Genomic DNA, 576,716 nt, shown 5'->3' with positions numbered 1-576,716 from the left:
TAGATAGATGATAGATAGATAGATAGATAATTACATATCTATCTATATATAGAGAGATATATATACATATATACATATATCTCTATATATATATATAGAGAGAGAGAGAGAGACAAATAGAGATAGACACAAAAAGAGAGATAGAAATAAAACAAATGTAACATTTTGGGGAATCTAATGAATAATTTAAAGGAATTTTTTGCACTGTTCTTGCAACATTTTTTTACATCTAAATTTATTTCAAAATAAAAAGTAAGGAAAAAGATTCTTAAGGTACTATCCTTGAGATTGGGACAAAAATACTGCCTTTTTGTCCTAGTATTATTAGGAAGATCTTACCATCAGATATTCATTACAGAAATCATTTAGGAGCCAAGAGATAATATGTTTGCATTCTTCCTAAGACAGAAGGAAGTTAAAATGACAAATAAGGCTCACCACCCTGAAGTCGTTTAAAGAAAATGCTCTGTAATCGTCTTGGAGAGAATTATTTGGAAAGGGAAGTATTTTTTGCTCCGCCTCTCATATTGCATCTATATCAGACAAGCTGATCTTATTAAAGATAATTGAAATGGGATTTTCAAGCATACTTTTTTTAGGTGCTTCAAGAAACCTGAATAAATTGAAATGGAGCCAATTCTCTCAGACACATACTTGGAGTAATTGTTTTTTAAACTTTATTGACGACATTTATAAACTAGGCCAGAGTTTTGTGTGGGTTAACTTTTTCTAATATTTTACTCTTCTTCAAGGACAGCGACTGATTACTAGATTAAATGTAATGGTGGACCAGCACACAGTACTGGAAGGTAAGCTGTATTTAACTGCTCGTCAAGTCTACCCACTGAACACTGAAATCTCTATATTAAAAAGTTTGGACAGTCACCTACAGGCATATGTTCTCTATGTTACAAGCTGCTCCTTTGCCATCACTTTATTTATCTATGTAATAAGTAGAATGTGCAGGAAGTGCAATTACTTAGCCAGATAATTTAGGTAAGTTATTATTTCTCTGGGTGTCACTTCTCCTCATCATTAAAAATCATTGGCTAGATGACTTCAAATTCGTTTTCAGCTCTAACAAGACTTGGATTAGGATTCTCCAGAGAAACAGAACCACCAGAATGTGTGTGTGTGTGTGTGTGTGTGTGTGTGTGTGTGTGTAGAGGGAGACAGAGAAAGGGGGGGTTGGGGGAAGTTACCTCACACAATAATGGAAGTGCAAATCCAAAATCTGCAGGGTGGGTCAGCAGCCTGGATAGTCAGGTAAGAGTTGCAGTCTGTATCCAAAGGCAAATCAGCTGGCAGAACTCCTTGATAATGGGAGGTCAGTCTTAGTTCTATTAAGGACTTCAACTGATTGCACGAGCCCCATACCACCCACCCCACCACCCCCAACGCATACAAATTATGGAGGGTAATCTATTTCACTCGAGGTTCATTGATTTAAATGTTAATCTCATCCAAAAACACCTTCACAGAAACATCCAGAATAATGTTTGACCAAATATCTGATCAACAACAAAAAAAAAAGTCTGATCAGCATGACCAGGCCAAGTTACATATAAAACAATACTTTATGTTACAATGATAATTACTTTAAAAGTGTAAAAGTCAAATAAGTCAGGCTAAGAAAGACAAAAACCACATGATCTTGCTTATATACAGAATCTAAAGAACAAAATAAATGAACAAAGCAAAAAAAGTTTAAAAGTCAAAAACAGTGTAAAAAGCATTGCTACATTCTTCTTACAAAAAAGCCTAAGAAGCTCCACCAAAACTCCTGGGAAACATTTTGGTTTTTCAACAACTGAAATGTTCTTTGTAAATGTGTTTGAGTCTTGACATGGAGTGACATTAGCTCTTAAACAGCATTTTTACAAGAGTTACCAACAGGATAACTGGATACAATATCAGGATACAATATCAAAATACAGTGACTTTAAGAAAAGATACTGAATCCTATTATTGAATGCACTTCAGATGTACGAAAAATGGTTCTGGCCTGAGTCTCAGAATGTAGATCTGGAAAGAATTCAGAGATATGTTACCTATAACCTTTTTTCATAGAATTGTACTGACCACGTTAGTCGGGATTCCAAGCCATCATTTCCATGTTGTGGTATCATATTTGGAGTAAAAATAGCTCACAGCAGTATTCCCATCACATTATAAGGAATTATTTATCTCAGCAATAAAAACGCATTTACTAATAATCATGCTATCATTTATTTAAAAACAAACATATAGTTTTCAGAAGTAAAAGTGTAACAGCAATGTACATTAATACTATAAAGGAAAATATAAATCTCTTTTATATGCATTTTGACTATGTTTGTCCAAGGATTCTATCAGTTTGGAATGTAGAACCAAGTATAAAACAAGCAACAATTAGGCCTTCACCAGTAATCCCTCATTATCACAAAATAGCTCTGAACAAATTCTAATTTAATCCAGCAGTGCCCAAGGAGAAAAATCTAAGTGAAATAAAAAGCCACAATTTGAGAACATAGCACACCCTGATCTGTACAACATTTCTTACTTAGTCCTTTGTTTAAACATAAACCTGAGGACTTTAGTTATAAAGGCAAGAAAGAACCTATGTGGCAGTCTAGTTCCAGAATTCCTAGCAAGATTAAATTTCCTGTGATTAAAAGAAGTGAAGCATGACCGCCAGAAGGCCTTCCAGCCTACCTGCATGTTCTCAGATAAGTTTGAATGAAGAAAGTGGAGGGTAAGTCTTGAGTTGCTCTCCCCTGTATTATTTAACAGGGCTGACTCCAGCTGTTGAACATGAAATGGCTATTAATTTATTAATATCTTCCAACCCTTGCTAGGTAGCCTACACCCCAATACACCCACCCCAGATTAGTGAAAACAAGTCACTCTTGTAAGTTTGAAGCTCCTTGCTGAGTATTTTGGTAAATCCGTGGGTGCTTTCCCAAGGTGAACTTGTTCTATTTTCAGGTCATTTCCAGGAGGCTCTTGCATGAGCAGACATGGCCTAGATGCTCTAAACGATTTTTTGCTAAGCCTCAGCTCTCCACAAACCAGATCTGATGAAAAATTGTCAAGTTCAACAACACAAAATTTGCAGTATATACAGATATCATATCATTCTGTTGAACACCTTTGACTAATATAATGTTATATGTAAATTATATCTCGATAAACTGGAAAAAAATCAATATCACATCCATGTTTCAACACACGAAAAAAGATTGTTTGCCTGCAGTTTCAATGGCAAAAGAAGTCAATATGGTCATTATGGCCAATATTTAAAGGGGAATGATATAAAAGGGGTGAAAAATTTCTTCAACTTAACAAAAGTATAGAATAACTGAGTGAAGCTATAAGCAAACTCAGGAAGAAACAGAAAGACAGTTGTTGCCTTTCCTTCTTTTCAGGAGGTATTAACTGAAAGTAGGAGGCAGAGAAAATGAATCATCACTTCTCTCCCATGGAATGAAAGGAGAGTGCCAAATAGTGGGTCAAGAGCCCAGGTCAAGAAAGTTCCTTGAAGCAGCCCTTTAGCCATGGCTGCCCCAAGCATGAGCATTGAGAAGGTGCTCTGGGCCTGCAGAGCCCAAAGATGCCCCCAACTCCTCCCCACAAAATACTAGAAAATACCATTGCCATCCAATGGTGTCCCGGTTCCCCATCTGGGTTTCTTGATATGGACTGCTCAGTGAGATAGGAGGTTAAAGTTCTCCCAAATAATAAAATAGGGACTCTCGCTTAACCACTTCACAGGGATATTATGAAGAAACATAAAGTTACATATGTTTTCACATATGGAATTGGGCGGGTCATTGAAAAAAAAAAAAAAGCTTTGTGCTTGTTTGGTGGTGTGATAGAGACAGGGGACAAATTTTTCTTACTCCTGGACGACTCTCAGTCTCAAAAAGTGATGTTTCCATAGAAAGAAAAGATGCTTCAGCAGCATGACGTGTACCCCTCACCCACTCATTGAGATTGGTACTCAGAAATTTTGACTTGAAAATCAATTTCAGATAAGCAGATGTGGGACTTCAAAGGATGTATTTATTCCATTTGGGTCAGCAAAAAGTATTCAGATGGCAGTTACTTTGCACCACCAACCTGGTTCTTGGTAAATAGCCTTAAGAAACCTTAGGTATTTTCAAACAAAATGGTCAAACAGTGTCTGCTTCATGTCCAAGGAAACAAATGTTCATAAATTTTATTTAGCTCCTGCTCTTAAGGGAATTAAAAGCAATAAACATAAGAATCAAACTCTTGGAAAATTGCTGATCAAAGGTAATTTAGTGTCACAAAACTGTTGCTCAAGTACACAGATTTTCCTGTGATTTTAAAAATAATGTCTGTAATTAATATTAATTATAGGGTACTTGACAAGATACTCAGCAGTATATTAAACATTTACTCTCCCTGATGGATTTTTAATCTATAAAAATAGGTTAATCTAACTTTTCCAACATTTACTTTGCCAGCCCGTCCCCTCTTCACCTTTACTCTCACCCATCACCTTCTTTCTGTAAATATCCATTCATAAAAATCCATCAAGCTTCCTACACAGGAAACACATCTGTCTCTGTAGTCCACCTTCTCAGTAACTTTGCCCTTTCCTCTTCTCTTGATATTTCCCTGTTTTCTCCTTTTCCATTTTCCATCCTCTACTTCCCTTTCTCTTCGTGTCCTCCCCTCCTGCCTCTGCAGTCAAAAAGTTCCTACTTTCCACATCGATTTTGTTTAATTGTCTAATCGTTTTATATGAACGTTTGAAACTTTCCAGAACATTCATTAGACAAACGGGAAAAAAAAGAGAGAGAACGAACTTTAAAAGTGGAAAGATGGCATTACTTAGAAAGGAACACGGACTGCCTGGTAGGAAGAATAAGAGCAAGTAGGAGAATTTTCTGCCCTGCCTCCCTTCCTTCTTTCACTCAGTGCCCTGTTCTTATCAGCTACAGATTGATGCAACCAACTTACCCTCTGCTGAGCTCTGACAGCCAGTTTGAGGGACTGGAAAGTTCTGCAAAAGTTCTTCTATGTGTAGTCAGAAATATTTTAGAACTTGGAAACTCAAAAAGACAGAAGCGATATGTCAGAACCATGAAGGCCAACCAAGTTCAATAAATAAATAAGTCAATAAGCGTAGTGAGGGAGAAACATAGTTTCATTAGAAAGGCCTTTGTGGGTAATAGAAAACTAAAGAAATACTAGGAGAAACCAAACAAAGTGAAATTAGGAGCCACAGACCTAAAGATAAAGCAGAATTAGAGGGAAAAAAGCAAAGGCAGGATACAATCTAGAAGGTCACCTGATAAAATGTGTAGCAAGCACTGAAGCAACACCAATCAATACAGCTCCGTATGAACCAAATCACAGCCTAATAACCACATCACATCCATTTTATGGCCCCATCTATCACATGAACAGCAGGAAGTAGTGGCAATCCAACTTACTGCACACTCCAGCGAACTGGCTTCCAAGCATCATTTGAAAGAAACAGTGCAGTAGTAGTTGCTGCAATAAAGGGGTAAGGGAGCCGAGACATCGTGCAGAATGGCCTATGAGTTCCTGTAAATACAAATCTGGGGCAAAGGTGGGATGGAGTAAGGGACTCATATAGAAAAGCAGTGGAAGCTTGCCTGCTCAGATTCCACACTGAATTAGAAAGCCCTGTTGGGTACTGCTCCAATGTACCGTGGAGAAAGGAATCAATAGCTATCAGAAGCAATAGCTGAGGGAGAGAGAAGGGCTGGAGGAAACTTGAGTCATTAATAGGATTATGAAGAAGCAGAGGCTTGTGAGCTAGTCAAATGTCTAAAGCCAAGATGAATGGACAATGCTTTCTTCAGAATTAGGGCGTTTTATTTAGACTTTGTTTTCCTCTATCTTCACTGTGACATTTTGACTTTTCTCTCAGGGAAAAAAAGAAATCTGAGAGAAACAATACATGTTACGTATGTTCTTCAAGCAATACTGAGAGTGCCTGCTCTACACTGTATTACAGAGGCTGTGTTCTGGCTGTGGGGCCTTCCGACTTCCTCCTTTTCCCCCTGTATTATAAGAGGCTGGGCTCATCACCTGGGATAAGGGGGCAAAGACAGACACCAAAGCTTCAAAGACTGTCTGATGGGCAATCTCCAAATTTGTTTTATAAAAACATTTTTTTATAACAACTCAAAGCGTGGCTTCTTTTTCCTCATTATTATCATTCTCTGTCACTATCATTTGTTTTCCATTTACTGCATGTTCACTTCCTTTCTTACTAGAGATGTCAAGCCTAGCGTACGCTCTGAGTAGAGGTGTACCACACAAATACTTCAGAAAGTGAAATCGGTTACAGTGTTAAAATGCAGTCACCGTAACTGAAAAAGGCGACAGACTGATGCCCTGTCTCCATATTTTCTCTGATTACTCTATGGAATAAATGAAGTGTTGGTCACTCAAACCGCACTTACCTTGTACAGTATAAATGTGATAAAGCATTTATAATACAAAACAATTCTCAAATGGTAGATGCTTTGATTTTAAGACCTTCCCACCATTTATCAGCCACATTAAATAAAACATTAAGTCAGAAACTATTCAAGCTAATCTAAAAGGAATGCAATATTCTACATAAGAAGTTAGTCAAGATGTTGTATGTAACCACAAGTCCTGAATGTTGGTACGCAGATGTTTATCTATGTAAAGTTTAGGGTCATCAAGTTTTGGGTAGGGACATTTGCAAAATATCCTCCTGTAACTCAAAAGTATTACTTGTTTTCTGAGGAATTTACATTTTTCCCTAAATTATTTGTAAGCCAGGGTAAGAGTATAACAAAATTTTCCTCTCCTCTCATTGTAATGAATGTGGAAGTTAGAAGTAGATGACAATAAAACCATAGACTTTGCAAAACTGAACATTTCTGAAGCCAAAACAAACAAACCTCAAATGCTTGTTTTGCCCTAAATTTAGAATCCAGAGTTTAAATCCAAAGACCTAAAACTACTCTTTTGTTCTCTAAGATCTATCTTCAAATCTCCAACTATAATAAATAGATAATTTTCCCCACAAAGACCCTTTACATATGTGATTTATCTTCTCAGATAATTTTTGTGCGTTCAATTGTTTTTCCAAATTACAGCAAGTAAATTATTTCTAAAATGAAACTTAAAACACTCCATCAATTTCTCTGTTTTATTTAGTAACACAAATGTGCGATCCTATTATAATCACCCTAAAATCCTTAAAGCTGTGTCATTTTCCTACGTACATATGGTTCTGATCATAGTGTATCTTGTACATTGTCACACTTGAATGTGGTTAAGTGTTATAATTGTACATTGTATGTATGAAATGCCATGAATGTGATGGTGCAAGTGTGGTGAGAATGACCAGAGTGAAGGAAAAAAGGAGAGAAACAAAAGTGAAACTCTGAATGTATACAAGTCATTTAGTAAGAGGTGAGTCACGACTGGTGTCTTTTAGTGCAGATCATACCTTTAAACTGGAAAGGGTAGAAAACATGTAGATGGGAAGAAGTGAAAACACAAACATCAGGAAATTAAAAAGAGGACGTCAATTATTTAAATAAGCTCAGGTGTCCAGATCAAAAAAAGGAAAAGACTCATAGGTGTAGTGCACTATGTTTGTGCAATCTTGCAATCTTGGGAAGTAGTATAAGAAAGAACTCTGGAGATGGATAAATGCTGTCCTCTCTCAAGCAAATTTTAAGGTGGATTCTGGAAAATATAGACGTGTTTCCTTGATGTTATCTTATCCCCTTGCAAAATCATTGTCATTAAAACCTAAAAGATTTGGCTCCAGAAAATCAAATGCACAAGTACAAGTTACCGGGATGTCTTTCCCAAGACAGAGTCATGATTAAAAATAAGTTAGAGGCTCAGAAATCCTGTGTTCTTTTGGTATTGGATGTGCTGGTGATACTGAGTGAACCAGGATAGTTTTCTGATTCTCAGTTTCCTTGTCGGTAAGATACATACAATAACATCCACACTTCTTGCCTCAGAATTACTGTCTATATCAAATGAAATGTATGAAAATACACAAAACTGTAAAACACCACGGGAAAGCCAGGTATATTATGATCCGTATACATACATGAAAGGAAAAAAAGTTACAGTTGACCACCCAATAGAAGTGAGTCAACGCCTGATGTGGCTAATAAAAAAGTTATACCCCTCTGAATGGCCTTAATGGAACAGCAGTGAAGGAAAGGATCCTTTTTTCATCCTTGCTGGTTAGGCTACACTAGTAGGAGACTTTAGAGGACATCATTTCCATCTCCTCTGTCTGGATGACTGACAATGAGGAAGGACCTGTTGTTTTCCTCTGTGCAGAGAGCAGAACCAAAAGAGCCAGATAGAAATTACAAGGAGGGAGATTCAATGGGTTAAGGAATTGACTATAAATACCTGTGGTTTTTATAGTCAGTTGTGGTTTTTAAATACCTGTAGTGATTTTCAAATATCTACAGTTTTATGTAGGGGAAAAGGAAGAGAGAAGTTGGTAATTTGGGGAGGAATCCCCTGACTTCAACTATTTATGTGAAAAGCAGTCTTCAGATGCAGAGTGTACAACACACAGAGCCCCATAAAGAAGGCAGCCCCCTCTCCCCACTGTGAGATGGATGGTTTTTCACTGTCAAAAACACATGGAGAGGGTCAAGAGTTACAAACTCCATCCCTTAAATGGCCACCCCACAGGCCTGTGAAGGACATTTGCTTCCCTCCCTAATCTTCAAGAAACAGTTTTCCAGTTTCTTGAAATGTGCAGAGTGGACATTAACCACTTCCCAGCAACCTCTTCCTCTCATTCTATGAAAACTGCCCCTAACCACAAATTGTCCCTAAAACTTAGGGTGTGAAATAAGGCATTAAATAAAAGGACATCCCTCAGCTATTCCCAACCTAGCTTGGAAAATAGAGCAATGACTTCGTCACATTCAAGCATCCACATACATTCAAAGGCCTGTGGCTTTCTGCAGCCAAATTTCTGAAGAGAATTTGAAGAGAATTTAAAACTGAGAAAAGAGAAGCACACAGATAGTTGACCAACAACTGGCCTATGATAGCTGATGGCTAAGGAGAAAAAAGACCTCCGAAAGAGTCTGTCAAAAATAGAACGCAGTCCTCGCACAGAACCCACTCCCAGCTTGCTCAGTTCTGTACTAAACTAAAGCCAAAGTGGCTGGGAAGCAGTGGGAACCCATGCTGAAGTTGTGTGCCATGTGCTGACTAGTCTGGCAGCCAAAGTGGCCAAGGAGGGTGCCAAAAGGGCACCGCTCCCTGTGTTTTCCTCTTGGGAGGATCTGCCACAATTGCTCCAACTGAAGCCTGCCTGTCTCGCCAGGTGTTGTTGAAAAATTCTCGCAAGCCATAGTGTGAAGAGTGCTGGATTCACATATACAGTTAGTCCTTTCTCCAAGAATTCTACAAGTTTCTGCAAGAAATATCAAACTATATATAAGCTGAATTGATGTCTTCAGTTACGTTACTTACATTCTTTTCTGTAAGCTTTTCCTTGTTAAAAAAAAAAAAAAAGTATTGTTCAAAAACCAGATTAGAATAGGTACATCCATAGCGTTTCTAGGAGTTGGCGGGGAGAAAGGACCCAGGAGCAATTACTTGAGGGGTACAAGGTTTCCTTTTGGAGTGATGAAAATGTTTGAAACTAGATAGAGATGGTGGTTGCACAGCATTGTGAATGCACCAAATACCACCGGATTGTTCACTTTAAAATGGTTAATATTATGTTATGTGAATTCCATTCAATTAAAAAAATACATATTACAGTGGGACTGAAGATTCTGAGAGGGAAGAGCCTACGTTTATTCGAAAAATCAACCTTGTGGCCCATAAGGAAACACATTTGCTTTTCTATGTTTCTTATGGAGAAACTCCTCTGCCATAGTCACACTCAGAGGTATATGAAATCATCTCACAACCCAGAGAACATTTGGCCCTGCAATCAGTTAGTCAACAGTGACTGTTCCTCTGGGGACTGGCAGTTGGCATTTAACGTCTTCCTTCCTTTTGAAGCTCAGAAAACAATGGAAATACTGTCTTCCACTTTCAGACTTGTCACAACTCTCACAAAAAGATTCCTATGAAAAGGTTTTTGTCCAATGTACTGATTGAAGTGTGTCCAATTATTATTGATATTGTACTTTTCCTCAGACTGCCTTATTAAATGACATTTCTCTAGGATTCATTAAACAAACGTAGTTGGAATTCATCTATCTTAGAGAACAGTTAGCTTCCAAGCACAGACACTTTCCATAGAAACAGATGTATTAAAACAAAAAAAGAAAAGAAAAGAAAAACACCAAACTGAGAAAGAGATCAGATTTGTGGTTACTACAGGCAGAGGGTGGGGGGAGGGGGAATTGGAGGAAGGTGGTGAAAAAGTACCAACTTCCAATTTAAGATATATAAGTACTAGGGATGTAATGTACATCATGATAACTGTAGTTACCACTGCTGCATGATATATAGGAAAGTTGGTAAAAGAGTAGATCCTAATTTAGTGGTTACCAGAGGGTAAGGGGGTGGGGGGGTGGGTGATGAGGGTAAAGGGGATCAAATATATGGTGATGGAAGGAGAACTGACTCTGGGTGGTGAACACACAATGGGATTTATAGACGATGTAATACAGAATTGTACACCTGAAATCTATGTAAATTTACTAACAATTGTCACCCCAATAAAATTAATAAAAAAAAAAAAAGAGTAGATCCTAAGAGTTCTCATCACAAGGAGATATTTTTTTCTTTGCTTTTTCCTGTATCTATATGAGATGAGGGATGTTAACCAAACATATTGTGGTAATAATTTCACACTATATGTAAATCAAACCATCATGCTGTACACCTTAAACTTATATGCTGATAAATGTCAACTGTTTCTCAAGAAAACTGAAAACAAGAGAAAGGGATGTGTTTGAAAGGTGTGTTTGGTATCACCTGATGTACTAGCAAGGGTTCTCCAGAGAAACAAACCAACAGAACACACACACACACACACACACACACACACATATATATACAAAGAAACTTATCATAAGTAATTGGCTCATGTGATTATGGGGGCTAAAATGTCCCAAGATCTGTAGTCGGCAAGCTAGTGACTCAGGAAAGCTAACGATGTAGTTCCAGTCCAAAAGCCTCTAGGCTCAAGACCCAAAAAGAGCCACTGTTTCAGTTTTCAGTTAGAATCTGAAGGCAGGAAAAGACCAGTGTCCCAGTTCAAAGGAGGCAATAGGTCTTCACTAGACTGGGTGAGGCCCTCCCCATCAAGGAGTACTATAGGCTTTATTCAGTCTACCGATTCAAATGTTAACCTCATGCAGAAACACGCTCACAGACACGCACATACACTGTGGCACAGTCAAGTTGACACACAAAATTAACCATCACGCTTGATTACAGAACTTTAGACCGAACATCACATGGCCCATAGCTTCCAACACGGGTCTTACCAAAAAAAAGTAGAAACTCAAATATTTGTTGAATGGAGAACATAGAAATTTTTTTCCCAAAATTTGTTTATTAAGAAATGTATCCAATAAAAATATTCAAGTAGTCCATTTAAAATAAACTACACTAACTTTATTAGCCTTGGATGAAGGGTGTAACTTCTTACAAAAATGAAAACAAGAAGGAGCAAGGAGAGGGCTTCTGATCGCCACAGTCACCTTCTTGCTAACTTTTCAGACCGACAGAAGTGTACATAGAGGGGCAAGCGAAGAAGTGAATGAAAACTGACCCTGAAGAAAGCTGAAATAATGTGGACTAAGAATGTTTGTCGTAATGTGTTAATGTAACTAGTATAATTAGAATATGTTCTACACCAGCAGAGAAGGCATATATTAAACCATGCTCTTATTTGAGTGGCACAGAGGTTTAAGGCATGGACTTTGGAGTGAAACAGCTTTGCTGAGTAAAACCACCTTACCATGCTCAGTGATTCCAGGCAAGGTTGTAAATCTGCCGGTTTCTTTACATGTGAAATAGGGAAGGTAGCACTTGCCTCATATGGTGTCAGTGTAAAATTATTAAGATATTACTCAACATAGCAACATAGTATAAATGCTACATAAATATCAGCTATCTCTTAAGTATGTGGAAATGTATCACACACATGGGTAGAGTTCTCTTCCAAGACTAAAGACTTCAGCACTTCAGAGGGGCCATGAGATGGCAGGCAGAAGCCACAACCACAGCTCCACTGTGAGATTAGATTGACATCCCAATTAATCTACCCCAGGTTACACACTAATTGGAAGCAACATGGCCACAAGGTGTAGAGGCAGATCAGCCTTTCCCCACGCACCCAAGTGCCTATCAGGGAGCAACCACGTCAAGGCACTGCCTACCCAAGGAAGGGTTTCAGCAGATCCAGGAGCCCGTTTCCTGCTGTGGGCAAAAGAAGAAACCATAAACGAGCATACACCAACCATCTCTACATCATGAATGGAAATAATGAACACTCATGTAGCACCCAATCCTGAAGCCAAGCTCTGCAGCAATCAGAGGGAGAACAGAGTCCATTCCCAGGGGCCTCCAAACTGCTCCTCAGCCTCATTCACCAGCTTCCCGGTACGTCAGCTTCCCCACACCAAGGTTCACCTCCTGACTGTGCCTAATGACTTTAGTTTTCTGACATTAAGTGTGGTCCAAGGAGAGAACTCCACTTTCCTACCGTGACCATTTTCAGTGTAAGCATAATGTTCCTTATACTTCTAAGACCTTCCAGTGTAAATTTCATGAAACAAGCTTTCCATCCTCCGTGTAACTAGATATGACCCATGGAGGAGTACAAGGGTAACATCAGGCAATGGGTTTTAGAGAGACTTGGAGCAAGCTGCTGCTGTCCTCCTCTTTTGTATTATCTCCTCCACGTGGACTGATGTCTAAAGGACCCCAGAAGAGACAATTACTTGGAGAAAGACAGGCTTGTGTTGTTATGCTTGTTGCTAAAATTCAGCTATTCCAGGGAAAAAGAGACTCAACCTCGTGCATCATTTAACATGACACAATTTGAAAGAAAACAGAGAACAGGTTTTAGAAATAGAGGAAGATAAGAAGTGGGAGAGAAGAAACACTAGACAATTGACAGGTAGGCTTAGGAGCGCCAAGAGACATTGAGTGTCTGACAAAGTGGTGATAAAAAAGGAAAAGAAAGACAAATCTGGAACTAGTGGCAGGAGAACACCAAAGAAGGGACCCCATTTGCTAAGAGTACCTTTCCCCTTGTTCTTTCCTCATTTAGAAAAGGAGTCAGAACACACATTATAAATCACTAGAGAAGGAATGTAACAATGTCCTACAAGGTTTATTGATAAACAATCCAACGTTTTACATGAGGTGAGGGGCGAGAATGGCTAATAATTGCCACATAAATTTTGAATGGTTCTTTAGCTCTAATCTTAGCTGCAAAGTATTAGATCATGTTACTGCCCCTCATGCCCACAGCTTGCCTCCACAATTCCACCTTCTTGGACATGTGCAACTTGAATCCATTAATTCCTACAGAATCAAAGCCTGAATTTTGCTGTGGGCCTGCACCAGCTGGAGAAGTAAACATCCTAACGTACTGAAAATAATGCTATTCACCTTGTGCCCTACCTCACACATTCTGTTTTAGTGGAGGAGTTAAGCCCAAGGATCTGAGTTTCTGGTATACCAATAAATTCTGATCCAGGTAGCACCACATTAAACAGAACTCGGAGATTTTGAGAGACAGGAACTTTCTTTCGATAATCTCCGTCATTTAGAGCGGTGCATCTGAAACATTCACAAATCACCTGGGGATCTTGTTAAACTTCAGTTTCTGACTCAGTAGGTCAGCATTTATGACAGGCTCCCAGGGATGCCAATGCTGGTAGGCTACAGTCCTGTTGAGTAGCACGGATTTCTAGAACAAACATACGAAGGCAAATGGGATCAGCTTACAAGTGGAGTAAAAGTGATAGCAATGCTGTTTCAGAGAAACACAGAGTTAGTTATCCTTTGTGACCATAAGCAGGCAAGCATTCTTGGGATTGTTCAAAAAGCCTCCAGTAGAGGAAGGAACCTTCTAATAACTTCTAATTCTCAGGTCAATTTACGGTGTGCTAAAATGTAAAATCCAAAATGTAAATTTGTACACGTGAAAACCAATCAACTTCTTTCCGAAAGTTTCAACAAACTGTTCAACTGCAAAGTTATTCTATGCTCACAAAAGAACAAAAAACATAAAGAAAAAGAAAAGTGGTCAAAGTTTGCACTTCCTGCTGTACTTTTATTCCTTTCAGGATCTTTGGTAGAAAGAGGTGGGGAGGAGAGTACCGGAAAGACGGTCTTCTCGTAATCTAAAGACTAGATTAAAAGAAGTGAAAAGCGATTGGCTAATTTCACTCTCTGGCTTTATTACTAAGGAAATTTAGCCCATTTTGATTTCTTCAGGAACCTATAGCTAGTCGCACAGCTAATCACTGGAGAGTGTGGGACTAAAATCACTCTTACCCCCCAATTCATTGCCTTGACTCCTATAGTATTAAGTTAAACTTTCCATTTTTAACTTTTACTTTTGGATGAGTATTTTACAAATATAAAACTTTACACAAAAATGAGAGCAACAGGTTTTGATAGAGGTTTGGCATTTCAAATGGCTTACAAGCAAAGGGCAGGCCTGGTGGCCTCTTTACAGGGCCATCCAGGAAAATCGTGTCAATTTATACCGAAGGTCACAGAACCAGGAGCAAGAACTAGCTGCTTTGTAAAATACATTATCACTTATGGGTCATTTGGCTTATAGGGAGTGTCCCAAAGAATTAAATGAAAATGTATTTTTTGGGCAAAGCAAGCTCCAAGGGAACTAGCTAGATGTAGGGGTTATTTCAAAAAATGAGAATTGTATTGTCCACCACCAAGGAAAACTACTAAGGATGCTTCCTCCCACACAGGAACAATCTATTTGCATTTGTGTTACAAAGAACAGAGAATTTGATTAGGTCTGTTTAAAACCAGGCAAGAAACTTTACATGAGCTCTGGTCCTGTGAGTGATGTGTTATAAATCGACACACTGGATAATTCTCTTTATGCTGAATTTACTGCATTTAAGTCTTTAAAAGCAAATTGCTTAATTATTTTGATCGCCTGCACCATTATCAAATATTTTGCTGCACAAACTTTTTAAATCCTTAAAATATCTGCTTTGTGTATCTTGTAAAATACTTATTATAGAAATGTCCAGTTCTAGATAGCAAGGACAGATACAGAAATTTAAAACCTATCCCTTACCCTTAAGAAGTTCGAGGTCTAGTTGGGAAAACAGATATGTACACCAATAGTGCATGAAGAGAGTGGGGAAGCTGATCTTGGCTGGGCATCAAATGAGGCAGCCTCAAACTTCTAAAATGGAATGCTACATAGCCAAGTGATTAAAAACGCAGATTCTGATGTTAGATTCTCTGTGTTCAAACTCTGGTTCCTCCACTTACTATCTGTGTGACCTTGGGCAAGTTACTTAACTTCTTTGTGTCTCAGTTTCCCCATTTGTAAAACCACATTAGTAACTTCCTCATAGCTTGGTATGAGGATTAAATGAATCCATACACATAAGGTCTTTAGAATAGGGCCTGACACCTAAGTGTAAGCTACTTTCATTACTGTCCTAAAGAAACATCTCTTAGATTCCTGGTGACTTTATTTATCCCAGAATCCTCCCCAAACCTACAGGGTAAGAGAGAAAACCAGTGAAGGAGCTGTTCTTAATTTGGTCACATAGTTGACATATGCCTGCTACCATCCATGGTCTTGGGAGTAGTGAAACAGTTCATCTCCAAATGTCACAAAGGCCTAAGAAAAGTTTGCTTTGTATGGTTAATATTTTTTCACTCAGTCATGCGTGCTATACCAACAGCAGTAAACTTACACAGTGTGTTTCCAAGCACCGAAAACAGGCTCAGCTCAGTGGGCTTAATCTGTTACCAAAACCTTGGCAAGGACTTTCTGCTCAGAACAGGGTTGATTTACAGTAGGGGGAAAAAATAGAAGAGAGAAATATTAAAAGAAAGTGCAAACATGTTTCTATTTAAAAGTGGTTACTGCCAGCAGTATTACAAAATAATGCTGGCCAGCATCCAGAAAGCTGCACCTGCACACATTCCAGCTGTAGAACCCTGGAACCCTTGGTATGATGGCTCAATAACTCTCCTATTTAGCACCCCTGGCAAAAAAGTGGCAAACATGATATATCCACAAACACACACACATACTCATAGTCTCAGATACACTGGCAATTTGTTTAGCCTTTGTGTCATTAAGACACTTATTCTGTTTAGGATGGTCAAGATGGTATTCTACTTTCATAACTACATTTAGAACATTTTTTTTTCTTGTATTCTCTGACTTGAAACTATACACAAGTTTATATCTAGCCATATTGAGCTCCTCCTAAATCAGGTGTCATCTATATTATGCATGTGCCTTTATTTCTTCAGTTTAATGTCTATGTACTTTGAGAAGAAAGAGCTTGTCTACCCGTTAGGAATAGCCATTAAAAAGTGAAGGCTTGAGATTCATTTATGTAGTACCCTTTTCTGAGGAGCTCCTGGTACAAGATGTGGCAATGATAATAATACCATAGCAGTTAGTAAACCTGTGGCAAATTGAAGAGCTCATTTTGGTGTCTAGATTGGAGTAACAGAATACTGGAGTAGGAAGACTATTGAGTATTAGCCCCACCACCCATCACAAGCAGCCAGCTGCCTTCCCTTGGATGAGACACTCTGTGTACCTCAGTTTGCTCATCAGCACAAGGGTAATACAGAGAAGGGGCATGAGGACCATTTTTACAGAAGAAAGAACTAGGAGGTTGGATTCCAATCCTGCTGCCTACACAGAACTCAGCCAGACATTAATCAATCAGATAGAGATAACTATCCAAAGACTAGAGATTCCGCTATGACCACCCCTGTAGTTAAGCCCATGGCAGATGAAATACAGGTTGTGCTTTACCAGAGTTAAAAACAAACCTGCCCCTATTCTTCTTGCATCTTACAGAAGTTAAAGTTACCATTGTTCTTCTTTCCTCCTCCCTCCCCACCCACCACCAATAAATTTGCCACGGAAATAAAAAACCCAGGAAACATATAAACACTACGCTGGGGGATAGAGGCTAGTCTCTCTTCCATTAGTGATTAGACCTCCACTCTACCTGAAAGACGGCCTCTCTTTTCTTACTTATTCTCTGCTAAATAAACTGGCTTTTACTTTAAACTCTATATCAGCTCACATTTGAATTCTTTCCTGTATGAAACCAAGAACTCTCTTTTCCTGTAACAATAGGAATTAAAAACCCCATCCTGCCTGGTTCATAGGATTACTGTGGAAAATCTAATGGAAATGTACATAAAGGGAGTTATAAACTACCCTTCACCTCATGTATGCCACCCAAGTCACCCAACTAAAACAGGAACTTATTTAAAACCCCATGAAAGCAACTCAGAAAAGAGGCAATGTGTGGACCTCCACTTTTCCTTCTTTCTGGGAACCTATCTTAGTCACTTCCAAAATCAAGTATTTTCTCTTACCAACAAACATTCTCAAAATACTCTATAGCATTGCTATGAAGGACAAGATAACTAGTGAAGGACTAAAATTTGTCCTTACAAACATACATTTCATTTGATAACTTAAATGTCACTTAAAAGTCAATGACTGGCAAGGAAGAGGGAGCATATACAGGATAGACCTCTGACTTTCTGTGAATAAGAACAGAAGAAAACTGGAGAGAGGGGAGGGAGCTTAAAAAGACAAAGAACAGGAAAATATGATAGATTAAGATTGGTTTGGATTTCTCTAAGTCATTGTTTCTTCTTTTAAAGTTCTATTGACAAGATCAAAAATTTTAAATAGTTATACTTATTTCTTTTCTTAGTATTGTGTCCTCAAATAAAAAAGAGCAGCCATGTAAATGAATAATTTTAATAAAATGTGCTAAAAGCAATTATAAAAAAGTACAAAGGAGAGATACTTAACATAGTTCTTAGAGATTAGGAAAGCCTTCTTAAAAGAGGAAATTCCTGAACAGAGCCCTCAGGGGAATGGCAATCCCCAAGAAACAATACCATTTTCAATTGCAACCAACTCTTATTTTTTCTAATAAACTTTGTGAAAAATATCTTTCATGCTTGGTGGAGAACTTTGTCTATGCCCAGTACCAAAGGAGAGGCTTAAAGGGCCTTTGTCTTGCTTTCTATTGCAGAAAATATCTCCAATAGAACTGAGGAAAGCCATTTAAAACTAATAAAAGTGTATACCTAGTGCCTTGAGCAAGAACTCAGAGGTTCTGAAATACATTCCCAAGCTTCTAGTCTTGAATCAGGTAATGATTACAACATTGGCCAAGTTTATTTAAACCTCCATGCTTCCATTTACCAAAGAGCAGGAGGATCTTAGCAATTTCTACTGCATGGGGTTGGTGTGAGAACTAATTAGTGCTTTAATATTTTCTGAAAGTCTAGAATTAGAAAACATTGCTTTTAAGTAGTAGAATCCCTTTCTTAAATAATGCCCCCAAGATCTTCTTCAGATGGTTATATTCATCTCTGTTCCATTTCCAATCCTTTTACAGCTAAGTGGACCAAAACAATACACATTGGACTTAGCAGGCCCAGATACATGCACTCAGTGAGTTCAGAAATTTTTGAATCAGTGGATGCTGAATGATGCACTCTGAATGACCATAAGAGACAAGTCCCTCTTTCATATGCTACCCCTTCACTTTGCAATGAGCTGGGCTATCACTTTCAATCAACAATCCAGGTGCTTTATTTCAGAAAGGAATACATCAGCAACTCATTAGTAAGGCAGTTGGTTTGACCCTGGTACCTGATTAATAATTTCTTCTTAGGTACAGTACCATAATCAGAATTTAATATTTCAAGTATCACAAACAAATCTCTAGAAAAAGAATTGAAGTTTGGTTCTGATTTTCCCACTAGCATTCAATTCTTTTGAAAATATGTGATCCATCTCTCTAGGCTCACTACTAACACATAACTGAGAACTCAGGGAGTGAATCCTGACAGTTACCATAAGGTAAAAATGGGGTTACAGAATGCTTTGTCAAAGTTTCTTTTCTCTTTTTTTTAAAACTAAATTAGCACTACCAGATTTAATGACAAGGCTACCCTGCTGAGTTTGAGCCCAGAAAGCTATTGTCTCCTGGTCTATGTATCCTACTCTGCTCTAATGTTTCCTATAATGCGACTAAGAGCTAACCATCAGCAATAAATGCCTTGTCATCCCATAGTTGCACACAGCAATAGCTGGAGCAGTGATACTGACAAATGAACCTGCATAATCACTTTGGATTTCTTTGTTACATCGCACAGTGTGAAGATAGCTTCTGCTCAGCACGTCCCCAAAAAACAAACAAGCACGACTGCTGTCTCCTTCATCAATCTCTCCTCCGTGTTGCCATTCAAACTCCTGTGCTGCCCTCTCTACCTCTTATCTTCTCAGAAAAGTAAAAGGTCCCCGATCTTTGAGTTTAGACCTTTGATAATCCTCTCCCACTGATGCTTTGCCAAAAGTATTGCTAAGAAAGAAATGGAAATCCAGAGAATGAGGAACAGAAAGAATGGGAAATTTCTCCACTTTCCTGGCTGTTTTCCTTAAGGAAAAAAAAAAAAAAAAAAAGCCCATTAAAATCCAGTTGAGTCTGACATTTTCCCTTTTACCTTTTCAATCTTTTTATAGTTTCAAATCATTAACTATCAGCATGAAGCTCAAAGGTAGCTCTTGCCATCTATGAAATGGTGACACATTTGACAATAATGCTTTTGAAGAGCCTGTCACATTCTCTCCCCAAACAAGTCTCATTAATGCTCAAACTGTCTTTCTTTTCTCTCTGCTTCTTTTCTCCTGATTTCTCTCTAATTAGCTTGTTTTTTTATGTTCCCTCGTTCCACAGTTTGAGCTTAGGAAAAAAGGAGGTGGATGTCATTTCCAGGAACCCCAAGGCCAAGTTAATCAGCAGAATTAATGACTCTATTACCCATTAGACTGGGGGCGGTGGTGCTTAACTCCAAGCACCCAGTGTTTGACTTCCACCATGCTTCTTCATTTTGCTCTCACAAATGTAAACTTCTGCTCTCTCAGAACAAACTCTGAGATTTAACTTTTTTGTACAACATTTCTTTTCCCCTTCAGAGTGTGAATCAGGAGGAGAGGTTGAAAATGTACCCACCTCTGTCTGCAGCGCCCATACTGAGAAAGTATCATATCATGAAGTGAGGAAGGATAAAAGAAAGTCTCAGGGAAGACTTGAAAAAGAGTCATAACCTAGCTTTCCCTGTAGGACTCGCCACAATTGATAATTCTTCCAGTAGAACATTTCATAGTTGCAGCATCACAGAAAAATGCCTCAGTATTTTTAAAAGTCATACTGTGGAAGGAAAAGATATGTGAAATGTAAACCAGCAGACAAGTTGATTTGATCAGTTTGCACAAACAAGCATGACTGGAGGTTGAATAATTTTTGAAATTCATTTTCAAGGGATGGAGGGGCAAAAATTTCAGAGTTGTTGTTTCCTCTTTGAACAAGGACTGAGAAATATATCCTTTCATCCTGAAAGTCAACACTAACACAAAGTTAAACATTTCATATGCATTCAAAATGCTTTATTTTCAAAGCGCCTATGTAGAAACTGTCAGAAGAATAGGGGAGTTTTTACCTTTCATAATGCAACAAAAACATCCTTCATAGAAGTTTAATTCTTCAATGATATTACTACCAATAAAAAGAGAAAACAGGCATACAAATTTATCTGGGCACTCAAATAGGTTTCCAAAGAGTAAAACTACTAAGACCATTTCAGAGAAAATATTTGCTTTCATTTTTCTTCAGTGACAACTCCACTCTCACCTAATACAGAACACTTTTTGGTATCATTTGGTGGGTTATCTTTGCCTAAAGAGATGATTACCAGAAAAACTTCTTTTTTGGTAAATATCTTGCCCAACTTGGGTTTGAAGTATCCTGAGCCCCAGAAATCTGTGCCTATGCTTCCAAGCCTTTCCTTTTCCTTCACCCTCAATTTAGTCTACAAAAAACATACCTGAAAGGATATTGGCAAGAATGATAATCCTAACATTGACTTTATTCTTTCACTACATCTATTCATAGAAACAATTCCATTCTTGTTAAGTGGTCTCTTTTTTTTCTTTTTCATTATGAAGGGAAATCCTCAGGCCATTAAATAAAAAACTTTAGGTCAATAGCAGAACTCAGACTTTCAACAACAACAGAAAACGTTAGGGGGAAAAAAATAACATTTCAATGGTTATTAATGACAGTTTTGTGTTACAAAAGGGCATTGGCAATACTTGGAAACGAAAAGAAGTATATTTGCAATGCTTGGAAAAATATTATATTTAGCATTGCTATCTTCAATTATCACTGAAAATATAAGCCATCCAACTTCTCTTTGATGTGTAGATATAGTCAGCAGGTGTGAAATAAAAGAAAACATATCACAAAAATAAACAATAACGTTTATTCACATAACAAAGGGGCCTCAAACATTTCATTCTAAGAGTCAGTGTAGCACAATGATCTTTGCCCCAAATTTAAGACTCAGGGAATACGAATTCTAGTCCCAACCTGCCAGGCTGCCACCCCTAAGAATGATTATGGAAGAGCTACGGGCGGGGATGGACAGTTCAAATTTTACCAATTTATTTGCCTGATCTCTGTACCAAAAATAATAATATACTGTGAAACCAGATTACAAGTAAATAAATAACAGTACATAAAAGTCATTACAAAGATTCCTACCACACCAAAGAGAAATTAATTCCAAGGACATGATTCTAAAACTTTACACACACACACACACGCACAGTAAGTTCTATCTGTGTTTGTGTATGTGTTAATCCTTTGTCATGAACACCTACTTTATCCCATATCTTCTTTCTCTTGCCTTTGTACAGGTGAGATGCAAGGTAATAGACTTCGGGGGATTCCTGCAATGTCTTTGTGTTAGATTCTCCTCCTAAGTGCTCTCATAACATCCTCTACTTATGGTAACACTTATCTCATTTGTCTCTCTCTCTCTCTAACCGATTAGAAAGCAACAAAGGCAAAAACTGTGTTGTGATTTCAGTTGTACCCTAGGTACCCAGTAGAGTATCTGACCCACAGTTGGCATGAACTATTTGTAGAATACACAAATGGGAGAAAACTGAGTTGATCAGCGTAAGCCTGAATTAGGATTTATAAACTTCATTTTTCTCATAGAGCTATCCACAATTACTTCAAGATTACCTAAATACCTAAGACACAGCTGAAAATGTGTAAAAGTATGGGGATATTTCTGTGTTAGTTTTCATACAAGTAAAGTTGATGAGAAGAACATAAGCTCAGGTCATACATATTACTTTATTGTTTTTATTTTTTACCTTGACTTCTTTTAATATTATATTTATATTTAAAATGTCAATAACGTTTGTAAACAAATAAAAGAAAATAGTCAGATATCTGTGCTTCCATGTTCATTGCAGCATTATTCACAATAACTAAGATATGAAAACAACCTAAGTGTCTGTTGATGAATGAATAGATGAAGAAAATATATGTATCCAATGGGATATTATTCATCCTTAAAAAAGGACATCCTGCCATTTGAAACAACATGGATGAACCTGGAGGATATTATGCTAAGTGAAATAAACCAGACACAGAAAGAAAAAAAAAGCTGCATGATATTTATGTGAAATCTTAAAAAAAAAAAAAAAAAAGTCAAATGCACAGAAGCAGAAAATAGAATAGTAGTTACCAGTGGTGGGGAGATGGGAAAAATAGACAGATGTTGGTCAAAGAGTACAAAAATACAGTTATGTAGGATGAATAAATCTAGAGATCTAATGTACAACATGATGACTATAGTTGATAATACTGTATTGAATACTGAAAATATGTTAAGAGAATAGATTTCAGATGTTCTCATCAAAAAAAAAAGATGATAACTATGTGAGGAATAGATATGTTAACTTGAGTGTAGTAATCATTTCAGTACCGTGTTTCCCCGAAAATAAGACCTAGAAGGATCATCAGCTCTAATGCATCTTATGTAGCAAAAATTAATGTTAAGACCCGGTATTATATTACATTCTTTATATTATATCATATTATGTTACATTATATTATATAAGACCCAGTCTTATATTATAGTAAAATAAGACTGGGTCTTATATTAATTTTTGCTCCAAAAGACACATTAGAGCTGATGGTCCGGCTAAGTCTTATTTTTGGAGATATATATATATCAAAACAGCATGTTGTACACATTAAACATATACAATATTTTAAATAAAATGATATAAAGACTGGGCAACAGAATTACTTAAGGAACTTCTTAAAAATGCAGATTCTGAGTAGTCACAAGTGACTAACTGAATCAAGAGTCTCTGGTGGTAAAGGCCTGCAATATGCATTTTTATCAAACTACCCAACCAAGGCTTGCCAATAGTTGGCTTGCTATTTGGCTTGCTAATGTAATAGTTGTGAGATGTGCAGACACAAAGGTATGAGAATGTCATAAATACATGGAAACACCCACAGTATTTCATTCTGAAACCAAATCCTTTCTATGTTTGGAAGAAAGTCTGTAGCCTTTGGACTCCAACACATTTGTATTAGAATTCTAGCTTCACCGTAACAAAGTCATGTGTCCAGAAGTAAGTAACCTAAAGCCTCTGAGCAGCTGAAAAAATAAGGATAACAAGAATATGTCCTTCAAGGGTTGCTGTGAACAACCCGGCAGTGTAAATCATAGTCTAAGTGACCAATACATGTTCGTCGTTTCTCCCCTTCCTATCCTATGTAATATGAGCCTTGAAAAAAGAATAAAGAAACAGGTAAAATAGAAAGGAAGGCTGACATATAATAAAAAATAAACATAGGTTATTAAGAACATGTGAACTATATATTTTAAATCTAAATAATTTCCAATAATTAAGAGTAAGAATCGCCAATTTTCTGGTCAAGATGACAAAGTAGGTAAACCCTGTTCTTGCTTCCTCTTGTGACCACATCAAAATTGCAACTAAACTACAGAACAACAGTCATTGAGAAATGCCTGAAGTCTTGCTGAACAGACGTCCTTTAACTAAGGATATAAAGAAGAAGCCATGTCGAGACTGGTAGGTGGGGCAGATACACGAAATGGACTGGTCCCTATACCATGTGTGGCAGTTAAAAATCAGGAGGGATATCACAGCTACAGAGGTCCCCTGCAAAGGAGCAAGGGGTCCTGGCCCTAGGTTCCCCAGCCCAGGTTTCCAGTGCTGGCAACAGAAGTCCCCACCGTTTCTGGCTGTGAAAAAGAGCAGATTGTGGCTGAATGAGACAGAAGGTAGTTGGGGTCTCAGATGCTCCTGTTAAAGGGCCTGCACATATGAACTTACTCGCTGATGGACTCACTCACTCTGAGCTCCAGCTCTAGGTCAGCAGCTGGAAAGATGCCAGGGACATATGGGGAGGAACTGAATGATCTGGCTTCAGGGCAAGGGCTGGAGGGGCAGCTTTCTTTCAGACAAAAATGCTAGCAAAAGCCATTATTTCCTTGCTGAACGCTCCCCACTCCAAGCGTGCAGATGCAGGTGGCACCATATCTGAGTCTCCATCAAGCTGGCTAACACTGGTCCACCTGCCCTGGTGATTCCCTGAGGTCTTGCTCATCCATCCCAACTTGTGGGCCCACCCAATCCACTTCCAGTGACTTTTCCATACAAATGACCAGTCTTGGCTCATGCTGAGGACTATCCTAAAACCTCTCAAAGGTTCACAAACCCCAAGCAGGCAGTATATGGCCTCAGCATGCCCCATACCTCTGGCGGAGCAGCCCCAAATAAATTGAACTTACAATTAAAGTCTTTTGCTCTTCAGAAAACAATGTAATGAAAATGAAAAGGCAAGACTCAGACTGGGAGAAAATATTTACAAAATATATACCCAACAAAGAACTTGTATTTAGACAATATTCTGGTAGTGTACAACTCAATCATAAGACAAACAACCCAATAAAAACTGGGCAAAATATTTGAACAAACTCTTCACCAAAGAAGCTATTCAGATGTCAAATACATAGATAAAAGATGCTTAACATCATTATGCATTAGAGACATGGAAATTAAAGCCACATGAGATACCACTACACATCCACTAGAATGACTGAAATTTAAAGGTCTGACCCTACCAGAATAAACTTAGTACTTTTGTCATAAAAAGTAAGCAACATTAAATAAGACTGATAAACTGACTACATAAAATGAAACAGTTCCTTGTAACAGAAAAATAAAAGCACTACAAACATATTTGCAAAAGAAAATCAACCTGGCAAATAATATTTATAAAACATATTGCAATGGGTTACTAGTCTTAATATGCAAATAATTTCTACAAATTATTTTTTTAAAACTCACAAGGACATAAACTGGCAAGTCCCCAAAGGAAAAAGAAAGTGATCAACAAGAATACAAAAAGATGATCTTTCTTAGTTATTATCAAAGAAATAAAAAATGAAAACTGATACCATATTAATAAATTGGCAAAACGATTATCAAGTCTGAAACACTACTAAAGGACATAACAGAATAAAAGTGTGAATAAATAAATGAACAAGTGGTTTCATGAACAGAATTGCATTATAGAAACATAAATTTCTCTAAATTGCCATATGCTGAATTCAATTAAAACATTCTAGAAATGTATTCAAATGCCCATTCAAAATTCCAACTAACTGACTTTGAAAACTTGGCAAAACAGTTCAAAAATAGTTCCAATTATTGTTCAACAAAGTCATTGGGGCAACAAGCTGGTTATTAAGTAGAAAAATATTGCCAGTTGTTTTGGACAACAAACTATTCATTTGGAGACAATAATAATAATGATGGGACATCATGTCATTTATCTAAAGTAAAATTGAGCCATAAAATTGTTGACTGAAATTTAAAATGAGTTTTTAATAATCATAAAGTGGGGAAAATATTTTAGCATATCATAAAAACTCAGAAGCATAAAGCAAAAACACTGATAAATTGGCCACATAAAACTAAATACTTCATCATAAGAGGAAAATAAAGCATATTAACATTTTTAAAAATAAAAATACAAACTGGGAAGAAACATTTGTAAAGCATATGACAAGATTATTATCCTTAATATGCAAAGAGCTCAAAGTTTTCTTTAGGATAATAAAAAACAATATGACAAGAATAGGCAAATTACTCAAAGGCAAAACTTTTAAGTGGTCAGCAATCATTAAAAGATGTTCTTACTTACAAAGAGATGCAAATTAAAGCAACTATGCATCATTCTAGAAGATGTATAGTATCAAAATCTGTATTAAAAAGGGGGGGAATCAGGCACTTACGATTTGTTGATGAGAATTTCCATTCATATGCTCTTTCTAGACATTTCTGGCAGGCACCTAGGCAGGAAGAAAAACAAAAGGGGGAAGAATGGGGTGAGGAAAGGAGAGAGGGAAGAAAGAAAGGGAGAAAGGAAAGAGAAAAAAAAATGTTATTTTTCTCATAAGTGTTATTAAATAAATAATGCAATAAATAAGTCAATAGCCATTAAAAATAATATAGAATCTTTCTTGTCATGAATACGTGCTGAAAATTGGTATATATATACATGTATATATATATGTTTATATACATATAAATTGGTATATATATACATATATACATATTAATATATATATATTAGTATGGACTGTGTACACAGTGTGATCCCAATTACATTAAATTGGCATGTAGGCACACGTGTATTTTTATATGCATTCATAAAAAGACATCTAAAAGAGTTTTCACCAATACATTAACAGTAGTTATGCTGTGATGGAGGAATTCCATATAATTAGTTTTATGTTAATCTTTATACTTTCCTAATAATTAGAATTTTTTAAATAATGAGCATGATTTAGTTTTAAAATAATAAAACTATTTTTTAGATGTGACTCATCCAATGAGAATAATTGTTTAATAGTAATATACTAATTGATTCAACTTAATATCACCATATATATATATATATATATATATATATATATATACACATATATATATATATATGATGAAGTGTATATATGATGTTCATCATATATACACTTAAAACATGTCTTCTTTGAACAATCTTTCTTTTTAAGTTCAGTTTCTTTAGTCCTCTCCCTTTTCACTTTACTAGAAATATCCCCTAGCATCCAAGCAAAACAAAGCATTAGTTATGGTATGCAAAAGAAAGAAGCAGAAGGAAACAAGACAACAAACATTTATCATGAGTAGGTAGGATGGAAAACCATGAGAGATTCTAAGGGTAGAGGTAAAAACAGAGAACTACTGAAAATTCAAAATCAAGAATGATAGACTTGGAAGAGTAGTCCAAAAGAATAGTTGAAATAAAGTAAAACTTTTATAAATTAGTGTTCACAGCCAGTGTTCATTTATTTATCCTTTTGGTCCAAATCCAATCAGATATTATCTCCAGGTGCAATATTTGGCACTGAAATGAACATTAAATTAAATATTTATTGGTGCCTTAATATCATCACAGCCTTGTTCCAACTATGACCCAGGTTTTTTTCCATCAGGAAGTGCTGTGTGATGTTTAATCCTGATCTTCCTAAAATCAAGAAATGTCATCATAGAGATCTTATTTTCATTTCTAGGGTCAATTCTACGTTGCTGGCTGGTTTTTATACAGAGGGTGCCAAAAAAATCTATACACATTTTAAGAAAGGAAAAATACTGTATTAAAATTGTAATGGTCAATATATACTGATAACAAAAGATGAATGCAAGTCACATTTGACTTCTGCAATTACAAGAGGTGCTCAAAGTGGTTACCATCAGCGTACTTTTAATAAAGTTTTTTCTGATTATAACATACTCTTTAAATATTGAGATTAATCTGGATTATTTTCATTTTAAAGTAAATTTAACCAGTGTGGCAGATAATTACTGTCCTAGACATCAGATACTTCAAAAATAGACATTGTATATGACCATTCATTTCAAATGCATAACACCTCTACCCAACCATTTTAATTCTAGAAATTTCCACTAAGAAGATCATTATGTAGCTGTACAAAGATTTATTTACAAATTCCAGCACAAAATTGTTTTAAACAGGGAAAAATAAGATATGAAAGCATGCTATGTGTCCAAACAATAAGAGACCAGATAAAGAAATTTGGATATGGAAATTCTATGCAGGTATTAAAATCCATTCATCTTTCTTTAAATGTCAATTTTCAGAGCCAAGCTGTGTACTAATAGTTGTCATCGCTAGGATAAAGTATTTTCACAACTCCCTTTATGGCTCTGCCTTTAAAATGTTTGATAACTACAAGCTGACATCCATTCTATGCTGCACATAGGGAAGATTGAATGGTGTGGCTGGTATTTATAACTCACTTGAGTACTATCCTCAAATCTACTGCACATGATGGTTCAAGTTTTCTTTACCTCACAAGTTCTATTGCTGTGTACCTCCTCCATTTTCAGTTTTAATTTAAGAATACTTCCCTGGCTCATCTTTTCAGGTTGGTCAAATTGTATAATTAACCATAAAAAGATCTTAAATTGGTCCATGTTTTAAAGTGAGTTAGATGTTTGGGTATATTTTAATACAGGAAAAACTGTGGGTGTGATTCAAGCTGCCATATTGAGATGCCTGCTTATAAAGGGTACATGTATGGAGCAGTCTTGACATTGTTCCAAAGGGCTGTCATCACATTATCTAGGTCACACGACAAGTAATGTGCTTAAAAATGGTTCACTTCAAGGTTTTAGATATAGAAGATATTTTTATCTGAAATTGATCATAATACTTCTTTTTAAAAGTAGAATTTTACATGCCTCAGTATTGGGCATGATCCAAAATATATTTTTTTTCTCTATCATGGAAAGTAACTAAAAAGTCTTAGCTAAAAATTCATAATTACTTTGTAAGTTCAGAGGGTGATCTTGTTGATTGTGACTGGCTTCTTTTTAAAGAACTAATTCCATCGTATACCTCTGCTGCAAATATTCGAGCCAATTATTTGGAACACAAATTTCCAGACAATCTGGATTCTGGCAATAGTTTTGCACCCACCTAATTTAGTTCAAGAATTCAATTTTACCTTTGCCACTTCACATTCAAGTAACTAGTCAGATTACAACAATAGCACAAACTAGGGGATATGCTTTAGTGAAGTACTGAAAGGCATTTTCCAAGTTCCTCTGTCTCTTCCTGTTTAAACAACTGCTAAATTACTAATGGGAAGCTATTTTAAGTCTTGCTTTGACTGATTCCAGACTTATTTGGGAAGGAACAATATAGAGGCAGAATACCTGGATTTGAGTAAAACTTACTTCTATGTGGCTTTGAGACTCAGTTTCCCCATCTTTAAAACTGAGACAAGATCTACCTCAGAGGACTGTCATAGGATTATATGAGTATGTTCTGAATAAATAATAAAAATTATATTAATATTCATTATTATTTCAAGTTGGTCTCATACCTTGGGGTAGGTATGGCATTGATGGTCAAACCTCAGCAGAGCTAGTACTAAAAACATTTCTTGTAGAATCATGTGGCCTAGTTCTATTACCTCCATATATTATCATTTCAGCTATCTATTGTTGCATAAAAACTACCTGAAAACAGTGGCTTCAACAACAACCATTTTATTTGCTCACAATTCTATGGGTCAATATTTTAAACTAGACTCAGTTGGGTCATTCTTCCGCTCTATGTAGTGTCAGCTGAGATCATTCACTTGGCTGCGTTCAGCTGGTGAGTAGGTCAGGCTAAAAGTGCAAGAATTCTTCACTCTTATGTCTGGTACTCCAATTCACCTCTCTATGCTTCTTTCTCTCTCCAAGTAGTTGGCTTGGGTTTACTCACAGTATTATGGTGTCAGGTAAATCAGACTTTGGTGGCTGGCTCCCAAGAGAAAATATTCTAAGTGGAGCTGCCAATCTTTTCCATCCCAGGCTCAGATGTTTCACAGCATCCCTTTCTCCGTGTTCTACTGATTAAAACCAATTAAAGGCCAACTCAGATTCAAGGATTGGGGAAAGAGACATCACCCCTGGATGAGATGTGCAGCAAAGAATTTGCAGCCATCTGTAAGTCAGCATCGTCATGTCTTCTAGAGAAACTACAGTACAATTTTGGCGTTCCTTTTGATTCAATCTCATTATTAGTAGTTATGTGTTATAGTAATTTGGGGTGGCGTTACCCCACAGTAGGTTTTGACCTCCCCACACACAAAAAACTTTTAAGAGTTTTAACTTAAAAGTATTCGTTCCTGTTTACAGACACTATGAACACAATTTTGTACTTTGCGTGGAGAACATCAGTGTCTGAGTTCCAGACTCCAAAGTGAAAAGTAATTCAGAAAGAGGAGGCAGGCCCAATGTATAAGAGAATGAAGGAAGGTGGCAAGTGCAGAGGGTGTCAAGGTCAAATCCAATGTGTTTTACCTTATGCAGTAGACACAGCTGATAACTAAGATGATACGTGGGGACCCAATTATCTTGAGATTGAGTTTAACAGCCTTGAACCTTCAATCCACCTTCTATACAAGTCCATTGTCTTCAAAAGACTGCTGTTAAAAGGAACCTTTTCACGTTTGGGCTCCTTTGTGTCCCCTATCTTCTCCTGCTGTTTCTACTATGTTCTCCATCAACCCGGATATGAAACTCAACCTGGATATGTAAACCCCTCCACTGGTTTACACACACACACACACACACACACACACACACACACACACACAGTAATTTATATCCTGTATAAGATTTCACAATGAAGATGGAGGAGTTTGCATTTTAAAACAAACAGCTTTTATTGAGAATTTCACACATCTCTTTTCTTAAAATATCCATTGGCCTCCTTACTGATCATTATGGAATTTCACTGTCCCTTCAATTCCTCTCAATTTTTCTCTATCTTCCTCTTTTCCTTCCATCTTTCTTACTTCTCCTTCAATTTCCTTGTCTTTCTTCTCTCTTCCCTTCCTTTCCAGAAGAGACATAACTCAGTAGCTTTCCACACTGGGAACAGACCAAATGTCTTTCACTTTGAGGTTTGGGTGCTAGCTGATGCCCAGGTCCCTGGCAAGGGTTGGGAAGGTGGAAAGAAGAATATTCAAGACTTTCATCTAAACAAAAACAGTGCTGTTCCCAAAAGAATTATGGTAAAGAAAACTGCTGGTACTTTTAAACCCTGAAACAATGACCCCAGAGAAAGGATGTAAGGAAAGGGGGAGGTGTCATTCATTCAACTGTGGCCATACGGACTTGCAGATGCCTGTAAGCCATCTAAGAGGACAGGCAAATATGGATTTCTGCAGTTCTAGGTTTGAGCATTAAAAATATCTGGAGGTTTATCACATCGAATCCCAAGCAAAGAACACAGTCCTGCACAGGTTTGGGGTCACTGCTGGCATTTTCTCTGACTTGGACGGCAGTTTGGGTCCAAACTACAAATTCAGGTAACTGGTGCAGAAGTAGGTGGGTTCACAAGGGTTACCATCTAATTTATGTTTGTAGTCTCATGAAAGGACAATGGCTTAAAGAAGAAATGATGCAGCAGGACATTCTTTCTGTCACCAAGGTCAGAGATATGGCTCAGTTTCTATCCCAAGGGCTCTCTTCTTCCCCACTTAGCCACATTCTCACCAAAGGTCATCCTAATGCTTTTGGGTCTCCATGCAGATCAGTGAAGAGTGTCATGGGCAATGGCCGACTTGGTGAATTTCTCTTTACTCAACATCATTACTGCAGGAAGAAATCCCATCGTTCTCTTGGTGGTATGCCGCTTAGACGGTGATCTCAAACTATAAAATGTCACACATTAGTATGGAGGAGGGTCAGCTGGTAGGGAGAAGGTATGAGTCAGATTTATTAGTCACCAAGCAGCAAGCTGATAGCCTTACTCTTAGAAAAGATTATTAAAAGGCCAAATTTCTAATTATATATAAAGCCACTATCATTTCTCCATTTACAATCAAGGTAGATCCACCCATACCTCCCTTCAAAGCACCCCATAAAACTCTTGGGGCCTTTGTAAAGAGGAAGATCTGGAGGATTTTTCAAGCTCAGGCTCTTAAACCCATTTGTTTTAGAAAAGAGGCAGGACATAAATAATTACAAGAATATTTAAATAAGAACACTCTTTGTTCATCCAAACCCAAGATGCTGTTGGGTTCCTACTTTTCAGACCAGCAGTGAAAGTAAATCAAACCATATGATTTCTGAATCCTGCTTCAACAAACATGTCATGCCATTTGCTCATCCCTCTCCACCTATATTTGCCTTAGCTTAAAATCCACTACTTCCTGGAAGACTTACGTGCCCCCAGCTGGATGAGCTGCCCCTTCTATATACTTTTATACCATCCTGGACTTGTACCCATCAAACCCCTGTTATACTCCATTATGAACACCCACTTATCTATCTGTCTCCCGGACTACACATCCTCCTCTGAAACAAAGACCATGCTTTACCCACAATTGAATCCCCAGCACTTTACACAGTGTCTAGCACAGGGCAGTTACATAATGTTTGTTGGTTTCATTAATCATCTTTCAGTAACATAATCCCATTACACCTTGACTACAGCCTTGAGAAGGAGGTAAGGCGGCTGAGGCACACTGATTCAGTGACTTGCTTCATGGCTGAACATGGCCAGATCTGCTGACATGTGGTCCATTGGTCTCTGCTCTATGTTGCATCAATATCAGCAGCATACTGAGTAACTAATCATGCATATCCATCATACATTCTATCCACTTTGTCTTCTGAGTCATTAAAGCACAAAGCTCAAAACTTCAGAATCACAGAGCGTTGGAGTAAAAAGGACCCTAGAGACTGTTTTTTCTTGTTCCAACTCCAGCCTTTTACACAAAGGAAGCCAACCCAGAGAAAAATAACTTGGGAAGATCCTGGTTTAGAACTCATGCCTATCAGCGCCTCTCCATTTTCTTGCTTTTGATACAAAAGATACAACAGCATGATACTGGGTTGATAAATGTACCTTTTTGGCCGATTTGAACCTTCATCCCATGCCCACTAATGATGTGCGAACAAGTGAATTCGGAAAAGAACATAGCTTTTCATTCATCTTTCCCTTCTGATTCCACATGCCACGAATGCAAACCATTTGGTGTGGGGCTATAGAACTGAGAAGAGATCCACATAATGCAGTTCTGCCTCACTGCTTAGCAGGGCTGTCAGTAGTATCTTACTTAACATACTGTCACAGAATTTTCCTTCAGTGTCACCTCGGTCGCTACTATAACACTCCGTAAGAAATAATGCCATCTGTTAAAATACACGAGGCAGGAAATCACAGCTGCTGTCATCACACAAAGATGGAATTAACCAACACGAAGTAATTACTTTCCTTTTAAATTTCACAATTAGAATTTCAGTCTTGCTTTATTTGTATCACAAAAGTCACCACAACACTGTGCCTGTTGAAGTAACAACACCACTCTCTTGATGAAAACATGGAGGAGGAGGAGTGTAGTGGGAGATAATGGTAATTGTCACTCTGTTGCCTTTTTTATAAATATTTTTTAAATTCCATCGGGCAGTGTTAATTATAGGTAGCAGCACTAAGAATAATGGATTTGTATATAGCATTCAGATCTAGACTTTCCTAGTACTCAATGAAACCGAAAAAAAAATTACCAAATGAGATTTAGAGTTGATGGAATGATTGAGCATTAAAAATCACACATACAGAGGGTGCCAAAAAAATGTATACACATTGTAAGAATGGGAAAAACTGTATTAAAATTACACTGATGGTAACCACTTTGAGCACCTCTTGTAATGGCAGAAGTGAAACGTGACTTGTATTTATCTTTTGTTACCGGTATTTATTGGGTATTATAATTTTAATACCATTTTTCCCTTTCTTACATTTATTTGGCACCCTCTGTATATCCAAGATCTTTTTTTATCTCCTCGGTAGTAGAAGATTTTAATGGAAAAGGAAGGGACCCCACTTATAGGAGACAGGTTTCTAATTTGAACAGAGATGAAATTTTGCCATTCAGCTTTTCTTCCATCATGGAAGGGAGCAGATTGCTGGCTAAATAACAGAAGGGTGGACCTATTCAGAGCTTAACTGCTGAGCTAACTCCTCAAAAAGCTGTAAGAGATCAACAATTGCCTTGGCCATACTCCATTATGAGAGTGTCAACAATCTGGTGTTTCTCTCTCTGATGCATTTCTTTCTTTTTTTTTTTTTCATGGGAATTATATACTATAATTTCTGCAGCCAGAGCAATAGGCAAAATTTGTCTTAACTGGTTTTCTGTGGAGAAACACCAGTGGCTATAACAAAGGATTGCATTCTCAGCTTTTCTCCAACTTCTGACCTGTATATGAATTACACAATGACACCACAATAATAATGAGTGTGGAAATCTCTATTTATTGGTCCTCAGGAGGAAGTCTCAAATATCCACCCTTCTCATAGTACCTTTAGTAACTCTTTAACTTTCAGCACAGTTCCCATCCACTTGCTTTTAATGACCTTTCATAGTTGTCTGTTTCATCAACAGAATGTTCCGCAGACCAGTTCACAGACAGAATGGCTCTCAAACCTTCTGGTAGGAAACACGTAGTTCCACTTTAAATTAAGTTCATTCTAAACTCTGCAGCCAAGACATATGCTTTTATAGCAAAACTGCTTATAAAATGGCATACACTTGGCACTTTTCCACCAAATATCTTATAAAATTGACTTCCCAAAGACTGTGGATTCCTTCAGAACTAAGACCAGGACTTTTGTTTTTGGATGTCCCATCAGATAAAACACAGGGCTGTCAGTAAGAAAGGCCCAGCTTTTATGGAATAATACCTTCAGACTTTAAAACCCAGTATGTTTCCACTTTGGAATTATTTGGAATTATATATGTTAGCCATTAGGTATCCTGGTTAGGGGTAGAGCAGGGAGAGGGTACCTAGCAAAATTATTCTCACAAACAAAATCTGGCTAAATTCATTGCTCATGCACCTGGGTTTTGCCTGGCCCTATTGACCAAAGTCTTGACAAATACAATGATGTCTGATGTATTATGATATGGAAAAAAAACCCTCAATTTTATCACAGACTGCAAGACTCTTCAGATCCTTGGATACAAAGGGCCCTATTTAGAAAGAAATTGCCATCTGTGAATATAATTCACAACCAAGGCTCTCAAAGTCATGAAATAGCAATGGCTACATCTGTGATTACTAATTGAATCAGGCACTGCCAGTACTCCAGTAAGGATCAACCAGACAGTGGAAGCCTGTGGACCACACTCATTACATTTTGTACCACAGGCCTGTGTCTGGGCAGTCTTCTGTCCCAAACGATGCTGTTTCTTCTTGTAGCATGATTTGTAAAAAGAGGAAAGATGATGTTCTAGGCATTATACTAATACTTGTTTTAACACATACACATGTTGTAGTATGTGTAGTTTAGCACTAATAGCATTTATTAATAATAATTAATAATGTGTCTTTCGTGGCCAGTGCCAGATCCAAAACCAGATTCCAGTCACCATGTCAAGCTCCTGTATATTACCCCTTCTTTTCTGAGCCAAGTTTAAAAAACAATGTACAGCAATGATGAAAGTATATAGTTAAGACACTAAAACGAAAGCAAGATTATTTTCCCAATGCAAAGTATAATAAGAGATCTTAGGGGTTTCAGAGAGGGAAATATGTACACAATCTGTTCAGATCACCCAATTTCTCATTTAATCCCCTACTTGCCCATCTCACACTAGCTCTTTATTTTTTAGAAACACCTTACCTTGCCTATCTTCCTACCATTGTTCCATTTTGGGTCCTATAGATTCACTATATATCCACACCAAACTCAAGTCTCACAGACATTTAGCATAATCATTTCACATAACACTTGAATATTTCTCAAAGTAGCATATGAGGGGAAAACAGATACAAACCTTTTTCCCCTTTATCCAAAGCAACATTTGGAGAAAAACCTCTAAGTGTGAATGAAATAAAATCTTTCCCACTTTAAATAGTTTCTTTTTTCTCAGCTACAATTGTTTTCTTCTCCCACTCCAACAATTTCCCTAAAAATGGACACTTTTATGGAGGTCAAAAACTGAAAGGTAAAAGCTTAAAAATGGGTGGAAGAGATTCAGACTATAGTTTTAACTGTGCCTCTGTACCTAGGTGTTTATGAAGCGGTAAATAAGAAACATCTTGGACTAGCTGAAGACTTTAGTGTTAGCTTGAGTCTCACCTACTCCTACACACATGCACATACCAGATGGTTCCATGGCAGTCAGGAGGTTTGGAATGAAGCAATCATTTAGTCTGCAGCTGGAATACACAGGACTGCCCAGTTTTAAAAAAAAAAAAAAATGCTTATTTATTCAGATGGATAAAAGGATTTCTCATAGGACCTGCAGTTTTACTTTCTTCAAGTTTCTAAAATATTGCAAACCTAGTGAACAACATTCCCACCCCATCCAAGCCAAATCACATTCAGAAACAAATTTAGATACATTCGATTTGAATATATGGATAACAATTTCCTTATATGAGTTCTTAAGTGAGATCTGACGATCAACATTTCATCATATTTTTGTGTTTGTCCCACATTGTTGTATTTACAGTATAGCACCCAGCTTATCAGAATCTATGTGAAGGTTTTCTAAAATTCCAATCCACAATCAATTGCTCTAGTAGCTTCTCAATGTTTAAGCAATTTCATATCAATCAAACTCTATACTAGTTTAGTTCATCCTAAATATTTATTGGATTTTATCCTGTGCAAATATTATCATAGCCATATTTATATAATGTTTTTAATTTATTAAATTAGTTACTGAAAATAGCTACCCATGTAGGCCCATTTATTCCTCCCCAGATTCCTGAAAAGGCACAAAGCAAGGCAATAACTTAATTCATATGTGAATCTTCCGAATTAATTTGTATTTGTGTATCCTAAAGAAAACCTTGTAATTTAGTTCAACAAACACAAGCTTCACCCTAAAAATGGAGTATAAAAAAGGAGGGCAGGTGGTGGGGAGTTTCCAAATCTTTCAGTTCTAGCCATATCTTATATATTTAACAGTATGCAAGTGAATTAACAAGAATACAGGCAGGGTTTCTAGGGTAAATAATTTCCATTTCTATCAATGCCTAGAAGCCATCTTTAAGTACCTCCTAAATATTCATGCTACAGAAATAGGAAGTAAAATGAATTAAGGGGTTCATCTCTCACCCATGATTCTCTCCTAAAGAAGAACAGTTGAGGACAAGATAGAGAGAAAAAGAGACGAACATGGTGAGAAGAAAAAGGAAAAGAAAAAGAGTTATTTTCACAATTTATTTGTCGTCTTGTTTTTGGAGCCTACTTGGGTATCATGGATTTAAGCGTGTCCCATTGTAAATTTGTGAGCATCACAGTACAATGCTCATTGAAAGCACAAAGCTTCTGGAAATTTTGAAAAGCAAACTCCTGAGAAGAGCCACATGATTAGCAATGCATGTTACCTAGCCAAGTCCTTACACTAAAAACAACAAAAAACGTCTAATCCGAATTTAAATTATCAGCATGTTTGTGCCCCATTGTGCAAATCAACAAGTACAATAAAATATCTATGAAAATCCATAACTTGTGCCATCGCATGCATTGAAATATACTACAAGTCAAGCAATTCCTTGCCTACACATAAATTTTGATATAACGTGTGCCAAAAAATCTCAGATTTTTCCTGTGTAGGATTGTATAATTCTATTATAGTTTAAGAAACTAAAATGAATGCTTTTCTCCTCACCCTTTGTTATGAACTAAATTGTGTCTCCCCAAAATTTATTATGTTGCAGTCCAATTCTCTAGTGTGACCATATTTGGAGATAGGGGCTTTAATGGAGGTAATTAAGGTTAAATGAGGTCATAAGGGTGGGACTCTCATCCAACAGGATTGGTGTCCTTACAAGAAGAGGAAGAAAGATCAGAGTTCTCGCTCCATGTGGCACAGAGGCCATGTGAGGACACAGTGAGTAGGTGGCTGTCTATAACTCAGGAAGAGAGGCTTCACCAGAAATCAACCCTAAAGGCACCTTTTATTTTTAATTTCTTTGACATACAAAAAGCTGTACATAATTAATGTATACAATTTGATGAGTTTGGAGATAAGTACACACCCATGAAACCATCACGCCAATCTATTCCATAAACCTATCCATCACCTCCCAAGTTTCCTCCTGCCCTCTTATTTATTTTTTGTGTCTGATAAGAACATCTAACTTATGATTTTAGCAACTTTTTACGTTTGTAATATACTAATGTTAACTATAGGTCTTACGCTGCACTGTATTATTTATCGCATATAACTAAAAATTTGTACCATTTAAGAAATAATTCTCCATTTCCCCCCTCCCCACACAGCTCTTGACAACCACCATTCTACTCTCCACTTCTGTGAATTTTATTATTTTAGAGTTATTATACAAGTGGTATCATGTAGTATTTGTCCTTCTGTGTCTCGCATATTCATTTAGCATAATGCCCTCAAAGTTCATCCAAGTTATAGCAAATGGCAGGATTTCCTTCTTTCTGAATATCTCCTTCTGGCTGAATAATATTCCATTGTATAAATATACCACAACTTCTTTATCTAGTCATCCATTGATAGACACGTATGTTGTTTCCATGTCTTGGCTATCGTAAATACTGTTGCAATGAACATGAGAGTGCTATCTCTTTGAGATCCTGATTGCAATTTATTTGTATATATACCCAGAAGTGGGGTTATTGGATCATATGATAGTTATATTTTTAGGTTTTTGAGGAGACTCCATACTATTTTTTATAGTGGCTGCAAGAATTCACATTTCCACCAACACTGTACAAAAATTCCCTTTTCTCCACATTCTTACCAACATTTGTTATTTTGGGGTTTTTTTTGATCAAAGTCATCTTCACAGGTCTGAGGTGATATCTCATTGTGGTTCTGATTTGCATTTCCCTGATAACTAGTGATGTTGTACACCTTTTCATATAGATATGAAACATCTGTTTGTCTTTTGTATGACTTCTTTCGAAAAATGTCTACTCAGTTATTTTGCCCATTTTTCAATCGGGGTATTTGTGAACGGGGATGCCATTGGGAACTCCTTATATATTTGGGATAGTAACCCATTATCTGATACATGGTTTGGAGATATTTTCTCCCATTCCATAAGTTGCCTTTTCATTTTGTTGTTTGTTTCCTTTGCTGTGCAGGAGCTTTTTAGTTTGATATAATCCCACTTATCTATTTTATTATTTCATCACCTGTGCTTTTGGTGTCATATTCAAGAAATCACTGCCAAGGCAAATCCTGACAGCATCTTATTATTGGATTTCTAGCCTCCAGAACTGTGAGGGGGAAAAAATTCTGTTGTTTAAGCCACCCAGTCTGTGGTATTTTTTTATGGCAGCCTGAGCAGACTAATACATCATTTTATTGACTTGAACTTTGTAAAACTACTGAAAAAAGTTTCTTAAATAGAAGCCACCAGGCTTTATCTAATTTATAAAAGGTAGTGGGAAACTAGCTGCTGAAGTGAAAGGTCCACATGGTCATGGACCTTATTAGTACAAAAAACATTATTGACTGCTTTGAATATGTTAAACAATGTTCTTGGCATTAAGGATACAATAATGAACAGAATATAGAAAGTATCTACTCTCACAGAGATTGCACTCTAGATAAAGAGACAAATAATAAATGTATAAACAAATAAATTAATAAAATAATTTTGATTAACAATAGTGCCAGGAGAAAAATAAAACAATGCAATATGACAGAGAGGGAGACTGAGGGGGAGGGGTCCAGGTGATGGAAGGCATCTCCAGGAAGGTGGCATCTGAGCTAAGACAGCAATGAAGCGATGAAGTGAGACATAAAGATGGGAGGAAAGATCATTTTAGGTAGAAGGACAATCAAGGGCAAAGGCTCTGAGACAAGCATAAGCTTGATTTGTCAGAGGATCAGAAAGAGCATGTGTGTGTCCCTGGGGAATGGTATGCAAGTGGGTGGACAGGGGTTAAATTATGTAAGGACAAAGGAAGGAACTAAGAATTCATAGTAAGATACAAAGGAATGAAAGCTACTGGAGGGTTAATAGTGGGAGAAATTATATGATCTGGTTTATACTTTTAACTGTTTTAAAACATGTTAGCTAGTAGAAGATGAATGTATTAAGGAAGACAAGAGGCGATACTGAGAAACCCATAAGATGGCGATTGTATTAGGTTGGTGCAAAAGTAATTGTAGTTTAAAGAGGTTAAAAATAATTGGAAAAACCACAATTACTTTTGCACCAACCTAATAATAGACTAGGTGAAAAGTGACGGTGACCTGGGTTTATGGCAGTAGGTGTAACAGATCCAAGTTAAATATTTTGGACACAGAGTCAACAAGGTCTCTGATAACTGTGTGGGTTGAGGGGAAAAAAGATTCAAGAACGACTTTTTAGGTTCTAGGTTTAAGATACTAATCATATAGTGATTGACTTACACGTCTTATTCAGTTCTATATCTCCATAGCACCATGCCTGGCTCAGAGAAGGCACTCAGTTGGTATTCGTGAGGGGAAGGGAGGGGAAAGGAGGGGGGACTGCCCTCATGATACCCTAGTCCAAAAGAAAGTATCACTGTCTTTTGGAAATATCCAACTATTTAAATACAAAAATACCTGAGTTTTTCAATATACATTCAGTATACACTCCATAAAAGTCAATATAATAACTATTGTGCCTAATAATAACTGTAAAATGTTTCAAAATATTGAAAGGCTTTCTAAATAAAGGAAAGATTGAATTCTCTTCAATAATAATTTATAATTATGTATTATTTCCTCCTATATAAAATTATACTAACCATGTTATATTGGCCTTTCCAGAGCCAAGTTTGTTTTACCCAAATATCCAGTCTCTGACCATGTCTTAAAATAGTTAGTTTAATGTATTACTAAATTTGGAGACAGGTTATTTTGAAGACTCAGTCAGTCTTCAAATATGTCACTTTAGAACTCAGGTAATAGAAAGTTCACTTTAAAATGAACCCTTTTTTCATCCTATAATTTGTATAACTGTATTCATTATTTCCTTATTAGAATTCACTGGAAAAAAACATTAACTCAAAGCTTTATCTTTTTCTTTTAATTATGCATAAAAACATAATTGTGACAATTTGCAGGAGTTGCCATGGCCAAAAGATACTACCTACACAGAGAACTTTAAATTAACATCAGGATTTAAATAGGATATATTACTATGTAGATATTTTAAATGGCGAAATGGGTGATTTCATATTGCAAGTGATAAAGATTAAACAATATGTAAGGTGAATCTAGAAAGTCAAAAAAAGTCAGTCTTGAGCATCAACTCAACAGGCCAAACATTGTCTGGAAGGTAAAGTGTAGGAGAGGAGGGAGCTGAGGGAGCTGCATGGTGGAAGCAGATCTAATACTCTGGGAGAGCCATACAAGGGTGTTAGAGCCTGGTCCGCATTACAAGTAAGTGTGCAGAGGGGCAGCCGGTTGCTCAGTTGGTTAGACTGCAGTGCTCTTCACAAAAAGGTTGCCAGTTCGATCCCCACATGGGCCAGTGAGCTACACTCTCCACAACTAGATTGAAACAACTACTTGACTTGGAACTCATGGGTCCTGGAAAAACACACTTAAAAAAAAAAAAAAAGTAACTGTGCTGAATAATGCTAGTCAGAGCCACAAAGACTTATCCAATACAGAGGTTCAGGAAAGTTTGCCATGTCTGGTAATAGATATTTAATTTCTTAGTTTCTTGGTGGCAAATTTATTTTTTAATCTTGCCAAGCCCTAAGAAGACACTTTAATGCTGTCCCTAATTCAGTGTAATTATGGAAGAATAGGTACCTAGACCTACATTTTAAAAAAATGCAACACAAGAAATATCCTATGTACAATATCCTTTGTACCATGAAGAGAGAATTTATTTTAAATTGACTGATGTATGCCCATTTTAAGTATCTATTTTTCCAATTCACATAAGAAGAAATATTGGAAAATCTGTGGCATGGGCAAATGCATATTTTGTTCACAGTTATTTGTTATTGGGGGGTGAAAAGTTTATTGAGATTAGTGGATATATTTAGTCCTCCAAAGTACAGGAGTATAGAAAGCAAAAACATTGCAACAAAGATGCCCGAGAAATATGCCTTTCTTTTGTACCATAGCAAGACTGACCTGTCTCACACTATAACACTGGCTGTCATGCAGGGGAGAGGAACACGATTGGGGCTTGCCCTTAGCAAAATACATGAAAAATAAAAGTCTTATCAAACAGAGCAGCCTGGAAATTTGGGGATCATTATTATAAGAAATATTTCCTATTTTTAATTCAGCAATAACAGCAACATGGGTGGAATTAGAGTTTTAGAACACAAGAATGCAAAGAAGAAAGATAAAAGCAGCTTTAATAAAGTGAGAAAGAGGGACAGGAAATAGAGAAGGGGCAGTTTCGTCGCCACCTTGCTTTCTATCACGTTCCAGACACAGAGGAAGTCAATTATGTACCACAGCATCACCTAATACAATCTATTCCCTGGCTGACCTTCTTGGAACACACTTCCCTGCAGGATGTCTTGACAAGTTGCTCTGCACCTCAGCAGAGAAAACTTTCACTACCCGTAGATCTAGAAAAGCTCATTAAAAACACACCAGAGTGTGGCATAGGGCTGTAAATTACATTCAAACTCTCAGATTTTTCTTTTTTTCTTTCAAATCATACTGATCAATTATTAAGCTTTGCCATAGAAAAGTGGATCAAAATATCTGTTACTCTATCACAGCCTTATCAATCTGCCAGTCATTGCTTACCACAAAGAAAACATTAACCCAAGTGTTACCTTGGAAGAAAGGGAGGGAGAGAAGGAGGGAGGGGAGAAGAATGAGAGGGAAAGAGGGAAGTAGGAAGGGACGGAGGAAAGGAGACAGGAAGGAGAAAAAGAGAGAAAAAAAAACTATTTATTGAGTAAATAAAGAAAATTTTAACAATTCATAAACCCAACATTTACTGCACTAATTAGAATCTCCTAGAGGAATATAAATGTGTTTATGTCAGTTAAAGATTGTCTGATACGATAAGAAAATACCCATATATCTAACATCAAAAGCATGTCTTTCTTCTTTCTCTTCCTCCTTTACTGTGGTGAGCACATGATGAACACATGAAGGTGGAATAATTCATTATTTTGTCTCCCACTGCTTTGTATCCTCAACATTTTTTTTGAATAAATACAAAGTCATAAATTAGCTTGTAGCAAAACAGAATTAATTGAATGTCTTAAGCAAGATCATCAAACCAAGGTTTGAATCAATTTATCTGCCTAAGATTTCACTAATGTAGTTTCAGCTCATTAGGGCGAGAATTGATGCTAGGGATGGGACATTATTATACAGAAAGGGAAAGTATAAGATCAGGAAACTCGGACTTTCTCTGTTTTCACAAGAGAACTTCTTGAGGGTTATCTGATGTGGGCTAAACATCATAAAACAATTCCCTTCCACATGCTAATCTGATTGAAAGTATAAAGATGGCTCATAGAATCTGAAGATATTTACATACAGATTGACACTTAGAAGGTCCTACCCTCCATTCTCTCAAAGGTCCTTGCCAGAAAACACCTTAAAAATACTGCAGGGAACTGCAAAATTGTGGTTGTGTGTGTGTGTGACAGCAATGCACACATACATATACAATAAAATGTAGTTATAGAAAAGTAAAATGTATCCTACATATGTGTGTTATACATAAGTAGAGAGAAAGAGAGATGTTGTTCTGATTGTTTCCTTGACAAATACATTTTCAGGCATCTAAGTGAAACAAGAATGATTGTACACAGAAAGAAAGAAACAACAGCAAAGTTGTATGGAGGGAGATTTTCCCTGCATTTCTAGTAACGGAATCAATAATAATCTGTGATTCTCCCAGCAAAAAGGCTTCCAAACAGGAGAAGTCATGGCAGTCGCTGAGCGAATGACCCAGTCAAGCAACAGTTGCACAGATGCCTAGTTCTGCTACATTCCCACATTTCGTTAATGTGGGCTCTCCCCTTATGGACAAAATAACAAGATCTTGGAACTGCTAGCACAACTGCCTGTAATAAGTTACAATAAACTACAAAAAAAATTAAATGTTAGACTAAGGCTTAAGTAATACTACTTGGGCCTAAGGACCCCAGGTATGTGAGTGGATATTTCATTTGGTTAATCCAAATATTAAAGAATCCATATAAACAGCATAATATCACCAAGGCTGTACAGCCCGAATAACATAACCGGAAGTAGTTCAAAGTCTGGCTTGGTAGACAAACAGAGTCACTTCCTAGATTTAGTCAAGTTAGGCAAATTGTCAGCTTCCATGTCCTCATGTGTAAAATCCTGAGAATGGCAGCATCCATAATACAGGTCTGCTGGAAGGATTAAAATAGGCGATGCATTCAAAGCTCTTAGCAAAATGCCTGGCACACAATAAGTATCTGACACGTGTCAGCTACACTTGTTTTATCATTCACTAGATAAATTCTCACCTCTCATTTCACTTAGCTTTTTATAGTATGGTGGTGTAACACCTTATGTACTCCCAGTAACTTTGGACACACACACACAAAAGGACCTACCCTTCATCACAGTTTAAAAAACTTAACTTTAAACCGGTTTAATAAATCCAGTTTAAAAAAACAACTATATAGACTCTTCATTTCTGTTCTGCGGGTTCAGAAGCTGCTACACACACCACAGAGGTGCTGATACATCTAACTTCAGGGTACACGTGCTGTGCCCGGCCTCAGATACTTACAAGGGCAAGCATGCTGAATTTTACAATGTCCAAAAATTAAAATATGTGTGTGTATGTATAAATTCCTGTCATTCAAAAGGTATTATATAGTCCTAAGTATGAAAAGTTATATAACTATCACTTTTTATTTTACTGCAGCGCCCTTTGAAAAAACTGTCATTTTGTATGTCCAGCTGAGTTGAAATTGTGATTCCCGTGAATTTCTAAAATTTATAGTCTTGTAAGGGAAAGAGTGTTGGTATTTTCCAGAATTTAAGATGACTGTTCCCAAATGGGGGGAAAGAAAGATTGTTTATTTGGGGTGAATTTGTATGTATGGCCTGTGAGGTATTTCTCTGGTGCCTCTCGTCCTCCTCTCTAGTACCGCTTTTCCCCGAAAATAAGACCTAGCCTAACATCAACTCTAATGCGTCTTTTGGAGCAAAAATTAATATAAGAACCGGTATTATATTGTATTATATTATATTATATTATATTATATTATGATATTATATAAGACCCGGTCTTATAAGACTGGGTCTTATTTTAATTTCTGCTCCAAAAGAAGCATTAGAGCTGATGGTCCGGCTAGGTCTTATTTTTGGGGAAACACGGTAGTATGAGAAGGCAACTTTGGTTAGTTGCTCCCACTCACATCTGAGCAGAGCTGCTATAACAGCAAATGGTCCTTGGAAATCACAGTCACATTAGGCTGCTGTTCAAATAGCTTTTAGGGCTGTGATAATAGGAGGCATTCCTAATAACTGGTGACTCTGTGAGACCCTGCCCAGAAGGCCTCCAAATGGCAGCACACAATTTAAATTTTAATCTGGAAACAGTGGAAATGATGCGATTCCAGCTGGGGACCTTCTGGTCTGAGGGCCGTGTTCAGCCTCCCCATTCGATGCCCCAAAGCTTCATTGAGTTAATGAATGAGTGCCCATACTCTTTTTCCTCTTTCCCGTTCCATGCCCATCTCCCACCTGATTCCCCAGACAGCAGGAGGTTGCATTTCTTTGCTTCCATAGAGTCTACTCTGGAGCTGATGAAGCTTTCCCACATTTCTGTGGTCCAAGCAAACACATTTGTGCTCGACATAAGTGGAATGATACTTTCATCATTCTGACAAGTGGTAACTTTCCAAACTTTCTTCTTTCCATGTGCTGTGTGGGCTTTGGGACATACTTATCCACTTTCGGCTTCAAATGAAAGCTGACAGATGCATGCCATGGGCAGGAGGAAAGCCACTTAATTTTTTCCTACAATAAGCAATAACCCTTAGTATAATAACTCAACACAAGTTAAATGGCTAAAGGGAACATCAATGGGACCCTGTCAACATGGAAAGGAACAGCTGGCCATGTTAGTAATCACTGCATGTCATGACTTGGGAAGTCCACTCCCGATTCTACTACAAACTTGTATTTCCTGAGTGTTTAGGCATAATACATGCATGACAGATGAGAAAACACCATAATGGGGCATTGGAGGCCGAGGTCTAGATTTCAATATCTGGCAATGCCAGATTTGGTTTCCAAAAAGTAGAGACAAAATCATCGTATTAAGTGAAATAAAGCTGGAAAGAAAATGTTGACGACTCCTGCAATACTTCTCTCATATCTCTGTCTAAATCCTTGTTTATTAAAACTATTTTAAGCCCAATGTAGATCAACGACGCCTAAGAATAGTAAATTTTCACTCAGTCTAGGAGCTTGAATCTAACCAAAGGATGAACACTAATACCTGTATGTCTGAGATACTCACAGTGCAAACTCAGCTGGGTCCACCAAACTCCATTAGAAAACCTATCCCAGAACCCAGATACCCTCAGCAGTAGAATTAGAAAGTTGTTTTGATTTTTCTTTAAACAAAAACCACACACAGGAGCAAATTTCTGCAAGGTGGAAATAGGAATAAAAACCAGTGTTTTGGAATTTTTTTCTTTGCAGATAGTTATCAAATGAGATACAATATTTGCTAACAGAGGGTAATTTGAATTATCCACGGATAGTTCAAAAACACAAAGAGTTCATTACATAGATATCTCTATTTAAAATAGATTTGCTTTTGTTCATCAGTGCAGTGCACATGGCTGGGAAATGGCAAAGTGCCAGGATGAAACTGCTCCTAATTTTCAGAGGAGGCCACCAGCTAATTACACAGACTGCAGGTGTGAAGAGAGAAGCTCAAAGTAATCAATAGCAGTAATTAATCTGCTAGACTGGAGCTAAAGAGCTAACAGCTGGACATCAGAAATGGACACATGCAACAAGATCAGCAATAATTACCTCTTTAAATATTGAATTTCCATAGCAACAATTAGACATATAAATAAAGGCTGGAACCCAAGGCCTCGAGGCATGACACTGCATGGCAAACACAACATTCCCCAAATCAACCCTTTTAATAAAACACCAACAATATGCTTGGGCTAGGTCGACCAGTTGCCAGGTTGGAGGAAACTGACTGTAGCTCCTCCAGCTTTAGCTTTCTTGGCTACGTATCATTGACTAGCAGATCTCTGAGTCACAAATATGGCCCTAGAAGTTTGCTTTGGGCAAGATAACAATGCCTTTCCACGTCACCTAGCACAGCAGAGCTACCAGCTACAAGACATATTTCTCATCTGTGAAATGTTAGTTTAAAAAAAAAAAAAATCACAAAACCTGTAGGCAAAATTCCTAACCAAGGCGCTGGGCCCATCAGTCTCAAATAAGGTAATTGAGCCATATTTTGAGGATTTTTTCAACACTGAAGCTTGACAAACAAGAGATGTACACATTTGACATTCTTTTGCTTTGTGGAAAGAATAAATAAAACTTTTTGTTCATTGGTTTCATATTATTTTTGAGTCAATGGGAAAAGGAAGGTTAATTGTTATTGAATGTGCACTACATGCCTGGTGCTATGCTACACACTTTCTGTTCTTCATCCATTTGAGACTAATATTGTTTGTTTGATGAAGCAAAGGGGCATATGGAGGCTAAAGACTTGCCAGGGCCCCACAGCCAGTAGATGGGAAAAAAGGAGGCCATAATTTGAACTCAGTCCGGGAAGTTTTTAAGATATTTCAGCAAAGCACTCTGAAGTCTTTGGGAAGGAAATCTGTTCTCTAAAATAGTGCAAATTATTATGATTAGAAATGTGATTTAAATTATGCTGTTTATGTTCTATCACTGTCAAAAAATCAGTGTCGGTTTATAATACTCAATAGATTTTTGTTTACTTTTCTTTCCTTTTACATTTATTAGTTTTGATTTTAGTTCCCAACTTCCCTGGCCCTTATTCAAACAAATAAGTATCTGTCATGCAGGGTCTCAGCTCCCACTCCCCGCACAAGAACACAGGATATGTAAAGGCCAAAAAGGAACACCAACAGAGCCATAGATAGGGGAGTCATACCACTATATTCTTGCTGGCGGCTGGGTTGGAGACACAGGAAGCAGGAGCCACACGATGCGTAATCTACCAACCGTCTGTTTCTCTGCCAACCCACCAACCCCCTAGCGTAGCCACTGCAGTTATATTAGTGGCTAATGGCTAACCGGTAACAGCTGATGGTCAACTAGCCACAGCTGGCGGCCATCTACTACCAGAGCCAGCACCTTTCCACATAAGGCTGAGAGCCTGGAAACTGCTCTCTGGGACTCTGTCCCCACAGCATCCCATACAAAATAAGATGAATAACAATTACCAATCATTTATTCATCCAGAATCAAATAGCAGGGTAACCCTGGCATATAGAATTAGCCAGGCAGCTTCCGTCTTATTCATCATCAAAACAGAAGTTTTTATTGAGATCCTATTCTCTACCAAGTACTAACCAAGGTACTTTTTATGTATTATCTCATGTAATCCTCTTGATAATACTATAAACTGTAGTAAAACTAACACCCATCTACACTTGAGAAAAACAAAGCTCAGAGAGGTTAAGCAGTATTCCACAGTCTATCAGTTCAAGCTTCCTTAAGTTAGGACCTAGAGTTAATTAACACTCTCTCTACTTCCACACAACCCCCTTATGTTGTCACTTTTTTAAGGAATTAACTCCTACAATACCAGTGGTGGCATTCTCCTGCCCATCCAAAGAATGATAATTACAGCGGAAGCTTGTGCTAATGAGCTTCTGGTTAAAAGATTAGACCCTGAAGTTAAACTCTGGGTTAGAATTCCAGTTCTCACAGTTGGTAGCTCTGTAATCACTCTTATTCAAGCTTCCTATAAAGTAGCATAATAATAGAAACTGCATAGTGCTGTTAAGAACTGAAAGAGTTTAAGTCTGTAAAGCAATTAGCACAGACCTCACATACAGGAACTCCTTACTAGTGAAATGCTACCATTGCTATTTTTCTAACCTCTGCTATCTCATCCCTTCTGCCAATCACTGTTTGATTTCCACCACCACTATTCTAGGTCACAGCCTTTACTCGTGCAGTCATGCCTTCTTCAGCTCCTCGACCCTGGAGTCTCTAGCACATTGTCTACATGGGCAAGGGAAGTGCTGATTCTTTCTTGTGTGCAAATGTGTGAATGAATAAAGCACATCAGTATGTGCACTTAAGCACACAAATTTGTGTAGACTGAGGCTCACTCAGATGGCCTTGATACCACCATAATATGTCCCTCAACAAAACAAGTTCTAAAACAATAGCCAACTCTGGAAGACTAAGAGTTGCATATGTACTAGTGTGCCATTCCACATCCCTCAGTGAAACTTGGGAATGTAAGTCTGGACAAATAGCTCACCTTGTACAATACAGGCAGACTGTAACACACTAGAAATATACGTAAACTTTGTTCTCACACTAAGCTGCTTTGCAATTGCATGTTCAGCACACATGCACACACATATGTGTGCACACACACACTCTTACATTTATTTCTTACTCTATGAAGTGCACTTTTATACTTTCAAAGGGAATCTAAGGTATGTAACAATAGTGACAAATACAAGAAAAGAGACTATAATAGAGCAAAGAAATAAAAATAAAACCTTACTAATTGAGTCGTACCCCTCTTTAAGCATTAATCTATTCCCTATATAATAAATGCACTATTTTGCCAAGCTAATTAAAACATGCTATTTTGTTACTTCTCTGAGGTGTTTGGTGAGGAAAGTAAAAGGACAAAGAATACTTTGTAAGGGAGCTAGTTTTACATCCTTCTCACTCTTACTTCAATCCTTAAAGTACAAAATTTTGCTGGGTTGACAAAACTTCTATAAATAAAACACCTATGATTGTGTCATGTTAAATATTATTCCAGTTTTATATGTAAAAATAATAGGTCATTCCCTTACAAATAATAAAGCCTCATTAAATTGTAGTCATTCATGAATTTCAAATTTAAAGTGAATAGATACTTTGCTGAAGTTTGATCTCTAAATTATAATCAGGCAAAGAAAAGTAAATCAATAGCATTTGAAGGGAGAAGACTTACCACCAAACTCCTCGTAGCATGCTCATTGTTAGAGGGCTTTCACTTCTCTGCCAACAGGAGTAGTTTAGGGAGAACATTTCCAGTCTCTCTGTCCTCACTTCCTCTCCGTATGGGAAGACAAGCAACTTAACTGACACAAGAAACAAGAGGTAAAGAGAGAAAAAGAAAATTGAAAAAACATAGGAGAGCTAGTGATGCATTTGGAATACTTCCTCACAGAAAACCCTATCTAGTATTTAGTGGTAAGTAGATTTTGGAGTAGCAGAGTAGATCACAGTAATACAAAATGCAATTTGATCTAAATATGACACTAAGAAGAGTTTCAGGCAAGATGACACAATAGGTAAACACAGTGCTTACCTCCTACCAAGGCCACATCAAAATTACAACTAAATTATAGAACAAACAACCTGGAGAACCATCTGAAGATTAGCAGAACAGAAGTTGTTCTATTAACTAAGGATATACCACCATTGGTTGGTGAGCTACAACCATAAGTCAGATTGGGCCTTCTGCCATCTATGCCTTGTTTTTTGTTTTTCTGCTTCTTAATTATATATTATAATTTATTTTTTATTGTAGTAAAATACGCATAACAAAAAATTCACCATTTAACCTTCCTCAGTGTACAGTTCAGTGGTTTTAAATACATTCAGATTATTGTGAAACCATTACCACCATCCATTTCCAGAGATTTTTCATCATCCCAAATAGAAACTCTGTCCCCATTAAACAATAACTCCACGTTCCCTCCTTTTCCAGCACCTGGTAACCACAATTCTACTTTCTTTTTTCATGAATTTGACTACGCCAGGGACCTCATATAAGTGGAATCATACAGTATTTGTCCTTTCGTGTCTGAATTATTTCACTTAGCTTAATGTCCTCAAGGTTCATCCATGTTGTAGCATGTGTCAGAATTTCATTCCCTTTCAAGACTGAATAATATTCCATTTTATGTATATGGCACATTTTGTTCATCTGTTCATTTTTTGATGGGTGCTTGCGTTGCTTCCACTTTGGGGCTATTGTGAATAATGCTGCTGTGAATGTTGGTGTCCAAGCATCTGAGTCCCTACTTTTGATTTTTTTAGGTATATATCAAGGATGGAATTTCTAGGTCATATGGTAATTCTATGTTTAATTTTTGTTGTTGTTGTTGAAAAAACTGCTGCCTGTTTTGTAAAGCTTTATTGAAACACAGCCATGTTCTTTTGTCTGTGTTGCCTATGTTTGCTTTCATGCTACGATGGCAGAGTTTAGCGGTTGTAACAGAGATAACATAACCCACAAAGTCTGAAATTCTATCTGGCCATTTACAGAAAAAGTTTACCAACCCCTGCACAATATCCCCTTAAGGCACTTATAAAAAATGCAGATGTCTGAGCACCTCAAGCATATTGAGTCCAAATCTCCAGCAGAGGGAACTACAAAGCTATGTTTCATACATTCTTTGAAGATGATTATGACACATCATCCAAGCCACATTCAAGGACCACTGGACTACAAGACCTCCAGAAACTGGGACAAGTATATCCAATTTTCCTAAATGTCAACAACTACAATATTCAATTCATCTCAGCATTTAATAAACTCCTAATACATACCCAACCCATAAAAGCACGTACACTGAGGATTCGGCAGAAACTAAGCTTGATTATAAACTGTCTGAAAGATACACAGTCTGGAAATTGAAGGGAGTCCCATTTTGGACAGATGTATGATAACACCACACAAAAGGAAGCATTTTAGCGACCTCCCATTTATTGATTCATGTCATCAATGAGCAGAATTTCTCCATCTCAGTAGTCTGCCATATCTCTTTAACTTGGCATCTCTAAACCTCTGACTTATTGACAGCTTCTCTACTTCTCGGTGTGCACGGTTTTGTTCTACTCTGCATTTTCCGAGTCTGCTCATCGATTTCACTCTCCTTCTATCTTTCTAGGGATCTTGTGTGTCTCAGTCCATCTTAACATTAGTGTGTGTTCAACTGTGAGAATATATCAGGGAAGTCCTATCCACTCTTTTCAAATCCTTTCAGGTGTTGTTTTTTTAACTGTCTGCATGAGTCTGTAGAAAACATTTTCACAATTGTGGCTTTCTGAGCCAAATCACATTCAACCCAAATATCATAGAAATAGCACACATCGTATCTTATTAAAACAAATATCATGTGATGACAATCTCTTTGGATTATACAAGAAAATGCTCTCTAGCCCTAATCAAAGTCTGTCTTACGTCAGTCAATCTTCATTGTGAATTAATAGATAGTATAACCTAAGAATTTGGATATTCCTTAGAGGTCATTAATAAATGGACTAGTGCTAAAATTGATTAGAGCTAACATCTTGGCAGCAGTATATAACCAATACCAGTAACAATTATAAGAAAATGCATTTTAATACAAGGTCTGAAAATTAAGTTTGCGAACTTGTTGCAATGATGTTGCTAACCTCTTTTGATATCAGAGGGATTATTCATTATGAATTTGTACTAACTGGACAAACAGTTAACTAAGTTTACTATTTGGAAGTGCTGAAAAGGCTGCGTGAAAAAGTTAGATGACCAAAACTTTTCACCAACAATTCATGGCTCTTGCATCACAACAACACACCAGTTCACACGGCATTGGGGCAGTTTTTAGCCAGTAAACAAATAACTGTATTGGAACACCCTCCCTACTTACCTGATCTGGCCCCCAGTGACTTCTTTCTTTACCCAAAGATAAAGGAAATATTAGAAGGAAGACATGTTGACGACATTCAGTACATCAACGGTAATATGACAACAGCTCTGATGGCCATTCCAGAAAAAGAGTTCCAAAATTGGAACTAGACACTAGCATAGGTGCATAGCTTCCCAAGGGGAGTACTAAGAAGGTGACCATAGTGATATTCAACAATGAGGTATATAGCACGGGTTCTAGGATGAGTTCGCGAACTTAATTGTCAGACCTCATATGTGTTTAATCAAATCAACAGATATTCAATACAGCTCCTATTAGACCCTGACGGAACAGAAATGAACAAAGCATAGTCCAGTGATCCTCAGACATGTTGCATTTCAATGTTAGAATTTTGATAACACACTAAATGAGCAGTAGTTCATCCACTGTACCCTTAGTCATCCTTCATAACGATGCAGGTGTTTGAGTAGAACTATGAATGTCCCTGACCGTGATTCCTTTACCATCCTGCAGGACAGATCTGACATGTTCCCCAAGCAAGCCATCTTTCTTGATTTTGGCCCGGTGTTACACTCTACCTATTATTTATCACAGCCAGTTGCACCCACTCTGCACTGATTTGTACCAGCTCAATCTTCACCCATCAGATAGCACTAAACAGTGTGGATTCTCAAAGGCAGCAACTGTGTTACATCCTGATTGAAAATTGTTGTCACAGTTGTAAAGGTTTGAGTATTTTATAGAAAAGAAACAAAGTCAGTATATAACATTTTTTCCTTCATGACTGAGGTTCATTTTATTTAACTTTAGTTATTCTAAACCCATCAAAAGCTTCTGGACACTGTTTCCAATGGTCCTATTTCTTGCAGTTTTTAAAATCTGCTCACTCATTCCCCAGAGAGCACAATCTATCTTTCTTTTCTGGCACAGTGATACAGTAGAAGGCCTGCGGCCTTTGAACCAGGTCAACAGACCTGGTTCCAAATCTAGTCCATCACTAATCAGCTGCACAACCTTGACTAACTTAACTAAATTCTTTGAGCCTCTGTCTCCTCACCTATAAAATGTGGGTATTAACAGTTCCTTTGAAAGTGCTTTTAAGAATTAAAGATTAGACCTTAAGGTATAAAATACAGTGTTCTACATAAGTATGCCCTCGGTGAGAGTAGTTATGACCATTCTTTTTTTATTAGTCTTGTTCAAATTATTGCATTAGTCTCCTCTCTATTCATATCCTGTTCCTTTCTGCAGCTGACCCTCTTTCTTTTTTTTTTCAAGTTTATTGGGGTGACAATTGTTAGTAAAATTACATAGATTTCAGATGTACAATTCTGTATTACATCATCTATAAATCCCATTGTGTGTTCACCACCCGGAGTCAGCTCTCCTTCCATCACCATATACTTCATCCCCCTTACCCTCGTCTCACACACCCCTCCCCCCTTACCCTCTGGTAACCACTAAACTATCGTCTGTGTCCATGAGTTTTACTTTCTTATTTGTTTGCCTTGTTCTTTTGTTGTTTTTGGTTTATATACCACATACCAGTGAAATCATATGGTTCTCTGCTTTTTCTGTCTGACTTATTTCACTTAGCATTATACTCTCAGGATCCATCCATGTTGTCACAAACGTTCCTATATCATCTTTTCTTACCGCCAAATAGTATTCCATTGTGTATATATACCACAACTTCTTTATCCATTCATCCATCGAAGGACATTTTGGTTGTTTCCATGTCTTGGCCACGGTAAACAAAGCTGCAATGAACATTGGAGCGCCCGTGTCTTTATGTATAAATGTTTTCAGATTTTTCGGATAGATACCCAGGAGAGGGATTGCTGGGTTATATGGTAATTCTATTCATAATTTTTTGAGCAACCTCCACACTGCCTTCCATAATGGCTGCACAAGCCTGCATTCCCACCAACAGTGTATGAGGATTCCTTTTTCTCCACAGCCTCTCCAACACTTGTTACTATTTGTCTTGTTGATGATAGCCATTCTGACTGGGGTGAGTGATATCTCATTGTGGTTTTCATTTGCATTTCTCTGATGATTAGCGATGTTGAGCATTTTTTCATATGTCTATTTGCCATTTGTATGTCCTCTTTGGAGAAATGTCTCTTCAGGTCCTCTTCCCATTTTTCACTTGGGTTGTTTGCTTTTTTGTTGTTGAGTTTCATGAGTTCCTTGTATATTTTGGATATTAGCCACTTAACGGAGGCACTGTTTGAAAAAATCTTCTCCCATTCAGTTGGTTGCCTCTTTTTGTCAATGGTTTCTTCTGCTGTGCAGAAGCTTTTAAGTTTCATACAGTCCCATTCATTTATTTTAGGTTTTACTTCCCTTGCCTTTGGAGTCATTCATAAAATGCTCTTTGAACCCAAGGTCCATAAGTTTAGTACCTATGTTTTCTTCTATACAGTTTATTGTGGCAGGTCTTATGCTTAAGTCTTTGATCCATTTTGAATTAATTTTGGTATATGGTGACAGATAGCAGTCCAGTTTCATTCCTTTGCACATGGCTATCCAATTCTGCCAGCACCATTTATTGAAGAGGCTGTCTTTTCTCCATTGTATGTTTTTAGCTTCTTTGTCAAAAATCATCTGTCTGTATTTATGTGGTTTTATTTCTGGGTTCTCAATTCTATTCCATTGGTGTATGTGTCTGTATTTCTGCCAATACCATGCTGTTTTGATTATTGTAGCCCTGTATTACAAGCTAAAGTCAGGGAGTGCGATACCTCCAGTATTGTTCTTTTTTCTTAAGATTGCTTTGGCTATTCGAGGTCTTTGTGGTTCCAAACAAATCTGATGATTTTTTGTTCTATTTCTTTAAAAAATGCCATTGGGATTTTGATGGGGATTGCATTAAATCTGTATGTTGCTTTGGGTAATATGGCCATTTTAACTATGTTGATTCTTCCAATCCATGAGCATGGAGTGTCTTTCCATCTCTTTGTGTCTTCTTCAATTTCTTTTAATAATATCTTATAGTTTTCCACATATAGGTCTTTCACATCCTTGGTTAAGTTTATTCCTAAGTATTTTATTCTTTTTGCTGCAATTGCAAAAGGAATTGTTTTTTTGTATTTCCTTTTCTGAGATTTCATTGTCAGTATATAGGAAAGCAATGGACTTTTGTACATTGATTTTGTAGCCAGCAACTTTACTGTATTCGTTGATTGTTTCTAATAGCTTTTTGGTGGAGTCTTTAGGGTTTTCTATATATAGCATCATGTCATCTGCAAGGAGTGACAATTTAACTTCTTCATTCCCAATTTGGATGCCTTTTATTTCTTTCTTTTCCTGATTGCTCTGGCAAGGACTTCCAACACTATGTGAAAAGCAGAGGTGATGGGGGACAGCCCTGTCGTGTTCCTGAATATAAAGCAAAGGGCTTCAGTTTTTCACCATTAATTATGAGATTAGCTGAGGGCTTGTCATAGACGGCCTTTATTATGTTAAGGTATTTTCCATCTATACCTATTTTATTAAGTGTTTTAATCATAAATGGATGTTGTATCTTGTCAAATGCTTTTTCTGCATCAATTGATAGAATCATATGATTTCTGTCCTTTATTTTGTTTATGTGATGTATCACATTGATGGATTTGCAGATGTTGAACCATCCTTGTGCCCTGGGGATGAACCCCACTTGGTTTTGATGAATAATCTTTTTAATGCATTGTTGTATTCGATTTGCTAGAATTTTGTTTACGATTTTTGCATCTGTATTCATCAGAGTTATTGGTCTGTAGTTTTCTTTTTTTGTGTTGTCCTTACCAGGTTTTGGTATCAGGGTAATGTTGGCCTCATAAAATGAGTTAGGGAATACTGTCTCTTCTTCAATTTTTTGGAAGAGTTTGAGCAGGATCGGTATTAGATCCTCTTTGAAGGTTTGGTAGAATGCACTAGTGAAGCCATCTGCTCCAGGACTTTTGCTTTTGGGAAGGTTTTGGATGACTGATTCAATTTCATTATTGATGATCGGTCTGTTTAGATTTTCCAGTTCTTCATGGTTCAGCCTAGGAAGGCTAAATGTTTCTAAGAACTTGTCCTTTTCTTCTAGGTTATTCAATTTGGTGGCATAGAGTCCTTCATAGTATTCTTGGATGATCCTTTGTATTTCGGTGGCGTCCTTGATAACTTCCCCTTTTGCATTTCTGATTTTGTTAATTAGTGTCTTCTCCCTTTTTAATCTTAGTGAGTCTAGCCAAGGGTTTGTCAATTTTGTTAATCTTTTCAAAGATCCAGCTCTTTGTCACATTAATTTTTTCTATTGTCTTTCTGTTCTCTATTTCACTTAGTTCTGCTCTATTTTTGTTATTTCCTTTCTTCTGCTGACCTTGGGTTTCATTTGTTCTTCTTTTTCTAGTTCTTTAATGTGTAACATGAGGTTATTTATTTGGGATTTTTCCTGTTTCTTGAGATAGGCCTGTAATGATATAAATTAGCCTCTTAAAACTGCTTTCGCTGCATCCCATTAATTTTGGTAGGATTTATTTCCATTGTCATTTGTTTCTATGTATCTTTTGATCTCTAATTTCTTCTTTGACCTGTTTGTTCTTTAAAAGTATGTTGTTTAATCTCCATGTATTTGTGTTTTTTCCTGCTTTATTTTTGCAGTTGATATCCAATTTCAAAGCCTTGTTATCAGAGAATATGCTTGGTATGATTTCAATCTTCTTATATTTGCTGAGGCTGATTTTGTGTTCCAATATATGGTCTATCCTTGAGAATGTTCCATGTACACTGAAAAAGAATGTGTATTCTGATGTTTTAAGATGAAGTACTCTATATATGTCAATTATGTCCATTTCATCTAATGTGTCATTTAGGGCTGCTATTTTGTTATTTATTTTCTGTTTGGATGATGTATCCATAGCTGTCAATGATGTATTTAAGTCCCCTAGTATAATTGTGTTTTGGTCAATTTCTCCCTTTAGGGTGAGGTTGAGACATTATACTGCCTACAACAAGGACTTTGCTTTTCTTTGCCTTTGTGTCTTCACACAGTTCCCTCAGGTTATAATGCTTTTCCTCTTCTTCTACATCTCAGTCAATATCCTTCATTTGAGATTCAAATCAAGTATCAACTCATTCAATAAGATTTTATACACCTTAGCTCTATCTAAATTATATTCCTCTCCTCTATGCTTATATAACATTCAATATTTCTCCCTTTGAAGTTATAATTATTAATTTATATCAGACACCAGATTAAAAATTCTGTATGGTCAGGGACTTAGTCATTCTAAATATTTAGAATGACTTAGTCATGCTAAATACCAACTATTAGCAGAGTGTACCAAAAAAAAAAAAATGCACAGGAAGTATGTGATGAAAGAGCAAATGCACCTTTGGGAGACAAAAAAAAGTTTGTAGTTGTTGCTGTTGTTTTGTTCTCTGGTTTTGTTGCTTTGTTTGTATTTTTGTTTATTTCCTGATTTTTACTTGAGTTAAATTTTAGTTCAACTCGTCAAATGTGTGACCACAGGGAAAGTGTTAATATCAAATATAAATCAAAGTCCCCGGAGTTCTCAGCATTAGCTTCACCTTGGAAATCACCTGGAGAGCTTTAAAAATTACTGATGACTTCAACCCAGCCCCAGAGATTCAAATGCAATTCTGCAGTATGACGGGAGCCTTGAGATTTTTAAAGCTCCCGAGGGATTCCAACATGCAGCCAAGGCTCAGAATCCCTGGTCTAGACTTAGTGCCCACACATTTCCTATAGCAAGGGCAAAAGCAGTAGCCCACTTTGTAAGGTGAACAGTATGACTAATGCACCAGATCTATCAGATATATCATGGCTACGGACAAATGGTTATATTATTTGATATACTATTTGAGAGAAGAAACAGTCTGTGAGTTTGAGCCTATATTCCCTTTTCTGATAAATTCTGTACATTCTCTTGAAAAAAACAAGAGCAAAGTTTTATGTGTTCTTATTAAGTGGCTTTGTGCTATGAAGTAGAAATCATCTCAGCCTCTGAGGAGCTAATTCTCTTTGTTGTTGCATGACTGGCTCATTAAATTTTAGTGCTTGGGCCCCCGCCTACTATCTCTGGGGCTTAGCCTGGAAGAACATTGGGACTCATGGACGAGAAAGGCAAGTTCCTGCCTGTGGAAGTTCTTTGAGTTTACAGAGCAAACGCCGAATTCAGGAGGTCTCCAGAACCCAGGCTTTTGCCAAATCATCTCTTTTTTGCCAATCTGACTGTTACCAAACTAAAAGCATCAACAATGATACTGGAGAAAAATAATAACTGAAGCTCAAAATGGTTGAATGCATTGTGTATTGATGAAAAGAAGTGGTCATATGCAATCAATGTAATACTCATCAATGAACATTTAATAATGTCTCCTTTCCCTCCCAATCCCAAATGTTAGTGTATCAGGTTGCAAACATGGAGAAGAAAACATATTTTTCAAACTTCCCAACTGTTTTGCACACCTAAAGTTTTGAGCAAGTTTGACAGCATAGAACTTTAGGTGTGGTGTATATTTGCCAAGATACTATTCTTGCCTTCTTTGCTTCTTCTACTAAAAATAAAGTAACTTGAAAACATTCAAAAAATTTTAGAATCCAAATGTATGTTTCCAATTATAAACAGCTATGTAGCAAATTGCATAAAATAGAATATTTACTTCCTTGTATTAGTTATCTATTGCTGGCTAACAAATTACTGCAAACTTAGAAGCTTAAAACAATACACATTTATTATCTCACAGTTTCTGTGGATCAGGAGTCCAGGCACAACTTAGCAGGCTGCCTTTCTCTGCGTCTCCCAAAGTTGTAATCAAGGTGTCAGCTGGAGCTGTAGTCTCACCTGGAGCCCTGATTAAGAAATAATCCACTTCCAAGCTCACTCAGGCTGTTGGCAGAATCCATTTTCTTTTTATTAATTACTAGTGGTCAACTGAAAGTTCTCCTCAGCTCCTAGAAGTTGTCCCCAGCTTCTTGCTACATGGATCTCCCACTATGGCTGACTACTCTTTGAATCCACCTACAGAGAGATTCTCCAGAACAAGACTACTAACAAAACAGATTATTTTATAATATAACATAGTCACAGGAGTGACATCTATTACCTTTGCCACTTTCTATTGGTTAAAAGTAAATCATAGCTTCCACCCACTCAAGGGGATTTGATTATATCAGGAGGTGAACATCAGCAGGCAAAGATCATTAGGGGGCCATCCTAGAATCTGTATGCTCCCTTCCTTTTGCCACAATAAGACCTGTAGTAGTATGACATAGAGATTAAGCTAACTCATTCCAACTATCCAAGATAATGATTAAGAATGGAGTTTCTTGGGTCATGGTTTCCTGTGACTGGGAACATTACTAAGACCTTTATGGGAACTAAGGAGTTCTCAGTAGAGAGCAGATTTGAATTTCTGTTTGCCCTTTGCTTAGAAAGACAAGCATATTACATTAGGGAAATGTCTGCATATGTTTAAGTCAGCTATTCCTGCATAGTCCCAATCTAAGAGAGATATTTTCAGGGCTTTTTTTTCTTCAAGAGTTCAGTGAAATCATTTGCATGGAATTCAAGATGGCTAATTAACTCGAAAGACCACCTGGTACAATTAAGCCCTGACATAAGGTAGAGCTCCTATTGCAGCTAAGTTTCCTGAAAAAGGCCAGGAATTCTGTGAATACACATTGAATTCAAATGAATCAAAGCTCTGTATGAGGGTCTCATGGTGGACGAGTGACTTGCCCACAATCACAATGTTAGTACCTAAGGATTTGATCTTCACACATTATTTAGGAACTTTGTCTTTCTGTCATAGTCAGCTGTATCCCTCCTCAGTTTTATATATATATATATATATATATATATAATATATATATATTATATTATATATTTATATATATATAATATATAATATAAATATATATTATATATTTATATGTATATATAATATATAATATAAATATATATATATATATATATTTATATATATATATATATATATATATATATATATATATATATATGCAGTCATGCACCATTTATGGACCGGGATATATCCTGAGAAATGTGTCATTAGGCAATTTCGTCACTGTGCAAACAGTATAGAATAGATTTATACAAATCTAGATGGCATAGCCTAATACACACCTAGGCTATATGGTATAGCCCATTGCTCTGAGGCCACAGGTCTATGGAGCATGTCACTGCACAAAACAATGGGATATTAAATCAAGCCCACGAGAAAAATGATGTAATCAAAAGACATGGTAAACACAAGATGTAGGAGGCTGCTGCCAGCGTAACACAGCATACTGTCTTACAGCAAACACTTTTTTAATAAGTAGAGTGTACCCTAAAATAGCAATAAAAGTATAGTATAGTAAATACATAAACCAGTCATGTAGTCATTTATTATCACTATCAAGTATTATGTACTGTATATAATCATACATGCTGTCCTTCTATGTGACTGGCGGTGCAGTAGGCTGGTTTACATTAGCATCACCACAAACATGTAAGTAATGCATTGGGCCATGATGGCTATGATGTCACCAGGTAATAGGAATTCTTCAGCTCTATTATGAAGACCACCATCATATATGCTGATCATCATTGACCGAAATGTCGTTGACCAAAAAAATGTCATTGTGTGGCACATGACTGTCTATCCCATTTGATCTTTTTCTTTTCAATTACAGTTGACATTCAACATTACATTAGTTTCAGGTGTACAACATAGTATGAAGGTTGAATTATAAAAATATTCAAAGTACATATGTTCTTCAACTTACAATGGGGTTATGTCCCAATAAACCCATTATAAGTTGAAAATACCACAAGTAAAAAATGCATTTAATACACTTAACCTACCAAATACCATATCTTAGTCTAACCTACCTTAAACATGTTCAAAACACTTACATTAACCTACAGTAAAGCGATTATCTTAATTATCTTAATTGTAACTCAAGATTAATTGCCTTCCTCATCTTATCACCAGAAGCAGGAGACACAGAAGGGTATTTTGTACACGTGATGGGATAAAAAACACAAAACACAATAGCCAAAAAGCACTGGCAACCAAGTACATTGTAGAGTATTGGTTGTTTACCCTCCTGATCACATGGCTGACTAAGAACTAAAGCTCACTTCCACTGCCCAATAGCATGAGACAGTACTGTATCACACATCGTTAGCCCTGAAAAAGATCAAAATGTAAAAACTGAAGTACGGTTTCTATTGAATGTTTATTACTTTTACACCATCATCAAGTTCAAAAATTGAAAGTCAAACCATCGTAAGTCTCTGTAGTTATAGCTAATTAATTTGTTAATGGCTATACAAAATAAAAAGATGTAAAGTGTGACACCAGAAAACATAAACTGTTGGGAATAAAAGGGTAGAGTTTTTTGTATGCAAACAAAGTTAAGTTGTTATCAGTATAAAATAGATTGCTATATGTGTAAGGTGTTTCAAGTAAGCCTCAGGGTAACCACAAAACAAAAACATACAGTAGATATACCCAAGATAAAGAGAAGGGAATCAAATTACACCACTATAGAAAATCATTAATTCACAAAGGAAGACAGCATGAGAGAAAGAAACAAAGGAACTACAAAACAGCCTGAAAACAATTAACAAGGCGGCAATAGTAAGTCCTTATCTACCAGTAATTACTTTAAATGTAAATGGATTAACTGCTCCAATTAAAGGCAGAGAGTAGCTGAATGGATTTTTTAAAAAAGCAAGACCCAACTATATACTGCCTGCAGGAGACTCACTACAGCAGATCAAAACCACAATGAGATGTCACTTCATACCTGTTGGGATAGCTATTATCAAATAGATAAGTAATAAAAATTGCTGGCAAAAATGTGGAGAAAAGGGAACCATGGTGCACTGCTGGTGAGAATGTAAATTGATATAGCCACTATGGAAAACAAAAGAGAGGTTCCTCAAGAAATTAAAAACAAAACTACTACCTGATCTAGCAATCCCACTTCTGGGTATACAGCTGAAGAAAATGAACTCAGAATTTCAAAGAAATATCTGTACTTCCATGTTCAATGCAGCATTATTCACAATAGCCAAAACATGGAAACAATCTAAATGTCCTTCAATGGATGACTGGGTAAAGAATATATATCAGATGTGATCGTAAAATATGGTAAATGTTTACATTTTTTAAAAACATTTTAAAACATTACAGTAAAAGGCACATTGCCATTAATCCCCTTCAAAATATTCTCCCTCACTCCTAACACACTTATCCTATCATTCTTGCCACTCTCTGAAGCAGTTCTGGAAGTCCTCTTTCATGAGTGTCTTTATCCTCCATCATGACAAAGCTCCGTGTCACACATAGCTTTTGGTACTGCAATTTCTGTCCAATAAAAACATTATGGTGTGTCCTCATCCACCTTATTCACCAGATCTGGCACCGTGTGACTTCTGGCTCTGTCCCAAAGTCCAAATGACCATGAAAGGAAAACATTTTGAATCAATTCAGGACATCGAGGCAGCCATGACAGTACAACTAAAGGCACTCACGAAAGAGGACTTCCAGAACTGCTTCAGAAAGTGGCAAGAATGATAAGATAAGTGTTTTTGATGCAAGGGGGAGTAATAATTTTTTTTATTTATACATGTATATTTTTTATTTATACATACATATTTTTTAATCACACTTCATATATATAACAAAAAGGGGGTGCTATAATAAATCTAACCAAAAGTAACCTCACAGGGTGATCTGATCATAAATTCTTTTTTTTTTTTTTTTTATTTTAAAAAAGATTTTTATTAAATATATAGTTAGCCTACAATATTATATTAGCTTCAGGTGTACACAATAGTTGTTCAACATTTATATACCTAAAGAAGTGACCACCGTGGTAACTCCAGCAACCATCTGACACCATACCACGCTATCACAGTGTTATTGACTGTGTTTTAACGTCTATTTTGTCTGGTATAAGTATTGCTACTTCAGTTTTTTGTTTTCTTTTTCCATTTCCATTTTCATGAACTACCTTTTTCTATCCCTTTACTTTCAGTCTCTGTGTGTGTTTTAATCTGAAGTGAGTCTTTTGTAAGCAGCATATGTAAGGGTTTTGTTTTCTTATCCATTCAACCACCTTATGTTTTTTTTTTTCATAAATTTATTTATTTATTAGTTTCAGGTGTACAAAACAAGGTAATACTTAGACGTTCATCATCCATATCCCTCACACTGTGAACCCCCCTCCCCCCATCCACCATCCCTCCGACCCCACACCGAACCATCACATTATATATATAAAATTATAGTTGGCATTCATTAATGTCCAGCCTCTGGTGTCCAATGCCATGATCAGGTATCCACAGCATCCCTGAGGTGGTCTCCCAAACAGGACGCATGCCCATCGGATACCCAACAAAATCTCCACAACATTATAGAATACCTTCCCCAAATTAATTTTCAAAAACAAACAAAAAAAACAAAACAAAAACAAAACAACCCAATTAAAAAATGGGCAGAGGACTTGGGGAGACATTTCTCTAAAAAGGACATACAGAAGGCAAGAAGACATATGAAGAAATGCTCAACCTCACTAACCATCAGAGAAATGCAAATAAAAACCACAATGAGATACCACCTCACTCCAGTCAAAATGGCTATTATCAATAAATCAACAAACAACAAATGCTGGCGCGGATGTGGAGAAAAGGGAACGCTAGTGCACTGTTGGTGGGACTGCAGATTAGTGCAGCCACTATGGAAAACAGTATGGAGGTATCTCAGGAATCTGAAAATGGAACTACCCTATGATCCAGTAATTCCACTCCTAGGCATCTACCCGGAGAAATCCAAAACTCCAATTCAAAAATCTGTATGCACTCCTATGTTTATTGCAGCACTTTACACAATAGCCAAGATATGGAAACAACCGAAATGCCCATCGGTAGATGACTGGATTAAGAAGCTGTGGTACATTTATACAATGGAGTATTACGCAGCCATAAAGAAGAAAGAAATCTTATCATTTGCAGCAACATGGATGGATCTAGAGAACATTATGTTAAGTGAAATAAGTCAGAAAGAGAAAGACAAGTACCATATGATCTCACTTATATATGGAATCTAAAGAAAAGACTATGCGAATGAACTAATCAGAGACAGTTTTGGGGACGCGGAGAAAAAACCGAGAGTGGTTAGATGGGTGTGTGGGAGGGGGTTGGGGATAAGGGGAAAGGTGAAGGGATTTGGAGGCAGCTGGTGACCACAAGATGGCCTCGGGGTTTTTTTTTTTTTGATCATAAATTCTTAAGTGGGCAGGTCTTGGTTGGTAATCACACCCCAAGCATATAACTTTTTTTAGTAAAAGGTTTATCTTTGCCTTAAGCAAGCACTGTCTATTGTTTTGCATCTAGGTTAACACACCTTTGAAATGCCTCTTTTTCAGGCTCCCGTAACCACCCTCAAGGGAGCACATAAGGTTGTTAACTATCCTATAATTCAATACCCGCCTTGCTTTCTCCCAACTTCTTGTAATCCTCCCTTTCTTAACACAACATGCATAAAAGAAGCTGCAAGCTGCCATTCTAAGAAGCATCTGAGATCTTGCTTCCAGGAAATTGTCCATTTAATTCAAATGAACTCTTATAAAAATTCTCTACAGGTTTTGGAAGTTTCTTACATTGACAATATGTATAGCGGAATATTATTCAGCCACAAAAAAAGAAGGAAATCCTGCCATTTGTGACAACATGGATGGACCTTAAGGGAATTAAGCTACATGAAATATGTCAGAGAAAGACAAATATTGTATGATCTCAATTATATGTGGAGTCTAAAAACTTTGAACTCATAAAAGCAGAGAGTAGAACGCTGGTTGCCAGGGGCTTAAGGATGGAAGAAACTAGGTACAAACTTTCAGTTACAAGATAAATACATTCTGGAGAGCTAATTTATAGTATGGCATCTATAGTTAATAAAACTGTATTGTATACTTTAAATTTTTTATAAGAGTAAAGCTTTAATGTTCTCATGATAACAAAATGGTAATTATGCAAGGTAAAGGATGTGCTAACTAACCTTACTATGATAAACATTTCACAATGTATATGGGTATCAAATCATTACATGGTATACCTTAAACTTACACAATGTTATATGTCAACTTTATCTCTATAAATCTGGAAAAAAATATAATAAAAGTGCCATAGTAGTTTAAACAAGAATAAAGAAACTTTTTTTTCCCTTCCTTTTTAGACTATGAAAAAATTAGAATATATATGTCTATACATTTCTTTCCAGAAATTCAAAGCATCCAATGCAATAAATATTAAATGTGATGTATTTCACAACTACAATATGAGATCATCTGACTTTGTATGTATTTGGACTTTGTTGCTTTTTAGTCAGTTTTTCCTACCACATGCAGTATATACAAGATCTTGCAGAGGTCAAACTGGGCAAGGTATAGAAAAAGAGTATGTAAACTTGACAGTATATATACTTGAGGCACTTATAATTTAATTAATGAGTTAGGCACAAAGTGAAAACATGTAAGTACATAATATCTCAAAAGAAGTGCATCCATTCACAATTTTCTGGAAATTGCCAGAATATAATCTTGGGGGGCTTGAAAAGAAGGTAGATTTTGACTAGAATTTTTGAAAATTAGAATTATGGCTAAGTAGAGAGAACATTTAACTATGGAGATGATTGAACAAATGTCCCCGTCGGTTTTTAGGAAAATGGTACAGATCTGATGGCTCATCAGAAGAGATTTTATGAAGAGATTATTTGCAGAGTTATGGACAGAATTAAGGGAACCAGTGAGAAGTCATTTCCATCCCTAGAGTAAATGGCAAAAGGAAGAAATAGTTACAGCGCCCGAGTGAGACCTGGAGCCTCGACAGGAGCCATGAACAGGGAGGACATATCTGCTGCCAGAATCATGCCACCAAAGTAGACAGTGAGACCTTTCTGTCTTTCTACCCTTCAATCTCCTGCCAGTGCCTCCCACTGACCAACCCCAAAGGGAAGTTGTTATAGATAGAGAATAGCCTTCTGGGGAATGCAGCTAAGAGAGGATGGCAGAGAACTGGACTGAAGGGTGCAAATGAAGAAAACCAGCACAGGAGATGGGTTCAGTCTTTCTTCCCTAGATGCTAAAGAAGGTTAAGAGACTAAAAAGAAAAAGTGAACATCAAAAATGAAGGTAACTTTCTCCAGCCAGACAAATTATAGGAGAGTTTAAGTAAAGGCTGTATCCTGTAGAGTAAATGACAAAGCAGCATTACTTAGAACTCCAACTAGTGGCAATTAACACTCATTTTCAAGCCAGGCAGATTCATTTTTAAGGGGCTGCCTACCCCTTTCGAATTCCTAATAAATCACTATCAAGATAACTAGACCATTATTATTCACATTCTTTTCTTTGGGTATGAATGGATGATAAAAAGACTCTTTCCTTGACCTAACTTCGGTCAGGTTCCTCTGAGCCCACTTTTTCACTAGGCCTCAACCTCAACCTGCAGATACCAGTTTTATTAAGTTGGTGCAAAAGAAATTATGGTTTAAAGGGTTAAAAACAACTGCAAAAAACGCGATTACTTTTGCACCAACCTAATAGCAAAGAATCCTGTTAAGTAAATTTAGCAAGACCCCCCCCAACCACTGATATCTGATCAAGTTCCTTAGTAAGTTTCCATCCACTGCCCCCCTCACTTTGCTTGTTTGCTACCAACCTCTAGCTGTCTTTGCTGTATTTGCCACTGAAGCCTTCCTCCCCTATTGCAGTAGCTCAAATAAAGTCTGCCTTGTCATTTAACAAGCATCTGGAGCAAAATTTACCATCTACACAATGCTAAGAAAGTCCAGACAGAAGTCACCAGAAATCACTTCTTCCCACTGCTGGAGCTAAGGGAGATGTTCCCTTGCAGGCAAGGCCCAGCCCCATGGCCAAGGCTCTGCTTGGAATACTTGTGGGCTGGAAGTATTACTCCTGGAAGTTACTCCTGGAAGGAGTAACTCAGGGACAGGCAGCAAAATCACACAAGGAATTCACTATGAAGACACAGGAACCAACCACAGACCAGGGCATATCTAGTGCACATGACATCCCAAAACTGATCCCATGGCATGACCACAGCTGTTGCCACTGTGCCCTGCCTGGTCTCCAGCCCAGTTCTCCAACTTTCCTGTCGATTCCATTAGCCTTGTCTATCATCCTAATACATTTTATTTTAGTGGCCAGTTAAAATAGCCAACATCAGTTTCTATTGTCTGCAACCCAGAAGCCTGAATAATAGTCTTCACCATTACCTAGTTTCAGTTTTATTTTTATTAAAACTAAATAATTTTTTAAAAATATATAACAGACCGGTATATTAGCTTCCTGGGGTTGTAGTAACAAATTGCCACAAATTGGGTTCTTTAAAATAACAGAATTTTATTCTTCCACAGTTCTGGAGGTAATGTTATGGCCAGGTTAGTTCCTTCTGGAAGCTCTAAGAGAGAACTTGTTTTGTGCCTCTCTGTACTAGGGTTGCTGGCAATCCTTGACGCTCCTGGACTTGCAGCTGCATTACTCTTCACACAGTAGTCTTCCTGTGTGTATGTCTGTGTCCAAAGTTCCCTTTTCTTGGAGTAGGACCCATCCTAATCCATTATGATCTCCTTTTAACTTACCAACATCAGCAGAGACCCTATTTCTAAATAAAGTCACATTCACAGGTACTGGGGATTCGGACTTGAACATATCTATTAGAAGGGGACACAGTTTAACGCACATCCGAGAGAAACTATTTACCATGTACTCATAGAACCTAAACCCAGAGTAAAGTGAGTCAGGGTCAGAGGTGGAAGATTAACACAGGAAGACAGTAAAGTTATCGGGTAGTGCAGAGATCCTGGGGAAGAATAATGTGTCAGTGGTCACAGAATGTGCCTTACAAGGTAAGTATCTTTAATTTTAGTTAAATTTACCCTCCTAAATTTAGGTAAATTTTACCCTCCTAAGAGAAGGGTAGAACTAATACAAGGGGAGGGAGATAGAGGAATACAGTTATATTAGGGTAACAAAAGACAAAATTAGACTGCTAATTTAAAGTAAATAGAGAACATAGCTTCATAAGTATTCAATATAAATATTCCAAAGCAAATATAACAATATATAATGCTATACCAAACAGCTCACATAGAAAAATCAAAACTGTATATAGCTTAGTAAAAATGTGAATGTGGTTTTAATGATTCACTGAATAAATACATTCTTATGAATTACTCTCATATTTGAGCACAGTATTTGCTAGAAAACCAGTCTCAAGATAATTGTATACAAACAAAAGGAGCCAAAGAAAAACGCCAGGCATTAACTTTCTAAAATTGTGGAAACTATAAATGAACAAAACTTTGTTCTTGGGGTTACTTATACTTGAAATGACTGCTTTCTTCAGTCTTTGGTCTCCCTTCATTTCCTTGTGATACCTCCACAAATCAGTGACAGCTACAACATTTCTGTTGAGGCAGCACTTTTCTCCCAAGTAATCTTGTAATGTCTGAGAGAATGTTTGGAACTTTGTACACTTCTTGATATGCAAAAGAAGACCTTATTTTCAAGTGCCTTAAACCAAGAAAATGATTGCATAAATTATGTGGCACAGACTAGAGATGAGAAATGAAATACTCTAAAGAGTTAAAGTAGAAAAAAAAAAAGCAATACTGCCAGAAAGTATTGCCACTTATATTTGGAATTTGGGGAACAAGATTTAACCATATATTTACTTGAATCCTCAATACTGTATTTTTCTACACAAAGAAGTACTAAAGGAAAACATTATCAATAGCAGGATAAAATGAAAGGTAAAGAGGGAAATGGACATTTTCTCCATTCATGATGAAAATAGAAAGTAGAGGTTTGTTAGATGGATTTGGAATGTGAAATTGTTCTATTCCATTAAATTATTTTCTTTATCTTTCTCCCCCTTTCCATCCCATTCCTCTGATCAAAATGTTACTCAAATTTTACTCAGAATTACAACTAGTTCTTGTAAGAGAATGGATCTTAGCGATACAGAGGCTTCCATCCATGGAGCCCCGCTGGATGGAAGGGAAGTTATTATAAGATTGCAAGGAGATGGGAGGGAGGTTTGAAACCTGCTCCTTAACTATCTGTCTCATTATTTTTATGTGGCAGCTAACTGCATTCCTATTTCTCTACAACCAAGAAATGTATGAGTTACTATATTTTAGAATCATGACCTCCAACTTTACCAATGAATGGTAGCAGTCACTTTTTATTCCACAGAAATGTGACAGGAAAGCAACATGTCAATGTGAAAATGGAGTTCTTACATAGAAGGGAGATGTTCATAGTCAGTATATGACAGGAGAGTTCCACACTGAGAAATGACCTCCTTATTCCACATCATCCTAGCAAATGATGGGAAATCAATGCTAGGGTGACATTCATGCTCAATGGAACAGGGAGCTTCAGTGAAAATGGGCTGGAAAATCTATCAAGGAAGGCTCAAATATCTACATCCAAGTTTCGCAAAAGATTCCTGTTGTCTAGTTTGATCTCAACATTCTTTGTTCACCTTGAAAGAGTAACACCCTGAACCCTGCTCATCCAATCATTAGCACTTACCATCTATTTCTGTCTTCATCACTGCACTGAAGTAGCCAATGACCTCTGAGCACCAAATTCAATAGTCTTGCCCGTGCCCCACTCTTACTCAGCCACCCTTCTGTATTTGTCTCTGTTGGTCTTGTCCTTCTTGAAACTCTCTCCTTACACTTCACTGAATTACATCATCCTCATGTTCGCCTGTGTCTCTGATTACTGCTCTCTATCCTTCCATTTCTTCTCCTTTCCCTAAGTGAATAATTCTCCCCCAAAGTCATAACATTTTGCTTTTCTCTCACTTTACTAATTCATGTCCTGCATGAAGACCATCTTCAACCCACTGCCACCTGGATTTGAAGTATTTCTCTTTGAATCTCCATTGTAGTTTGAAACATCAACTCGTTTGTGGCAGAACTGGTTAGCTGCTTGCACATGTCCTTTTTGTGGTTTTTGTGTGTTTTCTAATTTCAATCTACTAGATTCAAGCAGTCAGGAGGATAGAGGCCCTGCCATTTATGTTTTTTTTTGTTTTTTTTAAAACTATGTTTTGCATTATATGTTCACCACCCAGAGTCAGTTCTCCTTTCATTACCATATATTTGACCCCCTTTACCTTCTTCTATCACCCCCATCCCTCCTTACCTCTGTAACTACTAAACGATTGTCTGTGTCTATGAGTTTTTGTTTCTTTATTTGCTTGTCTTGTTCCTTTGTTGTCTTCAGTTTTATATCCCACATATGAGTGAAATCATATGGTTCTCGACTTTTTCTGTCTGACTTATTTCACTTAGTGTAATGATCTCAAGATCTATCCATGTTGTCGCAAATGGCAGTATTTCATCTTTTCTTATGGCATTTATCTATATACATTTCTGGGATTTACGCCAGTGAATTTTTTTCTAATTGAATTAAATCTGCTTTTCTCTCACATAAATGAAAGTTTAAGGAAATGAAGGACAGAGGCTTTGTGGATGCTTTCAAATGGCATTGAAATTCAAAATCAGTCCCTTTTCTATACTCAGTATACAGAAATATAATCATTTTTCCATCTTGTAAAAAAAATTATGATCCCACCGATCACAAAAATGAAACTAGTTACCACTTTCAAACACTGCAATAGGCTAAAATAAGGGAGAGAGCAACAGGATAGCTTTTTCTAAAATATATACATACATTGCTATACTACTAGAAAATCATGGAGACATATTTTATCTCCTCAATTAAAAAAGAAAGAAAGAAAAAGTTTATTTATTTGTCTATTTGAAACTATATATAATATGTACTTTACTTGTAAGATGTCCAAACCCCTCAAACTACCATACAATACAGCACAGCATTTTTCCCTTTCTGGTAGTTCAACTCATATCAATAGAAACACTGTTGTATTCTTTTATCTAGATAGTTAAATAATTCAAAGCAAAAAGCATCTATCATATCATTGCATTATCCTTCCCCCCCAAAAAAAAAAAATTGGCTGTGAAGGAGATCCTTCAAAATTTCCATCAAGACATTCCAAGATACAGTCTTAAAATGGACAAATTTTTGCAATAACATGAATAATTTTGCAGACAAGAGAGGCCAAGAAGCCTGGGGAGATGAGTGAACCTCTTTCTCTGGACCTAATTTAATTGCTGGCTGCAGTCTCATTTTTCCATCACACTTTATTTAACTTTTCTTTACTTATATCACATAAATTAACTGAGCAGCCATGCAGAATAATTTTGCTTCATTTGGATCTAAATTAATGAGTGTGATCACAAAGCCATGTGTACAATTTCAGTGAAGATACAGTATAATTATTCTATTGTATGGGTTAGCATTTCAGCCATGTATTAATTTTTTTTGAATGTGTAATATATGAAGCTTTTGTAGTCTTCTGCCATAACGCCCTACTGAAAAATGTCCTCCAGTTAAGAAATGCTAAAATAAATTATTAAACACAAAGGAAGGAGAAAGGGGGGGGGGATCAGGAGGAAAAAAGAAATGACAAAGGGAGAACTATGCTTCTAGAAATTCATTTCCTCATATAAATTTTTATTTCCAAATCATTTCATTAAGTAATGTTTTAAGTTGCACTACAATAGATCATATTTTATTTCTCAGCATTTAAGTGAGTGATTTTGCAGATAAGGAAATCGGGGCATTTGAGCATATGTAAAAAATAGAGAAATCACAAAAGAACACAGGCACTAATGTTTGCAGTCAGTCATGAAGTATGCCAGTAAGTATCAGTTTGAAACCATGAATTATTTCAGCCCAGGCCATACAGGTTATGGAGCACTGCTCAGGGAACATTATACCCTTAGGGCAGGCAATTATATGTCTTTAGGATTAATCCCGAACAAGACAGTGATTCAGAAATAGACACATTCTCTTTAAAGAGCTTTCAGTAATAAAAAGTCATTTTTTTCCTTTCCTACCCGTAAGGCCTTCTAACCTGCCTGGCCTTTTCCCTCCTCTATTAAAGGTATAAAACAGTGCTTCCACCTGCTAGCACTCACCGACCAATAATTTTAATTTTTGGCACTTATTTACAGGCTGAATAGACCCATCCACACCTGCTTTCCCCTTAATTAGCTGGCTATCTAAAGGCTGCAGATTGGAGGCTGCCAGCTTCCTGAACTAAGAGGAAGATCATTTAGTTGCTGATGTAAAAGAAATGGAGGTAGGAAAAAAAGGAGAACGAATCTTTTTTTTTAAAGACAAACCGTAGTGGAAACATTAGTACAAAAGAAGGAATCATTCATGAAGAATGTGAAAGCAAAATATATATGTTATTACATATATTATTGTATGTATGTAATAAATTGTGATTATACATTATATATTTATATATTTTTATAAATATATATTTTATTTTTTAGGCAACTTTAAGACAAAAATAAATAGTAGCCCTAATTAGCAGTGATACAATCACTTCTACTTAAAAACATCTGAAAGCTTCCAGGGTACCCAACTTTCTTCCCAATTTATTACCTATGACATCACCCTATATAGCCCTGGCGGAGCTAAGCAAAGGGACCCCCAAAATAGAGTAAAAAGAGAGCTGGGTTGGATTCAGAAACCCCCTTGGGCTCTGGACTTCCCTCTGCTGCTGATCCACTGCTAGAATTTGCATAAGTCACATAATTTGGGGACCTCAGTCTCTTCATCTGTATCATGTGGGAATGAATAAGGTGGTCTCTAAATTTTTCGTCAGCTTGTACATCCTACTGTCATTTCACACCCTCTCTGCAATAAAAACTACCACTGAAATCACTCAAGAAGGGAGGGGAAAACATAATAAAAAAGACAGTGCGTAGTAAAACTTAGTCACTTTTCATGTAAGTGAAATGTTTCAAGAGTTTCAAACCACAATAGGTGAATTTCAGAGCTCAGCAGAAATTTTAATGATGATTTTTCTCAACTTTCTCAAGTTATAGATTAAAAAAAAAAAAATCAAGGCATAAGATGATTTACTGATTTGTCCTGGGTTCACAGAGCACAACCAAGACTAGAAGTCAAGTTAAGCGGCATCCCTGGTCAAATAGCTAGTGATTTTGTAGTGAAACAATCAGACTATACACATTTGTCCTTAAGTTTGCACCATAATTAAACTCTACTCATTAGAAAAGAAGGACATGCTGCATGCTAAAATTTAGGTGAAAGTTTCCTTCATATGGTTTACAAGCTCTTTATATATGCAATGGGTGCTCAGCACAAAGTAGGTATGAATAAAAATGTACTCCCCAAAGTCACTTCAAGATTACTACTAGACCAGCGTATCTGTATGCTCCAGATATATTGCAAGCATACTACTGGACCATTGCACTGCTCTGCTTAAATCACATCAATAGGTTCCACGGCCCTCAAGATAGTTATCAAACTCCTTGCCGTAACCTAGAAAGCCTTTGAAAATGGACTGCTGCTTACTTCCCCAACTTTATCTCTACCTGGCGCTCATCCCAACAAATTGCATCTTTCAGCCATGTTGAACTAGTTGCAGCTTCACAAGCAGACCCTGTTTTCTCCCACTTCTCCACTTGCCCTCTCATTTTCACCTGCACTGATCTATTCATCCCTGAATTTCCATGTTTTGCATCACTTCTTCCAAAAAGTATTACACTTGATCCTCCTATGACCAAGTAATGCGTTCCTGGTGCTTACCTCCAGGTAGGTTTGAACTGCGTGGGTTCACTTTCACGCAGACATTTTTTCAATAAATACAGTCAGCTCTTCTTATCCACAGGTTTAGCACTTGTGGATTCAACCAACTGTGGGTGGAAAACAGTATTTTCTCATTTCCCACTGCAGATTCCCAACCACAGAATGAAAATAGTTTTCTATCCTCAGTTAGTTGAATCCATGATATGAAGTTGAGTTTTGAGAAATCATAAGTTAGATGCATATTTTCAACTACAGGCTGGGGAGTTGTCCCTACCACTCCATTGTTCAAGGGTCAACTGTTTTACTTCACTGTATTGTACTTACGTTTCATTCATCTATCTCTCATGCTACACAGTAAGCTTGTTAGAAAAAATTTTCTACTTCCCCATCAAATGCTTTATAATGCTTAACATTATGATGATAGGTGCTCAAAAAATATTTGTCAAATAAATTAGTATCAAAAGGAATCTTTGTTCATGGATATTTTAAAGAATTGACCTTGTGTCTTTATACTTTACATAAAGTGTTAAAGTCTTTTCCTTTATTCTCATAGACCCATTGACTTTCCCAGAATCTTTTGAGCATCCTTAAATTCACAAGACTTACTAGGTGAGGTATGGATGCAAGGCAGTTGGCTAGGAGCACTCCGTAACTGAAAACTTACTTTTGCACTCCATACCAGACTTATTCAAATTCTGCCCAGGAGACTATCGAAGAGAGTGATTAGGAGCTGAATTCTCGATCCTGATGATCTGAATTGAGTCTGAGTTCTGCCACTTGATGTAGCAACAAGCAAGTGGCTTGCCTCTCACTAATCCTCAATTTCCTCATCTGTAAAGTGAGACAATATCAGTACTTATTTCATTGAGTCATTGGAGTTAAATTAGTTAATATATGTAAAAATCTTACAAAAATATTGATACATAGGACTTAGCATTTTTGTTATGATAATCATAATCATTATCCCTAAGCACTTTATATATATGTTGCCTCATTTAATCTTCACAACTCAAGGAAGGCGTTATCATCTCCATTACAAATTAATTTGTCTTGAAACATCGTAGTGTCATTATGGAATATTGGATGCTGCAAATGCTGTAACTGCAAATGTAATGATTCTACTATATACCCTTTCCTCACCTCACCCCCACCCTCTGAAAATAAGTTGCCCCTCAAACATCTTTATTCTATTAATGTTAATATGATTCTCTCAGTTAACCACAAGCACAAAGTACTGGAATGTTTTTCGCTTTGCCTCTCAGCAGAATACACAGCCACTCCTCTTCTACAATATCTCTTGCATTCCTCTCACCTTTTTATTCCTAGTCATGCCCTTTACAATCAGGTGCTCATCATCTGAAAATTAGATGCTATCCACTTAATAACTTGTTTTTAGTTTTAAAAACATATCAATTTCATAGAGATAGAGCTCTGTTTGCAAGCATGAAATTTTAAAAACTGTAATCCAGTAAACGCCAACCACAAACTTCTCCCAATTTCTGCATCTCTTCCCCAAAACCAATCAAAAAAGTAAAATAAACCAGGAAGAAAAAAAAAACTTTGCTCCAATGATTCCCATATCAACCACATCACACAGAAAGAGCTTTGGAAATAACCCGCTGTCTAAGTTGGAATGTAAATTCCACACCAGTTTATTTTCACAATTTCCTCGTAACTTATTTGTGCTTGTTTTTCAGGACAGTTAAGCAAAAAGAGACACTTAGTGAAACAAATTCACTTCTTTCCTACAATTTGGTTTTCACTGTACTGATAGATTTTGTAATATCAAGTACGTTCTGAGATATCAATAAACCTTTTTCTCTATTCAACACTGAGAAATAAACAAGTGAAAAGAATTTATCTCAATTCTTCTTAAGAGTTTGTCAGTCTCCGTTTCACAAAAACTAATCTCCAATTCGATTTTTCTGATTCTTGGGACCCCTCAGTCATGACAAAATAAGAAAAGAAGCAGTTCCAAGGCTGAGAAGCTGGAGAGTCATCTGGACAGCAATGCAGGGAACAACCTCTGTAAACTTGCAAGTCTAGGGAAGCCACAAAGTTGAAATCACCATCAGAGCCTCAATGGATGTCCAAATTCTATTTTGTCTTCTTAGAATGCATCTCAGAGCCAGAGGTGTATTTTTATACTGTTCCTCGTATCCAGTGGCATCACATGCATACAAAAGTGTCCCTAATGTCTGCAGGCACCCAGTCTACAATTCAATAATACTCATTTACTTTGTTAATTGTAAAATAAACTGAAGGTTTTGGAAGATGACCACATCACTGAGGTGCTTTCGTGTGCCCTGTCTATGGCTGTGTTTAGAGAATGATGGCTCCTTTGGTTAATGAGGACAACTTGACTCCACATAACTCTTCCACTCAAGACTCACAATACTTTTACAGGTACGATTTTATTTAGTCTCAAAATATATCTGTGATCCATGAGTAAATTGTGAAAACTTTGAAACCACATAGTCAATCCAAACCATTTTCCCCAGAGTTGAGCTTCAGGGTAAATGAGAGAGAAGAAATAGAAATATGAGAGGAAATAAAAATGAACATATCTTTTTTGTGTTTAAGGAGAACCTTTAAAATACATAAAGATATTTTATGTGAAGATACATGTTTTTCTATAAAATTGTCATGTTTTATATATTAATTTTTAAGACAGTATAATCAAATAATAATTATGAAATGATTATTAAAATTACTGAGCCTTTCTCAGTTAAGCCAATCATTAAGAAGTAGAGGAAACTCTCCTAACAGGAGAAACTAATTGCCTAATTTAGAAGAGAGGGGGAAAAAAAAAAAGATGTTTTTTTTTCTTCTGGACTTAGTGTTAACCACTTCAAATTTTTCATTTTCATTGAATTTTATGAGAGAAAAAAAAAAGATGGGGAAAATTTCCCTGGATATTCCTTTTTGCCATAAATAATCTTTAAAACAATCTCTTATTCTGAGCTGTCATCTTCAGTGCCTCTGAGTACTCTAATGCTCCCTTCTTAGCATCTCCAGTCTTTGGAAAACTGTGTTGATGGCTCTAAGAAAAGTATCCTTCAAAGTTTCCTAATATGTGATATTTTCTCATCCAGACAAATTGCTTTTATGTTGCAGAAGATGAGACTAAAACCAGACGTAAGCAAATGGGGTCCTCGAGACTCGGTCATGAAGAAGGTTTGTTGCAACAAGCCATGGCTTGACAAACTCTCAGGCTACATTCATTGACAAAGACCTAAATGTGTTTTATTCTGCAACAAAACAATGCAACTTTCCTAGTCCACCTCTGAGGTTTTGTTTCAAATCTAGTCAAATGCAGTAGCAGCCTCTTATCCCATTTCTCCTTTTGAAAATGGAATGCTACTACAGACCATGCTGGATCTCTTCTGTCAGCCCCATCCAAATCCACTGTGCCCTCTTCTCCACCTCCCGGGAGGCTGACCTGTGTAGACCATTCTATCAGCAAGCTTCTAGAACTCTGGCTGCCAGCTGGATTCTCCAGGGAGAACCCATTAGCGTAGACAAGAAATCAGAGAGTAGACAGAAATCAATGTAGAAGACTCCATCATCAAGCTTCTTGCAGTCTCCAGTGAGGAAAACCCACTAAAGAAGACAGAGAATCAGAAAGAGGAAAAGATGGAGGTCAGGTCATCATTCACCCAGCTCCCTCTCTGCAGTTCCACTAAAGATGGTTCTGACGGAAGGTCACAGCTCTGGCCAAGCATCCCTCTCCCCATAGGTCTCTTTCTTTCCGGTCTCTGGGAACTCCTCCTCTCCTCAGTCATTCTGGATTGTACCTTGTGATTTCTCTATAATATGAACACATTGTTGTTAATAGTCCCCTTATTAAATTCTTCAAATTACTCAGTTTCCTGCCAGGACCATGACTGACACAGATTGCATTCAACTCCCACTCTGAGAACAAACCAAGAGGATGAGGCCATAGTTATGAATCCAAAGTCAACAAAAGGAGATCCACATAGAAGGTACAGCATCCTAGCTTAAGAAAAGAGCAATGATCTCCGGAAGCTATAAAGTATCCAACTCATTTTTAAAATGTTCTTTACATATATTGCCCAGTTTGCATTTAAAATAGAAAGAACAATACAGTATTTCTTAACAAATGATTCACAAAATAATTTTAAATAAATGTCTTTAGAAACAGTTTAGTAGGAATAAATTCTAGGGCACAAAATTTAAGATATTTATCCTAATAATAATTTTTATAATTCTAGAATATTTTCCCCATCAAATACTATAGTTCTCTAAAATATTTCAAGGGGAAACATAAGAGAAATCTTGGTATTTTCCTTCTATTTCTTGCCCTTCCATTTTGTTTGTTTGTTTGTTTGCTTGCTTGTTTGTTTTTGTGCTTCCTGTTTCTAAATAGGCATTTTTAACCCCATTTGAGAACTGGAAAAGCTGAGGCATGGAGGTAGGCATGGCTAACCAACGTTTGGAATCAACTTCCATCAAACGTCATCCTAGTTCTCCTAGAATTAATAACTCTCAACTTACCTCTAAAAAGCAAATACAGAAGGTGCCAGAAAAAGTATACATATTTTAAGAAAGGAAAAAAAAAACTATATTAAAATTTTAATACTTAATGTGTACCATTAACAAAAGATGACTGACTACATGTCGTGTGTATACATTTTTTGGCACCCCTGGAATATGAATCTTATGACTCAAAGATATTGTCAAGTAATTCATGTTAGAAGTATTCCTCTGACCATGATATTGATATACTTATTTCACACTCACATTTTAATAGTCCATTTGGTCCTAATCCAAGACACAGCCCTGAGCTACAGCCCTACATGAATTCCCCTACACTTCTCATTTCTTCTGGGGAATTGAACTAATTATACTGACTACTTTGGAGAGAGCAATAGTTTTTGAACATTGCCTGAGGGATACAAAAGTTGTTTTATTTTATAATTAGGCATTTCTGTCCCAGGGGCATTTTATACTCATGGTTTGAAATAACAGCCATTATTTTATTACAATTTTCTATTTTTTGTACATAAAAATATTTAGAACATGTTTTCAGCTGAGTTTTATTAGTCATAATGCCAGGAAGCGCCTGGTGTTATGGATGATAGAATTATCTTTGAGGGCTTCCCTTTAGTGTTATTTCTTCCTTGTAGTGTACATTCACTCCGTGTTTGGTACTAGAACTGAAATATAAAGTGGAAATTGAATATTCTCTCTGTTTGTGGAAGTGACCTGTATACCAGGATAAAGTGAACCCCACTGAATATTCTGTTTGTGGAAGTGACCTATATACTAGGATAAAGTGAACCCCACCCATCTGTCTTACCATTCCTTGCCCCAGTCAGCATCATATCTTCTTCGCCACATGTGTAGCTAGCTACATATATCTTGCTGTATTAACAAGACTAGAAACATGGAACCAACTCAGTAGGCACAGAAGTAACAATTCAAAAACAATTGACATTAAATAATGCCCTTATCAGGCAATTGGATTAAATTTCCCTCCTGGGCATGTAATAACCACAAGGTTATATGCGTGCCCTGGCAAACGTGTATAGAGAGACCAGAATAACGAAGTCACAGAAACAGAAGAGATTGTCTAATATATCTAGGCAATTCTTTAATACAAAACAGGAATCGCCTCTACAATATCCATCAAGTTTCTACATAAATTCTTTGAGGGGCAGGGCACAGGTTACTTTACAACATGCAACATACTGGTACTCCATGAGAATATTATTCCTTATGTAGAGAAAAATTTGTTTCCCCTTCACTTCTACCCACTGACACCAGTTGTTCCCTTTTGGGGTTACTAGAAAACCTAATTCTTCTCCTACATTAAAGCCTTACAAATGCTTGGAAAATAGTTGTCAGGTCATTTATAGTGAAGGTTGTCTTTTTTTGCTAACGAGTACCCATCAACCCCTTCTGGCACGTAACAGCGTCTAATTTTCCTTTAGCTACACCTTGCTCACGCTTAATCCATATGGTTGTTTGCAGGGCTTAAAGGTATACACGCTGGAATGAGTATATGGCCCACACCTGCCAATAAATACATACAAATTTCCTGCACCAGGCTCAGTTTCTAACTGGGTGTTTGACACAAGCTAAATTGAAGAGACACAATTCCAGTTGTTTTTACAGAACCTTTGAGAAAGGGAAGTTCTCTTCCTGCTATGGGTTGTTAGTTTTAGAATGATGCAAGCTCAAAGATTCAGGTACCACCTCACAGAGAGGTTTCTGCCTGCGAATGAAGCCATGTAAATCAGAGCCATGAGACAGGGGTAAGAGATCAGATGGTGTGGTTTGATATCAGGATATCAGGTGAATCTTATGCCGGGTCTACTCCTGGATTTTTCGGTTACATAATCAATCCATTTCACTTTTTGCATAAGTCAGTATGACTCGTTTCCAACCAAAAGAGTTCTAACTAATAGAGCATTTCTGGGGTCTTATTTTTTTCTAAGGAGCATCACAGTTTGTTCAAGTATTCTTTAAATGGGGTGTTTCCTAGCTTTTTACTATTCAATCAACTCAATGTTTGACTTGTTCCAGTAGAAATAAGCTTCACAACTGTTACCCAGGACTAAACCCAAATTATGAGATATGCTCTGAGCTGTGCAGAGAACAGTAAATGTTGACCATTATTGATCTAGATAAGATAATTCTATCACTTCAGCTCAATATTCCATGAATAACATTGGGTTGGTTCATTTTCTGTCAATTTGACTAGGCTATGACACCCAATTTTTTGGTAAAACATCAATCTAGATGTTGCTGTGAATGATAAACTTTGACAAAAGCAGATTATCCTCCATAATGAGACACCTATAAGAAAAAGGAATTCTGACTCCAGGCTGCCTTCAGACTCAAGACTGCAAAATTGATTCCTACCAGAATTTCCAGCCTGCCTGGTTTCAGACCTGTCAGCCCTTTCCCAAATTAGTGTGTGTGTGTGTGTCTCCTATTGGTTCTGTTTTCTCCAGAAAACTTTGTTACAAATAAGGATATACTCTTCCCTTGTTTGGAGCTCTCAGAAAGTGGAGACAATCAATTATTTTACTTGCATCAAGACTCCCCATCTTATATTTGCTCAATTCATTGTTTTAAACTATTAAGCTTACTATACTTTACATGTATGCCTACTACCATGATTTCCATCAATTAGATTCCTGTATTCATTAACATTCCCAGTTTGCACGTTTGATAGAAGGCTTTGATCTCTTCATCCTAGTAATTAGAAAAATGTTCACTAAACTATAGCTTATTTTGGAGCCCTGTTGAACACAGCTTGAAGCTCCCATCAGTCAATATCCTATTGTGTGAGCTCTTTAACCAGCTGTTAATCCACCTAACAGAATATCACCCAGCCTATACTTCTCCATTTTGCTACAAGAATATTATAAAAGTTTCCAATGAATGCCCTGCAGAAATAAAATGGACTATGTTCACAGAATTCTCTCCGTCTTTCAACCTAATAACCCCTTCAACATAATTACTTTGACATAAATACTGTTTATGGCCTCATTCTGATTCTAACTGGTCACTGTTTCCTCTTGTGTTCTCATAAACAGTTCATCTATAATTTTGCCAAAGTGCCCTCAAAATATAAGATAGTAAGCTTAGATCCTATAGTTTGATTAATTTTAATAAATAATATCTTGCTCAGAGATGAGCAATATTGTTCCCACCATGACTGCATCTCCAAATTCTTTCATTACTTTGAAAAGTACTGCATTAGAGAATGAATAGTTTCACAGATTTGAAGAAGCAAAGTGCTTCTCACTTTCTTGAGCTTCAGTTATCTTTACTCACGTTACTTTCACTCTTTACAGTTTAAATGTTTTTTGCCTTAGTAGAGAAGACAAAGATAAAATTGGGTTAAGTAAAAGGCAAATAACCCTATAACAGATAAAAGGGCCAAATGACTTCTATATTTGTTCTATTAAAAAAGCACATAAAATGTGATATTTAAACCATCAAAACTCTAGAAGATAAGTAAGCAAAGGACATACAGATACTCATGAAAGAGGAAATATATTTGGATCACAAAACATGGGAAAGGTTGTGCCTTCATATAATACAAGTTAAGATAAATGTTTTTAAGATTGGCCTATAAAATTAGCAAAGTCTTTTTTATAAAATATAATACACAATATTGATAGTGAAATTATTCCTATATTTTCACATATATATTGTGTAATCACATATATTAATAAAAGATATATAACCTGCTACTACTTTTTTGCAAAACTATGTATCAAAATTCATGACATCCTTAGGTAATATTTTGAAAGGAAGGAAAACCTTCAGTTACAAATTCATGATTAAGGATAGACACTATCTATATAAACAAAAATAAGGACTATGAAATAAATTATGGCTCATCATTATAATAAGATATTGTATAGCCATCAAAATCATGATTAGGCCATTTACTGTAAGAGAAATTCTTATGTTATAATTTTTTGTTTACAAAAGAAAAACTGTGCATACTTTATATAATAATTATGTAATACAAATCAGCAAAACTCTTCATTGACCAAAAAGTAAAAATAAAAGCCTAAGAAAATATACAAAATACATATGGTTGTGACACACTAGATACTAAATTTCTTACAAAGAGTGTGAATGATTTTTACAAGTGAAAGAATAGTGATAGTTTGTTTTTTTTTTAATTGATGTGAGAGGTTCTGTTTTCTTCCAAGTCAACACAACTTGGGCATCCTTTTTATAATTGCCATTAAATAGTGAAGAAAAATCATGAAAGTGATCACATTTTCAGAATAATATGAGGAAAAAAATAGCAAATCAGTCAAATTATGGAATGACCTGTGAGATCTAAGCAAAGCCCTACCTCTGTCTACCACCACCCCAAAATAACACTTCCCAAACATATTCTTTCATAGGTGCTTTCCAGCCATATTTAATGGCTTTGTAACTACTCAGAAGATTAGCACTCAAGCTTTTCAGTCATGAGTAAATGACTAAATCACCGTTAGTCAAGAGCAGAGCCTTCGGCATACAAGACTGCTTTTGGTTTTGGGTTGAGGATGGGAATAGAAGAAGATCCGTTGCCATCTGTAAAGCAGCCAACCTCACTTCTGAAGCACACCCCTGTGAGGTCTGAACAGAGGAGTCACACGAATGCAGTACATCTCAATAAACTCTTAACACTTTGAATTCCTTTTATGAAACCGTGCCTTCAGAATTAACACCATCCTATGCTTGGGTATTCTGACTTGGGCCTTATATTAGAGATATCCTTGAACAGTTTTCCAGTTTTCAAATGACATATGATATTCAGTATTTCAAAATGTAGAAATACATAGGATGAGGTGAGGAAAAAAAGCAATTCCTATATAGAAGGAAGAGACAAACTGAGATTTTACTGTTATCCAATGTATGATATTTATTAATAAAACTACAATGACAGTGAGAAAGCTAACGCCTACATACCACACTTTTAGAAATAAAGGCAAATTTTAAATCCACAGGATGCAAGACATACTGCTTTGAGTGATTCAAAATTGTTTTCTAAGCTATTTGACTGCATGACTTATTCTATCACAAATATACAGGAGTCTCAAGGTGAAATGATTTTCTTCATACAGTGTTTTTCATGGCCTTTAAATGTTTTTGTCCATAAAGATTCATTTTTTAATGTAAATGTTAGCCTCAACAATAATGAGACAATGTGACAGCATATTTCTATTGATGTCAAGTGATGGGTAGTACATAACATCACCTATTGAGTGTTATTGCCTTTAAAAAAATGCTTATCTTGATGCTAATCATGGGGAAACCATCAGACAAATCCAAATTCAACCAAACTATTGGACTTGACTCTTTGAAACTGTCAGTGTTAAAAGAGGATCCTAGAAAACCAGATGGAAGAATCATTCCAGATTAAAAGAAACTAAATATACATGACAACTAAATGCAAAATGTGATCCTCATTCAGATCACTAGACTGAAAAAGAAAAACTAAAGGACATTACAAGGAGAGTTGGGAGATCTGAATATAGACTGAATACATAATACTTAGCATAATGATACATATAATAATATATAATATAGACCATAATGACACAATATACTAATATGCTATCAATGTTAAATTGGGATAATTTCTTGTTCTTTTTTTTGTTGTTGTTGTTGAGAGCCCACTGGCCCATGTGGGAATCGAACCGGCAGCCTTCGGAGTTAGGAGCATGGAGCTCCAACCGCCTGCGCCACCGGGCCGGCCCAATTTCTTGTTCTTATGTACAAGAAAGTCTTTGTTCTAGGAGACACTTCCTGACCTATCTAAGAGTGATGTTTGCAACTCCTTTCAAATGTCTTAGAAAAAAAAGGAAAAGCAAAGTGTAAAAATAAGATATACATACATACATACATACATACATACATACATACATCCAGAGACAGAGACAGAGAGAGATAGGGAGCTAAAACCAATGAGTCAAAATGTTAACAACTGATGAAGGGTATGTTGGCATATTGGTGATCACAGTATTTATCACAGCATTGCCATAGTATGTCTTAAATTTTCTATAGGTTCTTTTTTTTTTAATATAAGTTTAGAAAAAATATATGCAAAACAAACACATAACCTAGTGATATAATGGGGGAACCTTAGAAGTCCAAAGACTGGGTCTTGTACACAGCTGTGACAAACATATCGTGGGTAAGTGGCACAACTTCTTTAAAATGAAATGGATGAACTGAATGATGTACAAGGCCCTTTTCCTGAAATATGAGTAAGCATTTTGCAAATAAAAACAGTCACATGTCTATGCATGTGAATGTATGTGACATGTGCAGATAGCATAATAAAATTGCTATTTCTCTTTATAAAATTACTCCTGCAAATTTCATAATTTATAAATCATTCCTCAGCACCTTAGCTAATTGTGTGTGTTTAATGATATTAGCCTAACTTGACACTAAAGTTATGTTTCTTGTTCCAAGATAAGACCTTTTATCGAACTTTAAAAAAAGAGTTCTACACAAAAATAGCCATAAAATAGAAGAAAGAAGGCAAGAGAGAAAAGAAAAGGGGAGGGAATAAAAAGAGGGAGGAAAGAAGAAAAGGGAAGGGAAGGGAAATAAAGGGAAGGGAAGGGAAGGGGGAAGAAGGAGGAAGAGATGAGAGGGAAGAAGGAGAAAGAAGAGAGGGAAAGAGGGAGGGAGGAAGGAAGAGCTGCTTCAAAGAGGTATGTTTTTTAACATACTCCTTCAGTTGGATTGTCAGATAGTAATTGAGATTTCTATTTAGTAGTACAATTCTCTCAGGTCAGTATCTCTAAGTGGGAGTTAGAAATGAGACCAGCAACCCCTCCGTTAACCCATGAATATACATAACTAACACATATGTGTAAAGCTCTGTGGTGTCTACTAGGAACCAAAAATGCAAGTGAATGGAAGGAAGAATGGATAGTCCAGAGAAAGATAGATCAGTTTTTTTTTCAAACTGTATGTATAATGCTCCCAGAACTTCACCTGATGGACCGTTTTCCAAGAATAGAAGTTTCTAAGGCTATTAAGTAGACCAATTTGACCAACATTCTTAAGCTTAAAAAATAAATAAAAAAATATAAAACTGGACAAAAGAAGAATCTTCCAAATTAAATGCATATATTTGATATTTCTATTTATATTAAAAATTCAAGAGAGCTGTACAAAACCTCTATGCTCAAAAGTTAAAATGTTTTTAAAAAAATCACTCCAACTTAATTTTTACTGTATACTCTTTTGTATATTCTGATTTTTTAAAAGACAATATGCTTTTTTATCACTGTACATTCTGACTTTTCTTTTTACAATGGCCATGGATTATCTTTAAAAAATGAATTTAAAATCTTAGAAGGATAAGAGAAAAAAAACCTCCATGTAAAATGTCATTATTATTTCCCTCTGTTTGGTATGAAGAAATTTTCAGGACTATTATAAACTGAATTGATAAATATACTGACATTCATGAAGTGATTCTGTAATTGGAACTTTTTTGAAACATGAGAAACTATGATAAATAATGTGAGAGTGTAGTCATTCTTTCCATCATCGAGTTGATGTTCTGTTTACTTTTCACTACTCTTGGTGACTTGCGTTGGCGTTGCCATGAACCCACTGAAGAACTCAATTTTTTTTTTTTTATTCCAACATATGGACACTTGACCTTATCGTTAGCAAGAAGAGAAATGATTGTGGCAGAATGAAGTCTTACACTATCCTGCTCTCCATCAAGGGGAGTCAAGCCCTCCCTCAGTCTCACTCTCTTTATTCTGTCCCCAATTTCTTCAACTACACAACAGCAAAAAGGGAAAAAAAGCCCACAAAACAATTCGTACCCACATCCACATGGACAGCATGTCTTTGGCAATATTTCAAATGCAATATAGATGAAGCTAGATAAAGATTCACTTTATAATAGTCACTAGCTGTCCACATACAATGGAATTGAGCACACCCACTCAGAAGTTAAGCTTGTCAAAGCAGCTTTCTGTTCCAGTTTATACTTCTTCATGTGGGCCAATGTGGGACCCAGAATCTTGCCAGGAATAGTGAAAAATAGTCCACTCAGACCAGGGACTCAACAACATTAAGAGTTTTAGGAAGACAACAGGAGGATGTGTGAAAATCCACACCCTGAAATATGACCCAAGTGCACAAACTAATGTGGACCAGTAAGAGGCATTATACAATGTCTCCTAAGTTCAATAACCAGTTCTCCCCTCTTCTCCAACCCGAATACTTCCAGAGTGTACATGGCCCTATCTTGGTCTACAATAGTTTCCGTATGCTTGTCCCAAAGAGTTGCCCCAAAAGCTCAGGTTTTTCATCCACAAAGGTTAAACACTCACTTCAAATCATGAGTGTTTATTAGTTTATTTCTCCAGGCTGTTTTCCTTCCATCAGTACACTGTGCAAAGTGTGCAAAATGCTGCCTGCTGCCTTCACTTAATAACAGGAACAACTGCTTGATGCTACAGCTCCCTCACTCACTTTCCTACATGTGTTATCCTGATTCATACCTCCTCTACCACGATCTGTATTCCGCATGGTATGAAAATGAAAAGAGCATTTTAAACCCCCTTGGCTGGGAAACACAACTTCTTATCTGACCTTCATTGAATAATATCATGGCTGTCCTTGGGTAATATTCCTCCCACAGCAGCAGCAGTCTGGGAATATTACTTGAGAGCCCATCCTAATATATGGGGGCTATCTTGGCAAGCACCCAGCCCAAACTGCTGCATGAATCATTTTTCGTGGGATGCAAGCTGATGGATATTTACCTGCATCTTGATAATCCTCTCACTTTCATGAGCACTTTTCCCATCTCCACTGGCCCTCCTCCCATCAGCTCAGGTACTGGAAGTTTGGTACCTTGATAGAAATACAACTGTATAACTCCTTTAGACGTAACTAAAGTACTGATGTGACATTAACATCACCAGAACACCCAGCCCAAGCTCTTCCTCACTCCTTAAACTTCGCCATGAAACACACTGCCTCACCCTGTACAGGAAAACACTGGGTTTTTGTTGTTGTGTAAGTTATCATTCTCATATCGCTTCTATATGAAAAGCAAACAAATTACGGAACGTCTCCTCGCCCGCCACCAACATCCGCTGGCAGATCTCAAACATAAGTACAATTTCAGGCCAAAATACAGACACTGTTCAAGAAAGAACAAACCTAGTGATCCTTCCTGTGGTGAGCATCCAATCATAACAGTGGAGCCAGCACAAAGGGTGTGTCCCCACAGACACAGAAGGAATTACAGTTCAGAGAAATCTTTTCGACCTGGGCAGTGGTACTAGCAGTTGAGAATTACAAGAGTTCATGTAAACAAAATAGTTGGAGCAGTATTAGGAAAATAAGTGGTAACTACAACCAATTGCCAAACCAATAGACATACAGTTCTGCATAACTGCTTCATCTAGACAGCCAGAGCCAAAATCCTCGTCAAAGTCAAGGGGAAGTTTAAGCAAAGCCAGAGCAGAGGCCGTTGGCTGGATTGCGGCGTGATCATTCTACCTGCAGGGTTTTCACAAGGTATGGTAGGCTCTGAAATGTTTTATTTTAAATATACATAAAGACTACAAAGAAAGAAAACACATCTATTTATAATCAATATTTTGATCAGCTATATTAAATAATCTTGCATAAAGGCTATATAGCCAAGTCACATTATCTGCTATGTTGTCCCTTCGATTTTTGTTTACTTGCTGAATTACTGGGCCATTTTCACGTAACTTAGATTAAGAAAAGAAAAAGAGGCAGAACTTTTAGAATTAGATGAAAACCTTTTGTCCTTATTCCTGAAGGTCCTGCTGTTTGATAAACTGTATTTTCTGGCTTAAAATAAGGTTTCCAATGAATATGTCTGTCATTATTTTTAAAATAATAATAATAATAATAAAGGAATAAAAAGCATAAATCATGTATACTTATTTCTCTGCCTTTCCCTTCAACTCCATGGCTATTAAGGGGCAATAATAGCCCCCCAGAAACAGAGGTTCTTTTAAGTGCACCAGAAAATGCATTAAAAAAGCTAAACAAGCTAGCTGCAGCCATATCTTTGTTTGGCAACCTGAGTATTCTCTTCACTTAGTCCTGCTCATAGCAACACACAAAGGATTACTCTGCAGTCGGGGATAATAGCTGATCCCATAATCTGGCACTAACACTTAGAAAGATTAATTACCCTATTAAAATCTTAGACATTACTAAGAAAATCTTTGTGTAAACCTTTTAACTCACAACAAATGCAGCCTCCTTGGTCCCTTCGGTTTGTTACACAATATAGGCCCTCACCCCACACACACACACACACTTGTTCACCAATTGTTTCTAGCATCTTCAGGAAGATCCCGTTGCATACACACAAACTACACACATATCGACAAACCTACCCTGAGCAACAGAGAGTCAAAGCTTCTTCCTGATACAAAGGCATAAGGTGGGAGTGTGGTTGGAACAGATAAAGTAAAAACTTCTCCTGTCTCTAAATTGGCTGCTCTGGAGATTAAGCAGCGGGAGGGAAAAAACACTCTGTGATTCAAAGGCTGCTACGGTGACAGAAACCAGAGGTACCTAAGATTCAGGTTGTAATCCCCACACAAATTATATGCCATATATGTGAAATGATGAGGAGGATTGAATTCTTGACGCTTAGTATTCAAGCTTCCCTCTGGTGTATAACATTAGCGATTCCACTGTATGGCTACCTCTATGATTTTTCATTTCCACCCTCGCTGTCAACCTGTCACAGTTCCTTTCTTCTCCAGCGTTGCTTCCTTCTGTGATTTCTTATCATGCTTGTGAGGAGAACCCATTGAGTTTCAAGACACAAACATGACCAAATGGAAGAGGAAGCTGAGGCCCAAGTGAATAGGTTACAAGGCATGTATGGGCTGAACAAAAGAAACATTTAGCCACCTCCATAGCTCTTACCAATTATGATATTTCACTGACTGTGTGATCAAACGACTTTCACTAAGTGTTGTCCTCAGGAAAATACTGGAATACTATTAATAGTAAGCCGGCTGAGAGCATGGCATGTAGAACCAAATCCCAGCTCCATCAGGTATTGACCTCAGGACCCCAGGCAACTTGACTTATCTGATTAGCCTAACCCTCAAATGCCCCGTCTATAAGATGGGAATGACAGTGATATCAGATGCATACGGGTGCTGTGGGACGAAACGAGGAAGTGCATGGTATGCCTAGCACGGCGCCTAACACATAGTCAGTGCTCAGAAAATGTTAGCTGTCCCTGTGATTCTCATAGTATGTAATCAGCTACTTACAGAGTGATTTCAGAATGATGGAGGAGGCGGCTGTCCAAAGGAGGAGGCACTTTAAGACAACCAGTCACTTGCCCCTTAGACCTAGTGAATAGATCAAGCTCCTCTGCTATCCCTAAGTAAAGTCTTAACAAACATAATGACAGGGACGTACAAGGATGCTAACACACGGGGCTGGGGGATGGGAGTGAGGGTGGAATTGTTTACAAAACTGGTAGAATTAGAAGACCCAAAGACACACTTCACTTCCCTACTCTTTCATCCCCACCACGCAATAGCTGGCTTACTCTATTTCTCCTGCTACCATGTTTTGGCTCTAGTTTTGCCTACTGTCCCAAAGAAGCAAAAAGAGTAAAGAATTTCCTATTTTTAAAAAATATATATTGCAAATGAGAGACATAAACAAGTCTAACTTTCAGGAAAGCTCAAAACTGCTCCAGCAGTACCAGCACTTCCCACAGAAAGGGAATTTGCAATTCCGGGTTAGAACCGGGAAAGATGGTTTTTAGAGAACTGTCAAAAAAAAAAGTGTAGTCATCAATGGTATAAATAATATGAGCATAAGGATTTTCTTTGTAATCCATCAAGTTACTTCAAAACAAAAACAAAAACAAACAGAAAAGAACACTTATTCTCAGTCACAAAGGTTACCCTTTGACCGCTCTCACAGGGAGGAGTGACGAGCTTTTTGTTGGTTGTTGAGGAATGTGGAATGGCAGACCCAGAGCCCTCACAAAACATTTCTCTCCAACTGGGTGGAGAGATGAAACTCATGCTTTAGTCTGTTAAGAGTAAGCAAATTCAGTCTATTTTTCATGTATGTAACAATCTTGTTCTTTAGGTACTGGAAGAAGATTTCCAAATGATCGAAGTACAATCCATTAGGGTAGTCTGGATGTTCAAAATTCTCCTTCCTGACACTGTTTCAACAGTGTCTTTCTCTGGTTCTACAACACTTAATTTCAGGGGTTTGCTATCTATCAGTCTCACGGAAACTGATATTGTTATCTCAAATATATGGGAAAAGAAATGAGAGCTCCGGAACTGTCCAATTCCAGAGTGAAAATAAAATCTCGGTGGTGTGAGGGTGAAAGGGGAACTTGGCACCAAAGCCTTCAAAATGTAGGATATTCTTTCAAAGATATCCATATTACTACTTTTCTGAAATATATTTATACAAATAGGCTTGAATTCCAAACTCTAGATAAAGGACACCTTGTCACAAAGCCAGGCTTACCAAGGTGATCAGCTTCTGGTCAAAAATGTCTGATCAAAACATCTATGGACACATATAGAAGCCAGAAAAGGTTGTTGGCCTACGATTACTCCTCTGTGTAGATTCACTTTCAAATAGATCAGAAACGAGCCCTGTTTTGGAAAAGGTTTCCTGTTTAAAAATCTATCTCAAAAATCTACCATTAGCACATGCCAACATCTTCAGCATTACAAGGACAAAATGCCAGCACCCATCCAAGAGGCATATTAGAGCCTTCTAAAAACCAGATTTGGGCAATATCAAGGAGAACAAATTTCAAAAACATAAACTGCCTCCTTCCTGGGTCTTCTTCGCCTCACAAGACTTCCCGTTGAAACATAAGGATTATGGTAAGTAGTCAGGGAACATTTTCTTATCCTGACTATGAAGAAAGCTCTCTTATTTCCCTGAATCCTTTAGCCTCCTGGAAAGTTCCCAACACCAGTTATAATTAATCCACAAAAATCAACTTCTAACACATTTACTCACTTCTTAGTCATTAAATCACAGAAGTATAGAGCTGGAAGGACCTTTCAAGAGCATTTGATGCCATGAAAGGAATATCGGTTTTATTTGCAAACACCCTTCAGCTGGTAATGGCTTCCTAACCGGCAGTGTTGGGATACGTTCTGAGCAGCAGGAAAGTGTGCTGATATCTATTAGACATGCCTTCCCTGGTCACGGAGGGTGAATTAGCTGTTGCTTACACTTACTTGCCATCCTTGAGCTAATTCAATACTTGCATGTAAAAAAAAAAAAAAGAAAGAAAACTGAGACTAGGCACTGAAGGGACTTTTCCAAGATCATCCTGCTCTAATGGTAGGACTTTTAACTCTAAATCTAGTGGGGTCTAATGATTGTTCCACTACCCTAAGTCATTCATCAGTCATTTGATTTTTTAGTTCTTTAGTGCTGTAAACTGATGTGTATGATGGGCTTCATCCAACGTGTCTAGTTTGACAAGCAAATCCTCAAAGTTTTGAAATCTGCATTTCAATGCTGCCATAAAGTTTTGAAGACCCCATCCCAATAACAATAATAATAGCACTCGATAATGCTCCCTAATGCTGGCATGGTTCTAAGTGTGTCCTATGTATTAATTTATTTAATCTTCCAAGCATTGCCATTTTACAGATGAGATAACTGAGGTACAGAGTTTACATAAATTTACCAAGGTCAAGCAGAGCCAGCAAATGGTAGAACCAGGTTTAAATGCAGACTGGATTCAGCGTCCAGGCTCCTAACTACTCCACTACACTGCCTCTCTAATCCAAGCTTCAGGGCAGGAGTTTATATTATCCATGTAAAAATTGGTGGCAGTCAATTCAAATATGATTCTTAACCAAAGAGAATGCCACAAGGGGCAGCCTTCATGCTAAGTCTGTTTCCTTCCCATAGTCACTGGATATGGCCTCTTATATACACTGCATTTCTCAGGTCAGCAGCTTCTGTGATATTTTCCAACTCTGACAAACCCTTCATAATCTTTGCATAACCTCTTGGCCATGACTAGAGCCAACCCACTATGACACAGAACAGCTCTGGGCCCACCACCTTCTTCCCACACCCTCTAGCAGAGAGAACAGTGACCTTGCTTCTGGAACCACTGCTGCCAAGTTTATTCCTGTCTGTAGGCAAGAAGAGAGGAGAAGGTCATGGAACAAAGGATATTAAAATAGAGTTATAATAACAGGAAATAAGGCAGGAGTTGCTGATACTTTCAAGACCAACTCCAACTATTACTCCCATCCATTCCCCCCACTCCACTCCTTAGCAGCCATGAACACTACACAGTATATTAGATACTAAAGACAAAATGATGACTAAATGACTTTCCCTGCACTCAAGGAGATCGCACACTAGAAAACAGAAGAGAGCTATAAAACAATGTGTCAGTGACAGAGCTGGGTACACTCACGAGTGATTTGTGGAACTGTACAGGAAAAACACCTAAGTCAGCATAGTTTTGGAGAGCAAAGGGCTGGGATGGGGCAGGAAACTAGCTTCCCTAGTTCCCAAAAGTCTGCTTCTCCACCAGCCTATGCATTTCTACTTTAGGCTATGTCCACTTTGGATGCTGAGCTGGACAGAAACATGTAAGAGCCCCCTGAGAAGGCACCTGGCTCAGTGTCCCCTTTTGCTCGTAGTGTGCCACACAGATTTCTTAGACCCAAGTGCTGAGCCACCAGGGCCCTGACCCTTTCTCTGGAAGCCAGACTTCTGCCTTGAAAGGCACAGTCTCTGGAGTCAGAGAGGTCTGCTGAACCATCCCTTACTTACTGTTGACCCTGACTGAGATATTTAAACTTCCTCAGCCTCAGGCCTTCAACTATTAAATAAGCAAAACACTTATTTCAAGGGTTATTATAGACCAGATGGCATACATTTTTGCAATTACATTATAGCAATTTCAGGTGTACAGCATAGTGGTAAGATATTTATATAAGAAGTGATCCCACTGACTAGTCTAGTAACCACCTTGCACTGTAGTTATTAGCATATTATTGACTATATTGTCTATGCTGTGCTTTACATTCCCGTGACTATTTTGTAACTACCAAGTTGTACTTATTAATCCCTTCACCTTTTTCACCCTGCCCCCCAACCTCCCTCCCATCTGGCAATTATCAATTTGTTTTCTATATCTATGAGTTTGTTTCTGTTTTGTTTGCTTATTTTTTTTATTTTAGATTTCACATATAAGTAAAATCATATGGTATTTGTCTTTTTCTGTCTGACTTATTTCACTTAAATTCTCAAGGTCCATCCATGCCATTTCAAATGGTAAGATTTCATTCTTTTTATGGCATACTCATATGTATATATGCACCATATCTTTGTCCAATTGTCTATCAATGGACACTTAGGTTGCTTCTATATCTTGGCTACTGCATATACTATAATGAAATATCCTTCTTTGTTTCATGTTATAGCCTTTGTATTAAAGTCGATTTGATCTAGTATAACTATTGCTACTCCACCTTTTGTTGTTTTTCATTTTAATTTGCATGAAATACCTTTTTCCATCCCTTTACTTTCAATCTGTGCATGTCTTTCAAACTGCAGTAGGTCTCTTGTAGGTAGCTATGTATAGGTCTTATTTTCTTCTCCATTAAGCCAACCTATGTCTATTGATTACAGCATTTAATCAATTTACATTCAAAGTAATTATTGCCAGGTATGTAGTAATTGCCATTTTATTATTCATATTTTTGATATATATTTTTTCTTCTTTTTCTTAAAGCAATCCCTTTACCATTTTATGTAATACTGATTTGGTGCTAACGAACTCCTTTAGCTTTTTTTTTTCTGGGAAGCTCTTTATTGTCCTTCAATTCTAAAGGACAGCTTTGCTAACTAGATTAGTCTTGGTCATAAGTCCTTGCTTTTCATCACTTTAAATATTTTGTGTCAATCCCTTCTGGCCTATGAAGTTTCTGTTGAGAATCAACTGACAGTCTTATGGGAGCTCCCTTGTAGGTAACTACCTTCTTTTCTCTTGCTGCTTTTAAGATTCTCTCTTTGTCTTTAAGCTTTGGCTTTTTAATCCTGATATGTCTTGGTGTGGGCCTGTTTGGGTTCATCTTGTTTGGACCCTGCACTTCCTGGGCTTATATATCTATTTCCTTCACCAGGTTAGGGAAGTTTTCTGCCATTATTTTTTCAGATAGGTTTACAATCCCTTGCTCTCTCTAGATAAGTTTTAAAATTATTAACAGTGCCTGAAAAAATAGGGGGTACTAAGTAAATGTTAGCTTCCTTTCTTTCTTATTCCTCATTCCTAATCCCTTCCACTATCGGGGTTTTCATGGATCTAAAGCCAGGGGGACAGGCTTAGGTCTGAGCAGAGGCACAACCCCATCCTTCTAAGTCCCACGCCAGCTCACTGACTTTGTTCTCTTCCCCATTAGCCTGTGCCCCCAACAATACCGCAACCTTCATTCCTGCCTGAATACTGATCTGTTCAGGCTCCTCATAGTAATTCATCAACCACTTCAGCTTGGCTCACCACTTTCCTGTCATTTTAACCATTCATTAAGACAATAAGATAGTGACAAGAGGTCATCCTGTGAAAGAATCTCCATTCAGCCTGCATTCCTCCCTCCTCAAAAGCACAAACATAACTACACCACAAAATTGGGACTACCAGGAGATAGCATTTGTTAGGAGACAACAACAAATCTTTGTCATTGTAAGTCTTTATTGTGACATCATCTATTTTTTATTAACTTGTAAAAGATGAGTCCATGCCTTATGAATCTAGAAATTCATAGCAACAACTGAAAATGAACTCACACCCTATGCTTATTGCTTTACATACATTATTTAATTTACTCTCATAACAACTCAGAGTTCAGTACTATTATTAGGCCCATTTTACCCATGACAAAAGGTAACATTGGCCCTAAACAACTAATTTACTTACCCATGGTCACACAGCCAGAAAGGGGTGGAGCTGAGATTTGAATCATGGCATCTTTACAACAGAGCTTAACCACCACACTGCATCAGATTCTGTTTTATAATCCTAGGTCTCACAGCTAGGATTCATCTTTTCAACAAATGTTTATTGATCATACACTGCCCTACCATTGGCAATAAATAACACAGGGAGAACCCTGTTTTCATGGAGATTACTTTCTATTAGATTAACAGAAAATAAAAAGATAAACATATATACTAGTAAAATATCAGGTAGGGATATTTGCTATGAAGAAAAATAGATTAAGGTGCTATAGAGAGAAAGTGCTCTATAGCTAGGGCAAGAAGGTGATCATTTTATTCAATCCTATATTTTCAGGCAGGATATATATTACTATCCCCATCTAGATTAGATAATAAGGAGTTGAAAAGCTAAGTGACTTGCCCAACATCCCAGAGCTTGCAATAAATAAGATACAAATTAAAAGCCAAATCTCCTACTTTCTACTTCATTTTTAAGATGCCATTTGGTCTGTCTAATAATACTTCAACCTTACATTACAATTCCATGTGTATTTTTGGATACACAGATAATCCCTGTGTACTCATTTTTCCTTATTGGTACCAATAAAATGAGATCATCTAAAAGAAAAAAAAAACAGAGCGGGAAGGGGAAAAGTCATCTAAAAAGAGAAAGCCTTCAAAAACTTATAAATAAGAAACTAAACTATCCAAAATGAGATCTCTCACCCTCACTTTTAAATACCTTGATTAATAGCTGATAGTCGGGACATGCTCTATTATAATAATCAGGGATTTGGCTCTCCCAGGTAGAAATATCCTGAATCCAACACTTTAATTACTAAGGGAAAATAAGAAGCCCAAAAATCACTACTAACAGTATTAACATAATTTCCAATCCTGCTTTTATTTGTTTAGACAATAAACAAATAAAATTTTAGTGATAAATTGATTGCTCTGTCTTGTGCTATAAAATCATGGGCATACTAATGGACTGAACTGTGATTATGTAGTTTTGACATGACAAATATTAATCAGCTTAAACTCTCTGAAGACTTTTTGGAAAACATGACCCAGTAGGGAGAAATAAATCCCATTCTTGTAACTGATTAAATGTCTTTATGGTTATTTTCTTCCCATGCCTATATTTTTAAAATATTGGCAGGAGAACAGATAATTAACAGTTGAGAATCTCAGCTACAAATTGTATGACTTAGAACAAGCAGGAGAAAAGACTAAACCTATAAACTGATAAAAATCCAAATTTTTGATTGAGCTTTTTCCAGGGTTGGCCTTTTGGTTAGCCAAAAACCAATTAATCAATCAATCTGTGATGATGACTATTAAATATCTGCCTCTATAAAAGTGCAGCTGTAACACAGACATCACCTAGGGTGACACTGCCTTTGAAATTCTGATTGCAAATCTTATTCTAACTGCAATGGATCGCCCATCATCTCTCTCAATATTTCTTGGGATTCTTGGGAGACTTATGTTTTACGGTAACATCAGTGGTTCCAATTCTCTTCTTGCCTTCATTGCCTTCTCTCCTCTTTGTGTCAACCCATTCATAGAATACAGCCATTTCTCCTTGATTTTCCAAAAAGCCTACTCATGTGTGGCCATGATATGTAGTAGACTCTACTGAAAGTTCAAGGTTATGGCAGCCAAGGTGGTGGGATGGTTATTTACAAAGTAGCACAGATCAGCTAATGAGAGAATTGTTTCTCTTTTTAAAGTTTCTGTGGCTATCATCACTCCATCACTCCATCAACACTGCAGAATTTTTCTTGCCTTCTATTAAGACTCTCTTCATGAAAACACACAAACTCACACACACACACACACACACACACACACACACACACACTTAGCCTCATGCTCCTTCTCTCTCCTTTTTTACTTCACTTGCCCCTACACTTCACATGTCCTATTCAATTCTCATTCAGTCATTCAGCTAAATTTTCTTTCACTCACATAATCTGAGCAATGAGGGCTCTCTTTTTCCCAACCAAAATGGTTAAGCCATATGTCAAGCCAAATAATGGAATCTTCCCATAAAAGAAATTATGTGGTCAGCTCTTAAAGCAAAAATTTTTCACCTCTATGCATATGATCCAGCTAATATTATCTACTGTCTCAAAGGATGGAGGAAAGAGCATTACCTGCCTTTCCACCTGCTTTTTATCTGCAGTCATAGCCCATGATAGTTCTGGTGACTTCCTTCTTATCCCCAACATACTTCCCAATGCTAATTAATGTTGCCACTTCACCAGCTGTGGCATTTACATCTCAGTAAGAAAATGCTACCAATATAAACCTCTGCTAAATTGTATTACCCTAGCTGGCAGGCCTCCAGTGCATGGCAGATTACGTGCCTGCAAAAGGCACTGGAAGTCAAAATATTGTTAAGACAGATCATATTTATCTTTAGAAACTGTTTCATAATAGTGGTATATTTCTGATCAGGAGCTTGCTTCCCAAATTTTATTCAGGTATATTCAGTCAATCTTTTGACCGGGTGTAAAAGAGACATATATCCAGTGTTATCTAAATATAAAATACCAATTTTATGACTATTTTTCATTGTATAAATAGTTTTCTATTAATAAAAATAGTATATGTTTATTGCAGAAAGTGTTCTACAGAAAAGAAAAATTACCTGCAAACTCACTACCAACAGACAACCACTGTTTACATCTTGTTATATTTCCTATAAGTTTATTTTCTCTGCATATTTTTACAGATATGAGATCACCACAGTACATAGTTGTGTGTTCTCATCATGGTACTTAAAATTATATATTGAGCATTTTCCATTTGTAAACACAATTAGTAATGTCTATATATTAATGCACTTATTTATACACTAATTGACATAACTTTACCTATTGTGCAGCATTTAGATGTTTATAAATACTAACTTAACACTATATTAAATCAATTGTGATAGAAACATATGTATGCACATTTAAAATAAGTGTATAAAGCCAGTTAGAGTACAGAGGGTAACATAGTAAATAATCACATAACTTTTTTATCTAATTTTTTTATTGTGAAATATGAAAGGGTAAATTTACCCTTTCACCCACTTGTAAGGGTACATTTCAGTGTTATTAAATACATTCATTATATTGTGCAACTATCACCACCATCTATTTCCATAATTCTTTTCATCTTATAAAACTAAAACTCTATACCCATTAAATAATAACTTCCCATTTCTCCCTCTTCCTCCCCAGACTTTGGTAACTACCATTCTACTCTCTGCCTCTATGATTTTAACTACTTTAAACGTCTTATGTAAGTGGAATCTTACAGTATTTGTATTTTAGTGACTGGCATTTCACTTAGCATAATGTCCTCCAGGTGCACCTACGTTGTAGTATATGTCCGAATTCTCTTCCTTTTTTAAGGCTGAATAAGAGTCCATTGTATATACCATATTTCGCTTATCGATTCATCTATCGATGGACTCTGGGTTGCTTCCACATTTTAGCTGTCGTGAATACTGCTGCTATTCACATGGGTTTACAAATATCTCTTTAAGACCCTGCTCTCAATTTTGGGGGGTATATACCCAGAAGTGGAATTGCTGAATCATATGGTAATCCTATTTTTAAGTTTTGGAGGCATTGTCATACTGTTTTCCACATACTGTTTTCCACAACGGCTGTACTATTTTACATTCCCGCCAACATTGCACAAGGGTTCAACATTGCACAGTTTTGCATATCCTAGTCAGCACTTGTTATTTGTTGTGGTGATGGCTGTTAGTGGCCATCCTAATGGGTATGAGGTAGTACCTCATTGTAGTTTTAATTTTCATTTCCCTAATGCTTACTGATGTTGAGCATCTTTTCATGTGATTATTGACCATTTGTATACAATAGTAGCTTGGTTTTCGAACGTCACTGTTGGCGTTCATAAACCAAACATTTCGGTCGGTTTATGAATGCCATAAACCCGGAAGTAAATGCTTCAGTTTTCAAACATGCCTTGGAAGTCGAACATGTCACGTAGCTTCCTCTGAGTGCAAGATTCTGAGGCCTAGCTGTTGGCTGTTTTCGAATGTTTCAGAACTCATACTGTCTTTCAGAATGGATTACATTCGAAAACCGAGTTTCCATGGTCTCTTCTTGGAGAAATGTCTGCTCAAGTCCTTTCCCCATTTATGAATTGGGTTGTTTGGTTGGTTGTTCTCTATATATTCTGGATATTAGACCTTTATCAGATACATGATTTGCAAATGGTTTCTCCCATTCTGTGGGTTGTCTTTCTACTCTGTTGACATTGTCTTTTGATGCACATTTTAAAATTTCCATAAAGACCAATTTGTCTATTTTTTCTATCATTTCCTTTTTTATTGTGCCTTTGATACTACACTCAAAAAAAATCACTGTCAAATTAAACATTGTAAAGCTTTTGCCCTATGTTTTCTTCTAAGAGTTTTACAGTTTTAGATCTTCCATTTAGGTCTTTCATTCATTTTGAGATAATATTTCTCTATGGTGTTAGACAAAGTCCAATTTCATTCTTTTGCGTGAATCACATAACTTTGTATGGAACTTATTTAGCCTAAATGGAAAACAGAGTATTGAAGTTACAGAGAACTGAGCCAACCTAGAAGCAGCCTATAAGCTGGAAAACAGGGACACATCCACCTCTACCCTCAACCTCATCCCTACTACCCAATACTGAAACCATACAGGGCGAGGGTGGGAATGGAGAAATTCAAAGACCCTAATGAAAGAAAGATAGCATACTTTCAAGGGTATATGTCAACAGCAGACTGTCCAGGCTACATGGCCTCCATTCTGCTTACTTAAGTGCCATCAATGATTGCACGTCTGTGAACACAGACTAAACTGATCCATGATGAATTGGAGCTATCCATAACCTATGTATATATGTGTCATTTACTCTACCAATTAATCTTTTCCTCCAAAATTCATGATTCTTATTGTTTCCAAAACTATACTCATTAAAATGCTTTCCATGGCTACTGGTAATGTCAAAGACTGGGACCTACTACAACACTCCCAGAGCTATGGAAAAGAGACTCAAGTCATATTTAATTCCAAATGCTCTCTGTAAAAGGTTCAATTAAGAGTTCATGGTGAAATTGCAGACTCTCATGTCAATGTGTGAGGGACGCTTTCCAAAGGGAATGGTTGTTAGAATCACATTCAGACTCATAAATCAAGCTAAAAGAATTTGGAGAGAACAAACAAAAGAGTCTAGGGAACAAAAGTTTGTACTCCAAAAGCCAGGTGTATTTTGTAGTGGCTCTTTATACAAAGTACTAGGATGTGAACATTTCAGCCTCCCAACTTCACCAATCTCAATATTGTCTTACTCTTGTGAAGCAACTGAAAAAGAGTTGTAATCTAGAGACAAATCCTGAAAAGACTGTATGAGTGACTGCCTTCATACATGGCAACCCAGAGGTACAACATTATAGGGAATGCTATGATTGTGTAATGCATTAGAGCCAATGGCCAATAAAAGTAATGCTGTGCTGAATAAAGGGAAATAAAAAAATAAAGTGGAATAAAAAGCCATTAAATTCTACAACTCCACAAGATTTCTCTCCCAATCAGTCTACTCTAAGCATCAACATGGCATGTGGGCTTTCCAGGACTTAGCACTATGTTGTAACCAATCACCTGTCTTCCTAGGGGAACAAAATCAGCCAACAAATCCATTATGCCTTTTCTTCTTCCAGAAGTTTCCTTGGTATCAGCAGGCTGAAAACCCTGCAAAAGACAACTTGCAGAGGACACTAGCACCTTATCAGAAGTCCCTGTAAATGGCCAGTCTTGGTATTTTCCTGAGAGTCAGGCAACAAACAGGCAAATCAAAGCAGGGCATACATCCTTCTCCATAGCTGCCCCTCCTCATCCACTCACGTGCCCATTTCACCCTGGGTCTAGCACCCCTGGTTTATTTCTGGATTTCCCTCAAAACTAACTGAAGCCTCCAGCTAATTCTCACACTTCATTGGAAAGCTGGCCTCAAGGGTACAATGTATGTTACCATACGAGAGACTGTTCTTTCCTAAACCTGGGAATTTGTCCAAAGGGGGCAAAAAATCTCTCATGTGAAGCATAAAGGCTGTGGAAGGGGAAAATTGCTTTATTTTTCTTGATTACTTGAATTGAAGAGATCATCCAACCAACATCCCCAAATGATAAATTTGATAGTTCTTTTCTTTGATGTGGGGATAATTCCACAGAAATCTCTTGTCTCATTGTTTTTTAAATCTAGGTGTTTTTTGTTTGTTTTTTGTTTGTTTGTTTGTTTTTCCCCTAGCCCAGCTCTCTCTCTCTCTCTCTCTCTCTCTCTCTCTCTCTCTCTCTCTCTCTCTCTCTCTCTCTCTCTGTCTCTATAAACCCCTCACTTTATTTATGAACTCTCTCCCTGGCTTCCCATAGAAAGAACAATCTGCCTGGAAGCCTTCCCACCCCCTCTGGCCAGAGGGCCCAGAGAAAGACCTGCAGGCTGGGGCTGGTGCACCCCCTCAAGATGAGGAAGGAGGGGCTGGCCCTTTTCTTGGTGGCAGCTGGCTCAACCTTAACAGGCAGATGGCAACAGCTTCCTGACTGAAGGGGCGGCTGTGGGGGGCGGGGGGCAGGACAGACGGATAGTGATTCTAATATCCTCTACAGCATCAACCGGCTCCATCTCACAGCTCCTTCCGCCCACACTGCTCCTGTCACAGTGATTATGGAGGCAGCAGTTGTGCACTAATTAGGATCCTCCTGGGCCAGCCAATCTCAATGAGAGCAGGATGCCAGCTGCTCTATCGCCAGAAACATCTTCTTGGCATCCCTTCCTCTTCAGCATTCTTCCTGTCTCCCAGACTCTATCCTGCCCCCACCCACCAGAGTCACTAGGTCAGGTTGAGACCAAGTGGACAACTTCTCTTCTACACCAAATAACCTGAATGTTATTTATTTTCTTGGCTCACTGGGAACAGCCCCAGCTCAAGACCAGGTGGAAAGGTGCTGGGGAGTCAGTCAGTCACACTCAATAGCCCTTTTGTTGAGCGTGGGTTTCAGGAGTTATCTGAGCAGGTCTTGCTTCAATGTTCTACCTTTTGACTTTATTGCTCACTTAATATCATAGGTCTTCTGGCCCACTGGACAACTTTCATGTCCACATTTCTCCCAACAATCATGGTCCTGGAGTCTTTTCAACTCCAGGACCTGTGAAATTCAGGATCTGGGGACGATCACTCCTTGGTGGCATTGCCCATGAGTAACCTTCTGTTAGAGGGCATGCTGTACGGATGCCCAGAGCAGCTTCCCCTTCTGATTTCTTATTCCTTCCTTCTTCTCTTTCTAAGATCTTGAAAGTAACAATGTGTGGGATATGCCAAAAATGCTCCTACCTCTGACTCCTGATGAAAACCGGGTGAACTCAGCTGGCAACCCTCTCAGTTTTCTAATTCCAAAAGCCAGAAAAGACATGCAGTGATAAAATCTGATTATTCTCACAGAAGAGGGGAGAAACCCTACTGCCTGGAAGACCAAGCTGATCTAACTGCTCTGCCCAAGACCCAAGAAGTGTGTTTTCTTACTACCCCCACTTACATTTTCTCTTCTCATTGTTAGTCGAACTTACCAGAATGTAACATTGCTATATTATTAGAGATAATGGGTGTTTTTAAACCCCGTTACTCTCCCTATGACTCACAATACAGTATAAGAAAATGTTTCCCTTCTCCCTTAAGTTAACCATCCCAAGCTCCTTGACTGCCTCACTCCAGGAAGAAAACCAGACTTGAGGGAAATGAAACACAGTGATATCTGTGGGGTCTATGAAACCCATGAGTCCTGGGCAGAGTGGAGGGTGGAGCAACAGGGTTTTCAAAGGTCCCCAGCCTTTCCTTCAGAAGCTTTTTGAAGTGCCCAAGGCACCACTTTCATCCTGAATGCATACGAAAAGGAGTCTTGGAGGAAGCAGAGAAACAGGAAAAGACCATAAAGAAAGGGCTTGATTGTATTTAAGAAATGGTCATTCTAATAGCTCTCTGCCTGCAGGCTCTGCTGTCCTGTCCCTAAGTAGGGGAGGAAATGACCAGCTCTTTCCAGTACACTGAGGAGCAGCCCACAGGCATCTACAAATCAGAACAGACTAGTCATGGGACGCCAAGAGAGCAGACAAGGGTCACTCACAGAAAGATGTCACAGGCAGCACCTGGCACTGAGCCTCGGCTGATTGTCATGTGGCAAACTGGCAGTATCAGTGGTGAAGCCTGGGGAGTTAACACATACAGAAAAGAGAGACCTGGCCAGTTACTAGTATGTCACTACATGATCCATCAGCCAGCTTCGTGAAGGCATGCATGAGACCAGTCCTTGGGACCAGGTGGTTGAAGAAATAGCTCAGCCTTATACAAAAGGGAACCTATCAACCTATGGTGATGTGATATGCACATCCAGAGAAGAAAATGTGGCAATATGAGTTGCAAAAGGCATTTTTATAGCAAGGCTAGCACAACCTTAGACCATGTGATATAACACCGGAAATATGCTGGTCCCTGTAGCTTTTTGTGAAATAGAAGAAGCAGATCATTCAATTCAGGCATGAAAACCTGAATTTGGTGTCTTTTTTTTTTTTTTTTTTTTATGTATAAAGATTCAGACTAAGGATGAGACTTGCCTCCAACCACCCTTGGTTTGAAGACTGTATTGATTCCTAAGTGGGAATATGCTGCCCATGAAACCTGTAACATTTAGACCTAAATTAATAATTTAATAAACCAGTAGACATATTGCTACTATTGTTTGGGGAAGGCCTTCTCAAATAATTGTTTTCACTATGTTCTTCAGAGCCAGATTATGGAATGCACTGACACCAACAACATGTGTACCAGTTCTACACACTTACCCAATCTTGGGGTCCAGACTGATTGAGTCACTGTATCTACAATCGCACACAGGAATCCAAAAGAGGCCTCATTCTTTTTCAGTATTGTCAAATACTTACAAAATGGATCCTAAACTTATCCTTTTAGGGTCAGACTGAAAAAAAAAAAAAAAGCAACTGACATTGGCATTGACTTTCATTTGCCAGATAAACAAATGAGGTATGCCATTCTGCTCCCTACCTTTTATGCCTCATCCCTTTGCTCCCTCTCTTCCCAGCTGGCTCCTTCTACTGCCTTAGGTTAATAGATGATTATTTTCCTGAAAGCAAACCTGCTCAAAGCCTCAAAAATCTTGCAAGAAATTGTTATTGTGATTCAATCTTTCAAACTTTGCTGTGTTAATAATCCCTTTAGACTCATAAAGAGCTTATTGGAACCTACATTAGAATTAATTGAATTTGTAGTCTCACCAAACAGATGGAAATTCCATTATTAGCATTAAGATAATTATGGTAAGTTTTGATATTTTCAGTCTTTATATTAAAGGAGCAGTATCAAATTAAACACAAAGCAGCTCAACTCTATCTTTATGTTCTCATTCATAGTTCTTCCTGTGACTCAGTCAAAAGCAGGATATAAACAATGTATTTATTTTATGTCTATATCTTTGTTATTAATGGCTCTAAACTGTTAATAATGAAGTCTTCCTATTCCATAGTTTATTTTTAGGCATTTTTATTTCCTATTAGAATTATGCTCTTTATGGAAAGCTTACTTTTCAAGTCCTAATTCCTTTTTTTATTTAGGAATATTTTCCAGCTGAGCTTCCTTTCCAGATTCTAAGTCCTTACATAGTTTGGCTTCAGAATCTGGTAGAAAGATCAACTTCTCAAGGCTAGGGACAGCTTGCACTATTTCTATTATGAGATGTAACAGAATGGACTCAGAGCTAAAAGACCTGAGTTCTGGTCCCAGCTCACCAATAATCACCTGTTTGATTCCTCAGCATCAATTTTTTCCTTTGTTTAAAGCAAAAAAAAAAAAAAGAAAGAAAGAACAAGAAGAGGAGGAAGGGTGATTTTAAATATCACTATCATCTCTAAACTTCTCTAAACCTTTTATGATTATAATTATGTGATATTATAAAAGATCTATAAATACCTCTCTCACTAGTATATCATAGATAATTCTTTTTTAAATTTATTTTACTCTATTATTGCTTTATGAGGATAAGAAAGACTTTTTTTCCCCACAATTGCTGATTGTCTAACATAATGTTGTTTGGGAAATACTTTTGCCTTAGAATCTGAATTTGTGTATGTGAGGGGGAGTGTGTGTGTATATGTGTGTATGTGTTTGGTGTGTGAAATATGTGGGCCTATGAATGGGTATATATTTGTTTGTATGTTGGGGAAGGTGGTTATAGTGAGGAGCAAAGGAGTAGCATTTCCATTTTCTTTAACCACTACTGTCCTAAGTTTCAACTGATTTTTTAAAATATTGAGGCAATACAGTTATATGCCAAGAGAATCAAAACTATGCTCCATTCTTTATGGTGCTTCTAGATAGTAAATAATCATATAAACGAGCCAGTCTTATCAATCATTTCAATCATGGACTCTTTAGCAAGCATATCCGAAGGGATCAACCTTGGCAGTAGGTGTTATATCTAAGTCACAGTTTTATACCCTTGAGAAGTTAACACTCCAGGTGAGGAGAGAGAATCACAGAATTTTAGGGTTGGAAGAGTTATCAAAGTTCTTCTAGTCAAAATGCTATCCCATGAAATTGTCATAAAGATGAAATTCTTTAACTCAAAAGAGATAATTTCATAGTGGAAAATCCAGGCACACTGCACAAGGCAAGACAGATTAGAAAAATGGCCCCTTATTCTGTCATAACCTCATTGAACCAGACCTGCACTGTGCTCAGGGAAGTTCATAAAAATAAGAAAACAATATCCACACCATAACCCCATTGAACATAAAAGATGGGACTGATATTCATTGATGAGGCACATTCCACTACATTTCTACTCCCTCTGAAAACCAGAGAAAAATCAGTTTCTGTAACAGATCGATTTGTTGTGAAGACCAGAGTGAGCAGGCCAGGGTGATAGTGTGGATTTGAGAAACCACCCCATAGCTGAGTAATTCCACGTAGTTGCCCTCCCTCTAGTGGTCAAAGTAGAGAAGGCAGCTCTCTGTTTCAGCCGTAAAAGAGTCTGGGTGGAAGAAGGAAAAGGGATTACCCAACCCCCAAAGTTTTGCCTGTCTGTTTCAGAACCTCAGTGCTAAGTTATAGAACAAGTTGCCTTACAAAGACTTCTTAATTAGAACATCTTGCTTGTTTATAATGGTCGTGGCACTTACAAAAGACCATATGTCTTTGCAATGCTGCTTGGCAAGACTTTTCCAATGTTTACCAAATCTATTTTGTATCCCATGCTAATAATAGTCCAGTGGGTCCCCAGGCAGAGCTATGGGGACTGAGGACTTCTTGTTTCTTCTATTACTCAGTATTCCGCCTTCAGAATATGAAAGACCTCTTAGTTCCTGTGAAAGGACTAAAACAGAGCTCAAAGTTTCCCAAATGCTGTTATTTTGGGAAACGTTTATTTCAAGGACTAAATTGTAATCTTTTGACAAACCAACATTGAGCAATGCTCTGCATTTGTTACACACACACTTCAAACTACTTCTTTTAAAGGAAACTCTCAAATGAGTGGCCAACCATTTTCCTATAGAATCCATCATATAATTCTATCCTCTAGAATAGAGGCATTTTAGTTCAGGAACAGTTAAGAGGTATACTCCACTTTAGAGGGTGATACTTATGTCCAGTGTTGGTAATAACTGGTTCAAGGCCAAACAGATAGACTCTCCCCACTAGAATACTGTGAGCATGCTGTGTGATTAAAAACAAATTGAAAGTGAGTGGCTGCTCCTACATTATCTATTACCAACATAACAACAACAAACAATTAACCAATCAATTTGTTTCATTGGTTGATATAGCAATAAATAACATGGCCAGTTTATTTTTTCCCTCCTAGGTCTGACTGGTCATTCAGAAGACTCGCTCCTGTTATTCATTTTGGTCAGCTTTGATACTGTGCTTCATCCAAGATCTACTTAACTTACGTGAGCCATTAAAAGTCCATCAGACACTTGTGTGCAGAATACACATTTGATACTAAAGCTTTCTTCCTTTAGCTAAGTTGTTGTGAACATATAAGAGCCTTAAAATTTTTTTATTTTTTTAATTGTGATAGTCCTATAGCTCTAGGTGGTATAATCCTTCACTGTAACATATTTTATGTACTTGGAAGGACTATTACCAGGTCCTCTTTCTATTGGGGAAATGGTGGCAAGATAGCAACTATTTGTAAATAACTCATAGAGATGAGAAATAAATTATCATTGAAAATAATTGCACATATTGACTGCTTAGCATGTGCCAGCCAGTATTCTAAATAGCTTATGTCTATTAACTCATTTATTCCACACAATAAACTGATGATGAAATTACTATTAATATCCCCATTCAACAGCAATACAAGGCATCCTCAAGTTTTTAAAACACATTCTCTCACGAATTGTGACTATACTCTTGTCAGACTACTGAAGGCTTCACTTTATATTTTCTTTCTAATATTTATATTGTATTCTTTTTGACACTGTACTGTGTTTTAATTTTTTAATATCTGTTGATATCTTGAGGTCTTTGAGGGCAGGATCTACGTTTTATTCCTCAAGATCTTGTTGTAAATAACCCTATTATGGGCAGGGGGTAGATTTTCTGAATAGAATTTGTTTCTTTATATCTAAATTTACTACTAAAGTTTTATTAAGAAATTGGAAGAGTTTGTGCCATAAAGATCCCTTATTTCCCAAAGAGGAAAGCAGAATGCCATTGAAAGTTTATGAAACAGTAATTCAATTGAACTCTGTGGGTCCTTCAGCTATTAAAAAAAAAAAAAAAAAACTTTGAAATCAGTGCGCACTGAGGGGAAAGAAGCTGGACAGAGTTCTTCTCTAACGTGAGTATGTATTCTTTGGAGACAAAAAGAAAGTCACAATATGTGTGTGGGTGTCAGAAAATTTAACAAAAGTGAACAGTGGTGGTGAGTTAGCACCTAAGGGGCACAGCTATAACTCTAGGAAATTTGAATTAAAGCCAAACTTAGAGGGGTGATATGCGTCTCAGGTTTCATACAACACGAAGACAACCTTTCCCAGGACACAATAGATTTTTCATAAAATAATAGGGCACACACACTACAAGGTTATTTTTTAATCAGTTTGCCAAAGCTTCAACCTATGTTTTCCCAAAAACATAGACATGCACCTACAAACACACTTCTGCTGCTTTATACTTATGATTGTGATGGTTTATATGTCTGGGGAAGAAGGGGAAATTATTTTGCGTTATACAGTTGGCAGTATCTATATAATTTCTAAATCCACTTTAAAAATAGGGGGGGGGGAAGTAGTCTAGTGTATTCTTATTCCAAGGTATATTTGTGTCTTCAGTCAATAAACGTTTTTGAGCAACTTCTTTAAGGGGGCTCTTTGGTTGGAAACCATCAAGGAAGCAAAGTCCTACCTTTTAAAATGGGAACAGCCTAGAAAAACCAAGCAATAAACACCAAGGCACAATAAAGACGGTCCACTGCAGAATGTGGCAATGGGCGTGAGGAGGCCGGAGATAGCTATAGGAGTGCAGAAAAGGGATAGTGTGTCTCCAGCTACAAGAACCCAGAAGGAGTTCATAGGGATGACCTACTAGTAGCTAATCATTGAAGAATGGTTGGAGATTTAAACAGGCAGGGCTGGAAGAAGACCTTCTAGGAAGAGTTAATTCCATGAGGGAGGAGAGTGCTAAGGGCATAGACGGGAAAAATAGTCACACTTGAAAGAAAGTACTGGGACGTGAGAATTTCTGAAAAAGTAATTTTAGAGTCAGGCTAAATTTTTTCAATCCATTTTTACGGTGTTTTGTAGCCACAGCTGAAAACTCTGAGAGCAAAGTCGTAGTGAAAAGCCAGGTCCAGCAAGGATCCAACATGCAACAAAAGTTCAAATCATTCGGGGGTAGTTAGAGGAAGAACAACAACAACAAAAAGGTACCCTTCCAAATAAGTTAAATTAAAGTTCTGAGGATGTTAATATAAACAAAGCAATTAAGACAAATGCTGCTTAAGAGCCTGTCTCTGTCTCTTGAGATGTAGGAGGAACACTCAGCTAATCATACCAAGCTGAACTCTAAAGAACTGGATGTGGGCATTTTAAATGGAGAATCTGTGACTCCAGAACTATCTCTAAATGAGTGCAACTTATTGGTCCTTGGGGCACAAGGTCAAGACCCAAGGCCTCTGCAATTATAAGAAGGATGCTTGTTATTTATTAATGGCGTAGGTTAATTTGAGTGAACACACCCAGTGGTTGGCAGGATGATGAGATCATCTTCCACTGATCAAGGAACCACAACATTGGAATGAGGGATTCACTTCTTTCTCAGAAAAAAAGTAAAAGTTTGTTTTTCACTTAATTTTTAAATGACTTAATCTCAAGAGGGGGGGAAAAACCCTAGATGCAATGCGTGAGCACAATGAGACAACTGGAAAGTTAAGGGGATCCTTGGTTAATTCTTTAATTCCAATGCTCTTTTTCTTGAAAAATATTACTTTCTCAAACATCAGGGTATAGAATATTTAATACAAAGAAAAATGAAAGCTTGGCCAAAAAACATGAACAACATCCTGAGACTGCTGTGTCATTTGAACACCTCCAACCATGACCAGTACTAACATACCGTGTTTCCCCGAAAATAAGACCTGGCCGGACGATCAGTTCTAATGCATCTTTTGGAGCAAAAATTAATATAAGACCCTGTCTTATTTTACTGTAATATAAGACTGGGTTTTATATAATATAATATAGCATAATATAATATATAATAAATATAATATAACACAATATAATATAATACTAGGTCTTATATTAATTTTTGCTCCAAATGACACATTAGAGCTGATTGTCTGGCTAGGTCTTATTTTCGGGAAAATACGGTATCATATCAAGTCCAGTTAGCTCTGCTGTGTTCTGGAAGGTTCTCTCTGCATTTCAGAATGACAGACTGAATCAATTAAAATTATTTCCTACACATGGCATTTTGTCGCCTTTATTCCTTAGTGCCACAGAGGGACTAAAATATGGCCCACATATATGCGTCTACACTGTTGCTTTGGTTTTGTATTTTTGTGTTCAGCATCCATACTCATTTGTAAAGCTCACAGCTACTGAACACCTACTATATTCCAGTACTCAAGTACTTGTTCATTATTTCTCTCTTATTCTCACAACCCAATATGCTGCAAATATTCCTTATAATTTGCAATTTAATTTTCAAGTGATCCAAGACTCCATGTTTCACATTTTGCTCAAAGTAGTACTTGACTGTGGAAGGGTTAGAAAGAAAGTGAGGAGAGACATGTATACTAAAAGGTAAGAAGGGGGGCCATGCCACCATTTTATACACAAGGATATTAACTTTGTAACAGAATTGTTCAAAAGCACTGAATTTTACCCCTCTAGCTTTAAGCAAATAATTCTTGGGAACATCAGTTAAAAGTATTCACCTTATTAAGATTTTATATCCAAATAATCATATATTACCAAGGATAACACTGGGCTAACATGAATTATCTGCCATCAAGATAGGAAAGATATCACTATCTTCTCTGTATCTACACAGAATGAAGTTAAATAGAGTTCTAGCAGTGAGCTGCTTTGTTTGCTGATCAATGTAGAGAACCACATAAAAGAAAGTTTCAAGGTAAACTGATTATCTGCACAGATAAAATAAATTTATGATTACCCATCTGCCTCCTTCACAACCTCAGAGCTAATATTCATCATAGCTAGGTTTGTTAGTAAATACTCAGTTTGTTCTCTCTCCATATAATCCAGTTCTCCTAAGCTCTGCTCAGAAAAACTGAACAATCCCAGTTTTTTCTTATATTTGCTTACAAAAAACAAAATCAAGAATTTGATGTAATTGAGAAAAAATGGAGAGGTTTCACATGGACCAAAAAAGTGTGGAGCCTGTGATTATTAAATATGTTATCAGTAACTGCTAATAAAGTTATTGAATGCCTACCAAATATAGCACTGGGGAAAGGACATATTTACCTGTTGGTTCGGCAAATACATACTGACAGCCAGTTATGTTCCAGACTCTGTGCTGTGCTAGATACTAGGGAGACAGGAGACAATCTTTGAAAGGACTTCAAGTTAATTGGAGCTTCAATGCAGACCACAATTTGATTAACAGAGGAGAGACATAAACAATAAATGTTTCAGGGTTTCTGAGCAAGTCTCCCAATGCCCACAAAGCGGAGAACAATTTTGTGCACAAAATGAGACTACAGCTCAGTGGGTGGGCAAAAGAGGCCTTGTTCTGCTCTGCCTCCCTGTACCAGTGGCCCATTTAATTTCACCACAAAATTGAAATATGTTCTTCCGGGAATTTTGTTGTCACCATGTGACAGATTTCAAGGTTCTTCTCTAATTTTTCCCAGCCTCTTTGGCAGAGAAATCCTGAGTGAAGCAGAACCATGCTGAAGAAAGGACAACTGAGAAACTGTGCAGCAAGTCAAAAATGGATGAGAGGAGATCTGGTCAAGATGGCAAACTAGGTAAACACTGTGCTTGCCTTTTCTCACAACCACATCAAAATTACAACTAAACTACAAAATAATCATCATTGAGAATCACCTGAGGTCTAGCTAACCTGAATCTCAGGCCCTTAAGGATACAGCAGATTGATTATAAAGTCCAAAGTTTGAAAAGCACTGTTTTGGTACTTAATTTTTCAGGCAAAATCTCATTGTTGTTGTCATCATCATCATACATAGTGTTCTATGCCCTGTACATAAAAATTGTCACAAATTTAATGTACAGTGTAAGTTGTAAGTCAACATAAAATGTAAGCACAGACATTTTACTTTTATGACTTTTTGCTTTTACCAACTGTTTCAATTAACTCACCCATCCAGAATGTCAGATAAGAGGGCGGGCTTCTACTATCTCTGAAAATATTAATAGTAGCTGGCTGTGAAGTTGGGATTATTATTGATCTCTTGTTTCATCCATTATATATTTGGTGTTTTCTCAACTTGGTTAAGAAATCATATCATTTAAATAGTCAAAATAAGCAATTTACATACAATATTTTAAATGGATGAGAAAGGTTTTAGGGGACTGCCATCTACACACCCATTCGAATCCATGGATTCTCTGATGAAAGTGACAAAGAAATGAGTAAATAAGCAAATCTAAATGGTTACAAACCTATATCCTAAAGGCAGGAAGAGGCATTTATGCAATTTGGGATTGCAACAAAAGTAAAAATACAAATTGCAAAACAATAAAAAATACTAATTGCAAAATAAGAATAAAGGTTGAAATCCCAGTGAAAACTTTCCAACCATAGCAAAGTAAAAATAAATAAAAGAATTATAAAACAAACCAAAAAAGAAAAAAGAAAGAAAGAGACATAGACAAAGTAAATGTTAAACGGTAGATGAAGTCTGAAATGGAAATTTTAAGAGGAAGCATAGTGAAATGTGTGGGCAGATTTAAACACCGACTCACATTCATTCCAAGCTCTCTTTGAAAACCATAAGAAAAAGAATAAGCATTTATCAATTTAGAGTCTAGGATAGCAATGCTTGTAGCCCACCAATAGGTAGCAAAGCAAGGACATTTCAGATTTAAAGGGCCCACATCTACCAGGAAGATTTAGAGTGTAGAGCAGAGTTCAAATCAAAAATAAAAGTTCAAATCAGCAAAACTGGCTATCACTGTTAACTCAATTGTATATTTTCAAAATGTTAAAAATAGCAAAGCTTTTAAAAATGGAAATAAATGTCAACTGAATTCAAAAAGACAAATTCTAAGCCGAAAAAACAATCTACTGATTCATAAATAATTGGTTAGGAAAAATAAGATTGCTGTGGAATAGAGTTCTCTTGAAACCCCTTAGAATGCCGAATACTATACAGATGGCAGGCCACTGGATGGCAGTAATTTTCTGATCGTGGTAAAGAGAATTGCCAGAACTTGAAGTGATATACATAGAGGAATCCATAATATTCTCGGCCTTATATTTCCAATTCTTCTGAAGGGATAGGTTTTTCATGTTGATTAATTCTCTCTCTGTCTCTCTGACTCTCTGCCTCTCTCTCTCTGTCTCTGTCTCTCTCTCTGTCTCTCTCTCTCTCTCTCTCTCTCTCTCTCTCACACACACACACACACACACACACACACACACCTAATACCTAACTTTCATATTCCTTAGGGTAAATTCACTTATCTTGCCTGTTTTGACTTCTATGCCAAATAATTACTGTCTGATAATGATATTATAATCTAGTTTGCTACAGTGTTCCTGCAAAATTAATCGATTAGTTCCTTTAAAAAACTGCTAGGTCCAGAAGAGTATGGTACATGGGAGAGATATGTATTAATTAGGTGAAAGGGGGGAAAAGGAAAGTGTGAAGTGCTGCGGATACTTACAATATCAGTCCCTGCCTTTCTTAGCCTGGTTCCTCTGAATTCACAGAGGTCTGATTGCCCCAGGTTTGACTTTGTTTGGGTCCTAAGCCAGTTCTGACAAGGAGAGGAAGCATATTGGGGGTGGGGGGAGGATCTCCTCTAGGAGGGTAACCACTAGAATCAGTTAATCTGCTGTCAAGTATCCTCCTAAACAAGCTTCCAATCCAAAAGCAACAGCAAGGATTTGAAAACAGTGATGTTGGTGTCTCTGAAACATTCTATTCCCCACTTGTTTGGAGCCTAACTAAGAATGTCCATACAGACACCTTCCCAGATACAAAGTACTTTTGCTGACATAATGGCTCAAAGCCTTTGCATGTTAGGCTTTGAACCCATGTCTCTCTACCTTTCCCCTGCGGATTTTCATATATCCCTTCCTACTCTGTGCTCCTACCCGTCTCTTTGCATACTTCAATACTGCATAACCCTCTGTCAAATGCACACGCCCAGGCAGGTATTTCCTCTGCCTCAGGCATGACAGTCACTGAGCTCAGGTGCAGCGTCTGCTCTACAGCCATGTCGCCCTGTTATGGATCTATGGACAGGGGTTATATTGTCACTGCTGTAAACCCACCTGCCTCCTGGCATATCCAGCTTTTGAGCAATAATTCACTTATGCTGGTTTTCTTCTTTGAGTTTTATCTCCTGACTCATCAGCCATTCCTATAGTGTTCACATGAAAAGAATATGCCTGTTTGTGTGGCACTGACTGTACCAAACAGGTCCTTACAGATGTGGAGAGTCCCCATTCCTTGCCCCAAGGAGACTTTCCCTTATAGGGACATTCCCTCTTTACCCCCTCCCTAAGTGCCCCTCTCTCATCTGCTTTATGAAGCCTCAAATCCCTTGCCCAACACTCTACACTCCTCAATGAAAAGTGAAAGGAAACAATACTCATAAGAATAGAAATCCATTGTCTGAAATTCACACATAGTCTCAGATCATGTCATCCTCTAACAGCAGGTTACAGGGGAAGGAAGGTGAGATGATGATGGAAGCCCTGTGTACTTAAAGAGGGCGGTGGATAATTTGCTCCTTGCCAGGCACCGAATCACAATCACTCCTGTACTTGATCACGGACATTATCAGGGCAACAGGACACAGGCACAAGCCCCAGGCTTGTGTGGCTTCTCATCTCAGCCCTGAACTACTGTGTGACTTCACTTCTGTCAGCCTGTTTCCCAGTCTCTGAAATGAGGGCTTTGAAAAGGAGATCTCTAAGGTCTTTTCCATCATAAAAACCTACAAATCTGCTGATTTTTTAGGGGAAGAGACAAGAGATCTTAAGCATGGTATTCAAGGTCACTGTGCAGGGGAATGCATCATTTAGTACATGAAGACAGCCATCTTACTGTATGTATTTATAAATTTACTTTTTTTTAAACTTATTGAAAGATGCCCTATTAACATTTCCTGGAAGACATGAGAGGGTCTTCAAATATATGGAAGGCTCTCACTTGGACATGCTCTTTCTCCGATAGAATTGTTCTCTATAAACCCATAAGGCAGAAGTGAAACTGATGGGTAGACTACAAATTTAAGTTTAATTTAGAAGAAATGTTTCACTCATTTTGGGAATAGTCCAAATATAGAATCAACTAAAAGACTTCCACAAACACATTGCTTTCTCCCAAGGTGGTCTCTGAGAATGGGAGTTTTTGACTCTGCAAATATTATTTGATGATTGCTCTTGTACTGATTTTCTGAGATAAATGATCCTTCCTGATGCTTCCTACTCCTGCCGGCCTCAGCCAACATCCTGTCCAACAGAAGGGCTTTTAAACTTTCAGATCAAAGCCTCCCTGTGTGCAAAGTGCCCATTGTTCATTAGTGAAATGTGACTTGCACCTGCTCTACTGAGGTGTACCGCTTTCACTATGTCCCTCTCGGTTTCAGCAGGCTGTAGCGAGATCACAGGGCCAGTCACTTTGGTGACGAAGGAAGCCACGCTCTGCCAGTCAAAAGCTGGACCAGCTGTGCTGGTCCTGTGTGAACCAGGTGCCTATTGCTTCCCCAGGAACCTGGTGCCAAGCCTTGGCAGCAGGGTAGACCAGCAGCTGCTCTACCTCACTCCTCAGTCTGAGAATCCAAGCGCAGTGCCCTGGGAGACCTGTTACAAAGAGGAAGAAAGAACTTTGAAAGATGGAGATGCAAGGGTGATGGTTACAGAAGGCTGGCTGAGAGCACAAAAAGCAGGAAATACAGTCAATGGCAGAACTAACAGAAATTTCAACCAGTCTAACATTCTGTTATTCTGAACAGCGTCATCCTTAAGATAGGAAAAATTCATAACAGAAAGGCAGAGATCACAGTAAGAAAAATAAATTGTTTATTAATAATATCATTGATATCGTTGTTAGTGATCATAGATCTTAAATCCACGCCAATTGATCCAAATAAGACTGATTGTGATAATATGTAACAGTCTCAATTTAGATGATCAGGCAGAACCATTTGCTCTGCAAGTAGGCTCATTTTCATGATGTTTCATGAATTAATATAGACAACAGCAGCAGGGACTAAGATGACCATGGCTTCCTCTGAGATTTCCCGATTATAGGTTCACTTTGTGTTGTGACTCAGGAGACACGGTTAGGCTAGAACTAAATTGTATGCATTGTTTTGAATTGTGTGTTGTCCTTTTTCTAGATTTAAACACTACTAAGCCACTCAGCCAATTGTCTATGCCCTTTAAATCCTACCGTCTCCTCGTTAAATCCAAATGATATTATTCAACTAGGTGGAGCAGGAGTGAACAACCCAACTGCCAAGTGAGTTACTTCTGCCCCCAAAAGGCTCTTCCTTGCACATTGCCCTTAGAGATGTGGCAAAGGGCTCCCTCCCAAGCAGTAAATCCCTATCAGGAGGAGGTGGGGGTGGGGATGGAGACAAGTGTAAATGACACTGTTATGTGGTGACTCATCCCTTCACTGACTTCATTCACTTCTGTGTTTGCAGCCAGTTGGACAGCTGTGTTGGCCATGTGAAGTAAGAGAATTTTTTTGTTCCAAAGACAGGAAGATGGGGGGGGGGTGGGGAACAGATAAAACAGTGGATGCGTGTGTGTGGAACCATAATTGCTGCATGACTTCAGCTTCTCTGACCAGCTATAGTTACCACATTAGTCACCAGTCCTCAAAAGAGGGGATGGGCCTGGGTGGATTCAACATGAAGTGAGACGGGCCTGGCAATCAGGGCTCAGGTCCAGGAAAGGGCTCCCACTGTGTCATAGTGACAGCTAAAGGTATGGTGGTTAACTGGAAAGTGAGGAAAATAGGCTATTAAAAAAATTACATAAGGATCTTGCCCTAGAAATGTCCACAGTCTAGGGGGAGCAACACCTATGTAGCCAGAAATAGAGGCAATGCTCTGGGATCACAGAGGAGGAAGTAACTCAGAAAACAATGCAAATGGGGCCACCACCAACACATTTTTTCTAATGTCAGCTGGACCCTCAGTTTCACCTGTATGCTTTTCCTTGTCACCGATCAATACTCCCTCTTTCCCATTTCCCACAAAGACTATTCCAAACTTTCAGCATTCAAGCTGGAGCCTGAGCCTCAACCCTCTACTGTAGGGGTTGGCAAGCTATGGCGTACAGACCACATTCAGCCCACTATCCCTGTTATAAATAAGTTTTGTTGGAACACAGAATTAACTTAAGGTAATGTTTATGGCTGCTTTCCCACTAAAATAACCAAGACCACCTTGCCCGCAAAGTCTAAGCTATTGGCTGCCTGGTCTTTCAGAAAAATAGTTTGCTGACCCTGCTCTAACGCATAATGGAAAACAATGTCTCTTACTTCACCAAGGAAATGTGAAGGTGCATTCCCTCAATGTTTTGACCCAATACCTATTTAACACTCTTTCTAGTTCCATCTGGACCTGTCCACACTCAGTGGATGCAGGTGTCTCCTCTCCTATTCAAACCAATCCATCTACTCTCTCCTTCCTCAGGTGTTTGCTTTCATGCCTTTAATCTGAACTCAGAGGATTTATCTTCAGCCCATTTTTCACTCTCTATCCTCTCGCAGGGTGACAGTCTGCCTTCTCTGATAGAATTTCCAAACTTTATGTTCTTCCTTCCTGCAGTTTTTGGTTTATAGTTTCAATGGATTGCTCATCTCTGCACCTAGATAACCTGTGAGAACCAAAAAAGTAGTGTATCTAAAACTAAATCAACATCTTTCTCATGAAACCTTCTCCTTTGACCTCCCTACCCCGGCTGCTGACACCAGCATCCACCTACAAATCAGCAAGTCGACTTTGACTCCTCCCTTTCCCTCATGTCATACATACAGTAAGACAAAGATGCTATAGAATCTACCTTCTAAATTTGCCCACCCTCAAGTAAACGTCCAGTGCTCACTATCTTACTGCCTGCCCTAGTCAGGCCCCTCTTCTCTCAACTGAACAACCACAATAGTCCCTTAACCTCCTGCCTCCTGTCTCATTCTCCACCAGTCCAACCTCCACACTGTTGCTTACAGTGCCATTCTCACCATTTATCATTTCTGTTTAAAATCCTTAATTTACTCTGTATGACCTATTAAATAAGTTATAATCCCTTAGTGAAGAGTTCTCCGTGATGTGATCTATAGCTCTCTTTGAAATCTTCTCTCCTGTGTGTCTAACCTGCCCTAGGCCTGTGATATAACCTGATCCTTTTGGAACACACCATTTCATGAAGACGAACCACAAATACACCCTAGCTTTTAGAGCTCTCACTCTGAACCCCAACTATACCCCTGAGTTGATCTATACCTCGCTTTGTGCCAGTGTCATCTTCCCCGTCTCTATTTTTTGTTCTGTGACTTTGACTTGGATCCCACTATGGCCGTTTGAGTTTGCTATTTATAGTTGATCTTTCTGGTGAATCTAGACCTTCTTATAACAGATTTTGACTTATTGATGGTCCAGTTCGTGGAATCTTTGTTTGTTTTGGACATAAACATCATACACCAACTTAAAAACTGTTAGGATCGAAGTCTAAGTTGTAACTTAACCAACACCTAATAAGACTAGTCCCAACACCCAGGACCAAGCTCCCTCTGTCTTCATTTATGCTTCCTCAGAACCAAATTATTTATAGTTCTTTTAAACCACCCCCCATGGTATTTCATGCCCATGCTTTGTATGGAATTATATTTTAACTTGTTCACCTAGATAAATAACACTAGATTTTCCATACTCATCTCAAGTGTCCCCTTACCTATATAACCAGCTGCTTAGTGGAAAGTGTTGCCCAAAGGAGAAATATTGGATATCCAGGATGTAGGAAGAGGAGAAAGCACCAAAGAGTTAAATTAATAAATTCAGGAGAAATTATAGGACAGCCACACCTTGAGCAGAGAGAAAGGCAATGAAAACAAACTGAAAAAGTCCTGACTGTAGAATGGCTAACATGTGTTTAACTTTAAAAGAGTGAAATTAACAAAATACCAGAAGGACTCTGGCCATGTAGAAGTAACAAATGAGGTTAGGACTAAACTAACATTTTCCCTGTCAATAAGATGCAAACCTTATAGTAATGGCATTGTATAGGCAAACCTCAGAGATATTGCAGGTTCAGTTCCAGACCACCGACATAAAGCAAATATCACAATAAAGTGAGTCATGTTAATTTTTTGGTTTCTCAATGCACATAAATTTATGTCTATGCTATACTGCAGTTTATTAAGTACAATGGTATTATATCTAAAAAAAACAATGTACGCACCTTAATTAAAAATACTGTATTACTAAAAAATTGCTGAGCCTTCAGTGAGTCATAATCTTTTTGTTCGTGGAGGGTCTTGCTTCGATATTGATGGCTGCTGACTGATCAAGGTGATGGTTGCTAAAGGTTGGATGACTGTGGAAATATCTTAAGACAAAGAAGTTTGCCACATCAATTGACTCTTCCTTTCACAAATGATTTTTCTGTGGTATGCAATGCTGTTTGATAGCATTTTACCCACAGTAGAACTTCTTTCAAGATCGGAGTTAATCTTCTCAACCTCTGTCACTGCTTTATAAACTAAGTTTACTAAGTACTCTTCTCAATCCTTTGTTGTCATTTCAACAATTTTCACATCATCTTCACCAGGACTATATTCCATCTCAAGAAACCACTTTCTTTGCTCATCTGTAAGAAGCAATTTGCATTTATTCAAGTTTTATCATGATTAGGGTTTCCAGGTGGGAATTCCTGCCCATTCTCGGGCATTTTTTTCACTTTTCTGTTCCCGAATCTGGAGAAAATTTGGTTGGGAAATTGGGAAAATCAGAACCTTGAACCCAGGTGGTTGGTAGTATCGGCCGTCACTTTGTGGAAACGATTTATCATGGAGAACAGAAAACAGTTTATAACTCGGGATTTGGGAACAGGAAAGCGAAAAAACTTCTGGAGAACAGGCGGAAATTCCCGCCTGGAAACCCTAATCATGATATTGCAGCAATTCAGCCATATCTTCAGGCTCCACTTCTAATTCTAATTCTTTTGCTATTTCCACCATATCTGTAGTTAATTTCTCCACTGAAGTCTTAAACCCCTTAAAGTCATCCATAAGAGTTGGAATCAACTTCTTTCAAACACCTGTTAATGTTGATATTTTGACATTTTCACATGAATCATGAATTTCTTAATGTCATCTACAATAGTGAATCCTTTCCAAAAGATTTTCACTTTACTTTGCCCAGATTCATCAAAGGAATCAATATCTATGGCAGCTATAGCCTTACAAAATGTATTTCTTAAATAATAAGACTTGAAACTCATAATTACTTCTTGATCCATGGGTTGCAGAATGGATGTTGTGTTAGCAAGCAGGAAAACATTAATCTCTTTTATATCTCCATCAGAGCTCTTGGGTGACCAGTGCATTGTCATGAGCAGTAATATTTGGAAAGAAGCCTTTTTTCTAAGCAGTAGGTCTCAACAGTGGTCTTAAAATATCCAGTAAACTATATTGTAAACAGATGTGCTGTTATCCGGGCTTTGTTGTTCCATTTATAGAGCACAAGCAGAATACATTTAGCATAATTTTTAAGGGCCCTAGAATTTTAGAATGGTAAATGAGCATTGGCTTCAATTTAAAGTTGCCAGCTGCATTAGCCCCTAAAAAGAGAGGCAGCCTGTTCTTTAAAGTTTTGAAGTCAGGCACTGACTTCTCTGCTCCCACTCTAGTTACGAAAGTCCTAGATGGTATCATCTTCCAACGTAAGGCTATCTCATCTGCACTGAAAATTGTTGTTTAGTGTAGCCATTTTCATTAATTATCTTAGCTAGATCTTTTAGATAACTTGTTGCAGCTTCCACGTACATCAGCACTTGCTGCTTCACCTTGACTTTTATATTGTAGAGAGGGTGTCTTTCCTTAAACCTCGCAAACCAACTTCTACTAGCTTCAAACTTTTCTTCTGCAGCTTCTCACCTCTTTCAGCCTTCATAGAATTAAAAAGAGTTAGGGCCTAGATCTGGATTAGGCTTTGGCTTAAGGGAATGTTGTGGCTAGTTTGATCTTCTATCCAGACCACTAAAACTTTCTCCATATCAGCAATAAGGCTGCTTCACTTTCTTATCCATGTGTTCACCGGAGTAGCACTATTAATTTCCTTCAAGAACTTTTCCTTTACCCTTTCAGCTTGGCTAGTTGTTTGGTGCAAGACACTTAGCTTTCAGCCTATCTTGGTTTTTGATATGCCTTTCTCAGTACCTTAATTATTCCTAGCTTTTAATTGACATGAGAGACATGCAACTCTTCCTTTCATTTGAACAGTTAGAAGCCACTATAGGGTTATTAATTGATCTAATTTCAATATTGTTGTGTCTCAGGAAATAGGAAGGCCCAAGGGAGGGAAAGAGATGAGAGAAAGGCCAGTTGGTGGAGTAGTCACAACACACACAACATTTATCAATGAAGCCTACCATCTTAGATGAGTGATTCTCGGTGCTCCCAAACAATTACAATAGTGACATCAAAGATCACTGATCACAAATCACCATAAAATATATAATAATAAGATATTATATATTTAATAATATAACTATTATAAAAATTACCATAATGTGACACAGAGACATGAAGTGAGCAAATGCTGTTAGAAAAATGGCACCAATATATTTGCTTGACACAGGGTTGCCACAAACCAATTTGTAAAAAATACAATATCTACAAAGTGCAATAAGGTGAAGTGCAATAAAATGAGGCATGCCAGTAATGACAAAAATATCAAATGTAAATGAATACACAGTAGCTAGAGACAGCACATTTTCCAATTAGCTCCACCTTACATGAAGATCAGAAGAGAAATTTATGAGGTGTTTGGAACATAGACAAAGATTATAGAAATAAAAAGAATAATAAGATATAAAATAGTTAATTTAAGATTGTATATTCAGGAGATCTTTCAAATATAGCTAGCTTCTCTGATTGACCTTCGTCTGAGTTGTGCTAAGTAAAAAATCATAAAGATTCATATCCTCAATGTCTCATCTGGTCTTTTCAGGCATCACGGCTTGAAAGAAAACCCCAGCTGTCAAGAACCTGAACTGGGAAAAAGCAGATGCTTGGTTTTTAGTTTCTTACAATAATCTAGGCAAACTGCTGCTTACAGTGGCCCTCTCTCCCCTGGCATCTCCTAAAGTTGGGCCCAGGAATGAAAAGAAGTGATAGGATGAAATAAATTAGAACCATGAAGTCACACCTTCCCTAAAGACTCCCCAGTCAGAAGTTCACTCCCCCTCTACAGTGCCCCAGAAGAATCCTGTTATTACTCCATCATAGCACTTCACACATTTTCCTGCTACTATCTGTGTGTGTGTATATATATGTATATATATATACATATATACACAGAAGTGCTATGATACAGATATATATATCCATATGTATGTATATATATATATATATCTGTATATCTGTATATGTATGTATATATATATATATATATATATGTGTGTGTGTGTGTGTGTGTATACATACACCCATTTCCTCCGAGAATATCATACTATAGTAGTTTTGGATAGAATAAGATTGGAAATGAGAGAATATGATGCAATAGCAAACTCTGAGATTTCAGCAGCTTACTACAAGTTTTTTCTCAATCATATAAAGTCTGATGCAAGTCAGTAGAAATTTCCTCCATCTGACAATCATGGGCCCACTCCCTCCATTGTGTGACACTGTCAGGTCAAAATATCATTTCTGGTTCATGTCAACGTAGGAAGAGAGAGAAGATGTAGTGTACTGGCTCTTACATGCTTTAGTCCCTGATTTGCATTCACATCTCATGGCTATAACTAGTAACATAGCCCCATCTCCTATGAGGGACTGAGCAATATAACCTCCTGTGCGTTCAGAGAGAATTCGATACAGTAAGCACTGGGAGTTTCTACCACCTCAATCTCATTTATCCTTGTGACCTCCCTACCTGAAGAGGAGCAAGTGCATACGAGATGCCGAATAAAGCTTTTGCTGAACTGTGGTGATTCTGCCTGATAAACGTAAGGGAAGTCTTCACAGAAGATGAGATCAGGAAGTCCCCTTCAAACTTCTAACGGGTGTGAAACAAGAGAAGAATCGAGGGAGTGTTGCTGGGGGATTCAAATGAATGAATGAAGATAAGAATAGTCAATAGCATCACATGCCACAGAGGAAATAAATAAAATCATGACTGAAAACAGGCCATTCGATTTGACAATTAGGTCATTAATGGCTTTTCTCTGGTGCAGGCCAAATCTCATTATGGTGAGTTATAAGAGGGAATCCAAATCATTTAAGTGAGCTAGCATTTCACAGTATGAATGTTTCTCAAAACAGATGGCTCTTGGAGATTTGTGGATGTTTTGTTACTCTGAGATTGTTTAACCCTAGTAAAATTTCTTGCCAAGAAATAGTAATAACAAGAATATCATCCATTATGTACTTGCTATGTGCCCATCTTTCTGCTAAGTACTTTACTCACATCTTTGCTAATATTTAATAACAATCCTAGAAAGAAGGTATTGTTATATTCTGGTCCCACAGTTGATAAATACTGCAGTGAGGATTATGGAGGGCCCAGTTCTGCTTATTTCCAAAGTTTGTGATCTTTCAACTACATCACAGTCTTGTTTCCCAAAACATGCAGTGGTGAAAGCCGTGTATATTAGATCTGGGGCACTTGTTGAAGAATAAAATATGTCAAGGTAAAATGGCTCTCTCCTCTTGAATTAGACTATTCTTTTATCTTTACCTTCAAAATTATTCCATACCACGGTATAGTGATTGTTACAGACATTCTGAACTATCATTCTGAAATTGCCCTCACTTAAAAAGATAAATTATACAATATGTAGGGTATCCAAACTTTCTTCAGTTCTTTCCTGTTTTGCTTACTGTTCATCATCTTAGCTTTACTTTCACTTATGTAAGTAATAATTTGCTAACCAATTATTTTTGACATTGGTTAATTACTTTTGATATTGGTTAATCCTCAGATGTTTTCTCTTTTACACAAAATCATGAACAGTGTTCTATATTTTGATATCGACATTTCACAGTAAATTAACAATAAAGTAAAATATATACTTACCAAATTTTGTAGGGAAAACAGTGTCAAGTATATATTGGTTTAATTGCAGTTAGACTAAGAGAATATCTTTGGAAAATTCTCTTTGGGTCAGTAGGAAACTGATAAGCAAGACTTGGAAATGCCATATCAATAAGCAAACAATTCAAAACTGTAATTCATTTAAAGCTCCCAGATATTTGCTTATTCTCACCCTCAGTTAGTATAGTCCTCCAGTTCTATGGTGCTGGATTGTTTAACAATCCCAAAATGACTGGCCAAGTTGCCTTTGTAAATTCATACCTGCAATAAAGTTGTTCCTGATTGGTCCAACTAGAGGAAGACTTATGAACACAGTGTTCCGTATACTCTTCCATATATGGCATTTTATTTTATTGAAAAAGTCACTGGACTTTCTGGATAAGGGACATTGAAACACCTATTACATCTTGATCTGCTAAGTCAGAAATGTTTGCAATTTAGCATTTATAAATTTTATTGTAATTTTTATTCTAAACTTCATCAGGAATTTCAAGTTTGTATATTACTTTCTCAGAGCCTGAAAACTAAATGATTATTAAAAGTAAGAGTCATTTCATGTGGACCAGTAAGGATGAGAGTTGGAAAATAATTATTAAGCAGAATGGAATCTTACAGATGTGTTTCATTTATTCATTTATCAAATATTTATTGAATGAACACTTGAAGCAGGTGGAGTACCAGACTGGGTACAATAGGAAAGATACTCCTTATCCTATATAATATAGCAGAAAAATGAAACTAAGTGAATAGGTGTGCATAAGAAACATGCAAAGCAAAATGTCCACATGTGTAAAATAATATTAAAGTCTGTCCTAAACTTCTGTATCAATTATTCAACTTCTGTATACTATCCAATTTAGAGTAAATAAATTCAGGGTAAATATTCATGGTAAATACTTAACTTTCACAGAATCATCCCAAGTTTTCCTTAAACATCAAACTCTTCTTATACATATTTCTATTGTGGCTGTCTAGAATCTTGATCTCCCACTCTATTCCATAATTTTTTTTTCTCTTACACTAGTGATCCTTACCCTATTTCTAGCCCTTTTCAGGGAATGAACTTCAGTCTTACTTCAGAAGAAAATAGAAACCATCTTCCTGCATCTAATCAACTTTTCCTTTTTTCTTTTGTACCTGAGGGGAGTACCTCATCTCCAATCAAGGTTCAACCCTTCAAATATATTCTTGGTCCTACCCCTCTACTGCTTCCAGACTTTCTGCTGCTTGGGTTGCCCCCTTTTTAGCTTTGAATTTAAATCTGCAATTTATATTTAATGCTCATTGCCAGTCTTTTCACCAAAGTTTCCCCTGCTATTTTCTGGTTGACAGGAGCTCAACCTCTTATTATTCCTCAAAACAGGCTTACATGAATAATATTTCCCAGGTTCTTGCATATTCAAAACTGCTTTTCTGCAGACTTAGACATGAAAGACATCTTGGCCATATATAAAACGTCTGGCTCATTCTTTATTGCTTAAATATCTTATAAGGATTGTCCTGTTGTCTTCTGAGATTTATTTGTATCTTTAGAAAAGTCTGATGCCTGCCAACTTTGTTTCATCATAAGTGACTTGATATTTTTACCTGGTGGCTCTGAATATCTTTTCTTTAATTCCAATCACTTTAGGACATGTCTTGATGTTGCCTTTTCTAGATCAATTTCCCCTGGTGCATGGTAAGCCCTTTAAATATGTAGATTCATGCCTTATTTTATTTTTAGAAAAGTTTTCTTGAATTTTATTTTTAAACATTTGTTCTGTTCTTTTGTTTTGTTTTTCTTTCCCCTTGGGAGATTCCATATGTACACGTTTGCTTGTGTTTTATTCCTATAATTTTGTCTCTAATTCTTTTTATCTCTGTCTTTTTTGTTCATTTTATTCACTTTTCTTAAATCTACTCTGTCCCCTAGTGTGCTTTCAATGATGTCTGTTCTTCTTGTGTTCTATCTAATTTAGTCTTTACTTCTGAAATAATTTTATCTGTTTATTTTATTTCCTTTATGATTTCTGCCAAATCCCATTTCACCTCCTCTTTTAATTTATTCATCATCTCCTGTTGTCCAGTCCTGAGTCATTGTATTTCTGCTTTGTATACCTTCATTAATAACTGTTATTATTACTCCATTAAGTTTTTTAGTACATGGAATATCAAATAATTTTTATCTGTTTTTTGGCAACAGTTTTCTGGTGCATTTCATTCACTTATAGCAAAATTTTCCAAACCTTTCCCACAATTTAATAGTATTTCAGGGCAGGTGCTCTTCCAACTCCTTTTTTTGTAACTCATATTTGAATGAGTTTAATTTTCCCGGACAAGCTATTTGCAAAGGTTACTAGGGGGCAGGGAGAAGGACTGAGGACTTCCAGTCTGACACACTACAGCTCACAGCTTCCTCTGTTCCTGTCTGTCACAACAGACTATTCCCTTTTAAAGTGGTACCTCCATTCAATCAAATTCCCTTTGCTTTTAAGGTTCAGAAGGGCTTCTACCAATGCAATTATCCAGTTTCTTCACCAGCCACTGACACAATGGAGACATCTCTTACCTTCCAATATAGTAGCCCCACTTTTTCTTGGTGCATTTTGTCTTGTACTTTCTATAGTCTGACATCTGTGTGCCACCCCCACCCCAGGCCTTTCTCATTTCCCCACAATCCCACACCCTATTCCATCTCATCCAGGGTGAACAACATCCTGGTTTGCCCAGGACCGAGGAGATTCCTAGGGCATGGGACATTCAGTGCTAAAGCTAGGGAAGTTCCAGGCAAACTGAGACAAGTTGGTCACCCTGAATTCATTCTTACTCACTGCAGTTGCCATTCAGGATGAGCCCGCCCCTACTGGAAGTGAACACTTACTGTGTTTTCTGTAATTCACCACAGCTGATGTCCTCCTCACCACTCTTCTCATTGCCTACCACCATTTACCATGCAGCTTCTTGCCTGCTTCCATTAGCCTGAGTTGCTTTTGGCAGCATGTATACAGAATTTGTAGTTTAAGAGATTTCTGGGTTTCCTGGTTTTATTGAAAATGGAATTTGTGAATTTGTTTTCATCTAAATTTTTTGCTGTGTACAATTTCCAAGAAGAGAAGTGGAAAAATTCAGACTAAGACTGTACCATGTTTCCCTAGAGCTCAATAGATATTTTCTGTTGTCTTCACAGAGTTCCAGGTTGAAGAGTCCCACTTCTGTTATAACTGAATTCCTTGACCAAGTGAACTCTGCAGTTAAGACTGTGATGTTCAAAATAAGCAGAACATGTCAGCAATATCCCATACAGAACAATGAGCCAACAAGATGGATTTCAGGCTGTGCATGCTACACTACCAGAGCACATTAAGGCACATAAATGCACAAAAGCACAATATAAGCATCAAGTTTTAGATTAGTTAAAAAGTAATAATAAAAATGGTATAGAAAACAATAACTAAGAAATCACAATGGGAGTTAAATAACAACCTATAGAGAGTGTAGATGGAATTTAGAACCAGGTTTTGAATAAGCCCTCTTTAAATAAGAAATTGCTATTTCTTGATTATGGCCAAATTCATAAATATAAGTGGGAAATGGGCAGAATGATTTGCTATATGCAAACCATTGTGGCAGATGCTGTTGCCTGGGTATTTAATCCTAACACCTCTTCAAGGTAAATGTGATAAAACTGAATGTGAGAAAAGTTAAAATATACAAGATATTTCAGCTAGCAAATGCCAGAGCTAGGATTAAAACCTGGGTGTCTCTGGGACCAATGCCCCTACTCTTCTTGCTTCACCACCCTGCCTCTTTTCAAAGAAAGAAATTAATGGAAGTTCAATGCATGGAAGAGAAACCTTGAGGGAGACAGTAACTTAAAACAGGGGGATTGGGGAGGGCAGTCATTGAGTTCTAACCAGATGTGGCAAAAGCTCAAGTGTAAATAGTATAACTGCCGTAGGAACACAGAGGGAGCAGAAAAGTCAGCAACCATATTTATTAAGTTTTTAATGCAATTGCTTCAACAAGCTGGAGACACATTTAAGACTTGAACAACTTGGTGCATCTGGCTTCATCCCCTGACAGAAGCCCATTTTGACGAAGTGGGAATTAAATTCACAAATGTAAGAAACTAGAACAGTTTATCAAATTTCTTCCTGCTGTTATGAAAAATAATGTTGTGATAGGGAATGAGATTAACTCTCTCAAAAATCAAATTTAGCTTAAAAAGAGAGAGAGAGTGGCTGGCTAACTGGTCTACCAGAGGGAACAGAAGTATCAGGTCTAATTCTTACAAAATGGTTTGCAGAAAGTCTGATTCGTCATCTCACTGAAAAGCTATTAAAATTAAATAAACTTCAAGCATTTGAAAATTGTTAGCCTATAGACAGCTCCTTCCCAAATGACAGACATTGTGCATCCAAAGACTCGGGAAGTCAGAATGACATCATTGGGATCATCTTTGTCTTCAGGCAACCTTAACAGAGAAGACACTGAGAGCAAAGCCCTGTGCCTGTGCATGTTTGGCCTTGGCTTTTGGATAGTGCCACCATGAATAGGAAATTAGGAGTTGTGAGCCTTTAGCTGATAGGAGAAAAGGACACCATGTAGGAAGCTAAGAGATTTGAGGGGCATACAACCCTGATCAGAAACCTCCCTACAATGCCATAAACCTTATTTCATTAGTTTCCAACTATTTCAGTAAGTTATTCAATAAGGAAATAAAACATTAATGCTTTATCTGCAGATACTGGTGCATTTGGATTCCATTAGTCTTTCTCTACCCCAGCACATACTGACCTCCTCTTTCTCTGAAAATTATTCCTTTGGCTGACATAATATAATTCCACCCTTAATTGCTTTTTTGTGATTGTTTGTATAGGTAAATTTTGACTCAAACTAAAGGATAAATTCTGTAAGCTTCAGATCTAAACACTGTGATAAGTCAGAGCAGATAATTAATTTTATTAATTCATTGATCACAAAGGAAAGGAAATCATAATGGGAGGATTGAAGGGAAGGAAATGATGAAATGCAAAGCATGGAGCATGTTGAGGAAGGGAAGCCGTCATGAAGCATCACAGCTTTAGATTTGGGGTCAGCCAAAGGTTTACAGGGAAAACAGACTGCTGGGAAAAGAGAGGGCAGAAGTACCAATAAATAGAGGAAGGCATGAGAAATGTTGACTGGTGCTTCTGACTATGTGTATGTATTTAACTAAACACTGACTTGAAAGTCATCCTCTTTAAATATATGGTGATGGAAGGAGAACTGACTCTGGGTGGTGAACACAGAATAGGATTTATAGATGATGTAATACAGAATTATACACCTGAAATCTATGTGATTTTACTAACAATTGTCACCCCAATAAATTTAAAAAAAAAATTAAAAAAAAAAGTCATCCTCTTCGATATCTTCCTGCATAGCTTCAGGAGGAAAACATACAGCTACCGTGTTTCCCTGAAAATAAGACCTAGCTGGACCATCAGCTCTAATGCATCTTTTGGAGCAAAAATTAATATAAGACCTGGTCTTATTTTAATATAAGATAGGGTAAAGTATAAGATAATTAATATAATATAATACCGGGTCTTATATTAATTTTTGCTCCAAAAGACGCATTAGAGCTGATGGTCTGACTAGGTCTTATTTTCGGGGAAACACACTGTATTCAAGCAAGAAAAACACATTCTCTATCCAGAAAGGTCAACCACAGGGATAAATGTGTGACAGCTGTCAAAGCCCACTTACTCTTTTATCCCAGAAAGGAGTATAAGAATATACCAAAGACAAACACAATGTGTCCAAGAAAAGAGAAATCAAGCCCTTGGTTATATCTTTAGGCCACAGAATTGAATGTGTTGTCCCTTCCTCATTCAATTTATTCCATCCTCATCCTTCATTGCTGTCTCTAGTTTCCAGGTTTAAGAAAGAAAATTAGTATTTACAAATGGTATAATGTGAGATTTTATTATATTTATATATAAATACACACACACAGAGCAAGTCCTCGAATATCATCATTTCGTTCAACATCATTTCGTTATAACATTGATGAGATGCTGGAGGAACTTAACTCTTTATATCAATTAGCCTGTGATAAAATTGGTCTCATTATATGTCATTTCGATTAAAGTCACAGAACTTAATGACAATGTTAAGTGAGAACTTATTGTGTGTGTATATCAAATCATTCTCCATTTTCATGATTTTCTTAAGTATAAAGCATTAATAACACTTTTGTTAATGAGCAAAAATGCTAAGGAGCAGACAAGTCAGACCATATGGGAAACAATTTTCATTCATTAAAAAGCTTAATTATTCCAAGGACAACTTTAGAAGATGAATGCATTGTAAAAGATCCAGATGACTTTAATTTTTCTCTTTATTTAATTAGCCCTCTCTTACCCAGCTCCTGGCTTTCAGATGGAAAAAGTGAACCCATGGTAAGGCTTTTAAAATTTGAACCAACATAAATTCTGTTTGACAACTTTATACTTGATACTAAGAAATTCTGAGTTGCAATGCTGAAAGGTGGTAGAAAGACAAATAGGAAGCCTATAATCAAAAGTACATAGCAGGCAAGCCTTGTTTCTTTTACTCAGCTTCACCAAAGTCTCTAGATATTGTTCTTATTTAAAAAAAAAAAATGCATCTAACTGATTCCACTGGAGCTGGAGAGAAGAGGAGAAAAAGACCTGTGATCTCTAAAACTGCACTCAGGAAAAGGAAAGTGTTTCTCTCTACTCTCCAAAATGATCCCTACTTTTCCTTTGTTTTTTTCTCCTATTCATTTAATCAAGAAATTTATTGCATGTTTGACATAGATAGTGTAATCTGAGTTATGCAATGATAATTAAGACACTAAGCTTGAACTTAAAGCTTATAATCAGATAGAGAGATTCTAAAAATAATTATAATGTAACTGAAGGTGGTAAACATAGGAAGATCAAGATAAGAACAGTTCTGAGTATAGTTTGAGAAGGTACAATCCAGGGCTCCAGACTTAAGTTTCAATACTTGTTTCACTCCATGGGTTGCACATAACTGAATTATTTGGCAACTGGCTTGCAGTTTTTCTCTTTACCTTAAATTCCGCCATTGTCTTGAGTAACTTTATTTTCATAGCCAAGCCAGCTTTATGACTTTAGAAACTTTATCTTCCACTCCATTTTGGCTACTCTCTCCTATACCTGACGTCACTCAGAACTGCTCCATCTCTGAAACTACTCGTTAACATAAGTCACCCTCTGACAACAGACTACTGTCATTCCAGCCTACACACTTAGTTGCTCAGAACATACCGAGGGAGCCAAACAAATGTAAAAACATTTTAAGAAAGGAAAAAACTATTAAAATTGTAATAATGTATACTGATAACAAAAGATGAATACAAGTTACATTTGACTTCTGCAATTACAAGAGGGGCTCAAAATGGTTACCATCAGCATCCAGACACTTCTGATTACGGCGAACTACTGCTTGATCAACACTGACCAAAGTGTCCACTTGTATACATTTTTGGGCACCCCTGGTATATTCCTCAGTCCTACTGAAACCTCTGCTTTCTCCTTTTCCACTTCTTCCAGGCTTCATTTCCTTCCTTTTTCATCTAAGAGTTTATGGTTCATAATCTCAACAACTTTTCTGCTAATGTTTTTCCCCCATAATTACTGAGATATAATTGACATATATCATTGTGTGAGTTTGAGGCATACTATGTGATGATTTGATACATGTATACATTGCAAAATAATTAGCACAATAGGGTTAGTTGACATCTCCATCACCTCACATAATTACCATTTTTTGTACATGTGTATGTGTGTGTGTGTGTGTGTGTGTGTGTGTGTGTGTGTGTGTGGTGAGAACATCTAAGATCTACTCTTTAAGCAACTTTCAGTATATAATATAGTATTGTTAACTATAGTTGCCTTGCTGTACATTAGATCCCAGAACTTATTAATTTTATAACTGTAAGTGTGTATCCTTTAACCAACATCTATCCATTTTCCCTACCCCACCCCCAACCCCTCGTAATCACCATTCTATTCTATTTCTATAAGTCTGGTCTTTTTAGATTCCCTATATAAATGAGATCATCCTTACTCCACTATCTTTTAGTTGCAATTGCTAACAAAATCCCAACATTAGACTAATTCAAGTATCCCCACATTTTGGTGGATATCTCACAAATTGCTAATTATTATCAGAGGAATTCAACCATGCTGACCAGAACCATCATAAATTCATACTAATAACTTCTCTTGGCCCTTGAAATCTACCTAAAAATATTACCATCCCTATCACCAAACCTTCCCATTTTCCACTTTGTTTCTCAAGTATCCACAACACCCCCAGCCCCACCGTCAATCTTTCCTCTATCATATATCAGATGACCTCTTGAGAAAATAGAAACTATCAGACAGTAACTCCCTCTGTTGTCTCCAAAAAACACATACATATTCATCTTTCATCCCTCTGTATAAGGTAAATTCTTCCATCTATAATCCAAATTCTACCCTTTCTGGTTTGGTCAAGGACCCTGTATTATTAAGTGAGTTCCTCTTGTATGGTTAATCCTTTCTTTCCTATTGGCCCCTTTCTATTAGTTTCAACAATGTTCAAGTGTCTCCAAATTTTCAAACTCTTCCATGTACTTCTTCCCTATTCTAACTAAACATTATTAACCTCTCCTCACTTCATGGCAAACTTCTCCAAAGATTGTCAAGAGTCGAAGTTCTATATCTTCATATCTTAACAATCTTCATGCACTCCAATTTGTTTTCTATCTCAAATGTGCCAGTCAATTCCATCTAAATAACTGTGTAAAGTTATCAATGACTTCCATTGCATAAAATCCAACAGTCATAATTTTTATTTTATTTAACACCCAAAAACAAGCAACATTGTTATTCACTCCCTCTAATCAAAATATCCTCTTTGCTTCCTTGACCTAACATTCATCTAACTTGACTTCCTGTTTGACTTCAGTCTTTTTTCCTGGGTACGCCTACTCTACCCACTTTTTAAATGATGGTATTCCTCAATTGAACTTACTTGGGCTATTTCCTATTGTGTCAACTGTTACTGTTGGCTTTATTTTTCATCATAGGCATACATAAGAGCAGTGTTATTATTAATTTTATATGTTAGAAAAATGTTTTCCTCTGAACAGCAGAGCTAACATTATTTTTTTTTTGGCATAGCATAAAAAATTCCATGATTTCATCTTATCAGTTAATATTTGATTTAGATTTTACAGGTAAAATGGTTATGGACCAAGTGGTGATGTCAGTGACAATAGTTGAGTAGAACCTCTGAAATTTTTCTCTTCCAAAAAAGCAAGACAACCACTATGAAATTGTCAGAAAAAACTTTTTTAGAACTAGAAATTAACCAAAGGTTTTCAGCAATCCCAATGAGGTTGATGAAAGAAAAAAAAAAAGATGACTCAGGAAAAAACAGTGAGATTTGTAGTAATTTTACCAGCCATTTCCCATCTCACCCTCCCCAGCTCCAGGGTAACTTCGAAAGCTAGTAACATGCAATTACAGTGGAAACCTTCAGGCTAGCAGCCACTGGAGTGGGCAGAAGGGACTGGAGCTCCATCAAAGACTCATCTTCAGAAAACTGTCTTTATTTGACCTGCCTTGTGGTTCTAGGGAAAATCTCACCCACAAGGCTGTCTTTATTTGAACTGACTCAGAGTTCTTCCAGTACAAACAGCCTTTTCTCCTGTGATGTTTATCAAAATCAATCAGAGGAAATTGTTGACCATTGAAGCTGATTAAGGCAGTAGATCACAGCTGAGGCAAATAACAGGCTCACCTTAACACTTAAAAGGAAAATCTAGCATAATGAGATGTCCACAGCACACTTTGGAAAGTTCTGACATATTCCTGAGAATCAAAAAGATCATACAGCTGCATAGAGCAGTGTGCACGTTCAGGAAAGCCCTCACTTCTGACTAAACGTGAGGCTCTGTGCAAGATGGAAGTGAAGGCTAAGGCAGAGTTATAAACTGCCTGGCAGAGTGTTGATGGAGTACCATGACATGCACATAGGTGCACTCATCGAAACTTGAGAGAATTATTAGCCCCAGGCACTTAAAGATATATCTGTCTAATCGTTACTTGACCTCGAAGCTAACAGAACAGAGGCTTTAATGGCCACATCCAACAAAAAATATAGACCTTACAGAATTACTTCAGAAAAATTACTAAATAAACACAAACAACAATAAAAGCAATTAGAAACAACAAACTCTCAAGAGATTTTCTAATTTCTAGAATTGCCACATCCACATTATATAATTTTAAATATCCAGTTTTCAACAAGAACAAAAATTATGAGACAGCCAAAGACACAAAAACACGGTCTGTATACAGAAAAAATGTAGCCAATGTAAACTGTCCCTCAGGAAGCCCAGACAGTGGACTCACTAGCAAAAGATTTTAAATCTTTGGTTATTTTAAGTATGTCCAAAGGCCTAAATGAAACAATACCTAAATAATTAATGGGAAGTATGAGAACAATATCTTATAAAATAAAGAATATCAATAAAAAAGGAAATTATCAAAAAGTACCAAATAGATTCTGATGAATACAGATGCTAAAATCCTAAACAAAATTCTAGCAAATCGAATACAACAATGCATTAAAAAGATTATTCATCACGACCAAGTGGGGTTCATCCCCGGGGCACAAGGATGGTTCAACATTCGCAAATCCATCAATGTGATACATCACATAAACAAAATAAAGGACAAAAAACATATGATTCTATCAATTGATACAGAAAAAGCATTTGATAAGACACAACATCCATTTATGATCAAAACACTTAATAAAACTGGTATAGAAGGAAAATACCTCAACATAATAAAGGCCATATACGACAAGCCCTCAGCTAATCTCATAATTAATGGTGAAAAGCTGAAGCCCTTTGCTCTACGTTCAGGAACACGACAAGGTTGTCCCCTATCACCTATGCTTTTCAACATAGTGTTGGAAATCCTCGCCAGAGCAATCAGGCAAGAGAAAGAAATAAAAGGCATCCAAATTGGGAATGAAGAAGTTAAATTGTCACTCTTTGCAGATGACATGATGCTATATATAGAAAACCCTAAAGACTCCACCAAAAAGCTATTAGAAACAATCAATGAATACAGTAAAGTTGCTGGCTACAAAATCAACGTACAAAAGTCCATTGCTTTCCTATATACCAACAATGAAATCTCAGAAAAAGAAATACAAAAAACAATTCCTCTTGCAATTGCAGCAAAAAGAATAAAATACCTTGGAATAAACTTAACCAAGGATGTGAAGGATTTATATGCTGAAAACTATAAGACATTTTTGAAAGAAATTGAAGAAGACACAAAGAAATGGAAAGACATTCCGTGCTCATGGATTGGAAGAATCAACATAGTTAAAATGGCCATATTACCCAAAGCCATATACAGATTGAATGCAATCCCTATCAAAATCCCAATGGCATTTTTTAAAGAAATAGAACAAAAAATCATCAGATTTGTTTGGAACCACAAAAGACCCCGAATAGCCAAAGCAATCTTAAAAAAAAAGAACAATACTGGAGGTATCACACTCCCTGATTTTTGCTTGTACTACAGGGCTACAATAATCAAAACAGCTTGGTATTGGCGGAAAAACAGACACATAGACCAATGGAATAGAATTGAGAACCCAGAAATAAAACCACATAAATATGGAAAGATAGTTTTTGACAAAGAAGCTAAAAACATAAAATGGAGGAAAGACAGCCTCTTCAATAAATGGTGCTGGGAGAATTGGATAGCTACGTGCAAAAGAATGAAACTGGACTGCTATCTGTCACCATGTACCAAAATTAATTCAAAATGGATCAAAGACTTAAGCATAAGACCTGACACAATAAACTGCATTGAAGAAAACATAGGTACTAAACTTATGGACCTTGGGTTCAAAGAGCATTTTATGAATTTGACTCCAAAGGCAATGGAAGTAAAAACTAAAATAAATGAATGGGATTATATGAAACTGAAAAGCTTCTGCACAGCAAAAGAAACTATTGACGAAATAATGAGGCAACCAACTGAATGGGAGAAGATTTTTGCAAATAGTGCCTCTGATAAGGGTCTAATATCCAAAATATACAAGGAACTCATGAAACTCAACAACAAAAAAACAAACAACCCAATTGAAAAATGGACAGAGGACCTGAACAGACATTTCTCCAAAGAGGATATACAAATGGCAAATAGACATATGAAAAAATGCTCAACATCGCTAATCATCAGAGAAATGCAAATGAAAACCACAATGAGATATCACCTCACCCCAGTCAGAATGGCTTTCATCAACAAGACAAATAGTAACAAGTGTTGGAGAGGCTGTGGAGAAAAAGGAACTCTCATACACTGTTGGTGGGAATGCAGACTGGTGCAGCCGCTATGGAAGGCAGTGTGGAGGTTCCTCAAGAAATTACAAATAGAATTACCACATGACCCAGCAATCGCTCTCCTGGGTATCTACCCAAAAAAAAAGAAAGCATTTCTCTATAGAGACACGTGTACTCCAATGTTCATTGCAGCTTTGTTTACGGTGGCCAAGACATGGAAACAACCAAAATGTCCTTCGATAGATGAATGGATAAAGAAGTTGTGGTACATATACACAATGGAATACTATTCGGCGTTAAGGAAAGATGATATAGGAGCTTTTGTGACAACATGGATGGATCTCAAGAGAATAATGCTAAGTGAAATAAGTCAGACAGAAAAAGCAGAGAACCCTATGATTTCACTGATATGTGGTATATAAACCAAAAAGAACAAGACAAACAAATGAGAAACAAAAACTCATAGACACAGACAATAATTTAGTGGTTACCAGAGGGTAAGGGGGTGGGAGGTGGGTGATGAGGGTAAAGGGGATCAAATATATGGTGATGGAAGGAGAACTGACTCTGGGTGGTGAACACACAATGGGATTTATAGACGATGTAATACAGAATTGTACACCTGAAATCTATGTAAATTTACTAACAATTGTCACCCCAATAAAATTAATTATAAAAAAAAAAGAAGTTGTGGTATATATACACAATGTAATACTATTCGGCATTAAGGAAAGATGATATAGGAGCATTTGTGACAACATGGATGGATCTTGAGAGTATAATTCTAAGTGAAATAAGTCAGACAGAAAAAGCAGATAACCCTATGATTTCACTGATATGTGGTATATAAACCAAAAACAACAAAAGAAGAAGACAAACAAATGAGAAACAAAAACTCATAGACACAGACAATAATTTAGTGGTTACAAGAGGGTAAGGGGGTGGGGGGTAGGTGATGAGGATAAGGGGGATCAAATATATGGTGATGGAAGGAGAACTGACTCTGGGTCGTGAACACACAATGGGATTTATAGATGATGTAATACAGAATTGTACACCTGAAATCTATGTAAATTTACTAACAATTGTCACCCCAATAAATTTAATTTAAAAAAAAGAACCAAATAGATTCAGAAGTTGAAAAGTACAGTAACCAAAATAAAAATTTCTCTAAAAGTGCCAAACAGTACTTTTGAGCAGGCAGAAAAAAGAATAAGCAAATATGAAGATAGGTCAATTGAGATTATTTACATAAAGACAAGAAAAAGAATAAAGAAATTTTTAATAGAACTTCTAAGACCTGTGGGACACCATCAAGCATACCAATGCACACAAAGGGAGTCACAAAAGAAGAGAGAGAAAGGGGTAACTTTTTTTCCATCCAATAAATATGTATTAAGTATGTAACCATGTGTCCTTTACTATGATTCACAGGTGAGAAAATCACCATGAAGAAAGGAGAAGGATTTTGCCAAAGTCACCTCAGTTCTTAGAGGAAGGACTGAGGGTTTGGGAAGTGAATACCTGGCACAAGGATTCCTAAGGAGAACCACTGAGCAGCATGTCCTTGGGAGAAAATGAGTGTCCAAGGAGCCAGCAGTCTATCTTCTCTCACCTCTTTAGCCTCAGTTTCCCAACCTGTATTCCTTTTGGAAAGGGTTGTGATTTTTCCAAGTTTCAAATAATTCCTGACATTACAGATGTCACTTTCTATCATCTGGAGCAGATCCTTGCCAGCCACTGCTGCAGGATTTCCTAGGGTGGGTGGGGAATTTCAGAGGGGGAATCACTTGTGCTTGCCTCTCACATTCCACAATTTAGCCACTGTTGCAGCCCAAACCATTCTTAAATTTCCCTGTCTGTAGCTGTCTAGCTCAAAGTATGTACAGTAGCCATGGCGGAGACTTTTTCCCAAGAGGAATATTCAAAATAATGATGGCAAAAAACTTTCAAAATTTGATGAAAACATTAATCTACATTTCTAAGAACCTCAGTGAGCTCCAAGTAAGATAAACTCAAAAATATCCACATCTAGAATGGTTAGACGTCTTGCTACTTTTTTGCTGAAAGTAACAAGAAAAGCAACTCATCATGTACAAGGGGTCCTCCATAATATTAACAGTGATTTCTCATCAGAAACTGTGGAAATAGAGGCAGTAGGATGACTTACTCAAAGTGAAGAAAAAAGACTGCCAGCCAAGAAACCTATATCCGGTAAACCTATCCTGCAAAAATTAAGAAGAAAACAAGACATTCCCAGATAAACAAAAACTGAGCAAATTTATCACTAGCATACCTACCATAGGAGAAACACTAGAGTCATTCAGGCTGAAGTGAAAGGACCCTAGATAGAAACTCAAGTCCACGTGAAATAATAAAGATATAAAGATCTAAAAGTAACTCCATAAATATAAAAGACAACATAAATGTGTTTTTAGCTTTTTTTAGCTTTTAGCTTGTTTTTAGTGTTTGTAGCTTTTTCTTCTATTTAACATAAAAGACAACTGCATGTAGCAATATTTACAACTTTATATTGATGTGTACAGAATAAAGAAGGCTGTAATTTGTATGACAATATTAGCACCAAAAGAAAGGATAGAATGAATCTATAGAAACAAAGATTTTGTATATTCTTGTAATATAGATTTATTAATCTGACATATATTGTTATGAATTAAGATGTTAATTGTAATCTCCAACACAACCATCAAGAAATAACTCAAAAATATATAGGAAAGGAAGCATGGGAACTGAAATGGTACACAAAATATATCTATGTAATTCAAAAGCAGGCAGTAATGGAGGAGCAATGAACAAAGAAGTAGCAATGAACAAAAAAGGCATAAAACATATAAAAACAAATAGCAAATGGCAGACATAAATCCTACCTTATCAATTATACCTTAAATATAAATAGACTGAACACTCCCATCAAAAGACAGAGATGAGCATAATGGATAAAAATAGAAAATATAAATCAACTATTAACTATACACTGTCTGCAACAGACACATTTTAAGTTCAAAGACATAAATCAATTAGAAGTAAAAAGATATAAAAAAGATTGTGCCAACAGTAGCCAAAAGAGAGCTGATGGAGTGTCTATACTAATATCAGGAAAAATAGACTTAGGGATAAAAAATTGTTACTAGAGACAAAGACGAACATTTAATAATGACAAGAGAATGAATCAATCAATAAGATATGACAATTATAACAGGACCCCAAAATATATGAAGTAATACTGAATTAAAGGGAGAAATTGACATGACAATAGTTGGAGAAGCTAATACCTCATTTTTAATAATGGACAGAACAATTAGATAAAATAAATAAGGAAATAAAAGACCTAAGCAACACCATAAATCAACTAAACCTAATGTATATCTGTAGAAAACTCCATCCAACATAGAAGCACATACATTTTTCTCAAGTGAATGTGGAACACTCCATTAGACTATGTGTTAGCCCACAAAACAAATCTTAAATTTTTAAAAAGATTTAACTCATATAAAGTATATTCTCTGACCACAATGAGGTGAAATTAGAAATCAGTAACAAAAGAAAATTTGGAAATTTCCTAAATATGTGGATATTAAACAACAAACTCTTAAACAACCAATGCATCAAAGAAGAAATTATCAGTGACTTTAAAAAAGATTTTGAGATGAATAAAAACAAAAACATAGCATGCTGAAATATATGTGATACAATTAAAGTAGTACTGAGAGAGAAATTTAAAACTGTAACATCTATATTAGAAAAGAAGATTTTAAATCTATAACCTTATTGTCCATACCTTAAGGAACCAGAAAAAGAAGATCAAACCAAACCTAAAGCAAGCAGAAAAAATAATAATAATAAACATTAGAACAGAAATATAGAAAGTACAGAACTAAAAAAAAAAAATAGAGAAAATCAACAAAACCAAAAGTTGGTTCTTTCTGAAAAGATCAACAAAATTGTGAAACCATTAGCTAAACTAAGAAAAAAGAGAGATAATTCAATTTACCAAAATTCAAAACATAAAAGAGGGAACATTACAACTAAATACAGAGGGTGCCAAAAAAATGTACACACATTTTAAGAAAGGGAAAAATTGTATTAATATTGTAATACTCCATACATGCTGATAACAAAAGGTGAATGGAAGTCATGTGTATACATTTTTAAGGTACCCCCAGTAGAAGGGTACTCCTTCAATCTAATGAAGGACATCTACAAAAACTAACAGTTAACAGCATATTTAATGGTGAAAGACTAAAAGCTTGAAAGATCAGGAACGAGACAAAGCTGTCCATTCTGACCACTTCTTTCAACATTGTACTGGAGATTCTGGCCATGCCAATTAGGCAAGAGAATAAAACAAAAGGCACCCAGATTGAAAAGAAAGAAGTAAAATTACATTTATTTGCAAATGACATACTCTTGTATATAAAAAACCGTAAGGTACCACAAAAAAATAAAAAGATAAAAACTAGTAGAACAAGTTTAACAAGATTGCAGGATACAAGATCAATATACAAAATCAATTTTATATCCATACATTAGCAATGAATGATCTGAAAATGAAAATAAGAAAACAATTCTATCTATAAAAGCAACAAAAAGAATAAAATACTTAGGAATAAATTGAATAAAAGAAGTGTGAAATTATACACTGAAAACTATAAAATATCACTGAAAGATATGAAGGATGATCTATAAACTGGAAAGATATCCTGAGTTCATAGATTGAAGGACTTAAAATTTTAAGATGGAAATACTCCCCAAATCAATATACAGATTAAATATAATACCTATCAAAATCCCAGCTGCTTTTTTTGCACAAATTGACAGGTAGATCCTAAACTTCATATTGAAAATGTAAAAAACTCAAAAGAATCAAAAGAATCTTGAAAAATAATCACAAAGTTAGAAGACTCACACTTCCTGATTTTAAAATATACTGCAAAGTTACGTTAATCAACAGTGTATGGTACTGGATTAAGGCTATGTAGATCAATGGAATAGAATGGAGAGTCCAGAAATAAACCCACACACTTATGACCAACTGATTTTTGACAAGGGTGCCAAGATAATTCAATGGAGAAAGAATAGTCTTGTCACCGAATCGTGCTGGGACATTGAATATCACATGCAAAAGGATGAAGTTAGACCTCTACCTTATACCACACACCAAAATTAACTCAGAATGAATCAAAGATGTAAATGCAAGAGCTAAAACTATAAACTATTAGAAGAAAACATAGACTTAAGTCTTCGTGACTCTAGGTTAATTAATATTTCCTTAGCTATGACACCAAAACCCAGGCAAAATCAACAAAAATAAATAAGATGGATTCCATCAAAATTAAAAACATTTGTGCTTCATATGACAGTATCAAGAGAGTGAATATTTTCTCTGAATAGGAGAAAATATTTGCAAATAATGTATTTGATAAGGGACTAATATCTAGAATACATTAAAAAGCTCACAATTCAACAAAAAGACAACCCACTTTTATAATGGTCAAAGGGTTTGAATAGACATTTCTCAAAAGAATACAAACAAATGGTCAATAGCCCATGAAAAGATGCTTAACATCATTACTCATTGGGGAAATGCAAATCAATACCACAATGAGATATTACTTCATGCTCACTAGGATGACTAGAATTAAAAAGACAGACAAAAGCAAGTGTTTGTGAGAATATGGAGAAATATACTATTGGTGAGAACGTGAAATGCTATAGCGACTTTGACAAACAGTTCAGCAACTCCTCAAAATTTAAACGTAGATTTACCACATGACCCAGCAATTCCACTCCTACATGTACAGCCAAGAGAATTGAAAATATATGGAAATTTGTACATGGATGTTCATAGCAGCACGATTCATAATAATCAAAAAGTGGCAAGAATCTAAGTCCCCATCAACTAATGAATGGATAAACAAAATGTGGTGTATCAATACAATGGAATGTTATTCAATACAAAAGAAATTTAATGTAGCATTCACATATGCTACAATATGAATGAACCTTGAAAACATTATGCTAAGTGAAAGAAGCCACACACAAAAGGCCACATATTGTACTGTTCCATTTCTATAAAGTTTCCAAATAGGTAAATCTATAGTGACAGAAAGTAGATTAGTAGGTGCTAGAGGTTGTGGGGAGGGGAGAATGAAGAATGACTGCTAGTGGGTACTGGATTTCTTTGTGGCACAATCTGAAATTAGATTGTGATGATGGCTGCGCACTCTGTGAACATGCTGAAAACCACTAAACTGTACAAGCATGTCAATTTGTGCAAAAAAGGCAGCTGGAATTTTGATAGGTATGATATTTAATCTGTATATTGATTTGGGGATTATTTCCATTCATCTTAAAATTTTAAATCTTTCAATCTATAAACTCAGGATATAGTTTTTCTGTTTTATTTGTTCATGTATTTTGTTGCTTAGATTCCATATATAAGTGAAATCATATTGTGTTTGTCTTTCTCTGTCTGACTTATTTCAATTAGCATAATAATCTCTAGGTCCATGCATGTTGTTGCAAATGGCAAGATTTCATTCCTTTTATGGCTGAGAAATATTCCATTGTATATATGTACCACCTCTTCTTATCCATTCGTCTGTCAATGGACACTTAGGTTGCTTCCATATCTCAGCTATTGTAAATAATGCTGCAATGAACATAGGGGTGAATATATCTTTTTGAATTGGTGTTTTGGATTTCTTTGGATAAATATCCAAATGCATATTATGGTATATGAATTATATCTCAATTATAAAAGACAGTCAGTGATGCCACAACTAGGTATATATTGTTCAGAGAAACTCTCACACGGAAACATGTACAAGAATGTTTATTTCTGCACTGTTTGAGAAAAAATAGAAAGAAATTAAAGATCCATCAACAAGAGAATGGATAAAATCGTGATCTCTTTATACAGTTGAATTCTCTATAGGAGTTTAAATGCCCTAGTAAATGCATATTAATGGATATTGAGTGAGAAGTTAGAGAAGCATAGGTATATATCATTTAATAAAAATAGAAGACAGGCCAAGAAACACTATAAATTGTTTATGGATACATGTATAGAATAAGTATAAAATATTCACAGGAATTAAAACTCCAAATTCAGGGTACTTGTTATCTCTGTATATGGCAGGAGAGAAATTGAATAAAATTTTTTACAGGGATTTCAACTATTTCTGTAAGATTTTAACTTGGAAGGGAGGGAGGGAGAAAGATAGATCTGAAGCAAATAAGGAAAAATTTTATTATATAATGAACTGGGTGGTAAATACATGATTTTTTTGTTATATTAGTGTCTATACTTTTGTATCTGTGTGAAATATTCTATAATAAAATGAAAGACATGCTAATATTGAAATATATATTTGCAAAAATGTGATAGATACAAATATAACCAAACCATGATCAGATTTTTTACTTTAACTCACCAGCTCTTCCAAGTGTAGAGACCAGGGAAATTAGAGCTGAAAGTGGCTAACTAGTCTACTGGATGTATCTTGCTTTTTAATTAATTTTTCTATCTTACGATAATTTTTTTACTGTTTGAAAAATCAATTTGTGGTTATTCTCAAAATTTGGAAACTACAACAAAGCATTACAAATAATGCGATATAAAATTTTACATAACCATACTGCTGAGAGATAGCAACTGTTAATACCTGTGTGTATATTCTTTCAGCCTCATTTCTATAGACATATTTCTTTTTATATAAAATAAAGGTCATGTTACTCACATGTAAATTGGATTGTCATCTGCCTGCAGAAAACCTCCAACATCTTTCTAATACCCTCATATAAATCTAAACTCTTTAGCTAACTTTGGCCTGAGACACTCTAAATGACTAGCCCACCTGCCCCACCTCCTCTCACTCTCTTCCCCACCTATTCTATTTAAACCTCACTAGCCTTCTTGTTGGACCAAGCTTACTTCCACCATAGTATGTTGGCACATGCTCTTCTTTCTTTCTGGGATGCTCTACTCTCATGGGATTGTTTGGATTATTGTTCATCAAATATTCATTCACCTATATTTCCTACTCTGAATGGACTATGCTCCCCTGTCCTGTTGAATGGAGCTTGTCAGTGGAATTTGCAATGGATTGTTAGGAAAAATGACTCAAATAATGGTTTGCAATACACTTGTGTGGTAGGGTTTGCCCTCTTGTGCCTCTGTCATCACCAGAGAGGAACATGCCCCAACTTACCTGTTAGGTCAAAAAGGATGAGACTCAGATGAGAATTATTTTCAACTTTGTGCCAAGCCCAGCCAGTCCCAGACTGAATCAGCTAAATCCTGTCTAGCTAACTCAGAGAGGAAAAATTATGTGCAGAGAATAAATTATTTGTATTTATCTTAAACCACTTAATTTTGCAGTGGTTTATATCCAGTATTAGAGCACTAGTTCATGGATATAGCCCATATTTTCATACAGCTTATCCTTGCACTCCATTCAGATCATGATTCGTGTGTCATCACATCTGAATCACTTTCTATTCCCTTGACTCTGCTTTCTATTGATCCAAAATATTGATCATAATCATGTACGTATTTGTTTGCTTGTCTCCCCCACTAGAATGTAAGCTCACGAGAACAGAGACTTTGTGCTGTTCATTGCACTCTGTCCAATGCCTGGAATGATGCCTTGAACATTGTACCTGCTCTAAATAATTGTTGAGTGAATGAATATTTAGATCTCTGCTTTTTATAGACTTAATATCATATCATTGGCTTTTCCCCAATTATTCCCATTTCCAGATCACTAGACATTTACTTTGTTTCTCACTTTTGCTATTATAAAAAAACAGTATGTTAAATACCCTAGTACATAAATCTTTCAGTATATCACCAATTGTATTCTTAGACTAAATGTCTAAATCAAAGGTTTTGAGCAAATTTGGAATTCTAAATATATCTGAACAAATTTTTCACTCTGAAGTGTGCACAGACATATGTTTAGAGAAAGGTTTTCACCAAACTTTTGCCAACACTTAGTTTTATCATTTCAATCAAGAAAATGGTATGCCATTGTTTTAATTTGCATTCTTTGTATTATTGATGGGGTTACATTTTTTCTAAATGTATGATACTGCGTTGTAAATTTTTCAAAAAATAGGTATTCATGTCCTTTACCCAGTGTTCCTATTAGTGTGTTAAATTCTTTCTCACTGATTCTTAAGAACTCTTTATATTGTAAAGTTATTAAGTTTTGTAGATTGTCTCAAACATTGCAAATATTTATTTAAATGTTCATTTTTTCTCTAATTTTAAGCCATTACAGCATAGTAGATACAATACTGGTTTTTGTAGACAGAAAGAACTGAATTTGAATACCAGTTCTGCCTCTTCCTAATAGTTTGATCTTGAGCAAATTACTTATCCTTACAAGCTTCTGTTTCTCTTCTGTAAAATGTGAAAAATAATACCTACTATGTAGGATTATTGTGAAGATTAAGATAGATAATATATGTCTAGTCAGTTAAGTTTCTTTCATTTTAAGCAACATAAACTAATTTAAGCAAAACAATTAATATATTGGAAAAATACTGAGATAGCTCACCAAATTGTGGGAGAGGTTAACAATCAGGTCTCAGAAAGGGCAAAAACCATGGGCAGCCCCAGGGTTCAGCAGCAGGAGCCCTTCCACAGACTGCCCAGCTAAGGTCCAGCCATCACATGACCCAGTTCCAGTTGCTTTTTGTCCCTGGCAGCAGCATTCAATATTCAAATTCCCGGTTGAAAGAATATGACTGGCCTAATCTAGATTATATACCCCACTCTATAATCAAGTAAGTATATGAGGCACACAACCCCTCCCAAATAAAAAAAAGAGGGGAGGGAAGAAGGGAGGAGAGAGGAAAAGAAGGAGAAAGAGGAGGGAAGGAAGGAGGAGGGAGGAAAGGAGGGAGAAATGGAGGGAGAGAAAGAGGGAGGGAGGGAGGGAGGGAGGGAGGCAGGGAGGGAGGGAGGGAGGGAGGAAGGGAGGGAGGGAGGGAGGGAGGGAGGAGGGAGAGAGAGAGAAAGAAAGAAAGAAAGAGAGAGAGAGAGAGAGAGAGAGAGAGAGAGAGAGAGAAAGGGAGAAAGGGAGACAGGGAGACAGGGAGACAGGGAGACAAGAAAGGAAGGAAGGAAGGAAGGAAGGAAGGGAGGGAGGGAGGGAGGGAGGGAGGGAGGGAGGGAGGGAGGGAGGGAAGGAAGGAAGGAAGGAAGGAAGGAAGGAAGGAAGGAAGGAAGGAAGGAAGGAAGGAAGGAAGGGAAAAGGAGGGAGGGAGGCCAGCTACTCCTGTAAAGTGCCAAACTCTGTGTCTGCCCCTTTAGTAAGCTCATGAAAGCAGTATTCATTCATAATACTATGAGACATTTTTCTCTGGATTTTATACATATTTAGAAAAAAAGAGAGATTTCATTGAAATCAGAATCTTAAATAAGTTTCTCAAGATAAGTTATCTTTTGCTCTTATTGAACTCATTCCCAGGAGAGCCGGCACTTGAATCAAGCTGAAAATCTTCTCAGCACTCTAAGGGCTCGAGGCTTAATAGTCACCATAAAGAAGCAGCAGGCCTCTTCCTTGACACCGCTTCCCTAGGATGTACTATGCATGTTTAATCGTATTCTTGAATAGAGCAAAACCTTGAATGGAACAAGTATTTGAAGACAACCTTTCAGAAGATCCAATGCTTCAAAACCAAAATGGAAATGCCGGAAAACAAGCTTTTAAATTTACACAATATAACCACAATGGGAAATCCTCCAAAGACATTATCCTTGGAAGGCATTTAACCCTTCCAAACTTAATTTCCTGTCTTTAAAATAAGTTTAATGGTAACTACCATTAATTATCCTGAAGATAAAAACAAGATGAAAATAACAATGTTGTACAAATCAAAAGAGTCAATCAGATTCTTGTAGGGAACACCAAGAAGGCATGTAAGGTGCCAGATGGGCACTGGACTTATCAGGGGGATCACTTCATAGACTGCGGAGATGCTTGACCACTGCACTATACACCTGAAGCTGATGTAGAATAATATCAAATGTCAACTATAATTATATATATATATATATATATGTATATATATATATATATATATATATATATGGTCACGGAATTTGGATTATAGCATAAGGAAGATAGTCAATGGTATTGTACCATGTCAGAGGGGTAGTAGCTTGGGGGAGGGAGGTTATCACTTTGTGAGAGGTATAAATGTCTAACTATTGCTTTGCTTTGTACACCTAAAACAAAAGAAAGAAAGAAAATAAGATTTAAATTATTAGCACTATATAATAGAAATCCATTTTCCCCTCTTTTCCCTTAGAGCCAATTGAAAGCACTTTGAAAACTTCCTTTGCCTGATTTTATATACACATACTTGTATGCATATACAAATATATATAACTGTACAATATATAATGAATAGGGAGTATAATAATAAAGACCATAATTAAAGTATTTAAAAGAAGGCTTTCAAAACATCCTGCCAGCATCCCACAGGATGTCATTTCTCACAGCAAGCCTAAAAGTTCCATTTTACACATGAAAAAAGTTAATCCAAGAAAGTTTAAGCAAGAGGCATGTCAAAATTCAAGCTCAGCTCTGACTCCAGAGTTCATGCTCTTTCCCCTAAGCCATATTACCTCCCAGGAAGATAAGATGTTCCATAAAGAAATCATTGTAGAGCTAAACAACACAACAATCGATTGCTCAAGGATGTGATTTCTTCAGCCAAAGTTCTGAAAGAACATGAAGAAACCAATGACTTTGTTAGGTACGTAAGTTAGGTACCTAACCTCAGCACCTGGCTCTGTGCACAGGAGATATTCAATGTGGGCATTGCTGCAGTTTGTGGGGAAGACTTCATGGAGGAGGAGAGATTCCAAATTCCATCAAACACTTCTGGAAAACGACTTTGATAAAACTATCAAATTTCAGGTTGGTAAAATTCTTTCATCTTCTCTTCCCCCATCCAGCCACCCAGTAATTCAGATTGTTGTTTTTGTTGTTGAAAGAGGAAGACAAATAAGAAACAGGAAAAGAAGGAGGAAAGAGAAGATGAAAAGAAAGAGGAGAAAAAAGAAGAGGAAGAAGATAAAAGCTACTAATGTGTACAAATGTGTTAGGGATAGTTTTCATGACTGGTACCTTTTGAGCTTGGATTTTTCTCTCTGATGGGTCACAGTATTTGAAGTCAACCTTTCAAAGAATCTGATATTTCAAAGGTAAGATAGAAACTTCAGGTTGCCAAGATTGAAAATCTTGTAGACATCGAATAATTTGTATGACATAAACATGTCGGAAAACCCTCTAAAGAGACTGATCCTAAAGTATTATCTGATTTGGATAAAGTCATAACCCTAAAAGATATTTCCTCAGATTGTCTGGATTGGAGCTGAAGAAGTATATATTGCATTGACCTGACTTTTCTTTTCTTTTCTTTTTTAGTATTTGGAGATTTTTTTGTTTTCAATCAAGATTAGGAAAGAGTCAATCAGATTCTTGTGGGGAACACCAAGAGGGCTTCAAAATGCCCATTGCAACTCTGTCTCTCCATTCAAGGCACACCATCCAGCTAAATGCTGAATGAAGGAGGGCTCCACAGGATTGCCATCAGCCCCACCCATCCCTGGAGGAGTCTTGTTATTAAATTATTTTTCAAAGATTCATCTTCCTCTAGTCTTCAGAGGCAGTACAGCTGGGAGTCATTAGCTATAATCAGTGGGCAGCCAACAAAAAGAGGAAGCAGTGGGGGAATGCTCTGTCTTTCTGTAGCAGCCATCTGGGCAGAGGGAATTTGGTTTTAAACCCTAGGGGGTGGAGGAAGTTATTGGGATCTTGTTATATTTGGACTTGACTTCAGACCCTAAACAAAAGATCTTTTTCCCCTCCAGCTTTGCTTTCTGGAAACAGGAGTAAAAGAGAGCAGTAGTAAGCTAGGGGCCATCTTTCAGGACATTACGGTCAAAGCAGACTCAGGCTGAATATCTGAATACAAAAGCCAAACACTAGCTGGTTGGGAGCCTATTTCTGGCTTAGAGTTTTTGAAAGAAAGGAGGAGCTCATCCTACTTTGAGCCAGCTCCTTTCCTCTTCCCTTTCTACCCATGCTCACAAAGAAAATCCCTCCAAGGGGAGGGGTCGGGGAGGGAGGGAGGAATTATGCTTGTCTTTTAAGTTCTCCATATAGAGAGACCACTTTTGACTTGGTTCAAAATAAAATAACTACCATATTTATCACTTTATCCATTCTCTCTCTTCTCTGAGGATGTTGGCAGTATGGTGTAATAAATAAAGCACAAGAACACACTGTGAGGCCAGAAGCCTGCGTTTGATCCTAGTTCTGCTACTAACTGACTTTGTGGCCTTAGCAAATTAGGTTAGCTCTGGGCCTCAGCTCTCTTATCTGTAAACGAAGGATAATAGTTATCTCATAAGTTTGCTAGGAGAATTGATGATGATATGTGTTAAGCACCTAGTGGCCTCTCTAGAACATAATAAGCATCCAACAATTGTTTGCTGTTCTTATTTCTTGTATTTATACCAAATTTTTAATAAAAGTGGCAAAATACTTCAAATCACTTCTGAGGATTTTGAGGGAGAAACTAGCAGACTTAGTTAAACATGGTTCATACCTCCAAATCAGAGGTCCCTAACTTAGGGATCTACGGGACCAAACACCACTGTGATGTGTGTGTGTGTGTGTGTGTGTGTGTGTTGGCTTTACAGAGTTTTAATTTTTTTAAATTTATTTTGAGCATCTGAAAATGCAGATCTCACATTAAAATACATTATTTCCAGCTTCCCTTGAAAAATTGAAAATTTAGCCACCCTGGGCCAGCATCCCTGAACACTAATAAAGAGCTAGAGCTGAATAAGGATTATCCCTTTCAGATAGGATATATGCTCTTCAATTTGTCACAGTCCCCTCCCTCCCAGATGCAGTATTCTGAGCCTGTGTGACTAATCAATCCTGCCTGGCACTTTTAGGCATTTGAATCTGTGATACCTTCTCTAACCCTCTGTCCCTAAGTGCAGATGGTTGAGAATAAGAGAAACAAAAAGGTGCTTCATGAAGACTCCTGAGTTAGTAGTTGTAGGACTTGGAGTGATAAGAAAAAAGGGTTTTTATAGAGTCAATCACAGGGCTCTCCAACAACAAATATGATAACTTAGATTTCATGAAAACATGAATGATAAAAATGATAACAAATATGATAACATAGATTTCAGGCACTTTTACATATATTACATTGATTAATCCTCATGACAATCAGGAAGAGGAGATAGAATAGCTTGTCTCCATTTTAGGAATAAAAAAAATAGAAGCCAACGGAGATCAACAAACTTATCTGAACTCCATTACCTGTAAGTAGCAAAATTCATATTGGAATGTTTTTTGTTGTTGTTGTTCCCAAACCTTCCTTTCTATCCTTTCAATTCCCTAGGTTGGCTCCTTAGACTGCCACGTCAATGCACTTGACAATATATTCAAAGAATGATAAAGAAGGGAAAGATCTAATTTGGCTGGAGTGGTCAGGGAAGACATTCCCGAGCAGGAGAGATGGGCTCTACTCCTTGAATGGTGGATGGGATTCAAAGAGACAGGGTAGAGTGGAATGATGTTTCAGCTGGGGAAAATGCAGGACACTGGGGCAAGAGCAAATAAAACAGCTTCACGGGTACAGAAGAAGAGTAGAAAACTGGGACGGTGAGTTGGGACTGGTGAAGTTTATTGAGAAGGAAGTGGAAAGTATCAGAGTTTTGAAGGAGGGTTGATGCCTTTAAAGCCATTGGAAAGAGCACTGTAACCAGAGCTCTGTGTCTGGTGGTTCAAAGGCAGAGAGATGGACCTAAGGGTTATGGAACTGGTTTAGGCAAGCTAACAAAGGAAATGGGAAATGATGAAAATAATAAAGAATACAAAAGGGTTGCGTGTTAAGGAAATAGAGAATGAGCAAATTCACATCACAGAAATCGCAGAGATGGTTTCCAGAAAGAGGGACTCAAGAGACAGATCAAAATACAGGTAAGAAAGCATTCTAAACATTTTATCTTAAGGATTCTATATTTGGACCAATCCTGAAGCAAATGAGGTTAAGAAATGTTTATGTTAAAAGATTTGCATGTGGAACACTGTTTTCCTCTTCTTGGTTTCAGGGCAGCCTAACAAAATAAGTGTAATTAAATATAAAGAGTATCAATTAGCACTGATTCTCCCATCTACGAAGAGGAATGACCAGTTGGGAATGAGTGATCTAATCTTTTCTCAAGCTTCAGCAGGAATCAGAAACCAGACATTCATCTAATCACATGCAAAGACATCATAGGAAAGTAAAAGGTCCCTGATACACAAATCGAATTTTTTTTTTCCAAATTAGCCCTTGTTCAGCAGGTCATTATAATCTCTAAAGGAATAATATTTGATGTCCTGGTAACTTATACTCACACAAATCTGACAGCCTTGGGTGAAATGGAATCTGTCTTGAGTGATATTTCACCCCCATCACTAAATATTTAAACCTTTATGTCGAACAAGAGTAGCATGATAGTCTGTCAGAATGAAGACATTTAGCATCAATTTTCACTTTCATTGTTTTTACCAAGTGGATTCAAACCAGCCACTTCTCCATTCTTAAAATGACTTCACATTTCAGTGCTGAGTGGGATATTTCTAGATTATAACTTTCTGTTCCTTCTGCAATCACCCACAAAGGGTCAGACCAACACCTTTGCCATTCTGCCTTTCCCATTGCTCTCTGCTCCTCGTGAAATGATAATCACATCTATGCATCACCCGTCAATGGTTTTATGGCATTTTCTAATTGGTATGGCTTCCCTCCACTTTCCCCAGTCCTCACTATCTACCCTCTCCCACACGTATACATTTATACATGTACAGCTTTTTAGGAACATTCTGAATATAGGGCAGATGCTTTGCCAAACTGTTATGAGTTTAACATACAATAATTAATTCAGTGCTTTGTATAATAAGCTGATAAATCTCCCCCAGTCAAGCGCACCCACACTCCCACATCCTAAGCATATCTGATTTTACTCACGTGCCCAGATACCTTTACTGAATGAGCCTCCATTCTTGTTGGGCAAACCCTCCTTTACTAGCTAGACAAAGCTCCCAGGCCATACAGCAAGAGGTTTAGAGTCTCCCTCAGGATCTGCCTCTGCCTCCCCTGCGTCAGTCCACCCACAACCTGCATCCCCCGCTCCTCCCTCCCCTGTCCTTTGACAGATACTTCTCGCCAGCCACTTCTCCCACCCACATCCACACTGGACACTGTGGTTTTTCTGCATTGCCTGCAGCACAAGACTGTTGTGAGTAGTAGAATATTACTGATGGCTGGAAGTTAATTTATTTCTTCACCAAGTCATCTTGTATCACTGTCCCAGAGGGATGCTTTTCTAATCCTTTGCCAGGTAGTAGACATCCCTCCCACCTTCTCTGGTGGCCCTGCTCTCCACACAATTCACATGCACCTTTCCTTCAGTTCTCCCACAACACCTCGCCATGAGTTTGCTGTTTACTCCACTGTGATGTTTATTTGCCATGTCAAAGCTTTAAAAGATTTTTGTATCTCCACTTTCCAGAATACACAGTTGTATTTTTAAGTCATCTTGGTATTATAGATCTAAAATTAAAGACTTAATCTAAGCAATTTTGGTTTTTCTACTTAGAGCTGAGTACCCTGAATTAACTGGCATTTGTAGATGATGAAAGCACCAAACCAACGTAGAATAATGTTCAAGATATTTATGAAGGCAGTGACCCATCTCCTCTTCACTTTCTTTCTCAAGCCTCCTCCTAATACTGGTTTCTTGTATGTAATGAGCACTAACTGGCTGTTCTCTAAGAACAAAGCAGTGAGTTATGATGCTCCCTCTTGCACTAATGTAATTTATATGTGAAAAGAATAAGCCCTAATTATTTTTCCTTTTACAGACATAGTAGGACATTTCAGTGATTATATGTTTTAATATAAATAAGAAACACTGCAAGTAGCAAAATAGATAATTTGCAAGAAAGTTTTCAATGAATCATTTCAAATTATAAAACTTGATAACTTTAAGCATGAATACCATATATTGTTAAAAAAATAAGAACTACCTATGTTGGTGGGATTGCAAATTGGTGCACTCACTATGGAAAACAGTTTGGAGGTTCCTGAAAAAAATTAAAAATAGAACTACTTTATGACCCAGCATTTCCACTTTGGGGTATTTATCCGAAGAAATCCGAGACACTAATTTGACAGGATATTTGCATTTATCGCATGTTCATTATTGCACTACTTACAATAGCCAAGATAAGGAATCAACACAAGAGCCCATCAATAGATGAATGGATACAAAAAAAGTGGTACATATATACAATGAAATATTACTTCGCCATAAAACAAAAAAATGAAATCTTACTACTTGTAACAACATGGATGGACCTGGAGGGTATTATGCTAAGGGAAATAAGTAAGAAAGAGAAAGACAAAAACCATATGATCTCACTTATATGTGGAATCTAAAGAACAAAAAAAATGATCAAACAAAACAGAAACAGACCCATAGATCTAGAGAACAAACTGATGGTTGCCAGAAAGGAGGGGATTAGGGAACTGAGTAAAAAAAGGTGAAGGAACTAAGAAATACAAATTGTCATGGGGATGTAAAGTACAGCATAGAAAATACAATCAATAATGTTTCAACAACTATGTATATTGCAAGGTGGGTACTAGACTAATCAGGGGGATCACTACATAAATTATATAAATGTCTAACCACTATGCTATACACCTAAAACTAATATAAAATAATACTGAATGTCAACTGTAACTGAAAAAAATAAATTGTATTTTTTTTAAATATTAAGAAAATAAATAAGAAATAATAGTTAAATATTGCTGAATAAATATATTTATCAGTTCTAATAGTTTTTTCGTGGAATTTTTAGGGTCTCTCTATGTATAGAATCATGTCATCTGCAAATAACGATAGTTTTAATTTTTCCTTTCCAATTTCGATGACTTTTACTTCTTTTTCTTGTCTGATTATTGTGGCTAGGAATTCCAATACTATGTTGAATATAAGTGGTGAAAGTGGGTATCTTTGTCTTGTTTCTGATCTTAAGGAGGACAATTTCAGCTTTTCCTGTTGAGTATGATGTTAGCTGTGGGTCTGTCATATATGGCCTTTATTATGTTGAGGCATGTACCTTCTACTCCTACTTTGCTGAGAGTTTTTATCATAAATGGAAGATGGATTTTGTCAAAAGTTTTTTTTTTCCCAAATTTATTGACATAATCATGTGATTTTTATCTTTCATTTTATGTTCTGTATCATGTTAATTGATTTGCGGAAATTGAACCTTGCATCTCAGGAATAAATCCCACTTTATGGTGGTGTATGCTCTTTTTAATGTATTGCTGAATTGAGTTTGCTAATATCTTGTTGAGGATTTTTACATCTATGTTCATCAGGGATGTCAGCCTATAATTTTCTTTTTCTTTAACATCTTTGTCTAGTTTTGGAATCAGATAGTGATGACCTGATAAAATGAACTTGGGAGCTTTCCTTCCTCTTAAATTTTTTTAAATAGTTTGAGAAAATAGGTGTTAATTCTTCTTTGAATGTTTGGTAAAATTCACTTGTGAGGCCATCCAGTCCAGGACTTTTGTTTGTTGGGAGTTTTTTGATTACTGATTTGATTTCATTAGTAGTAATCAGCAGGTTCAGATTTTTTTGTTTCTTCCTGATTCAGTCATAAAAGATGACATGTTTCTAAGAATTTATCCACTTCTCCCAGGTCGTCCAATTTGTCGGCATATAATTGTTCATACTATTTTTCATAATCCTTTGTATTTCAGTGGTTATCTGCTGTCACTTCTCCACTTTCATTTCTGATTTTATTCATTTGGGTCCTCTCTCTTTTTCTCTTGATGAGTCTGGTTAAAGGTTTATCAAATTTGTTTAACTTTTCAAAGAACCAGCTCAAGGTTTCATTGATCTTTTGTATTTGTTTTTTCAGACTATTTCATTTATTTCTGCTCTGCTCTTTATTAATTCCTTCCTTCCTTCAACTCACTTTGTGCTTTTGTTGTTGTTCATTTTCTAGTTCCTTTAAGTGTAAGGTTAGATTGTTTGAGATTTTTCTTGTTTCTTAAGGTAGGCCTGTATTGCTATGAATTTCCCTCTTACAGCTGCTTTCAATGTATCCCATAGAGTTTGGATCATTATTTTCATTTTCATTTGTCTCAAGTTATCTTTTGATTTCTTCCTTGATCTTGTTGTTGACCCATTCATTATTTAGTAGCATATTATTTAGTCTCCATGTTTGTCTATTTTTCTTTTTTTCTCCTGTAATTGAATTCTAGTTTCATACCGTTGTTGTCAGAGAAGACTTTGATCAATCATTATAAATATTGAGACTTGTTTTGTGGCGTAACATGTGGTCTATCTTGAAAAATGTTCCATGTGCACTTGAAATGAATGCATGGGTTGCTGCTTTGGGATGAAATGCTCTAAATACTGGGGGTGCCAAAAAAAGTACACATTTTAAGGGATGTTAAATATGTATTACTTTTCAAAGTTGAACCGAATTACAGTAGCAATGTGTAGTATGACATTTGCTCAACAGATGGTGTTAATCAAATGAATGCTAGCATCATTCACTGTATTACAAATTTAATACAGTTTTTTCCTTTCTTAAAATGTGTATACATTTTTTTGGCACCCTCTATATATCAATTAAATCCATCTAGTCTAGTTGGTCATTTAAGGCTCCTGTTTTCATGTCGATATTCTGTCTAGAAAATCTGTTCATTGGTGTCAATAGGGTGTTAAAGTCCCCTAATATGATTGTTTTGCTTTTGATCTCTCCCTTTATGTCAGTCAATATGTGTTTTATACATTTAGGTACTACTATGTTTTGTGCACAAATTTTGACAAGAGTTACATCCTTTTGTTGGATTGATCCCTTTCTCATTATGTAAAGTCCCTCTTTGTCTCTTATTATAGCCTTTGTTTTAAAGTCTATTTTGTCTGGTATAAGTATTGCTACCTGAGCTTTTATTTTTTGTTTCTATTCCTATGGAACATCTTTTCCCATTGTGTGTGTCTTTTGATCTGAAGTGGGTGTCTGGTAGACAGCATATGTATGTGTTGTGTTTTCTTATTCATTCAGCTACCCTATGTCTTTCAATTGGAGAAGTTAATATATCTATACTTAAAGTGATTATTCACAGATACATAGTTATTGCCATTTTATTATTTATATTTATGTTCTTTTTTCCCCTTCTTTTTCTTAAAGAAGTCCCTTTAACATTTTTTGTAATATTGGTTTGGTGGTGATGAACTCCTTTAGCTATTTCTTGTCTGGGGAGCTCTTTATCTCTCCTTCAATTTTAAATGATAGCCTTGCTGAGTAAAGTAATCTTGGTTGTAGGTCCTTGCTTTTCATCACTTTGAATATTTCCTGCCAATCCCTTCTGGCCTTCAAAGTTTATGTTGAGAAATCAACTGACAGTCTAATGGGAGCTCCATTGTATGTATCTAACTGCCTTTCTCTTGCTACTTTTAAGACTCTCTTTGTCTTTAACCTTTGGCATTTAAATTATGGTGTGTCTTGGTGTTGGCCTCTTTTGGTTCATCTTGTTTGTGACTCTCTGCATTTCCTGGGGTTGTATGTCTATTTCCTTCACCAGGTTAGGAAAGTTTTCTGTCATTATTTCTTTAAATAGGTTCTCAATCCCTTGCTTTCTCTCTTTTCTTTCTTGTACCCCTATTACGTGACTGTCAGCATGCTGGATGTTGTCCCAGAGGTCCTTAAACAATCCTCATTTTTTTTAATATTTTTTTTTCTTTTTGCTCTTGCAATTGCTGCTACCTTGTTTTCCAAATTGCTGATTCAATCCTCTGCTTCATCTAGTCTGCTGGTGATTCCTTCTAGTGAATTCTTCCTTTCTGTTGTTATAGTCTTCATTTCTGACTGGTTCTTTTTTATGGGTTATATGTCCTTTTTTATGCTTGCTATCTCTTTGTTGGAGTTCTCACTAAGTTCCCTGAGTATACTTATAACCATTGTTTTAAATTCAGTATCTAGTAGTTTGCTTGCCTCCATTACACTTAGCTCTTTTTCTGGAGTTTTCTCGTTTCATTTCCTATATATTTCTTTGTTTCCTAATTTTGGCTGCTTCTCTGTGTTTGTTTCTATGTATTAGGTAGATATGCTACATCTCCTAGTCTTCACTGGGTGGCCTTATATAGTAGGTGCCCTGAGGAGTCCAATGACAGTCTCCCTGGTCACCTGCACCAGGTGCTCCAGGAGTGCCCCTTGTGTGGGTTGTGTGTGCCCTCTTACTATAGTTGAGCCTTGATTGCTGTCTGCATGTCAGTGGGTGGGATTGACTCTCAGGCTGACTAACTGTGGGATTTGGCCATGTCCACAGTTTATGGGCTGCTGGTAGGGGAGTCAGATTTGCCCCAGTGAGCTTTAGTGACTGCTGAGACTGCCCTTTGGGTGTGCCACTTGTGGGGCTAATTGGGTGATGCTCTACAGTGTTCTAAACCCAACCTCCAGGGATGTTAGTGCTGGGGCATCTTGGGAGGGGCTCCAGTATAGTCCCACATCATCCACTGTCTGTGACTGACTGTAGACTAGCTGGTAGGAGCTACAAAGCAATTCATAGTTGGTCACTTCCTGTGCTGGACCTGGAAGCACATGGGAGAGGCTACACTGCGAATTGAGGATAGCTGCCACCAATACCAGGCCCGAGGTAGCAAAAGGCCCAGGGTACCTAAGGCCTGCTGGGGCCTACCAGCTCCTGTAAGGTTCAGCCAATGATAGAGCCTCCTGCAGTATGGGTGTTGGGTCAGGCAGAGTTTCAGGGAGTCACCAGGGTGGAACAAGTGGTATTCACCATGTTAATGTATATTTTGGTTTGGTGCCAGTGCTGAGCCTGGAACTACTCAGCAAAAGTCTCAGAGCACACTGAGTCCAGCCACTGCCTGCCTGGGGCCCTTGGACTCCCAAGAGTTGTCCAACAAAGAGTATAATGTAGGTATAACAAGGGCAGCTGCTAGCCGAGAAAGTGCCTCCAGTTTGGGGCAAGTTGGATGGGGCAGGGCCCCAGGGATCACCAAAGTGGAGTGAGCAGAGCTCACAAGGCCACAGTAGATTCAGATTTGGCCATGTAGGGAGGGCTCAACACAGGAAATATAGCACCCACCTGCTTGCTGCACAGGAGGAGAATTCTAGACAGAGACAATGTAGACTGTCCTTCCAGTCTTCTCCCTGAAGCCACACGACTCAGTCTCTCCCTGTATGTCTCTGACACCTCCCAGGTCATCAACCCTCTCCCGGAGCCTAGGGTGAGTGCCTGTGAACAAGTATGTACACCACCCCTCAAGAAGACCTCTGGGCTTCCTGCAATCTTCCATCCCACCAAGATGGTTAGAATCCCCACTGTTTTTCACAGCCAAATGTGGGGACTCCTCTTCCCAGCACCAGTATCCTGGGCTACATAACCCAATGTGGGCCTGGAGTCCCTCACTACTCTGGGAGGGACCTCTGCAGCCAAGATATCCTTCCTGATTCTCAGCCACCATATGCAGGTGTGGCACTGGCCTATTTTGCATTTCCACATCTCCTACCAATCTTGACATGGCTTCTTCTTTATATTCTTAGTTATAGAACTTCTGTTCACCTAGACTTCAAATGATTCTTCAGGTTGACTGTTCTATAATTTAGTTGTAATTTTAATGTGGTCCTGGGAGAAGGCAAGCACAGTGTTTACTCTGCCATCTTGGATCCCCACTCTCCAACAATTATTTCTGAATGCCTGTTATACTCCAGGCTCTGTGTAGATACTGTGTCCAAATCTCTGAGATCCACCAGATATGGTCCCTCTCCCAGAGGATAGAAATAGGAGAGTGCTTGGAAAATGTTATAGCTTTAAACAATGTTATTATGTTAACTTTTATGTTAATCTTAACAAGTTTTCTAGTATTAAGAATATTTAAAAATCATTTGTCTTCAAAATGTAGGCTTTGTTTTTATAGGACCAGAAATGAATTTGGAAAATTAGTGTTTTTATAAAATGTTCCTAATTAAGCCATAAAGGTGAAGAAAGAAAACAAACCTAAAACATTTAAAGGAAACTTCAGTATTAGATTTGGGCTTATAAAAACTTTATATTACAATAATTATTAGGCACAAAATGTACAGAGTATTTTATAAACAGAAAAAGATTAAAATTCCCACAAGTCTTTAGAAAATTGAATTTGCCTCAGGGAGAAAATGGATGTAAAGCAAAGGAATATTGGGTTAGCAAACGGTCACTTGGTCCTAGGTGCTTAAGAGGCTAATCAAATACATAAAATAAAGATAATTGTAATCATGGTAAAGAGTTATATGTAAAATCAAGAAGGTACAAAAGTAAAACTAATAAGTTCATATGGATATTAATGCCCTCCTCCACACTACTCAGTTATAACCACTGGAGTCTGAAAGAAACAGCAGCAGGCAAGATAGGCCAAATGATGCCAAGCCAAACGCCAGCAAGGGTATTTTACCCACTGCTCCAGTTAATTGGGCCAGTCTTACCAATAAGATTGTCAGCGCTATTTCGAAGAATGTGGCTAAAATATTCCAGGTGCTAGAGTGCCATATTGAATGGTTACACAGCTTCTCCCAATCTATTTTCCCCAATGCCACTATCAACTGATTGAAAGGACTTCAGGTTTTGAAACTGTAATGTGCCTCACTCTCATGGGTGGGTATGTTGCTATGTAACAAAGAACATGCCAGTTCATCTTCCCTTAGCACTAGGCACAGCTGGAAGGAAAGAAAAGAAAACCCATTTTAAAACATTTTAAAACTACTCTCTATTCCAGACTATGAGACTGCTCTGTTTAGGATCTAAAATATGCTTACTTTAACCCATCTTTGTTGACACAGCCACAAACTTCAGCAAATACTGGAACCAGACTCAACTAGATTTCTTATAAACTTTCATATGTGAGCAAAATCCCCCTCTGATTTTGCCTAATGTTCATCTGCTATTATTTTTTACCAAGTTCTAAAAAGGAAATCTTCAGCATTCTCTATTCTGTGTTTTACAGTAAAAAAAAAAAAAGCCAATTGGACAACACTTATCCATTTCAAGCTATAGGAAATTTTGTCTCTTCATTCTCTCAACAGCTTTTTTCTGATAGTCATCATTTGTCTTTATATTTTATAAGTAGTCCTTCTAAGCCGTGGAACTCCCTCTGACTTCCAAAGTAATGAGGATAATTGGACTTCTATTTTCAGGGGGGGGAAAACACAGAAGCCAAAGCTTCAGGTTGGTTGGCACAGGGTTGTGTTCGGGGGACTATCTTCTTTCTCAAAGAGCCCTAAATGTGTTCACAATTGGCTGACTCACCACTGGCAGAAATGTATTGTCCTATGTGCAAAGCTAAGGGCTCATGAACACTGGCCTTTGTCCTCAGAGCGCCTCTCGGACCCAGCATCATATAGACAGCCAGGAGCCCTGCCCCAAGGATCAGAGCCTCTTCTTCCTCAGGCAGCGACTGGCTGTGCAACCTTACACAGGTCACTGGTAACTCCTCTGAGCTTCAGGGTCTTTGTCAATAAAGTCTGGCTGATACCTTCTCTGCCTGAAAGCTTGGAAATAGACCTTGCATTTTAGGGCTCTAAGGTTCCCAACCACATATGCCAGGTCCTAAATGTGTACATCCCTGACACCCCTTTCCTCTCCCCACTCTCCCTCACTCCTTTCCCACACTATATGCAGTCCTGTCTCCAGCAAGCTGGAGGATTCCATGCCCCCCAGGCCCTGTACTCACTCATCTCCATCTCCCTGTTCTAGCTCCCCTCTCTTTCTAGATTTACCTCCTTCCACCTCAACTATTCAGACCCAGTTCCTGGGGCACCTACTCCATTAGGCCTTCCCTCCAGTAACAAATTCTTCCTCTTGTCTACTCCTTCCTTACAAAACTTTTCACATTCATTGTGGTATTAAGGCTATTTATATACAGCCGCACATTCTCTATTAGATGTGGGCAGAAACCTCTGTTTATCCACATTTCTATCTCCCTCTCCTTTCCATCCCAAGGCCCACACAGTCTTGATTTTCAGTAGATGTTCATTGAATATTTATTAGATCAATAAATAAAGCTTATAAATGTATTTCACTATGATAATCTCTCTTCATATGCAAGTGGGCATACAAAGTGGTGATCATATTGGCTAGCTAGCTTGAGATCATCTATAGAAAAAGGAAAGTAGACACTATGAAGTTAACAGTGTTATACGATAAGGATAAGCCACGGACACAAGGACATCAAAATCGTGTGGTCTCTTCTAGCCCCTTAATTGTACTTATGAAAACTTTTGGGAAAAGCAATGCGTGTGTGTTGTAGCTGGCTTCCCATGTTCATCCCCTAGTGACCCGGTTCTTTGGCATGTCCCCTAGGCCAAGCTTAGTCAGCACAGTACATGGTAAATCTCCACTGAGAACAGCTGAGACCACCTCGGCCTCCTTTTTGTACTGGAGTTCTGAACTCTCTGGCACTGTAATAAAGCACATTCTCTACTACAAGTATTGGGAGAAAGGGAAGGGAGCTTAAATATATATTGAAATATCAATCTTGAAGTCAGATAGGGGAATTCATACATTTTAATGTGCCTCTTTTGTAAGATGGCACATTCCTACCCCGTTAGAAACAAGGTGACGAAGGATATGTTTTCCTTTCTGAGAAACCAAATACCTTCCCTCTTAAAAAGTCACATATGACTCCTCAAGTTTTAAAAAACAGTTTCCTGGCATATATGTAATAAAATATCAACACACAAGGGTTTCAGAAAGGGGTGGAATCAGGAGACCTGCGTCTGAAGTCTCAAGTGCACAACACATGTTCACAATCCTAGTTCTTTGTGTAAGAGGCACTTACACATGGAGCTGCTCCCATTGTGTGGACATAGCAGATATCTCCTCAGCTTTATGCCTTTGCTCAGGCCTGACACCCTCCTTCCTCTTCTCTGTTAGACAAAGCCCTTGAAGTCTCTGCTTCAACAGCCTCCTTTCTGAATCCACCCCTGAGCAAGTTATTCATCCCTGAATCTGTGCTCATGTGTGACTTTATTTACTACTTGGTTCTTGGTTAGTTGGGCACCTATCCTAAAGGATGTCTTTTATCTCCTGAAATTAGCATGGTGCCTGATACATAATTGTTTACTCCTACCTGTCTTCCCACTTCCACAGTATAGAACTGTCACTCTGAAGTGTCTATTCAGCCAAGAATAAAATTTCACAAACCCCTTCCATCTAGGTGGGGCTATCTCGGCAGCTCTCCCCGCAGTATATGAACAGAAATGATATTTGCCTCTTGCAGGAGAAGTTGGTTAAGAAATGGCTGTGCCTTCTTCCCACTCCATTTCCCTGTCCACCAGTTGGAAGCCAAGAATCCCAAGGTCTGACAGGGTCACCAGATGGAAGGAACCTGAGTCCTTAAGTCACTGCATGGAGAAAAGCCTTGTGCCAACTAGGAACACCTTCATTAGATTGCTGCGTGAGCAACAAATAAACTTCTGTGGGTTTAAGCCACTGGAAAATGGGGCTTGATTGGTTACAGTCACTTTACCCTAACTAATACAGATTAATTCTCACAAATGTATGTTGTATTTAATTAAATAATTCTGTGTAACAAACAATTATTAGTCCCTCTAAAGTCTAAGTCACAAGACAGATAAGGGAGAGGGAAGGAAATGTAGGAGGAAGAAAAAGGGAAGGGAGAAGGCAGGAAAAAAGAGAAGAAAAGAAAGGAAAGGAGGGAGAAAGGAAAGAAAAAGATGTACATAATGAAGAACTGTAGTCAAACAGCCATCTCAAATGTAAGTTGCATATATCTGCACCATCAGCTGGGTTACCTCATAACCAGCGCATGTGTTAATTTTGTTGCTGTTAATCCACAATGCCTAACAGTCCCTGAGACATAGCAGATTTTCGATAAATATGTGCTGAATTGGTTAGTAAATAAAATTATGAATTAATACCATGTCTTTGCTTCCTTATCAAATGACCCAAGAAATCACATCTCCCTAACCTAAGCCTACAGATTATGGTATTTAATCAAGTACAAAATAATTTCTCTCCTCCAAATGTTTAAGAAACAGCATATCAGACTATAATATGCACCTGAATGGCTATGATGTGCCAAGTGTCCCACGGAATCCATGTTTCCTGGAAGCTGTCTTCTAAAATAATAGCGTACTGCTTGTTATTAAAGAGCTCATATATAATGGCTGGCTTTGAACTAGAAAAAAGGCAGGATTTTTCTCCCTTTCTTATCCTAATCTCTAAACCAAGTTATTTATTATTATAAGAATTTTTAGAAAAACCTTCGGAAGATATTTTTGGGGAGGAAGATCAGGGAGAAGGAGAAATTTTTAAAACAGAAAAAAATAATCCAACCTTAATAGCAAGTAAAGGAAGAAGAGACCACATGTGGTGATGAAACCAATTTAATCCACATTCTATGGTCCAATGGTCCAATTATATATTGCAGTATATATATAATGCTAAATTTTGCCCAGTCGTGCTAATCAGACAGCAGCTCACTGTGTCTGTTTATCTCTAAGCCATTACCCAGTTGTACAGTAAATCTGCATTTCCAGAGATGGTCTAAAATAGAAACCCATACTGGCTAAATTTGTTTTGGGACATATTAGGCAACAGCTAGAAATTTTTAAATGACCAACTGGTATTCTGCTGAGGCATTGAATGAATTGATTAGGGAAAAGCTAAAAATTGAATAGTATTTTCTGGACTAGGCTAAGGTTAGTGCTGCCTGTGAAAATATGTAACTACGAAGAGAATGGCTATCAATCAGAGCTGATTTCCAAATGGAAATATGAAAAAATATGAAATAAAACAGGAATGTCTTATTTTCCCCGCTTTATGTCCCTTTACAACTAGGTCAATGATGCAATTAAGCCCTCAGGAATACACACAAACTCTCACCACTAAAATGATAAAGGAGGTAAGTTTTCCCACCAGCCATAGGTTATTTCTCAGTTGAGATAACCTTTGATCAGAACATGGGCATATATACTCTGAAAAGGGCTGACACTCAATGGACCAATATCGTGTGATGGATTGGTTTCTAATGTGGAGTATATGGTGCTGCCTTTGAGAAAAGGGCCCTCTTGAGAGACAAGCCCAGCTATTGTTTGGCTGCTCTCATGTTAGCGAGTGCCCTGCGGTAACCCTCGTGCTCTGAAATACTCATATTGGTTATTTCAAAGTTGGGTGCAGAATTGTGCTTTCCCGTGTCTGTCACTAATGACTTGCAGCTGTTGCTAATCTGTGCCTCTGATTTCCTTTGATTACTATGTGTATTGATGCCTGTGGTAAATAGGCATCTGCCAGGTGCCAGCACAATCAGGGGAAAAATATAAAAAGTTCCCTGTTTCAAATTCAATGTGACATTGTGCAAGTTGAGAGGCAGCCATTTAACTATTCAGAGGAAACAGCTTCCTGGGGCACCTCCGGCCTCCTGGCCAGGGACATTCCTCCCATTCTCCCCCCTCGCCACAATGATGCTGATTTTCTTTAGGATTGTTTTCAGACACAAGAACAGGGTTTCCACACCACATGACATCAGCAGAGCAAAATATCTGAGTGGTTATGACCCAAGTTTCCAGAGAGCAAGTGGCCAATTTAAACTTTAAAGAACCTTACCTGCCTCCTAAAGTACTCAGAAGTTTCTCCACCACAGCGGCCCTGCGTTTTTCCGTCAGAGGAGCACGGTTCACTCAGGAAAGGCCCTGGGCAATATCACCTCCTTTAGGAGAACCAAGTGGTAATCTGCAATAAAACAGAACAAGATGGAGACTTTCCCAGAAAAGATCTAAAAGTGATCATGATCAAAAACTAACACCTGCAGGTACAAGGGAAAGTAGCTTCCCTCAAGTACTTTTTCTTATATTTTTGTTTTTCAGTTCTTAGGAAAACTATAGACAGAGGTAGACTCTTGCGCAGCAATCTTTGAGCACAATGTGAAAGAAAGAAATGAGCCTCTGGTGTCCGTGGTGGGGGTTTCCCTCATGACTTCCTTAACCCTCCTTTACTGCAGCAGAAAAAGTGTGGTCCTCCTGGACAGCAGATGCTGGCTCTCCCTAGCCAGCAATGGGAGCTACTCTGCTTTCCACAGGCATCTCCTCCTTCCACCTGTATATCGTGGAGACGAGGACACTTTGACAGGTTCACTGTTTCCTGTTCTAAAAAGAAAATCTTCAGTGTCAATGCCCGTCCATTATTTTATCATTGCTAGGAAATAGAGCAAGAGGCAGGTTGTTAGGTTGCAAAGTTAGGCACCCCACGGAAGATGACCAAAGAACGAAGAGTGAACAAATGAATCTTACAATACCCTGTTTCCCCAAAAATAAATCCTAGCCGGACCATCAGCTCTAATGTGTCTTTTGGAGCAAAAATTAATATAAGACCTGGTATTATTATATCATATCATATCAAATCATGTCATATTATATAAGACTCGGTCTTGTAGTAAAATAAGACCAGGTCTTATATTAATTTTTGCTCCAAAAGACGCATTAGAGCTGATGGTCCGGCTAGGTCTTATTTTCGGGGAAACATGGTATTAGAAGAAAAGTCCATGAGATTCCAAGATATGTTGACTTTAAATAGGTCATCTAAACTTTTCAAAAACCTGATATGAAAATGAGCCTCTGATGGGTTTTTTTAAATATCTACTTGGGCAATTTTAAAACTCAGACTGTGGCTGGGACATTGATATAAAAGCAGATCAAGAATGTTTGGTCTTCTTCCATCAAACTGGAACAAATCCACCTTCAAATATCGGTCAGTAACACAGTACAGGCATACCTCGGAGATATTGCCGGTCCAGTTCCAGACCACCACAATACAGTGAGTGTCACCATAAAGCAAGTCATAACCCTTATGCTGGTGGAGGACCTTGCCTTCAATTTGTAAAAAACACATCTGTGAAGCAGAATAAAGCAAAATGCAATAACACGACGTCTGCCTGTATATCCCAATAGTAGGTAAAAGAAGTCTGAAAATAAAGAGGACCTCATATAAGTATCTAAGTCAGAAGAAACAATTATAAATAAATGTCACTTAGCCCAGCGATTAAGAGAAACAGATGTGTCCTAATAATCACCTAGATATTGGCTGTAGGATTCAAAAGGAACCTCTGGGCCAAGCAAAGTACAAGATTAATAATAAAGGGCTATAGGATAATAAATCAGCAAGACTGTGAGTCAACATTTTTGGAAAAAAATATTATGACATTCCCTGGGTATTCAGACAACAAATACTTCAAAAATATTTTACTGCATTGCATTTTATTTATTTAAAGACAATGGTTTAAAAAGAAAAGTCCCAGATCCAAACTAGAAGCTAGTCAAAATCTAAGAGTCTTGATAGATTGAAAAGGGAAGACTTGACTGAGATACATCAAAGGCTGCCAAGGAGACTGGCTGAAGGTAAAGACATCAAAAAGATTTGAGTCTGCTTCTCCCATTTTAATCAGAAAGTTTGCAAAGTATGCAAAAGCATCTCTTTTCTCAATGAGTCAGAGAACAGATGGAATGAGATGAGGTGTACAGTTGATAATTTAGGAAGTTGGCACCGTGTTTCCCCAAAAATAAGACTGGGTCTTATATTAATTCTTTCTCCAAAAGACGCCTTAGGGCTTCCTTTCAGGGGATGTCATCCTGAAAAATCATGCTAGGGCTTATTTTCCGGTTAGGTCTTATTTTGGGGGAAACACGGTAGAAAAAGGCTGGCTAGGGGCATGTATTACCCTATTAATAGTAGTCCACACAGCCACCTCCCCACCATCCCCATTTCCTAAAGGAATAAATGTCAGGAACAACATATTCGATCTCACAAATAAACTGCATGGCAGAGAAATCCGTGGTTTCCCAGCTCCTTAATATGACCTCTTGTAATCTTAGTAGTTGGCTTTAAATTGCTATCAACGCATCTGAAAACAGTATTTTCCAGAGAGACCTGCAAAAGGAGATGTCTTATTGGAGCATGTCAAGGGTTTGGAGCCTGCTCATGCAAGGACGGTGAGCAGAATCCTGCTTAGGCAACAAGAGGTAATTGCAACCAAGTGAAGTAACCAGCTGGATCTTTTGTCTAGCAACCTTCCTGCTCTATCCACAATGAAACTCTTGCCCAGTGACTTGGAGGAATTAGAAAAATCACAAAAGAAATCCACTAAATATGAATGCGAAGCTGTCGCCCGGAGTATCACTTTCATCACTGGGTAAAGGTGTGTACATATCAAATGCTTAGGGGTACCAGTTCCACATTTAATTCAGCTCGTTGGAATCGCAATTGCTTCTTTGCCAAACGTTTACACAGGAGTCTTGGGACTGGGTTCCCAAATAGTGATGCAAGTGGAGTTATCACTGTGAGCTTCTCTGCAAATTAAAATAAAATATAAAATAATTAAAACATAAAAAGAATTTTGAAAAAATGCTGAACATTGTCTATTCCCTTTTATAGGTTCCTAAAATATATTAGCACATTATGGACCCTGAGGAGTCCTGAAGTTCAGTATAATTTAACAGTTTAATCCAGAATATCCTAAATGTATTTGATGGAAATTTTCTTTATGCCGGCAACACCTGTAAATATACCAGAAAAAGTGTTTCACGGCCATGCTATTTTACATATTTTCATTTGCCTATATCAAAACAGAACATTTTATTATTTACAAATTGGCAAATAGAGAGAATACTTCTATGATAGATTGTCATCTATATAATTTGGTCCATAAACTGGTCATAATACTTAATTAATGGGCCTTGGCAATAATGAGACAAAAATTACTGTTCAGTTGAAATCCTGTGGCACGATGAGTTAATTCTGGGTCTTTATTCCTTAATTGCTTATTATATGTTCTGTGAAATATTTCATTTGTATTAATGAAAGTGGGCAATGTTATGATTTTTGCCACAAAAAAAAAAACGTGATCTCAGGGAAATTCTACAAATGTTTCATAATAGCATTCATCCTCTAGTCGCCCCAAAATCTCTATGTAAATAGCTAGTAAAATGAATGTTGAAGAAGACCTTCTATAGGAAAATTATGCAATAGAGTCTGAGGGTTTGTGCTCCTTGTTTTGGGGCTTGTTAACTTCAGTAGATAAGACAAGATAACTATGATAATAATTAAAGACAAAATACTATAAATGCTATGAGAGAATAAAAGAGGGTTAGTTCTCAATTACAACTGGGAATATCAGGCAAAGCTTCATGAAGTTGATGTCATTTGAGTAGAGCCCTGGAGAATGAGTTGATCATTAATAAGTAGAGATGAGGGAAGGAAGAGTATTGCATGACTAAGGAAAAATATCGGTAAATGAAAGAGACATGTAGGGCGTGGCCGGTTAGCTCAGTTGGTTAGAGCAGGGTGCTCCGAACAACAAGGTTGCTGGTTCGATCCCCACAAGGGTCACTGTGAGCTGCGCCCTCCACAACTAGAATGAAACAACAACTTGACTTGGAGCTGATGGGTCCTGGAAAAACACACTTAAAATTTTAAAAAATATTTTTTTTAAGTTAAAACAAAAGAAAAGGAAAGAGACAAGTTGTATTTAGATTTTCTGGTGTCTTGAATAGTAGGTAGGACATCTGTAATGTGAAAAATAAATTCAATAAACAGTAAAGGGCCATGAAATTCCTGGAAAGAAGTGGCCCCTAAAAGAGCTACACCCAGGGAACAGCGTGTAGAATGACTGAGGAGAGCAATTTGAAGCAATGGTTCTCAGTGTGGTCCCCAGGGTGGCAGCAGCTGGGGCCATGTCAGAAATGCACATTCTCGGGTTCCACCCCAGACATATTGAATTAGAAACTCAGAAAGTGGAGGGTAGGAATTTGCGTTTTAACAAGTCCTTCAGGGAGATTCGGGTGCAAGCTCAAGTTTGAGAACCACTGGTCTAAAGACAAGGAAATCAATTACAAGATCATTTTAATCATCCAGATAACTGGTAATGAGTTAATCCAGGTAAAATAAGCATAGTAAGAAGGTAAAGGATAGAACAGATGGGGGAACAACAGCAGATTTCACCAAAAGATCAGTGATCTGAAGGATACAATCACATCTCTTCAAACGCTGTCCCAAATTTCCCACACAGATGACCACCATTCCTTTTTCACCCCAGTGTGTAAGTGATATTGTAGAAGTACAACTGAACAATTTCTAAGGACTAATTGAATATAAGGAATGAGGGGGAGAGAGATTTTTACATAACTACAAGTCCTAAGCCTCAGAAACGGGCAGTTTAGAGATGCCGTTAACAAAAAGACAAGTAAGAAAAGCAGGAAGAAATGCATATGGGAAAATGGGATGTATCCATGTGTTTAGCTTTTATTTATTTTTACCCCTATCTAGTGAAGAAAGAATTTACAGAAGTTTAGAAAAATGTATACTATACAGTAAGATAAAATAACATAAGGCAAAATAAACGTAAGAAAGAAAAAATGAGGCCAGAGTAAAATGAGGGTAGCAAAGTAAGATGAACCCATGAGTGAGCCAGACGAGAGCCAAAAATCTGAGTTTAAGCTTCCTTTTAATAATGACCCTTTGGAAAGATTCACAAGATCCACGACAGCAAAACAAATCAGTTACTTAGGAAAAGCCCATTTCTTCTTTGTACTGAAACCAGGGAAAAATTTCCTCCTTAGACCATCAAAGAGAAGATTTATAATGTAGCAAACAATGTTCTCAATAACTGCCTTTGGAGATAAATAATTTGGTTTGAAAGCATCACATGGGAATTGTGTGTGCCCTTAAAACAATGAAGTGAATATTTCCTGCAGAAAGCTGAGAATGTGAATTTGACACTCAAGAAGAAAATCAGGAGTAAAAATATGAATGAACTGAGAATTTTCCCACATGAAACTGTTGCCTGGTAGGTAGATGACAAAACATTAAGAGAAACAGAATTGAAAAGGTCCTGCTGTTATTAGGGTTTAGAAAACACTGCTTAAATAAAGATTTAATATTTTCACAAAGATTACATATTAACAGGTTTCAAACATAAATGAATATTTAATTGAAAATATAAAAATGTTTCCCTCTTGGGAAAAAAAACCTAAATTCATCAAAGTTTAAATTTATAAACTAGATGAATTATTAGCATTCTAAAAGATTCAACATCAAATATCAACTCGATTTGTATTGACTAGCAACTGCCCTTGGAGAAGTCAATTTATAAAATTCATTTATTGCTAGTTTTTGAAAAACACATCTATCGCATTATATGTGGTAAATACATTTTAAAACTATAATTCCAAAAATGTGTCAGAAAACAGTTTTTACAATAAATGTAATATGACATACATCAACAAACTCTGTTGGTTAGATTCACTATTCTATGTCATTGAACAGAACTATGTGATAAGGCTATTTCAAAAAAGTAAATATATTCCAAAAATCAGTGTATGACTTCAGGACTGTTTTGGATGTAACTATCAGAAACTGATTCTGACTTTAAAAATGTATATATATAATATATAATATATATATTATATATATATTTTAATATATAATAAAATGTTAATATACAATAAAATTTTGCTATATATTTTAAAATAAATTAAAATTTTCCATATAATAATTTTATATATTTTTTTTTATTGGGATGATATATGAAGTGGCTCACAGATCAAAGCAGATGTTGAGAGTAAGGCCACAAGATAGGGACAGCAGCATCTAATGGGCAGAGTGCTCAGGAGGCAATACTGTCATAGGATGAATCAGCCTCCATGTTTTCCATCCTCTACTGCTCGAACCAAGATCCCCTATCCTGGGACAGAGAGCATTGCTTCATATGCCCATCTCATGGCTAGAGAAAGGCAGGGCCCCTCAATCCACAGCCTTTCTCAGACAGCCCTTCTTCACAGAATGTCAAGGCTATGCTATGGCAAAAGACAACCCTCAGGGAAAAAACGTCCCCCACATGCAGCAAGTGTGCATTTCTGATAGGAAAGCTAAAACACACGTGAACGTTTACATATAATATGAATCTAATCACCACCCAGAAGCTGGAGTATTTTCACATTCACATTCCTTGAATATCTTAGAAAACCAGGCATTTTCCATAGGTTATTATCAACTCACAAGGACTCCTCTTTGGTTCAGGAGGATTTTTTTCTATCAATAAAAATGTGACTGGAGCATTTCATGTTGTTTCTACATTTATAAAAATTAAAAGAAACAAAGGGTATTGTCAACCTTATGTTTGAAATAATCCAACATTAAACTAAAATATTAATGCAACCTTAGACAATGTTAATGGAAAATTAAGCCCAAATGACAGGAAATACAGCCTCAGTGCCTTCTGTACTGTTTAGACAGAACATTGTTTTGAATTCTGAGTTTTATAATTTAGAAAAGAGGAGGCAAATTAAAAGAAACCATCAGAATAACAATGAAGGGAAATGGGAACATTTCATATGTAGAGAAGAGGATGTGGGAAGGAAATGATGGCAGTCTTGAGTATACTATGCTGTAATGCAAAGAAAAACTGAAAGTATTCTCCAAAGATCTAGAACCTAGTTCCTACTCTTTTCCAATTTGCTGTGTGATCTGAAGCAAGTTACTTGCCATCTCTGGGTCTTGGTCTTCATAGCAATAAAAGCAAGTGTTGCACTGTAGCTAATGGCAGAAGTTTTAATTTGACAGACCTAATTCAAATCCCACCTTCACTGCTTATTGGTTAAATGATTTTGCTCTGAGTCTCTATAAAATAAAGATACATAAAAATAAATTCTCCCTCAGAGTTTATTGTGAGGATTTTAAAAAGCAATGTAAATAAGAAGGCTGGTAGAGTGTCCAATACATAATAGATCATAAATCTAGAGTATTCAGTTACTAACTACATGCTATAATTGTAACTATTTTGTAATACAATTACATGAAATACCTGGAGTCCAGTTACAAGAAAAAAAGTAACGAAATTTTCTGTGGTGTTGTAGGATCAGTGGGGAAAATTATAGGTAAATAGATTTTTCTTTAAAGAAATAATTTTCTAATAACTGGAACCAATAAGAGAAAATGCTAATTTGTGAAGTAGCAAGTTCCCCAACACTATAAAAATTCAAAAGAGGTAAGATAAATATCAACTGAGGTACTATAGAACAGCTTCCTATATTTTGTATGAGTATATAAGGATATAAGGTTGCTTACAAACCCAAATTTCTATGAATTTCAGCTAGCTGCAGTACCAACTACATTCATAGCTCATAATATTAATGTACCACTGCCCTCTAGTGTATAACCTAAGATAAAATCACAGATACAAAAAAAAGAAAAAGAAAGGAGAAAGAGAGAGAGAGAGAGAGAGAGAGAGAGAGACAGAAAGAAAGAGAGAGAGAGAGAGAGAGAGAGAGAGAGAGAGAGAGAGAGAGAGAGAGAGCGAGAGAGAGAGAGAGAAAGGAAGGAAGGAAGGAAGGAAGGAAGGAAGGAAGGAAGGAAGGAAGGAAGGAAGGAAGGAAGGAAAGAAAGAAAGAAAGAAAGAAAGAAAGAAAGAAAGAAAGAAAGAAAGAAAGAAAGAAAGAAAGAAAGAAAGAAAGAAAGAAAGAAAGAAAGAAAGAAAGAAAGAAAGAAAGAAAAGGAAGGGGGATAAAGCAAATTATTCAAGCACCATACAAAATTGTGGTTGTGGGGTTTTTTGTTTGTTTTTGGCAAAAAGTCATCTCACTTATCACTGAGCAGAACCTTCACGTTTTCAGATGAGGAAACTGAGGAATAGAAAGCAAAATGATTAGCCCAAAGTCGGCTACAGAGACTAGAATGCTGGCTGCTCACTGTCAGGTCAGGGTTCCCCATCCCCCCCGCCATTACACTGTGTTCCTGGTACCGCTGCACAGAGCCAGGCCGTCCCTGAAGAGCATCACTTTATCTGAGCTGAAAATCCTTGGTTCCAGCCACATAACAAGTAAAGCACCACGAGCCCCGCGCGTCCTCAATCACAAGTTCAAACCCTTACAACTATTTTGCTGAAAAAAAACAATGGTTAATGAGGCCTTGTTGACAAGAACAGTCCGTTATCAGCAAGCTAATGACCACTCAGGCCGCAGCAGGGCTGCCAGCCTACAATTAGGTCTGCAACGATGTACACACAGAAAAGGACTCTAGTTATAATTAAACCTGACCCTTTAGTCCAATTGCTCATTATGAAAGAAAATAAAACAAAACACCCCACAACCAGAAGGCCTAAAACTAATACTTTGGTCCAGGGATGAAATTCTAGGCCACCAATCTATTAGTTCATGTCCAACTATCTGTCTCTGAGTGAGCACTTAAGCTTATATTCTTATTCAAAATATTTTGTAATAAAGAGAGGGATTTTTTTTTCATCTTAGTGAATTTAAAAGTCATGGCACGTAGGATGGTGGATAATCTTTTGTTTTCTTCATTTTGCTTATTTAATACTTTCCAATTGTTTTTACTATTGGAAAAACATGTATAAATTGTGTAATTAAACACTAAAAACATACTGAATCTTGGTAAAATTTCTTTAAGTGATGAAAATATCTAGGTATTAAACACAAGAATACATAAAAGACAATCTTTCATAATTAGAAGGAGGCAATACGCTCTATTGAACAGCAACATGATGTCGCAAAATGTTAGCATGGATTCTGGCGTCTGAGCCAAGACAGACCAGAGTTTGCATGACAGCATTGTTAGTTAATATCTTTGAGATTTCGGACAAGTGTCTCAAATATTTAAGGAGAATGATTGTGATTAAATGAAAGATCTTATGTAAAGACCCTGGCAGATGCAAAACAAATTAATCCATAATTATAGTCTTCTTCCTTTTTCCCATATACCCCTGTGTTACCATTCTTTTTCTCCCCATAAAATTCTAAGAGTATGTCTAAGTCTAGAAAGAAAGATGTCTTACTAAGAATGACCTACCTATTTAAAGCCTTGGATTGCTGAGGAAAGTAGTAAGAAGAGATGGAGAGGAGGAGGTAGGTAGGTGTTGACTAAAAACAAGAGGGAACAGCTTCATTTAGATTTTAACTCCCTGGAGTGTTGAGAAGATAGTAAGGAGAAAGGAAGAGAAAGTGAAGCTAATGAGATTAGGAAAGACTTTTCTCCATTTCTTCCCACTTAGTCCCCTTCTTTCCTTATTGCCTCTTTTAGATTTTCCTGTGGAAATGAAAGTCTTTCTTATTTCCTATCATTCCACTCTTCATCTGCAACTTTTCTGGCTCCTTAAGAAGCCTGCCCCATTCCAGTGCTTTTCAATCAATCTCGCCAGCGTTTTCTGGAACCGAGTGTCATAAATTTTATTTTCATTACGTTATACTTTCTCATGCATTCCTTCAATCTGTTTGTCTCTACTGGTCTCTAATCCATCTGTCTAAAAGCATTCTGAGGTTTTCTCTGTACTTAACATTCAATCCTGCAAGCCTGTAAACTGGCACGTTCTCCTTTCTGGGTAATACAAAGGGGAAGGACTGTGAAGAATACACTGTTTTGTAAAAAGCTACATCCTATGCTCAAGGGGCTTCTAATTTAGTTGTGAAGACAAGATTGCTACTTAACTGGAAACAATGGTGATCAATAAAAGGCAGCATATAATTAAGTCCTAAATTGTGTTGTCAGGCTCTGAGTTTCTATAATTCGGGAGATGCATGAGGGGAAGTTCCCCAAGATGGTATGGTCAGGGATGAGTTGAAGAAAGTTCCAGAATAGAATATTGCACATCCAATTACTCAATAATTGTGCTTTGACTTTCATTTGATTTGAGATGAAATGTTAGTTAACCCTTAAAAAGCATTACCATAAGATCATCAATTTTCCTATCCATTTGACAATTACCCTTATTCATTGAATTTAAGATGTATATTATTTCACATTTTAACAACTCTGAAACAAGGTGCATCTTTTAATCAATAATTCAGCAGGTATCATAAAGTAATTTATGACAGCACTTTTCTTTCTTTTCTTTCTCATAAAATAACGGTATAGCTTACAACTGATAACTTCTTAGATTCCATGAAATACATTGTTTACTGCAGATCTAGTATATTTCATGCTATTAGTCTGAACCCTATGGATATGTGAACAACAATATAAAGTGTCTCTCTTGTGGCGCTTGCACTGTGGCGAAAGAGACGTATAATAAACAAAGGAACAAATATATGGTACATTGAAGCTAGGTGTTGTGAACAAGACTGAGAGCAAAAATTAGATTTAAGCCTAGATCCCAATCTGCTGTGTTAGAAAAGAAAAAGTTTTCAGAAGCAAATTTTTTTTAAAAATCAGATTTCACATAAAAAGAAAATAAAGTTTGGAAGGAATTGAATACAATGTGATAACACAATATGTATTGGATATAATGATCAAAGTAGCCAATTAATGAAAAGAAATCAAACTTGGTAACTGTCTTCAAATACACGGTAGAGTCCTACACAGTCTTGTCTTACTTAGCAATTTTGTCAAATAAGAAATTATATTTGTATCCAATTTGCAGATGACAAATCCTGGAAGGTTCACCAATATATTAGATGATGGAGTTAAGATACAAAAAGAAATGAAGATAGAATAAAACAATAGCCTGAACCTAACTTAATAAAAATAATCATGAAGTCCTGCTTTCAGATTAAGATTTTCATTTGCAAAAAAAACAGAAGACATAAGGCCATAGTATATGTAAAAAGATTTGGGGGTTTTAGTTGCTGACAAACTCTACATGAGGTAGAAGTTCTGAGACTAAACTTTTTTAAGTACACCATGTTAAATACATCTTTCTCCACTTGTATGTTCTGGAGTCTACATTGTATTCAGTTTCGGCTGGCATTATTCAGACAGGGATTCTTCAGCAAGAATCAAATGACATAGATTTGCTTCAAAGAATATATGAATCTATGTAACATTTTATTTTAGAATATGTGTTTTCTAAGGAAGAATCTTCCTTCAGATTCTCTAAGTACTTAGAGCCATTGTTTTAAAAGGAACATTGTTGACAAATTACTGTGGATCCAAAGGAGAATGACTGAGTTGAAGAAGGATCTAGGAAACAAACCATGTGAGGAAAGGTTGAAGAAGGATAAGAAGAAACTAATGAGTGGAGAGAGATGATAACTGCCTTTAAATACTTGAAGGATTTTCTTGTTGAAGAGAGCTTGGATGTAGTTTATGTGACTCTGGTCAGTAGAACAAGAATGAAAAAATTGAAGTCACTAAGAAATAGTTTCCCACATTGTAGAATCAGAACTACCTTAAAATGCTACTGGCTGCCCTATGAGATTGTGGGTTTCTTCCTGGAGGTATTCACAGAGATGCAATGATACTGTAATCTGCATACTATATTTTCTTCTTGGAGATTTACAATGTATATCATGTACATTTACAATGTATATCATTATATTAAAGTCTCAGAGGAAACCTTTGGTAAAGAAACTGAGTATTGCCCAACCCAACCTGACACCTAACACATTTTTAAAAGACACTTCTTGAACTTGACAACAAAAGCTGGAAAACACAGTATGGGTTGAACCCCTGATCTCAAGAGTCATCAGCAAATTTTTTCTATAAAGGGCCAGGTAGTAAATAATTTCAGCTTCGTGTATTATATGGTCTTTGACACAACTACTTAACTCTGCTATTGTAGCAGAAAACAGCATGGATAGCACATACACAAAGGAACATGGCTGAGTTCCAGTGAAAACCTCATTTATAAACACAGGTCTCAAGTTCGTTGGCCCTACACTATAGTTTGCCAATCCCCAGACTAGATAACTGCTCCTAAACGCTCCTAGACTGCTACAACTGTATGGCTCTCAGATCTAAACCTAGAGACCTATTTACCCACAAGCATACACAGTAGCCACAGGGTCCCCAGATTTTTAGGAAGGCTACAAAGCAAACAAATAAGAAAAGGGGGCAGCCATGTTTATAGTGCATTGTGAGCAGAGATGAACCCATTTACAAATTTTTGCGTGAAGACCTAGAATTTAAACTCATCTCAACACTATATGGCCATCCAGACAGACTCAGAGAATCCTGCATTACAAAGAACAGGCCTTTTTACCACCACGAGTAGGAGAGCAAGCAGGTGATTAGTGAGGTCTGTACCCTCGGCCCTGGCTTGTTCCACTATGGTCAATTACACAGCTGGTTACAAACATGTATCTGCACCTGTTCAAGGCTTCAAGTGTGCTGATCTCATATTAATTAAACAACTCCTTAAAAGCAGGTTAAAAACAAATTAGACTCTACCATCTTGTGCCTGTCCCAGCCTTCCCTCAGTGGCCCTTCATATACAAGCTATTACCTACAGAGGGTAAGGAGCAATGTTTCTTTGTAATTAAGGAGGGGCTCGTTATCCTCTATCAATTAATCCTGCCACCATTTAGTGAAAACAGTTGTTGGTACACAGTACAGATTAGTGACTAATTAATAAGTGTGGATTAGCTAAGATCCCTCATAAGGTAGAACAGACAACAGCCTCCTTTCACATGGGACCATTGATTAATTAGAACAGGGACAGCAACAGTCTAAAATGAAAGAGGCATAATAATGACCCTCATCTTCCTAAATGGGTTAAGACACAGCAGTCTATAGCTAACCAGTCAATACATCTTCCAAATGTAATATTTTCAAATGACTTGTCAAGGATATCTCACTTAGAATCAACGAGAAAGGGAAGGAACTAGAACCATGACAGATGATTGTGGGAGCTTGTCTCAGGAAGGTAGAACTAATTATCCTGTACATATAGGATATACGCAATACTGTAGAACATAGGACATGAATACTTACATATACTTTGATATTCCTGTTAATATTTTTAAACGTTATTTTTACTAGGAGCATGGAATAGTGGGTAAAAACAGGAAACTGAGAGTTGGGATTTGATCGATTACAGATCAAGCATAATTTTCATGTTTCTATTATAGCAGTTCTTGTGGCATGTCATAATTACCTGTTATATATACATCACTTACACACACAAGTACAGCTTTATAGTTGACATTCAATAAATAAATGTGGTAACTTGCACATGAGGCAATTTCCTATATTAATAACTACATAGATTACCACGATTAATCTTTACTTTTTGAAACTCTGGAAAGCAGAGGGTTTGTAGCAGGATTGTCATTCAGGCTTTTCCTTTACCAGGGGCACCCCCAGAAAATAAAAACATATCGTCATCAAGAGCCTACTATGTGCCAACAGCTGACTTTATTTTGGATAGTGCTTACATAGTAAAAGTTAGTGTAAAAAGAATCCAGACTTACATGCGGATAATTGCAAAAAGCAACTGAACTTCAAGCACCGTACTCTAAATATTGAGATTTAAAAGTCTCTATTCCTCCAGACTTTCAGTTACCCAGGTTTCAATTGTAAATTTTTTTCTCCATTAGATGTCACTACTACCTCTTAATTCTTCTTTCCTTTCTTTCTTCTTCATCAATACCTTGGTAGCATGCATATTATTTTATTATTCTTTGCCTATCAATTTGGTAATTTTTTTAAATTTGTAATGTCTAGTGTTGACAAGGCTATGAGTACACAGGTACACTAATACATTGCTGGAGGAGGTGTGTATTGGAGAACAATTTGAAAATATGTTGACCCTGCATTTCTACTCCTAGGAATTTAGCCTTCAAAAGCACTCCCACACTATAGAAAGTTTATGACTGAATAGGTTTAAAGAGCACAAATTGCCTTCAATACAAAGATGGTTCATTTACACAGTGGAAAACTATGAAACTCTTGAATACAATGATATACAATTAGATGTGCTCATATAAAAAGATGCCCAATACATATAGCTAATTTGCCCAAAAAGGCAAATTGCAAAAGAATGTTGTTCCCTTATAACACAAATAAGGATATTAATTATAACAACAATATAAAACATTAATATATGTTCAGAAAAAAGAAAAGCAATAGAAAAAAATCTCAAATGATTGAGCATGATCACCTTTGGAGAATGGCAGTATAAAGTACTTCTAATTTCTATGTTATTTATTAAATGAGTTAATAGTTGTAAACCCTTAAAACAGACTAAACATACTAAGTGCTAAATAAGGTTTACTGAATGAAACAAAACTAAAACATAATAATATGAAAAATATATAAATTGTATTATTATGCTAATACTAAAAACAAAAATGAAAAAATAAAATTTTTTTTAGATTTCCTATTTCTTTGAGTGGAAGACGGCCTCTTTTGAATGATTATTTTGAATCTTGCTAGAAATCCTAAATTATTGTTTTCAGCTTATCTTTCCAAAGGAAGCACCATTAAAGGATTAAGAAGGCTTTGCACACCTATACGTTACCCAAGAAATGGTAGAACTCCAAGGAATTTTGTGAAAGGTAAGTTAACTAACTGTCCTAGGACATTTGCCACTCTTCTGCTTAGGAGTCATTTTGGAAATAGGGCAAAAATACTTAGCTTGTTCTCACTCAAATGTTCTTTCGTGGAAGGTGTTCGTGAAGTTCTCTCAGCCAGAGACAAGGGTGGCTAGGGCCTGGTAAATGACTGTGGACACGAGTAAAATGGGTGGATTGTAGAACTATTTAGGAGGTTGAAAATGGCGGGATTTATGTAACTTTGAAGTTCCGAAGTCATCCTGGAGCCCCTGGGAAACACGGGAAACCCGCCAAAACAGCAACAAGTAGACTTGGGCTGCAGCTTTTGAAAAAGGAATAAGAAGGAAGAGGTAAGAGGGGTGAGAAAGGGAAAGGAGGAGGGAGAGGGAGGGCAAGTGGAAGAGGAAGAGAAGGAGGAGGATCCAAAAGCCAGAGACATTTTCAGGCAAAAACAGCACTGCTAGAAATGCTTTCTCCCAGTATATAGAAACCAAACAAATGCTTCAAGATTTCAAAAACATCATTTAAAAAAAAAAAAAAAAGAAAAATTTAAAAAAAAAAGAAAAATTGATGGTATCCACTATTTTGATACATCTATTTTCCAATTCTGGGAGATACTGAAATACCTGGGTAACCCAGGCGTATTACAGCAAGATTTCTTGGGTCTGTTGCTGAGGGCGAGCCAACTTTAGGATTTCTGTTGGCACTCCTGCAGCCAAGAAATTCTTTTTCTTTTTTCTAGAAAAAAAAGAGATCATGTAAAATCAAAAAGTCAAGGGCAGAGAACAGAAAAATTAGATTGCAGTTAGGAAAAACTTAGCGTGAAAGTCCACGGAGGGAAACGTTCACTGGAGCTCCAGGACAGCTGGGACAAAATGGTAGTTGGTGCTCAGCTCTAAGCTTCCAGGTTCTGTAAAGGCAACTGATTTGATGGAGAAGTTTCAATATATGCAATATAATCATGGAAGTGCTTGACACATGGGAGTTTAATATGATTTTTTAATGGTCACAGTAAATGTTTTTTAACAACTCTAAAGTTTTCCAGGCTAAAATTATAGCAGTATGGGCTTTGGCAATGGCTCCCAAATTTTTAAAGTATTTTTAAACCTCTTGGACATCAAAATACAGTGTTTTAGATACCCTGGGAGTAACAGTTCCACTCTGAGTGTCCATCTATTTAAAAATGTCTGACACACTTTCTGAGAATATATGCCAGACGCATAGATAGTACTCAATAAATCTTACTGAATGAATGAAAAAGAGCACGCATATATGATACTGAACCTACAGGCAGTGCTTGTCGGGATCGACTCCCAATCTATAGATTGGGCCGTTCTTCTTGGAATGGAAATCAAGGGCCTCCATTGCTCATTTGTCTATGTGTCAGAGCAAAACTGAAGCTATAAAACAATACGAGAGTCTAAGCCTTGCCTGGACTTCCCCCAATTCCAAATGGAAATTGGGGAGCATTCCATATGGCATGTGTCCTGTTAGGCTTCTCAACGTCCACAAACTGTTAAACCTATTCCTCGCTTAACTAGTAAGCACGGGGGTCTGCCCTTACCCAGCAACATGGCTTCCCGGGTCTTCAGATATTGCTGAAAGGATAGTGCTGAAGTCACTAATGCTTCATTTTATCAAAACCTAGTTAAGAGACTCATATTTGTAAAGGACTGTTGAGCAATCTCTCTTTTCCTCTAGCTACAAAATTTATGCCCTTTGATCTCATTTACGTACGATCTAAAATAGTCAAACTCAGAGAAGCAGAGAGTAGAATGATGGTTGCCAGGAGCTGGGGGAAAGGAAAATGGGGAGGTGGAGGTCAAAGGGTATACAAAGCTTCAGTTACAGCAAGATGAATAAGTTCTGGAGCGTGGCGGCTGTAGTTAACAATGCTGTATACTTGTCATTTGCTAAGAAGGTAGATTTTAAGTACTCTTTATCACACACACACAAACATAAAAAAGATGAAGAAAAAGAAAATGATAACTATGTGAGGTGATGGATACGTTACTTAGCTTGGTTCTGGTGATTATTTCACAATGTATACGTATATCAAAACAACATGTTGTACACCTTAAATATATAAATTCCTATCTGTCCATTACACCTCAATAAAGTTGCTCTAAAAAAGACTGATGCTCACATGAATCTATTTTGCCAAATTGCTACTTAACTAGTATGGATGCAATTGTTTGTTTTCCCTTCCCCAGAGAACTGCTTTCACCAAATTGTATTTTACGTTGAAACCACTGGCTCCTGTTATAGAACATAAAAAATGACACCCTGAGTTGGAGGATGTTGTTTGGGACACTGTTCTCTGCAGTGCTCAGGTTCTCTACACAGGGGTCCGGGAAGCTGTGGCTCTCAGGACCAGGAGGAGTTTTACTTCTCCTAAGCAACAGCTTTTATTCTTTAAAGATATTATGAAATTTCTGTCAGTGATGGTATTTTCCTCCAGTGTTAAGAAAACTCAGAACTAATTTTGTGAATCAGAGTTACCTCCAGTACTTTCAAAGAACTGATGGCACACAGTTGTGTGTTCCCCTTTCCCTGGTTTTTAACCCTGTTTTTTCCTAATCTTTTTCATTAGTGCCAATTTCCAATGATGTTAGATGCTAGCAGTGACAGAACGGATGACTAGATTCGCAACTGAGAACAAGTTTCTAAGTAGAGCACATTCTAAGTTTCAAAGCTCACTGGATATTATACGCAAACACTTCCATGGAGAGCTTCCTGAAGGACCAATTCAGCAGAAGCAGCATTAACACCGCCACCTCAACAGTCAATGCTCCTCCCACTCCTAGTCCATGTAATAGGAAGACTAAAAAGAAGCTGGAGATGACCCTTTGAAAGTTTCATATTTGGTATTAAAAAAAAGCTATTCCCTCTGTAAGGAGGAAAGACTAGGATCACTCACTCGAGAGTCAAAGGAAGGTCCTGTGCCACCCAGAAAAAATCCTGGAACAGAAGATTCCCAGCTGCACATGAGTGCCAGGAGGAAGGAGAGGGAAGTATACGAGAACAGACACCCACCTCTCTCCCAGGGCCCTCCAGAAGAACCACCAGACTAAACTGCAATCGGAAGGTTAATGTCCGTGGGGTTAGCGGTACATGGTAAAGGAGGAGAGCTTCAGTACAATGTGAAGTTTAAAAATGAGCAGGAGTGAGTCACCTACATGTGATTGTTGTAATAGCTGAAGAGCTGAAAATTTGTCGAACTGGACTAAGATGCTGTATGTGGGACCTGCTAGCCAACAAGAAAAGAAAGTCTTATTTAGCAAGTTCGAGAGCATTAAAACATTTCATTTTTAATCCCAAGTTGAGACTTGTCTCTAACCTAGCTATATTTATTTCTTTAGTTGTATGGGATCCATTATATTTTTAAAGATATTATAAAAACAAGGAATATAAATGGAAATTATTTATCTTAATTAATCTTAATATCACTCTGCACAAAATTGAGAGTGGGGCAGGAGACACGTGGTACAGATGTGAGAATCATGGTCTGGGAGCTTCCTCACAATGCACTTCAATGCCAGGCTTTTTACGGCATTTTCAATTTTTCAGCCAACTCCACACACAGTATGAGAATGTGGCGTGTATCAGAAGCCATGATTTTCCCAAATCAGATTCCACAAAGCGTAATGCTCTAAACTTATTGATACCCTTTGACTCAGCATTTTTCTTCCTAGAAATTTACTATGAAAAATAATCAAAGATATGTCCAAAGATTTTCGAAACCACGTCTACTTCAGGTACCTATTTGGGAATTCCCTTATTTCGTTACCTTCCTCTTCATTTTCCCTCAGGATAAACCAGGTTTTTTTCAAGCTGTCTACCCTCCACACAGGTTCTTAGCTCTATCCGGCAAAAGTGACAGACCCTCAGAGTTCCCTGGATTTCTAGAGACTTTCAGTCCATCAGAATTTTCACAAAATATCCTCAAAAAAAATTTTTTTTAACTTTCTCCTGCTAATATGGATAATATAAACTGCTCATTGTTTTAACCTTTCAATGTCAAGCACAAATCAAAGAAATTTATATTTAATTCTTGTGACCATATAATCCACATTTTATAGGTAGGACAACCCAGTTAGGAATGTGAAGCCAGGATTCAGTATAACCAGGACTTCTGTGACAACTATGACCTTGCTACTCATGACAAGTTTTCCTGGGATAAGTTTGATGTTTTTAGACTATCAAAACTGTCAATATTCTCCAGTTTACCTAACCGATGTTGAGGAATGATCAAGCTTTAAGTTTAAGTTACATTGGGTCAGGGATTCTCTCTCTTGCTTTCACACATTATGAACAACCAGCAAATATTGACTAAATAGGAAGAATTATAACTTACAAAAGAGTAAATAGAAACAACCAACAAAACATCCATATTTTAAAACTCCAAAATCACTGGTAATCAAATAAGTGAAAGTTGAAACAGTTAAAATTTTATTCTATAAAAGTATTTTTTAAATAATGTTCACTGCTGTCAAGTATGTGATGAAATGAGTACTCTTATCTACTGCTACGATGAGTCTAAATTGGTTCAAACATTCCAGTGATTTGTCTATACATACAAAAATCCCAAAATTGTTTTGACCCTTCACCAATGTTTTCATTTCTGAGAATTTATTCTGATAAAATAATCCAAGTACACACAAAAATATTAATCTTTCTAATCACTGTAATGTAAATTGGAAACAACCTATTTGTTAAACATAGGGAATTGGCTAAATAATTTCATACATATGATATATTATGAAAATATTAATAACCGTGATCCTGAGTATTTAAGTGTATGGAAAAGTGTGCATTATAAAACAAGTTTAACAGGAAAAATGTATATGTATATATTGATTTCCACTTTCTTTGAAATATATGGGTATATATGATATATGTGTTTATTTGAATAATGGCGTAAGTTTTTAAATTTTTTCCCATAAGAACTCATGCTTCTTGTGTAATAAGGCAAAGAAATGATTTTTTTTAAGTCCTCTCTTCTTTGAGATTTGCGAGCTCTTCTTTTGCTAGCTGTTATTTGAGTACATTCCATTGTCACAAAAAGAACTGGAGGTAATACATGCTCTAAATTTAAACTCTTCCTCCACCTCTACTATTTAAACAGCCCCAACAATTCCAACTTTTGATGAAGTCACTGGTGAGATGGCATAGCCAGGTCCTTCCTGGGCTTACCTGGGCTCCCAACACACACCTTATTAGCTCAGTCACTGGCATCTAGGAAATACTTCTTGCTTAGCTTAGAATATTTAACTATTTTGATAAACTTGTTTTTGTAACCAAATTTCACCCAGTTTTTTGCCTCGGAAGTGTGAATTGAAATTATAGAGAAAAAAATGTTGAAAGAGCATTTTCCTTCAAAATGTTTTCGGAGATAAAAACCCTGAGAATGTTTACCTGCAGAAAAGGAAATAAAAATAAATTTATTGTCTAGTCTTATTTCCCTAAGTGTTGAACTCCTTTATTAACTTCAATGTATAATTATTTCCACATGTAAAATTTTAATATGGTTCTATGCATATTTACTACCAAATATATGCCCCCAAGTTATTTTTTCAGAACTGTGCTTGGTCAAAACTTTTGACACCTGTGAATTTAGGAGGAAATTCAGATATCTGGTATTCCAATAAGATATGTGGGGATACTAATCAACTTTCAAAAATGATGTGTTCAGGTCCTATCTCGAACTTTTTCATAGCCTTCCTGCCTATCATTGTCATTTGTCATCACTATTTTCTGTACCTCCATGTGCAAATAACATTTCCCTAGTAATTATTATTAATCAAATCCCTTCCATCTAGTTACTATTTCTCTCTTAGACACCAAAATCCTCATAATGTTGTATGGCTGCCTAAGAGGAAAAAGTCAGGCAACCCTGAGGAAGACAATCTTACTCTATAACTCAGATCTAAAATAACATGAACCAAGAGATATTTCATGAATCTTTCCTCCAATCAAGAATTATAAACTCTAGGACAGAGAATACATATATCCAGTGCTGGATCAAAGAACTGTAAAATTTAACCAGAATTTCCATATCATATAATCCTAATCTTATTTGGAGGCGAGTTAATTCTTATTCCTGAGTTTTTATCCATTAAACATTAAAATATATGTATGATATGAAAGACACACTAACAAATAACATCATATGTAAATGGTGAATGAATGCTTTCCACCTATGATCAGGAATAATACAAGGATATTTGTTTTTGCTACTTCTGTTCATTATTGTACTGGAGATTCTATTCAATAGAATAGAGGAAGAAAAAGAAAGGTATTTTGAAAGGAAGAAATAAAAATTGTTTTCATTTCCGGATTACATGACTGTCTATATAAAATATCTAAGGAGGCTACCAAAAAAAAAAGGCTAATAGAATTAATAAGTGAGTTTAACAAGGTTGCAAGGTCAATATACAAAAATTTTCTGTATACCAGCAACAGTCAGAAATGGAAATATTTTAAAGCACTATTTACAACACCATCTACAAATATTAAATACTTAAAAATCAATCTGACAAAGGATGTGTAAGACACTGAAAACTACAAAACATTGCTAAGAGAAATTAAAGACCTAAATAAATGGAGACAGATATCATGTTCACAGACCAGAAACATCAATATAGTTATAATGTCAATTCCCCCCAATTGATTTATAGAGTCAATGTGACCCCAGTCACAATCTTGGAGCTTTTTTTTAGAAATTGAGAAGCTGATTTTGAAATGTATATGGAAATCCAAAACAACTTTGAAAAAGAAGGAGAGGGCTTAAACTGCCTGACTGAAAAACATTTCATAAAGCTATATTAACCAAAACAATATAGAATTGGCATAAAAATAGACAAATCAGTAAGTGGATTAGAATAGAGCATAAATCCAAATATCTACGAATTTTGACAAAGATTCCAAAGCAATTTGAAAAACAAAGATAATCTTTTCAATAAATGGTACTGGAACAACTAGATAGCCTATGTATAAAAGTGAACCTCAATTCTTACTTCACTCCACATATGAAAATTAACTCAAAATGAATTGTAAATATAAATATAAGAACTAAAACCATAAATCTTCTTCTAGAAGGAAACAGGAAAAAAAATCTTCATTACTTAGTTTGGTAGATTTCTTAGATAAGACCTACAGGCACACAAAAAACAAAATCAATAAATTGGGTTTCACCCAAAGACACTATTTTAAAAAGCGGAAGTTAAGCAAAAGATTAAGAGGAAAATCTTTACAAAGTATGTATCTGCTAAAGGATTGGTATCTGGAATGTATAAAGAACTCTTACACTGACAAAATAATTTATTTAAAAACAGGCAAAATATTTAAATAGGCACTTTACCAATGAAGATACACGAATGGCAAATAAGCACATGAAAAAATGTTCAATAACATTAGTAAGTAGGGCAATTAGTCCAAAATAAAACACCATGAGATACCACTATACACCCACTAAAATGGCTAGAATTTAAAAGATTGACGATACTAAGTGTTTTTAAGAATATGGAACAACTGGAAATCTCATATACTAATGGTGGGAATGTAAAATGTTTCAACCTCTTGGAAAACAGTTTCTAAAAAAATAAACATAAACCTACCATATGAACCAGCCATTCCACACCTAGGTACTTTTCCAAGAGAAATGAAATCAAATGTCCACATAAAGACATACAAAAATGTTCATAGCCGCGTTATTTGTAATAGCCAAAAAATAGAAACACGCTAAATGTCCATCAATAGGTAAATAGATAAAAATTGTGTATATTTAAAGTGGAATACTACTCAGCAATAAAAAAAGAATGAACTGTGAATACCCACAACAACACAGAGGAATCTTGAAATAATTATTCTGAGTGAAAGAAGCCAGAAAAAATAAGATTCCAATTACATAAAATTCTCAAAAATGCAAATTAATCTATAGTGACAGAAAACAATGGTTGCCTGGGGGTGGGTGAGGGTTGTGAGGAAATTTTTGCAAGTGATAATTAATTCATTAAATTGATTTTGGTGATGGTTTCACAAATACATATATAAATATAATTAAGATATATAAACACTATATATAGTATTTATATGTATTAAAATATCTGTAAAATCATCATTAAAATCAAGTATATGTGTGTATACATATATACATAACTAATTGAATTTTATACTTTAAATGGGTACAGTTTATTGTTTGTCAATTATACCTCAAAGAAACTGCAAAAATAATAATAATTAAATAAAATCGATAAGGAAAAAATGCGTAAGATAAATGTCCCTGCCTTCAAGTGAGACTCCAGGTAATGATTTTTCAATGTGGTGCACCTGAAACTAAAAGTCCTTTTACCTTGAGAGAGGAGCAACCTGATTGATAGAGAGCTGAATTGGGTCAGAGCAATTCCACATCTATCACTAACTTGGTATGTTATTTAGGTCTTAATTTTCACACGTTCTCACCGTTATCTATGGTTGCTGGGATTCCATATGCTTTTATTTTCGTTTTTGTATTTTTGTTATGTTCCAAGTTTTTTATAATGATCATAAAATCCTTTCATAATGAATGTAAAAATAAATGTTTAAGGCAGAAATCCAAGAAGGCAGAGCAGATAAACACTGTGCCTGCTTCCTTCCGTGAACACACTAAAATTACAACTAAATTGTAGAACAATTAACCTAGAGAATATCTGAAGTCTAGCTGAACAGAAGCTTTATAACTAACGAAGAAGCCACATCGAGACTGGTAGGAGGGGTGGAGACGCAAAACAGGCAGGCCCCAAACCTCTGTGTGACAGTAGAAAACTGGGAGGGATATCTTGGCTGCAGAGGTTACCCCTGGAGGAACAAGGGATTCCAGCCCCACACCAGGCTCCCCAGCCCAGAGTACTGTTGCCAGGAAGAAGAGCCCCCACAATATCTCACTGTGAAAAACAGTGGGGATTCTGACAGTCTGGGTGGAATGGAAGGCTGGGGAAAAACCAGTCATCCTCTTAAGGGGCCCACCCACAAGATTCACTCACTCCCAGGCACTCACCCTGGGCTCTGGCAGAGAGACAGTGACTCAAGGGACATCAGAGGCATACAGGGAGCAGACCGAGTTGTGTGGCTTCAAGGCTAGGGTGAGAGGACAGTCGCCATTTTCCCTGTGAGGGGGCCTCCTCCTATGCAGCTGGCAGACAGATGCCATCTTTCCTGTGTTGAGTCCACCTCCACTCTCCAAATCTGAATCTGATTGGCCTGGTGAGCTTCACTGCTCCACCCTGCTGACTCGTGGAGAACCTCCCCTAGCCAACTCCCCCAACACCTGGAGGCACTTTCTCCAGGAGCAGCCAGCTCCGCCCACATTGTACTCTTTCTTGAAAACCTATAGGAGTCCACAGACCCCAGGTGCACTTGGTATACTCTCAGACTTTTGCTGAGTAGCTCCAGGCTCAGCACTGACACCAAACCAGAATCTACATTAACCTGGTAACCACAACTCTTCCTACTCTAGTGACTCCCTGAGGCTATGCCTAACCCAACACTTATACCACATGAGGCTTTCTCGATGGCTGACCCTTAAGGGAGCTGGCAGGTAGCAGCAGGCCTCGAGGTGTCCTGGCTTTTTAAGGAGTTACCCCAGGCCCAGTACTGGTGGCAGATATCCTCATTTTGCAGCGTGTCCTCTCCCACATGCCTTTAGGTTTAGCACTGGCAGCGAACAACTACAGATCACTTTGTAGCTCCTGTCTGGCTGATTGAAGGCAGTGGGTAACTTGGGCCTGCACCAGAGCCCCTCCCAAGAGTTCCCAGAACCAACATACTTACAGGTTGGCTTCAGAACACAACAGAGCACCACCCAATTAGCCCCACAAGTGGCACACCCAAAAGGCGGTCTCAACAGGCACCAGAGCCCACTGGGGTGAATCCCACTCAGTGGGGTAAGCCCCCCACACACAGCAGCCTGTAAGCTATGGACATGGCCAAACCCCAGAGCCAATCAGCTTGAGGGTGAGTCTCACCCAATGAAATGCCAATAGCAATCAAGGCTCAACTATAACAGGAGGGCACACACAACCCATGCAATGGACACTCCTGAGGCTCCCAGAACAGGTGGCCAGGGGGACTCTGCCACTGGGCCCCACAGGGCACCTAGTATATAAGGTCACTTGGCCAAGACTGGGAGACGTAGAAGATCTACCTCATACATAGAAACAAACAGAGAGAGGCAGCCAAAATGAGGAAACAAGTATGTCCCAACTGAAAAAAAATAGGAGAAAACTCCAGAAAAAGGACTAAATGAAATGGAGGCAAGAAACCTACCAGACACAGAGTTCAAACCAAAACATGGCTATATAGAAAGATTTCAGAAGAAACCACACTAATCTAGAGAAAAGGGGATGGAGACTCTAGCAGATAATTACTTTTCTTTAATAATGTTCTCAATTCAGCTTTGATATCATCTACCACAAATCCTTGCTTTCTCCAAATATGGCATAGTTACCAGGGAATGGAGGTAATTCTCCTGCACCAGAGAAAGTCAAAGCGGCTATTTGAATTTACCCCAAAAAATCCAGGGTGCAGCAGGGAGTTAGTCAAGCAACTTCACTCTTTGCTATTTGTATGCTATTCTGACGGGTACTGAGGGATGGCAAGGACAGCCTGACCTTGACAGCAGTGACGGGAAAGCTCTAAAAGCAAGTGGCAGTGCACTGCTGCTCCCCAGCTCTGGAATGCATGAAAAATCTTCATTAACCTCTTGGAATAATATCACCCTTTGGAGACATTACAGCTTTTTTTCATACGTTTACTACCCAAGTATTGCCTGCAGATGCAGCCCAAACTTAATGACTCTGAATCAGTTCACCTCTGAAGAGAACTCTGATTTCATGAGATGCTATAGACCCATCGAGGGAAAGAGAGACACCTTACAGAGAGGGAAATGAGTGCTTCTGGCTTCAGCATGCCTCCAACATACAGAGTTACAGATCCTGAACCATTAAAGGTGGTTGGGATCCAGTCACAATTAACCCCTTGCTTGGATCTGGGATTCCTCACATTTATAGCTGCATATTCCTAGCTACCATCACTAACTAGATATAAGTGGGAAAGGGGGGAGCAATACCACTGGTCTCAAGGTAACTAAAAGGCCAACCGGAATTTTGAAGACATGGAATTTTTTTTTCTTTCAAACACCCATGTGTTTTAATACCCTAGAAATGGGTATTCTGACACATAAATCTTAAAGACCTCAGCTTACTGCAATGTTCAAAGAATACCTTTCCAGCAAACGTTAATAGAGAACATCAAGCTGGGGAGACACTAGGTGAGGTAGAATTCTCAACTCTCCTCAGTTTCTGATAGATGTGCTCAGGCGGGTGACAGTGGTATTCTACCTGTCCAAAGGGGCCAGATGGCTCAGTGGGTTAGAGCGCAAGCTCTTAACAAGGTTGCTGGTTCGATTCCTCTATGGGCCAGTGAACTGCACCCTCCACAACTAGATTGAGAACAATGGCTTGAGCTTGGAGCTGAGCCACCAGTGGACAGCTGGTTGGCTCAGTTGTTGGAGCACGGTGCTCATAACACCAAGGTCGTCAGTTTGAGTCCCACAAGGGCCAGTGAGCTGTATCCTCCACAACTAGATTGAAAAAACTTGACATCCTGGAAAAACACACTGTTCCCCAATATCCCCCAATTTAATTAAAAAAAAAAATTAAACTTACCACTCAACACATCATGTCACCAAGCTGAGTTTATCTCACTACTTCTAAAACAAAAAAAAAAGAAGTACACCTCAAAATGCTAGAAACTAGAACATCATTATCCCCTCCTCCCTCACTCCCATTCCTCACAAGTCTAACCTACCTAACAAAGTTCACTAACCCAAATAGATAGTACCAGCTTCATTAATGGCTGATATTTAACCTTCTTTAAAAAACATCAAATAAAAGCAGAGCTCTAGGGGGTGGGGGGGGTGATGAGGGTAAGGGGGTCAAATATATGGTGATGGAAGGAGAACTGACTCTGGGTGGTGAACACACAATGGGATTTATAGATGATATAATACAGAATTGTACACTTGAAATCTATGTAAATTTACTAACAATTGTCACCCCAATAAATCTAATTAAAAAGAAAAAAAAAACCTAAAAAAAAAAAAAAAGCAGAGCTCTAGGGTGACATCATAGGAATGGCGGCAGCGGGGTGTACTTTTTGAGTTCTCCTCCGGATCTTATCACAAACAGGACATCTACAACCCATCAAAGGACTCTCTGCTCATCACGCAGAACAGCTAAGAGACTCATGCAAGGATTACTTGAAGGTGGGCAAATTGGGCAAGCAGGGGAAGAGGGAAGGGAGTGGGGTGGAAACACACCCGCATCTGTGGTGGTGGAAACGCGGCCGGCATCCACAGCTGCAGAGACGCAGGGGATCACAGGACGGAACAGAGAACAGAAAAGGCAGGAGGGGGGCTCTTTCCCTGCATCCCACAGCTGATCTCTCCCACAGAGGGGACAGCATATCCAGTATTTGAGGCAATAACCTCAGTGAGACCTCCAGCTGGGCCCTAGGCCTGACTAAGGACACAAACTACATACCTGGGCCCCTCCCCCTCATTCTTCCAATCCTACCCCTGCCCTTTCAGAGACTTAAACTGGCCCCTGAACTGAGTAGTGTCAGATTACAGAGGAGCCGAAGTGCTCAGGTTCTGGGAAGACCGGGCGTGCAGCTCTGACCTAGGGAAGAGGCTGGGAAGAGTGTGATTTTTGTTGGGCTAGGAGAAAAGAGACTCCTCCACCCCCAGCCCCCAGCCTTTCTGACCTGCCTAGGGCAGGGCAATTACAACTTCAGGGGCACTCCCAGGAATCACTAGTAAGCAGCAGACACAGCTCTGGGCTTTCAGCAGCTCAGAAATCTCCGACCCGCCACACACACACATACACACACACAGACACACACACATGGAAGAAGTGCCCTAAGACTCAGGAGACCTGGGCATAGGTCTGGTGCTCCTCTCAGTGCGCATATGTGCAGGCAAGGGCAGAAACTGTACTGACTGTAGAAACTACCATCCAGACCCCTCAGCCCCACACAGCTAAATCTGCAGTCCCAAGGTCACTCTGGGGATCAGGTGACCGGCTCTGCCTGCACAATACACAGAGGACTCTTTGGTACAGCAGAGGACAAACTGGAGATTACTTGGTGGGCTTAAGCCAAGACTGGCACTGCTTTTTGTTTTGTTTTGTTTTCTTTTGTCTTTATATCTTTGATATCTTTGCCTGTGTTGAGTGAATATATTTGATTTTTTTCTCTGTTGTTGTTGTTGTTGTTGTGCTTGGTGATTTGCTTTGTTCTGAAATTGCCCTACCAGGGCCCAGCTTAAGAGGCACAAGATTCAACACACTCAGAGGCCAACTCCAGACCAAACCAGAGTACTACCGGGTTTGACCTACAAATGACACACCCAGAGGGAATTCTCTACAGGCAGAAGAGCCCATAGAGGCCAAACCACATTTATGTGGTCAACCCTCACGCAGCAGAACAACCTGCGGTGGGTAGAGCCAAGTCTCACAACTAGTCAGCCTAGGTGTTAACCTCACCTACTCACAAGCGAAAAGCAATTAAAGATCTTCTTTAACAGGACAATATACACAACACAAGAGTCACCTTTGGAGCCCACGCAGAGGAGAAGAACGAAGTAGTGCAAGTCAAATATAAAGGACACATACTACATAAAATAACCCAGCAAGAACTAAGAACTCTAGGGGATCTACCTAATACATCAAAGCAAACACAGAGAGTCAGCCAGAATGGGGAAACAAAGAAATATGTCCCAAATAAAAGAACAGAAGAAACCTCCAGAAATGGAACCCAATGAAACAGAGATAACCAACCTATCAGAGACAGAGTTCAGAACACTGATGATAAGAATGTTAAAAGAACTTAGAGAAGACATAAAGAAGGATGTAGAAATCATAATGAACAACCAGTTAGAACTAAAGAACACAATTACTGAAATAAAGAACTCACTTGAAAGAATTAGCAGCAGGTTAGATGAAGCAGAGGATCGAATCAGCAACTTAGAAGACAAGATAGCAGAGATCACCCAAACAGAACAACAGAAAGAAAAGGAATAAAAAACAACGAAGATGGTTTAAAAGACCTCTGGGATAACATCAAGTGCAACAACATACGCATCATAGGATTACCAGAAGGTGAAGAGAGGAAGCAAGGGATTGAGAACATATTTGAAGTAATAATGTCTGAAAACTTCCCTAACCTGATAAAGGAAACCAACATATAAGCCCAGGAAGTGCAGAGAGTTCCAACCAGGATAAACCCAAACAGGCCCACACCAAGACACATTATAGTTAAAATGGCAAAGCTTAAAGACAAAGAGAGAATCCTAAAAGCAGCAAGAGAAAGACAGAGGGTTACATATAAGGGAACTCCCATAAGAGTATCAAATGACTTTTCTACAGAAACATAAAAGGCCAGGAGGGAGTGGCAGGAGATACTCAAAGTGATGGAAAACAAAGGCCTACCACCTAGATTGCTTTATCCAGCAAGGCTATCATGTAAATTTGATGGAGAGATAAAGAGCTTCCCAGAAAAGAATAAGCTAAAGAAATTTATTACCACCAAGCCAGCATTGCAAGAAATACTAAAAGAACTTCTGTAAACAGAAGAAAGATGAAAACAATGTAACTACAAATTTTAAAATGGCAATAACTATGTACCTATCAATAATCACTTTAAATGTAAACGGATTAAATGCTCCAATCAAGAGACATAGGGAGGCTGAGTGGATAAAAAGCAAGACCCTTGTATATGCTGTATACAAGAGACTCACCTCAGATCAAAAGACACACACAGGCTGAAAGTGAAGGGTTGGAGTAAGATATTTCATGCAAATGGAAGTGAGAAAAAAGCTGGAGTTGCAATACTTATATCTGACAAAATAGACTTTAAAATGAAGACAAATATATTAAAAGACAAAAATGGGCACTATATAATAACAAAGGGATCGATCCGACAAGAGAACATAACCCTAGTAAACATCTATGCACCCAACATAGGAACACCTAAATATATAAAACAGATATTGACTCACATAAAGACAGAGATCAACAGTAACACTATCATAGTAAGGGACTTCAACACACCTCTGACAACAAGGGACAGAGTGTTTCACCCCAAAGCTGCAGAATACATGTTCTTCTCAAGCACACATGGAACATTTTCCAAGATAAACCATATGTTAGGCCACAAAACAAGTCTTGATAAATTTAAGAAAATTGAAATCATACCAATTGTTATCTCTGACCACAGTGCTATGAAATTAGAAATGAACTACAGGAAAAATACTGGAAGACACACCAATTCATGGAGGCTGAATAACATGTTACTAAATAATGAATGGGTCAAGCAGGAGATCAAAGAAGAAATCAAAAGATATCTCGAGACAAAGAAAAATGAAAACACGACGACCCAAAATCTATGGGATGCTGCGAAAGCCGTCCTAAGAGGGAAATTCATAACATTGAAGGCCTACCTAAAGAAACAAGAAACATCACTAATCAGCAGTTTATCTTCACACTTAAGGGATCTGGAAAAAGAACAGCAAAATAAGCCCAACGGGAGTACAAAGAAGGAGATAATAAAGATCAGAGCAGAAATAAATTAAATGGAAACCAGAAAAACAATACAAAAGATCAATGAATCCAAGAGTTGGTTCTTAGAGAAGATAAACAAAATCGACAAACCTTTAGCCAGACTCATTTAAAAAAAGAGAGAAGGAACCCAAATTAATAAAATCAGAAATGAAAGAGGAGAAGTGACAACAAACACCACAGAAATACAAAAAACTTTAAGAAATTATTATGAGCAACTATATGCCAACAAATTTGACAATCTGGAAGAAATGGACAATTTTCTAGAGGCGTACGACCTTCCAAAGCTAACTCAAGAAGAAACAGAAAACCTGAATAGACTGATTACCACCAGGGAAATTGAATCAGTAATCAACAATCTCCCAACAAGCAAAAGCCCTGGACCAGATGGCTTTATAAGCGAATTTTACAAAACGTTCAAAAAAAAAAAAATTATCACCTATTCTCCTCAAGCTCTTCCAAAAATTCCAGAAGGAGGGAAGACTCCCAAACACGTTTTACGAAGCAACTATCACCCTGATCCCAAAATCAGACAAAGACACCACAAAAAAAGAAAACTACGGGCCGATATCTCTAATGAATACAGATGCAAAAATCCTCAACAAAACCTTAGCGAACAGAATTCAGCAATACATTAAAAAGATCATACACCATGATCAAGTGGGATTCATCCCTGGTATGCCAGGGTGGTTCAACATCCGCAAATCAATCAATGTGATACACCACATTAACAAAATGAAAAATAAAAATCACATGATCATATCAATAGATGCAGAAAAGTATTTGATAAAATCCAGCAGCCATTTACGATAAAAACCCTTAAGAAAGTGGGAATAGAGGGATCATATCTCAACATAAAAAAGGCCATATATGATAAACCCACAGCTAATATCATACTCAATGGGGAAAAGCTAAAACCATTCCGTTTAAGATCAGGAACAAGGCAAGGTTGCCCACTTTCTCCACTTCTATTCAACATAGTGCTGGAAGTTCCAGCCACAGCAATCAGACAAGAAAAAGAAATAAAAGGCATCCAAATCGGTAAGGAGGAAGTAAAATTGTCATTATATGCAGATGACATGATACTATATAGAGAGAATCCTAAAGACTCCACCAAGAAACTATTAGAGCTGATAGATGAATTTAGTAAAGTAGCAGGATACAAAATTAATATTCAGAAATTTGTTGCATTTGTATATACCAATAATAACACATCAGAAGGAGAAATTTAAAAAACAATCCCATTTACAGTTGCTCCAAACACTATAAAATACCTGGGAATAAATTTAACCAAAGAACTAAAAGATCTGTACTCAGAAAATTATAAGACACTGAAGAAAAAAATGAAAGGAGATACAAATAGATGGAAACACATATCATGTCCATGAATAGGAAGAATCAATATAGTTAAAATGTCCATACTGCCTAAGGCAATACACATATTCAACGCAATTCCTATCAAACTACCAACGACGTTTTTCACAGAAATATAACATATAATCCTAAAATTTCTATGGGACATAAAAGACCCCAGATAGCCTCAGCAATCTTGAGAAATAAGTACAAAGTGGGAGGTATAACAATAACTGACATCAAATTATTCTACAAGTCTACAGTAATCAAAACAGCATGGTACTAGCATAAAAACAGACACATAGATCAATGGAACAGAGAGTCCAGAAATAAATCCATGCCTATATGGCCACTTAATCTACAACAATGGAAGCAAGAATGCACAGTGGGGTAAAGATAGTCTATTCAATAAATGGTGCTGGGAAACCTGGACAGACACATGCAAAAAAATGAAGCTGGACCACCTCCTTACACCATATACAAAAATAAATTCAAAATGGCTTAAAGACTTAAATGTAAGATCTGAAACCATAAAATTCCTAGAAGAAAATATAGGAAGAAACTTCACAGACATTACCTAGAGAAGATTTTTACTGATATATTCCCCTCTCGTGAGGGAAGTAAGAGAAAAAATAAACATGTTGGATTACATCAAACTAAAAAGTTTTTTCACAGCAAAGGAAACCATCAATAAAACAAAAAAGGATCCTACTGAATGGGAAAAGATATTTGCCAATGACATATCTGATAAGGGGTTAATATCACAAATTTATAAAAAAAAAACTCAATCAACTCAACTCCAAAAAAACAAACAACGCAATTAAAAAATGGGCAGAGAATATGAAGAGACATTTTTCTAAAAAGGACATACAGATGGCAAACAGACATATGAAGAAATGCTCAGCCTCACTAACCATCAGAGAAATGCAAATAAAAATCACAATGAGATACCACCTCACCCCAGTCAAAATGGCTATCATCAATAAATCAACAAACAATAAGTGCTGACGCGGATGTGGAGAAAAGGGAATGCTTGTGCACTGTTGGTGGGATTGCAGATTGGTGCAGCCATTATGGAAAACAGTATGGAGGTATCTCAAAAATCTGAAAATGGAGCTACCCTATGATCCAGTAATTCCACTCCTAGGTATCTATCCAGAGAAACCCAAAACTCTAATTCAAAAATCTTTATGCACTCCTATGTTTATTGCAGCACTATACACAATAGCCAAGACATGGAAACAACTGAAATGCCCATCGGTAGACGACTGGATTAAGAAACTGTGGTACATTTATACAATGGAGTATTATGCAGCCACAAAGAAGAAAGACATCTTACCATTTGCAACAACATGGATGGACCTAGAGAACATTATGTTAAGTGAAATAAATCAGACAGAGAAAGACAAATACCATATGATCTCACTTAAATGTGGAATCTAAAGAAAAGAACAAGTGAATGAACTAATCAGAAATAGTTTTGGAGACATAGAGAAAAAACTGAGGGTTGCTAGATGGGCGGGGGGGTGGTAATAAGGGGGATGATGAGGGGATTAGAAAACAGTCGGTAACCACAAGATGACCACGGAGTTTTGAATACTAATTTGGGGAATGTAATCAATAATGTTGTAAAGATTTTGTAGGGTATCCGATGGACACTTGTCCCATTAGGGAGACCACCTCAGGGAAGATGTAGATGCCTGATCACTGCACTGTACACCTGAAGCTGAACAATAATGAATGCCAACTATAATTTTATATATATACATACATATGTATGTATGTGTATACATGTATATATATATGTGTATATATATGTATGTATATACTTTCAAGAAGCGTAGTACAGCATTAGGAATAGAGACAGTGGAAATGTAATGGCTCTGTGCAATGTCAGAGGGATAGTGGATGGGGGAAGGAGGGTTCACACCGTGTGAGGGATATAAATGATAAACGTCTAAGTATTACTTTGTCTTGTGTACCTGAAACTAATAAGAAAAAAAGACAAAAAGAAAAAAAGCAGAGCTCTATGGCTAAGACTATAATTCCTTCTTGCGTTTTCTCCTTGAGATTCAGTCTGACCTGCAGTCAAGGTCACTCTGATTTACCCTGTCAGATACCGGCAAAGAAATTGGACCCAATGGCAAATCTGCTGGTCCTGTTCAGTCTGCTTACCTCATGAAGAAAGGCAGTGCCAATCCCCTTTGCCCTTCTTACAGATCTGTAAGACATGTAGGGAAAGAGGAGAGTCAGATTCTTGCTTTGGAGGCATAATAACTCTACCCATTGTGTTGTACATGACCCAGTAGATTCACACCCACCAAGTAGCTATTTATCTTCCTTTCAGGAGGGTGCATAAACGGTGGTCATAGAGACAAAAAATGTTTACCTAAGAACTGCTACAACTGAGGTGGTCTTACAAAATGACTGGATTGGATGGCTGGTAGAAATGGGTATTCTGACACATAAATCTTAAAGACCTCAGTTTACTGTAATATTCAAAAAATACCTTTTCAGCAAATGTTAATAGAGAACATCAAGCTGGAGAGACAGTAGGTGAGGGAGAATTCTCAACTCTCCTCAGTTTCTGATAGATGTGCTCAGGCTGGTGACAGTGGTATTCTACCTGTCCAAAGAGAAATCTGCCAGGTTGAGGGAAGGCCTGTCACTGTGAAATGCTGAATAATTACTTTATGCAGCTGTAAAAACTAACATTAGTTAGCCACCAACACTGGCTCTACCATCCAATTGTAAGTGCACTTATTTACAACCCCACTGGTGCCATCTCGCTTTATTGCTCAGAGACATTACGATAATAGACAGACAATCACATGACAGTTATGACATGACCGCTCCATGTGCTTGCCCAGATAGCTATGAGGTCTAAGAAAAACTGAGCACAGTAGACCTAGTCCATTTTATATTATCCCCATTTTACAGGTGAAGAAATCAAGGCATAGGATGACGACAAAATCACCCCACATCTCAGCTAGTGTGTTGTGGAGCCAAAAACCAAATCCAACTGATAGAGTTCCAGAGTTCCTACCAACCATTGTGCTGGGCTAAACTCCCTATATTTGTTTCTAAGGAAAAATACCCTACTCATTTCAAAGCAAAGATGAGCTTTGCTCTGGTTAGAAAAAAAAAATTAGCCTCCACTAAGATTGTCACCTAAAGCTCCTGACTTAGAATTAACAAGAGGCTGAGATCTCGTCCAGTCTCTAGTCCAGAGCATAAATCCTTTCTATAAACCACTCCGACAGATCATACCTCTCGTAAGACTGCCACAAACACCACAACCAATAAGAGATAGTATTTAGAGCATATACCCTGTACGTGACTCTCCTAAAAGCTTCTTGTAAGGTATCACTTTTGTTCCCTATTGGGTAAGAAGCACAGAGTCCCCATTTTCAGATTAAAAACTTGAGGCTGAAAGGGTAAAGGATATATCTAGGATCACATACCTTTGAACTAGCAAAGTTAACACTATTGGAAAGGGGTCTAGAAGTTGAGATCGGGGTGCACGCCCTTGTCTAGGAGGGGCAGGCATGCGCTGTGCAGGCCACAGCTGTCATCTGAGCCCCATCTTGCAGCACATGTGCTCAGCTGGGTCGTTGCTGATGTTCTTTGTGACATCTGTTTATTGTGTCTGTGGGCTGCCTTTTTGCCTGTTCTAGTTAATCTGCTTGTTTTATCTTTCATTCATTCAACAGATATTTCATGAGCATGAGCCAGAGACTAATGTAGGTATTCAGGATAAAACAGTGAGCAAAATGTAATTCTTTCTCTCACAGAGCTTACATTCTGTTGGGGACAAGAGAAGAAATATGTGAGAGAGAGGGGCAGGAGTGAGGAGAGAAATAAAAAGAGATCTATAAATATTCTATCTATAAATTAGATAGACCGATATAGACACATACATACAAACATTCATACACAGACATGCAGACAGATAGACCCAGAAAGCTTTGGTGATAAGTGTTCTGATAAGACGATAAAGCAGACTACGAGGGATCGAGAGTGCTAGAGGATAGAAAGGGGGATGGAATCTGATATGGGATGGTAAGAAAAGGACTTGATAACAGAGTGACTTTTAAGCAGAGACTTCAAGCAGATATTTCATGTACTTTGGGGTCCTTATGTCATCAGGGAGGGGACAGAGGCATATGTCTCACCTTAACATCTCCAGATAAATGCCTCCATATCTCTATTCATTCATCTTGGAGTATCTTAGACAGTGGTTTCATTAGGCTAGACTCAGTGGAAGACACAACAACCAGCTGTCTTGGGTCGAGTTCTCTAGGAACCAGACTCTGAAACTGAGATTTGTGTGCAGGAAGGAGTTTTATTGGGGAGTTCTCCATGGAGCACTGTGAGAGAGTGAGGGAAGCAGCACTGGGCAGAGGGACATATTGACTGGTCTTACAGGGAGCTCGGAAGCTGGGATTGCCCTGTATCACCCAGTCACTGCACGCAGTTTGTCCCCAAGGACAGGGGGAACCTGGCCAGGCTACTCCCTTCTGCAGAGGGCAACTGAAGGCGTCAAACAAATAATAGGACATAAATTTTCTCTTCTACCCTCAGAATAGCCCTTGTGCATATTACTACTTCCTGCATGCCTGCAACCAGCCTTCTGGCTTTTATAACGTCATGAATCAAGAATTCCTTTTTTGAGCAATTGTGGGGGGTATAGGGGGGGAGGCGGGTGTAGGCAGGGGAGGTGAGATTTTGATTTTAAAGAAAACTACTGAATTGAAATTCCTTTCCCAAACACTGTACCATGTTACCATGTTGGGGAGGGGTGGGAATGTTTGCAAATGATTCTCAAAAGTCATTAAACATGCAAAATTTCTTTTTTTTTTTTTCAATTTTTATTTTTTTTATTTTTTTTATTTTTATTTTTTTATTTTTTTTTAATTAATTAATTTATTTATTAGTTTCAGGTGTACAAAACAAGGTAATACTTAGACGTTCATCATTTATATCCCTCATACTGTGAACCCCCCTCCCCCCATCCACTATCCCTCCGACCTCACACTGAACCATCACATTATATATATAAAATTATAGTTGGCATTCATTAATGTTTAGCTTCTGGTGTACAATGCCATGATCAGGTATCCACAGTATCCCTGAGGTGGTCTCCCAAATAGGACGCATGTCCATCGGATACCCAACAAAATCTTTACAACATTATAGAATACCTTCCCCAAATTAATTTTCAAAAAAAAACCCTGAGGCCATCTTGTGGTTACCAGCTGCTTCCAAATCCCTTCACCTTTCCCCTTATCCCCAACCCCCTCCCACACACCCATCTAACCACTCTCGGTTTTTTCTCTGCGTCCCCAAAACTGTCTCTGATTAGTTCATTCACATAGTCTTTTCTTTAGATTCCATATATAAGTGAGATCATATGGTACTTGTCTTTCTCTTTCTGACTTATTTCACTTAACATAATGTTCTCTAGATCCATCCATGTTGCTGCAAATGATAAGATTTCTTTCTTCTTTATGGCTGCGTAATACTCCATTGTATAAATGTACCACAGCTTCTTAATCCAGTCAGCTACCGATGGGCATTTCGGTTGTTTCCATATCAAAATTTCTTTTTTGAGTTAGGATTTTTTACTGGCAATACTTACGTAGGTCAGCGCAGTTGAGAGCACAACCTGAAGAGAAAAATCAGTAGCACTCTCCCCATCCCTTTCCACTCTCCCTCAGGCTCTGTTTGGTTTATTTCCTAACTCTGAGGAAGATCCTTCTTAATGTTCCTTTCAAACTTCTTTCAGCCATATAATAATGCTGCCATTCTGGAGGCAGTTGGCCGGAACTGGTTTCTCTTCCTAGCATACTTCCGTAGTTCCCCCAACTTCATCCACGCATTACTCAGTAGTTCTTAAACTTGAGTATGCATCACAGTCATGGGAACGAGTTATTAAAACACAAATTACTGAGTCCTACACCCAGATTATCTGATTCACATGGTCTGGGTGAGGCGCAAGAACTCAATTTCCAACAAATTCCCAGTGCATTACTTGACGGAGGAGCTTCTTCATTCCACACTGAAGTGAAGAAATCAATAAACACTCAAACCCATTTTTTCATCTTTATAGAGACTATCTCCCAAATAACCCCAATGTATATTTGATGACTCACATCTGTTTGCCTGTTTGACACATACAGAGACAGGAATCCAGTTGGACACTTGTGAAAAGCCTGGTTGCCATGGATTTCATGGGCTGTCACCCTGAAAAGCCCAAGCTAGGCTCCTCATTGGTACAGGAATTAAAAAAGCAATTGTGTTGGGCCGGCCCAGTGGCTCAGGTGGTTGGAGCTCTGTGCTCCTAACTCCGAAGGCTGCCGGTTCGATTCCCACATGGGCCAGTGGGCTCTTAACCACAGGGTTGCCGGTTTAACTCCCCCAAGGGATGGTGGGCTCCGCCCCCTGCAACTAAGGTTGAACACTGCACCTTGAGCTGAGCTGCCAGTGACTCCCGAATGGCTCAGTTGGTTGGAGAGCGTCCTCTCAACCACAAGGTTACTGGTTTGACTCCCATAAGAGATGGTGGGCTGTGCCCCCTGCAACTAGCAACAGCAACTGGACCCGGAGCTGAGCTGCGCCCTCCACAACTAAGACTTTCAGGGCAACATGAATGGCACCCTCCACAACTAAAAAAAAAAAAGTTTTTTTAAAAAGAGCAATTGTGGGGGTGTAGGGGGGGCGGCGGGTGTAGGCAGGGGAGGTGAGATTTTGATTTTAAAGAAAACTCCTGAATTGAAATTTCTTTCCCAAACACTGTACCATGTTGCCATGTTGGGCAGGGGTGGGAATGTTTGCAAATGATTCTCAAAAGTCATTAAACATGCAAAATACAATTCTCATTTTAATATACATAGTGGTCAGCCAACATGGAAACCAGCAGACACAGATTCCCTTCCTTCAGGAATTGGGGAAGTTGCACAAAATCTTGTGAGTTGATTTTCTTAATTTCTCCAATTACAGGCCAGTTGCTAACTTCAAAATATCTCTTTTTCATAACCATACATATTTTCTCCCAACTCTAGTCCTCTGTCTTTATCTTCTAGATCTTACCTATTAAGTCCAGAAAAATCACTCCTCTTCTTACTCCATTTGTTTCAATTCTTAGAGGAGAAATGGTCAAGTTTGATAAATGAAAGCTAGTATACATCTACTCAAACAGAAAAAAGCTACATATTTTAGACTGACTTAAATACAAGAATCAAGCTTGACAAAAGTCTTTTTCTTCTTCATGTTTCTCTAACACTACATCTACTCAAACATCTTAATAATAATGAAAAATATGTTTCTGTTGAATATTTATCTCCTTTAAAACTTTTTGAATATTCTAGTAGTATTCTTTTTATTTGTTTCAATTACAAATTTTTATTCTTTAACTTACAGCATGAGTATAATAGATTTTGGAGGGTTGATTTGAAAACTGATTCATGATTTATAGTTTTGTAAATAGGCCGATCCATTTCTTGCTCAAGGACTAAAAGCATTTCTGTAATCCCTTAAACAAGTAACATGTATTTAACAACAGAGACCCTTAATGAACACATCTTGGCCAACTCACAGATTATCAAATTGAACTATGTGATTATTTACTTTGCAAAAAGATTCTATGCTTTTTAAAAGAACCAACCGTAGTTTCCTTTAGTCACATGGAAAAGCATACTTTGACTCACACATTTTCATGCATGCAGCTGTAGCGAAAAGCAAATGCAAAAAATTTTATTTGAGGCTTGTGGATTCTGCCTCATGAGATTAACTCCCATTTCCTAACAGAAAGCCTCAAAACATGTGTTCCTCCATGTGGATGTTAGATTGAGAATTAGCAGACACTGCTACACACCCCCACCGCAGCTCAGCAATAAGTAATCAGTTAAAATCTAGGGCTATAGATGTTTGGTGATGCATTACACATAGGGTTACCAAGAGCAAGAATTAAAATATCTAAAGAGCAAACTATCTGTTTCCAACTATTTCCTCTGTGGCTCATCCTTAGAGGCAAGAGTTATGTCTCAGGACACTCTGCCCCAGTGGAAACTATTCTAAAACTAGGATTCATGACTGCCCCATCCCTCAACTAGGGTCCCTGACTTTAATCCTGATTCTGGATATTAAGATAGGAATATGTGTGAATTTTTAACCTCTCTGTTTTATGCCATAAATGCTCCTATCTTTTCATATGTCCTAACTGTCCTTTAAAAACAAAAATCCAGCCTTGCTTCTAGAAAAGGACCAGGCTGGTGTCTTAAACATATACTCAGGCCACCTGCCTCCATGGAAATAAGAAAAGAATTTCAGAACTCATTCATTATCTGAGAAGACTGCTGGGCAGCAGAGTGTACATCTTCCCCAACCAGATGCCACTGTGCCTGAAATTGCACCATCAGTGCTGGATTGAACACGTATTTACAGGTGCCTACTATGCGGCAGGTGTTTGCTAGGCTAGTGGTATGAAGATGAACGACTTGGTCACTATCCTTAAGAAACTCAGAGTCTGTTAGAGGGATCCCTTCTTTGGGGTTAATTATTGCTCTTTTTCTGTAGTCCTGTTAATATGCAACTACTCGTGGGTGTAATTTATAACACAGCATGCTATGAGTTTGTTCATCAGCTCTTTCCTCCTAATCCTAAAGTATCTATGGGATAAGACAACTTTTAAATAACACAACTCTCACAAACCTCTGGAAAAAAATACAATGACTCACATACCCCAGTTTGAGAAAAACTCAACTCTTGTCATCTTAAAGATATTTCACAGACCAAGAGATATTCACGTGCCATTATTTCGTTGAAACACTAGATGGCACCAGAAAACTGCCGCATAAGAGTGGCTTCACAAGCATCCTCGGCTTACATCCCCTTTCTCATCAAGGACTCATAGCACTTCAGAGATAGTGTCTCAAAATTGTCCTCACAGCTATCATTTTCCTCAGAGAAGAGCTAAAGAAACAAAAATACACTGATATTCTAACAAAAGAAGCACCTCCCATTATCATTGTCAACAGTGTGATTTAATGCAGAGGACCGACCAACAATGTGGTTTCGAGGCAAGTTCTTGATTTTCCAAGCAAACCCTGACTTCTCATTTCCTCATACACTATTTAGAGTCAGAATTTCATCTAGCCCCCTGAGAGGAATGTGTGGAAACCAAATGCCATAATGGATTTGAAAGCCTTTTGTAAACTGCAATGGGTTATTTATTAATTGCCATTAGCACACATTTCCCCGTGAGATCAGAGCTTGTCCTTGGGCAATACAGACTGAGGAAGGAAAAGCAGTTTCTCTGCAGAAGGCAGGAGGTGCCCTGCCAGGGAATGCAGTGTTTCCATTGAGCTCAGCCAACATACTCAATGGCACACAGTGAAGGAACAGAAGTGTTATTCAGTTTCGGGTCACCAGGGATTTGCTCTCCCCACTATCTGGTTAAATTAACACCCCTGACTCAATCCCAGTCTCAGGCAGAAGCCCCGGCACACTTTTTCTCTATCCTCTCAGCAAGCTCCAAGTGAATCTGAAACCCAAGCAAAATATGAAGTGAAAAGTGTCTCTCAAGTCCCCCTTTTCTTCCATATCCTGATATGTAGCTTTTCCTCCCCTGATAATCCCATGCCATCACTTTTACCCAGGCTGCCCCTGTCAGGTAGGAAAATGAACAGAAAAAGGAATAGATGGCTCAACATATTACCCCTTCCAGAAACATCTATATTTTAAACGAAAGTGGTAATAAAAGGGCAGTGGTTCATCCAAAGGAAAAAATGTCTAATGGTTGAATATGAGGCAGTGGCGGGGGGGAGATTTTAAGTTACTATCTCTTACTGCCAGAAAAGTCATCTCTTATAGCTTTTAAAAGGAGGCCCAGACAGCTTTTCCCCCTTTTGGTCCCCAACTTCTTCCCTCTGATTTATGCAACTGACCACACTCTGAAATGTACCTACTATTCTCTTTCCTTCACTCTATACCCCTCAGAAACCACACTTTCAAATTTAGAGGATCTTTCTTTCTGGCCCTAAACTCAATGTTGAGGCTGTCTTCCCTCCCCATATACACATGCTCAGCAGAAATCAAACTAGCCACCATGTAAGCACCAGAACTTAGCAATAATACTTTAACTCTTTGTACCACTTTGTAATTAACAAAGTGTTTCCATCTAACAAGTAAAAGGAGAAAAATGAGATGCGATAAATTGCCTAAAGTCACATTGCTAACTGGCAGCAGGATTCGGACCTAAGTGCAGGCCCCTGTTTCGGCAGTCCAAGGACTGTTCTGGAAGCTGTGGAAAAGGAGTCTGAGGAACAGAATGATACTACATGGAAATGCCCTCATGCCCCACAGCTATTCCTCCAAGCCCACAGACTTAACATGAGGACCAATGGCAAATCACATCTATAGCCAGCGCTGGGGGGTAAAGGAAGGAGAATGAAAATAAATAGTATCTCAGCCCCTTGCCACTGTTATGTTCCTCGGAGTCCCTTAAATATTTCAGGCAAATTCTACCCTGAGCGGAATAGGACCAGGAGTACCATTCCCATATCCATAGTCAACCTTGGACCTTCGGTACCTTGAAAAATTGTGAGATAGGGGAGGCAAGAAGAGATCTAGAAAGCAAGAAATCAGAACAGTAAAACCATGTTCTTGATTCCAGATTTCTTAATCCTCCCTGAAAATGGCCCCCGTGGAAACTGCATTCCAGGCTGTTGTGAAAAAGGGGAACCACCACATACTATCTGCGTTTTTGCTGAAATACCCTGCTATGACTTCACCCAACATCCACCAACACCCTTCCCTCCTATTAAACTGTTCCTACTGGGGCTTCCTCTTCGGCAGACAACAGAACTGCGGGGGCCCATCCCGGGCTGGCCCCTCCTGACACACACTCAGTACAGCCTTTGTGAGAGCTGGCATCCTTCCACGCAGTGGAGAGCCTAAGGCCTGGGAAGAGAGTCCCTGCCCTAAAATCAGGAGTGAAGCACCCAGAACACCTTTCAGTCCGGAGTGTTTCAATACGGAGAAGGAGGTAGACAGGATTAAAAAGAATCCAAGAGAGCTACTGAGAAGAACCACCCACCTTTTGGGGGTGCATTTCTGTCAGTGGCCCTTCTAAAAACTCTTCCATAACCCTAGGAAATGCTTTCATCTGAGAGCTGGGAAAGTGGCCGTGGCTCTCCAGGGCACCCCACTCCCCAAGCTACCCTCCATGACCTATCTTGTACATAGAGGTGATGCCCACAGAAGGCATCCAAGGGCAGAAACAGAGAAAGCCTGGAGCTCATTCGATCATCCTAAGAACATAGCAGGAAGCCTTGTCAGCGCAAAGGTGAAGCTACTGTTGCTGCAGCCCTGGGGCTTATCAACAACTGTGTTTTGTCGAGCAGTTTCTCTCTGCAAGGCCTAGCACTGCCCTGCACACCCTTGCTTCCCAAGGCCCAGTGGTGTGTGTGTGTGTGTGTGTGTGTGTGTGTGTGTGCGCATATACACACACACACATATATATATATATATATATACACACATATGTGTATACATATATATATGCATGTATGTACACAGCCGACCTTAGACAACATGGGTTTCAAGGGGCCCGCGGTCAGCTTATTCGTTAGTTTTCTTCAATAAATATAGTCGGCTTTTCCTAACCACAGATTTCACATTCGCAGATTCATCCAAATGTGGATGGATGGAAAACAGTATTTTCTCATTCCCAACCACAGATTCCCAACTGCAGGTTGGAAATACTGTTTTCTATCTGCTGTGAATTGGATTCACTGATATGAAGGGCGTACTGTAGTTAAGATTTTAGGAGTAAAAAGTTATACTCAGATTTTCGACTGCATAGGGTCCATGCCCTTAACCCCTGCATTGTTCAAGGGTCCACCCTATGTGTTTCTGTGTATATATGTATGTACATACATATATATACATACACAATCCATGAGTGTGACTAAATGGGGCTACAAAGAAAAAAAGAATAACATATTCTCAACTTCTATTAAACTTTCTAACTTTATCAAAAACTTTTGCATCTATTACTATATTGTTTCATTCCCAACTCATGAGGAAGATTGGGCAGATATTATTATTAGTCATATTTGCCAGATGAGGAAATTAAACTTCCAAAACACAACGTGTTTCTTTGAATCAAAACTAAACTACAGGTTTAATAATGTATCTAAATCACACTGCACATAACAGATATTTCTTAATAATTGTACAAATTGTGCAGTTTGGGATATAAACTTTTAATGTTTTACAAATTTGTCTTACAAATTTTTTTCTGACAATGCAGAACACCCCCCCACACACCCAGATTGCCTCTTATCTCTATAATTAAAATCAAAGTAGAATTGAGCAAAAATTATTTGAATGCTACCTATCTTAAAATAGCTATTTGGTCTATTCTTAGTCCCACCTGCATATTACGAATCAACTGAGGATATTTTTTAAAACATCAACGCCTCAGCTTCACTCCTGACCAGTTGAAGTAGACTGTCTTAGAGTGGACAAGGCAAAGTAATTTTTGAAGCTACATGCAGGATTTTAGTGTACAACCACAGTCTTAGGTGATGTGGAAATACACAATGTATTCCAATGTACCACCTGATGCCAGATCCTTTTGGACATTTTGTGTGTGCACATGTTCTATTTCCAAATGTTCCCAAGTTTACCAGCTATTTGAATATTCACTAATATTCAAATAAAATGACTCAAGCACCATCTTATTATAGTGAGAAATCCAATCACCTCCCAGTATTTTTGAGGAGTCCAGGAAGCTGCCTTGGTTCATCTCATTCCAAATTCCTGCTGTTGCTGCTTTCTGAGTCCTACTTACCATCTTGCTTTCGACAGGTGCTGATCTGTTTCCTCATCCCCTCCCCTCCCCTCCCCTCCCCTTTGACCACCACTTCCAACCTCCGTCCAACACACAAAGCAATTCACCATGACTTCAGGGAACAAACTTTTACTAAAAGCTTAGGTTTAATATAGGAAGACTACAGCTCCTAAAGAAAAACTAACCTTTGGGTATTGGATATCACTGTTGTTGAAGTTTCTCAGTCCTGCACAGGAGATTCCCGCTGGCTGCTTTTTTTCTTAGTCATCAACAATTTCCTATGTTACTCTATCCAACTTGACTTTTCTGCCATCCTTCCTTCTCTCCTTGTGAGAGGGGTCCTCATCTCCTTTCTACCAAGAAAGTTCACATGCCCTCAATTTTATTACACAAGGCAATTTAGCACTTTTGTCTCCATCTTCTCCTCTAGATCATTCCAGGAGGCATAACTTTTATTTTTTTCCACAACCCCCATTTAGTATTTTCTAAACAAAAGATTGATCACCCTTAGAATCTAGCAGAAGTTTTGAAGTTATTGGTTTTCTTTGACTTGCCACAGACTGAGTTCATAGACTATCATAATTTCCCTCACCACTTTATATATAAATATGTATGTATATATGTATATATATGTTGTGCATATATACATATGTGTGTGTGTGTGTGTGTGTGTGTGTGTCAAATATTGCCAAAAACTTAGCTGGGTACTTTTATCACAACAAGCTTTCAAAACAGAGAATGAAATAATTCTTTGGGCAAGATGCCTTCCGGAGATTCCTCCCATCCCAAAATTACAAAATCTTCCTAATCATTTTTTGGTAGAAGAAGGAAGGCAGCCTCCCACTCATGACCTTCAGGGTATTGACTAACAATCCTGGCAATTCTGGACTGTATGTATTAGCATTTATTGCACTGTTTGGCAAAGTACACAACCAAATCAGAATGATTTCAGGAACTTGCCATGAGGGCTGATCTATAATTTGGGAGCTACAAGAGAACTCAAGAAGTCATCTAAATGCAACTCTTTATGACACCGATAAAGAAACTCTGGACCAAGAGGTCAATATTACTTGTTGGATTATCTTGTCTTCTTAGTGACACAGATGGCTTCCTGTCAAGCTAATTTTTGTGAACACACACCTTTCATAAAATGTACCCTTAATTAATCTTATTTTCCTTATTAGTAAAAGAAATCTTAAGATGTGAAACAGACTGTATTTCAATAACAAGACAACGATGGAGAAGAAATGTGTTTCCTAATACAAGTGCCATTTCCTCTCTGACTATACCGCCCACTTCTTTCTCCCTAATACCACACCCATCCACCCAAGTCCACCCTTACCCGGTACATACCACAGTGCCAGAAGACAGAGCATCTCTTCATACAACTGTGCATTAAAACTGCCCAGAAACAGGCAAGTTTTAATGACCTCAGAATGAATTAATGACAAAATTCAGAGCCCTAAACAAAACATGGCCTTAGTTTTGTTGACTTAAGAGATTTTATCCCAGCATATTTTTTAAACTTTACTTATCACCTCTAGATCGGCTACTTTGTCTGCTAAAGATGAGAAATCAACGCCAACTATGTCTATTAAACCATGAGCTTATAAAAACCCCAACATTTTTCTAAAATACCAGGCAATCCTCAAAGGAAGTCTATCTCAGCCACAAAAAATACATAGACTTTCAATGCTGGGACATCGTGAACAGGACAGTGAATTGAGTGGGAGTCAAGAGGTCTACATATAATGCCAGCTGTTTGTCTGACTTATGCAAGACATGTCCCAGTGGGCCTTGTTTTCCTTCCCTGAAATCAAGAACTCTGGACTAACAATCCCTAAAGATCCTCTATCCACAAGTTCCTATGATTCCATATACCCATATGGATACTTTCTGTGATATCCTACGTGATGTGACTTAGGTTGGGTCATCCAGAGGATAGACATGCTCTAATGGGAAACCTTGGTAAAGCATTTTAAGAAACTGAATGTTGCTAAGAAAAATTAAAGTTGAAAAAATAGGGTCACCCTACTTGGAATTTGCCCAGGAGTGTGCTTTATTTGGAAGAAAGCCTCAGAAGCCCAGTGGCCATAGGTTATTATTGAGGTTGTGGGATTTTTTCCCCCAACAGCTCAAACATTTGCCCAAAACAACAGGGGCCTCTCCTGATACTGACTCAGAGGACACTCATCCCATCCAACTCCCTACAATCTGTTTTCCTTGGAACTCTCTTTATAAACACTTAACTACAGCCCAGCCCTGCTTATCTTAAATAAATGTACCAGGCATGGCTCTTCCTGGTACAGACTCAGAAAAATCAGGATACAAACAACTCGTGGCTACTTTATTGATGTATTTCTGAGCTAGGAAGAAGCGGCAGAGGAGAAAACTCAAATAGGAAAATGTCATTGAAAATACTGAATGGAAGAACTAAAGGAAGAAAAAAAGTGCCAATAACTTTTAGCTATCATTAAGTCAGGAATAGGTAAGGGACTGAGTCTGGGAAGGAACTGAGCAGAGAACTCTACCACCCATATGTTAGATTAATTACAGAAGATGGTAGATAAATTGTATAATTTGCCTAACAGAGCATACATTTCTCAAACGCATACATGCAAGAGGCCTTAATACTCTGCACATAATTTTGGTGCATAGCACTATGGCAGCCTTCCAATTTAACATTCAGAGCTGGGATTTCAACTGTGACAAAAATGTTGAAATCAGTGGGGCCTTGAAAGTGAACACATCAAATGATAGGAACAGAGTATTTAGGATGCATCGTCTCTAAAGCAAAGCTCAAAGTTGGCAGAGAGGTGGAAGCTCTTTTATGGTTTTCTCTTTCTCCCTTTCATCACAAAACTGGAGCATACCAAATGTTAAGGACTGGATGTTTGTGTCTCCTCAAAATTTATATACTTATCCTCAATGTATTTGGAGATGGGGCATTTCAGAGATAATTAAGTTTAGATGTGGTCATGAAGGTAGGGCTCCCATGATGGGATTGGTGTCACTATAAGAAGAGGAAGAGAAACAAGAGCTCTCTCAAAGAACAGGTCATGTGAGATGGCAGTAGCCTACAAGCCAAGACAAGAGAGCTCACAATGAAACCTACCTTGCCACCAGCACCTTGATCTTGAACTTTCCAGCCTCCAGAACTGTGAGAAATAAATTTCTAGTGTTTGAGCCACCCAGTCTACAGTATTTTGTTATGGCAGCCCAAGTTGACTAATGCGCTGGGCCTCAGAAATCACAGTCCTTCAAATATGTTCTGTACCAAGGTGTTACGTGTGTGATATAGTGCATGGGATGTCTTGAAGCCTGAGTTTAATCAACACCACAAAGCAGGGCAAATAAATCCCAAGGGCTGCAGGTTACTGAGTAGAGTTTCCCAGATAAACAGATAAACATTTTGCAAACAGGATGAAGAGATTTACTCTTACTCACCATCGCGCCTAATAGCCATAATTGCTCGTATTTGTCCAGCACTTCATAGCAAACCTTCAAAAAGATTATTCCTGCAGGTTTCTTCCCACAGATCTGGCAAGCATGATCCTTACATGGGAGCCTCTCAGTGTACATGGAATCATAAAGCCTACCTCCTTAAACACCACCTACCTCTCTCCAGTCCTTTCAAACATTAGGTGTGTGAGACCACACACCTTGCAAAATTTCAATGACTGAAGTAAAAAACGTGCTATTTTAAAACTTCTATTTACTCACAGGTAGGAAAAGATGCCCATTCTGCCCTATAGACAGTGAGCACTTTGAGAGCGTAGATACAGCAGCCTTCCCCTGACCTTCATCAGTTACAGGTAGGAGTCATAACGGTGAATCTCTACACATGCCCTAGACAAGGAAAATAATTTTAAAAAGCAGGCAAGATCAGATTTCTCCCAGTCAAAACTCCCCCTTGAGTGAGTGCTGGCTGGAGCACTTCGTCCCTAGGAAGGTACAAGATGCAGACTCAAGCTTGAGGTGTGACCCTCCACACAAGTTTGATTGAAAGGCTCTTGGAGATAGGTAAATAGTTTTATCTATTTCTTTTTTGAACAATAGACCCGGACAGCCTTTATAGAAAGAATAAGTCATAAAAGGCTAACATCATGTCTTTAGCCAGAGAGGTGTATGGAAGAGAGAAAAGAGGTTATCAAAGTCCTATCCAAATCTACAAACCTTTTTGTTTTTGTTACACCCAATGAATGCTTTCACTATGCAGGCCAACCCCCATTGGAGACTCAAGAGCAGCACTTTTTCTTAATTGAATGAATAGAACAGATTATTTCAATAGAAGAACAGAACACCACACTTAGGCAACATATGAATTGCTTCATGAAACTTGAAATTTTATGTGTAAAACTGTACTGTCCTCATGTCACATATATTTCTCGCTACAGTGGTGGACAAAAAAGCTGGGATGAGTTGCCCTGGTGTTAGCAAGGGTGCTGGAGGAGTGGTGTTTGCACTTTCTCCTTTCCTGGGGTTAGTACAATGAAAGAACAGCACTCTTTGTTTTCTCATAGAGCAGCAACCGGGATTCCGGCATATGAATCACAGCTGCGTTATTTCTGAGTAGATGGGCCTGGGACTAGTTACTTAACCTCTCACAGTCTTGGTTTCTTCATCCGTCTTTAGGGTTACTACCTATTAGGTTGGTGCAAAAGTCATTGCAGTTTTTGCATTTGTTTTTAACCTTTTACACCGCAATGACTTTCACACCAACCTAATACTTCCTTCAGGAGTCTTAAGGACTAAGCTATTGCCATTGCCTACAATAGCTTATCCACAATGCCCGGTGGATAAAGACATTCAATAAATGTGATTTCCTGCCCTGTCTACACCCCCCACCACCCTTTCTGTAGGGTTTGTTTATCGGATTGCCTCTGCATTTTTCCACTTTTATGAGGAGAGGCATTGTCGACCCTGAAAATGCTACCTAACAAAGTCATCTCCAGAAGCAGTTAGTGAATCAAAATGAGGTGAGTATAAGATTCACTCAAGTTTTCAGAAACACGTATCTCGAATAATATATGAAATATAAGTACTGTTCTTTTTCTTGGCTGGCACAGAGTAGAGGACTAAGAAAAATATGTTGTTAGGTGAATGATTTCAGCACATTCGGGGTCCCTGAAAAACATCAGTTTCATATGTTAAGCAATAAAAACAACTTCTGTACCTCCTCCGTCTGATTCCACATTCCTTGTGATCAGGGGGTTTTCACAGCATCCGGGAAGGACTCTCAATAAATAGTAACTAAGAGAAAAAAAACATACCAGGAAAAATTCTACTCTTCTCCTTTCCCAGCTTAGCCATCTATTTCTGAAATGTCAGAGACCTTTGTGTTTCGTCTGTTCCTGTGGAAATCCACCCACTGAGGACAGGCCCCTCTTCCAAACTCTCTGTCAGAGTTAAACTTTTCTATGAAAAATCAACTGTCCCAAATTCCAATACTCTAAGGAAAACAAGTTAACCAGGGGTGGCCTCCTGCTGTGTCACCTGCTGTGGCAGACTTTGTGCAGGTACATTTCCTCTCAGAACATTCTAGTTCCTCGTCAACAATAAGTCTGTCTATTCTCGCTGTCTTTCTCTTGCTCTTTCTCCACATCAGTTCTTTCCTGAAACCTTCCCCCGTGTTTCTTGTCTGAATATTTCCGTTTGTTTCTGCATTATCTGCTATTTTGTTTACACCTTTCCTGACGCATGCAACAACCACTTGAAAAGATGCCTATTCTCCCCCATAGACAGTGAGCACCTCGACAGCGTGGACACATCAGCTGTCCCCGACCTTCATCAGTTACACCATACCTGGCCCATTGTGAATATTCAATGTAGGTTGTTGAATTGGCTTGATCAGAGTGCTCCTTACCACTTCAGTTGTTCATTTGTACCTAAAACCAAGTCCCAGGGACTTCCTTCTTTGCCACAATATCAAGAGAGAAACTCTTTTTTTTAATAGACAGGAAAGGAAAAGAAAGGCCAGAGAAGAAAGGAAGCTGGAGAGAAGACTGAAAAGTGTTCTCAACGACTCATAGCTATACTTCTCTGGTGCTGTACCCACCTGCTTGGCTGGAGCTGCACAACCTATTCAACTGTGGCTGGGGGACTGGTTTTACCTGAAAAGTAGCTCATTCATACTGGAGCTTTCAAAGGCTTCCTGGATCTCTCATGAGAATGACACTGCATTTCAATTTAGAATCCTTTTTGCCATAATCTCAAAACATTCTCTTACTAAAGAATTCATCTTTATTGAATCATATGTTCAATTAATTGCCTCCCACCCATAATTCCCTCCACTCAGGTCTTTGGAGGCAGGCTGAGTTGAAACCCTGAAGAAGGGGAGGGGGTCCTGCAAAGTTTTGATTGCCCACAACTACTGTCTCCATGCGTCCACCCTTACTGTGTTCAGTCACAAACTGGCCCAGAGGCTGCTACGGTCACCAATTTAACAGTATTTAATGCTATTGCCTGGGAAGCACTGCTGAAAGCCCTTTTGCAGTGGCTGGAACAATGTTTCTGACATATGTCCCCACGCCAGCACAAAGATAAGGCTCCTGTCCATTCTCTTTCTCCCCTGCAGGTTTGGAGAGTGCTCTTTTTGAAGCCTGGCTGAGTCACATGAACACGGGCTGCCCCCCCCCCCCATGTCCCACATCAGGAGGATGCCTCAGGCATTTGCATACAGTGAATCCTTCTGCCAGGCTCTTTACAAAAGAGGCATTTTTCCCTTCGGGGCTGATGGTGGCTTTGATCATGAGAATATGTTCCATCAGTGAGAGCAGCCAGAGAGATTAGGCAGAAAGATCAGTTTCCCTAACAGCAATTGCACCCAGTAGTTATTTGAAGCGGCTGTGCAGCCAAGGGGCCCTGCAGCTGGTTCTGTGTTCTATCCAGTGCTCTTCACTTCTCAACAACAGTAGGAGCTAAGACTATACACTGGCTACAGACCCTTACAGACACAACACCCTGACTTGAACAACTAGAATACTGTCTGGGGATTGTGACGTCTAGTCAGGTTCTCCTCATCCAATATATCTGGAAAAATACAGTGCATCTCAGATTTCCACATACATGTCCTCAAAAACAAAGACCCAGGGATATGTTTATTCACCCGTCCTGGTGTGTGGCTCCACTATGCACCCAGCTGATGAAATAGAAGCCCAGAAGTCATCCTGGTTACTTCACTTTCCCCCATGTCTCCATACCCATAACCCTAAGTGAGTTAATTCTACGTAAATGGCTCTCTTTCTCTCCCCTCTTCTCCATCCTACCATCCTACTAGGTGCCACATCCACCTGATTGTACTAGGTTCATTGCTTTTCTCCCTGCTTCTCACTGAACCGACTTCCACAAAGCTGTCAGAGTAATTTTTCTAACATTCAAGTCTGATTTCATCACTCCCTTACTCAAAATTCTTCAGCAGTGCCCCATTCATTTTGGAGACAAAAACGGAGCTTCAGGTAGCTCTAGGATTTGGTCCTTCCCTCGCTGTCCATCCATCCATCCTTGTATCCCACTTTCTCCCTAGACTCCAGTGATCCTAAAGGGTTGGGCTCTGCAAACCTGCCAGGCTCTTCTTGCAGGCCTCCTAGTTCCTTTCTCTAAGATGTATTTAAACTCTGGTTTCCAGTTTTCGAGACCACCAAATATTCAGTTTACCTGCCAAATTTCATTCTGCTCTCCATGCAACCAGGATACATGTCAGTCAAATCTTATCTATGTTAGGTTTCTTTAATCAGCCAAGGTCAGTCGAAGTTTGAGGAAAAGTTTATTTCCCCCACTCCATCATCCCCAAGCCAGAAAACCTTAAGGGGTGTTCCACAGGGTGGAATCTGGTCATGAAGATGACCAAGAACAAAGAGGCAAAGAGGAACTGGGTCCTCGGTGATTCTGAATGACTGAGTCAAGCCTGTCTGGAGCCCAATCTATATCTAGACTTTTCAATGTCATCACCCAACAAATGCCCCCTGTATTGTTGAAGTCTGTTTGATTTGGGTTTTCTACCTCTTGCAACAAAGAGAACCTGATCTGATGCAGCTGAACTTAATAGTATTATTCTCTCTGAAAGAAGCAGCTTTTCTTAGAATAAATGATAAAATAATATAGAACTAAGAGGGTTCAGTAAATGCAGCGTTGAATAGAGTCAAGAAGTTTGAATTCTAAATGAAAATTTGAAAATTATAAATGAACACTTTTTAGAGAATAAAGTTTCTCATGCTTTATTCTTCTATCTATAAGTTGAATCTATTCCTACCAACTCTTTCTTAATTTATAAAACAGGTAATAGTAATAAAGTCTGGAAAGATGTGTTAGTCTGTTCAGGCTGCTATAATAAAATACCATAGGCTAGGTGGCTTATAAACCAGCAAAATCTATTTCTCGCTGTTCTGGAGACTAGAAGTCCACGATCAGGGTGCCAACATGGTCGGGTCCTGGCGGAAGCTCTCTTCCATGTTGCCAAATGCCAACTTCTCACTGTGTCCTTACATGGTGGAAGTGGCAAGCTAGCTCTGCAGGGCCACTTTTCTAAGGGTACTAATTTCAGTCATGAGGGAAGAGGTCCCAAAGGCCCTACCTCCAATACCATCACCTTGAGCATTAGTTTTCTAATATGTGAATTTCAACATATAAATTCAGACCATAGCTAAAGAGTTCTGCTGTTTCTTCACAGCACGTTCATGCATTTTAAAAAAACATTTATTGAGCACCTACTGTGTGCTCGGCAGTGGGTGTCATATACAGAGAAAAACGTGAGATATCTTCTAGGCAAAAGTTTGGCAACCTATAGCCCACAGGCCGAATCTGGCCCCTTTCTTGTTTTTGTAAATAAAGTTTTATTGGAACACAGCCTCACACATTTGTTTACACACTGCCTATGCCTGCTTTCACATTGCAACAGCAGACTTGAGTAGTTGCCACAGTGACCATATGGCCTGCAAAGCCCAAAATATTTACTGTTTGCCACTACAGAAAAAGTTTGCCAGCCTCTGCTGTAGGCTATTCACCACAGCTAAACGTTCTGGTTACAATAAACCCCCCTTTCCTGAAGAGCTGTAGTGAAGTATACTTCACCAACTTGTGTGTAACACAGTCCCAAACGTCAAATTACACTGCTCAAAAATAAGCATGAGGGGGAAAGAAAAAAATTTTAAACATACACCAAATTTCATACATTTTGAGTTTCCACAATTAACTGGTGCCACAAATGAGATGCATGTCCTGTGAGCCATCATGAGGACCCTCGAGAGATGGGCAAAAGCCATCTCAGCTGGTATCAATGAAAACCCAAGTGCAGACAATATGACTCATTAACAAAGAAGAAAGATTTGTGTGTTTTTTTATCTCCTCCATCCTTTCCACGGGCACAATTTACTTCTCTGAACAATGGTCGGATTTCAAGAAACTGTAGCCTAGGATTAGAAAAGAAAAATAAACACCAGCCCATTTCTAAATATTAATGCAAAAGCTGAACACTAGAAATTAGGTCCCTGGTCTTATTTTTTCTATATTGGTCTGTGGTGACTCACAGGTAAGCTTCTAGCCTAATATCTCCATTTCTACTGTGCACTAGAGGCTTTCTCCAAGCTCTTTTCAGGTACTAGAGGAATTAACACCATAACCATTCACATTATTGTACAAGGAGTAGAAATAGCACAGACTGTTAAGCCAACAGATACCGATGGGAATTTGTTCTGACACTTATAATGTACACAATACTATAGAGAAACATATTCTTCGTCTCTGAAACATGATTTCCTCAACAAGATGCAGAATGCTAACTCCTATTCTCTAATTGTTAGAGAATCAAATGAGGTCACTCATGAAAGCATCTAACACCTTACAGGCACAGAGCTGCTTTTCAATAAATGAGGCTGTCCTCTTCCCTTCATCCTTCCATACCTGAGAAAAGGACGAGCACACCCTAGTACGAACAAGAGAATCACCATCTCCTCCTATTTTGAGTCTTCCCTGTGTTAAAAGAAAAACAAAAGTTAAAAACTGAGAGATATAAAGAGATTTAATTGTGTTCTGGGACTTTCTCCTCCCTATTACTTCAACTTCCAAACCCAAGATTAAAGATGAGAATAGGTTTCTACTTCTAAATGAATAGAATGCTGCAGGCTTCCATCAGTAGTAACCACTAATGGAAACTTGGCCACTAGTACCCTCTCTGAGGCTGTCTGACACATTTGGATCTAATTGGCAGTCTGCTTTAGAGCAGCCAAAAAATATAGTGTCATACACATCAGAGATCAAAGCAGAGGCAAACTTGCTGGCCGCCCTGGGGCTTTGATTGCCAAAATTAGGCAGGCAGATCTGTGGATTTTGTTTAGGAACAGGTAAGTGCTCACTAGCTTATTTAGAGAACACCTCGACAAGACCCTGATTTAGCTAGTTTGGACCCAAAACATGAAGGAACAAGGAAAAGCATTCAGGGCAGCTGACAGCCTGGGTGGTCAGAAGAAACCAACTTATTTTCATCCTGCCTCCAAAGTACGATGGAAATTAATTAATATTCTCTTCTGGGCTTTGATGTAATGAGTGGCATCGGCTTTTCAGTAAGAAATACACCCCAGCCCTAAGCTCAGAAATGACAACTATACCTAAAAACACTCTGAAAGCCATTATTTGTAGGAGAAAACAAATTTTTTTCCTTTAACAAAAACCAACAAAGAGAATGTTGTTTTCTAATGCCAACACTATCCGCCAGAATTTAAATGATAAATGTTCCACTGAACACTGTTGGTTTTTATAGTGTCACATATCCCTGAAAATTATGGAAATGTCTTTTCAGAAAAATACATAGGTGACACAATTTTACATATAGTTTCAGTGTTGACGGACTTCCTGAGGACCTCACAGTGATCCTATTTGGATCTATACTTCCTAGGTTAAAGATTCTTGTCTTGAATTTATCAAATGGAAGGACAAACCGTTTACTATATAATGGTTTACCTCACAGCCAATTGCCCATTCCTACAAGGACCTCCAGCTCACCAATCAAAAATTACTACCGTCATCTAATATCTTCTAACTCTCAGAACCCCTTGGAACATCTGCTATACAGAACACAAAAGGCTATGGTCCAAACCCCTAAATAATCTTAATACAAAATGATAAAAAGAAGATAATGGAAAGCATTCAGATATGGGAATTATTCATTCACTCAACAAATATTTATTGCACACCTATGATGTGAAAGGCACTATTTCAAGCACTAGCGGTACCAAATGAATAAGACAACTATGATATCTGCCTGCTTACTTACATCCAGGTCCAAAACTTTGCCCTGTGTATATCATATCCATTTATCTGAACTTTATAAGGCTTGGTTTTTTTTCATTAAAAATGATTGTAATTTTCAGCTTGTAAGTAGTGGGAAATACTGTTTTAAATGGTAATACCAAAGCACCTAGCATGTAGTGGACATTCCAATATTATCCATTATTTTTATCATCACTGCTACAGGAAAAATATGATTATGTGGCAAGTATTAATTCTTCAGATTATGTATCACTGCTGATAGGTCTTACAACAGCTCTACGCTTATTGGATTCATCCATATTTTCAGAGAATTCCACAATCATTGGAGAGAATGCCAAAGAAGAGGTTTTGGCTTAATTCTACACTTCTGGACTCTCTTCTTCCAGCCTTGGTTGGGTTACTGTGTCTAGAATGTGCTTTGATTATTAGCATTAATCATTGTTTTAATTGCTTCTTGATTACAATGGTTCTTTCAGCATGAATGCTTTTCAAAGGCTGTTTTTTATCAAAGGCTGCCATTTTCCTCTTCTAGGACAACAATGCCTTAGCCCCTATGTTTGTTGAAGTAAATCCTCTTAATCAAGTTGCCACTGATTCTCTACTTCCATCGCTCCATAACTGATATTAACAGAAGGAAGGACATAACAAAGGCCAAAGCAAAAATAAATGAAATAGAGACTAAAAAGACAACAGAAAAGATTAATAAGAGCTGTTTTTTTAAAGATAAACAAAATAGACAAAACTTTAGCTAGACTTATCAAGAAACAAAGAGAACACTAATAAATTAGAAATGAAAGAGCAACATTACAATTGATATCACACAAATACAAAGAATCATAAGAGACAACTATAAACAATTACATACCAAAAAATTGGACAACCTAAAAGAAATGAATACATTTCTGCAAACATACAGCTATGAAGACTGAATCATAACGAAGAAAATATGAATAGATCGATAATGAGAAAAGAGATTAAATCAGTCATCAAAAACACCCCAACAAACAAAAGTCTAGGACCAGACGGCTTTACTGGTGAATGTTAGCAATTATTTAAAGAATACCAAATCCTTCTCAAACTTTTCCAAAAAATCGAAGAGGAGGTAAAATTTCCAAAGTCATATTATGAGATCAGAATTACCCAGATACCAAAACCAGACAATGACACTATAAGAAAATTTCAGACCAATATCCCTGATGAACACAGATGTAAAAATCCTTAACAATGTATTAGCGAACTGAATACAATAATACATTAAAAGGATCATACACCATGATCAAATGGGATTTATTCCAAGAATGCAACCATCGATCAAAATCCATAAATCAATCAATCTCATACCCCACATTAACAAAATGAAGGACACAAATCATATGATCATCTTGATACACGTAGAAAAAGCATTTGACAAAATTTAATATGCATTCATGATAAAAGTCTGTCAATAAATTGGGTTAAGAGGGAATGTACCTCAACATAATAAAGGCCGTATATGACACATGCATAGCTAACATTCTATTATTCAATGGTTAATAGCTGAAAGCTTTTTCTCTAAGATCAGGAATAAACAACACAGTACTGGAAGTCCTAACTAGAGCAACTAGGCAAGAAAAAGAAATAAAAAGTATCCAAATGGGAAAGAAAGGAGTAAAACAGTTTTTATCTGTAAATGACATATTATTTATAGAAATCCCGACGGACACCACCAAAAGCTATTAGAACTAGTCGATATATTCTATAAACCTTCGGGATACAAAACCAATATACAGAAATCAGTTGGCGGGGTTGTAAAGGACAGCATAGGGAATACAATCAATAGTATTGTAATAACTATGTATGGTGTCAGACGAGTACTAGACTTATTGAGACAGTTACTTCATAACTTATATAAATGTTTAATCACTATGTTGTATACCTGAATTAATATAATAGTATATGCACACTGTAATTAAAATTTTTTTAATTTAAAAAAGAAAGTTGCATTTCTATACACTAACAATAAAACATATAAAAAAGGAATAAAACAAACATATTCTTATTCACAATACCATCAAAAAAATACTTAGGAATCAATTTAATCAAGGAAATTGAATATACTAGAAACTATAAGATATTGATAAAAGAAATTGAAGAAGGCACAAATAAATGGAAAGGAAGTCCATGCTTATTGATTTTAAGAGTTAATATTGTTAGAATATCACTAACCCAAACAACCTACATATTCACGCAATCCCTAATAAAATTCCAGTGGCATTTTCAACAAACTACGGGGAAAAAATTCTAAAATTTTATGGAACCACAAAAGACCCCAGAAAGCCAAAGCAATCTTGATAAAGAAAAACAAAACTGTAGGCATCACTCTTTCTGATCTAGTTATATAAAGCTATAGTAATTGAAACTATATGATATTGGTATAAAAATAGACACATAGATCCATAGAACAGAATAGAGATCCAAAAATAAACTTAAATATATACTTGAAAATCTTACAATTTTATTTGTCATTTATGTTTCTATAAAGCTAAAATAAAAATAAACTTTGTACCCACCAGAGAAAATAGTTGTTTTTGAAATATCTTCTAATTTTTTTCCACAAAAAAATTCTCAGTGAACTCTCAAAAGTAGAGATGGTACAGGCTACATGACCCAATGAAAAAAACACACAAACTTAGAAATTTATCATATTTTTAAGAAAAAAGAAAATATACTTGGAAATCAAAGCATACCTAACCAAATCCATTATTGAGTGAAAGTAAAAATCGATATGGTGATTATTTTGTAGAAAAACCAACAATGACAACATTATTTATTAAAATTATTTGGATGCTATCAAAGTTGTATTGAAAGGAAAAGTCATCGTTTTAAATGGTCATGTAACTAAACAAGAAAGAATGAAGACAAGTGAAGCATTAAACACAAGAAGTAAAAAAAAGACAATTAAAAAAATTAAGACAAGCAGGAGCAAAACTTAATAAACGTTTTTAAAAATTAATGAATTACAAAACAAAATAAAATTAATAAGTTAAAGATCTCATTGTTCAAAAAAAACTATAAAAACAGATAAATATTGGCTTCTTTTTCTTTTCAGGTTTTTTTTTTAATTTATTGGGGTGACAATTGTTAGTAAAATTACATAGATTTCAGGTGTAAAATTCTATATTACATCATCTATAAATCCCATTGTGTGTCCACCACCCAGAGTCAGTTCTCCTTCCATCACCATATATTTGATCCCCCTTACCCTCAACTCCCATTCCCCACCCCCCATACCCTCTGGTAACCACTAAACTATTGTCTGTGTCTATGAGTTTTTGTTTCTCATTCATTTGTCTTGTTCTTTTGTTGTTTTTGGTTTATACACCACATATCAGTGAAATCATAGGGTTCTCTGCTTTTTCTGTCTGACTTATTTCACTTCGCATTTTACTCTCAAAATCCATCCATGTTGTCACAAATGTTCCTATATCTTTTACTTAACGCCGAATAGTATTCTATTGTGTATATATACCACAACTTCTTTATCCATTCATCTATCGAAGGACATTTTGGTTGTTTCCATGTCTTGGCCACCGTAAACAAAGCTGCAATGAACATTAAAGCACACGTATCTTTAAGTATAAATGTTTTCAGATTTTTTTGGTAGATACCCAGGAGAGGGATTGCTGGGTCATATGGTAATTCTATTCATAATTTTTTGAGGAACCTCCACACTGCCTTCCATAACGGCTGCACCAGTCTGCATTCCCACCAACAATGTATGAGGATTCCTTTTTGTCCACAGCCTCTCCAACACTTGTTATTATTTGTCTTGTTGATGATAGCCATTCTGACTGGGGTGAGGTGATATCTCATTGTGGTTTTTACGTGCATTTCTCAGATGATTAGTGATGTTGAGCATTTTTTCATATGTCTATTTGCCATTTGTATGTCCTCTTTGGAGAAATATCTCTTCAGGTCCTCTGCCCATTTTTCAATTGGGTTGTTTGTTTTTTTGTTGTTGAGTTTCATGAGTTCCTTGTGTATTTTGGATATCAGCCCCTTATTGAAGGCACTGTTTGCAAAAATCTTCTCCCATTCAGTTGGTTGTCTCTTTATTTTTTCGATTGTTTCTTTTGCTGTACAGAAGCTTTTAAGTTTCATATAGTCTCATTCGTTTATTTTACCTTTTACTTCCATTGCCTTTGGAGTCAAATTCATAAAATGCTCTTTGAACCCAAAGTCCATAAGTTTAATACCTATGTTTTCTTCTATGCAGTTTATTGTGTCAGGTCTCATGCTTAAGTCTTTGATCCATTTTGAATTAATTTTGGTACATGGTGACAGATAGCAGTCCAGTTTCATTCTTTTGCACGTGGCTATCCAATTCTCCCAGCACCATTTATTGAAGAGGCTGTCTTTCCTCCATTGTATGCTTTTAGCTTCTTTGTCAAAAATTATCTGTCCATATTTATGTGGTTTTATTTCTGGGTTCTCAATTCTATTCCATTGGTCTATGTGTCTGTGTTCCTGCCAATACCATGCTGTTTTGATTATTGTAGCCCTGTAGTACAAGCTAAAGTCAGGGAGTATGATACTTCCAGTATTGTTATTTTTTCTTAAGATTGCTTTGGCTATTCGGGGTCTTTTGTGGTTCCAAAAAAATCTGATGATTTTTTTGTTCTGTTTCTTTTAAAAATGCCATTGGGATTTTGATGGGGATTGCATTCAATCTGTATATGGCTTTGGGTAATATGGCCATTTTAACTATGTTGATTCTTCCAATCCATGAGCATGGAATGTCTTTCCATTTCTTTGTGTCTTCTTCAATTTCTTTCAAAAATGTCTTATAGTTTTCAGCATATAGGTCCTTCACATCCTTGGTTAAGTTTATTCCTAGGTATTTAATTCTTTTGCTGCAATTGCAAAAGGAATTGTTTTTTCTATTTCTTTTTCTGAGATTTCATTGTTAGTATATAGGACTGCAATGGACTTTTGTATGTTAATATTGTAGCCGGCAACTTTACTGTATTCATTGATTGTTACTAATAGCTTTTTGGTGGAGTCTTTAGGGTTTTCTATATATAGCATCATGTCATCTGCAAAGAGTGACAATTTAACTTCTTCATTCCCAATTTGGATGCCTTTTATTTCTTTCTCTTGCCTGATTGCTCTGGCAAGCACTTCCAACACTATGTTGAAAAGCAGAGGTGACAAGGGACAACCTGTCGTGCTCCTGAACGTAGAGCAAAGGGCTTCAGTTTTTCACCACTAATTATGAGATAGCCGAGCACTTGTCATATATGGCCTTTCTTCTGTTAAGGTATTTTCCTGCTATACCAATTTTATTAAGTATTTTAATCATAAATGGATGTTGTATCTTGTCAAATGCTTTTTCTGCATCAATTGATAGAATCATATGATCTTTGTCCTTTATTTTGTTTATGTAATATATCCACATTGATGGATTTGTGGATGTTGAACCATCCTTGTGCCCTGGGGATGAACCCCACTTGGTCATGATGAATATTCTTTTTAATGCATTGTTGTATTCGATTTGCTAGCATTTTGTTTAGGATTTTTGCATCTGTATTCATCAAAGATATTGGTCTGTAGTTTTCTTTTTTTGTGTTGTGCTTACCAGGTTTTGGTATCAGGGTAATGTTGGACTCATAAAATGAGTTAGGGAGTACTATCTCTTCTTCAATTTTTTGGAAGAGTTTGAGCAGGATTGGTATTAGATCCTCTTTGAAGGTTTGGTAGAAATCACTAGTGAAGCCATCTGGTTCCGGACTTTTGCTTTTGGGAAGGTTTTGGATGACTGATTCAATTTTGTTACTGGTGATCGGTCTGTTTAGATTTTCCAGTTCTTCATGGTTCAGCCTTGGAAGGCTATATGTTTCTAAGAACTTGTCCATTTCTTCTAGGTTATTGAATTTGGTGGCATATAGTCCTTCTAGTATTCTTGGATGATCCTTTGTATTTCTGTGGTGTCCGTGATAACTTCTCCTTTTTCATTTCTGATTTTGTTAATTAGTGTCTTCTCTCTTATGTAGTGAGACTCTCTTGTCTTAGTGAGTCTAGCCAAGGGTTTGTCAATTTTTTTAATCTTTTCAAAGAACCAGCTCTTTGTCACATTAATTTTTTCTATTGTCTTTTTGTTCTCTATTTCATTTAGTTCTGCTCTGATTTTTGTTATTTCCTTTTTTCTGCTGACATTGGGTTTTATTTGTTCTTCTTGTTCTTGTTCTGTAAGGTGTAACATGAGGTTACTTATTTGTGATTTTCCTAGTTTCTTGAGATAGGCCTGTAATGATATAAATTTGCCTCTTAAAACTGCTTTCACTGCATCCCAAAATTTTTGGTAGGATGTATTTTCATTGTCATTTGTTTCTGTGTATCTTTTGATCTCTCCTCTAATTTCTTCTTTGAGCCAGTCATTCTTTAAAAGTATGTTGTTTAATCTCCATGTATTTGTGTTTTTTCCTGCTTTCTTTTCACAGTTAATATCCAATTTCAAAGCCTTGTGATCAGAGAATATGCTTGGTATGATTTCAATCTTCTTAAATTTGCTGAGGCTGATTGTATGTCCCAATATATGGTCTATCCTTGAGAATGTTCCATGTACACTCGAAAAGAATGTATAGTCTGATGTTTTAGGATGAAGTGCTCTATATATGTCAAAGATGTCCATTTCATCTAATTTGTCATTTAGGGCCTCTATTTCGTTATTTATTTTCTTTTTGGATGATCTATCGATAGCCGTCAATGATTTATTTAAGTCCTCTAGTATAATTGTGTTTTGGTCAATTTCTCCCTTTAGTTCTGTTAGTAGTTGCTTGGTATATTTCGGTGCTTCCTGATTGGGGGCATAAATATTGATGACTGTTATGTCTTCTTGTTGTATAGTCCCCTTTACCATGATAAAATGTCCATCTTTGTCTCTTGTTATCTTTTTCACCCTGAAGTCTGTTTCATCTGATATCATTATGGCTACACCTGATTTCCTCTGGATACCATTTGCTTGGAGTGGCAATTTCCACCCTTTCACTTTGAATCTATGCTTGTCCTTGTAGCTGAGATGTGTCTCTTGTAGACAGCATATGGTTGGGTTTAGTTTTCTGATCCAATCTGCTACTCTGTGCCTTTTTATTGGTGAGTTCAGTCTATTTACATTTAGGGTGATTATTGATATGTGAGGATTTCCTGTCATTCTATATTTAGTTTTCTGGTAAGGCTGTGTCTCCATTGTTTCTTTGCCTTTTTGTTATTGTCTGTTATTTCTGTGTGATGGTATTCTATGATGTTTCCCTCTGTTTCTTCTTTTATTACAGTATATATATCAGTTCTGGATTTTTTTTGAGTGGTTACCCATAAGTTTATGTAAAAGAAAGTTTGATATTTAGAGTATTCCATTTTCTTCAGCACGCTTACTTTCTCCATTCCCATATTCCAGTTCAGGCCTTTACTCTCACATTTTTTATGTTTTGGTTGCCACAAATTGTCCCTGTTGATGGTGGTCAAATTGCCTCATTTAGCATTTCTTGTAGTGCAGGTCGTGTACTAGAAAATTCCCTCAGCTTCTGTATGTCTGGAAAGGTCTTTATTCCTCCTTCATGTCTAAAGGATATCTTTGCTGGATATATTAATCTTGGCTCATAATTTCTCTCTTTCAATAGTTTGAATATTTGGTTCCACTCCCTCCTGGCTTGTAGAGTTTCTGCTGAAAAATCTGATGATAATCTAATGGGCTTTCCTTTGTAGGTTACCGTCTTCTTTTCCCTGGCTGCCTTGAGGATTCTTTCTTTGGTGTTAATTTTAGACAGCTTCAATACAATGTACCTTGGAGAAGGCCTGTTGGGATTGAGGTAATTCGGTGTTCTATTTGCTTCTTGGATTCGAGGATCCAGTGCTGTCCACAAGTTTGGGAAGTTCTCATCAACAATTTGTTTGAATATATTCTCTGTTCCCTTCTCTCTTTCTTCTCCTTCTGCTATGCCCATTATTCTTATATTGCTCTTTCTGATGGAGTCAGAAAGTTCTTGTAGAGTTCTTTCATTTCTTTTAAGTCTCAAGTCTCTTTCTTCTTCCATCTGTGTAATTTCCAGGTTCCTATCTTCGATGTCACTGATTCTTTCCTCCATCCGGTCAACTCTACTACCTAAGCTGGTTGTTTCATTCTTAATTTCTTCTATTGAGTTCTTAATCTCCAGAAATTCCATTTGGTTCTTTTTTAAAATTTCAATCTCTTTCGTAAAATGCTCATGTTGTTCTTTGATTGCGTTTCTGAGTTCATTAAATTGCCTTTCTGTGTTTTCTTGCATCTCGTTGAGGTTTTTTCAGAACTGCAATCTTGAATTCTCTGTCATTTAAGTCACATATTTCCATATCTTTAAATTCCTTTGTTGGAGACTTTTCACTTCCTTTCTGAGCTGTCTTGTTGCCTTGGTTATTCATGGCAATTACTGACTTATTATTTCTCTTCCTAGACATCTACAGGCGTGGCTTCTGCAACAGGCTGATAGGAAGGTCTTTCTTTTGTTTTCCAGTACTTGTTGGTAGAATGTTTTATTTTCTCTCTAAATGCAGCCTTTGTTTTCCTCTCTCACACAGTACTGCTATGTTTTCTCTTCACTATTCCAACTTCTCACACAATGGGGGGATTCCCTGGGAGACGTACTTCTCCTCTGTTAATAGTTCGCCTGGGTCACAGGGAGCAGGGTCCGTATGGGTATGCGAAGAGCTTTTGAAGTTCCAAAGCTCTCCCTGCACCAGATTCAGAGCCCGTATGTTTCAGCAGTTCTGTTTACTCCTGCAGGGATCCGCCCAGATAGGTGGGGCCAGGGGCGTGGTGAGTTGTGAGAGGTGGCCCAGAGCAATGGTGGAGACCACCACCACAGCTGGTCCCTCTTCCACAGCTCCCTCCCCTTTCCCAGAACTAGTTGGGCTGCGAATCTGTGTCTGCAGTCCACAGTTCTCAGAACAGCAAATATTCTGTTCTTTTGATCTGACACTGCTACTGTTCCGCTTCTAGCACCGGGCAGGTGGGGTCGGGGTGAGCTCTGGGAGGGTAGGTGGGGCGGCTAGTCTCTGTGCCTAAGGCTTTTGTTCTCAGCTCGGCAGTGAGGGCTTAAACCACCGTTTTCAGCCTTGTTCCCTCAGTCTTTTCTCCGAGGTCTGCCGTGAGCGTTGGGTTCAGCCGTGTTGTATGCTGCCCCCTCAGCCCTGTGGGCCATAAGCGGAGCCCTAGCAGTCCGAGTCCTTCCCTCTCTGCAGCTGCGGTAGTTCCGGGATGCAGCGAGCTCGGAGCACTGAGCTAGGTCTGCCCTTCCCTCCTCCCCCATTCTAGTGATTCGCCTACCTTTAAGTGAATTCAGTAGTGCGCCTCTTCGTCTTGCCTGTCTGCTGTGCAGGGAGTCCTTTGTGGAGTTATTTTTGTTCAATTAGTTGTAAATTCCAGGGGAGCTTTACAGAGGCTCACCTCACGCCGCCATTTTGATGATGTATCTAAATATTGGCATTTAAGAAACAACTGAGAGTAAACCAGATAAAAGCATCATTCCAATAATCAGAGATTGTTTCTAATTATAAGAGACTTCTCTATATGACTCAATTATTCACCCTCTCAATACAACAAAAGTATTAACAGAATTGATAGAGAAATATTTGCATATACCAGTACCTATGGAAGAACATAGTAAAACTGTCCAAGCTTTTCTCCAAGTTTCACTTTTCCTCCCTGAGCATCAATTGATCAGCATACCAGAACTATGGGGGTACTGAGGTCTCCTTCTGCTATTCGTTATAGAAAAGACATTGGTCTCTGATCATGATACGCAGCTGTTCCTTTTTTCCTCCTAAAAGAATGAGTTCTAACAGAAGGCCAAATTGGCTAGCATTGAGTATTCCTCTTCTCTTGTCTCTGGTATCTGTGTTCAGCTGTATTATGCATGGCTCCAGCAGCTACTGTGTCAGACTTACAGAGAGCAAATGGTTTCCATGGGCAAAGGGCAAAAGAATATTCTAATGAGAATCATCAATTATACAATAGAATCAGTGAGGTAAGTGATATTGCTACAAGTGATATTGCTATGTGATTTAGCTCTTCACATAAAAAACAGAAATATGTAACATAAGATTACATCAGTTTATCTTATTAGCAGACAGAGTGGCTGTCATGCAGGGCGGCCTGTAGGGCCTCTTCTGGGATCTCTAGTCCCGCTCCCTATATAAGAATGCAGGATATGGTGAGGCCAAAAAGGAACACCCACAGAGCCACAGATAGGGGAGTCATACCACTATATTCTTGCTGGTGGCTGGGTTGGAGACACAGGAAGCAGGAGCCACACTATCTGCAACCTGCTGTCTGCTTTCTTGCAATCTGCAACCCGCAGTCTGCAGTTTTTGCGTGCTAGCTCAGCCACCATCTTCTTGCTAGCCCCCATCTTTTTGCTAGCGTAGCCATGGCAGTTATATTAGTGCCCAATGGCTCACTGGTTACAGCTGACGGCCAACTAGCCACAGCTGATGGCCATTCAATCACAGTTGATGGCCATTTACTACCTGAGCCAGCACCTTTCTATGTGAGGCCGAGAGCCTGGAAACTGCTTTCTGGGGCTCTGTCCCCACAGTGGCATCTAAGTAAGGGGAAAGACACACCTCGCTTCACTTTCAAAGGGAATTCCATTCCAAGTAAATGAAAACAACATGGTCAATTAATTCCCTCAAAGCACTTTCAGAACTAGCTCCATTTACGGTCTTTAAGTTGGTTATGTACTTCAGTGCAACTGGTTCTCACCAAAATAGGAAAATGTAGTTGGTTTAAAAGCATTTCTTAAACACTGATGAATTCATTATTATCAGAAACTCTCCTGAGCCCTCTGCTTTTGTACGAATTAACTAAAGTTATAAAACCAAGTAGAGATACATCTCCCACAGAATTTTTCTGCATTCTATCTGACTCTTTCATCACGCCCTATCCTATGAGTAATTCTATTTTTTCTCTGCTTTGTTCCAAAAACGATGTAAGGGTAACTCCTATGAATAACCCTCACAGTAACAAAACGCTTTCTTTTTTTTTTTTTTGTATTTAAAATTAATGAGATTACCTCCTAGTACTCTCATGGTTTTATTTTTACATGAAAATCTTTTTTTTTCTTCAAAATTGCTTTATCTTCTTTTTTTTTATTAAATTTATTGGGGTGACAATTGTTAGTAAATTTACATAGATTTCAGGTGTACAATTCTGTATTACATCATCTATAAATCCCATTGTGTGTTCACCACCCCGAGTCAATTCTCCTTCCATCACCATATATTTGATCCCCCTTACCCTCATCACCTAACCCCCACCCCCTTACCCTCTGGTAAACACTAAATTATTATCTGTGTCTGTGAGTTTTTCTTTCTCATTTGTTTGTCTTGTTCCTTTGTTCTTTTTGGTTTATATACCACATATCAGTGAAATCATAGGGTTCTCTGCTTTTTCTGTCTGACTTATTTCACTTAGCATTATACTCTCAAGATCCATCCATGTTGTCACAAATGCTCCTATATCATCTTTCCTTAACACCGAATAGTATTCCATTGTGTATATATACCACAACTTCTTTATCCATTCATCTATCGAAGGACATTTTGGTTGTTTCCATGTCTTGGCCACTGTAAACAAAGCTGCAATGAACATTGGAGTACACATGTCTCTATAGAGAAATGCTTTCAGATTTTTTGGGTAGATACCCAGGAGAGCGATTGCTGGGTCATATGGTAATTCTATTCGTAATTTCTTGAGGAACCTCCACACTGCCTTCCATAACGGCTGCACCAGTCTGCATTCCTACCAACAGTGTACGAGGGTTCCTTTTTGTCCACAGCCTCTCCAACACTTGTTACTATTTGTCTTGTTGATGACAGCCATTCTGACTGGGGTGAGGTGATATCTCATTGTGGTTTTCATTTGCATTTCTCTGATGATTAGTGATGTTGAGCATTTTTTCGTATGTCTATTTGCCATTTGTATATCCTCTTTGGAGAAATGTCTCTTCAGGTCCTCTGTCCAATTTTCAGTTGGGTTATTTGTTTTTTTGTTGTTGAGTTTCATGAGTTCCTTGTATATTTTGGATATCAGACCCTTATCAGAGGCACTGTTTGCAAAAATCTTCTCCCATTCAGTTGGTTGCCTCATTATTTCGTCAATAGTTTCTTTTGCTGTGCAGAAGCTTTTCAGTTTCATAAAATCCCATTCGTTTATTTTAGTTTTTACTTCCATTGCCTTTGGAGTCAAATTCATAAAATGCTCTTTGAACCCAAGATCCGTAAGTTTAGTACCTGTTTTCTTCTATGCAGTTTATTGTGTCAGGTCTCATGCTTAAGTCTTTGATCCATTTTGAATTAATTTTGGTACATGGTGACAGATAGCAGTCCAGTTTCATTCTTTTGCACGTAGCTATCCAATTCTCCCAGCACCATTTATTGAAGAGGCTGTCTTTCCTCCATTGTATGTTTTTAGCTTCTTTGTCAAAAATTATCTGTCCATATTTATGTGGTTTTATTTCTGGGTTCTCAATTCTATTCCATTGGTCTATGTGTCTGTTTTTCCGCCAATACCAAGCTGTTTTGATGATTGTAGCCCTGTAGCACAAGCAAAAATCAGGGAGTGTGATACCTCCAGTATTGTTCTTTTTTTAAAATATTGCTTTGGCTATTCGGGGTCTTTTGTGGTTCCAAACAAATCTGATGATTTTTTTGTTCTGTTTCTTTTAAAAATGCCATTGGGATTTTGATGGGGATTGCATTCAATCTGTATATGGCTTTGGGTAATATGGCCATTTTAACTATGTTGATTCTTCCAATCCATGAGCATGGAATGTCTTTCCATTTCTTTGTGTCTTCTTCAATTTCTTTCAAAAATGTCTTATAGTTTTCAGCATATAAATCCTTCACATCCTTGGTTAAGTTTATTCTTAGGTATTTTATTCTTTTTGCTGCAATTTTGCAAAAGGAATTGTTTTTTTCTATTTATTTTTCTGAGATTTCATTGTTAGTATATAGGAAAGCAATGGACTTTTGTACGTTGATTTTGTAGCCAGAAACTTTACTATATTCATTGATTGTTTCTAATAGCTTTTTGGTGGAATCTTTAGGGTTTTCTATATATAGCATCATGTCATCTGCAAAGAGTGACAATTTAACTTCTTCATTCCCAATTTGGATGCCTTTTATTTCTTTCTCTTGCCTGATTGCTCTGGCAAGGACTTCCAACACTATGTTGAAAAGCATAGGTGATAGGGGACAACCTTGTCGTGTTCCTGAACGTAGAGCAAAGGGCTTCAGCTTTTCACCATTAATTATGAAATTAGCTGAGGCCGTATATGGCCTTTATTATGTTGAGGTATTTTCCTTCTATACCTATTTTATTAAGTGTTTTGATCATAAATGGATGTTGTATCTTATCAAATGCTTTTTCTGCATCAATTGATAGAATCATATAATTTTTGTCTTTTATTTTGTTTATGTGATGTATCACATTGATGGATTTGCGAATGTTGAACCATCCTTGTGCCCCGGGGATGAACCCCACTTGGTCGTGATGAATAATCTTTTTAATGCATTGTTGTATTCGATTTGCTAGAATTTTGTTTAGGATTTTAGCATCTGTATTCATCAGAGATATTGGTCTGTAGTTTTCTTTTTTGTGTTGTCCTTACCACAAAACCCTTTCTAAGCTAGCTCTGGGTAAAGACCAACACCAATTGTACAGAAACTTTAAGATTCAATACAGTAATATGTTCAAGTAAGAAAACAGTGCAATATCCTGGAAGTACACACTGTTCCCCAATAAAGTCCTGCTCCCCTACCCCAATAAAATCTTTAAAAAAAAAAAAAGCCTTATCTTTGGGCGGCTGGTTAGCTCAGTTGGTTAGAGTGCAATGTACTTAAGAACAAGGTTGCCGGTTCAATCCCCACATGGGCCACTGTGAGCTGCACCCTCCACAACTAGATTGAAACACTACTTGACGTGGAGCTGATGGGTCCTGGAAAAACACATTTAAATAAAAAAAAAGTTAAAAGAAAACAGTGGAATGGAATACTTCTAAAAAGCACTTGTTTTTTGGGTTATATAACCACCAAAATGCTATTGAATTTTATACACACATATACACCCACATGGGCACACGAGGTCTGATCGTTACATTCCCAAACTCATCCTAGGAAAAGTGCTACATACTTCATTGCTGAATATCACTACGGTCACCTTTGAAATACTCCCCCTGAGAAGCTATGTCCCAACGCCAATGCCTAGTCCACCCTTCAAAGCAATTTTGGAATTCTTTCTGGAATGGCCATCAAAGCTATCATCACATTATCCTGAATATTATCAAAATGTCTTCCTTGCAGTATTTCCTTTATCTTTGGGTAAAGGCAGAAGTCACTGGGGGTCAGATTAGGAGAGTAGGGAGGGTGTTCCAATACAGTTATTTGTTTACTGACTAAAAACTCCCTCACAGACAGTGCCCTGTGAGCTGGTGCATTGTCGTGATGCAAGAGCCATGAATTGTTGGCAAAAAGTTCAGGTCATCTAACTTTTTCACGCAGCCTTTTCGGGGCTAAATAGTTAACTTGGTTAACTGTCCAGTTGGTACAAATTCACAATGAATAATCCCTCTGATATCAAAAAGGTTAGCAACATTGTTGCAACAAATTCACAAACTTAATTGTCTGACCTTGTATATGTACACACACGTATGTATACACACATGTATACACACATACACACACACTTGTAATTCTAAAGCTTGTAGCAATACCACTTAACTCAGTGATATAAATATATATGTAAATTCTTTTTCATTTGCTTTTTTTTGCGCCTTTCTCTGCAGACACTACTCTGGACCAGGCCTTTATTAAATAAAACCGAGACTATTGCACTAGTCCTCTAACTCGTCTTGCTACTTCCAGCTTTCTCCTTTACAATTCAGCCAATGCACTGCTGTCAGATTGACCTCTTATACCTCCCACCTTTCCATCTGTCACCCCTCAAGTTCAGAATCCTTAAGTGACTCCCCACTGTAACAAGAACCACCAGCTCCTAAGCCTGGCCGTTAAGGGTCTCTCTTTCCTTTGTCCTTTTATGGCTCTCCTATGCCCTGCAAGTGTTTTTTTCAATTTAATTAAGCTATTTATTGTTCCCCAAGCCAGCCACCTTGCTTTCATCATGTCCCCTTTCTATAACACCCTTGTCCCCTTCCTTGCAATCACAATCCTAAATGTCTTTCAAAACCTGGATCCAGTACCATTTCTGTAAATCCCTAACCAAAAAGTTCCAGCCATGTCTTTCCTCCTCCCCATGCCCGTAACACATGTCTGTGCCACTCTCCTGGCATTTATCAGGCAGGACTTGCTATGTTTCTGTAGCCCAATGTGTTCTGTCTCCTAAACCAGACTGAGCAACTTTAAGCAACTCATTGCCATATATTCGTTTGTACAAAGAAGGCACTGACTACAGTTTCATAATGATAATGGTAACCAAATAGACATGCCTTCTTCAGTGTTCAGCTACAGAACCATGTTTCTCAAACAGGCTTAGGTGGACCCCAGAGGTACACTGGGTACTGGAGAAAACAAGCTAAAGATGAAGCATTTTTAAGAAGTTAATTTTACTTAGGTAATTTACAATGTTATCTTTAAATAATATGAACTAGATTATAATTTTTAGATGAATTTTAAAGACAAAGTGAGAAAATAAAACAGAAGTTGTCAAGTAAGTTTCTAGTCCTCAGCAGTTTACTTTGAGCAATATTTCCGGGTCAGGTCATCTTCTCTGCCCTCCAGGGGTGAATTCGTGTTCTTATACTCATTGAGGATGTTATGTGGAAACGTTTAAGAAATACCCTATAGATTATAAATGGGTAATAGAAAAAAATACAGTCATTTCTCTTTTTTTTCAATCATTTACATTTTAAGATGCAATCAACATACATTTTTGTTTTCATTAAAGTGGGTAATAGAAATTAAGGCTAAAGATTTTTTCAAGTCTTTGTTTCACTTCCTTGGTTACGATATATTTGTGACATCAAACAGAAATACGAATAATGAGTTTTAGTACAACCACTCAAATTAAATGTTTCTCTCAAATGTTAAAAGGCCTAAGTGGAAACATTTTGTCACAAATGGGAACAATTATCTGTAAGAACAGCTTATTGTGGGTTTCAAATAATACATGGAAAAATAAACACATTTTAGTTCAAAAATAAAAACGTTTTTAATGCATTTTTTAAATATTTAACTAAATTTTTAATTTACTCTTTTTGAAATGCAGAAGTAGTTTTGTGTCCTACTTTTGAAAATAAAACATTGTTTAAGTCTGAATAAAAATGTCTTCGTACCTAAGTAGATGTGCTTATCTATATACCTATCTACTACTCATTCACACACATACACACACACATATTCATGAGTGTGATATATATATATATATATATATATATATATATATATATATCCCTCAAGAACAGGCAACTGATTAACTCAAATCCATTGCTTTATTAGTCTGACTTGAACAGCTATAGATGACATAGATATGGACATAGACATACCATATATCCCATATCCCATCCATTGACACATATATTACCTTAAATGTATTGAAATTCACGGAACATGTAATGTGTACTAGAAACATAGAGAAAAATTACTCAAGAATAAGTAACTGAATGTTAAAAAGAATCCTCAAACTGACACAATCGGAATAGTCCATTGTGTGCTTCAGATAAGACATTGAGGTTCTAATGTTTTTAACATAAGTACTAGAGGAAATGTGCCCCTTGAAATTCACCAAGCAAGTTTTGTCTGTAAGTCTTTTTCAGCTATTAAGAGCTATAAACCAACCATGAAGTTCAACCATTGTTCTTTGAATTTATTTTAAATAAACTGGTGATGTATTTCACATGTTTCTGGTATTATTCATAATTTAGTGCCTAGAGGCTTCTCTGGCAATTACCTATTCCTTGCCTAAAAGAATTTCCCTTGTGCTAACTATTCTCGTGTATACAGGTCTCACCATGGCTGCCGGTATTCTTTGTTTCATCTTACAAGGGTTATATTTGAATTGAACCCAGAAAACAATCACTTTCAAATTTCTAGTTGAGGAACCGGAGACCAAGATAAATTGTGAATTGTCCAAATCCACAAGGGATTACTAGAGTTCTTCTACCTCTTCTAGTCTTCCATTTCTAGTCAGAAGAATGGCCATTCTAGTTCAAAACCTCGGAAGCATCAGACAGGCTCTGTATTACTGCACTGGGGCAGGAAAGAAAAAGAGGTGATGGCTTTGACTTTGATGCAGGCACCTCAGCAACAAGCAGCAACTGGTTAACTCAAATCCATTGCTTTACTGGTCTGTCTTGAGTGGAAATACCACCCTGTACTTTAAACCAGCTCTTGAAATTTGTCCTTCCTGAATCCAACATGAAATCAATCCAATTCTGAATCTTCTGAAAATTTGTTAAAAAAATGAGATCAGCACTTCAGAAGGTACAAAATGTCTAATCACTATGTCGTACACCTGAAACTAATATAATAGTGTAGGTCAACTATAATTGGAAAATACATTTTAAATAATACTAGAAAAAATTAAGATCAAGTTTCTTCTAAGTCCATTTGGGAAAATCTATCTCATGTAAAAACTAAGTGGGCCTCCCAAGGATGCCTTCCAGTCGCAGGGTTGCTGCTAACACCTTGGTCATGACTGGCTCAATTGAAACTTTAGATCAAAGGTTCCTTTGTAAGAAGCTAGATATTATTGCTGCCCCTCTCCCCCGAGTTTGTGATTTCTTCTAGCTCATACTATCACATCTGCAAACTGTTTCTTAGGACTTCATATGGCAGGGAGAGAGAACAGCAAAAAGTTAATTTCGTATTGAAAATGACAAACATAAACATGTTCCCATTAGTCACTGTAAATTTAAAAGGATGGAGGTCAGAGAGATGTGGGAGAAGAGGCAGTCAAAGAGATCTGATGTCTGAGAAGGGCTTGATGTGGCTTGCAGAGGAAGGGGGCTGCATTAAGGTACGAGAAGGGACTGAATTCTGCCCACAACCAGGGAGACTGGACGAGAACACTGAGCCCCAAATGAGAACACACTTGGCTAACACTTTGATCTTTAGCGTGGTGAGACCTGAGCAGAGAACTCACCCACATCATGCCAAACTTTTGATGCACAGAAACGAAGGTTAATAAATGCGTTGTTTTAAGCCACTTCAAAATAAAAATAATGCTCAGAGATCCTGAGTTGGCTCATGCAAGACGTAGGTTCAAATTCCAGCTTTGTCACTAACCTTTGTATGACCTGGTATCCTGTCATCTAGACCCTGAACCTCATATCCCATCTGTAAGTTGGGGGAAGTGCATATTAACATCTACTTTCTAGAGTAGCATAATATGAAGAGCAAAATGAAACGTGTTTGAAAGTACTTCACACACCATATAGCATTATGTAAATGCAAGTGTTTTTTTTACAGTAAACCAAAATCATTGTGTTGATAAGAATTCTGTATTTTCTCTCCAGATAGCCTCCATTTTAATTGAGCATAAAATTAGCTAAATGTTTATTTGTGAAATGCTTCTTTGTGAAAAAGCAACATAATGAAATTTTTAAAATCTAAAAAGACAATATATTTACTGAGGTCATTCATCCCTCAATGCACTTTTACAAGTTTGAAATCTATTAGCCACCCCCCCTTTTCCTTTGGGATCAGTGTCTGGCTGAAAACTTGTTACCCACACTCAGCTATAGTACACAGTATAATGTACTACAGGACTGCAATGGCTCCCCGTCCTCTTGCCTGCTAACAAACACTTACAAGCACTTTGACATTCATGATCTCATCCACTCCTCCTAAGCCTGAGCTAAGCCAGATAAAATGATGTTGTATGATAAATGGCTGGCCCTGTACCACACTACCAGTGAAGAGCAAAGTCAGGCCTGGAACTGAAGTCATCTTACTGCAAGCTGGGTGTCTGTCTCCCCACCCCCCACTGCCTGAATTGGCAGAGGGCAGAGAGAACAGAGGATGCTTACTGCTTGTTCTGTGCCCAGGGTGACACTGCATTTGCCAACCCTCTCCCAATACTCCGTTCATGTGCCCTTGTGGTGCCAAAGTCCCAGGGCCAGGCTGGAATTTGGGACACACCACGCAGGGTGATGTGTGGATTTCTGGACTTGTTTGCTTTCAGTTAAACAAATTGGCTTGGCTTTCAAAAATAAGTGCAGGCTGATCAATGATCAGAAGTCTCGTAACTCACCTCAAGAAGACCTTCATGTTCATTTTTTGTGAATGTTTGCAATAGCACTAATATTACCAACCCGTGGACTTCTCCAAGAAGAAAATATACCCCTCGAATCATGCCAGGTCATTAAGGAACTACCATTTTAAAAAGGCCAACATTAGACTTAATTTCCTTCTTTTCAACAGCCTAAATTCTAGTTTTAACATACAAGAAAAGGAAAACTGATAAAATTGTACTGATAAATTGAAAAACATAACAGCAGGAAATGGGATTCAAAACACAACTTCTTTATACACATCAGAAGTTCATCCAGTAGGTTCATTATTTACAGCCTCATTTCTTGTTTTTGAAACTGCCAGTCAGTTAATTTATTTAATGATAGGCCACAAGTACACATTGGAGTACAAGCTAGTGATGTTAATAGGAAAGGATTTGGACCTAAGTTAACCATCGCTTTGAGTCTTGATTGTAAACATTAAAAGGAACCCCTGAGAATGTACTCTGTATTTGTGTGGAAGAGGCAAACATTTTGGCATTTGAAGTAAGTATAATTCTAGGTGCAACATTAGCAAGTAAGATACACACCAAGTAGTTATTTAATGAGTCACGTTCCATCACCTGCCCTTCTCCAGTTGAACCTCATGGAGTGACTGGGTTTTATCTCAGGGAATAGCCATCTGCAATAGGCACGCCATCAGACTCACCAAAACAATTATTTGAAATAAGTTATTCTCTTGCATCTCCGGCCACTGATGCAACTAATTGAAAGGGAAGTACATTCTCTTGGAACTTACATATATGGGAGTAAAGGCTCAGAATTACTGATGAATGAAAGGGCATGAGAGTACTTTCAAGGAATCTGGCATTCTTTTTGTGGCTGCCACTCATAGTATGACCCTTGGCAAGATATGAACACAAAACCATTGCTTTTTCTATGAAATGGATCTGCTCCATTTATCTCAGGATTGTTCTCAAAGTTCTTTAAAAAGTATATGTTAAACCTCATTTGTAACAGCTTTAAAAAATAAATAAGTATATGTAGACATATATAAACATATCATTGCTGTTACTTGAAATTAATTTCTTTCTCATAATGTACAGTTGGATAGTATCTTTAAAGTCGAAAAAAACCTAGATTTATTACCTAACAAATGGAAATAATTGAATTACTGAACAACCTAATTACAATTCTCCTCCAAATTCACTAGATTCATAATTTACATTGCAATGAGTCTGCTGATTAGGCATTGATTAAAATCACTGCTGTATAAAATTGTTCATTCAATAAGTCTTTGGGAATGCAAATTCAAGTTTAGCAAACAATAAACACACTTTAAAAATGAAATAATGTTAACATTTTAGGAGACAATTAAGCAAATTAAGAAACCATAACTCAAAATGTTTTAAAATGATCTTATTGATTTCCTCAAAATTGAATTAAAAAATGAAATTTCAATTTATAAGTCAATTATAAACCTCAGCAGTCAGGTATCATACTAGAAACATGTAATATTTAACAAAAAGGCATCAACACCAGTATCAGAATGTGAGCTTTCAGTTTTGCAGAAACACAAGTTCTAGTTGTTAACCAACTTCTGGCACTCAGCTTTAGGGGAGGCCTGCCTTGAATACTAATCAAATGGAAATGACCTCAAGTTAACTCTCTAATGTAAATCCTTTTTTAAAATACCGTGAGAAGAAAACACATTCCTCTAATAAACTTTTGGAAGGTTAGAACTGACCTTAGAGGGTATATAGTTCAACCCTTATTTTACAGAACTAATGACTGTGATGCCCGGCGGTATTTTTTATTAGAATGATCAAAGACCTAAATTATTGGTTATTTCTCTGAATAAGGATTAATGCCTGTGCACTGGCAGTTTAGAATAGCACACATACAAGAAAGTCTACAACAACTAAAAGCATCACAGTTACTCCCATTTCTTTTAAGAAAAAAGGTAGCACGAGTTACTTCCATAAATGGAAGATTCCGGTACTTTTTGTCAATTCTGAGCCTAGGATTTAATAGTGACCTAGATGATAAAATTGAACGTGTCTGGAAACATGCAGCACAACAAAAGTTAACACACTTGATTTCCTGCTCCACATTTATTGGGGCTAAAGACTAAAACAGCTATTTTCCTCTCAAGTAATTGAAAAAATATGACAGCAATTTCTTAAATACGTAACAACTTTTCAGACCACAAATCAACATGACATGTAATAGCCTACAGATACCAATTGTGACAGCTTTATAAAATGTCATTGATCTAAGGCATTCTGAAATTGTCTTTAAAGCTATACACATATATACATGATTCTATATACATAAAGGTATTCATTCATGAACAGAAAGTCCTTTAGAAGCACTGTCAAGGAGAGTCTAAAATAATACATATCTAGATTCTGAATAATTTTTAAGAGACAATTTGGGATTCCAAGAAACAGTGATTTATATTCAAATACCAATGTAAATTTTCAGACCTGGATAGGTAAGATTTTTGTTATGCAGGCTAAAAGAAAATTCACACTGTGAATTATTCATTTTTCAAAGACCTCCTTCAAAAGAGAGATTTCAAGTCCAGAGCAAACATCCATGGCATGAACAAACAGGATACCTAGGATTCTAAAATGTGTTCCCGCATGGCTTTCCTCCTCACCTCCCTGCCTAAGAACAAGATAAAAATTCCTAGAAGGAGCAAAAGCTAGATGTTGTGCCATTACATCCAGTAGTGTTTCTAGATGGTGGGTTATTGTATCGATTACATTTTTGGTGAAGGATTTTTTATTTTTATTTCAAATGGATTATACCACTCCAAACAGAAAGGTTTTTGCCACACATCCAAACATTATCAGGTAGATCCAGATTTCTTTCTAGTACAGAACAAGAATCACTAGGAAAGGACAAAGCTCACAGAGGGAGGAGACCAGGTTGAAGTCTTTCACTGGCCAATTATCCAAAATGGCAACACCAGTCTGTTACCAAAATTGTCAGCTCTCTCCTTTTATAAACAAAATCTCTAGATCGGCTTACATCTTACCCTTTGATGCACCAGAGATATATTTGGGTTTTATATACCAACCGCTCCCTGTTGATTCTGACAATCTTACACAGGCCAATTTGTTCAGCTACTTAAGAAGTCACCATTTTCCAGGTACTTTTCAACACTTAAAAACTTAAATCCAGTTATTTCAAATCTGTGTGACAAACAGCCCCCCCGTCCCCCACACACACAAAAGTAGCTAATTCTGTTCTAGTATCTCTGACAAGTTCCTTCAGTTTTGCTGAGGAAATAACTTAGATGTTTTCTTCCACTTTACTCCAAACTGCGGGGCTCCACTTCTGATAACACAGCCTTTTAAGTTACTTGAAATCAACCCGTTTCAAGATTTTGTGTGGAACCAAGTTTGGAGAGTTTACTAACCGAGGAGTACGTTGCCACTACTGACATTCTTGATACAAAAATTCAATTTCAGTTGAGTTCCTGTGATCCCCTGAGCAGTTATAAATGCCCTTTACTATAATGAGGCAGTGTAAGACAAAGCAAATAATTCAAATATATGTACATTTATATTTATACTAGTATGAACCACATTGATAGAAGACAGTATTGATTTTTTCCTGAAGTGTTTAGTGTTTCAAAGGAACATAAAAACACTTAACATTGAGAAATTTCTAATAAATGACTAAAAATGCTTTTGGTTGGCTGCCATTCAAAAGTTTTCCCAGAGTTCTCATCAATGTGCTATACAAACTGTAAAATATACATGACCAAAACAATAAAAATATACATGACCAAAAGTACTATACATATGTCAGACATCAATATGTACATGTGAATTAAAGTTCCTTAAATATACACATCGCCACTTAGAATACATTCCATTATATACGTGTAAGCAAAGCATCATTCTTTACTAATAGGTCCAGGATAGCAGCAATTTAATAATCTAGTTATCCAGTTACCTCAGAAAATGTCACATGTCCTGATAGTTCCTGATGTGGTATCCTGGCTTCCAGGAGATTTCTCCATTAACATTTAATACAGTTCTTATGAGGCACCAGGTTACATTACTAATGGCAATTATATCATCCTGTCATTGGAGAAAAAGTTATTGACCTTTCAAAACCCATTTATTCAAAATCTGACTAAGAGTATAATGGGAAAAATTAGTTACAATGAGGTGATACAAATCCAAACTATTAAAGATTATAAAGCTTTAACATTTTCTTTCTTACATATTTGTGTGGTTTTATCAGTGCCTTGTACATACAGGAAAGTATTCAGATTGCCCTAACAGATACTAAACTCTGCTGACAAGACAGCTGCTCTGAATTGTGTCTGAAAATACTCAGTTTTACAAACTGAGATGGCATGATGTTGTACTAAGCATTGTTTTAAAAGAGTTATGTTTGTAAGTCTACACCTTTGGGTAAGTTAAGAACTTGCAACCAAAATTTACATATATAATATGCAAAAAATCTTCAGGTTGATTTAAAATAAACCATATTAGTCACAGAAGGAAATATACGAGTAGAATGCTTTTTACCTACACATTTATTTTGTGCGTACTAGTGTGTGTAATAACACACAATATTATTTTGTGTGTATACCCATGCATGCCCAATGGACAGAAATTCTAGGTAGGCAGCAAGTTATATGGATTCTAAATGTACATGTGGATTTTAATATTCACTCTTGGTGTGTACTTTTTAAAGTCCGATTCTAAATCTACTGGGTGTATGAACACAGAGCTCAAGGAAAGTCCCTGTTATCTCTGATGAAGTTTTTGAACCTCTGCCACTCCACCCATATACTTCATGTAAAACAAGCTTGTAGACTGCAGCTACTGGCTGCAAGAGAAGAGTTTATCACCTTAAACAAGTTATACTTGCCAAGGGAGAGAGACTAAATTAGACCATATTGTTTTACATGCTGAAACCTTTTTACTGGGAGGGGACAACTCCCTCTGCACAGCAGTTTCTCCTGCTTGAAGCTGAGATCACACAAGGAGAAACCTATTGTGTTTCTGCCAAGTCACCGTGGGAATGCTGGGAAAGCACACCCAGTAGCTGGCAGAGGCAGAACCACAATATCGACTTCTAAGATAAGCAGCCTGTTTTATCGCACTTTTGAGAATTTTCCCTGAAACAATTTTATCCATTGGTTTCCCCCACCATGTTTCCCATGGTGGTCAAATCAACACAGAACAGTCTCCGGCTTCTCAGTTATCATGTGTGTTGCCAACCATGACAACACCTTTATTTTACTGGATGTTTACTCAGGCTCCTTGAATCTGGCTGGAAGTTGAATAGTCCAGTGGGATCCTTCAGATGATAAAATGATGATGTGTTAGTCTCTCCCCAGGAACCTGAAGCTTCTGACATGCTCCATAGATGGAGCCTGGGCTCCAGAGCCCGATTCTCTTTACCCAGGAACACACACACCACTGCTTGGCGTTTTCAGATGCCACAGGTGGGCAGGTATGTTTAAAGTCTGGACACAGAGGCACTTCCAAAGTTTGGCAAGAAGAAGGAGGACAGTTCACTAAGTGGGGCTTTATCACTGTGCTGTCTCGTGTGTATAAGACATCTCTGGCACACAGATATAGAAAGAGGTCTTTAGGTTGTAGATGGGTCATGCTTTTTCTTCTTGCCCCGACAGGACTTGCAGACACAACAGATTATGCACGGGGACGCCAGGAGCAGCAAGGGGGAAGTCACCAAGGCAACGATGCCCAAGCCCACAAGAATCCCAACCACCTGGAAATTTAGGAAAAAACACAAAACGCATTTCAGCAGTTACATTTTCCTATATGTATACTATACCATCAGTTATGGATGGAATGCTATGTCCCCTCAAAGTTCATGGAACCATAATCCCCAATACAATGATGTTTGCAAACGGGGGCCACTGGGAGGTAATTAGGACATGAGGGTGAAGCCCTCATGAAGGGATTGGTGCCCTTATAAAAAGAGACACCAGAGAGCTTGCTTCCTCTCTCTCCACCCTCTGCCACGTGAGGACACAGTGAGAAGACGGCCATCTGTAAACCGTGAAGAGAGTCTTCACCGGAACCCAACACTGCTGGTACCCTGATCTCCAACTCGCAGTCTCCAGAACCGTGAGAAATACATTTCTGTTGTTGAAGTCCCCCAGTCTGTGGTAATTTGTTGTAGCAGCCTGAAGTGACTAAGACACCATCTCGGGCACATAAAACAGTTACAATTATGGGACCTTTCAGCCAGTGCCCAGCAATGGTCTGAACTGAAAAAACCAGGAAGATACCAAAGACTAAATCAAAGATAAGAACAAACCAAATGCGAACTCAGGCTCTGGCACAAAATCATGAAATGTTGGTGTTGGCTCTCTCTCTACCTGAGTTTCCTCAACAGTCTCATAGGGATGTTAATAATGATTACTAGCCTATTAACACTGACTCTTTCAAAAGGAACAGGGCCTTTAATAAATATAAAATACTATTAAAAATAAACCAGGACTCCCTTTGAACCTGTCACATAAACACACAATGGCATATACAGAAGGATGGACGTCCCAGCAGGGGCTCACATGTTTTAGAGCACTGCCTTTCAGAGCAAATAGGCCTTAAAGGACTTTAGGAAAGTCATTCCACCATTTTTTTCAGGAAGAAAGAACATCTGCCTTCATTCTGCAGGTCACTGTTAATTACTTGGCTGCTCTGGTGCCCTGCCCCTCCACATCTCCCCAACAGTCCTGTGCCCATGAATTAAGTTCGGGCAGCTCCTCCATTACTTTTCCCTAACCCTGCCCCAGGACTCCTCCGAACCTCCTAGGCTAGAATGGGTAAGCAGGAGTAAAGCGGGAGGATTAACAGGTAGGCTTTTAAAGCCACCTTAAGTCTGGTTTGGTTTATTTCATACACCTTTTAAGGTCAGGATACCTGTGTTCGGTTCCACATCACTGAGGCTCTTGAGTGGCCGAGCTTATTCCTGCATGGCCCTTTGTCATAATGTCTGAGAAAAATGTCATTCTGAAAAACAAAGAGTAAGATTTCTGTAAACATGCAGTTTTGAATAGTGAGCTGGATACTAACCACTTCGGATCACCTCAGGGGAAGGCTCTTTCTGGTGATATTAATGACAGCCTGTAGGAATTCCAAACCCATCATCTTTAGACTATGTCTCAGTAGTTTTATAAATCACCAGTGAAAACAGATCTAATCAGGGAGACTGCTGAATGAGTCTAAAAGAGATTAATGACCTGACCAATTATCTTTGAAAGGTAGCTCTATCAGAGGTGTGATACGGAGTGGGAGGAATGTGAGCCAGACAGCTAAAAGGTGGTGTACAAAGTAAACAAGGTGATAAAAATGCCAGTGACTGAGATGGAGAAGAGAAAAATGCAGTCATGAGATATTAAGAAGGTAACTACCGAGGTGGGAAACAGTGAGAAGAAATCACAGATGAGGAGAAAATCACTGGGTAGAAGGCAGTGTTTTTGTTGAGAGAAACAACAACAGAGATGGATTTTGTTGGGAGGTGATGACCACAGTTTGGACATAGTGAACTTGAGAGATACTTAAGACATTCACGGAGTATCGTTTAAAAGGCAGCTAGTTACATAGATACGGAGAAAAGACTTGGGAATCAGTGTACAGGGGTGAAAGAAGACACAGAAATAGATGAGATGACCCAGGGAGAGTGTGGACTGAGAAGCAAAGAGGCTGCCGAACACAAACATGTAAGAATGGGTCAAGGAAGAGCCTGGAAAGAAAACTGAAGTAGCCAGAAATATAGAAGGGAAACCTGAAGAGATGGAATCACTGAAACGGAGCCAGTCAAGATGTTAACGGAGAAGAGAATCTAGGTAAGAGGATAAATGAAGTGTTCCTTGGATTTTACCCAAAAGAAATCACTCAAAGCTTTGGAATAATACAGTCAGGGTGTGCCGAGGTGGCAATCTGAGCACGCAGCAATGACTGGAGGTACGTAAGTGTCCACAGCTCAAGGTTATTATGCTGTTGAGCTGCTAAAGGAACAAGAGAAATAGAATGGCAGTAAGGGAAGATGTAGGCTTGAGAAAAGTGTTACTTGTTTTTAAATGGGATACAGTTGAATGGGTGGATAAGTTAGAGACTAGAGAGTGGAGATGAGAAGTTGAAGTCATGGGAGAGAGAAGAGACAACTGAACAGGACAAGTCACCATGGTTCCCAAAGCAGAAGATTTCAAAATGCCTCATCCTCTGAAATAGCAGGGAAGAGGATCAAGGCAGAAACACACTCAATGCGCGAGCAAAATTCAAAATCCCTCTGTTTGGTGTCTGTCTCAGGGTTGGCTTTCGGACAATCACCCTTCTCCTAGACTCATGCTCTAAAACTTTCCTATAAACAAAGATCAACACCACCATCTGACATAGAACACTTAGCTACAGAAAAAACAAGCCAATGCCAACAAGCCAATGCCCCTGGCTAAAACCAAGAAAATGAGATCTCAGAAAACAATGACCAGAAAAAGATGCTGGGTATCCAGGCACTTAACATCTGTACCATTTCATCTCAAATCCCAGAACAGTACAAGTGACAGAACAGTGTGTTCTTTGCAACACCATACCATAAACACATTTCAGCCAGAGGATGGAGAGATCTGGTGCACATATTTGTTCCCTTACACTCCTGCTTCCTAAGGAGAACCTCATGGGCTCAGCCTCCTTGAGGATCTGAACCCAATTAATATTCTGGTTAAACCCGAAGGAAAATTAGAAAAAGATTTCTTGCATTTGTAAAACATGAGGAGTGTATAATCAGTCAAAGCCTCATTCAGAAGATCATTCATTTGAAATTATGAAAGGTCTCGAATATCAAAATAATTGTAATTCAAGGGGTTATAACAATTTTTTTAAAAAGAATGAAAACACTTCTTTCAACCTGAGCTGCTGAGCTTCTAGAGTCTAAAGTGTCAATTTTCTTCTCCTCAATTTATACCTGTTCTTGAACACTGACGTCAAGCTGGTTAAGGTTCTTACTCAGAGATGTCATCCTAAACAAATTACTGAATTTTCAGTTAAAAATCAGGCAGGTGGTGGCCGGCATGCGTCCTGTGTTAACTGCACACTCACTCACCGAGTGGTTATGATACTAAAGCACTGCATGCCTTGCTTGTTGAATTGAAGCAAACTAAGCAATTAAAATGGAAAGCTGAGAAAAGAAAAGACCACCCAACAATGACTGAGGGCTTACCCGAATATGGACATATTTTATAGGTTCAAATTGCCAAAATAGGGAATATGTATCTATAAATAACTTAGGCTACCCCAAGCTTTAAAACACTATAATTGAAAACAGTACAGTTCTCAGCAATCCTTTACACCACCTTCTAACTCTGAGGTCACCATTAGCCTTAGCACAGGACTGAATGAAACTACACCTGAATTTGAGAAGACATGCTTCATGAAGGGTGCAGGAAAAGAACAATTACACCAGATCCCTTTATCTGGGAAGGGAGCCCTAAAAACAGTCGTAATACCACTATTGCGCCAGGGAATGAAATAGCTAAATAATGAGAGACAGCACTGATTTAAATGGCTTTTTTTCTTTAAATTCAAAAAGAAAGAAACAACCTACTTGTGGTAGGCAGAATAACTGCTCCCCTAAAAGGCCCATGGCCTATTTCCCAGAACTTGTGAACATACTACCTTACGTGGCAAAAGGGATTTTGCAAGTGTGATTAAATTAAGACCTTGAGATGGGGAAGATTATCCTGTTTTATACAGATGGGCCCAATCTAATCACATGGGTCCTTTCCCAGCTGTGGTCAGAGGGAATGCCTGCAAGCTCTGACTATGGAAGAAGGGTCAGAGATGTGATGTTGCTGTTTTTGAAGATGGAGAAAGAGGCCACAAGCCAAGGAATGCCAGCAGCCTCTAGAAGCTGAAAAAGGTTGAGAAACTAAATCCCCCTTAGAGCCCACTCCCCCCAAAATACAGCCCTAACTATACCCTGATTTTAATCTGTTGACACTGATAGACTCCTAACGTTTGAAGTAAAGATAATGTGTGCTGTTTTAACACAAAAGTTTGTGGTAATTTGTTACAACAGCAACATCAAACTAATACACTAACAACAGTCTTTTACATAATAGAATGAAAATGCCCAAAAAAGCCAGAAATGTCCCTAAAACAAAAGCTTGCCTTAAAAGCTAAGGTGACACACTAAGGTCATCAAAGAGAGGTTTTGCAGGCTCAGGAAGTCTCATTAAGAAAAATAAATTCTTTGGTAGGACAAGAATAGGTAGGTTCAATATTTTAAAAGGAAAGCCTGTAGGATACTGGCAGTCGCACAGGTACAGTATGGAGAAAGACCATGGGAGAAGAGTCTTCCGCGGGGAACTTACGTCCAGGTTCTGGAGACAGTACCAGCAGAACGTGTGCTTGCAGTTCTTGCACATCATCTGAGCACAGCCTTCGTTGCGTTCGATATAAACCCGGCAAACAGGACACTGCTTAATGGGGGCATCTGCATCTGCCCCAACGAGGGCGCTAGAAGCAAAGTGGATGAGAAATTACAGGGTGGGCATGGAACACAATGCCTGATTTTTTTTTTTTTTTTTTAATGCTAGGACCTCAAAGGTGGACACTACCAGAGCTGTGAGAAGAGTGAGCTGGGTTTAATTAATTAAATAATGCCCTTCTAGACTCAACTTTATGGTCATCAATGGAATTCCTAGAGCTCCTGATAGGTAGGTCCTGAACTCTTCCTTCCCTGTGCTTAATTCATCCCCTAGGGAAAACGGTGGGGGTAAAAACAGGAGAAGCAGAGATTAGCTGTCCAGATAACTCAAAACAAAAAAGACCTTAATTTATTTATCTTTGGCTTTGAGTGAATGATATAATCCTATTTTCCATAGCTGATTTAATTCGTTGTTTTGCCAAATTATTATTTCGTTCCTGAGCACACGCTGTCTGACCAAAAAGCTCAAGCAGTCCGCTACACAGCAGCAAAACTAGCTCAGGATCTAAGGAGGCACAGATAACCTGCCTAACGATCTGGTCAAATAAACCAATGGAGGAGGGAGGGGGAGTCAATAATCAAGTCTTTAAACGCCTAATGTCATTAAAAAGACCTGCTCCAAACAGATGGATAGGCCAACACAAGGTCACAGCCTAGAAGGGCACAGAAAATAAGGGAGGGAAGGTGGGGTGAACCAGAACACTGGGGTGCACTTTAGCTCCTGTTCATCAAAAACACCACCTGACACAGAGACATCAAGTTCAGAAAGTACTGTCAAAACTATCATAAAATTCTGTATTCTCAATAACCTTATACAGCAGTGGGACAATTATTATTTGAATCCCTCCCCCCTTTTTTTCAAATAGAGAAACTGTCTCTTAGAGGCTGAGTGACTTGCATAAGGTCACACCAATACCAAGTGACAATGTCAGAACTCAGTCCTCCCGGGGACCTTACTGCGGTGGTAGTGAAAATGTAGGAGGTATCGCGACTCATGCCTACCATGTCTGTTGGATCCTTTTTTTCCCCTTAATTTGTATGGTCTGAGATTCAAGCACAGTACCATAGAGAGGTAGCATGACTGTTCCTGAAGAATGGTTCTACACACTCTGAGGGCGCTGGCTGACTAAGCCAACTGGACTATAACACTGGTATTTCTGTTCTTGCTAATGTAGAACAGCCATAGCCTCAAGCAAAGCAAGGGATCAAACACAAAGGTCTCTCCCTCTGGGCCCTGCTGCTGCCATAAAAACCCTCCCTCCCGAAAGGTACAGATTTCATTGTTTCTCATCATAACACAATCACAACCTTGGCACCATCTTTTCAGAGCACAAAGTACTGAGAGATACGCTCTTTTCTTCTAGTACCTATGAATTTTGCACTGTACTTCACTGAAGGGCTGCTGTTTCTATTGTTGTATTCTCTGATATGATTGGCACACCTCACAAGCTGGCAATTTAATTAGGTAAGAAAATAATCTCTGTGCCACTTTGCAAGTAGGAAGAACAAGATAAATAGTAGGTGGTTATGGTACCCAAGCAAATGGCTGTGGACAAGCCATGACTTCCTATTGAGCCCCAGTGGACCGTGTGCCTCTCTACCTGAAGAGAAATCAAACCTCATACAAACTCTAACTTTAGCAGTATTGGGAAGATTCTCCAGGGTAAATCACTAAAATCCCCGTAGAAATGCTTCTTCGGTTATTCTTTGTTAACAACTTACCTATCCTGAGACCCTTCTCAGGAAAGTTCTGCAGGTAAATAACTCTAAATTCCATCACCAAATAACTCCTTCCCCGAGCTACATGTCTGACGTTTCTGAGAAAACTGGTGAATAATCCCAAAGACCAAATTTCCTTTCTTACCCATGCTCTGTTGGCAGGACAGCAGGCTGACTGTCTCTACAGGAGACTTCCGTGTGCCAAGCATCCTTGCAACATGAGCAGAACTTCAGGTGGCAAGAAGGGCACTCCACCAGCACAGGCTGTCCTGGGTCACCTGAGGCGACATGGCACACTGTCTGACAGTCTGCGACGGGACACCACGTTCGGTAGGGGTCCAGGTGAACTTCTAAAGCATAAAGAAAAAATGTGACGGTCTACCTGCCTTTCATTCAAACTTGAGGCTTTCTTCCCTTCATTTACTCTCTTTCATAGTCTAAGATTTATGGAAGCTTGGTACAACCAAGGGTGGTGCTTCCTTCCTGGTGGATCCATACCTACAAGGTCATGCAGCACTGCCACATTTCTGAAGATACTACTGGACTAGATGAGCAGTGTCCTCACTAAGCCAAATTTACAACTCGTTTGGAATATGTCTCACCTTTCAGCACTCAAAATAGGCAAAAATCTCAAGTCCCTTCTACAAGTACTTTGGGTACTATCTTGGAAGAAAATTGAACATGAAGAATTGAGCACAGAGAAAGAAAAAAAAAATCACAAAAGAGTTTGTCCTTTTGGGCACTGAAAAATAAGTAGTGAGGTTTCTTCAGCTGTTTAGAGGGAAATTAAAAAATAAGGAAGAATCAAATAGTTTAGGGACCAAATAGCGTCAGTGTGGCTTAGCCAAAAAGTCAGATTAGCTGTCAATTTAGATATTCTGCTGCCCTTCCAATATACTATTTAGGGACAACTTGCAAAAAAAAAAAAAAAAACCAAAAAAAAAAAAAAAAACCAAAAAAAAAAAAAAAAACCCACATGCTCTAAAAACAAAACAAAAGGTACAGACTTTCACAGACCATAAAATGATGGTTTAGTCATACACCTCATCCGCTAATCCACGTGGCGTGCAGGAAAGAAGATAGGGTTGGGGGATGGATGATTGCATTTCTACTCAAATGTTTACAAATCTTGTTCAGTTTTCCAGTTTCTATTCAATAACAGTTCCTGTGATCTTATCATATAATATGACCTTTAAGGGAACATATCACGTGAAATATAATGTTATTTGAGGCATAGAGTAGCCTCTTTTTCTCTGAACCAATGTATTTTGCAAATTTTGAATTGATGAGATTCTAGTTTTAAGTCTCCTAAGGAGACTTGGAAATTTCCACACAGGAGGCAAAGAAAACCTAAGGGTGGTGCAAAAGGGAACTGAAGGTATGAAGTATGAGCTTAGTTTTCTTAGTTTTAAAGGTAATAATTTTACAAATTTAGAATCGGGGTGGGGGGGGGGAATCAGAAATGTTCCAGTAAACATTCTCCATTAATGTCTAACCTAGAAAATGCAATTATACATTTTATACATTTATACTATGCTAATTATACATTTTTCACTCAAAAAGAGCATCCTGAAATATATTTTCTTATATAATAATATGGGAGGTGGAAACAAGGGTTAGAAAATGATGGGCCAAATAGAATCAGAAAAGGGAAACTTATGATTTACAGATCTTCAGACCCCAAGAGAGATGAACCATCTCAGATCCCTAAGACTTTAAGACAGGCTGGTTAGAAAGTCAAAGAGATAGAGACACACATATATGCTCCAAGGTCTTGGCCTCTTATTTCCATACCATTTATATTTTCATCCAAACTTTCAACTGTTTCACAAATACTAAGCGCAAAGAAATGAAGGCTGGTATGGAACTTGGAGCTAAAGCCTCCACATCAACTATCTACTTACCATCCATTCTAAATCATAGATCTTTAAAAGTTTGATGATAAAGGTAAGTCTGTAAGTTAGAACCATGAATAAGAAGCCAATCAAAAGTTTTCCAACTTTTATTCAACTAACGCAAAAGAAGAGATTTACACATGTAATAAAGCAGTCCAATTTTACAAGGAACTAAGTGAGCAGAGGGGAGAGTCATAGAAGACAATTTGGGAATGGCAGTCAAGGGCCTGGTCACAGATTACGACGATAAAGCCTATGTGTGATGAGAAGCCATTGAAGGGGACGGCCATTTTGATCAGGGGAGTGCCATGATATGATTCCCATTTTCAGAAGATGACTCTGGCTACTGTAGAAAGAATAGACGTTAACGGAACAAAGTAGCAGCAGAGAGATCAATTAGGAGGCTATTGTAGTGATCTAATCCAAGGTGATACACTTCGTTACATGTTAGAAATGGAAGTATTAAAAATTTGGAGCATAGTGTGAAGGTGAAACTGTCAAGATTTCCTAAATAGAGATGCAGTTAGATGCAGTCATCCCAGTATACAACCAATGACCTAGAAAGATACCTGGAATGCAGTATTCATTGAGTAAATGAATGAAGCAACATAACAGAAGTGTAAGAAATAATATCTGTAGATCAATTCCCTATGGTAATAAAACAGTAAATAATGGTAATAAATGGCAAAGTTCTATATTGTTCAGCCCTGCATTCAAAAACTTCCAGAAAACAGAAACAAACTACCAAGAGAGATTTTTATAGGGCATCTTGGACTCTCTTGGAGAGGAGCTTCCCCTGACGGAACAAGAATCCAGACATACAGGTCTGGCCAGGTTACACTGAAAAGGCACCTGTCCTTCAGATTACCTTTCGGCCCCGCTTCTAGAAGAGCAGCTATAAGCAAAAGTCAATATCATTGTTTCCCCGAAAATAAGACCTAGCCGGAAAATCAGCTCTAACGCATCTTTTGGAGCAAATATTAATATAAGACCAGGTCTTATATAATAGTAAAATAAGATTATAGTAATATTATAATATAATAAAGTAAGTATAATATAATCCGGCTAATTCTTATTTTTGGGGAAGCACGGTAGAAGCTAAAAGAGTTGTTTAATTTTTTTTTAATTATTGTAATTCCAATATGCTATTAAGAGCACAATTTAAAACACTACGACAAGTGGGGCCTACAGGCTAGATTAGTAGAAAATGAAAAAACACTGAGCGGGCATCAGTCCTGGCAGCTAACGGGACTTCGCAAAAGCCAAGCCAAAAGGGAACAGATTGTGGAGACCAGTTGGGGCCAAGTCGCTGAGCATGAGCAAGAGCTGTCTTCTGCCCACCCTTTTCTCCACACCAACAAAAGGAAACTGAGGGGCAGCTGAGCGCCACAGGGTTAATGGGAGATTTTTAATATACTTTTTATTACTATTATGGTGAACTCAATTCTACCTCCCGGCTTTTGGCCTAGGTAACAATTATGGAGATAAATAAAATGCATTATCTAACATTTAAGGTTTACTTTCTTCCCCCTTCAAATTTCTTTTCCAAAGTTGGAAGAAAACGAACTAATGCATATTCAACAAATCTTTCTGCATTCACAGTGATGGAAGCTTCACATCATTTTGAGATGGGGAAAAGTTGAGAAATCTAGAAAAAGAAAAACTTGGGGTCTGTATAAATCAGCCCCCAACTAACAGTGCCCCAACACATTAATATGGACATGCCTTAAAAGTGGTTAATTATAAATACTTACATCAGAGATAGACAAATTCACAGACTTGCACCGGACTTTACTTATAAAAATTAGAATTGATTACAGAAGTAAAGTCCCGTGACTATTTGATCTTAAGACTGCTTGTTCATGTAATTTTCGCAAGGCAGGAAATGCTATTTAAAACTATTTTCTACTTCTGTATTCTGACAAGTATTGGGAAGTAGAAACATTCTAAGAAAATAAAACTGCCATGAACCTAAAGACCATGTCTGACGCCTATGACGGTTTTTGTAAAAACTTAACTCAAGACCCTTGGTTTTCCCATCTGGAACTATCAGTATCAGACATGTGGAGTCTGTTATTCTGTAGTGTATTCCCTCCACTCACATGAGTGGTTTTTCTGCCATCCTCTACCATTGTGAGGCTATGCCCAACAAGACATCACATGAATTTTTATTATTGTGGGAAACACCAGGCACCCAAGCTAATTTAATCATCAGCTGAAATAAATCAAACTGTTTTAACTTTTATGACCCATTGCATTTTTAATTATGCCAAACTTAATTTGCTTTTCGACATCTCAAAGAACAAAGGTCTTCTGCAAATAGTTAAAATGCAATTAAGTTAAACTGATCAGAATTAACATCTGTTACAGTAAATATACTCAAACAGAGGTGGCCATCGTTAGAGGAGTTGCTCTTAAGATAGTTGAAAAGAATCACAGAATTTCAAACTTGGAAACAACTTTTGAGGTTATTTATCCTAATACTGCTATATTAGTACCCATAGAAGTTAGGCATTTGCATAAAGGAGTTAGTGAGTATATGACGGGATCGGGCCTTTTTTACTCCTAGAATACCATTCTCCATGTAAAAATATAATGATGCTATTAAATAGATTTTACTTTCCACTATCACCATGGAAACCTTTTTCTTCAAAGCAGCAACTTTGAATGCTCCATCTCAGCAAGTCATGATCTCCTTGGAGAGGTCAGAGAAAGTGGATTCATGCTTATAGTGAGAGTATACTGAAGGAAGGAAACAGATATGATAGGTGGTGTAAGGAATCTGCATTGATCATCAAATTTCTATACAACTGTCTAGAATCTAGGAAAACAAGGATGGAAGCATGCTGAAAAAGATTTGAATAAGGACAAAAAGAAAAGAGAAATGATATTATTATGCTATACACTCAGTCCAAAGGATGATCTAGATTCTGAAAGATGCTTTCTTAGTTGAATTTAGAAAACTGAGGAAAAGATAAGATTTAGTGGTGGCAATGATGATTAATAACAACAGTAACAATAATGGCACTGATAATTGACAGAATGCACATTGTGATACACAATGTTAACTAATGTATTCTCTACAGGAGCCCTAGGATAATTATTCCACTATTATACCTAATTTATAGATGAGGAAATGGAACTGCATAAAGGGTGAAGCAAACACTTAATATTGTTCCTCTCATTAGGGTCTCCTTTAGAAATGTCTTGCAGATATTTTAGTTTTCCGAGGAAAGCTGAAACATCTAGAGGGTGCTATTTTAGATTTAAAACTGATCAACAAGAAAGAACTGGATGGTAAAGTAGAGGAAGCTTGAAGCTGAGGAGGAAGTGTTAGCACTTAAAAAGAATAGCTTAGGAAGGAAACTGTTGACGTAGTCATACATGTACCACAAAACACCAGAAAAGCAGGCTCAACCCATTCACAATATTAGTATTCAATACATCCCAAGACCCCTTCTGAACAGTTTCACAAAAAAATGTTTTCATGGCATAGACCTCAAAGTCACCTAGCAGGTAAGTCTATTATGTAAAAATGAGTTATATAATTTAGATAAAGATTACCCTAATCAAGTAAATTCCATTATGTAGCACTGTATTAATTTAAACTTACTCTTACTCAGAATGTGCGTTTTCTAGTAATAATTATTTGTAATGGGTAATAATGAAGAATTACATGATTATAAATTGCTTTCCAAAATCACCTAAGATCAAATGTCTGAGTCTCAGTTTTCTTTTTTATAAAACGAGGGAATTGAATGAAATGGTCACCAGATTTAACATACTTCCACACTTTACAGTAGTAAACGGTATCTAATTAAATTACAGAGTTTTACAGTTTGGTAGCTCCAAAAACTGAACATAGAAGGGGCAGCAGGTTAGCTCAGTTGGTTAGAGCGCGGTGCTCTTGTTAAGGTTGCTGGTTTGATCCCCACATGGGCCACTGTGAGCTGGGCCCTCCACAACTAGGTGGAAACAACTATTTGACTTGGAGCTGATGGGTCCTGGAAAAATACACTTAAAATAAATAAAAGTTTAATAAATAAGTAAATAAATAAATAAATAAATAAATAAATAAACTGAACATAGAATTACCATATGACCCAGCAATTTCTCTCCTAGCTATATACCCAAAAGAATTGAAAGAGGGGCCTCAAACAGATACTTGTACCCCAATATTCAGTGCAGCATTATTCACAATAGTCAAAATGTAGACACAACCAAAGAATCCATCAACAGATGAATGGATAAACAAAATGTGGTATATACATACAATGGAATGTTATTCAGCCATAAAACAAAATGAAGTTTTGGTGCAAGCTATGACATAGATGAACCTTCAAAACATTATATTAAGTAAAATAAGCCAGAAAAATATTGTATGATTCTTATATGAAATATCTAGATTAGGCAAATTCATAGGGACAGAAAGTAGATTAGAAGTTACCAGAGGCTTGGAGAAAAGGGGAATGAGAAGTTATTCTTGAAGAGGGGAATGAGAATAGTTACAGACTTGCTACTTGGGGTAATAAAAGTTTTGGAAATAGATAATGGTGATGGTTGTACAAACACTGTGAATGTTCTTAACGTCACTGAATTACACACCTAAAATGGGTGAAATGGTAAATTTTGCATTATATATATAGTACCCCGATACAAAATTATGAAATTTAAAAATTTTTATAGATGAGGAAGCTAAGACACAGTGTATGTGATCGTAGGCAAGTCTCAGCCTCTCCAATTTTTAATTTGTTTACCCACTAAATAAAATAACAAAATCAATTGTCAATTCATGAGAATCTCTTTTGGGCATCTCCCCAGAACTTGTAAGAAAACAATCATTCCATGTATGAGTGAAACTATGTGATCAACTTATAATGAATGTATCAAAGCAGAGATATGCAAGACCACCTATAAAAAACAGACTGGCTCCAAAACCTGCCCAACTTGATTATAACCAAATATATTATCACATTTAGTGAAGAAGTAAGCCAATCCACAAGTAGGGTTGAACACGACAAGAACATCAAAAGTCCCAGTCACAAAGCAAAGTTGTGGTGACCTCTATCCAAGCACTACTTGGGGAAGAGTGAGAGTCTTGGGCGATGATTTTCCATGTGTACCTCGCTTATGGCAAGGCTATTCCTATGGCAAAGGTGGATGTGGCCCTGAAATGCATATTACTAAGTGAAAGAAGCCAATATGAGAAAGCCACATACTGTATGATTCCAACTCTAAGACATCCTGAAAAAGACACAACTATGGAGACATTAAAAAAATCATTGATTGGGAAGGGTTGGGGAGGGAAGAAGGGATGAACAGACAGAGTACGGAGGAATTTTAGGGCAGTAAACTACTCTGTATGATATTATAACGGTGTATACATATCATTATAAACTTGCCCAAACCCAAAGAATGTAACACACATACACACACACACACATACACACGATGGATATAGTCAAGTAACTTCAAACATCCTAATCCTGCTGACAAGAAGACAATAACAATATCTATTTCAATATGAGGATATTTCCTAGAGAATGTTATGATTATCTAATCTTAGAAAAAAGGATATAAGAAAAGACTGCTGAGTATACTTTAGTGTAAAAGGTGCTACTCTGAAGTTACTAGCATTTTTATTACCAACAACTTAATATTTTGAACACTAAGACACAGAAAGCACTCATAGAACTATTGCACATGTATTAACTGACTTAATCCTCATTCCAAACCCATGGTGTACGGATTGCCATTATCCCCATTTTACAGGTGAGGAAATTGAAGTACAGAAACTATGTAACTTGCCCAAGGCCATACAGCTAGTAAGCTGCAGAGCCCTTATTCCCACCCAGGCTCTTAGCCACCACTTTTTAAAATAAACTGAAACTTGCTGTTTACCAATGACAACCAACCTACAGAAAGTTTTAATTCCTGGAACTATTAAAATTGGTGTAATTACAAAAAGCCATTTTAGCTAATAAGTATGTCCCTAAATGTAAACAAGAGGAATAAGGCCTAACAGATAGGGCAGAGGGGTGGGGTGGGTGTGCAGGAGGTTGGTGGAGAGGTACATATGGGGCAAGGGAGTGCCATAAACAGGCTGAGCCCTGGTTACTGAGGCGAACTAGTGAGCTAACACGTCTCACCAGTTCCAACCTAACTCCTTGGACTTTCTCTAGTCAAGGGGCCCAAAATCATGGCACTCGTTACCAGCCACATCCATCCATGAGTGAATACTTAAAATGTCTCTGTTCCAATAGTCATTTATTTTTATAATGGAGGACATTAGAATAAAGTGGGAGAATGGCAGGGCAGATGTTTGACACCATTCTCATCTGTAGCTATCACATCCAACAAATCAGCCTCTGATGTTATAATGCTCAATCTAATCATCCCAAGTAGATGGATTAGGGCCAATATAAACTACCCATCATTAATTTCTCTAGTTAGCTCAGAATCTACACAGGACAGATGCATCAGGTTGTGTCTTCATCCATTAAACTTAAAATTCATCTGACTCTGCTGGTTCTGATACCGTGTTTGACAACATTCTATTTCCTAGCCTCCTATCTGCATCTTCCTATAGAGCAAAAATATAATTCAAGCAACCTAGCCCAAGAATTTTTTAGTGATTTCACTAAATATATCAGTCTTATAAATTTAGTTAAATGATCTACCCATGAGAAATGAATGAATCCGCTTTTGTCTTACTGAAAAAAAATAAGCATAGGAAACTAAACCAGATCTTGGTCCTACATAGTGAATGCCATCTTGTGACTCCCCCGCAAGTATTCCTACCCTTACCCCCTTCATGTTCTATATGGTTTTCTTTCTTTTTTCATGTAAGAATTATATGTCAGGATAGTTGCAAAAATTAAATGAGATAAAGGTAATTGTGTTTGTCAAACCTACTGGCACATGATAAATGTACATTTTTTCCCCTATCCTCATCTCTGTACTTTACGAATCCAGATTAAAAAGTTAGCAATCAAAAACTGTATGTTTATTTTATATACTCAATGAGATTGCACTGGTCCAAAGAGTTCTAAGGGGAAACAATTCTCTAGTTCTCAGATATGGAAAAACAGACCATTTAGTTCAAGAACATATTAGGGTGTGACGGGAGGAAAAGGGCAACTAAACAAGATCTATGAGAAGCCAAAAGGAGTTAAAAAAAAATAATAATAATTCCTACAGATAAAAAGGCAGTATAAATGGAAAAGCTATATTAATTACCCCAAGTCCAAAGACAGGAAGAAAATTAGTCCAGTACATTGTAAATCACATTAGAATGATACACTCAGCCATCACTATAATTACAAATGTAGTACCAAAAGAACAAATGGTAAATATTATAAGGAGCAGTAAAAATGTTTGGGCTGATTAATGTTTTGAAGTGATCTCGGGAGTAGGAAAATTGTCAGTGAAACCAATTTTGAGGTCACTTTCCTTTGTAGTAATAGTACTGTTACTGTGAAACTAGCCAACTTTTACAGAACCTCTCTCATGTGAGCCAAAGTAAAAATACAAAACAAACAATATAAGGAAAGCTCTATTTCCTGCTAGTTTGTATTTTTTCTGGCTGTGGCTGAGAGAGTTGAAATTTTATGTTGCAATTACAGTTTTCCTCTTTTGGAGTACCTGGTGGCTTTGTTGACAGCCCACAGTGGCCTTCATCTTCCATGCAAGTTAGTGTAAAGATGACACATGTAAAATCACATTCACCATCAGGATAAAAAGAGAAATGCATACATACCTCGTTCAAATTTTAACCGCTGATAAAGTTGAAATTGATCCACAGGTACCAAACAAGCAATCTGAAAACAAAGACAATAGAAAGATGAGATTTCAGTCATCAGAGCCGAGTTACCAGCCTTTTATGATCTCTCCTTCTTGTTTCACTTATTGTATATTCTCTATACAATTTGTTTGCAAACTTCTTTTTGTGTTCTGCATAGAACACAAGCACCAATCCCCAAATCAAGCACCAATCCCCAAATCATCCCCAATCCTCTGTCATGGATAGGAGTAGCTCAAGGCACGAGTTACAGAACTCACTGACCATCTTTCATTCTTTGATCAGTGGCTACTAAGATCAGACAAAGAAATTTTTGGATTTCCTAAATTATTTGTGTGCATGTAGAAAAGATACTCTTTTTCTCTCTAGATTCATTTAAGACGTTTTTAAAGGGTTATAGTTTGAGCTTTAGGACTCTTAAAAATTAAGGTCAAGTAGATAATGCCTTAGGAATGATAAAAACTTCATTTGTCACCTAGGGAACAGTACCTTCTGAGCAATATAAAAATCATTTCTTCTGACAAAAATCACTTCATGTGGCCCTTGGTTATCATGCGTTGCCAAACATGCCCTAGTAGAAAAGAAGTGCCTAAGACATTCCTGTGGCTAGATTCCCATTTCCAGCTCAGATGTAAATGGGATCCAAAGATTTCCTAGTAAACCACAATGATTCGTATCTAACCAAATGACACTTTAACCATTTTTAAATTGCATTTCACAGTCAGATGCAAGCAAAACTAAATGCTCTTAAACTGGCATTCTAAAAATAATAATTCCATTGACGTCAACATGCAAGTACATTCACATTGCTTAAAAGATTTATAACAGAAAAATCAAAGAATTTGATAGTAGGTTTCCAGACATTCAGCAAGTTGATACAGGACACAGTCTTAGCCTTGGCAAATCTGACTCTAAGGCATGACATATTTTTTGGTATACATATATCTTGATGGAAGTTCTTGTAACTAAAGGAAGTCTACTTTGAGAAAACCGAAGTGAAAAAATGAGGCAGCTAAAATGACACTAAACAAATATAATACATTTTGAAAGGTATTCAACATCTAATCCTCCCCCTCATACACACTCAAAAAAATCAATTTGTTTATTTTGCAAATGAATTAAACTAAGTTAGCTAAAATACATGAAGAGCAATAAAACAGGCAAGTTCCATCTTCTCCATTTCAAGTAAAGTGTGGTAAAACAAATTTAATTATAACATTTTTCTCCAGCTGGAAGAATAATGTTATGGCACCTTAAAAAAACCCTCATTAGCAACTACTATAAAAAATATGGTTAATTTTGTTATGTGTATTTTACCGTAATTTTTTAAAAGTATGGTTAAACTTTTATTACAGTGAAAGCCACTTTTGTTTCATCTGTTATAATACTACCTGGACACGTTCCCTAAAAGACAAAGGTGTCTCAAATAAAATGCAGAGTTGGAGACAGAAGGTGCAGGCAAGTGAAAGCGTGGGAGGCAATCAGGAATCAGAGTTCAGCTCCTGACATAGACATTGATTCATTTTAGGTGGAAGACAAATAATCTAATACTACTTCAACTTTTGGGCCAATGTGACTTGGGGGATGATACTATCTGGGCCAAGAGACCTTAGTGATATATATAAGTCTATTTTTAACACCCCCCCCCAAAAAAAATCTATTGGAGGTTTTCGATTCTATGGGACACTTCGGTACTCTACTTGACATCATCTAAAATTGTTTCTGGACTGATGAAGAATTTCTTCAAACCCCTCAAAATCAACCCTGACAAATTCTGATGATTTTCAATGACAAGTTGAGTCAAATACAGTTTATAAAAGACAAAACAAACAGGAGATAAAATATTTTAGACACAGATGAAATGCTAATGAGAAAAAAATGACAGAAATTAATGCAGTAAAAAGTCAACAACAGTAGAGGTTATAAATAAATTTCATCAAAGGACACATTACTGCCAACGGGGAGGTCAGAGGTCTCTAATTTTTTCTGTCTTTCACTTTATTTTGAATCTCCTATTTATTATTATTTTTTAGGTCGAAGGTTTATATGGAATTAAGGCTTACTAAGGTAAATTAATTTTTCTACTGAAATGTATGACCAAAAAAAATTAGTTCTATCATTCCTCACTCTGTTTGATACTTTTGAAATAAAGATAATTCCCCAAACACACCATTCTTTTCCCCATCCCCACCACTTAGACTTGCATCTTCTCCACGGACCCACTGACAGTCTACTATGGGTAAAGCACTAGCTGGAAACCTAGGGATACAAAAGAGGAAGGAGGACAGAAACTGCCCTCAAGGGACTTAAATTACTCCGGAGACAATAACTATCACAAGTTTTTAAAAAGATATATTCCTTGAACTTATCATTTGTTGGATTTCACAGATTAGAGCAATTTGCCACAATGTTTCTATCTCACTTTTGGCTTTAGATGAGAGAAAGCTGGATCAGATTTTTGAAAAAGGAAAAAAAAAGATCCAAAGTATAACTAATTCCCGGTTCCATTGTCATTTGGAACTAAGTCCTTATTGCTCAAGGTCTTTTACAATTATAAAATTGGGATGTTTTAGGATGATTATTGAAGGCTCAATCAGGCCACAGGTTAAAGGGCTACGCCTTTTTTAAAAACAACAACTCACAAGGACTCTAAAATTGATTGTGAAACTGAAAATCCTAGAGAATAAGAGATTGTAAGAGCTGTTTTGTGGTATGCAATTATCCTTTTCCTGCCAACAGAGAAATTTCAAATCATTCAAAATCATACCAGGACATTCCTTTTTAACTTTTTTATTTTGAAATAATTTTAGACTTACAAAAAGTCGCAAAAATTGTACAGAGTTCCTAAATCCCATCCCCCCAATGTCTCCTAATGTTAACACCTTGCATAACCATAGTTAATAATTAAAATAATGAAATTTTCATTGATACAAAATAATTACTCTGCGGGCCTTATTCAGATTTCACAAATTGCCCCACAATGTTGTTGTTTTTTCAGTCCAAGATCCAGATGAGAATACCACCTTGCATTCAGTTCCCATGTCTCCTTAACCTTCTTGAATCTGGGGCAGTTCCTCAGTCTGTGTTTGCCCTTCATGGCCTTGACATGTTTGAAGAGTCCAGGCCAGTTATTTTGTACGATGTTCTCCAATCTGGGTCTGTCTGATGTTTCCTCATGATTAGGTTAAGACTGTGCATTTTTGGCAAGAAGATCACAGAAGTAATATTGGGTGATCGGGAGGTACATGAGGGCAACCTGTCTCGTCACTGGTGCTGGTTAACTTTCTAACTTGGTTAAGGTGGTATCTGCCAGGTTGCTCCACCCTTTGCAATCAACGAGTATCCTGTAGGGAGATATTTTGAGATTCTGCAAATATCCTGTTTTTCATCATACTTTTGCCCGCTAGTTTTTATGTCTATAGATAATTCTTGCTTACAATAATTATTACTGTGTCATTTGCTTACTGATGATTTTCTATATCTATCACTCATTCTGTATGCATTCATTAGACTTCTACTGTATGGAAGAACTGTCCCTTCTCCCCCATTTATTTGTTTATTCATTTATTTATTTAGGTCAGTAGGGACTACAGTTATTTACTTTACTCCGTGGTTTCTAATCCAAATCCATATTCAAGCAGTAGAACCAAATCCATATTCAAGCAGCAGAAACAAAGATATTTCTATATCTTCTCAATGATCAAAAGACTACTTCCCTCAGTTCAACTACTAAAAAAAATACTTAACTTGATTTAAAGTTGTTTTTTGCTATTTCTCCTTTGAAATTTGGCTAATCTATCTGTTAAACAAAAATTTCTCTCTCCTCCTATCTAAGCATAAAAGACTTTTCCTCGTTATCATTCTAGAAATTCTTTCCAAAAAGAAAACAAAAGTTAATTCAACGAGAAAATAAATTCAGTTTCATTTTAATAGAACAAAAGCAATAATATCAGAACAATAACAATGAAAAGTTACTAACTACTGATACTCACCATCTTTTTTTTTGTCTGGTGAAAATAAACCTGGGGATACTTATTAGTACCCAGTGCCTACTCTGCTAAAAGTCTTCACTTTCCATTCCATTCCTCCTATAGCAGACCTTAACCAGGGAAGTTAGAATATACCTATGTGGGAGGGGCTGGAGCTGTTATACCTAACAGTGAATTGGATACATCCACAACTGAGAAGAAATCAAAAGTGAGGCATATCCTGTTTACCATTATCTACTATGACCATAATATCTGAGCAGACCTCACCACTGACATTGAAACTAGTCCTCGAAAAATCAAAGAAAAAAAAGGGTGCAAACAGGGGAGCCTGCTTGCTAGAGAAGCATTTATGCTGAAAGTGGTATGTGTTCCCACAAGAAATATTGATAAATACAACATATAGTCTTTTAGTTAGGAAAACGAAATGGTTAAATCATAGAAAGAAGCTAGGGATCGGCTTCATGTAAGTATTGCCCCTCAGAGTATAGAAAGCCAGCACAGAAGACAAGGGGGGAGCAGGGAGAGTGGTGAGAAAACCCACACTTTACTTGGTTTGGCCCTTTAAATCATACCTCTGCTACAGTTGCTTTTAAAAATTAAAGGACAAGGCTGAACATGAAATACAACAGACCAGTATATCTGGAGATGGAACTAACTACTAGTAGATCATTACAGCATGTCAAGGTTTTGGCAAATCTTGAGCTGCTATGACTTGCAAAAATACTGGCAAGAGAAACAGTACTAGTCTCATGGGTTAAGTGTCCAATCACATTAATACAGAAACTAAGAATGTTTCCTATCTCAACCCAGAAAATAAGAACTGTATTTCCTAACAGAAAAGAAAAGAAAAACCCGGCAAATTCACTTAAGTATAATATACCAAACTCATCTCCTTACCTACATACTACATATCAAATCCTGGTTGAAGAAACAGGAAAGCATCATTATGTTAGAGTCAGATGGCAGGGTCCACTGGGGAAGCGAAGGGTAGGGCTGACTAGAATTCCAGGGTCAGGAATCTTTTTCATAGTTGCCTGCAGAGGGCTGCTTTTGCTATCCCCTTTTCACCTGTTCTGCAGATGCTTCATTCCCATCTTCCCACATCACCCCCTGCCTTTTCTCTCTCTCTGCTCATCCAGGTAACACGGTCAAACCACTGCTGCTCAGTTTTCTTCCACTTGCCTCCAGTTAAAGGAGAAACTAAAAAATATTATTCTCCACTTACATGCAGTTTTAAAACAAAGTTTTTAAAACGTTCTAAAACACAATGCAGCTGAGAATCTCAAAAATATCTATTCACTCTGGCATAAAAGATTCCTTTGTCCTTCGCCCTTCCAAAGTTTTACTCTTCTCCAGCCAACATAAATTGCAGCCGATGGTTATTATTACCGACAGACTCAACCCGTTATTCAGATCTTGAAACCCCAGTTACAGAAATATGGCCCTTGCCTGGGCATCCTCACTTTTCCTGGGCCCCAGCTTCACATTGTGATCAATGGGAAGAGGGTTAAGAGGTGGCAAGTGAAAAAGAGGCAATGCTAAAGGGAGATTGGAGGGAACACAGGGAGCTCTATAATTCCAGCAGCCTTTACCAAAGCCATCCTCAAAGAAAAGAGTAAAACTATTTCTTTTGCAAATGCAGTTTCAAATTCCCTAGCACTGCACTCCCACCCTCCACCATCCCTCTATCCTAGTCCTCCAGAGTGCCCTACACTACTAATCCCTTCCTAGAATTCTGGACCCCCATTCTCAGCAAGAACAGCTGCAGCCATCCTTGTCTGGTGCACACTGTGGCAATAGCAGTAAAAGGCAGGCTGGTCACTTCAGTGCTCCAGGGCCTGGAAGGAGGATTGGTGGGTGACAAGCTGTTCCCTGCCTTCCACTGGCAGCAGGAAGAAGTTCAATTTCTCAGGCGATATCATGGTAGGTACAACTTAAATGGGTTGTGCGCTCACCACTCAAATTTTACATGGTCCAGACCAATGGTTCAGGCTCTCCCAATAAGTGATGATATGCTATTAGGTTGATGCAAAAGTAATTGTGGTTTAAAAGGTTAAAAATAATTGCAAAAACCGCAGTTACTTTTGCACCAACCTAATACTTCCTAACACTGTAAGGGAACTTCTTCAAGTAATCACCTTTTCAACAAGGCTACTGACATCCAGGAAAGGCCTTGCCTAAACTAGTGCTATCAGAACAATCTGTCCTGCCTTTCTTAGTTCCATGTTGGGCAAGATCCTGGAATCAAGTACATTAGAAAATCCCTGCAGAACCAAAGCTGAAAGTACCAGATGACAAAAGGAAGGAAAGTTTTATTTTTCCCTGGCTCCCAGTGGAGCACCTCTAGCAATAATCCTCCAGAGGCTCTGCCTCCCACCAGCTGCCATGACATTGAAGGGGAAGCTGCCTTTCCTACTGTTTCCTGCATTAGCAAACAGCTCTTGAACTGACCATTAAATGCTTTGCTGATGATGCTAAGCCTGATAAATAAGACGCAGAGCCCCAGCTGAGCCAATTTGGAAGTATTAAGAAGGCGGGCAGGACCTAACGCCTGCAGGAGGCAGACAGATGGAGCACACCAACTGTGTGAACTAGACCCACACGCAAGGAAGCACACAGAGGAAAGAGCTTCAGTGCCCAGTGTTCTTTGCAGAGAAGAAATGTTTTACTTATATGCATTTTATAAGACAATGAATGATGAAGAACCATATCTTGTAATAGAAATAGCAGCAGGACAAAGGGAACTTGAGCCTTAACCAGAATTATTTTTAACAAGTATATTTACATGTTACCTGTATACCTTTTTTAAAGGCGGAAAAAGTAGCCATGGAGATCGAATCCAGTCAAGCATAATGTGGATAAGCCCCATTGTCATACACTCAAGTAATATTTTGATTAAGAGCTATGTATTATAATAACTATATATGAGGAAACCTTCATGCAGAGCAGGGCAGAAAGGAAGGTGGTACAACTGAAGTTCATGTGTGCATGGTATTTGCTTTGAAAGGAGTCGTCCCATATAAATTCATGAAGCTACCAATATTCCAATATGGTCGTCTATTCATTTCTCAGTTCAAAATGAGAGACAATCACCACCACCACCACTACCATGTATTTTTGTTCTGGGGAAAAAAAATCTTGGCAAGTTTGTTTGATTACTGTACATTCCTGCCCATCTTCAGTCAGGCTCTTAGCAAGACCAATAAGTAAAAAAAGGTCCGTTAATGCCCTGGAGTGTCTTCTTACTCATCTAATGGGAAACAGACTTCGGAAAATTTAATAAATAACATAGTTTCATTTGGAATATGTTTTTGTTCTGTTTTTTCAAATTCCCTTTTGTAATTTTTAAGAGCCATCCTGTGTTTGTTTGGTTTTAAAACAGCCTAAAAAGTAAAATTGTTTTTAGAGTAAAACTGGGTAAATGGAATCAGAACTAGGAGGGCGTGAATGAGAATGGGTACAAGGGGAAAAAGGTGATGATTAAAAAGGAGACAAGAATTATGGGGGGATATGAAAAGAAAATGTCTATACTAAGAAAAGCAGAGAAATGAAGCTCTGTTCTAGAGGACTGAGACAAACGGTAGCCTTTCTTCACTCGCTTTTCTGAACACATTTGCCCTAACATTTGATATCCAAGGTGTCAGCGGCTAATGATCACTGAAAGGTCTAGAACAACACTATGCAACTGAACTTTCTGCTATGATGGATATGTCCTATACTGGGCTGTCCAATCTGGTAGCCACTAGCTGCATGTGGCTACTGCACACTTGAAATGGGATTAGTTCCACTAAAGAAATGCATTTTTTATTCTATTTAATTTTAATTAATATCATTGGAAATAGCCACACATAGTTAGTAGCTACCGGATTGGACACCACAAGTCTAGAATGCAGGACTGTGATTAGTTTCAAAGGCTTGTTGTGAAACTTCACCAAACTATTCATTTATGTTTATTAGCTTTTGCATACAGGAATTAAATAAGACTTCATCTGAGACACAGTTCCTGTTGCCTCCTCCATCTCACGCTTTCCACTTTTATAATTACCCTGTTCCTGCAAAAATAAGACCTAGCCGGACCATCAGCTCTAGTGCGCCTTTTGGAACAAAAACTAATATAAGACCGGGTATATTATATTATATTATGTAACACCCAATCTTATATTAATTTTTGCTCCAAAAGACGCATTAGAGCTGATGGTCCAGTTAGGTCTTATTTTCAGGGAAACACGGTATCTGACTCCTTATCAGTTCAACATGTCTGTGCTCGATCAGAAGCGCCAGGAGGATAGCACTAGGCTTGTCGTATTCAGCTTTCTATCCTGGCCTGGAACAGGGCCCGGCAGACTGTGCACTTTTGTTTACTCTCATGTCTGATCATCAGAGAAGCAAGTCAAAGGAAGCATCTTTCTTAGAAGGATTAAGCATAGAAAGATGTCCCTGCATACCTGAGCCTCATTTTAAAAACGATTTCTGGGTTGCACAAACCAATAGGATTCTTGGTAGCTAACCGAATCTTTCCCCACTTTAATTCCCTTCTGCCCATGACTCACAAAAATAAGCAATATCGCTCATCACAGTCTTTACATACTCAAAACTACATTTTTATCAAAAAAGCCATTATTTCATGATTTTCCTAAAATGAATCACTTCTAAACCATTATGTATTCCTTTGATTCTTCCCCCCTCAAAAAACCACTTAAAGCTCATTTGTACCATGTAGCTGATATTCCATAAGCTGAACACAGGATACCCAGAGGCCAGTAGGTCAGAAATGGTCTATAACATCTGACTGCTTTGCTTACCAAGCAAAAGATGTATATGTAAAAGCACATATATTTGTAACAAAACATGCGTATATACATACACAGGCACACATACACACACATACATATCACACATATATATTTCTACACACACACACAGTACTAAGCTTCAAGTCCTTTATCCTACTCTTAAAGCGATATAATTATGGTGGTCAAAAAGGATTCGATTCCAGCTCTTCTGCTTTTCTGGATATGCACTTTTGGGAAATTAAACGCTCTAGGCTTCAGTTTTACAAGTTCATTGAAAGGATTAGATACTATACTGGCTAGGAAAGCCACTGGAAGAGTGCCTGATGCGCAGCAGGTGTGATGTGTTTACTGAATGAAGAACTTATTTCATATGTTTCTTGAAACCTCTTTGAGACTCTTACCAAGCCCCTAAGAATGGACAAGAGTTGGTTATATTCTGATTTAAAGTGAGCAGGATCTAAAGATTAAAAACAGAATTAAGGGCAAATTACTGATTGGGGATTGAAGAAACAAAGGAAAGAGATATATCACAGTCTTACGAAAATGGAAGAACTCACTCAAAAACGGCATTTCTGATGCCTGAGAAAGATTAAATGAAAGGCCTTTCTCTGCCTTTGGAAACAGTTCAACTCAGACTACCTTCAAAGAACCAAATGTATAGTTTATTGTCCATACCTGTGGCTAATCTGTCATCTGTTTATCTTTAGAGTATTAAAGATCACAAGACCACTCACTATTCAGCCTCCAAACCTCACATTTGATAAATTTGATTTCTACACCTTTGCCTATTCTAGAGCTTCTTCAACGTTCAGATAGCATTTATAATTAGAACAGAGGGAAACAACAGCTTTAACAACAGAGAATCCAAAGGTATGTAGCTATAAAGTACTCCTTTAAGACGTTAACCTCTGTCTTTTGTTTCTTGACTTCCTGGGAAGGAAGTACATCAGAGTCAAGATCCTAGGAAACAATGTCAACAGGAAAGAGGGGAAGACACTCGTCCCTACCTCAGCTTCCTGCAGCGTACCATGGTTTAGGCACACCATGTCAGGACAAGTGATGGGAGACCCACATCCTTCTCGGATTGCCAGCTGCATATACTGTTTCAGGCACTAGAAGAAGAAAAAAGACAATTACTCACCACATTACAGTAGGGCAAAGGTTACAAAACTACCACTGCCTCTTCTTCTTCACTGGGCCATCCTGGGGCTCTTGCACTTGGGGAAATATAAGTTATCACACGTGTGGATACTAAGAGCCATCACTGAGGAAAGAATGCAGAGACAGGCAATTAATTATGCATGACTTCATCCTAAGAATATTGAGTTTATTCAAAGCAACAAGTGAAATTCCTGTATGCTCACACATTTTATCCACTATACATTGGGAAAAGGAGAAACACTCTGTTACATTAATGGCTAAAGCCTTCTTTTTACTTTTTTTTTTTTAAACTTACATGACTGCCCAATTTCATTTTTATCTAGTGGTCCTCTCCCTCAAAGTTTGCCCCAAAGTAGCGAAACAAAATCAAAATGAGAGTAAGGCACTGACTTATCCAGGAACACCTGCAACAGGAAATACACCTGGAAAAGATAATTTCAAAGACAATTTGGGAGAATGAGACTTTCCCAAAATTATGGGTCTTGGTAGATGCTATGATGAGTAGAACCTGGGGAAAGAAAAAATTAGGGTTTAAATTTTCACAGGGTTTAAAACATTCACACACACAAACACAGACCTGAAATTTTATATATGGATGCCCTTTGAAAATCTGCCAGTTGCTGAATATTTGGTCATATTTCTACTCCCCTTCACATGGTGGTCTTAGACTTTCTGTCAAAAACTTTGAGGGGAAATGTTAATCCTTTGACCTTCTCAGATTATCCTTTTTCCACTCCTTGCAGGGGACCAGTTAAGCCCCTGATGGTAGAGAAGTTCCAAACAGAACAAATATTTGTGAGAGGACATCCCACACACCTCTATTCAGGTTTCTCCTTAGAATTTTTTGGCTCTATTGAAAAAGCTTAGGGTTAAATAGGGACTAAAACGACTATGTGAGTCTTTATAGGCACACACACACACACACACACACACACACACACACAAAGAATCATTTCCACTTATATTACAAATTTGTAAAGTTGAAATCTAAGCTTTCCAAAGAGTTTAGATTGGATGTTCTATTTACTAATGTCATGTTTGGAGGTACACTGCACCCACAATACATAAATGCAATGAATTTTTAAACTTCCCACAAGTACTCTCCTGGCCACAATATTACGTGGCCCATGATTTTAGGAGAGGAGTTAGAGCTGTGTACACCAACTACAGGGTGTAAGTATATATAACCTGTGTACCCTTGTTTTAAATTCTAAGAAACACTGGTTCAAGAAAGAGATGTGTCAGAGCAGGCACATGACACTCCATCACTAAAAGCCTGCATTTCTATTCAAAGGCAAAGAAGGAAAACAACCAGCTCTAGTAATTTCTTCTTCCAAATTTTCAAGTTCCTTAGGTTCATAATATGTCTTCATTTAGCTTTCACTAAAAATGTAATCTTGAACTCTCCCGCTCTTCTTCAAAAACCTCTGGCTAAAGCACAAAAGAACCAAAAACATCCACATGAATCCCCGTGCATGTTACACGAACCAAACGTAAGTAAGTGGTTAACAATTCTGGCAGAAACTGGAATCCAGCTTGTAAATAAAGACAGAGAAACACAGAAAGAGAAAAAAAAAAAAAAACCACCATCATTTAGTCACATCGGAAAAAGATTACATTCCAATAAACAATAGCATTAAACAGATGTCTAAATATGCAATTTCCGTAACAGCTAACAAGTTCTAAGGGAAATGTTTCAAATAGAACATTTCAAAAATCCTGATGACCAAAGAAAGAAACAGCTTTTCTTTTGAATGGTCAACATTTCACTTAATTAGTTTGGTAGAACACAGAAACATTTTTTTGGCCATGCTGTGTCGTGTATAGTAATAAGGGTTGTTCCTTAAAAATCATTCTACAGCCCTCAAGGATTCAAATGGGATCTCACCAAGGATTTAACCATCAAACACTTGGTGAACCACATGACTCGTATTCTCTCTCCAACACTGAGAACCTATGAATTATGCACAATGGAACCTTTCCGGAGAGAGTTTTCTCCTAGACCTGTCAGGGGTGTTATTTTTCCAATGTACCAAAGGGTATTCTTCACAGGTGTTTTCATCTATTAGGTGGACAAGGCAAAAAGGGCTACAACATTTAGAAAAAGCTCCTACAGATCCAACGAAGAACAATAGACATATGTGTACATATATACGTATATATTTACAATATAGTTACTCTTTCTCTGTCACTAAATATAACCTTTCTTAAAATTTTTCTCTAAGAAAAAAAATACAATGAATAGTCAGTGGAACTGGATACGAATAATTAAGACTGAAGTACAAGCTCTAAAGTTTCCTCAGCATCTTGGGCAAGTTATTAACCGATCCAGGTACAGCACTCTCAATTACAAAATGGGACAATACCAAATGCCTAGCTTACTCTCAGGGAAATGGAGAGTCTTTCATGAGGGTAAATACATAAAAATACAATGAAAAGTGAAAAGAGATATGCAAACATAAAGTATAACTGGAAAACGGATAGGCAGGCATGCAGACATGAAAGTCCCCAAACAGGTGTGACTCCTGGGGACCTCACAACAGTGGGAAGGGGAGGTAAGAGGAGAATAGGTATTGTTGGGAGGAAAGAGATAATGGGTACTAGTAGCTGAAAGTTTAAAATGATCCCCAGGCCCTTGGATGCTTTTGGATGCAGGTTCTGGAGTTCTGAATGTGGTCCAAGAAGGACTGGCAGCCCACTTGGCTTGAAGCTGAGTTGGTGAAGTATTGACCTTGGGTTTCCCATCCCTAATTCAGCCATGGGTGGGAAGGAAGGTGATGAAAGGGAAAGTACCTAAAGACCAAAACCTAGACAGGCCTTGATTTTAAAAGTTTGGTTTTGATCATTCCTGGTACAATGAAGTACACTAAAATGAATATTTAACAAAATGTGGACTAACGCGTCTCTGTCTCCATACACAATTACAGCATAATGTCTCAAGAGTGTTCTAAATAACATCTTCTATCGAGGCCAATATTCTGCTTCCTCCAATGATCTCTACACGTGATCCAAGACTAAAGCCTTCTTTGTTGGATGCTGTTGAGTTAAACTATTAGTAAAGTCAACATGGTATATCTCTCCCAATTCAAAAGACTTTTAACACTCCAAAAGCATCCTGATTTGGAAATGCATAACGGTTTGAAAAACTCAAATAAATCAGTAATCTATAGCTAGGCAGTAAGTTGTATCCCAGTATGGTATGATTCTAAAACTGTTTTTTAAAAAGTACCCTTTCTGAAACCTTGGCTTTTCACAAATATGATATTTGTGAAATATCAGTGATGGGATTGACCTTCATGCCCCTCTAACCACACAGGACATCAGAAGATGGATAGGAAAACTTGGCACCAGATGATTGAAAAGAAGCCTCAAATGAAACAAGCTGTAAGCGCCATGAAAAAGAGATCTTAATTTTACAGTTCTCATCCTTAAGTGGCTCTTATTCAAGAGAGCCTTCCTTGCCTTGTCCCCAGTCTGGCACAATGCCCAGTCCATATGCTCTCACAGCTCTGTGAGGCCCAGCTAGCGCAGTACTTTTCAAACCAGGTGCAAAGGTGTGTTCTTGGGATCCCAGGCGTTCTTCTTGGCAAGGTTGTTATCCATTTTATGTTGATTTAATAATATTGATGAAAAGCATACTTTGGACCACCTTAGGGAATACTCCCTTTCCACTGAATTTTAATGCTCACATTTGTGTCTGTGGTACAGTCTTGCTTTTCCAGGAGGAATGCTATCATTGTCACAGGCAGATGAAAATACTATGGAAGTACCTGGGCACAGAGAAAACTGTATGAATCAAGATTTTTAGTGATTCCAACACAGAAAAGTGGCTAGATCATTGAATTACCTCTTGTTCACTGGAACATGCCAAGCTCAGAGCCTACCTATAAAAACTTATTGAGTGGAAACTAAATATTAATAGCATCCATTACATCAATAGTAACTTAAATTTTGTTGGTCTACAATTTTGGTTAATATGCAGCTTATACGTGTTCTCATTTAAGAGATACTAAGTCTACATGTGCTTATACCTTGTGTTATGCTTATATAAGTTTCAATGAGAGTATAAGAAAAGTAATTTTAAAATAGCTCAGTATTGGGATTCCAAGTATTTTCCCCTTCAAAAAGGAAAGCCTATAAATCCACCAAAAGGACGAGAACACTGTGACTTTTGATGGCAATAGGGCTGGTGGTATGCATCTTCTCTTGAGGACTTATCAGAACAGCAGACTGTCCAAAGAGAATTTTATAAACTATACAACCACACCCCCTCCCCCAATTCTCCAGAAGACTCCGCTCTTCCTCCCTACTTTCCAGTATTCTCATCACCACCTTAGGTAACACCAGATGTTAACAATTGAAGTATGTCATTCATGTTAACAGTGCAGCATGTATCACCCTGCATAGCAGGTGTCTATGTACTAGGTTGTCTCCCCAGTAGTCTTATGTTATGTCATTGGAATTCACCCCTGGTCATTCGCAAAAGGTGAAAAAAATTCACAGACTCAGCCTGAAATGAGGAGAGCAAGGAAGTAAGTTTATTCAAGAAGAAAGATGCTGGCATAGAAGTTGCCGGGGCAGACAACTGCATCTAACTTTAGGTTAGCTTTTTCTTATGTAGGAAAGGGTAGGTAAGTGTCCTTACAGCAGGAGATATGACATATAGACTGAGGTAATTTGATTGACATATGTTAGTTACATAACTAGTTTCTTACCCAGAATGCATATAGAAAAACCCACAGTGGGGGCCAAGCCTTAATGTTCATTCCATTCTAATTACATTATAATTAGGCTAGAGTTCAACTTACGGGCAGATTTTAACAGTTTGCGCATGTGTGAAGAACCAGTTAACAGCAGTTGGGTCTTATCTCCTCTTTTTATGAGGGTTTAGACAGCTTAGATTTATTTCTAGGGGATGAGCCTGGGCAGTTCTTGGGGAGGGGATGCAGGCCTGGGCAGTCCCCCTTCAGGTTCACTTTTATTAACCCTTTTCTGCCTCATCAGCGTCGGAGTTCCATCAGGGTCTGGATCATATCTTAATCCTCTTCGTATCCCCTAGAAACATCTATCACAGGATCTAGCACATGGTAGACACTCAGACGTCTATTGGAACTGAAAGCCTGAATCTACCACGTAAGAGCTGGAAAACTCCTGCAGCTCCAATCACTGAAACATATAAACCCATCCCACGTGCATCCTTCCTCCTTTCTTCCTTCCTTTGACACAGAGGAGCCAAATCCGCCTCACAGAGCCAAGTCCACTATTTTCTATTTTCTAGTTCTCCATGCCTCCTGCCTTTCAGGAAATTATCTATTTTCTTTCTTATGTCTTGAATTTTTCCCTACCTTTTGGATCTTTCTTAAGCAGTTAAACATGTTAAAAATATCCTAATTAAATGAAAATAATGATAAAACAGCCAAGAAAAACAGCCCTCTCTTACTCCTTTTCCTGGCTAGCTACTTCCTTCTTTATTCTTCTCCTCTTCACCATCAAATATTTGAAAGTGTTGTCTGCCCTCACTTCCCTCACTCCTTTACCCAGTGCCATCACAGCTCCTCCCGTATAACTTAACAAGTGGTTGTCCACAGTTGTCAGTGATCTCCATGTGTCAATGAATCCAACACACATTTGTTTCCTCCCTGACCCCTCAGCCAGGGAAGACACACTTAACCACTCCTACTTTCTTAAAATGTTCTCTTCCCTTGCCTCTAGAATTCCATACTTCTCTGATTTTCATTCTTCCTCTCTGGCCATTCTTTCTCAAATTCTTTCATTTTCCTCTACTCAGTTTTTAAAGGCTGAAATTGCAGGATGGGATATAAACTCTCTTCTCTCTTTACACTTTCTTTTTGGTCACCTCATTAACTAGACGTAACCAATTGTTCCAACCCACTGCCTACTTACTCTCAGGTCCATTCCCCACTCCCCTGTCCTGCTCTGTAATACAGAGAATCTATTTCCCAGGTTCCAGGAAGACTTGGCCAATGGAAGGTATTATGGAAAGAATGGAGGGAATGAGCCAGGGCACCCCACCCCCAACTCCCATCTCAGTAAATGGAACCAATTACCCAGTTGCTTAGCCAGAAAAAACACCATCATCCTTGATTCCTCTTTTCCTCAAACTCTACAAACAAAACATGCCCCAAATCTAACTACTTCTTACCACTCCCACTGTAATTCAGGTCACTATCACCTCTTTCAAGGACCCCTGTAGTCACTTTCTCACTGGTCTCTTGGCTTCTCCTCCACATAGCAGCCAGGATGCTGTTTGTACATCTTTTAAAAAGATGAACCATATTTTATTCTCCTGCCCAAAACCCTCTAATGAATGTGCATCTCACTTAGACTGCCTCTCAAACTCCTTACCACGTCTCACAAGGTCCTAAGGGTTTGAATTACTAGCTACTGCTATGAGCTCATTTCAACCACATTGCTCCTGTGGACGAAAAAAGAGCCACATACTAAAACTGACAAGCGCAGGGGAGAGCCTGCATGGCAGGCCCTACAAACTCAGAGACTGAAATTAACCACGTAGGATGCTCTGAACATAAAAATTCCTAACTAAAAGCCGGTCATGGCAGGTAGTCACATCCTGGGCCTGCAGCTTCCTTCACAAAGGTCAATCTTTACCTTAAATGAGCCTGCCTTTTTGTCTTTTTTGCATGTAAGATAACATGCCCTTGAAATGTCAGAGTAATCCCTTTTTCCAGATCCCCCAGGGCACAACGCACCACACCAGAGCAGGAAACCACAGAATCCCTCATTGTTGTTCTTGTCCTGATTATCATCTCTGTGTGCTGCAAAAAGTGAACTATTAACTATCCTTTACCCACCTATGTGAAAGAAGTACCTGGCTCTTCAATTTACTTTTACCCCATCTCAGAGAGTTCCCTGCTTTGCTTTCTCCCACCCCCTTAATCTACTACCAATGGATTCCATGTAACCCTCCTCCTTTGATTCTATGTATAAAATAATTGCAAACCGCCATTTTGCAGAGCATTTTCTCAATCCCATGACATTTTCCTTCCTGGCAATTGTCATCAGTTTGTCTCAAATAAACTCTTGTAAGTTTTCTCTTAGGCTGGATGCCTTGTCGTCGACACCACCTTACTAAGGGAATACTAGCCCTCTCACTATTTCTTCAACACAATTTCTTTGCTCCTGTTGGAAGGCCTTTCTTTATGCCATTTCCCCTCCCTGGAATGCTCTTCACCCAGACCTCTCAATCTCATGTCATTCAGGGCTCTGCTCAATGTTACCTCCTTGCATAGGACTTCCCTGGCTAAAAGGCTAAACTTCGTCCCCTATCGGGCCTCCTTCCCTGGCTTTATTTTTCTCCATAGCACTTACTACTACCTAATATTACTTGTGGAATGTCTGTTGCCCCACTAGAAGGTTAGCTAGAAGCTGAGACTTTGCCTTGTTTCTCTGATGGATTCCAGAAAACGATGTAGAAGGTTCTACATAATGTATTATTGCATGACTTAATAAATCCCCAAGCCCTATCAATCCCTTCCCTAAGTACTAATGAGGACTCTTCATCTCCCTCTCTTCTGCCTTGACCCTAGGTCATCTGCCAGTAACTTAACCTGAGCTTCTGCCTTGGCCCATTCACTGGTCTTCCCATGTGTGTTTTTGCCTTCACACTTCAGGCAAAAGGAAATTTTTAAGAATCTATGTCTGATCTCTTCTCTCACCTACTTAAAATCGTTCCATGATTGTAAGCACTCTTTATTTCTCCTTGGTAGTACTTATAATGAGGATTCAAAAATTTAGTGTATGTAATTATGTGCCCCCCAATCTCACTCTGTCCACTTGTTCCACCGTCAACATTACCAGAAATTTCACCCTTTAGATTTCTTCGATTAAAACCTTGTCTCCAGAATGTTCCTGTTACCATTCACAAGTAACTATGGTGTAAGAGTAGGTTAGCATGAGAACTGCCATCTTAAGGGCTAGGAAGCCATTTTCTGAACGGCCCCTGGCTTGAAACACAACCTAATCTTGTCAAACCACCAGGATGTGGTGCGAGCTAGCTTATCTTGTCAAACCACCAGGATGGGGTGCAAGCCAACGATATGTATACTCTTTGGAGCTATGGAAAATAACTGGATGATTTAAAAATGCTATATAAACCCTTGGCTTTGAGTGCTCGGGGTCCTTGTTGAAACCCGCTGCGTCGGGCAGATACTCGGACCCCAGCTAGCTGGAAATAAACCTCACTGTGTGACTTGCATTATCGCGTGTGTCGTCTGTCCAATTGAGGGGTGGTCGACTCCAGACCATAACAATAGCGGGAGAATATTAATACAGGTTCATCAGATAGGCCAGTTCCCTAGCAGAGGGCAGTGCCCGGAAGAAAAGAATATAAGACAAATATGTTTTTTATGGACAAGAAACACTGGAAACTATGGTACACCATTGGGAAGGGCAGCTGTGATATTGTGATTTGTACATAATTAGAAGTACATATTTGGTCTCTGTCCCCATTTTTAGCATGACGCTTCGAAAACCCTTGGAATTTCCTAAGTGGTGAGAAATATAAAGGTGTCTTTTTTATGTTAATAAAATGACATTTAAAGTGTTCCCGGTCACCAAGATAGAGGCTGGTTGCCAGGGGAACCAACCCTGTCTTTTAAAGGTTGTAATTTTCAGTCTCAACCCTCAACCTCCTGAGAGGGAAAAGGAGCTAGGAGTTGAAGGGATCACCCTTAGTCGATGATTTAATCAGTCGTGCCTGTGTAATAAAACGTCCATAAAATAATGTCAACTATAATTTTTCATATATATATGTATATATATATATATATATATATATATTACAAGAAGTGGAGTACAGAATTAGGAATAGAGACAGTGAAAAATGTAACGGCTGTATGCGATGTCAGAGGGGTAGTAAATGGGGGGAGGGGGATTATCACTGTGTGAGGGATGTAAATGATAAATATCTATTACATTGTTTTGTACACCTGAAACTAATTTTAAAAAATTAAAATAAAAATACAAAATAAATTAAATTAAATAAATAAATAAAACCCAATGGGACGCAGCCCAGAGAGCTTCCAGGTTGGTGAACACGTGGAGATTTGGGGAGAATGGTATGCCTGAAGCAGGCATGTAAGCTCCTTGCCCCTTTCTTATTCCTTGCCCTACACATCTCTTCTATCTGGCTCTTCCTAAATTATACCGTATACTGTGGAGGAAAAAAAGGGGCCACATGTTAAACCAGATAAACTCAGGAGACCAAAAATAACCATATAGGATAGTTAGAACATAAAATTTCTAACTAAAATCCGGTCATGGCCAGAAATCACTCCTTGGCCTGTAGCTTCCTTGACAAAGGTCAACCTTTACCTTAAGTGAGCCTGTCTATTGCCTATTTGCATCTATGATAACATGCCCTTGGAATGTCAGTAATCCCTTTTTCTGAACCAGAGCAGGAAACTACAAAATCCCTCATTATTATTCTTGTCCCTTGATTACCATCTCTATGTGCTGTAAAAAGTGAACTATTAACAATCCTGTACCCACCTATGTGAAAGAAGTACCTGGCTCTTCAATTTACATTGGTCCAATCCCAGAGAGTTCCCTGCTTTCCTTTCTCCCATCCCCTTAATCTACTACCAATGGATTTCATGTAACCCTCCTCCTTTGATTCTATGTATAAAATAAGTTGCAAACCGCCATTTTGCGAAGCATTTTCTCAATCCGTTGAGATTTTGCTTCTCCGCAATTGTCATCAGTCTGGCTCAAATAAACTCATAAGCTTTATCTTAGGCTGGGTGTTTTTTTCGTCAATACTCTTATAATAAACCAGTAATCTATTATGTAAAATGTTTCTCTGAGTTCTGTGAACTGCTCTAGCAAATTAATCGAACCCAAAGAGGGGGTTGTGGGGGTCTCTGATTTATAGCCAGTTGGTCAGAAGCACAGGTACAAACCTGGGCTTATGACTAGCATTGGAAGTAGGGAGCCAGCAGAGTCTTTGTAGGACTGAATCCTTAACCTGTGGAACCTGATGCTATCTCCAGATAAATGGTGTCAGAACTAAGTTGAATTCTGGGACACCCTACTGGTAACTGAGAATTGTTTGCTGGTATGAGGGGAAGCCCCCCTCCATATACACACACATCAGAATACCATAGGGGTAGTCCTAGGCAGAAGGAAGAGGGGTACTTCAACAGAAGAAGCGTGAACTTCAAAGATAACATTCGTCTTCCTTACTCTTCAACTACCTTACTGACAGTGCTTCTCAAACTTTAATGTCCACTTGAATCATTTGAGGATCTGGTTAAAAATGTAGATTCTGATTCAGTAGGTCTGGGTCCAATGCCCAGGCATACCACAGACCAATTAATTCAGAATTTCTGAGGGAAGGACCACACGCCAGTATTTTATATACATGTATATGTATATGTGTATGTGTGAGATATATATATATGTGTCTATAACAGTTTTATTGAGATATTATTCATATACTATATAATTTGCCCATTTAAAGAGTACAATTCAAAGGTTTTTAGTATATTCACAGAGTTGCGCTACTATCAACACAGCAATTTTAGACTATTTCACAATCCCAAAAGAAACCCCATGCTCATTAGTAATCACTCCCCATTTCTCCCTCTAATCTCTCCTCCTCCCCAAGGTCTAGGCAACCACCAGTTTACTTTCTGTCTCTATGGATTTGCCTATTCTGGACATTTCATATACATTCAATCATACAATATGTGGTCCTTTGTGACAGGCTTCTTTCACTAAGTATAATGTTTTCAAGGTTGATTCATGTTACAGTATGTATCAGTATTTCTTTTTATTGGTGAATAATATTCCATTGTATGGATATACCACATTTTATTTATCCATTGATCAGCTAATGGACATTAGGGTTACTTCCTTTTTTTGTGTTATTATGAATAATGCTGCTATGAACATCTATGTACAAGTTTTCCTGTAGATATGTTTTCATTTCTCTTAGGTATATGCTTAGGAGTAGATGTGGTATATATAACTCTATGTTTGTCTTTTGAAGAACTGCCAGACTATTTTCCAAAGCAGTTGCATCATTTTACATTACCACCAGCAGTATATGAGGGTTCTCATTTCTTCAAATCCTTACCAGAACTTGTCAGTGTCTCTTTTTTATTCTTGCCATCCTAATATGTGTGAAGTGGTATTTTACTATGGTTTTGATTTGCATTTCCCTGATGACTAAGGACTTTAAGCATCTTCTTTGGAGAAACGTCTATTCAGATCTGTTGTCCATTTTTTAAGTGAGTTGTTTTTTATTATTGACTTGTAAGAATTCCTTATATATTCTAGATATGTCCCTTATCAGATATGATTTGCAAATATTCTCTCCTGTTCTGTGGGCTACATTTTCACTTTCTTAATGGTGTCCATTTAAATATAAAGGTTTTTAATTTTGATGAAGTCCAATTTATTTTTTTTCTTTTGTTGTTCAAGCTTTGCCTAAGCCAAGGTCATGAAATTTTTTCTATTTCCTCTATTTTCTTCTAAGAGTTTTACAGTTTCACCTTTTACAGTTAGATCTATAATCCGTTTGGGTTAATGTTTGCCCGTGCTGGGAGAAAGCAGCCCAACTTCATTCTTTTGCAAATCAATATCCAGTTGTCCCTGTGCTATTTACTGAGAAACTATTCTTTTCCCTTTCAATTACCTTAGCATCCTTAATGAAAATCAACTGACAATAAACATGAGAATTTCTTTCTGGATTCACAGTTCTATTTCACTGATCTGTCTACGCTTATGACAGTATCACATAGTTTTAATTACTACAGCACTATGGCGAGTTTGAACACAGGAAGTGAGTTCTCCAACTTTGTTCTTTTTTCAAGATCGCTTTGGTTATTCTAGGTCCTGCCAATTTCTATATGAATTTTAGGATCAGCTTGTCAATTTCTGCAAAAAAGATAGTTAGAATTTTGATAAGAATTGTGTTGAATCTGTAAATCCATTTGGGGAATACTGCCACATTAACAATGTTAAGTCTCCTAATCCATGAACCTTTGTATTTGTATTTAGTCCATGGACTAAATACATGGACTAATCCATGTACCTTTGTATTTAGTCTTCTTCCATTTCTTTCAACAACGTTTTGTTGTTTTCAGAATGTAAGCTTTATACTTCCTTTCTTAAATTTATTCCTAAGTATTTTATTCTTTTTGGTATTATAAATGGAATTGTAGTCTTAATGCCACTATCATATCATTCTTTGCTAGTGTATAGAAATACAATTGATTTCTGTATATTGATCTTGCATTCTGCAACCTTATTGAACTGACATCAGTATTTTTAAACTCTCAAAGTGATTCCAATGTGCAACCAAGTCTGAAAACCACTAATTCACTACCATCCATGCTCTCAAGTCTAATCAAGGAAGATATGTCCATCATCATTGTCTTTACGTCCTTTTGTAGTATTCAGAGTCATGATTCCATAGAAAGGAAGGATTTCTTTCTAACCAACATCTCCATAGAGAATATATGTATTCAACTAGTTTCAGAAGAAACAGTAAAGGAAGACTTATACATAAAATGTAAAGTTCTGATTGAGATCCTTTAAATACTTTACCCAAAGTAGCGCTGTACTTTTTCTGGAAAAGGGTACTAGATCCACCTTGTAAGTTTGAGAACAGTCATTTAATATGCAAGATTAAATCTAAGCCCCAATCAAAAGTATTCCAGTTCCCACCAAGCAAGAGTGATCAAACACTGCTATTTTTATATCAAGTGATCATGAAACATCTAAATTAAGAAACTCAGTGACAGAAATAGTTCTGAAGAGAAATCCACTGGGAATGCTGCAGCCTGGTCTAGTCCTCACAATGAAGCCAATTAAATCTGCTAAACTGGATGAACATTTCAATCAAAGCAGGGAGCAGGCACTAGCACTGGAAATATCTGCTTCCAACACAAGTAATTCAGTAACACTCCAACTGACCTTTCAGAGGCCTTCCCTTTTGTCTTACCTGTGCTGCCTTTCTTAACAGATAGAGGCCCCCGTTCTTAAATCTTATTCTAGTTCCAAAGAGATCCATCTGTGCCAGGTGCCATTTTATGACATGATATACCCCGAAAAACAACAAATGGTTCCCGGAGGAAAAAAACAAGAAGGCTTGCCAAGTTTACATCCTTCTATTTCCTCCAAAGAAACGTTAGACCTCAGAGCTGCGAGCCCTCGTCTGGTCCTAAGGCCCCAGCCAACAGGCCCAGACAGGCAATGAGAATAAGCACACACCAAATTAAGCATCAGCAGATCCCACTGAAGTCATTTATCACTTTCTTCCTTCTCCTCTTATATACCTAAAAAGTCCCTATTTGAACTCTCAAGCAGTTCTTCTGACTCTCAGAACACACATTAGATCTCAGCAACACAAAGAGGAACAAACCCCAAGCCTCAAATTAATACAGGGTCAAGAAACTCCTTCAGCAATGATGGAGGTTTATGCAAGTTATCTGCATAAAATACAACCATCCAACCAATCTAAGCAAACACACTGGAGAACGTAGTTCTTACATTCTGCTACAGAATTCACAGCATTAAAACTATTACTATTCAAACGATAGAAGTATAAATGGATAGATGTAGAATAAAAAATTAATGTTAGAATCTACGAGACGGTGGGAATATAGAGAATCACTGTCAAAATTCTTTTACCTTTTTTTAAAGCCGGCATGAAAAAGAGCTCACATCAATGGCAACTGGACAGCAGTGATGCTGTTCATTTCCTCAAAAGTATAGTGTTTCTCTGCACGGAGTGATGGTTAGGAACCAAGTGCTACCACTTTAGAATAGATGATAGGCATAAGCAAACTTCCTCCTTAGCCACATTTACAAGAGAATTTATTACATTTAAGAAACGTGAACTCTGAAAAAGTTGGACAATGACGAACAATGACTACACTGAATATGAGCAATCTTGTTCTATTCAAAATTAATTTGAAATGATTTTATTCAATAACTCCATAGCAAAATCAGAATCAGAATCTTTCAAATCTTTCTATTTATAATTTCAGAATCTTAAATTCAAAATTCAGAATCTTTAAATTCTGAATTATAGAATCTATAAATTCAAAATCAGAATCTTTCTATTTATAATTTAGATGGTAACACAATTGCAACTATTCCTCAGCTCATAATTTTCCCGAGAAGATGTGAATGTTTTGACATTTCCTAAAAAGCAAGTTCCTAGAAATCAGAGGGGGGTTTTACGTGGTGCTTATTTTTTTGTTCATTTTAATTGCCATAATTTGAACCACTCCTCCTTTTCTTTCTCTTAGTAAATCCAAAGGTATACGTATCTGAGACTGCTCTTGACTCTCTTGTAAAATCTAACCTAGTTACTGTCCTTGAACTGCCACTTTCCAAATGTTTTTGAGTTAGTACCATATTCTAGCAAATTAGGCTATCAAGGCAGAGATCTTAAGTCAAAGCCATATGACCAGGTCTTCCGGAAATATGTGGCAGTGGTCACAGAAGAGACAGAGGGAGCATATGTATTAATATTTCAAAGCACATGACAGTGAGCAATTCATATGCGTTTCACCGATACAGTGCTGTGCAAATACCGGAGACACTGGAGATTGAACTCACAGAGTGCAGGACCCAATCCCCAAAATTTCTGATTCTGTAGGTCTAGGATGGGGCTCCAGAATATAATTCTAACAAGTTCACAGCAGTTGATGATGCTGCCAGTATGAAGACCACACTTTGAGAACCACTGGCCTAGAACTAAAATATTCACTGCATGAGAGGCAGGGGAAAGGAGGAGACGATGAGAATGAGAACATTGATCAAGCTCCTATGATAACTACGGTATGTGTCTTAAAATTATCTCATTTAATCATATCAACTCTGAGATCGGTAGTCTCCCCTTTTCACACAAAACAGTTCAATAATTTGACCTAAGTTCCCACAACTACTAAACATAGGGAGGTTTAAAGTAAGGTCTAACTGAGACACAACCTTTGCTTGCTTTCTCTCTATCTCAAAATGATTTCCATATTCTTAGAATTAAAGCATGAGAAAATATTGGAATCTTTACAACTTGAAATGCTACTGCTTTCCTTCTGAAGGTTATCAACACCAAAAATCACACCATTTTTCAAAGACTAGACACCATTCCATATTAAAACAATCTGTACTTAACACACTACCTAGGAAAAGCAGATATTACAGGTATAAAATGGTCTTTTTCCAGTGGCAGTAAAGATCTCTCTGCCTTAGAGTCACCCATTCAGTCATTACCCTCAGCACACAAGAATCACTTGGAAACAACTGCCAGACTGAGGTCCTCTCTGAATACTGGTAACTTCCCCAAACATGATGTATGCAGAGCGTGGAAGAACACCAGTCACTGAACCAGGCAGTCTGGGTTTCAACATTTGACTTCCGTTTCAACATCTGAATATACGCTAAGTGCACTGGGAGCTTCCAGGTATGCAAAGCAGACCTCTTAGTCCCTCCGTCCTTGGTTTCTTCAAGTAACTTGCCCAAAGTCACATAGTGGAATGTTCACAGCACGTTGCTCAACGCCTTCAATCTGGGGCTACATCCACAAGTGTATTCAGATTATACACTCTCTGGTCTCTGGAAAACTTGGATTTTTTTAATCAGTTGCTCCTTACACCTTCTTTGTATTGACTCAACTTTTATGTACATAAAAACCAGTAGTCAGTTTTGCATTACATAGGCCATTGGCAAGCCTTAGAAACTATGGGTAGGATCATAAAAACCTAATGTGAGGCTCATCCATTATTCATGCTAACAAAACGTAGGGAACATATATGATGCACGAAGCAGTACATTATGTATTTTCACAGAGGTTCTTATTTCATCCAAACAACCCTATGATGCAGGAATTAAGAATATGGATCTTGGACAAGTACCTTAATTCTGCACTGGTTTATTTATATGTAAACCAGAGGGTAAGAGTAAAAGAAAAAAAAAACACCTATTCTTGCATAATACACATTACATGGTAGTATTCAAATGCCCGTAAGTCCTTCCTGAATTTTTTTAATAGATGAATAACTGAGGGTCAAAGAAACTGAATAAAAACCTGGCATTCACGTGGCTAATAACTCTTAAACACTTTCCACAAGAGTCCAACCAAAAGGACCTCCTTTTTGGGGGTGCGAATTGATTCAAAACCATTGAGGCTTTTAGTTAACACGGAGCTATTTATATCCATGGAAATGAGGCACTGTCTAGCCTGATTCCAAGAGGTGCTGTGCACATCTGGAATTCACAACATAAGCAATCCTTGATGAACTTAAATATTCAAAAAATGGGGCTTTAGAGTTAGCTGAATTCTCTAGTTCGTTCACAACTTTTTGGCTTCCACTTGCTTAAATTTTTACAAGTTCCTTTTCCTACTTATCTTGTCACTGAACATAAACTTTATGGTAACGCGTCTCCCATCACCGTAAGAGCACCATTACGAGTATTTTTCCATTCATCCATGTTTCCTATGTGTCACATATTTTTCTATACATGGCCCATTTTTCTAACTTGACAGTACTGTGAACACCAAGTGCAAAATAAGTTGAAACACTACTGGCCCTGGACATACCATATGTTTTTTTAAAGACAGATTCATGAGATGGGTTTGTTTTGCTACAGTTTGCTTCCTCTTTAAAAAGAGGAAGAATGGATTCAACAATGAGTATGTTCTTTTCACGTCTCAGATTAGAGAAGATGAAAAATTTGAAAATACCCAGAGTGTCAAAGAAGGGGGCTTTCCTATACTATTGGTAGGAAGGCTAAACTGGCACAACACTAGGGGAAGGCAGTTTATAACATATATTGATTTAAAACGCACATACGTTTTGACTAGGCAATTCCACTTCTCGAAATTTATCCTAGAGATATACTTTCACATTTATATAAGCACAAACATTTTCATTTATAATAGAAAAACTGGAAACAACCTTAAAGTCCATTTATGAGAAGGACCCTAGTTAAATAAATGTTGATCCAGCCATACCACAGAACACTACAGAACACTTAAACAGGGAGATAGGGTAGGTACCTCCACAGAAACATGTCCGCAATGCACTAAGTTAAATTTATTAAACAAATTAAAGTATCTATAAAGATCTCATTTCTCTAGTATTACATATTGTGTAGGAATATATATCCATCCATATGTTTATATGTTTATTTACACACAGAGGAAGAATCTGGAAGGGGGTACAGGTGAACTGTTCATATCATCAATACTTTGGAGATTTTTGTTTTGTTTTGTTTTAAAACCAGCATGTACTGCATCTATAATTAAAAATTCGTCTTTAAAAGGAAGAGAGCAAGGAAAAAAGGGATAGGAGGGAAACAAGTAAGTCAAGTTTCACTACATTTCTAATTAAATTCTCTGCCCCTATCAACGTAAGTGAAACTCGTCGCCAAAAACTTTGCATTCAGCTGAAGTGTCAATCTAGGACGGAAAGCCATTCTGGGTTGGCAGTTGAAGGAAGAGAGGATTGAGCCATGTAGGCTTTCCTTCTGACCCTTTTGTTGGGGACATTTATTTGCCTATTGGCTTCCTATTTCTGCAAAGAGATCAACAGAGGAACTAAAACCCTATGCATCCTGCCCTTAAATTACAGCAAACTTTGTAGAAGTAGTTGAAGTTAACTGGAGTGGCTACCTGCTTCTGGCAAAGTCATCCCTACCTGTCCCAAGTATTTTTTGGAAATTGCCATTTAGGTGAATGATTTGCTTGGGATGGCTGACTGGGCCTCAAAACATGAACGCACATATCCAAAACAATGTTACACTAGTAAATAACTCTCTAGTGTATACCTACTTCATGATCTTTAAAATAGAGATGTTTTTAAGTGACCCATTTGGATCATTATATGGATGAAATTAGTTAAGGCACTTAGAGCAATTCCTCCTACTGAGTATGTTGAATAAATGCTTACTATTATGATGACATCACCAATGATGATTAGTGATGCCTAATTGCTTTTCCGGATTTCTGCCCTCAGTGGACTTCAAGTCTAGGTGAGAAAATAAAATGGGTGTCAAACATCTGGAATATAAGGCAATACAAATATTTGTATGAAATCCATTTAATTAAATTTTAAATGCTAAATGCTTTCAGAGAAGAGAAGGATAGCTCATGCCACCATGGTGGGAACCATGTTTGAGTTTTTCACCAATAAATCCCCCACAAACTAGTATTCTGCTTGTCAAAATAAATATCTGTTAAATAATGAATGGAAGAATTGAGCAAGTGGGGTAAAAAAGAAAGAAAAGAGGGACATACTAGGAAGAAGGAAAGACATGGAGTATGAGATACCTCAAAGAGGAGGTATCAGGAGGTGACCTGGAAAGACACTATACGACAGTACAGAGAGGAACTTGAATGTCAGCATTAAGGAATGAGATTCCAACAGGAGCAAATTAATCCTTAATAATGGTAGTGGCATTTTGACAGCGTATCTTAAGAAAACTGACATTAATATCCAAGTGGATAGGAAGGAGAAGAAATGAGGGGCATGAAAACAATGTAAATACTCCAAACCTCAAAACGCGGTCCACCATAACAAATGTAGCGTTATGTTGATGAGGGGTTGTACTCTGAGTTCTCTGAGCTCACCACCCCCCTTCCTTCATCCTACTCCAGTGTTGCCCACTTTCAGATCATTCTCCACCCTACGCCAAAGCCATCCTCTCTACCCCACGCCCAAACAAATCTTTCCAGCGGCTCCAGAATGCTCTTTAGTATGGTATACAAGATCCCTCTCCCTTCATCTGGAGAGGCAGGAGTCTCTGCTTGCCTCTCCAGCCTCACATCCCAGCGCACCCATTCTTCCAACAGTATGTTCTGATATTCTTCAGTTTGGTTCCTCAGTAAGCCACGCATTGTTGATACTGTGCCTTCATGCGCAGCTGCCTGCTCCCCGTAGCACTCTTCCCATCCACCAATGCTGCCGTCAAGCAATCTCCTATACATCTTTTGGTGTCAGCCCCTGAGGAAACCTACCTTGACCTCCTCAAGTCCAGTTCAGGTGGGTTCCTCTAAGCTCCCCCAGCACACTGTACCTGCTCTATCAGAGGGGCTGCTTCCCACATGAGAGTCGGACTGGTTATGCGTCACACACAGTCAGTACAGTGGCTAGTACACAGTAGTGCCCAATGGAAGAGCAGAACCAGGACTAAGCTGGGGACAGGCTTAGTGGGAATTGGAATAAAGGTGCAACTTCAAAAGAATAGATAGATAAGTCTTAGTGACTGAGTGGCTGTAAGGGAAAGTCTTCTCATTATAAGCCCACATTTGCGTGCTCTCTTGTGATGCTCTGCATGTTTGGCCAGCCTATCACATTCTGACACGTGGCTTAAAGAATTCAATTAAAATCAAGGTATGCTTTAAAAAAAAAAAAAAGTCTACAACATACACAGATTACCAACATAGCATCTTTTTATAACCTTCTTTGAGAAAAAGAAATTGAGTTTCATTGATTATTAGAGTACCACACACCCCCACCGTGATACCATATACTTTTCTAAGAGAACACAGAAAACCTAAGTACTTGTTCAACCTATGATCAAAGTCAAGAATGTCACACTTATTCCAAAAGAATTATGTGTCAATAGAAAGGGCAAATGGGGGAAATAAAGTTCTATTTATTAATATTCCCACATTGGACGGAGCACTGTAGGAGAATTTTTAATGAGTAATCTTCTTGCCCTCTAACAGAAAGATAACTCTCATTCAAATAATACAGAGCTAATGAGTACAAAAAAATTAGATTTTTAACCAATTTTGTTCTAGAGAGAAGAAATGGTACTGCAAGGTAGAATTTATATAGAAGTAGTAGGTTTCAAATAAATGTAGAAGATAGCTTAGAACCAGAATTCCCAATGATTGAATAGCCACTATCATAGTATGTTCCACTCCTGGAAGTTTTGAAGTGAAATCTAGATGATCGCACTAAAACCGGCAGAATGATACATGCTAGCTGTATTCCAGGCACTGTACTAAGTGCTTTGTCTAGATTATCTACTGCAATCTTCTCTATATCCTTATGAGATGATTTATTATTATTCCTACATTACAGAAGAGAAAATGAAGACTTAGACTACCCAAAGACATTAACAGCTACCAGCTACTGGGCCAATCCACTCTCATCTCTGGCCAGAATTATTATATCTACGCTCTAACTAGTCTCCTTGTTTTCACCCTTGTCCCTTCAGTTTATTCGCAGCAGCCAGGGTGATTGTGATGGCTAATTTTAGATGTCAGCTTGATCAGGCCACAGGCTACCCAGATATTTTGTTTCATATTATTTCTAGTTGTATCTGTGAGGGTGTTTCCAGATGAGATTAGCATTTGAATCAGTAAACTGAGTAAAGCAGACTGTTCCCCCATACGAGTGGGCCTCATCCCATCAGTGGAGGATATGAATAGAACAAAAAGGCAGAGGACTGGAGAATTCACTCTCTCTGACTTGACTGCATGAGGTAGGACACTGGTCTACTCCTGTCTTTAGACTTGAACTTATACTAGTGGTTCTCCTCATTCTCAGGCCTTTGGACTCAGACTGGAACTATGCCATTGGTTCTCCTGAGTCTCACTGTGCAGACCGCAAATCGTCAGACTTCACCTCAACTGCATGTGCCAATTCATAGACCTCTCGTATTGGAAACATATTTCATATTGGATCTGTTTCTCTGGAGCACCCTAATACAGTCATCCACTTACAACATTGTTAGATCGTGTCATTCTGCGGGTCAAAACTTTCCAAAGGCTCCTGTTCTTACATTAAACTAAGGCCAAAATCTTCACCATAGCCTGCCTGCAAGGTCCTACCTAACTCTACTACCTAACTTCATCTCCTACTGCTCCCCCTAGAGGCACACGCACACACACATACACACACACATACACACACACACTCATTCACACTGGCCTCCTTGCTATATCTGAACACACCAAGCACACTCACAGCTTAGGAGCACCACACTGCTGCCCTCTGCCTAAAACTATCTTCTCCCAGATATCTATCCAGCTCGTGCCCCATGTCTCTGCTTCAATAGTATCTTGTCAGTGACACTTCCCTGACCGTCTAACATAAAGTGGGAACCCCTTCTCCTGTAGACTTCCCTATCCCCCTCCCCCTCTTTGTTTTCCCTCAGAACACATATCATCATCTGACTTCTGCATTTACTTGCTAGTATGTGCGCCTTGCACTAAAATTTGAGCTATCTGAAAACCAGGCCTTGATCTGAGTGTTCACCACTCTATCTTAACCATCAGAACTGTGCACGGCATAGAAAACATTTGTTGCCCAGGCAACCAGATTTTAGACCCATTCTCTTAAACGTCAAACCATACTGGCATCCAGGAAAAGGACTTCTTTCATTTGGAGGGTGGGGGTACTAGAAGAGCTATAGTCCCTTCCAATTCTAGAACTATGATGCTATGACAAAGTTATTTGGCCTTAAGAGTACGGTTTTCTTTTGCTGCTCTTTTCCTCTCTTGCCACATTTTACTACTTTCTTTGAATAAGTAAGTGGTGAGCATTAGGCATGGATGAGATCATAGGTCCAGGAAGCCAGCTCCTCCTTGAGTCATTTCTAATCCATTCCTCATGCTGTTATAATTTGCTCCTATTTCTCAGAAGCTATTTGACCTGTAACCGCTCAATCATCAGTGGAAAAATATAGTGTCAAAATTTGTATTTTAAACAAGTGACTTGACTTATAAATATAAAAGTCATCATAGCATTATCTTTAAAACTCTTAACAACTGTAAGCGGTGAATATACTGAAGTCAGTTACAAATAAACAAAGAGAAAGATAAATTCACTGACTCACTGTTGATCACCCAAGGTCAAGTTAAGGGAGAGCATAAGACTAACCTCGTAAGCCAGTATATTTTGGTACCAGAAACCAACAGAATAAGAGAAGGTTTTGAACTGGCAGAATTTACTGCTGCCCATTTAATAGAACTAAAAGATATGGAATCAAGAGAACTGAAGAATTAAAAGCGTCAGGAAAGTTTGGCAGGTCACATGACCAGAAGAGGGGACAAAAAATTGTTCTGTGACATTGCTGGAGTAAAATGCCTCATTATCTCTCGTAGTCCCAGAGTGCTATCAAAAATAAATAAATAAATAAAATAACCAAAAAACCCTTTACACTAGACTAAATATACTAGACTAAATATATCAAGCCAACAGTAATTACATTATTATATTCTTACTGGGGGGTAAGCAGCTCTTAAATAAATGGTAGCTTGAGATACTCCTCCATCTGAATCTTTTTCATGCATCAGAAATGTGCTCATCTATTCACTTTCAAAGTTGTATTGGTTTTTTTTGTGTGTATTTTTCCTGTAAATCCTACTTCAAGATTTTCAGATGAAACACCCAACCATTAGCCACTCTTTGGATAAATTCAACAGAGAAATTTCTCTCCACCCTAACTGCTAATCTGTGGGTGTTGCAGAATAGTAGTAAAGTTGAAATCACCTATATAATTACCTTTTTGTAAAAGGCTAATGAGGAAGCCAGGCAAGTTTTTAATAGGATTTTCTTTCTCTAAAACATTTCTGAAAAAACAGAACAGCTCAGTATACTAATAGAACTTAGGAAAGAAAGAAGTAACAGCTCCGGGTTTGGCACTGTGCTATTTGCTTTACTGGAACTCTTATTTGATGCCTCCTACAACACTCTGAGACAGGTATTATCATCCCCTATCTCCCTCCATCCTACAGGTAACAAAACTAAGGTTCAAAGAGGCCAAAGATTTTGCCTGACGTCACACACCATTAAATGGCCTTATCCTAATACAGATATCAATTAGAATCCAGGAAAGAACCATTGAAGATTCTTTGAAAGTTACCATCCATGTGGGTGCACAAGTGTGCACATGGACACATGGACACACACACACACACACACATACACACTGCAAATCTTCCCAAACTGAAATATCTCCCAGACCATATGCGGGCTTTTCTTAAAGGTCACCCAACAGGCCCCAAGGAAAAGAAGGGCTTGGTCTAAAAAGTTTTATATTTCCTCTCACTTTTTTAAACATTGGAAAATCCATTTGGCTCAGAGAAATGAATAGTAAAAGGAGTTCTAACTACTTAGAGCCAATAAAATGTAATGGAGAGAAGGCAAGAATATGGCTGGACTTTATTTTCTTTTTGCTCAGCACATCCTGTCTTTAATCTGAAAGGTAAATAGGCCATGCCCAACATACCAACTCTTTTCAGGTGAAATTATCTAGGTTATAAAAACAAGCAACAACTGTGTTTTCATTGTTCTTTAATTCATGGCTAACAGAAATGGCTTCCAAAATAAATCAGAGGCAAATATTGCTCACAAGGGAGTAAACCCACAAATTTGCCCTCCTTTGATAACTGACTTTTGTGAATTTTTCTTCTTTCACTTGAATTATAATTGTGTGGTATTATCTGGAAATGTGTGTTGCAAAAGCCAGAAGAAGAAAATCTGTATTTTCATATTTGGGTTATTTAAATCCACAAGCAAGAAAGAGAGAGTGATAGAGGAAGGGGGAGAGAGGGAGAGAGAGAGAGAGAGCGAGAGCGAAAGAGAGAGAAAGAAAGAGAGAGACTTTCTGCATATCATTCATTAGTACACTAACATCCCTCAGAAATACAACCTTCAATTTCAAGAACAAGTAATTTTGCAATACCTCTCTCCATAACCCCAAATAACTTCTCTGGCTCCATAATACACCTATGATCCATGACTTCAGTCATGCCACTATGAGCTGTGCCCATTTTTGTCCTGTAGATTCAGCTTCCCTTGCTTTATACTACACTTTCTTCTGTATATTAAAGCTGAGCTATAGTCTGACAGAATCCATCTTCACAAATAGAACATGTTAAATTTCTTTTACAAAGAAATCCAATATTGATGGATTATGTAAAGCAACATCCATCACATTTCTTTTTCTGGATGTCATTTATATCAAGAATTACCTACATGGAATAATTTAAAGCAGCCTTCTTCAGAGCACTGGTTGTGGGGAAGTTAACAGGTATGCCACGAGAAAAGGTGGTATGGTCAAATGGAAATACTTCATTAGAAGTTAAACAGGGTACCCTTGCTTTCCTCTTAACCACAAGATTTCACAGGGCCTCTAAAATGCAAATATACCTACATTAAGTCCTTCCAAGAGAAGAACAGAGAACATACCAGTTTCCAACTTAATTTCACTGTGGAAATGTGGAACACTTTACTCAAGGAGCATCTCTGTTTCACAGAGCTGGAGGTCCATGGAACACACTTGGGTTGGGGAAGGGGCACCTATTTAAAAACCATGTCTCCCTAAAAATAAAGAATGAACTAGCTAACATCCAATAGTCAAGGCATACACATCTATGCATTCCGCAATCCCAGAGTACACTAATCGCGGAAACAAAAAGAATTCAACCTTACCACAAATGGTCAGGGATACATCTTAGGGAAAAATGGGACAAGGATAGAATATGTAAAAAGCTTGATTAAATCTATGACAATATACCAATACAGCACCATATCTAACAGGGAGACCATTACATTTGGGTATTCTCCTAATGAGGGGGAGAGAGGGACTATCTCAGAAAAACCATTTAAATATACGGTATACACAAGAAGTCCTTCCCAACCAATAACTGGGAGATGACATCCAATCATATGTAAAATTGGAAATTAGTAGTATATGACTTAATCAAGTCAAATTTCTTTTCAGCCTTGAAAACACAAACACACACACTTGATATCTTCGTTTTTAGTGCAAATTAATATCTGGGGGGATTAGACACATTTTTAAGTAGTTTTTCTAAAAAGAAGAAAGAAAAGGTCCAACAACAAAAAGTTGAGTAGCATTTCAGGAGAGTCTTCCATCAGTTGCAAATTTGTGGATAGTAATGCAATCAAACGCTTACAGCTTACTATTCTGGCAGATCACAGGGGATGGGGTATCAGGAAGCCAGGGCAGGTTAATGTTTCTAGGTACAAAAAATTCCAAAGTTGGAAGGATACCAAAAAACCAAGCCATTTGACTTTCTGCTTTTGAGCACTCCCCAACAATAAGGAAGTATGAACCTAGATGACAGAATAATCTAATTGTACTAACTCTTCCCCGGAATGGCTGAAGGAGAAATGAGAAGCAGTTGTGCTGTTCTTAACTGGGAGCTAAGATCTATTGAAACAATGTGTCAGTGTCAGCTCCCAGGTGACCATAAAATACAGCCTTCCAACAGCCTTCACTTGTGTACTCCCTTCCAACAGCCTTCATTTGTGTACTCGTTACCCAACTTTGACCCACAAACTTGAATTCCGCACTATTAAATCTCATAGCAAAAACTGAATTCCCTATCCTGCTTTTTAAACATCAGTAACCCTTGGACAAAAATTTCCATCCTACCTTTCACCAAATGTTGCTTCTGACTCATTTGTTTCAAGAATTAGCAAGGATCCGAAACACACGTGAAAAAGGGAAATAAGAAACATACGTGAAAAAGAAATAATCATTTTTGAAGCATAGCATTCAGAAACAAAGCAAGACCAAAGGAAACCGAAGTGGCTCTCGATGACAAGGCCATTTCCTCACTTCCTATAAAGTAACACATGAGGGCAAGATAACAAAGAACCAGCACAAACATCACTTAGGGAGGCCTTCTCCTGGCCACCCTACTTGAACTATAACATGCCCTCACACTGCACTCTTAACCTCCTGCTCAACTTTTTTTCTAAGCCCTTGTCACGCAATACTGTACCTTACCTATTAATTATATGTATTGTTTACTGTGTAACTTGCTTTGATAAGAGCAAGGATCTCTGCTGGGTTTTGTTTCTTTAACTGATAAATCAAATCCTGGTGCCTAGAATACTTCCTGGGACACAGATGCTGATCACTAGATTTTTGTCAAAGGGATGGATAAACAATACTATCTCCATCTTTGGATCCTAGAGTTCAAAATACAACAAAAGGATTTTAGTCCCTTTCCTCTAGAAAACATGCTCAGAATTCTCCCTACACTAATCCTCAATCAAAATTTTTTTTAAGAAAACTGGCATAAACTAGCTTCAAAACATGCCGTGTTAACAAAGAAATAAGTTGTTTATTTGACCTAACTTGTCTTCAAAAAAAGAATGCATAGTCAACCCTAGTAAACATGCCTTTTTATAAATGATTCTACCTCCTAAATGACTCCTTTTTCTGTATGTCCCTTGATTTGACCACTGATCACTGTAACTAAACTATTCAATTTCCTACATAAGTGAGGGCATTAAACCCACATTTGTCTGTTGACTTCTTTACTCATTATATAATAAATATTAACAATCTGCCCACACAAAGCAAAGATATATGGTAAATATTGTAATGTAGGCATCAGGCCCTCCCCTCTACCATGCTGAGATGCCCACCACTCTTCCTGTCTAACCTCTTCCTTAGTTTTAAAGTGTAGTTGATTCAAATACATACTGGAGAGAGGCAGGTACCGTAAGCAGAGGAAGGATCATCTATTTCTGGGCCTATAAATACAGTCCCAGAGTAGCTGTATCTTACCACTTTTTCATTGTTTCATGAAAATTTTATAAAATTTGTTGTTTTAAATTTCCCAGTTGGGGATCCAAAAACAAATGCGCTGAGGTAAGATGTGGTCCATGGGTATCACTTTGCAGCCTTTTGTTTAAAGCCTCCGCTCAGAGATCACTGCCACCAGGAAGCCCACACCCCCAGCCCCAAGTGGGTGAGATGCCCCCATGGTATTTTATGTTTAGCTGCCCCTGACTTTACCAGACTCTTGTCAATTCCTTCAATGTGTCCATCTTCCCTGTGGGAAGTATCTTATTCATCTTTACATTCCCAACATTCAGCAGAGTGCCTGGCACATAGTAGAAGCTCAAAAAAATGTTTGAATAAATGAAAATTTGAATAAGACCTCCTGGGCTCATACTTCTCTAGTTGGCACTCTGAACTCATCACTCTGCTTCCTGTCTTTTCCCTTAATCAACCAACCTTCAAGGAGTCATGCAATAAAAATCACAGGTATTGATATCAAGTGTCGAACTGAAAAAGACAAGCCCATGCCTGGAGACCTACAGAGTTTCTCTATTATGAAGGAATAAGCAGCCTTCAGCATATTGTGGCGGGGGAAAACGGGGGGTGGGGGCTGGCTACAACCAAGTGAAAAACAGTTGTACAACACGTGCCTTGTAGAAGATGAGCAAGTAGATGAAAGAAAAGTCAGCAAATTGCTACCTGATTTCTCCATCCAAAATACCCAATGAGCTTCTTACGGAGGATTGTTAACTAAGGCACTTTAAAAAGTCTCTATTTTTGGGGCCTGCCCGGTGGCTCAGGCGGTTAGAGCTCCATGCTCCTAACTCTGAAGGCTGCCGGTTCGATTCTCACATAGGCCAGTGGGCTCTCAACCACAAGGTTGCCGGTTCAACTTCTCAAATCCCGCAAGGGATGGTGGGCTCTGCCCCCTGAAACTAAGATAGAACATGGCACCTTGAGCTGAGCTGCCGCTGAGTTCCCAGGTGGCTCAGTTGGTTGGAGCACGTCCTCTGAACCACAAGGTTGCCGGTTCGACTCCCGCAAGGGATGGTGGGCTGTGCCCCCTGCAACTAGAAACGGCAACTGGACCTAGAACTGAGCTGCGCCCTCCACAACTAAGACTGAAAGGACAACTTGAAGCTGAACGGCACCCTCCACAACTAAGATTGAAAGGACAACAACTTGACTTGGGAAAAAGGCCTGGAAGTACACTGTTCCCCAATAAAGTCCTGTTCCCCTTCCCCAGTAAAATCTTAAAAAAAAAAAAAAAAAAAAAGTCTCTATTTTGTTCCTTAGCTGGAACTTTAAGAACAGAAAAACTCTGCTTATTCAACCAATAATGAAATCTCACATACACATTACACTTTTCCTAAAAACCAGTCAATACAAGATTTAGCATTCAAGATACTGTTTGGAAACAGAGCCAAACGTGGAATTGCTCTCCAATGCAGGATCATATTGTAGCAAACTCTGGCTTCTCAGTAAGCCACTAAAATATACTCTGTACTTGTACAATCCTTCCTTTTGTATTTTCTCATGATGAAAGCATTAAGGAAAACTTACAGCTGTGCAAAAAATGCACTGGCATTCCTGGAGTGTGGTCATCTTGTCCAAAGACTGTTCACACAGACAGAGCTTGCAAGTGACGAGAGGAGCAAGAGGCAGGTCTCCAGGTGTCGGATTTTCAGCAGTCATGGTGAGACAATGCAGCCTGCCAACTGAGCCCATCAGCCTGTCTTCAGCCTTTTTCACGCTCCTCAATCCCTATAGAATGGTCAAAAGCAGAAAATATTACATCCATTGATAACAGTTATTGTTTAACAGTTGGGCACCAATAGAGCAAATCCTCACCCTCAATGATCTCTAAGTGTGCAGTGAATATGTTTTCCGAGAACCATGGGCTAGAGAACTTGCAACCTTGGCAAGGTGTTCCTGGAGTCCTAAAATTTACAGTGACCTCACTGTCCTATCATGTAAACTATGAGAATTAAATGACCACTATGAACAAACATTCAATTTAGGAGTCACACCACTGTAATCAATTCAATAAATCAAAAATAATACTTAAAAGCAGGTTGTCACTCAAAAATTTAAGCAAAGAATTACCAATTTCAAGCAATTTCACTTCTAGGTGTACACCCAAAAGATCTGAAAATGGACTCAAAAAGATATTTGCACACCAATGTTCACAGCAGCATTATTCTCAACAGCTAAAAGGTGAAAACAATCCAAATGTCCATCGACGGATGAATGGATAAACAAAATGTGATGTAAATGTAAAACGGAATATTACTCAGCTTTAAAAAGGACTGAAATTCTGATGTATGCGACAACATGGATGAACCTAGAGGACATTTGGGCTAAGTGAAATAAGCTGGAGACAAAAGGGCAAATATTGTAGGATCCTGTTTATAGGAGGTACCTAGAGCAGTCAAGTTCATAAAAACAGAAAGTAGAAACGTGGTTACCAAGAGCTGGGGGAGAGGGAAATGGAGAATTATTATGTAGTGAGCATAGAGTTTCTGTTTGGGATGATGAAAAAGTTCTAGAAATGTATAGTGTGATGGTTGCACAACACTGTGAATGTACTTAATGTCACTGAATGATACACTTAAAATGGTTGAAATGGTAATTCTCATGTACATTTTACCCCAATAAAAGAAATTTTCAATAAGGTGTTAATGTTGTATTCCTTCACATACATTGTTTCATTTAATCTTGTGCAACCATGATGATTATTTCCTTCATTTATAGATGAACTGAGGTTCTGAGAAGTTAAATAATCTTCCAGAGTTCTCAGCATTTGTATATGACAGAGTAAAACTTAAACCTCCATTTTCCAAGGCCAAGCCCAGTGCCTGGTCCATTATACCAGAGCTGCTTCACAAATGAATATTATGTAGAGGGATGGAGCAAAGAGAGAGAGAAGTCGGAAGGGGGAGGAAGACAGAGAAAAAAGGAAAGACACATGACTGACGTTCTTCCACTAGATTGCTTTTATTCAGAGTATCTTTCAAAGTGGTAAAATAATTGTGAAAATAATCTTCCTGCATATTCACAGTTTATATCATATCAAGAAATTTTATGTTCTGATTAAATAAAAGCAAAATCATAAAGTTGTTACTATTTTAAAAGAGTGTGGCCAATTCTAATAAACTCTGCCATAGAAATAATTGTAAATACTCTTTCCCCATACAAAAATCAGACTTTCTTCCTCCCAATATTTGGACAAAATATTTACATGTTCAGCATTTGCTACATAGCCCCACAGTGGCTTAAATCTCGATACACAGGCATAAAGTACTAAAACAATGGAGGTAAAAACAAATTAAATCAGCTGGAAAGAAAAGAAATCTGAGATCTAATTGCATTGACTTTCTTAATGTTATACCAGAAAACATCAACATTTATTAACTCTAGTAACCTGAAGCGTTCAAGGTTTTTCACCTACTCCCCGAGTGGTAATAGAAGACTTGATTAAAAATAAATTAAATAGGAAGCTAAACAGTGATTGGCTTCCCACATACTTCTTGGGAAAGACCCAGTAAGGTTCAAGACACAGTGTTCTTATTCAATTAACTATTAATGAGTTATCATCCAAGAGCAAATTAAATTCAAATCAACCCACATATCAAACTCAAAATTTGAAGTTTAAAAAAATCTCTCTTTAGAGTCAATGGGGGTAAAAATGAATGATTTTACCTCTCTCCTCTTTCCAGTTTCTGCTTAGACAACTATCACCCATTTTTTTCTCCAAGACTCCCCAGTTCATAGCACAGAGGCTCACCAATCTCTCCCCAATGCTGTCTTCTCGTTTCTATTTTCCCAGCACTGCTCACACAATATATCCTACATTACCTCCCCTCCCCCCCTCAAAAAAGAGAAACTCCAAGTCAAACAAGAAGAAGAAATGTACGCTGTAAATGCTTCCTGAGAGGGTAAGATGGGAAATGATACAGGCTAGAACCATCCCACACCACAGATGTCAATTACACTTCCTAGCTGATTTGAGGAAAGCTGTTGAAAACAGATAAATCCTATTGTTCCAGCCTAACAAGAGATCTAGGTTTTATTCAAGAAAGTCAATTATTTCTCAGTTTCAACCTATATTAATTTTTAGAAAGAGACATTAAACAGGCCAAATTTTTAATGTACTCAAAAAACGAAGACATAATTAGAAACCTCTTAGGTTTTAATATATCTTAGAAACAGCCTTCTTTTGAAGGCAGAACTAGAAATTGTGTTAATCAAGGCCATCTAAAACATAATCTTATCTCTTGCTATATACATAAGCCTTTACTCATTAGTTTATGAGTTACATGCCTATAGGTTATGAAATAAAAGTTATAAAAATATAAATATATCCATCATCTCCAAAAGTTTCCTCCTGTCTTCTTTATCATTATTTTGTGTGTGCGTCATAAGAACATTTAATACAAGATCTATCCTCTTAACAAAATTTTTAAGTATACAATACTTAACTATAGGCATTATGTTATTCCACAAGTATATACTTATCTCCAAACTTACCAAGCAGTATAAATTAACTGTGTGTAGCTTTTTTGTCTGTCAATCATACTTCAGTAAAGTGGATTAAAATATATATATATAAATTTTAAAAATATATTTTATATATAAAAATATTTCATGACATAAAAACTTTTTATGAAGTACAGATCTATTTTACAAAAAAAAAAAAAAAAAATTCCAAGCATTCCAATCTAGGCAGTACTTGTGACTCAGTGGAATAGAGGAAAAAAGTCACATATTTCATCTCTTTGAGATGGGAACAATCCAAAATGATTAAAAAAAAAATGATTTGTTTTTCCGTGTACAATAAAACCAATTCCCCAAAGTGATGGCTTTCAAACATTTTTAAAACAATGGAATTTTATGAAAACAAAATCTTCAGTAAACTGCCCCATATAAAAGAGATAAGGAAGAGGAGTGCTGGTTGAAGCAATGCTGGGAGGCCAGGCTAGGTCCTGTTAACCTTTCCCTCAGCAGCCTTCCAAGAGCCATCGTAGAAGTGAAGTCTTCACTGTGCAGTTTGAAAACCAGCCCTTTGGTTTTTCACTCTGGGTAAAATCAATAGTGAATATTTTTGAAATGAATGACACATAGTGGGCGCTTCATGAAAAAAGAATATTAAACAAAAGAATCCTTTCACCGTTGATTCATCAGAAATCGAGCTCCTTGAGCACTAATCAGGAGAATCCTGACATTCTATTCTCTAATGAATTCTCCCACACTTGAGATGGCTGTGAATGGCTCCACAGTGCCCTAGTGTTTCTTCATTTATGTCTTAAGATTCACCAGTCTCCACAACATGAAACTACCAATAGTAGATTAGACTACTAGTAAATGGCATGAAATTCAGAGGGGGTGCCCACAGGAAGACTGACCACACACTTACAGCCGCTCCTGAACCTTTCAGGGGACCACGTCCTCACAGGTACACTGACAATTCCCCACAAGTTTCAAACATCTTCCTTACAGAGAGCCTGTAACTCATTCTTGTTCAACTTGTTTTGCCTCATACTTCACGGTTTACCTTAAATAAGAAAGTCACTTGAATGTTCCACCCTACTGCTTGATTTTAAATAATAACAATTATAATTATTTTTACAATTATTACAAATGTGATTGACACTCTTACTGGGTTTCAAGAACCCAATGACAAGAGAATTTTGGCAGAGAAGGCAAGGGGCAAGTTGGAAAGAAAGAAACCCAACAGCTGCTTTCAGGTTTAAACTTTCCAAAGTGGTGGCAGAGTTGGGGACGATAGTGAGGGCAGACTTCAGCCAAATTACAGAACCACAAAATAGGATAGACCGACGGATATGCAAGGAAGAAAAGCCACTCTAAAGCATCTGATTTTGCACTAAATTACTAGGAAAGGGGAATCAGCAGTTCTATCTACTCTCTGAGTATCTTTTGCACTCTAAAGTGTTCATTATATGAGAAGCATGTACTATCTGATAGGAAAGAACAGGAAAGTCACTTTTTCTCTCATGTGTTTTCATTAGAATTGCCAAAGAAAGGAATACTTCAGAAGCGGTGCTGGAAGCACAGGATGTATAAGGAATTTTCATAGTCTGCTGGCGGCCTGAAAAAGCAATCTGCTCCAAAAATACAGAGGTTGGGAGAGCCAACATTCAAAGTATTTTTAACTAATGTACTTATGCTTCTTTCACTACCTAAATTCAGAGTATTTATTCCTCTGCACAAAAAAATAATGTGATTGGAAAGGATAATGTTTTACTAGACTACTTATCTAGTTATTTAGGAATTTTTATACCCTTCTGCAAAAAAACATTAAAATTTAGACAAACTGATAAAACAGGATTACAGAAACTAAGACAAATAAAAAGCTACTGAAAGGAATCAGTTGACTATTACTGGTATAACAAAATATTAATGTACATAAAAATCCAGTTGACCTGTGCTGAGGTCTTAGTTCCAAGTTATGCTATGAAAGTCTAAGAGTTACTCAAGGAACAGGGACAAAACAGAAGAGGAGACACATGAATATTCTCAAAATGTTTACATGCCCATGCAACACACTGAGTCATCCCTGTGAGGTAACTGGAATAAAAGATATGAATGTATGACTACGAGAGGGAGCTAACAAAGGTAAGGGCTTTCACAAAGGGTAGGTGGTGGAATAGATAGGGCTAAGTTGTTTCCATGTATACTGGAGAGATAGTCTCAGGAAGCCAGAGACTAGCAGAGCAGATTCTAGCAGAGCAGAAAGAAATAGCATTCAAAAGTCCCTTCTCTGCGTTGTTAAGAAAGCTCTCCCGATACCAACTAAGAATGGCAAGCCAGGCAACCAGCTTCCACTCAACACAATCTGAAAATTTGCCTTGTGGTGACCTTGGCACCTCAGTCCAATACAGTGATTTATTTAGCTGCTGGTTCATGTTCTTAACAGAAGCTATTAGTGACTCCAGTGCAGAGTCTAGTAAAATGTTGACCATCATTAGCCATTAGTCATTTACTGAAGTTCTCCCTTAAATACAGTCTGGACCAGAAGGTAGACCAGCTGGCTGGTAGAGCAGCAAGGGCCATGGGTAGCATTGGTGTGAAGTGAAGCCAGGACTTACAGCAAACCTCCATGCTGGCCACTGTTGTGGTTCTACTCCCCGCTTTTATCTGTGACCCACTCTCTGGTCACTGCGGGACTAGATTAACCAGTGCACACCCAATAACATCAGAAAAGCAGTTCTCATATGTGTCCTAAGAAAGAACAAATGGGGACATAGGCAGCCTCACTAGTAATCTGAGAAATGCAATTACTCAAGTACATTTTGTATCTATTTAATTACGTTTTAAAAGAACAATGCTCAAGGCCAATGAGTAGATACGTGGCATCACACGTAGGACACTTCGTCATTATTTGAAAACAGTACAATGATTAGAAACTATTCTCTAAAATAAACAAACCCAAGAAATACTTAATCCGAAGATATGATGGAAATAAATCTTCACTTACTCAGGCTTTGTGAGGGAGTAGCATTGTTGTAAAACACTGTTTATCACTGTGTCTCATGCGATAAAAGGGAAATTTTGTTCTCTTCCCGCTTTTTCAAAGCTTATCCAGAGGAAGTCAAATGAAAAAATACTTCAGTCTGTATAATTCCTTAGTTTTAACATCTTCATCTCATTAGTTTCCAGGATGTTAATAAGATTTTAACTTTGTAATTTGAAGACCATTATCTTCTAAAAATGGAACTGATATGCAAATAAATCTCTATTAACTTGTTTTGTGGATGAAAAGGGCAGACACTCCATTAGGATGAGTATTAGCAAGAACTATTTTCTAGACAGTCTCTTTATTATTTGAAATGAATAAACTCTGTTACAACTATTTTAATAAGATCTAATTTTATCCAGCTGTATTGACATATAACTGATACAACATAACATTGGGTAAATTTAAAGTGTACAACCTAATGATTTCATATACATATTTTGTGAAATGATTACCATAATAAGGTTGGTTAACATATCTGTCCCCTCAGACAGTTACAATTTTTTTATGGGGAGAATAATAAGATCCAATTTTAATTTTTTTTCCTACAAAATATATAGGCAAAGTATATGGAAAGAGGTATGAGACTATGGCCAACAAAGCACATGACATTGCAATAAGTTAACTCTAAACCCTACAAGTATAGAGCATCTGGGATGCCAAGTTTTAACTGGCAAAATGCTGACCCTTTTTCTAAAAATCACATTTCCTTTTTCTTGTCTTCTTTCCACGTTCTCATTACCCCTACAGGGGAAGGCTCAAGAGGAAGAAATCCATTCCCAGCTTTCCTAACAATAAAAATTTATCAAATGGAGGGCTGAATATGAGAATAACAGCTCAACAATATTTTTGAGAGTGCAATTTTACATTCATCATGGTAGCTCCCTCCTTTACACCACCATGTGCCCTGCCCACCCCGTTTTTAATCAATGGTTCCCTTGCCTCCCACAATTATTCATACAGCCCTCCTGAGTAATTTTCTACCTCCTGCCTGGCATAACACAGAACTCAAAAGCAGGAAGGAACACCACTTAAAGGCAGGTCAGACAATGATGTAATTAACAGATCAAGGGGGAGTGTTATTTCAGAAAGGTCCATACAGCAAGAGAAAGGCTGATTTCTTGGGTCATGACATTACCAGGAAACTACATGAATATCTAAATCAAAAATTTTTTCTCCCAATGAATAAAGGCATGCGTGACTATTACCCTTTCCTGCAAAAGTTAAAAGTTGCATATAGAAATTTTCATTAGAAGCAAATTTAAAACCACTTTGGGAGAGGAATCTCCTCCATTCTACACATAAGTTGCATGGTGTGTATTTTTGTACATCTTTGCCAAATCAATTTCTTAAGGAACCAACAATGCAGGAAACAAAGTCAACCCACAAAGAACTGAATTCCACAGATGTTAAGCGCTAGGGCTGTAGAGGTGATTAAGCCCAGTCCCCGCTTGTAAAGAGGAAGCTAGTTGAGGATGTTGTCAACAGATAGTTTCATGTAATCACACACAGGACAGTTTGTGGGTTTATGGCTTCAGCCACAAGTCCAGCAAAGAGAGAAATTAGATGTCTTGTACTATTTTCCCAAGAAAGATAAAGAACCAGTTGACTGAAGGTCTGGGACTCAAACTCATGACTGCAGAAGAATTAGAAACCAATGAGACATGGCTTTCCAACTATGTCCTTTAATAGATACTACAAGCCATGTGATCAGAAGTATCTCCAACTATGAATATGTATGAGAGAAGTGCATTTCACTTAGGTTGTTGTGTTTTCGATTCAAGGAAGGGATCGATCATGGATAAGAAGATTCTCATTTCATGTTGCAAAAGCATTAGTCACTTTAATTCTCTTTAATGTATTGTCTTCCATTTTTTAATAACTACTACAGTACGCACTGGGTTCAGAAGTACTCACTGACCAAGTAATAGCAAATGCCAAAGTTAATAAAAATAAAACATTAGTGTAAGACCTCCCACATACATCAAAGGTGAAAAAACAAATTAAAATTAAAATAATTAAATAAATTAACTTAGATGCTGTTATGACTCTTCAAGTTACTGAATGCTCAGGTGACATCAGGGAAACCATGGTCAAGACGACAAACATCAAAGTATTTTTCTCGCTCAGAAAAACAACATGAATTAAGAACTACCACTCTAGTTCAAAGTCACTTCCAAGCTTATGTGAATTCCTTCAGGGGACAGAGTCCACCCACATCTTATACATCTTTATATCCTCAGCACCTAGCATATTCCTGGCAAACAATAATCACTCAATACTACAGTGGATAACTTCTCTAGTCAGAAGTTACATAGAAGAGGGAAATAGTAAAGGCCTGGTTCTCATCTAGTATATTCACTTCCACCAGTTCAAATGCTGAAAATATTGATAATTTGCTATAGCTAAGGAACTTTTGTAAATTAAATCAGGCATCCCTGGAAAAAAAAAAATCTTAGTACTCAGGAGTAGCTGCTGCAGATACCTATTCCGCACAGCTCAAAGTGGAAAGCGTGACTTGTGGGGCAGTTTGGACCCTTTCCCATATCCAAAATAATCAGTTGCATAAAGTAAGTTTAGTCCCAAAACTGTTTGGACTTTGTTCCTCCATCAACATCTGGGTTCAGCATGATTCCTGACCTCTACCTCAAACTGGCTATTTCAAACACTAACAACCTCACTTAACAAGAAAGTAATGTCATTAGCAAGGCCAGGGGCCACACACAAGCCAGAATGAGCAGAAACACTACAGAGAAATGATTCTGACGTCCTTATAAACATTTCTACATATCAAAAGTATTGAAACTACTTTTCAAAAAGGAAAATTTAAGTATACTTTCTCAGATTAAATGTATTCATATATTGAAAAGAGAGTTTCCAAGAAGCTAAATTGTCTTGCTATATAGATAAACTACGCTTTTTCTTTCTAGATAGAGCATAACTTTTCTCTCTGCTATTGAGTTTGACTCCGAAAACTTGGTTCATGATCTGGGAAAAAAACTAATTATTATTTAAAAAAAAAAAAAAAAAGAAAGAAAGAAAGAAAGAAAAGACATGTCTTAAACTGACTGAGTTTGGAAGCCTGGCTGCCTTTAATTGCCAATGAACTGAAACCATTCATGACAACGGGATTTTGAATGCTGAGAATGTTCTTGGGGCCCAACACAAAGATATTTGGCATAGACCACTATAAATATTTGTAAAACTCTGGGTAAATGGACAATGTTTGACCACACTCAAAGCTCACTTCCAGCACAGTTGTGTAGAAGCAAGTTATCTAGAGTGATTGGTTTGGGGGTTTTTTGGTTGGGTTTTTTGTTTTTGTTTGTTTGTTTTAAATAAAAACCCAAGCAATCTGATTCTATGACTCAACATCGTTTTTATATTCTCTATACATATTTACAGTTTCAATTAGTTTTTTCTTTCCTGTTTTTCTCAGTTTATGCCCACCACAAAGAATATGATACCAGTCACAGGTGTGTAAGAGTAAGGCAGGAGTTGGGGGGAATTCCTTGGATTTCCTAATACAATTCTCTCCAAGTGGCTCTGTATATCTGCTATAGCTATCTTTCTTTTTCTCCCCAGATAGTTTCAGAAATACTTAAGGAACCCAAGAAAAGGTCTAGGACTGGGAAGGGAGGACAAAGTAAGGAGAAGGAGGAACCAGCAGAGTAATTAGATGTGAAGAAGAACAGGAACCAAGAGGCTCATCTCAGTGAAAGCTGCAGCAGCCAGATACTTTAATTAGCCAGCACCTCTGTGAAGACTGGCTGGGTTCCTTCTGCCTCTTACCCACACCCTAAAAACTGAGTCATCTCAAAGTTCATTACTTTGCTTCTGCTTAGTTAGACAACTTCAACGTGCTGCTTCAGAAATGTTAGATACATTTTTATTTAATTCATGGCATTAAATAATTTGAACATTTCTGGCAATGTTCAAATAAACATCCAGAAATGCCAAGTTAGAAGGACACGGATAGTCCTACTGGGAGCCCAGCTAATGTTTTGATAAGATACATGTGGGGCAGGAAGAAATAAAGTGAGAGGCTATAGTGGAAGCATGGAGACAGAGAACACTTTCCCAGAAAGGAGAATTCATTTCACCTTCAGAGACACCTGAAGGTGAGAAGTATATGTATCAGGACTAGACTTAGAGCAGAATCCCTGAAATGAATAAGAAAAGCAAAAGGTACCCTGGAAGCGGTAAGCTCAGAATACCTTTTCTGTGCTGAAACAGCAGATCTCAGTTTCATTTTAACTTAAATTTGACAAGAGCAGTATAAGATCAGAGTTTCACTGTTATCAGCAATTACCTGACAAAATAATCAGTATAATGTATGGCCAAAATCTCATGGGTAATATAGCATCTTTTTCATATCTATGTATGGCAACACATTGCTGTGCATTTCCAAGAAACAGAAGGTAAACATCTGAGGTTATGCCAACTTTCCGTCTCCCCTTAACACACTGGAAGGTTTGATTCAACCTTGAATTTTTACAATACAGTCTGTAGAGCGTTTTAGTAGAAATAAAACTAGTTTCTTTTTACCTTTACAAAGACATCTATTTTTAAAAGTTAACAGGTGTTTAAGGCATTCAGAATGAATTCAGTTCCGTATGGTTGAAGCACTAGAGGTAGAAAATAAAGCTAAAAACCGTGGTGTCCGTTTCCTGTCCTTTTTCTTCTTTTCTTAGTCCAACACTATTCCCGCCTCGCAGTGCCTGCAGCGTTTAGAAAGCTCGCTAAACCTACCTGGCCAGAGAGCTACGTTCCTCCGGCCGCCTGGGGCCGCCGGCGCCGGGCTTCTCAACAGCCTCCCGCGCGCGCTCGCACACCGAGGAGGAGGAGGAGGAGCTGTTTCATTCCCTCTTCCTCCGTACTCTGCGACTGACAGTTTTGCACTCGGCTGGATTTTAACAGGACTCCGGCTCCCACACCTATTGGGCGGGAGGAGGAGGAGGACCTACACCAACCGCCTCCTGCCTTGGGAAGCTACTGCGGTGCCCGGGATCCTTGCAGAGCTTAGGACGCAGCTCGCCAGCTGCAGCGCCGGGAGCCGCGTGTTTATTTATACAGGAAGCTCGGGCACGGCACTTCCTACTTCCCATCTGGGTCGCACTTTTAACTGCAGGTGATGATCTTAACCCTGCCCGAACCGGCCGTCAGAGCGCCGGAGCAATTCAGTCCTGCGCTGACGCCACTTGACAGGACCTCTCTCTTGTCCTTGTGGGACGGCTGCTGCCGCAGAAATCCAGGGCAGCCCCTAGTGCCCTTCATTCTGCCCAGACAGGCACAGGTCACCTCTTGACCTACACGTGCTTCTCTGCACGTGTCCTCCTAGGGCACTTTTGTCTCCCTCCTTCCCAGCTCTTTAAATTTTTTTCTTCTACTTCCAACAGCCCAGACATGTCTTCCACCTTGCCAGAAAAACTGTTTTATAGAAATACTTCCCAGGCAGATCTCATCAAAAACACCTTGTACCTGACTTATCCTTTTGTGCCTAGTGATAAAATTAGAAGACAGGCAAATAAAATCAGGAGAGTCTTAGTTTACTTCATAAAAATACAGGTACACCTTTATGAAATGATGAAGTGTTCTGTCAACAAATTATGTAGGGAACACATAGGAACCTAGCAGGTTATACTCACAATGAAAGAAAATATAAACAAAGTCATCTGGAAGCTTTGGGGGACCATGATGTGCCTTCCCCGCTGCAAAACGTTAGATAGATACGTCATTTGTATGATACTGACAACAGAGTATATACCTCCCCACTCCCTACACCCCCCCAGAGGTCACAATCACAGTTCCAAAACTGTTGCAATTTAGAAATGGCTTTACTCTAATACAAGAAGTTTTCTGTACTCACTCTGCCACCTCACTCTACTTTTGCAACTGCAATCAGGAATGTGCTCTTTAAAAGGAAGGGACTCACAAACCTTTTGTGGAAGACATGAGTGTGCCAGTGAAGGAACAGCACACAAGCAAACTGCTCCTCAGCTCTCCGTGGAGAAGAAAACCTTCGGGTCAAAGCCAAGGTCTGAAGAATGCAGACAGCGTATCTATGTGTATGTTGGTTAGGACAGGCAAGCGGGAGAGGAAGGGAAAGTGGACAAGAGAGGTAAGACAGTAAGAGAACTCACAGTGGGGACCCAAAATAATAGAATCAGAGGATATTTGAGTTTGAAAGCTCTCCTAGCTAGTTTAGTCCAAATGCTTAATTTTAAAGATGAGGAAACTGATGTCCAGGGAGATTTAAGTAGTTGGCTAGAGCCAGATAGGACAGAGCTGGAACGAGACCTAAATCTGTATTAGATGAAAAAGGTACATGTGAATGAAAACCACCCCAGATGTCTAACTTCAAATTTAGCAGTCGCTGAGATTCTGAGATAATCAACCTCAAGGTATTTTCTTGGTGTAGTGACCACTGATGATGGACAGGATAAAGGAAAGATAAATAAAGCACCTTTTAAGGGGTTAGTTTATTCGTTAGTGTTCATACAAAAGTTTGGCACCTTAACCCAAAGTTCAACACAGAGTGCACTTTTTAAATTACCATGCAGTTGAGTTATAATCTCTTATCAACAGGATAAGGGAAGAAGCTGCTGCCAATATGAATGAAAACATGGGTTAAGCAATAATCATGCTGCCTGTTGTTGTAAATGACAGGGGGAAAGAAAAATATATATTGTATAATTTAAAAACATTGGCATTATTTTCAAGCATGCAAGTTTATAAAAATTACACTCAAAGTGTAGTAGGACTAAATAAACATGTAAAACACTATAGTACCATGTGACCAGTTCTTTCAGATCTGCCTAACGAGTCCACTGTGTGCACTGATTCATTCCTTCAATCATGTATTGATCTCCTCCCAGAAAAGCTGCTAGATGTTAGGAAGACAAAGACAAGTTGGATGTGATCCCTGTCCTCGAAAAGCTCTCAGGCCAGGGAAGGAGTCAGACAAGCAAATCAGTTCTCAGGGTCCTATGATGGGTGATATGATAGATCATATCACCCATCTATCATATTACACATGATATGCCACAGGAGCACAGAGAAAAATCACTTAACTGAAGGAAAGAGGTTGATGAAAAGAATCAAGGAAGGCATCCCTGGAAAGCGACTTAAAGCTGAGTCTTTAAGTAGCCAGTTGGGGAAGGTGGAAAAAGGTGAAACAGTCAGAGGAACAGTCAGTGCAAGACCTGTTGGAAGACCTGATGGAAGAATTTAGGTGACACTTATCTTAATTCAGACAGAGTGATGCATTCAGAATAAAAGCAGGAGGGTCTGCTTTTGACAACTGGCATGAAAAAGAAGGGAACAAATGGAGAGATATTTCAGAAAGAGAATTGTTAGGACTGGATATCTGATTGGATGTAGGGGATAAGGGAGAGAGAAGAGCCCAGTCTGTTGGTGCCACCAGCTTAGACTGCGAATAAAGTCGTAAGGAAAACAATGATGATTCCATTTTAATCCCGCAGAATCTGAGGTGCTTGTGGGATATACAGAAATACTTGTCTAGCAGGCTGGCAACCGAGAGAGATTTGGGGTGGAAAGTCTTTTAGGAATTACTGTGTTTCCCCGAAAATAAGACCTAGCCAGACAGTCAGCTCTAATGCGTCTTTTGGAGCAACACGTTCCTTACATTTGTGATGATGCTGGTGTAAACAAACCTACTGCACTGCCAGTCGTATTAAAGCATAACACGTACGATATGCACAATACATACTACTGGATAATGACAATAAATGACTATGTTATTGGTTTATGTATTTATTATGCTATACTTTTTATTAAGTAAGACCCAGTAGTATATTATATCATATAACATACCATATCATACATACATCATATCATATCATATTACAATGACCCGGTCTTATAGTAAAATAAGACCGAGTCTTACGTTAATTTTTGCTCTAAAAGACGAATTAGAGCTGATTGTCCGGCTAGGTCTTATTTTCAGGGAAACACAGTACCATAGATCAGATGACCAAGAGTTGAGGTTATCCACAATAGGTGGCATGCTGTTGAGAGAATCAGAGGCTTTGGACCCATACAAACTCTATCACCCACTCGCTATTATGTAAGTTTAAACAAGTTTTAACGTACTTGAAACTCAGTTTTCTCATCTATAAAATAGGAATGATGATCTTCATCTCATAGGCTGTTGTGAGGGCAAATGAGAAGTTGTGAAGGAGCTAGCACAGGGCCTGAGTGGCACTATCTGAGTCTTGGGGGTGGGGCAGTGACTGTTACCTGCTGGAATTGTGCAGTACACAATCTGCTCACTATACAGCATGGCCCTGTCACAATAGGAACTCAGTAGGTGTTACTCATCTAAGAAGAAAGGCAAAAGAAAAGCGAGAAGAAAGGGATCCAAAAAGAGAACCCAAAGGAACACCAGTATTTAAAGGGTAAATAAAAGAGGAGTCCTCAAGTAAACCTAAGAAGGAGCCGCTTCTTTTAGACTGCAAAAATAAATGTAACATTTGATACCTCAGACTGAGAAGTAAAATCCAGCCACTACAATCTACAAAAGTGTTTTCTATCTTTTTAGCAAAAATAGACATAATACTACAAATTGTTCACTAGAGATTGCAGTCATGTTGACCTTCATCATAATAGAGAATCAGTTCCTAATCAGAATTACAGACCTTCCTAAAGCAAAGGCAAACAAAATCTTGACATGAATGGTAAGTAATCCAAACTGTGGGAATTGTATTAACTTGTAATATACCTAAAGTTATATAACGCTAAACCAAAATAAATCCAAAGCATACTTAGTTTTCCCTGCATATGAGGCAAAACCATGTAGAAATAGAATTACTAGATTACTAGATATTTATGTGTAAGATACTTATATAATAATATATGCAATAGTATGTAATATATAATAGTTAATAGATATATACTATAAAATGCACTATAGTCCTACATAAGAATCAACAAGTGGAATTTCTTCTTTGGAAAATTACTATCTTTTTTATAAATAAACATCAAGACTTATTCCTGTGCTATTGAAATTATTCTTCTAATCTACCTTAATATGTAAGTCACCTTAGATGTAACATCTTAGTTATATCTTGTGTTAAAACATTAAATTTTTTTTAATGATTTGTTCAGTTTCAAAAAATCAGATGAAAGAACGCAGTATTGGGAAACCAGCTTCTGCAATAGGTGCAATTCTTTCTCCACAGGAAAAGATTTAAGGCAAGGGTCATGGCGTTCTGCCACTGACAATATGGTGATTTCTCATTTCCAAACAGCCACAATTTCATTTGCATTTTTTCTATTGCATCTAATGGTGCTCATCTTATACGTTTAATTCAACTTTTATTGAGGGTATTGAGTATAGAACTAAGAGTAAGACACAATGAGACTAAGAACATTATAAAATAATGTGATAGAAACTATGTCAGATATGCTTACGCTGGGATGGAAGTCAAACTACCTGAAATGTCAAAATATGACCCAGAAATGATCATCCAGTTACCTCAGACTTGATAACAAAAGTTTTCAAAAAGCTGGGGCATGTCATTTGGTTCTGTTTCATACATACGAGAGCATCTCAACATTTCACAGAACAAGTCAAAACCAGCTGGACCCCAACAAGAAAAACCTGACCAGAATATGGGCATGAGCTGCATAAGACTTTTCGGTCAACAACAGATCGCATGTGCGACAGTGGTCTCATCAGATTATAATGGAGCTGAAATAGTCCTACCACCTTGTGACACCGTGGCCAACGTAACATCATAGTGCAACACATTCCTCACATTTGTGATGATGCTGGTGTTAACAAACCAACTGCACTGCCAGTCGTATAAAAGTATAACACGTACGATATGAACAATACATACTACTGGATAATAACAATAAACGATTATGTTATTGGTTTATGTATTTACTATGCTATACTTTTTATTGTTACTTTAGAGTATACTCTTTTTGCTTATTAAAAAAAAACCACGTTTGCTGTAAGAGTGTGACAAGTTACGCAGACAGCAGCTGCATACCTCTGGTGTTTATGGCATCTCTTGATTGCATCATTGTCTCCTGTACTTGATTTAATCTTCTGTTGTTTTTTAACAGTAACATGCTGTACAGGCTTGTAGCCTGGGAGCAATAGGCTATACCATATAGCTTGGGTGTGCAGTAGGCTGTACCGTCTAGATTTGTGTAAGTGCACTCTACGATGCTTGCCCAACCACTAAATCACCTAAAGACCCATCCTCAGAATGCATCCCCATCATTAAGCAGCGCTTGGCTGTAATCTCAAACTGCCATTGCCATTATGCCACATGAAAACCCACCACGATCCAAGAGAGAGAGCTGAACAAGAGAGCAAGACTCCAAAGGATTCAGTTGTTCAAGACTCTTAATGTCCTAAATATACCACCACTACCATGTTTCCCTGAAAATAAGACCTAACCGGAAAATAAGCCCTAGTATGATTTTTCAGGATGACATCCCCTGAACACAAGCCCTAATGCGTCTTTTGGAGCAAAAATTAATATAATACCTGGTCTTATTTTCAGGGAAACACGGTAGCAAGCTGGGGTTATGGGCCCGATGAGAAAATGGAATTCAGCACTCTTGTTCATCACCTAACTCTGGAAAGAATGACTGCATTAGCCCTGAATTAAGATTCTCCACTAGAAAGTCAGATGAAATAATATTGAGAATCCTTATGTTTGCAAAGTTTGCATTAACTCTTCTACTAATATTATTACCATCTCCTCCAAATTCCTGTGCATCAATCAGTGAAAAAAAAAATCCCCCCAAACAATGTTCTCAAAGTCATCATCCCAGACAATGCATTAATTGGCTTACAGGACACGAAGGACTCAGTGCTGTACATCCATACTCTAGCAAGGGGGTCAAAACTGGGGCCCGCGGGCCAACTGCGGCTCACAATCCATTGTTAATTGGCCCGCAGCAAATTCCAAAAATATATTTAGTTTACTTAAATAAACCAGGTGAGGCAATACGTACTTTTCACCTCGAGTGAGTGCCCCGGCTGTTTGTGTATATTACCGCATATGGTCCTCAGTAAAAAAACGTTGAAAAAAGTTTGGAGACCTCTGCTCTACAGGATACAAAGGACTCAGCTGAAATAAAAGTCAAACTATTTCCTGGCTTAAATTATGAGGAACTTCATTCTTCAAATTAAGATACCACTATACAGGGACCAAATTACTCATAGGTGGGAATGTTAATTTTCCAGTGGAACTTTAGTTTAAAGGTCCCTTAAAAACTTGTTTTCTCTATATCGTGGATGGCTGATTCCCTTCTTTTCCTGCATTCTCCCTTTCACCCTTCTCATACCTCTTCCTGCAGAATAGTGAATCATCAAGTCCCCAGTGAAACCAAGAGCCAGAGAGAACCAACAAACACTATCATCTGCAACAGATCAAAGAAACCAAAAGTAAGGGCATGGAACCCAGGATGAGATGAATGCTGGATGGGGAAAAGCAGGTACTTGAAAGAGAGGGACCCTATTCGGCACTCTACAAGAGAAAAACAAAATACACCTACACAGGGAAAGTCTATTTCCCTCCCACATCTACCACTTTCATCAGAAGTCCTGCATATCCTCCTCAGAATGTCTCCAGAGGGTTTGGTTCACTCCCCACAGCATGTGCCACAGGATGGAACCCACAAGGAGCACCACGGGCACTGGCTAGGTATTGACCACTGTAGCAAAAACCATAGACTCTGGGCAGCACTGCTTGCATCGCCGACAAAATGGGACCTCAGCGAGATCCCTTACAAAGCCGTGTTCCTTAGGTGGAAACTTCTCATTCCCTTTGGCCCCTGGAGAGGAATCATAAGAAGATTAAATATATGAAGATCCACTTAAATAAGCAGTAATTGCAGTCTTGTGATATGTCTTTGCAAAGTGCCTTTTTCCAAGGGCCTCACAATGACGTTTAAACTCATACTATGCCTGACCCTCATAACTATACTTCTCCTGGAAGTCACTGTGTCATAGCTGCAAGTAATTAATGATCTCCTATGGCCAGTACTGAAGCAAATAAGTTCCTGCCCAGAATCCTCTCTACTCAGATACACAGGACTTTCCTTTCTCCTCTAATTCAGCTCTTTCTTTACGCTTCAGCTCTGGGACCTGTGCAGCACTCTATATGCCTATCTCCCCGAGTAGTCTGCGAGAAGAGTATCATAATTCTTTTTTTCACTTTGTACTCACACTAGCCCCTCACTCACCCATGTACCAAAGTTAACAGCATATGGTATCTTCTAAGCATTTTTCTCAGTGTTCTTGATTATACTGGTATATGCTAACACACACACACAAACACACACACACCATTTATCTTAGCTCTGTGAATTGTCTATTCATATGAGGTATGACAATTAAGTTCACGAACTCATCCTAGACTAAGTGCTACATATCTCATTGCTGAATATCACTATGATCACCTTCAAAGTACTCCCCTTGGGGAGCTGTGTACCGATGCCAGTGCCTAGTCCACCCTTCAAAGCAATTTTGGAACTCATTTTCTAGAATGGCCATCGGAGCTGTCATCGAATTACCCTTGATGTCCTGAATGTCATCAAAATGTCTTCCTTTCAATATTTCCTTTCTCTTCAGGGAAAGACAGAAGCCACTGGGGGCCAGATCAGGTGAGTAGGGAGGGTGTTTCAATATAGTTTTTTGTTCACTGGCTAAAAACTCCCTCACAGACAGTGCCGTGTGACCTGGTACATCATCGTGATAGAAGAGCCATGAATTGTTGGCAAAAAGTTCAGGTCATTTCGTCTAACTTTTTCACTCAGCCTTTAGAGCACTTCCAAATAGTAAACTTGGTTAACTTTTTGTCCAGTTGGTACAAATTTATAACAAATAATCCCTCTGATATAAAAAAAAGGTTAGCAACATGGTTGCAACAAAGTTCGTAAACTTAATTGTCAGAACTTGTATTCTTTGTCCATTTTGCTTCAGAATAGTTTATATTTTTCCTATTTATAAGAGCTGTTTATAAATTATAAATATTAACACTTGGCCTACAATATATTTTACAAATACTTTTTCCACACATAGCTGATGTCTACTGGTTTATTTTTATGTTACTATTTCCATAAAATGTTTTTTGATTGTACGTATTTTCTTACATAGTTCCTTTTCTTACATAGTTTCTGGGGTTTACATTCTTTTTTTTTCTTTTATTAATTTTTATTAGGGAATACTGGGGAACAGTGTGTTTTTCCAGGACCCATCAGTCATTGTCCTTTAATCTAGTTGTGGAGGGCGCAGCCCAGCTCCAAGTCCAGTTGCTGTTTTCAATCTTAGTTGCAGGGGGTGCAGCCCACCATCCCATGTGGGAATTGAACCCATAACCTTGTTGAGAGCTCACGCTCTAACCAACCGAGCCATCCAGCTGCCTCTCTGGCAGCTCAGCAGCAGCTCATTGTCTTCAACCTAGTTGTGGAGGGCGCAGCTCGCTGGCCCATGAAGGAATTAAACCGGCAACCCTGTTAAGAGCTCGCGCCTTTGCCATGAGTGGCCAGTAGCCAGCTTGAGCAGCCAGCAGCCAGTGAGAGCTGCTGTGAACAGCCAACAAATGACTGGCGACCAACTGCCTCAAGCCGGGAGGGAGCGCAAGTCTCGTAATACCAGCATGGGCCAGGGAGCTGTGTCCTACACAACTAGACTGAGAAACAATGGCTTGAACCAGAGGGGGGGGAGGGGGAAGAAGGAGGGGAAAAAGAGCTCGCACCCTAACCAACTGAGACATCCAGCCACACCCTGGGGTTTACATTCTTGATTAAGAAGGTTTCCAAAGCTTCAGATTGTACTTGTGTTCTTTCCTGGATATTCTTGTTTAAATGTTAATTGCTTTATTTTTAATTTGTCTTTAATTAACCAAGGAACTACCTTTAAATGATGAGTAGTTATATTTTATGGTGATATTTCATGTAGGTAGAGAACTATCTATAACAGCACAATATATTAAGTAACCTAGGATTTTTCCACTGAATTAGAATGCAACATGTATCAAATACTAAGTTTTTTTATGTTCAATTATCTACTATGAATGATCTATTTCTGAATCTACTCTGTTCCAATGATCTATTTAATGACCGCTAGGCCAATACTATCTTGATTATAATGACTTTATAGTATTCTTATTTTTCATGCTTTCCTTGGGGATAATAGGGTATTTCTTTATCAATATGAAACTTTATGATTATTTTATACATTTTTTAATACCCATGTTGCTATTCTATGTTTGAACTGCAAGAAATTTATATATTATGTATATTTTTATGGTTTTATTATCTAAGGAAATAATTCCTTCATTTCTTAGTGTTCATTGCTTTGGTTAAATTGAAAAAAAGCTTTCAATTTTACATTTATCAGGCATCCAGCTATCTCCCCGAATATTTTATTAATTCTATAGAGTGGATTTTTTAAAAATTTCGTCTCATGTTTGAGGGTGTATATACACAGTCATTTCAGCAACAACAAGAAAGATATCATTTATCTCTTCTATTCCAATATATATATCAGTAATATAATTTGTTGTCTTATTGCATTTCATAGAACATTAAAGATGATAAATAAAAACGCTGGTCATAGGCACTGTAATCTAGATCCTTATTTAATTGGTTTTAGTATTACACCATTTATAATGAAGCTTGTTGTTAGTTTTTCACAAATAGGCTTTGTTATATCTAAGTCGTTTTCTGCTATTCCTCCTCATTGCAGAGTTTTATTAGGAATAGCACTGAACTTTCTATCAAATGGCTTCTTGGCAAGTACTGATGTGATCATGTTACTTATCTTTTAAATTTTGATACCATGGATTAGATAGCTGGACTTTCTGATATTCAACAAAATTTTCATTCCTAGAATAGACAATACCTTCCTGATCATATTTGATTGTCTTATATTGATATTAAAGATATGCTGGCTTCATGAAGTGAATTGAAGAGGTTCTTATTTTTTCCTATGATCTACAAAAGTTTAAATAACATTTGCAATTAACTGACTCTTAAAGACACAATGACCATAAAATTTCCCATTCAAATCAGCACTCTTTGAGAACAAAAGAAGATGCTAATAAACAATTAAAATCATGTAATTTTTAAATTTTACACTCATTGACAAAATAATTGGTTTTATTATATTGGTGGACTTAGAAAATAGTTCAATTAAAAATTGTTTTAAAAAATGTTCGCATTTTTTAAAGCAATTTTTTAAACTTTATATTATCTTAATATTAAAAACATGGCAAGAAAAAATATTCTTGGCACACATTCAAGTATTTTAATCAGTTTGTCACTAATATGGAGTCAGTGCTACTTTTTTATATTTTTAATATGATCTTAGTTTATTTTTTAAAAATTCCTTCAATCTTCTTCAAATGGACATTTACTTTGAATTACTGATCCCTTCGATTTACTCTTTTTTGTATACCATAATATTTCTAATTGAGAAGATACTCTCTCTTCAGGCTCAAATACCTAGTAAGCTCAGAGAAAATTCTACTAAATGCAGTATATTCTTAATTCTAAATAAAGTATATTTTATATTGAAATATGAGCATTTAAACCAAAGTATTTTAATACACTATTTTTATTGTAATACCTTTCTTTGAGAAATATCTATACAAAGACTCATCAAATAAATTACCTACTCATGATTGTTTTTACCATTTTCACCAAAGTTAGATACCTTGAAATCACAGGCCCTCTAAAAGTCGATCCATTTTGAATTCAGGTAGAAAATACAAATTTATCCTATTAAAAATAATATTTCCATCAAAAGATTCTTGCCATCAGTTAGATGTTTCAAGTGCAACTATAAAATTTCAAATTTAAATCCTTTATACTGTGTTTGCATTCTTAATTATTTTGCTCAGTTCCTACACCTTATAAGTTCAAATGCCTTCCTGTTTGTAAGCTTTGTTTTCCATAACTGCAATTTATGAAACTTCAAAAGCTGAATATTTTGCTTTCTCCATTAACTGAATACTTTCATTAAAAATTTCCACTTGAGAAAAAGGAACCCTCATACACTGTTGGTGGGAATGCAGACTGGTGCAGCCGTTATGGAAGGCAGTGTGGAGGTTTCTCAAGAAATTACGAATAAAATTACCATATGACCCAGCAATCGCTCTCCTGGGTATCTACCCAAAAAATCTGAAAGCATTCCTCTATAGAGACACGTGTACTCCAATGTTCATTGCAGCTTTGTTTATGGTGGCCAAGACATGAAAACAACCAAAATGTCCTTCAATAGATGAATGGATAAAGAAGTTGTGGTATATATACACAATGGAATACTATTCCACGTTAAGGAAAGATGATATAGGAGCATTTGTGACAACATGGATGGATCTTGAGAGTATAATGCTAAGTGAAATGTCAGACAGAAAAAGCAGAGAACCCTATGATTTCACTGATATGTGGTATATAAACGAAAAAGAACAAGACAAACAAATGAGAAAGAAAAACTCATTGACACAGACAATAATTTAGTGGTTACCAGAGGGTAAGGGGGTGGGGGGTGGGTGATGAGGGTAAAGGGGATCAAATATATGGTGATGGAAGGAGAACTGACTCTGGGTGGTGAACACACAATGGGATTTATAGATGATGTAATACAGAATTGTACACCTGAAATCTATGTAAATTTACTAACAATTGTCACCCCAATAAATTTAATAAAAAAAAAAAGAGAAAAAAAAATTTCCACTTGATTTCAAACAAAACACAACCAAATTTAGAGGACTCTTTTCTTTTTTTTTAGTAATATTAATGATTAATTTTTTTATTAGTTTCAGGTGCACAAAACAATTTAAGTTAGACATTTATCATTTATATCCCTCACACTGTGTCATCCACTACCCCATCCACTACCCCTCTAACATCGCACCCAGCCATTATTACATTTCCACTGTCTCTATTCCTAATTCTGTACTCCGCTTCTTGTAACTATATCCATAATATACATATACATATATACTATATATATGTATACACACACACACACACACACACACATATATAAACTTGTACTTGACATTCATTATTGTTCAGCTTCAGCTTCAGGTGTACAGTGCAGTGATCAGGCATCTACATCTTCCCTGAGGTGGTCTCCCTAATAAGACAAGTGTCCATCGGATACCCTACAAAATCTTTACAACATTATTGATTACATTCCCCCAAATTAACTTTCATAACCCCATAGCAATCTTGTGGTTACTGACTGTGCTTTCTAATCCCCTCACCTTCCCCCTTACCCCCCCCCCCGCCCATCTAGCAACCCTCAGTTTTTCCTCTATGTCTCTGAAACTGTTTCTGATTATTTCATTCATTTATTCTTTTCTTTAGATTCCACATATAAGTGAGATCATACGGTATTTGTCTTTCTCTGTCTGACTTATTTTAGAGGACTCTTTTGCAAAAAATGGTCATTGCTATCAATAGGCACTGATTTACAAAATCGCTCTTCAAAGATGCAAAGCATTTCTAAAATCTGATGGATAATGGACTGCAAAGAGAAAATGCATACTGCATGCTGAAGGATTTTTTATATTTAACATCAGCTTCATCACAAAAGTATAGTTCAAATATACTTAGTGTATGCAGACAAATATTTGTAAAATTTGGCAATTATTTCTATTTCTCTTGCGGTTTGTTTGAAAGAAATCAGTCACTTTTAGAGGTTGCTTGGGGCTGGATGTAAAACTGGGGATTGACCACAAAGGGGCAACAAATAACTTTTGGGGGTGATAGAAGTGTTCTAAAACTGAATGGTAGTGATGGTTGAATGACTGTATAAATTTACCAAGTCTTCCAACTGAACATTTAAATGGGTAAAATATGTGGTATATAAATAATACCTCAAAAAAGCTATTTAAAGAAAACAGTTTTATTTTCGATGATAAACTTTTTAAACAAATTTGAAATATAATTCACAGTATTAAATATTTAAATTTCAGTAGAATGACAGTTATAAAAGTTTTACTTTGATTCCATAAATTAGATGAAAATAATTAAACTATCCAGGTAAAAAAAATCAACTGAATTTCTATCTAGAGAATCTGGTAATATTTATATAAAACGGATAATCTGTGTGCTAATTTCTCTTCTGCTAATGGAGCCAACAGATTAACAGCTACTACTTCACTTTTCATGTACATATAAGAAAACTTAAAATTGAAAATGGGTGAAATAGATTTAAAGAGTTGTTTGATCTAAATGAAAAGTCATGCATCACTGCATAAAATGTAATGACACTTCTGCAGTTGTACATGTTAAATGATGGTCTTTGGGCAAAATATTCTTAAAATAATTACAAACTTTTGAAATAGATATTGATGCTGCTTCAGTAGATGTGTGAGTGACACTTTCATCACCATCTTTCTTGAGAAATAGAAATTCAGTACTCAATTTTTTATTAAACTTTTTACTTCTTTAGCTCATTTTCTGCCAAAGAAGATTATTCCCAAATAAATTTTAAAGTTATTAAAATGATAAAATAACTACAAATTCACACTATGCAAAAATGACAAAACCACTGTACCAGGAGCATTCAGACTTCCCACTCTTCCAGCTGACCTCTCCCACAGTCAGCCTGGCAGCTTTGTGCTTGTTGCAGGCCACAGTGACAGAACTGCCTGGAATACCAAGCCACTGGCAGCATCAAGTACTTCTCTATCACCTTATTTTATTTTATTTTATTTCATTTTATTTATTTTATTTTATCAGCAAGTGCTTGGCATGCTGTTCTTTAAAGAGAGGTGTACATTAACTAGTATTTGGAGAGAACTGGGGGAAAAACACAGGGTTATACTCAGCATGTGATAAAGTAAAAACACTTTTTGCAACTCACTATTAGAGGAGAACATACTAAAACCTGATATTATAAAGGAAAAGACTACTATCCTATCTTATGTTAGTGCATTTTAAAATAATACTTCCTTAAAAATGAAAAAAAGTCTAGAACCAATGTCAAATGGGACACAACAACAGGCACAAACTGGGACTTCCATAGTAATTGATCTGTTTGAATTTCCTACATGAGTCAATATCGATCATTTATATTTTACTTATGAAATTGTCCATTTCTTCCGTATTTCCAAATTTGTTTCTATAGTTTTGACCCTAGTCTGCATGTATAGCTGTTTAATTCTTTCCAACTCTCCTGTTTCTATTGTCCTATTTCCTTATTCCTAATCTTGTATATTTTTACTTTTTCCAGTTTTTTTGTCTAATTTAGTCTTTTTACTTTTTTTCTATTCCATTAATTCCAACTTGAATTTTATCATTTGCTTGTCATGGAGGGACAAGTGGTTTGATGGTCTTTTCTTCATGAATAAAAATAAAATGTTTACTGTTATAAATTTTCCTCTGAGTAAGGTTTGGGTATATGCCATACCCTACAGGTGTGGGTATAACCTTTTATTGCTTTCTAAAAAACCTATCATTTCTCTTTGATTTGCTCTTTAATCAAAGGTTTATCTGAGAGAGTGTTTCTTAATTTCCAAGATGTTGTTTTTGTGGTCTTATTTTTAATATTGATTTCTAATTTAATTGGATTATGTTTAGGGAGTGTGATTTTTTTTAAATCTCTAATTTTTATATTTGTTATAGTTTTGCTTTGTTTTTGGCCAAGTAGGTTAACGTTAACAATTATATTATTTCCAGTAATTGGGGTTTGGAAAATTGCACATCTCCAAACAAAAGTTCCCTGAAAGGTGTCTTGGTGATGCGATCAGGTAACCTGCTGTGCTCACCTAAAGCTCACCAAAAGCTGCTATGCTCACGTTTCAGTGCCCTATTGCAAAATGCATTCTAACTTGCAAATCTGGAGCCATTATACCTCTAAGTAGAAAACAAGGCAATTAATTTTTTTAACAGCCAGGTGACTGTATCATCTTGGAATTTAATCAAAACAAATCAAAGCCATGTAATACTACTAAATAGTGTTCAGCAAACACCAGTTTAAGTTTTCATTTTCCAACCTGGCATCTCAGTTCCTGTTCAGCATGAGGCAAACCTACTGCCCACCTACAAATCCAAGAGAAAAACATTTTTCTTGCATGTCAAGAGTGCCTCAGTATGTGATTAGCTGAAACCTTGAGATGAAAGGGGGCTAGAACTATTTTTAAATGCAAGTAACTGCTAAAATATTTAGTCCCACCAAATCCCAGGCTTTGAAGATTCTGTGCTCCAATCAGATCAGCCCTGTGATCTAAGACTCATACAAATGACCACATTTAAGAGAGGAAATCTTGTTTAAAATCACCAAGGAAATTCCAAACTCTTACAAAAGAATTAGCAGACATCTCAGCAAAGATACATGTGGAGGCAGGATGTTGTTTTCTTAAAGTTTCTCCTGAAAGTTCATCGAGATAGAGCAGAAGCTTCCTCAGGTTTGGTGAGTTTGAGGAAGAAACAGATTGTATTCTTGAGCCCTTACTGTACGCCAGGCACACAACTTGGTACTAAGCATTTTGCATACATTCTCTCTTTTAATCTTCACAAAAGTAGTCATTATAAAAGAATCTAAGTTTATCTAATTACAAACTCTTTGTAAGCATCACATTTTTAAATGGTTAGTAACTAATATACCAGGAAAGGCTCATTGAAACAAAGATTTGGCTATAAAGTTGACTCAAGATACAGACCATTTAGGGTTAAGTTAGATCCTGCAAAGAAGAACCCCCTAAAACTTCTAAGATTTCAGTTTGTGATTTCAGAACACTTTTTGTTTTAAACACAGAAAAATATACACATATATTCACTTTGAAATAATTGTTACATAAAAATTAATTGAATAACTCATCTAATCAAATGACCTCATGAAATCTAATCCCACCTGGCATTATATACTTGATCAGGATATCACAGAGGTTATTCTGGCTAATAACCTAAGTGACTTTTTAACTGGCACAAAATTCAAAGCAACATATAACCTGCTTACCTTTTTAGATTCATCTTCTTCCCTTTTTCTTTTGTATCTAAGTTCCAGCCATACTAAACTATTTTCAGGCACCCAAATTTCTCGTCGATAAATTCCTCTGGTTCCCATTTACCCAGGCCATTCTTCCCCATGCTCTTCATCTGACGAATAGCTGCTCATTCCCCAAATGTCACTGAAGGTATATCTTTTCTGGAACCTTTCCTTCTACTTTCTTTCTCTGCGATGATACGTTTAGACGGCTTCCTCTGGTCTTCCTCCTTTATGCTCTTACCCTATTACCGCACTCACTCCTTCATTCCGCAAACATTTATTAAGCTCGTGTTATCTACCAGGTTCTTTATTCAGTGCTGAGAGTACAAAGGTAAATAAAACATAAGATTTTAAGTGGTGTAGGAAAAGACAGACATGAAAGTAAATCAGAGCAATTCTGTACCACTGGATCCAGGAAGGCAGTTTTGTGAACCCCACCCTGCAGGAGAGGGAGCATTTAACGGGTAGAATTGTGTGAAGCCAACAGGGAGGAAGGCTCAGCAAAAGAAATTACATGAGCAAAGGTAGAAAGATGGACAGCAGGTAAGTTTTGTCAGTGGCAGAAAACAAAATTTCTCCAACCGAGACATTCTATTAAAAAGGAAGAAAAAACTTTACAACTAATCATTTATAAACCTTTTCAAGCTATGATGAAAGCAAAAGAGAATCAGAAAAAGTCAACCCTAACTTTATTCCTAATTATTATTAATATCCAGTGCTTTCTTAAACCCAAGGCTCATTAATGATATATTAAAATGTTCAGATTTTATCTAAAGACAGAAGGAGTATTTATAATTGCTCTGCTAAACATTAGTTCAGTTATATGAGACCTGAAAAATGGGGTGAGGGGGGAGAGACTCATTCACCTTCACAGGTAAGAGTGAGAACAAATCAAAACAAATGATAGAAACTTTGCTGCAAGGTCCCTAGGCAATTCTACAGGGATTAGGGATCCTTATGAGCACCTGTCTTCCTTTCCCATACTACGCATAGGTGATGGCTCCTCCTCAGTGGTTATCTGGAAAATCGCCAATCCAAAAGAGTATCTTTTTTGATCAAGAGACAAAACTGCTCAGAGTGGCCAAAATTATTACACGCTGTTACTTACATTCTGAAAAAAAAAAAATGCCATTCTTGTCAGCCTGCAATTTTTACACATACTCCCACAGGACCTTGGACAACATAGATTTTGCAAAAACTGGAGGTAAGAAAGCAGAATTCAGATACTATTATCCTCAAAAGAATGCTGTAAACTGGCGTGGGCAGCTGCCCAGTTCGTGCTGATTCTATCAGTTCAACAGTTCAGATTGCTCGAGGTATTCCTTTGATAGTATATGCCTCTTATCAAAAAAGCATTATGACAGTAAATGCCCCATGTGAGTGGGATGGAGGCACTGTGATCCCGCACCATGCCCCAGATTATGCTATGCTTCATTTTATACTGCATCCAAAAAATCAAACCAAGGGAGTTAGGCTTCTGCTCTGCGAACCCGTCATTTGCTTTCATGCAAAATTCCAAATAACTTCATTTGAGGAGAGAAGAGAAGACTGGCATGACTTGTTGGCAGTTGACAATGCTTTGGGCTCCTTTGTTGGGCAGGGAGAGTTAGTAAAGTGATAATACTATTTTTGGAAGATAAGTAACTGCCCTTCAGAGTAAATCAAAAGGCAATAGGAGGAAAGAACTGTAAATTCTCGGGCGTAGCACAGAACCTTCACCAGCAGAGTATTGGAATGTTCCATTGGCTAAGTGACCCACTAGAATACATAAGGAATTGCAGAAGGCACTGAGCACCGGCAGCCCTATTAAAACAGTGTTGTCCTTGGACCTAGGAGGCCCAAAGACCCTTTGAGAATGCCTATGAGGTGAAAAATTGTCTTAATGAAATTAACACTGAAAGGACAGAAAGGAGAGGCCCATGAGAACCTAGGTGTCTTCTGTCAAAGATATCTAGTTCTGATGTATTTACGAATTACAATAAAGGTGACAATATAAAAAAATCAAATGGAGGATGAAATGACGAAAGCGTGAATATTATTACCCCTATTCTGCAAGGATTGAATAAAATTCATTGCACAATAGTCTAGGTTTACAATAAATAAATCTTTAAGTGAATTACTCCTTGCTCATCAATTATTTTGTTATAGAGGAAAGATAGTTCTAACCTCTGAAAAGTATTCGAAACCACGTTACGATAGCAATGCTAACTCATTTGAGTGCTGTCACAAACATCACCTCATTGAATACTCACAAAAACCTTTCCGTTGAAGTTTTATCATTCCCCTCTACAGATGAAAAACTGAGCACTGAAAAATGAACTGTCTTTCCTGAGATCAAACAGGCAGTTACTGGCACAACATGGGCCTAGAACCTAATAACCAAGTCAAGTGACTTTCTGCTAGAGCACCCTTGCTTCCTAAAATAAACTTATAGGTGAAATCAAGCTCCCCTTGTTTTCACATCAGGACCTTTTTTGGAAGGAAGACAAAAATAGAAGGTTGATACAAAACTTTTAATTCTATTTTTAAACATCAACAGGGCAAACCACCAGGTGTTGTGCCAAAACAAATTAGACACTATTCCTCTCTTAGCAAAAGACTAATCTTGACCAAAAAGAAAAATATAAAACACATATTGGGAAGAGAGTCCAATAAGTCTGAGTACATTAGTTCTCAGCACTAGCCTTCCTCAAGAAGGAAGGGGCACGTTTCCGAGAAGAGTGACCAGTCAAAGAGAGTAACTCAAAGGCTATTTTAGTACAAGATCCTGTTTCAACCTTGCTCATCTGTTTGCTGTGAATGTAAAGTTGTCTGGGTCCAACTCAGAAAGGAGGACGAAGTCATCAACTAAAGCCACGTATGCAAGGGCCCCACAAAGGCATGCTACAATTACATTCCACAGCCATGCGGCTGGACGCCAGTACACACCTTCCCGGTACCTCGCTGGACTTTTGTGCAGTTATGGGGCCTCACCCCAGGAAGATGGGTATAGGGGTTCAGCTAAACAAACGGGGAATGCTATGAAATTCATTCTTCATTTACTGCAGGCTAATCTAGGGGAAAGACCCACAGAAGACAAGAAGAGTCCAGACTCCAATTTTAAAGGCAAGGAAATTTCAAGATTATAATTACCATTTCAGCTATGTTGTAGACCGAATGATGATTTGCAGTTTGGCTAGAAAACTAAACTAGCAAGTGTAATATTATTTCCATAGTAAAATGAGTTCCACATTCTAAACGATTGAACAAACTTTCGGAACACTTAATGTTTGTAAGTTTGGGTCACCTACAAAAATAAATGTAATCATAAGTCTTTTTCCTTGAGTTTCTTTCTCTTTTCAGCTGCAGGAGAACACAGAAAGTGTACATGTATATAACTGGGTGCTGAGATTTTGACCTTCTGTAGAAGCTGCTTCAACTGAGAAAGAAGTTGGTGACCATCATTTGTTCCTAAGAGCCCTACATGAATTTATTCTTCCCATTATGCCCAACGAGAGTAACTGTAACTGGGCCCACTTCTGGATATACGGTGACTCTTGGGGAAAGGACTCTCAACATTATCATAAAGAGACAGGAAGGACAACAAGTACAGGGAGGGTCTTTTTCACTTTATATGAGCAAAGAGAGTCAGTGGAGGGGCGGCCAGTTAGCTCAGTTGGTTAGAGCGCGGTGCTCCTAACAACAAGGTTGCTGGTTCAATCCCCACAGGGGCCACTGTGAACTGCGCCCTCTACAACTAGATTGAAACAATTACTTGACTTGGAGCTGATGGGTCCTGGAAAAACACATTTAAATAAATAAAAGTTAAAAAAAAAGAGAGAGAATCAGTGGAGTTGCTGCTACTATGATCCAAGGACACAGGCGGCTTCTTCTGAGCAAATACTTAGTGTGTATGTGTGTGTGTGTGTGTGTGTGTGTGTGTAGGCAATTTGAGCTATAAGAAGATTGGAGGGGACACTGATGATGTACCTCAAAAGGAGAAAATCATGGACACGACAACATATTGGCCAAGTCTGTCCTAGTTTGTTTTCTCTTCAAAGAGCTATAATCATGGGTCAAACCTGACGTGGAATTCTTAGACATCTCTATGTAACAATTAGAGTACCCAGAATAAGCTGTAGTCAAACCACATGAATAAGAAAAGACAAGAGTCGGACATCCTACCAGTAAAGGACAGTGCCTCCAAATTCCATGGCAGCCATGTTTGGATGATGTAATTCTGCTTCCTTGGCTAAAGCTGATTGGACCCAGAATGCATGTTTGTCTGAAACAGCCAGTCAAATTTGCTACCAAAAATCTGGAATTGGGATTTAGGGAAAGCTAATCTCTGCTTGGTTGAAGCAGCAGCCATATTCCATCATCTATATGAGCCCCAGAAAAAGCCAAAGAGAGAACAATAAAGCCAGTGTGCAAGAGAGGAGGTAAAATGAGAGTCAGAGAAAGAGAATGATGGTTTTCCTGTTCTCAATTACAGTTCCTTCCAAAAGCCACCTGCATTCCTATCTTTGAGCTCCTCAAGACATTCCTCATCCTTATAACAAATTTTTGTTAAAGCTAGTGCAAATTGGTTTCAGTTATTTGCAGAAACACCTTGATTAAACCACATTACCATAAAGTCAATCAGCAGCATGCTACACACAGAGCACAGACTTTTGAATCTGCCAATGCTGGGCTCAAATCTTGGCTCCACTGAATAGAAGCTGTCTCATCTACAGTCAGTTTCCTGGCCTCTCTGAACCTTGGTCTCCTCACTTACAAAATACAGATAGTAACTGCCATGCATAATTGTTGTGAAAATCAGAAAAATATACAGAGAGCCTCTGGCACATACTAAGCACAAATTAATCAACTTATAGTAGAATTCACTGGAGCAGCAGTCATGGCGGCTGTAGTGATACCACCACGGGTATCTCAATAGGAGGGTTCTATACAAAACCCAGAACTTACACAGAAAGATGTTTTCCTTCAATTCTGTACTTACAAAAATAATTCAACCCAACTTTCTTTACTGAGATCCTCTAATTTATGCAAAGTTACGGCTTGATTATAAAAGACGTTTTAATATATCACCTACCACAGACGACTTCTGTATTTCTGGGGAAAGTCTTAGGGAAATGCCAGCAGCAACTCTAACCACAGGATCATTTCTTTATCAACTCATTGTCCTCCTCCATCAGTGTACACATTACAGCAACGGTTCTAATCCTTATGAAATTATAGACCGTTTGGGGAATATGACAAAACTATGAGCTCTCCCTTCAGAAGATTCACACATATACATAAAGAGAAAAGTTTGCACATTTTCCAGTGTGTATGATGTGGCTTAATCTCATCCATGAATGCCCAAGTATTGAACAGTCCAATAAACTTCGTTAGCTGGCAGTTTTTTAAATAAGTCTATATGTCAGCAGGTCCCCCTAGGTATGACCCACAGATAAGAGAGAACCTGCATTAAGCTCCACACCTCCAGTCTAATAGCCTTACTAAAATGCAATACAGCAGGTCTGCACTTGTCTGGGAGGGGGACTTGCATGTACTCATACCAAAATATAAATGAGGACAAAAAGTGTGTCTTTCATTTCTATGACTATGTTTCATATAGAAATATTCAATGAGTGGTAAGTAAATAAGCACAGGATATTTTGTAAATACAAATTCTGATTTATATTTGTCTTTCACTCAGGAAATAGAAAATTCAAGATAGTGTGCAGGCAATAAAAGGATTTTAATCCATTTCAGAACATCCTCCAAAATATAATTTCTATAACAAACTTATCAGGACTGAAGGAAGTCTCTGCTTGGTCAGTTCTAAAGAATTACATTTTTTGGCAATGGAGCTCTACACCATGCACAACTTCTAGTCTTATTTGATTCTCTTCTACTCCAAGACATTTCTAAAATATATACTACCACACACACAAACATGTCAGCACAAACATGTACACACAACAAATAAGTGTCAGATTTTCATGGAACTGTCTTCTACCACAATTAGCCAAAATATATTCATTTGTTGCTTCTTTAGATATGTTAAGGGTGGTACTAGTAATGAGAAGGAGAATTAGAGCATAGAAACACTTCAAGGCACATATAATGAATGCCCTCAATAAGATTTTGAATGGTTAACCAAAAACAAAGCTGAAACACGTTAAAGGTAGTTACAGAGGGCACACTCTAGTCTTATTCTTTATATTATTACTGCTATCATTGATTCATAGGTAATCTAAATACCACCTTCTTACTCAAACATAGCTTTTAACATATTCATTCAACAAACATTAAATAAATCCTTAGTATGTGCAAGGCACAGTGCTAGACCCTAGGGAGACAAAGATAAACAAGAAAGCCAGGGTGCCTGATCTCACAACGATTATCTTTCCTTTCCAGCAGGAAAGACAATTTTTTTAAGTGACAATAAAATGTGTGCTGAGATGCGCAGGTACTGTCGAAACACCGAGCTGGAGCCCAAACTTCGTCTAATCTAGAGCAATGATTGCCAAGTGTGGTCTCCACACCAACAGCATCAGTGTTACCTGGGGATTTTAACAAGCCCTTCAGGTATTCTGATTCACACCCCATCCCACAGCTGTTAAATTGGGTCACTGATATTTTTAAATGTCCCTAGCTGATTCTGCTGTGGAGCCAAGGATTTAAGGAATTTACAGAATCCAATAGGGCCGGATTAGAGAAAGGTTGAGGGAGAGTGCTTTGAGATTAGAGTGAAGGAATTTGATAAAATGATTAGAAGGCATTTGTAAGCTTAGGAGTTGAACTGAAAGACCATGGGAAGCCTCTTAAAGCAACTTGACATTACCAAACCTTTGTTTAAATATCACCCTGGCTGCAGTGTAGAAATAGGTTGACATACGTTTAATGCAGGTGCTTCTAGGTAAGAATCTGTTTCAGTCCAGGTGAGAAATGATACTGGTGGTAGCAGTGGGGCTGGAGAAAAATAAACAGCTTCACGCATTACTTAAAAGAATTGATAGGACCAGGGGATTAGCAGGATGTTGGAGATAGGAGAGGTCAGGAACTCAGTGTTGACTTCCATATTTCTTTTTTTTTTTTTTTTTAAGATTTTATTGGGGAAGGGGAACAGGACTTTATTGGGGAACAGTGTATACTTCCGGTACTTTTTTTCCAAGTCAAGTTGTTGTCCTTTCAATCTTAGTTGTGGAGGGCGCAGCTCAGCTCCAGGTCCAGTTGCAGTGGTTAGTTGCTGGGGCGCTGTCCACCATCCCTTGTGGAACTCAAGGGATCGAACAGGTAACCTTGTGGTTGAGAGCCCACAGGCCCATGTAGGAATCGAACTGGCAGCCTTAGGAGTTAGGAGCACGGAGCTCCAACCACCTGAGCCACCAGGCCGGCCCCGACTTCTGTATTTCTGATAAGACTAATTGGGTAGATAAACAAATGTTCAGATTTAAGCACAGTGAATTCAAAGTGGGATGTACAAGTGAAAATATCTAGCAGACTCTTTGACAAGAGGTCTGTGAAAATACTGATGTAGGAGTAGTCTGCTTACTTACGGTTATTAAAGCTATGAATGGTACAACCTAAAGTAATTCAAGTTTGATGTGAAGAGAGCATAGAACCTAACACCGTAGGAACACTAATGAATACAGAAGAAAGCAGTAACAAAGAGATAGCAAAGGATAAAAAAAGGAAATGGCCAGAGAGGTAGGAGGAAAACCAAGGATCCAAGTGATTCTAGTACATGAAAGCCAAGGTAAGAGAGAAAGTTCTGAGAAGCAAACAGAAGACTACAGAATCAAATGCTGGTAAAAGTTCAAGATAGGGGCTGGTCCGGTGGCTCAGGCGGTTAGAGCTCTGTGCTCCTAATGCCGAAGGCTGCCGGTTAGATTCCCACATGGGCCAGTGCCAGATGGCTCCGATGGTTGGAGGCCGGGCTTTCAACCACAAGGTTACAAGATTGCCAGTTCGAGTCCCACAAGGGATGGTGGGCTACGCCCCGTGCAACTAACAATGGCAACTGGACCTGGAGCTGAGCTGCACCCTCCACAACTAAGATTAAAAGGACAACAACTTGACTTGGAAAAAGACCTGGAAGTACACACAGTTTCCCAATAAAGTCCTCCCAATAAAGTCCTGTTCCCCTTCGTCAATAAAAAAATAAAAATAAATGAAAGTTCAACAAGGTAGGCCAAATAGGTAGGCCAAATGGGTCCAATTAGATCAATGATATTAGAGGTCAATGTCGACTTCAGCAAGAAAAGCTTGAGAAAATGGAAGAGATGAACACCAACTTGGAACAGGCTGAAAAAAGTAAGCTGGAGGTAAGGAAACAGAGATGGCAAGCAGACAGCATGGTCAGGAAATCTGTCTATAAAGATGAAGATAGATTGGTTCCTAGGGAGGGATGTGGAATTAATTGAATACATTTTTAAATGCATGTTTAACAGCAAATGTAAAAGACAGAGAAGATACTGGAGAATGGCAGGATAAATTATAACACAAGGACTTTGAAAAGATGGGAAGGAACTGGACCATGAATCCAAGAGTAGAATTTGCCTTAAATAAGAAGGGTACCTCTTCCTTGAGTAAAGACACAACCAGGTGAGACTTTGCAGTGGGGCACACAACATCTGTATGCCCTTTCATTTAGCATTTTCATTAGGAGAGAGATTACAAACCGTGGAGTATTTTGCAAATACTATTGTTACACTTATTATGGGAGCTTGTCATGCGGGGTCTGCTCCCGCTCCCTACATAAGAACACAAGATATGGTGAGGCCAAAAAGGAACCCCCCTGGAGCCATAGATAGGGGAGTCATACCACTATATTCTTGCTGGAGGCTAGGTTGGAGACACAGGAAGCAGGAGTCACACTATCAGCAACCTGCTGTTCACTTCTCTGCAACCCACAACCTGCACTCCGCCATGCTAACTGCAATCTCTGATTGTTAGCTCAGCCACCATCTTCTTGTTAGCCCCCATCTGCTGCTAGCATAGCCACGGCAGTTATATTAGTGGCTAATGGCTCACTGGTTACAGCTGGCGGCCAACTAGCAACAGGTAATGGTCATCCAATCACCGTTGATGGCCATTTACTACCTGAGTGAGCACCTTCCCACATGAGGACGAGAGCCTGGAAACTGCACCCTTGGCTCTGTCCCCACAGTGCTGCTGAGAATGAGACTCATTTGGAGCACTTCAGTGTACCAGTGAGCTCTAATGTACATTTTCAGACAAGTCCCTAAGAACATAAGAGCTGGTGCCCTGGTCAGACCAACCACATGGTAATCGATTTGTCTCAATTTGCTTGGGACTTTCCCTGTTTTAGCACTAAAATTTCTGTGTCCCAGGAAACCCCGTTCAGTCCCAGCAAACCAGAACAAGTGACCACACTAGATCTGGCTCAAATGCAGCCCCTTTGAATGTTAGCAATATGTTACTTTTTTCTATAAATGAGTCATAATAACCCTCTCACACAAAGTATCAAACTTAACTTATTTACATTTTTAATTCAGACTAAATCTTGAAGTTTGCTGCTTACAGGGTAAAGTAGTACTCCTTTTTATTTTTTTCTTGGACTCTGTAAGAAATGATGCTAATGACATGATTCTTTGCTCTATTTCCAATTCTACTCATATCCTGGAATATCCTGGAATGTCTACTCTACTCATAACCTGGAATGTCCTGAGATGCAAGTTTGGATCTGTTGCAACTTCTTGCCTAAATGATTATTCAGTGTAAAGTACAAAAATATTGAATTTGTAACAGAAAGAAAATGTTTTATTCAGCCCTTAATAATTCAAAATGTTGCTTGTTTTGCTAACAGGTTAACTCTACAGGAATAAATTCCATTAGATGCACAAATACTCAAATATAAGAATGATTCAGCATGTTCATTAGAGAACAACATAATCTAGAAGTAACCTAAGGCTAGGCTATGAATAAACCTAATGATTTGGGGGAAATCAGGTAGAGTGAGGTATTTTAAATAAAAAAGCAGAATTAAATCAGTATAGTTCAATTCAAAAAATAATTAGCTAAAATAAGATGCTTTTACAAATATAAATGGCAATCCAAGTAAATTTCACCACAAAATATCAATCTCAATAGAAAAAAATATGTACAAAAGTTAGTGCTTTTTAGATGGCAACTAGACTTATTGTGGTGATCATTTCACAATGTATATAAATATCAAAGTGCTATATTATACATCGGAAACTAATGTTATAGGTCAATTATACCTCAAAAGAAGATAGAGCTTTTCAGAAGTACTAACGTACTGATATTTCTAAGCTAGCATATTTTTTCCAGTTTTATTGAGATATAACTGACATACAATATTGTGTAAGCTTAAGGTGTACACATGTTGATTTGATATACTTATGTATTGCAAAATGATCACCACCATAGCTGTAGCTAATACCTCCATCACCTCACGTAATTACCATTTCTTTTTTGTGGTGAGATTTAAAATTTACTCTCCTAGCAACGTTCAAGTATAAAATACAGTATTGTTCATTATAATCATCTGCTGTATATCAGATCCCCAAACTTATTCATCTTATAACTGGAAGTTTGTACTTTTTTACCAATACCACCCCATTTCCCCCACCCTCCAGCCCCTAGTAACCACCGTTCTGCTCTGTTTCTAAGTTCAGCTTTTTTAGATTCCACATATAAGTGATATCATACAGTATTCACTTTCTCTGTCTGACTATTTCACTTAGTATAATGCCCTCAAGGTCTCTCCATGTTGTCACAAAGGTTAGGATTTTGTTCTTTCTCATGGCTGAATAATATTCATATTTATGTATAGGATATAATATTCATATATTTTATATATGTATATTATATATATATATATATATATATATATATATATACCACATCTCCTTTATTCTTTCATCTATCAATGGACACTTAAATTGTTTCCATATCTTGGCTTCCGTAAATAATGCTGCAATGACTATGGAAATGCAGATATCTCTTTAATATCCTGTTTCCATTTCCTTTAAATATATACCAAGAAATGGGATTTCTAGATCATATGGTAGTTCTATTTTTAATTTTTTGAGGAACCTCCATACTGTTTTCCATAGTGGTTGCACCAACTTATATTTCTACCAACAGTGCACAAGGCTTTCCTTTCCTCCACATCCTCACGAACAATTGTTATTTCTTTTTTTTTTTTATAATAGTCATGCCAGCAGGTGTAAAGTGGTATCTCTTGTGGGTTTGATTTGAACTTCCCTGATGATTAGTGACGTTGAGCATCTTTTCATGTACCTGTTTGTCATTTGTCTTTCAAAAAATGTCTATGCAGTTCTTCTGCCCATTTTTAATTGGATTTTGGGGGTTTTTTTGCTCAGTTGTATGAATTCTTGTATACATTTTAGGTATTAACACCTTATCAGATATATGATTTGCAAATATTTTCTCCCATTTCATGTTTTTTTATTCTTTCTTTTGCTGTGCAGAACCTTTCTAGTTTGATGTAGTCCCACTTTCTAATTTTTGCTTTTGTTGCTTGTACTTTTGGTGGCATATCTAAATAGTGCCAACACCACTGTCAAGGAACTTTTCTCCTATGATTTCTTCAAGGAGTTTTATGGTTTTAGGTCTTCTGTTTAAGTCTTTAATTCATTTCACTTCATGGTCCAAGATGGCTGCTGGAACTACAGTCATCACATTCAACATTATAAGAAGTAGGAAATGAGAAAAGAGCAAACGAATGTGTGCCCAGCTTTTTAATAACCTTTCTGGAATTTCCCAAATACTCTACTTACATCCTATTGGCTGAAACTCAATCATGTGGAAACACTTGGATACAATGGAGACTGGGAAACACAGTTTTTGTTTTGTTTTGTTTGGGGGGGCAAGGGGGACAGGACATTATTGGGGAACAGTGTGTACTTCCAGGACTTTTTTCCGAGTCAAGTTGTTGTCCTTTCAATCTTAGTTGTGGAGGGCGCAGCTCAGCTCCAGGTCCAGTTGCCGTTGTTAGTTGCAGGGGGCGCAGCCCACCATCCCTTGCGGGAATCAAACCGGCAACCCTGTGGTTGAGAGCCCGTGCTCCAACCAACTGAGCCATCTGGCACTGGCCCATGTGGGAATCAAACTGGCAGCCTTCGGTGTTAGGAGCACGGAGCTCCAACCGCCTGAGCCATTGGACCGGCCCCAGAAATACAGTTTTTAACTGGGCTAAGGTTCTTGCTAAAATAAAAGGTAAAGATGGGATTCGGGAAGGCAACTAGTAGTCTCTGCCTCAGATGAAGGAATCAGCAACACAGCACAGGCTCTCTTCAGTCCATCATGCTCTCGTTCTTGAGTCAATCTCACTGTTGTATGGTGTCCCAAATTGTTACTGGCCTTAGAAGATAGGTAGGTAACATGAAGTTCTAAAAGTTGACACCATTATCTCCTGCCATGGTTGAATAAGCTGAAGACACCAAAATACACTCACGAGCAGGATCTATCATCTATCAAGTCACAATGGACTCAGCTTCAAAGACTGGGCTTAGAATTAAGGGATATCCATTCAGTACACAATCTTCATACCCTTCCTGGGCAAGGTATGCATAAAGCCAAATCTTTTTTAACAACCCTAAGCTAAGAACAGGGACAGAGATTCTTCTACATCACATTGAGCAAGCAACAGGTATACAAAGCGGCAGTCACCACTGCAATATAAATCACCCAATTTTCTTACCTATTTGATCTTGAGGCCATTCTTATAGCCTTTGTATAAAAGCAAGATGCTTTTCAATAATGGGCAGAGCAACCTTGCACAGAAAGTAGGTGACTACAAACTTCCTATTTTAGTGTCCCACTACCTTCTTTATGCATTTTGCCCTGAGACTCCTCACTCCTCCCGTACTCATTTAGGTACCCAATAATATCATGATGCCCCACCTCCACCTGCCGGTGTCTCAAACCATCCTAGAGGAGATACACTATTGCGTCACAGCAGTGATCATAGTGTTAGGAAGATTAAACTTCTAATTACTACCTGGTGAAAACGTGTATCTAAGACTTCTTTAAGGAGTATTATGGGCTGAATAGTGTCTTCCCAAAATGCATATGTTGAAGTCCTAATCCCCAGTACCTCAGAATGTGAATGTATTTGAAGATAGGGTCTTTAAGGGGGTGATTAAGTTAAAAGGACATCATTTGAGTGGGTCCTAATCCAATAATACTGGTGTTCTTATAAAAAGAGATTAAAACACAAACAAGTCCAGAAAGAGAACCATGTAAGGACACAGGGAGAAGGTGGCCATCAACAAGCCAAGGAAAGAGGCCTCAAAAGAATTCAACCATGCTGACCTTGATCTCAGACTTCCAGCCTTTGAACTGTGAGAAAATAAATTTCTGCTGTTTAAGGCTCCCAGTCTGTGATACTTTGTCATGGCAGCTCTAGCAAAGTAATACGAAGAGTAAGTATTGGCACCAGTTTTATATTAGGTGGGAAGCTCCACTGAAATCATACCAGTTAAGCAGTTATCACCTTTGCCTGCACGTAAACCTAGAAGTAGTTATTAGCAAAAGTCGTATATTTCTAATGGACATCAAAAAAAATCTACAATTTGAGTGACAGAATAGTGTTGAATTATAACACAAAGCATAAAACCAGCATCCGTGAGTCCATACTGCTGTAAATAAATGATGGAGAATTAACCAACCTCCCATACAGAAGAATTCTAAATAATTAATGTAGATACCCCACCTCAAGCCTAACTCCCCGATTTTTAAGTGTGGACGACACATAGTGACTTCCTTCTAAAGAGTACTGAAAGGAAAGCGGTAGAACAGAGTAACTTTACAGTGGAGAAACCTGACAAACACACCTCAGCCCGGTATTCAAGGCCAACATCAACAGTGTCAAGTCATGTGGCTAGTATGTGCCCTTGATATGATGTGATGAGCATGACACTTCACTTCTGTGGTTGTCCTCCTGAAAACCCATAATCCCAGTCTAATCATGAGGAAAAATCAGATAAATCCCAAATGAGGGACCATCTAAAAATACCTGACCAGTAGTCCTCAAAACTGTCAAGGTCATCAAAAACAAGGAAAGTCTGAGAAATGTAGGCAAAAGGAAGCTAAGGAGAGATGGTGACTGAACATAATGTGGTATCTTACTTAGATGGGATCCTAGAAAAGAAAAAGGACATTAGGTAAAAACTAAGGAAGTCTGAATAAAGTAGGGAGTTTGTCAATTAAAACATGATTATAACAATCTATCAACAAATGTACCCTATAGAATTTCAACAAGCAAGGCTCCTTTCTTCACCAGTGCAAAGACTCTCAGAAACTAAGTCCTAGCTGGCTGCCAAGCTGCTGGATAAAGCATGCTCACGCAGCTGGGAAAGTAGTGCACACTCCAGAATGGAAATGAGCCCTGTACAGTTATCTGGGGTGACTTGCTGCGGGTGTCAGTGCTGAAATTAAGAAGCAGTACACAACAAAAAGGGAGGTCACCTGGAGAAGGCCAATGGACCAGCCATTCAATGACATTACCTTGGTGAATTCACCTCTGCCCAGGATCAGCTCTCAGCCTTACAGGTTCAGCAACTATTTCATCAATATCTTCGAGTTCATCAAACTCATAGATTCTGACTCATACTAACTAGGCATCAGTGAGGATGATACAGAAAAACAGAATGCCACGCTGTCGGGCAAACCCAACACACTAGGCTTGGTAGGGTGTGGTCTGAGAGTCTGCATTTCAATAAGTTCTTAGGTAATGCCAATCCTGCTGGTCCATGGACCACACTTGACATAGCAAGTGTCCAGACAAGCTACATGGAAAACCAAAGTATCAAGTGTATTGGTAGGCTGAATATGAATTAGATCACAAGAGAGGTTGGCCACCTAACTGTTTAGTGCCATCAGGCTTTCATTGCCTGATGCGTCCATCTCCATGATAGAGACAAACCTATTACTAGCACTCAGTGGTGGCTTTGTCCTTGGCAGTTCACCCTTTCCCCTGCACAGGGCTCGCATGGGTACTGCCAATATGCAGCTTCAGAGACTCTTTTAGGTATGGTGCTTCCACACTTAATCTCCTTGCACCTCCAGTGGGAGTAATAGATTACTTAGATATGCAAATAAAACGCCTTCAATTAGTTTATGAGCTAGTTTTGTAGACCAAGGAGTCATTCCCTCCAAGGGTACCTGATAAATCTCTATACTGACCTAGTGCATATAAATATACTAGATTAGTGCTCTAAAGAAATTATTTCCCTTAGTCTTTTTTTTAAACTTTAAAAAAAATTTTTTTAAAACTTTTACTTATTTAAGTGTGTTTTTCCAGGACCCATGAGCTCGAAGTCAAGGCGTTGTTTCATTCTAGTTGTGGAGGGCGCAGCTCACAGTGGCCCTTGTGGAGATCGAACCAGCAACCCTGTTGTTACGAGCACCACGCTCTAACCAACTGAGCTAACCAGCTGCCCCCTATTTCTCTTAGTCTTAATGGAAAGGGGAAAACACTGCACTTACACTGTTGCCACAGTAGGAAGGATTCTCATTCCTAAACTATGGACGGAGCCCCAGTTGAGTGCCAAGCATGTGTTAGGCACTGGGGATGCAGTGGTGAGCAAAAGCAGACAAGACTCCGGTCTTCCTGCAAAGTCGCCATCTGAGAAAAGCGGCATGCTTTCTGCCTTTAGAACAGCTACATAAACATTGAATCTTATAAACTTCTACAGTCTTCTTTTAGTCAGTTTCAACTTTTTCAGACGTTTGGTTTGACAGCTGTGAGGACACCCTATGCTGAGCTACAACCTGCTCAACGAGTCAACTTAGTTCTACAGCACTTTTCCCTGGTTTCATAACCTATGTTCATGTAGTCATGCAAATACCCAAAAATAACTCCCATAAATTTCTGCAGGTTAAATCAAACCATATTAAAAATCAGACCTATCTAGAAACCTCATACCAATCAAAGGAGAGTGAGTAATGAATTTACAAACAGTACGTGAATAAGCATGTTTCTAATAGATTGGTTTAGCAGGAAAGGAAACAATGATTTTTTTTCGTTCATTCAGCCACTTTCACACAGGCTTACTAAGGGAAAACGCAGTTCAGTGGGTAGTTCTCAAAGCATAGCATGCAGAAGAAGCATCCAGAAAGACTGTTTAGAATGCAGATTCCACAGTCTCATTCCCCCAACCGCTACCCAACCCCCTACTACCTGAGAGTGGGATTTCAGTAGACTGGGGTTCAGGCTTATTAATCTGCATTTTTAACACACGCCTTAACTGATTCTGAGAACTACTGACTTAAGTCTGTTTATTTTAGTGGATTTCAACTCTGGCTCACATTACATTCCTCTGAAAAGCTTTAAAAAAGAAAAGAAAAAGTCTTCATGCCTGTACACCAAGATCCCCAAACAATCAAATCAGAATGTCCAGTGTACGAGAACCAAGTATCAGTGTTTTTTCAAACTTCCAGGGTGGTGGTGTATTTAGTGTTTCCAGGTGGTACTTTGATTGGATTGTTAGCCATCAGATTCCCAGGCCCTCCCTGAAGATTCTGTATCAGTAATTCTGTGTGCGGGGAAGACTTGCAGTCTGCATATCTAACAAGTGCCCCACATGATTCTTACAATGGAGTTCGAGAAACGTGTCTGTCTTACTTAGCTGAGTCTGAAACTCCCATCCCCAGCAAGACTGCTCCAGTGGACTTTTTGACCCCAGTTTTGGTGCCCCCATTCCATGCCTTCAGTTCCAATCTGACCTGGGTTTTCCCAAAGAGAGAGGGTGGGAATTCACCTTACTTTACACTGCATAGCAATGAAAGCTCACTGCTGTATATCACACTGACCTCTGGAGCCCCACTTCTATTACTAATATAACAGCATGTTTCTCCCACTTTCTTAGCACCACGAGTATGTACCAAGCACATGGTCTTATCAGCACCTAATATGTTAACTAATTTAATCTTCACAACATTATGAACAGGAACTCTTAGTGCTAACTCTATCGATAAGGAAACCAAGGCACAGAAGTTAATTTTTTTTTCACAGAAGTTAATTTAAGCAAATTGCCTAAGTTATCCAAAGTTACCTAAACGAAGAATTTGGACCCAAACAGTGGAGTACCAAGGTCCACTCTCTACCCATAACACTACAATGGTGCTCACCAAACAAGAGTTAAAAAGTCTGCCTACACAGCTCTTGCTGCCAAAAAAAGAATACAGAAAGGACCAAGGAAGCCAATTTTATGATATCCCAGTTTTATGGTGTACCAAATCCTGGGCTCGGGGCTCTATGCACATGATTTCATCTAATCCAAGAATCAGATATAATCCATATTGTCATGGACACACTATACTTACTGCCTTACACAGTGAGAGAGTTAACAGTTGTAGAGCATTGTGCAAAAAAAAAACAAAAAACACACACACACAAAATAAAAACACACAAAAAAACACCAATCTCTCAAGCAGAGGCTTTGGCAGACTGGATACTGAAAAGTCAGTTGTGGGGATGCCTATTGACGCCAGAAGAAGCTGAGCGGAGAGTGGCTCGGGCTGGCTGTGGAAGGGTTCTTGAAGGAGGTAGAGCCATGGAAATCTTTGACTTAGTATAAGGCCAGGGCTTCCTGAGGTCTCAGGGAGGAACAGGAGTTTCATTCAGACATAGAGCTTCACAGGCAAATCATAACAAGTCAGGACAAATGGTGGAGTTCCACCCAGTCTGAGGAATGACATGACATGACTCTGCCCTTAAAGAAGAGCTGATGTCTCCCACTTCTGCAGAGAAACACGACAACCATTTCTTTTGTCCTGCCTTAGGCTTCTCCCTGAATAGTGTAAGAAGGGACAAGGGGGTTGCAAAGCCAATGCCTTTAACTCCAAGGACTTTAAGCATTTGGCAAGTGGCCAAGAGAGACTATGTCTTTAGAGAAAACAATGGTGAGCAGCTGCTAAGTGCCACCTTTCCCTATCCCTATCTGTTTAGGAACACCGCATTGCCAATCCCAAGTACTGCGTCTGTCTAGGAATGGCCACAAGACAATCTGCCTGGGCTCCACAGTTGCAGAAGTCCAACGCTATTTGCCAGGTCACAGGGCACACACTGAGGCCGTAACAGTATGGACACTCTACCCTGACCAGCTGAACCTTAGAAAGAACCTAAAAGAAACCAGGGACTTAGATATACAAACAAGTTCCAGAGATGTTGAAAGAGGTGGTGTAGGCTGGCAAAGAACTTGCCCCAGCAGCACAAGCAATTAGGATTTACAGCTCTGATCCTAGAATATGAGCTATTCAGTCTTTCCATGTGGGCTCTGGGCAGCTCTATGCCCAAGGGCATTCGCTGGAATTGAAAGGCAGGCAAAATTCTGAAGGAGAATCCCAGTCCTAACGGAAGCAGGGGTGGAAAGGTTAGGATCTCTGTGAGAGATGTGTTCCCATACAAGACCAAGAAGAACGGGTGAGCTAGCTATTGGAGAGTGGCAGCATCACAGGGGTGAGAAGGGTAGATAAGGAGGCCAAGTCTAATAAAGTCTAAAAGAAGGGCCAGCGAACAAAAGGAAACACATGCAATGATTCTCACTGAATAAATAATAATAAGTAAATATTTAAAATTATTCTATACTTCCCTTTTTTACTGCACTCCTACAGGAAAAAAAAAAAAGCCCAATTAAAGCTGATTGAAGAGTTTATTATTTTGAAAACTTTCGACTGTGTTTTATTCCCCCTGGGCCTGTAGGGCTGAGTAGACCGTATGTATGAGGCAAACCAGAATTCATGGTTCAGGAATTTTCACTTCCTACATGCAATAAATAGCTGACAACGTTTATAATTTAACACTGTTTCCAGGCAAACTGCACTCACATTTCCCATCTTTAATACCTTCCATTTAAAATCTATACTTAGAGTTTTCCCTTTGTACATTATAAAGTCATAATCTCCATTATGTGCCACACTAATAACGACTTCTCTGGTGGCAAACAATGCAATACCTGCTTGCAACCCACTGAACCTTCAAAGCGAGTGCCACCAAATGTTTAGCACATTCTCAGGCATACCAAATGGAAAGCAAGCCTATTGTTTCTAAGAATTATCTGATGTGCGTCCATGAGCAACAAACCTGGTGAATTCTCAAAAAGAAAGAAAAAAGTTTTTTGAAAACAATTGTTGGTTTAAGGAAATCAACCTTTCCCCAAATTGGACAAATCCCTGTAAGAGCAAACAGACTCCGTATTTTACAGATCTCTTTGTCTGTGTCTCACTTAACTATAACCATCACAGGGTAGGGATTTTTTGTCTAGTTTTTTCACCCATTGTGTCTAATGCACTGCATGAAATATAATAACTTCTCAATAAACATTGGTTAGAATGGACGTTGCCTAAAGTAAAAAAAAAAACAAAAAAAAAAACAGAACTGTGTGTATTTATAAAATCTCCGTGGCTAACACCATAAAAAAATGAAAGGACTGGATTTGATCAGGCTCTCAAGCAAACACCTACAAGTCTTTCTATATTATATTCATCTGGTATTTATAAACCTTATTTGGTTGAAAGGAAGACACATCAGAGAGCTGTCTCAATGACAGTCATCTAGGAAACCCTGGAGCTTGGTATTAGAATTCTAATTGAACATCACTGTGCCTTCGCATACTAGCTGTGGTTTCCTACAAAATTTCTTGAGTAAGACAAAATTTTTTGTCGTAAGACTCATTCTCCTCATCTGTGTAGTGGGATTACGTTAAAAGATTCCTATGAGAACTAAATATTCTAATAGCTAACATTTATTGAGTACTTATTATTTGCTAAAACCTGTGCTAAACTCTTTATATGTAATAATATTTTATATATTTAGGTATCACATAAATATATAACCTTTTTTAATTCTCACAACAGTCCTATGATTATTCTCTCCATTCTACGAATGAGGAAATGGAGTCATTTAGACATTTAGTGACTTGGCCCATGTCATACAGGTAGCAGCAAATACTAAAACCACTACTAAAATGCAGGTAGTCTGGCTCCAAAGCGTGTGCCCACAACCTCTATGCTATACTTGTGTTTGATCCTGAGGGCCTAGATTATCTCCAGGCACAGAAAAACGTGACAATGCTCTTATCTCCCAGGAGAAGAACTAGGTGTCTGGGGTATGGAAGAGGCACTTTTAACTTATAAACCCTTATGTATCTCTTGAACTTTATACTTTATGAATGTGTTCCCTATTCGGAAAAATAATATACTGAAAAAAAGATTTCTTGAGAACAAATTGCTACAAGAGTTGACAAAATCAGCAATACTACTACGCTTTATATAAAGGGTTGGGGAGGTATCATTTCCAGTGTTTAGTACTAAAGGCATTATGAAAGCTTTTAATCACACAAAGGCCCATCCAGGTACCTGTTTAATACATGCTGAAGCTTCTAATGTAATCATTGAATCTAGTTCCTTTCTCCACTTATAAAGGTTTCACTGACTTTGCCAGGAGGGTGTCTACCTCTGCACTTGCTGTTTCCCCAACCAGGAGCCTTCTTCCCCCAGGCATCCAGAGGCTCCTCCCTCACCTGCCTCCTTCAGGTCTACATTTAAGTGTAATCTTCTCACTCACACCCTAAAAAACTGCAATCCCTTTATTTTTCTCCATAGCACATACTTTCATCTCATGACACACTATGTTTTTATTTATCTGCTTGTTTGATGGTCCGTCTCCCCACACCAGCCCCTTCAAGGGTCAGCTCCACGAGGACCAGAATTTTTATCTCTTCAATTCACTGCTGTTTCCCCAACGCCTAGAAGAGTAGACCCTCCTTTAGTGTTGAATGAATGAATTGACTGTGGCCTACAGCATTCTAAGTTGAACACAAGAATGCAGACAGACCTATATAGTATTTTAAGAGAGAGAGAAATCCATCTGTCCAAAGTGTCACAATAAATAAAGGTCAACTTTTACAAGTTCATTCTTTGGGGTTTCTCTGCTGAAAATGTTTTAAGTTTCAAAAGGGAGTGTATTACAGCAGGATTGCTGATTTGACTAAGCTGGTGAAGTAGAAAGTCCATGGAAGTAGAGTTCAGACTATGGGTTTCCATGTCAACGTGACCAGCTAGATGTTTAACCTTCTGACACCTCAGTTTCCTAACCTATAAAAAGTTGATAATTATTACAGTGCTTAAATTATAAACATTTCTTGAGACTTACATTGCTTTAAGTAAGTTTAAGTATGAGTGAAGCATTTGGTATACTGTGAAGATATAATTAATTATATGCTAAGTGTAAACTCTTGGAAGGAGTAATATAACAGATGTTTCTCTGAAAGTTACCACCAAAATATCTAGTAAAAATTAAGTAAAATTTAAAGAATAGAAGTCATATTTGGTACAAAGTATGAATTTAAAAGGTCACCTAAAAATTAGTGCTAGTTTACTGGAGCTTTGCATGCTTAAGCTTTATAAAGCAAATTTGTAACAAACCTACAGAAAACAGTGTGGTGTGGCTGCCAGTAGGCAGAATTTAAGAATTTCCAGAGAGGAGGGAAAACGTTTCTAACACAGCACACATTCTATCGGAGCAAAGCAAAACTCTGAGAAACTACCCAGAAAAATTCATCGGAAACCAGCATTTATTTAACTTCAAAGAAGCAGTAGTGACTTGCTGGTTGATGAGAAGAAGAAGAAAAAAAAATGAGTGTAAAATCAAAATTCTCTTGCTGCCTTTTTTTCCCATTTAGAAAAGTTTAAGCAATTTCTTCCCTTGCTTAATATTAGTATTCTAATATTAATATTAATATTCTATTAATATTAATATTCTAATATTAGAATATTAGAAGTACACAATCTTGTAGAGGCCAGTCAACCTTCATTTAAAGGGTGAGGAGTGAGTGACAGCTGTACATGGGTTATTCAATCCTTGTGATTTGCATTACAAAGCAGAGTACGTGAGCACAGAAGAGGCCTGAGCTCCTGGTCCAACTCCCTCATTTTATGGAGAAGGAAACTGACACATAGGCAAATTAAGTGGCTTAACCAGCTCTCCTATTCATTCATTAAAAACAGACACCAGAGTCCAAGCATTTCATTTAATGTGGACATGACTATTTTAAGGAAAAAAATAATTTTCCTCCTTAGCCCAAAGAAGTTAAATACACTGAATTAATAAATAGCCCAGAGGGCCATCTCAGGGTCTTTTATCAAAGGCTACTAAAACTCCTTAATATTTCAAGTGGAGGTTTTCATATAAGGGAAATAAGCCTTTTCTCCCTCTCAAGTAGAAAACCCTGAGGCTTATCATTCAATACATATTCACGTTATAATTGTGTGCCTCTCTGGGGTAATCATTAGACCTGTATATGTAAATGGAAGACACCCATCCAAAATATTTAGCTTTATTCTGACCATGTGTAAAATCATCCCCATATTTACGAGGCAAACTTTGGCCCTCTTTCAGAGAAGCTCCTACCCCCAACTGAATGCATCATCCCTTTAATCTCCAAATTATTCATTGATCGGCATCACATATACTAGAAGAGACGCCAATAAATTCAAAGGGAGATGATTTAAGAATAAGAAAGCAACATCCAGACTAATAATTCCCAAGTGTCTGGATACTGTTTCAATTAAAAGAGTTTTACTATTAACTCTGAGGAAAACCAGTGTTTTGTACCAGCTATCCAGGCAGAAACTCACACATAAGGATGAGGCTTCAGAGGGGCCTAAAATGGCCTCAAATATCACAATTACACCCGCCAATTAACAGAGCACACTATATGCTAAGCATTACTACTATGCGTTATCCCACCTAATCCAAACAACAACTCCGCAAATTGGAGTTATTATCCCATGTTTGAGATGAGAGAAAACTAAGTCTCAAAGACGTCATTTGCTCAAGATCACCTACCTAATAGATTAAGGAGGTAGGATTTATATACCCTGATGTTTCTTTTTTTTTTTAATTTATTAATTTATTAGTACAAGACAAGGTAATACTTAGACGTTCATCATTTATATCCCTCACACTGTGGACCCCCTCCCCCCATCCACTATCCCTCCGACCTCGCACCGAGCCATCACATTATATATATAAAATTATAGTTGGGTGAAGGGATTAGGAAGCAGCTGGTACCCTGATGTTTCTAATGCTGAAGCCAGAATTCCTTCTCCAGAAATACCATGTGACTTTCCCCCCAACTAGCCTGAAATTAACACCATTGTTTGCTCTCCTTAAATGTCTTCAGGAAATGTTTTTGTTTTATCTGAGACCTTGACACACTCTTTGGCTAATGCATTCACTCAGATAAGCATATCTGATTAACAATTACTGTCATCCAACAAAAAGAAGACTCCTGGGAAGAGGCCAAAGGACAGGGAGGTTTCCCCTGTGCCAAACAAAGCAGGGAAAATTAAAGGTGGTGGGGCTGACTGGCCTGACACTATGACAGTGATAACCAGATGGCAAGCCACCTCATCATAGGTATCTTTTTCGTGTCTTGAACTAATGAAATGAAGTACAAAGAAATTCAGTCCGAACCGTTCTATTAAAAGAGCGCTTCTGAAAATACAGTTGGGAAAACTCACAAGTGAATATATTCAGGCCTATGGACATGAAGGGACTAAAAGAACTTCCTGCTACTCCTTAAGAACAATAAGGTATATTCAGAAATTCCTCATTGATGGTGTCGACTGGCCAAATAATTCTCCAGGTAATCCACCAAAAGAATGGTTTATTCGGGAAAAGAAAAAAAACAAAGCCACCAAGGAGGGTGTATATTCACACGTGGTAAAAGCCCTGAGACCAAAATGGTGTCCCCTTTTTTCGCATCCCTGCCCAGGAAGTTACCGCGAAGTTTAACAGGAAGTCAGGACTAGAGAATTAACAATGGGCCCAGCTCCACCCACAGTCCTCCCAGCTTTATGGTTAAGCATCTTAAGATGCCAGTTCACAGAGACAACCAAGATGGCACAGTAGGTAAACACTGTGCTTACCCTCTCTCACAGCCATATCAAAATTACAACTAATCTACAAAACAATCATTATTGAGAATCACCTAAAATCAAGCTGAACTGAAGACTTTCAACTAAGGACTGGCAGAAGAAGCCACCTCCAGACTGGTAGGAAGGTCAAAGACGCGGCATGAGCTGGTCCCACACCCACGTGTGACTATTAAAGATCAGGAGGGCTATTTCAGCTGTGGGGGTCCCCCCATCTCCTATAAGAGAGATACCCACCCCAGCACAGGGTTCCAGGGCTGGGGAGAGAAGTCCCCATAATTTCTGGCTGTGAAAACCAGCGGAGATTGTGACTGAGTGAGACTGAGTGTGGTTGCACCCCCACACCCCCTCCTTAGAGGGACGCACCTGGACTTCCCCACCAGTGGAATCACTCACTCTGAGCTCCAGCGCTGGGACAGCAGCTGGAGGGACGGCAGGGACAAATGGTGGAGAATTGAGTTGTCTCGGTTGGGACGGGGGCTGGAGAGGCGGCTTTCTCCTGGACAGAGGAACTGGAGGAGGCCATTGTTTCTTTGTTGAGCCCCCTCCCTTTTCCCCGGCGCATGAACACAGCCCGCCGCCATTTCTGAGTTTCTGTCATTTGTTTGCCCTGCCCAACTTTTAGGCACACCCAGGCCTCTTCCAGCAGCTTTTTCATGCAGACCTCTTGCCTTTGCTCAAGCTGCACTTTGCTAGGGTCTCTAAAGGTTCATGGAACCCAGATAAGCAGCATCTGGGTTGAGTGTGTCCTGTACCTCTGGCTGAGCAGCCTTAAGCCGGCACTAGTGGTAGCTGGCCTTGGTTCGCGGCTTGGCCTCTCAAGGTGCTTCCAAGAACAGCACAGGTGGCAGACATCTGTGGATTTCTTTCCGGCTCCTGCTAGGTGGCCCCAGATGGGGCTCTAGCTGTGGATGAAGTAGACCTACATCAGTTCCCCTCCAAGGTGGTCCTGGGGCTGGCACCCCCCAGTGGCCAGCTTCAAAATGAGCTAGAGCATCACCTAGCCATCTCCAAGTATGACACACTCAATAGGTGGATAGGGCAGGCACCAGAGTCCTGATGAGGCAGATCATGCTCCGTAGAATCAGCCCCTACACAACAACTCTTCCACTGTAGTCAAAGACAGTCCTCACAACCAGTGATCCCAAGAGTCAGTCCCTCACAATGATGTGCAATTATCAACCAAGGCTTAACTACAAGAGGAGGACACACACAACCCACACAAGGGACACACCTGGAGCACATGGCTCAGGTGACCAGAAAGACTGCACCACTGAACCCCACAGCTCACCTACTACATAAGACCACGCTACTAAGACCGGAAAACATAACATCCCTACCTGCTACATAGAAACAAACACAAGGAGACAGCCAAAATGAGGAGACAAAAAATACGTCCCAAATGAAGGAACAGAACAAAGCTCCAGAAAATGAACTAGTGAAATAGAGACAAGCAATCTATCAGACACAGAGTTCCAAACACTGGTTATAAGAATGCTCAGTGATCTCATAAAAATGGAGATGGAAACCATGAAAAAGAACCAGTCAGAAATAAAGGACACAATAATGGAAATGAAGAATATATTACAGGGAATCAACAGTAGATTAGATGAAGCAGAGGATCCTATCAGTGATATAGACGATAAGGTAGCAGAAAACACCCAACCAGAACAGCAAAAAGAGAAAAGAATCCAAAAAATTGAGGAGAGTTTAAGGGGCCTCCAGGACAATATCAAGCGTACCAACATTCCCATTGTAGGGATACCAGAAGCAGAGAGAGAGCAAGGAATTGAAAACCTATTTGAAGAAATGACAGAAAACTTCCCTAACCTGGTGAAGGAAATGGACATACAAGCCCAGGAAGCACAGAGAGTCCCAAATAAGATAAACCCAAACAGGCCCACACCAAGACACATCATAATTAAAATGCCAAAGGTTAAATACAAAGAGAGAATATTAAAAGCAGTGAGAAAAGCAATTAGTTACCTACCATGTTTCCCCAAAAATAAGACCTAGTCGGACCATCAGCTCTAATGCATCTTTTGGAGCAAAAATTAATATAAGACCCAGTATTATATTATATTACATTATATTATATTATATTATACCCAGTAGGATATTATATTATATATTATACCCAGTCTTATATTAAAATAAGACCGGATCTTATATTAATTTTTGCTCCAAAAGACGCATTGGAGCTGATGGTCCGTCTAGGTCTTATTTTCGGGGAAACATGATACAAGGGAGCCCCCATAAGACTGTCAGAGGATTTCTCAACAGAAACTTTGCAGGCAAGAAGGCAGTGGCAGAAAATATTCCAAATGATGAAAAGCAATGACATACAACTAAGATTGCCCTACCCAGCAAGGTTGTCATTTAGAATTGAAGGACAGATAAGGAGCTTCCCAGACAAGAAAAAGCTGAAGGAGTTCATCACCACCAAACCAGTATTACAAGGTCTCTTAGAGGGACTTCTTTAAGATGGGAGGGTTGTTAAGGACAGGTGAGTAGGGAAGGGATTAAGAAGAACAAATTGGGTATTGTACAGTAGTCATGGGGATGTAGGTTATAGCATAAGGAATATAGTCAACAGTATTGTAATAACTAGGTATGGTGCCAAATACATACTAGATCTATCAGGGTGATAGATGAGAATAGGGTTGGGGTCAGGATGAAAAAGCTGAAAGCATTAAGAAATATAAATTGATAGTTAATATAGTATGGGGAATATAATAAAAAATGTTGTAAAGATCATGTAAGGTGCAAGACGGGCTTTGGACTTATCAGGGGGATCACGTCACAGACTGTGTAGATGCCTGACCAATGCACTATACACCTGAAGAGCTGAAGTAGAATAATATTGAATGTCAACTATAACTAAATATATAAGTATATACAGTCACGGGATGTGGAGTACAACATAGGAAAGAGTTGATAGTATTGTAACAGCTATATAAGATGTCAGAGGGGTACTAATTTGGGGGTTGGGTTATCACTTTATGAGGGGTTTAAATGTCTATTATGTTGCTTTGTGCACCTGAAACTAAGGAAACAAATGCCAGTTCATTTTTATCAATAGTTAAGTCTTGAGGAGCTCATTCATTTAACCAATATATTCAAGTACATATTATGTGCCTGTTCCTAAATATGATTTCCATCTAACATTTTCCCAAGCTATATCAGGAAATCAGAAATGTCTTCATCTTTAACCTGAATCGTTCATGGACTGCCTTTGGCAGGGAACTTTTTGTTGTTTTGGTTCTAGCTAGGTAGGAAGTTGTCCTATGATTTCAGAGTTATGGAAAGTAAGATAAGGGAGGACCCGTGAGGCTGGAACCAAGTTGTTTCAGGGTTGAAATGAGCTATGCCTCTCTTAATCAGAGCAAGGAGTAGGATGGGTGGGAGAAGCATTTAATGTTCTCTGTTCATAACACAGAATATCCCTTTATGGATGCTTCCAGCTTTTCTTTAAGAGAAAAAGGGAAAAAAGATAAATGTATATAAGCATGCTGAAAAGAAAATAGATAACTTGTATGTTCCAAAGAATATATTTTAAATGTTTTCCAAAGATTCTTAATAATACAGGTTTTTCAGGAACATGTTGTTATATAAAAGCAGTATATACTTATTTAACTAAGTATGGAATACAGGAAAGTTATTACAGATGGTAAAGTTTACATGGAAAATTATTCCAGAAGCAATGCTATACCTAGCAAATTTGGTCTGGAGTAAATCATCTACCACTCTTCCCTACATGACAAAACTATTTTCAGTTATATTTGCAGAAAGAAACAAATAACAACAATGGCCAGAAAAGAACCTAGGCAGAGACATTTTTATTGTACTTAATATACGATATCATGCCAACAAAAAAGTAATAAAGAATAAAAAAGAAAAGAAAGATTATCATTCAAAAAAGGTAGAAAAGTAATGGATCAATACACTTTAATTACTTTAATGTATTTTTTGAAGAGGGAACACATATCTGTGCATTGGTCTACTTTTATTAACAATGAACATTAATTTATCTATATATAATATAGTAACTGAATAGTTAATTTCAATAACAAGAAAATGTCTGAAAAAGTTCTTGTTTAGAGTAACACTAAATCATACTAATGTAATATTGTATTTTCTTGTTCCTTCTTTTGTGTTAAAACAAGAATTTAAAACGAAAAAGAAAGTTTAATTTTAAGGATATTATTCAAATTCAATAAAATGTAATGTGTAAATTAAAATTTACAGTTACAAATAAAAATTGTACCCCTTGCAATTTGCACCGTTTCAATTTTTAAACACAGAAACTCCAAAAGGTCACAAAGAGTGAAAGAATTGAAGTAGATTTCTTTATCTGTACAGTCACTGTACTGTCATTGTTTATTTAAAATCTACAGCTTAAACACAGAAATAATATGGTTCCATAAGGGTCAGAGACTCGAACTACACCACTGAAAGTGAGCTCAAACAATTCTGAACCTTTAGGAACTTACTCTCAAATTGAATGTGTGTAGATCACTCACATTGGAGGAATATAGATTCCATGATGGACAGGCCCATGGAGAGGTCCAAATAGCTAAGAACTGAGGCCTCCAAACAACACCCAGTGATTGCAGGTTGAGCTGGGAAGTAGATCAATCTTCCCAGGCAAGCCTTCAGATGACTGACACTGCAGCCAGTATCTTCAGTGCAACCTCATGAAAGAGTCTGACCCAGAACCATGGACTTAAGCTGCTCCCAGATACAAATCCTCAGAAACTGTGTGAGAGAAGAAATGTTCTCTTTTTTAAATTTGTATATATATATATATATATATATATATATATACAATGATATATATATATACAATGGAATATTTATATGATAACATACATACAATGGAATATTACTCAGCTGTAAAAAAGAATGAAATCTTTCCATCAGCAACAACACGGATGGACCTAGAGGGTATTGTGCTTAGTGGAGTAAGTCAGACAGAGAAAGACAAATGCCATGTGATTGCACTTATATACAGAATGTAAAGAACAAAATAAGTGAACAAATGAAAACAGAAACAAACTGAGATACAGGGAGCATTTTGATGGTTACCAGATGAGAGGGAGTTGGGGGGATGGGTGAGTAAGGGGAAGAGATTAAGAAGTACAAATTGGTAATTACAAAATAGTCGTGCGGATGTCAAGTATAGCATAAAGAATGTAGCCAATAATATTGTGGTGGCTATGTATGGTGTCAGACGGGTACTAAGTTTATCGGAGTGATCACTTCATAAGTTATGTAGATGCCTAATCACTGAGTTGTACACCTGAAATCTATATAATATTAAACCTTAACTGTAATTGAAAAATAAAAAAAGTATTTAAATAAATAAATAAAGGCAGGCCAAATTTTGTTGGTGTTATTTTTGTTTTATAACACACAACGCACACCGTTCATTGCATTCATCCACAGCAGGCTGCTCCTACTGTCCCTCTTTGGTGGGCTGTGGCCAAGGAAAAAAGAGTTTTAAGTCAATTCTTGAATAAAATAAGAAAAATAGACTCACTAAATGGAGAGTAAATAATTATGACAGGTAGAAAAACATAAACTATACTGCCCTCTCAAGAATAACAAAGTACCGGAATGGAATCTACACTTAAACTGCAATCTCTGTAACAGATGTGGCAATTACATAAATATTTTTTTTACATAAAATTTTTATACATAAATTAAAATGACTCAAATATAGATATATTTCATATTTAAATATGTGACTGTCAGTGTTATATTTGACTGCCGCCATACATGGAATAACTTACTCCCATTTTCTTAAAAGGGATACTGAAGGACACAAAAGCAAACCTGCGCTTCAACAGAGGCTACAAATAAAGAGAAAACCCTACTGACAGGTTAAAAAACAAGTATTAAATCTATTCAGTCTCACCTGGAAATCCAAGACATCTGAGCACTATTCCTGAACCTGTATCTGAGCCCTTATTCACTACTGTCATTTTGGCAATCTTTTCTTAATTCCAGTAGACTGAACCACATGGCTGTTCATATCCCAAAGAACAGCCAATCCACTTGTAAAGCCCGAGAAACCTGACATCTGCTGGCAGCAGAATCACACCACACTGTTCGTCTGCAATCACAATTGCAGTCCCTGAGTGGCATCAAATGTGATGTGCAACCTTGTGCTAAGCCAAGACTGGGATCCTGTAATCAAAAACAAGGCTGTAAAATAAGACACCTCGTGGACTTAGCCAGAAGTCTTTTGAGCTCCAAATATTTTGCATGACCCTGTTTTCTATACAAGTATTTGATTTAATTAAACTCAATCTATTTCAATCCAAGTAATAGTTACCTCTATGACAGGTCCTGTATTAAATGGGAGGTAGGATAAGCAAGTATGAATTAAACAATACCTGTTTCAAACGCTCACAGCCCAAAGGGGAGACTACAGGAACTCTGAGATAAAGGTAACAACAGAATAATGGCCCTGGTACAAAGGAAACACAGAAGAGTCATCTGGAGGATTAGGGAAGGTGATAGAGAGCTGGATTTAAAGGACAAACAGGAGTTCACCAGGCAAGAAGCAGGAAAATTACCTCCAGTCATGTCAATTTACCTTATCCATGAGTACCTTTAATAGTGAAGACACTACCCATCATTCTTATTTCAACCTAACAGCCACAAAGTAATTTGTAATGTCTATTTCTCTTGGTACCCACATGACAAAACATTTATGAATAGATACATTTAGGAATCAATGACCCATTTACTGAGGACGTACCTTGTGCTAGATATCACAATAGGTATGTCAGTCCCACAATATCCCCTAAACATTATATATTATTATCTTTACAGATGAATTCCTTAGAGGGACCTACCTAGTTAATGGCTGAGCCAGATTTTGAACCAGGTTTATCTAATGCCAATGGTTCTAGTCTTAATCACCACTCCAAATTTCCTCTTTTATAAATCATATACATGTCTAAACAAATCCCTAGTTTCCCTCTTTAGTAAAAATCCCCAAGCTGACATGGTTATGTTCTCCTTCAGCTATGTTACGGAACTAGAGCTACCAGTTTCCCTTTCACAGTTGCTTAAGCCAGAGCCCCTCCTGTTAGCACTGACCAAATAATAAATCAAATGCTAAGCTTACATGGAGAAGTGGAAGAATGTTTAGTTTGCAGGATGTTGAGCTACAGCAGAGATTTTTTTAGCTTGGGAAGACCCCATTTTCTGAGTAGCAAAAGGAAGAGAAACTCTACAGCTGAAATGACTCAAGAAGGAACTTAAGATAATTGCATACTTCTATATGCTTCATTCCACTTAAGGGTTTTCTGATGAATACAGTATGAATACACAGCAGAACTAAATGGAACCAGTGGACTGAACACCCCAAAAAATGGCTTTCCAAAGCTCAGAGGCATCCAAATATTATCAAAATATTTTCACGCTTGTATAAAGAAAAAAAATGGAAAGAAATAGGGGAGGGAAAAGAGTCCACATAAAAATAAAGACCCACTGAACTGCAAAGGTAAAAAATGAAGAATCCCACCCTTGCCAACTCCTCCTCTGAATTGATCAAGATTCACCCCTGGTTTCCCAATCCTAGTTCTCTCCCACTACATCTGACTCTTAAACAACACGGGTTAGAACTGAGTGGGTCCACTTGTACAGGGATTTTTTTCAATAAATATTTTCTCTTCCTTAAGATTTTCTTAATAACATTTTCTTTTCTCTAGCTTACTTTATTGTAATAATACAGTATACAATACATATAACATACAAAGTATGTGTTAATTGACTTTATGTATGGCTTCTGGTCAACTGTAGGCTATTAGTAGTTAGGTTTTGGGGGAGTCAAAAGTTATATGTGAATTTTTGACCGTATGGGGAGGTCAGTGCCCCTAACCCCCATGTTTTAGCTTCAATTTGCAAAAAAAACCCCACAACATCTGTGAAGTGCAATAAAACAAGATATACCTATAGATAGTGATGATGATTGTACAACATTGTTCGAGGGTCAACTATATGTATAAAAGAAAATAGTACATGGTGGTCCACTGAATTTCCCCCATTATGAGAAACAGCTCCTAAACAACTAAGTCTAGGATCTTTGAATGTGGCACAATTTTCTTGCTTTTTAAGGAAATTATATCAAATTGTGGTTGGAAAAAAACTAGCTAAGCATTCTTTTAAAAGTTCGGAACAATCTAAATTTCGGATTTAGACACACAAGAAAGTTTTATTTTCTTTCAATCCAATTTTAAACTGAATTAGTTGAGGCTGCTGCAAAGACGAACTACATAATTACAGCAATCTACTTAGTTAATACAGCGACAGTAAAGGAATAGTCAGAGGAAGGACAGGCACCTAAAATCTTTTTGTCTGCTTTCTCCACTAATTTCTCTTCAGTAACAGGAAAGGAAAACATAAATATTATACTGCATATTTAATGTGCAAAATACACCTGACATTAAATAAATTTAAAATTGTATTTCATACAAAATAAAATAAATCTATGCTTTTCTGGGGGATGGAAAATTGTTCCTTAAAGGGTTACTAAATGCATTTAATTACATTTAATATAGGTTTCACCACATCAATACAGTCATGTGCCACTTAACGATGGGGATACCTTCTGAGAAATGGATCATTAGGCGATTTTGTCATTGTATGAACATCATAGAAAGCACTTAGACAAAACTAGCCCACTACACACCTAGACTACATGGTTTAGCCTATGGCTCCTAGGCTACAAACCTGCACAGCATGTTATTGTACAAAACAATAGGAGGATAAATAAAGCACAAGAGAAAACTATGCCATCAAGAGACGCGGTAAACACAAGATGTAGGAGGCTGCTGCCTGCATAACACAGCATACTGCTTTACAGCAAACATTTTTCTAATAAGTAGAAAAAATACACTCTAAAATACTGATAAATAGTATAATAATACATAAACCAGTAACATAGTCGTTTATTATCAAGTATTATGTACTATGCATAACTATATGTGCTACCTTTATATGACTGGCAGCACAGTAGGTATGTTTACACCAGCATCACCACAAACACGTGAGTAATGCGTTGCACGGCAAAGTACAACGGCTATGACGTCACTAGGCAATAGGAATTTTTCAGCTCCATTATAATCGTACGGAACCACCATAGTATACGCAGTCTGTCATTGACTGAAACACCATTATGCAGTGCATGACAGTAAATCAATCACACCCACAATATATGTAACAGGAAGGGATTGATGCTGCCTTAAGAATCATCTTTACTGAAATGTCCTGATTATTAAAGAAATTTTTGAGCAATAACATCTTGTTACTATATTTAAAAGCCATGCTTAATCGAATTACTATTCCCACTTAATTTTTAGGACTGAAGAGAATCTCAAAATTTACTGAACACCAGAAAGGGGATACAAAAATACAACTTACACAAGATAAGAGTCTTTTATTATGTCATACCAACAGAAATTGGGCACACTTGAGCAAGTTTCAGAAACAAGAAAGCTATACTGCCCATAAGTTTGAACATTAACTTAGAATGGCTCTCCAGTGTTCAATCTACCATCAAGATGAGTATCAAAATACAATGAGAACATATTTTTTTAAGCGATTTGTTTAAATGTTTTCATTGAAATCGACACACAAAAAACAATGCCAGCAACTGCAGTACACAGTGACTATAACTTTAGGGAACAAATAACTAACTTGTTTAACAAGGAGCCAGATTTCAGAGTTAGTGAAAGAAAGCCAGATCTAGTGAGGCACATTTAATCACTCAAGGAAGGAGATTAAAGTAAAAAGATTCAATTGTTACATTAAATATTCAATGCAACATGAAGAACACAACTCCTTTAAAGACTTGACAACAAATATTAACTTATTCCTCCTACCAATTACGTTGAAGACCAGGGTGTTTATGACAACAGCAGCAATGCTGCTGTTCAAATAATAAGCAGGCAATACTGTTCCTACTGGCTTAAAAGAATGAGAGAGATTAAGCAGGGAATTTTCAAGTGTATATAAAATATGGTAAGGAACTAGAAAATGGGACATGGAAAAATTGAAAGTAGTGAAGGTGTAACTCACTTACCAGGAAATGATATAAAAATAATCAACTCATTCAATGAAAACATAAGACAGAATTAGGTCAGCAATGCTGAAAACATAGTACAAAATTAGGTCAACAACACAGACCTAGAAACCTCCTTCCTGTCTCCCGACTCTGCACGTACTTCAGTCAATGCTGGCTACCTTTCACCAACTAATCCAATGTTAAGCTAAGAAAGAATAGCGCTGAGGTGAAAGGAGGCCAGACCCCCTATGAGAGTGTCAAAGTATGTAAACCCTTGCAGAAGCGTCGGCACCCTGGAGCTGGACGTGAATGTGAGTACAGCTGAATAGAACATAAACTGTCTCCACAAAGAACTTCTGTTATGCACTTCGTGACCCAGAGTCAACCCTGGAAACTCCTTCACAGCCCCATCACCAGAGAATCTGCAAAGAGGGAGGGAGGAAGGGAAGCTGTAAAATCCAGCTCTCCCTGTTCCTTCTCAAGACTCCAGGTGGGTTAGGGCCCTTAGATGATTTAAATGACAGCGGCTGGGTGGGCGAGGGAGGTGTCCCATCTGGTCCCAGTTAAGACTGGCAAGAGCAAGGCTGGCTCCTAGGCCCTTCTCCTCTTGATTCCACATTCCTATTTTCGCCTTCCTTCTCCCCAGGTGCTTGGGACTTAGATGGTGTCTGAATAAACTGCCGTATACATGCTCCAAAACTTCAGCCTTACTCTACTCCATACTCCAACTCCATAATTTGCTTAGGTAAGCTAGGCGTACTGGAAAATGATCTGAGGGCATTAATTCACATTAAAATGTGAATAATTGACAGGTCTTCCCACCACAACTCCCCACTCTTTCTCACCGTTAAATCAAGTCAATCTCCCAGTCCCTGTATTTTAGGCAGTATAGAGAAGGAATCTGGGGATAGGTTGGGGTGAGAAGTTTGCTTTTCTGTTGCCCCATCAATCACACCACTTGTCAGCCTTGGAAAATGGCAAGGAAGCAGCCAAGTGACAATTTTAACTTCTTGAAGGGCAGGCGGATGGCATCCCTGCTCTGCTTCCTCCCACTGCCACCTATGGAGGGAAAGCCCAGACCATCTCATGCCTCCGCCTCTCCAGTCTTCTAATTTTAACAAAGAAATGAAGTTCTAACACAGGCTACGACATGGATGAACCTTGAGCACATTATGCTAAAAGAAAGAAGCCAGTTACAAAAGGACAAATACTGTATGATTCCACTTACATGAGGTACCCAGAAGAGGCAAATTCACTGAGACAGAAAGTAGAATAGATGTTACCAGAGGGCGGGGGGCAAGGAGGAATGGAGAGTTGCTATTTAGAATGATGAAAAAGTTCTAGAAAATAGTCATCCCTCAAAGACATTGCAGGTTTGGTTCCACACCACCGCAATAAAGCAAGCCTATCTTTTTGCTGGTGGAGAGTCTTGCCTTCAATTTGCAGAAAACAACCCGCAACATCTGTGAAGTGCAATAAAACAAGGTATACCTATAGATAATGGTGATGATTGTACAACATTGTGAGTGTACTGATGCCATTGAACTGTATACATAAAAATGGTCAGTTTTATGTTATGTACATTTAACCACAATTTTAAAAATTATAACGAAACAAAAAAAATTTAGCAAAGAGATAACCTCACACATACCCCGCACCCCCCCACCTCCCCACCCCTCACTGAAACCAGTTTAGTCCTGGCACTTCAGTGTCTCTCCATCTTTTCTGGTTCATGTAGGCGTGGACACCACTGTCCATTCAAGGAGGTCCGGCTCCCAGAGTAGACAGACAGAGAGGCTCGACTGTCTCCTGATTTGGTGTTACACAACAGAGCTGTGCAGAGAGTTCAAGCAATGTCTCTTCCTTGCATTTTACCTATTTCCTCAGGTAGGGGACCCCATTCTTGCTCCCCATGATCCTCTATGCCATCCCTGAGCCCAATTCCCACCGGTTAATTAGTGGGTGGCCTTGAATCCATGTTCATTATTTTCAGGTAAGCCTTGATGTGACCCAGACAAATCCATTCCCCAGCCTGAGTGGACGCCACTGGAGCCATGGCAGCTGGGTGAAGTCATCAAATAATTGGGCTAGCTGCTGGAAAAAAATATGGAGTCTTCTCTCTTCCTTTCTTTACCACGTGCTTAGCATCTTTGTAACGCAAGCTATTCATTCATTAGACCGTATTCACTAATTATTATACCATGCAAATGTGTTGTGCAGCATGGTGGTTAAGAGCACATGAGTGAATACAAACTTCTGTGCAGTACTGTGTGACCCAGGGGAGTCTCCTCAACTCCCAGTGCCTTAGTTTCCTCATCCATAAGATAGAGATAACAGTCATGCCTATCTCATAGGATTTTTATGAAAATTAAGTGTGATACACATAAAAGGTTTAGGGAAAATACCTAGCACATATTGAGCATTCAAAGTAAAGTGTTGTTCTTGTTATCTGGATCAGTTTATTATCCTCAGTCTTCATTGCTCATTGCTGATGTGTGACATTTTTTATTCCCAATGTTCGACACTTCTGTCCCTCAAAAGTTAAGGAATGGGCTGAAAGAGGATGACTTTACTTTTTATTTTATAATTTTCTCTACAGTTTTTTCACCACTTGTACTACAGTCGCCAAAACACCAGCCAGCCCTCTGGCACATGCTAATCCAACCAAAGTTCTCCACCTCATTAGAATTCTCAGGAAAGATACCCTTTTATAAAACTGTAGGATCCAAAAGTGTAAACAGCGATGAATAGAGATGAGGGGCATAGAGAAGAAGTTCTATGGCAACATTTGAAACTCTGGTCCAGCTATTCCTGTGTCCAGCCCCTCAGACTTCCCAATTATGAGACCACAATTTCCTGTTTTTGCACACACTAGTTTGAGTGGAGTTTCAGTCACTTCAACTAAGAGTCTTGACTGATAATCTCGAAAACGACCTCTTTAGAAATGATAGTGGAAATACTGATATCCATTTGATCTCTCTCTTCCCCCAGTGTTATTTCTGACATACTTGTAACGAAGAATAAAATTCATTTTTGGCTAAATGCCTGAGGAAATAACTGTGCTCCTTAAATAAATGAAGATCATCTGAGGAACAGTAAAAATAGGGTTAGAAAGCAACATCTTGAACTCAAGCCAGCCTGTTCATCAAAGACTTTACAGAGCATTAATAGAACCGAGAGCGCCATCTCTTACAGGCACTTCCGCCATGCCCCACATGTACCCTCCCCATCCATGGCCACACTGCACAAGGATAGGGGTTCACGCTGCCTCCATCCACACCTAGGAAAGATGGCTGTCCACCAGGGAACCCTTGCCTTCCCTTGAAACACATTAGGCATTGGGTCCTCAGCGAGGTCTTCTCCTGCCCACACATAAACTCCTGAGGTTTCCATGGCACTCCTCTTAGCATTTATGATTTTATGATGGTTTAGTTCAACATCTGTTTTTCCTGCTAGTCCTTAAAATGTTCAAGGGAAGAAATTTCCACATTCATTTCACCAATTGTATCACCTGGAACAAACTGGGCACTCAGCACAGGGCTGATGAAAGGATGGGTTTAGTCTTCGTGACACTGACCTCCTTACTTAGGCTTCCACTTGTGGTCTCCTTGCACACTTGACTGATTGTTCACCCACCTGCCTATATTCCCTGGAGTGAGACCCATCAGGACCCCTGCTTTACCCTGCTCTTTGGTTTAGCCTCTGTGTCTTTTCGTACCCTATTCTGCCTGCTGCTTCCAAGACTCAGTTCAGACATTACAAGTCATGAAGAAATTATCATGAGATGACTTTCCCTTTGGGATCTCCTTAATTTTGATTTTACCATTACAGATAGGGAACTATGAAATATGGAGAAACTTTCAAGATCTACACCAAGTCATCATCTGGGAGTTATCAACTACAGTGACTGTACTCTTGAAGTATGAGCACACAGAGATACACCTGCAGACACAAGACACGCACACACATGCACAGACACACACTCACACAAAGACATGCAAAAGATTACTGAAAATTTAGAAATATGCTAAGAATCATTTCTTATGTGTATGTAGGACAGGCGCTATTTTCCCTCCAAGAGATGAATGTAGCTAACATTTTATTTGCCCATGTAAAGAGTACACCATTCAATAATGTATTTGTTTGAAAAGCAGAATTCAGTTAAAAATGTCAGAGCATTCTTCAGGAGTTAAAACACTGTGTAGCAACAATATTCAATCAAACACCACTAAACAGTCTGGCCTCAGTTACATGAGGGCAGATGGGGCTTATATCTATCTAGCAAATGTTTATCTCATTCATTTTCATAATATCAGAAATAGACTAAGTAGACTTGATTTAAAATCTCAAGTGATTTTTAGCCTTTCCCCTTTTGTGTAGTCTGAATCCTAGCAGGAAAGTCAATGAAATATAAACATTTGGCCATAATTTTTGCCTCAAGGGAAGTTTAAAGTTGAGCAGCAGTGCTTGTATGAGTATTTTCTAGCAGTTAACAAAAGCTATCTGTTTCTAATATAAAAATGAGCCATTTTAAAGAACTTGATGGGACCCCAAAACAGGGAACCAGCTACCTCCCCACTTTCTCCTGAATCCAGTTTTCACAGTGTCACAGACTTCATGATTTGAATTAAAGGTAATTTCCACACACAGCACCTACATGCAAATGTAAATTTAAGAGTAATCAAAGTTAAGTGTAAAAGTCAGGATTAGACAATTTCAGACTTAGAAAAAGACTTCACAGTGGTTTAGTTCAACCCCATTAAAGAAACAGGCCTAGAAAGATAATATTTGTCCAAAGTCACAGAGGTGAGGACAGAACCAGGGGCTCTAGACCAAATGTCAGGTCAAACATTTTCTTCCACAGTTCAAACTGTTGTCCTAAGCACTGGAGTACTTGCCTTAAAAATCTATCTTACTTATCAACACTTATGATAAGAACAGTGGGTGCCACATGTATGTAAAACAATATCATTAGGTTCATCTCAAAAGGACAACACTATAGTTGTTTAAATCAATTGTATAGCACTCTTTGCCCCCTACAACCCTCCATGAGAAAAATAAAATCTCAGTTAGTGAGGGCAATTTACAACCCAATCTTTAACCTTAAGGCACTCCTGAAGATTATTTAAAAATTCTGAAGTAAAACAAAAATAGGATCATCATAACGTTTAGCATGGGGAGTAGGGGGCATATCAAACAATTGTATTGAATTTTTTCATGTTCTTAGAATATCAAAATCACCTGATATGAATTTACCTAAATAAGCCACTTACTATTTTATGATTATTTTAAAGGTTTATAAACTATTCACTATTGAAATGTATAACATCAATTTGGAACATCATGTTACCTTGTGTAAATTAAAGCCAAATTCTTAATTAGTCTAAAGCGCCCTCTAGTGTTCCTATGTAAAAACTTCTTTTAAGAGAAGGTGCTGTCCTCCCTAATAGTGGCTAGGGTCCCTTTTTGCCCTGGACAGCCCGGGTTTAGGCCTATTGTCCTGCCATCCTGTTTGGCTGAACATTCGTCTTGGTATTTTCACTTCAATGGAGAATTACTATTAACATTCGCATTAAAAGCTGGGTTGTTTGAGTAGCCCTCCACTTTGTATTTGCAATTTCCTCCATGGTATTTATTGTCCAGTACTATATGAAGCACATGAGCAGTGGTATGGACTGAATGTTTGTGGCCCCACCCCGCCAAAAAAAGTTCAAGCCCTAATTCCTGATGTGGTGGTATTTGGAGGTGGGGCTTTGGGGAGGTAACTTGGTGTAGGTCATGAGGGTGGGGTCCTCACAATGGAATTAGTCCCTTTTTAAGAGGAAGAAACCAGAGCACCCCACCACCACACATTGAGGAAAGGCCATTTGAGGACATAACAATAAACGGCCATTTGCAAACCAGGAAGCGGGCTCTCACCAGACCAAATCTGCCAGCGCCTCGATCTTGGACTTCCAGACTCCAGAACTGTGAGAAATATGTTGTCACCCAGTCTGTGGTGTTTTGTTATAGCAGCCTAAGCTAGAACAAGCAGAAAACAGAGATGCCATTCTAACAAAGGATGACCAGCAATGACCCATCTCTATTTTCTCCAACACTTCCCAAAAGCAGTGGAACTACCACTTCCTTTTCAGGACAGCGGGGCATTTGCTAACAAAAGAAAATGCACTCAAACAAGAGTTGCCGGGGGTAGCTAAGCCCTCCAGCTTCTGGTGGTGGTAAGAGAACACTCTGATGCCCTACGCCCTTGGATTTGCCACCTAGTTATGCCATGTCCGTGTTCAGGCCTACAGGACGTATGGAACTATGAAGGCCCAGCTGGTAGGGTCTGTGGGAAATTATGGGTTAAGGATTTCTAAATATTTGCAGGGCAAAGAGGCCAAGAGTACTTCCTTAGAGCATCCAGAGACCGATCGTGACACTCTTAACAAATGATTTGGTCATTTACTGTATGATATATATCTATTATTATTAATTATATTATTGTTTGGTGATGCTTTTTTTATTTTGCAATAAGCCCTTTCAATGACAGTGAGCTCAAAAATGGAAGTTTACATTTAGTAAAATATTAAGTGCTGAATTTCCTATTCTCAGATTAATGAGGAATGTGAAATTGCACAAAATACCACCATTTGCCACCCCACCCCCCCCCCCACAGCAAGGAGGGACAAAGTGATGTCATTAACCGAGTGAAAGCCCCAAAACACAAATCTGCTGAAGCAGCATTACAATAGACACCAAAAATTAGTAGCTATTTTAAGAACCCTGTACTTGCAGTTTATGATTTATCACATGCAGCTGGAGAGGTACTTACATACCATTTAGATCCAGTGCTTGTTCTTCTAAATTGACTTTGCCAATTTTTTATTTCAAGTTATGATGTTCATGTACAAAAAGTAAAGTAAAAGCTATGTGTGTCTGGTAATGAAAACAGAATTTTTATAAACAGTTTAATGTTGCTAATTTTATGTCAGTGTTATCAAGGCTTCACCTACAAAGATCAAATAATTCCAAGAATGGTTTGATTTTTTTTTAATCTAATTCACGAAATCAAAGTAATGCTTTTGAAATTTAGTCTGTTTAAGATAAAACATGACATTCCTGTAAATTTAGTTGAAAAGTTCAAAATTAAATGCAAAAGCATTTGTTTTTGCAAGTGATAATAATTTTGGTGGGACACTGTGCCCATGGTAAAAACAATATTTCACTAATTAAGATGCTAATTTTTGAGAGAGTGAGGAGGCTACGTCTGGCTCCCGTTCTCACAGCCATTGCAGTACACTGAGCCCCATAGAGACAGTGCCAGGGCAAGTGCAAGTCGGACGGGCACTGGGCGACTCTGTGCTCGCTGAGAACAAGTAATTAAACATGGGCAAAGGAGATCCTAAGAAGCAGAGAGGCAAAATGTCATCGTACGCATTCTTTGTGCAAACCTGCCGGGAGGAGCACAAGAAGAAGCACCCAGATGCTTCAGTCAACTTCTTGGAGTTTTCTAAGTGCTCAGAGAGGTGGAAGACCATGTCTGCTAAAGAAAAAGGAAAATTTGAAGACATGCCAAAGGCTGACAAGGCCCGTTATGAAAGAGAAATGAAAACTTATATCCCTCGTAAAGGGGAAACAAAAAAGAAGTTCAAGGATCCCAATGCACCCAAGAGGCCTCCTTCGGCCTTTTTCTTGTTTTGTTCTGAGTATCGCCCAAAAATCAAAGGACAGCATCCCGGCCTATACACTGATGATGTTGCAAAGAAGCTGGGAGAGATGAGGAATGACACTGCTGCAGATGACACGCAGCCCTATGAGAAGAAGTCTGCTGAGCGGAAGGAAAACTACGAAAAGGATATTGCTGCATCCCGAGCTAAAGGAAAACCTGATGCGGCAAAAAAGGGAGTTGTCAAGGCTGAACAGAGCAAGAGAAAGAAGGAAGAGGAGGAGGACGAGGAAGATAAAGATGAAGAAGAAGATGATGATGAATAAGCTGGTTCTAGCAGTTTTTTTTCTTGTCTATAAAGCATTTAAACCCCTGTACACAACTCATTCCTTTTAAAGACAAAAATTGAAATGTAAGGCTGTGTAAGATTTTATTTAAACTGTACGGTGTCTTTTTTTGTATACACACTACCAGTAGTTATTCGGTAGTTAACACACTATGAATGTGTCTTTAGATAGCCCTGTCCTGGTGGTATCTTCAATAGCCACTAACCTTGCCTGGTACAGTATGGGGGTTGTAAATTGGCATGGAAATTTAAAGCCGGTCCGTGTTGGTGCATAGCACAAATTAGTTACATATGGGAATGGTAGTTTTTTCATCTTCAGTTGTCTCTGATGCAGCTTACACAAAACAATTGTTGTTCTGTTAACTGAATACCACTCTGTAATTGCAAAAAAAAAAAAAAAAATTGCAGCTGTTTTGTTGACATTGTAAATGCTTCTAAGTAAATACAATTTTTTATGAAAAAAAAGATGCTAATTTTTAAATTAAGATATGAAGCGGAAATGGAATTGGAATTGTTTAGTAAATGTAAATGTAAACTTACAATTTCACCCACAAAAGTTGATTATAACAATTGAAACAGTGTACTATTTCAATTGGTAAAATTGTAAACTATACCAAAATTTTTATGAGGAATCTGATGTTGAATTAAAAATAAAACAAAACAAAAACATTTCAGCATGGTCCTGCCAGACTTCTCTCTTTGCTGCCCATCAACTGGAACTGCTTCAATATGTGTAATTCAATATGTGTCCTATCAATGGTATTAAACTTTTTCATAAATGAATCCTCTAAGTTCAGGGTGCATTTGTGCAATATCAGAAATTGTAATCAGAGAATTCAAGGGGCACTAGAAGTCTTCACCTTTTGAAGCTTTTGGAGAATTACAATTATTTAAAAATAAAGCTTGCACAAAGAAAGACCCTGAAACATCGCAACCATACCAAAGAAAGAAGTAAAGCAATGGGTACTCAAATCATGTCCAAGATTTAATGGTGAAATTCCATCATTGCTCTTTGGAATATATCCACTGTGGGGAGAAACTTTTATAATGCCCACTGGAATGGAACAAAATTAGGAGGGCCTATGATTTTTTAGCATCACAGTTTAGGGAAACATCAAAAGGATTATATCTGGAGATAATTTATTTGATGAATTTTGTGTTCTAGAAATATTTGTCAAAGAAAGGTATTCTGAATGGAAGCTGCTGGGGGAAAAAAGCAGTATTAAGGATTATATTTTAGCTGATTACTTATACAGTTTAATACAAAAATATTACAATTGAGAATATTCTCCATTTAGCAGAATTCACTCAGGTTTCACTAGATAACTCAGTTCTTATAGAGATATTATGTTTTTCAAGTAAAAATATTGTGGTTTACAGAGAAGAATCAATTTTATTAACAAGTATAACTTCAAAAACAATTGTAGAGATTATGAAAAATTAAAAATAATGACTTATGTTTAAAAACGCATTCTTCAAAAAACTGCCAGTGATGTGGCATTACAGCCAGATATGCCTAAAAAGCTGATTAAGTATATGAATATTTAGCAAAAATAATCATTCTATTTATTTGTAATGTTCAAATAAGACAATATAAAGTATTTTTATTTTTCTTTAATGTACATGGATTTTTTTGTAAAGAATTTCATTCCCCCCAAATTTTAAATATAACTATTCTACAGGTCTATCCGTATAATAAAATTTTTAAGATAAAATTTTAAAATTATGTAATGTATACTCATAAATTATATAATACATATCAGTTTGCACGCTCTTTCCTTTTTGACAGTGTACTGGGTTGGACAAACAGCTACCATTTACCAAGAGCTTACTATCTATCAGGCACTGGGCTCAAATATTTTTTATCAATGTAATCTTTACAAACACCCTGAAGGGTAGGAATTACTATCTTCATTTTATTTGATGACAGTAAATGGCAGTATGAGGATATGCATCCAGTCACCAAGTTCTGCTGCCTCTCCCTAAATTACAGGACACACTACTGGCCCACCACAGAGATAATGTGCTTCTAGTTAATAACTGTGAATTTGGTTCCATCATAACCTTGTGGCCAAGGCAGTGTATTCTTAGGAGAGCTGGCACATGTCGGTGGCCAGACTATAGCTGCAAACCCAAGCAATTAACTGCCCCAAAGAACCTAGGAGAGTCACACTTATCCCATGTCTTTCACGGTGGGGATAACTTTTGCATGGATACCTCATCACAATAAAATGAGGTATGTATATTCCCGTATAAAGTACAGTAATCCCCCCCTTATCCACAGTTTCACTTTCCTCTGTTTGTTATCCAGTGTCAAACGAAGTCTGAAAATACTAAATTTCCCCAACCAATCACACACTGTTCGCTTCTGACATCTAACCATTGACATCAGCATGGCTCCACGATCCGGGATCACTTGAAGCAGACGATCTTCCTTCTGTTGTAACATCAGTAGATCAATAGCAGCCTAACGCTATGTCACAATGGCTATGTCATTTGCCTCACTCCATCTCACCACGTAGGCATTTTATCATCTCACATCCCAAGAAGCATGAGTACAGTACATTAAGATATTTTGAGAGAGAGACCATATTCACATAACTTTTATTATCGTATACTGTTATAATTTTCTATTTGATTATTAGTTGTCGTGAATTTCACTGTGCCGAATTTATAAATTAAACTATCCTAAGTATATGTACGTATAGGAAAAACAGTATATATAGGATTCAATACTACCTGCAGTTTCAGGCATTCACTAAGGGTCTTGGAATGACACCCATGAATAAAGAAACGACTACTGTACCTGTTAAGTGGATTAAACCAAGAATTTTTTTTTCTATCTACCAAGGATAATATATTAAACTATTTCTTGAAGGTAAGAAGTTTGTTTTAGATCAGGTATTCTCCAGTTGGGTTTAGTTTGAGACAAAGATTTGATTGCAAGTAGTTTATTAGAGAGGTTCGGGTCAGGCATTACTGGTACAAGAGCAGCAGGAAAGGGAGGACAGCTCAAGACTAGGTTGTTCTGCCATGACTAGAACTTAACTCCACCTTACAATCATCCCACCCAAGGGATGAGAAAGCTGGAGCAATTACACCCTACCTCCCACTAGCCGCTGACTGAGGGCTTCTGGGGGTTGTTAATTCTCCAGCATTTCCAGATGCTCACAGGGGGGAGTCTGAAGCCAATGAAATGTTAAGGCCTGAAACGGAGTGGGCAGGGCACTGACAGTATCATTAAAATATATTCTTACATCAAGGAATTATGCAAATGATAACATACTAACTGCCCGCCCCTCCCCACACCAAAACAGTCAAAATATAACAGTAAGAGGTTAAGAAACAATAGACAAGGAAAATAGTTCTAATTTTCAACATCCTTTTTCAAACAAAAAATGTCCTAGAACTTCAAATAAGTTAATACCATTATATGAAAAGAACAGAAATAATTTAAACTTCTGCTAGGCTTTGGGTTGTGAAGGGACCAAAATGTTGCCACCCTAAAGCTGCCTGTTTGGGATACTGATTGTAAGTTGTTTACTAAGAAACAAGGCTCAGAAAGAATATTTGAGCCTCCCCAACTTTCCTGCCTAAAATATTCAGACAGAAAAACCTACCTGCCTTAGGAAAGCAGCCTTGGCTTAATCACCTGAGGAATGGTCACCCAAGCATTAGTCAAGAAGACTCCAAGCCTGTTAGCTGGATATCCCAGGTCCCATTGTTTCTGAGCTGCCTAGCAAGAATTTTCCTGCCATGTATATTCTGCTCTTCCTCAACCACCTGTAAATCTCACATTCTCACTTTTGAAACCTAACACCCTTTTCCCCCTTTCTCCTTTGTCCAAAAACGTCTTACATACATACCCAATGTTGCCTCACTGTCTTTGGAATTTTCGTGCTTATATGATTTCCCATATCTATGTATCAAAACTTTTATTTTTTCCTCTCAATCTGTCTCTGCTAATTTGATTATTAGCCCAGCTAGAAGAACTTAGAAGGGGGGCGGGGGAGTATTAATTTTTTTCAGCCCCCACAGTTGCAAAATATTTCAAGAAAAATTGACGAACTTGGTTCTACTAAAATATAACAAGGATTTCTCAGCTTGATCATGTCTCAAAACAGTGTCAGTGAATGGTTTATTTATTGAGCTGGAGGTGAATATAAACAACTAGAAACACAATTCAGCTGTATAGTCAATGCTTCAAAGAAGCAAAGAACTTGCTCATGGCCCCCTAATCGATCCAATTTCTTTTTAAGAGAAAAATTACAGATTTTCATTTGGGTTTTTGTTGGTTGGTTGGTAATTTATATATAGGTTGGAGATGAGCACTGTTGCATAGTGTGTGTGTGTGTGTGTGTGTGTGTGTGTGTGGTGCATATAGCACTGTTGCCATATACATGTAGCAGGAGAAAGTGGAATTTGTTTGCTTTGTTTGTTTGTGAAACATACTGACTTTACTTGAATTTCCATAGCACTGGCCATCCCAGGCTGCCCCAAGTTCAGGCAGATGCGAGTTCCAAGAGCTGCTCAAAGGAATGCAGTTTTTTCTAGATATCAGATGGCAAGCCTACAATCTGTTGAAGAATTTTTCACCTAGTTTTCACCTCCATGTTTTCACTCACCAGTTTTACATCTACCTCCCCCCCTCCAAAAGAAATGGCAAACATCCCCATGGTCACATCCTGGGTGGGTCTAAAAGAGTATTGGAAATAGCACATGCAGCTGTTAGCGTCTCCAAATACACAATCAAAGGCATTTAAATGCCCAGTCTGCAACGCTGGCAGAAAAAGACAAGAATAACTGTTACTTTTTTTAACCAATGATAAATGCCAGATCATGCCTGAAAAGGGCAGGATCAGTCTAACTCCTGGGCACAGAATAGTACCAATGACAATGGGAAGAAAAGGTTTCTGAGGGGCATGCACAGACCTTGAAGGCCTTTTCAGGGCAAAACAACCTGGTTTTGTTAAATTTTGGAAAGAAAAATATTGACTGCTTTCTAAAATCAAGAACAAGATTTTAAATATAGAATAAAAGGTTAGCTCTGGTTTTGTCTGGGTGATGGAATTTCAGAGATTTTCATTTTCTTCCTTATATACTTAAGTATTACTTAATTTTTTGACAGGGATGTGTACTACTTCAATAATCAAAGAAAATTATATAAACCATTTGAGTTTGGAAAAAAGAAGGAAAGACAAATTAAGTAGAAAAAAATACAGGGAGAAAAGGGGAAAAATGAGTGTAAACTCATTCCTTCACTCAATCATTTGACAAAGAATTCTTTAGTCAGACACCATGCTAGAGCACAATAATCATACATTGTGGTGGTTGTTATGGAAACAAATAAAGGGCTTAGACAAAGGGCAGAGAGTACTTCGTGTAGAGTGGTCAGAGAACACTGTCTGAATGAACACTTAAGCTAAGCTCCTAGAATCAAGGCTAACCCTATGAGGCATGGCGCGGAAGCAGCACATGCTAAAGCCCTGCTGTAGGAAAACCTTGGTGACTTCAAGCTGACCTGTTTGGCAGGAATTCGGAAACAGGCTGAGTGGGATAGAGGTGGGGGAGAAAAAGGAAGGGGAAGAGAGGTGAGGGAAGGGGGAGGGAAGGGGGGAGTGGAGGGGAGGAGAGGGGAAGGTGATGTTAAAGAGATAAATAAGTGTCAATTCCTTCAGGCACCTGAAAGCTCTAGATGAAGGATTCTGTATTTTAATTTCAATACAATAAAAGCTATTAAAGGATGTTATTCAGGGAAGAGAAGTTTAAATTGATAGGGGAGCTGGGTGTTGTAAAAGTAATGGTGATGCTCCTGCCACTTTTACCCCTGTATTTACTGACCACCAAATTGCCTGCAGGCTTAGATCCTACCCACCTGGAAACACTGCCCTGCAGAAGTCATTAGACATTTTTAGCTATTTGTTCAGTTCCCAGACACCCCTGCAACCTTCACCCCAAGCCCAGGAACCACTGCAAACTAATGCCCCCCCTTTCTAGAGGTCCTGCCACACAGACCCCACCTGCTCTTGATCTAAGGCTTCCATCTGCACCCCTCTGGAGGATTAAGCCCAATTCCCATAATCACCATCTCCTTTATTCCTCTTAACTCCTACCTCAAACTCATGCCACTTTCTGTGTTCCTGGTACTAGGTATCATTGTGTTTTCTTTGCACATAATTTTATTTCATGGAATTATAAAATACCTGCAGTTAAAAAGGACTTTAGAGACACTCGGGTTCAACCTGTGGGTGTTTATGACAAGGAAACAGGTCTGGCATGGTTAAAAGACTTCCAAGGTCTCAAAGGTTAAGATTCCTGACTTCCCATTTAGAGTTCCTTGCATAATTTTAAAAGCAATATTTTTAAAAAGACCTCTTGCAAAGTGCTTCATGTTTTACAAAACGCTTCTGTTAGGTAGAAATTAGAAAGGGTAGGAGAAGGAGGACGGGTGGGAGGGGGTCCTTGGTGCCTACAGAAAAAGCTCATAAATAGCTTTGATTAACTGCCTCTAGCCACTATCAGTTTCTACAACAACAGATGACAAGAGGTGGTCTGAAGCAAGTTAAGGATCTGAGTCAACAGATCTCCACCCATCTTAGGAGGTCACGCCCTCCTGTGGAAGAGCATGCACCATCTTTCCTGCCAAATCAATATGTAACTCCCTCACCCCACCCAGCAAGGTATAAGTCCTCGGGACAAGGGCTCTCACTCTCTCTGGCTGCACTCTTCTCTCTCTCTCTCTCTCTCTCTCTCTCTCTCTCTCTCTCTCTCTCTCTCTCTCTCTCTCTCTCTCTCTCTCTTTCTCCCCTCCTCCTCCTCTCCCCCACCTCGGCTAGGCCCATTCTCTTCCCCAAGAATGTATCACTGATATACCCTGCTTGCATATTAATCAGTGCTGACCGTTGCTTCTTCACTGCAATGGCAAGAAGAACCGAGATTCCCATAACACTACTATACACACCATCTTATAGAATCATTGCAGCCCCCTAGTAACAGATACAAATTGAACCTGGGAGATGGAGGGCTGAAAGAGTGGCTAAGCCAGGCTTGGCCTCAGGTCTACTGGCTGCTCCAAGTATGGTGGGCAAAACTATGAAAATATCCTTATAGTTAGATGAAGTTAGTCCAGGAGCATCAAAGTTAGAAGTTTCCTCTTTCTGTTATTATTGGTTAATTATACTTTTGTATAATACCTGTGTATTAGTTTTGCATTCCTTCTGAAGATCAGATAGTTTACTGTGGTTAAGGAGGGACTCTGTCCAATACTGGGCACAGGTTTGTTGTGGAAATTATAATAATTTCATAAGCCAATAGCATACAAGATAATACCTCTTAAGCCAAATAAAGAAGTAACATACTCCAAATAAATAACAGATTAATTACACTATTGTTCCAGGAAAGGGGAGATGAGAGGAATAAAGTCCAAATTTAATACGAGGTATATCTTTTTATATGAAGAAGCACTCTGGAGAGCCAGCGACCAACTGATTTCCAGAGGCCAGCACAGAAGTAAAAGTATCTTGTTGCTAGAGCACGTTGCTAGGGAACAAGCACACAGTGTTGGTAGGGGGACTAATGTCTTACACAGGCCACCTGGGTGGTTTATCACCACAGTCTACCAGGAATGTCTAGCTAAGACAGGAGCAAATGCCCCAAGGGTATTCAGAGAGTTTATAGGTTAGTGTAGAGTCACCTCACCCTAACCAAAACAGTCCAACAGTCCTCAGAATTCTCACTATTTATAGTCTAAATGTCCCCCTGCCATAGTTGCTTCTCCACTTGTTCTTACCAATAAGCTGCTAACTGCTTATTAACAACAACAGAGGTGGAACAATGACATCCTGGTGCAGCTTACTTCATACTTAGATCAAAGCAACTTTTTTTTTGTCTTTGTCATAAAAAAGTGGAGTAAAACAACTTTACTAAGTTATAAACAAGATTTGAAATCATACTGAACCAATGCACAACAGAACTATATACAAATTGGATTATTTATACTATATTATTATCAGCACATGTGAGGTTTAGAACTTCAAATCCAGTGTCAAAAAATTTGAAGTGACAAAAAAATATGTCCTTGGTTGCTTTGCAGGATACGGAAGAGATTACTGCTTTAGAGTAAATATATTTTGGAATGCACTGCGTCCTCATGCTACAATTAGTTCTATTCTTGTTCTGAAAGTGGAAGGGGGTCAGGGGCCCTGCATAACAGTCACTTAGCAGCAGCAGCTGATGCAAGCTGGGCACCCAACACTCACCCAGGATAAATGTCTCACTCTTGCCTTCAGAGCCCAACAGAGACAGGTTAAAGAACACTTATCCACGAATTATTGCCTCCTTACTCTAAATTGCTTTTTCTTTTTTTAAAGGATTGATATCCTTAATTTTACTTATTTTTTTTTTTTTAAGGAGGGCGCAGCTCACAGTGGCCCATGGAAGAATCGAACCAGCAACCTTGGTGTTATTTAATTTGCTTTTAATTTGATGAGCTCAAAGGTTTTTTTCCCCAAATATCAAACCTATTCTTGTCAACCTCCCCTTAGGGAATGTAGGTACAGTTACTTAAGTGTATGGTACAACCTCTCAAGTGTGAATGAAAAAAATCTGCACTTAACTTCAAATACTAAATACCATAAGAATATAGCTCATTCCCTTTGTGAACGGTTGCTGAGCTAAGAAGAATCTTATGGGTTTATTAAATGAAAACACAGAGTAATGTAATTAGAATTTTCTTAATGTTATCCATTGGACTTGGAGAAATGGCTATGATAACAAATCAAGCAAACAACGCTATTTGTTTTTAGAAAGCTAAGAAAGAATGTCTAAAATAGCAAATGTTCCACCACTGAAAATAATCATGCAAAATGCACATATCTCTCATACCATCAAATCTGAACACATTTCAGGACATCCTCTGTGTTCCTACATTCCATCCAGTTCACACTCCTCACTCACCAATTAAGCCACCCAAGTTGTGACATGCGGAAATCTGGCTTTATTCAGTTGAGTGCAGTGAGTCTGGTGACACAGACGATCCATAAAATACCTCACCCTGCATACCTCTCATACCTATCCAGAGACCCCAAGATTGTGGTTCACAAATATACAGAAAGCTTAAAGTGCATTACGTAGGCCTGGGGGCCTCACGCATTCCTCAGCGTGAACTGAAATCTGGAGGCACTGTCACCTCTTCTAACACTCCACTCCACTCCACTGTGAGTAGCCAAATATAAGATAACTAACTGAAGATGATAAGACTGTACTGCACAGATCACCGTTTTCCAGCTTTTTAAAGCACTGAATGGTGCTTTTGCCCATGGGACTTTAAACTCAATAAGAATTCTTGTCACTATAATGTTTGTATTCGTGTTGTTTTCAGTTCTTTGGGTCAATGCACAGAAACTGTCTTTATATTTAAGATTCAGATGAAAGCAGAAAATGAAAATAATGTTTTAGGAATACAAAATAAGTAACACTACCCAAAATGTCACACGTCTGCTTTCTTAAAAATCAAGTTTTATATAAAGAGCATTTATTTGCCACTGAATTAACACAAGGTGCCAGAAGCTCAGTGCAATTCAATAGGCTTATATTTTTAGGTAATTTCTGATTCTTAGAAATATATTTTACATCCGTCAAAAATCATAATTATTATGGGTAACTTTCTCCATCATTAATATCTCTCTAAGGTAAAAGAATGCATGCTACAATGCTAACCATGTTAAACTGGTACAAAAAGTACTAATAAGTAAAAATGAACAATTCAGAACATTGTCTACATAAAAGCAAACAACTAAACTAACTTTCATAGATCACTTAGTCCCTTTACTAATCCATTAGGATATGACTTAATATGACTTAGAGGGCACCTCCTGGATACGGGCATGGCTTTATGCTCTGTGGCCAGCTTACTGTTGGCTCTGAGAAAATAGAAGTCAAAAGTCAGAGCAAGAAACCAGTGACACCATTCAACAGGCACATGGCAATTGAGCCTAAAGGCTTGTCACTTGAACCTTCCATCCAAATTGACTGCAAACAAAATGTTCTGAAGATTTGATAGTTGAACCTTTAAGCGCTGCCACTGTGGTCCCTCCATCAAATGGAGAGGTTAATGCTGAGCCTGCCAATATTGCCCCAAGGTCTTAGAACTCAGGAAGAAAGTGGTAAATTTAGATAAAGTTGACAAATCGCATGAAAAAGTGTTCAAGATCTTGGCATCTCAAAGAGAAACTGAAGAGATTAAAAAAGCAAGTTAAATAAAACGACACAGTTCCTCTACATCCTTGGGAAACTTTTTCTGAATGGCGAAGGAAAAAGAATGTTCTTAAATACAAGGAAAATACATTGAAATATCAGAAAAAAACTGGAAAATACATTTTTAAAAAATCATGGATAGCACTTACAAAAGAAATAGGATTCTAAAAGTATAATATATTGTGTTTCGGGATAGTTCAAGTTTTAGATGACTTAAGCATCAGTTATTCCTTGAATTGTTATACCAAGATATACTTAGACCTGGTTCTTACATTTTAAAATTGTATTTCAGATTGCTAGCCCAAAATAGCTGGCAGCATGTTACTCTGATTTCCTGGAATTACAGATCAACAGAGCTAAAAAGATATTCCAGATGATTTGTTTCAACACCTATTTATAGATGTGTCCTGAGACCCAGGCAGCACGAAGATCACGTAGTGGCAATATGCAAACTAGAACTCTGATTCCTTGATACTTAGGTTAATTTACTGAATCTTAGTTGTGATTTAAAATGACAATAATTCAAAAACTGTTGAGATTGGCTGTAGCAGTCATTCCATGCATAGTTTGCTACCATAAGTGATAAAAAAAATAACGAAAATGGAGAATCAAGCTAATGCTTACAGAAACACCCCCCCCAAAAAAAAGGATAACCTCAATAAGAAAAAGAAAAAAAAATCACATCACTGTTTTTGCCCTAAATTGTCAAATGTGTTGTCTAAATTCTTCACTTCCCTTTAATGCTACAGCCTACATAAGAAGTACTTTCTTCCTTAAAAGAAAACACCTTTTAGCAGTTTTGTAACCTGAGGTTACAGATAAGCCCAAACTCTCAGTGGCTTAAAACCGAAAGGGTTTTCTCACTCATGCTACATGTCTATTTTGGTTCAGCACTGGTGCTGCATATCATTATGGTTCAGGGACCCAGGCCAGTGGAGTAGCTGCCATAGACAGATGCCCAGAGAGTCTCATCTCATGGATTAAACACTCACCCTTAGAAGTTACACACAACCCCATCCAACCACAGGAGAGTCAAGAAATGCAATATTGAAGGCAAAATGCCAGAAATATATGAAGAACAGATTTACTACACACCCTATATTTCTGAAACATGAAAGACTGGATATTGACCTTCTCTGACTGAATCACAAGTACCTAATTTTTTTTTTTTAATCATAAGCCAAAAGAAGCCAAAAAGAATGTCACTAAGAATCAAGAACCTTCATCAATAGCCTTTGTTCAACCACCAGATAACCAATGACCCTGAAAAGCCACCTCAGTGTCCTTATATATAAATAACATCACTTCTAAGGTCCTGTCTAGCCTTATTAGACCAACAATCCTAACTTACTGAGTTTCAGTATGTATTGGAGGTCTTAGCACTGGTTGTATTAATAATGATAAAGATATGTTCTCTTGAAATATAGAAGAGTCTTCATCTCAAAAAAACATATAAAAATGGTTATTACTTCATTCTTGGGTTTTTTTCTTTTGTTTTTTTTTTTTTTGTGTGTGTGTGTGTGTGTGTGTGTGTGTACTTTTTTTGTTGTTTTATTTTTTCCAAATAGAAAGAAAGTAGAAAATGTCGCTTTGTTCAAGAATGTAGCTTGCATAGGGCTTGCTCCAGAGACTCTTACACCAATATCTAGGAATAGTTTCCTTAACCAAAACAAAAGCCTTCTGTTCATTCTGGACCTATGCTTTACTACGTACGCTTAAATGCATGACCTTCTTGCTATTTACTTCTCTCTGCTTATATTTGTCCCTTTTCTTATAGGGTTGAAAGAATTGCAAATTCTCTAAGGCAATAATGTAACACTACAATTTTTGCTTTTTGCTATACACCAGCCCATGGTATTTTACCTGAACTAAGGCCATTCTGTTCAACCATTTGAGGAGACATAGACAATCATATTTATTACTGATCATTAAGAATAATCTTAATAGAAAAAAATTTTCATTTTACATAATATGGAAAAAGAACAGTACAAGCTCCTCTTTAAGAAAGGAAAATGTGAAACTAGAAATGTGATTTGCTTTAAAAAAGTGAATCTTTTTAATAAAAGATAAATCATAAAGCAAGTCACTTAAACCCAAAATACTTCATTCAGATTCCATTTTATTAAATATCTTGATCTGTGCTATTAAGGAAACTGAATTTGGAGCCTAATGAATGAAAAGGGAGTCCTGGTTAGTTACTGACCAACTAAGATAGATGGTCTCAAGGTGATAATTAACTATCCTCTTTCCTCTTCCACAAATGATAGATTCCGCCATGGGTCTCTTTTGCAATTATCCCATGCAAGGAAAAGACACTTGCTTTCCAGTTATCTTCAGGAGCCTGATTTACCATCTGAAAGGGTAAACTTTTATATTTTCATAAACCTCAAAAATTGTGAAATCATGCTTCAAAGTCATTAAACATGACCACAGTGGGAGACGATGCCAAGACATAAATCACTTCAGATATATATGAATGTAAAATAAACTTAGTGGGTTTTTAAAAAAATTTATTTTCCTGCCTAGAGCTAAGTCTCGGTCTTACAGACACTGTACAAACTTCAGTACAGCTTCCAGCATTGGACTAAGTAGCTCTGTCTGCTCTCCCTGTTGCAGCTGTTTGCAACTAACTTGAATTATTATCATTAAAGAGCTTCTCACAATTTCGGAACCCAAAACACAGGACAGAGCATTGTTCATTCATCTACATTATAGAAAAATAGAGATTTGTTTTGAAAATAAAGGTCTACCTAAAGCTCCAATTCATAAAATCAGAAACTAAATTGCAAGTTGATGGTGGTGAAATAGGAGCTAAGAACTGAAGAAACAGAATCATAAAGACTTCAATTTTCTAACTACCCAAGTTAACCAAGGCAATCTTAAATTGGAAGCATTTTTCTTCCTTTCAAGGAAACTCTTTTACGTATATAATTTTAAGGAGTTAGACTAGAGAAATGATTCTTAACCCGAAAACCACACAAGATTACCTAGGAAACTTTTCCAAACACACATACACATCCACACCTCAGAACTAGTAAATCAGAAGGCACTATGTGTATTTTGAAAATGTTCCACAGAAGGTTTCTGACATACATCTTTAGTTTATAAATTCTAATCTCTGAAGGCCCTTTCAGTGCTAAACTCTACATTAACAAATGGAGCCAATGAGAAGAAAGCTCTACAAGCAATAATGATTTATGGATTACATGCTGGCATTATGGAAAGAACTACATGTGGTCTCCATGCTGTATAACTATTGAGAAGTCCTGAATATTCAATTTGCATTTCACAGAGAATCTTATGTAGAGAAGGGAATATACTTTCGCCTAAATTCAAATTATTGCTTCCTCATTAGTAGCTGAGTAACTAAACTTGCAACTAGTTAATTAAACTTAAATCTTTTTGAGCCTCAGTTTTGTCATGTGTAAAATGAGAATAAAAATCCCTGTCACCTGCACACAACGCCTCATGCAGAGTTTAACTAATAATAGGTGCTGGGTAAATGTTACTTCCAAACCTATCATACACCCTCGTGCCTGTCTCCTCATTTCCTGTGTTTTAAAAGCTTTTCTCATTATAAAATCAATAAAACATTTTGATTTAAAAAGTGTAAACTGTTCATTATTCACGCCAATGAGGACAAGGTATTGTGGACCCTAAGAAAGAAAACACCTACCAAGGAAGTGAACTGGGCTGAAACTTAAAAGCAGAGCCTAGCAACCATGTCTAAGTAGGGACCTCTCGTGCAAACCACACTTCTGGGAGAAACCTGCACTGAACTGCCTGCCTGCGCTGTGTTCCTACCATCTGAGCCAACCCTTTGTAAGGAGTTTCTGGAATAGTATTTCAACCAACAGGGCAGAGGATTTCCCCATCCAATCAGAGATGTGCAGCTATATGCCCATCAGCACCTTCACTGACCAACTGACCAATCAGGACAGTGCCTTTTGGACCAATCAAACTGAGAGGATTTGGAGCCCTCATGCAAATGACCAATCGGGGACCAGGGGCAGGGAATTCACTCTATGTAAGTCAGCTCTCCTCTGGCTCAGAGAGTGCACTTTCCCTTACCACAAAAGAGTGCAGACTGTGTTTCCCCGGCTGGAGCTGAAACACTGAAGATATCTCACCAGAGCACAGCAGATGGCACAAAGCAGAATGGAGTGGAGTGAACTGGACCAGGTGGAGCAGAGCTGTCTAGCCAGAGAGGGGTTTTGCCCAGGGACCCTTTACCCCAGGTTCTTCTCACAGCCATGCTGTTGCACAGCCACGCTGCTTCATAATCAAGCTGTTAACACTATTGAGCTGTTCCACTACTTTGCTATTCTCACAGCCATGCTATATTACAATTGAGCTGTTTGCACTGAATAAAGTCTCCTTCAACCGCACTCCAAATTAGGGATTCCTGTTGGTATTGAATTGGTGCCAATGACCATCAGTTAACAGTATATTGGAGATAGATGAAATACTCAATAATCTATAAATTTCATTTTTATTTATTACTATTTCCTAAGCCACACACCTCACTTTAGGTATTTCTGTGTCAAATCCTCCCCTTTTCTAAATACAGCAGGTCCTAGCATAATACCATTCAATGTTGCTACATTAAAATGTTGATGAGTTGCCATAGGAACTTAATTCTTGCTCCTATCAATCACCTATGGTAAAACTGATTTCTTTAAGTTGCAGAATCTATCAAGGAAGTTGAGTAAGGACTTATTATATAAGGCCTCGGGCAAATCATTTTGTGGGCCTTAGTTGTTTAAAGTAGGAATGCTAATATCTTCACCATCTGCTTCTCACAGGGTTGTTGTGAGATCCAAATGAGAATATCTATCAAAGTTATTTAATGTATATTTAATGTTATGTAAATATAAAGGGAGATTATTGTATGGCAACTCTTAGCAGCCTTTCACCAGTCTTCTCAGATGTGACAAATTTGACTTCCTTCCTCTCACTTTTTTCTTTCTTCTTCCCATATTATAATGTAGTTGGTAAAAGCAAAAACCAACCAAATGTGAAGAAGGTATATTTATGTGATGAATAAGTTGATTTGTAACCATAATATCATTTACGAGTTCCAACCTCAAAAATGGATACCTATTTGTTGTATATATATTTCACTTAGTAAATCATACTTAGGGTTTTTTATTTCCCACAACTTCTCTGATGTATTAGCAGACTGGTTCTATGGAATATGCATAACTAAATATGCATATTTAAGACTATATTTTAAATGTTTTCCAATAATTTGAAAACAGTAAGAAAAATAAATAGCAAAAGAGCAATTTTCTAAACGAGCAAATCTTAATATGGAGGCTATTTATTATAGAGGGCTAAGCATACCAGAATAACTAAAGATAACATAGAGAATGTTGTGGCCCAGAAATCTGTAATCTATTTTAACATTTGACCATTTAGGCTTGGTTGACTTGGAGATGCCTCCTTAGATTATTGTATCACCTGACAAGTCATGCCATACATCTATTTAAAAAAATAAATAAATTTTCACAATAATTTTGCAAAATCCTTTAAGATTGAGGGTGCATGACACCAGAGTAGACAGTTACTATGCTGCCAACAGAGGGTACGGTGCCAGAGTTTCCACTGAAAGCTCTACACGGCCTCTTCAGGAACTTAACATTTCTGTTGTGTCTGAGTTGACTTACCATATCCTAGCAATGAACATCACTCAGCTCACTTAATGTCTGTTGCCTAAAGCTGAGCTTCCCAGTCTAGCAACAGACTTAAGTTCCACAATTTCCTTCTTTCAACCAACTATTTTACAAATCCTGATTCTAGCATGCATCAAGTAACAAAGTCATCCATTTAATTTACTTTATTGTTCCGCAGTAATTTCTATTTTTACTTACGTTTCAAAAAGTTTTACTTATGTGCATTTTGAGTTTTGATAAATGCATATTTTATATTTCAGAATTATAATATTAAGACTGAACTCATAAATGAAAATGTTAAACAACTGAATCATGTATTCCAGTTAAGTGTGTCACTTTATAATCAGTAAGCAATTGAGTTAAACAATAGTTAATTAAACAGTTAAACCAAATGAAACTATAATGATTAATTTGGTCATGGTGATTCGACAGGCCAAGAATACCTAGGAATAAAGAATAAAACCTACCCGGAGAAATCCAAAACTCCAATTCAAAAATCAGTATGCACTCCTATGTTTATTGCAGCACTTTACACAATAGCCAAGACATGGAAACAACCGAAATGCCCATCAGTAGATGACTGGATTAAGAAGCTGTGGTACATTTATACAATGGAGTATTACGCAGCCATAAAGAAGAAAGAAATCTTATCATTTGCAACAACATGGATGGACCTAGAGAACATCATGTTAAGTGAAATAAGTCAGAAAGAGAAAGACAAGTACCATATGATCTCACTTATATGCGGAATCTAAAGAAAAGAACATGTGAATGAACTGATCAGAGACAGTTTTGAGGACACAAAGAAAAAACTGAGAGTTGTTAGATGGGCGGGGGCGGGGGGGGGGTGGGGATAAGGGGAAAGGTGAAGGGATTGGGAGGCGGCTGGTGGCCGCAAGATGGCCTCAGGGTTTTCTGGAAATTAATTTGGGGAACTTATTCAACAATGTTGTAGGGGTTTTGTTGGGTATCCGATGGGCATGAGTCCTATTTGGAAGACCACCTCAGGGATGGTGTGGATGCCTGATCATGGCATTGTGCACCAGAGGCTAAACATTAATGAATGCCAACTATAATTTTATGTGTGTGATGTGATGGCTGGGTGTGAGGTCGGAGGGATGGTGGGTGGGGGGAGGGGGGTTCACAGTGTGAGGGATGTAGATGGTGGGCGTCTAAGTATTACCTTGTCTTGTACACGAAACTAATAAAAAAATAAAAAAATAAAAAATAAAACCTAGAACTAAATTTAACCATAAGTATACAGCACCTATTTTTTATTATTTTCCCCCTCCTCCTCCTCCTCCTCCCCCCCTCCCCCTCGCCCCGCAACTCTGAGTGAAGCTGTTGTTTCGCAGTCTAGTTGTGGAGGACGCAGCTCACTGGCCCATGTTGGTATTATGATCATTGTGCTCTACTCAGCTGAGCCAGTCAGTTGCTGGCCACTGGCTGGCTGCTCACAGCTGCTCACCGCAGCCCAGCTCCAGCTTGAGCCATTGTTCTCAATCTAGCTGTAGAGGGCACAGCTCACTGGCCCATGTGGGAATCAAACCGGCGACCTTGGTGTTAGGAGCACAGCACTACAACCACCTGAGCCACCCAGCCACCCAGCCACCCAGCCACCCCCAGCACCTATTTTTTAATTGCACAATTTCAGTAGGGCATTAAAGAGAAGTCTCAAATAAATGGTGAGATATACATCAGATTCATAGATAAAAGAGTAAATATCATGAATATATAAATTCTCTCCAAATTATTTGATACATTATGTATAATTCCAATAAAAAGTAAAATGAAATTTTGGAGTGGAGAGGTTACAAAATAAATTTAAGGACTTCTAGTCAATAAAGCATACTGAGCTGACTTGGGAAACCAACTCCATTCCCATCCCATCCCACCCCTTTCTCTGCTAACACATAAATCCTACATAAAATAGAACAAATTATTTTTAAATACGTAATGGGAAGAAAGCAAAAAAGGGGTATCTCCCAGAAATGAAAAACAAACTCAAAACCCACAATGGTGATTAAGAATTGAAGGCCTAGTAGGAATATATTAATAAGAATAGGATATTCACCTTGGAGTATGGAGTTTATCCACCAGGTGGGTCTGGAATTAAGCACCTTATATAAAGTCAAGGCGGGGAGGCTGGGGAGAAAGGACAAGAAAAACTCCATCCTCTCAGACAGGATGCAGTCCAAAAGCATGCCACTGGCCCTGGGCTAGAGATGGAAAAAGAGACACCCATGAGAAATTAGAGACTTAAGGTACATAGAAGGAGTTCAAATGTACTCTAACCACACCGGATTGGAAACCAGATTCCAGACTAAGAAAACATGTAGATCTCAACAAATGAAATGGGAAACTGCCTCACAGAAACACCGCCACGACCCAAGACACATGGATGGAACTCAAATGCTGAGCTCACAAAGATAAGTAACCCAGCATGAGAAAGATGAAAGTAGCAGATGAATCAAAAAGAATTTACTCCAACAAAAGGACAGATAATAGAGCACTCTAAGAATATGAATGTTTTAAAAATGTTTGATAAGATAAAGGATAGACTAGAACATACACATGAAGACCAAAATATTGTAAAATGAAAGAACAAGATTTCAAAAAGAACCACATAAAGATCCAGAATTTTAAAATTGTTAATGAAAAAAATAGACCATTTTAATATACTGTAGTGCTGTTTATAATTTTTCTTCTCACCTTCCCCTCAGGAAGAGGCTAGTTCTCCGTGTCACTGATGTTGGGCTTGGCCACTGACTTGTTTTGGTTAATGGCCTAAGCAACACAGCACCAGTTGTAAGCAGAGGCTTTAGGAAGCACATCTAGGCCAGCCCTCCTGCATAGCGTGAGAGCTTCACATCCCAGACAGGGAATGCTCTCCTCCTTCAGCCTGAGTCTTAGAATGAGAAGGCATGCGGAGTCAACTGAACTTGACCTTGTGGAAGTGACACCCAAGCCACTGAGATTTTAAGGCTGTTTGTTACTTTGCATTACCGAAGCAAAAGTTGTTCATTGCAGCCAGCTGAAGAAAGAATTAGTGAAATTAAAGATGAATCTGAAGAAAGCCCAGGACTCAATGTAGCTAAACAAATTTAATAAAATATATGAAGTTAAGAGACATGAGTATAGAATAAGAATTTCCAGCATATACTTGTATGCTCAAGGTACAGAGAAAATGGGGAATATGTCAGTTTTCTGTAGTCATGAAACAACTTGGCACAAATAGCAACTGCTCTGAGGTCCTAGTCACATGGCCCTTGCTTCTTTAACACTAGCAGGTGACTCTCTCTCCAGTCTTCCAGAATGTAACGTAATCATGGGAGTCACTATTCCATCTTCACAGGCTCCAGCCACACTCAAGGGAAAGGGATTTACTGGGGTTTACACCCCGGGGTGGAATTTTAGGGGACAGCTTAGAATTTTGCCTACCACATGGAAAAGGCACTCTTAGAGGGTATAATAGGCTCTAGGTCACACCACTGCTATCACTTTTGCTCTTACCACTACTTCAAAGTTACGGCACATGGCATTGCCCTCAGGATCCTAAGGGCACAGCAGGGTTCCCTCTAGAGCCATAGAAAACTGACTCCTGTCCCCATGTCAAGTCATCTCCTTTCTTCCATCTTTCAGGTCAATCTAATATCCTACCTGTGGATCCAAAATTCCACTTCTAGGGAATAAACTGCACTGGTTTTCTGTCAATATAAATACTTCATGTGTGTCTCACATGTGTTTTTTCAAGTTGCCTTTTCAACTTTTAGGAACACATTAATAGAAAAGTTATTTAGATTGTCCTCTTGTCTCTATTTTACTATTAAAAGACTTTGATTCAATAACATTGCAAATTCTGGGAAGATACTATGGATGCTGATAGTTGAACGCCCTTTTAAAATTCCCCAAAGCTGAAAAGGGAAATCCATTAGCATTCTGTTTGTTCTAGAGTTTATTGGCTTATGGGCATCATCTTTATTGTTTTACAGGAACACACACTTTTTTTTTTTAATTGATCAATGACAGAATACAAATGGACAATTAATCTTGGCTGTTTATTGCTTCTATAATTCTTTGGAAACAGAAGGGGGAAAATGTCTTGTGTGCTTATTACACAAAGGCAGTAACTCAGCTCATTTCTCCAGCTGTGGAACAGATTACAAACCTCATTTTAAAATTACCCAATGTATATTTTAATTGATTAAAATTCTCCTAGCATCATTTGAAGATATGAAAATAGTTGTGACACTTCTGTGAATAAGTTTAATTCCTATGATAACCGTCTCTGCCCTTCCCTTCTCTCCTCTTGTGAATTATGCATCACTGAAAAACTATAGATGGTTTTATATCTGTGACCCTTTTAATGAACAAGCAGAACTCGTGGACTATAATCAGAAAATTACTTTATCTGTTTCCTCCATTGCCTCTTTAAGTTTATTATGTGGGGCTGGGCTTTCCCTTGTCCTTAGGTATAGTTCAGGACAATGGACATGACTTTTCTAGTCACTCTTAAATAATGAAAATACTTCGAGTCACTCTAAGTCCAAACAATCAATCACATTTCTGCAATTAATGTGCCCAATCTAATATAGCCCTCAAACTCTTCCCACTTCATGTAAACTTTTCACCTGCAGCTATGGCCTGCGGAACACTGGCCACCTATACTGGGGAAAGTAGACAGAGACAGATTCTTCTCTCTTTATCCAGACTGCTAATTTAGGTTACCCCATTTTCTGATACAAAAGTGGGGATGAGGTAGGAGGAGGAGGAGGCAGCAGCAAAGTTCTTCTGTGACTAATGCAGATATAAGGACCTAATGCTGGTGATCTATGAACTTGGTGAGCATTTAAAGCTTACTTTTTCTCTTGAGCCAAGGATAGGATGGTGGTGAGGGGAATCAGAGGGAGAGGTAGAGAACCTCTACTCCACCATCATCACTGGGGACCTTTCACCTACAGATCCTTTTGTGCAGATGATGACTTAAGGCTCTTCCCTCCTGCTGGGGTCCAGGTGGCCATGTATATATATGTCTCATTTTTATTTATTTACTTATCGTTATTGGGGAATATTGGGGAACAGCATGTTTCTCCAGGGTCCATCAGCTCCAAGTCGTTGTCCTTCAATCTAGTTGTGGAGGGCGCAGCTCAGCTCCAAGTCCAGTTGCCATTGCAGAGAGTGCAGCCCACCATCCCATGCGGGAATTGAACTGGCAACCTTGTTGTTAAGAGCTCACACTCTAACCAACTGAGCCATCTGGCTGCCACTCCGGAAGCTCAGTGGCATCACGTTGTCTTCAGTCTAGTTATGGAGGGCGCAGCTCACTGGCCTATGTAGGAATCGAACCGGCAACCTTGTTGTTCAGAGCTCGCATTCTAACCAACTGAGCTATCCGGCCGTCCCCAGGTAGCCCTCAGAAGTCACCCAGCCAGCTCACTCTCCAGGGTGGTCTACCTTTGGTCCTTGGGAAACAAACCTGTACTCTGTGCTCTATCAAACTATGGGACAATGCAGCTATAACTCTTTTGATCCACCATCCATCAGAGGAGCTAGCCAGCCAGTCTCTTCTCCTTAGATCTCAGGCATGAATCTCTGATCCACTATGCCTGCCAGTCTGTAGGGGATATACATTAAATACTCCAGATGGTCTGCATGAAACCCCTTTGTCTAGACTTCAAAAGAAGGGACAAGTACCTCACACCCCTCTCTCACAGTCGCCAGCAGGGGCACTCAAACCCACCACCAGTTGTTTGCAGTTAGATCGCCTGCCACCTCCAGCTGATAAAACAGGCTGGACTGGCCCAGAAAATAAACTGGTTCTCCTGTGCTTCTTTTCCAAGGCTGCCCTGTGGCCTTACACCTGACTTTGGAAATGTGACCTTTGTTGTCTCGAACCACAGCTAAAACTGAAAACTAAAAATGTTCTATTTTAACATTCTGTTACATGTGTACCCATATTTCTATCGACTGTTTCATTTTTATTTTTTTCCAGTAGAAAATATATGGATTCTATTGGTTCACAAACTCCTGCAAGCAGAATTTGAACTCCCAAGAGTTAAACAGTTGCAGAAACTGAGGTTTAAACACCATGAGGGATGAAATGTTTGGGTGAGGTGGGTACCTAGTCAGAAGCATACAGAAGTGAGAGTCAAAGAGCTCCAGACCCATAGAGCATATTGCAGAGTGGACAGAGTTCATGAGTGTTTATTCTCCCACCCTGCTCTTCCTCTATGACAGCACCATGTAGCATAGTCACCCTGGGAGTTATCTTAGATTCCTCTCCCTCTCACCTGCCAGATCTAATCAGTCACCAAGTCCTATTAATGCTATTTATAAAACATCCTTCCTATCTAGCCCCTCCTCCCATCCACTCTGCCATTGTTTTCATTTAGGTTCTCATTAACTCTTACCTGTGTTTTTCTTCAAGATAGGAAAGTGAATCATACCTATATGCTAATGGAAAAGAGTCCATAGAGTAGAAGAGATTGAAAATATTTGAGAAGACCACTGGTGAAGCCAGACCCTTAGAGGAAAAGGAGACGTGGAACTTTAAACCCAGGAAAACAGGTAAATCTTGGACAGGAAAAGAAAAACTTCACCATCTGAGACACTGATGTTCCCATAAAGCTAAATTTATTAAGCTTTTTAATGTTAATATTTTCTTTCTTTTCTGAAACAAGTTAATATTAGATGGTGTATTTTTCATGTCCTTACTTGAAAAATTTTTTAACTTGGCAAGTTTTCAATCCATATATATATATATACATATATATATATATATGTATATATATATGTGTATATATATATATACACACACACACACACACATATATATTTTTTTTTTGAAATTTTGCTATTTCTTCAAATCCAAATCCAATTCTGCAATCAGGAGTATCTGTCTAGCTGCAGACTTATCTCTGCTTTCTGATCTTTTCCCTTTCTCCTTAGGGAGAAACTTTTTATTGACTGTTTACACTCTCTTTCTCCCTTACTCTCATTCATCATTCCATCGCAGACTTCCTCCTAGCTGTATTTCTCTACTGAAATTGCCTGAGGCTGAGGTCACACTAACCTCCAATTGCCAAACACAGTGGTAACTTTTTTGTCTTCATGATGCTAATGAAAGTTCTTTCATCTTAAATTACTAAATTCCCTTCCATTCTCCTATGTCTTTTCCTCATGATCTCTGTCCTTCACTCTGACCACTCCTTCTCTGTGTCCTTTTGTTGGCTTTTCCACTAAGTTCAGAGTTTCAATGCTGAAGACTTTGCTCTACATTCTCTAGGGGCCATCTCATCCAGCCTTCTACCACTGGCTGTGTTCTGACAATTCCTCTTTAGTTATCTCATGTAATCTTTGTCACTCTATGAAGTAAACATTACCTTTTCCATCTGAAGGAAATGAAGCTGAGAAAACTAAAGTAATTTGCAAAGTTTCCAGTAACAAAAAACATGCATTTAATCCACAACCTTATGAATCCAAAAGTATGGCCCTTTGACTCTAAACGATAGTGTTAAGGATAAAATAAGATAATGTATAAAGATGTTAAGAAAACCGATACAAAGGTGTTAGGAAAACTATTTTAATGAATTTCTGGCATTGTATAATAAAATTGTGTAAAGAGCCAAACTTCCCTTCTTTAATACCATCTGTCTCTTGCTCTCTCCCTTCTCTCTGAGGTGGTGAAGTAAATCTCAGCACATTTCAACTTTTTCCTTATCCTTTCACTGACCATGGATTCAGCCAGGGATCCACACATATGAACAGGACATATCTTAACTCCTGATTCTGGACTAACAGGAATTACTTCTCCAAGGTAGCACAAAAAGACAAGAAATACTAGGTATATGAAAAGACTGCATTTCCAAAGGAGACTCTTCTGATGAATTGCCATAGATGGTAATTATTTCTACTGAAATAAAGTTGCTGTACAGTAGCAACTTCTATAGATTTTCTATTTAGTGGACTCAAAAAGAAGCAAAAGGACATAACTGCTATGAAGCCAAAGTAGGTAACCATAAAGCAGGAAGGATCTGAGATATTAAAGACAACTTGGATACCAAAAATATCAATGCCAAATAAAAAGTTGCTGAGTAACAGATTGGAAATGACTGAAAATCTCATCAAAGTAGATGATAAGCTTGAGAAATTCTGCTAATATTCAGAGAAAAGGCAAAAAGACTAAATTTATTAAATAAAAGATGATCTGGGAGACGACTACATAATGTGTGCACACTTCCAAAAAGAAAAAAAATCAATTAAAAATAATTAGAAAAAAATTGAATATTGAGATGATAAAAAGATTTAAGTCTTCAAATCGAAACTACTCAAAGACTGCCAAGAAAAATTAATGAAACATTATCACCATGATATAATATGGGGGGGGGATTTAGTATTTATTAGAAAAAAGAAAACAATGTTTAAGCATCCAGAGAGAAAAACAGGTTATGTGACCCAAGCATTTTATACAAAGAAAAACAGAAAAGTATTCTTATTTGTACAAGACTTCCTGAAAACAATTTCTTAAAAACATTCTCAGCTACACATGTTCTCCTAAAAAAATTACTTGAATATATACTTAAACTTGTGATATGAATTTAAGGATGAAGGAACTGTAATATTATTAAGCTGGTATAAGCAGTAGAACAACGTAACAGAGTTAAGTCTAAATAAACTTAGTCAAGATGGGCATAAACCTTAAAGAAAATGTCAAAATTAATTCTTTAAATAGAAAATGATTTCAGTACTTATTAAAAATAAATTTGATTTTAATAATCCCAGATTATATCAACAAAAGGCTAAGGAACGGAAGAGCTGGAGAAAGAGAGGTAGTAAAAATGTCAAATTCCTCATTTTACAGAAAGAAAAATAATAAATACCATTTCTTCCTGGCATTGATTAGGAAAAACAAGTGCACATGTGCACACACATACACACACACACACCCCTCAAAGGTAGCAATAGTTGGACTTTTAAGTTATAATCCATACCTTTTAATCTATCAGAAGAAAAGTGAGCAAATAAAATACAGTCCAGAGAGCTAAAGACAAAGGTTGAATAGCATGAGCAATTCTTATGACATATTGTTTCTTCTTTTAAAGTAAATAAAAAGAATGCATAGTATAAAATCATAATTCTGTAACAATGATATTCATACACATTGTCCACATGCATAGTTAAAAAACTGGAAAACTTATGCCAAAATGTTAGGTGTGGTTATCTGTGGGTAGTAGGATTAGAGGTAATTCTGATATTTGTCTTTATACTCCTCTGTATTTTCCAAAACCAAAATATAAAATTCGTCAACTGTCTGGCATGCTCCTTAACCTTGTTCATAAACTTACTTTAAACTCAAATATATTTATACACAAATTTATATACGATACTCAAATATTCTTACCTCTTTCTGCTCATATGATTTCTCAGAAAAAAATTTAAATAGTGACAAAGTACTGAAGTATATTAATGGAGAGTATGATTTTTTTTTTAAAAAAAAAGTCTTGACTAATTAAATATTATGGGAAAGAAGTATTAAGTTACGTGAACTTAGAAAATTTGAAGCAGAATTTCATGAGGCACTTTTACACCCTCCAGGAGGGGGCAGAGGTGAGGATGGGGACAAACACTCTGCCTGAGTTGCTCCAAGCAACATTCCCAACTGCAGACAGGAAAGCTGGGCTGGGTCAGGGGTGTGGCTGAGGGACAACTGCTGTATGTATTAGACCTGGCAGTGGAGTCTTTCAAAGTGTTTACAAAGATTTTCTATGAACCAACTAATTCAGGGAATAACCTGTGCCTTTGGGTATAGAAAAGAAACTACAATGGAAGAATGGTGGTGAAAGAAGAGAAAGACTTCTATAAGTGCAAGACATTCTTGGGGTAGAAGCTTCAAGATTAAACTTTGAGGCAATTCTGACCTTTTTATGTAAGGCTTAATGTTAGTCAAGTAGAATAAATAATCTGATTAAAATGTACAAAGTCATGGAACTAAAAGTGAAACTTTTACTGCTAAACAGTTATATGTATGTCAGATTCAGTAAGAAATATTTCTTTATAGGACAATGAATGACTCTCCACCCTATCAGACTAACGCTCATTTTTTCATATTTTGTAAATTATCCCTTTTCTATCCTGAAATGAAATTCATAGAAAATATAGCCTATGTATATACATACTTTCAAAAACAAAAAAATGTAACATCCTGACTATCCTAAAAGAGACATAAAAGGAAGTAAATTTAATGAAGTAATACACAGTTTAACTCATAACTACTCTGGCAGGATGACATTAGAAGACAAAATTTCTAAAAGCCTGAAGGAGGGGCTGGCCTGGTGGCTCAGGCGGTTGGAGCTCCGTGCTCCTGAGGCCGAAAGCTGCCGGTTGGATTCCCACATGGGCCAGTGGACTCTCAACCACAAGGTTGCAGGTTCAACTTCTACAACGGATGGTGGGCTGTGCCCCCTGCAACTAACAATGGCAACTGGACCTGGAGCTGAGCTGCTCCCTCCACAACTAAGATTGAAAGGACAACTACTTGACTTAGAAAAAGTCCTGGAAATACACACTGTTCCCCAATAAAGTCCTGTACCCCTTCCCTAATAAAATCTTTTAAAAAATAATAAAAAAATAAAAGAAATAAAAGCCTAAAGGAGATAGTAGCATGCAATGGAGAATCACTTGTGGAAAGCAATGGAGGTTGTGGCAAATTAGTCATATTACAGATGTCTTGTGAATCACAAAAATTTCATGAAATTATGAAGAAAATATATTTTTAAAACATTTTGATTGTTGAGGATTAATTCCACTTTGGAATACATATTTAAATGTAGTAACTATATTTAATCATTAAATCAATGTCAGAATGTTGAGCTCCACACACCAAATACACCTAAACTGAAATATAAACACATATGAAGACTTTATAAAATCTTTTCAGAATTAGGAAATTTGGCAGATACCCCAAATGAGCCTACTATCATCTGCAGGTTCAACCAACATCTTGCACCAATTAGGGAAGCAGTGTGGAGTCTTAACAGTGGTATGTGTCCTTGGTCAAGATGTTTTAACTTCTCTGAATCACAGATCTATGTAAAGAGCATAATAATGGCTACCTATTAGGGTTGTGAAGAGGTTTTTTTGTTTTGTTTTGTTTTGTTTTTTAACGTATGTAAAGTACCTCAATAAATAAATGGTGGCAAGTTGTAGCACTAGCAAGACTACTTCCCTAAATTCTATATGGTTCCTTAAGATTGGATGCAATTCTTTGGGTGCCTACTTATCAGGATGAATTCTTTTACAACTGATGACAAAATGAAAATGTCTCAACCCTACGATCTTGGGAAGACAGATCTTTTAAGATAGAAGATCTTGAAAGACAGAAAGATGAAGTGGGAGTTCCAAAAATCAAGCCTTTGTTCAGTGGGGTGTTGAGAGCTAGAAATTCTAATGATTGTTTCCATTATCTCAGATTAAAATGTCTGAGGAGGGGTCTGAAGGCTATTCCTGAAGGATTTGCTGAAATAATAGGTTATGCTCTTCACCCACCCCACCACTTACTCACAGTTCAGAGGGCTCAGAGGGTACTCTTTTCTTCTGTCAGCCAGTTGAAGTAGCCCCCACCTACTGTAATGAAAACCCTAGGATGCCAGTTTAGAATAGTTCAGCACCTTTGTAAATGACCCACATCACTTTTAACATCACACTGAGTTTCATTAGAAATCTAGCTGAGATGTGTGACATACTTTGCTGCCATTCCTACATTATTGAACTCATATACATATATATTCATTTAAAATGAGCAAAATCTTCATTACTACAAGAACTGGAAAGAATATAAAATTTAATGGATATTCTCAAAGTGTGGATTATGGCTATAAGTGCTCCAGTATCCACCGGTAAAAATGATCAGAATCTAGATGACTTCTAAAGTGCTTTCCAATTTTAGTACTCTAGGACTATTATTTCTGCAAGTTGAATCACTGGGAAATTAACAGCACAATTAAATAAGGCAATTTGTGATCTAGTCTACACTAAGACTAGTCTCTTCGAGGCCCAAGGTATTTCCTAGAATACTGAGCTAAAAATGTAACTGCATTCTGCAACCAACGCAAACTTGTTCTAATTGATGGGAAGGAAAAAATTCAGTCCAGAGTGCCAGCAATTCCTCTGTGAGCTAGAGTGGCAGGGAGAATGTGGGGTCAGTGAAGCATCAAGTTACAGACCAAATGAGAGGTCTGGAGAAGAGTGGCAGGGTCTAATCATCCACTGCCTGAAGCTGCCAGAATTGGATCTATCACCTTTACTGGTTCACCAAGGACTGCTACAAGTATGCTTAGCATACAGACTAAGGGCTTCAAACATGTTTTATTAAAAGGGCCTTCAGTTCCAAATAGATCTTTATGGAATTATTTCCTTGAAGTTTTTAGTTCTGTCATATTAAAATTTCCATGAAAAAGTAATCAAAACCTAATGCTTACAGTGTTCTGCCACAAAGAAAAATATCATGGGTTTTGCTCCTATTAAAAACATGTGTTACATATATATACATAATTATGTAAGTCCCAGACCCAGTGTACACACATATACACAAAAAACCTTAGGGAAAAAATGATAATAATTTTGCTATGCCAACAAAATTCAGAACATAATTTGTACTCTGTCCATAACTCCCCTCATTAAGCCAATGCTTTGAAAAGTTCAGCAAATAAGGAATATTTCTGCATATTTGTGACATAGGCTGCAAACACCAGATCTGTAGGGATGAATTAAGGTCACTTTTAAAATTCAAACAGTATTTTCTGGACCTAGTTAGCTGCTGAATCGTGTGCCTCTGCACTATCTTTTCCTAAGGGAAAGTTAATTTTAGAAAGAAGAAAAAGTTTGCCAGGAAAACAATCACATTGGCTCAATACCTAGACAGTGACTCTTTTCTTAAAGTTCAAAATGCTTTACAGACAGTCTCTTGCTTGTCCTAAATATCCTTGAAAGCAGGTACCAAATACCATCCTTATTTCATAACAAGCATCTCATTTTGTTGAAAGTTGTATGATTTAATTGTATACCTACTTCATGGTATTTTAAAAAATTAGTCCTTCACCTCAATTTTCCAACAGACAAATAGAAATCTTTATTTTCCCTGGCAGTTACACTCTGAGAGTTTGTTAGGTACTTAAAATCGTTCAGGCATGTATATAAATATATATGAAAAGCAGCAGATGTACATCTGTGACAAAGTGTAAGACGGAGAAATATTCAGTTATATGTGTAAATTCATATACAAGGTAATTTACAGACACTCCTAACCAATTCAGGGTAAAAGAGCTTGGTTCAAATAATTAGGAATGTAAACAGGATCTAAATTTAAATAATAATTCCTTCTTCCGGTTCCTAGAGATAGTAGTCCATTTCTGTGTCTAGATTTAAAGTAACCAACCTGTAAAAATGCTAGTGGTCATTGACAGAAAGTCAGTTGGTGCAAGTACAGTGAAGCAAGATTTTCTGATTCCCATGAGTGTAGGCCTCAGCCCTTTCTAATCGCCAAAGTGCTTGTCAAGGAATTCTTACATTTCTAAAATTGATGTTTAAAATCGAACTCTGTAACAAGGATTTTTAGAACTACTGTATTTCCCTCTCTCCACCCTCTAGCTGTTTCCCATGACTCTCCGTTTCCAAAATTGCCATCTCTGAACCAATGGTACCCCACCAAATTTATCAACTAGAAGGGTTGATTTTTAACTCTGTTTTTATTCTCTACTGACACACCCATCTTCCAGATGAGACTTCCAAATACTACCTCCTCTCCCTCCTACGCGGGCCTTACAGATACTTCCAAGTGCTGATGAGAGGAGAGCGCATCGCAATCACCAGGAGTGTTTTAAATATATACACAGATTTCTGAATCAGGATCTCAGCTCCGGACTAGGACCTTATTGCTTTAGGCTGTTACAAAGTTCTAGCACCGCAGTCACCCAGAAAACCTTGTAAACTTATCACAGTATTTGATTTTCAGGAAAATTAAACCCCGAAGACCCTCAACCTATTGTTTGGTGCAGGTACAAAAGATAAGACGATATACCTACCTTGACCAAGGGCGAATATCCCCCTAAAGTTAGAATGATGACAGAAGGCCGGGGGGTGGGCAGGTATGTTTTGGAAGGAGAGAGTCTGTGATATTTCAGCCTGGAGATCGTTGCATACTGGAGGGGAACCGCGGGTGTTTGTGCCGCACACACCTGGTGAGGTGCTCCCCTAGGGCGTCGGGGTCCGGGAGCCGCCCGGGGCGGAGGGGGGCGGGGGGAGTGAGGTTGGGAAGGAGACGGGTCCCCCGCACCGCGAAGTAGAAGCCGGGATGGCCGAGGGTCCGAGTCCCTGCCGACCGATCGCCCAGGGCTTCCGGGTGCCGAGGAGAACCCGGGAGGGGGCGAGGGAGGAAGAAGGAGGTGACAACCTGAGGAGGCCGAACGGCACCTGGTACGCTAGCCTGGCCGCGCTCGAGGGAGAGCGGCACCCCGCGCCCCTCCTTACCTTGCGCGCGAGGTCGGAGTGAGGAGCCGGGGACCCGGGAGCGCAGGGCTCCAGCGAGGGCGCGTGCCGCTGGGTGTCCGCTGGCAGCTCTGCCCGACAGCCGTCCGGGGTCTCCGAGACATTCGGGCGTCTTGCTTCCAGCCCCTGAGCGCGTCTCGGCCCCCTTCTCCGGCCCTACCCCTGCTGCCTGCCTCCTCTCCCCTCCCGCGGCCTTTTGCCGCGCTCCCCTTCTCCCCCTGCTGTTTATTCCGGAGAGCGGTGGCCCCTCTCCGAGCCTGCCCTCCCCCGGCGCGTGCACGCACACACCTCCCCCAGAAACGCGCTCTCTTAGCCAGGAGGCAGCGACTGGATTCCTTGAAATTCTGGGCGATCTCAGAAAATCCTTTAAAATATCTTTGATATGCCCCATGAGGTTCAAGACAGGCACCGCTTCCATTCACACACACACACACAGCGTCTCTGTCTTAACCACATCACTTAACACGTAGATTGTGCTCTGAGAATCTCCTGCCAGTCATTTTAATTTTTGCAAAATAACTCCTTCCGTTTTACTGTTTGTAAAAACCAGACGTCCCCACTATTTAAACTTAGGTTGCCAGAATGTTAGATTGGCCTCGGAGAAAATATGTTCGGCTGTACAAGACTTGGCAAGTCTATTTTGCCATCACTGTCAATGCCTGCCACCTGTCAGGGCTCCCCAGTCTGGGCCAGAGCAGTTAATTACACCTGGCTGTGGTTACTGAGCATGCCCAGAGCCTCTGTTCTCACTTAGAAGAGACGCAATTCCAAAGTCAAAGTTCTGAAAAGGAACAAGTGGATGTACTCAGAGTTTTAACGGCGAGGGAACTAGCAATGAGCAGAGCATACTGAATAACATAAAAGGTAAGAACGATGCGAAGGGATCAGTGAAAACACCGTTGTATCACTAAGATGCAGGAGCTGGAGTGACGTAATCCCTCGTGGGACTGTGAAAGGATTAGTTAAATGGCAGTCCATTTATTCATTCATTCATTTACCTATCCTTATACTATATATTTGTCGAGTAGGATAGAGGCAGCATAGCATTATTCATAATCAGTCATGCTATAATTTCAAAGATGCTAGGAATTAACATGAGAAATAAGGTTTCCAGGCGGGGAATTCCCACCCATTCTCAGGAATTTTCTTCCGCTTTCCCGTTCCCAAATCCCGAGATATAAACTGTTTTCTATTCTCCACAATGAATCATTTCTACAAAGTGATGGCCAATACTACCAACCACCTGGGTTCAAGGAACCGATTGTCCCGATTTCCCAACCAATTTTTCTCGGGATTCGGGAACGGGGAAAGCGAAAAAAATTCCTGTGAACGGGAGGGAATTCTCGCCTGGAAACCCTAATGAGAAGCAACCAGTTTATTACAGAGCCCTGATAATGCAAAATACCTATGAAAGACTCCACATTAATCCATTAATCCATTACCTTGATCAGATAATTTTCTAATCTGAGGACTGGAAAAAATTGGATACCTACTAGAATTGTCAAGCTTCTATATTGGGCAGGAGGTGGTTATCAGAAGATGAACTCATCAAACAAGTTATTGCAACTGAAAGGACCAGCTTGGGTGATATAGGAAGAGGGGTAGGGCAAAGTTAGCACAAAGATTTTTTATTCCTTCCACCAATACTTATTGAATGCTTGCTAGTTCAAGACACTGCTGGGTGCTAGGGATAAAAAAGTAAACAAGAAAGGCAACTTCCCCAACTTCACCAAACTGAATAGGGGGACAGACAAGTACACAGGCTGTTAAAAGTAAATTCTCTGATGGAGGACAGCACACACAGAAAGCAGTACACATGAAGCCCAGAGGAAGTGACTTTTATGCTGAGACATGAAGAGTGAGTGTCATTTGGCCAGGGACAGGAGACTAGGAGGAGAAAGAGTTTTCCAGTAGGGGTAGAGCATGCAGAGAAAGCCAAAGGTAAGAAAGAACAGGGCAATTCAAAGAATTTAAAGAAGTTCATTATGGCTGGAGGATTTTTTCTTGTGGTGGCAGTGTGAGTGGCTGCGAGGAAGAATAGGAAACAAGGCTACAGAGGTATGCAGAGGCAAGATCTTGGAGAGCCTTCTAGGCCATGTTTTCAAAATGCACTGTATTCCACAGACAATGGGGAAGCATTGAAATGTTATAGGCGAGGTAATGGCTTGAGCAGATTTTTGCTTGAGAAAGACTACTGGCTGCAGTGGTTGTCTTCCTCAAATGAGGATGGGGTTAGGAATGAGAGGGAATCAGGGAGAAGAGCTCTGGGAGGGGCATGTGGTCACTGAATACTAGCGTACAGATGGGCCTGTGTTTGTGGAATCTAAGTTCAGTCCCATGACAAGTCCCTAGAGAGACACACTTTTTCTGAAGAGAGGTGTGGAGGGAGGAGAGTCAATGGTGGTGAACAACTGAGAAACAATAGAAGTACAAATTAGAAATAGAGAGAAATGGTTTGTTTGGGTTTTTTTAATGAAGTATTTTTATATATATATAGTAATTATCTCATACAGTTCAAGGACAAAAAAGAATATTGATTTATAACTGAGTAGTGGAATAAATTAAAAGAAAATTTGACACAGAGAAATCATTTTTATATTCTAAATTTCCTACTGTGTAACAGCACACCAGCATGCTCCTACACCAGCTTTCTTCTCCTTTTGAAAGTTATTTTATTCCTACCATCTTTCACTCCGCCTGTCTAATCATTTTCTGACCTTCCTCAATTTGAACCCATCTATCTGAAATCAAAGTTCGTGCTCCTTCTAGTTACTAGGCCACGCTCTCTAGCTTCACTAAGTTCTAGACATCTATGGCTGCCACTGGGAGCTGAATTATTTCGCTGTAACCATGGTGGGCTGTAAACAGAAGATCTCATGGAAAGCATGAGTGCCAGGGCAAGGGTGCTCTGAGGTGACAGGGCTCTCCTGCTGGATCCTCCCATCTGACTGAGACAGATGGGCAGAGGTGAAAGCAAGGGGGAAGGGCTGGCTGAACTTAGGAGAGCAGAGCTAGAGCAGGACAGCCTGACATTTTACCCCTAGATCATGCACTTCATGATTCTTTTGTCATTGTTAAGATTATTTGTGGCTTTCTCTCTCTCTCATTTCAATTCTATTCTCCTCAATTTTCCTTATTTTTCATTTCTATTTCTCTTCTCTTTTTATTTTAAAACTGTTCACTTTTCTTTCTTTCTTCCTTCCTTTCTTTCTTCCTTTCTCTCTCTCTCTCTCTCTCTCTCTCTCTCTCTCTCTCTCTCTCTCTCTCTCTCTCTACTTTTCTTCCTTCATTCATTCCACAAATATTCTTGTATCTACTATCCATTTTATATGTAGTACTGTCTACCATGTTACTATGGTAAGTGCTGGATATACAAAGATGACCAAGGCAAGGTCCTTACACTTGAATTCAGTCAGTGGACTTAGGAACTCTATGGTTGCAAGTAACAGAAATGCAGTCAAGATAACTTAAGGAGGGGGAAAGGGAATTGCTTAAAAGGTAACAGGACTGTCAGCTGGAAGCCAGAGGCATGGACACAGACAGACTTCCTCAACAATCTGGAAATGGGAATTAAATGCAATCATGAATCTCTATTCTTCGCTTATCCTAATTCACTTTTATCTTCAATTTATCTCAATTCCAGTTTCCCAGGGAGGGGACTAAGTGGCCTTACTTGGGTCAGCTGCCCAGTCAAGGAAGACAGGGTGTCAGGGTCATGATGTAAAAACATGCCTACGAGAGTTTATCATGTAACTATATGGATGATGGCTAGCATAGGATGAGGATGAAAGGGTATGTGAAGTATGTGAGGAGGTTGGGAGGAAGGCAGCTCTTCAGAAAGAGTACTCAAGCAGACAACTTAACAGATGTTTACTATAAAAGTAAACATGTAAATAAGTAATTACAATATAATTGCTGCCTAAGTACGGTAATAAAGATATGAACAAAGTATTAAGGGAACACAGTGCACGGGGAGGGGGGGGGAAGGAGTCTCAACTTCAGAGATGTGAGGAATGCTTCATGGAGAAGGTGGTGTTTTGAGTTTTAAAAGACTAATCTGTGTTTACCACACAAACACACCAGCGAGTCTATAAGACTTGCAAAATTTTACCTTGTTTGGTGAACTAGTTTTTCAGTAAGGATAAGGCTTCAGGGAGAGACCAGTAATGAATCTTTTATAACAGTTATAGAGCGAGCTGATGTGGCCTGAAAGAAAAGATGTGCATGAGAGACATTTAGAGACAGGCTTGGAATCCAGAGGATTGGATGTGGGGAGTTGCAAAGAAAGAGAAGCCAGAGATGACTTTAAATATTCAAACTTGAACAACAAAGTGGACAACAAAGCCATTAAATGAAGGAGTAAAAAGAGGAGAGATTTTCTAGAGAATGGGTTTAGTTTTCAATATGTTGAATCACAGATATTGATGTGATTATTGAGTGAAGAAATCTAATAGGCAGTTAATAAGAGTATGATACTCAAGGAGAAAGTAAGTTGCTAAATATATTGATTTGGACTTTATTAACCTGGAGGTCATTGATCCCACGGGTGTGGATGAGATCATTCAAGGAAATCATGTGCAAGGAAAGAACCAAGGGCCTGGGTGGATCTCTGAAGAACATGAACATCTGAGAGGCCAAGGGATGCAGGAGAGCCAGCAAAGGAAGAGGACTAAGAGAAAGCAGTATCATGCAAGGAAAGAAAACAAGTTTTTGAAGGAAGGGGATAGTAAATAGCGTCAAACACCTACATAGAAACTAAGTAATATTATAGGAGTATTCAAAAGAAGCTTTTCGATTGCCTATTTGAGGATCATGGTTGGTTTTTATGAGAGCAGTTTTAGTGAAGTGCTATGAAAACTAAGTACATTGCATTGTATCAGGATTTGTCAGTCTCAGCCCATGGATGTTTTGAATCCGACAATTCTGTTGTGGAACTCTCCTGTGCATTAGAGGATGTTTAGCAGCATCCTGGACCTCAGGGTGCCAGTAGCTCCTCCCCCACATCGTGACAACTGAATATGTCTTTGGACATTGACAAATGACCGCTGGGGGCAAAATGCCCCCACCACTTGAGAACTACTGCATTAAACTGAGAGGTGGATGGGAAACACAACAAATGTATTTTTCCAAAAAATATTAAGAGGTAGTATCACCTTTTAAAAATCTTTTTCTTTTCCTAATTTGCAAACATCTGTTTATTCTAAATTTAATTTTTTAAACCCAAGCTGCCTATGGGACAAATATCTACCTAAACCTTTTCTAGTTCACTTAAATAAAAAATATTTTATTCGTAAAATTCTAGATTCAAAATAAGATTTAGAGAACTATTTTAGAGTTAGACATATCTTTTTTCTTTCTACAGTGGTAGAAAGGATATCATTTATTATCCAGGGATAAGGATTGGACCGATGAGAGGGTAGGGAAACAAAGGGCACAAAAAAACTTTTGGAGGTGATGGATATGTTCCTTACTTTGATTGTGGTCATGGTTCCATGCTGTACACATATGTCAAACTTACCAGATAGTATACTTTCACTGTGTGCATTTTATTTCATACCAACTTGTACCTCAATAAATTTTGTAAAACAAAACAAAAAATAGAAATAAAAAAAGATAGGTTGCCTGTATGAATAGCAAGGAAGAATAGGTGATGAAGCTAGACAGGTAAGCTAGGGCTCAGATTGTCATACAATTTGTTGCAAGCTTCAGTTCTGTCCTATGTGTCATGGGGAGCCAATTGAGACTGCTAAACATGGGTGTGATCTAGACATATCTATTTTGTAAGCTAACACCCCATTTTGATAATCTTGTGACAATGTTGAGGACTTCCAGCCAAGTTGTAGTGGAAAATTTTACTGCCTTTGATGTTATAACTCAGCCAACAGTGATGACATTAAATATAATCTAAGGGCTGAATGTTAGTCCCTAATAGAATGTTTCTCTATTTCTTTGGTCTCATATAACATAAGGATACATTAATGAACTGTTACAAATAATATTTGCTAAATTTAGAGCAAAGTTAGGTACTAGGCCCAAAGTTGGTAACCACTTATCCTTTGTGCTCTAACTTTTATAAGTCTTGCCATGATTCCCCTCACTTTCTCCTACTACTCACTTTGAATAATCTTTCCTGGCCATTGTTGGAATTAGAATATGCAGTTTACCTACCAACTGGATATTGCTGAATTCAAATATTTTCAAACCTAATCTCAAATTACTACACTGTGTACTTTGGCTAACTCTTTCTGCCAAAATAGAGTATGATATCTTATTTTTAGAAGAATCAACTGTGCCACTATATTTATGACAGGGTTTAAATCAGAACCTGGTCTGCAGCTTAGTCAAACCATGTGCATTTACTGAGTTGATGTTGCTGGAAGGTCTTTAAATAGCAGCCAGACAACAGACTCAGGCCACTGTCTAAGAACCAAAAGGGGATGCATTTCAATTAAACAAATATGTTTAAAGTATTTACTATGTGTCAGGCACTGTGCCAAGTACTGAGAGAGAAAAAATAGCATGAACTTGGTCTCTGTCCATGAAGCTTAGAGTGTGGGAAAGATAGATATGTGTATGTAAGAGCAAGATAGGTGTACGAGAAAGATAGATCTATATGTGCAGTGTCTATAAGAAGCTCTCAAGGCAAAAGGAAAAAAACTTTAAGAAACGGGGTTTTAGTATTTCCAAAATAAACCCAAAAGACATTTGCAAGCCCATTCCCTGTTCATCCCAATTGTACCTTATCTGGTTGCAATGATCAGCTCCTTCTGTGCAGAGACAGCAGTGCTCACCAACTATTCCATATGTGCTCAATGTTGCCTAGGTCCTTCGCAGTTAGGTGGGGTCATATGACTGATCTGGCTACTGGCCAATGAGCAGAATCATAGAAGAACAGGAATGAGTTCTCCTGCTCTCTTCCCCTACCACCATGAACACAAAGGACCTGTGTTGAGACAGTGGATCTACATCAAAGTAGCCTAGAAAAATGAACAAACCACATGAATGGAAGCCCTGGGGAGCTGGCTGAACTAACAGAAAGCTTTACAGTATGAGAAATAAACATTTGCTATTAAACAAAACTGATGAACTGCTGTTAAACAAACGTTTGCCGAAATAACCTTTCCTATCACATCTTATCACCATCTCATCACATTAAACAAGAAATGTTCTGAGTCTTCATAATAAGAGTTTCATTTGCATTCATTCAGCAAATAACTTATTGACCACTTAGTATAGAGGTACTGCTTTAAGTGCTGAGAAAACCGTGATGAATAAGACAGAGTCCCTGCAGCTACAAGGAACTTACATTTTAGCGGGGAAGACAAACAATAAAATTTTCAGATAGTGATAAATGTAACAAAGAAATAAAGATCTTGCTTCTTGATCTTGCCGCATTTTCATTATTACCCCTTTCATGCTCCCATGTCCTTACTTTCTTCCCTGTTCAACTCAGATTCTATTCTCCATCATTATATTCCTATCCTCAACTCATTCACCCTTTTCTCCTGTTTTTTATACTTGCCTGGCAAAATCCCTACCTGGTTAAATCCAAATCTTTGCCATCTTCACACCTACTCCTGGGTAATTGAAAATGGCTGGAGGAAAACAATCATCCTGACTGGTCTTAGTTGGACCTCACGGCCACTATTCTCACTCATTCCTCCTTGCAGCTTCCTGGCAACCATATTACATTCCCTGCTTCATGCATCCCCCGTTTTCCTACGAGAGTAGCTCAGATTTCCTCTCTTCTGAACTTTCCAACAGTCCTCTGCCACACTCACTCACTGTCAATGATTTTGCTCCTGATTTCACTGACAAACTGAAAGGAATAAGGACTTCTAAAACTCCCATGATATCTGCCAATCCTTACCTAGCATTGGTACCCATATCCTCTATCTTCCCTCCTGTTACTGTATAGAAACTGTCCATTGTCCCATTTAAGGACAGTGTCTCTACTTGTGCACTAGATTCCATCACTGCTCATCTCCTGGGGTAGACATGGAGATGTGCCACTCAGATCCCCCTCCAAGGAATGACCCACAGTCAGCAGCCTCCATCTGTCAGCGCCTTCTGGCTCTGCCACAGCTGTGGAGTCACTTCACCTGAGTTCATGCCCTTCCTGGGGCAGCTTGCATGCAGTGACTGAGCAAGGTGGGGGGTATAAAAGCTCAGCCAAGCAGGACACTCTGAAGAGCCGTAGTCACTCCAGAGCTCTCTACAGGGCTGGCTGAGGTTCTGGCAGGTTGGATTCACAGCTAGACCTCTTCTTGTGCCCAATCCTACTTCCTCCCAACTCCTTTCACAAGTTTTGATTACTAGTGAATGTCTGCCACCCCAAATTCTGCTTCAGCATCTGAAAACTGAACTTGTCAAGTACAAAGAACTGAAATTGCCATACCTTAGGCCTCCTCCCTCTTACATCATCAGTTTTCCCTTCTCTACTGGTTCATTCCCATCATGACAGAAACATTCCTTCCTAAAAACCAAACTCACTTTGACCTGCTACTCCACTTCCCTGCTCCCCTGAACAGCAAAATTCCTGAAGACTGAATTAATTCCTTGCCTACCTGTCTCTCTGTATCGCCACTCCTGGCAACTTCATACTCATCACCCCACAGAAGCAGCGGTTGTCAGTGTCGCTGATAACCCATCATTGCTATATCAGTCGGTCAATTCTCAGTTCTCATCTCACTGATTGTTTAGCAGCTTCTGACCCAGTTGATCACTCTGCGTTAGACACTTCTTATTCGTTTGGCTTCGTTTGGCTTCTGAGACACAACTGTCACTTGATCCTCCTCCTGCTTCACTGTCTACAGTTGCTCCTTCTCATCTTCTTTGCTGGTTCTTCTTCCTCTGCTGAACCTCTAAACACTGAAGAACTCCAGGGTACAATTTTGACCCTTTCCTCATCACTACCAATATTCACTCTGTTAGTGATCTCATCCAGCCTCAGGGCTTTAAATACCATCTACATGTTGACAAATGCTAAATTTACATCTTGAGCTAGAGCTTCCTCTGAATGCCAGGTTCTTACATCCAGCTGCTCATTCTGAATCTCCATTTAGATGCTAACAGAAACTCAAACCTAACATGTCCTAAAAAACACAAAAAACAAAAAACAAAAACAACTGATCTCCTTCCTCATCACCCATTTCCCCCAAAAAAAGTCCTGTAACTCATCTCCTGATGTCTTCCTCATCTCAGCAGATAAGCTATTTCATTCTTTTAGTTATTGTACCAAAAATCCAAAGTCATCATTAACTTCTCTATCTCTTACACTCCCCATTCAATTCTTTGGCATATATCCAGTCTTTCTTCACTGCTCTCATTTACTTAGGACCCCTTTAAATTGTCATTTTATTAACACGATCTTCCTTAATTATCAAATATGTAAAATAAAATCCCACCCAGCCTACTGGTACTTATCTCCTTTACCCTGCTTTAGTTTTATCACTACTTGACATACAATATATTCCCTCGTTCATTTGTTTGTCTCAACTAGAATGGAAGCTTGAAGATGGCAGGAACTTTGTCCTGCTCTCTAGCTTCCTACTGGTGAGCAGAGTAGGTGCTCAATGTATTTTTTGAATACATAAATGGGTGAAAAAGAATGGACAGGAAATAGTGGTGGTACCGGGGGAGAAGCACTTGAGCATTAGAGCTAAATGACACGAAAGTGCCACGCATTTGAAGATTCTGAGGGAAAAGCAGTCCTGGCAGCAAAAAGGAAGTGGAAAGATCAAAGGTAGGAATGAGCTCAGCAACTAAATTATGTAGGACCTTATAAACTATTGTATTTTGAATTTCATTCCAAGTGTGATGGGAAGCCATTGCAAAGTTTTAATCAAGAGAGTACCCAGTCTCTATCCGATGGACATGCGTCCTATTTGGGAGACCACCTCAGGGATACTGTGGATACCTGATCATGGCATTGTACACCAGAAGCTAAACATTAATGAATGCCAACTATAATTTTATATATATAATGTGATGGCTGGGTGTGAGGTCGGAGGGATAGTGGATGGGGGGAGGGGGGTTCACAGTGTGAGGGATATAAATGATGAACGTCTAAGTATTACCTTGTCTTGTACACCTGAAACTAATAAATAAATTAATTATATATATATATATGTATATATATATATAAAATAAATAAAATTAAAAAATAAAGTATTTGCCACAAAAACTTCCCAGGTGAATTTTGCCAGGCAATTTAAACTTAAAAAAAAAAAAAAAAAGAGAGAGTACCCAGTCTCATAATTTAAAAGAAAAATCACCTTGGCTGCTGTGTGACTAGCAGAGGGTGGGGAGTGGCAACATGGAAGCCACCTGACCAGTGACAGAGGGTGTGTAGAAATCCAAGCAAGAGGACAGGATTTGAATGGCACCAGTCGAACAGGAAACGGTACAACATTTGAGGGTAGAAATGACAGGATGTGCTTATGTTTCCGGTAGGGTGTGCAGAAGGAAAAGAGAGGATTCAATGAAGATGTCTAACTTTTGCCCTGCACCCGGGCGTCCATTCAGGCAAATTTATTTTTGTAGGTTGATGGATCGTATTTAAGCCCATTAAAGTCTATTAAGTAAAAAAGATCCTTTGGGCAGCTAGTGGTTGAGGAGTTGGGGGAAAATGAAGAGAATCACATATAAAGGGGCAGCATGTTGGGGGTGGGGGTGGGGAATACCGCGTTCGGTGTTTGAAATGTGGAGTTTAAAAGCTAGAACTCGGGAGAAGCGTGTGTGCGGGGCAATACCGTGTTTCCCCTGTTATCTCTCTCACGCGCACAGACACACACCGTCTCTCTCCCTCCTGCATCTAAAGGTCTGGAGAACCATTCGTCTCTGGTGCCGTCCGCTTCCGAGGTGGTAGCGTCTTTTTTCCTCACGGTGCACCTTACGGGCGATGGGATGCTCGGAAATACAGCAGAATCGGGAGTGATCACCAACATGAACTCTGGGACCCAAATGGGATCGACCATTTCGTACTTCTCCGTGTCCATGAAACGCTGTACACAGCGACTCCGCGGTTTGTAAACTTCTTTACCCACGACGGCGCACACCCTCCCAGGTCCGCGACTGCGCCTCCTCTTTTCCCGGAACGAGCCGCGGAGACAATGCCCACGCAGGCCCCCTAGCGTCCTTCCGTCCAGCGCCGCCCTGGACGCCGGCGGCCCGCTCGTCCGGGCCAAGCGCCGGGGACCGGCGGACACGCGCACCCCTGCGAGGCCCCTCCGGCGCCGCCGCGTCCGGACGCCCGGGTTTCCCGCGGAGGCGCCCGGCCCGCCCCGCCCCGCCTCCCCCATCCCGTGGCCCCCACCCGCGCGCGCTCACTCCCAGCTCGTGGCCCTGATTGGCCGCCGCATTCCCGCTTTCTTGCCCAAACCGCCATTTTGAAAATCTTGTTGATTCTGAGGAGCGGAGAGCGCGGTGCGCGCGTCACGCCAGACCGTGGCCAGCGCGCCCTCTCTTTGGTGCCCACCGCTGCCTCCCGGAGCCTCCTTGTGCCCACGCGCGCCAGGCCCACGGCGGCCCGGACTCGCGGTAAGTCCTGCGTCGGGGCAGGGAGGCGCAGAGGGCGCTACGGGGCTCGCTCGCTCCGCCGCGGCCATTTGGACGGCGGCCTGGGCCGCGGGAGGGGACGCGGCGCGGCCGCGCGGTGGGAGGGGCAGCTGGGCCCCGCGGGTTCCCGCCTCGGGGATGCCCGGACCGCGGGCGGAGCGGGAGGGAAGCTACCTGGGGGGAGCGAGCACCGCTGTTCCAGCTGCCCGAGGAGGCACACTCGAGGTCGGATTGTCCTCGGCCCCCGGCTTCCTGGAGCTGTTACGGGTCGGGCAAGTGGCTGGGCCCCCCGGTCCTTCCTGCCGGGGCCGAGGGAACCGAAACGTCTGGCTTCCGCCCGCAGGTCCACAGCATGTCCTCCTCGAGCCCCGCCGCGGAGGGAGAGGGAACCCGCGAGCAGCCTGCGTCCGAGAAAGAACCCGAAATTCCTGACCCGAGAGAGGAGAGCGAAGAGGAGGACGACGACGACGACGAGGACGACGACGAGGAGGAAGAAAAAGGTGGGGACCCCGTCGTGTCCCTAAGCGATGGACTTGACACAAGACGGGTTTTATTTTGCACTTTTCGCACTTAGAAGCACAAAAATCGGAGTGATTTTCAGCAAGAATGTGTGCGAAATGTATCTGCTTTCGTGTGGAGCCGTAGCAGAAATTAACTTGGTGAATCCTGTTATTTTTAAAAAGTACTTATTAGTGTTGTTATAACCTGTTTTGGAGTACAGTTGATTTCTGACCATTGATAGACTTTAATAACCTTTCGTCATTTGACAGGAAGTTTGTACGGTTCAGGTCTGTTTTTAGAAACTCTTAGCTTTTGAAGTTACTGAGGTAATGTGTTGTTTTAATCTAGTGCTCATTTAAGTACACACCTTTTGCGTTTCGAAGTTGCAAGGTGTTTCATGAAATGACACGTTAGGTTATTAGTGCTAGTCCTGGAAATCTTCTAATAATTTTAATATATTTGCTGGACTTCAGCAGAGATTCTTTTAAAAGGCCTGTGGGGAGTTTCACAGGGAAACACCTTCTCTGGTGAAAGCTATTGCTACTTGAGAAAGTAGTTAAATGTGAAAGTAGTGAACTGTGAAAGAAAGTTAAATCTGAGCTCAGTGCTTTCTCAGTTTTGGTGTTGAGGGAAGCATTATTAACCATTATTTGACTGGAGGCAGGAAACAGAAGAACCTTACAGAATTAAACGGTGCTGTATCCATTTATCCAACACCGATGGGGCTGTGCCTCTTTGAAATGTGCCAGCTTCCTAAGATATTTCCAATCACTTTAAAATCTGTATTAGAGACCTTACCGTTCTTTGATGATATTAGCCCTATCTAGGTTTCCTTAACATAGGGCTGCAATTCAGCTGAACTTGGGAGGAGGTTTGAAGTTTTCTTCCCCAAACCACGGTTAACTGTCAATTTCTTTTAAGCCAAAACCAGTCCATGGTCAGGATTTTATACAATCTGGGAGATTACATGGTATGCCTTTTGTTTGTTTAAAGTGGTGGGTGCTCTAAGAATGTTTTTCCAATAAAGTTAATATATTCAAGCTTTTTGTTATTTAAGAAGTACTAATTCTTTCCTAGAAAAGAGTCTCATCGTGGAAGGCAAGAGGGAAAAGAAAAAAGTAGAGAGGTTGACAATGCAAGTCTCTTCTTTACAAAGAGAGCCATTTACAATTGCACAAGGTAAGTTTATTCTATGTTCCTTTCATTTTTATGGTGAAAATATCTAAATATACAAAATGATTAGTGTTTAGTTTTTAGTCTTTACTAAGCAGTAATAGATTATTGGTATATTATTTAATTTACCCTATTAGAGCAAAAGTTATATGTAAATTATGCTGTAAAAATAATTCTTTTTTTTTTAATTTTTTTATAATTCTTGTTAAATTAACTTTGTAAATGTATTAACACATAATGGGTATTTAATTTTATTACGGTATTTTTTTCTAGGAAAGGGGCAGAAACTTTGTGAAATTGAAAGGATACATTTCTTTCTGAGTAAGAAGAAAACGGATGAACTTAGAAATCTACATAAACTACTTTACAACAGACCAGGCACAGTAAGACCTTTTTTATACTTTTAACCTAGTAACATATTTATGTATTAAAATAGAAGCTTCACACTAGAAACATAATTTTAGTCCTGGAAAGGACTTTAGCAGTCAACTAGTTCAATTTCCATACCATAGGGAGCCATATATTAATACCTTTTCAATGATGTATCACAAGATACATAGCTAGATAGTAGCAATTAGGATTTCAGTATCCAGGGCTCTTTCTACTGTAGTTGTTTTTATGCCAAATTGAAATGTCATATTGTGAAATTTGAATTGTGATGATTTACGTGATCTTTAAATATATTAGAAGACATTCATATTTTTTAGCCATTCAGAATAAATGATACAGTTAATTGTATGTTATTTTGAGATAGTATCTGATAAATTAGGTGATAATTTGTTAATAGATTTGTTAGAATAAATCAGTGTTTCATTTTTGAATTATGTTATACATTAGTGTTCCGTTATCTGCATGGGATACATTCCAAGATCCCCCAGTGCATGCCTGAAACTGACTAATACTGAACCCTATATATTTTTTCATATATATATATATATACACACATACCTATGATAAAGTTTAATTTCTAAAATAAGCACAGTAAGAGATGAACAGTAATAACCAATAATAAAATAAAACAAAATGGTATACTATAATAAAAGTTATGTGAACGTGGTCTTTTTTTCTCATTGTACTGTACTCATCTTTCCACATCAAGGAAGCACTTTACGGCTTCTCTTTGGCATACTGGCATTGCCAGCATCACTAGCCTTGCGCTTTGGGGCCATTATTAAGTAAAACAAGGGTTCCTTGAACAGAAGATTGAGATACTGCCGCAATTCATCTGAGCAGGCTGCTAAGTGACTAATGGGCAGAGAGCCCATACACTCCCTCCTTACCACGGTTTCCCTTTGCACAGTTTTAGTTATCTGGTCAACCATAGTCCAAATATATTAAATGGAAAATTCCAGAAATAAATTTATAAGTATTAAATTGCATGCTGTTCTGAGTAGCATGACAAAATGTCATGCGTGCTATCCTGCTCAAGATGTGAATCTGTCCAGTGTATCCAAGCTGTATACCCCACCTGCCCGTTAGTTAATAGGAGTCTTGGCTGGTTATCAGGTTGACTATGTTGGTCAGTATTGCAGTGCCTGTGTTCAAGTAATACTTATTTTACTTAGTGGCCCCAAAGCCATTCATGTTTTTATTACAGTGTATTGTTAACAATTGTTCTGTTTTATTATTGGTTATTGTTAATCTCTTACTGTGTCTAATTACATATTAAACTTTATCATATGTATGTATGTATAGGAAAAAACATAGTATATGTATATAGGGTTCGGTATTAACTCTGGTTGGTTTCAGGCATCCATTGGGGGTTTTGGAATGTATCCTCTGAAGATAAGCGGGGGACTTCTGTGCAGTGTGGATACGCTGGACAAAGGGATGATTCACGTTGCAAGTGGGACACCTTAAGATTTCATTCACAGAACAGTGTACAAAACTTATACATTTTTTATTTTTGGAATTTTCCATTTAATATTTTCAGATGGCAGTAACCATGGATGGGGGTCTACTGTACTGTACACACAGCTTTAGTATTCCATATAATTGAGGAAATTTTGCTCTGGGATTGTGCATGGGCGAAGTAAAGTTTGACATTGTTAAGTTAGAATGTCTGAGGCATGGTGTAATTTATTTTCACATGTGTTCTCATTTGATCCTCACAGCAGGCTCATTTGCATAAGTCCCATTACTGTTAAATGATACTAACTTTTGGAGATACTGTGTTCTTTACTTTTCAAAGAGTAAAGTCCCTGACTTTCTGATTTGGAAACTAAATATTATGTATAACTTGTATTACTAAGAGAAAGGATGTCTTTTTAAGCTGTAACGTTCCACATGCCTTCATACTGTCAGATAACATTTAGTTGTGGTTTTATAATTACCAGTAAGAATTCCCAGATAGAAATTCATTCAAATTGTCATTTTCAAAAAATTAAGTTTGTAAGCTGTTTATAATGTTAATATTTTTGTAATAAATAAAGTTTGCAATCATGAGTAAAAAATGTCAAATCAATATCGTAACTTGGAGACCGATATGAAAATAAAGTTGTTGGCTTTGAATTTTTTCTGTACATTACTGGCTAATAAGTAACAGTAATAATAAGAGAAACATTTTCAGGTGTCCTCATTAAAGAAGAATGTGGGTCAGTTCAGTGGCTTTCCATTTGAAAAAGGAAGTACCCAGTATAAAAAAAAGGAAGAAATGTTGAAAAAGTAAGTTATTTTTATGTTTTGGTTAAAAGCATAAAATAGAAAAAGTAAGTTAAAATATCATGTTTTGGATAATGTGCTTTGAATTTTATTTTTAAACACTTAAGTGTGACCACCCATACATTTTCAATAGACTGCTAATTCTTTGCTTTTAAGTGCCAAGATCTGATTTGTCTTCATAACTATTAACTTGGGAGGTTCATTACTTTCCAATAAATAGTGACTATCAAGATTATTGAAAACTCAAAGACATTTGTTTTTCTTAAAAGAGTGATACACACAGGTAAATCGTTCACACACAGGTAAATTGTTCACACAGTCCAAATTTCAGGTCTAAAGTAACTAGTAAAAACTCCCACTCGTCCCCTGTCAGCCACTCCATTCCACTTACAGGTAACAATTTAAACTATTTTGAAGATAATCAAATTGATAGAAACAGGGTCTTTGACCATAACGCAAGCGAGATGATATATTCTTAGAACTGTTATTTGTTGAATTTCCTGTCATTTAAGCACTTTACATATGATTACCTATTCCTTCACTGAAACATAATCATGGTAGGAATGCTGAGGGGAATATGTAATATTTAATCACAATCAGCCAGAAGAATTACCAAATCCATGAATTTTATAGTATTGAAAATTTTTACATTATTTTCTATTGAATTAATTTAATTCATTCTTTTGCTACCTGTAAAACTTAATTGGTAGATGGTGTTTTCAGTTTTTTAATAATCATATTTGGTTGTATTTTGTACACTAGTCAAGATTATAAAAAATACTTCCACAATTCAGAGAAACATTGGCTGCTTTTTTAATCTTTGTAGCTGAGCCAGTTTGGTTAGCTTTATATTGCTTTACCCTTTATATTGTGGAGAATGTTGATAAACTTGCTTACATAATCACCTTGGTTTCTTCCATTTTCTGTTTCAGATTTAGAAATGCCATGTTAAAGAGCATCTGTGAGGTTCTTGATTTGGAGAGATCAGGTGTAAATAGTGAACTGGTGAAGAGGATCTTGAATTTCTTAATGCATCCAAAGCCTTCTGGCAAAGTGAGGACCAATTTGTACAATTTCAGGAACAAATCCGTTATTTATAGCCTCTCCTTACTTTTTTTTTTTGTGTGGGACAATTTAGTTAGCAGCATTGCTGTCAACATTGAGTAATATGTACATTCAAAGAATATGCCTTCCATTGATATATCTGCAATAATTTCATGATAGAAATAACATAGGAGGCATACAGATATGTTCTTCCTTATTAGTTATAAAGAAGATAAGACTAAGAAAAATAACTATTAGCTATCAGATGGGACAGAAATACAAACTAAGGATCCAGAGTTATATATCTAAAAGGCACTGGAAGAACAAACAGGTTGAGTGAGGATGAAGTATTGGGCTGGTGGGGGAGGGTATATAACCTGCAATCATGTCAGGAAAGACAAAATATGGGTATATTAAAACTGAATGTTTTCTAGATACTGGAATAAAGTTACATAAAAGTGACATGAAGCTGATTTAAAGTTTTTTGGATTGGGTTTCCAGAATCCTCAGTAGAGCCCAGAAAATGGACAGAATGTAAAATGGCCTTAATAGTTTACCCTACTCTTCCTAAAATATAGATTGGTTTGCCCTAATTGTTTAACAACATCAAACTAAATGAAAATATCTATTGAAGTGTTACATAATATGACTTTGCATTTTTAGTTTAAGTCTGTCAGCAAGTATTTTCAGATTCATTCTCATTTTGATAAGAAATTGTGAAGCAGCCTAGAGGGCCTACGAGTTCAGAGGAACACCATCAGTGAAGGGAGAGGGTATAAAAAATAGAAACCAGAAAATAGCTCTGGACTTTGTTTTTGTCTGTTTTTGGTCTGTTCTTGGTCTGGGAAACAGATTGGATGTTCCCCAGTCTGTCGTGTTTACCATTAGCTGGACAAGGACAGATAAAAGATATTTGTGTCATGCAGTTACAAACCCAAGGGTTATAGTGATTTTTTGGTGTTTCAAATTGGCTTATTTAATGACAAGAGATTATCTTTCTGTTTTTCTAAACTTTTACTATGGCTATACCTCTACTTAGAATTTTATGTGTGACAAGTTGAACACTTCCCCAGAAGCAATTACTAAGTGCCTAAGTTATGAAGGATTATTTATATTCATCTTTTCCTCAACGATTTTCAAATGTGTTGATTTCAGGACCCCATTACCCTCTTAAAAATTAATGACGACCCCAAGTGCTTTTGTTTCTGTGGGTTATTTTGATATTTGTTCTATCCTAAATTAAAACTAAAAATTCCAAAATAACAGCCTACATGTTAACAAAAGTAGTATTTTGTATGAAAGATACTTTAAAGTTAGCAAGAAGAATGGTATTGTTTTATGTTTTTGCAAATCTGTTCATGTCTGACTTAAAAAAAGACAACTCTTATTTGCTTTTGCATTTCAATTTGTTGCAATGTATTGTTTTGCTTGAAGTAAATGAAGAAACTCCACCCTCACAAAGGTATGTAGTTAGAAAAAGAAGGAATGTTTTAAAAAGCCTTTCAGAAAATATTGCATGTCCTCCTTTGATACAACACAAAAAGTCCATCCGCGGTGGTAGTTTCTTAAAGTTTAGTTGTAGTGTGGTATCTGAAATCACGTTAATGAACTTGGACTTCTTACCCGTGTATGATTTTGTAATACACATTCACCGTTTGGGACATACAGGTTCTATATATTGTGCAGAGCTTCCAAATGTTGGCATATTTCATTAAATACTGTCAAAAGGTCACCATCTCTTCAGAAAAATCTTTAGGTATTAAGAGTTCATGGTAGTGGATTTTAATTTGCCAAAATTCCAATTTTTCAATTGCAATTTTAAAATTTATCATTGGAAATAAATACTGTCAGTTATTTTCCTTGAAGTGACAGAGTCATGTTCTTCGTTTTTGAGAACATGTATATCAAAGACCCAAGTCCAAATAGGTATAGTTTTTGAATTCTGTTAAAAATGGTGTTCCATGAAAAAGGTAACCAGCTTAGGTCACAACTCAGTTGTGCAAGTGTTTTTCCTTGAGCAAATCAGTGAACTTCAGTGTATACTGTATGTTGTACCTTCCATTTTGTTACAAGAATATTCTAAAGACATGTACAGAAATGTACGTGCAATTAATGCAGTTAATATTTACTGCTTCTTCAAGGACATTAATAAGTGAAATACCTTTTTTCCTTGCTAGTGTGTGATTGTGAGGAATAGGATTACTAGCACCGTTTGCTGCCTCAGCCTTAATTATTACTGAGGTACCAGCAGTTTATCCACCTTTGCTTTTGCATAATCAGTACAAATGTCAACACAGTGAAAGAGCAAATAAATGTCTTGGTATTACTGTGAAAATAGTTTTGACCTGGTAGGCTTCTGAACAATTATCAGGAAAACCCAGGGTCCACAAACCACTCTTTGAGAACCACTTTCTTATCCTTTCTTATGGAATCGAACTCTTACATCCATTTTTTATATTTGATTCTGTGATTTCTGCTTAATCTAATGGTACCGTATCTTAAGCTATTTTCTATGCTACCACACACTTCCATCATTTAGGAAAAACACCATAAACTCATTAGGACTAATTTCTCTGTAATAATACTGTTGAGTTAACATAGTTTTACTATCTTTTTGTACTTCTACTTGACTATTTATTGATCAAATTTTGTTTCCAAAAAGGGATGATGTTGAGACTGGATTCTGATTAATAGATATAACTATTTTTAGAACCAATATAGGAAAACTAAATCATTTGTATATTACTATTTTTTAATTAAACGCTCCTCATTTATTTTTGAAAGTTACGTTTTCTTGATTGGTTACTTGAATGATTTAGCAGCCTTTCATTTTTTTGTATAGCTTTATTCAGCATCCATTCCAGTTGTCATATTACTACTTCCATATACAGATTATATTCTCACTACCTGCATCCAGTTCCTGAGCTGAAAAAGTGATGTCACATTTTTCTAATAACATTTGAGTCCTAGATTTCATATAATGAGTAATGAGAGTTTAGACAGTTATCTTTCATCAGTGATATCAAAGAATTTATCTAAATGGATTTGTTTCTTAGTAATAATTGATAATAGTGTACATAACAAGAATGTCTATACAGTCGAGGAAATTTCTTGTAGAGAACCCTTCTGAGAAATAGCTTTGGTCCACTAAAAATTTCTGGAGTGACAGACACTTAGATTGGCAGTTTCCCAGTCAGTAGAAGGATAGGTCGTTTGGGCAAGTTAGAGGCTGCTTTGTGATTGCCTGAGAGTACAAGCAGCCACTTTATCCTAATTTTTGTGTAGGTGATAGGACTTTTAAGAATGGATGTTCCTGGGACAGAAGAGACCTGTGGTTCTGCTAGTATCATGAAAGATGCTGTTGAAAGTTACTACTAATGTTTATGTAATTGTATATCTTACGGTTATGTTACAGAAGTTTTCTTAATGTTTCTGTTTATGGCAAAAATAAAAACAAAAGATACTCTTATATTTCAGATATAAGTAATTTTAATTCCTTAAGCATACTTTTCAGATCCTTTATGGAGTGTTATTTTATGGTTTTCAATTTCAGAAGTTAGCAAATTCTCTAAGAAAGGATTTAAAAATTAAATTTGTTGGTTAATATAATCAAATCATTTTCCTCACATGATCTAGTCTGCTTTTTAAATATGTATCTTTTAACTGAATATCAAAGTCAGAAAAATGCACTTATTTTGTGGTTCTTAGTTTCATAATTAACATGCTCAGTACTTATTACATATTTACAATCAATGTGAGAATATAATCCTAGCATTATTGAGTATAGAGCCCAGAGGTAATGTGAATATAAACTATATAGTTCATAAATTCAGGACTTGTAAAGATTTTATTTCCTTTATGGATGGATGGTTCCTCCCAGTCCTTTGATTGGAGGGCTCCATAAAACAAGAAGTTTCTCTAGCAATGACAGTGCTAATGCTTATAGGAATGAAATAAATTATGAGTCTAACTCAAAATATTGTCTTGATAAAGTGTACCCAGTTGTCTGAGCTTAGCAAGATGTGTACTTGGGCTTCTAGTCTCCCATGTCAGAACGTAGAATGCATATTTAAACAGTTGTGAAGAGTTTTGCCTAGGTGTTTCGAATACACATGAAAGGGTATTTGTTCAGACAAAAAGATTAGTTTGACACATTAAGTTAAAGATGCATTATTCTCTCTAAAGCTGCTAAGCTTGGAATTATAATTTCTTGAGACAGGAACAAGAATTGAGAAGTCATTTTCATAAACAGTTGATTAATTTGGAAATATAATACCTCATTGGTATTATCTTTATTTTATGCAGCCATTGCCAAAATCTAAAAAAACTTCTAGCAAAGGCAACAAAAAGGAACGGAACAGTTCTGGAATGGCAAGGAAAGCTAAGCGAACCAAGTGTCCTGAAATTCTGTCAGATGAATCTAGCAGTGATGAAGATGAAAAGAAAAACAAGGAAGAGACTTCAGAGGATGAAGATAAAGAAAGTGAAGAGGAGGTAAAATGTTGGTTTGTTTCTCCCCACCCCCATTTCTTTCCATGGGGAGAGGTAAATACTCTTGTTACATAATAGGTATAGCCAGAAAACAGATTCTAGGAACTGTCAGTACCATATTGGTTGTTTTTAATTCCAAAGACACAAGTATAAATTCTTTCCCTTAAGCTTTCAGTTTTGTTACTATGTCAGAGTGTAAGAGTTGGAAAAGTGAGATTGGTAGGACTGGATTTGAACTGGGTCTTGAGTAGGTCAAATGGGAAGGGAAGGGACAGGGAGGGGTGCATATCCTCAACAGGAAGACAAAGGAACAGATTTTTTGAGAAATTTTTCATAGTACAGTAATTTGATGGTTTTGAATCATTTTAATTTGTTTTATGCAAAAAGCAAGGGGTTTAAGGACCACCGTTTTTTCTCAACACGCATTATTTAATGAAAATAATAGCATTTGAAGTTTATTTGATTGGTGGGCAAGTTTTGTATCACTAAGGAATGCCTGCCATTTTTTACTTGGGCACATCTTTGTAAAATGTTGAGAATATTTAATTTCCAAAGTGAAACTTCAGGAAGGGGAGAGCTGCTGAAGCATTTAAAGGGTTAACTTGATTCTTTCCTTGATGGGTGTCTTCAGTCAAGTAGATGGTGAGTAGGTACAAGGAAATGATTTCCTATTGTTAAGTGTTTTGGTAGACTACTTTGTTTTGGTGCCCCCTTCAGTGGTCAGTACTTGCTCTGTAATTTTGGTAATGTAATACCTTGTCTTATTTAGGGACTGAATTAATGTGTTTGACATTTTGGGCCAAGATGATTCTTCTTTGTGGAGGGCTGTATTGTGCATTGTAGAATGGTCACCCACTAGGTGCCAGGAGCATACCCCCCAAACTCCAGTTGTGAAAACCAAAAATATCTCCAGACATTACCAAATGTCTCCTGGGGAGCAAAATCACCTCCAGTTGATAACTACTGGATTAGAGAGTATAAAGACGTGGTAAACTCTGATTTTATATGTGTATATTTTCTGTATATTTGTCTTTAGGTATTTAAAAATCCATGCTTGTTTTAATGTCAAATTTGATAAAGACTTCTGTAAAGCTAAGTATGAAATGCTTCATAATTGAAAGACTATATTACAAATATAGCGGGGTGTTTCATAGATATCAATATATTTTTGGTGTAAAGGAAGATGAGTAATCTGAGCATTAAGGTTTTTATGGAATAGATTTTAAGGACATCTGGGAGGTAAATATGTTTACTTATAATGTGACTATATAATAGTGAAAATTTTGCAGTAGTAGTATTCCTCATGTCAACAAATTTTTGGTTATCTACTCTGTGTATTCACTGTGTTTCCTAAAACTTTTCTAGAGGCAGAATTAAAGCATAAAAAGGTGTCATAGAATATAAACACCTGATTTTTTCTTAGAGACAATATGATTATGAACATGAGCTTTGGAAACTTTCTGGGTTCAGATCCCAGCCATACCACTATAGGACTTTGGACAACTTACTTTTAACTCTATCAGATTCCAATCTGTAAAATGGGGATAATAATAGTACTGGCCTCACAGGGTTGTATTAAATGACTTTATTTAAAGCACTTAGAGCAGTGCTTGGCACAAGTACTATGTAATTATTAGCTGCTATTGCTGTTAGTTTTAGGGTAACCTTTTATTATATATAGGATTTCTAAACCCAGTCATCCTATTATTAATAAAGTACAGAAGATTGGATTTAGAAAGATTATTCATTTTCTTACTTTTCAGATTATTGTCCCATTGTTTTAAGTGGAGTTAGTTGAAGTCTGTGAATATAGACGACCCCTGATTTATAACCATATTGGTTACTGGATAATGATCACAAGTAAAACTGTCAAAGCCTTTTTTCTACAGTGCCATAAATGAGGATCTTTTGCTTGAAACCCAGGTCAAATGATGAAAATAATTGAGGTAAAAGGCAAACAAAAATGCTTTTAGGAACATCAAGTATATAAAGTTACACAATATAAAAGCTGTATCATAATGCTTATTTTCTACTTCGGTCTTTCTGCTTGGGCTGATACTGGCAAGAATTCATAAAATACAATGCCAGCAAAATCTGGACTGAGAAATGATTTCCACCTTCCCCCAAATAAATTTTCCAATAAGCATAGGTATTATATTCTTCATTTCTCAAGACTGTTTCACATTTAGGGCTATCCTCCTTAAAAACTTTACTGCTGATTCCATTTCTATGAAAAGCTCTGATTGCCTTTGAAAGCTAAGTGCTAGCAGGAGGAAAAGTGTTTCTATGGTAACTTTGTTTTTCTTTATGCTTCCATTTTTTGGAGACTCAGTTAAGTGGAAACCTCATTAGGGACATCATAAATGAGGTACTTTTGGTCATTACCATGAAAGAACCTCTTTTCTAAGAGGACATAAGGAAGAGTTGCACGTTGATTGGGAAAACGGTGGATTGCCTGTAGATGGAATTTTTTTGCAGATTTTTTTTCACAGAAAATTACTAAGTTAATATTTATTACGTTCATTTGCTGAAGTGATTTTTTCTTTGATAAATAAAGACCTCTCCCCATTAAGATCAGCTTCTCATTCTATTTTAGGTTCTTGGAGTAAATAACTGAAGATACCTTTTCTTGTTTCCTCTGAAAATTAAGGACTTTGGACTATATAATTTATACCATATTGCTGAAGTCAGAAATCTTACTGAAGCAAAAATCCAGTTCAAGTTTTAGTTGGCCAGTTACGTGAAGTTGAATATTATCATTCACCTAATTTTCATAGTTAGCTGAGAAAAAGTAGGATACTTATTTTATAAGTAAATTTATTATTTTTAAAATGTAGAACTGAAATCACTGAAAACTGCATAATTAAAACAACTGGCAGTTTTTTAAAAGTCTTAAGAAAATATCTCATATTTAACATAATTGCTAAGATATTTTGTGTGAAGTTCTCTGTACCTGTACCTCTCTTTCTATGATATGCAGTGAGTGTTTCACAGCAGTTTTTAATTCTCTTTTTCTTTGGAATTAATGCAAATAAGGTGTTCTTCCTGAGAATGACTTGGGTCGTAATTGTTTTATAAAACAGCTGTTTTAAACTTCTTTATCATCTTGTCTCTTGTATATTTTCAGTAGAAGGAGAGCTGTTTGGAACCAGGAAGAAATTGGTAGATGAAGTTTCTTTAAAATTAGAGAATAGAAAAATGACAGGTTTAGTTATTTTCTGTCAGCTTACATTGAAAATCATCTGGGTCCCATATTGAATTAGCATCTTTAGGGGAATTCTTCTAAAATGAACCAGTGAGATTAAATCATGTTTTAGGCATGTCATTCGGATACTAGACTTTAGACACACAGAAATTACTGGAGAGTACAGAGAATAGAAAGGAGAAGCAGTGCTTCCCAGGTTGGAGGAAACAAGTCTAATAATTTTTTAGACCCTTAAAAGCATACTTCTTTTTTCCTTTTATCTATTACTTCTGTAGTTTTTGTTCCCAGTGTTTTTTATAACCCTGTCTTTTCTCTAGACAAAGGATTAAACTGGAATTTTACTTTCTGAGTAGAGAATTCTCCTAAATGTTCTAATATGTATGTATCGGGAATGTCGCCAGCTGTAAATACTTACAAACCTTACTAATAATGTCCCAAACAGGAGCTCCTTTCTTTCATGAGAAGAAGTCCATAGACAAGCAGTCTGGGCCAGTATAGCAGCTCATGAAAGGTATCCAGAATTTGGTACCACCTCTCTTTCTGAGCCACCATCTTTGTATGTGGCATTTAACCTCATGATCACAAAATGGTTGGTTTATCTTTAGGCGTTGAATCCGTTTCAGATAGGAAACAGCAAAGGGCTTTCTTCTAGTGATGTTCTTGCTTTTTTCTGCCCTGGAATGGATGCCTTTTACCAGAGATCGCCATGCATATTTCATTGGCCAGAACTTTGTTGTGTAGCCACCTCTAGCTAAAAGGAAAGCAGTGAGGTACTTGCTTCAGCAGCACATATACTAAAACTGGAACGATACAGAGGAGAAAGATTAGCGTGGCCCCTGTGCAAAGATGACACGTGGATTCATGAAACGTTCCATATTAAAAAGAAAGCAGTGAGATCCAGTTGTTAGCTTTCCTGCCTGCATAAGAGGAAGCAAATAAAAAGTGGGCTGTTGAATAGGCTGTCGTAAAATGTTTGCCAACTCAGAGAAACTTTCAGTTACAATTTTTGGTAAATATATTTGGACCATTTGGAAAGTTATTTGGTAGTGGTAGAAGAGTGAATATGAAAGTTTTATTAGTCCTTAATTATGTTCTAAAAAATAAGAATTACTCCCATTTAATAATTTGATCAGAGGGATTACAAAACCATATAAACTATTAAACCTTTTGTTGGAAGGCAAAGTTGAATAATCACTATAATAAAATCTATTTACACTTAAACTTGTTTTTATAATCTTTTGTGAAATAAAATGAGATTTGCACATTCTTTACTCTTGGCACTCCTGAGTTTTCTCAGCCAAGTTGTTATAAGAATAGTGTATTTTAAGCTAATTTTTATTTTCATCTGTTCACCCAGTACAACCTTTCTGCTGTGAGGACAGGATTCTGGCTCTGTGACAGGCGTCTTTTTTGGAGACCCTCCTTCAAAGAGCCCTGCTGCCTATAAAAGATAGGTAAGCCTTCTCTCCCAAGATTTTTTTTTTTGCCTTCCTTCAAAAAGTGCTTGTGTCGTTCCTCTGGTTTTATACCTTCATGGTTGTCAGAGACATGAAAAATCCCTTTCAGATTTTAAAACATTTATGTTATTAATCTTTTAAAAATTTAGATTATACTATATTGTACTGTCTAAAACTAATGGCAGCTGTCAATTTTCCTTTAAGTACATGAAAAATACGATACTGGATGGTCCTGATTGAACCACTCAGAGCATATTCAAAAATAGCAAGCCAGAATCTTAAAAATAAACCCATGACAATTTGGAAACTAGCCTTTTCTTTATTCTTTTTTGTTGTTGTTGTTACCTAATTTTTTCCCCATACATTTTGTTAAAAGACCCAAGTCTTGGCTCCTATTTGATTAAAGATGTTAACTATCATGTATACTTCCAACATTTTCCTTTATAATTTTACATTACATCATGTGTTGATATAATTACTGACATTTTCAGAATGATTTTAAATGAGACTTAAAATAGGGGACTGGTACTTGGTTTCTAATATAATCACTTTTTTATTGCTCAATTCAGTAAATTGGGAATGTGCTAAGTGCTCTTGGAATAACAAGATATTTTCTACCCAAAATACCATTTGAGTGACAGTTAATATAGAATTGCAAAAAAGAGAATCTGCCTATCTGTAGATGAGGGAAAGCTTTGGGGGGAAATGGAAGAAGAACCAATTGAAGTTGACCTTGGAAATAGAAAGGAAATTTGGACATGTGAACAAAGATGGGGAGCAGGAAAGTACAGGGTAACTTTTGACAAACACACCTGCTTGTGGTTAGGTTGTGTGTTTAGAAGCAGTAAGAGGAAGCTAGAGTAATGTACATTGAAGCCAGACGCAGAACCAATGAGCTTGGTTTGGCATTATTGTTGGGTGAATAATAAAATCTTTGGGGATAGATTCATCATTCACATTCATTCAAAACGATTGTCTTATTCCACCTGAGCACTTTGCTATGTGGGGGTAAAAAGAGATGGCCTCTGCCTTCCAGGAACTGACAGACTGCTGTGGAGAAGTACCACTCGTTCGTTAAGCACTTACTGGTACACACAAGGAGGAGAAACTATTGAGAGTCACGTACTTTGAGGTCTTGCATCTTGTTTAGCCTTGACTCCATGAGAGAGGAGTGTATGTCATTTTTGTACTTTGAGGATATAACACATAATGATTTTTAAAAATGTGCTTTTTGAAAAACTTTTAATTTCAAAAATGTGTCTACTACTCTTTCCAGAGCTTTTAAATTCATGTAATGCTGTGTTCAGAATTCTCTATGTAGATTTAGATCCAAATTTGATTTTAAGCAACAGCTTCAGGAAAGTTAGTATGAGTATAAATTTCTGCTTATAAAAACTTAAAGCTAAAAGCTATTGACATAAACTTCGTAACTTGGGAAATTAGCCTATTGATTGTTTTATCTGGTTATTGTCTTTTCGTTATATATCTCCAATAATTCATAATCTGGACCAGGAGTTGACAAGCTGTGGTCTGTATATCAGATTTAGCCTGTAGCCTATTTTTGTATAACCTGCAAGCCGGGAATGGTGTTTCCACTTTAAATATATTTGTAAAAAACAAAAAATTAAGAACATGCAATAACAACCATATATAGCCAGCAAAGCCTGAAATATTTACTATCTGGCAATTTATAGAAAAAGCTTGGTGACAGATCTAGTCTAAATTTTTCTCATCTTATGTGGTTTATAGGTAGGTGAGTCAGCTGTGGGGCTTTTAAAATATATAGGTGCCAAGGCCCCACCCTTGATGATTTGATCTAATAGTCTTTTTATCTTAAATGTACAATCGGTATATATTGGTAAATTGTGCCAGAAGGCAGTGACATTAAAAATCAAAAAGTTTGGCAAGCAGAGAGATTCTAATGAAATATAGAACCTTGGAGTTGGAATAGATCTTTAAAAGTTATGTAGTCTCCAAACATCTTTCCCATCCCAATTTTCCAAATAATTACTTGCAACTAAATGCCAGTTCTGAGCTCTGCACTGGAGATCAAGAAACACGTAAGACAGGGTCTCTACCCTTACACAGTTCAGTTTAGTTGGTAGAAGGAGAGAGGTCAAAGATTAGGAGAAAAAAGTACCATAGAACATAGCTAAAAAGAGGTGTGGACAAGGTAACGTGGAAGCTCAGAAGATGAGTATTTCCCTCTTTCTAGGGCAAGTGGGGAGCAAAGGTCCAGCCAGGCAGGGAACCTTCATAGGAGGTAACCATTTGATCTGAACCTTGAAGGATAAGCAGGAGAGGTTGGCATAGCAAAAGAAATGTGTTTGCAGAAAACTATTTATACAAAATTGGATTACACCAATTTTAGCATTAAAAACTTTTTTTTTTAAAGAAAGGATCCTAGAGTCCATACAAAGTTTGGGGGTAAACTCAAAAACAGCCCTAATACAGAGTTTGGATATCCTTTGTTGCCCTACTATATTCCCTGCTAACATTTTTTTATTTTGTGTTATCAGTAGTAACATTTGTATGTAATGGAAAAAGAGTTGAGTTTAACAATATGCTGAATAGGTTATGTGTCACTGGCTTATTAGTATTATTTATTTAGTTCAGTAGTTTCAACTCTGGCTTAAACAAATACACAGGTGGCGTAGCCATTTCTATTAATATTTAAGAAATTAGTATGAGACACACTGGAATTAATCGAAGTTCTTGGTTCTTAAGCTGTAAAGCATTCGCTCACTTAACTACACAGATACATTATCCTCATTTGTGAGAAATAATTTGTTTTATCTTTCAGGGTTTTTTGTTTTGCTGGGGGTTTTTTTGTTTCTGGTTTTTTTTTGTTGTTTTTTTTTTCTGACTTATGTAAGATAGATGTGAAAGCAGTACTATACAAATGCATTTTTTGTCCTTTTAATTACATTTTTAACCACATCCTGAGTAGAGGTAAACCAGATCCTACGAATGATACAGAAAGGAACATGACAAGAAATATTTAAGTGGCTACTTTATGCCAAACATTTCTAGTTGTTAGGGACAGATACAGCTAAATAAGATAGTGTCTGTTTTCAAGGAGATTGTCAAATCTGCTCTTAGGAAACTTGCAATGTGGTAAGAAAACAGACATGTAAATAACTAAAGTTTAATAAAAGTACATACATTAAAAGTTTATTTTCTCTGCTGCCGTATATGTATTTACACATTTGATGCTTGAAAAATTCTAGCTATAACCATAGTTCATCAAATCTACAATGCCTGTTTTAATGTAAACTAAAATGTACCCCAATATCAGAGGCATGAAAATGTGGGGGAAAGGGTGTTAAATTTGGCAAAGTCTGGTATTATTACCTATTTTTTACAGATGAGGAAGTAAGCTCAGGGAAGGCATTTACCTGAGAATGCAGAATTAATCCATGGTGGAGTCAGGACTTGAACAAAGAAATTAAGCTCTAAAACCTGTGTTCTTATTCACTGCCTCACAATACTTTCCATAAAGTAGGCATAAATGAATTGTAGGCCACATATTGTGGGACTATGGATTAATCAAATTGATGGTGTGAAAGATTTAGAGAAGGTAAGATTTTCATAAGTGGAGGAGGAGGAATAAAAGTGATGACGATTTGAAAGCGGGCACGGTTTAACTTTCCTTCCCAGCTCTCCCAGGGCCACTTTCCATTACCTCCAAAAACCATATAACCCATATTTGCCCTACCTGCCAAACATTCTCCGTAGTTACCTATTCCTCCTATACCTAATTTACCTTTAGGGCAGCTCATAATGATTTTTTTAATACCTGCAAGACCAAAGCACATAATTATCTGATTGCCTCTGTTCAAGATGAAACCCCTAGGTGTATGTTTCTACAGTTTAGTTATTTTACTCTGCAGGTTTTGCTATTTCCCTATGCCAGTATTTATGTTTAAAAAAGATGCTGTACTGAATTCCTGCCTTTAATTTGTCATAGAATAATTTGTAACTGATTACTAAAGATAAGTAAAATTCAGTGTAAATAACATAATTTGTTATTACAGGGATTTAGATGTTTGTGGGTCCAGGCTTATCTCCCAGACTGTAATGAAATAAACATGATGTATCTTGGTTAATACAGGTGTCATTGAGTTTGTCTAACTGTTTTTATTCTATGTATCTATTCTGTATATCTGCCTTGCTTTTAAAGAAAACTTACAAACTTCCCAAGTTATCAGAGAAAATTATATTTGCATAATGAAAGAATTTCTTTACAAAAGAAATAGAAATAATAGCAAATAATTGTTTTCTATGTGCTGGGCAGCATTAAAAGTACTTTTGTGTACTTTTAATGCATTTACTCCCCATAAAACTATAATTACTGTTATTTTACCTCATTTCGTAAATAAGGAAACTAGGACCCAAAGATGTGCTGGGGCTAGAATTTGAAACCAGGCAAGTTGTCTCCAAAGCCCACATTCTTACCTATTATGCTGTATCTATAGTGCTTGTAACAGTATGTTTGCAGTTTTTTTGTTAATAGATAATAGGCTAATTGTCCATTAAAAAAAACTATAGAACACTGTCCCTCCTGGATGGTGATATTAAACATAGAAAGAAGCATAGTTTTAATTTTTTCTAGGCCCCATCAACTCCAAGTCAAATTGTTTCAATCTAGCTTTGGAGGGCGCAGCTCACAGTGGTCCATGTGGGGCTCGAACCAGCACCTTGTTAAGAGCACCTTGCTCTAACCAACTGAGCTAACTGGCTGCCCCGAGTTCTTTATGTGTTTGTACAAAGTAACATTTTATGGAGGTGGCTTGATTATCCTTTATTACTGCAAATTTCAAACTATTACTACTCCCAACCTGGGAGGTTTTTTGTGCATTATTGTGCCATAATATGTGTGCCTTTAAATATTTTAATGACAACCTTATACTCGGGCCTTTTAAGTTAAAATAAAAAAGGCTCTGGAAGCATTTTAATTATTTGATTTGATTGGGGATCAAGTATTTTTATCCCTTGTTTACCCTCTCCAGCCCTTTGTGTAATGATTTAGTTTCTTGTAAAATATTTTAATGTCTTACAGGTCCAGATTTGACTAAAGAGTGACATATAATAGTGATTCTTTTATTCTGTGTATTAAGTACATCAACAGAATGTATGAATTTTTAATATTCCCTTTCTAGTGTAGTGCTTATGAATTAGGTGGATGCTTAATAAACTTAAAACTTAGTTTGTTAGTCACAGAAAACTGTGATGAACCATTGATAACCTTTCCAGCAACCTCCCCACTATCTAGAACAGCTGAGAATTAGGAAATAAGTAAAAATGGCTTCTAAATAGCAAAACTCCATAGGTAAAGCTCATATACTTTGCTTTTAGAAGCATGTCAGCCCCTTGACACCTTTTAAATGCAATTTTTAGTAGCAGTTAAACTAGATAGGTTAGCTAGTTCCCAGCCAACAGTGTATTATTGAGGTAGTGCAGGGTGATACTACGCTTATATAAATCCAAGCATGTACAGTGAAGGCAGTGTAGCAAGAGGAAAGACTGACACTAAAATCCAATGAACTGCACTTAGAAATAGCCTAAGCCCATTTAACTGTTGGAACAGATTGGTCTGTACACTTTAATTTTTCTCAAGGGTAAATTCGACGCAGTCTCTTTTAAAAAAAATGGTTGCATTATGATAATCAGAAATTGAATGTAAAACATTTGGAGGAATAGTCAATTAAAAGTGAATTTGCAACGCATAGTTCTCTGAGTTCACTTGTACTTTCCTCTCGAGCGTGTACTTTCCATTTTCCTTTTTCTTTTTGTAAAGATTTTATTGGGGAAGGGGAACAGGACTTGATTGGGGAACAGTGTGTACTTCCAGGATTTTTTCCAAGTCAAGTTGTTGTCCTTTCCATCATAGTTGTGGAGGCAGTTCAGCTCCAGGTCCAGTTGCCGTTGTTAGTTATAGGGGGCGCAGCCCACCATCCGTTGCGCAAGTCGAACCGGCAACCTTATAGTTGAGAAGACGTGCTCCAACCAACTGAGCCATCTGGGAGCTCAGCGGCAGCTCAGCTCAAGGTGCCGTGTTCAATCTTAGTTGCAGGGGGCGCTGCCCACCATCCCTTGGAGGAGTCGAGGAATCCAGCTGGCAATCTTGTAGTTGAGAGCACAGAGGAGCTCCAACCGCCTGAGCCGCCTGAGCCACCGGGCCGGCCCCTGTACTTTGCATTTTCAGTAAATCACTTTGGCTTTTCTCGGGGGTGGGGCGGGGGGGGCGGGAGTGGATTTGTAGTATTTTTGCTGTATAAAGGTGAGATTTTTAAGACATCTTGGGTATTTGCTTATTAGGATGCTTTTACCTTTGTAAATTGTTAACTAAATGAACTAATGTTTCCTAATTTCATATATCCTGGTTGAGACAAAGTAACTAGAAACGAATTTTGCTGTTTTAATCTGTCCATATGTTATGTTCCTTGCTTTTGTTTTATCAGCTATGAGTTAGTATTTCAGAGAACTGGTTCTGGAGTCAGATCTATTTGAATCTCAGTTTATTTTGTTAGTTATTTGACTGGACAAAACCTCTCTGAACGTTAGTTTCCTCATATGTTCATAAATAGTTATTGAGCAACTACTGTGCACCATACATTGTTTTAGGAGTGAGGAATACATCAGTGAACATAAGCGTCCAAAAAATTCCGTCCTTATAGAATTTACCTAGTAGGTGTAAGAGACTGACAGTAAATAATAGAATATTTATACCTGTACCTATATTAAGAGTTTTTCAAGATTAAGTGATTAGGTAATGCATATAATGTTTTCTATCTAATGTGGAATAAATGTGGGCATCTATTATTTTTAGTGTTTGATTCTTGATGTCACATGACTAATCTTGTGTTGGCATAAAATTAAGTTTGTTGAGTTATTCATCTCAAATTGATAATTAGGAATACCTTTTTATTAGTGATATTGAATACCTTACTTCTTTCTCTAATATTGTTGAGGGGTGTAGAGGGAGGAGTAGAGAGATGGCAGTTAATCTCATCAGTGTGCGTACTTTGCTTTCCTTTACAACAGCCACCAAAAAAGACATCTAAAAGAGAAAAACCTAAACAGAAAGCCACTTCTAAAAGTAAAAAATCTGTAAAGAGCGCTAATGTGAAGAAAGCAGATAGCAGCACCACCAAGAAGAATCAAAACAGTTCAAAAAAAGGTATGTTGGAAATTACACATTTTCAGCAATTTAAAGATATAACTTAGATGCTGTAAGTTTTTAAGTGTATAGAAAATAGGTAAACTGCAAAGGACATTGGAAATAAAGCAGTATACTAGTTTTTTATAGTTTATAATTTTCCAAAATTCAATGTATGTTTTATAGGTAATTTATAGTAGTGATTTATACTTTTTTTTAATCTACTACCCCTTTGAGAATCTGATGAATGCTTATAGAATTCTTCCCAATCTGTCTTGAATGCTAATTTACTTTGCTATGTAAGAAAATTTTTCATTCTCATGTAATAAAGTATCTTACTTTTAGAAAGTGAATCTGAGGATAGTTCAGATGATGAACCTTTAATTAAAAAATTGAAGAAACCTCCTACAGATGAAGAGCTAAAGGAAACAGTAAAGAAATTATTGGCCAGTGCTAACTTGGAGGAAGTGACAATGAAGCAGATTTGTAAAAAGGTAATTGGACAGATGCTTAGATCCTTTTGCTTTTATTTGAAAATTTCTTTCACCCATCCCTGAATTTGAAGCCAGATTCTTACATGCATTCATTTAATGAATACATATATACTTACTGAGCTACTATATGTCAAGTACTCTTACAGATGTGGGGAACCATGTTAAATAAAATAGTCAAAGCTTCTGCCCTTTGGAGCTATTTCATAAATAACATTAAATGTATGCAGTGAATAAAGTGACACATGCCAAACTACATAGGAAACATTCTTTTCCTGATCTTGAAATTGTTTTTATTGATGCGTCTTTAGATTGTGTTAATTTAAAAAAGCAGAATCTCATGGACCACCTCATTTTTAGTGTTACTATAATAAATAAGATGTTATAGATTAGGGTCTTAGCTCAGACTTTTGTGAAGTTCTAATACTTCTTGGAAATAAAATGATCTAGTCTTGAATATGGTTCTGTAGAGATTCAATACCCTACATTAATACTGGGAGATTTTAAATCTAGTCTCTCATGGTAAAATGAAATTAAAATTTGAAATGTACCAAAGGTAAAATGTTCTATACTTTTTAAAGACATTAACTATTGTTTTATTTATTCATTCAGCCCTCACTGAGCCTCTACTACATGTCAGGCCTTAGGATAGATGTTAGAGGTAGAGCTGGAGAAGCCATTACTTGGCATTAGGGGGCTTACAGTCCAGTGGGGTTAATAGAGACAACTGTTCTATAATTAGAGTACAATGTGTGAGGACAGAAGAGTGTAGTAGAGGGAAGGCCAGAGGTGCTGTAAAAGCCAAGTGAGGAGACATTTTCAAGCGTTAGTGCCCATTAAGAAAAGGTAATCAACTTAACATGGGACAATGGCTATGGAAAGGCAGTTAGTTCACAGGAAAAAAATTGATGACCTGTAAACAGATGAAAACACACTTAAAAACCCTACAAATTATGAAGATGGAAATTAAAAGGGGATAGTTTTGCTTAGTAGCTAGACAAAATCTTGATAAAGAATAACGGTTTTCATGGTTGGCAAGGATATAAGGAAACTTCTCATGCGGTAATAACTTAGAATTTAAATTGCAAATACCATTAACCTAGTAATTCTATTTCTACGTCTCTATCCTAAAGACATAATTACATCTGCACAAAATGATTTACAGTAATATTTAGCATGTCTGTAATATTGAAAAATCAGATACCTGACCACTATGCTATACACCTGAAGCTGAAGATGAATAATATTGAATGTCAACTATAATATACATATAGTCACAGGATGTGGAGTACAGCGTAGGGAATAGAGTCAATGGAACTGTAACAGCTATATACGATGTCAGAGGGGTAGTAAATTGGGGAGGGGGATTATCACTTTGTGAGGGGTAAGTGTCTAACTATTATATTGCTCTGTACACCTGAAACTAATAACAAAAAAGAAAGATCAGAAAGCACCTAAATGGCCATCAATAGGGAAATCATTAAACTGGTACATCCATATTTTTGGAATATTATGTAGCAGTTCAAAAGAACATGGAAAAACCTTCCAGGTGTTGTCAAAAATTTAAAACATACAGACTATTACCCCATTTAGGTAAATACAGAAAAGCTGTTGCTGATGATAATTTATACACTTGTACATCAACTCATTTTTTAAGGTCTGGAGGAATACACAGCAATTTGATAACTGGTTTCCTCTGAGGGGAGAGGGATGAGCGCAGAGTGGAGGGGAAATTGAAGGGAGACTAGTTCTGTCCCTTTGAATGGTTTTGTGAATACATTTACATAATTTTTAAAATGGATTAATATGGAGGTATCAGGTGAGGAGGACTTAAGGGATTTTTTGGACTCAGCAATTAGGAGATAATTGTTCACATATGAGCCGTTTTGAGGGGCAATAAATGCAAGGATTATTTACCCTTGGATTGAGAATTAATAGTGAGAAAAGTGAATGAATTAAAGATTCTCTTTGAAGCAGCTTGCTTTTAGAAGGCAAATAATAGACGGAGGAGTGGATACAAGTTGATAAAAATTTTTAAGGTCAAGAGAAAGCGCAGGCATGTGTTAGGCTAAGGGACAGTGCTAGGAAAGAAGCATAAGCTGAAGATCCCAGAAGACTGAGGAATGGCTCTCTGCAGAGGTAAAGGAAAGGGAATCTTGATGAATTCAGATACAAATAAACTAGAGGGAAAGGTATGTCAGAAAGTTGGAGGAATTCATCATAATGGTTTCTTGGCTGACAGCAGGTGGGACACTTGAGTAAGGGGATGAAATTGCCATTGACAGGAATGGAAAGACCTGATTAGAGATACTTGGGATTGCTGGGGAGGCTTTGACATTGAATGTCATGAACTTAAATGGGACCAGTCTTTTCAGAGTTGTTAGATTTTCCCACAGCAATCTTTGCTGTGGATTTAATCATAGAAAAGTTGGTAGTTAGACCAATTCAGGTTTGGAGTTTCGTAGAGAACAAGAGGCAAACAATTAGAGTCAATGTAAATGACTGACTATATTTGCAGGGGTTGGCAAACTACAGCCTGTGGGCCAGATCCATCTTACTACCTATTTTTGTAAATAATTTTTATTGTAATACAGCCATACCCATTCATTGAAGTATTGTCTATAGCAGGTTTCATGCTATAGTTGCATACATAGTTCAGTAGTAGTGACAGAAATGGTCACTGTAAAAGCTGAAACCATTTACTAATGTGGTCTGCCAGAGAAAGTTTGCTAACCTTGAACTACACTGCAGAAGGGAAGCCAGCAGGGTGCATATGGTGTCCTGACTAGAAGTGTCTGTGAAATCAGGCAGCAGGTAGCAAGTTGACAAAAGAGTAGGAAAGTCAGAGTAAGATTTTAGGAGTAGAGGACTCCTGAGACCAACTGGATCGCAGTGATTCAACTTCAGGGAGGGGACTGAGCAAGGAGTGGGGGCTGAAGTTCATTAGAGTTCAAGTTGAGGAATCATAAGTAGTGTTGGATGATGTAAAAAGAAAGTAAGAGGATAGCTCTAAAAAATATCTGACAGATGACAAAGAACTTAGTTCATTTAGCTAAGATCTTTTTAGATGTTTTCCTCACCCATGTTGTTAATTCAGCTGATATTCCCAGTTTTAAACACTGAGAATGTTTGCATGCTAGTTTATTCTCTGCTTTACATACAATATTATTAAACTATTCATTTGCAGTAGAATTCTCTGGTGAACCAGAGTACTGTTAGAACGTACATACAGCTACTTGTACTTACATGCATTTCTTTTTCAACCAAAGATAAAGTGTTTCTTGATTTTTAAATTTACTTTTAACATTGTTTTTCCTTTTCACTATAGGTATATGAAAATTATCCTGCTTATGATTTAACTGAAAGAAAGGGTTTCATAAAAACGACTGTTAAAGAGGTAAATATACCCATCCACCTTTTCCAATTTTGATCATTTTTGACATAGAACAGTGTATATCAGATACCGCATATTCTCAAAATACATGACTAAATGTCACATTTGATACTCCAGTTTCCTTAAAATACATGGGGGAAGATACTTCTTTTCATTCCCATTTTAGAGCTTAATAATAAAGCCTGAACATTAGTGGCAAAATCTGACCTCAGATGAAGAGATGTGGGCTCACAGTCTACATGGGTAGTTGAGCATCTCAGAGGCGCTTATACAACTACTTGAGCACATGTTTCTATCTCCCAGTCAAAGGCAGGAGAAAATCAACAGTAGCCATAATTTGTATCGATCCCAATTGATTTCCCAAGGTCTCAATAGTAAAAGTTTAAAATTAAAAGGTCTTTTGACTTATGTGTACCTAATACTGTATGTTGGGTATGGGAAAATAATGTTTCTCTTCTATTACAGCTAATTTCTTGAGGACAGAGACAGATGACTTGTTCCATGGACTTAAATATCTGATTTATACCATTATACCAGCAAAGAGAATGTATTTCTTTTTCTAAATCCTTGCAAGCATTGTTGATAGAACTTACTGCTAACTTTTTTATCTTGAGTGTTAACGTATATTTGAGTTTGCCATTTTAAATTGCATTTTCTATGCAGTTTTTAGTTTAAAATTTTGCATGGCAATAATTGTTCCTTGCTTTTATAGTTGTATTTTGTACATTTTGGATTTCTTTATATAAGATCATAGATTCTTGAACTGTTGTAGTTTTTAGTGCACTTACTAGCTTAAGGCATACTTTTAATCAAGTAGAACAGAAACTATTATGACTGGCATTTATACATGCAGAGACTATTGCAGTATTTAGTATATGAAATATTTTGAATACACATCTCTGTCAGTGTAAAAACTCAGTGATTGTGTGTTCATCATATTAATAATATACAAGCTTCAGCTGTCCAGATGACTAAATTGGAACTTTTCTCCTGCATGTGTATATGTCAAATTGTCAGCATGACAAAGTGACAGATGTTATTTTTGTATTTAAAAAAAAAAATGTTGTATATAAAGTTTTTTAATTTCTTTTGTGCAGATCAATTTTTAAACTCATAGGTAGGTATCTTTACAGTTATAAACTATGAAGTGTCAGTGTTCAGCCAGATGGTATCACAGAGCAGTGAAAGTCAGAATTCAGTGAAAACACTGAAGGAACAGATAGTTCTCTGCTTTGCCTTGAAAGTGTCATCAATTTGTAGTTTTAGTGTTAACTCTGCAAGTCTCTTATAGATACATTTTATATTAATGATAGACTAAAGTCAACACATCAAAATTCAGGATTTTGCAGAAGAGTAGGATTATGTACATTTGGCTTATAATAAATGACTGATTTTTATTTACTGCTTTTGCCCATATAAAATGCTGATATTTACAGGGAACCTGGCCATCTTTACAATTATGACAGAAAGTACCAGGAGCAATGCCAGAAGATAATGTGACGGCAATAGTGGGTGTTTCTGGCAAAGTATTTCTCAAAAGTGGTAACAGACTTATTTTTAACATTAAAGAAATTTAATGTATTGTGAAATTAGAGCTATTGGGTGTTAAGTTTTGGCTAGTCAGGGTTCTAAGTGATCATCATATGGACCTCCCCTGAGTGAGACTGATTTGTCTTTTAAGTTGACTGTTTTAATCAGTTTTATTAAATAATCTCTGAATTTTACAGTAAACCATGCTGCTTCTGAGAGAATTAGGCCTTTGATAAACCGATTGAGTGTTTAAAATAAAAGTCTTTGCATCATAGGCCAAAAATATGTTAACAGGGATTTTCCGTTTTGACTTGTTTCTTGATAAAGACATTAGAGAATACAAATGAATGGAATAAACTAAATGAGACCTAAGAATTGGCGTTTGATTTTAAATATTTAATTTGTTCCTATAAATCCTGTCAATAAAAATAAATCAATGCTCTTGTCTCTATTTGATGTCTTAACTTACAGGTTTCTATAGCATTTTCCCTTTATGTGAGGATTTCAGAACAGTTTTTAAATGTATTTAGCCCCATAGCCTATATAATTTGGAGAGTTCAGTGATAGCTGACCACTTTCAGTTTGAGTTAAGTACACTACAAAGAAATCGCCTGGGAAAACTAGAAGTGATCTCACAAAAGTAAGTTGATCAAGGTCAACAATTGTTTATGACTATTTGAAAGGGAATAGGGTAATGCCTGTGACCTGAAAGGTCTAAAGGGTTTGGAGGTGAGGGAATTGAGTTGGTGTGTGTGAAGTCTGTGATGAAGATGTATTTATACCTATTTAATAAGAGTGTTCACTACAATGCAGTGTATTTGCAAAACAAGTCTAGTTTTTATTAAGTAGTTTTACACAACCAGCTTTTAACAATCTGCAGTTAAAACACTGTATATTCACTGCTACTCAATTACAAAATCTTCAGAACAATGAAAAAATATTCAAAGTAACTCAAGAATAAAAGAAAAGTACCTGTGGTTCCTTGAACAAAATGTCAGATGTAGTCACTTGAGACAGGAAGTGAGGATTTTCTTTTAAATACACATTTACCATACTTTAAGTAGGTTTTTCTTTAGTTTGTAGCACAAGTTTAATTGCCCAAGACCAACGTAATAATTTATTGTGAACCATTTTAAACGTAAAATATTTTGCATTTATCACTTAACACATGCTATTCTTGAAACATTTCAATACATAACACTTGAAAGCAGAATACTTCCCAATCAGTACCAATGAGTCTCATCAGATAGCCTATACGTAAATATCATTTTTTTGCCTTAACTTTGAAACATACTGTATTTTTCTTATATTTGTATCACACTTTGATGGGGAGGGAAGTGTGTCATTCTTTGCACATGATGCTTTCCACTTATAAGCTGACTTGAAATTTTAAAAATACCTAATATTTTGAAAAGTGGCTTTAAAGTTATTTTTGAGTCCCTTTTTTAAGCAGACCAATATCACTGAAAATAACTTCAAAAACTTTAAAACAAAAGCATTTAAGTTAACCATGTTTCTAACCTGTACACTGAAATTTCTTGGCAAGATAAGCATCCTGAAGACCCTAAAACCAATGTGTATTTTAAATGACATTTTTTGGCCATGAGTGAAAAAAGTATTTGCCGTGTTCTCAGGCTCTTACAATATGGCTTGTAAAGTGTGTCATATTTACCAGGCTATCACATTTTTCTGCAGTTTTCCAGTGGACCTGCCTATGGAATACTGAAAACAATTCGTAAAAAATATCCCTATAGATTGAAACAGTTATTTTAAAAAGAGGCAATGGGAAGAGGCTTTTATTAAATTACTCTGACAAGATATTTTTGCTAGTGGTTGCCAAAATTAAGGCTATTTAAAGTGCCATCTGCCCAAACGGCTCTAAGAAAAATAACCATATTCTATGTCTAAAGTATGAAGGCCACACATCTACCCCATTTTAAATGATACAAAACTGTTCTGTTTAAGAAACTTAAAATTTTGCTGTTTCGCCAATAAGTGCACAAATCTAAAATGTTTTATCACAAAAGATACCTCAATTTAAATTTCTTCTGAACACCCAATGGGAAGAAATGTGTAATATAAAAGTGTAGAAGCTTCATTTATCTTTGAAGAGTTTGTGCTGTATCCAAAAAGGAAAGAGTTCTATCTAAATTTTAAGTAAAAGCACAATATTGAAGCTACATAAAAGTCTTAAGGCTCATTGGCAAAAATAGTGATCAATTGTCATAGAAGAAAAAAACATGGCTTGATCTGGTTTTTTTAATGATTCTGCTTGGTTGACTTGGTTTCTCAATGTGTGAAAACTGATCAGCCAAATAAGTCAAATTTAAAGGGAATCTCCAATCGTGGAAGAATCATATCCAAGGTTTTAATTTAAGGTAATACTCTGCCTTATTCTGAAATCGGAAGATTTAGCACTAGTCAGACTTGTGGAAAATGCAATTAAATATATAAGTGCTTGTAAAATGACTCTTGGGGTCAGTGCTTTCAGAGTGCTGACATGGGTTTACATTATCAAACCACCTTAGAAACATTTCGGTTTTGCTATCCAGAGGGTTTTGTTTGGTTTTATAAAAGTGAGGTTTAACGTGTTTCAAACTTTCCCACTTGGGGTACAGAAGAAAGCTGGATCCAGACAAATTCTATTTAAAATGCTGCAATCTTGCTTGCTTCTCGAACACCACTCAAATATGCCCCTGTAACAGTTTGTGGAAAATGCCTGTTTGTTGCCTGTGAAAAAATAATTGCATAACTTGAGATCATGTGTAAGGAAATTCAGGTGAAAATCAAAAGGTAATACAAGCTTATACTTTCTCTGATCCTCCTAAAATAAAGACTGGTGCCCCTCCTGAGTGCTCATTAACAGTACTCTGCCATCACAGCACTTGACCTTTTATGGTTACTCACCGTGCTGTGCCAAATGCATTCATTCTATAGTATGTTCAGCACTCCTGTGAATACCGTGTGGTATTCATTAAGATACTTACACATGCCAGGTACTGGAATTAAGAACATAACTATGACAGTGCCTCGTCACAAGTAACCTAGCTGTTAAATTAGCAGTACGTGAAAAAAGCACAAAAGGTGGATCACAGTTAATCCATCGTTGGAGTTATTCTAGATGAGTGGAACAAAAAGACCAGTTCAACAGGAAGGGAAAAGTCCAAAGGCTGAGGAATGTGACTGGGAGAACTACTTTCCAGGGGGTTGTAGTGGGGAACAGACTAAGCAAACCCAGAAGGACAGGAAAGTAGCTGAAATGGAGTGAGCAGGTCATAGGGAATGGATAAGAAACAGATGAAGTCCATCTGAACTACTTTAGGTTCCATGTCACCTTGATGGCTGGAGTAGAAGGGAAAACATCCAGGTTGACAAAGACTTCAGTAAATGGGGGAAGGATCCAGGTCAGCAGGAATACAATTACTGGGAGCGAGAGGGCAGAAGGGAGAGTGACTTGATAGAAACCACAAAGAAGTGTTTTATAAGAAGGGGAGATAACATTTGTATCAAAGCAGCAAAGGAAAGCAAAAAATATTCTGCACCTTCTCATGAGCCCAGGGCACATGAGCCTAATACAGCCATCTCTCGGAAGCAGCTGACAGTTGTTGCCTGGCACACAGCCATTATGCTCTCTTCCTACAATGTCGGCTCTTCACAGGCCAAGGAGTAATCGAAGAAAGCTGGTTTTTAAATGACAGTCTTGTGATCATTCAAAAATCATGAGAAAAAAGCCACTATTTTAAATAAAGCTAGAAGACCTGTGTAATCCAAACTACAGCGTACAAAGCATGAAAGCAGATGAACAAGTGCTGAGAATTCACTGCTAATTTTTGGGTTAGGGCAGGATGGGGTGATAACGAAAGCCATTTCACCCCAGATAATTCTTTAAATATCTCAGCCACTGGGGGCTTCAGGAACCACAGAGGCAAAGGATGGGCATAGACAAAAACAGGATTAAAGACAAGAGTTTTGTCCTTCACCGGGTTCCCCACTCCTACCCCAACCCCAGGGGATGAGGGTGGGGGTGGGGTGAGATACTGAACAGAATCTGGATTAAGTAAAGAAAGTCTTCATAACTGAGACTTCCAGCTCCCAGAATGCCAGGAGCTGAGCAAATGAGAGAAACTGTGTTCTGAGAAAAGAGCTATAGATACTGGTTTGGGGATCCAACCACTAGTTGATTAGTTTGCTGGAGCTTCAACTGGCTTTTTCAAAATGCGTCACTCAAAAATTTTTTTCCCCTTCCACCTTCTTCCTCCCCACTCTGATTCAAGCCCTGGTTTCTCAGTCTAGTTGTATAGGACACAGCTCCCTGGCCTATGCTGGTATTAGGAGCCTGTATTAGGAGCCTGTTTGGAGCATGGCGCTCCAAACACCTGAGCCACTGGTCCGGACCCCCCGCCCCAATTTTAAATGCCTCATTCAAATCAGAAGACAGTCAAGGATTGGCTATTTGGACAGGCAGAGGCTAAAAGAGACAAAATAGGAACCCTGAGGAGTCATGCAAGGAACAAATTACAAAGCAAGGAGGCAGCTACCAAAAAGAACAATCTGAGAACAAGAAACTGCTCATAAAATAAAAGCCCAAATTTTAAGTTCAAAGGTCAAAAGATAAATCTTCCCACCACAAAAGTAGAATAAAAAGTCAGAGACGAATAATAGCAAAGAAAAAAAAATTAGATAATATATAAGAGTTCCAATATATGTAATAGAAGATCAGAAATAAGAAAAAAATGGGGAAAAATAATCAAGTAAAATCTAGGACTGAAAGACATGAGTTTCTAGATTAAGGAAACAAAAAAAGGCATAGAAAGGATTACAAATCAAAACAGCAAAACATTCTCAACAGAAGTAAGACTAAAGGCCATTTTTTTAAAAGAATAAACACCCATTAGGATGGCTACTATCAAAAAACAAGAGTTACTGAGGATGTGAACTGCTGGTGGGAAGGTAAACTGGTGCAACTGATATGGAAAACAGTGTACTGGTTCCTCAGAAACCTAAAAATAGAATGAATATATGATCCAGCAATGCCTCTTTGGATAAATACCCCAAAGAATTGAAAAAGGGTTCTTGAAGAGATACTTGTATACCCATGGTCATAGCAGCATTATTCAAAATAACCAAAAGATGGAAGCAACTCAAATGTCGGTGGATGGGTGAATGCATAAGCAAGCTGTATATACACATAAGGGACTATTATTCAGCAATAAAAAGGAAGGAAATTCCAACACATGCAACAACACGGATGAACATTGAGGACAGTCTGCTAAGTGAAATAAGGCAGCCACAAAAGAACAAATATTGTATGATTCCACTTACATGGTGATGTACCTACAACAAATCCATAGAGAAAGTGGTGGCTGCCAGGGAGGGTCTGGGGTGAAGGGGAAATAGGGAGTTGTTTAATGAGTACAGAGTTTCAGTTTTGCAGGCTGAAAAAGTCCTGGAGATGGATGAATGTATTTAATATTACTTAACTGTACACTTAAACAGTTAAGATGGAAAATTTTGTTATATGTAGTTTACCACAATTAAAAAAATAAATATTAAAGAAGAAAGAAGGATCTAGAAAATAAAAAGCCCCAACCCCAGAAAGTGGTAAGGAGGAGATGCTCCCAGGAAGACAGCTCTGCAGGAGTCCCAGAGGTCAACCAGGGCAGACTGCATCAGAGGGAGGAGGATGTCAGGGAGGGGCGTTTCAAAACATGGATTATCATGGCAGCTCATAGGGATTTAACAGTGATTTAGAGATGACTGAGTGTGGGGAGGCTTGAGGAGAGGTACGAAAAGAATTAAGCTAATGAGAAAAAGGGCCATTATGACTGTCAAGAAAACAGAAAGCTGTGTAAAAACAGAACCAATGAACACCTTGGCTCAGCAGTAAGCATTACCTAGCCACATCCCATAAACACTGATACCAACTTAATTAAATGTGAAATAACCACGGTTCGAAGAGACTAAAGGGACTAAACCTTTAACCTGCTAGGAAGTCAGTAGATGGTGTCTAACTTGTTTAATCAAAAGACACTAAATATTTTTAAACATGCAGTAAATTCCAGAAGAAACAGCAGAGCGAGTTAAAAATGTTGCTGGGTTTGAGGAGGATGTTGAGAGGGCATCTGTTTGTTGTCATTAAGACTTAACAGTATTTGACACTGTTTTTAAACTCTGGACATAAAGCACTCTAATCAAAAGAAAATAAGCAAAATAAAAGTAATTGGGTTTGAGATCCTGATACACACCTCACCAGCAAAAAAGATGGTTCCTTGTATTTCTTCAGCAATGATATCATAGGCTTCACCGCTCCCACCTGTCTTCACAAAACTATATGCCATCTGGATCCAGGGGTCTGTGCTCCACCGAGTGACAAAATACTTTGTGGGATCTGGGACTTCCTGTGTCAAGGGGAAGAAATCATAGAACGGGATCAAGAAGGACTTAGAGATGATGCAACCTCAAGTATGAATACACAGCCACCCCTCCTGTTAGAAGGTAAGTGAATCCCTGTGGCATTCTGAAACAGCAATCCTCAGTATGTTCCTCCCCCACCCACTTCCAATTCTACCCAGTATCTGTGCGCCGTGCTCTACCTCCGGCTCCAAAGCTGCACCCTCCCACCACGGGTATCTTTCACTTCTACACTTCATCCTCTGCCAGATACACATCCCCTTACTTACCAAGGGCCATCACCACTGGCTAAGACTTTGGGCATGCCCCTTCCTATCACCTGGCCTGTGCTGGAGATATGGTGGGAAAGGGCTCTCTGGACCAGAGTAGTAAGAAAGGGAAGGGTGGAGTTCCAGGACCTTAAGTTGGAATTCTCAACAGGTTCCTCCACAAAACACCTGCCCAAGGATGTGTTTCTTCACACTTGCTTAGTTTCAAATGATTTTGTACGCTGGCCTCTCACAAGCCACCACCATGAAAAATATTTTTATAGAAACTGCTAAGTTTATAAGAACTAATATGAAAACGAATTTTTGGACCAAAACCCCAAGCTGGGGACTATTGTGGGATATAATCATGTAAAACAAGAACACCCCGTGGGTGCCTCTCTTTTTCTAATTCATGTAACTTCTGAATCATTTCATATTTTCTACTTCTACTTCTTTGTTTAAACAAAGCAGCAAAAATAAATAAATAAATAAAGTCTCCAGAATTTGAGAGATTTAGTAAATTGGCAAATGGAAAGTACCGTGAGCTCCTTGGAGAAAAGAAAGAAAAGAGATTAGCTGCATATGTAGCGTATGAGAAAATTCTGGACAATGTCCCTTTAAAAGGAAAGTTGTCGCCAAAGCCTGTTAGGGTTTGGGTAAATATAGAAGCTGGAAAATGCCAAGTGTTTTACATCCTTAGGAAAGAAAGGGTGTGTGCATGATGTGAGGAAAAAGGGAGGGAAGACAATAGCGTAAGAGGAGGTATGGGGTACTATTAATGGGCTGCATTTGTGTCCCCCTAAAACTCATATGTTGAAGCTCTAACCCCTATTACTTTATAATCTGACTATCTGAACAAGGGCCTTTAACGTGGTGGTTGGGGTGGGCCTTAATCCAGGGGTGTCCTTAGAAGAGGAGATTAGGACACAGATAACAGAGAGGCAACTATGTGAGGACAACGCACAAGGCAGCCATCTGTACGCCAAGGAGAGAGGCCCTGAAGAAACGAAACCTGCTGACAATTTTTCTTGGACTTCCAGCGTCCAAGATCGTCAAAAAATAAACTTCCACTGTGTAAACCACACAGGCTGTGGTATTTGTTGTGGCAGCCCTAGCAGATCACTCCAGGCTCTTAAGTGGAAAGTTGATATTAGAAGGAAGCATCACATGGCCCACTGCCTCCATCCCTTCATTCTCCGTAATGATGGCTTGCTTTGGGCTCCACCCACTCTGAAGAGCACACGAAGATAAGAAACAGCAGGCATGTCTTTCTCCGTTCAGAGGGCTGCGCTGACCTGCTCCTTGAACAGCTCCCGGAGCGTGGCCATGCACTGCTGCAGCACCTGCTTGTCATCCAGCTTCCTGATGGATGCCACCGCCTCCCCCGCAATCACCGACATCAACACGCTGTGTTTCTTCTGGAGATACGAAACGGAGAAGCAGCTGATACTTTGTGCTTTGGGTACAGAAGTCTCTAAATGCACGGTTCCAAACAGATCTCTTTCTCCCAAATTAAATTTCCTACTGGCCCCTACCCCCATTCCAATCACCAGTCCATTTTCCTCAAACACACTCGTTTTTCATCTATACATTGTATTGTTCCCTGCTGAGAAAACTCAGGAGGCAGTGCAAATATCAAACTGAGGGTTCTCGTGGCTTTTCCCTTAGAGGAAACTTGTTTCAGAAGCGGAACAAGGTGGGGAACGGAAGTCTGTGGATAAAATAATAAAACTCTCTCAAATGGTAAAAAAAATTTGTCCTTGTAACCTTTTAAGATAAACTTCTTGGGACAGAGAGAACAAAGAAACGACTGGGATTCTGGTGCATGAGAACAGCAGACCATAGCTTTCAAGTCCCGCGATGCCCACCCCTCTTCTTTGCTCCCCACCAATCACATCTACCGACAGAGACCTGCCCTCTCCTAGGCCAATCACGTCCTCATCTTCATCAGCTCTCCTGGAGGACCCAGGGAGAGCACTTCCAAGGGAGAGTACTTCCAAGTACCACTCATGGCTATGCTGCCACTAACTCTCCCCAAGAGGAACTCCCCTATCCTATTACTTGGAGAAAACGGGCCAGATATTGGGGCTCCCATCCTACAGGAAAATGTCCCCGTCCAGTATCCTCTCAGAATATAAACATACATCCAGTGTCCATCATGTCCATTAGTTTCTGAGCTTGACGCATGAGTAAGTACCACCCCAAATTTTAAACTGAAATAAGAGAATTCAAACCACATTTTTCACCAAGGATTTTACCTGGGGATCCATGTCATAGAATACAGCAAAAAGCCCTCGCTTGCTGGCGCTAGGAGGAACGTGACCGAAAAAGTCAGCCCCTTGAACTTTACTGTCCCAAAATCTGTAGGGAAATTGCAAGGCAATCTAGAAAGTGAGCAAAAGAAAGATGGTTAGGCGTTTCTTAAAAGTGCAGCAATCTCTAAGAAGCAACCTATAGCTCAACTAAAACTATGTTCAAAAAAACAAACTTCAATATTTCCTTTCTTCTCCCGCCCTCCTTCCTTCTCTCTGTGAGTATCTGGCCTTTTATGTCACTCAGTCCTGTACTCCCACAGGTAATGGTGAGACCCACTGACAACCTCTAGGCTAATCTGAAAATGCAAAGCATTCCTGAGACATGGTCTGAAAGCTTAGGTCCGTAAGGTACATTCTGACTCCTCAGAGTTCTGCTGCTATCTACCGCCAGTGTATACACTGGCAGATTCTGCTAAAAGAGATTTTAAAGGTAGGGGAAGTAAAAGACACTCCTCATTGGGGCCAACTAATGGAGGGTGGACATGGAAAGCAGGACAAAAAAAAAGAAAAAAAGAACTGTTTATTTATAAACCAAGTTCAAATTCTGAATAAGATTCGTCCTCTAAAGTCAAAATTCAAGATCTCAGCCAGCTCTTCCTGTGTTTTCATAACATCCTTTTATATCCTGCATGAACAATTATTCAAATGAAAACGAAATCTTCCGAATTTTATTTGGATTCAAAAATTACCCAATACTGCTCAAGGTCAGAAGCAAAGGCGCTCCTGTCATTGGACATTAATCTCTTTAGTTCTGAGGCTTAGGTAATCCAGTCACCTTTTCAATGATGCCTGCACCTAAGCTGTTGATAGCCTTCATCTTCTTGTCTGACAGAGGTGGACTGAACTGAATGGCACCTTTCTGCAGTAAGGCCAGTGGCACAGTGACTAACACCTGTGGGAAATAATGAACGGTTAACACACAGACAGCACTGAACCTAGTACCACAACTGCTCAGGGGGTGCATTTCCAGGAAAATTTCAACACCTAAAGAACATTCCTTGGCATTGCAAATTGATGCAGCCACTATGGAAAACAGTACGGAGGTTCCTCAAAAAATTAAAAATAGAACTACTTTATGACCCAGCAATTCCATTCCTGGGTATCTATCCAAAAAACCCCAAAACAATAATTTGAAAAAATATATGCACCCTGTGTTTACTGCAGCATTATTCACAATAGCCAAGATATGGAAACAACTGAAATACCCATCAATAGACAATTGGATAAAGACATTGTGGTACATTTATACAATGGAGTACCACTCTGCCATAAAAAAGAATAAAATCTTACCATTTACAACGACATGGATGGACCTAGAGGATATTATACTAAGTGAAATAAATCAGACAGAGAAAGACAAATACCATATGATCTCACTTATATGTCGAATGTAAACAACAGAATAAACAAACAAAACAGAACAGACTCATAGATACAGAGAATAAACTGATGGCTGCTAGATGCGATGGGGGTTAGGGGATGGAGGAGAAGGGGAAGGGATTAGAAAGTACAAATTAGTAGCTACAAAATAGTCATGGGGATGTGAAATACAGTATGGCTAATACAATCAATAATGTTGTAAAGATTATGTAGTGTGTGAGATGGGTACTGGGCTTATCGGGGATCACTTCATAGATTATATAAATGCCTAACCACTGCGCTGTCCACCTGAAACTAATGTAAAATAATACTGAATGTCAACTATAATTAAATATATATAGTCACGGGATGTAAAGTACAAAATAGGGAATATAGTTAATGGTATTGTAATAGCTCTGTACAATGTCAGATGGGTAGACTTGGTGGGGTTATCATTTTGTGAGGGATGTAAATATCTAATCATTATGTTGTTTTGTACACCTGAAACTAAGTTTTAAAAATTACAAAAAAAGATGAGTTAAAATAAAAACAAAACAAAACAACAAAAATTCCTCTCTATTGCCAGTCATGGGTTGTCAACATCGCATGCTGTTATATTCCTAAGAACTGCACAAGCGACCTGAATGAGCAGAAAGGTTTTGACGATTTACAATAACCCCAGATGAGAATAGTGAACAGATCCCAATCCTAAAAAGCAGTGCTCTAAAAGGAAATGCACCTAAATATGGAGTCAGGAGAACTACATTTGTATAATATTCCTGACACTTTCTAATGTGTGGCCAAGGTAATAACCGCCCTCCTAACCTCAGATTGGGATAATGCTTAAAATGAGAACTCTTATAATATACATCAATATGTTTCACAAATGGTAAAGCCTATCACCCACATTATAATCATGTAAAACCACATGAAATTTCTTTTTAAGCAGGAAACAATTTATTTCAGGGTCTCGAATGGTTTACGGAATCATTTAATTAACAGATGAAGTAACAGACGCTAACGGAGCCTTCAGGACCGACTCTCAACGTCACATCACAGAACCACGCCTCTAAGAAACCCGCTGTCTCTCCATACAATCAGCAGTAAGCCACCACTGCCACAATCAGGAGCCATTACTACTGCTGCCAGCTCCACATGATCATGCCCCTTACAGAACAACCTGCACCAGCAAAATGGGGTCTTTATGCCTCTTGACTCCCTTACCGTTAATGAGTGGACCCTGCGAGCCTGTTCCTGCTGCAGAAGAACCCAACACCTTGACCGTTAAGCTTGTCAGCAGAGGTAGCGGAAGTGAAGCAAAAGCTGTACCATACCTTCTAAACCATGCAAGTGCGCCTGAGTAGCTGAATCATTTCTCATTTAGAACCTCAGCTACACGGGAGTCTGGAAAGAGGTGCGTGTATGTATGTGTTTACTTTGCGTCATCTACAGTGCAGGATAACAGCAGGATCGAGTGAATGGAGCTGAATGCCAAGTACCGTATCTACCATGGCCCTCATCAAAGATTTAGTGTATTTGGCTTGAACCCCAACTCCAGGATCACAGGAAGTTCAGAGTTCTCCCTGGGATTTTGTCTCTATTTTCTGTCAGAAGAAAATTAGAAAAATCTTATAAAGTAAAAAACATGTTCTCTACCCTCCATCTGGTTATAGATAATAGCTATCATGAAACTAAAGCAAAAAAACAAAAAAACAATTTCTCCCTTGGATATATAAATAAAAACTGCAATGCTGTAAGATCTAGAGGTTTTCTTAACAACAAAAAGGCTCTTAAAAGCAGATGAACTTAGGTAAACAAATAGGCACCAGATATAAAAACACCCCGGTAAAGAACTAAAGCTAGATCTCAGTGGAAACAGCCTAGATTGAGTTACAGTTTGTCAAATGTTTACCAATATGTCCTGTTGGGCTGAAAATCTTTCACTTATAAGCGGGGGAAACTTCCAGGTCAAACTGTGTGATGTGTGCTGACAGCCATAAAACTAAAAATATTTGCTTTAAACATTCAGAGCAGGCTTTGAAACACGGCCTAAAGCTGTGTCCTAACATCCCTGGAGAGCCAGAATAGAAAGAAAGAAGAGCAAACATGCCTGGCCAGGGTCAGCGGAGGGTAACTCAGCAGGGTGAAGCTAACTAGTGTGTTGTCACAAAATACCTGAGGTTGAGCCACTGGCCAACTTGCAATTTTAAAGAGGGATTTTTTTTTTTTTTAAATTTACCACTAGGAAGAATTTTAATTATTAGCCTGATTCTCATCTTGGGGTTCGCAGATAACGACACTGTTACTCAGTGTTTTCCACTCTGGTTGTGTGCTGGGATCACTTGGGAAGCGTTCCATACATGGTGAGACCAATTCAGTGAGAATCCCTGCGGGGTGAGGTTTTGTAACTTTCAAGTACCTTCCAGGTGATTCTAACGTGCAGCCAGGACTGGGAAACACTACTAGTTCCAAGTCTATAGTACTGCTACTAATTACGCAGTGACTTAATAGCAGGAATAGTATGAGAACCCAGCTCCTGGACTCAAACACTATATCCTGTCTTTCCCATTTGACATTCAATCCTTTATTCCTGTATGAGTATCAAGGACTGTGCTTAACTTTTAGATAATCGAAATGTATAAAACATAGCCAGTCTAGGAACTAGTAAAAGTTCGTCAATTATACTTTTGTTATCACTTCAGACATAACTAAATTTAAATAAACTTATGGGGTTTATTAATCTCCCTCCACCCCAAGTAAGCACGTTTTTTCTCCAACACTCTGGACATCTCAGTGTGATTTCACATATTACATTACAGCGCCTTTCACTGTCCACCTACTAAAGCTATTCACAAAATGTTCAAATAATATAAAAGTACTTTGAATGCCAATTTTAAAAAGAAAACACAAGGGCTTTCTTGATTTGAAAAATGGTTCCATGGTAGAACAATAACTTTTCCTCCCCCCATCACCAATCTGGAAAACACTGAATTAAACAAAGTAAAACATGGATTTTTAAATGCAGGACTTCTCAGAGCCTTTAATATGCCCATATTTAACCCTAAAAGTAGACTGTAGTATACAATACTTTTCAAACTTATTTGACAAAAAAATTCTTTTTTTGTTTAATTCTCAGGACTAATGTACCACTGAATCCACTTTAAGAAACATTATTCTGGGGGGCGGCTGGTTAGTTCAGTTGGTTAGAGCGCTGTGCTCTTAACAACAAAGTTGCTGGTTCGATCCCCACATGGGTCACTGTGAGCTGCACTCTCCACAACTAGATTGAAACAAGTACTTGACTTGGATTTGATGGGTCCTGGAAAAACACACTTAAATAAAAGTTAAAAAAAAATTTTTTTTAAACTACTGTTCTGAATTCCATCTTCCATGAATCTACGCAGTATTAAACTGGGTTCATTAAACTGGGTTTGCACACCCATACACAATTATGTGGAGCTTACATAAGGCAAACTTCTTGGTGGAAAAGACTCTCTTCCCTTCCTCCCAGGTTCCTGCAGTACCCAGTGAAATCCTAGCACTTACCTTTTGTGCTGTACAGCCTGTCCCATCTGTCATAGTAACTTGCACTTCATCACCAGAATAATCAATACTCTGTACCTGCCCAAGAAAAACAATTGTGAAAAACACAATGAGGGATGGAACCATATGATCCAGGATCGTTTCCAATTCTCCTGTTATGTGATCTTACATCTCCAAGGACCTATAGAGAATCATTTCCCGGCATTCAGAGATCAGAACAGCAGTGACAGCTTATTTCAGGGAACTATCTCTCAGCCATGAAAATTTATAAACACTATGTCAGAACACGTAAAATCTTTACAACACAGTGTAAAGTAAAATATAAATATTTGTCTCTGTGATTATAACAATGTACAATACAAATAGATAGGGACCAGGTGAGCGGATTAGAAAGCACAGTCAGTAACCACAAGATTGCCATGGGGATATGAAAGTCAGTTTGGGGAATATAATCAATAATGTTGTAAAGATTTTGTAGGGTATCCAATGGACACTTGTCCCATTAGGGAGACCACCTCAGGGAAGATGTAGATGCCTGATCACTGCACTGTACACCTGAAGCTGAAGCTGAACAATAAGGAACGTCAACTACAATTTTATGTTGTAGTTACAAGAAGAAATATGTAGTTACAAGAAGAAATGTATAGTTACAAGAAGCGGAGTACAGCATTAGGAATAGAGACAGTGGAAATTAACGGCTGTGTGCGATGTCAGAGGGATAGTGGATGGGGGGAGAGGGGTTGTCACTGTGTGAGGGATGTAAATGATAAATGTCTAACTATTACATTGCTTTGTGCACCTGAAACTAATACAAAAAATGTTAAAAAAAAAATACAGGGACCAAAATTTCAAGGGAAAATTTAAAAGTGAAAATAACTGCTTTGGATCAGGGAGCAACTCGAACACTTTTTAAAAATTAGTGAAAATACATGTGCACCACTCGTTTCTAAACAGCAGCAGCTACGTAACTGACATAGATGATGCTACTGATCATAGGCTACAACTGTTTCATAAAAATGTCAATACTTTGGGGTGGCCAGATGGCTGTCAGTTAGAGCATGAGCTCTCAACAACAAGGTTGCCAGTTCAATTCCTGCATGGGATGGTGGGCTGCGCCCCCTGCAACTAAAGATTGAATATGGCGACAGGACATGGAACTGAGTTGCGCCCTCCACAACTAGACTGAACGACAACGACCTGGAGCTGATAGGCCCTGGATAAACACTGTTCCCCAATATTCCCCAATAAAATTAAAATAAAAAATTAATGCTTGGAGGCACTGGCTGACGATTACAGCAAGCACCTGTCTCCTGTGTAATCCACATGCCCCAAACTTCACATCCTCCCAAATTAAGGTTGAACCAGAGCCTCCCTCCGCTGTCAATACTCACTGGAGATCTGAGCCGAATATCTAGTCCTTCAGCCAGTTTTTCAATAATGACAGAGTAGCCGGGAGTGAGCAGAGTGTGGTCTCCAGCAAACTGGGCAAAGAATTCGTTGTGGTCCCAGGAGCGAGCAGACACCTGAGAAACAACAGAAGAGGTTGGGTACAGAAGAGGTGGTTTAAATCCTTAAGACTGAACCTGAGGGACAAGAAAGGAGCGCAAGGTGGGCAAAGCCACCTGAGGCAGGAGGGCAGGGCTGCTGAGCATACGGCAGCATGACAGAAGGAGGGGCTGAACAGACCCACCCAGGAAGGGAATTTCTCCACAACACACAGGAAAGCTTCTTTTAGAAAAAAAGGTGGATAGGATTTGTGCATGGGTACCACTCCTTGATAAAAATGAAGGGGTTACATGTCAACAACCCCAGAAAGGAAGAATTCTATGAGACCAAAACTGCATTTGATCAACTCCATATAGTATAAATATGCCAACTATTTGTCTTCATGGAAACTTTATAGAGGTTGAAAGCAGCATGATTTTGGAAAACAGCGCGGTTCCTTTCAATTGCAATGAAGAATCAAATGAAAATGGAGAGGTGCCAAAGAGGACAATTAAGTCAGGGGTCATCTATGGAGACTCTATTCAAAATACAGAATATTTGAGTATCAAGATCACAGCTGGTTAAATCAGTCAGGCAAGTTTAAATGTGTTTTAGCAAGATAAACAGAGCATAACTGTAAGGCTACTCTCTTTTGGTCTCTTGAGTGCAGTGTTTTCAGACCATGGCATGGTTCCACAGAAATGTCACCAGGGCCTCCCTGAAGGGGCTGGGGAGGAGGAAATAAAGGGCCCACGATGCTGGGCCCCTCCCGGATTCGGCCCATCGGCCCTGTATTCGGTTTACATACTGAGCTCTGTCACAGGCATTATTGGAAAAAAGGTTTCTCTTGCTCTAAAAAAAAATTTTCCCCCCCAAACCAGTGTGGGGGTTAATATGCCCAAATGGTGGTTTTCAAACTTTTAAGCAGCAGAACCATTATTTCCTGTTTACCCAAACCAGCACGAGTTCAATCTGCAGATATGTAAAATACACACACATGCACAAAAACAAACATCTTTTGAAGCGCGTTGCCCAAAACCCAGCCACACCTGGTGGAGGTTGCTGCCACAGGCGTATTCCAGGTTACTGAGGTGGAACTGAAGCACCTGCTCTTCCAGTTCACTGAAGTGGATACCAGACTCCTGAATGAAAGCTTTGTAGATCTCCTCTATCTTCTCTGTAATGGGAATGGGTCAAAGCAGAAAACACAGCTTTAACATTACTCTCGAAGTCCTCATCGTTTGCTTTTAACCTCCTCCCACCCGCAAAACCCCAAACTTCTGAAGTCCTTTCTCAGGGGGAAACGATATCCTGATAAGGTTGGTTTTTCTCAGGAAGTAAAAGCCTATTTTCACTGGAAATGAAGCTGTGTAGGTTCTATATCTTCAATGTTTCATTTCTGCTCAGCTGAGAAACTGTTCTTTTGCTCAACATACAGAAAAAGTACCCCATGCACATGTAGAGACATACACACAGAGAGAGGACTCCTGTTCCCTTCTGGTGCCATTGCCATCGCTTAAAAGTCAAGTTCTTATGACATCTCACCTCATAGAGACCTATGATAGACTATTGGTTATATTGTCCCAAATAAGAATGTCCCATTATGGACTCTCATCACGCCGGCCCTCGGCCTCAGTACCTTTAATTACTGTTTTCCCCATTGCCTGTGTAATAAATCCCAAACCCGCAGCCAGACCATGCTGGCTCGTTTTCAGCCTTTCCAAAGATGGCAACACTACCTGCCCACTCCCTCAAAGGCGCTGCTGCAGACTTTCTTCCTAGTAAATGCCAGCCCTGCGAGGCCTGTCACTGCCACTCCCCTCAGCAGAGTGCCCGCCCCATCTGGCTCCCAGCCATCCTGGACATCCAGCAGCACCCCAACTCTACAAAGCTCAGGAATAGCGCCTTGTCATCAACCCCAGCGCTTCTCTATTCCATTCAACTGGAACCTTCAACTACATACTCTCTGCGCTGTGATATTCCAATTACTGTCTTAGACTCCTTTTTGAGGGGTTTGGGGGAGGCTCATGCCTGACAAATTTTAAGAATCTTAGTACAGGTTATTTCTTTATAACCCTCCCAGTGATGACGACCATCCAACACATATATTGCAGACTCAAAGTTTCAATAAAGTACCATACAGTGCTCGACTAGAAACAGAACTGAGGATCAGTTAACAGTTTTTTGTGGGGTTTTTTTGACAACTCAAGCTTCTCCTTAGAAATTTCCATTCATCCACTAGATTGTAATATGGGGATGTCACAGCTCCTCTAGATTTGTGCCAGGCTTTTGGCCCCAAACCACTGGGCCTTTTCTGCCACTTGCAGACCCTTCTAGTAGCAGTCCCATTCCTGCCTCCTGCAGGCTCTAGTTTCTTTTAGGTTTTGCAGCAGTTTGGGAAGAACCAAGATTGCTAGAACATTAAGAATAAACAGACTGAGAAAAGCCTTAATGTGATTTTTATGTAAATAATATTTAAGGCTTTGGTATAGATGCTTTATGAAATTAATTCTAGCCTCTTAGTATGTATGTATCTATGTATCTATGTATTTATTTATTTATTTTTTACAGCTAAGTACTAATAAGGTGAGAGCTCATACAACTGAGATACTGCCTGGCAGGATATTACTGTAACCTTATATAGAGATATGTGAGCTATTATTAAAGCTTTTCTAAAAAGTGTTAATATAAATGAAACAAGTAAGTGTTGCCGATTCCCCCTTAATAACTTTTTTTAAAGTCAGGCCAAGACAAAGCAATGTTGTTAACTTTTTAATTTGTTGACCTTGAAAGAAGTGTAAAAAAAACACCATCCAGCAACTACCACACATGTGCAAAAAACACTAACCATTTTCTGAGAACACCCTGCAACTCAGCCTAATAACGGCCCTCGATTCCAGAGAATTCAACAACTCACCACTTGGCCTGGACACTGCCACACATGATTACATGATCCCTGACACCCCAGTAAATTTCTGAAATGTTCTGTTGTGGTTTGTCAGCCGACACTCACTAACGGCAATTAGAGTGTAGGTCAATCTCAGGGGTGGCTATGGGGGTGGAGACGGGATAAAAAGAAGAGACAGACCCTGCTACTGAGAAGGTGACCCCAAAGAGAGACAGAGTATATACTAGGATGAGGCACTGAGAGCCCTTGCAAAGAAACCTATAGTTAAAGAAAATTAGGATCCTGCAAATTGAGTTCAAATGTTCACACTTTAGGAAACTCCAACATGCTTCCAAGAACTACAAGTGAATACATTCAGGTCACAAAATTGTAGGTTAAGTAAGTATCAAATTAAGAAGCAATATAGTAAAATTTCAGCTGGCACCCTCATGGAAATGAGTCATGAGAGTCGAGTTTTCCAAAGGCTTGTGGTTAATATTATCCAAAGGCTAAAGATTTTAAATTAAAATTCTTAAATTATAATACACATCCTTGCATTCTTAAACACAATATACTGAGAGAATCTTCCCCTACCACCCCCCGCAATAAAAAGGAAAAGAAAAGAAATCCTGGCCAACAGAAATTTATCTACAAAAGACATTATGTAGTGACTATTAATTCACATAGGACTTACCACCCTTTCCTTAAAAGTAAGCTCCTCTGGGAAATTGAAAATTAGACATTTCAATGACGTTTTTAGACACCAGCTACTGAGTAAAGTTAAGCTGTGTGTGTGCACACACCAGCATCTAATGTTCCGAGGACACTGTGCTCCCCTCTGTGGAACAGTCTGGAGAACCCATCAGTCCAGAAGGAATGCTCGGAAAGGACTATTCTTATTGTACATCAACCTCACAGATGACTGATGTTACTGCCGACCAAGCTTAGATTAGAATGAGACTCAGATGGAACAATCAGACACCATTCTCCCCATACCTCCTAAAGGGACATCTTGGAGCTGAGTCTTATCCTTCCTCCACTCAGAGACAACATCCAAGAGAGCATTAAAATGAAAATCCATGCGCTTGTCAATAGTGGGGTCAGTAATTCTTCCACCTTCCTGAATTAAGTCACATCTTTCTCCAAATTTATGCATGCTGATGCCAAGCTTCAAAATAATAAGAATAAGAAGGTGAAAATTTGCCCTGGAAAAAATACGTACAGGTTCTCAGCTGAAATCAGACAGAGCTCTCCTGGAGAAAACGGTCTAGTGCCTCTCGAAAACAAAGCTAGGTATGCTTAACAGAAAATGGCAGCAAAGACAGGGAAAAAATAGCACGAAATCTATAAGACCTTATTTTATGAGGCTGGGAGGGTGATGGCAAACAGTTTCTATGCCATGCACTGGACAGCTTTTTGGTCCATATTTAGGAATGCTGCAAATGCATAGCTGTGCACTGCCTCTCCTTGCTCTGACTTTCTGGCTCCTCTGTGGACTCGCATGTAAATGAGCACAAACACTCACAGAAACTGAAACTGAATTTACTGTCAATAAATATTTCAGAAAAAAACCTTGGGCCTACCAGGTCTTCAAAGAAACTATGTAGGGTTGCCCAATAAAAGACAGGATGAGGATGCCCAGTTAAATCTGACTCTCAGGAAACAACATATAATATTTTTAGTATAAGTATGTCCCAAACATTGCATACATATTTATATCCCATTGTAATATCTGGGACATACTCAGACTAAAAAAAATTACTTGTTGTTTATCTGAAAATCAAACTGAATTGGGAATTCTGTATTTTTTATTTGCTTAATCTGGCAGCGCTAAAACTATGAAGTAATTGAATCACCTGCGAATAACGCACAAACATAATTAAAGATCTTAGAAAAAGAAAAAAAAGTATTTTAAGAACTCTAGTTCCACCTTTGCAGAAAAGAACTATAATCAATCGCCTTTACTTTTCAGAGAAGATGAGATGGCAAGAAATCATTGTGGGGTTGTTACATGTTATCTAGCAGCACATTAATATTACACAGGAACAAACTGAGGCAATTTTTTCTTTAGCTATAGTACAGCTCTTAAAGAAACCCACTTGTTCACACATGAGTGCTATTGGGTTGTTAATACAGCCATTGACAATCTGGGCTCCTCTTCCCACTGTGACGCCTTTAAAAGATTTATCATCCCACACTCGGCCTCCAATTCTGTCTTTGGCTTCCAGGACAGTCACCTAAAAGACAGACAATCAGGGAAGCTAAATATGACAGAATAGTCATATCAAATGCAGTACTACAAATGCAGAATGACACAGTTAAATAAGGTCAGTATTTGGTTAATGTATGTATTTTATTACTAGAGAAATGACTGAAAAGAGGGCCGTGTGAACAGAAGCCAAAATAGATGTTAAAACAATCCAGATTCTAACAAGGAATATTAGAATCTGCCTGTCAAATCCTCAAACTGTTCCCTCTGGAATCCCATAATAAGACTTGATGAACTAGCACATGAAATGCACTTTGAAAGCTTTTACTAAACAGCATTCCATAAATTAAAAAGCACTATCAAAAACTAGGCTAAAGAGGAAATTCTGTCCTATGAAATGTTGCAAATATGTAGCAAAATTCCTTTAACACTGCAAACAGGCCCTAACTTCCCTAAGATATGACTATCATTTAAAAAAAGAAAAATCCTATGTCACTCTAATAAGTAGGACCTCATGGTCTTGGCCTAAGCAGTTTGGTCCCATACCCAGGCTATGTTATGGCCTCCAAATTTGTGATGCAATGGCACGAGGAGCTGCTCTCAGATGGACAGCCCTCTGACTCAAAGTGCTACGTTTCCCTGGGCTGCAGTAGCTGGAAATGTGAGTCCTGTTCAGTGCACGGCCAGTCATTTCCTCTCTGAGTCCTACAGGCACTCCTTCAAATTGCTCAAGGAGGTTCCTCAAGTTACCCCTCTCTCAGGTTACTCAGAGGAATCTATTTCCTAACCATTGGTAGTGTCCGTGGGGTCTCCCTCACCTCCTGGTGAGAGAAAGGGGAGAATAATAGGAGTCCTCTGAATATTCTTCTTCCTCAGACCTGAATTCCTCATTTTCTCCAACTAGAAAGGCTGCAGCTTCTGCTTCTGCCCTCCCGACCCTCCATCTCTGACTTTGGATTAAAACAGAACCATCGTTTCTAATTTCCATTCAGCGTGACAGGAAGGCTGACCCTAAAGGACAGTCCCCTAGACTCTGGATATCAACAACCTCCCTGTACCATAATCTGTGGGATTCCCCCCCAAAAAACAAAATACAAAACAAGAAACTCTGGCCCTAATAACTAACAGTTATTTCGTGAAAACACCTCACAGTTTAATACCACTAAGAAAATACGTGCAAATGTAAACGCACTTCCTATAAATCCAATTCAACTTTTTCTGTTTTGTCAGTAACATAATGTAATTAAAGGCAGGTCCTCCATTCAATCAAAAAGAAAATCTCTCTCAGATACAGCTCCTGAAAACTTTCCTCATCTCTGAAACTCCTCCAGCAGAGAAGATATTTAAAAAAAAAGAAGAAGAAGCCATCATTTCTTTTAGACAGATAGAGAAGAGTAAAAAGAATAATTCAATTCTACCAAATTAATTTTCATGTATGGTTTAACTGAAAACCTAAGTGCTTGCAAAATAAATTTTTAAAAAGGAGAAATGTGTCAGACTAGGAAGTCACAGAAATCTAGAGGATGGTTAATTTGACTGATTCTAACAGAAATTAGATAGTGAATTGCACAAATGGTGTGTTTTTTTTTAATATTCTCTATTTTGGCTAATTTTGAACAATTTGAATGAGGCAACATACCAGATAAAAAGAAAAAATATCCTGCTGTGGGGAAGCAGGCTATCTCAAATATGTACAGTACTTTAAAAGTTATGTAATTCTGTCTCAACCACGGATTAACTAATTCAATCTTGCTTCCAAAAGCAAAGATTTTTGTTTCCCAAGGTAAGATTCAAAGGGAGACTTTGATTTGCATAAGAAAATTTAACTGGGTATTTCAGAAACTTTTATAAAAGAAACAGTGAATTTCCAAGCTGCTATCTATTTTCTCAAACTATTGTAGAAACAAAGGGTTTTTCCCAATGACCCCTCTATTATGTCAGTAACAACCTGTCAAGAATTTCTGCTTTCGTTCCAAGTTAAAATCTCTTCTGACTTGCTGATCAGAGTCCAAACCTCTCTCCAAAGCTGTGGGAATTTCTCCGTTCCTCTACCTTTCTTTTATTAAACCAATTTCAAATTGTGTATCTTTTCTAGGATCGACTGTAAAGATATAAAGATATCATGTATTTAGCAATCCTCACTAAAGTTAGGAACTAGTTTCAAAGTCTTAGAAAATTTGGACCAGAGGAGTAATTAACCATCTGTTTCCATCTCCATCTGCCAAAAATCTTACCTTAATTCCAAAGTTATGCAGTTGCCTAGCAGCTGCTAATCCTGCTGGACCAGCCCCGATAATGATGACTGATTTCTTAAAAAAAAAAAAAAGAACAAAAATCTAATTAGAGCAATGAAAACAATGTCTGTTTTAGTTGTTCTGGAAGGTACTACCAAGCAATGTTAGCTCATCTACATTTCTCTGGTGTCCATAGAAAGTTATTTTCCTAAAGATTATGGTAGTACTTTTCTCAAGTAATCCCTTCCTCTTTTCTATAGTCTAAGGAAACATTGCTCGATAGTCTCCTCTCCAGAGAAACACACATTCTAAAAAGTCTTGCTCTCCAACTGTTACGGTGATAATGTGATTTTTATGGTTAGCGTTTACCATGGCCGACAGCGGTGTGATTGCCAGAGCTAGTCACCTACATTGTGGTAATCTTTAGGAAGAAGATGCTGGTCAGCACCGACGCTGAGAACGCCTGTGTTGATGAGACCTTTTCTTGTCATAAAATAAAGTATCCTCTCCACTTCCTGCACACATCGAATGCGCACGAGCCCCCGGACAATGATGTGGGGAATACATTTACGAGGAGTAAGAGCTTCCTGTGTTTGGAAATAAAACCAGACTGTTAAAGCAAACAGACACAAAGCAACTCTTGGTTCCTCAAAAAGTTAAACATAGAATTACCACATGACCCAGCAATTCCACTCCTAGGTACATATCGGAATTGAAAACAGATGCTTAAACAAAATGTTCACAGCAGCACTATTCAAATATCCAAAAGGTGGAAAGTATCCTACGACCATCAATGGATGAATGGATAAACAAAATGTATCCTATCCATATGTGGAATATTATTCAGGCATTAAAAGTAATGCAGTACTGATCTATGCTACAACATGTATTAACCTTGAAAACCTTATGCTAAGTGAAGAAGCTCATTATAGAAGGCCACCTATTGTAGGATTCCATTTATATGAAATGTCCAGAACAGGCAAATCTATACAGACAGAAAGTAGATTAGTGGCTGCTGGGGGAAAGGGAGGCATGGGGAGTCACTGCTTAATGGGGGTGGGGTTTCCTCTTGGGGTGATGACAAATTTCTAGATTTAGATAGTTGTGATGGTTAAACCACACTGTATATGTACTTAATGCCGTGAACTGTACATTTTAGAAGTTAAAATGGTAAATTTTGATGTTGTGTGTATTTTATCATAATAAAAAGAAACTCTCAGGGTCATTCAAGTCCATCATTTATCACTAAGATATAGTAAGATCAAAGGGAGGTTTGCTTGGAGAAGGGAAAAAAAAGAAGAAAGGGATACAATACAAGGCAGACACAGCAACCTGTCTCTTATCACAGAAGTTTCTCCTTGCTGAGAATGATGGCTACAGGGAGTGTGAGAGCAGACCACATCACCAATTTATTCCCGACTCTAAACCATAGAACGAAGGCCAGTGCAGAAACCCAGGCTGCTCCATGTACTGACAGCAGGAAAAGCTGGGTTCTAATCACTGATCAGACACAGGGGGACCGATCTGGGAACTGGAAAAAAAAAGACAATGCTGCCTTTCTCTTCTCAGAACAGCTTTGGCAAAGCCTTGGTCCATTTCAAAGGTTCAAGAGTAATGCAGCCTCAGCCTGTCGTGAAGTTAGAACAGGGAGTGTGAGGGGATGGGCCTGGCATCTCCTCTATTTGTCATCAACCCCCAGCTCCATCAGAACCTGATCAAACACAGGAAGATGACTATATACCCCAAGTATTCAAGAAATAACACGTATAACGTTGACTTCTATTGTTGCAGGAGATTTTTTTAAAATGTGTTTGTATTTATGAAGTTAAAAAAAAAATCATTTCAAAGTCTTTGAGTCTTTTAAAGCAAACATTTGTGTTTTTCCACTGGAGTATTAAATATATACAATACGTACTCTCTTATTAAAATTTAAAATGGATCCAGACTGACAAGTTCAGGATTTTTTCTATAAGATTCTTCCCGTGTAAGTCAAATTTCAAAGTGAAATAAAGAAAATGTGAAGAAAAATGAGTCCATATGAGGCTGTTCCTGAAAAGTGTATCTTTACAACTTATGCACAGGAAATTCTAACAATTTTGTTCGGTTCAGCAAATGTTTATTGAGCACCTACCTCAAGCCTCCTGGGGAGGAAACGAATAAATGTACCTTGCCCAGCCTACTCACCTGGATATAATACATATAAATGGCATTAACAGCCATCATTTAATCAGGTCATCTCATACTGAAGTCTAATCCAGTAAAGTACTAGGGTGAAACTGAAATATTTTTCTTTAATCAAGATTACTTTGACAGCCTTGCAAAATGTTATGCATTGAGCACTCACTCAAATAATTGCAGAAAAAATTGATAAATAAGAAAAATACTAGGGTCAGGAAAGGCTTTAAAAAAAAGGGGGAGGAGTGAGACCTGACGGCTCAGTTGGTTAGAGCGCAGTGCTCGTAACACCCAGGTTGCCAGTTCGATTCCCACATGGGCCACTGAGCTGCACCCTCCACAACCAGAGTGAAAATGACTTGACTGGGAGCTGATGTGTCCTGGCAAAACACACTGTTCCCCAATAAAAATTTTTTAAAAAGCTTGTATTTCCGTCCTCCCGTCAACGCAGGTGCTATGTGAGGCCCATAATATTTATGTAATTCTAACACAGAGCAGAGGGTAATGACGTGAACAAGAAGCCTGCCCTCAAGAGGTTAATAATCCAGCCTTTAGTGTTTTACTTTTTTTCCCCTGATGTTGTCACTGGAACTCTCTGAACCCAACTTTGTACTTATACTCACCTACCAGAGGGTCAAGATTTCTGAGGACACATGGTCTAAAGTAGTGGTTCTCAGGAAGGAGACACTTTGCCCCATTTGGAGACATTTTTGATCGTCACAAATAAAGGGTGCTACTGCATCTAGTGGATAGAGGCCGGGGACGCTGCTACTACACATTATACAATGCACAGGACAGCCTCTCACAATAAAGAATCTCTACCCACAATGTCAGCAGCACTGAAGTGGAGAAACCCTGGTTGAAAGGCTCCGTCCACAGGTAAAGCAGCTCCTCTGTCTAGGTGCTGTTAGCTAACACGCCCCCACTTACTTTGCAGTTAGTGTACCATAGTGCCAGGATGAGGTTCCTCAGAGCCAGGTACATGGTGGGGTCTCGGGAATACTCTGGGAACTCATAGAGCTCGTCCAGCTCCATCACGTCCGGCCGCACACACAGGGCTTTGCCACACTCGTTAGGCTGGTAGAAAGGCTGGAAGTACCGGTTCATGCCTGGAACTGACAAGCACAAATGGGCAAATCCTACAAGCTATAACCTCCAAATCCAAGCAAAAACAAACTAAAAAGGACAGCCGAGACAGACTCCAGTGTGTCCTACGTAAGGATTTCTGCTTCCTCCATCCGGTTAGGCAAAACAGGCATGAATTAAACATTATCCCCATTCATTCTTCACAAATTTAATTTCCATGGTATAGAAATGTGAGGTGTGATTGTGATTAAAAAATACCCGCATGCCACAAGACACCCCCACTTCACCACGTTTACGTGCACGGGTCAGCAGGGTTACGTTCACACTGCTGTGCAACAGATCTCTGGAACATCTACATCTTGCAAGAATGAAACTCTGTACCTACTGAACACCAACTCCCCATGGAAATGTTTCTAAAGTAACTTTCATTGGATTTTTCCCATTTAAAATGAATAGGTTCAAAGAAGTACATAACCACTAACTCCTGACAATCCTTGAGTGGGGGTTTGCAATCTATCAATGTTGTTTCTATGACTAGAGAATATTAACATAATAGATATTTGTTTTACAAAGCCAGGAAAAACCACTAGTTTCTAACCTGCTTCTTAAAATTTATGACATCATGAACACTTTTCCATGTCATTAAATAGGACTTCAGGGGATATATGTTTTCTTCTTTATGATTTAACCATTCCCCTACTGCTGAGCATTTAAACACATCCAATTATTCACCATTATAAGCAATGCCACAAAAATGTCTTTGCGTATAAATTTTTGGGCTTACTTTTGATAACTGACTATGATAATTTAGTTAGGATAAATTCCTAGCGTCAAAGGGTAGCTATTTTAAGGCTTTCAATTCAAACTGCCAAACTGTCCTTCAAAATGTACACACCCACTAATGGTATTTGAGTGTCAGTTTCATTCCAACTTCACCAACTCCGGGCTTTTTCACTTCAGCTTTGATTTCAACCGCAGCTCCATTTTTAGAGGGCCCAGTGTTATTAGTGACAAACCTTAAGAAAGGGCCACAATGTCAACATCTATTTGCACTATCAAAAATGAAATTTGTTAGTATGCAGGCAGAAGATCTAGAATTCTTGCTTGCACACCAAGAATTCTAATGTAGAAATTTTTGTGTGTGAAGTAGAATTTTAAGATCCCTTTAAAGGAAATGGTCCACAGCATGCCTGCCCTGATTTGAAGTTCTGAATTTTTTCAAGAGTGGATCATATTGCTCAGATCATCAGTGGCATACTCTGAAGCAGAAAGACTCAAAGAGAAAAAAAAAAAAAAGCCTGCTCCTATAGTCAAAACTTTTTTCTGGGATGTTAAAGCTGGCATCATCACCATCAATTTATGCAGCTATCCGATTTCAAATAAATATTCATTAAATCCATGGACATGATTCCTGGACAAGTGTTACAGGCCTTCCAAATTATTGAGGGAAAAATTAACTGCACAATACACATACATCATATGACTGATCCACAGTACAACCAAATCCATGAAATAATGAGGTGCTTTATATCACACGGTGCACACATCAAAAAAAGCTTCCTTTCTGCCCACCCACACATGTCCAGGGAGTGCCAAGACCAGCTCTCACCCAGCACAGAGGGGACCGCCGTGGAGTGCTCCAGCTTCCCGGGGCTGGCATTGCTGGCTGCGCGGTGTGTGCTGGTGCAGGAGGGGCTCATACCAACGCAGTCAGGATAGTAGGCAGACAGCAGGGGTGCTGCCACGCTGTCTTTCAGCAAAGGAGGTAGAATGAGCATGGAGTACCACCAGTGGTTGGAAACTTCCGACACTCTCTGAAATGGGCAGAGCAACATGAAAGAGGGACAATGCAGGCAGGAAATGTACATGTAGTTTCAGCCAAGCACAGATGATGTTCTTCAAGGCATTCATCCCTAAGCCTTCCACTCCACCTTCTCCCACTCAGCAATCCTACCCCAAAGTTCCTGACACTCAGATTTAGAAACAACAGTGGCTGGTGCTACCTGGAGAGCATGTTTCCTAGGCAGAGCTCTTTCAGATATATAGCAACAGCTACCCGCTGTCCCCACCACCTCTTCAAAACCCCCAAATCCAGGTCAGTCTTAAAGCTGCATCCATAGGCTATATTGCAAGTCTAGGTTTAAGTGTGACATGGCAAACTTCCTTCTGTTCGGTAATCATTTATCATCCACCCTCTTTTGACTTAGGATCTAAGGATAACTGAAATTGCAAAACTGAGCAGAAAAAAATAATTCTCCTAAGTAGTAGGCACGCATTACGTTACTGCTTTTTGCCAGAGGCTACTAAAAAACTTTTAGAGGGAAAGAACACTACCACTATCAAAATAAGATGCTAAATGTGGAACTGAACCAAAAAAGCTATTTTTAGTCTTAAAACTCAATTCCAGAGTTCATGTAACATATGGAGTCACTGGACCAAAGCATCCCCGTGATGACTATTGCAATGAAAATGAGATTTGCTTGGCTTCTAAAGCAACACTGCCATAAATCCTATGTGAGACAGCCTTTTCTAAACGTGATCTTGAATGCATGTCCAAGAATTCTGAGAATCTGATACAGAAGAACCTTGAGCTTAAGGCCTCTCTCATGTTGATTCTCCAGGCTCCCAGCAAATGCCATGTGCCATCAAGCTGAGGTTTGTGAACTTGAGGTCTACAGGGTGAATCCAATTTGGAGACACATTGTTTGTTTGCCCTTCAGATTTCACAGAGTCCAAATCTGAGACAAGCATTTTTTAGTCTACTACCAGCCCCAACACCCCCTATAAATGACTCCCAGCTGCTTCACACAATCATTTTACTTGCCCAGCCCGTAGGCATCTCAGTGTGCAATCTTTGTTCTCAAGGCTTGTTTTCGGCTTGGCTACCCTTGACCAGCTTGTGGTGTACCAACAAGAAGGGAAGCCTCAGTCCCTTCCCCAATATACCAGGGCTGACTCTACGGACCCCCTTCTGAGCTCAGCCCCAAGGAGAGAGCAAACTGAGTATTCAGATGCTGACCCTCCGAATGGACCATGTAGAGGGCAGAATGTAGGTGCCTTAAAAAACATTAACCCAAGCTCTTTGTTCTCTTCTACTCCCTGGGTCTTGCAGCTGCGTTGGTAAATTGAGTCAGGACCTAAGAGACCCTGCCATCCTGTTACCTCCCCCTAGTCTTTCCTCCCCCACCTGAGGGTACTCCAACCACCCTCTACATTGGAATATGAAAAACTCAAAATGACTAATACACTAGCACTTGATCTTGTTATTCCAAGTGTGTTCTCTCAACACACAATTCCGGATAGCTTGCTATCATTTTGTCCATATGCCATGAAAAATTCCACTCTCACCTTTAATATACATATCACTAAAGAAATTGTACTTCATATAATGAGTCTATTATCATATTGAATGAAACAGTAACCCCCCCAAATTCCTGTCCACCCAGAACCTCAGAATGTGACCTTATTTGGGAACAAGGTCTTTGCAGATGTAATTAGTCACACTGGAGTAGTGAGCCCTAAATTCACTATGGCTAGCATCCTTATAAGAAGAGACAGTGGGGACACACAGGAAGAAGGTCATGTGATAACACAGGCAGAGTGATGCGTCTACAAGCCAAGGAAGGCCAAGCATCGCTGGCAACACTAGAAGCTGGCAGAGGCAGGAAGGACCCTCCCCCGGAGCCTTCAGGGGGAGCACGGCCCTGCTAACACCTCGATTTTGGACTTACAGCCTCTGGAACTAGGAGACAATAAACTTCTGTTGCTTTAAGCCACCCAGTTTATGGTAATTTGTTACTGTAGCCCTAGGAAACTAATACAGGCATTCAAAATTTATACCCTGCTTTAAAAGTGACCCTAGAATCCACCGGAACAGAAAATAGGTGAGGTAGGTAATATTGCGATAAACCTGCTCCTGATTCTTTCTTAACCGAATGAAAAAATAAATAACTGGCAAATGAACATCTAGGAACTCCTCCAAACTTTTTAAAGTCCTCGTATCCCAAGAATACAGTCTCCATCCTAAAGTTCCACTTCTTCTGCATGCAAATGGTCTGAATGTTAGAAGACAGATTCATAATGTATTGTAACTGTGTTTAAAGTTATTTTTTCCTTTCCTTCTACTATCTCATCCTGTCTACCTTAAATCTAGAGATTATTGGTCCAGTGTTTTACCATTAAAATGTTTCCACATGCAACTAATATTAAAAATGTGTGTGTGTGTGTCTTTACATAACAGAATGGATTTAAAGTAGAAATGCTAGATGTCAATTCTTCCTTTGCTTAAAAATCAGTCACAGTCCTTGAGTTTCAGACATCTAGAAAAACTGCAAGTTACCAACCCTGACTCACTGAAATGCCGAATAAGTCAGAATGTCAGAGTTTTAGAAATTCAGAATTTAAAAAAGTAATTTTCTGAAACAGCCGTTGGATCTGGTCATATGGCCCCTGGAGCTGGTCAACTCAGGAAGCAAAGTTCCGTAAGACAAATGAAACATGAGGAGGCTTTGCCCCCTGGACACGTTGCTTCCCTTCCGTGGCGGGGACAGGACAAAATAGTTATACCGAGATCAGAATACACAAGGACACTCTCGCAGCTGACTCTGGGCCTCAAATTATGGGCCTGTTGTTCTTTTCTTGGAAGGATTTAAGTGGCGATAAGGTCATAAAGTCACCCATGAAAAACAAGTATAACAAATCTTATCCTTAGAATAAGGCAAGGTAGCAGTTTCTTCCTTTTTATTTCGTTTTAAAATAAAGCCATGGAACTTGACCTTTTCTTTAAATCAGGGAGGATCACCTACAATAGCAACCCTGCTAGCAGGTTCATCAGACCGTTATCATGTCAGGTTAAAAAGCCTTTGATCAGCAAAGAGAAACTCATAAAACTGTTATTGTCATTTACGTGTAGTACTTATCGAAGGCGCAACAAACTCCAATCGAGAACATGTAGAAATACTCACTAGATCCTCTGGGAGGGAACAATGATCTGAGGTCTCGGGCTGCAAAGGAAAACCAACTGTTAATAAGGTTTTTTTTAAAAATAATTATACTGGCAAAGAAAAAAATGTGATAAAACACTATGAGTGAGGGCGTGGGGAAGACAGCTACTCTCACAAGGACTTCCTGGTTGAAATCGAAAGGAGTAACAACTCTGGAGAGCAATTTGACAAAATACGAAACTTTTAAATGCACGACAATTTGGCATTATCTTGTATAACTGAAGACACACACACTACTTGTCCAGCCATTCTAACCTGTTATATTTTCTAGAGCCATACATGTGCACCAACAGAAGAATTAGGAAATGTTCAAAGGAGAATTGTTTATAATAGAAAAAAACTAAACACAACCCTGAAGTCCATCAAGACTAGAATGGACAAATAAACTATTATAGACAAACAATGGCCCACTACATGGCAATGAGAACTACAACCACACGCTACAACTACGGATGTACCTCACAAACGTAACGGTGAGAGAAAGCAGCTAGACTCAAAAGAAAACACACTGTTTTCCAAAAGCACGCAAATTATCTATAGTGTTGTAAATCGGAATAGCAAGTAGGGGAGCAAGGGATGGAGGCTGTGAGTGAAAGGGGGCGTGCCAGGGAGCTTCTGAGGGGCTGGTTAAGTGTTCAATTTCTTTATTGGGAGCTGGCTAACTGGGGACTTTGTGAAAATTCACTGAGCTATGCGTTTTGCTTTGTGCATTTTCTGTTTGGATATTCTATTTCAATAAAAAAGTTACTCAAATAAACTGAGGATTGGCATAGCATGTGGCCTGACATTATCTGGCCCTTGGAATATATTTCAGAGAAACTCTTGCATGTGTGCACTTAGGAAAAGCATGCAAGAATGCTCACAGGATCACTGTGTGTAACAGCCCACCAGAAATGACCCTCATGTCCATGAACACGAGAACAGACACGGGGTGGTAGAGTCACACAATGCAATACCACCCAGCAGGAGAAATCAAGGGGTCAGACCTTTGCGTACCAACATGGATGCCTGTGAAAAGCCCCCATGTTGAGTGAAAAGAGCAAGCTGCAGAAGAATGCAAAGAATATGATACAATTTATAACCAGTACAAAGCTGCAAAACTTCACGTTGTTTAGGGTTTCGTAAACATTATCCCTCCCTCTGCTTTTTGTTAACTCTGTAACAAAAGCAGGACGAATAATAAATACAAAATTCAGAATATGTTTGTCCTTGCAGGGGAGGGGAAGAAAGATAAGGGGCGCAAGGGGTGACAGGCATTGGGAACGTTGTTTCTAAAAGTGGGTGCTGGGTACACGAGTGTTTGCTTTAATGCTTTATTCCTTACACACAAATTACAAATCCTATTTTGTGTCTAAGAATTATGTCGTATTAAAACAATCTCTTTGACACAGAAATTTCATTTCTAGGAATTGAGCCTATAAATATACTGAAAAAGGGCATAGATATAAAGCTATTCACTGCAGCACTGTCCCTAATGGTGAACACTTAAAAGTCACCTAAATGTTCTCCAACACGCAAAATTTATCATGAAACATCCATTCAGTGGACTATTTATTATACAGTCTTTAAAGAGAAAGAGATCTTTAGGTCCTGAGATGGAAGTATTTTTAAGATACATTAAATGACAAAAGCAAGCTCCAAAGACAGTGTGTGTAGTTTGCTACCATTCTTTTTAATGTTGTTTTTACAAATAAACCTTTCCAGACTTTGTCCCTGACAGAATACCAAACTGAAAACCAAAGGGACTCTGGATCAATAAACACCATTTAAATAAATATTTCAAAAGTTCAGACTATAAATGGTAATCAATTCAGACTAGAGCAGCAGGGTCTCAAAGGAGGATTTCTGGGTGCGTGTGGGGAGAGATGTAAAACGTGACACAACACGTAGAACCTGGAATTTTAGAAGTCCATGAAGCCTTCAACTTTCAGATGGTTGGGAGGAGAGAAAGGCAATTAAGTTTTCAAAAGCTTAAGGAATCTGACACCTCTGAGTACTCTCAAAAAAAGTTCTTGGTGTTAAAATACACCCAACAATGTGATGAATCAAAATAAATAACTTGGGTCAGAAGGAACTGTGGTAAAAGAAATTATGGGGAGCAGTAAACCTATGGAAATACAGAAGCAAGAGTAAACAATGAGGGACTATGGTTACAGAAAATAAACGACACACTTACTCCGACAGAGTTAATTAAACTAAAAAACGAAACAACAAAACACTAACAAAATATTGGGAGAAAGGAAAAGGAGATGGGCTGACATGTGATATAATTTACTTTTTCCACTTTCATAGCAGGGTGTCAATTAATACCTAAAATTGAAACAGGCAATTAAAAAAAAAAAGTGATTCCAACCTCTTAATAGTCTCACCATATATTTTCCTAACGTTTTAGGGAGTTTTTCGAAACTACTGTTTCTGGAGATGAAGAACTAAGTATCTTATATCCAGAAATTTCTTATTTCACTTTGGCTTCTTTTTCTGATTTTAAATTTTGCTGTATTAAACTCAATCATTTTACATAAAACCAGCATGTATAGTATTGTTCTTTAATATGAAGTTATTTATCAGCCAGGCCTTCTCCTTGTATACATGCAGGAATATTACTGAATGAATCTCACTGAATGTGGTTATTTCATGATGACTGCATGAATCTTTTTTTCTGTCATCTTTGTTCTATTCTATTAGGTTGGTGCAAAAGTAATTATGGTTTTTGCAATTACTTTTAACCTTTTAAACTGCAATTACTTTTGCACCGACCTAATATATTGCTTGACTTTTTCAGTGATGAACATATTATCATTTGTCTAAAAATGAACCCATTCTAAAGAACCTGAGACTTTTCAAAAACTACTCAGACTGAAATTTGAAAAGGACAACTACCATCCAAAGAAAAATCAAGAAAACAAAAAAAGAACATGGACAATTTGAACAATTAGAAGGGAAGTCAAGTTGTACTCCACTGTCAGCAGGTAAAAGAGAGAAGAGGTTATGGATAACTGCAAATGATAGCTAAACAAAAGCTAGTCAAAGCACAGCACAAAATGATTTTAATGTAAACTTTTTCTGTGAAATCATATCTAATATTTAGTAACATGTCATCCAAGTATTTAGTAGCAAGTCATCCAAGATATCTTTTAATTGTTTAGAACAACTGTTTAGGAACTTGGCAGAAATAGCTTGAGTGAAAACGGCCCAATATTTTTGAGTGCTCTTGGCTGAACTCTCCTTTAAATATTATAATGAAACGCCACTGAGGCCAGGACCCAGGCCTGTCTGTGGGCCTTGCAGTGTGATGCTTGTAGAGTGGGCTCTGGCCATGCTTCTACAAGTATGAAGCTGGGCCCATGTGCTAGTTAGCTTTAGGAAGAAACATTCAGAACTTGTACATAGACAGTTTGACATTGGCTGTGCCAGTTTCTAGGAGATAGACTTGGATGATCATGAAATTGTAAGCCCTCCACCTGCCCCGGTGCTACCCCAGCTCCCTATCCCACATCCTGGTCATTACTGGACACGTGCTATCCATGTGCTGCCCCAGTTCTGCTTGAATACTTCCACTGACAGGCAACTATCTGGGAAAGTTCACATGCCAAGCTGAAATTCTCTGTAGTTCTCTCTCATCATGTCCAGCAGGGACAGCCAGAAGAAAAGCAGTCATTTTAAAATCCCTTCATAGGTGATCGTCTCTATGACATGGCAGGTCAATGTGAGAGCTGATCCAGATCTCAACTCCAAGGAGGACATGGCCTTGCCCAGGCCCCTCCAGGACAGAACTGATGGTGCAGGCGTGCCGGGAGGCTTCTGGAGCAGCGGGAGCCCACAGCCCCACTCCAGCCTGCGTAAATCTGGAGAACGCCCCCTGATGCCTGGTTCTGGGATAACCTCTGCCAGACGCCCTGGCAGCGTGCCTACTTCTCTGATCCTCTTCCGACAGTCAGCACCCTATACACAGCCACCACTTCGCGAGCTCAGCCTGGTTTCTCCAAGGTGAAAAGCCATTCTACCACCTGCTCAGAGGGACGGGACATAAACACAACCAGTCCTATCCTTTCCTTGCATGGTGCAGTTTCCAGGGAACCAAATTTGCTCAGGTAGTAGGGGTTTGATGTGAGGGACTGAGATGGAACCCCACAGGCTGTCCCCCAACCCTAGTTCTCCCCATCAGTCTGGCTCCTTTCACTCTGGCTCCTTTCTGAGAGCTATGGATATTGACGGGAAAAGAACAGACATAGAAGCTGCTTCCATTTCCCTGGCCCTCTGCCCCTGGCACCACATCATTCTGTGCGTGGGGACTGGACAGCTTCTCACCTTTCATTCAGAAGCCAGAAAAAGAAAAGAAAGCCCCAAATCTTGCCAGTTACTGGTGAAAGCAGCGAGGGTGTTGAGTTTTCCCAGTACTTAGTTGCCAACATGATATTTATGACTAATTTATTTTGTTTGATACACACAACTATTTTCCTACTTTATTTATACCCCCAAAGTGTATTTATGTGTGAACCAGAGTTTGGTTTTCTACATTAAAGCAGAGTTTGTATCAAAAAAAAAAAAAAAAAAAAGGTGCCTACCAGAAATATGGAATCAGATGCATAAAACAAAAGTTCTAGTATAATAAATCTTTAAGAGTAGTTACCTATTAGCGTGGCAAGGAGGAAATAGTTAAGCAGGACTTTCATTTTTATTTGTATATTATATGTGTATGTATATACTTACATATGTATGTATTTACATATGTAAGTATATACATATATACACATACACATATATAGACATATACATGTCCAATTTACTTTTTTAAACCCTGAGATTATATTCACATAATAATTATGTAAAATTTAAAAGAATGAAAAATATAATTCCTAAATAGTCATACTTTTTCTCACTGTTTCACTTAGCAAAATCTTCCAAATATATTTACAATAATTATGAGTTGCTTTAATAATATGTATTTTAAATACCAGGCTTTAAAAACTTGATCACAAACTTCATAAAACTTTTCAATCATTCTTTAAAGGTAAGTATTTGCACTAAGAAAGTATTTTGCTAAGTAGCCATCAACCTGGCTAAACTATTCTCCCCGCCCTCCTCTTTCTCTCTCTCTCTCTCTCTCTCTCTCTCTCTCTCTCTCTCTCTCTCTCTCTCTCTCTCTCCCCCCCCCCCCCAATGTAAAACTGTCACGGAAGAAAACGTGGGGGGGGGGGGTTGGGAGGAGAGAGCACTAGGCAAGTTGATAGAATACTAGAGTCTAATAGACCATCCATATTCAAAATTCACAATAATGTCCAAGCTAGCATTTTATTTCCTGATGCGCGGTCCAACCCAGCATCATATGGTACATCTCTTTAAGTGGCTTTAATCTGGGACCGTTCCTCTGTTTTTTCTTGTCTTTCATGACCTTAGCATTTTTCGAAGCAATAGCTACAAAACTATCAATAATTACTTGAAATGTAAATGGAGTAAATTCTCCAAACAAAAACCACAGGATGGCTGAGTGGGTAAGAAAACAAGACCCTTACATATGCTGCCTACAAGACACTCACTTCAGACTGAAAAACACACACAGATGGAAAGTAAAGGTACTTAAAAAAATATTTCATGAAAATGGAAACAAACAAAAAAAGCTGAGATAGCAATACTTATACCAGACAAAATAAGCTTTAAAACAAAGACTATAACAAGAGACAAAGAAGGACCCCATTATCTTACTTCTGGGTATTTATCTGAGAAAACCCGAAATGCTACTTTGAAGGAGTACGTGCATCCTTATGTTCACTGCAGCATTATTCACAATGGCCAAGATGTGGAGGCAGCTTGGGTGTCCATCAATGGATGAATGAATAAAGAGGAGGTGATACATATACACAATGGAATATTATTCAGCCATAAAAGGAATGAAATCTTGCCATCAGCAACAACATGGATGGAGCTATAGGGTATTTTGCTGAGTGGAGTTAAGTCAGAAGAAAACAAATACCATTATGATTTCATTTATATGTGGAATCTAAAGAACAAAATAAATGAACTAAAACAGAAACAAACTCAGATACAGGTAGCATTGTGATGGTTGCCAGATGGCAGGAAAGTTGGGGGGCATGGGTAAAAAGGTGAAGGGATTAAGAAGTACAAATTGGTAGTTACAAAATTGTCATGGGGATGTAAAGTATAGCCTAAGGAATATAATTAATAATATTGTGATAGCTATGTATGGTGTCAGATGGGTCCTAGGTTTATTGGGGTGATCACTATGTAAGTTATATGGGTGTCTAATCACTGTGTTGTACACCTGAAATATAATACTCTATGTCAACTGTAACAGAAAAATAAAAAAAATTTTTAATTCTTTAAAAAAGTAAATATTTTGCCAGTGATGACTGCATATCATTGTGAATATACCACAAACCACTGAACTGTATACTTTAAAGGGGTGAATTTTATGGTATGTGAATTGTATCTCAAATTTAAAAACAGAAAGTATTTTATTTCTGAGATTACAATGATTCCTAACATTCTTTAATGTACTGAAGGAACTAGGGACATTTGTGTAGATTAATGCTTTAACACATTAAAAGCAATCACATATTTTAAACTAAGAAATTGGCAAATATCAAAACAGGCACATTATACCAACTATGACAGATTCCTAATTGCCCAAACATATCCAGTCATCCTTTCTTCCTCACTAAAAGGATCCTGGTTTTGTTTGACATTGCAACATCTTCAATTATAAAATATTTTCTTCCTTTGTCTCTAGTGTTGTTCAGAGTACCTGTATGATCCTGCTCACGCCAATGAGATCGGAATAGAAATCTACCATTAGATCTTCCCAGAAAGCTCTCTTTTTCCCCATGAAAGAGGGAGAGACTCAGCTGGCACACCCCTCTTGCCCTTTGATGTGATGGCTGTTGGTCCAGCAACCATCTTGTAGGGCTGAATCATTTTTTTTGGCGGAACTAGAAACTACAAGGAGACTTGGGCAACTCACCCATACTGGACAGCTCATTTCCAAACTGCTCATAATGAGAAAAATAAAATCCTTAATTGGTCAAGCCATTGTAGTTGTGGTTCTGTTATATGTGGGCCAATATAATCCTGATACAATGACCAATAAATGAAAAATACACACCATTACTATTTACTGAAAACTAAATTAACCTATCAATTAATTCCAAAGGAAAACCAACAGAGATCATACCTTAGCAGCACTATTTGGTTTCATACCACAGAGGAAGGTCTTTGCTATCTGTGGAGTCAGCTGGATTTCCTTGGTAAGCTTCCTCCATTTTCTACACTCGGGTTTTGTACACTGAACCTAGATGGAAAGCAACACATCAAGGTCAATGAGTTGGCGAATCTTGAGCCTGCATTTCTCTTCTCCACCACTCACTGTGCCATTTTCTCCACATGATTTGACCAATCTTTTAGTATTTTTAAGTACTTTTTCTCTCCCCCTTGCATGACCACCACTAACATAATCCACTTTTACCCCATTAGGGCAATTTCTGATTCAATACTAGCTCAGGCAGCAGGAAAGTGTAAAGGGGCTCTGACTACTGTTGTCAGAAAGGCTTTCCAGATCTAACCTAAGGAAATAATCAGAATTAAATTTAGTTACAGTTAGTCACAAAGTAAGCCACTAAATGCAATGTGGCATCCTGGACAGGATTCTGGAAAACTTAAAAGGCACTAGTGAAAAAACTGATGAAATCCAAATAAAATCTGTAATGTAGTTATTAGCACTGTACCAATGTTAATTTCTTAGTTTGACAAACATCATGGTGTGTTAGATAATAACATTAGGAGATACTGGGTGAAGTATGTATGGGAACCCTCTGTATTATCTTTGCAATTTTTCTGTAAATTTAAAATTATTCCAAAATAGAAAGTTTACTTTTTTTTAAAGTGTGCACATACCGATATGTAAAAGAATGAAGTTGGATCCCTACTTCAAACATATCCAAAAATTAACTCAAAATGGATTAAACACTTTAACGTAAGAGCTAAAATAATAAAATCTTATAAGAAAACATAGGAGTCAGTCACCATGACCTCATATTTGGCAATGGATTTTTAGATATGACACCAAAAGCACAAGCAACAAAAGTGGATAAATTGAACATCATTAAAATTTAAAAACTTTTGTGCATACAAGGACACTATCAAAAAAGTGAAAGGAAAAACCTATAGGAGAAAATATTTGCAAATCATGTATCTGATAAGGGTTTAATGTCAAAAATATATAAAAAAAACTCTTACAACTCAACAACAAAAGACAAAAATCCAAAAATGGGCAAAGACTTGAAGAAGACAGACAAATGGCCAACAGGCACATGAAAAGACCCATTAGTCATCAGGGAAAGGCAAATCAAAACCACAATGAGATAACACATCACATCCACTAGGATAGCTAGAACAAAAAAAAAAAAAAAAAAAAGGGAAAAATGAATTGGTGAGGATACGGAGAAAATTAAACCCTTATACATTGAAAGAAGGTGCAGCAGTTAGCTTAGCTAAAGAAAATAGCTTCGTGGTTCCTCAAAAAGTAAAATACAGAATGTAACCCAACAATTTTATTTCTAGATATATATTGAAAACAGGTGTTCAAATAAATATTTGTATTCAAATATTCACAGCAGCACTATCTGCAATCTTTTAGTAAAGGAAGCCACCCAACTGCCCATCAACAGATGAATGGATAAATTAAATGTGGCAAATCCAAACAATGGAATATCATTCACCTGTGAAAAGGCACTAGTGAAAAACAAAGAACTAATATATGCCACAACATGGATGAACTTCAAAAACTTTCACTTATGCTAAGTGAAAGAAGACAGTCACTGAAGGTCATATACTGCATTATTCCTTTATATAAAATATCCAAAACAGATAAATACATAAAGACAGAAGGCAGGTTAGTAGTCGCCAGGGACTAGGGGGAAGAAGGAATGAAAGGTGACTGCTTAGTGGGCACAGGTTTACTCTGTGAATGATGACAACGCTTTGGAATTAGAGGTGGTGGTTGCACAACACTGTAAATGTATTAAATGCCATTGAATTGTACACCTTAAAATAGTTAATTTATATTATCTGAATTTCACTTCAATTAAAAAAATGCTTTATGTGTGAAGAAAAGCTTGACCCTACCTATGATATTAAAAAACTAGCAAATCACTTACTAAATGATGGTATATTTAACTAATACATGCAATCATTAGAATTTATATTCAAAGAGTGACTAAGTAGAAAAATAATATAAAGTTAAATTAATAAAAAAACTAAGTTACTAAAAAATTACATGTGAAGTATAATTTTAAACCTAATTAGAATTTGTAAAAAACCATGAAATTGTGTTTAAATATACGCGTTAAAAATAGGAACAGAAGATGAGAAAGACATGTACCAAACTTAGCAATGGCTATCAGTAGCTGGTGGTGAGTCTTTATTTCTTCTTTATATTATGTTGAATTATCTAAGTTTTCTAGAAAAATAAAAAATGTGTTTTGCTTTAATAGACATAGAATAAATGTAATAAAAGAAAAATTTCCTAAAAATTAGTATTATCATCCATTCCTCTTGCGTTTAGCTCCCCAAACACTTTGCAGAACAGTAAAGCATTATCTTTTTTACCCAGTAGGGGAGCTGCTGGTCTGCCATGAAAGCTTTGGGACTAGGTTCAGTTTTTCCATTGCTAGTCCATATTTTTTTCCAGGTAGTATATTTGTCATATCCATCCTTATGGCTGAAAAAGAATAAAAATAAATATATCAAGCTATAAGTCAATCAGGTTTTCAAAACAAGAGGCATGTTAGCAAATCGCATGGAAGGGTCTTGATTAGCCATATTATAAGGAGGGAGAAGTTATTATGGCACCCATAAAACAGGCTGTCAGGAAGGGTGCATTCCTCTCGGTTTTAATATCTAAAACTGTTAGGAAGGGGGAGCTACCTGTCCAGTTCCCTCTAGTTGTCAGCATCTTCCCCCAAATCTTGGCATCCATCCCCTCTGCACTGTCATAGAACAGCAAAGCAGCTCCTAGATTTCTCAGAACTTGCAGACTAGAGACTGTCTCATAGCAGATGTTTTTTGAGCCCTGAGTGCGTGCACACACAAGCTTGCACACATGCAAACTACAGCATCAAAGTTGTGGCACAGTTGCAGCTGGCACAAGCATGGCTGCAGCAGTGGAATAATTCAGTGAGTCTGAGGGCTCAATCTTAACTATCTGACTCCCTCCGCTGCCCCAACCCCGCGCCCTCCACCACCACGGAAACCTCCAACAATTAGCAAACAAACCTTCTGTAGTAATGGTCAAAGCATTCATTACAAAAATGCTCCCCACAGGAGAGGTGATACCATCGGGAGGTGTAGCCATTCTTGGCACACCTGAAAAAAGCAAAACATGTAGCTTTGGTAGTGAATAACAATTTTTTCTCACTTTTTAAAGAAACATGTATCAAGTACCTCCTATGAGCCCATTTTGCATTGTCTCCACTTAGAATCCTAACAACTAGGAGCTAATAATAGGGAAAGTGGGGTGGTGACTGATAGGTGGTCACACACGGTAAGGACGCAGGGACTTAGACCAGAGCACCTAATCCAGCTGGCTGCACACCAGGACAGCTTGGGACTTAGGAGTTGTATCAAGTCTCCCTGGAGCCACGATAGGGCTTTATGACCTGAAACAAGGGATGTCACTGCGCGTGCTGCAAGCTGCACGTGTGTGAAGGAGGAAGTGTGGCCTCTAGTAATAACATCTGGTACGATACTGAATAGTGAATGAATCTGGCCAGCTGGAATCTGGCAAATATAACTTGTCAAACAGTCAGTAATGTAGTAATGCCACGATGAACACTGATACCACCATTTGTGATTAAAAAAATGGGATTTGTGTTTCAGGTTTTACTGAATCTTAAGCCTTCATGGAAGATTTTTCTCTGAAGTAAAAGGCATGCTTGCATCACCCCAATAAAATGGCAAGAGTACAGTTAGCCTCATGGTTTCAATGAGACCTGTTTATGTCTACTGGAAGAGGAGGTATGTTATATGAAGGAGAAAAGAAGCCAAGGAATGTAAACACCTGCTTGTCTAAATGGAGCTCCACGGTTCTCTTTACTGTGTTCCCATCCCTGACCCTGTCCGTCCCTCCACCCCCAGGAGAGGGACAGCTCTGGTCAGTGGGATGTGAGGATACTGATGGGCCCCTGGGAAGAGCTCATATGGTTATATCTAACGGGGAGTGTATAGGAGGGTATGCTGGGTACAGAGTGTACAGGCAATGTCTCTATTATTAGATGACTTACAGTATCTATATCTTTAGGAAAACTATCTTTGAGGATGATGTTCCCATAAGGAACGCTCTCACAAGCAGGAATGTGAGGCCAAGACATGCCATCTAAACAGACCTTTCAGAAGTACTTGCAAAGCACACGGGACACGTTGCTGTACAGCCGGCCTTTTCACATTTCCTGTACTTCTTCTCTGACCCACCGTCTTCATCTTCATCTGTCATCTCTGTTGCTTTTTTCTTTGCCTGAGGAAGAACCAGCTGAAGTTAAGATTTCACCAGAATGGCCAAGGGTGAATGTGGTGTAAGGTTTACTACTGAAATGACTTCCAAGTTAGGAAGAGTTCTAAACATGAAGACCAACAACATCCTGACAGTAGGTTGGGGGCTGACAATATAGCAATGTTCTTGAAACTGTACTGTGCAAATAATTCACTAACTTGCTTGAAATTTAGAACCAGCACTTTAACGACAGGTCTCCAAGAACTAAAATGCATGTGAGCCTTTGTTAGGAAAACACTGTATCAGTCAAAATAAAAGACACTCTAAACTTAGCATTTTTTTTTCTTTACTTAAAGCAGTTACATCTTCTTAGTATTGCACATAAAAAAATAAAAATTAAAAGAAAAAAATTAGAACGATTCTAGAAAAAGAATTACAGCATTCAGGATTTTCTTTAGGGAAAAAAAAAAAAAGCTTTACAAAAGAGATGGCAGCAATAATAACCTGTAAAGAGCACCCATCCAACTACAAACTGAAGTCCAAATTCCTATGAATTTGAATTCCTATGAATTCCTGGGGCATGATCTGGCCCTACCTTACATTCTGGAGGCAGCCACACAGCAGCAATTTTCTGAACACCCCATTTTGATCCACATTCTATGCCATTAGCTTTGCAATTCCCTCTGCCAGTATACTTTTTTCTACATTCTATCTTTATCACCTTGTTCTGTGATTGTCCTGGGGTGAATTTCTCCACTACAGTGCAAGTTCCTTGAGGACTGGAAATACATCTTTTCATTTCTAATTCTTGAGTCCCAATCAGAATAATTCTGTGTGCTCAAAACAGGTGCACTGAATGAACAAATGAATAATACCTGCCTACCGGAACTCCTCAAAGGAAGGCTATCTGGAGAATGATCAAAGGATGTTTTTTTCTTTGCCCTCCCCCGTGGGGTTGCCATTGTATCAGAAAATCTGCAAAAAGAAAAAGAAAAAAATAATAAATAAACTATTAAATATTAGCATTTGCTAATACTTTCAACACTCTGGATAAAGTTAGGCTGTTTAGTAAGTAACAGTATATGCTCTGAAGTTAGACTGCCTGAGTATGAAGCCATTGCTTTCAAGTTAGTTAACCTCTCTAAGACCTCAGTGTTCTCATACTTAAGATGGGCATAGCAAGAGTGTATCGTAGCATCAGTGTGAAGATTAAGTAAAAACGTATTTAAAGCACTAGGCCTGGCATATTATAAGTACTCAATAAACGTTATCTACTAGTAGCATACACGTTTAAAAATACAAAAATGAGAAAAACATCACACCAATGACCAATAAATTACTGTCTGTAAAATTCAATAAGTAAAAACACCTAGTTTTTGTCTGCTTCTCTCCATCTTACTGTCTTCTTAGCAGTACCTGAATTTTAACCTCTTATTACACTATAAAAAGAAAACTCATTCATTCCTTCTCAGTAAAACCCAACAAATAAATCTCAATCACACTATCTAGTCACTACTAAATAGAGGAATCTGGGTTAGTTAGTTATTGTATCTTCTCCTGGAAAAATTTTATGAGTTCTCAAACTAGTCTAACAACAGCATGGTTAAACAAACAGTAAGAACCAAAAGTCTACACAAAAAAATAAAATAATGCACAGGAATCATGAAAGGCTGAGTTATCAAATTAGTATTGTTTTTCACTTAAGTTAGGGAATAAAAACGCTTACTTAGCAGAATTACTCAATATATGAATTCTACAATTATCACACATCTTCCTAAATCCACTGTATTTACTAAACACATATATACTCATGCAAAATAGCATGAAAAATAAATAGGATGTACCTATGGATAAGGAATTTGAAAGTGGACAAGTGTTATCATAAAATACAAATTCCACATACTGGCATACCTCAGAGATATTGAGGGTTCCATTTCAGACCACCATAATGAAGCAAGTATGGCAATATAGTGAGTTGCAATTTTTTTCTGGTGAGGGTCTTGCCTTCAATTGGCAAAAACAAAACAAAACAAAAAACACCTGTGCAGTATAACAAAATGAAGCCCAACAAAATGAGGTATGCCTATATGTAATCTTAAATCTTGGAGAAAAATCTTTGAGTGGCTTGTAATCCTATTGTTTCCCATCTGTGAGTTCTACTAATACTCGTAAGAGCTTTTCTCATGGATTATTAACATCATGTGTGAAAACTTTCAGTCTGCCAGCTACATCGACTTTGAGCAATCTTGATACCAATGTTATGGATGAGTTTCCTTTAACTCACTCTTCACTTTCTCTTAGGTGTGAACACATAAACTCTATACATATTCAGAAATGCATTATAGTTCTTTAAGCATTAAATAAGTTGCCATTTAGTTCTACAGCACTTTGGCTACTGCTGAATAAAACACTAATAATGTTAAAAGTGCTACGGCCTCCCTATAATTTTTAAACTCAAAGGTTTTCTGGATCACCTTTATATTTTCAAACCACTGTCTAATTTAAAACTCATATATATATATATATATAACATATATCCCACATTATTCATAAAATGAACCACAAGTAAGGCATATATAAAAATAGTATTTGTAAATGTGCAATATATGTAAGTACTGCAGCAAAAATATTTGAGTCTAATGTGGGATTTAGGAACCTAAATATAATCAGCCTAGGTCCATGCAACATTTGACTATCACGTAGGAATGCAAGCATTCCCAAGACAAAGCATAATTTACAGAAATTTCATCAAACTAATATAAGTCCAACTGTATACTAGAAAATATGTATGTAATTGCAATAAAAAATGATATAAATCAAGAAATGGTTAAGAGGAAATGAAAACATTAGCTATAAAAACCATTATTAAATCTGTTGTCTGGGAAAAACATAATTGAAGATTTTTAGGGTAGTACATTTTCACTTTTAATTATACAATTAAGTACTCTCATCCTTTTTTGACACTTGCTGTAATTTCTGTATTTCCTTGACACTTGCTGTAATTTCTGTATTTTCACTGTTGCTGAATTCTTGGGGCTTAAAACGGAGGGATAAAACTTTAAGTTGGAAGTACTATAGGTTTTGTGTTTTTAAATATAATCTTAGGTATACTGATCAAAAGTGACATTAAAACAAATTAGTATACTCAAGGTACTTTTCAACCTAGTTTTTCAAATTAATAACTTTATAAGCATATTTCTTCCTAATTTAAAATTCATATCTTTGATTTTGTTTTAATGTCACAAAACAAAGAAAAAAGTGGTTTTGGGGGGGGTAAATATATAAATGGATATATCAATGCCTAGATTTCTATTTTAATAATTTCCAGAATTTTTTCTGAAGTAGCTTAATCAAAAAGATTGTTTTTTAAAAAAACACACTATTCATAAAAATATAAATCAAAATTGACTCCAGGTTGGAATAAAAATTTATAGTGGCATCAGCATAATTTCTAAAAACAGGATAAACTACTAGAAACTTCTTCAAACGACAGAAACAGGAATTTCCCTCTGGGGCACTTAAAATAAGATAGGACTAGCACCTTACTGCACCCATACTAATCAAATTTTCCAAAATATAGATCCAATTCAACTGCTTGAATGCTTTGTTGATTATTTTCCCTGCCTGGAAGACGATTAATTATTGATAGTCATTTTCTTATGTGCCTCCTGAAGAAACAAACCTTCCTTCTCACTCGCCTTTATTCCACTTAAACAGATGATTCTCACAACCATCCAAACAAAACGCAGAAGCCTTGAGTTGGTGTGTGGATGTGGCGTGATTAGAGCCACCCACACGGACTGGTCTTATGGAGTCCTGCACGCTCACCCAAGGGAAGTCTGGGCCTCTGTCTAGTTTACATATCACTGAACCCCAACTTTCTACAGCTGGGCCCGCCACTTCCTTCCTGTTTCACCTGCCACCTGCCAGCTGCCAGTCTGTTGACTAACAGCTACCATAATCGGGCCGCCCCCTCTGGGTTCCCGGTCCCGGAGGGATTACCCCGGCAACCCGGCAATGCCGATCGTATCTCCGCGCGTGGTGGCGGCCGTGCCCATGGAGCGTTACTACCACACCTGCAAGGCTGTGGGGCTCCTCGCCGCCACACTCTCGGCTGGGAAGAACAAACGAGGGAGTTCTTACTCCGCACTATGGGTTTTTTCCCACGTAGCACACGCTCCCCAGGTGACGCGGTTCTAACAGTCCCCAGGAGGGGACTCCCTGTGCCAGCTGCAGCCGCCTCGCTTTCGGAAAAGCTTTCTCGGTCGCTCTCCGAAGTCGAAGAATCAACAGCCTCCGGGGCTCACCTGAGTGCCGAAGAGGTACAAGGAGTCGCGGGGAGAAGGCACCGCTGGACAGAAAGGGAACATTGATTGCAGAGGGTTAGGCGAGACCCGCAACACCGCGACGCATCGGGGTACCCCGTCGCCGCAACACCCCAGCCTGGGAATTCCTCTTCCTTAGACAGGGACCCGACCCCGCTTCAAATTGGGGGAGGGAGGTATCTGTCGCTAGGAATGCGTCCACCTCCCACCCGGCGAGGGGCGCTGCACCGGGGAAGGAGGACTAGCACCCCAGCCAAGCTGCTTTGTGCAGAGCTGTCACCCGAAATCCGAGGCCGCCCCCACGCCCGCCCCGGGAACCGCGTGCACACCACCTCCGAGCGTTTGCGAGACGATGCTCGCAGCCCCAGGCTGCGGGCACCTCTCTGGAGCCGCGCGCCGCGCGCACAGGAGTGCAAGATCCGCGCCGCGAGCCGCAGCCCTGGCTCGGCCGCCGCCGCCGCCGCCGCCGCTTCCGCCCCTGTGACGGCGTGACCCGTGGTGGGAGGAGCCGGCGGGAGCAGGGAGGAGTAGGGTCTCCGCCTTCCCCTTCGCCGAGGCGCTCGCCCCGCCTTGGCCATTTCCGCCGCTGCGCAATCGGAGCGCCCAGGAAGGGGGAGGGGTCGCGGCGCGGGGAGGGGGCGGGGTCTGAACGCGGGTGAGGGGGCGTGCCGGGGCGCTGGTGAGGGGGCGTGCCGGGGCGGGGTCTGGACGTGGGTGAGGGGGCGTGCCGGGGCGCGGGTGAGGGGGCGTGCCGGGGCGGGGTCTGGACGCGGGTGAGGGGGCGGGCCGGGGCGGGGTCTGAGGCGGGGCGCGGGGAGCTGGCCTGGGTGTACAGTCCCCTTAGTCCTCGGCCGCGGCGGCGCAGAGCCAGCTGTAGAAGTCCCGCGGTGCACGAGGTAAGCTCTCCCGGGCGCAGAGAGGGTGAGGGAGAGAAATGGAACAATTTGCTAGATGAGCCTGTGGTAGGATGACGGAATGAGGCACCCTAACAACATGGACAGACCAGCAATCGACGCCCTAAATTGGGGTTCAGGGAGCGGAGTGGGGATTGGGAATAACGACCTCGTTATTCCATGATTTGAAGTGAAACCAAAGCATTGTTGTGTATTATTGATTTTTAAGAAAAGAGAAGTACTTGCCAGAATAGTGAATGATGCACTGGGGCCGGCGGGGGCCGAGGGAGGAGGAAACTGGGGTGCTGTAAATATTCCGTGTGTTGCTCCATGGTGGTTACACAGGTGTATGTGTATGAAAAAATTCAGAGCCAGACTCTTAAATTTGTGCACTTTAGGGAAGTTAGTCTTCAATTTAGCAAAGTTTAAAAATAAATCTAAAGCAGAAACATGCTTTTGTTGTGTTTTTTTTTTGTAAAGGTAAGAGAGGAAACCATACTTGGGGGTCCACCCACCGAGGACTTGAGCGATCAAACTAGTAGCCCATCTTCTATTTCCCTGTACGGGTAGGAATGATAATGAAACTTACCTTTACTGATTCTTATAATTTGCACTTCTGTTTTGTTATAGAAAGAAACTTTTATTTCTCCAGAAAATGTCATGAACAGGTTAAAAAACTATTAGAACATCTAAGAAATGATTATATTCATGATGTTAAGTTATATTTCCTGTTTGTGTGAGAGGGATAGAGTTGTACAATTCCAGGTTGCCCTGCCTCTATGATAAAATTATGCTTCCCCTTTGTTTTAAGTAGAGAACTGCTTTATGAAGAAGGCTCAAGCCTAGGTTCCAAAATTTCTGGCTCAAAATGGAGATGGGAAAACAGCAACTCTCTTTTGCTTTTCTGTACCCAATATAATCAGGTACTCCCCCACCCCAACCTCTCAGAAAACTGAGTATCCTCCTGACATAATCAGGGTCTTGCAAAAGTCATTTGTTAAGAAATGTTTGCTGAGAAGTGAATATATATTCTATATATATTTATATATATATTTATATATATATTCCAAGGGATGTGCCTTCTCCTTAAATCCTAAGCACATTGAAGCCAAATTTTGCAAAAAGGGGAACTTTTCCTGAAATACCTGCTTTTATGCAATGTTTGCTGTTCTCATGATTTATCTCATGAATAAATCATTAAATCGGACCCACAAATAATAGCATGCTTGTATAATCCAAATTTTATAAATGAAAAAGCAAGACAGTTATTAACTACAGAATAAAAATGTTATATGGCAAAGGAAAAGTAATCATAGACTTCTACTTGCCTTAGCTGTGAATAGTACTGGTATTTATTGAGTCACAATGTGTGTGCTCCACATTTTAATAAAAAATCTGCTATGTCTCTGTTGAAAGGATGGGAAAAATGAGAAGGGTGTGTGTGTGTGTGTGTGTGTGTGTGTGTGTGTGTGTGTGTTGGGAGGTGGAAAGACAGCTAAATGCTTATCTTCACTAGACGCTACCTAGACATGAAAAATCAAGAAGATACAAAATAAGCTTGTTATTTTGAGATAGAGTTAGATTTTAAGACTTAGCTAAAAAGAATTAAAGATGGTTGCCTTTTTAATTGGGAATGGAGATTGTTATTTTCTTAACTCTGTTGAACTCTTTAAGTTGTGTACATTACAGCATTAATAAAAAATTAAACATTAAAAGAAATTTTTGAAATTAAAGAGTAACTGTGATGCTAGAAAAATAAGCTTGCAAAAGTTATAAAGTATGGAATGCCTGTTTAGTTTTTGCTCCTTTCTTTTTTTTCAAACTTAAATCAAACCCTTTTACTCTAGTGTTAGATGTAATTCAGTTTATTTAAAGATTTTTCCTAATGTGTAACATGAGGTATGCCTGTACCATCAGACTCACTGAAAAGTAATTTTTCGTATGGCTTTTCCTTGGATGTTGAAATATTTTTAAAAAGCCATATTGCTATTTCTTTGTGAAGGATAGTAGTTTGGGGGAGAGAGGTTATCCCTTTGTGAGGGGTGTAAATGTCTAACTATTACATTGTTTTGTTCACCTGAAATTAATTTTTAAAAATGTCAATGGGACAGATGAATTATTTTGAAATTGAATGAATATCAAATAATTGGTGCTAAAGAAATAAACTTACATGAAATTGCGAGGATAAATAAAATGTCTAAACCAAACCAAAAGAAAGCCATACTGCTGAGGATAATGGTTTTTATTTCATTGCTCAATGGAATTGCAATGTCCTTAAATGTCAATTTTGCAAATATTTTTCATTTAGGCATTGGAGACATCTGATTGTGAGACAAAGGTGTCCGCGAAGCTATGGATGATACAGGAACTTTACTTGATATGAAAGAGTACCCTGATACAGATGTACAGAAAAACCAAGTCCTAACTCTAGAAGAATGGCAAGAGAAGTGGGTGGACCACCAAATTGGATTTCATAAGGAACAGGGACATGAGTAAGAAATGTTTGGTATATAACAGAGAAATGCTCTATCGGAAACTGACTTTGGAAATAATAATAATATTAATATAGGTACACATTATTTAACTGATTTTAAGATGTACATTTTTAGTTTTTCACATTTTAGCATCTCTGAAAGCACAGTGCATCTGTGGCACATCATAGGTGAATTGCAATGTTATCTCTTCTCATGGAGTATAAATAACAGTGTGACTTACAATTGAAGGCATCTTAGATTTATGAAATGCGGCTTTTTAAAAAGCCCCCTATAGCATCTATGTATTGGCATGCATATTTGTTCATAACAGCAGATGCTCAAGCAACATTTATACTTATATCTCATTATACTGAAAAGTGGTGTTGTCCTGACTTTGCTTTCCAATAGCATGAATTCAATAGTTAAAGTGTTATCTATCTGGTAGAAAAAGAGAAGTAGAGAGGAATTAATAAGTAAGCTAGAATGTTGAACCACATGTTAGTAGTAGTAGTAGGCTTCAAAGCAGCGGCAATAAATCATGGGCCAGTGCTGAGTAACATGGTCTTGTCAGACGTTTCTGGTTCCAGGCAGCCACCCTTGCCTTCTCCTGGGACACTATTACTATTATTGCATTTGCACACCAACTGATAGATGGAGCAACATCCCAGAACCTTTGTATGGGTTATCTTTGTCATGTGAATGGCCCTAAAAGAGCCACATCTCTACAGAGGAATTAACTACAAGAATAACTACAACTTTTCAGAGCTACTTCTGAGACCCGAGTACACACTTAGAGAGCTTACCATAAACAATGTTGAAAAGCTCAGTGCACCCAGAGCGTCCCCCACATCCACCTCTCTCTCTCTCTCTCTCTCTCTCTCTCTCTCTCTCTCTCTCTCTCTCTCTCTTTCTGTCTCTCATATTTGGGAGATTAATAAAGATTTTTCAAAACATATCAACCAGGAAAAATATTTTTCATTTTAAATTACTAATCAGGAAAGCCCCAGATTTAAGTCAAATTAACAATTCACTAGCTGTATGACTGAGCAAGTTACTTAACCTTCATATGTAAACTGGAGATTATAATAATGAATGTTATCCATCAACTTTGTAAACTTGTTAGGAACAGTAAAGGAGTTAATTCATGAAAAGTACTTAGAGTCATACAATTGTCATCCTTTCCTCTGTACATTGCACTAATTAAGACAAAAAAATTTTTGTTTTTCTCCCCAGGCTATTAAAGAAGCATTTGGATGCTTTCCTTAAAGGCAAGAGTGGATTGAGGGTATTTTTTCCTCTTTGTGGAAAAGCAGTTGAGATGAAATGGTATGAGCAGATAAGCATTAACACACTTTCTTGACGATAAATACTTGTAACTGAGAGCATTTGTGAAATAGCTGCTATGGCTTAAGATTCTAGTGTGGCCATGAAAGTGAGAACATTTAGACTATACTATTAGACTTTGCCATAACCAACTCACTTAATCAGAAGAAAAAATTACTTTGGAAACTACCTGCAAGAAAAACATTAATTTTATAAACAGATTGTTTTTTTTGCCATGTCATAAGTGACGACAATCTAACTCTAGCGGAGGTTTTGAGACAAGATTAGGAAAAGGTATATGATGAAACAGCCAATTAAATGTGATTGTTAAATATTTGTGGTCTGAAGCCAGTTGTAATAAAAATACCAGAACTGAACTATTATAATTGCATCAAAGTTATTATATTAGAGGATTTTTCATTGACATAGCTAATTTGTATATTGAGGTCTCTATGTATATCAGATGTGAATAAACTATGAGCTGATACCCAAAATCATTAAAAGAAAATGTTTAAGACATTTTCTTAGGTAATTTTTTTTTAATTAAAGTTTATTGGGGTGACAATTGTTAGTAAACTTACACAGATTTCAGGAGTATAATTCTGTATTACATCATCTATATGTAATATATCACATTGTGTGTTCACCACCCAGAGTCAGTTCCCTTTTCATCACCATACATTGGATCCCCTTTACTCTCATGTACCACACTCCTCCACCCTTATCCTCTGGTAACCACTAAACTATTGTCTTTGTCTATGAGTTTCTGTTTCTTCATTTGTTTGTCTTGTTCTTTTGTTGTTTTCGGTTTTATATACCACATATCAGTGCAATCATATGGTTCTCTGCTTTTTCTGTCTGACTTATTTTGCTTAGCATTATACTCTCAAGATCCATCCATGTTGTCACAAATGGTACTATTTCATCTTTTCTTACCACCAAATAGTATTCCATTGTGTATTTATACCACAACTTCTTTATCCATTCATCTATTGAAGGATGTTTTGGTTGTTTCCATGTCTTGGCCACCGTAAATAAAACTGTAATGAACATTGGAGCACATAAATCTTTATGGATAAATGTTTTCAGATTTTTTGGGTAGATACTCAGGAGAGGGATTGCTGGGTCACATGGTAATTCTACTATTAATTTTCTGATGAACCTCCACACAGCCTTCCGTAGTGGCTGCACCAATCCGCATTCCCACCAACAGAGTATGAGGGTTCCTTTTTCTCCACAGCCTCTCCAACACTTGTTATTATTTGTCTTGTTGATGATAGCCATCCTTACTGGGGAGAGGTGATAGCTCATTGTGGTTTTTATTTACATTTCTCTGGTGATTAGTGATGTTGAACATTTTTTCATATGTCTATTGGCCATTTGTATGTCTTTGGAGAAATGTCTCTCCAGGTCCTCTGCCCATTTTTTAATTCGATTGTTTTTTTATTGTTGAGTTGTATATTTTGGATATTAGCCCTTTATCGGAGGCGTTGTTTGCAAAAATCTTCTCCCATTCAGTTGGTTGCCTCTTTATTTTGTTGTTAATTTTTTTTAAGGGTAATATATTCCAATATAATCCAGCCTGTACCAGTCTATAGTACAGCTGTGCTTGATTTTTCCGTATGTTAAATGAAAATAAAAATCCATGCAGCTGGTTTAGATAACTTTCTTGTTTATATTTTGTAACTTCAAAAATGTATGGAGAATAATATTCTCTGTGTGCTAACTTACAAACTTCCTAGGAAATATGAAAGACATTATTAATATGCTTATTTTAGAACTATAAACAGTTCATGCTCTGACCACATTGAAAGTGTGTAGTCTTGTGTGGTTAGTAGGTACAGTCAGTTCTGCTCTAAATGCGAATTTCATTCTAACTCCATTGATAATTTAGGGAATAATTTGAACCTGACATAAATTTCACATTTGCTTATTCTCAAAAAAAATGAGGTAAAAGCAGGTGACTGTGCCTAGTGGAACTAAATTGTGTATGAATAGACAGAACGCACACATGTACACACCTCAAACCTTTCCCAGATACCTCAGTTTACCCTGTGTGCTGTGAGTCACTCCCTCCACAGCTAGAATTAGGAATCCCCATTTGATTCCCAATAATCCTTTGTCCATCATTCATTCGAAAAGCTGCAGCCCTTCAACGCCCAGTTCTACAGGTAAATGTCAGGTCATTCTCAAGGTAAAGTGCCAGGTTGTATTACTTATATATTTTGTAACCATTTAACGTGTGTAAAACTGTGCCACAGTTTCTGTTAGGTTCCTGTCTTTTTTTAATGTGGCACTGACGAAGTATTTTTTCCTTATGTAGTACTCATCCAGTTTATTTCTAACTTTAGTTTAATTGTATATTATTGAGAAAATCCTGATTCACAGAGATTAGTTATGGCAAATGTGTAACAGCTTTTTGTTTAAACATTTTTACATTAAAGTATAATTGATATACAACATTATACTAGTTTCAGATGTACAACATAATTATTTTATATTTGTATATTTTGCAAAGTAATACCCACAATAAATCAAGTTAACATCTGTCACAATACATAGTCACAAAAATTTTTTTCTCGTGATGAGAACTTTTATGATCTACTCTCTTAGCAACTTTCAAATATGCGATACAGTATTATTAACTACAGTCGCCATGCTGAAAATTACATACCCACGACTTACTTTATAACTGGAAGTTTGTACTTTTTGATCCTCTTCACCTGTTTTGCCCAACCCCAGCCTCTGACAACTATCAATCTGTTCTCTGTATCTATGAGATTTTTTGTTTGTTTGTTTATTTGTTTGTTTTTAGATACGACCTAAGTGAAATTATAGGGTATTTGTCTTTTTCCTCTGACTTATTTCTCTTAGCCTGATCTCCTCAAGGTTCAGCCATGTTGTCACAAATGACAACAGTTCTTTCTTTTTTATGGCTGAATAATGTTCCATTGTGAAAATGTTTTTAAGGTTGTGCCTCAACCCTCATCCATGAGCCTTGTGATTTTTATCACATACTTTTGCAGAGTGCAGTGATTTTTAGGAAGCCCTATGTTGCATTAAGGCAGAACTAACTGTATGTGTTTAATAAAATTGATACCGTGCCTAAGTGTTTGTGCCACTGATATTGTTTTCTCTGGAGTCCAAGATCCTAAGTCTGAATTCTGAAACTATAATACTCACCAGGAAAATACTAGTTATTGGCATATGGTAATTAAATATATTTCCGGAGAGTGTGTATTGTAAGTGGGTAGAAATTATAAGATTATTATAGTAACGAATGCTAGTGTTCTAGAGCTGTGTGCTCCAGTGCAGTAGCTACTAGCCACATGTGGCTGTTTAAATTTAAACTAAATCACACATAGCTATTATACATCTCAAGTGCTCAATAGCCAATGTGGTTAGTGGCTGCTGGATTGGGTAGCACAGATGTAGGCATTTCCTTCATCACTGAAAGTTTTAATAGACCGAGCTAGATGGAGCTGAATTAGAGAAATTGAAAAGCATTCCTAGTCCATAGGATATTTTTAAATTAGCAGCTCTGCTAATCAAATCCATTTGTAGTAAATCAACATTTTTAAGGTCTTATTTTGCAAGTTTTTCCATTTTATTCCTAAATTCATATAAATCAGTTTTTCAGAATTCTATATAGCATAAGGTTTGAGAATTTAGAGATTCACTTTCTATGGACCTCCATGTTCTAAGAAACCCTATGAACCTGAATTCATATACATCCCTTAAAATTAAGGAAATTACATGCTTATTGAAGCATCCTTTTATTTAGTACTGTAATTTAAATTAAAATTTAAATGTATGGTTTCATGCAGGTTCGCAGACCGAGGACACAATGTAGTTGGTGTGGAGATCAGTGAACTTGGGATCCGAGAATTTTTTACAGAGCAGAATCTTTCTTATTCAGAAGAACCAATCATGGAGATTCCTGGAGCCAAAGTATTCAAGGTTTGTTTTGCTTTTGGTAAGTGATTATGTCTGTATCCACCCCCAAAAGGTTTTCCTCAGCATGGGTAAGTGAGGATATTATACAAGTGCTTATAAGATTTTACCTAGGTATTACATAGTGCAAGGAGCTAAGGTTTAAAAAGATAAATGATAGTTAGATGTAGACAAATATATATAAAAGCTGAGGTGTACTCATGCTTTTGGTTTGGGTTGGTGCGATTGTTTTAAATTTATAAATAGGCATTTCTGAAAACCTGTCCTGTACCACACCCTGCCTGAGACATTGAAAAGGAGAAAACACTGTCCCTGCCCCAAAGAATCCCTTAGCTCAGGAGAGAAGAAAAACGCAGGGAAAGCTGTTTGCTGTTTGTCATACACAGAGCTCAGTATAATGCCACAGGGCATGAAGGGAACAGAGGAAAGTTACCCGACCCACTCTGGAGGAAGCTTCCTGAAGCATGGTGACTAATGGGGCTGGGAAAGGCAGGGAGTCAGGTCCATGGTCTTAGGTGCCCTGTGAAGCTGGTACTTCAGCCTGCACTGCAAGGTTTTAAGTGGGTGCATGACATGGCCAGATTTTCTTTTGAGACAAGTGACCCTTGTGGCCCTAAAGGAAGTACATTTGAAGGGCAGGAGCCTCCTGTCAGACAGACCAGGTAGGAGGCTGTGAGCAGTGGTCCAGGAAAGAGATTGTGAGACCTGAACTAGGAGATTGATAGGGGTGCTTAGACAAATGGGTAGGTTAAAGCAACATTTAAGATGTCAAACGGGGTGGATTTAGTGATTCACTGCGGGACCTAGGGGGTAATGAGTTCGCATTTCCAGCTCAGATGACCGGTTGGATAGCAGAGAATAAAGGAGAGGCAAGTTGAAGAGCAGAGATAATGAGTTTTGATGATGAGTGCAAGAGACCTGTGGAATGACCAAAGTGTAGCTGACAAATGGTTTAATGTCTCTGAAGCACAGGGCAGCACTTGGGCTGGAAATGATAGCTTTGAGAGTTGTCATCCTATGGCCAGAATGACCCGGGGGAACTGCTTCACCAGCTTGGGGTAATTGTGTAGAAATAAACAAAGACCACCCAAATGACAACAAGCAGAGGCTATATATTCAGACTGGGTCTGCCACTTGTGATGGACAGAGGCTCAAAGGCAGGCCAGGAAGTGGCAGAACTTTGTAGTAAAAAAGACAAAGGCTTCAGGTATACCCTGAGGGGGCTATTGGCCTGGGGAAGCTGGAGGGAGGCTGACCAGAGGGAGCATCCTCTCTGATGACTTTGGGAGTGTATTTGTCTTTCTCTGGTTGGGCTTGAGTAGGAGGGGGTGGGTAAAATTAGGGAGACCAGCGGCCATGGACCACAGAGGCTGTGGTTTGGCTTCCCAGGCTGGTTGCTGCAGAGGTTATGGGTCTGAGTCCTCTTGTCATACATGGTCTGGCCATTCAGTCTCTCGCAAAGTGCTCGCTTTTCTAAATACTAAAATTAATTGCTCAGGTCACTAGGAGGCTTGATAGTACTTTGTTTTACAGTTCCTCCCACTCCGTTCTCGGTTATCTAAGAATTGCAGATTATTCGGTCCAAACAGGCTAATCCTGCTTCCAGACTCCTTGGAGCAGTGGTCCTCAGCCCTAGTGGCACATTTGAAATCACCTGGGGATCTTTTAAAATTCCCAGTCTAAGGTCTCACCTCAGCCCAGTTACATCAGAATCTCTAGGGGTGGGAGTGGCATCAGTACTATTTAAAGCTCCCCGGTGATTCCAGTCTGCAGCCAAAGTTAAGATTTACTGGCTGTTCTCACTGCCTTCAGGCCCAGGCCTCTCTGGGCTGCCACCAAGGTGATTCCAGACTGGTCTTCAAAGACTCCTCCTCCCCCCCACCCCCCATTTGTAAGCCTCTCATTTCAGAATAAAATCTAGGAGTTTCACTTCCTGATGCACCTTTGCTGCCATTATCCTTCCCCCTCCCATCCCCACCTCCTACCTTTATGCCCCAGACTTGTCACATCCCCTGGACATGACAGAGTCCGTGTCACGTTACTCCCTGTGGACTTCACTCCCCACTCACTCACTCCCTGTAATGTTAGCAGATAGCATCAATACCCTTTCAGAGGCTGCCTCGTGTTTGGCCTTTCCTGGCGCTCCCAGGCAGTTCCCTGCTCTGTCCTCTAAATTCCCGTAGTTCCTGGGCACACAACCAGAATAGTACAGGCCATTCCACAGTGCATTGCTGCTCTGTCCTCATGCCTCTCTGCTCCACCAGGCTGTTCCCACTGTGCTCAGAGACTGTCAAATTCACATCCACTGTCTGGAACCAGGACAGTCCTGTCCATGAGCTGCTCAGGAACTAAATGCTCATTAGCCAAATGAATGAAAGACAGAAAAGGGGAAGTCAGCCCAGCTGCACATTTCATGAATAACTTAGAATGTCTGATCTTTGTCTCAGTCATTGATTGACCTGTGTATTTCTCTTTAGCAGAGTCAAAATTAGGACTCTGCTAAAATAAACATTGCTAAAATTCAGCAGGCTCTGAAATGAATAATAGCTAACTCCTCTCCAAGCTTAACCTCTGTATGATTTTCCTGTTGGAATTGATTCAAAAGAACAGGTTTGAAAAAAATAAATGGTGCCATTAAAAAATTATTTTCAGTAAAATTTTATTTTCAGTTAAAAAGTTACTTACAATAAAATTATATCCTTTATGTTTAATTACACATTCGCTCTCCATCACCTTTGTTTTGTCCCTTTTTCCTTTGCTTGACTACTCAGGTAGCTCTTGATTAAGTGGAATTTTTTTTTTTCTCGACACTTTCATTACAGAGCTCTTCGGGGAACATTTCATTGTACTGTTGCAACCTTTTTGATCTTCCCAGGTAGGACTGAATACTACCTCTTCACATTGAAAAACTTGAGTGCTCGCTGACCCTGCTGGGGATGGAGACAGGGTCTTTCACCACCCCCACCCACTTGCACGAGCACGAGCAACAGATTTGAGTCTGTTCTGCAGTTATTTTTACTGCAGCCTACGTGTCTGACAAAAAATTAGGGAGACCAGCAATCATTGAACATTTCCTAGCTTCCCTAATATCTTTGTCTTTGGAAAGCTTCCAAACTATGGAAAACATTATTATGACCCTAGACAGGTAAGGAAAAAGGAGAGCAAGATGGTGTCACCTTCACATCTGGGTCTGTAATACCTGGTGAAGAGCCACATGCGCCATGGGGAACACTGTTCGTCATGTTAAAGATTTTATTTTTCTTACATAAAATGTTGTATGTTTTTCTTTTTGTTCCTAATAGAGCAAATATTGGAAAATTTGACATGATTTGGGATAGAGGAGCATTAGTTGCTATTAACCCATGTGACCGTCAACGGTTAGTAATTTGGTTTCTTTAATTATGCTGGCCTTTCTTTGTTTTTTAGCCTTCTTAACTTAGTATGCTGTATTCTTTCTGGATTCCAGAAAATTAGCTATATTTTTTATGGAATTGAGGTACCTTATGTTATTTGAGTTAGAAGACCTAAATCCAACAACATCTTTGTCTAAAAAGTATAGGATTTGGCCATAGGGACCTGGGTACAAAGTATGGCTACTTCTGTCACTTCCAAGCTGTGTTACTTTAATCAAGGTTCTCATCTTCTCTAAGTCTTAGTTTACTCCTCTGCAAAATTGTAATATTTCTACTAATCCTGCCATCACTACCTCCAATAGTATCACCAGGTGACATTTGTTGGGCATTTGACTGGTGCAACTCATCGTTCTGTACCGAGTCCAGTCCTGGCTCCTGGTCAGTTTGCTGATGGGCCCATTAGGCTCAGGTCCCCACTCTGAACCAATCAGACGTGGCCGTGAAGTGGTGCCACCTGCTCCCCAAAGCACCTACTACGTCATGGTTTATGCCATACTTGCGTAGGTACTGCATACTTGGTTTATGCAGTACCTTGAATTTTTGCCTTAGTTTTGTCTCTCCCCAACTGAAATAAAGGCAAGAGATTGTCTTGTCCCTCTTACATATGCCGCTGGAGAGGTCCCAGCCACCTGCCGCATCCCAGGCCCCACAGCAAACTTACTGAATCAGCCTGTAGGGAAGGAGCTCAAGCAGTTTTTCTTTCAGCAAGTGCCCAGGTGACTTTCATACCAGCCTAACCTGGGAACCACTGCCCCAGAGCACGGGGAAGCACGGTGGCCCTTGGGGAGGTATGTGTTCAAAGTGCACAGGCCTCTGAGTACCTCAGGCTGGAAGGAGCCTCTGCTCATCTTTTTGTGAAGTCTTCTGGTCTGAGAGGCTCTGGAAGCAGGCCTCATTCTGACTCTCATCTTCAGTCTTTTCCAGCTTAGGTGACATTAGTTTCTGAACGTATTTCTGACTTTTAGAATGAGAATCGGCTTCACGGGATTGTTAGAATTAAAGTCAGTAATGTAGATGAAAGTAAGTGCTGCTTTCCCTCCCTGCCTCTCATCGCCTCCAGGCTTTGCCTATATCGAGAGATGTAACATATACTTTTTCATGCGTTTTTTTCCTCTTTTTAGTTATGCAGATATAATGCTGTCCCTAATGAGAAAAGGGTTTCAGTACCTCTTGTGTGTTCTTTCTTATGATCCAACTAAACATTCAGGTAAAGTCATTTTGTTTTGCTTTTTCTAGTTGCCTCATTTCCTGATTTAATTCTGTGACATTGATAGCATTATTTTCTCCTAATTTATCCCACAGGAAGTGTTCTGCTCATATAGGTACATGAAGATAAGTCTATTTTTGGTTGATGGAAACTATAAACATTATTTTCCCTTCCCAGTCCAAATATGTTTTTCTTATATTCTATTCCCATTTTATTCATCATTCATAGCTCAAACTATAAAACAGGGAGAAATGGATGGCCCTACGATAAAAGAGAAATCTCAAGCCCTGGATTAGGAAGAAGAAAAATTTGGTTGCCCTGCTATGGGTAGAGCATATATGTGTCATCTATGGGGTGAGAATGATTTGGGTGGATGCCTATGAATACACACAAACGCACCCTCGTTGGAGGATGGGGTGAGAAGTGGACAATGGGGAGGTGGGAGATGTGCAGGAAAATCACTGAACTATTGCTGTATTTTTAATTTCTGAAATTTTACAATTTGTCAATTGTATTCTTTTATAACTACCTTTGTTTTACATTTGTAAAAGTGATGTTTTCTTCTGGACTCATTTTACTGTGTTTGAACATTAAACCTTAACCTTTGTTGTGGCTGAACTTTCAGTCTCAGAAAGATTTGAAACCCAAATACATAGACCTTTTTTTTTCTATCTTTTTTTTACATATTTTTTTATTAGTTTCAGGTGCACAAAACAAAGTAATACTTAGACGTTTATCATTTATATCCCTCACACTGTGGACCTCCCTCCCCCCATCCATTATCTCTCTGACATCGCACCGAGCCATCACATTTCCACTATCTCCATTCCCAATGCTCTACTCCGCCTCTTGTAAGTATATACATACATATGTATACATATATATATATATAATTATAGTTGGCATTCATTATTGTTCAGCTTCAAGTGTACATTGCAGTGATCTGGCATCTACATCTTCTCTGAGGTGGTCTCCCAAATGGGAGACCTGTCCATCAAATACCCTACAAAATCTTTACAACATTATTGATTACGTTCCCCAAATTAATTTTCAAAACCCCGTGGCCATCTTGTGGTTACTGACTGTTTTCTAATCATCTCACCTTATCCCACCCCCCCACCCATCTAACAACCCTCAGATTTTCCTCTTTGTCTCCAAAACTGTTTCTGATTAGTTCATTCACTTATTCTCTTCTTTAGATTCCGCATGTAAGTGAAATCATATGGTACTTGTCTTTCTCTGTCTGACTTATTTCCTTAACATAATGTTCTCTAGGTCCATCCATGTTGTTGCAAATGGTAAGATTTCTTTCTTCTTTATGGCTGCGTAATACTCCATTGTATAAATGTACCACAGTTTCTTAATCCAGTCATCTACTGATGGGCATTTCGGTTGTTTCCATGTCTTGGCTATTGTGTATAGTGCTGCAATAAACATAGGAGTGCATAAAGATTTTTGAATTGGAGTTTTGGGTTTCTCCGGATAGATACCTAGGAGTGGAATTACTAGATCATAGGGTAGTTCCATTTTCAGATTTTTGAGATACCTCCATACTGTTTTCCATAGTGGCTGCACCAATCTGCAATCCCACCAACAGTGCACGAGCGTTCCCTTTATTCCACATCCGCGCCAGCACTTACTGTTTGTTGATTTATTGATGATAGCCATTTTGACTGGGGTAAGGTGGTATCTCACTGTGGTATTTATTTGCATTTCTCTGATGGTTAGTGAGGTTGAGCATTTCTTCATATGTCTGTTTGCCATCTGTATGTCCTTTTTAGAAAAATATCTCTTCATGTCCTCTGCCCATTTTTTAATTGGGTTGTTTGTTTCTTTGGAGTTGAGTTCAGTGAGTTTTTTTATAGATTTGTGGTATTAACCCTTTATCAGATATATCATTGGCAAATATCTTTTCCCATTTAGTAGGATCCCTTTTGGTTTTATTGATGGTTTCCTTTGCTTTGAAAAAACTTTTTAGTTTGATATCATCCCACGTGTTTATTTTTTCTCTTACTTCCCTCGCGCGAGGGGATATATCAATAAAATCTTGCTCCGGGTAATGTCTGTGAAGTTTCTTCCTATATTTTCTTTTAGGTATTTTATGGTTTCAGATCTTACATTTAAGTCTTTAAACCATTTTGAATTTATTTTTGTATATGGTATAAGGAGGTGGTCCAGCTTCATCTTCTTGCATGTGTCTGTCCAGGTTTCCCAGTACCATTTATTAAATAGACTGTCTTTACTCCATTGTACATTCTTACCTCCATTGTCGTAGATTAAATGGCCATATAGGCATGGATATATTTCTGGACTCTCTATTCTGTTCCATTGATCTATGTGTCCGTTTTTATGCCAGTACCATGCTGTTTTGATTACTGTAGCCTTGTAGTATAATTTGATGTCAGGTATTGTTATACCTCCCACTTTGTTCTTATTTCTCAAGATTGCTGAGGCTATCCGGGGTCTTTTATGGTCCCAAATAAATTTTAGGATTGTATGTTCTATTTCTGTGAAAAACGTCACTGGTAGTTTGATAGGAATTGCGTTGAATATGTATATTGCCTTAGGCAGTATGGACATTTTAACTATATTAATTCTTCCTATCCATGAACATGATATGTGTTTCCATCTATTTATGTCTTCTTTCATTTCTTTCTTCAGTGTTGTATAATTTTCTGAGTACAGATCTTTTAGTTCTTTGGTTAATTTTATTCCCAGGTATTTTATAGTCTTTGGAGCAATTGTAAATGGGATTGTTTTTCTTAATTTCTCCTTCTGATATTTTATTATTGGTATATACAAATGCAACTGATTTCTGAATATTTTGTATCCTGCTACTTTATTAAATTCATCTATCCGCTCTAATAGTTTCTTGGTGGAGTCTTTAGGATTCTCTATATATAGTATCATATCATCTGCATATAATGATAATTTTACTTCCTCCTTACCAATTTGGATGCCTTTTATTTCTTTTTCTTGTCTGATTGCTGTGGCTAGAACTTCCTATGTTGAATAGAAGTGGAGATAGTGGGCAACCTTGCCTTGTTCCTGATCTTAGGGGGAATGGTTTTAGCTTTTCCACATTGAGTATGATGTTAGCTGTGGGTTTGTCATATATGGCCTTCATTGTGAGATATGATCTCTCTATTCCCACTTCTTTGGGTTTTTGTCTTAAATGGCTGCTGGATTTTATCAAATGCTTTTTCTGCATCTATTGATATGATCATGTGATTTTTATTTTTCATTTTGTTAATGTGGTGTATCACATTAATTGATTTGCAGATGTTGAACCACCCCTGCATACCAGGGATGAATCCCACTAGATCATGGCGTATGATCTTTTTAATGTATTGCTGAATTCTGTTCGCTAATATTTTGTTGAGGATTTTTGCATCTATGTTCATTAGAGATATCTGCCTGTAGTTTTCTTTTTTTGTGGTGTTTTTGTCTGATTTTGGGATCAGGGTGATAGTGGCTTCATAAAACGTGTTTGGGAGTCTTCCCTCCTTCTGGATTTTTTGGAAGAGCTTGAGGAGAATAGGTGATAATTCTTTTTTGAACGTTTTGTAAAATTCACCTGTAAAGCCATCTGGTCCAGGGCTTTTGTTTGTTGGGAGATTGTTGATTACTGATTCAATTTCCCTGATGGTAATCAGTCTATTCAGGTTTTATGTTTCTTTTTGAGTTAGCCTTAGAAGGTTGTGCGCCTCTAGAAAATTGTCCATTTCTTCCAGATTGTCAAATTTGTTGACATATAGTTGCTCATAGTAATTTCTTAAAATTTTTTGTATCTCTGCAGTGTCTGTTGTCACTTCTCCTCTTTCATTTCTGATTTTATTAATTTGGGTTCTCTCTTTTTTTAATGAGTATGGCTAAAGGTTTGTCAATTTTGTTTATCTTCTCTAAGAACCAACTCTTGGATTCATTGATCTTTTGTTTTTCTGGTTTCTATTTCATTTATTTCCGCTCTGATCTTTATTATCTCCTTCCTTGTACTCCCTTTGGGCTTATTTTGCTGTTCTTTTTCCAGATCTCTTAAGTGTGAAGATAAACTGATGATTAGTGATGTTTTTTGTTTCTTTAGGTAGGCCTGCAATGCTATGAATTTCCCTCTTGGGACTGCTTTCGCGGCATCTGATAGATTTTGGGTCGCCATGTTTTCATTTTCATTTGTCTCGAGATATCTTTTGATTTCTTTCTTGATCTCCTGGTTGACCCATTCATTATTTAGTAATAAGTTATTCAGCCTCCATGAATTGGTGTGTCTTCCAGATTTTTTCCTGTAGTTCATTTCTAATTTCATAGCACTGTGATCAGAGAAGACAACTGGTATGATTTCAATTTTTTAAAATTTATCAAGACTTGTTTTGTGGCCTAACATATGGTCTATCTTGGAAAATGTTCCATGTGTGCTTGAGAAAAACGTGTATTTTGCAGCATTCGTGTGAAATACTCTGAAAATATCAATTAAATCCAAGTGGTCCAATGTATCATTTAAGGCTGTTGTTTCCATATTGATTTTCTGTCTGGAAGACCTGTCCCTTGTTGTCAGAGGTGTGTTGAAGTTCCCTACTATGATAGCGTTACTGTTGATCTCTGTCTTTATGTCAGTCAATATCTGTTTTATATATTTAGGTGTTCCTATGTTGTATGCATAGATGTTTACTAGGGTTATGTTCTCTTGTCGGATCGATCCCTTTATTATTATATAATGTCCATCATTATCTTTTAATATGTTCTTCATTTTAAAGTCTATTTTGTCAGATATAAGTATTGCAACTCCAGCTTTTTTCTCATTTCCATTTGCATGAAATATCGTACTCCAACCCTTCACTTTCAGCCTGTGTGTGTCTTTTGATCTGAGGTGAGTCTCTTGTATACAGCATATACAAGGGTCTTGCTTTCTTATCCACTCAGCCCCCCTGTCTCTAGATTGAAGCATTTAATCCATTTACGTTTAAAGTGATTATTGATAGTTACATAGTTATTGCCATTTTTAAATTTGTAGTTAGATTGTTTTCATCTTTCTTTTGTTTATAGAAGTCCTTTTAGTATTTCTTGCAATGCTGGCTTGGTGGTAATAAATTCCTTTAGCTTATTCTTTTCTGGGAAGCTCTTTATCTCTCCATCAACTTTAAATGATAGCTTTGCTGGATAAAGCAATCTAGGTTATAGGTCTTGTTTTCCATCACTTTGAGTATCTCCTGCCACTCCCTCCTAGCCTTCAATGTTTCTGTAGAAAAGTCATTTGATACTCTTACGGGAGTTTCCTTGTATGTAACCCTCTGTCTTTCTCTTGCTGCTTTTAGGATTCTCTCTTTGTCTTTAAGCTTTGCCATTTTAACTATAATGTGTCTTGGTGTGGACCTGTTTGGGTTTATCCTGGTTGGAAATCTCTGCACTTCCTGGGCTTGTATGTTGGTTTCCTTCATCAGGTTAGGGAAGTTTTCGGAGATTATTGTTTCAGATATGTTCTCAATCCCTTGCTTCCTCTCTTCACCTTCTGGTATTCCTATGATGTGCATGTTGTTGTGCTTGATGTTATCCCAGAGGTCTCTCAAACCATCTTCATTGTTTTTTATTCTTTTTTCTTTCTGTTATTCTGTTTGGGTGATCTCTGCTAACTTGTCTTCTAAGTCGCTGATTTGATACTCTGCTTCATCTAACCTGCTGGTAATTCCTTCAAGTGAGTTCTTAATTTCGGTAATTGTGTTCTTTAGTTCTAACTGGTTGTTATGATTTCTACATCCTTCTTTATGTCATCTCTAAGCTCCTTAAACATTCTTATCACCAGTGTTCTGAGCTCTGTCTCTGATAGGTTGGTTATCTCTGCTTCATTTGGTTCCTGTTGTAGAGGTTTCTTCTGTTCTTTTATTTGGGACATGTTTCTTTCTTTCACCATTCTGGCTGACTCTCTGTGTTTGCTTCAATGTATTAGGTAGATCCCCTAGAGTTCTTAGTTCTTGCTGGGTTATCTTATGTAGCATGTGTCCTTTATATTTGACTTGCACTACTTCATTCTCCTCTGCGTGTGCTCCAAAGGTGACTCTTGTGTTGTGTATATTGTCCTGTTAAAGAAGATCTTTAATTGCTTTTTGCTTGTGAGTAGGTGGGGTTAACTCCTAGGCTGACTAGTTGTGAGACTTGGCTCTGCCGACCGCAGGGTGTTCTTCTGTGTAAGGGTTGACCACTTAAATGTGGTTTGGCCTCTATGGGCTCTTGTGCCTACAGAGAATTCCCTCTGGGGGTGTGACTTGTAGATCAAACACAGTAGTACTCTTGTTTGGCCTGGAGTTGGCCTCTGAGTGTGTTGAATCTTGTGCCTCTTAAGCTGGGCCCTGGTAGGGCAATTTCGCAAATCACCAAGCACAACAACAACAACAACAACAAAGAAAAAAATCAAATACATTCACATGAAAAAACACCTGATAACCCCCACTCAACACAGGCAAAGATATCAAAGATATAAAGACAAAACAAAACAAAGCAAAACAAAAAGCAGCGCCAGTCTTGGCTTAAGCCCACCAAGTAATCTCCAGGTTGTCCTCTGCTGTACCAGAGAGTCCCCTGCCTATTGTGCAGGCAGAACCGGTCACCTGGTGCCCAGGGTGACTTTTGGACTATAGATTTAAATGCGTGGGGCTGGGGGGTCTGGATGATAGTTTTTACAAAGTCAGTACAGTTTCTGCCCTTGCCTGCACATATGCACACTAAGAGTAGCAACACCATCCCTGTGTCCAGTTCTCCTGAGTCATAGGGCACTTCTTTCGTGTGTGTGGTAGGGGGAGGAGCAGGCAGGAGATTTCTGAGCTGCTGAAAGCCAGGAGCTCAGTCTGCTGCTTACTGTTGATCCCTGGGAAAGCCTCAGCAGTTGCAGTTGCCCCACCCTAGGCAGGCCAGAAAGGGTGGGGGCTGGGGATGGAGGGGTCTTCTCTCTCCCAGCCCAGCCGCATCACACTCTTCCCGCAGGCAAGAAAAAGTGGTGGCTGGGGGTTGGAGGAGTCTCTTCTCCTAGCCCAGCCAAAATCACACTCTTCCCAGCCTCTTCCCTGGGTCAGAGCTGCACGCCAGTCTTCCCAGAGACTGAGCACTAGGGCTCCTCTGTAATCTGACACTATTCCTCAGTTCAGGGTCCAGTTTAAGTCTCTGGAAGGGCGGGGATAGGATTGGAGGAGCGGGGGAAGGGGCCCGGGTATGGAGTCTGTGTTCTTTGTCCGCCCTAGGGCCCACCAAGCTGCCCCCCTGGAGGGAGCGATCAGTTGTGGGACGCAGGGAAAGAGCCCACCTCCTGGCTTTTGTATTCTCTGTTCCGCCCTCGGGACCCCTGTGTCTTTAGAGCTGTGGGTTACCACCACCGCCTCAGCTGCTGCAGCTGCCGCCGGCCGATTCCACCGCGGGACCGCACGTTTCCACTCTGCTCCCTTCCTTCTTCCCCTGCTCGCTCAATTTGCGCACCTTCAAGTAATCCTTCCACGAGTCTCTTAGGAGTCTCTTAGCTGTTCTGCGTGATGAGCAAAGAGTTGTTTGATGGGTTATATGTCCCGTTTGTAATAAGATCCGGAGGAGAACTCAGAAAGTGTGCTTTGCTGCCGCCATTCCTCTCCTTGGAAAATAGTGTAGAGAGCAGGCAAGTTCTCCATGGTCTCAGGTCTTCCTGAATTCATCCTCAGTGTTCTACAGCTCCTCCATATCTCTTTTGCTAAAGCTAATTCAGGTGTCCCAGCGTCAGCTCCAGGTCTCCCCAACATAGACTTTTAATTATAAAAATTCCTTTTGATTTTTAATCGAGCCTTTTAAAAAGTGCCAGTGTTTTATAAACATTTACATATGTTAATATTTTTTTCCGTTTGAATAAATCATCTTAAAAACTCATTAAAAGATGAGACTTTGTGTCCGTAATTAAGTCTGGGACAATCAGATGGAAATGAAATTAATGGAGATAGACATCAGCTCTGCTAATCTGATTTAATTTTCATTCCTGAACTAGGGCAGGGCCTGTGGGAAGAAAACACAGCAAATTCTGTTTGGGGCTAGAGCCCAAGAAGATAGCTCTAGAAAGGGGAAGAAGCTAAGTTTCCTCTAAAGTTAGTGGCCCCCAGCAAAGTGGATAGGTGTATAGAATATGGGTGAGTGTGGGAGTCGTAGAAAATCAATAGCCCAGAAGATGACAGAGACCCCAAGAAAATTTCTTAATGAACTCCATTCTGATTTCAGTGTTCCCAAGTCCTGTAGCTGGCTACCATCTTACCTAACATTGCCATTTTCTCAGTAATCCAGTCTTTGGTAGGAGATGGTACAAAAGAAGAACATGTCACATCCTCATCTATTTGGATAATTAAGTTGTGTGTAGAGTAATTATATGGAGTGATTAGAAATAAACTGAAAAGTGGGCCCTGAGAATTTATTTCTCTTTCGAATTTGATCTATAGAAGTTATTCTTTACCGTGTTTCTCTTTTACCTAGGCCCACCATTTTATGTTCCAGATGCTGAACTTAAAAGATTATTTGGTAAGTTATGGATGTGTACTGTTAACTGTTTTGAGTTATGGATGTGTGCTGTTAACTGTTTTGAGCTTATTATCAAACTATTGCTATCTAGAAGTACATAAAATTTAAGTCAGAAACCATTTTATTGAAGACTCTTATCCTAGAAAAGTGAAAGATGTCTGTAATATACCTTTTTAACTAAGTGGTATACTTATGTTGGAGACATTTGAATTCTTCTAGAGACAGTATGTTGATTTTGGCTCTTAGGAGTTAAATTGATAACAATTTAGAGTTCACAAAATTTGCCTTAGTATTTCCCATTTCCAATTAAAAGAAAAAGAAAAATCTCCAATACACAGTTTTTAAAATCATTTGATGTGGGTTTTTTTTGTTTGTTTTTTTAAAGATTTATTGGGGAAGGAGAACAGGACTTTATTGGGAAACAGTGTGTACTTCCAGGACTTTTTTCCAAGTTGTCCCCTCAATCGCAGTTGTGGAGGGTGCCATTCAGCTTCAAGTTGTTGTCCTTTCAGTCTTAGTTGTGGAGGGCCCAGCTCAGCTCCAGGTCCAGTTGCCGTTGCTAGTTGAAGGGCGTGCTGCCCACCATCCCTTGCGGGACTCGAAGAATCGAACTGGCAACCTTGTGGTTGAGAGCCCACTGGCCCATGTGGGAATCGAACCTGCAGCCTTAGGAGTTATAGGAGCATGGAGCTCCAACCGCCTGAGCCACCAAGCCAGCCCCTGATGTGTTTTTAGAAGAACCCCTGATTACATTCTTCATAAAGTTTTAACTTGTTACCCTTTCTTCTTCTTTCAGGTTCAGTATGCAACAGCCAATGTCTTGAGAAGGTTGATATTTTTGAAGAACGATATAAACATTGGGGAATTGACTGCCTTATTGAAAAATTATATCTACTTACAGAAAAGTAAATGAGACAAATAAAAAGCAAGTAACTTCAAGTTTTTGAACTTTTGAGCAATTGAAAATTATGCTAAGGCATGAAAATATAATGGATGATCTTTGAAAATAATTGTTCACAAATCACATCGTACATCTTTGCTCAAAAATGCATATATCAATAACTTTTTAGAAAATAAAATCACATGCTAAAATGTTAAGGTAGCTACCTTTGGAAAGAATATGGTTGGGGGTACAAGATTATAGCTGTGTGTTTTATTTACAGATTGCAAGAATTTTTTTACAGTCAGCACGTATTACTTCTATAATTAAAAAAATAAAAGAAAAGCGCAATGTATATAACTTAAAGAAACATAATAAACAGAAAAATTGGCATTCTTTATGAAATTTAGAACCATTGAGGAGATGTAACATTTTAACAAGGTTCAAAGTAAAAGAAAGTGGTCCAAGAAATCATGTACAATATTTCCTATAAATCTTCATATTATACTCAAATCCTAGCACTCCTTTTCACATGATTTCCTTGTGTAATTTTATGTGTAACAAAATCAAGAAACAAATTTAAAAATTAATTAAACAAACCTACATGCAACAAAATGTTTTTCTCAAACTGTAAAAATAAATTTTAAAAAAAAGTTTTTTCTGAATTTGGCAGTTTTTTTCCTTCTTAGTTTAATGTTGTTTAAATAAAAAAGTCTTATGAAATATAGTGTACCTAGGGCTAGATTCCTGACTGTTCATTATGAAACAATCAATTCATAACAAATGTCTCATTTGTTAAATGAGACATTTCTCTCCAACCACACCGCCTAATAATACCTAAATCACATAGATTGTTTGGCTCATGTTAATAGGATGGTATGTGCTTATCATTAAAAGATAAGTTACTTAATGGTGTATGTGTGTGTGTGCTCTATTAAAGGTTGTTAATGGGGAAGTTTATAGACCCCTTGAATATTGATGAAAGCTCTCCTTAGAAATATGTCATCTGCAGAATACTGTGAAAACTTCTTTTGTGTTCAGAATTGTTGACTTTCCTCCTTCTTCTGCCGCCATTTAGGAATGGCTGCCCTAGAAGCTTTCTGGCACTGGTCTTATTCTAATATACTTATAAGGCTATTCATTTGGAGTGTCTCCCAGCTCTCAGTGGTTCTTATTTCCCTGAGACCTGCCCCTAGTCCATAGTGGGGGTTCCAGAAGCCATGACTACCTGTCTCCACTTTTGTCGCCATTTGAATGGTCCAAGAAGGGACAGCTGACCTGAGCTGGACCAATCTGATTCTCTTCACAGATTTTTAGAATTGATGTGGGAAAGCAAGTTAGCCACTTAGAGTGGGTGAAACAAACAGGTGAACACAGGAGCAGTGAGGCAGCCGCATTGTACTATACAGAGCTGAGAAAGAGAGAATGCTGTCTCCAAAAAGATAAGCGGAGATGAGAACTGGAGAGAGTACATTCTGGGTTTCCATTTTCATCCTTCCTGAAGCCCAGGTGCTCTGGACAGAACACCCAGGGTCCCTGTGATAGTAGAACTCTGTTCTCTTTCGCTGGCTAGAGTTGGCTTCTATAACTTGCACCAAAAGAACCTTAAATAATACAAATGAGATATCTGTATGTAATTGATCTTTCACGTATTATGTGTCCTCATTGAAGGGATACTGATGTTTTAAAAAGTCTCAAGATAGAAAATAGAATACATAGAAATTGTTTTAGAGCACTTGAATTATTTTCAGAATTTCCCCAAAATGCCTTTTATTTAATTTTAAAATTTAAACAATAGATTACCTGAGCCTCTGGGCCCTGAGCACAGTGATTTATGAAATGCCTTGTGCTGCCTAAACAGCAGGCATGAAATGCACTAGCACCCACAGATAAATTAGTACAAATAATTTTCCCATTCACAACTTTAGTGCATACCTGTCATTGTTTTATTTTAATAGGAGGGTGCAATGTAGATGTGTGTGTATATATGTGGCACAATCTTTAAAGATTTTTTTTTTATTCTATTGGGGAATATTGGGGAACAGCACTGTGTTTCTCCAGGGTCCATCAGCTCCAAGTAGTTGTCCTTCAATCTAGTTGTGGAGGGCGCAGCTCAGCTCAGTCCATCGCAGATGTACAGCCCACCATCCCATGCTGGGGAATTGAACCGGCAACCTTGTTGAGAGCTCGCGCTCTAACCAACTGAGCCATCTGGCTGAGCATCCGACTGAGCCATCCGGCCCCCCTTCTGGGAGCTCAGCAGCAGCTCATTGTCTTCACTCTAGTTGTGGGAGGTGCAGCTCACTGGCCCATGTGGGAATCGAGCCCATAACCCTGTTTTTCAGAGCTTGCGCTCTAACCAACTGAGCCATCTGGACGCCCCCAAAAGATCTTTTTTAAAAACGAGATTTCTACTGACCACTTTTAAAAAACCAAAATTGTGTTTAATCCAGCTCTGACTTGACATCACTTTTTATCTGGTATTTTTATTTGATATGTTTTATTTCTTATAAAATCTTATATTACAAATTCATTGAAGTGGCTAAATTGATAGAGATAAGATAGAATTCCATACACACACACACCCCCCCCCACACACACACATTAAGCACAGTCACTGCTGATTTGTGGAAAGTAATCATGTCCCAGGTTTATTATGTGTAGCTTTAACATGTGATCTATAAACGTGTCTGAAAATCTGTGATCCCAAACTACTGGGTATTAACACAAATTTGCTTCAATATTGCTGTTAAGTCTCAACAGATAGAAGGAGGATAATCAAAGGATAAGTATCAAATGTACCATAACATATTAACATTTATTTATATTTACATAATAAAATAATACTTTCTCACTGAAATTCTGGGAAGTATAGGAAAGTCTAGGGGCCGACCCGGTGGCTCAGGCGGTTAGAGCTCCATGTTCCTAACTCCAAAGGCTGCCGGTTCGATTCCCACATGGGCCAGTGGGCTCTCAACCACAAGGTTGTCAGTTCAGTTCCTCGAGTCCCGCAAGGGATGGTGGGCTCTGCCCCCTGCAACTAAGATTGAACACAGCACCTTGAGCTGACCTGCCTCCCGGATGGCTCAGTTGGTTGGAGCGCATCCTCTCAATCACAAGGTTGCCAGTTCGATTCCTCGAGTCCCCCAAGGGATGGTGGGCTGCGCCCTCTGCAACTAGCAACAGGCCACTGGACTTGGAGCTGAGCTGCGCCCTCCGCAACTAAGACCGAAAGGACAACAAGTTGACTTGGAAAAAAGTCCTGAAAGTACACAGTGTTCCCCAATAATATCCTGTTCCCCTTCCCCAATAAAATATATTTTTTAAAAAGTCTAAAAAAAGAAAAACAGAAGCAGCCAAATCCTATCTCCAGAGATAAAGTGTTTTATCTTTTTTGTCTGCTCATACACGTGTATGTTTTTGCGAAGTTGAGATCATATTACGGATATAGTATTGTCTCTTTACTTATTTCTCTATTATTTCATCAGCCCTTTCTCATCTCACTAAATATTTTTGTAAAACAAGGTTTTTAATAGCAGCATAATGTTCTGTCATATGGCAGTACCATAATTATTTAATCTTTCCCATGTTACAGTCATGCAGCAAATGTAAGTAGTACTCTTGAAAGTGCTAGGAGTTGGGGATTCACTGATGATTGAAAACAGCTGTGAGGAATCTCAGACTAGTGGTAAAGACGGAGCCTTGAACATTACAGTGTGGTGAGGCTGCATTGGGGGACACGCAGGCCTCTGTCAGCTTGTAAGTAGCCATTTAGCCCATCAATAAGTGAGAATGACATTGTTCAAGGAAGGCAGGTGGGAAGAAAAGAGAAAAAAACCAAGGATGGCACCCTGAGAAATACTCACATTTTTCTAATTTGGGAAACATTAAAATCTCCAGGTTCCCATTTCCAACCATACACTCCAGCTCTTTTTTCTGTAGGTGCTCAAAACATTCAAGCTTGAAGCACGCTTCCCCTCCCTACCAAATCCTTCACCCCTGAGAAGCCAAGCACATGGATGTGAATTACAAAATTAGATAGGTGGTTAGAGGGGGCGCTGAGAAGACAAGATGCCCCGGGGGAAGGACAAAGTTGGAGAGGTCACCAGAGCCCAGGTCAGAGCCCAAGGAACCACTCAGGTGACAGAGATTCACCTGTGGAGGAGGTGTCCTGAGCTGGTCTGAAACTCAAAGCTGACCAACCCAGGAGGGATCCAGGTTGACAAAGGTGGCAGGTTTTGGCTCTGTGGGCTCATAAGCCCATGCCAAAATGCCTACTGTCTTTGCTCCTTGTCTTTTGAAAGGTTGCCCCTCTCCTCCCTGATTGAGATGATTCCATTCTATGAGGATTGCTCCTCTTTCTTTCTTTCCCATCATTGTCAGGTACAGTCTGGGAGGTAATGTCATTGGACTTGTTCTGGAGTTGCTTCTAAACTGCATGTATGTGGCACATGTTGCCACATTTACAAAACCAGGAGTCCACCTGCCTAGGCACTGTCTCCCTCCCCTGATTCCTTAGCCTTTTCCCACTCGCTCCCTCTTCTCTACTGTAACCACCCTGAGCCAGGTCTCCATTTCCCCTCCTCTGCTGGGTGGTACTATGCATGTAGGTCCAGTTGCTAACCACGGGTTCGATTCTTTAAGCCCTTTGCTCCCATAACACGCAGGGCTCATTCTAGGTGGAAGCAGGGAGACATGGGCAGGCTATTCCAGGACGTTCTACGTGAGGATAATTGGAGGGAAGCACAGAGGTAAATCCATGGAGACTCAGCCACAGAAAGATTCACCAGAGGAAAGTCAAAATGTTTGAGTTACACTCAAGGCAATTCTTAAACAACGTGTGTGTATATATGTGATGCAGATTATACACGATAAGGTATCTGAGAAACCTGTCGGCATTAATGCTAGAGATAAAACGCACAGTTCCTGGATAAATGCTACTTTCTTAACACTGTTCCCTATAAATCCTAGAGCATTATCAAAGAAAAGGTATAAAATTTGAGTTTGCTGCCTATAAGTGATATCCGTTTCAGTATTCACTCATTCATCCATTTGAAAAACATTCACTGGGCTCCTACGGTGTGTATCAGGCATGTGCGAGGCATTGGGAATACGGTGACGGTGACGAGCAAAAGCAGACATGGTTCCTGCTCTCCTGGGATTTAGTTTACCTCCAGAGACAGGAGCAAAAGAAAGAGGTGGTGAGGATAAAGAGCAATTTTTAAGATTGGATGAAAAGGGAAATTGGATTCCGTATGCTTGGTAAAGTAGAAAAAGGACAAGTGTGAAGGGAGTAAGTGACTGGGTTGGGTTGACAGGAACACTGGAACAGAATCTGTGTTCAATTCCATGAACAGGCCGCAGTGAGGAAAATGATTGCCAAGGATGCTGAGACCCTCAACTGTGAAAGACACAAGAATGTGGGACCCTCAACTGTGAAAGACTCAAACCTCCATGTTTTTAGTTCTGAAGCTTTGTGTAACTGAGAAAACTTTAATTCCTAACCAAATGTCACAAAATATTTCCGTACTTCACATTTACCATTAGAATTTTGGACCGTAAATCAAGAGGGTGGATTGTGTATGTGCCACAGTGCTGTCCAGAACCACTGTGCTAACTACCAAGCAGTAGAGCAATTACCATGAATATCCCGAAATAGTCTGGTTTATTGCAGGTTTTTCTGGTTCACCTCGCTAACACCTTCTGCCTCTTGGTGTAGTACTAAGGGTTGTCCCGCAGGGGCAGCAAAAGATCAACAATAAGAAGGTAGGATTTCCAAGGAGCGGAGCAGGGGGGTTGAGCCCTCCAGCTCATCTGACAGGCTAACGGAATGTCATGGAAGGGTCTAAGCTCCGCCAAAGTCAGCAATGAGTTGGGAAGGTCTTTGGATACATTTTAAAACAGCGGTGGATCAGAGACAAAGCAAGTCAAGGATCAATGAAATCAATCTGGAAAGCATCTCAAGAAGGCGATACTATTTCATAGCATAGACCTGCTCTGAATCCGTAGTGTTTCATAAGTTAGCCATCAGTTGTATGTGGTTACTGAGCACTTGGTATGGTGCTGGTCTGGACTGGGATGTGCTGTGAGTGTAAGATACACACTGGATTTTACTTAGTACTAAAAATAAGTATACAATGTCTCAATAATTATAGTGACTTCATGTCAAAATGATAATATTTTCGATATTTGGGGTTAAATAAAATATGCAATTAAGTTAATTTTACTAATTTCTCTTCAGTTTTAAAAATGTGGCTGCTGGAAAATTAATTATTATATATGTGGCTCTCATTATATTTCTATTAGACAACACTAGCTCAAAATATTCCAGTTTTGGTGTCTTGAATGTATTTCTTGATTCAAAGATTACTTCAGAAAGTAATATCTATTTGATCTGACTTTAGTTGACTATTTGGAATGGAAATGCATTAATCTGAAATTATAATAAGTTGGTTATTATGTCCCAATACATAGATAATCTTTGAATTATTTAATACATGATAAGAAAATGTTCTCTTTTTTTGTCTTACATTAAAGCTCCCTTCAGGGGGTTTAATAGGATAAAAATCCTCTGTTTTCTCAGAATTCTAGCAAATAAGAGGGCAAATGATCATAATAATGATCTCTAAATGAAGAAAAGTGATCTGATATGTAGTTTTATAAAGACAGTGTTCATGTAAGATGTTGGGGGGAGAAGTGTAGGGAGGACTCCTGAAAATGAGACATTGTAGTACTACAGTGGATTCCTGAGAGATACTACGCTATGTCCTGTTTGAAGATTTTTGAACATAGAGTAGATTCTCTGTGCTTTCGATCTTGGCTGAGGTTAGAAGAATTTAACTTGGTACCATTTGAAGGGATTATCCTAGAGCTGTTCATGGTTGCCAAAATTGGCGGCACATTATAATCACCTGCAGAGTTTTTAAAAATTCCAACTGCCCAGACCACACCCAAGACCAATTAAACCCAGGGATGAGACCCAGGTATTTACCACATGCAACCAAGTTGGAAAACCACTGGGATAGTTAAAAGTGTGGTCTCTGCAGTCAAACTGCCTGACTTCACATCCCAGTCATGCCACTTCCTAGCCATGTGACCCTGGGCAAAATGCTTAACCTCTATGAACTCTTACAGAAAAGGGATGATGATCTCACTGATATGTGGTATATAAACCCAAAACAACAAAAGAACAAGATGAACAAATGAGAAACAAAAACTCATAGACACAGACAACAGTTTAGTGGTTATCGGAGGGTAAGAAGGGTGGGGGGAGGGAGATGAGGGTAAGGGGGATCAAATATATGGTGATGGAAGGAGAACTGACTCTGGGTGGTGAACACACAATGGGATTTATAGAGGATGTAATACAGAATTGTACACCTGAAATCTATGTAAATTTACTAACAATTGTCACCCCAATAAATTTAATTAAAAAAAAAGAAAAGGATGATGAAAATAACATACTCTTATAGGATAGTCATGAGGTTTAAATAAGGTTATGTAAACCAATTAATAAAAATCAAGCATGGAGTAAGTTTTATAGCAATTATGATTAACAGCCTTCTTATTTTATATTAATTCTTCTGGAAGACATTCCGAGCCATATGACCCATATGACGCTTGTTCACCTAGCGTGTTTCTCGTAGTGCTGCAACATTCCTTCATTCATACATGAATTCATTTCACACGTATTCATTAGCACCGACTTTAACTACGAGTGTAACAGAAGACACAAAAGAAGTACCCACACCTGCCTCACCCCTGGAATTTAACTTCTGTCGTGTTTCCCACTCAGATCGTAAGCATCATGAGCTAAGAGACCATGTTGTATGATTGGCCAGCCCTCGCACCCAGCTACCCAGTGCCGCAGGTTGGAAACTGCAGGGCACCAGGATTGGAAGACTGGGTTTTGCCGCTTACAGGCTTGTCCTCCATAGGTGTGTTTCCTTATGTGTTACGTGGAGATAACCCATCCATGACTGGTGTGAAGGTTACACGTCTGACCACAGGCCGTGGCCACAACTTTCAAATGTCCACTCTCAGGCCCTCCGGAAGCACTGCCGCACGCGCCCACCAGGGGGCAGCAGGCGGCAGCCTAGCGTCCAGTCGCGGTCTACGTCAGGACTCGCGGCCCGGCGCGTGACCGTGACCTAGGGCGACCGGGAGGCGGTGACCCGCCCGACTGGCCGGCGGCGCGGCGGGAGTACCCAGGGCGGCGCGATGGGCGCCGAGACCTCCGGGAGCGAGCCGGCGCTGCGGGAGCTCGTGCGCGAGGCCGAGACCAGCTTGCTGGAGTGCAAGGTGTGCTTTGAGAGGTTCGGTCACCGCCAGCAGCGGCGCCCACGCAACCTGCCCTGCGGCCACGTGGTCTGCCTGGCCTGCGTGGCCGCCTTGGCGCACCCGCGGACGCTGGCCCTCGAGTGCCCGTTCTGCCGGAGGGCCTGCCGCGGCTGCGACACCAGCGACAGTCTGCCCGTGCTGCACCTCCTGGAGCTCCTGGGCCCCGCGCGTCGCCCAGCCCCGGCTGCCCACCGCGCCGCCGCCTGCGGCCCCGGGACCCTCAGCTGCCGCCACGCCTTCGGTGGCTGGGGAACCCTGGTCAACCCCACCGGTCTGGCGCTGTGTCCCAGGACGGGGCGGGTAGTGGTGGTGCACGACGGCGACCGGCGGGTCCAGATCTTTGACTCCGGGGGAGGACGTGCTCATCAGTTTGGAGAGAAGGGGGACGCTGCCCGGGACATTAAGTACCCACTTGATGTCACCGTCACCAACGACTGCCATGTGGTTGTCACCGACGCCGGCGACCGCTCCATCAAAGTGTTTGATTTTTTTGGCCAGATCAAGCTTATCATTGGAGGCCAGTTCTCCTTGCCTTGGGGTGTGGAGAGCACCCCTCAGAATGGGGTCCTAGTGACCGATGCGGAGGCAGGGTCCTTGCACCTTCTGGAAGTGGACTTTCTGGAAGGGGTCCTCCGGAGAACGGAACGGTTGCAAGCCCACCTGTGCAGTCCGCGGGGTGTGGCGGTGTCTTGGCTCACCGGGGCCATTGCGGTCCTAGAGCGCCCACTGGCCCTGGGGACGGGGGTCTGCAGCACCACGGTGAAGGTGTTCAGCGCAACTATGCAGCTCATCGGCCAGGTGGATACCTTTGGGCTGAGCCTCCTCTTCCCCTCCAAAATTACTGCTTCCGCTGTGACCTTCGATCACCAGGGGAATGTGATTGTCGCTGATACTTCCAGTCAGGCTGTCCTATGCTTAGGGAAACCTGAGGAGTTTCCAGTATTGAAACCCATCATCACCCATGGGCTTTCCCATCCTGTGGCACTGACCTTCACCAAGGAAAATTCTCTTCTTGTGCTGGATAGTGCAGCCCATTCTGTAAAAGTCTATAAGGTTGACTGGGGGTGATGGGAGTGGTGTGGGTCCTGGAGCTTGGAATCAGAAGCCCTGGAGCTGCCACTAATGAATTGTATAAGTGGATAAATTAATCTCATCTACCCAATAGGGATCATTGTAACTGGCTAGCAGACCTTCAAAGGTTGGCAATTATTAAAGAATAATAATGAAATTACCATTTATTGAGTATGTACTCCCTTTGCTAATAAATTTGAAAATATTAGCTCGTTTAATCCTTAACAGATACCTAAAGAGGTAATGTCTATTATTAATCCCATTTTAGAGCTGAAAAAACTGACACCCAGAGAACTGAAGTGACTTAGCCAAGGTCACTTGCTCTTAAATAGTTGAGGGGGGAAAATGTGAATGTATATCATTGCTAAGTGTACACTATTTACAAGGAGCCATTTATTTTAGTTGCATGCACAGAGAAAGGAGATGTTATAGAGAGTTCAAAAAAAAGGGGTTTTGTGGTGAGCCTCAGCATAGTTAAACTTGCAACTTCCCTGATGGCGCATTGGATGGAGTTACTATGGACCCAGAGTTACTTGAATAAGAAAAACAGTTGAACTTCTCATTAGAAAGTAAATATGTCTTTTAGTACCTGTATCTCCCCCACTGTAGGCACTCAGGAAATAGTACTTGGTTGGTTAAGGCCTGTGTTGGTGTAAGTTCTAAACTGCAGAAAACACTACATTTATACTAGTTTAGAGGGCTAGATGATACACCTGTTACATGTTTATGTTAATACAGAGTCACCACAATCGGTTCATGGTAAAAATGATTTTGCCAGTCTTTTTATAATCAGTGGTAACCTGAAGTACTTTTGTGATGGGGTTTTTCTCTGTGCAATTTAAATTTGTCCATGTGTTGCGAACACTGTGTGCTCAAAAACTACTTCCCTTGATCCTAAGTCAGCATTTAGGCCATGGGTAAACACTGAAATACTTCTTAAGTTGAAGTAGGGTCCTGACTAAAATAATGCCTGCTTAATGTTGCAGTTGATGAAATGAATGGAAATTTCAGGTGGAGTAGCCAGTTCATTGTAAGTTGCGCATGTTTTCAAAAGATTTTTATTAAGAATATAGCTAACATACAATATTAATTTCAGGTGTACACCATAGTTATTCAACATTTATATACTAAAGAAGTGATCACCATGATAAGTCCAGCAACCATCTGACACCGTACCACGCTATCGCAATATTATTGACTATATTCCCCATGCTGTACGTTACATCCCCATGACTTATTTGTTTTATACCTGGAACTTTGGACCTCTTATGCCCTTTCTCCTCTTTCCCCCTTTTAAAATTTATCAATTACAGTTGACATTCAATATTTTTGTGTAATTTCAGATATACAGCATAGTGGTTAGACATTTATATAATTTAAGAAGTGATCCCCTTGACTAATCTAGTACCCACCTAGCACTATACAGTTATTATATATCATTTACTATATTCCGTTTTACTTTACATCCCCATGACTATGCTATAACTACCAATTTGTACTTTTTAATACCTTCACATTTCACCCTGCCAATTCCCCCAACTATTACCTCAACCCCCTCTCATCTATCACCACAATAAATCTAGTACCCATGTGATAGCATACACAGTTATTACAGTATTATTGACTGTATTTCTTATGCTATACCCTATATCCCCATGATTACTGTGTAACAATCAATTTGTACTTGATTTCTTCTCCTTCTTTCACCCTCATCCCCAACCCCCCTCCCATCTGGCAACCATCAAAATGTTTTCTATATCTGTGAGTTTGTTCCCGTTTTGTTTGTTAATTTTGTTCTTAGATTCCACATATAAGCAAAATCACATTGCATCTGTCTTTCTCTGTCTTACACTCCACTCAGCATAACACCATCTAGGTCATCCATTCTGCCGCCGACAGCAAGAACCCATTCCTTTCCATGACTGAGAAATATTCCTGTGTATGTATGGACCACCTCCACTTTATCCATTTTTCCATTAACAGATACCCAAGCTGCCTCCACTTCTTCTCCGTTGTAAACAATGCTGCAATGAACATATGGCTGCACATGTCCCCTCAAAGTAGTTTGGGTTTCTTCAGATAAATACCCAAAAGTGGATTACTGGGTCCTTCATTGTCTCTTCTTACAGCTTTTGTTTTAAAGTCTATTTTTTTCTGGCATAAGTATTGCTACCCCAGCTGTTTTTTGTTTTTTTCATTTTCATTTTCATGAAATATCTTTTTCCATCCCTTTCTGTCTGTATGTGTCTTTCAATCTGAAGTGAGTCTCTGGTAGGCAGCTTATGTAAGGGTTTTGTTTTCTTATCCATTCAGGCCTCCTGTGCCTTTTGATTGGAACATTTAATCCATTTGCATTGAAAGTAATTGTTATAGATATGTAGGTATTGCCATTTCATTATTCATAATTTTGATTTATTTTATTTTATTGCCATCTTAAAGAATTCCCTCTGACATTCCTTGTAATACTGGTTTGGTGGTGATGAACTCCTTTAGCTTTTTCTTGTCTGGGAAGCTCTTTATCTGTCCTTCGATATATTTTTTTTTAATTTATTGGGGTGACAATTGTTAATGAAATTACATAATTTCAGGTGTACAATTCTGTATTACATCAAGTCCTTCGATTTTAAATGATAGCTTTGCTGGGTACAGTAGTCTTGATTGTAGGTCCTAGCTTTTCATCATGTATATTTCCTGCCAATCCATTCTGGGCCTACAAAATTTCTGTTGAAAAATCAGCTGACAGGCTTTTGGGAACTCCCTTTTAAGTTACTAGTTGCATTTCTCTTGTTGCTTTTAGGATTCTTTCTTTGTCTTCAACCTTTGCCATTTTAATTATGTGTCTGGGTGTGGGTCTGTTCGAAATCATCCTGTTTGGGACTCTCTGTGCTTCCTGGACTTGTATGGCTATTTTCTCCACCAGGTTAGCAAAGTTTTCAGTCATTATTTCTTCAAATATGTTCTCAATCTCTTGCTTTCTGTCTTCTCCTGGTACTCCTATGATGTGACTGTTAATCTTGATGATGTCCCAGAGGTCTCTATAAACTATCCTCATGGGGTTTTTTTTGGATACTTTTTTCTTTTTTATATTCTCATTAAGTATTTTATGCTACCTTGTCTTCCAAATTGCTGATTTGATCCTCTGCTTAATCTATTCTGCTGGTGATTCTTTCTAGTGAGTTCTTCATTTCTGTTATTGTATTCACTTTTGACTGATTCTTTTTTTATGGTTTCAATGTCCATTTTTATGCCTGTTTTCTTTCTGTTGAATTTTCACTATGTTCCTTGAGCATCCTTATAACCATTGTTTTGAACTCTATCTGTGGTAGGTGTTTGCCTCCATTTTGTTTATGGAGGCAACTGGATTTTCTGGATTTTTTCTGGATTTTTCTGGATTTTTCCCCTGTCTTTTCATTTGGGATGCATTTCTTTTTTTACACCCCCCTTTCTTCCGCCTCCCCCCCCCACTCCAGTTCAAGCCATTGTTTCTCAGTCTAATTGTGTAGGACACAGCTCCCTGGCCCCTGCTGGTATTATGACCCTTGCGCTCCCCCTGGCTGAGGCAATGGGTCGCCAGGCATCAGTCAGCTGCTCACAGCAGCTCATGGCATCTCTTGCGACTGCCAGCTGCTCACCATGGCTGCTGGCCACTCATGCTGGCCACCGGCCTCTTATGGCAGCACACGGTAGCCCAATGGCAGCGCACAGCAGCCCACAGCAGCTCACACTAGCTGCCGGCCACTCACGCTGGCTGCCAGCCACTCACGCTGGCCACCAGCCACTCATGGCGGCACATGGTAGCCCACGGCAGCCCACGGCAGCACACAGCAGCTCACGCCAAACTCTGGCTGCTCACAACAGCCCAGCTCCAGGGAGCACTGCTGTTCACAATCTTAGCTGTAGAGGGCGCAGCTCATTGGCTCATGTGGGAATCATACCTGCAGCCTTCGGTGATAGGAGCATGGCTCTCCAACCGCCTGAGCCACCGGGCTGTCCCTGGAATGCATTTCTTTGTTTCCTCATTTTGGCTGCCTCTCTGTGTTTGTTTCTATGTATTAGGTAGATCTGCTATGTCTCCCAGTCTTGGCCAGGTAGCCTTATGTAGTAGGTGTCCTGTGGGGCCCAAGGACACAATTCCCCTGGTCACCGGCACCAGGTGCTCCAGGAGTGTCTCTTGTGTGCTTTGTGTGTGCTTGCCTCTTATAGTTGAGACTTGATTGCTACTGGCACGTCAGTGTGTGGGATTGACCCACAGAAGGACTGGCTGTGGGGTTTGGCCACACCCACAGCTTATGGGCTGCTGTGCAGGAGGCTTACTCCATGGAGCAGGATTCACCCCAGCAGGCTCTGGTGCCTGTTGAGACCACCCTTTGTGTGTGCCACTTGTGGGGCTAATTGGGTGGTGCTCTGCTGTGGTCTGAAGTCAACCTCCAAGTATGTTGGTTCTGGGGCTTCTTGGGAGGGGCTCCAGTGCAGGCCCAGGTCAGCTACTGCTTATGACTGGCCAGGGTCTACCTGGTGGAAGCTACAAAGCGATCCACATTTGTTTGCTGCCTGTGCTAAACCTAGAGGTGCATAGGAGAGGTGACACTGCAAACGGGATGGTTGTCACCAGTACCAGACCTGGGGTAACTCTACAAAAAGTTGGGACACCCAGAGACCTGCCATCACCTGCCAGCTCCCTTAAGGTTCTGCTACCGATAAAGCCTCATGTGATACGTGAGTTAAATGAGGCAGGGTCTCAGGGAATCACTAAAGTGGGAAGAGTTGTGATCACTAGGTTAATGTCAGTTCTGGTTTGGTGCCAGTGCTGAACCTGGAGTGACTTGGCAAAAGTCTCAGAGCACACCGAGGCCAGTCGCTGCCTGCCTGGGGCCCATGGACTCACGGGAGGGGCTGGCTGCTCTTGGAGAATGTGCCTCTGGTGGTTTGGAGAGTTGGGTAGGGGAGCGTCCCAGCTGGGTGAACAGGTGCAGCAGTGTAACTCACCAGGCCAATCGGATTTAGATTTGGCCTGTGGGGGCGGGCTTAACATTGGAAAGATGGCGCCCACCTGCCAGCTGCAGGGGAAGAAGAACCCTCATCAGGAAAATGCCGACTGTCCTCCCATCCTTTTCCTGAGGCCACACTCCTCAATTTGCTCCGCATATGTCTCCAAGGCCCTCCAAATCACCATCCCTCCGCTGGAGCCCAATGTGAGTGCCTGCGAGTGAGTGAATCTGTGTGAGGGCTGCTTAAGAGGACGTCTGGGTTTCCCACAGCCTTCCATCCCACCGAATCCCCACTGCTTTTCACAGCCAGATGTTGTGGGGCACCCCTTCCCTACACCAGTGCTCTGGGCTCAGGAGGCCAGTGTGGGGCTGGGGTCCCTCCCTCCTCTGGGGGTAACCTCTGCAGCCAAGGTATCCCTCCTGATTCTCAACTGCCACAGGGAGGTTTGGGGCCCATTCCACATCTCTGCCCCTTCTACCAGTCTCCACATGGCTTCTTTATATTTTTAATTATAGGACTTCTGTTCAGCTAGATTTCAGATGGTTCTCCAGGTTGATTGTTCTATAATTTAGCTGTAATTTTAACATGTTCCCAGAAGGAAGCAGGCATGGCATTTATTTACTCCACCATCTTGGATCTCCATATGTTGTGCATTTTTAGCTAATGTAAATATCTAAGAGTTTAGGGCTATTGGAATAGTACTAAATAACTGGCACCTCAGAAATAGCAATATTTTCTCAAAGAAAATATTGGTTTTGAAAGGTGAGAGTTTGCTTCAGTTAATAGCTGATGCTTCATCAACAAGAGGATTCTGTTATACCAAGAAATTTAGAGCTAAAAGAGGGAGCTTGGTTCCCATGCCAGTCCACAACAGCCCATTTTGCTTCAGTGCTCTTGCACTAATAGTAAGATTTCAGGCACGCTGAACCACCATTTGTCAGTGCATTGCAAATTGGGATTCTGGGACAACCCCCATCCCCACACCCATAGAAGTCACCCTTAGGTTGGTGACTTTACAGGTATTCATTGTGTAACAAGAAAAGTTGTCTCAGGTAGAGCTATGTGTTTAGACTTGGTCATTTGTAGGTAGGGCCTTAGATCTTTAAAAGGTTTTCCTTAGGAATAATGACGTTTTAATGGTTTTGGGGTTAGTTGAGCCAATTCAAGGGACTTTCTCCTATTTGGAATTATCAGTGGCATCATCTTTGGCTATAGAGACAGCACTCAGAAGAAAGGTGTGGAACGTGCAGCATGTGTGGTGTGTGACTAAGGTATTGCTTGTTCCTCATCGGTTACCCCACCGGAAGAATGGGGTGTGAATCCCTGAAATGATATGGAAGCAAGTCAGAGAGGTGACAAATAAGTGACGGCTACCTCTCCTTGGTAGATTATCAGGCTGGGGAATGGGTGGGACAGGATATGCAAAATAAAGAGAAAACAACTATTCCCAGGAATGGTATAATGAGGGGAAGACGTAAAGCTGCCTGTTCTTGATCTCCAAGCAAGTACACGACGAGGGAACAGTTTCAGTGACCTACAAAGCAGATGCCAAATTCATCTTCTGGGCTGTGTTCTTTAAAGCAAGTTGATTAAAGGGCTTGAGACATCTCACATTGAATTCAGGTTTTCAGAAGAATTGGAGAGTCTGAGATGGGAAGAAATAATGCAGTGGAAAATAAAAGGTTCCAAGGTGATGGAGGAAAGTTGGAATGATTCCCCAGAGATTGGAGACAAAAGAATGTGACCAGGAGTAAGTGGAGAAGGGGAAGAAACAGGCTCTTCCTGAATGTTCGCCTCAAACATATGTCTTTAGGCCAGCAGTACCCACCATGCGCCATCTGGTGCGTCCATAAAAGCAAGAGCAGACACTTTGGCTCCTGTCTCAGCAGTCCTCGCATCACCTTCCATCTGTTCCAGTTTTGCCCAATTCCTGATCCTTGGATCGCCTCCTATTTTCGCCCTTGTTCTGCCCTTTGGACTTGTCACCTGGACTTGGCTTTCTCAACTTTTTTTCCTCAACATTTTCTAGGGACTTTGGTTCAGATTAATAAGTCTCCCCTCTAGCAAGTCTCATTCTGGATCCCAAGACCCAAACATTACCATTTTGCTAGGGCATCATCTAGACCTTTCCCAGCCCCTCATTAAGTGTGGTGAAGACCCCACCAAAAGTGAATTATGCACCTTTTGAGGAAGAAGCAGTATATCCCATGAACCGTAGAAAAATGAAGAGCCACTGATGATAATTGGTATAACCACCCTTACACTTGCCACAGAAAGAAGATATATATATATTGGTGTTTAGTGCTCCACTAATAGTGATACTCTATGGTGGTATATCGTGGTTAATGAGGAGATAAACTGTTTTCTTGAAGAATGTGTAGAAAATATGACGGAGGTTTCCAACACTCACCACAACTACCATACTGAACAATCATGGTGTCTGCTGTGCCCACAGCGACTTCTAAGGAAAAGTGCCACTCCCACAGGCCCTGCTGACAAGCCTGCCTGAAGCCACCATGTTTTCTTCTACATGACCCCCTCCAGCATAGCTGATTGGATAGGGGTGCACATCTAACAGAACAGCCTGCCCATCGATGTCCCACCAAATGTGTTAATTAGACTAGGACTGGCCTATGAATTGGCCTGGGGTGAACAGGTTTTCCCAAAAGGGAAAAGCAGATCCCATTACAGTCATGTGCTGCGTAATGACAGGTATCCATTCTGAGAAATGTGTCGTTTGGTGATTTTGTCATTGTGCAAATATCACAGTGCCCTTACACAAACCTACATGGCGGTATAGCCTATAGCTATAATGGTATGTGCTTTACTTTTATACAACTATCAGTGCAGCAGGTTTCTTTACATCAGAATCACCACACACATGTGAGGAATGTGTTGCACTACACATTACCATGGCAACGACTTCACTAGATAATAGGAATCTTTCAGCTCTATTTATATCTTATGGGATCACTGTCATATATGTGGTCCCTCATTGACTAAAGTATCATTACGTGGCACATGACTGTAAATTCTTGTCCCTGAAGAAATTGAGAAATATGGAGCAAATCAGGCCCTTGTAAGCTTTGGTGGAGGCTGAAACCATTCTCAGAGAGACACAGCACAGCTGTGAGCAAACCAAAGTCACGAATGAAATGAACGTATGGGGCAGAGAAAAGATACCACTATGAGGAATCCAGGTAACAATGGGAGTAAAAAACTGGGTAGAGAAGCTAACCTGTGCAAGTTTGTTTTTTGCAACAGAAAATACCTAACAAAAATTATACTGTATTTGGAGAAAATTAAACATAAACCTATGGATATTGAGACCATGAGTAAGAAATTAATTCTGAGAGAAGCAACACTTTCCCACCAATACATCCACCCCTCATACTGGTGGGGCCTAAGATCAGAGTCCAAGTGGAGGCCCACATACCATAGGTCTAAATGTTTGAGTTATAAATCAAGCCAACAAACTATTAAATAAAATATATTCGATCCTCTTATCTTGACAAAGGTAAATGTAAAAATGAAAAATATATTTTTATTACAATCTAGAAGGCCAGGTTCCATTTCGGAATACTTAGATGGAGTTTTTGCTCAACTTTTGGATTGCCAAAGATTTTTTTTTTTTAAATGATAAACTGGAGTATGTTTAAAAGGTCTGAAGAACCTAAGAAGCATGCTTTTTGTCAGCCTGTGACAACTGAAATGTAAACCGCATGAAGGCAAAGATGTTTGTGTTGTTCACAACTGTACCCCTAATGACTAGAACAGTGCCGGACACATTGTAGATCTTTAAAAATATTTGTTGAGTTAATATATGTTTTTTCCAAGGCATTTTTCAAGACTATGTGTTCCTTTCACTGATAAAAGGGAAGTGCTGTAGGTAGCTGGGTAGTGGGGCAACACTGGTCTAGAATGAAAACAATTTGTTGTGGGTTTGCTGAGTGACTCATGGAGAATACAAAAGCATTATGGTGACTTTGTGGTAGCCTGGGTTGGGATTGAATGCAAACTTCTGTATTCTCAGTCACGACTGTCATGCGGGAGACTGCTCTCTGCGCCATGTGTTGTGCGGGGTGGCCTGCGTGGTCTCTGGTCCTGCTCCCTATATAAGAATGCAGGATGTGGCTAGGCCAAAAAGGAACACCCACGGAGCCATAGGTAGGGGAGTCACCGCTATAGTCTCACTGGAGGCTGGATTCACACGACGTGCGACCTGCTGTCTGCTTTCTGCCAATTGACTAACTCTCTCCTCGACTTCCCTCCCTAACGCAGCCATGGCAGTTATATTAGTGGCCAATGGCTCAAGGGCCACAGCTGATGGCCATCCAATCACAGTTGATGGTCATTTACTACCTGAGCCAGCACCTTTCCACATGAGACCGAGAGCCTGGAAACTGCACTCCTGTCTCTGTCCCCACACTCCACCCCTACAGGGTCTCGCCTCACAATCTACGCGACATCTGCAAGGGGCCCTATGCGAGGAGCCTGGAGGTGAATGCAATATCCTGGACACAGCCAGGCTCTCTGGGCACAGCCCGGGTTTCTCAGGGCACCACCAGTCCTTCTGGGCACAGCCAGACTTCTTGGACTTCTTAGGGTACCACCAGTCTCTCCAGGCACAGCCAGAGTTTCTCAGGGCACCACAAGTACTTCTGGGCACAGCCAGACTTCCTGGGTTTCTTAGGGTACCACTAGTCTCCCTGGGCACAGCCAGGGCCTCTCAGGGCACTGTCACTCTCTCTAGGCTCAGCCAGACTTCCTGGACTCAGCCAGGGCTCTCAGGGCACTGCCACTATCTCTGGGCTTCTCAGGGTATCGTGCTGGAACAACAGCGGCTCACAGTCAAGGTGCTTACATATTCTCGATGGCGGCCAGTCAAGACACAAAAGCAAACATCCACCAGTTCCACTACATGGTGGTATGTTCCCAAACAGTCAAGTGGTCCATTAAATTAGGGATGGAAGGCAATTCCCCATAGTCCATAGGCAAATTCCGTCAGGGCTGTCCTGGGGGTGAGAGATGACCTTGACCTCACCCTCATCTCCCAAGGAGGACTCAGCAAATGTTTCCTCCTGGGACTACAAGTCCTGCATTCGGGCTGCCTCAGCAAGCACTTCCCAGCCCACATGGCCGCAACGACCTTCGCTTTCTCCAGCCTATGCTGGTTGGGGAACCATCCACGTCTTCCCACCCCTCCACGGGTGTCCAGCTCTCCGGCAGCTGCTCCTCCTGGTCTTCCTGTGACTGAGTGTTCATGTGCACAAACTGCTCCACCGCCTTTCAGAGAGCTTTGGCCGGCACCGTACCCTGCTTGCTGCGCCATTTGTCATGCGGGGTGTCATAAAGGGTCTCTGGTCCCGCTCCCCGCATAATAACGCAGGACATGGTGAGGCCAAAAAGGAATACCCACGGAGCCATAGGTAGGGGAGTCATACGGCTATAGTCTCGCGGGCGGCTGGGTTGGAGAAACAGGAAACCAGGAGCTACACGATCCACAACCCTCACTCCGCCGCTTGCTAGCTCAGCCACCATCTTCTTGCTAGCCCCCATTTTTTGCTAGCGTAACCACGGCAGTTATAGTAGTGGCCAAAGGCTCACTGGTTATAGCTGACGGCCAACTAGCCACAGCTGATGGCCATCCAATCACAGTTGATGGCCATTTACTACCCAAGTGAGCACCTTTCCACGTGAGGCTAAGATCCTGGAACTGCACTCCTGTCTCTGTCCCCACACCACGTTCCCACTTCCCCAAGCTTATGGGACTGAGGTAGGAGGGTTGCCTGAGTTTTCAGGAGTCACCTCTTTTGTCAGACCATAAAGAATGATATATGAAATTGTGTTAAGCCATAGAGTTTTAGGATTGGAAGGAAGCTTTGAAATTTTTATTACCATATGCTCAAATGACAGCTGAGGCCTGCAGAGCTGTAAAAGGGTGGGTTTAGGTCACACGTAGCTAAAGGTAGAACCAGGACTGGGCACTAAGACTTTTCCATATTCCACATTGACCCCTCTAGTGGGAAAGGATCTGAAGGTCAAAGGCTGGCGATACACACACACATATGTGTGCACATTAGTACACAGGCACTAGATCTTTCACTGATAAAGTTCTTATGTTCTTTGCAAGTAGAATTTTTGCCTCAACTTCCCTTAAGTCAACTTTCACTATTGCACTGCATCTACTGGGATGTCTTACTCTTTCCTTCTCAAACACCATTCAGATTTCTATGCACGCTGGCCTAAGAGAACACCATGGTGTTTCCAAATTGACCGATTAGATCATAACCATGAGGCCAGTCTCTTTAATCATTGCATAAGTAAGCCCTTACAAGTCCAAAGTCATGAGACTCTGTCCCTATAGGGTCCAGATAACTTATTTCCATTTTAGGATCATCAACTGTATTCTAGCAGCACCTGTCCTTGTCATAAAAAGGAACCTTTGGTTGCAAGGAAGCCTGACGAAAGAACTTAAACATAACTAATATTTTCATGATACTTGAAAATTGTTTCATAAAGCTATTCATTTATTTGACCCTCACAATGTCTGTGAGGTAGACAGGTGTGGGGACAGAGCCCCAGAAAGCAGTTTCCAGGCTCTCGGCCTCAGGTGGAAAGGTGCTGGCTCGGGTAGTAGATGGCCATCAGCTGTGACTGGTTGGCCATCAGCTGTAACCAGTGAGCCAGTTAGCCACTGATATAACTGCCATGGCTACACTGATTGGTTGGTTGGTTAGCAGGCGGAGAAACAGACAGCGGATTGCAGCTAGCAAGTGGGGTTTGTTGGCAGGCAGAGAAGCGGACTGAGAATTACGGATCGTGTGGATCCTACTTCCTGTGTCTCCCCAGGCGCCAGCGAGACTGGGTTGCAGGAAGACCCCTTGTTGGGGTACTGGCTCCCTGTGTCTCCAACCCAGCTGCCAGTGAGAATATAGTGGTATGATTCCCCTATCAATGGCTCCGTGGGTGTTCCTTTTTGGCCTCGCCATATCCTGCGTTCTTGTGTGGGGAGCGGGACCAGAGTCCCTGCATGACAACAGGGCAAGTTTTATTAAGGTGGCTTTACAGCTGAAGAGGCTGATACTGACCGATGGAGTGGCGAGATTACATAAACACAACCTGTTGTGTTTGGCTTGGGGGAGAGCAGGTATTTTTTTTTTAAATCTCCCCCAGGTGACTCTGTGCAGCCAAAGTTGGGTCCCACTGCTCTGGAGAACCAATGCCAGCCTCCCCTTTGTGTTGGTTTCTCCACCACATCTATCCTTCACATCAATTTGTCTCAGCACTAGGTAATGTTCTTTGGGAAGAAGTCATGCCACCCTCCTCGGGTTTCAGAGCTTCCGCTTGCAATGTAGACTGATCCTGGCCATTTCTGAGTGCCACACACTCCACATGGCACTTTCCTTGAGATGCTATGGAGAGAGGCCTGTTTCTACGACAAGGGCAAGCACTGTGACTGGGTCTTAGGAGGGCTCTGAGTGACAGGGTCAAGTTCTGATATTTCCCTTACACCGAATGCTTTTGTTAAGGGAAAATGAACTATGCTTGTTATTTTCAGAGAATGTAACGCTTTAGCTGCCTGGCCCACTGTGCTCTGTAGCTTTGTGACCTGAGGTCCAGAGTGTTGTGAAGGACTTCACAGGGGAGGCAGAGAGCTGCGGGCTGCATGGCAGAAGGCTGGCCTGTGAAAGGCCACACTTTCCGAACACCGAGGCCCCAACATTCTCTTCCATTTCTCACCCTGTTAATGTGCTCTTTCCTTCGTGGTGGTTTCTTTGTCATTCTCCCCGACTTGTAGAATTGGAAAACAGAAATAAGCATAAAGATAGTTAGTCACTTTTAATTAGAGAAAACTACTGTTACTATCTTTGAATTGAGTTGACTCATCACTGTGGAATGAGTGTTCCCAGAAGTCACTTCATCGATCCAAATTTTGTAAACCAGTGAATGGATCACATAAATTGCTAGCTCTTCTGCAAAGTAAATTTTAGTGGCATTCAACTAAAGTTCAATTTTGGAGATCCCAAAACATGACAAGCAAAAGCTGCATGGCAGAGAGAGAGAGGTATTCACCAAACATTCCATCTGCCCTCCACAATTCCCAGGCGCCTGCAGTTCCGCGCGGCCATGTGACTAATTCCAGCTGTGAACACAGTTCAAGACGAAGCAGTACAATTTGTGTGAAGTGAGAAAAAAGGCAACAGTGAAGATACAGGCCTTCTCGAGGTGACACAGAGGTCTCAAGTTTCATAATGAAGGTACCGTGATTTACAGAGACAAAATACTGTTGTTTGTTTTTATAGAGTAAAACAGGTGGGGTCTAATTTAGCTGCTAGTGTTTTCAATCGTATCAAAGTTTGCATTATAACCAGGAAAGTCCAGTTTAATGGATGTTTTCAGAATTCTTTTCCCCCACAAATCATGCGGGCGACTTGCCCCTGCTGCTGTACAAAGGGAAGAGCTCCTATAAATGTGTGGCATCAAACAGCAGCAGGGCTGAGAGCTGCGTGGGGCACCAAGTCGTGAGTTGCATAGTGGTGTGTGGTAGAATCAGAGGCAATTCCTGCTCCAATTTCATCACATCAGCCCTTTATGCCCTCTGCCCAGTCTGCATTCTGATGAGCAATGATCCAAAATAGACTTCAGTGTAATGACCTTTCTTCCCAGATATGCAACTCTGTGCCATGTATTTTCATTTTCAAACCCCTGATTCGTATATCTGGACTGACTGTGAAACAGATGCTACAGGAGGTCAGTTCCATTACATTTTGGAGTTAGCTTCCACAAGGTTGAACCGGTCCCCACCCCCCCACCCCACCCCCACCCCCCGCCTCAGTAAACAACACTAAAATATAAATCTTGAGCTAGCCCGGTGGCTCAGGCAGTTAGAGCTCCGTGCTCCTAACTCCGAAGGCTGCCGGTTCAATTCCCACATGGGCCAGTGGGCTCTCAACAACAAGGTTGCCAGTTCAATTCCTCGAGTCCCGCAAAGGATGGTGGGCAGCGCCCCCTGCAACTAAGATTGAACATGGCACCTTGAGCTGAGCTGCCACTGAGCTCCTGGATGGCTCAGTGGGTTGGAGCGCGTCCTCTCAACCACAAGGTTGCCGGTTTGACTCCCACAAGGGATGGTGGGCTGCGCCCCCTGCAACTAACAATGGCAACTGGACCTGGAGCTGAGCTGCGCCCTCCACAACTAAGACTGAAAGGACAACTTGAAGCTGAATGGCACCCTCCACAACTAAGACTGAAAGGACAACAACTTGACTTGGAAAAAAATGTGGCAGTACACACTGTTCCCCAATAAAAAAATAATTTTAAAAAATATATATAAATCTTAAAAATGGTAATTTTTTTTCTGATAAGTCAGTAAGAAATACTTTATATGAATTTGCTATATTTGCTAGAAGCACTCTCTGTACAAGTGAAGCACATGAGGATATCCAAATGCATTTTGATCATGTAGGAAATTTACGTTTACTTTTTCTTGGTAGCATCGTTTTTGGCAGTAGGGTTGTGCTGAGAATTGGGAAATGTTCCTATCTCCTTTATTTTCCGAAACAATTTCTTCTGTAACACTGATGTTATTTCTTATTAAATGTTTCATAGAATTCTTGTGGAATTCTTGCGGAATTCCAACGAAATCCTGTGGCCCAGGTGTGTGTGTGTGTGTGTGTGTGTGTGTGTATGTGTGTGTGTGTATCCAGGAGTTTATAGTTGTTTTCCGTAGAAAGATTGACCAGTTATTCAACCATACCGGAACAGGAAGGTTATCAATTTAAAAAATAACTTTTAAATTCCTTCGATTTTGGGGGCATGCGTTTATCTAATAGTACTTCCTATGTGCTCACTCTGTTAAGCAATTTTCTAAGTAGTGCAGATATCAAGGTGCTCTCAAGGCACTAGTGGGCAGCCAATCAGAACAATATCGTAGAGTGGTAAGTACTCTGCATAGGTATGCCCCAGGCACTGTGACAAGGGAGAGATAACCCCAAATGCCCACGACAGAAAAGGCATTTTCGAAGAAATGATGTCACCCTAGAATTCAGACGGATGAATGTCATATATACTGGTTGCTTCATCGAAAACAAGCTAAAAGTAATCAGTTGTATTTAAGCCTACATTGATTCTTTGTGATATCAATATCGGGATCTATTTTTCTTTCTTTTTTTTTTAAAGATTTTATTGGGGAAGGGGAACAGGACATTATTGGGGAACAGTGTGTACTTCCAGGCCTTTTTTCCAAGTCAAGTTGTTGTCTTTTCAATCTTAGTTGTGGAGGGTGCCATTCAGCTTCAAGTTGTCCTTTCAGTCTTTGTTGTGGAGGGCGCAGCTCAGCTCTAGGTCCAGTTGCCGTTGCTAGTTGCAGGGGGCGCAGCCCACCATCTCTTGCAGGAGCCGAACCGGCAACCTTGTGGTTGAGAGGACGCGCTCCAATCAACTGAGCCATCTGGGAGCTCAGCGGCAGCTCAGCTCAAGGTGCCGTGTTCCATTTTAGTTGCAGGGGGTGGAGTCCACCATCCCTTGTGGGACTCGAGGAATTGAACTGGCAACCTCGTGGTTGAGAACCCACTGGCCCATATGGAAATTGAACCGGCAGCCTTTGAAGTTAGGAGCATGGAGCTCCAACCACCTGAGCCACCGGGCCGACCCCAGGATCTATTTTTCTGTAGCTGTATCTAGTTGGGATTCTGCGACCATATAAAGAAGACAAATGACAACTGTGTTTCAGAGCATTGAAGGGTATTTTACAAGTACTTTAACATTTAGCTAAACACCATAGTAGTAAATTTATTAATATCTGCCCAGGTCAAAATTGTCCTTTTTGAATAAAGCTTATTGATGTTACAATGTAATACTTTCCACAGTAAAATATTTTATAATCCTCTCCCATGTTTAGCCCTTTCCCATCATCATGGCAACCACAGATTGTGTGGGAGGAGGAGTCAAATTTACATCACAAGTATTTCTCTAATTCAGAGATGTGTCTTTGGAGGTGTCCTCCTGTCTCCTGTGCTCTGACATCTCTTGATGCTCAGCACCTGCCAACAGGCCCTGGGGAATCAGGATTTTGCTAGACACCTTTGCACTGAGGGTGTTACTTGAGTGCCCCCCTGACTCAACTTTAGCAGCTCAAGTAGCATAGCTCTTGTACACTAACCAAGGGACCAAGGAGAGGCAAAATAAAGAGGTTGAAGGATTTCACCTGTTAGCTCTGTTTAACAGATTAGAAACTGTACGTTAAAAAGGGTCAGAACCATTGATTTATTTCAAAGAACAACATAGGAGAAAATGGAGCCTTAGAATAGTTTTGACTCCAGGCACCCATCACCTGGTCAGGAAATCCAGAATAGCTTCAACAGTTCCCATGGAAACCAACCTCAATAATGTGTTACTTTGATGGGATAGTTCACAACTGCGTTAAGCATTTTTTACCAGGGTATGTGTTAAATTGTCTATAAGATCTTATCTCTGTTGTGAAACTTGCCAAATACTTCATGAATAATATTTACCACCATCTCTTCATGTAATCACCATCAATGAAAGGCTTCCTGTAAGTATAGGACCTTTGCTTGAGTTCCACACTCTCTTTTCCAGCCAAGTTAACTCATTACCATCTCCCTCATGGGGAGAATGCCTTCTACCTGCAGCTCCCCTCCTGGCACAGTCTGAAACTGGTGTCCACCCCAGCAAGAGCAGTATAAGAGGCCTATAGTTAAAGATTTTCCTGTTTGGTGCGTGCGGTCTACCACCCAGGGCATAGGCCTCATTACTGGCTCCCATTAAACTAGACTGGCAACCTTGACGTTGCTGCTACCCTCAGCTCCATTGTCCCAACATGGGTACTACATCTTGATTCTAGCTTTGCCTTAGGTCTACTGTTTTTGGCTTCCTTTCCTCTGCCCATAGCCATGATCCATTGTGACACTTTCTATCTCATCTAATGCTGTTAGAGACTGTGGAATATATGAAGTTGAATTTTTTTGCACCATTACAGAGAAGGAGGCAGGGGTGTTGGAGGAGGTCATTGAGAGGACGTGACCACAGGTTCACCTGTGAGCTGAACCTGAGTAATGGGAGGCTCCTCATTCCCTCCACTGTCCTTGGAATGTACATTCTGCTCTCTGTTCCCACAGTGGGAGCTGTTTTCAAGAACACAGACTTGAGAGAGCAATGTGTTGCTGAGACCATCTGGACTAAATGTGCCTGAACCCAGTTAAGGCCTCTATATAAACTTTTAAGACTCTAGTGGGAGGGTATGGATAACTACATCTCTTACAGCCACCCAAGACAAGCCTCGTATGTAAGTTCCCTTGCTTATTAAACCTGCCCCCTATAGATCTAGAGTGGCCTGCCTCTATCTTAGGTCTCTCCTTGCCCTTCTGTGTACAGGGGCCACTTTGCGAAACAACAAGGGGATGAGAGAATAATAAGTAAAAGTGGTACCAAGAATTATAGGCTTCTCGTTGAATTCAGTGACTCTGAGTTAGGTACCATTGTTCAGTTCTTACATATTCTTATCTAATTCTCACTGTAGCTGGGAACTACGGTGTTTCCCCGAAAATAAGACCTAGCTGGACCATCAGCTCTAATGAATCTTTTGGAGCAAAAATTAATATAAGACCTGGTATTATATTACATTACATTATATTATGTTATGTTATATTATATTACATTACATTACATTATATGTTATATATCACGTAATTTTTGCTCAGAAAGACACACTAGAGCTGATGGTCTGGCTAGGTCTTATTTTCGGGGAAACATGGTAGTTGCTATTGACATTTTTACAGATGAAGAAACTGAGACAGAGAAGTTAAATCATTTGCACAAGGTCACACATACAGAAAGTAGGCAAACTATTTAATTTATCTGAGCCTTAGTTTCCTTGTCTGTAGAATAGACTTTAATAGTACATACTTTCCAGAGTTGTTGTGAGGCCTAATTAAGTTTACACATGTGCATTAGATCAGTATCTGACATGTGGTAAGTGCTCAATAATTCTTAGCAATCATTGTTTTGCTTGAATGATTTGGAAGTAAGGCAAACTCTATTTTTAATCAAGAAGGTAAGGACCATGAAGTTTAGACATGCAGAAAGCCATCTTTGTTCCCATGTGGAGAGAGCCCGCCTGACTGGAGCCCATAGAAAAGAAAGCAGAGCTGAGAGACTGAGGAAGACAACATCCATATAACATAGTGTGGGTCCCCAATTTTTGCATTCCCCAAGTTGGATGCAATCCTCGATGACCTAGTTATCTGAGCTGATAAATTCCCTGTTCTCCCTAAATAAATTTGAGTTGGGTGTTTGTGACTTACACCTAAAGGAGACTTAAGAGAGTCCAAGGCAGGCACTTCTAGAAAACATCACACATTACGAGGACTTTGCTTTACACCTTATGTTAAGGCAGTATGAAGCTGGTTTTCAGTGTGTGCTCAGAGGTAAACAAAAGAAGAAAATCATTTGGTTCCCTTGAGTTGTTTTTTTTTAAAGATTTTTATTAAAATATAGATAACATACAATAATATATTAGTTTCAGGTATACATCATAGTTATTCAACAGTACCCACTTGGCACTATACATAGTTATTACTATTTATGGGGATTATATTCCCCAGGCAAAAAAAGTGATCACCATGATAAGTCCAGCAACTATCTGATACCGTAACACGCAATCAATCACAATATTATTGACTATATTCCCTATACTGTACATTACATCCCCATGACTTATTTATTTTATCCCTGGGACTTTGAACCTCTTATTCCCCTCTACCTTTCCCCCCTTTTTAATTTTTCAGTTACAGTTGACATTCAATATTATGTTATTTTCAGGTGTACAACATAGTGGTTAGACATTTATATAATTTAAGAAGTGATCCCCCTGACTAGTACCCACCTGACACTATACACACTTATTACCATATTATTGACTATATATCCTATGCTTTACTTTACATCCCTATGACTATTTTGTACTACCAATTTATATTTCTTAATCATTTCACCTTTTTCACCCTGCCCACAACCCCACTCTCATCTATAACCCCAATAGTTGTAGTACCCATCTGACACCATACATAGTTATTACAACATTACTGTCTATATTCCTTATGCTACACCTTACATCCCCATGAGTACTGTGTAACAACCATTGTACTTCTTTTTTTTTTCAATTTGTACTTCTTCTTTTTTTTTTTTTTTTTTTTTAAGATTTTATTGGGGAAGGAGAACAGGACTTTATTGGGGAAAAGTGTGTACTTCCAGGACTTTTTTTTTTCCAAGTCAAGTTGTTGTCCTTTCAGTCTTAGTTGTGGAGGGTGCAGCTCAGCTCCAAGTCCAGTTGCCCGTTGCTAGTTGCAGGGGGCGCAGCCCACCATCCCTTGCAGGAGTCCAACCAGCAACCTTGTGGTTGAGAGCCCACGCTCCAACTGAGCCATCCAGGAGCTCAGCGGCAGCTCAGCTCAAGGTGCTGTGTTCAATCTTAGTTGCAGGGGGTGCTGCCCACCATCCCTTGTGGGACTTGAGGAATTTAACTGGCAACCTTGTTGTTGAGAGCCCACTGGCCCATGTGGGAATCGAACCGGCAGCCTTCGGAGTTAGGAGCACGGAGCTCTAACCACCTGAGTCACCAGGCCGGCCCCCAATTTGTACTTCATAATCTCTTCTTTTTCATCGACCCCCAAACCCCCTCATATCTGGCAATCATCAAAACGTTCTCTGTAACTATGAGTTGATTTCTGTTTTTTTGGTTGTTTGTTTTTTTCTTTAGATTCCAGTTAAAAGTGAATCATATGATATTTGTCTTTTAATGTCTGACTTACTACACTCAACACAATACCCTCTAGGTCCATCTATGTTGTCACAGATGCCAAGATTTCATTATTTTCTACAGTTTAGTAATATTCCATTGTGTGTGTATTGTATATAATATAATATTATATAATATATTATATATATTACATTATATAATATTATATTATATACAATACACACACAATGGAATATATAGATATCTCACCTCTTCTTTATCCTTTCATCCATTCAGAGACATGCAAGTTGCCTTCATATCTTGGCTGTTGTACATAATGCTGCAATAAACATATAGATGAACATGTCCCCTTAAAGTAGCATTTTGATTTCTTTGGATAAATACCCAGAAGTGGGTTTACTAGGTCCTTCCTTCTTTTCTCTTGTTATAGCCTTTGGTTTAAAGTATATTTTGTTTGGTATAAATATTGCTACCCCAGCTTATTTTGTTATTGTTGTTTCCATTTTCATTAAATGTCTTTTCCATCCCTTTACTTTCAGTCTGTGTGTGTCTTTCAATCTGAGATGAGTCTCTTGTAGGCAACATATGTAAGGGTCTTGTTTTCTTATCTGTTCAGCCACCCTATCTTTTGATTGGAGCATTTGATCTATTTACATTGAAAAATAGTTGTTGATAGGTGTGTAGTTATTGCCGTTTTCCATATATATATATGTGTATATATGTGTGTGTGTATATATATACATATATATGTATGTATGTGTGTATATATATATATATATATATATATATATATATATATATATATATATATACACACAATGTGTGGTCTTAAAGAAGTCCCTCTAAGATTTTTTGTAATACTAGTTTACTTGTGATGAACTCCTTTAGCTTTTTCTCATCTGGGAAGCTCTTTATCTATCCTTCGATTCTAAATGATAGCTTTGCTGGGTAGAGTAATCTTGGTTGTAGGTCCTTGCTTTTCATCACATTGAATATTTCCTGCAAATCCCTTCTGGCCTGCAAAGTGTTTTTGAGAAATCAGCTGACAGTCTTATGAGATCCCCCTTGTAAGTAACTAACTCCTTTTCTCTTGCTGCTTTTAAGATTCTCTCTTTGTCTTAAACCTTTGACATTTTAATTATGTGTCTTGGTGTTGGCCTCTTTGGGGTCATCTTGTTTCGGAATCTCTGTTTTTCTTGGGCTTGTATGTCTATTTCCTTTGCCAGGTTAGGGAAGTTTTGCATTATTTCTTCAGATAGGTTCTTGATCCTTTGCTCTCTCTCTTCTCTTTCTGGTATCTGTATAATGCGAATGTTGGTATGTTTGATGTTGTCCCAGGCACCCCTTAAACTCTCCTCATTTTTTTTTATTCTTTTTGCTGTTCTGATTTAGTGTTTTCTGCTACATTATCTTCTAACTCACTGATTTGGTCTTCTGCTTCATTGAATATACTGTTGATTTCCTCTAATGTATTTTTCATCTCAGTTATTATAGTCTTCATTTCTGACAGGTTCTATTTTTGTTTTCTATCTCCATTTTTATGTTTCCTATCTCTTTGTTGAAGTTCTCCCTGAGATCATTGAGCATTCTTGTAACCAGTGTTTGGAACTCTGCATCTGGTAGATTGCTTGTCTCCATTTTGTTTAGATCTTTTTCTGGAGCTTTGTTCTGTTCTTTCATTTAGGACATGTTTCTTTGTCTCCCCATTTTGGCTGCCTCCCTGTGTTTGTTTCTATGTATTAGATAGAGCTGCTATGTCTCCTGCTCTTAGTAAAGTGGCCTCATAGGTGTCCAGTGGGGCTCAGTGGTGCAGTCTCCCTGGTCACCTGATCCATGCCTTCCAGCTGTGTCTCCTGCATAAATTGTGTGTGCCCTCCTGTTTTAGTTGAGCCTTGGTTGCTGTTTGCACATCAGTGGGAGGGATTGACCCTTGGGAATGATTGGTTGTGAGGACTGTTTGTGACTACAGTGGAGGAGCTGTTGTGCAGGGGCTGACCGTATGAGGAGGGTTTGCTTTAGCAGGGCTCTGGTGCCTGCCCAATCAGCCTCTTGGGTGTGTCATCCTTGCAGGCAGCTACGTGATGCTCCAGCTCATTTTGAAGCTGGCCACTAGAGGAACCAGCTGCAGGGCCACCTGGGAGGGGACCAGCTGCATATCAAATTCACCCACAGCCCGTGCCCCACCAGGGACCACCCAGCAGGAGTCACATAGCAATCCACAGATGGCACCTCCCACACTGTGCTTGGAAGTGCCTTGAGTGGCCAGACCATGAACCAAGGCTGTCTGTCACTAGTGCCAGGTTTAGGGCTGCTCAGCCAGAGATATGGGACATGCTGAAGCCAGATGCTGCTTGTTTGGCTTTTGTGAACCTTTGAGAGATTCTAGGAAAGTCTGCAGCATGAGCCAAGGGAGGCAGTTTGTACAAAAATCCTCTTATATTGCTGAAGATCCAAAATCAGTTTTTACACTTCAAGAACTTGCCCACCTCCTTCATGGTGGTGGGGACCTCCACAGCTGAGATATCCCTCCTGGTTTTTAATGGTCACCCATGGGTATGGGACCAAACTGTTCCACATCTCTGCCTCTCCTACCAGTCTTGAGGTAGCTTCTGCGGTATGGACTTAGTTGTAGGGCTCCAGTTCAGCAAGATTTCAGGTGATTATCAGTGATGGTTGTTTTGTAATTTTGATGTGGTCCTGAAAGGAGGTGAGCACAGTGTTTACCTACTCTGCCATCTTGACTGGAATCCTCATTCCCTTGAGTTTTTAATGGGCTGTCAAACTGCTGATAAGTTGTTTGACTTTTTTAACAAGTGGGAGGAGAATTGCCTGGAATCAGTTGAAAGAACTTTTTGGGTTATCAGAGCTTCTTTGATACATAAGATTTTAAAGTTTGGCAGGGTCATGGAGCTGTTGATGTCTAACTCCTTTCTTTTCTGAGTAAATTGAAGCCTGGAGCGGTTAAGTAACTTGGACAAGTGATTAATCTTCTTAGGAGAAAAGCCAGGATTCTAAACCTTGCTGCCATTTGAATTCTCTCTGATTTTGGATTTTCAGCAATATAAGCTGCCCATAGCATTTTTTCTACATAGATGTGCAGAATTGGAGAGAGTCAGCAGCTGATGTCAGCTCTCCTGACTCCTAACCTAGTTTGGTTTTCCCATTGTATCGTGCGCCTTCTTATAAGTACATAATTTCTTGCGGCTGCTATATTTACTTAACATACTATAGGAACATATAGCAAATGTGTAGTGTAGAACTCTAGCCCTCCAGGATGTTACTAGAATGGGATCATGTGGAAAAAGAGGTTCTCTATTTAAATAAATTAATGAGTTAAATGGATTTCTTTATTGCAGTATTTCTCAGAGTCATTTAATAAGCTATTTTGCTTTCTACATTGCAAAATATAAGGGGTGGTTGGATATAAGATACAATGTTTTCTTAACTTATTTCACACCAGGTGTAGTGTTCTGGGGAATGCCAAATTAGAGGCCTGAATTTTCACATATTTTCCAAGGCTGAACAGCCACTTTTCTCCATGATTTTTCTGCCCTTTTCTTAGGTGTCCTTCTTTTGGGTCTCCACTTTTAAATTCTTACCTTCAATTGTCATACTCCCTCCTATTCTTCTATTTCTCCAAGTCTCTACATTTGGTTGCTTTGTTGGTTATGGTGCTCTTTTTCAGTCTCTTTGTGTGTGGCCTTCATTTTGGAATGAAAGAGAAGGTGGGACGATGTCTCTGGCCAGCTTGGGCTCCCTCAGAAGGGCAGGATCAGCTGTGACTTAATTATATCTCAATATTCCACACCCCAAAGTGGGCTTATGGGAAAGAGTCACACGTACAGATGCCTTCAAGAACTTGCCCAGAAGTGCTATGAAAGCCATTCCCTCTTGTTGAGTCTACTCATCTTCCCAGGCACAAACCCAGCAGTGGAACATCTCTGCAAATTACCCAGTCATCAGAAGCTTCTGTTCTGACTTCTAGTATCACAAGCAAGTCAGTTCCAGCTCAGCATTTAGCCTTTTCTCTCCAGACAAGTTGACAGTTTGTCCAGGATGGTATTTATATTTTGACTGGGAGAATCTGCCTCCCACATTATGATCTGCAGAAACTGTCACCAAGTATGGCGCACCTTTGTGTTTGTAAAGTGTTCTGTGCATTCTATCTTTGCCTTGTTGTGCCCTCAAGTATCTAGCGGTAATTTTAAATATATTTTATACCAGGCTAGGATTTTTCTTCATTTATAGTTTTCACACTCAAAATCCCCTCGTTTTCAAAGTTTTACACAGACCTAATGGCAGCGTTCGGCGTATCACTGTGCTTCTTCCACGGGCAAACCCATGTTTTCAGGGACATCAGTGGTGATCCAACTAAATGAACACTTCATGACTTTTTCCCTTCTCACGCTTTTCCCGTTTTTCACATTCATTCTGAGACTGAGATACGTTTTATGCAAATCTCTCATCTAAGGAGTTTCAGGAGTACTAATGCGGACTTTGCCTTCACTATAGAGACCACAAAGCCAAACAAACAAATTCAAAGTCCAGTTGTGAATTATTGACAGGTAGAGGTCTGAACACACTTTATACTCTCAATGTTCATTTCAAATTTTGACACTATCTACAAGAAAAGTTGATGGTAAGTATGTTTTTAGAACTATCCACTTCTGTGTATTTCCTAGAGACATACATACCATTTCACTATTTTATACTGAACCAGATCTTCCTATGGCTGGTTCTTGTCACACTGTGCTGCTAGCTAGCAGCTGATCATTTGTCATTTTAAGACATTTTGGTGTGTCTTGGGATTTGGCATATAAGCAGAAAACTTATATGCCATATACCCTCTCACCAAACCTGGGACTCACTAAAAAATAGTAGCCATAAGCCACTCTCCCAGGTAAAATTGAAGGAAACTGTAACAGAAAGGAGGCCTGATCTGATAACACCTAGATCCAGGAAAGAAAAGGCTAAAGAAGGTTACTGCTGCTATAAACCTGAGAATCAAGTAACCTGATAAGTATGACCTGGCTAGCCATTAGTTTAATTTAAATAAATTACTTGTTTGGGCTCAGGTATCACACCAAGGTGTTAAATTTAATCTCTAAAGACTTATGTGGTTTGGACTCCAAAGGTTCATAAGTACACAACTTCTTTCCCTCTTCATGTTGTATCCAAACTCTGTAACTGAATCAGATTTAAGGACTTGGCCACAGGGTATGTTGACACAGAGACAGGATTTAAATTCAGAATGCCTCCAGTTTTGGTCTGGCTATTGATTGCATAGCCAGCCCAACTTCCCTGGTTTCCTGTCTCATATGGGTCCTGAATGAAGTCTAAAGAACCTTGGACAGTAGAGCTATAGACTTTCAATATGAGAATCCAGGTTTAAGTCTGTTCAAGACAATGTCTCTCTTCCTTTCTTCTGTCATAAGATACTCCAAAAAGATAGCCCCTGAAAGATAGACTTCCTGAAATTCTCAGCACATAATATGTGTAATATGGGGATACTTTCAACTACAAGTAACAGAAAACCCAACTCAAAATAGCTTTAAAAAGAAAGACATTTATTATCAGAATTCCAGAAGTAGGCAGGCTCCAAAATGAGTCAAATCAGCAGCTCAGCAGCTTCATCAACTACCCATGTTCTGTTACATTTTCCTGCTCTGACATCCTCAGGCTAGAGCCTCTCCCACAGTCGTAAGAGGACTGTCCAAGTCTTAAGAGCGATACTCAATGGAAGAAAGGAAACCCTTTCTTCCCATCTCCCACCCTGTCCCATGTCTCATTTTAGGAAAAAGTAACGCTTTCCTAGAAGCCATCAGATCACATTGACTAGAAGCAAGACATACAACCAATATTAACACTATCACTGGCAAGAGGAATGGGACCAGCGTTGTTGGTTTAGAACAATGGTTCATATTCCCTGCGGCATATTTGAATATCTGAGGCTAACTAGGAAACTTCTAAAAATACCAATGCCCAGGGTTACCTCCAGGCATTCTAATTCTTAATTGGTATGGGGAGGGGTCCCAGGCATGGTTGTTTTTTAAAGCTACCCCCAGTGACACTAAAGTGTACAAGAATAAAGAACTACTGGGGCGGCCGATGGCTCAGTTGGTTAGAGTGTGAGCTCTTAACAACAAGGTTGCCGGTTCAATTCCCGCATGGGATGGTGGGCTGTGCCACCTAAAACTAAAGACTGAAAATGGCAACTGAACTTGGAGCTGAGCTGCGCCCTCCACAACTAGATTGAAGGACAATGACTTGGAGCTGATGGGCCCTGAAGAAACACACTGTTCCCCAATATTCCCCAATAAAACAATTAAAAAAAAAAACTAAAAAAGAGTAAAGAACCACTGACTTAGATTAATCAGAACTTATCCCTGAACCACATCAGGGAGAAATGATATTAAAGGTCAGCCAAGAACACAATAGAAAATGGCTATTTGATAGGCAATCCACAGGTGACCAAATGTTGAATTTCTCCAAAGAAGATATACAAATGTCCAACAAGCACATAAAAAGTTGCTAACATCACTAATCATTAGGAAAATGCAAGTCAAAACCACAATGAGCTACAACCTCACATCCATTAGGATGGCTACCATCAAAAAATCAGAAAATAACAAGTGTTGCCAGAATGGAGAGAAAATGGAACCATTGTGCACTGCTGGTGGGAATGTAAAATGGTGCAGCCATGGTGGAAAATAGTATGGTAGTTCCTCAAAAAATTGCAAGTAGAACTGCTATATAATCCAGCAATCCAACTTCTGGGAGAGAGATACCCTAAAGAATCGAAAAAAGGGTCTTAAAACGATATTTGTCCATCCATGTTTCTAGCAGCATTATTCACAACAGCCAAGAGGTGGAAGCAACTCAAATGTCCACTGATAGATGAATGGATAGATACAATGTGGTATATACTTACAATAGAATGTGATTCAGCCTTAACAAGAAAGGAAATTCTGACACATGCTACAACATCGATTAACCTTGGGGGCATTATGCTAAGTGAAATAAGCCAGTCACAAAAAGACAAATACTGTATGATTCCACTTGATCATCGAGTACCGAGAGAGGTCAAATCAACAGAGAGAGAAAGTAGACTGGGTGTTGCCAGGGCCTGGGGGAACAGTTTTACAAGATGAAATGAGTTCTGGAGATTTATTGCACAACGAATATGCTTAACACTTCTGAACTGTAAACTAAAAAACAGTTAAGATGGTAAATTTGTTATTATATGTATATTATGTGTGGGAAGAAATGGTTTCTTTTTTTCCATTGAGTATGCATAATTTTAAAAAAAATGTTTGTTGAATAGATGCAGAGCTGAGAAAACCACTTGTTTTCTATACCAGTGACTAGGCAGTGGCAGGACAAAAGTAAGGAGGCTATATAGGGCCGGAGAACCCTGAAAGCAACATATCTCATTTCTTTAGAAGGAAATAAATTCCAAATTCCAATGATGTTTCAAAATAGAGGAAAGAGTGGAAAATAAGAATTAGGAGAGAAATTCCAGGAATAGTTCACCCCTAGTTAGTTTTCAGCATTTGTGCAGCCCCTGCCACTTGTTCTTTGGCAAAAGCCCTGCTGAATTCCTGGGAAGGTGAGGCAGCCTAAGGCTCTGACTACTTCAAACTTCAGTGGGGGTTTCAGATGAGGCAGGTTGAGTATATGGCTACTCAGCTCTCACATTTCCATTCTATTAAAGCTGCAGGGACTGGACAACCCCAAACCACTGGTAATAGCAAAGTCGCTTATATTTGGCTTAGGGATATATATGAGTACTGATGCTTAAATTTGAATGGGTCTGATGTAGAAGAAATTTATAGCCCTTACAGCAAGGTATTAAAGCTGTACTTCAAAGTGCTGACTTGGTATAAGCTTGAAGCTCTCCAGCTTCATCAGTTTCCCCTCCTGCGTCCACACTTCCAATATAGACCATCTGCTCCATTTCTCCCTGTTTACCACCCCTCAAGGAATATGCTCTGTAGGCTGATGGAAAATGCCAACTTTCCCCATCTTCCACCATCACCTCAACCACCTCCTCCATTTACTGTCTGTTTTTCTCAACACCTCTCAGGTCAGAGTATGTAATTAAATATTTTGGCTCCAAAGTGTTTCTCTTTGGGCTGTTGCTGATGAAGGAAAAGTAGTCTTAGTGCTAAGCTAAGAAAAGACTCTGCAGTTTTCAAATCATATTTCTAGAAATATGGAAAACAGTCCACCTCACTCCAAATTATCTGCAAATGGAACTACCTGGGCAGTAACCCAGACCCACTGCACCAGAATCTCTGGAGGTAGGGCCAGGAAGTTGCCTTTTAACAAAGATCTCAGGTTATTCTTAAACCCCTGAGGATTGAGAAGCAGTCCTCAAAGGAAGGTTGCCAAAGATAAGCTTCCAAGTGAATGAACTTGAGCTAAACATGTATGTAGACATGCATGTATGTAAAACAAACATGTATGTAAACATGTATGTATGATGACTTCTTTTTAGGTATCTTGTATATAAATTATGTCTTTAAAACTATAAAATGATACCACAAAATTGGCTAAAAGTGGCTATATATCTCTACTTACAAGTTGATCACCATGAGACTGGGCCACTTAAGTGACTTATCTAAAAACTCCAAGAACTGGACTTGAATCCAGTCCTAACTGAAAGTCCATTGCTATGTCAACCCGCAGAATCTGTCCACTCTTTTTTTAAAAAAAAACATTTTATTAAAGTATAGCTAACATATGAGTATAACCAGTGTTTGGAACTCTGCATCTGGTAGATTGCTTGTCCCCATTTTGTTTAGTTCTTTTTCTGGAGCTTTGTTCTGTTTCATTTATGACGTGTTTCTTTGTCTCTCCATTTTGGCTGCCTCCCCGTGTTTGTTTCTATGTATTAGGTAGGGCTGCTATGTCTCTCTGAGTCTTCACTGAGTGGCTTTATGTATTAGGTGTGCTGTGGGGCTCAGTGGCGCAGTCTTCCTCATTACATGAGCTGGGTGCTCCAGATGTATTTCTTGTGTGGGTGGAATGTGCCCTCCTGTTGTAGTTAAACCTTGGTTGCTGTTTGCATGTCAACAGGAGGAATTGATCATCAGGCTGGTTGGTTGTGAGGACCCGCCATGACTATAGTGGAGGAGCTACTGTGCAGGGGCTGACTATACAGAGCAGGATTCACTTTAGCAGGGCTCTGTGCCTGCCCAGTCTGCCCTTTGGGTGTGTCTTCCTCAGAGGCAGCCAGGTTGCTCTGGCTGAGTCCAGAGCTGGTCACTGGTATGCTAGTCTGGGGACTTCTAGGAAGGGCCTAGAGCCACAAGCCTAGTTCAGCTGCAACCTGTGCCCTGCCCAGAGCAACCTGGTATGAGCCACAAAGTAATCTGCAGATGGGCACTGCCCTGGTTGGGTTTGGAGGTGCCTCGAGACACCAAGCCATGGAAAAAGGCCAGCAGTCTCAAGTGCTGGGCTTGGGGCTGCTTAGCCAGAAGTATGTGGCACACCAAAGCCAGACGCTGCTTGTTTGGGTTTTGTGAACCTTTGAGAGATTTTAGGAGTCTGCAGCATGAGCCAAGACAGGCTGTTCATGCATGGAAGTGGCTTGGGTGTTCTTGAAAGTTGGGAAGGGCAGGGTTTCAGGGAATCAGGGTGAATGAATGATGGTAGCCAAGTTGATGAACACTCAGATATGGTGGCCACCTGTGTCTACACACCGGGAGAGAGGAGGGCTCAACTAAGAAACAATGGCTTCCACCAGCTCCTCTGTCTGGGAGATCCAGCCCTCACCCTGCAGCCAGACAACTCAGTTCTTCCCTATATGTCTCTGGCGCCTTTCAAGGTGATGCCCCAGCACTGGAGCTCAGAGCTAGTGAGTCCATCAATGGGTAAGTCTGTTCACAGTCCCTTTAAAAGGAGCTCCTGGGAGTGCAGCCACCCTAGTCTCACTCAGCCACAATCTCTGCTAGTTTTCACAGCCAGAAATTATGGGGACTTCTCTCCCTGACACTGGAACCCTGGACTGGGGAGCCTGGTTTGGGGCTTGGACTCCTTGCTCCTCCAGGGGTGAACTTTGCAGCCTAGACATCTCTCCCAATTTTTAACAGTCACACGTGGGTATAGGACCAGCTCGTTCCATGTCTCTGCCCTTCCTACCAGTCTCGATATGGCTTCTTCTGTATATCAGTTCAGCCAGACTTCAAGTGATTCTCAATGATGGTTATTTTGTAGTTCAGTGTAATTTTGATATGGTTATGAGAAGAGGTAATCACAGCATTTCTATCATCTTGATTGATGATCTGTCCACTATTGTGTCTGTCAGTAAAGCCTAGAAGATGGTGAACTAATGAAAGTCAAGTTGCTGTCTCATATTTGCCTTCAGGCCCTATATTTATTTAAGTCCATTATTCCAAGATAGCATTATATCTGTAATCAAGATATATAAGAGGCTTCACTCAATTAGAGGCACAGAGACACTCAGGGTATTTACTTTTTTCCTTATTTAAAATATTATAGAAGCTAATAACGCCTCCTTATGGGATGTGACATCTGACAAAAGGGAGAGACACACCCTCAATTAAGGATGAACTTGCCAAGTCCAAGGGTGTGGTCTGATAGCAAATGTTCCATTTCAGATCATACTTGGGTTTCAACCAGCTGCTGTTTTCACTTAAGAGAAAGAGTTCTACTTTCTTAGCTCTTTGTGCAGTCAGTGCTTCTTCCTTTACATACTCCACCCCACAGAGGCCTTGGTGTTCAAAGTTCTTAGAAGATCCTGTGTTCTATCAGGCAGTTGAGCCAGTTATATAGTAATTCCACAAAGGTTTAGTAAGAAGCTGCAACTACATGCCAACGGTAAAGATAAATAAAGCATCGCACCTGCTCCCAAGGAGCTTACAATCCAGTGGAGGAAGCAGATCACTGAACAGCCTGTTTTAATAGGCACAAATATATGCACAGTGAGTTTGGGGAGCACTGTGGAGCAATGATGAATCACTGTTGCCAAGACCAGAATTGAGCAGTGGGAAAGGGCAGGGTAGGCTTCCTGGAGGAAATTATGTCTATACAGAGGATTAGAGAGGTGAGTAGGAGTGACTAGATGAAGCAGGCTGATAGAGAAGAGAGCATGAATGAAGGCAAGGAGGGAGGAGATAATGTAGCATTCAGACAAAATGCTAAAAGAATAAAGCTGCATCTACCACAGAGACCTCCATCAACCATTTTCATATGTCTAAAGCAACATGTTTTTCAGCAGATTTTTTTCCAAAAACATTATTTTCCCAGAGGTCTTTTGGTTATTGATGTTTGTAATTTTCCTGACCAGCATATTAACTCTAAAATTAGTAGAAACTTAAGACCCAATGAAAATTAGACTGGACTCCTAAAAAAAAATCAAGCTGTGGGAAGATTATTGTAACAAGGCTTTGGGTTTTTTTTTTAAGTTTATGTAACAAGGCTTTTAGTAAGACTATAGACATTGAAATTATTTCTTCTACAAGCAAGTAATATAACATAGTGCATATGAGCATGGACAATGGGATCTAGACACCCCCTCAGTGGGTTATTTATCCCATTCAGTGAGTTATTTAAACTTTCTAAGCCTCATTATCCTCATTGGTAGCATTAGTAACTATTTTAATGAGAGAGTGCTTGTAGCAAAAGACTGGCACCTATTAAGCACAAAATAAATGTAATTGTTATTCATTGCCATTAAATGTCCATTACAGAACAAGGTCAAGTGTGAATAAAATGGGATTCATTTATCACAACAATTGATTTACCACCTAGAACAAAAAACTGGAAATTTACATAAAATTAGAAGGGAGCTGAGGGTCATATGGGTTCACCTTTCCCTCACATGCAGAAATCTCTTTCTCTTTTCCATTTCAAATTTGGAGAGTTCAAATTCCACTGTTCACCTGCATTTAATAATTTCTTGATATTTAGACATTCTGTTGGGAGGATATTTTTAGTTGTAAAGACTGAGACTGTCTTATTTGATTATTATGGGGTGGGAGAAAAGGAGCAAAGCTAGATGTTGATATCATATCTGGAAAGTAGAAACATTTCTTAGATAGGTGTGTTGACTGTCTGACAGAGGAGATTCGCCATTAATTCAAAACACAGCTCCCTTGAGGTATGAAATGCCTTGGCACAGCCAATCAATAACAAATGAGAAGGATTGCCTCTTTTTGTCTAAGTCTGAATTTTAAGCTACATATTTGGTCTTTCAGAGCAGCCCCAGCTCCACAGAAACTCTCTCCCACATTTTTTTTAATCACTTCCTCATGAGAACAGATTTTTGTGGATTTAGAGCCTATATTAACAAAAATACTTTTGAGAGACAGAGAAATCTTAGCCAACTGACTATTCCCACATTTAGGAATTGATCAAAAAGTTTAAGAAAAGTGATAAGAAGTCATGGAAATAAAAGTTTGTGGAATTACAATATGAACACATAATCACAATCCAACCTATGTGATAACCAATGAAAATCACATAGAACAAAATCAAGTGTAATTCCTTACAAAAGAGTAAAACCCAGTTATTCTCTGAATTCTTAATTGTGCATTTGTAATAGAATGATGAACTATAATCCCTAAGATCGGGAGTAATACAGTGGACATTAAGTAGGCCAACCCTAAATGCTAAATGGAAGTGCCAAACCACTATCTAAACTTGGGTTCAGTATTGACTCAGACTTTACAGGGCTTAGTCAAAAATAAAAATGTGGGGCTTCTTGTTAAAAAAAAAATTATTAATTGCAAGATAGCAACAGCAGAGCATTAGGCAGATATAAGGCTGTTCACAGGTCACAGAAACATCAAGTTGGGTTCTTCCTGTCACAGACTCTAAAACTAGAGTTTATTTGTGAAATCATTCCAGGAAGCATTTGTAGGAGGTGTGGGGAAGTGAGACTGAAGAAGGTAGGAAGCCACGTTAGGTGCATTAATAACCAGGTTACAAGTGGGCTCAACTACAGCTCAATCCCACCGGGGGCTTCTGGAAGGCAGTGTGGAAAATGACTCAGCGTTGTTCCATCTGAGGAAGCTGGGTAATATGATCTTCAATGCTCACTCATCGCTGGTTCATGGCTACTCCAGATGGTGTTAGCTGCCAGGCATTCTGACTTTCCCTGTTTCCAAGGCTGATCTTGTTCTCCTAGGCAGAGTCATGGGCGCTAACAGTAGGAAACCATAGGTGGGCAACCATGAGGGCCAAAGGGCAGGACACCAAAAGCATCTGCTACAACTGGGATATGTGGAGAGACTTAAAAACTGGTACTAGTCAACCTTATACAAGAGTCCTGGTAGAAGAGACTGGAAAAAGTAGGACATTTAGGAGAAATTTTCAGTGTACAGCAAATTTCCAATACCCTCTCCAAACCACAGGACAGAGGTTCTCCTCTGTACCTTAAACTAAGTGAGAGTGGGAGTTCAAGAGGAGCACTCAAAAATTTGACAGCTTTCTCAGGATTTAGAGATCGATTTCTGAAACAGCTGAGAAAGGGAAAGGCAAGAGTCTGTCCGATGCGGACAAACCTAGGAGGAGGGCACTGCCCTAGGAGTGAGTTGCCCTTCTAACCACTACAGGGCAAAAACCTGTATTTCCCAGGGGCTACATGGGACCTGTAGTCCTCTAGAAAGAAGCCAGCTTGCAGTAATGAATCTCACCAAGAGATCATTTGGAACGGTGAACAGCCCCCAATAGAGATAGGGGTTTGGGGAGTGGGGGGAAGCCCAGGGTCTGAGCTGGGAGCTATAAGGGGTCAGCTGGAGAAGAGGACTTGCCTGTTGGTACCCAGCCTCCAAGACAGCCCCCACTGATCTCCTCCTGGTATTTGCACTATGGTGCAGTACCCTCTCATATCATACGAGGGTTGGTTTGTGCGACTGCTATGGACCGATTTTATCTCCACAAAATCCACATGTTGAAGCCCTACCCCACAATGTGATACTACATGGAGATGGAGTCTATGGGAGGTGATTAGGTTTAGGAGAAGTCATAAGGATGGGATCCTCATGATGGGATTAAGGCCCTTATAGGAAGAGATACCAAAGAGCTTGTTTGCTCTCCCTCTGCTACGAGAGGACCCTCTCTCTCTGCCGTGAAGGAAAAAGAAGCATCTGTAAGCCAGAAAGAGACCTCTCATCAGAAACTGACCATGCTGGCATTCCGATCTTGGGCTGTCCAACCTCTAGAATGGTGAGAAATAAATTTATGTTGTTTAAGACATTTCATCTATGGTACTTTGTTATGACAGTTTGATCTGACAAAAGCAGTAACCAATTGAAGTGATGGTGTGTAGCTTCTAAGACCAGGCCATAAAAAACACTATGGCTTCCTCCTAATTCCTTCTCTTGGATCACTTAATCTGGGGGAAACAACCATGTAGAGAGGTCCGTGTGGTGAGGACCCAAGGCCTTCTACCTGAACCAGAACTAACTTCCCAGGCATGTGAGAGAACCACCTTAGAAGTGTTTCCTCCAGCCCCAGTCTAGCTTTCAGATGACTGCAGCCACCGCCAACATCTGACTGCAACCTCAAAAGAGACTCTAAGTCAGAATCATCCAGTTAAGCAGCAAGTGTGTGAGACACTAAATGTTTATAGTTTTAAGCTTTTAAGTTTTCAGTTTGGAGTAATTTGTTATGCAGCAAAATATATGTTAGAGGTCACCAGTAGGGAAACCTGAAAGGAATCTGCCCACAGCTGCTGCCTTAGACATGTACCATTCTCTAAAGAGGCACCAATGCCAGGCACAACTTAGCCACGCACATAAAAAGACCATGGTCTCTTCCACTAATCGTCTCTCCCCCTGGGTATGGAGGGAAGGGAGATGGGAATGGAAGCACATTCAGAAACATCATTCTTTCGTAAGGGAGAAAGTAAGTGAGGAGAATAGAGGAGTCAACCATTCCTCTTTATTTTCCACTCAAGCCAAGAAGGCTCCACTGGAAAATGGGAGAAATTTTAACATTGGATAATTTTAGAGTTTTGCTATTAGTAAAATGAGTACTACAGCAAGTAGCAAAACTTGCTGTAGTAGACTGGGGTTGTGTGTGGTTATGAGACTGGATTGACTTTTAGATCAGTGACCTGTGGACTTTTCATTATTCAAACAAATGATAAAAAAAGTTCTATCATTTGCTGGAAATTTTATTTAGGGATGGTTAGGCAGGCAACTTTTAAAAGAGTAGAATCTAAAAAAGAACAAAGTTGCTTTCTGCTTACATCTATCTAATAAGATGGTTACACATTCATTTCTTTACTGTGTACCTACTATGTGCCAGACATAATGCAACAATAAATAAGACATAATACAAGCTCCCTCAAGGAGCTTGTAGTCTAGAGAAAGATAGATATAAGAAAGAAGGCAATCCTAATTCAGAGGGATATGAGATAGGAGACAAGAATAACCAGAGTAATTGGTAACACAAAGGAGAGGCACCTAATTTGGTTAGGGTGGGTCAGGGTGAATTAGGAAGAGTAGGTAGGAGATATCCAAACCAGGGAAATGCACCAATGACCTTAGGAATGTGAGGAGACTGAGAGAGAAAAAGGAGGTCAAGAAAGAAGAAGAGGAAGTGCTTTCATAGAGTTGAAATATGACAAATGTGGTTAGAGCTTAGAGCACAGGGTTGGAGGGGGCAAAATGAGGATTAGGAGGTAATGAGAGCCAGACCATGCTGGCTAGGGTATGAAGTAAGAACAAGGAGGGGGGCAGGAAATGTTTAAGTAGGGATTTAACATAAAATCTTACATGATCCTCTAAAGCTTATATTTCTAGGAATACATGTTGCATAAACATGATATTCAGGAAGATGGAATTTCTCCTTAATTCAAAGCTTTGCGATCCCCAGCAGCCTGGAGTAGATTTCCAGGACACAATGGCACAGGGCTTAGATCAGGGAACAATCCATCAATCTTGGGTAGATATATAGTAAGGGACAAAATCAGAGGTAGGTCATGGAACCAGAGGGAGGCTAGCAGGACAATATCCAACACTGGATGGGGAAAGCAAATACTTCAAGGGGGCTGGTCCAAGAACCAAGGAGGGTGCCGAGAAAACTGTTGCTTTGATACCTCAGGACTGGAATCGAGTCTCCAGCAGCTGTGGGCCATCGGGTTAGTACCATTCCTGGATGCAACTCTCTAAGTCAGTGTTTCCTAAAGTGTATTAAGAAAAGCGTTCTGCACTGCAAGAAGCTGGAGGAAATGCTGTACAATATGGTCTCTTCTTGGAGAAACATGACCAACATACCTTAGCTTATTAAAGGCTCTGAGAAGTCCTGCAGGAAACATAACTTTAGCTTTATTTCACGTAGCATGTTTCAAACTTTTTGACCATAGAACCCTTTTTTCCTAGGTAATGCCTATCATATCCTGTAGATGTCATGCTTTGTGGAGCACTGTTGAAAACGCTGATGTGGGCTTTAGACCTATAAGGCTCTTCACTAGGTAGAGAGATGCATGGACCTCCTGGAAATAGAATCCTCCTTACTGAAGGAGATAAATTCCCATAGCAGCTGTTGAGTGGGGGCCAGTGAATTGGTATTCTCAGTCTCCTTTATTGGGCTTTGAGGTCCAGGTCATTTCTACTCACGTGGAAGATACCTAAGATTTCACTGGGAAACTTATCTTTACTGATTCATATATCCTTTGTAGCTAGAAGCAGGTTCCTGGCAACAGGACCCTCACTTCCTTTTCCCAGAAGCATTTGTAGTCATTTTGTTGAATGAGCTGGAGTATAAGCATAAAAGAACTTTATTCTTTCTTCCACTGTCTGTTCAAATCACTCCATGATCTAATTTTTCCTTGCCTGAGGAAGGAATTATGGGCATGTTTCATGGCTTTCCCAGTCATTCTTAGAAAATAAATGAAAAACCCCTTGTTTTGGCATAAAAAATAAAGTCAGTTTAATAATCATATAATTCTCATCTAGACTAATATAAATGTCAGAACTCTAGATTTTATTCAGTTAAGACTTCCCTTATATAGTTTGGACCTGACCCAAGCCAGGAGGTAGGATTGAGGGTATAGTTTGTTTCTTACCTCTTTCCCTGTTCCTTCTCCTCCACTTTTGACCTGCTGTTTATAACCTCTGCAGGGTTGGTCCTGGGGAGAGGGGCTTCAGGACCAGGACACAGCCTCCCTTAGCTGGATTGCTGTGACCATGCCGCTGGTCCCTCTGGATGGCAGATGCTTTTTCTCGCGCTGAGCTTTTGCATACTCCTCAGGGATCTGCCCACCTACTCCTCCAAGTAGACAATGTGCCCCCTCTGGCTACTCAGGGTCCCTGGGCGTCTGGTGTTCACGCCCTCTGCCTGTGTCACATTGCCCCTCTTGGTAGGGCTCTTGGGCAGAGTTGCTTTGAAGCCAATTCCAGGCCAGCTGCTTTCAAATCCAGTTCCCCGAAGAATGCAGTGGAAATGCAGCTGCTCCTGAAGGCACCCTGTCTTCATTCCACTCCAAGGCCGGAGCTGTCAGCCATGTTCTCTCACTTCTTGGTGTCCGTTGGTAAGAGTCAGACACTAATCCCTGTGATCCCAAACCCCAAGCTCTGCAAGTGCTTCTCTTCAAACTCCCTTTCCTTGACTCAAAGTCCATTCTTTCCCTGCGTGTGGGTTTGGAATACCCAGCACAGTGCAAATTCTCACCAAAAAATCCTCCTTCTGGTATAGATTATTTAAATGCAGTGTCAAAACAGTACGTGTAGGTGATCAGCTAATGCTGGCAAGACCGGTTTGTGATTCTCCTAACATGTCCTGCATGAGAGAACCAGCGCCCTCCTTCATGTGTGGGGACACTTAACACTATTGCATTCCCCTCAGTTTTGAGGAACTCACCTGAAAACAAGCCAGCGAGAGTCTCATTTTAACATCCATCCTGTTATTTATACTTTTCTTCCTCTGCATGTTTTAGTCTAAAGTTTGAAAGGTTGTAATACCACTGAAGTTTGATGTAGGCATAATGCACTGATAACATGCCAGATGTCATATAGATTATTGCACCCCTATCTTTGATTGAAGATTGTAAGGTTATAATATCGGGAGTTCTAAAATGTCTAATTTCTCCCCATTCCACGTTATTGTCATGTGCTACTTGATATTAATGAATCTTTGTTGCTATTAAAATGATATTATTTATTTTTAAACATGTATCTTAACTTTGATGGATGGAACATAAATAAGGCTTCTGTGTAAGTTTTCTATTGCTGTATAACACATTATCTAAAAACTTAGTGGCTTCAAACAACAAATATTTATTATTACTCAGTTTCTGTGGGCCAGAAATTCAGGAGCAGCTTAGCTGGGTGGCTCTGATTTTAAGGACTTTCATGAGATTACAGTCAAGCTGCTGGTTGGCCATGTGGCCTCTCTTCCAAAAGCTCACTGGAGGTGTGAGGTGAGAATGGCTGCTCCCAGGCTCACTCATATGTTTATTAGCAGACCTAACCTCCCGCAACAGATGGACCTTTCCATAGAGCTGCCTCATAACAAGACAACTGGCTTCTCTCAGGCTGAGCAATCCAAGAGAGTGTGGCCAAAATGGAAGTCAGAGTTTTTTTATAACCTAATGACGTCCTACCATTTCTGCTTCATTTTATGCATTAGAAGAGAGCCAGTAAGTCCAGCCCACATACAAGAAATTATGCAAGGGTATAAACCAGGAGATGGAGGTCATTGGGAATAGGCGGGGGTGTCATTCAGAGGCTTTCTACTGTGCTTCTTCATGGTCAATTGATGAGATTGGAAGGTACTAATATTATCTCAGAATCTTCCAATCTTATTAATATGTACCCTGATGTCAAAGAAAATTACAACTAGCCCAAGGCTATATATAATCTTCCAAATTGAAATTATTTTATAAAAAAATAAAATATGGAAGCCATATATTACGTAAACCTGAGCAATTTGAAAAACCTGTAATTAGGGGCCAGCCCGGTAGCTCAGGCGGTTAGAGCTCCGTGCTCCTAACTCCGAAGGCTGCCAGTTCAATTCCCACATGGGCCAGTGGGCTCTCAACCACAAGGTTGCCGGTTCAATTCCTCAAGTCCCTCAAGGGATGGTGGGCTGTGCCCCCTGCAACTAGCAACAGGCAACTGGACCTGGAGCTGAGCTGCACCCTCCACAACTAAGACCGAAAGGACAACAACTTGAAGCTGAATGGCACCCTCTACAACTAAGATTGAAGGGACACAACTTGACTTGGAAAAAAGTCCTGGAAGTACACATGTTCCCCAATAAAGTCCTGTTCCCCCTCCCCAATAAAATCTTTAAAAGAAAAGAAAAAGAAAGAAAAACCTGTAATTATAATTATAAGCTCCTTCAAAAGCTATAGCAATATTGGATATACCGTTCGTTGCTCTTCAATGAAATTACCTTTATGAATATGATGTATTGCCACCTGTCAAAATAATCACTAAAGTGTTTGCTAGCAACATGAATCGAGGATTTTGATATCTTAAATATCTTATCAATTCATATTTTATTACAAATGAAAACAACAGATTATCTTCCTATGTTAAATAATCATATACTATTCTTTTTTCAGCTGTGTATGGGCTGTAATTATTTGTATCCTACCTGTTTCCAAACGGAATGTATGGCAGGTTAAATTAATGCAAAATTAAGTGTAATAGTACTTTTTCATATTTTATATCATTATATTCTTCACAAATTATTCTAAATTTATATACCCCCCTTTATCCTTGTAATAAATCTGTGATATAGTTGAGTCAAATGTTATTATCTCCACTTTAGAAGTAAGAAAACAGGTTTAGAGCATTTCCCCAAATCATACAATTTGTAAAGAGCAGAATGACATCATGAACCCAACTCGGGTGCATTTCTCACCACTCAGTTTGAGCCTTATTCATGCCAGTTTCTTTAAGCACAATGATCATCTTTCATGTGTGTGCATGAATTATGGAGCCATCTCACCAACTAGCAACACAGCCTTTGTTTAAACCATCTCCTATAGCAAACTGAGTACACCACATAGAACACTCACTTGGCAAAAACAATCTTCTAAGAACCTGTTTAAACAAGTTTCTTTTCTCTCTCTCTCTCTCTCTCTCTCTCTCTCTCTCTCTCTCTCTCTCTCTCTCTCTCTCTCTCTCTCTCTCATAAACAAAGGGAGGCAACCTTTCTCTAATATTAAAAAACACCACTTTGCTTTCATCCTGAAACTTCTGAGTAAGCACCTTCTTTCTTCAGTTCCAGAAGGGTCCAAGGTGGAAATGACCATACTTCCTGACAGAAATGCTCCAATGCCCTTTATGATTTGCTCCTCTTAAAAGTTACCATGTCCCTCGAGAAAAAAAGGGAAAAATTAAAAGGTTTTAAGATGCCTATTGTTGATGTAAGAAATAATCCCAAACATCCAAACCTGTACAGAATTTTTACAAGAATTTATTTTAGCCAAAACTGATGACAATTGCCGGAATGCATAGTCTCAAATGCTCCAGAGAAAGACAGTTTTGCAGTATTAGAAATTACAGAGGGAATGCAAGGAAGATGACATGACTGATGAGAGAAAGCAAGCTGGGGATTAGATTACAGGATAGTTAACAAGATTATGTGTTCTCTTGAGGGTGGTTACTCCTTTGAAAGATATTACTTCTGGCACTTTAAAGGTGTGTTAACCTAGATGCACAAGAACAATGGGCAGGGCTGGCTTAAGACAAAGATAAACCTTTTGCTAAAGAAGTTATATATGCCTGGGGCATTACTACCTACCATGACCTGCCCAGTGAGGAATTTATGATCAGATCACCCTGTGAGGTTACTTTCCATGAACACCTTTTTAGTCCATACTATTATTCATGGAATATATAAATTGATTTTAAGGAAAGTAAACCAACAATTTCACCGTGACTTGATAAAAATGAAGCTTAAAAACTAAAAAAACTAAAGAACTAAACAGCATGATCCAAAAATATTCAAGGGATTTAATAAAACCAGCATTTTTCTTTAAATGTTTTTTTTCCAGGACCCATCACTTCCAAGTCAAGTAGTTGTTTCAATCTAGTTGTGGAGGGCACAGCTCACAGTGGCCTATGAGGGGATGGAATCGGCAACCTTGTTGTTAAGAGCACCGTGCTCTGACCAACTGAGCTAGTGGCCCCCCCCCAGCATTTTTCTTTTTTTTTAGCTATATGATTTATGGGACACTGTGTTAAGAGCCAAAGGAAATACAAGTATGGAAAAGCCCATTTCTATCAACAATTAAATTATTATATAGTGAGAAATACTGAAAGGTAGGTATTTCCATATATCCCTTTATAAGTGACAAAGCTCAAGGTCAAAAATGTCCAGTTACTTCTTCAAGGTTACATAGTTTGTGACTGAGCCAGGATTTGAGTTCAGGCTGTCTAATTCTGGAATGACTTGCTTACCCACAGGTCTCTTCTTATATATATAAATAACGAAAGGGCAAGATAGGGTTTGATGAGTACTAGGATCAAAGTATCACAAAAGTATTAGGGAAGACAAGATTGATTCTGACCTAAAAAGGTTTTGTAGAGAAAGTGAGATTTACCTAAACTCTGTGACCTTGAGCAAGTCACTGAAACTCTTTGAGCCTCAGGATTGATAAAGTGGATAAAGAGGAGAAGGACATTTCAGGAATACGGACCAGCTTGAGCAAAGAACAAAGATGGCAAAAACAAGCGCCAATACAGTGTCAGGAAAACATATAGGCCAGTGTAACAGAAACGGTTTTGGAAAGGCATGTTGAAGTCATATCTTAGAAGATTTTGATCACCTGTCTAAAGATCTAATATCTTATTTCATAGGAAATAGGAAGCCATTGAACACTTCTGGCAAGGCGGTGACATGCTATGATTGCAGTCCTCTTATATTTATGATCACTTTATTGTCTTTAGATTCTGTGGATAAGAGCTAGTTAAAATGTTTGCTTCCACATGCCTTGTCTTGTTTGTAATGATTCTGCTCTGTTCTGGGCTAAAGGAATGGTGTGAAATGATGGAGGAGAAGGCATTCTGGACCATCCAAAGGACAGTGGATTGTAAAATTCAACTCTTAGTTAGAGTCCGGAGAGTCTAGGAGACAATAAGAGATGAGTTTGGAATGGTAGGTCACAGAGGGCTGGAATGAATGTCCAGCGCAGAGGTGTAAACTTTCCTGTAGGCATTGGGCACTCCTGAAGACTTCTGAGTAAGGCAGTGACAACATAAATAAGTTGTGAGCAGAGAAATCAAGATTCAGTCATCTTAAATTAGTTTCTGTTTGTGTCTGCCCACAGCCACTCATTATTTATTCATTTTGTTATTCAAAAAGCAAAGATTGTCCCCACCCCTTGTTTTATAGATGCTAATATACTTTTCATATTCACTTACTAGAGTCTATTTTATCTTCACTTATTCCTTCTCTGAAGCTCTTTCTTTATGTGGATCCAAGTTTCTGAGCAATATCATTTTCCTTCTCTTTGAAGAACTTTTTGGCAGAATTTTATGGTTTTATTAACACAAATACAATGTGCACACAAGCTGTCTATTCATTTTCTTCACTGTGCAGCCTGGAATTGGGATTGGTGACTCTGATGGCCAGATGGGCTGCTCTTTCCACAATGGCTTTGCGGTTCTTTGAGGAGAGTGAGCAATCTCAGCACAGTAAGATTTGTTGCACATCAGTTCAAGCTCCTTGACCTTCTAGACCAGGAACTTCTGGCAGCATGTGCTTTGTTTTCTTGTTACCATGATCAGTGTTAGGCATCACAATCTGGCCCTTGAACCTTCTGCATATCCTATTGTCAATGTCTCTGGGTTTCCACCAGTTACGCTTAATATTGACATATTGGTCTGACTGGTGCTGGATGAAATTCTTGGTCCTCTTTTTTGATGATCTGAGACTTCATGAGGAATCCGAGGGCAGCCATGATGCCAAGTAAAAGATGGCAGCGCTGCCTCCACAGGCAATGCCGAGGAAGAGTCTGAAGAACTTGTAAGATTTCTTGCAAGGCAGGTCTACCGGCAACAAATTCCCTCAATTTTTGTTTGTCTGAGAACTTCTTTATTTCCCCTTCACTTTTGAAAGATAATTTCTCAGGGTGTAACTGCACATGAACTTCATTTCTTTAGCATGCATTCTGCTTTGATTAGAGCTAGCTTTGTTTAGCTGGATAGAACTACAACTCAGTTGCATTCCTTTGCCCAGATCCTCTTACCTGTACATATACTGTATGTCCATCCTTTTACTCATTAAGCCTTTAGGACAGTAGATCTTATTCAGCATCAAACTCACTTAAGAATAAAGCTTCAGGTCTATCAACATGACCAAGGTACAATAACTAAACCTCGAACTAGAATAAGATTTTAGTCAAAGATAATACTGTAGCCTCAGTTATGTTTCAGCTCCAGACTCATGTCTGGAATGGCCCCACGGACCTCATCCCCTGGGAACTGGACCAAACAATGCCATGACTGACACGAGAATCTGAAGCCATGATCATTGCTCTCTGCCTTAGCCCCGACCAACCAGTAGAGCCCACAACCCCAATTCCCGTAGTAACCATGGTTAATTATTTTTCCCTTATATAACCTAACTGCTAGAGACCATAGGGGAGGCAGGTTGTTGAGGTCACTAGCTCACCTGTGTCTCTGGGCTTGGTGCTAACTCCTTAAATATATCTCTCTTTGCTGCTAACTCCTGCTCGGGTCTTATTTTGGCGTGGGTGAGAGCAGGCAAGTGGACCCTTTTAGTCTATAGTAAAAGGGTACAGAATTCTAGGTTGGTGTTTTGTTTCTCTTAGCACTTTAAATATTTCACTCCACTCTCATCTTGCTTTCATGATTTCTATGAAGTTGGATGTAATCCTTATCATTGCTCCTCGATAGGTAAACTGTTTTCTTCCTCTGGCTTCTTTCAGGATTTTTTTCTTTATCTTTGATTTTCTGTAGTTTGAAAATGATATGCCCCAGTGTAACTTTTTTGGTATTTATCCTGCTTGTGTTCTCTGAGCTTCCTGCCTCTGTGGTTTCTGGCATTAATTTGGGGAAAATTCTCTGTCATTATTGTTTCGAATATTTCTTGTGTTTTTTTATCTATCTCGTTTCCTTCTAGCATTCCCATTACACATATGTTATACATTTTGCAGTTATCCCACAGTTCTTGGATATTCTGTTCTGCTTGTTTCAGTCTTTTTCTGTTTGCTTTTCAGTTTTGGATGTTTCTATTGAGGTATCCTCAAGATCAGAGATTTTCTCCTCAGTCCAGTCTACTAATAAGCCTACTAAAGTTATTCTCCTTTTCTGTTATTGTGTGTGTGTGTGTGTGTGTGTGTGTGTGTGTGTGTGTGTGTGTGTTTATCCCTAGCATTTCTTTTTGGTTCTTTTTAAAAATGTCCATCTCTCTGCTTACATTACCCATCTGTTCTTGCATGAAGTCTACTTTATCTACTAGAGGCCTTAGCATATCAACTGTAGTTATTTTAAATTCCAGGTCTGATAATTCCAACATCTCTGACATACCTGAATCTGGTCTTATGCTTGCTCTGTCTCTTTAAACTATGTTGTTGTGTTTTTTTTGTTTTTGTATGCCTTTTAATTTTTTGTTGAAAGCTGGACATGATGTACTGTGTAAAAAGAACTCCTATAAATAGACCTTCAGTATGTGGTGATAAGGGGTGAGGGGAGAGGAAGCTTTTTATGGTCTTGTGATTAGGTCTCAGTCTTTTACTAAGCCTATGAATCTGGACTGTTATCTTCACATATGCCTCTCAGTTCCTCCCTACCCGTTTAGGTGGGACAGGATGGCTAAAATTGGGTATTTCCCTTCTCCCATGTGGAGTGATAGAATCAACTGGAGTTGGGTATTTCCTTGCCCCAGATCAGTTAGGTTTTGATAAAACCCCAGCTGGTTAGCTCTGATTAAAGAGTTTCTCCTGAGAAACCCTTAAGAACAGAATGTTCTGGTGTATTTTAAAATGGTTTCTCTTTCCCTCCCCCTGACGGAAGCAAGAAGGTATTTTTCTGTGATACTCCTTGTGAGGACCTGGTAGCATTCCTGGAGGCAAAACTTACAAAAGTGTGGGGACCTACAAAAACTAAGTCCCTTTGGAATTTTTATCTCTCAGTATTGTCTATATGTAGCCTCCAGCAATTTGTCAATTACAGTTCAGGTTCCTTTTACCAGCACTAGTTCCCATGGAAGTTTCTGCTCCAGTAAGTTGTGATTCTCTGTATTTGCCCATTGATCTCTCCAATTCTAAGGGCAGTGGGTTTGTCCTGTGACCTCACTTCTATTATGTATTTAAAAAGAGTTGATTGTTCTGTTTGTTCAGCTTTTTACTTGTTGTTAGGATAAAGTGGTGACTTCCAAACTTTTTATATGCTGGACTGGAAACCAGAACTCTTATTAGATTCTATATTAGTTATTTTTTTTATAATTGCTGCAATAACAGATTGCCACAAATTTCACAGCTTAAAATAACACCCATTTATCATATTATAGTTCTGTAACTCTGAAGTTCAGGCACAACATGGCCAAGTTCTCTGCCCAGGCTCTCACAGGATTGAAATTAAGGAGTCAGTTGGGCTGAGTTCTCATATGGGGACTTGACCAAGAAAGAATGAGCTTTGAAGCTCATTCAGGTTGTTGGCAGAATTCAGTTCCTTGCAGCTCTAGGACTGAGGTCCCTGTCTCCTTAGTGGCTCTTGACCTAAGGTTACTCCCACTTCCTAGAAACCATTGTTAGTTCCTTTACTTACTCTTGGCCCCCTCTACCTTCAAAACAAGCAGCAGAAAACCTTCCTGGCTTCAAATCTCTCTATTGCTTAAAATCTCTTCGGGATGAGCCTGGTCCTTTTTAAGGATTCACATGACTCAGTCAGGCTCACCCCGATAATCTTCCTTTCTTAAAGTCAGCTGTGTCATATGACATAACCTAACCACAAGAATGATTATAACATCATATTCGCAAGCCTAGGGATTACACAGGGTGTGTACACTAGGGGGCAGGAATCTTAGGGAACACCACAGAATTCTATCTGCCACAAATACTAAATCCCTTGAGGGCAGGGATTGTATAGGGAATGCTTCAGAACCTAGCACAGTGCTTTGCCATAGAGAGAACTCAACAAATATTATTGAGCTAAAGAAGTACATCACTGACCACTCCATTGAAAATTACCCCTCATTCTGCCATTCAATCCCCCTTATCCACTTTATCTGCTTAGTACTTGTCACCACCTGACGTAATATGTTTTTGTTTATTTTTATATTATTTGTTCTTTTTTTTTTTGCCCTCCCACTACCCAAATAAAAGCCCCATGGACATTTTCTAGCTTATTCACTTATCAGTGTATGCTCAGTGCTTAAAACAAACAGTGCCTGGCACATTGTAGACACCTATTAATAAAAATTTGGTAAATGAATGAATGGCTGTGTTAGGCCCGGCCTAGGAATGAGTCACTAGAATTTATTTGGTGTGTTTGAGCTGTGGGAGGTCAGGCTAGAAAAGACCATAACCTCCCCGAGCAAAAAGGGGTATGGAGTTTTATAGGAGGAGGTGAATGAGGCTGTTTCCCCTTCAATGCTTCAGGGGATTTTGACAAAGGGTTTCAGGGCGTGACCAAGTCCTCCAGCTCCACACCCTGGCCCCAGGTCCCTGTCCAGACCGCCCAGGCCTGCTGATCACAGGCCCCTAGGAGACAAAGCAAGACAGGATCAAGGCAAGATGGCTTTTAAGGTAAGGTTTCTGCTCCTGGCCTAAATTTGGCTTAATAGGCTGAATGTTGTCAATCTGTACATGTGTCAAAGAAGGTACCTTTCAGGGCCATATTATGTGGGAAAATGTTCCAAATTTCGGTTTAGGGAAAACATGCATGTGTTTGGAATACCCCAAAACGTAAACATTCATGGAATGCATATCCTGTGCCCAGGATGGTGCTAAATATTTCATCCCGTGTAGTCAACAGAGTAGCCAGAGGAAAAAAAAAAACGACCTAAATCAGATTTAGTCTCTCTTGTGCTCAAGTCTCCAGTGGCTCCCATCTTACTCTGGGAAAAAGTGAAAGTCATCACAATGGCTATAAGGCCCCATATGATCAGCCCCCTCCTGTCAGCCCTCCCCCTCCTCTCCTCCTGCTCTCCCTCTTGCTGTCCCCTCTAGCCTCCCTGGCTCTTCAAGCTTCTCATAACAAACGCACTCTCTGATCATCGCCTTTGCCTTTTCTGCTCCTTCTACTTGGCCTGCTCATTCCCTTAGATGCTAGCATCATTTGCTCTCTTACCTCTCTCAGTCCTTACTTAATTTCCACCTTCCAAGTGAAGCCTACTGTGACCACTCTATTTCAGATAGCAGCTATTGATAATCCTTCCTCACCTAGAAGTCTCTGTGCCTCTCCCATTATAGTTTTCTCCATAGCACTTAGCCTGTATAGCACTTGTATTTCATTTATTTATTTTGATCACTGTGTGTCTTCTCTCATCAGAATGAAAGAAAAGCAGAGATTTTTGTCTGTTTTGTTCACCACTGTATCCCCAGCACCTCGAAAAGTGCCTGGCACATAGTAGGTCCTCAATAAATATTTATTGTATCTTTGAGAACCGACAAGTGTACAGCAATAACTCAGATGAATTCTGATTCAATAGTTCCCCCACTAATTTGAAACAAATCAAACTTCTATGAGCTCTGACCCTCATTCCAACCAAAAATACTATCCCATCTCCCACCCTTTGAACAATTTATAAACCTTAGGATAAGAGGCTTTGTGTATTCTTTTATAAAAATAATTGTTTTATTTTTGAATTACAGTTGACATACATTATATTCATTTCATGTGTACCACATAGTTATTAGACATTTATATAACTTACAAAGTGATCACCCCAATAAATCTAGTACCCACCTGACACCATAGTTATTACAATATTATTGACTCTATTCCTTATGCTATACTTTACAATCCCGTGACTATTTTGTAACTACCAATTTGTACTTTTTAAGCCCTTCCCCTTTTTCACCCACCCTCAAACACCCCTACCAGCTGGCAACCATCAAACGTTCTCTGTATATATGAATTTGTTTCTGTTTCATTTGTTTGTTTATTTTGTTCTTTAGATTCCACATATAAGTGAAACCACATGACATTTGTCTTTCTATGTCTGACTTACTCCACTCCAGGTTCATCCATGTTGTTGAAGATGGCAAGATTTTATTCTTTTTTATGGCTGAGTAATATTCCATTACTCCATGTATCGCCTCTTCTTTATCCATTCATCCACTGATGGATACCCAGGTAGCCTCCATATCTTGGCTATTGGAAATAATGCTGCAATGAACATAAGGACGCACACGTCCCTTCAAAGTAGCATTTTGGGTTTCTTTAGATAAATACCCAGAAGTGGGACTACTGGGTCCTTCTTTGTCTCTTGTTATAGCCTTTGTTTCAAAGCCTATTTTGTCCAGTATAAATATTGCTACCCCAATGATATAAGCAAAGTACACTTTATTTTCTGTGTTTGTCTTTCAATCTGAAGTCTCTTATAGGCAGCATACGTAGTGGTCTTATTTTCTTATCCATTCAGGCACCCTGTCTTTGGATTGGAACATTTAATCCATTTATATTGAAAGTAATTTTTGATAACTATGTGGTTATTTCCATTTTACTATTCATATTTTTTACCTTTTCTCCTCCTCCTCCTCCTTCTTTTCCTCCTCCCTCTTTCCTTCTTCTTCTCCCCTTCAGCTTGGTTTGCTATCACAAAATACAGTGGCTTATCAACAACAAGAAATTGATTTGCGCACAATTCTGGAGGCTGGAAATATGAGCTATTGTGCCAGCATAGTTGTTTTCTGGTGAGAGAGTTCTTCTGGATTATAAACTGCTGACTTCAGTGTCCTCACATGATGAAAAAGTATTGTATTCTTGATTTCTGACTGGTTCTTTTTTATGTTTTCTATCCCATTTTTATGTTTCCTATCTCTTTGTTAAAGTTCTCACTGAGTTCTTCTACTCTTCCCCTAAGTTCGTTGAGCATCCTTATCACCAGTGTTTTAAATTCTGCATCTGGTGGATTGCTTGTTTTCATTTTGTTTAGTTTCTTTTTTGGGGGAACTTTGTTCTGTTCTTTTGTTTGGGACATGTTTCTTTGTCTCCCCATTTTGGCTGTCTCCTGGTGTTTCGTTCTATGTATTTGGTAAAGTTGCTAAGTCTCCCAGTCTTAGTAGAGTGGCCTTATGTAGTAGGTGTCCTGTAGCCCCCAATGGCACAGTCTCCCTGGTCACCTGAACTGGGTGCTGCAGGTGTGTCGCTTGTGTGGGTTGTGTGTGCCCTCCTGCTGTAGTTGAGCCATGGGTGCTCTTTGCACATCAATGTGAGGGATTGATCCTCAGGCTGATTGGCTGTGAGGACTGGCCATTACTGTCCATTACTACAGTGGAGGACCTGCTGTGCAGGTCCTTATAAAGCAGGATTTGCTTTAGTGGGTTTTGAATGCCTGCCCAGTCTGCCCTTTGGGTGTGTCGCCTGTGGGGGCAGCTGGGAGAGGCCATGCCATAGGCCAAGTTCAGCCACAACTTGTGCCCTAGCCAGGGCCACCTGGCATGAGCCACAAAGCCATCCACAGGTGTCAGCCACCCATGCTGTGTGCTTGGAGGTGCCTGGGAGAGGCCAAGCTACTACCCAAGGCTGGCTGCCACTAGTGACTGGCTTGGGTTTAATCAGCAAGAGGTAAGAGGCATGCTGAGGCCAGATGCTGCTTATTTGGGTTCTGTGAACATTTAGAGATTTTAGGCAAGTCTGAAGCCAAGACAGGCTGTTTGTATGGAAAAGCCTCTGGAGCAGCTTGGGTGGGCCTACAGGTTGTATGGGGCAGAGTCTCAGGGAATCACCATTGCAAGGCGATGTTAGGTATGTTGATGGAGGCTCAGATATGGCAGCCAGCTGCCTGAGTTTGCATACTTGGTGAGGAGAGGGTTTAACAAAGGAACAATGCCTTCTACCAGCATTTCTGCATGAAGAAAGCTACCCCTCCAGCCCTTGTCCTAAAGTCAGACAATTCAGTTCCTCCCCATTGTCCCTGCTGCCTTTTGTGCTACTGCCCCAGTGCTGGAGCTTAGAGTGAGTGAGTCTGTCAGCGAGTAAATCCATGCTTGTGCCCTTTAAGAGGACTGCCTGAGACTCCAGCAGCCCTTGGTCTCACTCAGCCACAATTTCCAGTGGTGTTTCACAGCCAGAAGTTGTGAGGACTTTTCTTCCTGGCACTGAAACCCTGGCCTGGGGAGTCTGTTGTGGGGTTGGGACCCCTCACTCCTCAAGGGGGAACTCCACAGCTGAGATATCCCTCCCAATATTTCACTTGGCTGTGGGACCAGCCTAGTCTGCGTCTCCAAGGCTTTGTATATTCTGAGAAATCTTGTCTTCCTATTCTTTTGAAGAGCAAAGTGCTCAGCCACTCCTAGTAACATCTGAGCCTTGCATTGCCTTTGTAGTTGAAGGGGAAAAGTAGGTTAAAGTAATTGAGCTTCTTATCTGAGTTAATGAAAGCACTTGGAGTCATTTTTAGCCTTAGATTGGCCCTTAGGAGAATTGTTGAGCAAAACCATAAATAACGTGTCTCAGGAATTCAAAGGGAAGGTCAATAAAGGCTACCAGGGGAAAGAGGAATATAGGAAACATTGCGGTTATAATGAGCCATCCTATACAAGGTTTAAGTTTGGACTGTGGAAGTGTATTTGAATCCAATACTGGCAGTTGGTGATTGGCTCCCATCCTCAGCCCAGCCCCTATTTTCATTTCATTCACCTTGCAATAAGGCAACCTCACCTTTCACACAATTGAAGTTTTTTTTAACCTTACTCACAGCAGAACTTTATTCTAACAAGCTAATCACATATAGACCTTTCCAATGGATTCTAAACAGTAGCTGAACAATGTCTCTAATTTATGTTTTCAATAATGTAAAAGAACCCACAACAGTCCTCAGTCCTACTGAGCTTCTGTCTGCAATGGATTTATCCAACAGAAACTTTGCACATAGTTACAAGTCTCAGATACATGCAGGACTAGACCAATATGTTGGTGTTTTCTCAAAAACTAGCCCACTTAGAGCCTACTCTGATCAGCCTGGTACTCAGCATCTTCCTGACATAAGAATCATCTTCTTGACATAAGAATGAGCCAAGATTTCCTCACTTGGTAATCAGTGGATGCTATAACGGGTGAGGCCTTTTATGCAGGCCAGGATTTAGACACATTAAGATGTGTGTATTTGTGTCCTGGGTGAAAGAGAGGGAAAAAGGGAAAAGAGAAGGAGATGGTGTATTATTTACAAATGCATTTCACATAAATGTAAGCATCCACTTATATTACAAGTCTAGAACAGGAGTAACTACAGGAACAGAGAACAGATCAGAGATTGCCTGGGATAGGGAGATGAGAGCAGGCATTGATTGCAACTAGATACAAGGGAACTTTGGGGGGTGATGCAAGAGTTCTAAAACTAGCTTGTGCTAAGGGATACACAGCAGTATAAATGTACTAAAACTCATCAAATGTACACTCAAAAGGGTGAATTTTTAAAATTCCATTTACAAAAGCATCAGAAAGAATAAAATGCTTAGAAATAAATTTAAACAAAGAGGTGTAAGACTTGTGCTCTGAAAACTACAAAACATTGCTCAAAGAAATGAAAGAAATGGGGATCCTCATACATCGCTGGTGAAAAAAAATGGTGCAGCCTCTGTGGAAAACAGTTTGGTGGTTCTTCTAAAAGCTAAACACAAAATTACTCCTAGCAATTTCACTCTGTGGGGACAGAACCCCAGACAGCAGTTTCCAGGCTCTCGGCCTCACATAGAAAGGTGCTGGCTCAGGTAGTAAATGGCCATCAACTGTGATTGGATGGCCATCAGCTGTGGCTAGTTGGCCGTCAGCGGTAACCAGTGAGCCATTGGCCACTAATATAACTGCCGTGGCTACGCTAGCAGAGAAGGAATGGGGGCCAGCAAGAAGATGGTGGCTGGCAAGCGGACTGCTGTTAGGATGGTGGGTTGCAGATTATGTAGATCCTGTGTGGGGACAGAACCCCAAAAAGCAGTTTCCAGGCTCTCGGCCTCACAATAGAAAGGTGCTGGCTCGGGTAGTAAATGGCCATCAACTGTGATCAGATGGCCAGCAGCTGTGGCTAGTTGGCCGTCAGCTGTAACCCATAGGCCATTGGCCACTAATATAACGGCTGTGGCTATGCTAGCAGAAAGGAATGGGGGCTAGCAAGAAGATGGTGGCTGGCAAGCGCGGACTGCTGTTAGGCAAATTATGTAGATCCTGCTTCCTGTGTCTCCAGCCCAGCCGCCAGCGAGAATATATTGGTTTGACTCCCCTATCTATGGCTCCGTGGGTGTTCCTTTTTGGCCTTACCGTGTCCTGCGTTCTTGGGCGAGGAGTGGGAGCTGAGACCCTGCACGACAAATGGCGCAGCGAGCAGGGTCCCCTGCGTGACACATGGCGTAGTAGGCAGGATACGGTGCTGGCGAGAGCTCTCCGAAGGGCAGTGGAGCAGTTTGTGCGTATGAAAGCTCAGTCTCAGAAAGACCAGGAGGAGCAGCTGCTGGAGAGCTCGATTCCCGTGTCGGGGTGGAAAGACGTGGATGGTTCCCCAACCAGTAGAGGCCGGAGAAAGAGGAGAAAGCGAAGGTTGTTGCCGCCCTGTGGGCTGGGAACTGCTTGCTGAGGCAGCCCGGATGCGGGACTTGTCCCAGGAGGAAACGCTTGCTGAGTCCTCCGTGGGAGATGAGGGTGAGGTCAAGGTCATCCCTCACCCCCAGGACAGCCCTGGCGAATGACTATGGACTATGGGGAATTGCCTTCCATTCCTAATTTAATGGACGCTTGACTGTTTGGGAACATAGCACCATGTAGTGGGACTGGCGGATATTTGCTTTTGTGTCTTGACTGGCTGCCATTGATAATATGTAAGCATCTTGATGTGAGCCGCTGTTGTTCCAGCACAGTACCCCGAGAGGCCCAGAGAGAGAGTGGCAGTGCCCTGAGAGCCCTGGCTGAGCCCAGGAAGTCTGGCTGTGTCCAGAGAGAGTGGCAGTGCCCTGAGAAGCTCTGGCTGAGTCCAGGAAGTCTGGCTGTGTCCAGAGAGAGTGGCAGTGCCCTGAGAGGCCCTGGCTGTGTCCAGGAAGTCTGGCTGTGTCCAGAGAGAGTGGCAGTGCCCTGAGAAGCTCTGGCTGAGTCCAGGAAGTCTGGCTGTGTCCAGAGAGAGTGGCAGTGCCCTGAGAAACTCTGGCTGTGCCCGGGGAGACAGGTGGTACCCTAAGAAGCCCAGGAAGTCTGGCTGTGCCCAGAAGTACTGGGGTGGTGCCCTGAGAAATCCTGTCTGTGCCCGGGGAGACAGGTGGTACCCTAAGAAGCCCAGGATGTCTGGCTGTGCCCAGAAGTACTGGTGGTGCCCTGAGAAAACCTGGCTGTGCTCAGAGAGCCTGGCTGTGTCCAGGATATTGCATTCACCTCCAGGCTCCTCGCACAGGGACCCTCGCGGAAGACACTTGTCGCATAGATTGTGAGGCGAGACACTGTAGGGGTGGAGTGTGGGGACAGAACCCCAAAAAGCAGTTTCTAGGCTCTCGGCCTCACAATAGAAAGGTGCTGGCTCGGGTAGTAAATGGCCATCAACTGTGATCAGATGGCCAGCAGCTGTGGCTAGTTGGCCGTCAGCTGTAACCCATAGGCCATTGGCCACTAATATAATGGCTGTGGCTATGCTAGCAGAAAGGAATGGGGGCTAGCAAGAAGATGGTGGCTGGCAAGCGCGGACTGCTGTTAGGCAGATTATGTAGATCCTGCTTCCTGTGTCTCCAGCCCAGCCGCCAGCGAGAATATATTGGTTTGACTCCCCTACTTATGGCTCCATGGGTGTTCCTTTTTGGCCTTACCGTGTCCTGCGTTCTTGGGCGAGGAGTGGGAGCTGAGACCCTGCACGACAAATGGCGCAGCGAACAGGGTCCCCCACGTGACATCCTGCTTCCTGTGTCTCCAGCCCAGCCGCCAGCGAGGATATATTGGTTTGACTCCCCTACTTATGGCTCCATGGGTGTTCCTTTTTGGCCTCACCGTGTCCTGCGTTCTTATGTGGGGAGCAGGAGAAGAGACTCCGCAGGGCACTCCGCACGACACACTCCTAAGTATATGCCCAAAAGAATTAAAAGCAGAGACTCAAACAGAACCAATGTTCACTGCAGGATTATTCATAATAGCCAATAGATATAAACAACTCAAATATCCATCAACAGAGAATGAATAAACAAAATGTGGTATATACATACAGTGGAATATTATTCACCCATAAAAAGAAATGAAGTTATGATACATGGTACAACATGGATGAACCTTGAAAACATGCTAAGTGAAATAAAGCTAGACACAAAATAATATTGCATTTTCACTTATATAAAATATCCAGATTAGGCAAATTCATAGAAACAGAAATTAGAATGGTGGTTGTCAGGGACTGGGGGAGAGAAATGGAAAATTTAATGGTTACAGAATTTCTGTTTGGGGTGATACAAAGGTTTTGGTGGTGACGGTTACACCATGTTGTGAATTTAGTTAATGCCACAGAACCATACACTTAAAATGGTTAAAATAGCAAATTTTATGTTATACACATTTTACCACAATAAAAAAAAAGTAAAAGCAGTCAGGTCATCCTTATGCAGTTAAGAACGTCTGATTAAAACAAAATAATAATAACACATACTGTGTAAAAAGTCGGTACCTGTTTTTTATCACCCTTGAGCAAACCCAGTCCTGTTTTATATGGAATTTGACATACATGAGCATTTATTAACCGTTGACTAATGCTTTAAAAAAAGAGATGATAGAAAAAACAATTCTGAGGGTGATAGCCCTAAGGATCATATTAAGATTCACCAGGTAATATTAATGAGGAGCAGTCTTCTAAGCAATAAAACATGTTTGCTGAGTGAAAGAAGAATTTCTCTCTTTTGAAACAGTTGCTAATCTGGTACACTGCCAAACCCCTAGAAATTATGAACATGGACGAAGTTGGAATTTTCCATGGACATGAATGATAAAAACTGTAAATAAAAGGGCAGCAATTAAAGCATTTTCCCGACTTGTTAAAGCAAAATATACCCTAAAACACTGCCAATAATTTTTGGATGTCAGCCAACAAACGACATCATCACCAAATCTCTTCTAGAGTTTATTTTTCACGCACATTCTTGCCAACCTAAGGTTTTAAAACTCTGCATCTGCCATCTTGGCTAGAGAGGACTGTTCCCATGCTGGTGGTGGAATTTAGTGTGAGGCTCAAAGGGGCAGATCTTTGGCTTTCCTCATGTCAGCCACACTTGAAGTACTACTGACCTGAGGGCTGTGTGCTCTACTTGCAGTGGCCACTGATAGGAAGAATCTTCTTTATTCTCGTTGCTACTGCTTTCTATGTTACAATATCCTTTTTATAGGTTTTTCAGGGATTACAGATTACCCAAGAAACTGGAAATTTATTTCATATTTGAGACATACTTTTTCATGTTTTTGTATATTTATTATTCTTTTATAGTGGATTTGTGGAGTCAGGCTGGAGCAGGAGAATCATTTGTCATTCTGAGCACCTCACATGGTTATATCTTCTATTAGTTTAACCTGGCACCTAAAAAGTCAGTTGCTAAGACAGAACTGAATGGTTGTTATGGACTGAATTTTGTCCTCCCAAAATCCAAATATTGAAGTCCTAACGCCCAGTACCTCAGTATGGTGACTATATTTAGGGATAGGATCTTTGGAGAGATAATAAAGTTAAATTGGGGTCATTAGGTTAGACCCTAATCCAATATGACTCTTGACCCTATGAGAAGAAAACATTAGGACACAGACACACACAGAGGGTAAAGACAGAGGGAGAAGATGGCCATCAACAAGCCAAGGAGAGAGGCCTTAGATGAAACCAACCCTGACGATACTTTGACCTTGGACTTCTAGCCTCCAGAATTGTGAGGAAATAAGTTTCTGTTGTTTAAGCCACCCTCCCACCCCCCCGCCCAGTCTGTGATATTTGTTATGGCCGCCTAATACAATGAGCAAGAGATTTATTGAGGGAAGTGCCTATGGCAGGGGTGTCTAAACTTTTTTCAACGGTTTTCACCAAGGGCCATATGCGGTAAAATACACAAACAGCTGGGCCACTCACTCGAGGTGAAGTACGTATTGCCTCACATGGTTTATTTAAGTAAACTAAATATATTTTTTGGAATTTGCTGCTGGTCAATTAACAATGGATCGCGGGCCGCAGCTGGCCCGCGGGCCGCAGTTTAGACACCCCTGGCTTATGGAGTTAAAAATGGAAAGGAAACAGAAGAAGGTAGAGAGAGCCTCAGACTACAATGAAGGTTTGACATCTTGTGGAGTAAGAGAGAAAAGGAAGGAGAATTGGGTAGCAAGAGCCTCAGACTGCAGCAAGTGTGTGTGGGGTCCCTGAGCAAATGCTGCCTGTTAGAGAAGTCCACATCCTCTGGCTCCAGCACCCTGCCATGCTCAGTTATTGGCTGAAGCAGCCTAGGGGAGCGTGCAGAATAAAAACTACAATTTGAGAAACCCCTTCCTAGGCCCAGTCCCGAGGGATGTTTCCAAAATGCTGACCTCATTGTATCATTCCTCTGCCCCATATCCTTCTCCCGCTCCTCACTGCCCACAACAGTGGACATCAACTCCCCCAAAGAAAAATGTTTGAGCATACCCCAAATGTATATATCCACATATATATTTACATGTTCTATGAAAATAATATATGTACATTGTAAAACAAAATTAGAAATGAAAAAGGATGACATAAATACATACAAATAGAATTTTAAAATTTACTTTATACTCTACTCTGGATACCACTTTCTTTTGGATAGAGTCTAAAATACGTATGTAATTAGCATGAACACCCTTCGGGTTCTAAGCCCTTTTCTCTCTCTTTGCTTCATGTTGCAGTAATCCATGCACACACCTTATTCCCCTTTCTCCAAACACATCATGTTCACTGATGTCTTTGCACATAATGTTTTATCTTTCTGAAATGCCCTTCTCTGTCTCATTTTCCTGGCTATCTCCTACCCATTCTAGGATAGTAGCGACCTATCAAAAGGGTTACTTGTGGGGGATTATTTTTAGAGGTACGTTAGGTGTCTCTTACCAGCTTTCATAGACTCACACCTACCTGAGCTGACTGCCTCAGAGCACTTTTTCAATTAATTGTCCGTTTTTTGTTTACATAGTTATATTCTCTGCATGGTTTTGAGGGCAGGAGTTTGTCTGGTCCACAATTGTGACCCCAGCAACTATCACAGAAACAGTGTGCTTGGCACTCAATAGGCATTCAATCAATTTTTGATTGACGAATGCTTCATGGTGCCTAAACATTTCCATGAGATTGCCCTATAAAGTCATAGTGTACTGCTATTCTGATAGACATTGTATAGTAGTCCCCATTTACCCATGGGGATATGTTCCAAGTCCCCCAGTAGATGCCTAAACCCGCAGATAGTACTGAACCATATATATATATGCCTATGATAAAGTTTAATTTATAAATTAGGCACAGTAACAGATTAATAATAACTAATAATAAAATACAATTATAGCAATATGTTCTAATAAAAGTGTGTATGTGTGCTCTCTCTGAAAATACCTCATTGTGCTGTACTCACCCTTCTTGTGATGATGTGAGTTGATACAATGCCTACCTGATGAGATGAAGCGAGGTGAGGGAAGTAGTGTTAGACTACTATTGCCCTCTGACTATACATAAGAAACACTTCACAATTCTGTTTGGCATATATGAATTGCCAGAATGATCGCTCTTGCACTTTGGGGCCATTATACCTGGATAGTGATCTGATAACTGAAGTGGCTACTAAGTGACTAGTGGGAGGGAGCATCTATAGCATGACGACGCTGGACAAAGGGATGATTCACGTCCAGGTGGGACCTCACAAGATTTCGGCACACTACTCAGAACAGTGAGCAATTTAAAGCTTATGAATTGTTTATTTCAAGATGTTTCCATTTAATATTTTTGGACCATGGTGGACTATGGGTAAGTGAAACTGCAGGAAGTTAAACCTTGGATAATGAGGGAATTGCTGTCCCTTGTTCAGAGAATATGTATATTGAGTTATTTTTGTAGCAGAGGTTATTTTCTAAATCTGTGGTTTTTGAATTGATTGATAGATTGACTACCAATCATTTGGGACACCTAATAAAAATATAGGCTCTTCTGCGGTGAGACTTCAGCTGAGAAACGTGTGTGTGTGTGTGTGTGTGTGTGTATGTGTGTGTGTGTGTAAATGCACAGCTAGTTTTGGGATCAAACTGCTGATGGCTTCTCACAATGCCCCAAATTTGCAAAACTAGTGCCTAAGATTATAATCTGTGATACAGACGGAATGTTTGTGTCCC

The 576,716-nt window shown here is 38.6% G+C and overlaps 6 protein-coding genes across 18 annotated transcripts; 4 read left to right on the top strand and 2 right to left on the bottom strand.

Annotated features, from left to right (window-relative positions):
• Positions 1 to 243,667: 243,667 nt before the first annotated feature.
• On the bottom strand, positions 243,668 to 401,222 carry RNF144B (ring finger protein 144B). Of its 2 annotated transcripts, none has more exons than XM_081057996.1 (8): positions 400,985 to 401,222; positions 301,558 to 301,758; positions 273,279 to 273,383; positions 263,448 to 263,508; positions 253,939 to 254,143; positions 251,959 to 252,103; positions 248,510 to 248,599; positions 243,668 to 247,349 (listed from the first exon to the last, which is right to left on the bottom strand). In XM_081057996.1, the coding sequence occupies exons 2-8, from the start codon at positions 301,720 to 301,722 to the stop codon at positions 247,209 to 247,211; spliced, it is 912 nt and encodes a 303-aa protein (XP_080914122.1). In that variant the 5' UTR covers positions 301,723 to 301,758; positions 400,985 to 401,222; the 3' UTR covers positions 243,668 to 247,208. The 2 variants fall into 2 exon arrangements, with proteins under 2 accessions (XP_080914122.1, XP_080914123.1); XM_081057997.1 differs by lacking the exon at positions 400,985 to 401,222 and adding an exon at positions 312,284 to 312,759.
• LOC308500877 (high mobility group protein B1-like) lies at positions 369,907 to 370,512 on the top strand (the record flags this gene model as incomplete). Its single annotated transcript, XM_081056395.1, has 1 exon — positions 369,907 to 370,512. The coding sequence occupies one exon, from the start codon at positions 369,907 to 369,909 to the stop codon at positions 370,510 to 370,512; it is 606 nt and encodes a 201-aa protein (XP_080912521.1).
• An 11,155-nt stretch (positions 401,223 to 412,377) lies between the features above and the next one.
• On the top strand, positions 412,378 to 440,109 carry DEK (DEK proto-oncogene). Its single transcript, XM_081057574.1, has 11 exons — positions 412,378 to 412,543; positions 412,905 to 413,061; positions 414,140 to 414,241; positions 414,509 to 414,618; positions 416,805 to 416,899; positions 417,829 to 417,949; positions 422,246 to 422,434; positions 434,141 to 434,276; positions 434,601 to 434,749; positions 438,075 to 438,143; positions 438,606 to 440,109. Exons 2-11 carry the CDS (start codon positions 412,914 to 412,916, stop codon positions 438,615 to 438,617), a joined length of 1,131 nt encoding a protein of 376 aa, XP_080913700.1. The 5' UTR covers positions 412,378 to 412,543; positions 412,905 to 412,913; the 3' UTR covers positions 438,618 to 440,109.
• Positions 440,110 to 440,483: 374 nt separating this feature from the next.
• Positions 440,484 to 486,947, bottom strand: KDM1B (lysine demethylase 1B). Of its 7 annotated transcripts, none has more exons than XM_081057570.1 (22): positions 486,783 to 486,947; positions 486,269 to 486,476; positions 483,001 to 483,100; positions 482,022 to 482,149; positions 480,913 to 481,002; positions 480,247 to 480,358; positions 477,815 to 477,931; positions 470,587 to 470,625; positions 467,232 to 467,436; positions 465,467 to 465,651; positions 462,772 to 462,948; positions 462,362 to 462,436; positions 460,018 to 460,155; positions 458,915 to 459,086; positions 456,081 to 456,208; positions 454,938 to 455,069; positions 453,550 to 453,624; positions 449,420 to 449,536; positions 448,588 to 448,713; positions 447,625 to 447,747; positions 445,916 to 446,068; positions 440,484 to 442,400 (listed from the first exon to the last, which is right to left on the bottom strand). In XM_081057570.1, exons 3-22 carry the CDS (start codon positions 483,085 to 483,087, stop codon positions 442,317 to 442,319), a joined length of 2,463 nt encoding a protein of 820 aa, XP_080913696.1. In that variant the 5' UTR covers positions 483,088 to 483,100; positions 486,269 to 486,476; positions 486,783 to 486,947; the 3' UTR covers positions 440,484 to 442,316. The 7 variants fall into 7 exon arrangements, 6 of the variants coding, with proteins under 6 accessions (XP_080913696.1, XP_080913695.1, XP_080913694.1 ...); XM_081057569.1 differs by having other exon boundaries at positions 465,467 to 465,645; positions 486,433 to 486,476; positions 486,783 to 486,939; XM_081057568.1 differs by having other exon boundaries at positions 486,433 to 486,476; positions 486,783 to 486,938.
• Positions 486,948 to 487,218: 271 nt separating this feature from the next.
• On the top strand, positions 487,219 to 510,054 carry TPMT (thiopurine S-methyltransferase). 6 transcript variants are annotated; one of them, XM_081057325.1, is made up of 11 exons: positions 487,219 to 487,346; positions 487,824 to 487,903; positions 489,652 to 489,835; positions 491,051 to 491,143; positions 494,968 to 495,100; positions 497,917 to 497,969; positions 498,397 to 498,471; positions 499,629 to 499,714; positions 500,413 to 500,565; positions 508,178 to 508,222; positions 509,019 to 510,016. In XM_081057325.1, the coding sequence occupies exons 3-11, from the start codon at positions 489,696 to 489,698 to the stop codon at positions 509,129 to 509,131; spliced, it is 891 nt and encodes a 296-aa protein (XP_080913451.1). In that variant the 5' UTR covers positions 487,219 to 487,346; positions 487,824 to 487,903; positions 489,652 to 489,695; the 3' UTR covers positions 509,132 to 510,016. The 6 variants fall into 6 exon arrangements, with proteins under 6 accessions (XP_080913451.1, XP_080913450.1, XP_080913454.1 ...); XM_081057324.1 differs by having other exon boundaries at positions 487,824 to 487,909; XM_081057328.1 differs by lacking the exon at positions 500,413 to 500,565 and having other exon boundaries at positions 509,019 to 510,017.
• Positions 510,055 to 517,253: 7,199 nt separating this feature from the next.
• NHLRC1 (NHL repeat containing E3 ubiquitin protein ligase 1) lies at positions 517,254 to 518,714 on the top strand. The gene has a single exon (XM_081054663.1). It carries the CDS (start codon positions 517,323 to 517,325, stop codon positions 518,508 to 518,510), a length of 1,188 nt encoding a protein of 395 aa, XP_080910789.1. The 5' UTR covers positions 517,254 to 517,322; the 3' UTR covers positions 518,511 to 518,714.
• The last annotated feature ends 58,002 nt before the right edge of the window (positions 518,715 to 576,716 follow it).

The sequence above is a fragment of the Rhinolophus hipposideros genome, assembly GCF_964194185.1.
Source record: "Rhinolophus hipposideros genome assembly, chromosome: 8".
Taxonomy (NCBI): domain Eukaryota; kingdom Metazoa; phylum Chordata; class Mammalia; order Chiroptera; family Rhinolophidae; genus Rhinolophus; species Rhinolophus hipposideros.
The sequence above is the reverse complement of the archived record's forward strand: the minus strand, read 5'-3'. Positions and strand labels throughout refer to the sequence as shown.

Coding starts and splice junctions, on each gene's coding strand:
- KDM1B (XM_081057570.1), bottom strand. CDS start 483,087: ATGGCAACCCCACGGGGGAGGGCAAAGAAAAAAACATCCTTTGATCAT. Junction 459,087..460,017: donor TAGCACTCATGTGTGAACAA/GTGGGTTTCTTT, acceptor ATTATTTTGAAG/CTTGGCATCAGCATGCATAA. Junction 446,069..447,624: donor GGGAGCTGTTCAAGGAGCAG/GTCAGCGCAGCC, acceptor CCCTTGACACAG/GAAGTCCCAGATCCCACAAA.
- DEK (XM_081057574.1), top strand. CDS start 412,914: ATGTCCTCCTCGAGCCCCGCCGCGGAGGGAGAGGGAACCCGCGAGCAG. Junction 413,062..414,139: donor CGACGAGGAGGAAGAAAAAG/GTGGGGACCCCG, acceptor ATTCTTTCCTAG/AAAAGAGTCTCATCGTGGAA. Junction 414,619..416,804: donor TTTACAACAGACCAGGCACA/GTAAGACCTTTT, acceptor AAACATTTTCAG/GTGTCCTCATTAAAGAAGAA.
- RNF144B (XM_081057996.1), bottom strand. CDS start 301,722: ATGGGCTCAGTTGGCAGGCTGCATTGTCTCACCATGACTGCTGAAAAT. Junction 273,384..301,557: donor AGTGCATTTTTTGCACAGCT/GTAAGTTTTCCT, acceptor TTCTTCTTCTAG/TGCCTGAAACAGTATATGCA. Junction 252,104..253,938: donor GTCCTGCCAACAGAGCATGG/GTAAGAAAGGAA, acceptor CTTTGCTTCTAG/CGCCCTCGTTGGGGCAGATG.
- TPMT (XM_081057325.1), top strand. CDS start 489,696: ATGGATGATACAGGAACTTTACTTGATATGAAAGAGTACCCTGATACA. Junction 497,970..498,396: donor AACCTTTTTGATCTTCCCAG/GTAGGACTGAAT, acceptor TGTTCCTAATAG/AGCAAATATTGGAAAATTTG. Junction 508,223..509,018: donor TGAACTTAAAAGATTATTTG/GTAAGTTATGGA, acceptor TTCTTCTTTCAG/GTTCAGTATGCAACAGCCAA.
- NHLRC1 (XM_081054663.1), top strand. CDS start 517,323: ATGGGCGCCGAGACCTCCGGGAGCGAGCCGGCGCTGCGGGAGCTCGTG.